This window comes from Myotis yumanensis, unplaced genomic scaffold, assembly GCF_028538775.1.
Source record: "Myotis yumanensis isolate MYYU_CA2020_CCGP unplaced genomic scaffold, mMyoYum1.0.hap1 SCAF_9, whole genome shotgun sequence".
NCBI classification, from domain to species: domain Eukaryota; kingdom Metazoa; phylum Chordata; class Mammalia; order Chiroptera; family Vespertilionidae; genus Myotis; species Myotis yumanensis.
This window is the reverse complement of record NW_027223760.1, coordinates 72672410-73233105: the sequence shown is the minus strand read 5'-3', so window position 1 is coordinate 73233105 and position 560696 is coordinate 72672410. Positions and strand designations below refer to the sequence as shown.

Here is a 560696-nt window from a genome sequence, read left to right as displayed (position 1 = left end):
CCAGAGGAGGAATAACCCTAGACATGATATTAGGAGGTGATTTTATCATGGCTCAGGAGCAAATGTATATGCCCAAAGAGGCACTTATTAAAGTAACCAGTTGTGCAGTAAATGCCTGGAAATCCCTACCTTGTGCAGTAGGAAAAACAACCACCCTTACAGAGGTTAAACAGAAGGTCAAGGAACTGTATCAGGATTTCCTTTCTGTCCTCGTACAGGCAGTCAAGAGAGTAATCACTAATGAAGAGGCAGCCGATATCCTAATCAAACAACTGGCTTTTGAAAATGCTAGTAATACCTGTCAGGCTTTATTAAGGCCGATTTGCAGAACAGGAACTATAAATGATTTTATAAAACAGTGTGCCAATGTAAGTCCAGCTTTTATACAGGGTGTAGCTATAGCTGCAGCCCTCAAGGGGGAGACATACCCTCAATATGTACAGGGCATAGGACAAGCCAGCAATAATACAGGTAATAAAAGAAATATGAACTGCTACTCCTGTGGCTTATCTGGGCACTTTAGCAGAGAATGCCCAAGTAAAAATAATACTTGGGCCAGATGGCAAGCTCCTCGACAGCCTGGAAATACATCAGGGAATAATATTAATCCTCCAAAAACTGTCCCCGATGTCAGAAAGGATTCCATTAGGCAAAGGAATGTAGATCAAAATACTATAAAAATGGTTGGCCTTTAAATTCTACAAACCGCTCCCAAGGAGGTTCTATCCCATCACCTCAATTGGGAAACTTGAGAAGGGGCCAGCCCCAGGCCCCTGCAATAATAGGGGCATCAACCCTCAATCCCTCTGCAAATTTCAGTCAGTCAATGACCTCTTCAGGGCAACCCCAGGCAGTGCAGGATTGGACCTCCATTCAACCACCCACGCAATACTAACCCCAGACTCGCTGGTAGCAGCCATTCCTACAGGAGTGTCCGGGCCGCTGCCTGAGGGAACTGTGGGTTTAATATTAGGACGGAGCTCCACCTCGTTACAGGGGATCTTAGTCATCCCAGGAGTTGTTGATGCAGACTACACAGGAGAAATACAGATTTTACTTTCCCCACTCACCACAACTATACAGATTCAGCCCAACCAGAGAATTGCCCAATTACTCCTGTTACCAATACATAAAATAGGGACAGGTAACAGCTGTTACCCAGGAAGCCAGAGGGGCCGGAGGCTTTGGATCTAGTGATGCAGCATTTTGGATACAAGAAATCCATGCTGCTAGAACCTACAAAAATTTTACAAATTCAGGGAAAACCAATTGAAGGTCTATTGGATATAGGAGCAGATGTTTCCTGCATAGCAGGGAAGGATTGGCCCTCTTCATGGCCCACACACACCACCTCCACTTCCCTAGTAAGACTAGGCAAGGCATCTAATGTAAAAAAGAGTTCTCAGATTTTAACTTGGGCTGATGAAGATCAATATTCAGTGTGGGGAGCCGGCACGGCCATGGCATACTCAGCCCCAGGGCGCCTTATGTGCCATGCCAGCTCAGCCTGCTTCAGTGATCCTGAGTGGGGAGGGTGAAAGGATTGAGAAAGGACAGACAAGAGAATTAAAGCTGGGTCTCAGTGGGACGCTGCTCCCTGATGAGACAGCGCCAGCGCCCACAAGCCGTGTCTTTATTTTATAGCAGATGCCACGAGGCAAAGTAGGGGCGTGATCAAGTTGTTTACAGCATTCTCGTGAGTTTCAACCTCGACTATATGCACCTGAACTCTATCACAAGGCACGTGGGGTCATGTGTTCAGACCATAGGTTCAAGCTTACAACCACAGCCGTTGGCTATAATTGTGCTGGGAAGGCCCTGCCCTCCAGCTGGGACTTGCAGGTGGCAATGAGAGGACCCTGTCCTTTCATTGGTCCAAGGCTTGAACCTGGCCAAAACACTGTAGCCGCGCCACACAATTCAGGAACATTCTGTCCCTATGTAATTACAATTATCCCCTTTACATTATGGGGAAGAGATATCTTGTCTCAAATGGGAGTTCTATTATATAGCCCCAGCGGTGTTTGATTTACTCCTGTTACAAAAAATTACAAGAAAATGAGTTTAAATATTCCTCTCCTCATCATGTTCTACAACATACTCTATTTGTAATATACTAAATGTAGATTCTGAGGGAAATTCCCCGATGTACAGACATTGGAACCCTGATCTAACTAAACCTAAAGCCCTCGTCAAATGGAGAGACTTGGAAGGGACCTGATGTACTTTTAACCTGGGGGAGAGGATATGCTTGTATATTTCCACAGGACGCAGACTCACCTGTGTGGATTCCAGACTGTCTAGTCCGACCTTATGTCTCACCGCCCTCCGTCTCCGCCTCACCCTAGCACACCTGACCAGTGCCCGTCTGCAGCAGATGTGCAGCCCTGAGCTGGAACAACCTGTCCATTGGGAGGATCACATGTGCCTCCTTTTTGTCTGTCCATATGTCCCAGCTTTGCCCCATATCTCCTTTCCTCTTTTTTTTTAAAATCTGACTACTTGTTTGCTGGTTCTTTGGCCTTTCTCCTTCTCTCCTGAACACAGCCTTTTCTAGAATCTCCCTACTCTACTGTTCCAGGAAGGGCACCTCCCTTTTCTGCCGTGACTAGGGGGTGTCTGGTATATGCCCCATACGTGGAGTTGTCTTGTGCCAAGAGCCTGACATCCTAAGCTGAGAAAGCCCTGTCCCGGGACTACATGCTGACAGGCCGTTCCTCCCTTGTCCTGTATTGGCCCCTCTTGCCCTTGTGTCAAGAGGGACCCTCTTCTCACAGTCCATTTGCAGGCGAGGGGAGCCCAAGGCAGGTGCTGGGCGTGGAGGCCATGGGGGCATAGGCTATCAAGGAGACAGAACTGAATCTCTTGCAGGGGGGCGCTGCCCCTCCCTCATTTACACACCTCACATCACCCTGCTTGGCCCCGGAGGATGGCTGGCTAGCCAGAGATGGGTAAGATTCCTCAGGGAAGGACCAACCTAAGACAGGCACAGTCAAAGAGGGGCCATCAGGAGACAATTTGGGGGTCAACAGAGGTGGGGCACAGACCCTCACCCCCCCAACTTTTCAGGGAGGTCTCCTGAGGGAGGTCTCCTGCCCCCATGGCTGCTTCGCTTCCCACGCCCAGCTCAGATCGGGACCCAGGTAAAGACAGAGACTGGCTGACAGCAGCTGCCCTCTCACTGCAACAGGACTTGTTTCCCATTTCTACCTTGGACCACAGGGAAAGGGGCAGCGGAAGGAAAGGGCTATGTCAGGATGCTGCCTTCTTCCCTTTCTTCTCCCTCTTTATTCTAAACACTTCCATGCCTTGTAGTTCTTTTGCTTTCTCTTCTTTTTCTCTCTACTACCCTCCATCTCCGCCTCCTCCTCCTCCTCCCCGGTATCATCCATATCGGCCGACCCAGAGGGCACAGCTGACTCCTCCCTGGACACCGACACCACCATCAAGCATGGCCCTGATGGACCCATGATCCAGCCCTTCAACGAGCTGACGCTTCGGGAAGCCCATCACCAATGACGCTGCCCGCTAGCCAGATCAACAAGGACAACCAAACCACCGACTTGAGGACAGCTGAAATCCCTTGACTGAAGAGGCCAGCAACCTTCTACAGGAACAAGGCTCCTTGTGCACTCCATCCTTTATGTTTATTGCTATACTCACTATCATTGCTTGTCAGTCTTCTTCCGAGTCATAAACAACCCAATCCAAGAGGTGGCTGCTGATTTACATGCACTATCATTTAAAAAATAAAAAAGGGGGAATTTGCCGGAAGCCGGTCCATCCTTGCTGCTTGACACAATTGCTGCAGGGAAGGAACATCTGCACAGCATATGTTTCAAGGGATCTGGCATATATGGCATACTGTTCTTAATATGTTTGCTCCCCTTCTTGGCGCTATGTGTTTTAACCAAGGTCACCTCTCCAAGAAAGGTTGTTTCCCCCAGGTAGGGATTTTCCCCTGAAGTTAGGGAGGGAATATAACCCCTTAACTAAGTGCCAGGGAGGTAGTTAATCACTTTAACCATGAACAATCACACTTAAGCTACATAATCTTTACTCCCTGGAATGGAGATAAGAAACGCCCTAACCTTTGGAATAGAAATAATAGGATTAAAATCAACTGGTATAAATACAGATGTAACAAGACAATAAAACACAGAACTTGGCTGGAGATCCTGGACAGAACCTGGCTAGGTTGCTGCTCAACTGAACGCTGTCTCCGTGTCATTCCTTCTTCGCCGACTCCATCCACACCTTTGGGAACCCCTGGACCTGCTGGGGTTGGACTCCAACAAAAAAGAGCTTTGTTTTGTAAGTCACTGAGGCTGTGCTTTTTCAGTTTTCCGGTGTGTGTATTTTTGGTTAGTGTAGTGTAATCAAACACTATGCAATTAGATATTTAAGACAAATCTCTTCCAGCTCTTACTTCCAAGTAGCTGGTCATCTCTAAGCCTCAACTAAATAGAAATTCTGTAGCTGCCAGGGCCCCCAAACAGTCCCTTTTCAAGTCTCCCCAATTTCAGTTCTCATCACCATTCACTTAGTTGCTCAATCATGAATCCAAAAACAGGGATCATCTTTTTTTGTTGTTTTGTTAATTTCACCTGAGGATATTTTTCCATTGATTTTTAGAGGGAAGGGGAGAGACACATGAATTGGTTGCCTTCCACATTTAGCCCTGCCAGGGATCAAGACTGCAACTGAGGCACATCCCCTTCATCAGAATTGAACCCAGGACCCTTCAGTCCATAGAACGACGCTCTATCCACTGAGCCAGACCGGCTAGGGGAGGGATCATCTTTATTCCTCCCTCTTGCTCACTCCCACAATCTGATTACCAAGTTTTCCTGAGTATGTCTCAGATTTGTCCTGGACATATGCAATAGCCTTCTTCTTGTTCCTGCTTCCAGTCTTATGGAATATACATAATGCCTTCAAAAGCAAGTTCATTAAGGGTCTCCAGTAAAACTTCTCCCTCCCGCCCATCCCAGCCACCGAGTTCCTTTTCGTATAAGCAGCCCAAATGACCAGATCCTCATGTATCTCTCAAGAGCTACTCTGCAGATAGACACAAACAGAGTAGTCTTCCAAAAACACAAAACTGGCCATATTTTTCCCCAGCCTAAAGCCTTTCAACACCTTCCCATTACAAACTCTTGAGTTTTAGGACCCTGTGTTGGCAACATCCCAGTCCTGCTGATCTTTCCATTCCAGACAACCCCCTTCTCAGCTGAGATCTTTGCTATCTTGGGGCTTTTACTATGCTGTTCCCTCTGCTTGGACAATTCTCCCCCAGGTCTGTGCCTGATAATTCTTTCCTTAAATACCACCTCCTCATAGAGAGCAGAGCCTTTCCACTCTGTGATTATCTGTAACAGAAGGCCCTCCATTTGTTACTTTGAAGCCCCTACCAGAAGGAGTTGTCATATATTTTGGGGGATGTTTTATTACCATCTCCCATGTTTCATGAGAACAGAGATTGTCTGTTTTGTTCACCACTCATTGGATAGCCAGCTCTTAAGTTCTGTGCCTATCACAAAATAGGTGCACTGTTACCAATGAATGAATAAGGAACTGATGGGAAAACTTATGTCCTAAAAAGGGGTAAGGGTAAGGGGAGGGTGTGTGCAAATGATACTAAAAAGAGAAGCTAGCCTGACTGGCATGGCTCAGTGATTGAGTGTTGACCTGTGACCCAGGAGGTCATGGTTCGATTCCCAGTCAGAGCACATGGCTGGGTTGCAGGCTCGATCCCCAGTGTAGGATGTGCAGGAGGTGGCCAAACAAAGATTCTCTCTCATCATTTTTATCTCTCCCTCTCCCTTCTTGTCTGAAATCAATTTTTAAAAATGTTTTCAAAGAGAGAAACTAGCCTTAGCTATTTAAGCAGGCAGTTTGGCCTTTATGTGGTTTCTCCCCTGAGTACAGATTTTTATCCTGAGCTTCCTCACACTGTGTGGCTGACTGTGTCTCTGTTTAGGCCAACCGCTGACTATAGAGAGGAAGGAGCTGCAGTAAATAAGAGTGGAGCGTCACTCCCTAGGGCAGGGGTGGGCAACCCCTGGCACGCGTGCCAAACATGGCACGCCAGTAACTTTTGCTGGCACGCGAAACCCTCTCTTATAATCTTCCATTTACAAATTTTTTCTTAATATCAACTTTTTTATTTTTCAGATAAATTCAGTGTAGGTGCATCTTAGATAAATAAATAATTTTACATAACAAGTTATCTTAAAGACCATAGACATGGATTGACGAGAGAGGGGAAGAGCAATTTCTATGCCTCTGCCTTAACTCTCCCTGCCTTCCTAGATCCAATAGTGTTTTGGTTTCATCCACATACGCTTGTGAATCTTTGTTCTCCGTGATGAATTTTGTTAAGTCTCGTAATAGGAGTAGCCTGACGGATGAAAGTAGTAGCTCGTGCATATCTCTGAAGGTCACGAAATATAAACCTGATGTAAAATCTCTGTCATCAGTGATGCAGCAGCAAAAGTTCCACTGATAATATCAAACAGAGTCATAAAGTTTTCTGTCGGACTATCAGTGTACATGTATACATTAAAAAATAAATGTATTTTTCATCATCATATACTGTGTTTTTGTCGCTCAAATGAATTTTATTATTTCTTCAGGGTTCTTCACATATGTACACCTTAAGAGATATCAAGTAGGCGTAACATGTTCTCAAAAAATTAGGGTTGGCACGCAGAAGAATTTTGAGTCAGAGATTTTGCTGGTTTTGGCATGCACTCACAAAAAGGTTGCCAACCTCTGCCCTAGGGTTCAAGACCTTGAATTCGTTGGGAGAAAGTGACAGCAAGCACAGGGCTTTCCTTTGCCAGACCTTGTATTTTGTCACAGACATTTAATAACTGGTTTAAACAGAAATATTAAGCAATCACTTCTTCCATTGTTTTCAGAACCAAAAATACTTTTTGTTTACAAGCAAGTAAAACCAGAGAAGACAATGACTCTTACATAGAAACAGCAGCACGTTTATAAGGAAATGTTAACTCTACAATCTCAAATCAGTATCTGTTTCTCCCCTAAGTGCTTTAATATAACACATATTTTTCTAATTATGAAAGTAATGCCTCATATCATTATAGATAATAGAATATTAAAATTGTATTTAAAAGGATAAAACTAGGGAAATAAAATCACATTCAGGGAATAGGCTTGTTTTTTCTAAATCGCAAAAGCTAATATGTCCATGTCCATCTGTTACTCTCTCCTTGGAAACTAAACAACAAAAGCTTCATTCATTTCTACTTTAATTGCACCTTCTGAATCTATTTCTAGGTATCCAGGTCAGTTGACTGGATTAGCTAAGTAATGTAACCCGGCCATTCTGCCCTTATCTCTTACCAGAGTTGAGGATAAAATTCAAGATCCTTAATGTGGTATACAAGGCCCCTCATAATCTGGCTCCAGTCCACCTCCCAGCCTCATTTCTCACCACTTCCTTCCCTTACCCACTTAATTAGGAGCTTACTAGAGAAAGGTCATGAGCTCCCCAGTGTGTTCGAATGGTCCAGACCTCTCTATTCACCTCGGTAGTTCTCTGCAGGGGATAGAAGGATGACCAGGCCTCCTTTGTGTATGGTATAGGTGTGGGCGAATGGGTTACAGGATCCTGATGTGCCTAATTTACCACAAATTGATGAGCTGGGAAGTGAATTCACCTGGATGGGATAAGGTTGACTACTTTGATCAACTCGCAGAGATCAGAGTCTGTCCTCATGTGCGGCAGTGCCACCTCGATCACCGGTGTCATGAAGAGAGCAGCAATGACTCAAATGTGTCCCCTTCCAAAATTTCTATGTCAAAATCATAATCCCAAAGTGATGGTGTTTGGAGGTGGGGTGAATAGAGTGGAGCCCTCACGATGGGATTAGTGCTCTTATAAGAAGAGGCCAGAGAGCCAGCTATGTGAGAACGCAGCAAGAACACAGCCCTCTCAAACCAGGAGGAGGGCACTCACCAAGAGCTGACTTGTAGTCTCCAGAACTGAGAGGAATAAATGTGTGTTGTTTCAGCCCCCAGCCTTTGGTAATGTGTTACAGCAGCGGGAAGTAAGACAAACGCCATGCCTGGTCTCCCTTCCAAAGTCTCCACCAACTTGCAGGGCTGGTTGCCAAGAACTTGTGCCTTTCTTTTTCTCTGAAGGGTGAAAAAGAATGTCCGAGAGCCCCCCCCATGACTGGGCTGGTAATGAATACGAGTGCAAATCACAAACAAATTCTAAAATAGAAGAGTAGGTGTTCAACTTGTCCTGGCCATAGGAAGCATTAATCTGAGAGGGGCTCCTCCAGCTCCAGCCATAAGTCTGGGATGCTGGGATGTGAACAGGTGTATCCGTCCTTGCAGTGCTTTTTAAAAAGGGCCCCCAGAAGGAGTCTTGTGCTGATGGTACAGTTAAGCATCTTGATTGTGGTGGTGTTTACATGAAACTATATTTGGCATATAATTACATAGAGACACACACACACAAATGAGCATATGTGTAACTGGTGAAATATGAATAAGATCTATGGTGTGTACCAATGCCAGTTTCCTGGGTTTTATGTTGCACTACAGTTATGCCAGATGTTAACACTGGGTGACGCTGGGTGAAGGCTGCATGGGAATCTTGCTGTACCGTTCTTTGCAAATTCCTGTGAATCTGGGTTTCAAAATATAAAGTTTTTTTTTAAGGGGGGAGGGACTCAGAATACTGGAGTACTTGATCTAAGATATAAAATAGTGCATTAGAGATGGTTTTGAAGCTGGAAGATCCTGTTCCTCTGTGTCCAGGTCCAAAGATGTTCCTGAAGAAAAGAATGAAGTGGGCAACTTAGCAGATTCACAATGACCAGAGTCTGGGAGTGCTAGAGTAGGCCTGAGAAGCCCAGGAAACTCTGAATGTCTTATACGCTCAGGCAACTGCCATCCACTAACTATGTTGGCCTTATTTAGCATCACTGTAGCTTATTTCGGTCTTCCAACAGTATTTGTTAAGCACCTACTGTGTGCCTGGCACTCTTCACTCTTCTAGGGCTTGGTGTATGTCCAAGAATAAAACAAAGAACCCTGCCCTAGTGAAGCCTAAGTTCTAGCATAGGGGAGGAGGCCTGGAAAGAAAATAAACAGTAGTAAGTGAATTCTAGAACATTCTAGCAGGTGATAACTATTATGTGGGAAGAAAATAGAGCCAGGTAAGGGGGACCAAGAATCACAAGATAGTATGGGAGGAGTGTTGCTAAGTTATCTGAGTTCTTAAATGATTGTATTGAAATTAATCCTCTATTTGAATTTCTTTGCCCACAACCAAATTTTATTATTCCTATTTCTTCCTGACTTCTCCTCTCCATCTTTTATTTTAACCCTCCTTTTTTTCTGTTTCTTCAATTAATTCCTTTTTTATTTCTCTCCCTTCCTTAATGCCGTCAGTGCTTTTTTTTTTTTGCCTGAGTGATAAGAGTAATTGCAAACTTAAAATTTAGCATTTTTAATTATATTTAATAGTTTTGTTCAGAAGGGACACATTAGAGTATTTAAAAGATAACTTTACATTTAATTTAAGAAATATGTGCAGTAATTTCCAAATGTACAATTTGATAGCTTTATTTATTGAAATTCATATACAACACTGGACTCTTTTATAGGTTAAAAACATAACAAAAAACAATTTTAATTTCAAGTAAATTTCCCATTGGCAATACAGAATTAAAATATGTATATTATTTAAAAATGCATGGAAGAGACAGTATTCCTATTGCTTGGGAAACTAGTCAAATACCCTGGTCTTATATAGTCACAAAGGGAACCAGGATTTCACAAAACTCTACCCTTATTGTAAAGGATCACTTTGGTTATTTCCTTCAACTAATAAAAAAAATAAGCAGTGCATATTTCCTCTATTGAACAGAGGTATTCATCCATTTTCTGCAAGACTTTTATATTCACTCTTTAGAGATATGATTTGTTGCCATTATAAGCAGGTATTACTGTGAAAATGAGATAACATAATCCTGGTTATACTGTACCCAGCATGGGGAGAAATCTTTTCTAAGTCAATTAAAGACAGAATAACCCATGAGCATGAAAGAATATTGTAACATCACAATCCATTACAACTAATTCAAATTCCAATGTGCAGAATTCCAGTGGAGGTAGGGATGGTGATGATGATTCTTTTAACCAATTTGGTATGCTCACTGATGATATTCCTTCAGAAGTAGAGACCTTGTTTCTCATTTATATAAGAAAAAACAGAGGTAAGACATGCTGCCTTTGGATTTGGGAATTTCCCACATCAGTGCCAAAGGTAGGCTATAATTCTCAACCATGTAAGACATTGTGTCCGTTGGGGACCTGAGTGTTTATTTTTCCCTAGAAATGCAGTACAACTTCATTTACTTGAGCATGAAATGTAGGGTGTCCCCCCAAAATGTATACACACACTTTGAATAATTATAAAGGCAGTGTTTATTAAAATACATTTCATTTTCAAAATTGAACTATCAGCTGTTAAAGTGTGTATACATTTTGGGGGGGACACCCTGTATATGGGAATAGTCCCCGGAACCACAGCTTATGTATTATATATAATGCCTAGAAAATTGTTGGCAGTCAGAAAAGATGAACTAAAATTAACATATTTTCTGGCTCAAAATATGGATTTTTAAAAACCTAAACATTTTCGATGTAAATATTCCAAACCATTTTTTCTTTTGCTATTGAGTTCATGTAGACTGTTCTGTCTTAAAAAACTCATTTTAAACATAGAGTTATATCCAAATTATTTACTTTTTAGATTTTTTTGAAAGGTGGTCAGAATTCAGTTAAAGATCACTTACTTTACCTACTGCTAAATTTTAGAGAAAAACATAAACTTATTTTAATCACCACAGTCTTACAAACATATCAAAATTGTTTTTTGTTCAAAATAACACAATTTTTGTAGTAGGTTTTAAATAGACCATACCGCTATGTAACTCTACCCAATGATTATTTCTATAAACTAAGTTAAAATTGCATTTTTAAGGCAGAGATAGTCTTTCATATATTTTATTTGATCCTAATTGTGATCCATGATTATCATATCAAAAGGTGATTTTGATAAACCACAATAATCTTCTTACTGCTTCACCTCTCTAAATCAATGCTTTTAAAATATATCAGTTTAGTTCTAGAGCTTTGAAGTGGACCTTGATTCTGAATTCTGGTTACATATATGGTCACTGTAACATTCATAATTAAGTAATAACCAAATTTGCATTTTAAAAACTCTTTGACGTGTTTACCAAAAGTGATTTTTGAAGGCCTTTATTGATAAATGCATTAACAATTCTATATCAGCATTTACTCAGTGGGCCCTCACCCTGTGATTCAGTGCAGCTCATGGGGACGCAGGCCGGTCAGAAATGGAATGTTTCCATGATGATCATTCCTGGCTCAACTGTCCACAGGGGCTGTTGGGTCACACTTATCCGGACTGAACAGAGGTACCCAGTTCCTATATGAACAGTGTTAGCCAACGTGTCAGAGGTACAGCAGCATGACATAAGCAGGTCCTAGCTAGACATTGTTACATTGCCAGGGTAATTCTCCTCACCATTTTACACATTTTGGAGGTAAGCTATTTATTTTATAAATAAAGCCTAGAAACAATTTTAAATCTCTTTCTTTCAATGGTTAAGATGTTTTAAAAAAACACACACAAAGGTTTTTAAAAAATCTAATGGGCCCAACTGGTGTGGCTCAGTGGTTGAGCATCGACCTATGAACTGGAGGTCTTGGTTCAATTCCCGGTTGGGGCACGTGCCCAGGTTTCGGGCTCGATCCCCAGTGTGGGGCAGCTAATCGATGCTTCTCTCTCATCATTGGTGTTTCTATCTCTCTCTCCCTCTCTCCCTTCTTCTCTGAAATCAATAAAAATATGTATATTTTAAAAATCGAATGGAAAATGAATGTTTCAAGTCCAAAGAAGTAGTCGATGCAGAAAACGCTTGCATAGAATGACATTGGTGGTTGAACTCTGCCTTGCAGTCCTTGCTTATCTGGCCCCTGAGCCCGCTTTCAGGAAGCAAGGCTACGCATAGCCTGTGGAAACAAAGGGGAAACAAAGCGTTAATACAACTGAATTCTCCCTCAGTCTTTTTACAAATATGTATATGTTAGTGTTGGTTGCTTGCATTTGCTCATCTTAGTTATATATTGTCATGATAAAAATAGGGTGAAAACTTAATTTTGTAACTCATCATCATTTAATTAGATTTATTTAAAAGCAATAATTACTCATTATTGAGCACTTAATACACATCCTTTAATTCCCACAACTCTTTGAGGAATTATTCTTCCTATTTTACATGAAGACAGGTAAGTAATTTGCCCTGGGCTACATAGCCAGTAAGTAGCAGAATCAAGGTTTGCACTCAAATCCATCTGGTTCTATAGTCCATGTCCTTAAAACCACTCTGCATACTGCCTCACTCTCTACAGGAATTCTACCTGAATGATCTTGTTATATGGCAATCAAAAATACTTCTAAGCATGGAACATACTGACGAATCTCAGAGGGAAGTGAGGAGGGGGGCTGGAAGAGATTAACCAAAGCATTATATGCATAACCCATGGACACATACAATAGCGTGGGGAAAGTGGGGGGAGGGAAGGGGCAGGGTGGTAGAAGAGGTCAATGGGGGAAAGGGAGACATCTGTAACACTTTCAATAATAAAGATAAATTTTTGAAAATACTTCTATATAATGTGGAATTTTTTTAAGTACCAATTTTGATATATGAGTTTGTACTCAACTAAGTTGGCCCTATATCCATAGTCATAAACTGCTACCCAGAGATGATGTTCCTGGGCTCACTAAGCTGATGGACTAAGATGCAGGACCTCCAGTTTTCACTCTAGCAGTGTATTTCCTCCCCAAAAGTCTTCTCAGCCTGTCATCCTCACTGCCTGATTTTACCATAGGGGTTTGAATATTATGCTTTTCAACATTTTTATCAGGACCTGGAATAAGGCAGAGAAGGCATGCTTATCAGATTTGCATATGACACCAGTGGGGGTGCATAATTAATATGCTGGATTATAGATTCAGCATTCAAAAGGATGTTCTTCAACGGAACAGACAAGATATAATCTATCAGAAATGTGTAGTCCTGCACCAGGGGGTCAAGAACCAATTACATAAATATAAACAGGGAACCCAGCTGGATGACAATTTATGTGAAAATGCCCAAGTCTTTAGTTGACCCCTGCTCAACAAAAGCAAAGATTTTGATGTAGCTATGATGAAAATAAACACATTTTTTAAGTCATAATAATAGAAACATCTTGATGAGACCAAGGTAGGTCATGGTTGCATAACCTCCATGCTGGCCTAACCCTATCTACGGTGTTATGTCCCCTTCTTTGCCAGAGAAGCCATGCCAAATTGTGTGTCTATCAGGAATGGTAAAGGGAACTGGAGGAGTCCCACCTGGAGCAGAGTCTGGTGGAGACCTCAAAGATACTCTCAAATATTTAAGGGCTGCTCGTGGGAGGGTTTGTATCGCTAGAAAAGGCCGATCTCCGCCATCAGTTACTAGAGAAAGGCCAACTTTAGTTTTGTAAGCACAACGAACCATTGGAGATTTCCAATCATGTAACAAATTCCCTGGAAAGCTATTAGTTGCTGCCCAGGCAGTGTTGAGCTTTGACCTGTGAACCAGGAGGTCATGGTTCAATTCCTGGTCAGGGCACATGCCTGGGTTGCGGACTCAATCGATCCCCAGTATGGGTCGTGCAGGAGGCAGCCGAGTAATGATTCTCTCTCATCACTGATGTTTCTATCTCCCTTCCTCTCTGAAATCAATAAAAATAGCTACATTTTTTAAAAAGCTACTAGTTTCCAATGTCTGGAAACGTTCACACAAAAGCTGAGAGAACATCCTTAGGCGTGCTGTAGAGGGATTTCTGTGTGAGCACTACTTGATTTCTAAGTCATGTTTCAACTTTCAATTTCTCTGATCTTCTTTTGTTAGGCCCAGTGGTGGAGCCACAATGTTCACTCAGATAACAAGTTGCAGTCAGATTTCCTAGGAATTGACTGATGTCCCCAAGGGCATGAGAAATACATAGACTCAGTCTTTTCTAAGTCATTATCATGAGGTCCCTGTTCCTCACATACTATCTCTGAAGCTTATGAAACTCCTGGGTTAGAAATGCACTCTAATCACCTTTCCTCTACTCCTGAAATCTCGGGAAGAAAAAGTATTCGGAGGCTTAGGCTTAAAATCAGGACCAATGTGTTGGCAGCTTCCAGTTGCTGATCCTATATGTCTGGGGGCAGAAGGTCCCCAAGTTGTTAATGTCTTCAAGGGAAAATTCTTGTTTTCCTTTTCCCCTTTCTCATAAGCCATCCTGTGGGTCTTTTCCCCCCGCCTTTGGGGGTCTTGGTTTAAAAAATGTTTTCTCTAGTTTGTATCAGACAGAGTCACTATATGTATTACTCTATTCAAGATTTAATCCAAATTATTTTCTTTGAAAGGAAATAATGCTCATACCTCATCCTCGACGTTAAGTTCTTCTTCAATCAGCTCTGCTTCCATTAATTCAAGAGGATCTTTATGGTCCTGGATGAGGGAGACCTTGACAAAGAGAACAGAAAATATTTATGAGAAAAATAATAGCATCATCCCACCTGATACTCCACTGAAAATGACCTGAAGCGCTGCCGGTGCTTCTCATTTATAATAATCTACATACTTCAAAATCTTTTTCAGCTCTCTTGCCCTTTTGTATTTCACACTTCGAATTTTCCCTGTACCATGTTTTCACATTCAAGTGTGAACTGGCATAGTTCCCCACGGTTAGCCTCCATTTCCACTGTCTTCCCCAGCCTCTGAAGTGCATGCCCCTTAGGAGTCGCCGTGCCCGCCTGAATGATCCAGCAGTCAATCGTGTCTTTATTTCAAAGGGCTAACCTAAGAGCACTTAGTACAGCATTGAGCACTCACTGAATGGGCTCATGACTGACGACAATAAACAGTCCCAAGTTAAACTGGATGGGTATTAATTTCATTAGAGATGGAAGCCCATGTCTATGGATGAAGTTGGTTGTTCAGGAAAGTTCTGCGTCTTAGCAGTAATCAATAACAGAGGAAACCAATAACAGTTTGGACTTTGTCTTGTGCATAAAGGATAGTCCCAAAGCAATTCCAGATGTTTATCAAGATAAGAGTGACATTTCACTTTTAGCTACTTTCCACTAACAAATCAATAATCCAATCTCTCTGCTAGTGTGGAGATGAATTAGAGACTTCAGTCCCTGTGCAGATGGCCGGACATAATGGATAGGTGTAACTGCAAGTTGGGACTCTCTTTGGATAGTCCTTGTGTTTGTCAGATGAAGGGATAGGGAGAGGGTCATATCACTGCATCCACAATATGCCTGAAATACAAATTATTCTTCCTGAAGAAAAGGAAAGTGCCACAGGCAGGGCTTACCATCACTTACTATCCATCTGCCATAGCCAGGGCTTTGTGCTAGATACGGAGGGGATACAGAAGTGTAAGTTCCTGACCTGAGAAGCTACCACTAGTGCTCAGCCCATTACCCAGTGAACCAGTAAGTACATAAGCACCCAGTTATAACTCAGTCTGACCTTTGTTCAGGGTCAAAAAATCCATCCCAGCCACTCACAATGCCTCCCTGACTACAAGCAATCTTGAGTCTAACACTGGTGGGGCACTGTTGGTTAGTGGCTTTTGTGGCATTTGTGGGATCTGAGATCTTGGGTAAGAACAAATAACAAAATAACTTTTCATGTTGAGAAAGAACTTGAAATTTTAAAAATTCATCCTCACCCAAGGATATGCTTTTAATGATAAGAGAGAGAGAGAGAGAGAGAGAGAGAGAGAGAGAGAGAGGTTAATCAGTTGCCTCCGGTACAGCCCCAACCCAGGATCATACTGCAGCCTTTCGGTGTACAGGACAACGATCCAACAAACTGAGCCACCTGGCCAGGGCAATTCTATTTTACTTTTAATGAGGGACTTTTTTTAGATACTTTACATGATCCTGCTTTGTTGTTTTTACCCGTGGGTTAGAAAATTCTAAGCTAGATAGAAAAAGGCTTATGAGTTTTCAAAGACAAGCATTGTCTTTCAAAGACAAGCTACATTGCATGTAGCTTTTTTTTTTTTTTTTTTTTTTTTTAGATTTGTGGTTTTGCTACTTTTTTTACTTTTTTGTATTCAATGTCCAGATCTTGGTATTTAGGACTAGTATTTTCTCCAGCAGCATTAAGCAGAGCAATCTCTCCACTAACTATACTTAAAAGAATAATATGCTATTATTTTCTAAATTAGTTTTTTTACTTCAGACATTAACTTCCAGTTTACAATAAGAATCTACCTTAATTTTAGGAGTGGGGGGGGGGGGGAGAAGCAATTTAAAATATAGTAGACTGTATCACTGGAATAATTATGATTGTTATTTTTATAGATATTGTTTTCGTTTCCCAAGTTCGTCTGTGAGAGAAGAGGCTCTTGTACCAGAAAGCCCACCAGGTATTGGATAAGAGGACGACAAAATAAGGAGTCCCCAGGAAATGGGGGTTTATTCTATTTCATGGGGCTAATTCATGGCTTTTACTTTTTTTCATTTTCAAAGATCACTTATGACCTAATGGATTCTATTTAAAGATATTTATCATCAAGAGTTTCTAGAGTGCTGAGAATTTAAACTGCATTTGTATATACAAGTCCCAGATTACAGGGGTCCTCAAACTACCACATGCAAATACAAATATTGTATTTGTTCCCGTTTTGTTTTTTTACTTTAAAATAAGATATGTGCACTGTGCATAGGAATTTGTTCATAGTTGTTTTTTTTAAACTATAGTGTGGCCCTCCAACGGTCTGAGGGACAGTGAACTGGCCCCCTGTTTAAAAAGTTTGAGGATCCCTGTCCCAGAAGCTCTGAGACTCAGTGCCTATATTCTAAAAAGGCACTCCAGCTAAAGTCTGCCTTTATTAGTAAGCCTGCACATTATAGAACTAATATGTATGAGGTGCTCCCAAGTACTTTCCCATAAACTATCATATTCAGTCTTCATATTTGCCCAGCAAAGTAAATGTTTTTACTCCCATTTTACTGGTGAGAAAATTGAGGCTTTGAGAAGTTTACCAGTTGGCTTAACATCCTACTAGACTGAGACTCAAAGCTAAATTTGTGGAATTTCTGCCATTTATAGAAATCATGATCGTTCAGGAAAGATACATATGTCAAAAGGTGACATGCTTACCGTTTCTAAAATGGAATCTTGAATTTCTTGAGATTTAACCCGGTTCTGTACGTGGAGGACAGCGTCATGGACAGTCAAAAAGAATATATCCTTTCTGTTATCATTAAAGAAACCACATTTCTCCAGCTTTTCTATTACGTGATCTTCAAAAGAAAGAAAGAATGTTTAGTTCATCTCTAGGAAAAGATATTTTATAACATCAACCAATACTAAGTTTTGGCAGCTCCTCCTTTTAATTCTTTCTTCTCAGTTCCAAAATCTGACCCTGCTCTACACCAAGTTTCTTTTCCAGTAGCACATGGCATGGCTATACCACAACTGGTTGTATGTAGTAGATGGCCTTGGTTCCTGACCAGGTCCCCTTTGCCAGTGTCCCCATCCTCCAGCTGCTGTGATTCTGGCTGCTAATGGTTCATAGCTGTGGCCTTCTCTGGAGACCTTTCCTGGGCTAATGGGAACCCTCTCACCTGAAAAGGCCTGGGAGGTTACACCTCCATCCTTGCATGGCCTGCAGCCACTGACAGACTAGCATGGGGGTGGGGGTTAATAGGCCAGCTCCCTAGCCTCAAGGAAGAATAGTCCTCAGGTGCTTTTCCTGCTGTGTGCTCCTTGTGAAATTAAGCTAAGGAAGACTTAGAAAAATTTTTTTTAATCTTTATTGTTGAAAGTATTACATATGTGTCCCTCCCCCCCGCCCCCCCCCCCCCCGCAATAGCCCCTTCTAGCCCCCCCCCCTCCCTCCACCCCTGCCCTAGGCCTTCACCACCCTATTGTCTGTGTCCATGGGTTATAAGTTCTTTGGTTGATCTCTTCCCACCCACCCACCCTCCCCCACCTTCCCTCTGAGATTCTGCAGTCTAATCTATGCTTCTACGTCTCTGGATCTATTTGTTCACCAGTTTATTTTGTTCATTAGATTACACATTTGAGCAAGATCATGTGACACTTGTCTTTTTTTGATTGGCTTATTTCATGAAGCATAATACTCTCCAGGTCCTTTCATGTAAGGTAGAGTTTTGCAACCATATCTTTGTCCAGCTTCTTCTCCTGCCCTATCCTGCTCCTCTCATTCCTTCATGAATTTTTCCAGGGTGTACTATCTCAGTAAATCACTTGTGCAAGAATCCTTACCTCAGTCTCTGTTTCTAGAGAACTCAGCCTAAGCATCAGTGTCTTCCTACACACATACTTTCTTACATTCACAGACAGACTCATACCCTGGAGGGTCCTCTAGTTTTAAGGGACCTAAGTCATCTCCAGCTCTGCTCTCCCTAGGACAAAGTTTCCACGGTGATCTGGCACTGCTATGAGGACATCGGTCTCCTTGCATTACAGCTTTAAGGCACAAATTGGAAGTAATATCTCCCTCGGTTGAAAAAAGCCCTCAGTGTGAGTGCTTAATGGGTAGAGTTTCGGTTCATGGCGATGAGAAGTTTTGGAAATAGATAGTTGCGATGGTTGCACAACATTGTAAATGTATTTAATGCCACTGAATTAAATGCCACTTGAATGTGACTAAAATAGCAAATGTTGTTATACATTTTTTATCACAATAAAAAATCATTTTTTAAGGCCTTTGGTCACGATGTATCCACATTCCAAGATAGGAGAACGTCTTATAGATAGATATGTACTGTATATGCATTTACCTTGAAGCGATGCAAAGTACACATTTACATCAATTCTTTGGAATTCCTTGACAACCTAAAAATTTAAAAAGGAGAATTTGAGTAACTTTACCTGCCCATAATTCAGTAGCATTCAATCACTTGCTCAGGAGAAACTTTAATACTTTCATGGTTAAACAAGACTTTGAGGAAAGCTCATTATTGGGAAACCACAGAGGTTTTCAACCTACAGTGATGATATGATTGGGGATGACAAGACCTGTCTCGAGAGGTAGCCACATCCAGTGCTCAACAGCACAGCACTCGACAGCGGATGTGCTTAATAAATATTTGTGGAAGGAAGAAAAGAAGGGAGTTCAGGAGCTTCCTAATACAGCCCCTGTAGACGGGAGACATGAGCATGAGTTTATATCTTTGAGTGGAAGATATACGGGTGTAGAAATGCGGCCACCAGAGTCTGAATGTAAAAACTGACCTAAAAACCAAGGGCTCTGTATTTTGACAGTGTCAGTCTTAGTATCCTGATTGTGATTTTAGACCAGGGGTGGGCAAACTTTTTGACTCTAGGGCCACAATGGGTTCTTAAACTGGACCGGAGGCCGGAACAAAAGCATGGATGGAGTGTTTGTGTGAACTAATATAAATTCAAAGTAAACATCATTACATAAAAGGGTACGGTCTTTTTTTTTTTTTTTTTTTTTAGTTTTATTCATTTCAAATGGGCCGGATCCGGCCTGCGGGCCGTAGTTTGCCCACGGCTGTTTTAGACAACAGTTTTGCAAGATGTTAGCACTGGAAGAAACTGGGTAAGGGGTACAAAGGATCTCTCTGTATAATTTCTTACAACTTTATGGGAATCTGCAATGATCTCAAAATGCAAAGCTTAATTTAAAAAAATTAAGATGCAAGACCTATGGGCAATAGTAAAATAGAACATGAAATTTCTGGGGAGAAGAACAAGACCTCTATGCAAGTATACAGTTTGGATTTTTCACAATTGTCTTTATAGCATTTGAAAGCAATTATTTGTTAGGTGTGTAAAATATTCTGGCATTAAATAAAGACTCTTCCCCAAAGTAATTCCTTAAACCCTTTGGCCAAAACAATTTCTACAATGCACTTGAGCCAGTGCCTAGAGTAAAATGCACAATGAAGAACAAGAGTATGCTCTCAAATGAGCTAATGATCAGGTCTGCTAAGAGAACTGGAAGAGAAGCTGTCAGCATTTTCTAACTTTTTTTTTTTGGTCAAGTATAATCAGTTTTCTACCTTCCTGCCTAGTACCTGCAACCCTTGAATAATTTCCTGGCCTTGAAGAAGTAGCCAAGAAGCCCCAGCAAAGATAAACCTCAGTTGAGGGTCAGTTTCATATTTTACATCTGATTATTGGTGTCTTTAACCTGCTTACTTTTCTGCCTGACTTGTCGGATACCTACCTGAAACTTTACTTGAACTTGACACTCCTGAGCAAGTTGAGACCCCAGTTTGTCTGCCTTGGAACACTTAGTACAGTTGTTATTTAAAAGGTTACTTATTGTTTGCCTTCCCGTCTAGACTGCTTTAGTCCTGTGAGGATAGGGACTATGACTACTTCATCATTTGTCTCTCGTGCCTGGCTGAGTGCTTGGCACATATTAGGCACTTCACATATCTTTGTTGAAAGAATGAACTCGACCTTGCGTAAGTGGTGTCTGATATCATGAATGTTCCTGTCCTACATGTTCCTCAGCCCTTTGACTTCCTAGATGCCTAACCTGCTTCCTGCTCTAACCTTTTAATAATGCCTCGCTTCTCCAGTCCTACCATGTACCCGGAATTCCCCATTCTACTGCTGTTCACATAACAAATAAAAACATAATACTTAACATTAAACTTCCTTCTTTTTCATATCCCTTTTCCTATTTATTCTCAGAAAACACAATAAATGTTAATATTTGCCGAGGGGTGGCTATATGCCAGATACTGTTCTAAACCATAAATAACCATATATATGCTTATTTAATTTTCATAAAAGCCATGTGTAATAGGCGCTGTCATTATCCTCATAACTGAGATACCGACAGATTAAGCAACTTGCCTATAGTCCCACTGCAGCAAGTGGTAGAGCCAGGATTCAACCCCAGGTAGTCTGGGCCCATAGCCTGTGCTTTAAAATATTACACTATTACAAAAGCATTCCTCTAGAAAGAGTACAGAGCCTATACAATCAATCGTCCTTTTGTAAGAATGGGCAACCCATATGGTTTTACTATTGCCAAAGCTCCTAATCTATAATTCAAAACACTTTGCCTTACCACTCGCAATGACCTCACTCCAACGACATCCAAGAAAGATACAGCTCCACAATCAAGCACGAGGCTGTGGATTGGCACCTTGGGAACATTCACTTTCACTGGAATCTCAGAATTCCAATCCACTTGAATCTCTATTTCCTTGGTTGGGATATCAAGTTCTTCTGGGTCTTCAATATCTTCATCAGGCTCAAAAGCATTATTTGATGAACCAGCACCACTTATAATGCCATTCTAAACAAAGAAAATACAACTTCATTGCCAATGATTTGGGATATTTTTTCAACCAATTATTCCAAAACAATTAAAAATCCTACACATTGTTCCTTGGTAAGCAAAACATGGAGGGAATGAACTCTTAAGAAATGAGGTTCACCTCAGTCTACATGTTGATGTTCTCTAGGAAGAAAAGTGGAAAAGCAGAAGAGCCCGAAAACTTGATTCTGAAAGACTGTGGAAGTGACCAGGAGATACATTGGTAGGACAATAGAAAGGAAGAGCTCTAAAAGTTAATGAGGGTATTGCCTTCTATTATCACTTTATGACATTGAATGGAATTATTTTGTTCCTCTCAGTGAAAATAAGGTTTAATTTTACAATGGAAAAAGAAGTCATACCCTATGTTTTTTCTTGCTTATTTAATTTTATTTCCTCCCATGCCCTCTTGCCTACAAGAACAACTCAGCTGTTGGCTGACATATGTATGTACACATCTGGGTACCAAAGGGGGTAGATTTAACTTTAGACAATCTAGTTGCTTTCATTTTCACTGAGAAATATAAGAATTTAAGAGGGGGAAAGAACGATGTTGTCTCACCTTAGTTGCTCTTAACTGCCCTTTTTTGATGAGTTTCTGTATTTTCCTCAGTGCTTTCAGCCTCTTGTTATACACTCTGATGGCATCAAATCCAACCTTTGAAAATAAAAGTCAAGTTACTTAAAACATCTGGTTCCTCATGCTCATTAATGGCAATTGTTATCTGGGAAGGTTATTTCTCGGGTGGTATTATGACTTGAGACATTCTGCCAAATAGAAATTCTTGAGGTTTCCATGGTTTCCACTACTAGGCCATCTATGCCACCCACCGAGAGACTCAGTAGCATATTAAAGACTCCAAGACAATGGGAAACAAAACAGCAAAAAATAACTTCTTTAGCTTTAAATCTGTGTTTTACAAATTTCCTTGACATTAAAGAGCCCTTTTATTATTGCGAAACCTATGTATGTTCCTCTGAACCAGCAGTTCACCCCACTGATCTAGAGATAAAACCTAACTTTGAAGCATAGCATGGAATTCAAGACCAGAATTTCCTGCTTCCATATTCTATACTTTCTAACCCTTTACTCCAACTGGGCAGCCCTCCCTGCAATGTTCCCACCTTTTCCTCTCAGTTCTCAGAGTTCCCAAACACCTGATATAATCTCCCTCCTGCCCACACAAAGCCTGATAAGTTCCAACTAACAGGGACCACGCCCTTCTACGAACTCTTAGCATGTACCGTCTATATTACTCATTTGGAAGTTACTCCAATTCTGCCTGGAGACAACTCTGGTGTTTTTGTCCAGCAGAGTTACTGCTACCTGGATTTTAAGATATATGTTATCGTTTTTTGTTTTTCCTATCCCCAATAGAGCTTTAGTTATTCGAAGGCAAGGATGTTATCATTCTTAATGTCATACCCAAAGGGGACAGGGTATAGGGCAGGGGTGGGCAAACTTTTTGACTCGAGGGCCACAATGGGTTCTTAAACTGGACCGGAGGGCCGGAACAAAAGCATGGATGGAGTGTTTGTGTGAACTAATAAAAATTCAAAGTAAACATCATTACATAAAAGAGTACGATCTTTTTTTTTTTTTTAGTTTTATTCATTTCAAATGGGCCGGATCCGGCCCGCGGGCCGTAGTTTGCCCACGGCTGGTATAGGGCCTTCTGCCTAGTTTGAGCCCAATAAATACCTGTAGAATGAATGAAGTCTTAAAGCAGCACTTCTCAACCTGTGGGTCTCGACCCCTTTGGGGGTCGAACGACCCTTTCACAGGGGTCGCCTAAGACCATCGGAAAACACATATATAATTACATATTGTTTTTGTGATTAATCACTATGCTTTAATTATGTTCAATTTGTAACAATGAAAATACATCCTGCATATCAGATATTTACATTACGATTCATAACAGTAGCAAAATTACAGTTATGAAGTAGCAACGAAAATAATTTTATGGTTGGGGGTCACCACAACATGAGGAACTGTATTAAAGGGTCGCGGCATTAGGAAGGTTGAGAACCACTGTCTTAAAGGAACTTAGCAACCAAATTTCTAGGGATAAAATACTTACTGTAGACTTGATACATTTTTTAAAACCGTCGACGTTGCCATAAAAAATAGGGCTAGAAAACCTAAGAATCTTCATTCCTTCCGGTTCTTCAACCTAGCATTAAAAAAAAAATAAAAAAAATTATCTGAGATTAAATAATTTCAGGCCTCAAATATTCAATTAAATTCTGCTATTTAGCTAGAAGCTGAGTTATAATTGCTGAAAGGGGCTGGGTAGCATCACTCAACTATCCTGAAGTAGGGGCCTCATCACCGTTGGGAGGCAATAGGTTACCCAAACTCCTGAACCTCCATAGTCCCACAGAAGGTCATACTAGAAAGGGCCTTAGAAAGCAATTATTCAACCCTCTGATTTCTGGATGAAAAAAGCAAGCTCAGAACAATGACATGAGTTGCCTCAAGTTCATGCCACTGCTCCCTTTTTTTACCCCCAAATTCTTTTAAAATAAAAAATAAAAGTAGCAAAATCAAGGGGATCTGCACAAGCTGAGGCTTATGATGTTTTTTTTTTTTTTTTTTTAATAATCCTCACCTAAGGATATGTTCACTGATTTTTTTTTTTAAGAGAGAAGGGAAGGTGGGGAGAAAGAGAGAAACATCAACGTGAAAGAGTAACATCAATTGTTCCCTTCCATAAGCACCCCAACCAGGGATCAAGCCTGAAACCTACCTATGTGCCTTGACTGGGAATTGAACCTGCAACCTTTTGGTGTACAGGACGACACTCCAACCAGCTGAACCACCCAGCCGGGGTTATGCTGTTATTTGCTTGTTCTTACCCTGACACAGGGTGGCCAGATGAAAAGTAAAACCCACAGAATGACAGGCTTGTATAGTCTTTAGGAATCATAACAATTACAGTCCAACTGCATCAAAGAAGAAAACAGAAGCCCTCAGAGGCTGAGTGACTCGGGCAAGGTCTCTAGAAGCTGGAGCCTAGAATTCAGAACTCAGAACCCAAAGCCAAGAGATTCTCTAGAATCATTTTTAGCTCTTAATGGCACCTGGCTCAATATAACTGAGGAAGATTGTGAGAATAAATTGAGTAGCAGCTACTGGAGTTTCCAGATTCAGTGTCCAACCTTTTTGTTTGTTTGTTTTAAATGTTAAGGTAAAACTAGACTACAGCCAGGTGTGGCTCAGTTGGTTGGGCATCCTCCCGTGCACTGGAAGGTCACAGGCTCAATTCCCGGTCAGGGCACGTGCCCAGGCTATGGGTGTGATACCCAGTCAGGTGTGTGCAGGAGGCGGTCTGTGGATGTTTCTCACATCGATGTTTCTCCCTCCCTTTCTCTCTCTCTGAAATTAATAAAAACGTATTTTTTTAAATTAGACTACAACTTCCTAGGGTTCATATTTTTTAATTAAAAAAAAAACCATTTTTTGTTAAATTCGTGTTTTCTTCATTTTCTTTCTGTGCTTTTTCATCTTTGTTTTCCCTTCTGGTCACTAAGCAATCTTATGTACAGGAATCATAAGCCCATCAGTAAGATGTTTACTTTCTTTGTTTTTTATTTCCTGTATTTTATATTATTTCTTCCGATTCCAAGGATAGAGCACAATGTCAAATAGGTTCTTGGTGACAGAGAACATGAAAATCTCTTATTAGAAATGAATGAAATAAATGTTTCAAGAATTTTAGACAATTTTATAGAAGATACGGATTACATAGCAGAGAAATAGAATTTTTCTCCCTCTTACTGCTTTACATTTTTGTTCATGCCTTGCCTTTCAGCGGTATTAGTGTATGTGCCTGGGTCTGGACCTTTGTGTGTACAGCAATTGCGTTCAGTGGCCATTTTGGGTTTGAATGTGATGGTTTTCATCAATTTGGGGGAAATTTTGATATTTATTCAAATATTATATCTGCCTTTTTCTCTTTCCTCCTCTTTTGGGACTATCATTATACATATGTCAATATGTTTTATTTTGTTCTAGAGGTCTCCAAGGCTCTGTCCATATTTATTTTTTATTGAGGTATAATTCACATATAACATTATATTAGTTTTAGGTGTACAACATAATTTGATATTTGTATATATTACTAATGATCATTACTATAAGTCTAGTTAGTATCTGTCACCATACATAATTATAACATTTTCCTTGTGATGAGAATTGTTAAGACCTAGTCTCTTAGCAACTTTCAAATATGTAATACAGTATTATCAACTATCGTCAGCATGCTGCACATTATAGCCCCATGACTTATTTGTTATATTAGAAATGTGTACCTTTTGACCCCATTTATCCAGAAAAATAGAATTTGATTCAACATCTAGAAACAACTGAATTACCTATATTTAAAAATTCTTCTTATAATGGTTTGACATTAAAATGACCTTCAGCTACCATGGATGAAATTCATGTAAACCATGGATGTCAGAGGGCACAATGAGTAAGAAGTTTTCATGACACCCAGTGGACTTCTGGAATTTCCTGACAGAAGCCCCCCACAAAAAACTAAAAATGGAAATCCCATTTGACCCTGTGATCCCACTTCTAGGAATATATCCCAAGAAACCAGAAACACCAATCAGAAAGGATATATGCACCCATATGTTCATAGTAGCACAATTCACCATAGCTAAGATCTGGAAACAGCCTAAGTGCCCATCAGTAGATGAATGGATTAGAAAACTGTGGTACATCTACACGATGGAATACTATGCTGCTATAGAAAAGAAGGAACTCTTACAATTTGCAACGGCATGGATGGAGCTGGAGAGCATTATGCTAAGTGAAATAAGCCAGTCAATGAAGGAAAAATACCACATGATCTCACTCATTCATGGATAATAGAGACCATTATAAACTTTTAAACAATAATAGATACAGAGGCAGAGCTGCCTCACACAGATTGTCAAACTGCAGTGGGAAGGCCAGGGAGGGTTGGGGGGCAGGAGGGAGGGGGGTAAGAGATCAACCGAAGGACTTGTATGCATGCATATGAGCATAACCAATGGACATAAGACACTGGGGGGTAGGGGAAGCCGGGATATTGTCAAGGGCGGGGGGGGGGGGGAGGAAAGGACACATATGTAATACCCTTTGTAATACTTTAAGCAATAAAAAAAAATAAAAAAAAGAAGAAAAAAAAAGGGGAAAAAAAGAAGCCCCCCACCTGTGTCTACCTTGTCCCTAGCATACTAGGAGAGAAATAGCAATCCCTGAAAATCCAGGCTCCCAAACCAAGTCCAGCAAATGTCTCACAAAGGCACTCACATTTTTGTAGTCCTTGGTACTCTTGTAGATGTCTGTGCTAGGGATGCTTCCAAGACCGTTCCAGGAGGGACTGAAAGAAAAATTAAGGTCAGGATTTTTTTGGGGGGTGTGTGTTGGGGGGGGGGGGGGGATAGGCATATTTTGTTATAAAAAATTAGGAGAAATAACAGCTACTAAAGAGCCCATCATTCAGCCCTAACTGGTTTGGCTCAGTTGGATAGAGCGTTGGCCTGCGGAGTGAAGGGTCCCAGGTTCGATTCCAGTCAAGGGCATGTACCTTGGTTACGGGCACATCCCCAGTGGGGGGTGTGCAGGAGGCAACTGATCGATGTTTCTCTCTCATGGATGTTTCTAGCTGTCTATCCCTCTCCCTTCCTCTCTGTGAAAAATCAGTAAAATATATATTTTTTTAAAAAAGAGCCCATCATTCTGATGCTTTGGGACAGATGACATGTTCCCCCGTAGATAACGCTGAAGTGAACAGCTGGTGTTTGTGCGCCATTGGAGGAGGAGGGGGAACCCTGACGCTTTTCTGAGGCTGAGAGGAATAATGAGCATCACACTAATATTTTAAAGGCTAAGCAAAGAGCTTTCACACCTGTTTTATCTTATTTAAGTCCCACCAGAACGCTGAAAGGTCAGCAGTATTATCCTCATTTTTATTGGTGAGTAAACTGAGACTCAGAGAAGTTCGAAAAGGCCCCGAAGGCAGGAGCAGCCCAGCCCCGATCTTTAACCCATTGGTCTTCAGCGCCTGGAACAGTGCCAGGGCCTGGAACTTACTTGCCAGTCATCGCAATTTTCTGATGAAATATGGAGTCTGCAGTGATCAAATTAGCCTGCTTTTATACAAACAGGAACCCGGGAGGACCAGAAACCAGCCCTTCCCATTTCCTGTTCCTGCTGCAATCAAATCGATTCCATGAATCTTCAAGTGCGACTGGAGACATATGCTAAATAGATAATTCCTGAAGAAAGAGTGTCTGCCTGGGGTACTTTCAGCAATGTGCTCTCTGGACCAGCCTTATAATTACTGGAAATTAAATACTATGGAGGATACTGCATTCTGTTGGCTAAAAGCCTAGACAAACCTACTCAGCAGCTAAGCCGTGCCACCCATTTCTCCTCGGCTAACTGCGCTGTGCTGAGTTTTAACTTCAAGCTCATAAATGGTACAGCCTCTCTCCACAAAACCCTCTCTCCCCCCCACAGCCACCCAGAAGTAAACGCTGAGCGTACAGAGGAGAGGCAGCCTGTGGTAAGGACAGCTCCCGAGTTACTGCGCAGAAGCAGGCAGGGCTCTTTGGGAGCTTTGAACTCTTGGGGGCCCTTGGGCACCATGTAAGGGCACCGAGGCAGTAAACAGCCTTCTGTAGGTTCCAACATGCCAGCGGAGGAGGAAGGGAGACAACTGGTTGGTGGAACAGGAAAGTGGGCTTAGGCTAAACTGAAAACGTCTGTGATGATGGTTTTCCAGGATTTTTATTCCTTCGCCACCCAAGCACAGGCAGGGAAGGGGCCAGAAGTCTAGAAAGATAACGACGGAGGAGGGAGAGGAGCTGTTTCCCCGCTCTCTTCAGACAATTTCATAGACCCAGGAGCGCTCACACCGAATGCCTCTGAAGAGTCAAAACAAAACCAACAATAATCATGCCCCTTGAGGTGGCCTCCCATGTGATTCCCCATTAAACTGTGTCTCTGCCGCTTTCACTCTGAAGATGATTATGTTTTCTTCATATAATTGTGTGGCTTATTGGGTACAGATTCGAATACATTTTGGCTGCAATGAACTGTTTTAAAGTCTCCTGTCCTCGGTTACCTAACTCTGGGTTACTAGCTTCGAAAGAAACGAATTAAAGTACATGTAGCAGCTATCCTGTCCTGAGCCTGAGCCCAGTGCCTCACAGACTTCATCTCATTTTAAAAAGAAACTGCAAGGCAACCTCAGTCTTTTGCTGAATCGATTACCTTTTGGCCTTACCATGACTAAGAGGAGAGCACCAGCGTTAGAGCTTGTGACTGAGTGCATGGATTATGGAGTGAGATCCGCCTGGGTTCAGGTCCTGGTTCTGCCCCTTACTATCTATGAGATCTTTAGGAACGTTCTTAACCTTGCTGAGCTTCAACTTTCTTACCTGTAGGATGAAAATAATATCACCTAGGCACAGGACTTTTTTGAAGATTAAATATAATAATATGTGTAGAGCACTCACTATGTGCTTGCACACACTATATAGTAACTATTATAAAAGGGAGTTGTTTATCAAAATGGTATAAGAAATCTCAGGGTGGGTTGTTCTTTAAATAGGTAACCTGGGTCGTATATTACTCACAACTGAATTCTCAGGACCACCGTCAGTAATCCAAATATAAGGCCAGCTAGTAAACCGAGGTCCAGCCCCAGAATGATGGACGCTATGCATGTAAACACCCAGATAACCTAGAAAAAATAGAAATAAAAAGGAATATATTAATTTATCATGTACCGTCAGGTGAGGGATTACATGTAAAAATAATGAGATCAGTAATACCTTAATCAATAAAGAAATTTTAAAAAAATAATGAGATCAATTGTCCATGAATAAATTATAGTTGACCCTTAAACAACACAGGTTTGAACTGCGTGGGTCCACTGTACATGTGTTGTTGCTTTTTTGTGTGTGTTTTTTTCAGGAAGACCTATAAATGTATTTTTCTTATGCTTTTATTCATAACATTTCCTTTTCTCTAGCTTGCTTTATTGTCAGAGTACATATATAATACATATAGCATACAAACTTTGTGTTAATCAACTATTTATGTTATTGGTAATGCTGGTCAGCAGTAAGCTATTAGTAGTTAAGTTTTGTGGGGGGTTGGGGGAGGGAGAGGGTCAAAAGTTATATGTGGAACCCGGCTGGCATGGCCCAGTGGTTGAGCATCAACCTATGAACAGGAGGTCATGGTTCACTTCCTGGTCAGGGCACATGCCTGGGTTGTGGGCTCAATCCCCAGTGGGGGCGTGTGGGGGACAGCCAATCAATGATTCTCTCTCATTATTGATGTTTCTATCTCTCCCTCTCCCTTCCTCTCTGAAATCAATAATATATATATATATATATATATATATATATATATATATATTAAAATTACATGTGGAATTTTGACTGTGTAGGGGGTCAGTGCCCCAACCCCCACATTGTTCAAGGGTCAACTGTACAGCTTTTTTTGATATTCTGATTTCATTTCATATTTAATTGGAAGTAGAAATGGAAACTGGCATATAGACCAACTCTCCTATTTAAATTTTTAAATTTCATTTTAGAATAGGTAATATATTAACATGTTCAAAATGACATTAATATAAAGAGTGTGCAGTAAAAAATCTTATTTGCACACATCTCCCCTCTCCACCCATGTCCATCCTCCCTCCCTGTTTGTATTCTCTTTTATTTCTCTCTCTGAGTGTCTGGGTGTGTACAACACACATGCACACTTTTCACCAGCATGTCTTTTTGAAAATACAAGTAAATATGACTATAAAGCATGTTTTGTTTTTCCCATCTTTTAATGTGTTATACACACTCTTCTATTCTGCACTGGTCATTTTTTTTTTTCACTTAACAATTTGCTTTGGAGGTCTTTCCATATTGATATATAGGGAGTTTTCTCATTCCTTTCATCTGTTCTGGTTTAAATTAGAGCATAACTCTAAAGAATTTCATTTCTGATTTTTCTCATTCCTCAGAACAGTTGTGAAGGTTACTTCGGTCAGAATTATTATCAACATGGGTTTTTGTATTTTTTCTTTGTTTTTGTTTTGCTTCATGTTTTGTTTTGTTTGTCCTTCTAAATTAGAGGGTTTGTTGTTTGTTTGTTTGTTTGGTTGGTTGGTTGGTTGGTTGGTTTTGGGCTTTAGAAGGCAAACTGTATATGAATGGGATTCTTGCTGGAAATGGATCTTCCCAGAGATACAGGACCTTAAAAAACACAGTTCAGGTGGAAGACTTCAAAGCTTTGGTTATCTACCCAATTTTAACTACTGCCCTCGGGCTCCCAAAATGCAAGTAAGACTTAGGAGATAAGGGGACATAATGATATGGCCGGAAGCAAATAAGAACCAAATCCTTTTTTTTTTAAAGAACCAAATCTTATTTCAGAGAAAAGTGGGTGACTTACAGCATCAATCTTGTTCTGCCTCCATAGACGAGGAACATCACACACTTGCATAAACATCCCTTTCAGGTTGGCAATTACAACAGCTGCCAAGACCGACTGCCAAGAGAAACAGAGAAGGCTGTGTTACTCAGGGGAATAGTTTTCCATGTGATGATTTATAAATCTCCTGTGATTTATCTGGTGGCAGAGCAGAGAAATTATGCAATCAGTGCACTGAGAAGCAGGGTTATACCTTCTGCAAGGGTTCCAGCAGCTTCCCCAAGGCAAGGATGGCGATCATCACAACCCCAGCCGAGATGATGCCAGCAATCTGAAAGACACACATCTCCCATCAGCAGCGTTCTCCCTTCTCCCTCATGTCTCCCAGCGTGCTGGCTGTATCATAGAGCCCATTCCCACGTGCACTTGATGCTCCTGACCTCCCCCTTCTGCTCATACTATTGAGAGAAATAAGAATTACTTGCTAAAACTCTACAAGACTGAAGAAAAAAGGAAATCATATATATATATATAGCAGCTATGGCAGGGAAATGAAAGAAACTGTGGAGACTGAGTCTGCTAAATAAAGCCAGTTTGACCTGGATTTCATCTAGATATATTAGACCTCTAGTTTTACGATCAATTCAGGAGGCCAAACTTCTAATTATTTGCCCTCTCAGGAAACAGGGACCATTCTCCTTCCCAACAATAGACTATGGTGATGTTTTTGGGGAAGTAAATTCTCAGGGAATTTACTGATTCTTCTGCATTATTGAATCAGCAGCCATAATAAAAAGTCTGTTAACATTGTACCTGTAGCACATCTTTGCCACCAAAGTTTCGGACAAGATAAATGTGCCTGTCTTATGGCAAACTCAAAATGCAGCACGAGCCTAGCTGGTGTGGCTCAGTGGTTGAGCATCAACCTATGAACCAGGAGGTCATGGTTCGATTGCCAGCCAAAGCATATGATTTTCTCTCATCATTGATGTTTCTCTCTCTCTCCCTCTCCCTCTCCCTTCCTCTTTGAAACAAATTATATATATGTTTTTATTTATTTATTTTTTAATGCCACAGGAGCCTACTGAGAGGCGGGACCATGTCTCCTGCTTTCTCTAACAGTTCTGCAGAGGTAGGCTCAGAACTTTGCATCCCAGTAGCCAGAATGATGACGGGCAATAGCAGGGGTAAAGAAAGCTTCAGAAACTTTACCTTTGCTGGCAAAAATAGCTCTCCTAAGATCCATAAATAGTTAGGAGAGAGGATGAGGGGGTGGGACCTATTCTCTGGTTTGATCAGATGACCACTGAATTCTCTGTTCAGCTGGGGCATGGCCAAGGTGAAGACTAGAAGCTCTGAAACAAAGGAGAAAAGGAGACAGGAAACCAGAAAGCAAAGCCATCGGAGAGGAAGCAACAGGAAAGGTTGTGTTGGGCACAAGTACTGCCTAGTGTAAGATGTTTGAGTTAGAGACAGATACTAAACTTTCACAGTCATATTTATTCATATCACCTAGCAAATTGATCATTCATATTCAGAATATAGCTAGGTCAGCCTGAGGCAATATTATGTATATGATATATTAATCACACCTCCAGATTCCTAGTACCTTGGGGAGCTTTCCTATCTCCTATCTAAGCAGAGAAGCTAATATCCTCCATTCCTCCCATTCTTCCTTCCATTTTCCCATGCAATTACTTAACCAATATTTATTGTCTTATCATGAGCAACTTACATCTCATTGTGGATGCAGGGCTCTGTGAATTGGTGAGAGATATGGAGGTTGGGGGACAGGGACTACAGCCAGCTGCCCAACTAATGCCAGGTGGGTAGCCACCTATTCACCAACTATATGTAATAATAAGGCCCTAATTATGGGGATCAAGACTAATTTGATTACTACATTAAAATCTGTGAGGGGGCCCATTACTTGTACTTAATTTAATTGAGGTTGTTTTGTGGGAAATGCTGTAGATTTTGTATCTATGAGCAGATTCAATTATTAGAAAATGAATTATTCTGTTAAGTGAGAAGGTAGTCAGAGCTAGAGAACAGTTTGTAATTAGATTCCTTTTTTGTGTGAATCAGTAGGAATCATGGGGGGTGGGGGGTGTGTGTAACAGAAAGAACAGGTTGCAATGTTGAGCTCTTCTGCAATCTGTAGATGTACGGAAACAGTTAATGTCCCCTAACACTCATTCTTCTGTTCATTCATTCAGCAAATATATGCTGGGTGCTTCTTCTGTGACAGGATAATAATATGTATCATAAGTACTAAGACGCTGTTCTTATCTTGAGGAGTTAATGACTGGAACCATGAGCATTTACACGTACATATGTGCCAGGACTCTTCAAACATTTCCCCATTTAATCCTCACTGCATCCCTAAGTGGTAGATATAATAATTGTGCCCATTGTATAGATGCTAAAACTGAGGCTCGAATGTAAAAGAAAACACGAGAAGCCACACAAAGGAAGACTTGCTGGTGTATTTGGTCATGAGTCCCTGGATTTCAGTCCAGGCACTTAGACTTTTAACCCCAGAACTTAGCTTACATTTCAGTAATTAAATATCAAGACATTTCAATGCTTGTTTCATTCTTCAATACTGAAATGCTGGCATCCTTTTCTTCTAAATGTAATACACACCCATGTGTGGCAGGGGGGTATTAGCTTACCAAAACACCATTATCCCCAAACCCTCTGCCAAGGAGTCATTTTACATGGGCATTCTTCCTGGGCAGCCGGCCTGTATCTCATCTGAACTAGGAGGTAACAGCAGGACAGTGGACATCAGCAGTTGGGCATCTGCCTATACCTGCTTATAGCCATGTGACTGGAGAGCTTGTCAACACCCCATCTCGAATGAAAGCAGCAGAGGCTCTTGCTGCTGACAGCTCCCTGCTGAACATGGGTGTGGCTTTGGAAATCACCTCTGACCCCTTCCCCTTCGGCCCCCTGGCTACACCCCAGGTCGGAGCTGTCTTGTTTTACTTGCTTCCTCAGAGCTAGAAATGTTTGCAAAAAAAAAAAAAAAGTCCACTCAACTTTACCAAGAAAATTATAAAAATTAAAATTGCTCAACAAGAGCCAAGAAATTGGAAGAGGCCCATTCTTCCAACCCCGTCACAACGGCCCATTATAAATGGGTAAGGGGCATCACGGGCACCTTGGGGACAACTGATGCTCTCCCTGGGCAAGCCACTGGTGGAGTCATTCGTTTTATCAGTTATCCTCTCTTATGCTTATTTGCGGTGTCTCCGCCTTGATAAAACCCTCTGTGGAGACTCTGTGGGTGTGTGCGTGTGCATGTGTATGTGTGTGTACCATTCACTTTGGATCTGCTGTTCTCCTTTACAGTCTCAATGTACTCTTTGCTCTTAAATAAGAGCTCTTTCTGTGCTGGGAGGAGAAAACCCTCCAAGCATAACAGAAGCACAATTCCTGAGCCTGCCCCTGGCCCCCAACCACTGGATTTGGCATCTCTGACTCCATGTTTGGCGGGAAGGGATGGCCTTTGAGAATGGCTCCTCAGCTTTCTGGACAATTAAAGGAGGGGCTGGCCAGAGATGAACTGGGATGCAGGTTTTGGGGTCACCTTGTGAAGGCAACAACTTTAAGAACACATATAAAAGGCAAGATTAAATCCACATTCAGAACTTCAGGGAAGAACATCTTACTCAGGAAGAAATGTCAGAATGTTTCAGCAAAAATATTCTTGGCTGTCAACCTGTCATTCCGTGGGACCAAAGGCCTCTGGAGGAAGTTCCTGATCCTTGTGGAGGAAAGGTAAACAAACACTTCTAATTTTTCTGCAAATATAATAACTCCCTAAGCCATGAATGTGCTTTTACTAGACCTTCTCTTTCTCCAGATAGCACATCGATAAGAATCAGCATTCCTCCTTACTGGTCCTTTGTCAATTGTTATTGAAAAGCGGGTAAGTGTAACTGTCTGCCAGCTGAGCACCAACACGAAGAGATTGGGGAATGGCTGCCTCAGAAAACCACAAATGTTGTTGTTTAAAAGGTTTTTGGTGAGGGGGTGAAACAAGGCAGCCCGGCGTAATGAGATCAGGAAGCACTGCCTCTCTCCTCTCAAAGGCTAATTGTCCTGCTCAGTTCTTGTGCAAGCCGTTCTGAGCCGCGGTTCCAACGCATTCTTTGCGGTGGATGGATATTTCCACGCTGTTCTTCCCTACCTGTGTCTTTCCTCCCGTGCTCTCCTGGACAGCTGTGCGGGACAGGGCGGTGGTAGCCACGAAACACGAGAAGAACCCTGAGAAGATGTTGCTAATCCCAAAGGCAATGAATTCCTAAGGGAAAGAACAGATGACAGTGATGCCGCAGATATAATCTTTTCAAGCCCCAAAGCCATTTAAGGAAGAAGATTAAGAAAGCAAATTTGCAAACCCATCCTGCCTGACAGTCCCAATTTAATTTTTGCCATGGAAGGTGCTTAGGGACCGGAACAACATCAGGAGTTCGGGGTCCTTACAGCCTAAAAGAGGCCTCACTGCTCTCATCATTTTTAAGGCTGATGAGAAGCAGTAACTGATGTTTTGCTAAAATGCTTATTTCACTGCCTGGTGAGTGGCATATCTGCTATAACTCTCACAGAAAACATTTTTCTGCTCTCACATAAAGTGTTATTTCTGTGGATGAATATTTGCTATGAAGCATATTATGGCTAGGAGAGCTATTATTCTGCTTGATTACTAATCTTTTAACTGCTGTAATTGCTATGCTGTGTTTTCAGGAACATACCATAACTGAGGATTTGTGAGCTCACCTGGCAATGTATCAGATGCCTACAAAAATTGTCCTGTGTACATTAATTAACAGTGAACCATCTCAATTTAAAGTGGCCACAGCTATTATTAAAAGTGTTTGTTGCACTGTTTTGCCACCAATAAAAAAATATTACCAGGAGATGTGGAACTACATGACAAATTCTTATTCTGACCTAATATGTTAACTTTGAATGACATTTGGGACCTGACAGAATGAACTCTTTTAGAATTCTGATTACTTCAACGGATTTCTTAAAACTAAAGTGATGCAGTGTGCATATTTTAAAAGTCATTTCAAATTAGCACACACAAGAGGGAATCCAACTCAATATAAGACTGGTAGAAGAAACCAATCTCTTCTCTAGCAGACAACAAAATCTTTCCCATTTATTTATTTTTCTTATTTTCAGCCCTAGAAAACCAATTCAGGCCTGGCCAGTGTGGTTCAGTGGTTGAGCATCAACCTATGAACCAGTAGGTCAAAGTTCTCACTCAGGTCACATGCCTGGGGTTGCAGGCTCCATCTCCAGTAGGGGGCATGCAGGAGGCAGCTGATCAATGATTCTCTCTCATCGATGACATTTCTATCTCTCTCTCCCTCTCCCTTCCTCTCTGAAATCAATTATACATATAACCAGTTCAGCAAAAGGGTGACCATACCTGGTTCCCATCGATGGTGTAATCATACTTGATGGCGTATACTTTTCCTACAGACACTGCAATAGCGTAAGCCACCACAGCGATGGAAAACGATGCAGCCAGCATCTCAGAAAACAAGTTCACAGGTGGCAGTGCAGGAGGCAAGAACCTAGTGAGAAAGTGCGGTGAATATTTGACCGTAATTCTCTCTTCCCACCTTGACAAATGCTGATCAACCCAGCCACAAACTAGACAAGAAAGTACTTGATCCAAGAGGGCGAAAGCACATGAGTATAAGTGGTAGCATCCGATTTTATAATTTTTAGTCAGAAGTTGGTGTCATCTCATTGGCTGATTTCTTTGTCCCCAATTGAAAGTCTACAAATGCCACCTTATCTGTACCTCTGATATGAAAAAACCTGTCATTGTTGGTTCTTTAATATCATACAATCCTATGCCATGCTTTCATACATTATTGTTTCTCCTCACACAATTTCACCTTTAAGATCTTTGCATTTCAACAATATATACTAGCCATGAAATGAGATTTACCCTGTGGGGAGGGATGTTTATTAAAGAAATAAAGACTATAAGAATAAAGTGGAAAATCCATATCTTAAGAGCCATGATATTTAAAATCTTCTTGAGTTCAAAAAAGAGTAAATTTATGTAATTATCAGAATGCTTCGTAGTCACAATGACTAACATACCCCAATGATTGTGGTGAGGTCAAATGACTACTGTTTTACAAAACCAGAGCTTTTCTACAAATCATATAAAGAGAAAAACCCACAAGCTTATAATCATGTGGTTATTTCCAAATATGAAAATTTGGGTGATGACCTTCATGGACCTATCTCTTGATGACTATTCACATGGTATAATTCCAGAGATCCTAGAAAGAAAAACCTCCCGTACCTATCTCACTATGCCTGAGGTTCCTTTAATAGGAAATTACATTTTCCCTCTATAATTAGAGGGATGTGGTAAAGTGAAAATAAGATTCTCATAGACATAAGGTTCTTATGTGGATTTATTGGGGACCAAGTGGTCCTAACATATGGCTGATCCTCAACAGGATAAAAGAAAACTGCCGACAGAGGCCTCACTTTTACTCCCTTATTGGAGGATTGACGGGAGCCTGAATAACAAGGTGGGTTAGCCTCACCTTTCTTTTTGCTGTCATCGTACTCATCTTTAACGCTCTACTTCTTTTGCTCTTTTCCAATCTCTTCACTCCACCCTCTCTTTTTCAGTTTTGTTAATGTTTTTAGACTTGTTTCTGTGCAATCCTGTTAGATCAGGCAACAAAGTCCTTTCCGGTGGCTTGTTTATAACAGTATAGGCTTGGGTATTTTATTCCTTTAACAAATATTTTCTGGGATCCTACTAGGAGGTAGGTACTGTGCTAGGAAGACAGAGCCTGCAGTCCCTGGGGCCAGGCAGGCTGGGTTACCTAACCACTCACTCCAGGTGGTCTGTTAGAGGACTCTCATGACTAAACCCAAGAGCAAGAGACTAGAGATCCATTTTGAGGGGGAGAGCAGCCAGGAAAGCTCTGGATAGGGTAGGAAAGGATGACTTAGGGCCGTGGTCGGCAAACTGTGGCTCTCGAGCTACATGTGGCTCTTTGGCCCCTTGAGTGTGGCTCTTTCTAAGCCTTAGGAGTACCTTAATTAAGTTAATAACAATGTACCTACCTATATAGTTTAAGTTTAAAAAATTTGGCTCTCAAAAGAAATTTCAATCGTTGTACTGTTGATATTTGGCTCTGTTGACTAATGAGTTTGCCGACCACTGATAGGGCAACAGAAATGAGTTCCCCATATTAATTCATGAAACGGGGATTTATGGGTTGAGGGATTTTCTGTGGACCCCCTCTAAGTGTTTCATCTTGGGAAGTCCAACAAAAGGGATCTATAATATATTTTTATGTAGTTGTTTTTAACTACTTAAACAATCTAATTGTTCTGGTGAAAATGCTCTAACTCAAGTAGCCACACTGTATCTTCTATTTCATTCCGTTCAGCGCTAGGATTTACTATCAACATGTTGATACGCTAAGGTAGAGCTTCCCAAATATAGTTGGTCATAAGAATCACTGGACGTGCCTTTGAAAAACATCAATTCCAAGGCCCCTTCTCTGGAAAGCCTGATTTAATACGTTTGGGGTGGGAACCAGGAATCTTTGTTAACAAGGATCTCATGTGATTCTCACAAAAAGGTAAGTCTGAGAAACATTAGAATGGAAAATATGTTAATTAAGCCCATTGTAGCCAGTTGTAATTTTTCAAATTATTTTTTTAAACAGATATTAGAAGGAAAATGAGATGATCAAATGAAAAGGCAGCAGTTCCCTGTGGAACAAGCACTGGGACTCCGGTAGCCCGAGAACTTTCTATTAAGAGCATGGAGACACACAGACAGGGACAAGGGCCCTCAGCTAGCACTAAGGGGACTTAGTGGTTATATAAGAGGAAGTCTAGTCACAAATGCTATAAGTTAATATTACAAATCTAATAAACATTTGGGCTTCTTTTTTAAAATGCCATATGATAAAATTATAGTGCAGGGCACTTGGTCCACTCTTCGAATTTTATGAGAGATCTCATTAGCATTTCACAACAAGCTCGAGCTGAAGTTTCAGTAGTTGTCATTACCCTTGTTTTATAGAAGAGCACTCCCCCCCCCCCCCCTGCCCCCAGGGCCACGAACTAGTTGGTGTCAGAGATGGACAAAAGACCTTAGTTTTTTCCTTTTCTAATTCACCAAACATAGATAAAACTTCTTTTGCAGATTATGCATTTTATTGAGAGGACCAAATGACATAATTATTACCTAAAATTGATTAAATGAAATGGTAGAGAATTTAGATCAGATGTCCCTGATTCCTTAAGCAGACTGTCCTCAGTGCAAAAAATATAGAACGTTACTACTCATGATTCTATTTATATTATACATATGAGTTTAAATCAGGAGTCTGGTGGTAACTGCACACGTCTTACCACTTTTTAAGAATATGAAGGACAAAGAGAGACCATAATTCAGGCTGCTTTTAAACAAACGGACTGAACTTTATCTATATATATATTGTTTATCTGATAGTTTGCACAAATGGGTATTTCTTTAAGATCATACACAAATAGGACTATTGAAGGAGCACCAATGAAATGAAGCTTGTAATAAAAGGTTTCGTTTAAATAGAAAGTACTGCCTTAATAAATTAGTATTGCCTAAGAGGAATGCCATACTCACCCCCTTGGGATGGATTTTACAATGCCAGCATTGTAATTTTTTTCCAGGTTGGCTCCATATGAAATGGCAGTAGCAATTATTGTCTGAAATAAAACAAGAGGTTTTAAAAAAATCCATTTGTTTTAGCAATTCCTTTCTTGTCAAACCAACTAATGCTGAATTTTCTAATTACATATTCTACTTACCACAATTACTTCAATAGGAATAGGGATCGGGATTTTGTGTCTAAATCGATCATTTAATTCCTTAACTGCCATACAGATGATAATGGTGAGTAATCCAGCAATGAAATCAGCAAGATTGGTGCTACCAATATTTTGAAAAGTGTCAACCAGAGTCTGTAAAAAAAAATGATTTTATAGAGTTCTCTTATGAAAAAATTATATCCAATAGCACTTAAAATTATGTAAAATCATAAAAATATGTTGACTAATACAAAGACCATTAAATATATCTAAGTTATTAATGATGGTTTACTTGGAGTAATAAAGCTATGGGTGATTTCTACTTTCTTATTTTTTGCTATCTGTGTTTTTTACAATAAAATGAGATCTCTTAAAAGAAAAAAAAATGTCTTTTACTTGCAGGAAAACTTTTAAAGTTTGCATCTTAAAGTGGTTTTACAGTTGCTATTAACTGGCCTAATTTTTGCCATGTTGATATGGTACTGTTGAATCTAATGACTGATAAATCAAAGAGTCCCAATTAGCTAGTATTTTAGGTAAAGCTCTTTCCTAAACCTGAATGATACAGGTGATAACAAAATGCCTAAAATACTTTATATGTAATTACATATGAACTGGCCTATTCATTATGGCCAAGAAAATCATCGAACTGATATATAGGTTAAGTACAAATTTTTGGAAATTAATTTGGTATTTAGTTCAAACTTTAAGTGACTTAAATAAATGTAACTCTTTCCAAGTGGAGAGATAAGCTACCCCAAGAAAAACTAGTTTTGCTTTGTAAATAGAAGGTTTCTGGGACTATAGGGATGTTAGCAAGGGAGAATCCCAGGAAAAAACACTAATATCTTTGTTATAGCAATTTCAGTCCTGAAAAAGGCTTGACTTAACAAGGCATTCATCAATTCTTTGAGACAAATAATCTCCCAGTGAAGATAAAGGGATGGAATATCTCATAGTTTATAACATGTACTTTATTTATTTTTATAGGTGAACTATACTTAAACGAATTATAATGACAATCTGACAGCAATTACCTATTATGAACATTAAGTAATCTAGGAGTCATTTTTCCAGCAGCTTCAACTCTCTGTAATACATTCAAGAGTAAAGGAGCACTGGCTGGTATGTTCAGTGGTTAGAACACTGCCTCAGACACCAACGGGTTCTAGGTTCGATTCCCTGTCAAGGGCACATACCTGGGTTCTGGGTTCAATCCCATCCCAGTCAGAGTGCATGTGGGTGGCAACCAATCGATGTGAGAGAGATGTTTTTCTCTCCTCTCTCTTTCTCCCCCTTCCTTCCTCTCTTTCACTCTCTCTAAAAAATAAAAAATAAATCCATGGAAAATGTCCTCCAGTGAGGATTAACAACAACTAAAAAAAAAGGAAAAGGAATTGGTTGTCACAGAATAGTCATGGGGATGTAAAGTACAGCATAGAGACTATAGTCAATAATATTCTAAAGACTAGGGGAGGTGCAGGATGAGTGCAGGATTTCTGGCGTGGTCACTTATTAAGTTATGTAATGTCTGGTCACTGGGTTGTACACCTGAAACTAATATAATGATGTATGTCAACTGTAATTGAAAATAAAAAATGATATAAAAAAATAAAAAAAAGGGAGAGTAAAGCAACGCGGGGAGAAGCTGTAGTACAAGCAAAATACCTTCCACCAAGTGCTTGAACTAGAGTGCAAGCATTTGACTTGGAGCAAGCCTGTTGGACTTTCACTCAGAGTATTTTACTCTCGCTTTAAACTCAATACTAACAAGTTTACTTTGTTTTCCAGAGTCAGTAAAAGAGACAGAAACACTGATAATAACAAAGTGAGGCAAATGATAGCAGATTGAAAAAGAAAAAATGGAGAAACTTCCAACGAGCAGACACAATAACTCAAGAACTTAGAGCATCTACCATAGGAGTAAACAGCCCTAAGTCCTGAAGGTATTGCCTTCTGGCTCTTTACATAAGAATTTTCTGATGATGAATGACCTGCATGAATTCATGAGCTCGATAGAATATGCTGATTAATTGTCTATATAGTAAAGGTCTACTTTTGACTCAAGATGGGAAAATTCAAACTCAAAAACAATCAGGGTAACTATTCCAATCATACAAACATTTTCATCTTACAAAAATGATCATAAGACTCATTTAATCTAGGAGAGTCACTTAGGCCTTTGAATAAAAAGCACCTCTGGTGTATTAACAATGCAATACAAGTTCCAAAAACCCAAATCAGTTTCTATTACACAATTGCATCAAATAAGGCATGTGAATATATGCGTCACCTGTACAGTCAGAATCTCTTATGAAAAGTTCTACAATAGAAAGTTTAACCTACGTGGAAATAAAATTCACCCATATAAACCAAGGTAATCAGATTGTGCCCAAAGATATAGAAGTGATACTCTAAGAAAGCACCTGTGGTTAGAACCTAGGCACCAAAGGGTCCCAGGTTCGATTCCCTGCCAGCGGCACCCTGGCTGGTGTGCTCAGCAGTTAGAGTGTTGGCCCATGAAAGGAAAGGTCATGGTTTCAATTCCCAGTCAAGGGCATGTACCTTGGAACTGACTGGGGTGTGTGCGGGAGGTAACCAATTGATGTGTCTCTATCACACCAAAGTTTCTCTTTCTCACTCTCTCCCTCTTTCTCCCTCCCTTCCACTCTCTAAAAGTCAATAGAAAAAATATTCTCCAGTGAGGATTAAAAAAAAGAAAAAGAAAGAAAGCACTGAAAATTAAATCTAATTTAGTTGGCTATTAAAATACTATCTAAAATATGTTTAAATATGGGTACACATATAATTCCATATCCCACCTAGTATTCCAAATAATTAAAATCATGAAAATGAGCTTTTCAGTAATGGATAATATTTTACCACATTTTCTACCATACTTGGAGAATTTTAGGACCATTTCATTTAGATAAGTTCTTCATTCTTACCTAGCATTACCTGTGTATATGAAGTAATAAAAAATTATAACTAATATTACATATGAGGAAATTGTTTCAGTTAACTTTTGGAGCCAAATTTATTTCCAGAAATATCACAGACCTTTCATAATTACCCCTTGCCATCAGGCATTTCTTACTATCAGACCTTGTGTGTGTGTGTGTGTGTGTGTGTGTGTGTGTATATATATATATATATATATATATATATATATATATATATATATCTCAACCCTTAAAGTGTTACTTTCTTTTTATCATAATGTCTTAAATTTTACATACTTAAATAGATTCAAAGTAATGAATCTGATCAAGCTTAGGGGTGGCTTTCAAAACTCCCGCCATCTAGGCAAAGTTTATCAATGTGGTCTTCCTCCTTGTTAGGAGAAAAATGGGGCAGGTAGCAGCCATTTAGTAAGTGTAAAGAAAGTCTTCCTTTGTCAATTAAGACAAACCATTCAGAGTGAATGGTAGGAAAACATAGTCTCTCTTAAATAGACTCTGATTTACTTAGAAAATTGAGTAGCTACATGATAGCATGAAAAGTATTACTAATTCTGAATAATTTTTCTGCATCCTATACCCTATTCTGAATACTCTTTCAGCATCTCTGGCATTTGTAAATTAATGTTTATATATATATTTTTCTTTCCCAATATTTCATCCTCCATTTTTTTTGTATTCATTATTTCTTGGTGTGTGGGTTTGTGTTTTTGTTTTGTTTGTTTTTGTGTGTGTGTGGGAGGGGGGTCAATCCAAAATACAACCTTATAACAAAAGGACTGTTAACTACATTCTAAGGAAAGCATCTTCAACAATCTTAGTCTTTCTTGGAGGATTCCACTACCACTCTGCATTTGTGGAAGGATTCTTTCATGAATGATTGCAATTGGTAATGTCATAAGCAAAATTCTCTGTTCACGTCCTGGGTGGCTCATTCAACCCTTATGCAATCATTTCCCGACATACTCATTCTTTCTTATCAAAAGAGGAGGCTTATATTCACCATCACACAGGGATGGTTGAAATATCTTCATCCAACTTGGCTGACCTGGGAGGGGTTCTTGCAAAATTCTATGACAGGTTGTAACCTGAGACTTCAAAAATAGTGTTCAAAAGAACATGTCAACTAATGATTGTAGTTGGACTGAAAACTTTTTTGACCTTGTTCTAGTGCTTCCTGATTACTTTTGTCCCTGTTGATAGCGGGATCCTTGGCATCAAGCTTCATCTTAAACATAGTCCTAGGAGACCAGTTCCCTGTCTACAGGGAAATACATCTGTATTAACCATTGGCCTAGGCCTCCTGTGATCTGTGTGGATACAGACCTAGCAATGTTCATACAAGGCAGTGAGTACACTCAATAAGGAGTATCTGGGTGGATTCAGTGGGTTTGCATAGGGAATGAACGATGCCTGGCATATGGTAGGTAGTCAATAAATACTTATTGATTGAATTAATGACAAAGAAGGAATAAGTGAATGGTTGATGGGGAAAATGTGATAGCAAGAAAAAGCAGGCTGTCTCAGGGACTGCAAAAGTGAGCCTGTCAGAGGTTTCAAATCAAACCAAGGACTTGGTAGGAAAAAACGCAACAATGACAAAAATAATCCTGAATCAAAAAACAGCCTGTGCTAAAGCGTTCTAATAGACTGAAAGCCTGGGGAGTGGACAGTAAGCTCCATGAGGTCTGTTCATCATGATAATGAAAATAATATTACTATGAGTTTTTACTATGTGCCAGATATTTTGCTAAGTGCTATACACAATTTTCCTTTTTTAATCCTCACAACTCTAATAGGTACTATTATTCCCATTTTACAATAGAGGACACTGAGGCTTAGAGAAATATAACATGCCCAAACTTACATGAGTAATAGGTGGTAGAACCAAGACTACAACCCAGGCTTATTGAGGTTCAACATCCATGATCTTAACTACTGTTATATTTCCTCCTCTATCGCTGCTTAGCATAGTAACTGACCATAATAGGCACTGGATAATATTTGTTGAATGGATGAAGTAATGTGGGATGCTGGCACTGTTGTGAAATTCCTGATCACCTCACTAGTTTTTAGATATATACGCATGGCCTTAAATTGTTTTAGAAGCTAATACATGGATCATTAAAGGACTCCATTCTTAATGTTGACATGTTATTTTTGCATATCATTTCCCCCCAAGCCAGGGTGACATCATGTTACTATTATCATCACTTTCAAGCATCAAAAACATGTCCTACATAGAACATATATTTAGATACAAGAACTTTTCAATCTAATTAGTGTGCTCTACATCCTTCTTTTGCATCTCTTTTGCATGTTGAATCATCTCTGAATCTAATGTTCCTTTTTATCTATAATTGCTCAGACATTTACATTATACATTTTATGGACTCTCAGAGTTAAAAAGGGCTTTAGAGATGCATGTCCAATTGTTTCATTTTACAAATAAAAAAATAAAAGAGCCTTGAGATGTGAAAAAATAATTTCAAAGTAACGACTTTTATCGAGTACTTGTTCTGTGCCGGCCTCTGGGCCAAAATGCTCCTCACTATCTTTATTTAACTTAGTTGGTAGATACTATCAGCCATTATCCTACATTATGTACCAGAGGTCACTTAGCTTGTCAGAGGCAAAGATGAGACTGGAACTCTAGTCTGTTGCCCCCCTGAGCAGTCTTAGCTTCACTATACCACTTTGTTTTCATCAGTATTTTTAAGTGCAGTGACACTTCTGAAACCATTTTGACCAACTGAGAATAATGATTTGCAAAATCTGCCTTTTTCGATGTTACTCGTGACTTTATTGCTTTTTTCAGAGAAGGATGCTTTCAGTGACTCCCAAAGTATGGCATGGAGGAACATAGGCTCTACAGACTCAGGTTAAAGAGGAAAAGAACACATTCTCAGTGAGCCATCCCTAGAGTAAGAAGAAACACTTACATAGATAATGGAGAGAACTCCATTATAGTTCTTGGTTGAAACGTTGAGAATGATCTTTAGCTGCGAGACCAACACTTGGAAGGCAGCAGCTGTTGTGAATCCGCCAATCAAAGGATCAGCCAAGTACCTCACTATGAATCCAATCTGCAAACCCCCAAACACCAACTAGAACAAGAAAAGGAAGAACTAATTAAATGTTTGCCTGGGAGAAGAATCTACTCGCTTGAATTATTAACAAATTAAACTTAACACCAGTTTAAACTCTGGTAACCTGCCTATAACAAAAATACTTGTAGGGAACAAACCTGAATTTCCTAATGCCCCACCTCTCCCCGCCCCCGCATCACTCTAAAATGTGAAAAAAGTGAGTAATATTAACCTTGAAGTATTTCTAGATATGTACTAAGAAGAGCAAAAAATATGCACCTATTCCTGTGATCTTTTGCAAAATAACAAGAAATGAGTTATTCTGACTACTGGACTGAAAATTAAAGGAATTGTTTAGATTGAACACCACTATGTTATGTTATCTGCACCAATAGGAATGCCTTCCTTCTATTGATATAATTGTTCCCCTCCCTTTTTCATAAATATCCATTGCCTTCATCTCCTAATTGGAACATTAACTGGGCTTCTGCCTGAATCAATGCTTTTGGAATAGCTATTCTTATTGATCTCAGTAAATGATTGTTGCTTCTCACTTTGAAGGGCCTTTTATTTTTAGGTCATCAACAGTTAGTTACTTCAAATAAAAATCATGCCAATCTATATTTTACTTGTAAATCCATTACCTGTATGATTCCAACCAAAAGAGTAAGGGTGCTTGCAATCAATATTCTTGCTGCATCTCTAGCCCCATTGTCTATCATGGTAGCATTTGATATAGTTCCATTACTGCTGGGTATGAGAAATTTTTCGTCCGGGGCCAGGCTCAGAACAACAGATCCCACCATCAAACTGACCACTGGGAAAGGTCCTGGGAGAGAAAGTCTCTATCAATTAATAATTATTAATTACAAGTGTTTAGGTTCAACATGTCATGTCTACATAAGATTAGAAAGATGTGTGAGATAATTAGCTGTGGTTGGGAAAAATCTATATTGTTTGTTCATAAAAGAAGCTATAAAGCAAATGTTTTAAGGCATTCAGGATCCAGAAACGAGCAAGAGAGAGACATGTAGGTAGATAATTACAATACAGCTTTCTACGTGTACAGAAAGGGTGTCTAACCTATCCTTGTGTGATCTCTATTGGTGGTGGTGTGGGGATGGGAAGGGGGAGAGTTGTCAGGTAAAGTTTCCTGGCAGAGATGGCATACAAGCTGAGTCTTTACTTGTTCCATCTTACTTTTGTTCCTAGAGCATCCAGTGTTCTGTTCTGTGGAGCTGAGTACCCTGATCAATACCACAGGGTTCAAGTTAGAATAGACACAGTACAGGGAAGGTATAGTTTCCCTTTTTCTCTTTTCAAGACAAATTATTTTTTTTCATATATCAAATGCCAGTCAGTAAGAGTCTATGTTTAGAAAGTACTCCTTTTCTTCCAGCAACTTCTCCACTTACTGCTGATATGTTTGTCCATGATGATGTTGACCCTACCCTTTAATCGTGGAAGGCTTTAATAACTGGGAGGGCCCAGTACCAAAATCCAGTAACCTGAAATGTCTACATGGGTAGAATACAAAAGAGAAAAAAATCAGCTTCTATGTTTCTTATCTCATCAAGCATTTGGTATTGATCAGTTCTCCCAGGTGAGGAAGTTCTTTCAATCAATAAAACCTCTTCCTGACCTCCTTACAGAGACAAAGCAATATGCCAGATACTGGGGGACATAAAACTAAGGATAAGAATATGGGTTGGGGATATAGTGGACAGTTGTCTTTGTTTCATGAGGATTGCCCAGGTAGACATGTCTGGTCAGCGGATGGATGTATGTGCAAAATTACCTCAAGTGTAAACATCAAAGTAGTAGAGTAGCATTAAAACATTTACTTAGTAGAACATTCTAGCAAAAGAAAATTCAAATTTTAGGTACTGCAGGAAATAAACCTATTTTGAACCATACTAAGAAGGAAAGCCAAGCTTAGTTTCAAAATTGTTTTGGCACGATTCTGCCAGTCTTCCAATCTTACTGACTTAAAAATAAGTATGCTCTTTAATGAAATAATAAATATGTATTTGATGAACATAATTTAGTAAATGCTAAGCCAGTCTGGTAAAACAGTAAGTTCAAAGACCTCTTGAAGATTTTTATGGTCATTTTTTGTTATGGAAGAGAACACTTTTGAAATATGGAGTCAAATCCTATCCTCCTATATAATAAAAGGCTAATATGCAAATTGTCTCCTCAGGAGTTCGACCGGGAGTTCAACCACTCGCTATGATGGGGGCGGCACGGAACAAAGGAAGGCCCCAGCCGGCAGCATGAAGGCTCCGATCGGCCCTGATCACCAGCCAGACCTAGGGACCCTACCCGTGCATGAATTTCATGCACCGGGCCTCTAGTTTATTATAATAAAAAAAACTAAACCATGCCAAAATATGAAGGTAGGCTGTAATTTTAACCATTTTTCAATTTCTCTGCTTCATGAAAAAAGAGTTAACTATAAAGTAAACTTAAGGCAAAGTATTCTGAAAGCCAAGAAGAACCATTTGCATCTCTGAATAGAAAAAGCAGGCAGAGCACTAAAGGCCTATTTCCCTGGAAAACATTAACAAAGATATGGAAGCAAAATACACACAATATGGCCAAACATATTAAACAGGAATAATACAAATTGTAGTATATGCTTATAATTACCAACTGAGATGTGTCTTGATGTTCCGAAAATAAAGTATGTCAGGATAGGGAAAAAAGCAGAGTAGAGACCATATCCAACAGGAACTGCAGCTAGTAAAGCGTACGCCATGCCTGAAAGTATATCCAAAGGGATTGAATTCGCAAACAAAAGGGACAGTATATTTCTACTGTACAAAGAAAGGCCTTTCATAGAGTTCTCCAATTTGCAGCTTGTCCTGAGCTTTCCCTTACGTGCATGCAGTCTGTGGCTAGGCTAGTTTGCAGACCATGATTCAAATCTGCTGGGATAATGATTGCATCTACACAAATCAACAGCTCTAAAGAACTGACTCAACTGATCAGTAATTGAATCACTCACTGATTACAGGAGTGGAAAAAGGAATCAAGTCAGCTGATGATTAAAAACTTCGTCATTCTGTTCAAAGGTTTATACTACCAGTTGTGCATTCAGGCAGTTTCACCTGAATTCCGTGTTTCTCTGTGTTCTGAGGAACACAGTCATTGTTGCTCTGCCCTATCTTGTTGGGGAACAGAAATTAGAGTCAAACAAAGAAAAAAAATGACAATTGTACAAAGTGGTAGGCAAGACAATGCCCCTGGACTCTCCACTCAGGCATCGACTTCTCCACTACACTAACCCAAGCAGTTCTGGGTGCATGAATGTCTTCTGGTCTGAAGAAATTTCAACCTATCCATGTACAGGAGGCATGGAAGCTGATAATGATGTGCTCTTTTCCTTGGTTAAATACTTCTTCCACAGTCAGCACATTTTAGTCCATACTACCTTCCCATATTTCATTCACTTAAAGTGAGAAAAAAATTTCATTCACTTACTCACTTTATAAGAGTAAGAAAAAAAGTGTGGGTACAACCTAAATATTTTGGCCCATAGGTGCCCCAAAATTATGTTTTGAATGAATACCTCAAAATAAGGAAGTAGTTAACTAAATTATACTTTATAAACTATTATTCACTGAAATAAAATTGATGTGATGTATAGAAATACATTTACATGGACATATGTTAAGTACAAAAAAAAAGAGAAAAAGTAGAATTCAAGATAGTGCATATATATGCTCCCACTTTTGTAAAAATAAGCATGCACATCATATGCATAAAAATAATATGGCCCCAGCTGGGTGGCTAAGTCCTTCTTAAACTTTCATTTCCCGAAACTTGGCTCAGCTGTTCTTACAGGCCTGAAAACGGGAACTCTTTCAGTTTTCATATAGTGTCCTACTTAAGCACAACTGCTACTTAGATATACCCTAATCATCTTTATTATAAAAGGATTTGGTAAGCCCAGCTGCTGTAGTTCAGTGGTTGAGCATCCACCCATGCACCAAGAGGTTGCCAGTTCAATTTCTGATCAGGGCACATCCTTCCTATCCCCCAGGAGTCAAAGGATGTGGCCATCTCACACCTATGAGAGTCCACTGTGCATTTAACTTAGGAAATGCACAGCCCCATCCCAGATTCCCAACCACCTCTGTGATTTAAAACATGGTTTACTAGGCCTGACCGGGCAGCTCAGCTGGTTAGAGCATTATCTTGATAAGCCAAGATTTCAGGTTTGATCCCCAGTCAGGGCACAAACAAGAATCAGCCAATGCCCTAGCTGGTTTGGCTCAGTGGATAGAGCATCAGCCTGCGGACTGAAGGGTCCCAGGTAAAGGGCACATGCCTGGGCTGTGGGCTCAATCCCAGTAGGGGACATGCAGGAAGTAGCTGACCAATGATTCTCTCTCATCATTGATGTTTCTATCTCTCCCTCTCTCTTCTTCTCTGAAATCAATAAAAAATATATTTAAAAAAAAGAATCAACCAATGCCCTCGCCAGTGTGGCTCAATGGTTGTGCATCACCCCCAACACTGGTCAGGACACATGCCTGGGTTATGGGCTCGGTCCCTGGTAAGGGGTGTGCAGGAGGAAGCCCATTGATGTTCTGCTCTCACATGGATGTTTCTCTTTCTCTCTCCCTCTCCCTCTCTAAAAATTAACTTTAAAAAATCAACCAATGAATGCATAAATAAGTGGAACAACAAATTGATGTCTCTCTCTCCCTCTCCCTCAAATTAATAAAAAACCAAAACCAAAAAACCATGGTTGACCAGACTGATACTCCACACTGGGACCACAAAACATCCTCCTTCTCTATGGGAATCTACCTGGCCTGCCCTGAGTAATCTTAAGAGCTTCACAAGCAAATTTTGGCTCATGGATTGCTCAACAACTATTTCTAATTTCTGAAAAAGACTATTACTAAGTCATCTTTCTACATTCTTCCCCACCCCACCCCACTTCCCTCATGCGGCAAACTCAGACTTAACCTTTAGGGAAACACACCTCTGACAATTCAACCTACAGAAAGCCATCCCCAATCCCCTAAAGGCTGGGTTGAGTGCACCTGTGTGCACTCCCTTAGCAGGCAATGGTACTTATCCCTACCACAGCCTTTACACCCAATTGCTATCTATTTTTCCACTGAACTATGAGCTCCTTGTAAGCAAGTGGCGTATTTTATTCATGCCAGCATAACCTAGTGCCTGGCACATAGTAGGTGCTCCTTAAAGTTATAATAAATAGATGAAATTTCTGTGTTCATGATCCCAGGGCTTTGTAGAATTGGGGGGAGGGCAGAAGCAAGATTGGGGGTGGGAGACAGGAGAATGTTATTCACCAACTAGGCAATGGATTTGCAAGATGCTCATGGAAATGTTATATAAAGCCAGTTGTTTTTTTTTTTAAAAAGTAATAACCACCTGTGCTGGGACATTTTGCCAGAGATTAAAAAAAGGGGATGGATTAAAAAGGAGGGGGAGGGGAACAGAAAAAAACACTTAGGTGTAGTTCAAGCTAAAATACGTCCTCCACTTTCCTTTAAGCCAGTTTCGAAGGGCAGGGTCAAGACCATGTGTGAGATGTAAAGTAACTTTATGGGCTGTAATTATCATTTAAAAATTTATGGAAGCATAATAAAACAAAACAATAGAAAATATCAGAGTGCATCACTTGTAGTGAGATATTATTTAACAAAATGAGCTATATGTGCACAGATTGTGATGTAATACATATTTGTTACTGTGAATTATGGTCAATAAAAGTTGGGAAGCCACTGCTTAGGAAACAGGGCTGTAGTTGGGTGGGGAACATCCTGAGAAACCATTTGGTCTGGCCCTGCCAAGGCATTAGGGGTGAGTTAATTAACTGTTTGACCAAATATAGCAGGCTAATTTTTAAGATGATAATTTTGTATGGCCCGTGAATGATGTTATAAATATCCAAATGGCCCTTGGCAGAAAAGAGGTTCCCCACCACTGAGAGAAACAGCACAGTTTCCCAGAAAGAGAACCCTAAGGAAGAGGAGGAAGATGCAACTTCCTCCACTAAGAGGCTCTGGAGGAAAGATGATGCCTTCAAAGGTGAGCAAACTCTTGGTACAGACCCATGGGAGCCCGGGGGAGTGGCGGGGGGTGGGGGGATGTGGGGGGCGGGGAGTCATGAACTGCTTCTGGAGACTAATTCACAACCACTGGGGCCAGTCCACCAACACCTTACCTTGCAGGGTACCCACTAGCCCAGTGCTAACTCCCGAGATGATGTCGCTGAGCAGCCATTCCTTGACTCGGTACTTGGGGAGCCAGTCCAAGATGGGCAAGAGCGTCTTCAGCACACCAACGGCTCTTTTTCTTGAACAGCTGTCAAAAAGCAAGAAAACTGGGTTTCCAATCTCATCTCAGCCGCAAGCAATCACAAAGTTTTGAACGGAGCCCTTCGTGGTTTCTAAATGTTTACAACTATTTACAAAGAGAATGAGAATCGCAAATACCAACACTGAAGTACTGACCATACTTTTGCCAAGAACTCTATCTACCCTTTTAAACGCACCCTGGTAGGAAACACAGGATTAAGTGTCCCCCACCCCCACCTTCTTAATCCTCTGAGAAAATATCCCTACACAAGAACCCATTTTCTGGTCCCGCCATACATTGATCAATGGGGAGTCTCTAAATGGAGATTAATTTTCAGACTTCTATCCCCAGGCGCCTTCTTCTACTTCTCTTTTTCTTTTAAGAAAAATAAACATGCTCTGTATATTTTGGCAATACAAGCTTGGAACCAGTTTTACAAAACTCTTAGCATGATAAATGCACACCTTGCTGTATCTTGTTAGTTAGTATTTTTTAAACTCAACAACCAAGAGATAAAAGAAAACAATATTAACAGTAAGTGAACATTCTTTGACTCCTGATAATGGAATTGTGATTACATATATATATTAAGTACTTACATGTACTGAATGTATATTTTTAAGAATATATATATATACATATATATAATATATATACATGTATTCATGGTGAGGCAAAAGTAGGTGGAGCAAAAGTATACACAAACACAGGGGTTTGGAGCAAAAGGAGGTTTACAGTTGTGAGTATGAGAAACACAAAGTTCATTCTTGTATTATTATCCATTAATTATTGTATTACTTTCCATACAAACAACTGTAAGCCTACTTTTGCCCCAACATATATATGGAGAGAGAAAAAGAGAAACAGGGTTGGGGGGAGTGGCAAGTGGGTGTCAATAGATGAAAGAAGATTAACTTGGAGTAGATCATCATTGAAGCTGGGTGATGGATAAAAACATGGAGACGAGGTTCTTTATACTACTCTTTACTTTTATATGTATTTTAAATGTTCTATTTTTTTTTTTTAAAAAAAAGGTTTTTAAAGAGAGAATCCATCAGCAATCGCCGGTTCTCTAATTCTGTGTCTGGGATATCTAATAACAGGCGGCCGGTTTGGGTGCAGAGACGGACAGAGGCTTCCCGGGGTCCCCCGCCTGATGGGAAGGCCGCGGGGCACTGCGCTCTCCCGCGTCTGGCCGTCGCTCCCGTCTCTGGGTGGCATCCTGCCTGAAGGAGCTTGGGCTTTGGACTCCTCCTGGTCAGGTGATGCCTTCACCCATCGTCTCTCTTTAATCGAGCCCCTTTCTTCCCCACTCTCCTCAGCCTGCCCATCACCACAAAGCAGTGGGGACCCGCTGGATCCCCAAGGAGCGCTCCAGGTGTCCCCCAAAGAGGAAGAGAGGCAGGACTCCCCGGACACACTCTCCCCAGAGAGAAGTTCCGAGACTAGAGTCAACTTCCCAAGGAGAACGACGGAGCCTTCCTCCCACCGGGACGGACGCGTGGCCGGCGGCTGACCTGCAGCTCCGGGCCAGGCGCTCCCGCAGCGTCCTGCGCTCCTGCAGGCGCCGCTCGTACCGCCGCTGGAAGGCGAGCTCGCTGTACACCGGCCTGGACACCACGTAGCTGCCGCTGTACTCGGGGAGCGGCGGCGGCGCTTCCATGACCTTCGAGGAGGAGGAGGACGAGGAAGGAGGCGAGGGAACCGGGAAGGAGAAGAAACGGTGAAGAGGACCGGACAGGGGGAGGCGACCGGCGGCCAGCGGGTCCTGGAGAGCCTGGACCGCCAGGGCGCGCCGCCACCTGCCGGGGCCACCTGAAGACCCCCGGTTGCGTGGCCCGCACCTGCTCCCCGGGGCTCCCCAACTCTGAGAGGAGTGAGCCCCGCGTTGGCGGCGTCGGGAGCTGGACCCAGTCAGTCCCCGCAGGCGGGCAGCCAGGGCACTGTCCGCGTTCTGAAATCTCCCCAAACTCGGGCTGGAACCCGGGCAAGGGCCAGGCTGGAACGGGACCTCGGGAGCGCCGCCCCCCGCCCCCCGCCCCTGAGCCGGGGCGCAGCCTCAGGCGCGCACTAGAGAGAAGCGCAGCCCCGCGCCAGTCGTGGGACCCTCCGGCCACGCGCCCGGGTCCGCGGCCGTGCGCTCTGCAGGCAGGTTCCCCGTGCAGGTCGCGGCTCCCCTGGGGACATAACTTGGGGCGGGCGGGGCAGATCTCTCCTCCGGCCTGTCTCCCAGCTTTCTCTTCACTCTCAGCTTCTCAGAAAGAAAGCTGTCCTGCCCCCGCCCGCCCGCCCGCTCCAGGCCCCCACACGGGTCCCATCTCCAACCAGCGACTCTTCCTAGGAGTCCAGCCCGGGCTGGTGGCGAGGGCGACACCTGCAGCGGCTATCTCACCTGTTGCGGCTCTGCTCGTGCCCCGCCCGGAATGCCCCGGGCACGGCCGTTCCGCTGCCTTTATAGAGCTCGCAGAAGGCAGGGACACGTTTTATTTATGGAGCAATAGAGACACCTAAGTCGAAAAGAGGGACACACAGGCATCTGTCTTTCCCCATCTGTCCTGCCGGGAAGTAAATCCTACCCCTCCCGCATTCTTTCTCTGTCCAGAATCTTACTGGCCGTCACTCACTAATGGGGACTGGGAAGCCAGGGGCCAGGCCGCCCGGGGGACTTGTTGTGGCAGTGCAGGGCCCCACTTAGGTGTCAGCGATCGCTGGCCTTGCCCGGGTTGTGCGAATCAGGAACTCCACAGTCTGACGCACCGCTCTCACGCGAGGTGAGAAGGGGCAGTGGCCGGCTTTGTACTGAGAACTACAGGCTTTGGACTTCTAGGAAGTCTTTCTTTAGAAGTACCCAGTGAGTGGTGGCTACAGAGAATTCATGATTTGTTCATAAATTTAAGATACATAGTCTCTCTCTCTCTCTCTCTCTCTCTCTCTCTCTCTCTCTCTCTCTCTCATATTTCACAATCAAATCAAGTGTCCAGGTGGCCCCTTTCTTACCTGGCTGACTCTTTGGTTCTATCTTCTCATTTATCTGCACCATCCAGGAGGGAATATGCCGGACTAGACAGGCATCTAGACCAAAAGAGAGTGAGAGGAAGTCGGATTCTATCCTACCTCATCAGTGTTGTGTTTTCTTCTGGGACGACTCTTGTTTAAACTGACGTGCAGGTTGACAGAAGGGAGAGCGAGTTCGGTGAACAGGATGATTCTCTCCTGATTACCGGTGTTCTGCAGTAAACACGGAGTGGCTCTGGACACCAGCCTTGGGGTACCCACCCAGCTGGGAAGCACAGACCAGACAGTTCCCTAAGCGCCCAGAGACAAAACGCAAGTGCGAAGTCCTGACATTGTACTGGACATGATGCGCACAGGAGCTTTTTCTGAGGAATGAATGAGCCACCAGCTTTCAACAGATCTTTAAAAGCTTTCTTGATCCAACAAGGTTATAAACCTTGAAGAAGGGACCTAAAAAGAAAATCCAAATCATGAACTTTGGAATTCTTACTGGATAAGAATTAAGAACTAATGGTTCGTAACTGAGGACTATTTTGTCCTCCAGGAAACATTTGGCAATGTCCAGAGACAATTTTGGTTGTCACCCCTGGGGGGAATGTGACTGAGATCTAGTGGAGAGAGGCCAGGAATGCTACTAACATCCTATGATGGAGTTTGCAGTCCCCTTTAAGATTCTGTAAGTTATTAAAATGTACGTTTAGCCCTAGCCGGTTGGCTCAGTGGATAGAGTGTCTGCCCCTGGACTGAAGAGTTCCGGGTTTGATTCCAGTCAAGGGCACATTCCTTAGTTGCAGGCTAGATCCCTGGCCTTGGTCGGAGTGCAAGAGTGGGAAGTAACCAATTGATGTGTCTCTCTCACATCCATGATTCTCTCTTTGTCTCTCCCTCTCCCTTTCACTCTCTCTAAAAATCAATGGAAAAATATCCTCGGTGAGGATTTTTTAAAAAATACATTTATTAATAAATTGATATGTGACAGTAAACATATATATATATTATATATATATATATATATATATATATATATATATATATATATTATACATTATACACACACACACACACACACACACACACACACACACACTAGAGGCCCGGTGCACGGGATTCATGCACTCGATGGTGGGGGACTCAGCCGGCCTGTGCCCTCTTGCAGTCCTGGAGCCCTCAGGAGCTCTGCGGTGGAGGCAGGAGAGGCTGCCTCCACTGCTGTTGTGCTCACCAGCTGTGTGTCCCTCTTTTCGACTTAGGTGTCTAGTCCAGGCTGTCTGGGCTTCTGGCTGAGCAGTGCTCCCCCTGTGGGAGCACACTGACCACCAGGGGGCAGCTCCTGCATTGAGCATCTGCCCCCTGGTGGTAAGTGCGCATCATAGTACCCTTTTATTATATAGGATACGGAGACATATATAGTACACAGCTATCCATAGTGTACATGCATTTCTATAAGCACATTATTATTGTATGTGAAACTCAACTACACTGAACGGGTTTGTTTAAAATATCTTTTTATTAACATCAGAGAGGGAGAGAGAAACATCAATGATGAAAAAGAATCACTGATGGGCTGCCTCCTGCACGCCCCCTACTGGGGATCAAGTTCACAACATGGGCATGTGCCCTTGACCAGAATCAAACCCGGGACCCTTCAGTGCACAGGGCAACACTATCCACTGAGCGAAACCAGCTAGGGTGAGGAGAGGATTTTTTTAAAAGTGGATTCTGACTGTACCCACTCTGTAAACCCTCACACACATCTTTACAGCCCAGTTAAGAACATTCCTTGATGCTTTCATTCAGATTAAATTTATTTCTTTTCTGGATTCTCTTGGTACCTTATCAGATTCTCTCTTTTTTGTTGTTGTTAATCCTCACCTGAGGACTTTTTTTTGCCATTGCTTTTCAGAGAGAGTAGAAGAGAGGGGAGAGGGAAGAAAGGGGAAAGGGAGAGAGGAGATAGAGATAGAGATAGAGAGAGAGAGAGGAGAGCTGATCCTCTTTTAAACTGTCTTTTACTATCCATCTTAGTGTCATAATTTTATTTACATACAAGTCTTATCTCCCCCACTAGACAAAATCTTCTTGAGGACACGTTGACTCCTTTCAACCATTAATGTTTTCGAACAGATATATTTATAGCCCGAAGATTTTTAAAATAGTTTATTGATTTTTACAGAGAGAGGAAAGTAGAGTGAGTGAGAGAAACACCCATGCACAGTGAATCTGATCCAGCCACACGTGGGGCATGCGCCCTGACCTGGCATCCAGCCAGCAGCCTTTCCGTACACAGGAGGAGGCCCAAGCACTGGAGCCTCACCGGCCAGGACGAGCCCGAAGATTCTCTTTAAAAAACTGAAAATACAATACATATTGGTGTGCAACTTTTTTTAAAAATTAAGGCTATGTCACAAATATCTGTCTAGGTGAGTTCATATGAATTTTTGTTAACTTTGTCAATAGCTGCCTGGGACCTAATGCTATTAACTCATTCATACTGAGGTCCACAGTAACTCTCCTGGAGGATTTACAATGCTTCCTTGAGTTCTTAAGAGGCATCCTGTGCAAATATAAATACAACTCTTATCCCCTTCTGATAGCCATTTTTGCTTCCTGTTACTCCTATTTTGACACTTTTGGTCTGGTCCAGTCGGTTCCGTGGACCACTTTGGACCAGAACTGGGTGATGATTTGATGGTGGTGATGGTGATCCCAAGGAATAAGGAGTGTGGTAGAGGTGTCAGAAGGCAGAGGAAAGAATAGGCTTTCAAATAACACCAAGAATCAAGTGTGTCACCTCCCTTGGAGAACAGACAGAATTCTTCTTTGAACAGCATCGTGCTATATGGGAATTCTATTTCATAATTACCGCACTGTAATAATAAGTCCTGCATGGACTTAGACGAAGAGTCTGCTTTCTTCTGTTAAATGCATGGACAGAATGACATCTCCCTCACAGGTTTCTATAAAAGTATAGAACTGCTTTTCTCCTAGATCTGAATTTGGCTGTCTTTTAAAAACAGAGAAGAGTAGGAGGTGAAAACAGCTTGCTCTCCCCACCCAATTTACTTGTTATATCAAACACCTCAAATTACTCACTTAAGCTTTACAAATCAAGTTCTGCCTATTTCCCATGGAGGTGGGCAGTTCTTTTTTTTTTTTTTTTTAATGATAATTTAATCATTTCCAGGACTTCTTTTCAAGGAGATATATATCACTTCAAAATAAATTGTTACTTTCCAGCACATACTTAGTAGCTAGTGCTGATTTTAAATGTGTTTTTTAATTTATCACTTAGACACTTTGTGTGTAAGGCAAACTTCACTATTAGATCTATACATGCATTCAAAGATTTATTAAGAGTTTATTAGTGCTGGCCATGGTACAATAATGAACAAAGGAATCATAGACCATGGTCTCATATATGTGGGTGCAATGAATATTCATCAAATGGTCACAAAATCTATGCCCTATTTCACTGATTCTAAAATACACATTTTCCACATTTTATCAGGACTCATAATTGATGGTCCGCTGTGGTTCAATTGGCAGTGTTTTTTCTTTCTTAGTGGTTCATAAAATAATTGTGAGTTTTACAACTAATGACATACTACAACTGATCAACTGTGGATATCTACACTAATAAAAGAGAAACATGCAAATTGGTGTCACTTCACTATGCCCACCAGCCAATCAGATGAGTATGCAAAGATGGTGGTTAATTTGCATACGCAGGCGCTCGGAGCGAAGACTGAAGACAATGTAGAAGGAAGCCAACCACTGGAGAAGGGAGCGAAGCTGCAGAGAAGCAAGCTTCAGGACACAGGAAGCCCTATTCTTGCAGAAATCTTCCTGCAAGGGGCCTCTAGTATATGTATAAGACCATAAGTTTTTGAGTGACTTTGTGTGTCACAGGAATGATTTAATCGAGTCCTGTGTTAATTTAAATTTAGAACAAATAGTCAGTCTTGCTACTTTTTTCTGGTCCAAAGGGCAGATTTTTACTTTCTTTTTTTTCTTCCTTTTAAAAAATATAATTTAAAAAGTTATCTAATCAGAAGAATTTCAAGTAAGTAAAATTACAAGTCTTCTTTTGTTTCCAGAATACCTTACCAGTATATCTTGGCAAATTATGACAATATAATAGGTACTAGAAAACAACTTGCTAAATTATTGATTATTTAATGATGAGATCTTAAGAAATCATCGAGTAGAAAGGAAACTAGTTTATTTGTTTACTTGTTTATTTATTTTAGGAAACTATTCTAAAAAGATGAGAATCCATTCTTTAAAAAAAAACCACTAAAAGAGAATTTTTTCTAAACCTATGTGGCAATCTATTCCACTTTTAAAGCAAATTTCAGTGTCAATAAAGATTTATTTTTATATAATATAATTCAATAAATGTCTCAGATAGTAGAGAGAATACCACAATCTTTAATATTAATTCAAATGTGATATTTGGTTTACTAAATTTGTTACTCACTAGCATGAAATAATGGCATAGTTTTCTAAACAAAGAATAATTTGAGAGTCTGAAACTTAAATAATAAGTTCCTTATTATTTAAATAAATTTAATTTTTGAAGTTATCCTTGCATACTTTATCCCAGGACCTCTATGGTTTGTTCATCGAGGGAGAAGAGGGACACTTGAGGAATGTTCCAAGTAAAGTGATGGGCTGTGTTATCCCGAGTTGCATGTTTAAGTATTTCATTCATTCATTCATTCATTCATTCACTCATCCATACATTTATTTACTCAGTGTTAACGTAAAAAAAAAAAAACCATTGAAACCTGTAAAGAATTTTTGTGAGTTTATTTGAGCCAAACTGTCGACATATGCCGGGAAGCAGGACCTCAACAAATTGAGATAATGCTCCGGAGAATGGCGGGTTACATTTGTATTTATACATTGCAATCAAAGGAAGGACATAGGTGGGTTACATGAAATTCATTGGTGACAGATTAAGGAGGAGGGATAAAGCAAAGCAGGGAAACCCCTGGGATTGGATAAAAAGTCAAATGATGGACACACACTTAGGTGGGTGCAGGATCAATTAACATGATAATGAAGGAGTTTGTGGTATCTGTCCTGGCACCTGGCACATTTGGTTGTGCCTCAGGGGCTCCAGAAAAAGGGAAGTTACAAGTTACCCAGACATTTCAAGGGTGTGTTATCATAGATGCAAAAAGACAGATAGGCTCAGTTAAGGTATGGGTTGACCTTGTCAGTGAAGATACTGGCCTAGGACGTAACTGCCCACCATAACTGCTTTTAAAATTTAATTTCAGACCATCCTTTTTGGTGACTTTAGGTCTCAGTTTGCAAGACTGCCATGCACGCCTCCCCTGAGCTTGTCAGGTCAGAATGTGGCCCCTTTCGTCCACATCAGTGAGTATTTATTGAGCCTTTACTTGTGTCAGACACCATCTTAGCATTGGGGATACAGCAGTGAATAAGCTTGACAGAGTTCTGCCCTCACAGGACTATAGTCTAGTGGGGGTCAGTAACTCTAAGCAAATAAATAAATCAGATAATGTTCTGTTACAATAAAAGCTATGAGAGAAATAAGCAGAATGATATGTAGAATTACTGAGGGGGCAATGCACAGCACGGGGAGAGGGTGGTCTGCTTGCAGTGGAGTGGTTAGGGAAAGCCTCTCTCTTTCCAAGAAGGTGACATTTGCAGAGAGATTTGAAGTGCCGGTAGGAGGAGGCCTGCCTGGAAAACAAAACAGCAAAGGCAAAAACTCTGAGTCCGGACAGAGCTTGATGGGCTTGAAAAACAAAAAGGAAAGCTAGGTGGTTGAAATCCAGGTAAGTCAGATCTAGAGATAACGAACATGGAGTCCTCAGGAGCTATGTGGCCATGAACACCAGGCATTTAGCTTTTAGGGCAAGACCTTTTGCTCAGCGTACCTGGTGTTTACTTTCAGTCAAGATTCCAAATAACTTCATTTGGGGAAAGGAGAGGAGCCGCCTCATCTTTTTGTCAAAGTAATTACAGAAGGCCCTGAGCATGGGCAGGTCTATTAAGACAGGGTGGTGCTTGGACCTAGAAGGCCCAGAGAATGTTTCAGAATGTATGAGACAAAAAAAAAGGAACTAAAATTATACTTAGGCTTTTTCATCCTCAGAGTTGGTTTTCTAATTGTGTAGCTGAACAGAAAACAGAAGTCCACGAGAACCTAGATGTTGTTTTTAAGATCCATTTCTAATATATTTATGAATTATAATAAAGGTGATTATATACCTAAAAAATAGTAAAACTAAGCATTTAGAGAGTGGAAGCAGGAGAACTTAAAAAGGGAAGCAACTAGGCCCTTGAGACATCACAGGAGGATGATAAGGGGCTCCTTTTCTTCTGTAAAATCCTTGAACTCACGTGAAGAGAAAAAATAAAAAATACTTTAAACTCTTTGAAGAACAATTTATCCTCTGAATAAAATTGGACAGTATGCTTTTTAATGACACATGTAAAAGAAAATTCTTAATATTTGGAATTTATTCAATAGTTTCTAACTACCGCATGGGGAATTAGTTACTTTATTTTTCTGATACTCAGGATGTCAGACACTCAGAAAGTTCTCCTCAGTCAAGGTGACTCATGGGGACCTGAGCAGAAGTTGACTCAGGCAAGAAAACTAACCACTTTTGGTAGAAGGCAGCAGCATGTCACTCGAGGCAGATTGTCTTCTCTTTTTGCTGGCTAACAATTCCCTGGCTTTAAAGAAAATGCTTTTAAAATTCATCCATACCTCTTCTATTGAACTATACATTAGTAAACACACAATTACCCCTAGAATCTACTGTCTAATTCTTCATTAAGAAATGAATCTTAAATCTCAATAGAGAAAAAAAACCTATCATGCACAATGGGACAGATGGGTGAGATGAGCAGAGAAGAAAGAGTAAAAGAAGAAGCTGAGGGGAACTCAGGAGAAAGAACTGAAGGATCAGGAGTGGGGAGAGAGACCCAGATGGAGGCTCATAGCATATTCACTGGGATGTACCATGTTGCCCAGTGGGGTCTGACTTGAAAGTCGACTTGAAAACTAAACTACCTTTGAGCACAAGTATTACCTTGAGATGCCCATTCTACAGATGGGGACATGCACACAGAAAGGTTAAGTAATTTGCCCAAGGTCACACCGTAGGGCTGAGCTGGAATATGAACCCAAGCAGTTTGATTCCAAAGCCCATTCTCTTAACTTCTGCAAAACTATCTGGGGTTTTAGCAACCTCAGTTCACCCCACCACTATTTCAGAACTTCTAGTCAATCTTATTACTCATGGGTAATCTTATTACTTATTACCCAGGCCTCAGGGTCCCTCTGCTAAGTTCAGCTTTTAACTCTCTTTCTATATAATACATGAAAACATGATATCCATAGAAAATGGGATACTAAGTAAGTGAATCAACATATATGGACATGGGAAGAAACCCCAAGTCTGTTATAGATGAAAAAATGGTAAGGTGCAAAACAATATGTATAATATGCTCGTATGTTTATATAGAAGGGAATATGAATTTGTGTATTATGCTCATCAGAGTCCTAGCAAACAATAGATAACACACCAAGATAAAGTTAATGAAGGGACTCTTTATAAAAGTGTGGAAAGGGCCAAAGAAAACCAACAAGGCATGGTGGAGCACCTCAGGGCGAGCTGCAGGGAGCTTTCAGCTGTCTAGTCACCTCACATCAGAGAAGAGGGCTGTCTGCAATCCTAGCAGGAGGGGCAAGGGAGGGAGCTGTTCCCAGAACGCAGAGTGCCGATGAAGAGGGCTGCCCAACAGGAACTGTGCCCTTCAGTAGAAGAATGGAACCGCTGGTAATTCCAGGAAGGAGCTGGGAAAATAAATACCCCTGCTTTCTTCCTCCAACCTCTGATCTGCTGGTAGGTACTTTCCCATTCTCCATTGCCCAGACTCCACAGGAAGAAGCCTGCGAGCAAAGGAGCTTGATTGCCCGTAAAGCCAGTCTTCAGGCACAGAGCAGAGAGAAAAGGAAGGGGTGAATGGAGACTATCTCCACAGATAAAGTATTTCTGGAAAGATTCACAAGACAAGAGGTTCCGCGGGAAATAAGAGACTTAAAAATTTTATTTTTAGAACAGTTTCATAGAAAAATTGAGAAGATAGTACAAACCGTTCACATATATCTCATACCCAGTTTCCTCTACTAAGGAGCATCTTAAACTTGTATATTTGCCACAATTTGAAAAACAACAACAGTGATACATGATTATTCACTAAAGTCAACAGTTCCGATTTCCTTAGTTTTTACCTGATGTCACTTCTCCGTTCCAGGATACCGCATCACATTTACTTGTCATATTTTCTTAGGTTCCTCTCGGCTGTGACAATTTCTCAGACTTCCTTTGTTTTGATGATCATGACAGTTTTGAGAAGTACCAGCCAAATATTTTTTAGGATGTTTCTTTATGAGAATGTGTCTGGTTTTACTCATAGTTAAACTAGCATTACGGGTTTCTGGGAGGGACAGCACAGAGGCATTTCCATCACCTCATACTAGGGATGCAGAGGATCAGCATGGCTTATCATTGCCCACGTTGACCTGGATCATCTGGCTGAGGTAGTGTTTGTGAGGTTTCTCCTCTAGAAAGTGACTCTCCCCGATTCCCACCCCCTTTTCTATACTGAACTCTTAGGAAGGAAGTCACTCTGCCAGTGATGGCGAACCTTTTGAGCTCAAAGCGTCAGCATTTTGAAAAACCCTAACTTAACTCTGGTGCCGTGTCACATAGAGAAATTTTTTGATATTTGCAACCATAGTAAAACAAAGACTTCTATTTTTGATATTTATTTTATATATTTAAATGCCATTTAACAAAGAAAAATCCACCAAAAAAATGAGTTCGCGTGTCTCCTCTGACACGCGTGTCATAGGTTCGCCATCACTGCTGTATGCAGCCCACACTTGAAAAGTGGGGCGGTAAACTCCACCTCCTTGAGGGCAGAGTATCTGCATAAATTACTTGAAATTCTACAAGAGAGATTTGTCTCCCTTGCTCCCCACTTATTTGTTTGTTCAATCATTTACGTCATATAAAATTATGAGTGTTTACTTTATATTTTGCATCATGACCCAATACTATTTTATTTTGTTGATCAAATCGTTCTAGCTTTGGCCATTAAGGAGCTTTTTCATTTGGCTCCTGAGCCCTGTGACAAGCCCTTGTCAATGTATGGCGGTTTTGCTGTTTGTTTCGGGTGCACTTCCTTCCTTTCTGGCACTACAAGATGCTCCAGGCTTATTTTATATATTGTCTGTGCCAGTCCTTGAATCAACCATTTCTCCAAGGAACCCTGTTTCTTTTTTTGGAGAATTTTGCTAGGAATCCAGATGCGGGTAGTAGGTATGCTCTTTGCTATTGGAATGCCATTGCTTCTAGGCCCTATCAGCTGATAGGGCAAAGAAATATATGTGTGTATGTTATGAAATAATTTTATATAATAGCTTATATAATATAAAATAAGTACATAAACATAATATTCCTATATGGAACCATCATGTCTTTTTAAAAAAATTCTCACCTGAGGACACGCTTAGAGAGAGGAAGGGAGAGACAGAGAAACATTGATGTGAGAGAGAAACATCCATCGGTTGCCTTCCATACAGTGTCCCAACTGGGGACCAAACCCGAAACTCAGGCATGTGCCCTGACCCAGAATCAAACTGGTAGCCCTTCAGTGCACAGGAGGATGCTCAACCAACTGATCCACTCTAGCTGGGCTCCATCTTATAGCTATCAAGTTAAACGTAAGTTCATATTAATGAGGAGACCTACTTTATTGTACAGTATTTTATACTGTTTGAGTTTATTATTTTACTAGGTCCATATGTTAGTTTTTCTATTATTTAAAAATGTCCTAGTGATAAAAATAAAATGTGTACATGTATGTCTTGATAGTTGTGGATAACTAGAAGCAAAAAAAAAAAAAGTTCTATTGGAAAAATTTTATGAATCAAGATTTTAAAAATATATTAGAACTAGGTGATTAAAATAACTCACATGAGTTATTCTTTTATAAAATAAAGAATGACCCCCCTATGTATTTGTGTGTTGCATAAGTACCTCAATACAGTCAAAATGGAATTATGTTCTTTCAATTACATTATTTTTTAAAATATACATATATTTTATTGATTTTTTACAGAGACGAAGGGAGAGGGATAGAGAGTTAGAAACATCGATCAGCTGCCTCCTGCACACTCCCCACTGGGGATGTCCCCGCAACCAAGACACACGCCCCTGACCGGAATCAAACCTGGGACCCTTGAGTCTGAGGCTGACTCTATCCATTGTGCCAAACCGGTCAGGGCTGTTTTTGTTTTTTGTTAATCCTCACCCAAGCATATTTTCAGTCTGAGGGCCAATGCTCTAACCATCAAGCAACTGGCTAGGGCTCAATTACATTCTTGAACCTGTTTCCTGGATTTCCCCTCTTGGTGAATGGCATCTCATCCATCCAGTTGCCCAAGGCAGAAATGTAGAATCCAGCCTTGATTCTGACTTCTTTGTTGCCTTTGATCCTTCTGTCGTGTCTGCTCTGTGAATAACTCTCCAGTGCCTCTGCTTCTGTCCATTTCCACTGCTGCTGCCTTGGTTTACACCTTATGCCCAAGGCAATAGCCTCTTAACGAATGTCCCTGCTTCTTTTTTTACTTTATTCACAAGCCATTCTCCAAACCAGCCACAATCAGTTTTAGAAATGCAAATCAGGTCTCCTTAGCTTCAAGTCTTCCAAAATGGCTCTCCATTGCATTAGTCCTCTCCTTCCAAGCACCCATGGGACCGAGCTCCCTTTTATCGCTGGAACTCTTGCCCCCTTTCCCCATCCCCAGCTTCTGCCTTGGCTTAGCTGTCCCTTTCTTTGACCTTAACAGCCAAAAGCAAGGTTAGATGGTCTTCCTACGTAGGTCCTTAGCACTTTCACTATGTATACTTACCAACCTGAAGGGTACTTATCTGAATCCACTACTGTATTAGGTTATAAACTCCTTCAGGGTAAGGACTTTATCAAGAGCGTAGTAGTCATCTTGTCTGAGTTTCAGCCCTAGCTCTGTCATTTTCTATCTTTTTGACCTTGGGAAGCTATTTAGTGTCCCTTTGATTCAACTTCATCATGTACAAAAATTAAGAGTATGTGATAATAACTACCTAACTCATATTACTGGTGTTAGATTTAAATGTAATGCCTGGCACGTAGTAAGCATTTGAAAAATGTTAGCTATAAAAATAATAATAATAAGTTAGCTATTATGGTTGAATTTTGGAGCATTGGGGAGCAGTTTGAGTGAGATCTTGATATATTTTGAGCTTCACTTCAAAAAAAGGTACATGAGTGTATGTATATATGTTATTCGATTCTGCCAGAAATAGCTAATTTTATCTGTCAAAATTTCTTTCTAGCACGCTCTTTTGAGTCACGGATTTTGGCTTTTAAGTAAGCTAAAGGTTGTTAGTTGGGAGAACGGCCAGGAAAACTTATCCACGGCTTTTGAATCACATGTTGAACAAATCTGGCAACACAAGCGTCAAGCTGCCTTCTGTTTCTAATCATTTTTCTTTCTAATTTAGTTTCTCCCACCAAAAGGGATTATAATTGATTTTCACTGCAGAGTCCATGGAAGATGTCACAAGATGTAAAGGCAATTATTTCCAAGTAGATGGAACCCGTATTGCTATCACCATTGAGCTCATCCCAGGTGCTAAGCAGTAGCAATCCTTCCTTAGACAGAGACGATGTGCCACTGAGCTGAAGGAACTGCAGAAGTCTCGGCTGAGCCCTGGCTGATGTAGCTCGATTGAGTGTCTTGAGTGTCGTCCTTCACATCAAAAGGTCACTGGTTTGATTCTGGTCAGGGCACATGCCTCCGCCGCAGACTCCATCTCCAGGAGGGGGCATGCAGGAGGCAGCCAGTTGAAGGGATTGGTGGTTTCGATGTTTCTCTTCCTCCCGCTCTCTCTAAAATCAATAAAAACACATATATTTTAATTACTATTTTAAAAAGTCTTGGCTGAGAGACTATAAAAAGAGGGGAATATAGAAATGATTTTTTTGTATGTGTGACCAGGAAAGCCAATATTTTGTAAAATAATAAACATTTACAAAAAGAGAAAAAATTGCAAGTACAGTCAAGAACGATAACCAGGAATAATGCTGCTCACCCCTCCTCTTTGTCTATCCAAATGGACACATCAAGCCTGGGAAGTCTCACCAGCATCATCTCTCTTAGCATGAATGTTTTTCCTTAGGAGATCTTACTAAACTGTTACTTCTGCTACTCATTTGATTATCATCTGTAGTTATGTCAGTTCCTGTTGTTCATGTTAACTCCCTGGAGAAATAAGTTTCTTGATTCTTATCTCTGTCATTCTGTTGCAAGTCTCCTAACCTCTCTCTTACGTATGAGGAAACAATAATCACTCATAACATTGTTGTGATAACTAAATGCAATGACAGAACTTTCTAGACTATAGTAAAGTCCTCACTTATTCATTCATTTCTTTCTCTTCTTTGCTTTTGTGGTCTCCTCTATAGGTTTCATTTTCTGTTCCGCCATTTCCCAAGAAATTCAGGAAACATAGTTGTTTTCTCCTTGCCTCATTTTCCTTGTCTGCAAATTGGGGTATTTACCTCATAGCATTCTGCAATAATTAAATGAGGAGTGGGTGGAACAAATAGAACCTTGCACACAGTGAGTACTGGACTGTTGGCTGTTATTATCATACTGCTTAGTGTAGAATGGGTGCCTAAAAATACTTAAAATAAATTGGAAGAAAATTCATAGCATAGTCCTTCTAATAAACAGATCTGCTGTGGTAACCTTGATCACTGTTTTCTACCCAATGGTTGTCTTCTTTTCTATTTAGTTTGCCAATTTATCTTACACCTGGACTTTGTAAACCATTTGCTGGACCAGTTCAAACTTCATTCATGTAATAGAAATCAAGAATTGTTTGGAAGACAAAAGCCAGAAGGAATTAATAAGTGGAATTATAATCAAATAGGAAAGGTGTTTAACAAGGGTGACTGAGATAGTCCCACCAGCATACTTACTGAAAATCTTAATTAGAGTCTGGAAAAGGCAAAGTCATATGTTAACATAATGTTAACATGATTACATTAGGAACAAATTGGAATGCTAATATGAGCTGAGGACCAATATAAAGAAAACTAAACATGGCTTTTTATTCCCTTTCAAAAAACTCATAATGTATTATAAACAGCTCTTTAATGTGATCAGTATTACCAGAAAAATAAAATAAAATACCTAACTCAGGAATATTGCTTTCTTTTTTAAAATTTTCATTTTATCACTGTTATAATTTAAGGAATCAAAATAGTTCCCTATGGGCGAATAAAATATGTAGCCATCATAAGCCCCTTCCTGCTTTTTCCTGTCCCAAGGGCAACCACTTTCAAATGATTCTCTGATATGTATGCCCATATCTCTAAATAATGTTCCTGCAGTTCTGTCTCATGTTTCAGTTTTCTTACTATATGAGATGAGGATTTAGTTCTCTTTTCTGTGTTCCCACCCCTGCAACACCTCTGCACACTCCCCATTTCTCCATCTCCTGATTTTGGTTAGATAAATAATGAGTATTCACATTATTATAATTCTGTTTTCTGTTCAGAATGGAGCTATGTGGTAAGTTACTATTAATTTTTATTTCCTGGACGTGTGTGTGTGTGTGTGTGTGTGTGTGTGTGTGTGGTGTGTATGTGTATGTGGGGGGGGGTGTTGAGTCTTGTCTTTTTTTTGTTTGTTTGTTTATCTTGTGATATTTGCTTAGTTTTCTATGACCACTGATATTTATCACTATTTAAGTACAAACCCTCCTCCGGCATCATCAAAGTTCTCTTTCAATACTTTCATTTTGTATAATATGTTCATTTACATATTAGCTTCATCGTCTTGAAAACACCTCTCCCAGAGTTGTCTGAGTTGCTTCACAGTGAGAAGTTTCCCTTTACCTCATCCTGTGGATTCCTCTATCCTGGGTCCCAGTCTTCCTCTTTCTGGCTTACTCATCCTTTAGGTGGAGCACATCCTCCATCTACCAGCTCCGTAAGGACGGGTGTAGGGCGGTAACGTTTTTTGAAAACTTGCAAGCCTGAAAATGTCTATTCTGTTATTTTTTAATGTACTTTTCTACTTCCTGCACACTTTCTATTTGCATCACAGGTTTTCCCGGTTGTTTTTTGGTCTCTGCTTTTTCTTATCCTCATGTTTGCTTGCCTCCTCATATTTAAAAGTGGGGGCCTCGAGAGCTGTTTGGAAGCTCTGAGTGAGTGAGTGAGATATCCTACCTGTTGGGTGAGTTTTCAGGAAATCTGTTGGGAAACCTCCGATGTCAACACCATGTCAGTGTCTTGAGTCTCCCTAGAAAAACACTTGTGTAGTCTTCTGCCTGGAAGTAAGGGACTGGCTGTTGTCATTGTGGGTTGAGGAAGAAGTTCTGCAATTAGTATGCACAAATCATTTACTTCACTCCTCTGTTCATTAAACAGACCCTCTGCTTTATTCTCTTCAAAGAGGACACTGCTTCCTGCTGGGGTGGGGAAGGGCATTGCCCAGCAGCCTGGAGAAAGAGAGGAACATCTAGGAATCTAACTGCTCCTCAAACAGTTTTAAACCAACCCTTCTTATGTGAACACGTAACCCCCACCCCCTTGCCACCAGAAGGAGCTGGTGCCACTCATTCCTGAGCCACGATTACTTGGCGGCTTAAATGGACTTTGCTCTTGACTTTCCCCCCTGAGGAAAGAGAAATCATTCTTCATCAGGCCTACTAAGTCAGGACCTCTTGTTCTGACTTGTACTGGGTATTCGGTGCCTCTTCTCGTGTACACTGTATCCTTGTAGGTTTATGCCTTTGAACTCCTTTCACTATGGTTTTAGTGCAGGTTAAGAGAGAATAGAAAGTGTGCGTCCAATCAGCCGCCTTTTACAATTCTGTTTTCTTAAAGCGAAAATCCTACGTCTGATCTTTCCCAGTGTTGGGCGAGTTGTGCAGCTGCCTTTAATTAGAAAAAACACAAAGGCAGCAGGCTGTGGGCATGCTGAGCGTGGTCCTGCTCCCTCCCAAGTCTAAAATGTACAAAGGTGCTTGGCTTCACTCACAGACCGTCTGATTAAAAAATCTCCGAGTTCAGAACCAATACAAAGTAATGGGAACCTGATGGCAAAAAGCATTTTCAAAAGTACTTGGTATTCAAATCGTTTATTCACTGTGATGGACAGAATAATGGCCTCCCTAAAATGGCCATAGTCTAATCCCCAGAAACTGTACATTCATTAAGTTACTTGGTGTAAAGTAGCAAATGGAATTAAGGTAGCAAATCAAGTGACTCTGAGATAAAGGGATTGTCCTGGATTATGTGGGTGGACTCAAGGTGAGGACAGTGGTCCTCAAGTTTATGGATGAAGCAAGAGCAATGTCAGAGAGATGTGATGTGAGAGAGACTGGACAGGCCATTGCTGGCTCTGAAGGTGGGATGGGGCCAACAGCAAAGGAATGAAGGCAGCAAAAGAATGCAAAGCTGGAAAAGGCAAGGAAACAGAGTCTCCTCTAGAGTCTCCAGAAGACCCTTCTAACATTTTGATTTTAGTCCCAAAACACTCAATGCAGACTTCTAACCTCCAGAATTGTAAGAGGATAAATTTGTGGTGTTGTAAGCCACAAAACGTGTGGTAATACATTACATCAGCCATAAGAAAGTAACACACTGCCTGGCCGGCATGGCTCTGTGGTTGAGCGTCGACCTATGAACCAGAAGGTCACGGTTCAGTTCCCTGTCAGGCTACATGCCTGGGTCAATCCCCAGTGTGGGGCATGCAGGAGGCAGCCAATCAGTGATTCTCATCATTGATGTTACTCTCTCTCTCTCTCACTCCCCCCCCCTCCCTCTCTCTTTCCCTTCCTGTCTGAAGTCAATAAAAACATGTTTTTAAAAGAAAGTAACAACCCTAACCAGTTTGGCTCAGTGGATAGAGTGTCTGTCTGCGGACTGAAGGGTCCCAGGTTCGATTCTGATCAAGGGCATGTACCTTGGTTGCGGGCACATCCCCAGTAGGGGGCGTGCAGGAGGCAGCTGATCAATGTTTCTCTCTCAGCAATGTTTCTGACTCTCTATCCCTCTCCCTTTTTCTCTGTAAAAAAATCAATAAAATATATTTTTTAAAAAAGAAAGTAACATACTATAAAATTTAAAAGTGATTTATATTCCTTTGAATTTTGAAGTTTTCAGCAAGTTGATTGCATTCACTTTGCCCTCCCACTTCACACTTAGAGGCAAGTTTCTATGGAGTTAATGAAGTTTACATGCCAGGCCTCTCCAGTATACAGGTACCCTGGAGTACTGGGGTTGTAGAGTGTTCCAGCCAGGAAGCATTCCTGATAAATTGCCCTAAGAGATCTCAGAAGAAAGGGATATGGATCTCCAAGCGTCAAGAAATTTCCCTTTTTATTCTAAGTAAATTCTCTTCTTTTTCTTACAGAGAATGCTCCAAATTGTATCCTGGTCCGGGCTGAAAATAACCCTAGATCCACCCTGCCTTTGCCTTTTTCTTTTTTAAGCATCAGGCATGCACGCACATGGGCGCATGCACGCACACACACACACACACACACACACACACACACACTTATTGGGAGAGGAAAAGTAAGAGTTGCCAGTTTATGTTTAAGTGGCTTCTACAACTTCCCAGAGTCAGGCCCTTCCCCAACATCAAATCTGCCACTGAGATTTGAAGGGGAATACATTAATGTCTAGGAAGGGAGACATTAATTAATTTTTAAAGAAAGGTGGGAAAAATTTTAGCTGATCCTGTCATAATCTTAAAACAATAGGACACACTCTAAAGGCCAGGAATAGAGACATCTGAAGAGAATCTGATGCATTAGAATTGAATTTAAATCAATCCAAATAAGCAAACACTTATTGCATTCCTAAGTAAATCAGTCACTGTGCTTTGTCTGGAGTGTGTGAGTGTGTGTGTGTGTGTGTGGGGGGGGGGGGGGTGAGGGGGACAATTGTGGCAGGGGAATGGCTGCCCATAATTGTTAGGAAAGTCATTCTAAGCTGCCCCACAGTGCATTTTCATTACATAGAACTAGGTGCCCACTTAAAATAAATCCTCACCAGAGGATGTTTATTGATTTTAGAGAGAGGAAGTGGGAGAGAGCAACATTGATATGAGAGAGAAATGTGGATTGGTTGCCTCCCATATGAGCCCAGACCAGGATCAACCCATAACCTAGGTATGTGCCATGACTGGGAATTGAATCTGAAATCCTTTTGGTGCACAGGATAACGCTCCAACCAACTGAGCCACCCGGCAGGGGCTAGGGTGGTCCACTTTTAAAATGTATTTATAACATCTACTTTCCAATTATCTTTTAAAAAAATGGGGGCAAGTTACAATTGGGTACCAGGTTGTTTTTAATCTTCACAGGAGGAAATAGATTATAGAGAGAGACAGAGAGAAGGGGGAGGAAGAGAGAGAGAGAGAGAGAGAGAGAGAGAGAGAGAGAAACAATGATGTGAGAGAAACATGGATTGGTTGCCTCCCCAGGGATTGACTCACATCCTAGGTATGTGCACTGACTGGGAATCAAGCCTACCACCCTTTGGTGCACAGGATGATGCTCCAACCAACTGAGCCACACTGGCCAGGGTGGTACCAGTTTTTGTAGAATGTTCAAGTAACTTAGCACCAGAAAAAGTTCTCTATGTTGTAAACAATAATATAAAAACTGTTTGCAAAGATAACATGAAAGCAGTCATTATGACTACCAGACTGATGACTACTGGACTGAAAATTTAAAACATTATTTAGAATTAACATCACTGTGCTATCTGCACCAACTGAAATGCCTCACTTCTACTGAGTAATTGTTCCCCTTCCCCTTCTCACAAATACCCACTGCCTTCGCCTGCTAACTGGAACATTATTTGGGCTTCTGCCTGAATCAGTGCTTCCAAAATAGCGATTCTTACTGACCTCAATAAATGCTTGTTGCCTCTCTCTCACTTCAAAAGGCCTATGGAGTGATTTTAAAAAATATTTTTGTTGATTTCAGAGAGGAAGGGAGAGGGACAGAGGGAAAAAAACATTGATGATGAGAAAGAATCATCAATCAGCTGCCTCCTGCACACCCCACACTGGGGATCAAGCCCACAACCCAGGCATGTTCCCGACTGGGAATTGAACTGTGACCTCCTGGTTCATAGGTCAATGCTCAACCATTGAGCCATGCCAGCCGGGCTACAATATTTATTGATGTGAGGAGAATAAAAGCAGAATATATATATATATATATATATATATATATATATATATATATATATATATATGATCCCATTTTTGTAGATAGTTCTATGTGTATAAGAACATTAACCACACCGCAAACTTCAAATTTTTTCTGTAACTTCTAAATCATCTATATATCAATTTTGTTTCAAGACACACACAAAAAAAACACCCCATGCTTTTCAGGAAGTAAACCCCCATGGAGGGTTATTTCAGGAAGCCCTTGGCTGATAAGTGGACGTCTAGAAGTCATTTGTGTTTCGGGAAATTGTCAGCCCTTGGAAGAATGAGAAAAGTTCTTTACCATTGCTCATGCTTCTGAGAGAACCAAGATTTCTGAAGGAGCAATAAAATCTCTGGAGAAAACTGACTGACCAGAAAGGCATCTGGTTTGTGGGAGCAAACCAAAACTTCAGTTATATTCATCGCTCACATTTAAGTGGTGATCATTGAGAACAAAACCCTTAAGAACGTACTTTTTCTAATTTTGTCACAAGTACACCTCAAGCTCTCATGTACTATGTGTGTATACATGATATAAACAAAGGCTCTTGTGTTTGTTCTTGTGGCAAAAGTCACAGTAAAGGCTAAGGAAGGAGAAGACATCAGGGGTCTTCTCTGATAAGCAGTGGTTAGAGTGTCAGCCTGGACACCAAAAGGTTGAGGCTTCGATTCCCCGTCAAGGGTATGTACCTGTGTTGCAGGTTCATTCCCCTGCCCAGATTGAACTGTGTTTGGGAGGGAACTAATCGATGTGTCTCTCTCACATTGATGTTTCTCTCTCTCTCTCTCTCTCTCTCTCTCTCTCTCTCTCTCTCTCTCTCCTTTCCACTCTCTCTAAGAATCAATGGGAAAATATCCTCAGGTGAGGATTAGCAAAACAAAACAAAAGGCAGGGAAGATGAGATCCTACAAGTAGGAAGGGGGGTAGGCCGATGGTTTTGTGCTATATAGGACAAACACATTTTTGGCTTTTTATTCCTGTGTAGGCCATTAAGAGAAATAATGCATTAAGGATATCTGATGTCATTCATATATTCAACTGTTTACTGAGAAGCAATTCAGGAGAGGTATTGTATTCTGCAGTGTCAGATATAAATCATTCTATCTTGTTGATTTAGCTTTTATGGCCTCAATCTCATGATCTAAGATGGCAGTGTCTGTGTTTCAGGCAGCAGAATAAAGAAAACAAAAGCAAGGACCAGCATGTGACATTCCTTCCTATTTCTGCCTGTAATGAAGTTGGGAAATATTGTCTTTACGCTTGCCAGCTGGGTATAAAAATATCAGGGTGTCTATTACCAGGTGAAAGAATGGATATTGGGGGACAACTAGTACCCTGTATCACAAGCATCTATTCCAGGGTATCTCAACCTTGGCAATATTGACATTTAGGGTCAGATAATTTTGGGGGAACATTCTGTGCATTGTAGAGTAAGTTTAGCACCACCCCTGGCCTTTACCCACCAAAAGCATCCCCTTAGTAGTGACAACCAAAAAAAAACCACATCTCTAGACATTGCTAAATGTCTCTCAGGAACATGTTCCTCACTCCTGTTGAGAAACCTCTACTGTGTACAGAAACTGCGTAGTCATTGGGCAGGAAACAAAAGCAAATCATAAACGAGATAATTTTGGAGTGACAAGTGTTTCAGAAAGATAGGGTGCAGGATGTACTATGTATGCAAAACCCTAAGAGGGGAAAGGACTTGGCTTGTTCTAGGAAAAATCTGACTACAGGTGTGGTTGGCAGGCAAAGCGGACTGAGATGAGGCTGTCGGGTGGGTGGGAGCCTGTGAGGTTTGGGGAGTTTGATATTGAGTGCAATGGGAAATAGTTGGAAGGCTTCAAGCAGGGGATGACATGATTTATGACAGCATGTACATAGGAGAGGAATGAGAGAGTAAGCAGGAGACCAGTAGGAAGTTGTCCTGGTCGTCCAGTGAGAAATGATGATAGGTTGAGAACCAAGATGGAGGTGTAGGAAAACGCCAGTACTTGCCTCCTCCTTACAACCACATCAAAATAACAACCAAAGTTCAGAACCGCCAGAAAGATGGCAGAATGGAAGTTCTACAACTAGAGAAAGAAGAAAGTACATTGAGATGGTAGGAGGGGTGGAGGTGCAGAAAGAGCTGGTCCGACACCCACGTGTGGCGTGTTCTTAATTGGGAGGGATATCTCCACTGTGGAGGCCTGCCATGAGGAGCAAGGGGGGTCCCAGCTCCACACCAGACCTCCAACCCAGGGTTCCAGAGCTGGGAAGAGAAATCCCCGTAATTTCGGGCTGTAAAAGCCAGGAGGGATTGTGGCTGAGTGACACAGAGGCTGCTGGAGACCCAGGTGTTACTCTTAAAGGGCCAGCCCACAGGCCTACTCGCACTTGTTCCTCTGGGCTCCAGCGCTGGGGCAATGGCTCATGGGGGATTCAGGGAAATATGAAGAGGAACTGGATTGTCTAGCATCAGAACAAGTATTGGGGGTGGCTTTCTTCCAGACCGGGGTGCTCACAGGAGTCACTGTTCCTATGCTGAGACCTCCCCAGTCAAAGAGCTGACTGGCAGCCATATCTGAATTTCCATCACCCGACTCACACAGTTAGCTCCACCTTGGAGTTTCCCTGAGACCACGCCCTACCCAATTTGAAGCCTCACCTAAACTGTTTACAGTAGCTTTCCCATATGAATGGCCTGTCCTGGCTCAGGCTTCAGACATTCCTAAAAATCTCTCAAACAAGCAGCAGCTGGCATCAGTGTGTCCCATAACTATCAATAAGAGGCCCAAGACCCAGCACTAGCACCAGCCTGCCTTGCTTCACAGCTTGGCCTCACCTGGGCACTTCCAAGCCCAATACAACTAGCAGCCATCTGCAGGTAGCTCTGTAGCTCCTGCCAGGTAGCCCTAGGCAGTGGCTGACTTTGCACCGCCTGGGTGGCCCCCGAGCCAGTGCATCCAGTGTACAGCTTCAGACCATACCAGATTACAACTGACACACTCAAGGGGCAGATTCAGTGAGCACTAAAGCCTCACTGACATAAGTTCTGCTCCATAGGAATGTTTCCTGCACAGCAGCTCTTCCACTGTAGTCACAGCTGGTCCTCACAACCATTTGGCCTTGGGGTCAATTCTGCCCAGTGATGCCAACAGCAATCAAGGCCCAACTACAACAAGAAAGTGCACATAGCCCACAGAGGAGTGTACCTAAAGTGTACAGATCAGGTGACTGGGGAGGCTGAGACACTGGGCCCTACAGGACACCTACTACACAAGGCCACTCTACCAATTCCAGGAGACATAGCAGCTCTACCTAATGCATAGAAACAAACACAGGGAAGCAGCCAAAATGTGGAGACAAAGAAACATATCAAATGAAAGAACAGAAGAAATCTCCAGAAAAGACCTAAATGAATTGGAAGCAAGCAAACTACTGGACACAGAGTTCAAAACAATGGTTATAAGGTTACTCAATGATTTTAATGAGAGCTTCAAGGGACTTAGTGAAACTTTCAAGGGTCTTAGTGAGAATTTCAAAGACATGAAAAAGGTCCAGTCAGAAATGAAGGATACAGTTAATGAAATAAAGAATAAAGGAAATTAACAGTAGAGGACTCTGAGAATACCATCAAAGATTTAGAATATGAAGAAGCAAAAATCACCCAGAGTAGGAAGAAGAAAAGAGAATAAAAAAATATAAAGATAGTGTAAGGAGCCTCTGGGACAACTTTAAGCATACCAACATTCACATTATGGGGGTGCCAGAAGGAGAAGAAAGATATTGAAAACCTATTTGAAGAAATAACGACAGAAAACTTCCCCTACCTGGTGAAAGAAATAGACCTACAAGTCCAGGAAGTACAGAGTCTCAAACAAGAGGAACCCAAAGAAGAACACACCAAAACACATCATAATTAAATGCTAAGGATTAAAGGCAAAGAGAGAATTTTAAAAGCAGCAAGAGAAAAGAAGTTATCTATAAGAGAGCATCCATAAGATTATCAGCTGATTTCTCAACAGAAACTATGCAGGCCAGAAGGGAGTGGCAAGAAATATTCAAAGTGATGAATAGCAAGAACCTACAACTAAGGTTACTTTACCCAGCAAAGGTATCATTTAGAATTGAAGGTCAGATAAAGAGCTTCACAGACAAGAAAAAGCTAAAGGAGTTAATTACCACCAAACCAGTATTATATGAAATGTTGAAGGGTATTCTTTAAGAAGAGCAAGAGGAAAAAGAAGAGGAGGAGGAGGAAGAAGGGGAGGAGGTGGAGGAAGAGGGGGGAAAAGGAGGAGGAGGAGGGAGAAGAAAAAATATGAATACAATGTAACAAATACATATCTATCAATAATTAAATCTAAAAATCAAAACCAACAAACAAGAAATCTAATTAACAAAATAAACTGATGAATAAAATAGAACCAGAGGCATGGAAACATGGAACAGATGGATGAATCTCAGAGGGAAGGGGGGTGAGAGGGGCAGGAAAAAATTAACCAAAAATCTTATATAGCACATATCCATTAGCTATGGACACAGACAATAGGGTGGTGAAGGCCTGTGGCAGGGCAGGAACCGGTGGAGGGAGGCAATGGGGGGGAAAAGGGAGACATCAGTAATACTCTCCAAATAAAGATTTAAAAAATGGCTTGGTTTGATAGTAGCAGTGAGAATGGAAATAACATTGAAGGAGAAAAAGAACTAAAAATAGGAGTGGAGAAAAGGAACTAAGATAGGGTATCTGTTTCCACACATTGTGAAATTCAGTCCACACCATTACCTGTATGTTCCTGCATGACTTTCCTAGTGCTGCTAACAAATTATCACAAACTTGGTGATTTAAAACAACAAATGTATTGTCTCATGGCTCTTAAGTCCAGAAGTCCAAAGTCAAGTTTCACTGGTGTCCACAGGGTCATTCTCTCTCAGCAGGCGCTAGGCAAGAATCTGTTCTTGCCTCTTCAGCTCTGGCAGCTCTGGCACCCCATCTCTGCCTTCAGGCCACAGTGCCATCTCCTCTTCTATGTGGTAATTACCTTCCTTTGCATTTAGGGCCCACCCAGATTATTCAGAATAATCTCTCCATCTCAAGATCCTTAATTTAGTCATGTCGTTTACCATATAAAGTTAATATTCACTCTTTTGCCATAGAAGAGAATATTCCCATAATTAGGACATGGATATCTTTTGAGGGGTTGTTATTCAAGTCTACAGTGTTGAAATCACTTTTGGCTATAGAAGGAAAGAGTAATATTTGTTTAGAGATCAAGGTGGAAAGCAACACTATGAAGTTAATAATGCCGTTTAGTAAATTGATTAGAGAAAGAAAAACAGTGGGACCTTGACTTACGAGTGTCCCGACTAATGAGTTTTTTGAGATACCAGCTGTCTCTTGGCCGATTTTTTGCATTGAGTTGATAGAGTAATTTGAGTTAACGAGCTCGGTCTCAGAACGAATTAAACTCGTAAGTCAAGGCCCTTACTGTATTAAAAAAAGAAAATGGAACCTTTGTGAAGCGGGTTTTCAGGAATACTGGGGAAAGTAGGCTGAAAGACAAAAACATTCAGAAGCGCCTCATGGGCTTTAGACATACCATTCTTGACGTTAAAGTCCATGTTAAAAGGACTACTATCCTTACACCTTGCGTAGTAGGCACTCAAAAACAAGGTGTAACAGGTGTCAGTAGCTCTGGGCATGGGCTGTTCAGCTGTGGTGGGACATGGATGGGAGGGGTAGTGAGAAGGCAGTGAAAAATGGAATGGGAGTGCAGGGCCAGGCTAACCTACAGAAGTAGAGTAAAACAGGAGAGATACATCCAAGTGGCTCTGGTTGGGAGGCCCAAGCAGGAAGCAGGGATGTCACTGCAGGTGAGCAGAGACCCAGCACCAGAACAAGCATGGGATTTAATTAGAGATCATGGCAGGCTGGTGACATCAGGATAGTATCATAGGAAATAGTTAAGCTCCAGGCTCTAGATTGGGGGTTCAGGGTACTCTATTTACCAGTACTGGGGCCCAAGATATAGCCTGATAAGCAATGAGTACTTGGCTAGAACCTCTTAAATGCTCCTTCCTCGAGTCCAGGACCTCAAGGTGGATTTGTAAGTGGGGAAGAGAGTGTGACAAAACTCTATGTAATTCTGTAGAAAAGGATAAGAATGACACTCCTGTGTTTAAATCCGTAATACGGCCTAGCCCTTATAAAACATAAAGAAGTCATTACTGACAATAGAAAGGAACAATACGCATATGACCAAATCCGGAATACATGTTTATTTTTTGCTCAACTCCATCACTGGCAAGGAGAGCATAACTAACAAGTATTGTTTGAGGGGCAACTTGGTGTCGGGGTAAAGTACACAGAGTCTGAAGCAAAAGTTCCTCCTTCAAACCTTGGATAAATCATGGCAATACTTTGTTCAGCAAATTACAGCTAGTCTGTGTTTATAAAGACTAGAGTAATATCTGAACACCTGAATTCTATTTCAGATCCTGGCCCCGAATCCATCCAGTATCATGTTACCATGAGAAAACGGCTTAGAGGTTTGAGGCCTCAGGTTGCCCATCTGTGAAACTGAAGGCTGAGACTGAGGAGTACTTAAATGTACACTTTAAAGTGATCTTGGGAAATCTTTAAATCTTCGTGCTCTTCAAAGAGCACCCAGACTTTATCTTTGCCATACAGTCTGAACAACTTTGAGAATCACAGTATTATTACCTTAGTATACAGAGTGATCCTGATCTAAACGTTATTGCTCTCATTTTGAAGATGAGGAAATGAAAGTCGAGAGGGTTAAAATATTTGTTCAGATCACATGGCTAAATTATTGTGAGGCTGGGATTAGATTTAAATTCTGCCAATTCTAAAGGTGTGTATTTCCTAATTTTCTCTATGTTATTCTGTATTAGACTTGATTTCTGTATAGCAGGCCAAAATCCCACTCACTCACTAGGTATTACCCATGTAGCTCTAACTTGGATATTTTTCAGTTGATACTTGGAGTTCTGTCTTGTTTCAGCACTCCCTCCCTCTTGCTATTTATGGTGCTGTCAGTCCAGATGGTCTAACTCCCATTTCTTACTCCTGTTAAATGTCTCCTACGTGTCTGTTTTCTAGCAGTAACTCTTGACTTTTATCTGAAAAAAAAGTCTTACATACTTGCTCATTTCATCCATTTTGCAATGAAAAAAATTAAATATGTGTGAAGTTGATGCTAAAAGGATAATAAACAACAAAGGATAAAACAAATATGAAGAAAATAAAAACTCTAGTAATTATTTTCCATTTTCTTTTATATTTAGGCTTTTATGAGACAAGGAAGATAATTTCTATGTCTAAACACTGGGAACAACCTAAATCATATTAATGCTATAATCATTATCATTTTCTAAAGAAAACACTAAATGAATATTTGAATGGAAAAATAGTATTTAATATTTAGTTTTCAGAATACATAAACATCTCAGAGGAACTATGATACCAGTGTATGTATACTGGAGGTAATATTTGTATTATAACTATATAATATCACAGCAATGGGAAATACTTGCTCTCTGAGTCAAGAATTCCAAATTGTTGCAAAATAATTTTAGTTCAGTGCTGTGACAGCTGTGCAAATAGATGTAAACTCCACTGCTAGATGGACTCTAAAAAGATCGACCACTTACTAATTATGTGTCATTGACACAAATGTCAACAAAAACAGTCCAATAGATGTAGAAGCACAGTAACAAAAATATAATTATTAAAACAGTTGTCTTATGAGAGTAAACCATAGTATGTGTCATCAGGCTTTAAGGTCACTATTTTTATTTTTTGCTCTGACTCTTCCCTATTAATATAGTGGCAAATTCTGATCATTTATCCTTATTTAATCTTCCTATGAACAAATTTGCTGATAATGGATACTATATTCAAATACATAATCACTGTCATCATCTGATTAAATAGATTATTATTAGTAGAAACTCATCAAAGCTTTTAAAGGCTATTAATGGTTTCATGCAACTTAAAAATCTAATTTTGGAAGTAACTGGCTAATGAATTTTTCTTTCTATTGGTAAACAGTCACCATACACCACTGTTACTATGAGTATCTAAATGTTTTTAACATGCTTATATTTTACTTAAGAGCCAGAATATAGACTTTACAATATATGTGAAACATCATCAAATATTGTGATAATGCCATTATAATAACAGCTTATGTATGGCATTTTAAAAAATATTGGCCAGTCATAGTACATTTTCCTGAACTGAATTTTAAATTTCTGAGAGACTAACATGATAGCAAATTTATCATCCTGACATGGGTGCCACGCTCTTCTTTCTGACAGTTCACAGGCTTTTCTTGTTGTCTTTTGGTAAACGATCCTGCAAGAAAAAATGGACTTAAGTAGTACAGCAAAGAGTGAGAAACAGATTCATAGATAAGACATGGACTTAAAAAAATTCTTTTTTCTGTGTATAGTTATTAATTGTAAGAGTAATCAACTGTGAAATATGGATTAAGAAGGTCTCAAATTTTAAAAACTACAAAATTGGTGGGTTTTACTAGAAAAGATGTCTAGAGGGGAAAATAAAACTCTTGTTAAGTTCTTTTTATCCCCCGTCTTAATCTATTTTGCCTTCGCTTCACAGTTATATCCGGAAAACAACATTTCTATTCCCCTCTTGCAAACCCAATTAAGACTTTTTGGCAGAGAAAGAATGAAGGGAACCACAAAAACCAGATGGGGTGGCGTTTTTTGTTGTTGTTCTTCAGATATTTGCCAATAGAACTAGCTTCTCAAATTATACCCTTTACTGATCATGTTAAAAGATGACTATAACGTATTATTTAAAATTGGAAGAAAATGGGGTAGAAATAATCTTAAGAAATCTTGCTCCAAGAAGGTAAAAGTCTACCCTGAGGAAAAAAATTTCATAAAATGGAGTTGTAGCGTTATTGCTTATACATGGGAAGTTCATCAAAAGCTTTTCAGGCCCTGACCGGTTTGGCTCAGTGGACAGAGCGTCGGCCTGCGGACTGAAAGGTCCCAGGTTCGATTCAGATCAAGGGCATGTACCTTGGTTGCGGGCACATCCCCAGTAGGAGATGTGCAGGAGGCAGCTGATCCATGTTTCTCTCTCATCGATGTTTCTGGCTCTCCATCCCTCTCACTTCTTCTCTGTAAAAAAATCAATAAAATATATTTTTTTAAAAAAGAAGCTTATTCAGGCCGAGCATTGATGCTTTCAGAATAACTTTAATAACATTAACTTTAAGCAACCAATCAGAAGACAGGATTAGAGAAAACAGGTTATATATATCTTACCACTTTAGATAAAAATCACAGCTTGAATGGCGCTGTTATTTTGGATAAGTCCCTTAAGTAAAGGGTGATTTTCCAAAGCGAAAGTTACCAATTGGCAGGTGCTCATGCTTTTATACTGCCAATGACCCTTGGTTAGTTCTGTTTTTTTCTTTTCTAGAGGAGCACAAGTGCAAACAAGGAAAGGCAAAGACTACATATTTTGAAGGGACTGTTTTCTAATATTTATTTAGTAACTGCAACAGGAAGGGGACCAGAAGGGGAAATCCAAATGGGTTTAAAAGCTGCAAAGTGGGATTTGTTTATGTGAGGAAATCAGCTTTCCCCTCTCCCACCTTTGTTTCCTTGATATTTTATAGCCCCTTATTTTCTGATTATTTTATTTAAAGTAAATCAACTATGTAAAATTGAGAAACTTAAGTTTCCCAAAGAACTTGAGGATACAATGCAACTTTTAAGGTTGGTTTTTCAACAGAAGTGAAATCCATAAAGGACAATTAGATATAGCTTTTTACTGTCCATGGTCTACAGCAATCTTTTGATTCTCAAGTAGGATTTGGAAGGTGAATATGATTATCTTGTATTTTCATGCAATGTCCTAATCTTCACCCTCTAGGTCAGTGGTCGGCAAACTGCGGCTCGTGAGCCACATGAGGCTCTTTGGCCCCTTGAGTGTGGCTCTTCCACAAAATACCACGTGCGGTGCGCATGTACAGTGCTATTGAAACTTCGTGGCCCATACGCAGAAGTCGGTATTTTGTGGAAGAGCCACACTCAAGGGGCCAAAGAGCTGCATGTGGCTCACGAGCCGCAGTTTGCCGACCACTGCTCTAGGTAAATTCTGGGTTCCTTAATTACACAATAAAAACGGGATTAAGTACAACCTCTTGATTTGGGAAGGGCAAACAACACAAATAGTTGACTTAATTAATTACACTTTCAAAAAATTTAAGCCTGTAACATGGATGTCACCCACCTGAAGTTCTGAGTGTTCTTTTAGGAGTCGGTCATATTCTTTTGAAAGACTCTCTGCTTGTATCTTCATTGCCATTATGTCATTTTGTGCCTTTGAAAGGGCTAGAAAACATTGAACAGAATTTAAAATTTTTATTTTAAAGTAATTTCAAATTTACAAAAAATTTGCAAGACTTGAATAGAGGACTCCTTTGTAGCCTTTATGCAAATTCACCAACTCTTAATGATGTAGTACATTTGTTATTGTATTCTTCCTCTCCACACACACACACAATTATTTTCTTAAACCATTTGAGAATAAGTTACAGGCATCATGCTCCTTTACTCCTTAAAACTTCACTGTGTATTTCCTAAGAACAAAGGTATTCTCTAACATAATCATAGTATAATTACCAAATTTAGGAAATTTAACATCAATACAATACTTTTTCTAATCTACTATTCATATCCCAATCATGGCAAATGTTCCAATTATGTCCTTTTTATTATTTTTTGGCAATGAAGAAATAAAATTGTCACTTTTTGCAGACAACATAATTCTTTATATAGAAACCCCTAAAAACTCCACCAAAAACCTATTAGAAACAGTAAATAAATATACTAAAGTTGCAAATTACAAAATCAATGTATAAAAATTGACTGCATTCCTATATTCTAACAATGAAATTTCAGAAAAAAATGAAAACAAAAACAAAAAACACAATTCCTTTTGCAAAAGAATAAATTTATCAAAGGATGAGATGAACCTATACACTGAAAACTTGTAAGACATAAAGATATAGGAAGATATTCCATGTTTATGGATTGGAAGAATCAACATAGTTAAAATGGCCATATTACCAAAGCAATATACAGATTTAATGCAAACCCCATAAAAACCTCAATGGCATTTTTTAAAGAAATAGAAGAAATCATCAGATTTTTATAGAACCACAAAAAACCCCAAATAGCAAATGAATCCTGAGAAAAAAGAAGCTGGATATACTACAGAGCAACCACAATCAAAACAGCATGGCACTGACATGAAACACACACAGATTAATGGAACAGAATTGAGAGCCCAGATATAAACGCACATGTTTATGGGAAAAAAAAATATTTTGACAAAGGAGCCAAAAACATACAAAAGAGAAAAGAAAGCCTCTTCAATAAATGATGCTGGGTAAATTGGAAAACCACATGTAAAAGAATAAAACTAGACTGCTGTAACTCAAAATGGGTCAAAGACCTAAATATAAGACCTAAAACAATTAACTGCACAGAAGAAAACAGAGGAAGTAAACTTATGGATCTTGGTCTTAAGGAGGATTTTATGAATTTAACCTCAAAGGCAAGGGAAGGAAAAGCAAAAATAAATGAATGGCAATATATCAAACTAAAAGACTTCTGCACAGCAAAAGAAACTCAACAGCCCGCCCAATTGAAAAATGAGTAGAGGACCTGAACAGACACTTTTTCCAATAAGACATACAAATAGCCATGAGATAAATGAAAAGATGCTCAACTTCCCTAGCTATTAGGGAAATGCAAATCAAAATTACAATGAGGTACCACCTCATACCAATTAGAATGGCTATTATCGACAAGACAAGTAATAACAAGTGTTGAAGAGGTTGTGGAGAAAAAGGAACCCTCATTCACTACTGGTGGGTACAACCACTATGGAAAACAGTATGGAGGTTCCTCCAAAAAGTAAGAATAGAGTTATCATATAACCTAGTAACCCCTTCCCTGGTTATCAACCTCCTAAATTAAATTTTTTTTCTAATTATAGATGAGAGAGAGAGAGAGAGAGAGAAACATTGATTTGTTGTTCCATTTAGTTGTTCTCTCATTGGTTTCTTTCTGTATGTGCCCTGACCAGGGATTGAACCTGAAACCTTGGCATATCAGGACGATGCTCTAACCAAATGAGCTACTCAGCCTGAGCCATCAACCCCCAAAATTTGAAAATTTTTATTTGCAAAGATATATGCACCCCTATGTTCACAGCAGCATTATTCATAATGGCCAAGACATGGAAGCAATGAAAGTGTTCTTCAATGGTTGATTGGATAAAGATACAGTATGTATATACAATGGAATACTACTCAGCCATAAGAAAAGATGAAATACTGCCATTTGTGACAAAGATGGATGTTGAGAATATCTTGCTAAGTATATTAAGTGAGACAGAAAAAGTCAAGAACTTATGATTTCACTCATATGTGGGATATAAAACTGAAAACAATAAATGAACAAAAAAAAACATAAACGCGCACAGACACAAACAACAGTATGGTGATTACCTCAAGGAAGGGGGTGGGGAAGTGGCAAAGAGGGTCAAAGATATGGTGACGGAAGGAGAATTGAGATTGCGTGGTAAACACATGCAATGTACAGATGATGTACACTTGAACCCTATATAATTTTATTAACCAATATCACCCCAATAAATTTAATTTTTGAAAAAGCTAGAGAACCACTTATACTGTTTATTCAGGAGTTTTTTTCGGATCACTTCTAGAATGAATCTATAATGAAACAACTATAGAATAATCCTGTTTTTGGGGGGCACTTATCAAGCCAAGGTATAAACTGTTTACTAATATTTTGTTTTGTATTTCAGTGAATATGAAGAAACCTAACGATTACTATCTTACTGGACATACTCCAATAAGTAAAGGCTGTTACTGCCTAGAGCATTTTGGATTGTTTTCCAGTCCTTTATGTCTTTTTTTTTTTTTTTTACAAGAATTATAATATCCTGTTTTGTATGCCTTCTACCTCCTTCTGGAACTGCCTTTGTGACTAAGGGATTATATAAACTTGTTATCTGACATTTTAATATGCTTGTTTTATTTTGAACCATATTATTTTGGAAACAGCATATATAGGGAAGATATTATTAGACAAGGAGGCTTGAGGTGATACATCAAACTCACTTTCAATTTTCTCATCTGCAAATATGAGTTGCTATCACTTGACAGTGGCTTTAAGGAAACGCTGAGATATTTCATGACAACACTGGCCAGATTCAAATAAAGACTAGGTTATGTTCTAGTCACTTTTGGGGGCACATGCATCATTTATTGATATAGAGAGTAACCCCAACTGATGTTATAGTGACACATAATATGCCAAAATGTTTGTGTACAATGACATGCAAGCAGGCCAAAAATACCTGTGGTTTTTAAACTGCCAGACTTACACTGATGGAGCTGTTTGCACAGTGGGAGGAGCGGGTGGAACTAACACACTGTGTAAATGTATTGTGTCACTATGATTTCTACCTGAGATAACAAACACTAATGGCTAAGCTTTGCCAGGAAATGGAAAAGATTTTGAAGGCATTGGCATGACAGCTAAAGCTGGCTGTGGTACAAGAGCTGTAAGGATTGTGCCAGAGGAAACATTTCTAGATAAATTTCTATACATCTAGTGTTGGTTCTTTTCAGTTTATTTGCTTCTATTTTTGAGAGCTTCAGAGTGTGATATACTGGAGCTATTCAGTACTTAAACCTCACATGTACTATTCCTTTATCAGTGATCAAGTACTAGACCATTAACCTACAGTACTGTTTTCAAGATACTTGGAAAGTAGACTCACAGACCTTTGTTAAGAAACATAAATTGTGTTCTCATTGTAGTTGTTTTTGCCCATGCCTATATTACCAGGTACATGCAGATGACGTCTGTTTTAGACATCACTTCGGCCACCTTTTAACCTCACATCCATACTTCCATTATATCTCACCAATCAGTCTACTCCATCTCTGTTACCACTGTCCTCATCTCCAGTTTAGATTACTGAAATGGATTCCTCACCTAGTTTTCTGGCTACTCTAATTCATTGTCCACATTATCATCAAAGTGATTGCTCCTCTGCCTAAAAACTCTCTAACAGTGCCCCCGCCCCCAAGAATGTTAGCATATAAATAAGGCATATGAGGCCCTTCATGATGGATTTTAGGCTTACTGCTCAACTCTCACCACTGCCTCCACTTTATGTTCCAGTCACATTGAGCTCCTTGTGTGCTGGGAGCCAGTCCATTCTTGCTGTTTGACACAGTCACTGCAGGGAAGAAACATCTGCACAGCATATGTTTCAAGGGACCTGGCGTATATGGCATACTGTTCTTAATATGTTTGCTCACCTTCTTGGCGCTATGTGTTTTAACCAAGGTCACCTCTCTGAGAAAGGTTGTTTCCCCAGGTAGAAATTTTCCCCTGAAGTTAGGGAGGGAATAAAACCCCTTAACTAAGTGCCAGGCCAGTAGTTAATCACTTGAACTAAGAACAATCACGCTTAAGCTACATAATCTTTACTCTCTGGAATGGAGATAAGAAACGCCCTAACCTTTGGAATAGAGATTGATAGGATTGGAATCAACTGGTATAAATACAGATGTAACAAGACAACAGGACACAGAACCTAGCGAGAGAACCTGGCTGAAGAACCTAGAGACACAGAACCTAGAAACAGAACCTAGCGAGAGAACTTGGCTGAAGAACCTAGACAGAACATGGCAGGAGAACCTGGCTAGAACCTGGAGAACCTAGGGACAGAACCTAGAAACAGAACCTAGCGAGAGAACCTGGCTGAAGAACCTAGAGACAGAACCTAGAGACAGGACTTGGCTGGAGAACCTGGACAGAACCTAGAGACAGAACCTAGTGAAAGAACATGGCAAAAGATCCTGGACAGAACCTGGCTACAGAACTTGGCTGGAGAACCTAGACAGAACATGGCAAAAGAACCTGGATAGAACCTGGCTGGAGAACCTGGCTAAAGAACCTGGCAACCGAACCTGGCTAGAGAACCTAGCGAGAGAACATGGCATCAGAACTTCGCTGGAGATCCTGACCAGAACTTGGCTGGAGATCCTGGCTAGAGATCCTGGCTAGGCTGCTGATCAACTGAAGGCTGTCTCCGTGTCATTCCTTCTTCGCCGACTCCGTCCACACCTTTGGGGACCCCTGGACCTGCTGGGGTTGGACCCCAGCACTTGTGGTACTTTGAAAATGCCATGCTCTTTCAGTTACATGCTGTTCATTTTGTGAAAACATTCTTGCCCATCTCCCTTAACCTCCCTGCTTCTCTCATTCTCTCCCATTTAATCTGGCTAATTAAGATTCAACCTTCAAAATGTCAACAGATTGTCCTGGATCTCTGCTGTTGGATCTGCTTCATCTTGAGCTAACCTTTATTACAGCACCTACCATGCTGAAGTATAACCATGTCCCACTAAACTATGGTCTACTCAAGAAACAGTTGTATCTGCCTTGAGCACCCAGCAGTATGCCTAGCACATGGTAGGTGCTTAAATATGTTCCTTAAAGGAAGAATGGATACATAAAAAGTTTACTTTTAGGCACCTAAAAACTTCACTTGTGTAAAACTAGTTCATTTCCTAAAAATAAAATAAATGCCAGGTAAATAATGAGGTGTCACTTTAGTCACCTGATAGGAATCTTGGTTCCAAATAAAAACAGTTATATCGTTAATCAAAAAACAAAATATTCAGGATAACTGGACAGTCACAAAGCCAACAGACCATTCTTGAGATATTTTGATAAAAATATAATCATGTTACAAATATCTCATGCTAATTCAGAATTACAAACAAAACCAAACAAATAGTATCACAGAATACAGTTCAATAAAATAAAAGAAAAAAACACATAAAACACTCATTCTAGGACTGGGGTGAGATATATGCAAGACAAGAAAATAGGAAAGTACTAAAAAAAAAAAAAAATAAAGCCCCCCAAAAAAATCCACAATGATGAGGATACGTCAAAGGGCCACGGGAGCCAACTGAAAGATTCCCAATAGCCAAAGCTTAGACAACTTGAGCAAGAAAATAAATTAATATTAAATTATAACTCAAAGTACAAAATGAACACTCATGAGTCCATATTGATACACATAAATGAATAAATAAATAAGTAGAGGAGAATAGACAAATCTGTAAAGAAAAGTTCCAAATAATTTATGTAGATACTGGACCCTCAGGAGGTGGAACCTAATTCCTCACTTCTTAAGTATGTGCTTCGAATAGTGACTTACTTTCAAAGAGTAAAAAAAGTAACATTATCATAGAGAAACCTGACAAATACTATCTCAGCCAGGTCAATATCAACAATAATAACTCATGTTGCTATGTACTCTTGATGTTATGTGATGAATTCCAATAGAGAAACATTTCAGAAAATATCTAACCAATACTTCTCAAAACTGTCAAGGTCATAAAAAATAAGGAAAGTCTGAGAAATTACTATAGCCAAGAGGAGCCTAAGGAGACAAGAATACTAAAGGTAACGTGGTGTGCTGAATGAGATCCTGTAACAGAAAAAGACATCAGATGAAAACTAAGGAAATCTGAATAAACTATAAACCTTAGTAAATAATAATGTCTCCTTATTGGTTCATCAACTGTATAAATGTACCAAATTAATGTAAGGCATTCTTTAAAAAAAAGTAACAGTACAGGACAAATGGGAATTTGCTGTACTATCTTGCTTATTTTTTTATAAACTGAAACTGTCCTAACATAAAAAGTTTATTATAAAAAAGCAGTAAGTCCAGCCCTGACCGGGTACTCAGTTGGTTAGAGCATTGTCCCGATGTGCCAAGGTTGCGGGTTCAATCCGCAGTCAGTCCACTTAACCAAGCATGAAGGGAGACAGTTTCAGGGAGGCTAGACATGGCAACACTGACGCTGAAAGATGAGCATCGCCTATAGAGAAGAGTGGAGGAAAAAGGACATTACAGTCCTGGGCAAAGGCAAAAAGTAATGAAACACTACTGTTAGAACTACACACTACAATATTTAATAAAGCTGGAGTATAAAACTTATATTGAACAAGGGTGGGAGATAAAGCGAAGGTGACGGTGGGGACCAGGTGCCATCTTGAAAAATTACAAAAGTGATAGAAACCAATAAAGACTTTGAAATAGTACAGAGGCATAGTCGGAGACATGGTGTTGAAAACTGCTCTGGTGGCAATGTGAAGAAGCAGAGAGATTAAAGTGGGACATGCTTTAGGAGACTGCTTACTTTGCAAGAGGAGCAGCAAGAATTTTTGGAATGGAAATAAAGCTGCACAAGTAATTTAATAGAGTAAACATTGAGTAAAACCAAAAATAGCCTTTTCACATGCAAAGTACAAAGAAAAAATTAATGTTTTTGGGGGGGAGGGTGTCTCAGTTTCTCTACCCATCACTAGGTATACTAGTGCCTACCCATACCTTCTAGGGTTATGGGAATATGAATGAGGTTTATGGGTAAAGTGCTTTTGGGTTTAGAAAAGACATGGATTTAAAGAATGCTTATACTTATAATGATTACTGGTACTCAGGGCCAGGGAACTGATAAATACGCTTTCTAATTTAATAAATAAAATAAGCCACACTGTGTATGCTATTGGCATAGGAAATATCAATACTTGCATAAAGACTTCCTTTATTAATCTTAGTTAGGTTGCTAAGTAATGTATTTAAAAAAACAATTTTGGTTCTCTACTTACTGAAGAATAATTATAAATTATATTAATATGCTAGCTTTCACTTAAAAATCAGATGTATGTTTAAGGCAAAGCACTGCATAAGTATAGATTATAACAGATTGCTTTGAAAAGGGTATGTTTTATAAAGCAAGTTCATGAGTAAGCAAAAGCAACAAATGGAATCTATAAGAATTACCAACCCATCATATGTGAGAATTGAAGGAGTCACTTTACAAAGAACTAATTTTACTATAAAATTTCTTAAATTATCTGATCAAGAAGTACAGGTGCACAGCAAATTTTTAACAATAGCAGAAAAAATATTTTCACCATCCTCATTTATACTGAAAAAGGTACTCTTCTTTATTTGAAGACCCTAAATAGAGGTCAGTAAACTAATTCTGTAAAGGACCAGATAGTAAATGTTTTTAGCTTTCTATGCCATGCAGATTCTGTACAGTCTATTCAACTCTGCAGTCACAGAAAACATGTAAACGAATGATTGTGGCTTTGTTCCAACAAAATTTATTTTTTAAAAACAAGGCAGCAGGCTGGGTTTGGCCCATGGTCATACTTTGCTGACCCCTGTTCTAAAATAGCACTTGTAAGTTTTATCAGTTTCTCTTAAGTTATAAATTTACTGAAAATAACTAAAAAATAAAGTATCAGAATATGAGAAGAGGATCCAAATTGTACTGAAAATTTCAAGGAACCTCTTAAAAAGTTTCCTATTTTAGCTCTATCAATTTTCCTTATAGAAAGAACAAAATCTACACAGATAGGGGATGTTGCAATGAGATTTAGTTTTAGGAAAAAAAGAGGTTTTTCGCCCTAACCGGTTTGGCTCAGTGGATAGAGTGTCGGCCTGCGGACTAAAGGGTCCCAGGTTTGATTCCAGTCAAGGGCATATACCTTGATTGCGGGCACATCCCCAGTGGGGGTGTGCAGGAGGCAGCTGATCGATGTTTCTCTCTCATCGATGTTTCTAACTCTCTGTTTCTCTCTGTAAAAAATCAACTAAATATATTTTTTTAAAAAGAGGTTTTTCTTTCTTTAATTTTTCAGCTCATTTTCCTAGCTGATTGCTTTTTATCCATTTCAAAAGTGACTGAGTCAGGTACCAAGCGGGGACAATTTGAACAAGAAGATGGTAAGTTCAATTCTGGGTAAGTTGATCTGAGACTGGTTGAATTTTCACATGGAAATGCCCCATCAGGCAATCTCTAAAGCAAAAATTCATGCTTCAGCTTTTAAACCAAAACTAATTCATCTCATTGGTGTTTAGCACTTTTAAACACTTCCAAGACACCCACAGAAAAGAACAGTGCTGTTATTATGCAATGGTTTTATAAATCAACCTCAGATTTAATTAGCAAATGAACATATCAAACATCTAACACTACATAGTTTACCCTTGATCAGGCTTTGAGAGGTATTTTTATCTTTTTCAATTTAGAAGCTTATTTATAAAAGACTTCATCTTAAATTTGACAACTTTTTATTATGATATATAAAAAAGACAAATGAATTTGGGAAGTAAAATAGTGTCAGAAAAAAAATCATTCCTAAACTTGAAAAAAAATGTTTTAAATTACTTTTGACAATGTTTTTTTAGGTTGATAGCTAAAATCTAAATAAAAAAAATTTCTTTCTTCTTTCAGTCATTCCCTATTTAACTTGTAAAGTTTTTTTGATAGAAGTAACAATAATATCTAGTAACTTATTAATTTTTGGCATAGACAATGCACTGGGCCATTTGTGTATACAACTATTCTGTGAAGAGCTATAGTTTAACTTCCCCAAAGTAAAAGCCAGTCTTAAACCAAATCTGAGTGACTGAACTTCACACTCCCAAATGCTATTTAGACGCTTTCATAGTACCTTTGAACAAGTAAAGAGAATTCTTCAATAGATGGAAACATTTCAGTTGTTTTATTCTTTCTTCTTGAATCTAAATCCCTGTCCACAAATTATGTGACAAAAGATTGTTTTTTGGCTCTCTATTTTTTTCTTGCTAAAAATCTACTGCTGCCTCTGTATTTACTTTAGAATAAATTTTGGACCTCTAAGCATGGAACTCATGAGGCTCCAGCTCTTGGCTTTCCCCTCATCCTGCCATACATCAGCCATAATCTAGTCATCATGGCCTTTCATCATTGGTCTGTGTGCCTTCCTGAGGCTAGGGAAGGACTCTCTCATTTCAGCTTCCGAAATCCCTCTCATCCCTAAGCCTCAGCTCAAATGATACCATCCCCATGAATTTTTCCTAGACTCTGCCAGTAGTAACAATCACTCTCTCCTCTGTGCTACCATAGTCCTTTGTACTAGACCTTTATTTTGGCTTATCAACTCGTGCCTTATTTTTTAAAAAATATTTTTTAATTGATTTCAGAGAGGAAGGGAGAAAGTGAGATAGAAAGAAATGAGAGAAAATCATTGATCAGCTGCCTCCTATTCACCCCCTACTGGGATTTGAGCCCTCAACCCAGGCATGTGCCCTTGAACGGAATCAAACCCAGGAAACTTCGGTCTGCAGGCCAATGCTCTATCCACTGAGCCAAACCAGGGAGGGTGAAAAACATGTATTTTTTTATTCAAATAATAAAAACTCATTAGAAGGAAATAAAAGTAAAAATATATTATGATCAAAACTACCATATTTTTAAAAGCATTAACAATTTTAAAGTAAGATGATGGCTTTGAAATAACAGCAAGTAAAAGATAGTTCAGTTCATGCCCACGAGAATTTACAACTGTAAAACATGTTTAGGTTGGACTATGAGAATTTATTTTTAGATAGATAGATGGCTCACACCATTCCTCTGTAAGGAATTGGAAAATCTCCAAGTTTTAAATTTTATCTTTTTCTTGAGACTTAAGACTCAAGAGGCAGGAATTCAGTTAGGGTTACTGATAAATAGAATAGCAATTTCTTTGTAATTTTCTCTCTTGTCTTGACCTTCAATTTCTCCTAAAAAGCATTTCAACATTTTCACTCCCTTATCCTATGTTAGTATGACTTTTTACTAGCATTAAAAGATAATGACTATATATATATTTTTTACTCTAATATCTTCCAGGGTAGTGAAGTTGGTCTATAAAAGGAAATGTTAGTTCTTTTCAAGGTAAGCCATGGTGATATGGAAGCATTTACCTAGGAAGAGAGTTGAATTAACAAAATCAAGATTAAAAAGGACAAGAAGGTTCTGTTTTTTTGGTCCAAATCTAAGGTCCTTGTTAAATTCTGTCAATACTTAGGAACACAGAATGGGCTTTTACATTCAGTTTCTACATTAAAAATTTGCTTTATCCTCTACAGGCATGCTTCTCAAGAACAGTTTTAATTATGTTCCATGTTAACTAATCTTGCAATAGTCCTGGCTGGTGTGGCTCAGCTGGCTGGGCCTTGTCCAGTGCACTGAAAGGTTGCTGGTTTGATTTCCAGTCAAGGCACATGCCCAGGTTGACTGGGTTGGGAGCTCAAACCCCTGTGGGGGGCGTGCAGGAGGAGGCAGATAGATGCTTCAGCGCCACTGTTTCTCTCTTTTCCTTTCCCTTTCTCTCTCTCTAAATGTCAATCAAAAACCTTTTAAAGAAATCTTGCAATAAATTAATTATTTGAAAAGTTCTTTAAAAAACTCTTGATAGCCCTAGCCTGTTTGGCTTCGTGGACAGAGAGTTGACCTGTGGACTGAAGGGTCCCAGGTTCAATTCCAGTCAAGGGCACATGCCCAGCTTGCGGGCTCAATCCCCAGTGGGGGGGGGGGGGGGGGGGGGAGCGTGCAGGAAGCAGCCAATCAATGATTCTCTCTCATCATTGATGTTTCTATCTCTCTCTCCCTTCCTTCCTCTCTGAAATTAATTATATATATTAATATATATATAATTTATTATATATTAATCATTATATATTAACACACACACACACACACACACAAACTATTCACAGAAACAGACAAAAATGAAGGAAAGAAGAAGGAAGGAAGGGAAGGTGGGTAAGAGGGAAGAAAGGGAAGTAAGGAAAGGAAGTAAAGGAAGGGGAAGGTGAGGGTAGGAGGATGGAAAGGAGAACAAGAGAAAGAATAAAGGCAGGGTCAACGAATTTGCCCTAATCACTTTTTTTGTATTTTCTTCTCCCTTTTTTGTAGGAGAAATATACTACTGCTCAACCTCTACTAAAATAGCAGTCCTAGAACTCTGTTAATGTAGCATGTTACAGACACATTCCTGCTCCTGCTCCTAAAGGAATGGGGAGGAGATAATTCCACATGTAGTACAATCACTTTTAAAATCATATTTACTTTTACCACTGCCTGGAGACATGCAATGATTAAATGGTACATATATCTTCCCATAAGAATAATACTGAGGAGGTATTTATTTATAAGAATAAGTACTGCAACTATCCTAAAAGACTCCTTTGAAGTCAATGTCCTTGAACATCAGAAGGTTTTTCACTACATACAAGATCTATTTTATTATGAAAGCTTGTGAGCTTTGTAAATTCCTCAAAGCTTAAGTTCTCATTTTGCCCTTCCCCAATTACTCCACACACTGGGACATCAGTTTTATTGTTAAGCAGATCATTAAAATTGACCGATCAGGCAGGTCCTTACACCTGACTAACTTAGTAAATTAGGTGTTTTGGGACATGCACACACTAGGGTCATATTACTTCACTGAAGCACAAGTAATTTACTAACTCTGAGCAAAATCTGAATTGGTACTACGGAGAGAGTGTTCCTAATACCTGTTTTTGGAATGCTAGTTTTCCAATTTGGGTTGGACCAGCCTAAATAAATATTTATATCTATGCTTTATTTTTACTAATACACTTTGGTGAAAATGTTTTACTTAAAGAAATACCAAGGGTAAGACAAATCATTTTACACCTATTAAAATATAAACAAGCCTAGCTCGTGTGGCTTAGTGGCTGTCGACCTATGAACCAGGAGGTCACAGTTTGATTCCTGGTCAGAGCGTATGCCAGGGTTGTGGGCTTGATCCCTAGTAGGGGGCATGCAGGAGGCAGCCAATTGATGATTCTCTCTCATCATTGATGTTTCTATCTCTCTTCCTCTCCCTTCCTCTCTGAAATCAATAAACATGTACTTAAAAAAGATAATAAACCACATTGCTTTCCTACTCAATTGTCAAGTATAAAAGAACTTTCTGAAACATTTGTTAAGCACTGCCAGCCTTTATATCCTCAATCTTTAGAAATCAGTGAATATTTTTGAATGCTACTACATCCAAAGAATGGTGCTTCTAAATTTATCCAAATCTTGTACTACTTGTTTATGTAATTTCTTAATTCTAGCCTTAATAAATTTGGCTGGTTTAGGTCAAGAGAACATAGCTAAGGATATACCTCCTTTAGAAATGAAACTCTGATCTTCTCAAGGTCATTAGTAATGTTATCTAAAATAAAAACTTTGGGTAAGTAAAATGTATTCATAAAATACTACACACCTTGCAGAAACCAAATAGGACATACTCAAACAGGTAAAATCTGCTTTTACCGCAACACTGATTCACGTTGAAAGTAGCTGTGTAGTCTACACTTCAAACACAGGAGCTGGCATCTCTTGTTATCAGATTATAAACACAATGCCTATATTATCGAAGAGTTAATTTTCTCCAAACATCTGAAATGTCTCTTAAAGAAATATTGTGTTTCTTTATGTTAACCTAAAATAATATTGAGTTTAGAGAGTTACATCTCAGACTTGTGAGGTTAAGCTCAGGGTTGAGAGGTGCAGCAGGGCACACAACCTATTCCCATCTGTGTTTTATTTATTTATTTATTTATTTATTTATTTATTTATTAAATATATTTTATTGATTTTTTACAGAGAGGAAGGGAGAGAGATAGAGAGTTAGAAACATCGATGAGAGAGAAACATCGATCAGCTGCCTCTTGCACATCTCCTACTGGGGATGTGCCCGCAACCCAGGTACATGCCCTTGACCGGAATCGAAACCGGTACCCTTCAGTCCGCAGGCCGATGCTCTATCCACTGAGCCAAACCGGTTTCGGCTGTCTTTTATTTTTATACTATCCTACTAACAACATAAGAAAAAGGATTGCTGGCAGATGTGAAAAAAGAAAGCAAGATTTTAAAATAATTTTTTAAACTAATAAAAGATATTTTGAAAATAGTCCTTTGTATTCTTCAGAAGGATTAGCAGCAATATTTTGTGTTGGGTTAAAGAAGAACACAGTTTCTGTTCTGAAATGTCTAATGTAGAGGGTAGGTGATTATTAAATTTATTTTTATACAAATATTAAAACTTTTTGATCATGTTCCAAATCCTTTGGAATTGCAGAAGAGCCAACAGTACCAGCTATGATAAGATTTTGAAATTAGGGCTATACTACCCCTACCATATATTATACCACCTTGACCAGAGGAGTAACTTATTTTTTTAACTTACTGCCTCTAAAGAATCTTCTGATTTACTTTCTTAACTTTAAATAAGAAGTAGGAAAGTTATTAAATTTTCAATATTGTATTAAATATCCTATTGATTTTTTTAATGGAATTAGCTTTTACCTTCAGATTTAAAAAAAATATATATGTTATTGATTTTTTTACAGAGAGGAAGGGAGCGGGATAGGGAGTTAGAAACATCGATGAGAGAGAAACATCAATCAGCTGCTTCCTGCACACCTCCTACGGGGGATGTGCCCGCAACCAAGGTACATGCCCTTGACTGGAATCGAACCTGGTACCCTTCAGTCCACAGGCCGACGCTCTATCCACTGAGCCAAACCGGTTATGGCTACCTTCAGATTGTTCCATCTCAAATTCAAAGGCCTGGCCAGTATGGCTCAGTGACTGACCCAGAGGTTACAGTTCAATTCCTGGTCAGGGCACATGCCCAGTTGTGAGCTTGATCCCCAGTAGGGGGCATGCAGGAGGCAGCCAATTGATGATTCTCTCTCATCATTGATGTTTCTACCTCTCCCTCTCCCTTCCTCTCTGAAATAAAAATACCTACATAAATTTAAAAAACCACAAAATGTCTTGCTGAAGAAAACTCTAACAAAGAATAAAAATGCATAATCAATTTGCAAGTTATATTACAGAGAATTTCTATTATACTGAGGCCTATTTTAAAAATCTATATTTACAAGTGCCATAAAGTAGGTCCTTGATTCAGTCACTGAACATTTTCCAACCTATCTCCAACATAAAGTGATGGAAGAGACTTAACATTGGAGAAGGCCTATCCATTGACCATTACTTTAGCTCTGACTGAGAGGTTCCCCAATGTCTGGATAACATCAAGGAATAACTTTTATGCAGAAATGTTCTCTGGGATCAAGCCACAAACTTTTAAACAGAATTTCCTGGTATGACATTGGAGTTGGGGTATCCGGTTTTCTGTGCTATGTGGTTGCAGGCAATAATAATTTGACTAAAAAGAAGAAAATACTATTGGAACTATTAAAAAAAAAACAAAAAATGGCCCCAGCCATGTGGCTCAGTGGTTGAGCATTGACCCATGCACCAAAAGGTCACAGGTTCGATTTCCAGTCAGGGCACATGCTTGGGGTGCAGGCTCAATCCCCAGCAGGGGACATGCAGGAGGCAGTTGATCCATGTTGAGGCATTGATGTTTATATCTCTCTCTCCCTCTCTCCTCAGGATAGCTGCCTTCAGGAAAATGAAGTTAGGATGCTTTACCCAAGTCCTCATTGCAATGTATTTTGAAATGAAAAAATTCAAATTCTCAACTGACATCCAGATTTTCCTTACTCTATGCCAACCCATCTTTTTCAAGGAATGCTTTCCTTATATCTGGCAGACAGGAAATATTAGGGCTTGAGATTAGCAATATACTTTCTTTAAAAAAATTTTTTTAATCATCCAAGGATATGTTCTTACTAATTTTTAGAGAAAGAGAGAAACATCAGTGTGAGAAACACTGATCAGCTGCTTCTTGTACATGCCCAGACTGGGATCAAACTGCAACCTGGGTATGTGCCCTGACCAAGAATCAAACCCGCACCTTTTTGGTGTACAGGATGACACTCTAACCAACTGAGCCACCCAGAACCAGGGCAGCAATATACTTTCTTATAACCAAACTGTCCACCTGTGATCACTTCTTTTAAAGGAGCAATATATTATAATGGAAGAACGTGATTTATTTTCCAATAATGTGTTCACAAGCAACTTTTTAGGAACATAGCTCTTCTGCTAAGGTAAGAACATCTGTATTTACAACACAGATCTGAAACACCTACATGTTTTTCTGTATAACACAGCATGTTTCTCTTGGCTGAAACAATGTTTTATCTTCATATTTGAGCAGGAATTTATAAATAGGTTGCTCGTGGTATTTCAGTCAGAAGAACTATTTAGCCATTAGATTTGTTTTAGGGAAAACAGTGAAGTGTAACAGCATAAAATATCATGCTCTTTTTGCTTTGGCACATGCACACAAAGTTACCATCTGAAGTCTTCTTTAGTTCAGTTTTCAGTTTTTCCTTGTCTTCTACCAGTTTTTTATTTTCTGCTTCCAAAATGTGTTCCTCTTCCTTGTTATAGCTTTTCAAGAGCTATCAGAAAAGAGAGTTATAGAAGTGAGCTTAGATTGCAATAGCCAGACATTCTTCCAGGAAATGGTCTGAGTGATGTATTTAAAATTATTGGTCTTTATTTTATTCTTTGTCTTTTTCGTATTTTATAACTTTCTACAATGGAATTCTGCTAACATAAACGTGATATTTGGCAAACACACATAAATTTCTCCTTACAATGGTTAAAATCTCAAATGAAAATAAGAGGTTCTGGTTGGGCTATGATTAAAGTCGTATTTTCAAAAGTATTTAGGTAAATAACGTGCATATATTTTTATCAATTAAATATAATGAAAATCCAAGTTAAAAAAACACAGATCTAAGGCTATTAATTAGGAGATCATTATATTCCAGTTACAGAGCTGCAACCTGGGTTACTCAGACTATTTTCAAAAAATCTTTATTGTTGAAAGTATTACATATGTCTCTCTTTTTACCCCCCATTGACCCCTTCTAGCCCGCCCTGCCCCACACCCCAGGTTCAGACTACATTTATAAAGGTGGATTTGTAAGAGAAGAATATAATGTTGTCAGGGGGAAGTGAGTAAGTAGAAAATGAAAAGGACATCTCTATGCTTAGAAAATTCTATCAATTTTCATTGACCAGTCTCCAAATTAATTTTATTCAGTTAATCCTTTATGATGCTCTTCATATTTTAAAATCTATTCTGGCTTTTAAAATGTTTATGTTTCTAGCTTATCCTTTCTAGGCAAGGAAAATTAAAATCTGAATAGTACGGTAAAATATCTGACTAAAATAAAAACATAATTGTGGTGAAAGCCTGGGGTGGGGTGAGAACCAGGTAGAGGGAGACAATGGGGGGGGAGATGGGGAACATCTGTAATACTCTCAACAATAAAGATAAATATAAAAAATTTAAAAACCTTAAAAAAAATAAAATAAAAATATAAGGGAGTAAAATTTCATGATCTGTATGTCTGGATGGAAACCACCATTGTTAATAGACTAAGAAGTTGACATTGTAAAGAAATTTTAAGAAATTTAAGTTACTGAGAGGGGAAATTAATATTTGAAAAATAAAATATGTACACACTGTCATGGATTATTTGACTAAAGTGCAGCATCCTGATACTGACAGTGTCCATAGGTGAAAAAGCAACATAGGACAATTTTAAACAGACTGACATAGAAAAGAATTTCTATTGCAGATGGTTCCTTTTCTAATGTAAGCTGGTATATTCAACAAACAAAATGTTCTACTGAGCACTGAGTACATGCACATTTTTACAACAGTAGGGTTATAAAGGATAAAAATGTAGAAGAAATATGATCCCTGCTTTCAGGTAACTTCAATTTAGTGAAAAGGATGAGACAAGAGCATACTGTAGCACAAGATCAAATACAGTACTTTTGTGTTATAAGAGAGATTAGACAGCTCAGGAGGAATTAAAGCTCTACTAAGTATATTATATAAGCCCAGTAAATTGTATTTAGGAGATAAGAAGACTGAAATACACACAACTGAAGAGGACTTTTACTTTCAAAATTAAAAAAAAATGTTTAAATTAAAGAGCAAAAATAAGACCAAAAATTTTTTCTTCAAATCTCTATGAATTTGTTGCCCATATTCAAATTCGAAACGATCCTCATTGTTGCTTCACTGCTTTTAGGTCACAGAGTCTCCAGTAATTGGAAGGGAACCATGGAGTTGTAGGAATGTTTATCACACTGACTGCTTAAATTATTATGCCATTTACTTGGAAAAGTTGGATGTGTGCTGGTCTTGTAAATAAGCTTTCATTACTGCACCTGTAAACTTGTCCAAATTTATTGTGTGTGACTTGATGCTGGAGAAACTGAAATATGAAATTCAAAGCTACCAGCTACAATAATGCATGTGTTCACTGTCCTACACACCTTATCCCATCTTGGTAAGGGATTTGAAAAAAAACTGGTCAGAAGTAAAGCTCCATCACTGTTGTTATTTTAAAGCAATTAAAAATTAATTGGTCTTTCATAATTATTTCATTTAATTGAGTGACTATCAGAACACAAAAGGGTCTCAGGCACCATCAAAAGGGACATAACAGGCTAGCTACCAGCGAAGGGACAAAGCAACGTGGTTAAGAGTGGATTCTTAGTTTTATCACTTAGTGGAATGCTTTTGTGCAAGCCACTTCACATTTTTGTGCCTCCACTTCCTCATGTACAAAATGCACATAACAACAGTATCAACCTCATGGGGTTATTGCACAAATTAAGAGTTAATACCTCACTGTAAAGCATTTGAAGCGATACCTGGCACCCGGTAGCTATTATTTATGACCTTGAGGTCCAGAACACATGAGGTGACTTGCCCTAAGTAACAATGCTCATTATTTGGTAGAGTTGGGACTAGTACCTAAGTCTCTTAGATCCCAGGGTAATATACTTTCCATTAGGTAATGTGTCTCTGATAGAGAGTGAAGAGGTGTTTTAGCAATTTTATCCTTCTTTAACTAGTATTTAAAAACCTACATGAATGAAATATCTTGAAATAAAAGTTATCTTTGACATTCTGACCTAAGGCCTTTCTTGGTCACTTAGATGCACTTTGGGCACTGACAGTTTATGTCCAGCTCACAGACTTTCTCTCCACTATGTACTGATTTTAGCCCAACATACTTGTGTATCTCTAATGATCTAAGACCACTGATTGGGTCAGAGATATGCAGGAAGCAGAGAACCAGGACAGCATGGAACCAAAAATAAGAAAAAAAACAAAAGAAAAAAATTGTGGAGGATCAAAGAATCAGTAGTCATAAAATAAACTTCCTTGCAATAGTAACTGGGTCTGAAAACAATTCCAAAAATGTTTTGAGAAAGATGCTTTCTTTGAAGGACAAGACTAATTTAAGTACATTAATTATGATGTATATAAGAAAAATAATAGTACCAAAACTTTACAAAAACACTTTACATTTCCTTAGAGCTGAAGAGTAGGAAGAAAATAACTAAAGGATAGGAGTAGTAGCTTCAACTCATCAATCTGACATGATGGGCATAATGTTAAATCAAGAGAGGCACACGGTTAGACTACAAAGACAAGGCTGCGTGCTGTGAGGTTAGCCTTCATATTAATTAAAACTTTGAGGATTTTGTTTTCTTTTTACCATTGGGAAATAAGATCAAATGATAGAAAATGAAGCAAGTAATATTAAGGTACAAAATGAGGCTCATTCTGCTGCTGAAACAGTCTCTCCCAAAAAGGCAAAAATAACCGATAGCTTGCTTTTATATTCAGAAATATCAACAGCTTGACTTCCCAGACCTATATTTACTACAAAGGGAAATTTACATGACATCTGTGAATCAATGCCTTTTAAAATAGAACAAAACAGAGTAAAAAATAAACTAACGCTTATTCTCTAAAAGTTTCCTTTAAAGATGCTGGATACAACTAAGAAACATTTTTTAAATTCTATTTCTATAAAAATACCTTTTTGACCCTGGTTGGTGTGGCTCAATTGGTTGGAGTGTCTTCCCATACACCAAAAGGTTGTGAGTTCAATTCCCAGTCAGGGCACAAACCTAGGTTTTGGATTCAGTCCCCAGTTCGGGTGCGTGCAGGAGGCAACCAATTGATATTTTACTCTCACACTGATCTCTCTCTCTGAAAAATCAATTAAAAAAAACAAAAAAATATATACCTTTCTGTTGTAGTGAAAATAAGGTAGACATCAACAAATGTAAAAGAGGGTTTTGAGTAGGTGACCATGACACTGCAGCACCAAGCAGAATTTTTTGAAATGAGTTTTGACTTATTTAATAGGTTTTAGGAAGTTTTATATTGTACTCTGCAATACCTAACTCATTTAGATTTGATGAAAGGTGGTGCTTATAGTTCTTTCTATAAGAGGCTAGGCTTTAGGACTTGGATAAGGATTTGAATTCTCTGTCAGACTTTTTACATAAATACAACTTGGTCTAACATATAATAGATTGTTTGCATTTCATTAATCTACAATAGGGAAATAATCTTATTGCATTATTTTAGGAATGCTTTGAGAAAATCTGTTTTGCATCTGATTGGTTCCACTGATTCTTTTTACTGAAAAGCATAATTAGCAAAACATAGGGCTTAATCTGAACTGAAAACCACTTACATGTGAGATCTGAGTTCTAAATTTTAAAATTAAGAAAAAAAAAATGCCCAAAGTAATTTTGTATCTTTCCTTTTTTCCATTTGTTCTTCTTTTTCTCCCTCCACATCCCCCACCCCACAAGCTCCTTGGCCTCAGAGGGAGTGTTCAGGGGCCCTGGACATGGAGATGTTCTCCCTTCCCATCTAACTGGTTCTTTTTAAAAAATATACATTTTTATTGATGTCGGAGAGGAAGGGAGAGGGAGAGAGACAGACACATCAATGATGAGAGAGTATCATTGATTGGATGCCTCCTGCATGGCCCCTACTGGGGATCGAGCCCACAATCCAGGCATGTGCCCTTGACGGGAATCGAACCTGGGACCCTTCAGTCCGCAGGCAATGCTCACTACTGGGAAACACATGGCCAGAGCAAGCAAATGCTCTTTTTGAAAAACAATATACCACCCCTTGGGAATATTAACATTTATACAAATTTTTAAAAAGAAAATTTAAATACCTGTTTTAGTTTTTCATTCTCTTTCATGAAATTTCTGGCAGCCTCGTTAGTACTTTCTGCTTGATTTTTAAGTTCTCCTTTGTTTGACATTTCATTTGCCAGCTGAGTAATAAGGGTAACCAGACGTCTCAATACTCTAAGAAAATAAAAATAAAAACGTTAAAATAAATAGTCTTGGTCACACAACTCTTATTTAGGTATAGTGGTAGAGAGAGATGATGGTTAAAGAGGACATATTAAAAAAAAATCCAAGTCTTCCAGTCAAAACACGCCTGTTTCTCATTCATTTAGAATCTTTGTTAGAAGACTAGCATTTGGAATATAGATTCAATAGTACTTACTAATTTAATAATTTTCTTTGTAGAGGCCTCTAGCCAGGAGGAGGAGCAGAAACAGAATTTCTGACAGTGTGGCAGGGCCAGTAAGAAGTCCTTACCTCCCCCCCCTCCCCCCCCCCCCCCCGTTCAAAATTTGCTATTTGAAGAGCATTGTATGAGGCTGGTCATGCCCCCAAACTGCTCCTTCACATTTATGGGTAACTCCCATTGTTAGAAGTAGTAACTAATATCTTCCATTATTCACTCAACAGACATTTCCTCAGGAACTGCTAAGTGTTAAGCACTGCTTTAGGCCCTGGGAACATAGCAAGAACCGAGACAAAGTCCCTGTTCTCAAAAGGTTCTATTTGGAGAAGCAAGAGTTAAAATGAAAGAATGAATGATATTCCAAAGAAAAGTATATATACAGTCCATGGGAGTGTGCAAGAGACCTACTTACTTTGGGGGAAGTGATGCTCACAGAGGCTTCCTTTAGAAAGAGACTGAAGGATGAAAAGTTAGCCAGGGAAAGAGGGAAGAGAAAAAGGAAAAACAGGTGTGAAGACCCTGACATAGGAAGGAGCTGGGGACATTATTAGTAACTCAATAAATATTCGTTGCAAGAATGAATGAATGACACTGGAGGTCAGTGTGGGAGGAATGTGGTGTACATGTCAGAGAACAGTATGAGAGAAGGCTCCAGAGAGGAGCCAGATCATGCGGGACTTACTAACCTTTCAAACCTACAAGCTATAACTATTGCTTGTTATTTATTTGGGTATATAGTCTGAATTCTTTTATGAAGATGTTAGTATACTAAATATTATAGAAAAAAACCTATTGTGTTGGTTAAAAAATGAGAAACATAAATTATGTTTTTAAATTGTTTCTGGTATTTTGTTGTTGTTTTTTTTTTTACTTACAGCCAAAAAAATAATGAAAATCCAGAAATGTAAAGATTTCTTTGAGACCTAAAAAGTTTCATCTGTGTATGTTCATGGGCACCAGGTCTGCTAGATGAGCTCTTTTCAATGACAGCAGTAGAGGAATATTTCCTTACTTCTCTCACAGCATCTATTAGAGAAGAAGAGAAAACATTACTTTTAACAATATAAAATTAACCTTTGCCGGTGTGACCCAGTTGGTTGAGTATCATCCCATGCACTGACAGATCACTAGTGCGATTCTGTCAGGACACATGCCTGGGTTGCAGGGTCCATCCCCAGTAGGAGGCATGCAGGAGGCTGCCATCAATCTATGTTTCTCTCCCTCTCCCTTCCTCTCTCTCTCTCTCTCAAAAAAAAAAATCAATGAAACATATTTAAAAAAAAATAAAGGAATATAAAATTATAATAAAAATGGGAAGCAGATTTAGAATAACTAACCTAACTTCTAAATGATGGACTTCAGGTAGGGGCTGTTTTTTCTTTTCCTCTACATACTTGGGAGGGTACCATGCTCAAAACAGATGATCTGTACGTGGATACTAGTGGTAATTCTTGAATGTAACAGCGTTTTTGTTTTTTACTATTCATCTAGGATTCATCATCATTGTACCATCTCTCATCTCTAGCTACACTGAAAACTATTAGCCTTTATTCTTTCTATACCTAATGGTTCACTAAATTTTAATCTATTGACAATAACATATAGGTCATATCCCACTACAATCAATTCTGAGACTATCCCACTTCTCTTACTGTACTAGCACTTTATGTCATTTTGTTGATGGTTTCCTTTGCTGTGCAGAAGCTTTTTAGTTTCATGTAGTCCCACTTGTTGATTTTCGCTTTTGTTGCCTTTGCTCTTGGTGTCAAATCCAAAAAACCACTGCCAAGACACTTACCACCTATGCTTTCTTCTAGGACTTTTATGGTCTCAGGTCTTAAGTTCAAGTTTTTAATACATTTTGAGTTAATCTTTAAAATTTTATTTTTCTATTACAGGTTACATTTAATATTATTTTGTATTAGTTTCAGGTGTACATTAAAATAATTTTCATATGGTATAAGAGAATGTTCCAGTTTTCCCAACATCATTTATTAAGAGATTGGCCCCTCCCCATTGCATATTCTTGGCTCTTTTGTCGTAAATTAATTGAACATATATGTGTGGATTTATTTTTGGCTCTCTGTTCTATCCATTGATCTATGTGTCTGTTTTTATGCCAATACCATAATGTCTTGATTATTACTATAGCTTTGTAATATAATTCGAAATCAGGGGGCATAATACTTTTTAATTTTTTATTTATTTGAGAGAGAGAGAGAGAGAAACATTGACTTGTTATTCCACTTATTTATGCATTCTTGTGTATGTCCTGACCAGGGATTGAACCCGCAACCTTGGCGGGTTGATGGTCTAACCAACTGAGCTATCCAACCAGGGCCATGATGGCTCCAGTTTTGTTCTTTCTCAAGACTGGTTTGGCTATTTGGGTTTTTTGTGGTTCCATACAAATTTTAGCATTGTTTGTCCCATTTCTGTAAAAAATGCCATTGGGATTTTGATATTGTACTGAATCTGAAAATTACTTTGGGTATTATGAACATTTAATAATATTAATTTTACAACCTATGAGCATGAAATCTTTTCATTTATTTATTCTATTTTTCATCAATGTTTTATAGTTTCCAGTGTACAGGTCTTCCACCTTTGTGGTTAAATTTATTCCCAGGTATTTTCTCTTTGTTACAATTATAAATGAGTTTTTTTTTTTTCTTTATCCTCAGTCAAAGATATTTTTCCCCCATTGATTTCAGAGAGAATGGAAGGGAGGAAGGCAGAGGAGGAAGGGAAGGGAATAGGAGAAAGAGAGCGACAGAGAGAAACATCAATTGGCTGCCTATCCAACCAGGTACATTCCCTGACCAGGAATCAAACCCGAGACCTCCTAGTGCATGGGATAAGGCTCTAACCCCCTGAGTCACACCAGCTTGGCATAAATGAGGTTTCCTTAATTTCTCTGATAGTTTGTTATTAGTGCATAGAATGTAAATTTCTGCATATTGATGTTGTTTCTGGCAATTTTACTGAATTCATTTTTAGTTCCAACAGTTTTTGTGTGTGAAGTCATCAGGGTGTTTTCTTTTTATGTTTAACATTTCTTTTTTTAATATGTTTTTATTAATTTTTAGAGAGAGAGCAAGAGAGAGGGAGAGATAGAAATACCAATGAGAGAGAAACATCAGTGTGCTGCTTCCTGCATGTCCTTACTGGGGACAGAGCCTGAAACCCTGGCATGTGCTCTGACCGGGAATCAAACCATGACATCCTTGTTCATGGGTCAACCGCTGAGTTATACCAGCCAGGAGGGGGTAGCTTTTTCATAACTTCCTATAATTCTATGAAAACTGGTCTTAAATTTTCTAGATATATTAGGATTCTTTTGGTAAATTATATTTTTTCTGCAAAATTACACATTATATTTATGTTTTCCATTTGTTTGCCTTCTAAATATATAAAATGGTTTTAAATTACCCTTTAAAAATTTCCTTGGTTTCAATAGTTATTTCCCTCAGATTGCCTCAATAAGATAGTAAGAGCATTCTAACCACTACAATATAACTAAAAACACAAAATAGTATTTATGGATTATCCGGAGCGGGCCAGAGGAACCAAGGTACTTCAAGGGCCATTATGCTTGTGATTCAGCTTCCTCCAAAATGAAACGGAAGTATAATCCTGGGTTCATTACCCAGAAATGCTGAAAATTAACCAATAAAGTCAAAGAAGTTTATAAATGTGAATGGTCACACAAACCCACCCACAGAATAAATCACCTGTACAATAACTAGGAGACTATGTCTGAAAAGTAGAATGGGGGCCACAATAAGGTGAGGTTGTGGCGTATAATCAATTTTCTATAAACCATGTGGAGACTGTCTTTTTTGGGTCATTCATGGAAACTTTCAAATTCCTGGGATGAATTTCTACTGACACTAAACATATTCCTGGGTTTTTTGCCTCCCTTCTGCCTATTCTCAACTGTGAAAACACACATAGGTGCACATACACTTTTGACTTGGTATTGGCTCTAGGAATATAAATAAATATCTTGTAATGGTTACCTTACTGAAGACAAGCAACAAGAAAAATGAAATAAATTCCAAAGTAAAATATAAATTAAGCTTGAGTAACTAGTTTTGCATTATTTACCCCACTGCCATTCTAGTGATAAGAACACTGGACGATGTACTTTACTTACGTTTCTGCCTTTAAACCTTCCAAACCTTCCGGGAAGTAAATGTTATTACCCTATTCTCAGATGTAAACACTGAGGCTTAAAAGGCAAGTCCCTATCTGCCTGCCTTAGCCATCCATGGTTTCCCTTCTCTGGGAATTTCGCACTCTGCCCACCGACGTGAGCTACAGCCAACAGTCATGATTTGGGATTCAGAAACGGCTGCCAAGTGGTAACACTTGGCAGTTGTGTGGTGGCCATTTCCTGCTTTGGGAATAGTCCGTGGAGATGAGGAAAAATGAAGCAGACCAGGGAGAAGCGTAGGGACACAAGGACACTTCAGTTCCTACTAGTTCCTACCTGGAATCTGGCTTCCTCCCTTCCCTGGCTTGCTCTGAAACAACCCCGTATTTTATTATCAATTCCCCCTTCTTGCTCAAATGAGTTCAAACTGGTTTCTGATAAAAGCAACCACAAGAACCATGACTAACGCTCCCCTTCCTTATACGGGTAAGTGGCAGTTTTCAGTAGAAATTCTTGTGATAATTTTAGAGTTAGATCTCAAAACACTTTAGAGCTAGTAAAAGCTGCAGAGACCATCTCCTTCTCTCCCTTTACTTTGCAAATAGATAAACCAAACTCTATTGAGAGGAAATGCCATTCCAAAGGACAGTTAGTTAGCTGGTGGCAAAGTGGGACCTGTTTTCCTTATTGTTTACTCACTTGGTGTCACTCTGGAGATTAAATTGATAACATTAACAATAATGTACCAATGAGACAAATACTGACATTTTTGAATGAGGCAGAAATCCATTCACACCCTGATACAATTACCTAGTCATACCCTCTCAGTTGGTCCCAGGCTTATTAAAAGGATTCCATTTCAGAGGTTGGTGTGATGACATGTAGGAAACCTTTCCTCACAAAATAGTGGCATACATGGTGGTTATGGTTCCAGGTTGGCCCTTGTAAAACTTAACCTAAAACACAACACTCTTTGGGAATTCTGAGGGAAAGCATACTCTCAGTGCATATTAAAAGCTGAAGTGCCAGCCCTGGCCAGGTAGCTCAGTTGGTTAGAGCATCAGCCCAATAAGCCAAGATTGTGGGCTTGATCCCCGGTCAGGGCACATGTAAGAAGCAACCAATGAATGCATAAATAAGTGGAATAACAAATTGATTTCTCTCTCTCTCTCTAATTAATCAATACATTTTTTTAAAAAAAGCTGAAGTGCCAAGAAGTAGCTGGGTGGTCAGACAAGTTACTTAATCCTCTAAGCTCAGCTACTTCTTCTACAAAATAGAATTATTTAGACTCATGGAATTTCTGGTTTGACAAGAATCTTAAGGGTTTACATCTAATATCTAAGATACCTGTTATCATGAAAATTTCAAACATGCTGAAAAGCTGGTATAATAAACACCCATATTTCCACCACCTAGATTCAATAATTGCTTTTTCCCACATTTGCTTTATGTCTTAATTTTTTAACCATTTGAAATTAAGTTGAAAATATCATGACACTTGTAATATTTTAGCATATAGCTTCTATAAATAAGGACATATTCCTATAACAGGTGTTAGTAAACTTCTGTAAAGGGGCAGATAGTGAATGCTTTTGGCTATATGCTGTGTCTGCTGCAACTTTCCACTCTGTAGTTGTCCAGGGAAACATGCATAGACAATATATAAACAAACGGGCACGGTTATATTCCACTAAAACTCTAATTTCCAAAATTGGCATTTGTTCTGCAAACTGTAGGTTACTGACTTATGCTATACAACAACACTGGTATCACAATAAGGTTAACAAAAATTCCCCAATATTCTATAACAATCAGTCCATATTCAAATTTCTGTAGTAGTCCCCAAATGTCTATGTTGTAGTTGTTTTTTAACCAGGATCCAATCAAGATTCACAATCTGCATCTAAGACTTCTTTTGAGGGCCTGATGATTCTATTCCTCTATGCCTCCCTGACAGCTAAGCCCCTGGTGCCTAGGACACCACAGTTAGAAAGGGTTGTATAGCTGGCATCTCTGAAAAGTGGGCTATACATTGGTATACTTAAATCTTCAAACAACTTAAAAGAGGCCAAGGACCACTGTACTCTGTTGAAATTTATGCTTCTGCATGTATAATAGTAATATCTATTAACTGTCTATATACAAATATCAATATCTGCTCTCTATATTGTCAATATACTATACAAAGTCAACTGTGTATCAATAGTAACACTGACTTAATTAAAAAACAATGAATTCATTAATAAAAATTAGAGTAAGCTTATTCAAAGGAGGAATCTAGTACTTACCTAGAAACAGAACAATCAATAGGACTATAATAGAAAGAAAAGCCTTGTTCCAAAAAGTTGCAATTTTACCCCAGACATTAAATGAAAAAATCTTCTGCCATCTGTAAAGCAATACAATTACATTAGGTATAAAAATATCAAAAGAATGTTTTGAAATATTTTCTGAATACTGAATTGACATTTTGGTAATTATTTAGTAAGGAAAAAGAATAACAGAAATTTGTTTTTGTCATATCAGAGCATTATTAATTCATAAGAACATCTCATAAAATAAAGAACTTCTTCCAAATTTAATAATAACCTGACATTTGATTATCTTCTGTCTGGTAGCTTAAATATTGTACAGTGAAAATAACTTAAAGGCAAGACACATGATTAAAATCTCCAAAAGGAATTATTATAGTAAAATGTTATATTGCTGATAGAAGCTACCACTTTGTATCTTTTCCCTAATCAGGGCAATAACTCGGAAATAACAAATATTGGTCCAACAATTAGTGACATTTGAGGAGTGAGGGGTCCAACTCTCTAAACTATTTATTTTTTAAACTATTTTTACAGAGTACAATTTAACACTTACGCCAAGTAAAAGACTTTCCCTACTTTTACCAGGAATTTCAATAATCATTGAAGTATTACATACACATAGCAAAGTGCAAACACTTTAAATATATGGCTTGCTGAATCTATACACACATATATATGTATACACCCATGTAGTTACCACAATCAAGATTTAAACATAGAGGAAATAAAATGGGGTAATAAATAGTCTAGGATGGATGAATTAAAAGGTATAAACAAAGACATCGAGGTTAAGAATGTATGGATTATAAATGACAGAGAGTGACAAAGTAACATCACACAATTGAAAAGGTAACAAACTTTGCACAAGGGCATTTGAAATGAATAACACATTTAATGATTCCAAATACACACACACACACACTAATAAAAGGGTAAAATGCGCATTAGGGCGGACATCTTCCAGACGTCCATCTGGACAAAGCCTCAGCGGCTGCAAGGCCCAGGGCTCAGGCCTCACAGTTGCTGTGGCCGGCAGTGGCAGCAGCAGCGGGGTGATGGGGGCGGCGCCTTCCCCTGATCAGCCCAGTTGCCTACTGCAGAGGGAGGCCAGACTGTGGCTTAGACCCACTCCCCCTGGCCTAAGCCATCAGTCAGACATCCCTTGAGGGCTCCTGGACTGTGAGAGGGGGCTGGCCGGGCTGAGGACCCCCTCCTCAGTGCACGAATTTTCATGCACCAGGCCTCTAGTGTGTGTGTATATACACACACACACACATATAGACACATATCTATATATATAAAATCCTAAGTGACCATTACGACCAGTTGACAGGTGGCTATGATGCACACTGACCACCAGGAGGCAGATGCTCAATGCAGGAGCTGCCCCCTGGTGCTCAGTGCACTCCCACAGCCAACTTCCCGCGGTCCCTCCCCCCTGGCCAGCTGGCCCTGATTGGCCCTGATTGCTGGCCAGGCTGAGGGACCCCACCTGTGCATGAATTCGTGCACCGGGCCTCTAGTGTGTGTATATATATATATATACATATACATATAATATATGTGTGTGTGTGTGTGTGTGTATATAATATACACCTAAGTAAACTTAAAACACAACTTTTAAAAAGTTTTACTTTAAGATTATGACAAATTGTTAATTAATGTGTTTTGAAAACAACTCTAAGTAATAACTTGAAGTTGGTGGGGAGAGGAAGACTGATATAAGTTAAAGTGTTTTTTGTTTTTTTTAAATATATTTTATTGATTTTTTACAGAGAGGAAGGGAGAGTGTTAGTGAGCCAGAAACATCGATGAGAGAGAAACATCGATCAGCTGCCTCCTGCACATCTCCCAATGGGGATGTGCCTGCAACCAAGGCACACGCCCTTGGCCAGAATCGAACCCAGGACCCTCCAGTCTGCAGGCCAACGCTCTATCCACTGAGCCAAACCGGCTAGGGCATAAAGTGTTTTTTTGTTGTGTTTTTTTTCTGTCTCTGTGTTTTCAATTCCAAGGACTATTTAAATTTTACATGATAAAAACTTTATTTTTAGAAAATATAAAGTGGCAATACCTTGATCAAGGTCCAAATGTAAATTCACATTTCAAGGGCCAGTGTTAAAAGGAAACACAAAAAACACCCCTACAGGGAACAACTAGCAGTTTATATTAACATCGAATTCAAGGAACAGTTAATAATAGGTAGCATTTATTGAGTCCTTGCTATACTATGGTTCCAAGCATTTTTACATGTCTTAGCTAATTTTATCACCACAACCACTATATAAGGTGGATACCAGTATTACCTCCATTTTACAAATGGGGAAACTGACTAGGGATGGCAAATCACTTGCCCAAGATCATGGAGTAACTTGCAGAGTTGGGATAGAAACCCAAGCAGTGTGACCTGTGAGTATATGTCTAACTAGTGGGTTATGTGAGAAAAGAGTAGAGAGCCAAATGAAATAAAGACTGAAGCCTGTGAAGATTATGGTGAGCCCTGGCCAGTGTGGCTCAGCTGGTTGGGCATCGTCCCATGCACCAAGCGGTTGCCGGTTTGATTCCTGGTAAAGGCACATACAGGAGGCAGCCAATGATATGTCACTCTCACATCGCTGTTTCTCTCTCTCTCTCCCTCTCCCTCCCTCCCTCTCTAAACCTCAATAAAAATCTTTAAAAAGAGATTATGGTGATACACATATAAAAGATAAAAAGATGGAGAAACGCACAATAAGGACATATTATAAACGACATGTGCACTAATATGCCATATTTTCTCATGTATAAGAGAGTATATTTATGTAATGTGTGCATATATACACAATCTATCAAATAGCTACTTGATCAGGATGGGGAAAAAATTATACTTGGAAGAAAAAGATCCATAATTTACGGTCATTTTGATGGAGAAAAGATAAACTGACAAAAAAATTTTTTTGCAAGTCCTTGCTAGTATCAGCAAAAAAGCTCAACAGGGTGCTATTAAGGATTAGAAACCAAATCAAGCCCGGCCTGCATGACTCAGTGGTTGAGCTTCGACCTATGACCTAGAAGGTCACAGTTCCATTCCCATCAGGGCACATGCCTGGGTTGCAGGCTCGATTCTCCAGGCAGGGCATGCAGGAGGCAGCCGATCAATGATTCTCTTTCATCATTGATGTTTCTCTCTCTCTCCTTTCCTCTCTGAAATCAATAAAATTTTATTAAAAACAGAAAGAAAGAAACCTAATCAAGGTGATGACAGGTAGGTAGGATGGAGTAGAACGAGCACTAGACTGAAAGCTAGATTTTTGTCTGGAATCTTCCATGGATCAGCTAGACCACCTTCCTTACAGATAACTCGGTTGGATACAATTATCCCTAAGGCCTTTTCCTACAGTATGATTCAATCTCTTTTCTTTAGTAAGAAAGAAAAAAGTGATGGTATCACTGGCTAAAACTGAAGTGAGTAGAAAGCCAGGTAGGTAAGAAACAAGTTAAGAGTTGTGAAAGACTACCTGAACCCTGAGCCAAGGTAAAAACTTGCTTACGTCTCTCCCGGTCATGGGATCGTACTAAAAACTCCAGCGGGTCATCTGTAGGATTTCATTTATGCAAGATTTTCTTCTATGCCACAAGTACGAACAAAGGTGTTGTAACATTTTTATTACAAATGTATTTCACCATTCATGCTAGCAAGCTTCTGGATCTAAAACTGAACTCCCAACAGATGGATTATCACAGGGTAAAGGGAGGCAATGCTTCATTTACAATAGTCAGTGCGTAAAGGCCTCTGAAGGTCCTTCCTAAGGAACTAATGCTAACGTATGGCTCAGATACTTTCCATAACCAACACTTTTAAAAATATATATTTTATTGATTTTTTACAGAGAGGAAGGGAGAGGGATAGAGAGAAACATCAATGAGAGAGAAACATCGATCAGCTGCCTCCTGCACACACCCTACTGGGGATGTGCCCGCAACCAAGGTACATGCCCTTGACCAGAATCGAATCTGGGATCCTTCAGTCCACAGGACGACGCTCTATCCACTGAGCCAAACGGGTTAGGGCATAACCAGCACTTTCAACATACATTCATCAATTCTGTGCGTGGGGAAAAGTAGTGAAATTACAACTAAACATTACGGAAACTATTTATTGGTTACATGGGCCGAAACTAAGCATCATGTATCGGCTGTCGTTTCTGCATTGTCACGTGACTGCCCCAGTGAGACACTTTGCACCCATGTGAGTCACCTTTTACGCATCTGCCTTCATTCAGTCCACTCTTCCAATTCAGGGCGATAAAACAAAGTGGAACCTGCTGACAAGACAGGTGGCAAAAGTACGACCTTTATTATATCTGTAATCAACAGAAACCAAAGGACTTGCCCCTCTCCTTTTAGAAGGGAGGTGGGAAAGTTAATTCATTTGTGTGTTTAACAGAAAGTTTCATCTAGTGATGTTTTAATATTGCCATTCTATATTTATAATTTGTTCCTTTACTCTCAACCTGGGGGTCGCGACCCCTTCACAGGGCTCACTTAAGACCATCGGAAAACACATATATAATTACATATTGTTTTTGTCATTAATCACTATGCTTTCATTATGTTCAATTTGTAACAATGAAATTGGGGGTCACCACAACTTGAGGAACTGTATTAAAGGGTCGCGGCATTACGAAGGTCGAGAACCACTGCTTTAGAGTTTATTTAGAAGTACACCTTTTATACAATCAGCACCCAAAACTTTTAAATCTTAAGAAAAAAAATGTTCCCGTATCACACTAAACAGCCTACGGGGGGCTACACACGTATTTATTATTGTAACAAGGGAGAGGTTCCCTACCTCTGGGGAGGAATGAAAGGTAGACAGAAGAGCAAAATGAGTCCTATTTCAGCATAAAGAAAGGTTGCCACTGCCGTCCACTGGAGGGTCATGCTTCCTCTTCACACCTAAATAGAGGATCATCATTTTACTGGCTGTCTTTCCACGTGAAGGGGGTGCCCGGCCCCCAGGGCGCATGCTTGCGCCCAGGGAGTGGACGGTGCCGACCCTCCCGTAATGGAGGCGGCCGGGTTAGCCCAGGAGGGAGGGAGGCGAAGATTCAGGGGCCGGGAGTCGCCTGCCAGGCGGCCGCCGGGCGCCCGGGACGTGTTTTCCCTCCACCTTCCCGGGGACACCTGCCCAACGCCCGCCTCCACCACGGCCCGCGCTGGGCACCCTGCGCTCGGCGAACGCGCCCCGGGCCCTGGGTCGACGGGCCGGAGGCAGGGCCCGCTCCCCAGACCCCACCGCCGCGGCTCCGCGCCCCGCCGGCCTGGCGCCCACGCCGCCTGGAGGACCGCGGCCCCCGGTCCCCGCCCGGCCTTACCCCGCCTGCGGCCGCCGGCTCCGCGCGCTGCCCGTGGGCGCCGACGCGGCCGACGTCAGACGCCGCGCGGGGGAGGGAGGGGCGCGCGCTCCGCCCCGCGCGCAGCTGGACCCGCCGCTGGGCCCGCCCCGTCTGCGCGTCCAGCTCCGGCCCGGGGTGCGGGTGCCCGCGGGGTCCCGGGCGGCGCGGACGCGAGGGTTAGCAATCATTGCTTTCTAATTGGCGATGGAATTAGAGGAATCAGCCTTTCGACCGGTGCTTCGGGCTCCCAAGTGCCGACTTCCAATTTCTAAAACTGTGGTTTGGGTGGCAGGCGTCCTTAATGGAGTTTTCTGATAGCGCTTCCTGGGGCCCCGGGGGAAGGAAGGGGCGCGGAGGGGAGGACTCGACAGGGGGGTGCAAGTTCTGCAAACGCGTTTGAAACGGACTCCTTTTCTATTCAGGCCCTGTTAGGATAGAACCGGTTTCACTGTCTGGAAATAACCTGTAGTTAAATAGAAGGGTCAGGATTGGGTAGCTGAGCAACATTTTGTTCTTCTGAGACTGGGAATAGCACAGTGAAGACCTACTCTGTGTTTTAATGCGCTTGTCCATGGGCTGGGAAGAGGCAATCAACTTGAGGGTGCTTGGAGACTGATAGGAAAGGGAAACAAGGTAGGCATGGGTATTTTCTTCTATGACCATTTCTCAGGGTTACATTATACTTGTATGTTAAAATGTTATGTATTTATGATCATTTTTAAATTTTTCAGTTACAGTTGACATACAATATTGTATTAGTTTCTAGTGTACACCCATAATTAGACATTACATCAGTGATCATACATATAAATCTCAGGAAGTACACTTTGATTTTTCAATTTGAACTTTTAATCTAAGCCCTGAATGCATTCTATACAGAATGTCTTGTTCCTTTTCATTTTACAGAGGTTGGCATTTGTTTTGTCACTTCTCTGCACTTTTTCTTATTAAAAACATACTTCATGTTAACTTACAGATACTATGAGTCATACTTTTAGTATTAAAATAAAAAAATTTATTTAAAAATGTTAAAAACACAATTCCTTTAAAGTACATATTAAAACAACTTAGGAAGTCCAATCACATCCCATAATGGTCCGTAAGGTAATCTAAGACTGCTGATGTGCTTGACAAAGCATTAAATATTTTTTTTTCTTGCCTTGAAGTTATCTTTTCCATCATGTACATTAAATGTTGATGGAAACACATATACGGAGTTCCAAGTTCAAGAGCAAGGTCAACCCAATCCCAGATACATTTCAGGGGGGTTTCCTCATATCCAGCAAACATGGCTGGGTTTGCTAAGAGTCCTCTTGCAACCATCACACCTGCAAATTAAAGCATAGAACATTTATCCACATATTAAGAACTCATAGTTACAAGGTCACACTCAAACAAACCGAGAATATTAAAAAATAAAGTATATTACAAGGTTTCACAATACCCTGATATTAGTCTGTATAATTCAATTATAATACAATTTTTTAAAGTTTCTATAAGTTTAAAGGTAGTTACAGATATTTTTTATTTTATTAAGACTTCTACATTAAGCAATTAATCTTTAGGCTTTCTGTTAAGGGTAAATCCAAATTGTCATAAATTGGGCTTGCTTGAAGTTAAGTTTTATCTGCATTCTCCCACCTAGCAGTAGGTATCACAGGGTTTGGTCTGCCAGTAATTTAAGGGGATAATGAAACTGCATAGAAGGCTGGGGTTCTTTTGGTTCCTTTGACTACTCTTGTGTTCGCTCACTCTCAGTTCTAGTCTAGGTGTTCTATTTTACTGATAGGCTATCTGTAAGATTCTTAACTAGTCTTTCACTGGATATGATGGTGGCAGTAACAAGAATGACTTTATCTCAACTAATCTACTGTTTCTAAGCATCATTTTAATAAATTGCTTAGCTTTAACCAACACAGGAGAAAAATATAGTTCCAATTTAAAGAAAAATAATGAAAACATTAACATTCTCCCACCCCCACTTTTTTTGCTAGTTAAAAGACAAAAATTCAAGTACTTCTTTCTTACCATCTGTCCCAGTAATATGGCACACTTTTTCTGCTTCTTTTAAGCTTCTGATGTCTCCATTAGCAATAACAGGTATAGACATATTTTCCTTAATTATTTTAATGGCTTCATAGTGAACTGGCTGATGTCTTTCTTCAACAGTTCTTCCATGGACTGTAATCCAGGAAACTCCTGTTGCTTCAGCCTTTCGACAAAGATCCACAGTTCTTGCAAGGTCATCATGGATCCTATAATTTCAAAATTATAGCCATCTTTTTATAGCACAAATCAAAGCTAAAATTAATAACTAAATAATATTTCATATAAAACATTATGTAATTTTTCTACATCATATGATCACTATACACCACTAAGGGTTTTTTTTGCTCAGGGATCATTTCCAATTTAAGATTTCAAATGTAGCTATTTCACTATTGGCAACAATAAGATGACAAGTTTTATCTTACCCAGTGCTCCTCCCCTTTGGCTTTCGAAACTGAAAATGTCAGCCAAATACTACAATATGAATTGAAAGATGCTATCCTAATATTTGCTTGTGTATGCCCATTCCTCAAGTGCGAGAATATAATACTCATTTATCTTGAAATATGTTTTTAACCTATCACCAAAAAACTGATTCCTGGTTTATTTTATTTTCATTGTGAAATTTTAGTGCAAATACCATTCCTATTTTCTACTCTTGGTACCAGGATTGTATCTTAGCATTAATTAAGTAGTACATAGAAAAAGTTAAGGGTTTCTTTTTGAGGAAAGTTCTTAAATTTTTTTACAAAATTGATTTCAAAAAAACGGAGAGAGAGATAGAAACATTGATGAGAGAGAAACATCAATCAGCTGCCTCCTGCATGCCCACACCGGGGGATCAAGCCCGAAACCTGAGCATGTCCCTGACCAGGAACTTAACTGGTGACCTCCTGGTGCATGGGATGGTGCTCAACCAACTGAGCCACACTGGCCAGGCTTGGATAAAAGTTTTTAATAATAAAGGGATGTTTTCATTTCTGTTAAACAATACAAAGAGGAAGTTGCTCTGGATTATATATATATATAAAAAATACTGTATATATCCATTTACTAAATATCTTGTTTCAACATTTCTATACACCACCTACAAGTTAAGGATAGAAAGACAACCCTGCAGCCCCAAACAGAAGGAATATTCTTTTATTTCCTAAGTAAAGAACTATCTGTCAACAGATTAAAATATTTTTACCTTATTTTAATAGATATTGAAAATCTGGGATTTTCCACTTGATTTCTTACTTGTCTCACCATATCTTGAACAAGCTCTGGCTTGTTTATTAAGCAAGCTCCATAACCGTCAGCCATTGCCCATCTTTATGAAGCAAACACAACAACAAATAAACTGTAGTTGAAAAAGAAGATACATTTCTAAAGGCACTGTAAGTGCATCTACTATTTCTCTATCGAGCAATCTTGAATGGAATCAGATTTTTACAATTCATAGACCCAACAATTTTAAGTGGACCAATTTAAGATTAGGAAAACAGGTTCCCAGATCAAAAAGTACTTAGGAAATGGTTTTCATTGGCAAGTCAGAAAATTAAATTACTATCCATTCAACCAAAACAGATTTAAGTACTTGTAATTAATTTCAATTATTTCAGATTTTTTAAATTCCAAATTTGATGTTTATTATACATAAGAGGTTTTATTAGTCTTAATAGTAGAGAGATGTTTGGCTTATAGCATTCCAACACCACTAAATAGCTTATTTAACTCTCCTAATGAGCATACAAATATGTCTAATCTGATTTGGATTATGCTGTGTTTAAAACCTTGATTTTATTATTTGGACACATTTTGAATTATTGTCAGATAATCTAGTACAGTGTCAGAAACATAGGGATATTGTCAAATTAAGTACATCCTACAAATACACAGTTATTTAGAACCAACCAAATAATTGTGGTATAGGGGAAAGAAAGGTAATCATAAGAAGGTATTCTTATACAGAAAATTAATTAGGAGAAAATAAGTGGTAAGCTCCCAAATCACAGAACCATAGTTTCTAGAGCACATATGTCTGACATGACAGTAAAAATACATTTTAGAATTTGCTATAAACATCAGTGTCTCATATAGCTACTTATGGATGAGGTTCAAGGCAGATCCATACTTTAAAAAATTCTAGTGGTGAGGTAAGATAAAACAGCTGTCAAGGGTCTATACATTGTTTTAGCCATCAGAAAATAACTCTGCGTGTATGTTCCTAAATAACCTTTCCCTGTTTTTCTCTTCTCAGTTAGAGCCTAAGTGCTTTAACTCTATTTTCTTTACTTTTTAATTATTGGAAAACTAGAAAGATAGTTTACCATGTTCACATAGTTTTTTCTAATCTTTTTGAAAATTCTTCCAACTTCTTTTGAGCTTTACCTCTGAGGGCAACCACAGTTAATGTCTATTCCATCCGCATAAGGACAGACTATACGAGCAGCATCAGATAAAAGTCTTGCATCATTAGCAGCAAACTGAACAATCAGTGGGCAATCACCTGATAAAACAAATAGGTCAACATTAAAATTCACAAAAACACACATACACACACGAGATACCAATATAAAATAACTATTTTTAGCCTAAGAAGTATCTGTCCAAACAAGGGAGCATTAAAATAATTTTAAATATTTTAAATAAAAAGCAATTCACATTTAGTTCAAATTCAAGTGTAAGGTTTGATAAAATGAAAAGTACAATACTGTTGACAAATGAACCCCTTTCCAAAGGTGAGAATTAGTTACTGTATTCCAGAACAATTTTTTTTTTTCATACTGTACAGCCCCCTTCAGTGCTCACAACCCAAGGGTAAGGAGGCTGGGCAATGGTTTGAGGCTGCAACTTCTTCTGGCATGGGTCCACTATGAGAGGCCCACAGACAAGGGCCCCCCATAAATCATGACCATGCATTATTCCAGAACAATTTTATGTTTACCTGTAAATTTTTAACCAATGTGAACATTCTATGTACATTGCTACAATGTTTTTTTTTTTTTAACCTGATGTGTCTGGGAGCTGTACTTAGACTTATTTTCTTTTCAGTGGCATATTCCACTGTATATAGATGAACCACATAGTGTACTTCTAGATAGTTTTTCGTTTGTGGCTATTGCAAACAATGTGATGAGGATACTCTCACATGCTTTTGTGAGTACATTCAGAGGGTAAATTCCTAGGTGTGTAACTTTTGGACAAGCATCTAACATTTGATAGACATTACAAAAACTTCTTTCAAAACAATTTACCAACTGTGGGGACCCTATTCAGATGCTCAAGGTCAATTGGAGTGTGGAGGGCCTATTCAGAGTACACCGGATGTTCAAGGCCATTCTGAGTGTGGGGATCTTAATCAAGTGTTCAAGGCTAAGATGCTATACACAGGTGCAAGAGCAAGGCCACAGTAATCTGTATGTACACTGCACAAGTGTGCCCTTCTATGACCCAAAAGACTGAGGTCACTATTTGGCAAGAAGCCTCTTTTGTCTAAGTAGTATAAAATGTTAATGACCAGCAGGCAGCATGTGGCTGCTCAGATAATGGCTGTAGGTACAGAGGCTGCTGTTGCTGTGTGGGAAAGATGTATTGTTACCTAGCTGGGGCATGGCTACTGTATGGGACTTTGCTTTGAAGAACTGTTTTGTTTAGTGGCTCCTTGTTAGCAATGGCTACTTAACCACTGGCTCCCACAATAAAGACTCTCTTATATACCCACAACTTCTCATGGCTTCTCTGTCATCGAATACCTGGCGTTCAAGGAGGTCCAGCCCCTGGCAGAGGGGCTCGGACCCAACAGTTGGCCTAGTGGAGCAGAATGAAGGAACTGAGTTCCAAAACCAACATAGATACATACCAATATGGATCAAATTCTTGTTTTCTTATAACTTATCCTATGCTGTATATCCAATAGTGTATATTTTTCTTTCTGGGCTTTCCATATTCTTTGTACATTTTTATATGCATAATTTTTCTTTTAGTTATTCCTTTTCAATATTAATTTTTTTATAAAACAATGAAATTAGCTCTAGCCTAAATATAAAATATCATAAACACTTTCCCAATTTTAGTTTGTTTTTTGAGTATATTTGTGCTATTTTCTTACATATAAAAGTTTAAATTTTAATACAGCCAAATACATCAGAACTTTCCTAGGTTTTAAAGGACAATTTTTTTTTTTCATCTTTGGGTTAGTGTTAAAACTCTGGATAGATGTATTTTAATTTTTCTAAAGACTTTTTGAGGACTACCTGTTTGAGATTTACTGGGTGTTTGCCAAAAATGCAGATTTCTGGGTATCACCCTAGTTCCACTAATTTACAGTATTATCCTAGGATCAGAAAATTTGCCTTTTCCTGAGGATGTAAGGTGCTTTCCCCTTTGTAACTCAAAAGAGTTATAGAATTTCAGTTTAACATTTTTTTATGGTTCTAATATATTTCAACACTGCACTAGAAACTGAGGCTATAAATCAGTAAGAAACAGTTCCAGGTCTCAGGGAGCCCACAGTCCAGGAGGAGACACAGGTATTCAAAGAGGAAATTATAACACAGTAGGATTAAGTGCAACATTTAAAGACCGTTCTTCAAAGAAATAATACGAGTGGAGGGTGATTAGGAAAGTACCTTAGCCACAAAATTCCAGAGCTAGATTAAGAAGCATAAACTGTTGTTTGCCAGAGAAATAGGGATATAAGGGATAAGCATGGCTGAGGAGATTCTAGGTAGAGAAGTGTGAGAGAATAGAGCATGGGCCTTAAAATAACTCAGCATTTGTGAGTAATAAAGTCAGTGGGCTCTGGAGAAAAACTAATGGAAGATAAAGAAAGCTGAGGATGTATTCAGAGGCTAGATCATGAAGAATGTTACATATTATTCACAGGTGCTAGAATTTTACTCTTTGGGCCAGTGGTTCTCAATCTTTAGCAAGCTTAGAATCATCTGGAAGGCTTAGAGTTTCTGATTCAGTAGGCCTGGAGTTGAGGCAGCGAATTTTCATTTCTAACAAGTTTCCAGATGCAGCTTGTCTTGCTGGTCTGGGGAATCACACTCTGAGAATCACTGCTTTAGGCAAAAAGAGGTCTAAGAGAAGTGATCAAATTTACATTTTAGAAAGGTCACTTTGGGTTGTTTGGAGGATAGTTTAGATTGGGACAAGAGTGGGGGCAGTGAGATAGGAACCTAATCTAATAGTCTAGGTGAGAGAATGTGGGCCCTAAGGAAGGCTTAGTATTTTGTATACCATCCAGTTTGAAGACACTCAGTAGAAATGTATTTTACAAAGACTTATTAAAAAACATTAAATACTAAAAGATTCAAAAATAAAATCTCTGAATTGGGATTTTTAAGTTTTACCAAGTCACCAAACTCTGAATTTCACATACCTTGGTTTGTGGTAAATTCACTGTCTCTGGCTTTTTCAGATCTGACGAAATCAGCAGCCACTATCATTGGTGTGTAGCACAGATCACAATTGTACTTTCTTACTAGTGTTCTAAAAGCTAACCTGTAAAGGGATAAAACTTTAATTAGACGTTTAGAAATCACCCCAATCATATGTACTTCCAAGTTTCATTTAGTTAACTATTAAATATTTATTAGCGGAAAGGTCTATGTATTAGAAGATGGAGATGTACTTTCCCCTATACTGCCTGCTTAGTATAACTAAAACCCCTGGGTTTTATTTATTTAAAAAAAAGAGAAAATTTCTCAAAGGTGGAGAGAAGAAAACAGGCTAGTGAACTCAGGACTTGAGGAATAACAATGGTGAGTTTCTTGGGTTTTCTCTTTACCTCAAATATCCCAGACTTGGAGTTGAAGAAGCTGGCAACTTGGAAATACCAACATATGCAAACAAAAGAGCCTCAACAAGTCTGCTCTCCCTAGCCAAACAGCCAGGAAAGGGTCAGCCTCGCAAGACAGAAAATTGTACACAATAGCAGCTCAACTCCAGCCAAACACCAAGAACAAACAACTGTGGTTTCCCCTCCACAAAGGTTGAGTGGGGAGCCTAGGTTTCTACCTTTCCAAGGCTGTGACAAGGTTCTTCAACACCCCGCCAAGGTAGTATCAGAAAAGGCCAGGTAGGTAGCTGGGACTTGAATCCTTGCTGGCAAGTAACAAGGTGCCTTCAGTGGTATCAGTGGGGACCTCATGGGGAGTCTGGACTTCCTCCTCCCTCCCCACAGGGAGTAGTATCAGAGCATGCTTAGAGCAGAACCAGGACTTTCCTCACTGCCCAGGAGCTACCAGGTCACCCACTCCATGTGCACCTGGAACTCTCCCCGCTGCTCAGCAGTAATGAGGAGCCCTTTGCCCTCAGAGTGTCAAAGGAGACCAAATGGGGAACCCGGACTTCTACCTCCACCTGATTGTAATGGTGTCAGAAAAACAACAGTTACAACAGAAGGTTCAATACTCAGAATCAATGTAATCTACCATTTAATAGGCTAAAGAAAAAAAAATCATGATATTAATCAGTGCAGAGAAAGCATTTGACAAAGTAATACTCATTCATAAAAAGAATTTTCAGAAAAATAGGAGATCTTTCTCAACTCGATAAACAGCACCCACAAAAAGTCCTACAGCTAACATTATACTAACAGGTAAAAGATAGATTACTTTCCCCCTAGATTAAGAACAAGGCAAAGATGTCTGCTTTCATCATTCTTATTCAACACAGTGCTGAAACTTCTAGTCACTGTAATAAGGCATGATCAAAGGCATATGATAGAAAGGAAGAAAGAAAACTGTTCCTATTTGCAGATGATATAATTGTTTACATAGATAATCCTAGAGAATTTATCAAAAAACCCTTCTAGAACAAAAAGTGAGTTCAAGTTACAGGATATAAGATTAACATGAAATCAATTTTATATCTATATACAAGCAATTAACACATGAACACCAAAATTAAAAGTATAATACTATTTATAATCACTCAAAAAGAGAGAAATAAATGGGTGTAAATCTAACAAGACACATACAGAACTCACATGCTGAAAACTACACAAAGTGATGAAAGAAATCAAATAAGATCTAAATAAATCTTGACATATTGTCTTCATGAGTTGGGTGACTTAGCATAGTAAGGAATTCGATTCTCTCAAAGTTGATATGAATATTTAATGTCATTCTTGTGAAAATTCAGCTAGATATTTTGTATGTATAGACAACATCATCATAAAATTTACTTAGGACAGCAAATGACCTAGAATAGCTAAACAATTTTGAAAAAGAAAAATAAAGTGGAAGACTCAGTCTACCTGATTTCAAGATTTAATATATAGCTAGCTATAGTATGGTATTGTTGGAGGAATAGACACATAGATTAATGGAACAGAACAAAGAATCCAGATAAAGAGCCATACAAATACTCCCAATGAATTTTTGACAAAATGCAAAAGTAATTCAATAGTGGAAAATAGCCTTTTCAATAAATGGTGCTGAAGTCATTAGACATCTACAGTAAAAAACACACAACAAAAAAAACAAACAAACAAAAAACCAACCTTAACCTAAGCCTCACACTTACAAAAAAATAACTCAAAATTGATCATGGACTTAAGTGCAAAACATAAAGCTATAAGACTTTTAGAGAAAAAAATAGGAGAAAATCTGTAGAATCCAGAGCTACATGAAGATTTCTTACACTTCACACCAAAAGCACAATTTACAAAAGAAAGAAACTGATAAATTAGACTTAATTATTAAAAAAATCTTTTGCTCTGCAAAAGACAGTTCATTAAGAGGATGAAAAGATAAGCTGTATACTGGGAGGAGATATTTGCAAACCATAAATCTGATGAGTAGTACCTAGAATACATAGAGAACTCTCAAAACTCAATAGTAAACAAAAACTCAACAACAAAAGAACAAACAACCTGATTCAAAAATGGGCAAAGGACTTGAAAAAAACATTTCTCCAGAGAAAATACACAAATAGCTAAAAGCACATGAAAAGAAGCTCAACATCACTACAGAAATACAAATCAAAACCACAGCGGATACCACTTTATATCCATTAGGATGGCTATAATAACAAACAAATAAATGCCTTGGTTAGTGTGGCTCAATTGGTTGGGTGTCGTCCCATGCACCAGGAGGTTGACGGTTCAATTTCGGGTCAAGGGCACATGCCTTGGTTGGGGGTTTGATCCATGGCAGGGAGCGTGAAGGAGGCAGTGATCCATGGTGCACTCTCACATCGATGTTTCTCTCTCTTCATCCCTCTCTCCCTTCCTTTCACTCTAAAAATCAATAAACTATTCTAAAAAATAAAACAAACAAAAGGCAAACAGAAACAAGTGTTGGTGAGGATGTTGAGAAATCAGAACTCTTGTGCATGGCAGATGGGAATGTATAATGGTATAGGTGCTATGAAAAACAATAAGGAGTTTTCTCAAAAAAATAAAAATGGAATTATCATATGATCCCACAATTCCACTTCTGGGCATATGCCCAAAATAAATGAAAGCAGGTTCTCAAAGAGATATTTACACATCCATGTTGATAGCAGCATTATTCCCAATAGCCTAAGATGGAAGGAATCAAGTGGTCATCAATTAATAAATGAATAAACAAAATGTGATATATATGTACAATGAAATGTCAGTCAGCCTTAAAAAGGAAATTCTGATATACTTAGAGGCCTGGTGCATGAATTCGTGCACCAGTGGGGTCCCTCGGGCTGGCCTGCAGGATCAGGCCAAACCTGGTTCTCTGACATTCCTCCAGGGGTCCCAGATTGCGAGAGGGTGCAGGCGAGGCTGAGGGACCCCACCGGTGCACGATCGGGGCCAGGGAGGGACACGGGAGGTTGGCCAGCTGGGGAGGGACCACACACATATTAGGCAAGTGGTAACACCAGGACTCAAGCCTTGATCATGATTCAAAAGTTAAGTGTTGGAAGATGACATGTGGTGAGGTGGCCTTACTTTTAAAAAGTAAGAGCATAGAAAGGAAATCACCATTTAACAATACTTACTTTGAATATCGAACCATTGGGGCTGAGACTTTTACCAGCTGCCCAGAATGAAACAGTTCTATTGGATCTTTTTTCTTTCTTGACATATTGTGGTTTGTATGCAGTCATTCTTCATGAACACAAATTTGTTTCAAATCTGGGGGAAAAAAACCCACAGTTTAGATAGAGAAAAGGTACTTTTATTAGATGAATTCCTATCATTCTAACAATTTCAATTGCCAAGAACACACATTTTTCATCAGGCCAGTGGGCTTCGAAGTCCTTTTAGCTTCTTTTCACAGTATCAAATAGGATATTACAAAATTCTGCCTCTATTTACAAGTCACTGATAGTTTTAGCACTTTGGGAAATTATGATATTTATGTTCTGTACAGATTATGCTTGTTCATGTCAAACACTAACAGTTTCAAATTCTGTACTTAACTCATAGTAACATTTTCTGTCCAAATTAATAAATAATCAAGATGTTGAAAACTACAAAATCTTTTTTTATGGTATATCAGGTTATACTTTTTCATGTTATTTTTTAGTTTTTGACAATGATAAACCAGGAAATTTGATTGAAATAATTCCATTTATCATCGGTGTATGACGCACTTTTAAAGTTTTATCCAGGAAAGTTAAATGGCATTAATTGAACAACTTTAAGTAGTAGTTAGCATTTCCAAAGATAGACTGGTATGTTTACTATTTATTCTTATTCTCAAATCCTATTCTTTGTACCTGAATCAGAAGGCAAAAGACTCCACCAACTTTTATTATTTTAAAAACTTAAATGTGCTAGTATCTAGTGAAAATTTCAATTATATAAATATATAACTACATAGTAAATCACTTTTATACTGAAAGAGGAACAAATGATTAAATTCAGTAATTCATAGTATTTTATAGTTGATATACCTAAAATTCTATAATTTCATACTGTTAGCTGCTTTTCATATTTCAATATTTGCCCTTAGGAAGTTTGAAACAGATATGGACCAACTTCAGGAAGGTTAACTTGCTCAACATGAAATTTTTTATTTGGCTAATCCTGAAAGTACTGGTGTAACCTAAACATAAACCAATTATTTCAATTTCCTTAGGTAGTATGTACAGTTGGAATATGAAAAACTAGTTTTACTAATCACTGTTCAATTAGCCTGACTTAAAAATTCAGAGTTATTGGCATCTTATCTTTTTTATAATAAAAATTCATTAGAATGACGTAAGCCACGTATATGAAGTATAAGCAACAAAACAGTAGTTCTTTTCACGAGTTAAACCTGTTTCTTCTCTCTTGCATTTCATATCTTGGTTATGCCATCACCATCCACCCCTACTCACTCAAGTCAGAAACCTAGGGTTCCCTCTACTTCTCCATCTCCCCTAAGTGTGTCAACCAAGTGGTACCTTTAATTAAATCTTGAGCACATCTTCATTGTCCCAGTTTCTGTACATACTCATAATCCCCCAGCCTGACAGCCTTTTCTGAATCCCAAATAGAGTTGATCTTATTTACCTACTACACCCATTCCTCTGTTATGTTATTATGTGCAATTTGCAATTACTTTTCTAGAGTATAACACATATCAGTCTCTTCATGAGTTTTTGAAGGCATGAACATGTATTTACTCATTCAACAAATATTAAGTTCCTCCTATATGTTGGAAAGAGATGAAAATACATTTCCTATATCCTTAAAAAACATTTTAGACATACACAATAGCTCCAACACACACACACACACACACACACACAATTTAACCACTGTGGAAATAACTGTCTAGAGAAGTGAGGGGAGTCAACAATGGAGGAAGGAAAGCTTCAGCTGATACTACATGGGAGATGGGGGAGTGTCTAGCTACAGACAACAGTATAAAACCAGATGCTGGAAAATGCTGGATGTTTTCCGTGAACCATTAGTAATTTGGTGTTGTCTGAGTTCTAACTGAACTGAAGAGTGAGAGGGCCTAGACTGGCCTGGGCCTTATATACCCATTAAGATTCTTCTCGAGTTTATAACGCAGGGCAGTGATTTCAACCTTTTTCATCTCATGGCACACATGCTCTAATTACTAAAATTCTGCAGGACACCAAAAAATACATATTTTGCCAATCTGACAAAAAAAATAGGTGTAATTTTTAAAGTTGGCTTTTGTGACTTAAAATACATATTTTTAATTTATTGATTTTAGAGAGGAAAGTGAGAAACATCTACTTGTTCCGCTTATTTATGAATTTATTGGTTGATCCTTGTATGTGTCCTGACCAGGGATCAAACTCACAACCTTGGCATATTGGGATGATGCTGTAACCAGCTGAGCTACCAGGCCAGAGCAGGTATAATTTTGCTTCACTCACACCAGACGGCTATTGTTGTGCTGGCTGCTGTTATCTTTTTATTTGACAATCTTGGAGAAGAGGTCAGTGCCTCTGACTAAATTGCCTGTTTTTTAAATTCTTGCAGTGCAGCTCTGGCCAGTGTAGCTATACTGAAAGGCTGTTGGTTCAATCCCCAGTCAAGGCACATACCTGGATTGTGGGTACCATCCAGTGGAAAGGCCAAGCAAAGAAAAACAAATTTTATGTTTCAAAGATAACCCTATTAACATTAAAGATTTTAAGTTTTGTGTATTTCAGATAATGAAACCTGAGCCTGAGCACACCGCCCTTGACAATTCGTTTGACCTCTATTCAAAACCATCAAGCCTATCACGATTGAGATCAAACAAATGATATTAGGAAACACCAGAGACAGAGAAAGCAAGTCCTCGTTGGGTGTGGCTCAGGTGGTTGAGCTAGTCCCATGCTCCTAGAGTTAGTTCACTGGTTCTACGCAGGTCAGGGCACAGGCCTGGGTTGCGGGCTCCATCCCCAGGAGGTAGCTGATCAATGTTTCTCTCCCTTCCTCTCTCTAATATCAATAAAAACATAGTTTTAAAAAAGAGAGAAAACACAATGCGGTGTACCATGAGACTTGCTCACCTGAGCTGTTTAAATATTAAATGCATTTAGATTTATAAAGTACTTAGAAAAGTGTTTAGCACAGGGTAATTACTACTATTGCAACTTCTTGAAATACTCTTAGGAGAACTAAGAGAACCACCTAACTCTGATTTGGGGGGAAAAAATAGTTCCCTGTGTGTATATAAAGCTGTATTACATTTTCTTTTTATAAAGAAACTAGAGGCCCGGTGTGCGAATTTGTGCACAGGTGGGGTCTGGCTGGCCAGGGATAGGGGGTCAAAGGCGGTTGGCCTGCAGGCCCTGCCCCTAGTTGAACTCTCTGTCAAACTCCCAGTTGATGGGACAATTTGCATATTAGCCTTTTATTATATAGGAGGATGTTTAAATTAACCTTCTTACATACGTGATTGCTCTGTTAATTTATCAGCATTTATCTTGGGAGAAATCTAGGTGAATAACTAATGCAGATGTAGCAGCGGAGAAGATGAGAACTTCATTTAAAAAATATTTTTATTGATTTCAGAGAGGAAGAAAGAAGGAGAGAGCGATAGAAGCATCAATGATGAGAGAGAACCACCGACTGGGTGCCTCCGGCATGCCCCCCAATTGTGATCTAGCCCGCAACCCGGGCATGTGCCCCTGACCAGAATCGAACCCGGAACCCTTCAGTCCGCAGGCCGAGGCTCCATCGAGGAAGCCAAACCGGCCAGAGCAAGAGAACTAACTGGATTTTACAGCTTCAGTACTGTTGGTTGAGATTCGGAAAGCCCATGCGTTTGTAATATATATGAGCAAGTTTGGCATCGCTCAAAGCACGTGGCTGAAACTGAGCGGAAGCAGAAAAGCAGGTCTGACCTCCTGGGCGAGGGGACAGAGACTGAGCGCACGTGTTCTTTCTTGGTTGACACGTGTCGGTCCTCCTTCTGCACCGACTCCGGGCTCTCCCTAATTCCCACTACCCACCCCGGCGGCTGGCATTCCCGGCCTTTCCCGTCTGCCTTAGCTCAGGGCTGAGAATCCGGGCGTGGGACAGAGAAAGCTGGGTAACTAACCTCTAGCTCCCGACAGCTGTGCCGGGGGAATGCCAGCTGTGCCCGGGGAATGCCAGCTGTGCCCGGGAAAAGCCGGCAGAGCTCCTCCAGCTGTGCCCGGGGAAAGCCGGCAGAGCTCCTCCAGCTGTGCCCGGGGAAAGCCGGCAGAGCTCCGCCAGCTGTGCCCGGGGAAAGCCGGCAGAGCTCCTCCAGCTGTGCCCGGGGAAAGCCGGCAGAGCTCCGCCAGCTGTGCCCGGGGAAAGCCGGCAGAGCTCCGCCAGCTGTGCCCGGGGAAAGCCGGCAGAGCTCCGCCAGCTGTGCCCGGGGAAAGCCGGCCGAGCTCCCACAAACCCCCGCTCTCCTCTCCGGCCTCCGAGGGGCCCTCGTTCTGAGGTTAAATACTTGCTTTAGCCATCAGCGCTGCGGCCACGTCCCGGCGCCCACCTTCTCTGCGGCCCGGGAGCCACACCAGCCCTCGCGGGCGGCGCTGTCCGCGGGCTCCGGGCTCCGGGCTCCGGCTTCCCGGCTGCGCTGGGACCCGCAGGCTCCGGACAGGACCCGTCCAGCTGCGGCCGCCGAAGCCGACTCACCCCGCAGGTCCGGAGCCGTGGGCGGGGCGGAGCGGGTGGCGCCGGGAGTGGGCGTCACCACTGGGGCTGGCAGGCCCGTGACGTCATCACCGCGGGACCTGACAACATGGACGCTGAGGACGGCGGCGGCGCTGGGGCCGGAGCCGGAGCGCTGGGCTCCCGGGCGGCGGCAGCGACAGTCCGGGAGCTTCTGCAGGACGGTAAGGAGGCCGGGGCGGCGGGTCGTGGGGCGGAGGGGCTGCCCTGCTCCGCCCCGGGCCCCGGGGGGGGGGGCCTAACCGGTGGCTCTGCGGAAAGTTTTCCGGCCTCGACGGGACCACTCCCCTCCGCCCGGCCCCCGGCGCCCGGGTGCTGGCCTTAAGGGCTCGTGCCCTGGGACAGCTGGCTTCTGGCGGCTCCTCATGGCAGCTCCACCCTCGCCGCGCCCGGGGCTTCCCTGAAGTCCTGGGACCCGGGACGGGGGACTCGCGTTGGCCGCCGCTGGCCGGGGCCGCGCGTCTTGGCCGAAGGGTGAAGCGTCTCATCCCGTGGAAAGTGTCGGACGAGAGCAGACGGCAGGCGCAGGAGAAAGAGGGACTTACTTGTAAGGACGTCCCCTCTGTTACATTCTGGGGCCGCACACGTGGCATTTCCTGCAGGTTCGTTTGTCTCCTTAAAGGCGTTTGTCCACAGCCGTGGGAGAGGGTTTGCAGCATTCGTGCAGGCTGGGATGAACGATAGGAATTGAATGTAGTAGTCAGGCTTATTGACAGTTTTGGATAGAAATTGCTAGATATTAGAAGATAAGCTCAACAGAATACATTTGACAAGCACGTTAAGGTGTATTACTTCAGTCAACATGCCCCATATCTCTTATTCTTCAGAATCAAGTTCAGAGTCCTAAGAGCCTTCTAATCTGTTCTTCATTTTCTTCCTGAATTGTCACATTCGACCATGTATTAAAATAATTTGATAATTTAATCTTTTCTACCTCGTTGTAAAACTACTATTTGTATTCCACAGTGTTTGTTAATAGCATCACCTTGCATATAGTAGGTGCAGAATTGAACATCACAGCAAGAATCATATGCAAACATTTGGAGACCATAGTAGATTATAAATGAAAGTTCTGTGGATGAAAAAGGGGCCACAGCCCTGACCGGTTTGGCTCAGTGGATAGAGCGTCGGCCATCGGACTCAAGGGTCCTGCGTTCGATTCCAGTCAAGGGCATGTACCCTGGTTGTGGGCACATCCCCAGTGAGGAGTGTGCAGGAGGCAGCTGATCAATGTTTCTCTCTCATCGATGTTTCTAACTCCCTATCCCTTTCCCTTCCTCTCTGTAAAAAAATCAATAAAATATATTTTAAAAAAGGGCGGGGGTGGGGGGCACAAACTAAACCTGACAAGCTCAGGGGAGGCCTGCCTGGTAAGCCATACAAACTCAGAGACCTAAAGTAACCACATAGGATGGTCTGCAATTAAAACTTACTAACTGAAAACGAATTGGGGTGGTTAGTCATGTCCTAGGCTGGTGTCTTTCTTGACAAAGCTCAATCTTTAACTGAGCCTGTCTACTGTCTTGTTGCATCTACAATAACATATCATTGGAATGTCAGAGTAACTCTCTTTTACCATACCCTTCAGGGCACAATCTCCCACCAGAACACCGGACCACAGAACCCCCTCATTGTTATCTTGTTCTCCCACATACCATCTCTATTTGCTGTGTTACTTGTTAACTATCCAGTATCCACCAATGTAAAAGTGTGCCGAGCCAGAGGGCAGCGAATGGATGAAGAAAAGACAAAGAGAATAAGCTGGGCCTAGATCAGGGGTGGGCAAACTTTTTGACTCGAGGGCCACAATGGGTTCTTAAACTGGACCGGAGGGCCGGAACAAAAGCATGGATGGAGTGTTTGTGTGAACTAATGTAAATTCAAAGTAAACATCATTACATAAAAGGGTACGGTCTTTTTTTTTTTTTTTAGTTTTATTCATTTCAAACGGGCCGGATCCGGCCCGCAGGCCGTAGTTTGCCCATGGCTGGTCTAGATGGATCTTCCTGTGCCTGGCTGAGGCCCCAGAGAGAGATCCAGAGGCAAGCTGAGCCTTTATTTTATAGCCAGAGGTAAACAAGGTAGTGGTCACCATAGTTACAAAGTTCTTGTGAGTTTCACTCCTTTTGGCAGCACTTGCTGTATCTCCCTCAGCCCATTAGCTGCCCAGATAAGATCTAGAGAGCCTCATAAGGTCAAGCCTAATTATGCTAAGAGGACTGTGCCCTCTAAGCTGGGACTTGTTTGTGACTTTGCCAACTGTTCAGTCCGAGGCTTAACTGTATAGCCACGCCCTGCATAAAAAAAGTATTTGTCTTTTCATTTTACCCTTTATCCAATCTTAGAGATTTCCTAGCTTTGCTTTCTTCCGCCTCCCTAATCTACCACCAATGGATTTCATGTAACCCCTTATGTCTTCTCTGGAGCATTTTCTCAAATCCATTGAGATTTTGCTTTCTGGCAGTTGTCATCAGTTTGGCTTAAACACATGAAAATTCTTACAGGATTTGGGTGTTTCTTACATCTGACAGTTCTAAATTGTTTTCTCTGACTGTTGTATATGTTGTTATTGCCCTTAATTACTTGGCTTATTTTTATTGATTTCAGAGAGGAACCGAGAGTGGGAGAGAGATAGAAACATCAGTGATGAGAGAGAATCATTGATGGGCCGTCTCCTGCATGCCCCCTACTGGAGATGGAGCCCAAAAATCAGGCAAGTGCCCTTGACTGGAATTGAACCCACATCCTTTAGTCCACAGGCCTACTCTCTGTCCACTGAGCCAAACCAGCTAGGGCAGTGGTCGGCAAAGTCATTAGTCAACAGAGCCCAATATCAACAGTACAACGATTGAAATTTCTTTTGAGAGCCAAATTTTTTAAACTTAAACTATATAGGTAGGTACATTGTTATTAACTTAATTAGGGTACTCCTAAGGAGGGAGAGCCACACTCAAGGGGCCAAAGAGCCGCATGTGGCTCGCGAGCCGCAGTTTGCCGACCACGGAGCTAGGGTAATTACTTGGCTTCTCATAACATATATACTTTTGTCAAAACTTAACTAATGGTTTTGTTTTCCTTTTTTTTAAAAAAAAATATGCCTTTATTGATTTTTAGAAAGAGGAAGGAAGAGCGAAAGAGAGAAAAACATGGATTGGTTGTCTGCCACACACACCCCAACAGGAGATGGAACCCATAGCCTGGGCATATGCCCTGGATCAGGAATCCAACTGGTGACCCTTTGGTGCACAGAGTGATGCCCAACCAACTGAGCCACAACAGCAAACGCTAATGGTGGTGTTTTCTGAACTAGATTTTGTTAGATTCTGTAGGGTAGATTCTGTCTAATATATCTTTGTATCTTAATTTAAATTCAGTTGAGTGAAATTTTTAGTTCCTAGTATATAGGCAGTTCCCACCCTCAAGTAGCTCACCATTTTAGTAGGGGAAATAGTCTTATAGAGCTATAAAGACATCCACTTGTAATAGGATTGTAAGGGTAGTAGTAAATTGTGTACAAAGTAAAACATTTATTTACAGAGGAGGATGATAATGGGGAGTGGTTAGGGGAGTGTCAGGAAAGTCTAGATAGAGTTGTTTTTTTAAGTGTAAATAGAACTCCCCAGAAGAAGTGGAAGAAACAGCACATATCAGACATAGGTATATATTTCAGTAGGATGCATTCCAGAAACTGTAATCAGTTTTGGGAGGTTAAATATTACTCAATTATGCTTTTTATATTTTCCTGTTTAGTTCTCTTACCCATCTTCCATAGTGGTTATTTAAATCTTCTATACTCTTTTCAAACCTCTCCCTTGAAACTTAACAAATAACTTTTTACCTCCCTTTTGAAAAAAAAAAAAAAGCCCTGTCTGGGTCAGTCATTTGGTTGGAGAAGCATCCGATATACCAAGAGGTGCAGGTTCGTTTCCTGGTTAGAGCACATACCTAGGTTGGGGCTTGTATAGGAGGTAACCGATCCATGCTTCTCTCTCACATTTCTCTCTCTCTCAACCTCAACATATCCTCGCTGAGTTTAAAAAAAAAAAGAGAGAGAGTGAGTGAGAAGGCATCTACCAGATGTGAGCTTTCTCCACTTCTTGCCATCAAACCTATAAGCTAAACCTGAACCTGCAGCCATCTTTTCTTCCCTTTCCTCTCATACTTTCAATTACAACAGAAGTGAAGTCTCTGCTCCTAACTAAGGACTGCCCTCCCCTTGTGCTCTAGATTTTCTTTTTGTCTGCTCAAGGACCCAGTCACCCTCCTGCTATGCCTTTGAAATCGCTTTGCCCAGGTCTCCAATGACTTCCTTGTAGATAAATCAAGTGGACACAGTGTTATTTATAGTAGCCAAGATCTGGAAGTAGCCCAAATACCCATTAGTAGATGAGTGGATAAAACAGCTCTTCATCCTCCGCCTGGCCTACCGGTCTAAGCCAGGTCTAAGCCAGGCGAGGGGAAGCTCATCTTCTGCTCCGGCCTCATGCTACACCGGCTGGGGCTTCGGCGACTGGACCAACAGCATTCTGGCCTTCTCTCGGTCCCTGCACAGCTTGGTTGTTGATGTCCCTGCCTTTGCGTGCCTCTCCACGCTTGTCCTCATCACAGGCCGGCGCGGGCTGCAGGAGCCTCGGCGGGTGGAGGAGCTGCAGAACCGCATCGCCAGCTGCCTGAAGGAGCACACCTCGGCTGTGGCGGGTGAGCCCCAGCCGGCCAGCTGCCTGTCAGGCCTGCTGGGCAAGCTGCCCGAGCTACGGACCCTGTGCACCCAAGGCCTGCAGCGCATCTTCTACCTCAAGCTGGAGGACTTGGTGCCCCCTCCGCCCATCGTCGACAAGATCTTTATGGAGACGCTGCCCTTCTGACCCCAGCCTAGGGACACGTGTGCACCGTGTGCGCACCCTCCTACGCCACCCCACGTGCCTTGAGCCCATGGACCTTGGATCCCCCGGAGCACCGTCCCCTGCCGGGGCTGGAGCTGCAGACTGACTGGCCTCCTCACCTGTTCCGGGAGGTCACCCCCTGGAAGAGGGGGATGCATTCATGGGGGAGACCCCTTCTGTTTGTCTTACCCCCCATCCCAGCCCTGGCCTTCATGTTTTTGTAAGATAAACCATTTTTAACACACACTGCTGTGCTGTAAATAAGCCAAATGCTGCTGCAAATACAGGAAGGAAGAGGTTGAGGTTGCGGGGAGGGTGAGAGGGAGGGATGGGACCCACCAACCTGGGCAAGCCTTTCTCAGTCTCTTCCTACTGACTCTCTCTTGCCACCTCCTTCCACATGTACATAAACTCACTCGAGGAGGAAGACAAATGACATTCTGACATTTATATTTGTGTATTTTCCTGGATTTATAGTATGTGACTTGTCTGATTAATATATTTAACATATTGAATTAAAAATAGACATGTAGCTGAAAAAAAAAAAAAGCTGTGGTAGCCCTGGCTGGTATGTTTAGTTGGTTGGGCATGGTCCCGTGCACCGAAAGGTTGCTGGTTCGATTCCCTGTCTGGGCACATGCCCAGGTTGTGGGTTCAATCCCTGGTTGAGGCATGTGTGGTAAGCAGCAGATGGATGGTTCTCTCTCACATTGGTGCTTCTCTCTTTTTTTCTCTCTCTCTAAAAATCAATAAATATAATTTTTTAAAAAAGCTATGGTACATTTACACAATGGAAAACTACCCGGCTATGAAAAAACAGGGAGATTGTATTTTTTGTGACAGCATGGATAGACCTGGAGGATATTATGCTAAGTGAAATAAGCCAGTCAGAAAACACCTTATGATTTCACTTACATGTGGAATCTAATTAACAAAATAAACTAAGAAACAAACTAGAAACAGAATCATAGATAACATAGAACAGCCTGACAGCTGTCAGAGGGGAGGGGGATTGGAGGCTGGGTGAAAAAGATGATGAGATTAAGAAGGAAAAAAAACCCATAGATATAGACGACAGTATGGTGATTGCCAGAGGGAAAAGGAGGTGGGGGGGAGGTGGAAGAGAGCAAAGAGGGATAAATGGTGGCAGTAAGAGACTTTACTTTGGGAAGTGAGTGCACGATACAGTATGCAGATGATATGTTATAGTTATACATTTTAAACCTGTATGGTTTTATTGAGCAGTGTCACCCCAATAGATTAAAAAAATTTTTTTTTTAAATGGACACTTTTTTTTCTAATCTGCATCTGAGATCATACTTAGAGAGAGAGAGAGAGAGAGGGAGAGAAAGAGAGAGAGAAACATTATCTGTCATACACAAACTTTAAAATAATTCTTGAATGTTAATAAGCCTTATCCTTGAAGTATGTTCATGTTCATCTTTATGTAAAGACTAGAGGCCTGGTGCATGAAATTTGTGCACTTGGGGGGGGGGGGGGCACGGTCCCTCAGCTGGGCCTGTGCCCTCTCATAGTCCCGGAGTCCTTGGGGGATGTCCAACTCTTGGCATCCCCCTGGGAGTGGGCCTAAGCCGTCAGTCAGACATCCTTAACGCTGCTGCAGAGGCAGGAGAAGCTCCTGCCACCGCTGCTGCGCTCGCTAGCCCTAAGCCCGGCTTCTGGCTGAGCGGTGCTCCCCCTGTGGGATTGGGCAGAAACCGGCTCTCTGACATCCCCCAAGAGGTCCTGGATTGTGAGAGGGCGCAGGCCAGGCCACGGTCCCCCACCGGTGCACAGTCAGAGCTGGGAGAGACACAGGAGGTTGGCCAGCCAGGGAGGGACCGCGGGAGGGTTCCAGGGGGTGTCTGGCCCATCTCACTCAGTCCTGATTGGCTGGACCCCAGCAGCAAGCTAACCTACCAGTTGGAGCATCTGCCCCCTGGTGGTCAGTGTACATCATAGCAACTGGTTGACTGGTCGACTGCCCCATGGTGGTCAGTGCATGTCATAGTGAGTGGTTGGGTGGCCTTAGCATATTATTAGCATATTACACTTTGATTGGTTGAACGGCCGATCGGTTGACTGGACACTTAGCATATTAGGCTTTTATTATATAGGACTAGAGGCCCGGTGCACAAAAATTTGTGCACTCGGGGGGAGGGGGTCCCTCAGCCCGGCCTGTGCCCTCTCTCAGTCTGGGACCCCTCAGGGGATGACCACTTGCTGGCTTAGGCCTGCTTCCCGGGGTATTGGGCCTAAGATGGCAATCAGACATTCCTCTGGCCGCCCAGCAGCCCTCGGGGGATGTCCATTTGCCAGTGGAGAGCAGGCCTAAGCTGCAGTCTGACATCCTTAGCGCTGCTGAGGAGGCAGGAGAGGCTCCCACCACCACCGCTGTACTGGCAACCATCAGCCTGGCTTGTGGCTGAGCAGAGCAACCCATGTGGGAGCTCACTGACCACCAGAGGGCAGCTCCTGCATTGAGTGTCAGCCCCCTGGTGGTCAGTGTGTGTTATAGTGACCAGTCATTCCCTGTCTTTCTGCTGTTAGGGTCAGTTTGCATATTACCCTTTTACTATATAGGATAGAGGCCTAGTGCACAGGTGGGGGCCGGCTGGTTTGCCCTGAAGGGTGTCCCGGATCAGGGTGGGGGTCCCACTTGGGTGCCTGGCCAGCCTGGGTGAGGGGCTAATGGCTGTTTGCAGCTGGTCACACTCCCTTCAGGGTGGGGTTCCCCACTGGGGTGCCTGGCCAGCCTGGATGAGGGGCTGATGGCTGTTTTCAGGCTACCCGCACCCTCTTTAGTGTGGGGATCCCCACTGGGGTGCCTGGCCAGCCTGGATGAGGGGCTGAGGGTTTTCAGGCTGGCCAAGCCCGCTGGGGACTGAAGCTCCCAGCCTCTCCTTTTTTTCTTTTTTCTTTTTTAATTCTGGGATTTATTTACCTTCTATAATTGAAACTTTGTTGCCGCTCCAGCTCCGAGGCCACTGCCTGCTGAAAGCAGGTATCTGGGGTTTGTTTAGCTTCTATAATTGCAACTTTGTTGCTTAGAGTGGAGCTTAGAGCTGGGCAGCAGCAGGGAGGAAGCTTGGCTTCCTCCATCACTGGAGCAAGCAAGCCTCCTGCTCACTTCAACTGTGTGGCTGCTGGCCGCCATCTTGGTTTGCATATCTTGCTGATTAGCCAATGGGAAGCGTAGCGGAGGTACGGTTAACTTCAACCTTTGTCTATTCTTAGATAGGATTCTTAAAAAATATTTTTATGGATTTAAGAGAGGAAGGGAGAAGGAGAGAAAACTAGAAACATCAATGATGAGATCCAGTTATTTATCCGTTGCCTCCTGCATGCCCCCTTCTGGGCACATGCCCTGACTGGGAATCTAACTGCAACCTCCTGGTTCATAGGTCGATGCTCAACCACTTTGCCATACTGGCTGAGCTAGAAACTGTTATTAAAACAAACCTGATAGTGCTCTTTATTGGCTTTAAAACCAATATAGTTTGAACATTTGGATGTCTTATTATCCTCTTTTTAAACTGTCCTCCCTCCCCCAACCTTCCTATGGCACCACAACTCCTATTATTATTAACATTTTCTGGCCAACACACACACTGTGGTCTAGACATACTGAAGTCAGTATTCCCCTTGTTTCTGAACATGTGCCATGGTATGTGCTGCCCTCTAAACCGTCCCTCTTCTTGGAATGGCCCTCCACTTGTCTGCATGGCACACTCTTAATTCTGAGAACTTCTTGACAAACTGGAAGGAAATGTGTCTCAGAATTAAGGCCAAAGTAGAAGTCTTCTTTTACTCAACTCTACTTTGAAAGTAGTCAAGAATGCAGAATGATACTTCCAGCTGATTAATAAATTAATTAATTCTTTCAACCAATATTGAGTACCTGATGTGTCAGGCATTGTTCAGGCTCTAGGGATGTGATAGTAAATAAAGATCTTGCCCACATGGAGCACCATATATGGTGTGTGGGTGTGTGTGTGTGTGTGTGTGTGTATGTATACACACACACACATATAGTGGATATAGACAATTGAAGTGTTTTCATAAGTACTATATTTTGCTTATCTCATAGTCTGTCAGGGCAGACTTACCTATATCTATAATATGATTAGGATATAGTGGTTTATACCTACATTGAGCTCACTTCTACGTATTTATTTTTAATTCATAATTCTCTCCATTTTTTTCTTTTATTCACAGGTTTGGGGATTTCTATACAGAAAGATATGTTGACAGCTAGCATCACTTTTTTCTTGTCTATTAAGGGTCTACATTGAACATTTCCTTTTTCCATTTAATCTTTCAGCCATAAATCCTAAATTTTAGTAATAACTATAAGTTTGTGTTGGCCTATTTCTATTAAAATTTCAGATCCATTGTATGATAACAGTATTTGTACATTGATCTAGAGCAGTGGTTCTCAGCAATTTGGTTTTTAAGGGGGTCAGTTCAAGAATGAGTTATTAATAGTGAATTTTTTGCATTTTTTATGGTTCTAGGGGCCTCATATGTAACAGTGGTTGCCAACCTTTCGGACCTCACGGACCACCAGTGGTCCACGGACCACCGGTTGGCGGCCGCTGACATACAGTGTATAAATATATATTATGACATATTTATGCATTTCAGTTCTCTATTATATGTTTTGAAACTTTATTTGCTATTTTTTTCATATCATTTCATATTATTATTTTTTTTAACAATTCCTTGGTGATTTCTTCCTCAGTACTTCAACTGTCCTTTTGTTCTTTTATTTTTCTCTTTCATAGGTGCCATGTTCTTTGGAAGCTTGTTTAGTCCAAGTTAATGGCCTTTTAGGCTTCCTCCAAATGACTAGGAGTTCACTTTTTGAATAATAAGAATTATATGTCACAAGGGGAGAATCAGGATTTTAGAGATGCTTAGGTGGGACATGGCCAAAAAGAGGTTAGGACCACTGAACTAGAGATGTCAGAGACCATAAATATAAAATATAGTCAATTTTTCTGTTGTCATTGTCAGTGACCTTGTTTTAATGCGTTGAAGGCGGTGTTGAGTAGTTAATATTTTACTCAATTTTCCTATTGGCTCACTGATAAAAGTAAGCTTTTAGCATAGTGGTTCAGAGTGTGGGCTAGACTGCCTGGGTTTAAATCTCAGACAGGTTAGACAAGTTGCTTGCGTGTGTCTTGCTGTCTCTTTTTCTGTGAAATGGGGAAAATGATAGTTCAAACAGGATTGTGTGAAGATTGAATGAGTTAATAATTGTAAAGTGCTTAGATCAATGCCTGGTACATAGTAAGCTGCCAGTGAAAATTACCACTCTCTTTTGCTGTTGCCTTCTCCTCATTTATCACATAAAATATTTACAGTTTGGTGGGCATGGCTCAGTGGTTGAACATCAACCTATGAACCAGGGTTCAATATCCAGTGTGGGGCATACAGGAGGCAGCCGATCAATGATTCTCTCTCCCATCATTGATGTTTCTATCTCTCTCTCTCTCCCTTCCTCTCTGAAATCAATAAATATATATTTTAAAGAAGGAGAATATTTACAGCAGTTTTAGAAAGACTTCAAAATATGTTAATTATGATTGTAGTTGTTCTGTTGTTTATTATCTGCGGTTTAGTACAGTGTACTTAAAAAAGACTTTTTCTTATTTTTTTTTTCAGAGTGTTATAGTGATTTTTTAAATGAAGACTTTGATGTAAAAACTTATACTTCCCAATCTATTCATCAAGCTGTAATTGCTGAACAACTAGCAAAACTTGCCCAAGGAATCAGTCAGTTGGATAAAGAACTACACCTACAGGTATTTCCATCTTCTGGATCATGCAAATTTTTCAGCCTAAAGTGATAATTTATAATTTTTATAATCCTTTTATTATTTAGTCTAAAGGAATATTTACAAAACAAATGTATAGTTATTAGTGTGGATTACTTTTCAAAGTATACTTTGGCAAAGTTTTTTGTAAACTACATTTTGTTAGTTGAAAACCTAATATACTGATCTGTTCAAAATATATTATTCATACTTTGTTTTCACCACCTTAACTGATGTGCAGTGAATATAGGTGGGCAAAGAATAAGATGACTTTGATAAAGATAATAGAAAATGGAATTTGAAAGTAGAACATTCAGATGTTAATAAGAAAAATTGGGATGTTCACATTGGCAGTTCACATATTATGAGCACAAAGTATAACAATTGGTGAAATTACAGAAAGCTGATCAATTTGTGGTGGATAGAACACAATATAGGGACTTAGGAGATGGTTCCTAATCTCAGCTGTGCTGTTGCCATTGATATCATTTAATGCCTTTGATTCTTGCTTTAAAAAAAAAAATCTATCAAGTGGGGAGTGAATAAGGAAGAGGAGATTGTAGTAGAAAATCTTGAAGGTTCCTGTCTCAACTACAATTCTATAATTTTTTTATTTTTTAAAAATTTATTTAAACATTTTTTAAATTTTATTTTTGTTATTTTTTAGAATATGTTTTTATTGATTTTAGAGAGGAAGGAAGAGAGAGATAGAAACATCAATGATGAGAGAGAATCATTGATTGACTGCCTCCTGCACGCCCTCTACTGGGAATTGAGCCAGCAACCCAGGCATATGCCCTGACTGGAAATTGAACCATGACCTCCCGGTTCATAGGTTGACACTCTGCCAGTGAGCTACAGTGGTTGGATGAATTATGTGGTCTTGATTATGCTGAATTTAAGTTCAAGAACTAAGAGAATCTGATGTTTGAAAACATTCTTTAAAGTGAAAGCATATATTAGCATGGCAAGAATTAGCTGTTTTTTATTTTTCAGTTTTGGTACAACTCCACTTGCACATCGCATTGGGAAAGTGAGGGGCTAGTGAAAAGGCTGTATTTTTTTTTTCCCCTCTATGTTGAACTATAAGTGTGTTTGTGCTCCTGCTAATAACATATCTTAAGCACCTGCATTTTTTTTTCATGTTAATGTTTGCGCCCTTCCTGTATAGTTACATGGCGATCACAATGAAAAATACCTTATACTTAGAGCATATGCTGGTTATTCATTTTTGATTTTCAGGTTGTTGCAAGACATGAAGATTTATTGGCACAAGCAACTGGGATTGAGTCTTTGGAAGGTATATTTCCATTAACTATTACAGATTATATGGAGCTAGAACAGTGATTGGCAACCTTTTTCTGTTAAGGGTCAGATAGTCAGTATATTAGACTTTGCAAGCCGTACTGTTTCTGTTGCCATTGCAGAGTGAAAGAAGTCAGAAAATATACAAATGAATGTGTCTGGCTATGCTTTAATAAATCTTTAATAAAGCTTTGCTGAACCCTGAGCTAACTATCTGGGTTCTAATTTTTTCTTTTTTAAAAAAAATATATTTTATTGATTTTTTACAGAGAGGAAGGGAGAGGGATAGAGAGTCAGAAACATTGATGAGAGAGAAACATCGATCAGCTGCCTCCTGCACACCTCCTACTGGGGATGTGCCCGCAACCCAGGTACATGCCCTTGACCGGAAACGAACCTGGGACCCTTGGGTCTGCAGGCCGACGCTCTATCCACTGAGCCAAACCGGTTTCGGCTTTAGTGGTAATTTTTTTAAAACAAACGTTAAATGATTTTCTCATCTGTAAGATCCATAAGGATGGCATGGTAGTACAATGATTCTGAGTGCATATATGAATGTATGTGTGTATATATGAATTATCACAACAAAAATTGTGTTTTCTTATATGTGTTTGGTACTGTAATGTGCTTGTTTTTCCCAGAATGCTTTTCACTGATTACAATATTTAAAATATACTGTTGGATTGAGTTAGAATAGCTATTTGTTCCATGATTGTATGGCAGGGGTGGGGAACTTTTTCTGCAAAGGGCCATTTGAATATTTATAACATTATTCATGGGCCATACAAAATTATCAACTTAAAAATTAGTCTGCTGCCGAAACCGGTTTGGCTCAGTGGATAGAGCGTCGGCCTGCGGACTGAAGGGTCCTGGGTTCGATTCCGGTCAAGGGCATGTACCTGGGTTGCGAGCACATCCCCAGTGGGAGATGTGCAGGAGGCAGCTGATCGATGTTTCTCTCTCATCAATGTTTCTAACTCTCTATCTCTCTCCCTTCCTCTCTGTAAAAAATCAATAAAATATATTAAAAAAAAAAATTAGTCTGCTATATTTGGTCAAACATTTAATTAACTCACCCCTAGTGCCTTGGCAGGATCAAATGATACCACGGGCCTTATTTGGCCCTCAGGCTGGTCGTTCCCACCCTGTTGCATAGAGTACAAAGGCTGGCTTCTCTGAATTCCGATGATTACCTAAGAATATTCTCCAGATTATTTGAACATAAAAAGTCAAAGTATGAATTAGTTATATTCATTTAGCATGATGTGTATTCTGAACCCTTTTAGGATATTATTTTGAGATGCTGAAAAGTGTGATATATATTTGAAAAGGAATATTACCCCAACTTGTACTTCATCTGCTTTTTCTCCCATGTCTTTTCTAATATAGTTTAATATTTGCCATGTAAGTAGTTTGGAGATGCATTTATCAAACCTATTTTATTAATTAAGAATTTGTTAGATTCCAGGTTCAGCAACCTTGGTTACTTGGGTTCTGGCTGGGAAAGAATTGAGAGCCAAGACCCAGACTGTATAAGAACATTTAGTTGGTAAATCACAGAGGTAGAAGAAGTAATTCCTAGAAGAAATAGGTTTAGGAAATGAGTTATGTAGGTAAAGGAAGAGAGGGCCCTTGGAGCTTGGGAGTGAGGAAGCTAATTGTAAAGTGCCTGGGACAGGGAGGGGAAGGGAAAGGCACTGGTGTGCTTCCAGAAGGGAGAGTGCACTGGGCCCTCTGTCCTAAGGGTTTTAAGGGTGAAGATTTTAGGGGTGCTCCCAGGAGAAGATCTCAGTAGAATATTCAGCAGTTTTCCAGGTAGTCAATATAGTCAGTATTATTGACTGTATTCTCTGTGCTGTTGTTGTCTCCGCTGATTGATTGGCCAGCACCAATCAGGGCAGGGGGTCATTATTCCATGCATCTGGTATGAAGCTGGTTTTGTTGCTTATCTGGGCCTGGAGCTGAAATACAATTGAGGCCTAGATGTTATCTCTGGGTAGGAAAGGTCAAGGGGTCCAAACCTGACCGGTGATATGCTAGGGGAGGAAAAGTCACCCTGGGGCGAGTTCTCAGCCTATAATTGATTGTACCTTGCTAGGCACCTTCTGTATCTGGCCTATTGTCCTTGCTGTGCCCATGTCTGTCTAATTGCCTACAACAGAACAAGGATTGGAGGGTGAGACAGAGGCTTTTACAGTAGTGCAGGTAAAAGGTATTGGTTGCTTAGATTACAATGGTGGCAGAAAAACTTGAAATTTTCTCTATATATGTGTATATGTATATATATTTCTTTTAATTTAATATTTTACCCAATTTGAGCCCTTGTAAATTTGTAACGTAATGTAAGCTGTTATGTTTTCCTAGGTGTTCTTCAGATGATGCAGACAAGAATTGGGGCATTACAGGGAGCTGTTGATAGGTACTGTTACTCATTTTGTAAATAATTGGAATGGAAGGATTATCACCTGTTGATATTTTGAAGATGATTTTATTATCACTCCTCTCTTTATTTTTCTTTTAGGATGAAAGCAAAAATTTTTGAGCCATATAATAAAATAGTATCCCGTACTGCACAACTAGCAAGACTTCAGGTAGGTTTTCAGTTTTCATGTCTTTTTAATATATTTTTATTGTTTTCAGAGAGGAAGGGAGAGGGAGAGAGAGAGCGAGAGAAACACCAGTGATGAGAGAGAATAATTGATTGGCTGCCTCCTGCAATCCCTCTACTGGGTTGACACTCAACTGCTGAACCACACAGTCTGGGCCAGATTTGTTTTGTGTATTTTTTACCTACAAAAAGCTTCCGAAAAACAGAAACTATATTTTCTACATATTCTACAGAATCAAAAGCAAAGAATACTAAATTTAGAGAAAGAAATCTGTTTCACAGTCTTAATGCTGTTGCATACTGGCTGTAGGAACTTCAGAACCTTGGTTTATTCACCAATAAAATGATGAGCTTTGTAGCCTCTAAACATTTACGTATATAAAACCCTAATATGCAAATAGACTGAACGGCAGAACAACCAAACAACCGGTTGCTATCATGAGCGCTGACCACCAGGGGGTGTGCGCGGAACATGGCGGGTGTCAGCAGCAGGTGGCAGAGTGCGGAACATGGTGGGTATTGGTCATGGTGGGTTGGTGGAGCAGGTGAGCAGGGGTGCCAGACCAAGGCCAGCCTCTGGTGGTTACTGAAAATTCTTTGCTTCCGCACGCTGTGGTCTCTCTGGGCATGTTCTCCTGCTGCTGGCGCTGGAGCCACCGCTCGCACCCGCTGCCGTCGCCTACACTGGCTGCAATTGCTCGGCGATGTCAGTGGGTGCGAGTGGCGGCTGTCAACCCCGATCACCCCTCAGGGCTTCTCTACCTCCCCCTGCTCCTGAGGGGCAATCTGGGCTGGCAGCCACCTCTCGCACCCACTGCTGGTGATGGCCCTGCTCGCAACTGCTGCCGGTGCCCGGTGCTGGTCCCAATTGCTCGGCACCGTCAGCGGGTGCGAGCAGTGGCTACCAGCCCCAATCACCCCTGAGGGCTTCTCTACCTACCCCTGCTCCTGAGGGGCAATTGGGGCAGCAGCCACCGAATGCACCTGCTGACGGCACCGGCCCTAATCGCTCCACACTGTCAGCATGTGGGAGCAGCGGTGGCGGTAGCGGGGCTGCTGACAGACGGGACCTGGTGGCTGTGGCGGGAGGGGCTGGACGGGAGCACAGAGGATGAGCCGAAACCTGCCCCTGTGCCCATTGCAGCCTTGTGGCCTACTGTTCCTTTCAAGGTGCACAAATTTGTGCACTGGGCCCCTAGTAATTATTATAAAAATGGAATGATTTAGAATACTTGAAATTTTTCTTACATCATAAAATCCTGCATAAACATAAAATTTTTTTTTTATCACTAATACCTAGGTAGGTGACAAAAATAAGATTCTTCAAACTTACTTTCAAAAAACTGTATTGAACAAGGGAGAAAAAAAAGAAACATGATTCCAACATGTTTAAGATCTGGAGTTGAAAGCAGAGAAGTGAACAGAAATTAAAATTTTAATTTAACTAACTAAATTTTAATTCATTGCCTAAAATCAAACAATCTATAATCAAAACAACATTCTGTGATGCACATAAGGACTAACAGTGCTGAATAGTTCTGCCAATAAATAAACACTCCTATGCCTGGCCATTGTTACTAAGTGGTTGGGCATCAACCTATGAACCAGGAGGTCAAGGTCTGATTTACATCAGAGCACATGCCAGGTTGTGGGCTCGATCCCCCATAGGGAACATGCAGGAGGCAGCTGATTGATATTTCTCTCTCATCGATGTTTCTTTCTATCCCTCCCTCTTCCTCTCCCTCTAAAAATCTATAAAAGCATTAAAAAACAACAACACACACACATAAAAAAAAACCCCAACAAAGAGCACAGTTCAGGAGTTATGAGCTCTGACTGCTACTCTTTATCACTAGTTGCATGATGAAGAACAAACTTTAGTGTCTTTCTATCCCCATCTTTATTGAGATATAATTGACATGTAACATTGTATAAGTTTAAGGTGTATAACTTGATGGTTTGACATGTGGATATGTTGTGAAATGATTTAATAACATGGTTAGTTAAAACATTCTTTACCTCACATAATTATCATTTTTGTTGTAGTGGTGATGGTATAGTACATTTTTACAATGAAAGTGTGGGCTGGATTTGTGAATTTTCTTCTAGCTCTAAAATGCTATGATTCTGTGAAGCTGTGAGAGTTACTTTTATGGATGTTTTTATTTTTTATGGTGATGTAAGCATGAGAGGTTAAGATTGTGATTAAGATAAGCACTTTTTATTTTTATTGTTATTAACTATTAGCCCTAATTCTGTGCTCTTACTCTAAAAAATATTACACTACAGGGACAATCAAGTTGAATTTGGTTAAGTTATTATAAAGGAAGGAAGAGAGAAGAGAATAAAAGGAAAACGAAATATGCCTAGGTACTTTTTGGTACCTTTATATCCAGTATTTAATTCTTCCTGTATTGAATGATAAACATCTTACCTTAGGGAGGATGTTTATCTTAGAAATTTGTTGCCCTTCAAACAGTTTTGAAGTCTGAGGCCTCTTTGAAAGCTTATGTTTTAACCATTTTTATTCTGTTCATTTTGTCTGGGAAACTTTAATGTTCCTGTTTAATCTCTTCATTCTTTGAGCTTCTATTTCATTTAAATACATGTGGTATTTGAAAGCAAGAAAGAAATAGCTACGAAGTTATTTTTGCCTTGAACTTAAAAATCTCTGTGATTATGCCCTCAATTGGAAGAAAGTACATTTAAACTTAATTCTTTTTGCTTTTTATTACCATTTCGTTCTTTCTTCAAGCAGAAGCTTCTGAGTTCATCTATGTACATGAATGCATGAGTTGAATTTAATTATCACCCTAAGAATCATCTCTGTCTTAGCTCTATCTTAGCTCATTTTAGTAACATTCTTTCAGAAACAAATTTTGAGGAGTCTATTATTCCTTACATAGGATTTTTAAATTTTTTATCTTAAAATTATATAAGAAAATGAGTTTTTAACTTCAAATCTTGTAAGTTTTTTTTTTTAATCCTCACCCGAGGAAAAATATCTTGTAAGTTTTTAAGTACTTTTAATTATGCTTTCAAAAATATAGCGGCTATATTGAGATAATTCACACACCTATTATATAAGTTTTTTTTAATCATTTTAACTTATTTTTTAACTACCTTTCATCTCTAAATATTTTAGGTTATAAATATACATTAGCTTTTCAATTAAAAGTTTTTATTTACTTTTTTAACTTTGGAATTATATAAGTAAGAATGTTTAAGAAAATGTTGGAATGAAGGAGGAAATCATCCATAAAACCTTTTATCTTTTTAATATGTTTTATATGTACATGGTTTTCATTTTATATTTTTGTAGGAGTCTTTTTAGTTTTCAATTGCTATGATATCAAATAATTTTGTCTGTATTATTAATATGGAATGATGACTCATTATACTGGCTTTATACCTGTCCACCAAACAAGTGAATGTACTAGGAAGGAATAAAGAGGGAGGATGACAACAGCAGCATAAAATGCCACTGTCCCTAAACATTGTAAAACATATAGAGCTACTAGGATAGCAAAACCAAGGAACTCATGCCGGTGAAAGTGATGCAGTGCTAGTTTTCAGCCTACCCTTCAAGGAGCACAGCAACTTTTGTTTCAGTTTTGGAAAGGCCACTGTCCATGTAAGAAATCTAAATACCTTGACACCATCATGCTGTGAGGAAGCCTAAGCTAGCCACATGGAGATGACAGGTAGAGAAGCACTGAGGCACCAGACCTATGAGTGAAGCCTGCTTATATCATCCAGGTGAGCCTTGTTAACTGAGTGCCCACAGTGAGTAATCCCAGGTCATACCACATGGAGCAGTTCAACCCCGCCTAAATACCTGACTTACAGAATTGTGAGAAATAACAGGTCATTTTAAGCCACTAAGGTTTGGGTTGTTTTCTTGTGCAGCAATAGAAATTGATATACCAGCCAAACTGATTTTCAAGTATAGAGATTGCTATTCACATATAAGGATGCAGGTTCCTATGTGTCGGTGGTTCCTATGAGCCTTTCCTAGGAATCTGATAATGGCTTGAGACAACCAAAATGACTAGAGTAACATCAAAGTAAGACTAGTGATGCACATTAATATTAGGATTAAGTGACTGATATATAGGAGAGAATAGTATGTAATAGCTGTATTTTTTTTAATTTTATTTTTTAATTACAGTTTACATTCAATATTAATTTGTATTAGTTTCAGATGTACAGCATAGTAGTTAGACAGTCATCTACTTTACAAAGTGATCCCCTCTACCCACTGGCACCATACATAGTTATTACAATATTATTGACTATATTCTCTGTGCTGTACTTTATTTTGTAACTAGCAGTTTGTACTTCTTAATCGATTCACCTTTTTCACCCAGTCCTTCAACCCACTTTCCTTCTGGCAACTATCAGGCTATTCTCTTTGAGTCTGTTTCTGTTTTGTTTGTTCATTTATATTGCTCTTCAGATTCCACATATAAGTGAAATCTTATAGTATTTGTTTTTCTCTGACTTACTTAATTAGCTGTATATTTTGGCAAAGTAATAAAATCTAATTATAGAAAAATGTGGGGAGAGCAAGTGCAAAACAATTTTTATAGAGAGGGAGAGGAAGAGAGAGAAAAAGAAACATCAATTTGTTGTTTCACTTATTTATCCATTTTTTGGTTGATTCTTGTATGTGCCCTGAGCTGGAATCAAACTTGGAACCTTAGCATATCAGGGGCAATGCTCTAACCCAGTAGTCGCCAACTTTTTGGACCTGACGGACCACCGGTGGTCCGCGGACCACTGGTTGGCAACTGCTGCTCTAACCAACTGAGCTACCCGGCCAGGGCACAAAACAATTTTTAAAAACTATCTGCAGCAATTATATTTTTGTAGTGTTGGTTTTGTATTAAGATAATGTTTTCTGTGCATTGTGAAACAAAGCTAAGGAATAATTTTAAATTATTCTAATTCTGTTATTTCCTGTCTTGAGAGTCAAGAGTCCCTGTGTAGAAGAAATACGTTGGAAGATTAAACACACACCCTGTGTTCTTGATTTTTAATCAAAAGTATCAGTATGAACTCATTTTATCTTAAAATGGTATGTACATTATAGATGTATATACTATTTTTGTACAAATGTATATGTATAATGTTAATCTGAGAATTTTTATGTGTATTATGGAATAAAGAAAATGAATATTGATGTCATATTTTAATTCTAGCATTTCCTATGTATATCTATTGAAAAGTCCCAGGAATGAAAATCTATATTCCCAGAATGTGGTCTTGACATGCTGTTGATTTTTAAAAGGAACCAGGGCTCCTTTGATAAATCATTCATTCCAGGTCTGGGACATGGACTATATAAAATGATCCTGGAATATTTTTATACCACCAACTACTAACTAGAGATCATGACAAAAGGATTCAGCAGCCATCGAGGTCAGTGTGGCTCAGTTGGTTGGGCGTCCTCCCATGGACCGAAAGGTTGCTGGTTGGATTCCTGGTCAGGGCGTGTGTCCAGGTTGCAGGCTCAGTCACTGGTCGGGGGCATACAGGAGGCAGCCCATCAATTTTGTGCTCTCACATCGATGTTTCTCCCTCTTTCTCTCCCTCTCCTTCCCTCCTCTCTCTTAAAAAAAAAAAAGAAACCCAATTCAAAAGAAAAAAAAAAAAAGAGAATTCAGCAACTTGACTAGGCTCTAGGGTAGGGGCGGGGAATCTTTTTTTCTGCCAAGGGCCATTTGGATACTTATAACATCATTCAAGGCCATACAAAATTATCAGCTTAAAAATTGGCCTGCTATATTTGGTCAGCCATTTAATTAACTCACCCCTAATGCCTTGACAGGGCCAGACCTAATGATTTCCGGCTGGATGTTCCCCACCTCTGCTCTAGGATGACCAACTCTCCAAGTTTTAGAATTGAAAGTTCTGTGTCCCAGGAAACCTCTCAGTCTCCCACAAGATCTGTACGTTTGATCACCTTCAGAGGCTCAAACGGTCCAAAAGTGGGACAGTGTAAGCATCTATATGGATAAGAGCTACAATGGATTGGCATCCTTTATTATGCTTAAATCTTCGAGTTCGTAATGATAGCTGAAACAAAACTAACTAATGGTTCATCTTTGGTGGATGTTAGGAAAGCAGTTTTTAATTTTAAAAACTGATAAACCATGCAAAAGAATCAAGTATTTATCCTTACTTTTCTGTATGATTATTACCACTGGCTAAACAAATAGTAGATGGGGTAAAGTTGTGTGTTTTTTTTTTTAGTAGAGAAATTTTGTATGCTACACAGTAAAGACAAAATGATAGAATTGCAGTATCAGCATTTTGCAGTCATCATTTTATTGGATTTTGACATTGTTTCAGTGGTTGCTAACAGCACTAAAAGAGAGAAAATCATACATGTGTTATAAGTATTCTACCACCTAATGAATGATCTTACCAAAATATTAAACCTGAACCTAATGAAACTGCTACATACAACTACTAATGTATAGGAAGTGTAGAAGATAGTGGAACATGGTACATTACACTATGGAGATGCTATCAAGAAAATTCAGTCTGTGGGAAACTGTAGGACAGATGATCCAATATATTCAACAGATTGCAAAGAAAAAAAAAGATGTCTAGGGAATTTATATACATTTAAAAAGGAAAATTAACCTATAGCATTTATGTATATACATTTCGGTAATGAAATCATAAATAAAAGTAAGGAAGTGATTACCACAAAAGGCAGTATAGTTTCTTTTGGTTGGGATGAGGAGTAGAGGGGGATGGATGTAGGGTTTTGTGATTGGCAGAGGGTTACTTGGAGGGCTTCTGTAGTGGCTGACATGGTTCTTTCTACTGATTTGCGTGGTGGTTCCAAGTTTATTTAGCTGTGATTTCTGTATATGATTTTCTATGTAGTATTTATATCTATCTATATATTTTTAAAGATTATTTTTAAGACTAATTTTAGGTCCACAGTATACTTGAGAGGAAAATACAGAGAATTCCCATATATCCCTTGCATCCATCATGCATAGCCTCCTTAATCAACATCCCCCTCACTAGAGTGGTACCTTTGTTACAATTGAATGACTTAAAATCCATAGTTTACATTAGGGTTCACTTTTGGTGTACATTCTATGGGGTTGAACAACTGTATAATGATATGTACCATCATTATAGTGTCATACAGAGTATTTTCAGTGCCTAAAAACCTGTTCTCTGCTTATTCATTCTCCAACACCTGGCAGCCACTGATCTTTTTACTGTTTCCATTGTTTTGGCTTTTCTAGAATGTCATATAATTGGAATCATAGAGTATGTAGCCTTTTCAGATTGGCTTCTTTCACTTAGTGATATGCATTTAAGGTTCCTGTATGTCTTTTCATAATTTGATAGCTCATTTATTTTTAGTACTGAATAATATGTTTGTGTTATATTTGATAATAAATTCTAAAATAAAAAATAAGGAAGGAAAAATTGATTGGCGTGGAAGCAACTATATTAGGAAATGGTGAAAGGTGATGCATTACAGATTATCTAAGACTTGTTGACTGAGGATTTTATTAAATGCTATTCTGAGAATATTCAACATAATAAACCAGTGAAGTTTATTAAAAATGGGGCTGGAGTGCTGAAAACTGTTTCTAAGACAATAAATCTGGCAGGATGGATTTCAGAAAGCTGTCCAGGAGACCACAGTATTAAGGTGAAGGTGATAAAGATTTGGATTAGGGTGAAGATAGTAGAAATAGAAGTAAAGCAACAATTATGTTATGCAGCAGAAAAATTGTCAATAAGACTTGGTGACAGATTAATATGGTTAAAAGTAAAAGCATTAGAAATAAGCTCAAAAATTTAATGTTTGAGGCTACATCCTTTATAGCGTAGGTACTGGGAAATTCTAGCAGGATAATTCTGATTAGACTAAAGTAAGATCTGTATTTCTCCTCATGATGTATTTAGAATCCCAGAGGAGTGATTGCTAGGGATTCTACTTGCGAGATGGTCTATCTAAAAATTCAATCTGACAAGCAAGAAACTGATAATAGTGATTATTTTGGGTAAGTTCATATTTGGGACATAGAGATATAAGGGTGACATTATCTTTTGAATTTTGAATCATATGCTTATATTATTTATTAAAAAAGTAAATAAAATGTAGTAATTAAAAGATAAAGATGCTCAAATCTTCCACTTTCTGGGGGGGGAAATTCTTATTTGTCATTGATTTTATTATTTTAAGCACTTCAGACTATAGTTACTCATAAATGCAGTCAGGCAAATATGTTTAATACCTTGTTGCCTTTGACTTATATATGTTTATAAACGCATATTTGATTTTAGGTTTGTATTAGTTGTGTGTGTGTATGTTACGGGTGCATGAATGTGGCTGTGTGGCTCTGGTATGTGTGTATTTCACTCAGAAAAACAAAATGTTTATAGCTGGAGCCTCAGGGACCCTGTGCTCTCAGTGCTTTTAATTTTCATTGCCACCATTTAGGATTTTCCTCTTTAGATGGGAGATGTCCTTGCTTTTCAACCAGCCTCAGGGCCATTCAAAGATGGTGATAATGCAGCAACAGCACAAACTGTCTCTCTTCTCTTCATTATCACTGCTGACGCTGAAGGTCATTACATACTAGTATTTTCAGCAGTCTCCCTTCTCCCCACTCTCCCCGAGGCAATTGTCCTGGGTCCTGCTTCTGTAGTAAAGTGCCCTGAAATACATCAGTCTTTATTTCATGTCATAGTCTTTCAGATAGGTAAAGAACCAGTGTTGGATCTGATAATGAAAAGGTAATAGGAGGACATATGTGGTAGTTTTTAAAAAAGAACTTTCTCGGATAATTATTAGTGATAAAAAATTAGGAAAATTCAAGTAGGGCATACTTATTCTTTGATTGTCAGCTTTGGCTGTGCATTAGCACCATTTAGGATATTAAAAAAATATATATGATGCTTAGTTCTCACTGCTAGAGGTTCTGATTTAATTGGTCAGGGCTAAGGACTGGCATTGGAGCTTTTTGAACCTACCCACTTGAATTTAATATGAAGTCAAGAGTGAGGACCACTGGCCTACAGAAGAGTCCCATTGCACCTCAATCCTAGGTTCTCTCCATTGGGGATAAATTGGAGTTTTTGAAATGATGATTTTTAAAAGTTGTGATTATTTAGGTTACTGAGTGGTGGGAAAACAAAAAAGACAATGAATCTGTAGCATCTGGAAATAATGGACAGGTTTACCTACTTTTTTGTTGTTGTTGTTGTTAATCCTTACCTGAGGATATTTTTTAGAGAGTATAAGGAGGAGGAGAGACAGAGAGAAATACCTATGTGAGAGAGACACATTGATTGGTTGCCTCCCGCATGCGCCCCAAATGGGGCTGGGGATTGAGCATGCAGCTAAGGTACATACATGCCCTTGACCAGAAACAAACCAGGGACCCTTCAGTCCAAGGGCCAATGCTCTATCCACTGCCCCACACCAGCTAGGGCCAGATTTACCTACTTATTGAACATTATGGTATTTGTACAGGTTGCCTGTGATTTGCTTCGGAGAATAATTCGCATCTTGCATCTCAGTAAGAGACTCCAAGGACAACTGCAAGGGGGTAGTAGAGAGATAACAAAAGCTGCCCAGAGTCTCAATGAACTTGGTAAGTACTTTTGATTACAAAGTTAGTAGAGTTTTAAAGGATTTTTCAGTCACTTGATTTGTTGTCTTTTGTTACGTTATCACCATTAACAAATATTATTGAGCAAACTTATTTAATAATTGACTGTTTACAACATTGTCACACTTTTCAAAGTGGGTGAGTAAAATTGGTTGATTTCTTAGAAATGCTGTTTATATTTAAAACTATCATATAGTATAATTGGCCTTTTTAAAATATAGCCTGTGAATTTTAACCTGTGTATAGATTCATGTAACCTCCGCACAGTCATGGTACAGAATAGCTCAATCACCCTCATGATCTCCTTCTATAATAATGCCTACCTACCTCCCCTCCCCTACTCCTAACCCTGGCAACCACCCAATTGGTTCTGCATTATTGTTGTTTTGTCTTTTGGAGAATGTCATATAAATGGAATTATATGTTACCTTTTGAGACTGATTTCTTGTACTCAGCATAATACCTTTGAAAATTATCAAGGTTTTTGTATATACCGTAGTTTGTTACTTTGTGTTTGTTAGAATACCATTGTGTGGTTGTACCACTATTTGTTTTTTGATTCACTGATTGAAGGAAATATGCATTTTCAGTTTTTGGTGATTATGAATAGAACTACTATAAACATTTGTGTACAAGTTTGTATGTGAACTTAAATTTTCATTTCCCTAGGAGAAATATCTAGGAGAAATGCTGTTTTTTAGGAGACAAATTCCATGTTGACATTATGCCTAGAAGATTATTGAATTCATTTCTTCATTTGTTCCTGAAACATTTAGACTCTTGACATTCAAGGGTTTAACATTCACGGTTTTGACTATTAAAAAGCTGCAAGGTCTGTGATGAAGCAGTTGATAATTTTTCAGGCAAAACTTTGAATAGCTGTTGAGTGGGCATAGAATTACCTAGCACCTGGATTTTAATGAGGATTTGTGTGTTTTTTTCCCAATAGGCACACAGTAATTTTTCTGAAGTGGATGTGTTTAGTAGTATTTGTAACTTTGTAGGTTCAAAAGGCCTTTATATTCATCTCAAATATCAAGATTTTATTTAGTTTTGGTGGTATGCTGTGAAAGTAGTTACGGCAAAATAATATCTGAAGGATGTGTATTACATGTTTTTTTGAAATTTTCTGTTTGATATTTCAATTACATAGTCATGCTGTAAAGATTATTCTATATTTTTTACTAAGACAATGTAATATCTTTCACAAATCATGCTTCAACACATTTCAATTTATAATGCTTAAATACATTGCTTAGATACATCATTGGGAATATATTCAACTTGTGTTTGTAATGCTGGAAAGATATTGTATAAAAAGTTAAGTTTTTAGCAGTGAGTAATGATTGCTTTTTTCAGACTGGGCTAAATTTAGGTGTATAAAAATCCTAGTATTAGAAGTTATTTTTTGCTTTAACTTTCAAAAAATCAGGCACAAATATCAATTATAATGCTTTGAGTTTGTGCAGTGCAGAGTATAAACCCACTATCCTTCCAATGAGGTGTTGGCTTTACCCATAGTTTTATATATAACTAGAGGCCCAATGCACGAAATTCATGCAAGGGGCTTGGCCCTCACAGCCCCAGCTTCGTCTGGAAGGACTTCTGGAAGGTTGTTTGGCTGTCCTGTCTAATTAGCATATTATGCTTTTATTACTATAGATGATGATGAGAGGTTGTTGACAAAGTATAGTTTGTGGTGGGTTTATCTCAAAATGGATTGTATTAATTTAAAATTTTAAAGCTGCAAGGACTGGCTACCACCACGGAGGATCATCTGTGGGTCCACCCACAGAGCAGAACTTATTTCAAAAAGGCTCTGGTTGCCTGCTGTGTCCGCCCCTTGAGTGTGTAGATGTGGAGGTGGTTGGGTGATGCTTTGACATGATCTAAAACTGTATACTGGGTGTGCTGACTGGGTCCTTCTAGGAAGTACTAGCCAAGGCCAGCCACCACCTGTGTTCTGCCTGAGGCCACCTGGCATGAAGTACAAAGTGAGCTGCACGTGGCTGCTACTTGTGCTGTACTTGGAGGTGCCCAGGCAAGGCCAAACTGTGAACCAAGGACTGCTGCTGCTAGTGTTGGGCCTGGGGTCGCTTAGTGAGAGGTATAGGTCACTGTGAGGCCAGATGCTACTTGTTGAGAATTACTAGGAACATTTGAAGTGTGATCAAGGACAGGCGATTTGTATGGGAAAGCCATTGGAAACTGCTTGGGCTGGCCAGCATGTTGGGTAAGGCAGGGTCTCAGGAAATCACCAGGGCAGAACAAGCAGTGTGAGCCTGGTTGATGGAGACTCAGATATGGCTTTGTTGGGGGAGGGCTCAGAAAAGGAACAGTGGTCTCTGCTAACACCTTTGTCTGGTAGAAAGCTGATTCGGTTCCTCTCCATATATGTCCCTAATACCATTTAAGCTGCTGTCCCAGCACTGGCGCTCAGAGGGAGTGAATCCAAGCAAGTTCGAGTGTGGGCCTTTTAACAGAAACTGCCTGGAACTCCAGCAGTCTCCTCATTCATCCACAATCCTTGTTGGTTTTTATAGACAGAAATTATGGAGACTTGTCTTCCTGGCAGAGAGACCCCTTGCTCCGCAGCGGGGACCTCTGCAGCTGACATATCCCTCTCACTGTGGGTGTGGGACAAGCCCATCACCCCCCCACCTCCCACCCCTCACCGTCTCCTCCCTTCCTACCAGTCTCCATGTGGCTTCTTTTAATTGCTCGTTGTAGAGTTTCCATTCAGTTAGACATCAGGCAGCTCTGAATGACGGTTGTTCTGTAGTTTAGTTATAATTTTGATATGGTTGTGGGAGGATGGGAGTACCACATTTACCTCTTCTGCCATTTTGACCCAAACTTGTTAGTTTTTGATACTTCATATTTATAGGTTAATATGATAAACTTCGTATCTTTTTATAATAATGATGCTTTCTAAACAGAAGCAAATCTCTTCATTTCTGCCAGTCTACTTTTATATTTTTAAAGTTTTATGGTTTTTAAAAATAACATATGTAGACTTAGCTTATCTACACTAATAAAAGACAAACATGCAAATTGACCGTACCTTTGCTATGCCTTAAGCTACACCCACCAGCCAGCCAGAGCAACTATATGCAAATTAACCCAACCAAGATGGCGGCCGGCAGCCACAGAGCTGGAGCAAGCAGGAGGCTTGGTTGCCCCAATGATGGAGGAAGCCAAGCTTCCCGCCGGCTCTGAGCTCCACTCAAAGCAACAAAGTTTCAATTATAGAAGATAAATAAACCCCAGATACCTGCTTTCAGCCGGCTATAGCCATGGAGCTGGAGCGAGCAGGAGGCTTGCATTGCCCCTGGCGATGGAAGAAGCCAAGCTTCCCTCCTGCCTGCCCTGGCTGGCTCTGAGCTCCTCTCAAGACTACAAAGTTTCAATTATAGAAGGTAAATAAATCCCAGAATAAAAAAAGAAAAAGAAAAAAAGGAGAGGCTGGGAGCTTCCATCGCCGGGGGGCTTGCCCAGCCTGAAAATGGCCCTCACCCAGACTGGCCAGGCACCCCAGTGGGGACCCCCAACCCTAAAGGGGTGTGGCCAGCCTGAAAACAGCCATCAACCCCTCACCCAGGCTGGCCAAACCTCCATGGGGTGAGGGTCCCCACTATGGGGAACTTGACCAGTCTGCAAACAGCCATCAGCCCCTCACCCAGGCTGGCCAGGCACTCCAGCGGGACCCCCACCCTGATCCAGGATACCCTTCAGGGCAAACCAGCCGGCCCCAACCCATGCACCAGGCCTCTATCCTATCCTATATAATAAAAGGGTAATATGAAAACTGACCCTAACAGCAGAACGACTGGGAATAGACTGGTCACTATGACACACACTGACCACCAGGGGGCAGATGCTCAATGCAGGAGATGCCCCCTGGTGGTCAGTGCGCTCTCACAGGGGGAGCTTTGCTCAGCCACAAGCCAGGCTGATGGCTGCCAGTACAGCGGTGGTGGTGGGAGCCTCTCCCGCCTCCTCAGCAGTGCTAAGGATGTCTGACTGCAGCTTAGGCCTGCTCCCCGCTGGCAAGTAGACATCCCCCGAGGGCTCCTGTGCTGCCAGAGGGATGTCTGATTGCCAGCTTAGGCCCAATCCCCTGGGGAGCGGGCCTAAGCCAGTAGGTGGTTATCCCCCGAGGGGTCCCAGACTGTGAGAGGGCACAGGCTGGGCTGAGGGACCCCCCCGCCCCCGAGTGCACAAATTTTTATGCACTGGGTCTCTAGTATTTAATATAATCTTTTATTTATAATTAAATTTATGAAACAATTAGGTTTCGATATACATTAAGACTTGCAGTTTGTTAGAAACCTCATATAAAAATGAGTGAATGAGTTGTAGTTTTGTGTTTGATAAGCTTAAGGTATGTTCTTTTCTGAAACTAAGCATTGCTTGGCTGGTGTGGCTCAGTGGTTGAGTGTCGACCTATGAACCAGGTAGGGCACAATTCGATTTCCAGTCAGGACACATGCCAAGTTGCAGGCTTGATTCTTGATAGAGGGCATGTAGGAGGCAGCCGATCAATGTTTCTCTCTTATTATTATTGATGTTTCTATCTCCCTCTCCCTCTACCTTTCTCTCTGAAATCAGTCAAAATATATTTTTAAAAAATTGTTAGAACTAAGCTCAAAACTGATGATGACGATGATCATGTAAGAGAAACTAGTCTCCTCATGATCATGATCATCCCTAAGAGAAACTAGTCTCCTCTCAGCTTTCTTGTTTTGGCTCATCTGCATTTTCCATAAAATAGTCAGAAAAATCCTCATTATTTTCTTACCATAAGACTTAAGTAAATTTACAGAAAACCCTGGATTTTGCTGACCGTGATTTAATGGACTTCGGATTTAAGGGATAAAATTTCTGGTCCATATGTCATATGTGAAAACCAACACCCTGTTAATTTTGAAATGCTTTTAACCAAGATTTGCTTACATTTAAATTACCAGGTTATTTTTTTTTTGTTATGAATTCACTGTTATTTTTAACAGATTTTAGTGAATAAGCCATATGTTGGAAAAAACACTAGTAATTTCGCTGACATAAATAAATATTACATATCTACAACTATATAGTATACGTATTTAAATTTAAGAGTGTTCAGGCAATGATTAGCACGTGATCACACTGCATCACACAAGGTAATTGGTTCTATTGTCACATGGCATGACTTTCCGCAGTTTTTTTAAATATGTTGAGAGAGAGAGAGAGAGAAAGAGGAGAGAAACATCAATGAGAGAGAATGCCCCTTGCATGCCCCCTGCTGGGGATGGAGTCTGCAATCCGTGCATGTACCCTGAGGGACTTGAGCCAGTGACCTCTTCGTTCATGGATCAGAGCTCAACCACTGAGCCACACTGGCTGGGCTCTGCAACAATTTAATGCTTGCTGGCCAATGTCCTCGGATGTGCACTAAGCCATGCCCCAGCAATGTGTTTTTGTTTACTCACAGTGACTGGTGAATACATGCATTTACTAGAACTATTCAGTATAAATTCAAAATTACGGTAATACATATAAAAACTTTTCTGTGAAATCAAAGTTTTATAAATACTTAACTTTAAATACATAAATTTGTCTGCATAAGTAACAACAGGTAAACTAACTAATTTGTCAACTTTTTAACATACACATTTGGAAAATCTACTTTATTATATAATGAACTTTTGGCTTTAATGAACACCCACTTGCCCACGTTAGTCCATTATATCGAGGTTTTACCATATTCATTCAACCAGTATTTATTGAATGCCTACTGCATGTGCTATGCGTTATTTCAGATATTGAAAATATATCACTGGATAAAATGGAAACCCCTCTGCCTTTTATGGAGTTTATATTCTAGTAGAGTGGTGGTCCTAAAGTGACATACCTGGTATATCTATCAAAATCTGTTTCCAAAGTTTGAGCTCTTAACTACCAATGCTGTACTCCTTTCCTTAAACTCTGTGGCACCATTTAATTGCTTCATAAAAGGCATTGTTGCCATTGGTAGATCTCCCAGTGTCCCTTTTTATGTAAAGGATAAAAATATTACATTTAAGATATACCATGTTTGTACAGTGAATGTGTTTTATGTTGTGATTGTGGGCTCACTGTTGTCAGTGACCTAACATTCTTTATCAAAGCTTTATTGAATTATTTTTTAAAGATCATTTAAAAATATTTTTATTTTTATTGATTTCAGAGAGGAAGGAAGGGAGAGAGAGAGAGAGATAGGAACATCAATAATGAGAATCATTGATCGGCTGCCTCCTGCACGCCCCCTACTGGGGACCGAGCCCTCAATCCAGGCATGTGGCTTTGACTGGAATCAACCTGGGACCCTTCAGTCCACAGGCCAATGCTCTAGCCCAGTGGTTCTCAACCTTCCTAATGCCTGACCCTTTAATACAGTTCCTCATGTTGTGGTGACCCCCAATTTCATTGTTACAAATTGAACATAATTAAAGCATAGTGATTAATCACAAAAACAATATGTAATTATATATGTGTTTTCTGATGGTCTTAGGCGACCCCTGTGAAAGGGTCATTCGACCACCAAAGGGGTCGTGACCCACAGGTTGAGAACCGCTGCTCTAGCCTCTGAGCCAAATAGTTAGCACTAAAGATCATTTTTTAAAAAGTATAATCAAGAAGTAAATTATAGTAGTTGGATATGATAAAAAGTATTTCCACCAGTAATTTTTCATGATCTGTTTTCTGGGTTTTATAATAGTGTTGCTAAGCTGCAATATATTAATACCATGTATCATGAGAAAATATTCTTAAAACAAAATTTGCCATGGAAGCATTTTATGAAATATTTATTATAGAAGGAAGAGATAGTCTAAGTTTGTTTCATCCACTAATATTCTTACTGTAACTGGGGTATTTTCTTAATCTGATAAAATGCTACTTTAGGCAAACATTTCTGATTTGTGTACAAGTGAAAGAAAGTATGATTTATATAATTTTCCCTCATAATATGTTACCAATAATTAATGAATTAATGAGTGGTTTTTTTTGAGATGTCTACAAGATGAGGTAGTTAGTGAAAATTTTAGAAAGGTTTATTATCTTAAGCTTTTGAAAATTGTTTATTGATAGGAAAAAAGTTTTAAATGCCACATTACAGTATTAAATTAGGTCCAAGGTGACTTCTTAAATGTATCTAATAATACCGTATGCTTAGTTTTTTTGTGACAACCTTAATATAGAGAATTCAATATGCATGTTTGAACTTACACTGGAATCACATATGATGATATACATTTTCAGTAAGTATATTTGATTTAGGTGGTCTCCAAATTACTTACATGTGTGACTAGATTCAGCTACCACCAGGTGGGGGTAATGCTGTGCTCAAATCTAAATGTTCCTGTTAATGGGCTTATGCTTAGCTATGGGTTTGCTGTTGTAAAGATAAACATATTAAAGTTACGCACACACAAAAGCCTTTTTCTTTTAACTAACTGAATTTAATGTTACTAAAATTTATATTAAACAGGTGATATCCACACACCATTTATGATACCATTTTATTGGTTTTATCTTTAATCACACAGTGTCAAGAAACAAAACCAGGATAACATCCACACAGAAACAAAAACAGCTTGCTTTTTGTGAACTTTAGTATTTTCTTTTTCATACATTTCGAAATTTTGGTAGTATTTCTAGGTATATGTGTTATTACATATGGTCATTTAATGCTTATGGAAGCTGTTTATGTTACCTTACTGGAACATTCATTAGCGTTCTCAAACACTGATAAGATTCTGTAAACTACTAATGAAAATGAAAATTTTCATTTCTTGGTTCTAAAGGCTTTTCTTTTCTAGTTGTATGCTTAAGTCTGTAGTTCTCAACCTCTTTTCTATTCTAATAAAATATGTTCAGTTGTAAAAATGAAAATGTATCTTAAATTAACATAAGTAGTACCTCTGAAATACTAGGCTTATTATTATATTTACTGTCCCTTTTTGTTGATTATTTTATTGACTGTTTTTTTTACTATTGGTATCAGCCTACTTCGTAGTGAATTGAAGCTTTGGGTCTCCAAGTCTAATATTATATAGGAAGATTAGGTGGGCCATTCTACATTTCATCGTTATACTTGATTGCTTTATGTAAAAAAAAAAAAAAGCCTAGAACTATTAAAAACAGTTTTTATCAATCATTGGTTTGGCAAATTGAAATTAGCTATGGTCTAAGTTAAAAGGATTCAATGCAAATACATGATTATGATTACAAGTATACATATAGAATTTTACATTTTAATACCATGTAAACAACAGGCACGTAGACTGGCAGGCATGGTCTTCTGAGAGACGTGGTTATTAGTAAAATAGGATACAGTTATATTTTAATTTCTGTTCATTTATTTCACTTCAATGAATCAGAAATGTTTTCCTACCACATACAAATGGAAGACAATGCTGATAATATAATTTTATCATCACACTAGGAATATATTCATTGGTCAGTGGTGATAATCTATATTATTTACATATTAATTTTATTAAAACTAAAATAATTTCACTTTTATCATTGACTATGATATTAGCTGTGTGTTTTTTATGTATGGTCTTTATTATGCTGAGGAAGTTCACTTCTATTTCTAATTTATTGTTTTTATCATGAAGGAGTGTTGAGTTTTGTCAAGTGGTTTTTCATCAATTGAGACGATCTTGTGTCCCCCCCACCCCCTCTTCATTCTGTTAATGTGGTATATATTATTGGTTGACTTCTGTGTGTTGAATCATCCTTGCATTCTGGGATAAATCCCCCTTAGTCCTAGTGCTTAATGCACTGCTGGATTCAGTTTGCTAGTATATTTGCTGAAGATTTTTGCATTTATAGTTATAATGGACATTGGCCCGTTTTCTTTTCCTGTGGTGTTTCTTTGTTTGGCTTTGGTATCAGGGTAATGTTGACCTAATAGAATGAGTTAGGAAGTGTTGCTCTTTTTCATTTTTTTTGGAAGAGTAAATAATGTTGCTATTAATTCTTTAAATGTTTGGTAGAAAAAATTCACCATTGAAGCTATCTGGTTTTGAGCTTTTCTTAGTTGGAATTTTGTACTTTCTTTTGTGTTAATCAAATACTTTTGTATATTTCATTTTGTCTATTTGTGCTTGCATTGCATTTTAGTCATTTTAGATTCTGTTATGTTCTACTAGAGCAGTGGTTCTCAACCTTCTGGCCCTTTAAATACAGTTCCTCATGTTGTGACCCAACCATAAAATTATTTTCGTTGCTGCTTCATAACTGTAATGTTGCTATTGTTATGAATCGTAATATAAATATCTGATATGCAGGATGGTCTTAGGCGACCCCTGTGAAAGGCTCGTTCGACCACCAAAGGGGTCACGATCCACAGGTTGAGAACCGCTGTACTAGAGGCTTGGTGCACCAGTGGGGTCCCTAGGCCTGGCCTGTGGGATCGGGCCAAAACCGATTCTCTGACATCCCCCAACAGGCCCTGGATTGCAAGAGGGTGCAGGCCAGGCCAAAGGACCCCACCAGTGCACGATTCAGGTCGGGGAGGGAGGCAGGAGGTTGGCCAGCCGGGGAGGGACCGTGGGAGGGCTCCAGGGCGTGTCCCACCCCTCTTGCTCAGTCCCGATCGGCCAGACCCCAGCAGCAAGCTCACCTACTGGTCAGAGCGTCTTCCCCCTGGTGGTCAGTACACATCATAGCGACTGGTCGGACTGTCTGTGGTCAGTGCACGTCATAGTGAGCGGTTGAGCGGCCTTAGCATATCATTAGCATATTATGCTTTGATTGGTTGAATGGCTGACCTGACAATGGGACACTTAGCATATTAGGCTTATATTATATACTAGAGGCCCGTTGCATGAATTTGTGCACAGGTGGGGTCCCTCTGGGTGACCTGCAGGGATTGAGCTGAATCCCACAGTCCCATGCTGCCTGCATCTTCTACCTGCCGCTCCCGCTCATCACGGCCCACTGTGCCTGTTGTGGGCTCGCGCCCAATCAGTCCCAATCAGGAGAGGCTCGTGCTGCCGCAGCAGCACTCACCAGCCATGAGCCCTGTGTCTGGCGCCCTCCCAAAGGGAGTGGCCTGTGAGATTGGGCTGAAAGCAGCTCTCCAACATCCCCTGAGGGGTCCTGGAATGCAAGAGGGAGCAGGCCAGGCTGAGGGACTCCCACGGGTGCATGATTGGGCTGAGGAAGGGCTACAGGAGGACTCCAGGGTGTGTCTGGCCCATCTCGCTCAGTCCGGATCAGCCAGACCCCAGGAGCAAGCTAACTTACTGGTTGGAGCATCTTCCCCCTGGTGGTCAGTGCACATCATAGCGACTGGTTGACTGGTCGACTGTCTGCCCCCTGGTGGTCAGTGCACGTCATAGCGAGCAGTTGAGCAGCCTTAGCATTTCATTAGCATATTACACTTTGATTGGTTGTTTGGTTGTTCTGCCTTTTGGTCTATTTGCATATTACCCTTTTATTATATAGGAGGAAGGAGGATAAGAATAGCTTTGTGGTTGTTCTAGTGGCAGTTAACTTGTCTGGTCTCAAACTACAAATTTTTTCTTCTGTTCCTTGTAGTCTTTGTCTCTGCTCAGTTCTTTCAGCTTACATTGTTGCTTTTGTAAGCTAGTGCCTGAGGGATATTCCCTATATCTCTGTAGTTAGCTGTCACTAAGAATTTGGGCAGAGTTGATATTAAGATTATGGGGCCTCACATCTCGGTACATTTTTTTTCATTCAGAGTTTCCTTTCTAAATTTGTAGCTGCTCTCTCACCCATGAGCCCTGTCCTCTGACACCTCAAATTAGTAAGGCCCTAGCTTTCTGCTGTTTGAACTATGCACTGTTAAGGAAATGCCATCAGTTTGAAAAAGCAGTAAACATACATATCTTAACAGTCTTTTAAGGGCATACTCCCATCTGATGTTTGCTTGCTTTACTCTGAATCCTTTCATATCTCTCCTACATGTTAATTTTCAATGGTAATCCAGGGATTTGGGTCCTGCTCCTTCTGTAGCTCTGTTGTTTTTAGCATTTCTTTCCCTAAATTTATAGCTAATCTGTCTACGCTGAGTTCTGTTCTCCGTTGTCACTGGGTCAAAAAACTATTTTTCTGCTTGCAAAAGTTGTGGGTATTAGATGGCAGTGTTGGTAAGAGTAGTGGTAATGAGTCTCCTCTAGCAGAAAAGCCCAAACTTGCAATTCTTACTCATTGCAGTTTTTGTATTTCAAAGGTAACTTTCCAGTGCCTTCAAATAGTGGGGTTTTAAAAATGGTTTATCTAGATTTAAAAATTATCTGGAGGCAACTGTACTTGACCAATTCATTCTGCCATTAGTGGAAGCAAGACTAAATTAATTTGCATTTGCTTGTTTCTTTTATGCACTAAAAGTCCATAAAATTGAGTGAGCATTGTAAATTTCATAAAAACCTATGTAGTTTTTAAAATATAATTAGAGGTAATGTTAAATGCAGCCTTACCTTTTATGTATTTGAAAACTGTATTTCCAAAGAACAAATGCAAACAAGAATGTTCCATAGGGTCTACATAAGTATAAATTTAGGACAATAAGGTTGCCAAATAATTTTATCATTACTTTGCCTTTTGCAAGCTACTACTATTCAGAGTTTATTACTTTGTTTTGAAAAGATGACAGATAACAGTTTGGTGATTACCAGAGAGAAAGGGGATTGGGGGAGACTAGAAAAGGATGTAGGGGGAAGGGGATAAATGGTGATGGAAGGAGACTTGACTTGGGGTGGTAAACATATAATACAACATACAGGTGATGTATTATAGAATTATAACCTGAAACCTATACAATTTTATTAACCACTGTCACCCCAATAAATTTAATAAATAAACTTTAAAAGTTAAAATAAATTATACACTTCAAAAGAAAAAAAGGAAAAGATTTTTTAAAGATAAATTAGTTTCTTCGGATCATTTTTGTAACTATTTAGTAATCTGTTTTCTAAGGCAAATTTTTACTTAGAAGAGCAGCAGAAAAACTATGCTTATGGAAATTACTATTTCTCTTTGCCTAATCTAGTTTAAAGCAACAACATTCTCTAGTCTTTGGATATATTTAATATGGGGATTCTAAGATTCTTTATGGTGTGTCTTGTACTCATGAGTCTTATCACCATTTAACAAATTGGTTCTGTTTTCTATAATATAAAAAGTGTTGTGTTTTTTAGAAAATCTTATCTAAGCCTGTTTTTCTTTCAGTGTCACTTTAGCTTTGTGGGAAGATTGCTTTTAGATAAAGATTTGTGGGACGTTGAGGGAATGAACAGAGAGAGAGAAGAGCCTAAATGTAGAAATGTGATAAATTTAGTTTACTTAGCTTCAAGTAAGTTCTGTTTATATATTTAGATATTCTTCCATTTTAAAATAGGTAAAAATTAATGATAAGTAAATTAATGGATTCCTTGATAGTATTTAATGAAAATTGCTCTGCATTTTGAACTCTAATGTGTTTGAGCCTAACAACTTATTTAATTTTAACCACAGGACAGTGACACTCTCTGTGGTTTTATTCCTGACTTCAAGTCAGTGCAGGTCAACAAGTACGGTGTGGTAGGCACAGTAATGCATGCCTCCCTCCCACACACACATAGTTCACCCCCCACACCCTGTCCTTCCCCCCCCACCCCCCCCACATACACAGTTCACATCATAGTGCCTGGAACCTATGAATGTGTTACTTTACATGGCAAAAGAGGTTTTGCATACGTGATTATGGTAATGAAACTTGAGATGCCGAGATTTTCGCCATTATCTGGGTAGATTATTCTAAATACATGAGTTCTTCAAAATAGAAACAGAGGCATGGGGAGATAAACAGCCTTATAGCTATGGGGGGTGGGTATAGATGAAAGACAGTGAAAGTACTAGCCAAAGAACAAATATGCATAACCCATAGACACAGACAACAGTGTGGTGATGGCCAGAGTGAAAGGGGGATGGGAGATGGGTGGAGGTGGGCAAAGGAGGGTGGGTCATCTGTAATAGTGTCAACAATAAAAATAAAAAAACTGCAAAAAAAGTGAGTTATTAAAAGAGGCAGAGGAGTGGGTCAGAGAGATGCAATGATAGAAGAGGCAGAAAAGATTTGAAATATGAAGTACTTAACCTGCCATTGATTGATGAATTTGAAGATGAAAGAAAGGGACAGCGAGCCAGGGCATTCAGATGTCCTAGAAGCTGGGAACTGTCCTCAACTGACTGCCAACAAGGAAATGGGGACCTCAGTCCTACAACCACAAAGAACTAAATTCTGCCAGCACCTTGAATGAGTTAGAAACAGATTCTTCCCTAGGGCCTCAATTAGGAAACAGATTGTCCCCTCGACCCTCCAGAAAGGAATCCAGCCATGCCATCACCTTGATTTTTAGCCCGTTGGGACCCATTTTGGACTTCTAACCTCCAGAATTGTAAGATAATAAATTTGTAGTTTTCAAGTCTTTAAGTTTGTGGTAATTTCTTATGGCAGCAAATAACAAACTACTAATACATATGGCGTTGTCTTTACCGTATCAGCTATCTGAAAGGAGGATTATTTGTTTAGAAGAAAGAGAATGACTAAATTTTTAAAGATTTGCCTTAGGAAGACATTAGAGTCAAAACAAAATAACACACACACACACACACACACACACACACCCCATAAGTTTTAATGTCCTGCCTCTTCTCACAGAGTAAGAAAGTGCCAAAGTTAAATGAGATTGGCAGGGAACTAGATACATTTTTTATACACAGATACAAAATGTTAACTGATGGTTTCAAAGTAAAAGTAAACAGCTATAATGAAAAACTGCTTATAAAACATCCTGATATTACCGCTTTTCTGTTGCTTTCAAGAAATAAATAATGACCTTAAGTCACATTAATAGCACTTACAGGTAAATAATTTGGGAGTTAAAGAAAAGTGCCTTTTATTCTGACCTGATTTACATACTCTCTGTGCTTTAGGGAGAGATAGACACATCGATAATGAGAGAGAAACATTGATCAGTTGCCTCTTGCACACCCCCTCGTGGGGATTGAGCCCCATCCTGGGCATATGTTCTGACCCGGAATCAAACCATGACCTCCTGGTTCATAAGTTGACACTCAGCCACTGAGCCACACCAGCTGGGCTGAAACATGTATAATTTGGTTAACCAGTGTTACCCCAATAAATTCAATATAAAGGAAGAAAAACAAACAAAAACCACAAAGTAAGTTAATAAGTTTTTAAAAAAAGTGGTTTAATGCTGTGTGACAACCTGGATCCTCCAGTTTGGTCCAGTTACTCTTCCGGAATGGAAGACTACCCAAGATGATGATCTCTTCTTAGGAACATAAAGGAGAGAAGTAACCTCTGCTTGGTTTTCTCCATAAATATTGAGTTGTGTTAGTTGCATGATAGAGGGTGGAGGGAAGAGAGAAGGTAGTTTATTTTTTATAAGGTGTGGGGATACTTAATAGCCACCTAAAAGAGACTTTCCACCTAAAATTGAGTAATAATATTGATATTTTATATATATTTTTGATTTCAGAGAGGAAGGAAGAGAAAGAGAGAAACATCAATGATGAGAGAGAATCATTGATTGGCTGCCTCCTACATGCCCCCTACTGGGGCTCGAGCCCACGACCCACATGTACCCTTGACCGGAATCGAACCCGGGACCCGTCAGTCTGCAGGCCAATGCTCTAGCCACTGAGCCAAACCAGCTAGGGCTACAATTGACATTTTAAAGTGAGTTAAACTATGGCAATGAAAATAAAAACTGAAAAAAGAAGTAGTTGGAAAAACTTATATGAAGCGTAGATGACTTATGAATAAATCTTGTTGAATGGGCACAGGTAGGCTAGTTATTTTAATGTAACAACCAGAACAACACAGCTTTCATAAACGTCTCTCATCAAAGTAATGCTCACTTTACTAACACTTTAGAGACTGTAAAACATCATAAGATTATAATATAAAATATCATAAATGTTTCTTCTGTTTTGTGCTTTGTAATTAAGAGAAAGGAGAGCATAGGCTTTGAAACCATTTAGACCCTGATTTTAACACATTTTAATTATTCCATTATTTCACAGTACATTACTTTATTTGCTTGATTTTTGTAATGGGTTTTCTGTTGTATCTCAGTTGACTATTCTTATTTTCCTTTTTAAAACTTGAAGTTAAGTTTTTCTTGTTGTTGCATTTAATTATTTTTTACTTACTATTTACTGGTAGATTTTTCCTGCATTTCCTTACTTATAGTTTTTTTAAAAAAATATTTTTATTGATTTCAGAGAAGAAAGGCGAGGGGGAGAGAGAGATAAAAACATCAATGATGAGAATCATTGACTGGTGTGTCCTGCATGCCTCCTACTGGGGATCAAGCCCGAAACCCGGGCATGTGCCCTTGACCAGAATCGAACCCGGGACCCCTCAGTCCACAGGCGGATGCTCTATCCACTGAGCCAAACTGGCTAGGGCCCCTTTCTCATAGTTTTTAATAGGAAACTAGATTTAGACATTCTTTTTCTTGTTTTTTTTTTTTTTTTTTTTTTTTTTACTGACATTTTTTCAAGGCTGTGTCTTTGTGTAACTTTTGGGTTATCTAATTCTACATTTGGAAAACATAGAGGTGTTACTACTACTAATATTTGGATTTTAATTTCTATAAATATTATGTTGTATTTTTAAGTCTTGATGAAAAGTATCTGATGGGACATTGCTGTGATCAGGAGATGAAAATGAGCAGAACTGTACCTTAGGAGTGGAAAATGGAGATTGAGAGATTGAGATGGAGAGACCAGATCAGAGGCTAATATAGTGGTCGAGGTATTGGGGGCCTAAACTACGATGATAGAAATAAAGTGTAAGTATATATATATTTTAGATGCCCTCAAATCTAGAAAGACTTTCACTGGGCTTGGGTTTAAATTAAAATTTTTTTAGCCTTGCAGAATTATAACCTATTTTCCAGCATGATGTCTCCCTGCTTCCATATTCATAGTCTGTGCACCAGCCAAATTGAATTGTTCCCTGATCTGGAGACTTTGTTTTCTTGCTTCTGTGTAATTGCTCATGCTTGTGTCTGCCTGATATGCTGTTGTTGCCTAGGTGGCATCAGCCATCTCATCCCTCAGTTAAAGTTCATTTCAGTTGCCGTTTCCTTTCTGCAGCTTTTCCAGGTACATGTGCTCCTTTACCTTTGAGCCCGTTGCTCTTCATTTGTACTCTTAATGGTAGTTATACTTGCCTTGTGGTATCAATGTTGACATATTTGTCTTATTGCCACCGCTTCTGTAAGTGCATGCAACCCTACCCTTTTATGTAATGTTCAAATTTGGGCAAGTGAGGGCTGAGTGCTATTATAAGGGGCCATTTAAAAGTGCTTTTATGATTTTTTTAAAGTGCTCACAAGATAACAGACTTGTTTATGATAGTAACTAGGATTTTATGGTTATTGCTCCTTGACAATTTTGTCTGGATGTTTTTTGTATCTGCCTACTATATCCTGTGACATATGTTATTCATTAAGTTTTTAGAAACATTTATGTGTTATAGAACTAGTAGGCATATTTGTTAATATAAATGGCATGATAGGGCACTATATTTAAAAGTAAAAGCTTCTTGTATCTTATTTTTTGTATTTACAACAGTGATAAAATATTTATATGGTGTCTTTTACCATGTAGTTGAAAGCACAGTTCTTTTAGCTCTTATTGTATCTATTCTAACTATATCTTTGAATCATCAGTAGGAAGATGTTTTAATGAGGATCAGATATATCAGGCAAAGTAGATTATTGAAAATTGGTTGATGAAAATTCAGGCTTTTAACTTGTCATTTTAGCACTTTGTGTAAGAGTGGAGTGTCAATCTGCAAATGTTAGTCTTTTCCTCAGTTCAGGTGGCTATTCAAGTTGATGGTTTGCACTTAACCATTTCCCTGGCAATTATTTTTTTCCAGAATTTTATTGAAAGAGAATATTTATGGAAGATATTTTTGAAGGCTAATTAGCCATCCATTTCTCTTGACTAGTGCATCTCTGCAGGTTGGGGAGTGGGGGGGAGGGTGAATTTAGTACATCAGAATTACCAGGGGGCCTTGTTTGTTTGATTTTAAGAACACTTGTCTTCAGTTGGAAGTGTCACATCTCTCTTCCAAGGAGTCTGATCAATCCCTTAGATGTGTACAAAATGGTTGAGATCTGCTGTTCTAGAATTCTAGAATCTGTCCTTGGAGTAAATCAGAATAGGGTTTTGTACCTGGACATTATGTTATTCATTTCCATATAATTATTTTTATTAAATTTCCCTTCAATTTACCATAATTGTACAGTGAGGAAAATTATAATCATATGAAGATTTCTTGTTGCCTTTTCTGTAAAGTTGTTGTGGCCATTTTTGTATGTTGAAGGACATAAGAAACAAATTATAGGAACATTGTTTACACATTATATACTTTTTGAGAAGATCCATGAAAGACAGTGATCTCTGGTTTCAGTATTAAGAGTGGTTTTTACTTCCACCTAACAGCTAGAGAATTTTTATTTTATTGATGCTAAGAGTCCTGTAATCAACCCCTTTTCTTTCCTTATATTACCTAATAGAAAACTATGGGTACAGTTTTGACTTACTTCTTACAAGAATGTAGGACTTAATGATAAGTAAGCATTTTGCATTTTCATTTCATACCAGAGTTAATTTTTTTCATTTTTTCAACTGTCTTGTTCTAACTTTATTACTTATTTTCTCATTTAATTGTATCTAAAATTATGGGCATTTAAAAGTTGTCTTATTTTTTGAATAAGGCATAATATGAGTAAATAAAGTTATAAGTAACATTTACCAATTTTACTTTCTTACTTTTTTTCTTAAGACTAAGAATAGTTTTAGTTTTAGTTTTGGTTACACACTCTTTTGAGGATCTTATTGATCTGTAGATGTTTCCTCCTGAGGTAAAAAACACATACCCATGAAATTTTGCACACAATTTCAGGGGACTTATGAGACTTCAAGAAATCCAATGCCAAAGTCATTGGAATATATTATTTGGTAAATGTTTTTCTGTAAGGTGGCTATAGCCAATCACCTGAACTGTTTTCTTTATATTTTTAAATTGTATTCCCTAGAAGCCCATTTTCAATAATACTAGCTTGTTATAATTTGGTTCTATTACTCAGTGAATGAAAATGCTAAAAGCTAGAGTAACAGCCAAAGATGATAATATCAGTATTGTTTGAAAAAATTTTTAGTGAAAGGGTTAATAAGAAATGTTCCCAGGACTCAGCACATTTGAATTATTTATTGAATACTAGTGTTACTTAAATGGTTATACAACCGAATAGGAAATTAAAGTTGTCATAAATTATATAGAGTAGCTGAATATTCACTAAATTGTGATGATGTACAAAGGAAATTAAAATAACAAAGGGAGAATGTTTGACTCAGACCGTCTACCTATCTTTAGTGACATCTATTCAAAAGATATGCAAAATATAGGCTAGTGTTTTCACTGAAAATTTATTTTAGAAGTATTCCTATCTCTATGTATAGCATTATGCTTTAATAAGAGTTTTATATTGAAATGAGCAAAATGTGCCAGTATTGTACTTACCTTTTGATCAGAGTAAGTTATGAAATTTTATAATCAACTGAGTTACTTGGCTGAATGAAGTAAAAGTAAATAATACCTTCTGGTGTCACGTGTCATGCTCAGTAGCTTTTTGCCTTCTGAGTGTATGATTTTTAAAGGAAACTTTTTAGCTAGATAACCTCTTTTAAAAAACTCAACTTTTAGTCCTTAGCAAGCCAGTGTCCTGCTGGATTATAGTATAGATAATCCAAATAAGATTTTATTAGTTAAAATGAAATAAGCTTAAAAATTTTGTATTTGAGAAGGTACTATGGCCTGAATCGAACTCAAGCTGTATACCTTTTCATTTATTAGTTACTTGAATGTCTGTCACTATGGTACATAGTCTATCTTCTAGTATATAAAGTAGTGATTCTTAAGCTTTGCACTCAAATTACCTGAGAGTACTTATTAAAGCTATTATTCCGGGCTGCAACTACAAAGATTCTGATTCATTGAGTCTAAGGTAGGGTCCAGAAATTGGAATTTCAAACAAGCACCATAGAGGATTCTAATATAGGTGGGGTAGATTTTGAGAAACATTCCCCTAAACAAGATACAGTAGGGTCTGTCAGAAGTTTAAACATTGTTCATTTCAATTTCACTAATTACTGATTGTTAGTATATATCAGGCACTTTTGAGGAAGCATTATTAAAGCTTATATTAGTATTACAGACTATTATTGTGTGGGTTAAAGATGGTTTTATAAAATTAGATAGCTGCCCGGCCGGTGTGACTCAGTGGTTGAATGTCAATCTGTGAACTAGGAGGTCACGGTACGATTCCATTCTCAGTCAGGGCATATGCCCAAGTTGCAGGCTTGATCCCCGGTGTGGGGAGTGCAGGAGGCAGCCAATCAGTGATTCTCTCTCATCAAGATGTTTCTATTTCTCTCTCCCTCTCCCTTCCTCTCTGAAGTCAATAAAATATTTAAAAAATAAAATAAAATTAGGTAGCTAAGTATGTTGCCATTTTTTTTGCTTATAAGAAGCGGTAGTTGGAAAAAAATTCAACATTAAAAGAAAGACTACAGTTTTTTAGAATTGGAGGAAAATAAAGTGTAGACTCTAGATTTGAATAGATTTGAATTTTTCATTTCAAGCTGTCCTAAGGCATTAACAATATTAGAGTGAAATGTATATCTTTGGTTCTTTTCTACTCAATCGATATAAAACATAACACCCAATATTCAGTATATGACATATGGAATAGTGTATAATATTAATGACATATACATGTGTGTATGTATATATATGTGTGTGTGTGTGTGTGTGCATGTATATCTAGGTATCTATCATCTATTTATCTCTCTCTCTCTCTATATATATACATATATATACTAGAGGCTCCATGCATGAAATTCACGCAAGGGTAGGCCTTCCTTCCCTAGGCTGCCAGCACCCTCTGGCCGCCAGCAGGCACCCGGGAACCACGCTTTCTTTCGGCCACCGTTAGGCACCTGAGATCCGTGCTTCCCTCTGGCTGCCGGCAGGCACCTGGGACCTGGCTTCCCTCACAGCCCCTGCTTCGTCCGGAAGGACGTCCAGTCTAATTAGCATATTATGCTTTTATTATTATAGATATTAATAAAACCATACAGGTTTCAAGTATATAACTCATTTGTTAACATTAACATTTAAAGAATTTTATATTGAATTAAAATTTTTTTATTTTGCATCTATACTACCAGTATACTAATAGTATTGTATGTCTATAACTGTCTGAATAGAAAACATTTCCCCATAACCTTATTATATTCTCTTGCTCCTTTTTGTTTTCATCCTAAAAAATTGGTGATGTGTTTTGGTAGTCTGCCTTACTTAGTGCTTCTCAGAAATATGTGTCTCTTTCATGGAAGCAGGATGAGGAAGATGACTTCAATGCCAGACAGCCTAAGCTCTTTTCCTTTATCTCACTTGATGCTTCAGGGTTTGGTAGTGGTATGCAGCGAATATTGATGGCAGTGACAGGAGTGACAGCACTTTTTACAACTTGTTGATGGAAGTACAAAGCTGTCATGCTTGGAAGCCATGGATACATCTTCTAGAGGTCTGTAAAAACAATTGTGTGAATAGAAGGGTAGATACATAGGATTATTTTACATTTTATTTTGTCATGAGGAGAAATATTATCAAGGGGGGAAATATTATCTTAGTTTGTATAGCTCTTTTTCTCCTGCAAATACGGATATTCTTTCAAAGGTGATAGTTTTCATAGTAGTGATGAGCCTAGTTTTCCATTTGTTTTTACACCTCAGTGCCACTGTCTTCCAAATGTTTGTGAGTTGTAATATTCTAATAGTCTACTTCTTATGGTATAATAGATGTTATTATATGTAGGGTGTCCCAAAAATGTATACATACACTTTGAATAATTATAAAGGCAATGTTTATTAAAATACATTTCATTTTCAAAATTAAGCTATCAGCTGTTAAATTTTCCAGTCTGTCAATTGTGATTTCTTTAAAAAAAATTATTTTCATGTTTTCCCCCCATTAAAAAATATTTATTGATTTTTAATTGAATTTATTGGGGTGACATTGGTTAATAAACCATACAGGTTTCAAGTGTACAACTCTATAACACATCATCTACTTACTGCATCATATGCTTACCACCTAAAGTCAAGTCTCTGGTCTTTGTATTTATGATTCGGCTTTTATTTTGTTTGTTAGTTTATTCATTAGATTCCACATATAAGGGAAATCATATGGTATTTGTCTTTCCCTGACTGGCTTATTTCACTTAGAAAAATATTCTTCAGGTCCTTCTATGCTGTTGCAAAAGGTAAAATTTCATTCTTTTTTTTATACCATGTAGTATTCCATTGTGTCAATATACCATAGTTTTTTTTATCCACTCATCTGCCAATGGTCACATTCATTGATTTCAATTCTTGGCCATCTATATATATAAAAGCCAAGCGACCAGAATGACCGGTCGCTATGACGTGCACTGTGGTTGGCCAACTGGCACAGTGGGGGTGTGGGTGGCCAGCCAACCTCCTGCGGCCCATCTCCCCGGCCTGTCCCACCGCTAATCAGCCCCCCAATCCGACCAGGGGCAGGACCAGCCGGCCGGCCAACCTCCTGTGGCCCCTCCCTCCCTGCAGCTGGCCTGGCCCTGATCAGGCCCATTCAAGGGTGGGGCCGGTGTCCAACCTCCTGTGTCCCCTGCCCCAAGCTGGCCCCAATTGGCCCCATCCCTGCATGTTTTTGTGTACCGGGCCTCTAGTTGTAAATAACATTGCAGTGGACATATGGGTGTATGTATTCTTTCGAATTAGTGTTTCGGGTTTCTTTGCATATATTTCCACAAGGGCAATTGCAGGGTCATAAGGCAGTTCCATTTTTAATTTTTTGAGGAAACTCCATACTGTTTTCTATAGTGGCTGTACCAATCTGCATTCCCACCAACAGGTTTCCTTTTCTCTATATCTTTGCCAACACTTTTTTGTTGTTGTAGATTTATTGATGATAGCACTCTGACAGGTGTGAGGTGATATCTCATTGTGGTTTGAATTTGCATTTCTTTGATAATTAGTGACGTTGAGCATCCTATATAATAATCCTATATAATAAAAGGGTAATATGCAAATCGACTCAACGGTGGAACGACTGTTTGTTGTGACATGCAGTGACCACCAGGGGGCAGATGCTCAACGCAGGAGCTACCCCCTGGTGGTCAGTGTGCTCCCACAAGGGGGAGTGCCGCTCAGCCACAAGCCAGGCTGACAGTACTACTAAGGATGTCCGATTGCTGGCTTAGGCCTGCTCCCCGCAAGGGCTCCCAGACTGCTAAAGGGCACATGCCGGGCTATGGGCCCTCCCCCCTTGAGTGCACGAATGTCATGCACCAGGCTTTTAGTCTTTTCATAAAAAGTCAGTCTTCAAATTAGTTTTCTTCTGTAAACTCCAACCTACAGTTTTGTGTTCTCTTTGCATTTCTCTAAGAGCTGATCATCTCTGAGTATTTTAGATCTTTTTTCCTGCTTTATCTAGGTTTAATTTTCTCTTTTATAATAGTATCTGAACTCCTTTTCCCCCTAACATTTATTATTAATTTATTATTATCTCATGGTTAGCTTACTTTGAGTTTACTGCAGTTCCATAGGGGGCTTAGATTCAGAAGGAGTGCTGTAAGTGGCTATCTCTGAGATGTAAAGAAAATAGGCTCTAAAAATTTCTTTTAGTTTTTTATTTCTCATCTTATTTAGTGGAAAGGGAGAAAAGAAATAGATTATGTTACAGTTTTCCCTTTGCTTCTTCCCACTATTTAGAAAAGTAATGTGCTTCACAGTTTGTCAGGTTACCTTTCTTACCTTTAATAAGATGATCTGGACTGTATAGCTTGAAGCTATTTATTTTAACAGAAAAAGGTTTGAGTATTTGATATCTTATCAATATTATTTTTTAGAACTATTGCTGTATGTTTTTTAATATTCTAAAATTATTTTTATAAAGCTATTAAGGAATGAAGGGGATATGTGTATGAGTTAGATGAATATAATAAAGTATAGGCCCAGTGCACAAAAATTTGTGCACTCGGGGGGGGGGGGGTCCCTCAGCCCAGCCTATGCCCTTGCAGTCTGGGACCCCTCGGAGGATGTCCACCTGCTGGCTTAGGCCCACTCCCTGGGGGGATCGGGCCCAAGCTGGCAGTCAGACATCCTTCTGGCAGCCAGCCACCCCTTGGGGGATGTCCACTTACCAGCAGGGAGCAGACCTAAGCTGCAGTCGGACATCCTTAGTGCTGCTGAGGAGGCGGTAGAAGCTCCCGCCACCACTGCTGTGCTGGCAGCCATCAGCCTGGCTTGTGGCTGAGCAGAGCTCCCCCTGTGGGAGTGCACTGACCACCAGGGAACAGCTCCTGCATTGAGCATCTGCCCCCTGGTGGTCACTGTGTGTCATAGTGACCAGTCATTCCCAGTCGTTCTGCTGTTAGGGTCAATTTGCATATTACCCTTTTATTATATAGGATAGAGGCCTGGTGCATAGGTGGGGTCCGGCTGGTTTGTCCTGAAGGGTATCCTGGATTAGGGTGGGGATCCCGCTGGGGTGCCTGGCCAGCCTGGGCGAGGGGCTGATATGTGTTTGCAGGTTGGTCACACCCCCTTCAGGGTGGGGGTCCCCACTGGGGTGCCTGGCCAGCCTGGGTGAGGGGCTGATGGCTGTTTGCAGGCTGGTCAAGTCCCCCATAGTGGGGACCCTCACCCCATGGAGGTTTGGCCAGCCTGGGTGAGGGGCTGATGGCTGTATGCAGGCTGGCCACACCCCCTTTAGGGTGGGTCGTCCCCACTGGGGTGCCTGGCCAGTCTTGGGTGAGGGGCTGAGGGCCGTTTTCACGTTGGCCAAGCCCCCCAGCGACGGAAGCTCCCAGCCTCTCCTTTTTTTCTTTTTTTAAATTCTGGGATTTATTTACCTTCTATAATTGAAACTTTGTAGCCTTGAGTAGAGCTCAGAGCCGGCCAGGGCAGGTGGGAAGCTCGGCTTCCTCCATCGCCAGGGGCAACACAAGCCTCCTGTTCGCTCCAGCTCTGTGGCCACGGCCGGCTGAAAGCAGGTATCTGGGGTTTATTTATCTTCTATAATTGAAACTTTGTTGCCTTGAGTGGAGCTCAGAGCCGGCGGGAAGCTTGGCTTCCTCCATCATTGGGGCAACCAAGCCTCCTGCTTGCTCCAGCTCTGTGGCTGCCGGCCGCCATCTTGGTTGGGTTAATTTGCATATAGTCGCTCTGATTGGCTGGTGGGCGTGGCTTAAGGCGTAGCGAAGGTATGGTCAATTAGCATCTTTGTCTTTTATTAGTGTAGATTATTAGGAAAAAGCAAAGGATATTTACATTTTTTACTTTAAATACCTTGATATTTTTTCATTATATTTATAATTTTTTATAATTAAAAGATTACTGAAGAAGAAAATACGTTTAATGGAAAAATGGAATAAACCAATATATAAACTTATGGTATTTTAAAACATCAATGTAAAATTTTTATTTTGAATAGTTTCTAATAACTAGAACATTCTTAAATAATATTATTGATTTTTAGTTGAAGTTGCTGCTTTGCCAGAAATACGTTTTTGTTTTAGGCCTTTTTATTTATGTACTTTATACAAAACATAATTTAAACTTTCTTAGTTCATTGAGGCTAATCGTGTTCCTTATGGTTCTTTGTATGGCCATCTAAAATTATTTAATCTCTTATCCCAGTTGTCTTTCTAGTCAGTTGGCATTCCCTATTGATTCTGCCTTCACATTGCCTGTCACATCTATGTGCTCCTTTGCAAAGCTACTACCAGGCCTTCATAACCTATCCAGGTGATGGCAACAGTTTCCCATCTTCTGTTGTTTTACCCAGCAACAGTTTTGTTTCTCAGCTTCCCATTACTGTTTTACCCAATCAACTTTTCTACATATTGCTGTTTATTAGTATTATTTGTGTAGCTCATTTCTCATTGTATTATTCCCCTCCTCTGATATCTCTGCTGGCATTAAAGGCCTTCTGCCTTTTGCCCCAACTTACCAGCTGAAGTTCTCACTACTGTATAACTTCTAAAGAAAACAATTGACCATTTCCAGAATATGTTTCAGTAGCTTCCCTCAACAGTGCTTTTGTTTATATTGTGTGTGTGTGTGTGTGTGTGTGTGTTTTAAATAAAAGAATAGCTTATTGCCCTAGCTGGCTTGGCTAAGTGGACAGAACGTTGGCCTGCGGACTGAAGGGTCCTGGGTTCAATTTCGGTCAAGGGCACATGCCCAGGTGTGGGCTTGATCTCCAGTAGTGGGTGTGCAGGAGGCAGCCAATCAGTGATTCTCTCTCATCAATGTTTCTATCTCTCTCTCCCTCTCCCTTCTTCCCCCCCCCCCCCCGAAAAATCAATAAAAAATATATATTTAACAAAAAAGAATAGCTTATTGATTTTTAGAGAGGGAGGAAGGGAGAGGGAGAGAAAAACATCGATATAAGTGTGACTTCAATTGGCTGCCTACTGCACATCTCCCCTAGGGATTGAGCCTGAAACTAGGCATGTGCCCTAACTGGGACAAACCAGCAACTTTTCAGTGCACAGGATGGTGCCCAACCAACTGAGCCACACCAGCCACGACTGTTTATATATTATTTTTAAATCCAACATAATTTCTTTTTCTTAAGTCTGTTAACTTTATTCTTTTTGTAGCATTTATCACATTCTACCTTTTAAATAGATATTGCTATACTGTTTATTACCTTGATTCTAGACTTTAAGCTCTGAGGATAATGACTCTATTCTATATGAATATGAGTATTTGCTGTAATGCCTTCTACATTGTAAGAATTAAATTGTTAATTGCATTACAAAGCTTACTTAAATGTGCAGTCATAAAATGTAAGAAAACAAAGTTTTATTGACTTTAGAAAGTAGTCTTTTAATTACAATGCTGACTAAAGCGCTACTAACGACCTATTTTCTTTCACTTTTTAGGTTTTCACTTTTAAGTCTAATCTCAGTGAAATGAGGATTTTGATTTTTAATGTCCAAAAAACTGAGATTTTGCTGTAATTTTATTTGGGGTATTAAAAAATAGACCACATACCTAAAAATTGACTTACGATGAGTGAGAAGTACAGAACTATTATGAATGCCATTAAAAAAAAAAGCATAATTGTAAATAATTCAATTTTCATAATAGGTTGACCATCTGTTGGGGCTAGTTGGTAGAATAATAACCTCCTTAAAGTAACAAATCAAACGAAAGAGAAAAATCACAGTTTCATATCTCGTTGAGCTCATCTTCAGTTAGTTTTTACAATAATACTTCTTATTTTTATAGTTTTGAAGAACCAAACCAGTTAACTAATAGAAATTGATAACTTTGCTTGTGGTTTGTGGCGTATGGATAGAAAAAACATAATTTTAAGAAGGATTCACACATTGAATTTACTGTTACTTCTGTTTCTTTGGCATTAAGAAATTCATTCTAACATAAAAAATTACCATTAATGCTTTTTTTGTTAAAATTATTTGAAATAGAAAAATTTATACATGGTGGTGAAAGTTGTCATAAGGGAAAAAAATTTTCACCTTTTCATAGAACAAACATTTAACAAAAACATTTTTCTATTTCTCCTCTCATTTAAGCTGAGGTAATTGCAAACATATGTGTCTTTTTTTAAAAAGCTAAACTTATAAATATAATTTTGATTGATATATTATTTAACATTAAAAAGCTGTTAGAAATTGTCTGGTATGTATGATTTTTCTTTATTGTAAGTCAGTGGGTATGCTTTTGTTTACCTGATAGATCATTACTGGTTGGCAAAGATGCTTGTTAATTGTCTGTTTCAGTGTCAGGTGTAGAAATAATAACAGTTAGAGGGCAACATTATAATATTTGCCATTCATTTATTATTTTGATAGATTACTTATTACAGAGAACAAGAGGGCTTGAAAGCAGTTTAGGCAAATATATTAGAAAAGTGTTTTTTAACTGAGTCCTTTGGCATATGTATAGACTTGAGGGTTAAAAATATTTAAAACACAAAGTGTTTTCTCTTAATATGAAAACTCTAAAAATAGTTGAATTTTTATTAAGATTATAAAACTAAATACTAAAATTTTAATTTATGCTTGAGAGTTCAACTATGAAATAAGTTTAAAAATTTTAAATTAATATATTAGCAGATATTTTATGCCAAATATATTTATCAAATGAAAATTTTCTTAATATCTTTGTTTGTGAATTCTTAATTTGTCTTCCAGGTTTCAAGAAATAAGTCCTATAGTATATTTTGTCAAATAGCATTTCTTTAATTTTATAAAAGAGTAGAAAATAAGTAGGAAGAAAATAATTTCAGCTTTGCCAAGATTTGACATTGTTAGCATTATTATCAGAAGTAAATGAATTTGTTGTGTAACCTCAGGGAATTCAAGTTATTGCATGGTGCTCATTTCCCCAAGAATTAGGGTATTCAGTAAACTTGATTGAATGAATTTCATTTATTTACATAAAAGTAATATATTACTGAATTTAATATAAAATTTAAAAACGAGTTGCTACTTTATTTAGTGAATATAGTGTTAAAAATAGAATAAAAATGATCTAATTAATAAAATGATAAGGGAGCAAGTATTTGCCCACTTTAAGAAATTTATTGCTGTTTTTCTGATACAGTTATACTCAGCACTCATGAATAGATTATTAGATTATTACAGTTGAAAAATATTTGATAAGAATTCCCAACCTGATATCTATAGTTAGGATTAGTAATTTCATAATTTTCCAACATGAGTTGAGGATTGGAGACAAAAATGCTTACATTGAGTGGTGTAGAGTAAAACAAATTGACTAGGTTTATTGCCACTTTAATGATTTTAGAGTGGAAATAGAACTACTGTATTTTGAAACATTTGGGAGTTACGGTAGGGTAGTAACATTGTATATATTGTATTACTCTAAAGTTGCTATATATCTAAAATTAAAAATAGTTGGTTTTGTTAAGCTTTTCTACAATAACATAGTCCTTTTTTTCTCCCTGGTATTCAGATTTTAATAATTAACTTTTATTACACAAAAAGACCAACTTGAATAAAGTTATTTTAATACACCCTTTTTGCCAGCAGACTATATTAATTCCAAGCATTTGGCTTAGACTAACGCAAAGTGAGAAAAGGAAGAATGAGGCTGGTGCTTTAGTTTTCTTCCTTCTCTTTATTATCAGTTCATTTGTATAGTATAGGCATAATGCCCTTGTTTTTAGAATGTCAAACTCTTTTTCATAATAAACTTGAATTTAAAAAGTTTCTCTATCTTGGTGTGAAATATAGGTTATTTGTTTTTCGTTCTTGAATATTAAAATTCTGATAAACCCTACAATTTCTACATTTAAAAAAAGGATAAAGTTTTATACATGGTTCATTATTTTTGGTGCATCAAATATTACAGCAAGTTGACTATATCAGAAAACAATATAGTGGTACAGAAAATTCTGGATTGTTTTGATTATTTGGAGCTGTAATTTTGGTTCTTATGTTAAAATGCTATTCCACTTGACATATAAATATATCTATAGTTTGTGGCTTAGAAACGATATACTTTATAAAAAGAAAAAAACAAGGATACCTGTGTCAGTTATATTTTTAAGTTATAGACTGTTTTAAGGCTATGTATTTATTATTTAGAAAATATGACTTACATGAATATCTTCTGATGGACATAATATAGACAAAATATACATATGATATTACTTTAACAAACTGCCATGCAACAAATACATTAACTTATGAAGAAATTGAATATATATGACCTAATCTAATCTTGACATTTACATTGAAAATTTACAACATAACCAATACTTAAAATGTTTTTTCTTATATTTGGCAGTAATTTTACTTTTTTACAATTTAAATTTAAAACTTCTGAATGTGAATTTGGTAAAACTTAGACTTTTCCTTAGTCGGTGACAACCTGAGGTACTAAACATTTTTCTCTTATTTCACTGTCTTCAAAGGTAATTTTGTTTCTTTTAGGATCTATCCAAGAGTTGTGAATTACAGCATTATTAGGCATGGGATCAGCTTCTACTATGGAAACAACTCGCTTTTTCATTTTACTTTTCAAGACCTTTTGAAATTTTTGTCTTGTGAATGCATATAACAGAGGGTGAAATATAGTTGTTCCATAAGCCATGACTAGAAAACACAGCCTTAATTTTACTAAAAGGTCACTTGGGCCTAAACATAAAATGGTGGTATTTAAAACAGAAATTGGTGTCCAGCAGAGAAGAAATGTAGAAATAATCAATAAAGACATTCTGAAGACTCTTTTTTGCCTTTCTCTTCGTTCACGGTGTCGTTTCACAGCTCGCCGAAGGGCAATTATTACAGAGACTGAAGTTCTTACACCAAAGACTACATTTCTCCCACCACTGCTTTGTGACATGTCTGTAGTCTCATGTTGTGTGGTTAGAGAAATAGTCTTTTTTTTTCTTGCTTTCTTCTTCTGTCCTGTTGAAAATCTGGTACCTATTCGAATATTAAGAGCCTGAAGTATTTTGGTGTATGTGATTAACATTACTATGACAGTGAAAAAGAATATTGGAATCTGTACAAGCAGGTGGTAATACATCCCCAGTTCAGTGTAATATTCATTTGTACTGACACACAAAAGTGTCTTATTTTCCCATGTATTTCCAGTTTGAAGACTGAAAAAATTTACCTCAATAAAGGGAATCAGGAAAGAGAAAAATGAAAAAATCCAAATGGATATCATTAGCATTATCGCTCTACCCATTGTCAGAATTCGGTTTGCAGGTTTTACAGAGATGTCATATCTGTCCAAAGTGATAGCAAAAACGTTGATCGCTGTTGAGACACTTGCAAAAGATACACAGGCTTCATGGAAACAGCAGATAAGAGCAGTGTTACTTTCCAGTGAAAGCAGAAGGATAACTATAGTTAGAGGAATACATCCCACACAAATTATTACATCAAGTACATGAAGATTCATTGTAATAATGTTACTGACAGAGTTGATTAAGTTGGATTTCATGCAGTAAAGTACCAGTACGGTAAGGTTGCTGCCAAGTCCCAACACAATTTCTAACATGAGAAATCCGGTGAGAGACGCTTGAAAGCTTAATGGATATGATAGTGGTTGGTACATTTTGGTGTTGATGTCATCAATGTCATCTCGAACTGTAATGTTAGATTCAGACTGCATGTTGATTTCCAGAATGGGAGAAAAACACATTCTTTTGGAGCAGTTGATTTTTTTCCCTAGAAAGTGAAATAGAAAAACTATTTGATTATTTGGCAATTTAAATGACATATAAAATGTGTTCTTTGTGGAAAAAAACACACCTTTTTTATTGTGTACTTAGTTTAATTTTTAATTTTGTAAACTATTAATGGAAAGCAGAATTAGGAAATAGCGAGGTTGCATTATTTTGACATAAAAGGAAATTGGGTTCTCCCTTTGAAGAAATAACTATATGGGGTTTACTTTTATAGAGCTCAAAGTTATTTCATACACTGAAAACATTCTACTCATGTGGGTTTTTTAAACTTACTATTTGAGACACAGTATATTTTTTGTATAATAAAACTACCCATTATGCAAAACTGCTTTTAGCCCAGTGTTTTAAGATTTCATTTTAAAGTGTTGTGAGAAGGTGGGAGATAAACATTGTTTTAATTTGTTCTAGTATAATTAGTGAAGGTATAATTATTCCCCTGAGATTTCAAATGAACAGGACAAGTGTTCATTTAGAAGGTAAATGGTATAGAGTACCAGTTTGCTTTAAATTATTTTGTTCATGTTCTTAATTGTAATTCATATTCACAAGTCAACAGTGTGATTTAGGGATATTTGGAGTTTTTCACATAGAATTAGACAAAGGGTAGATATTTCACATTTAATCATGAAAATGCTCACTGAACTTTATAGTGAGCAAACTTATATTATAAAAATTGGAAGAAAAAGGACATATGTTAAAGTAAAACGTCACAAAGCTTGGAACAATAATCACTCCTATGAATGATTTATTTTGTGACCACACCTTCTTGTATCTTGCGGAAGGAGAAAATTGAAATTTAATATCATATTAAGAAATAGCCATTTTTGAAGTGGTTTAAAATACTATATCAGTTGGTTTTATATAAGCAGAATTTTTAAAGTAAAAAAAAGAGAAATTTTAGGGAAAAGGAGTATCTGAAGCCCATTTTCTGAGGAATCTTAAAGTTTCACATTCACTCTGGAACCTTTTATATAAATCACCCTGTGTATAATTTTGAGGAAACTTAAAAAAAATAACCTCTTGCTAATTCATGCAAATCTATATTTTAATATATAGAGATTTAGGGTAATTTATAAAACGAATGTCTGATTTTCTAGACGAAACTATCAGTAACCAGTAGTATATTCAGTTAAAATATAAAATCTTCCAACCAACTATATTTCACATTTTGAGTACAGAATTTTGATTGCAAAATCATAAGCATGAATTATAAAGGCTAGTAATTTTCAGAACTTAGGTTAACCTCTTACTTGATGTAACCTTTTATAACTTCTAGAATACAATCTTATCTATGCATATTATTTTAGGAGTAATATTTCAGAAGCACAAATAAATGATAGCATATTTCTTTTGAGCTTGGTATAAAATATTACCAGAGGCACATATTCAAGAAAGTGGAGGTTTTAGCTAACATTGAAATCCTATAAAAATGGAAAATTTTAAGTGTGTCAAATTTTCAAATTTTCTGAATTGACAGATTAGACATCAGGTCTTTGTCACATCAGTTAGATTTATAAGTAAATAAAGTAGAAATGTCAAGTTAGGTGATAATGAAGAAAAATGCATCTCCTTTAGAGCAAGATTATTTTCTTTTGTAAATGTTAAATGGTGTGATGGGGAGCATGCATCTTCTGACCTACCTGTTTGCTGTTGCCTTATAGGCCTTTTGGTTCACTATAGCAGTTTTTCACAAATTGATGCATGATGTCATTGACAAATTTTGACATGAATTTTTACCTGACAGCAGTGAAGTAGCTGTGTTTTATTTCATGTCTTGTAGGCATTCTTTCATTTTCTCTCCAATACTTCAAATGCATGAATTGTGAGATTTAGTTGGCTGATGGATTTCTAAAGACCAGTAAACAATATTTTTGTTTGTTTTGTCTTAAAAAGTCACAAGCAAGCGAAACTTCTTCAAATGATAGGAATTATGATTCCCTTTATGGAAATATATGATAGCGTCTCTTTATTTTCCAGAACATGTGAAAACAAAAAAGGTTTCTAGCTCCTAAAATGTACTTAGACATCCTTTTGTTACACACTGTTTCTATAACAGTCTTGATTATTTTGAAATGATTTCTAGATCACATAAACTTGTTTTATATTATAAATCCAGTCCATGTTCTTTGGATAAAAACCATCTGCTATTTAATCTGGTTTGTTTTCATTAGAAGAGGATATATAATTGGTCATAAAACTCCAATGGAAAAATCCTTTAGTAATATCAATTAATACAAATATCTCAATATTTGGTACAGAAAATACTTGCTAAAGCTTCATTTAGCTTGCTGGTAATATTTGGCATTCTTATTTCAGTAATCCATGTTTCATTGTTTCTTTAAGAACCAGTAGCTCCACAATTCTGATATATTAAAGTATAAACACCTCTTTAAAGTGCTCACCATTTTGTCTTCAGGATTTTACACTTATATTGTTTTTCTTTTTGTGGTTATTTTATATAGCATCTTCTGTCGATGATTACTGTTGATGTGTTACATCCCAGCAGTAATGTAGACCTATTCTCTCTGGTTTTAACTCCTTAGTAACTTAAAATCATATGTTACAAGAATATCCTGCAATTTATAGTTCAGACAGCTAGGTAGATAGATGCTCGGTCAGATGCATTCTTCATATTTTCAGTTGTAAGTACTGAATTAGCTGCTGTGGGCCCTTGTGCAAAAGAAAAAAAAAAGATTAAGAAATAGGGCTTCCTAATAATTTCAGATTAATTGGAAGTTAGTTTTGTTTATTTTAACACTATATATAGCATTTGTTATCACAGTAAGCAGACTGTATTTTTATAGCCACAGCTTATACATAAATTTAATGGTTTCTTTAATTACAATATTCTCTTTTCCTAACAAGGATTGTAAATTATTTAATAACAGAATTAACATCACAAATATAACCATGAAAGAAAAGCTGTAGTTTTTTAAAGCTAACTGATTTCTGCTCTCATTTTTTAAGCTAACCTGTATTTTCAGAGATTATGAGCAATTAGCTTATATTAAACATGCTGTCATCCCCTCATCTTTATAATAAATTGAACAATATTTCCAGCTGTAAAATATTGTAAGTTGCTACATTATTAGCACATGGTTTGAATTTAATTGATTAAAACAGATTTTATGGTAAGTTATTATAAATTTCCATTGAAGAATTATTTATGTAATTGAAATGTAAAAGGTAAATTGCAAAATGTAACTGCAAATTAAATCATTTTTAATGACCATGCCCAATGATAAATTGAACCAAAAATTGAGTAATAAATAATAGCTAAGTAGTAACCCTGGTTCTTTTAAGAAAAATAAGCATTTCTTAAGGAAAACTGTGTTGATGACTTTAAGATTACTTAGTATATTTGAAGTGACTTAAAAGCTGATGTCTTCATAGTGAATTAACAATATTTTTTGAATTTAACATAGCACCCTAAAATTATATATAAAATATTCATGTCTTAAATCTAAAAGATACATGTTTAACAATAAGTAAAATTAAGCAAATAAACTCTTAAAATTCAAGCTATTTTTCAAAGTAATTTTACCCACTGTGCCAGTTCAAAAGCAGCTGCATACTATAATAAGGAATCTTACCTCCGCTAAAGATTTGATCAATTCCTGATGTAGTTGAAACGTTTCCAGTTTTGATTGATTCATTTTGTTCACTTGTTAGGAGAGGACTTGGGAAGAGAGTCATAAACATCTCTTCGGAAAGACCTTAATGAAAATATTTGTCTGTACCGTGCCATTGTTTCAGCAGTACTGCTAATGTATGGAACATGTAGTGCTGCTTAGAGCTGCTGCAGTCTCTCACTCTTCCTCCTGTGGAATCAATAAGCGTCTGAAAATACATAATGAAAGTAATTTAACATGCTGAAGTCTTCCTGTCTCCAGAGACAACATTTTCTAAAAAGGAACGGCACTGCTTTTCAGAGGAAAGCCTATTCTGGGCAGCTTTTGCAGAATGACAGCCTACCTTGTCGCTGCTCTCCACTGCAGAGAGATGCAGTGCATTCACTAATTTTGATTGGTCAGTTGTATCGGGTTTGAACTGTGTTCATATGTATAGCAGGGCTCCCCCCCCCCCCCCCCCCCACACACACACACTGTTTTTATATAAGGATGCTTTTTTAAAAGGCTATAAGTGGTTGTATGTTGCTCTTAAATAGAACATGAGTAAGTTAGTCCTTTAAAAATATATATTCTGGTTTGTTGTTTATTTATGCCAAACATTAAAATGCATGGGGGGGGGGGGGTGGTCACAAAAGAATTCAGTTTGTAAGAGTATGTATTCTTTTAAAAGCCCAGAAAATTGCACTTGAGAATATTTTAGTCATATATGTTTTTGGTTGAGATTCTTTGTTGTACAAATAGAAAGCCACTGCATCTTTACTGTGAACCACATTGAATTTCAACTAGTTTGTTTGTATTCAAGTCATCTTCTCTGTGTATTCCGAATTGTGAACATCTCAAGTTGCTAAATGTTTTTTTCAAAAGATCCATTTCTATTAGTATATTCTGTGTATAAAGATTTAATCATGTGCATTACTTTTGAGGTTACTATTCAGTCTTCACCTTTACTAAGTCTTTTATTTAATAGATATATACTGATCATTCACCATAATATTTTATTTCAATTGGCTACTTCTATTTTAGTGTATAGCAATCTCCTATTATATATAGCTATATGCTAATGTTATTGGGTGAATATTTTGGTAAGGGAAAAAGGAAGTTAGTTACAAGTCTTCATAAATTATAAAGCTAAATTATTTTGAGATAGATATGCTCTCAAAAGAACAAATGGTATAATATATAATTAATGTAAAATATTACTTTGAAGTCAGATTTCTATTAACTTTGTTCACCTATAAATTATTTTCTGTTCTCAACTTTGAAGAGTATTTTTTTAGACTTGAGTATATAAAGTAGCTGTCTTCTATCTGTTGACAAAATAGAAGACATAATGCAAATTGATTGGATTATTAGGATATTGATATCATCTGTTTCCATTATTTTAGGAATATTAGTGATCATCTTCATTTATTAAAGTATATGCTAAATTTTAAATTTATAATTAGAATTATTTATAATTTTGAAAAGCAGTGTACATTTTTATAATTTGTTGGTAGTGTTAAAGCTATACAAGGGGTTGGCTGAGTAGTATATGAGTTTTGAATTGCATTTCAGTAGAACTTGAGAGTAATGTGGAAAATTTTGTTGTGAATTTCTAAAATTTTCTGCACAAGTTTGTGTGGCAAGACTTTGGTAATGCTAAAAATTAAAATGTGTGCCACTTTTCATGCATTTTGAAAGTTAGAGCAAAAGATCTTGTTAAGATGTTATCCATGTTGAAAGAGTGTGTGCATGTGCACAAACTCATTATTTGAAGCTTACCAGGTGAACCGGTTAATAATGCGGATTTTGTAATCAAAGAAAACACGATAATTTCAAGAGAAACATCAAAAGTGCTTTATTCAAAGTAATGTCCATTGCTAGCTACACATTTCTCCCATCTTTCAGGTAATTTGTGGATACCTTCCCAATAGAACTTTTCTTGTTTTGAGGCAAACCATTCAGAGACCCAATTTTCCACTTCTTCCTACGTTTTGAAATGCTGCTCAGAAAGTGCATGTGCCATTGATCAGAACAAGTGGTAATCTGAAGGAGCAAGGTCTGGTGAATACGGCGGGTGGGTTAATGCTTCCCAGGCAGGATCTTTTCACGTGTCTTTAACTGGTTTTGAAGTGTGTGATGGTGCGTCATCATGAAGCAAAATTACTTTGCCATGTCTTCTGGCACATTCTGGTCGTTTTTCGATCAAAGTGTGGTTCAAATTGATTTTTTGTTGTCGGTAGCGATTAGTGTTAACAGTTTCAACTGGTTTTAGAAGCGCATAATACACCACACCTTCCTGATCCCACCAAACGCAGAGCATTGTTTTCTTTCCGAAGCGATTTGGCTTTGCAGTCGATGTTGATGGTTGACCTGGATCATGGATCAACCCATGATTTTGTGAGTTTGGGATTCTCAGAATAAATCCACTTTTCATCGCCGGTCACAATTCAATGCAAAAAAGACTTTCTGTCATGCTGTTAAAGCAACATTTTACTGATGACTTTTCGGTTTTCCATTTGTCTTTCATTCAGTTCATGTGGCACCCATTTTCCTTCCTTTAAAATCTTTCCCGTTGTGTGTAAACGATCGGGAATTGTTTGCTGAGCAATATTTAATCTTTCTGCAAGTTGTTTTTGAGTTTGACACGCATCTTCATCCAATAATGCTTGTAATTGTTGGTCTTCCAACTTTTTTTGGTTGACCTGGACATTCTTTGTCTTTTACTTTGAAATCATCACTTTTAAAGCGTTTAAACCAGCATTCACAAGTATCTTGAGATGGAGCATGTTCACCATAAGCTTCCTAGAGTATATGATAACTGCTTCCCAAAGTATATGATAACTTTCAGCAGTACTTTTCTTCAAAATAAAGTAATGAATTAAAACTTCCCACAAATGCTTTTTTTTTTGGCACAAAATTCGACATTTTTAAGCATAAAAATATCTATGATGTTAACACCTTCAGCAAATTTGACATATGAAGTTTTGAAGCTTGCTGTCAATACAACAAAATAGCATACATATCAAATCGCATATATATCAACATATGTGTAACTCCATCTATTAAAAAAATCTGCATTATTAATTAGTACACCTGGTAAAACTAAAACCAGAGAAAAGATATTAGCATCAGTTGTCACTAGTGCTGGGGATAAGAACTTATTAGCATGTTAGGGTTCAAGTATTTGCCTGTATATTTCATTAAAATAATCCTATGAAATTGGGGAAACCAAGACATAGAGAAGTTTAATGACTTGATTGTAGCAGAACTGGTGTTAGAACTCAGCAAACTCCCCTCTACCTGTAGTTGGTCTTCTCTCTTTAGAAAATTCTGAAGGTACTTGGGACTTAGTTTTGGGTGATCTGGGTTTACACACTACTTATTAGTTAGCTACATGATTTTTGGCAAGTCAAACATTTTCTGGGCCACAATATAACTTTGATTCTTTTTGTTGAATATATTTCTGTGCTTTAACTCTCTGTGAGGCAGTATTTCCAAGTTAAATTGAAACTATTTTGAAAAAACAATGGGATCTCTGTAAAAAGTAATGGCAGCAGAAAAGCTCAGGTCTGGACATTGCTCTATTCCCTGTGCAAGTGATATGTTGTTAAAGATACACAGTATATTACAAACAACAATTTTTTATTATGTACAATGTTTAGTATAGTTTTCTTTTTAAACACCACAAATTGGTTTTGTGATTCCATGGTTTTCTGATTTCTTAGCAGGATAATCCTAACTTCCTTTGTCTTTAACAAAGATGAAAATATCTATACCTCTGTATTGAAAATCAGATGATATTATTTCATGAAAAAATTAATATAAAATTACATATATCAGAATTTATAAACATTCTTATTTCCATAATAACAAATTTTCATACTCGTGCATTTAACATATTTTTTATTCATGTAAGATACTAATTTTGCAAAATGCTACAATTGGTGATTTAAAGCCAAATTTTGTTATAAAATATCTAGAGATTATTAATTAGTTATTTTAACAACCTTGGAAAGCAATTTAACTTTTCTTTTTTTTTTTTTTTAAATATATTTTATTGATTTTTTACAGAGAGGAAGAGAGAGAGATAGAGAGTTAGAAACATCGATGAGAGAGAAACATCGATCAGCTGCCTCCCGCACACCCTCCACTGGGGATGTGCCCACAACCCAGGTACATGCCCTTGACCGGAATCGAACCTGGGACCCTTCAGTCCGCAGGCCGACGCTCTATCCACTGAGCCAAACCGGTTTCGGCAGCAATTTAATTTTCCTAATGATAACCGAACAACATATATGAATCTAACCCTAAATATCTCTATTAAAATCCCTTTTCACAAGTTATGTTTATCTTTTTAGTTATAGTTTGATTGCATAGGAATTTTAATTCCTAAGCTTCCCGATATGGGAGCCTTTAAAATTTAATTTTATACGTTTTCCCCCTTAAGTTTGGATAATGGTGAGTGTGAGAGTTTATTGTTTACATTTACATTGCACTATTTATATCAGACCCCTGTAGTTCTGATGCTACATTTTTTTATGATTCAGAGTTTGTATGTAAAAAAACTCAACTTTACAAAATATTGGAATGAACCATAATTGAAAGTACTTTGAAACTATTTACGAAGTATATATGCAAAAAGCTGTTCCTGATTGCTGAAAAGTCACTTTTTAAATTGTATTTAAGTGTATATGTTCTTCTGAATTAGTTTTTTGGGTTTCTTTGGGTAAATTTCCAGAAGTGGAATTGCTGGGTCATAAGGCAGCTCCATTTTTAATTTTTTGAGGTAACTCTATATTGCTTTCCACAGCAGCTGCACCAAACTGCATTCTCACCAAGAGTGCACAAGGGTTCCCTTTTGTCCACGTCCTCACCAACACTGTTTTTGTTGATTTATTGATGAAAGCCATTCTGACAGGTGTGAGATGATATCTCATTGTAGTTTTAATTTGCATCTCTATAATGATTAGTGACATTGACATCTTTTCATATGTCTGTTGGCCATTTGTATGTCCTCTTTGGAGAAGTGTCTATTCAGGTTCTTTGCCCATTTTTTAATCGATTGTTTCTTTGGTGTTGAGTTTTATAAGTTCTTTATGAAGTTTGGATATTAACCCCTTACCATATGTATCATTGGCTAATATGTTCTCCCATTCAGTGTTTGTCTTTGCATTTTGTTGATAGTTTCCTTTGTTGTGCAAAAAACTTTTTTGTTTAATGTAGTTCCATTTGTTTATTTATTTATTTTTGTTTTCTTTTTCTTGTCTACGGAGATATATGGGCAAAAATATTGCTACAAGAAATGTCTGAGATTTTACTGCCTATGTTTTCTTCTAGGATTTTTGTGGTTTTTGAGTCTAACATTTAAGCCAACAGTCCATTTTGAGTTTATTCTTGTGTGCAGTGTAAGAAGGTAGTCTAGTTTCATTTTTTGTATGTATCTGTCCATTTTTCTCAACACCATTTATCGAATAGACTATCTTTACTCCATTGTATGTTCTTGCCTGCTTTGTCATATGTTAATAAACATGGGTTTATTTCTGGGTTCTCTATTCTGTTCCATTGATCTATATGTCTGTTTTTATGGCAGTACCATGCTGTTTTGATAACTATGGCCTTGTAGTATAATTTGATATCAGGTAGCGTTGTTTGTTCTTCTTTCTCAATATTCCTGTGGCCTTTCTGGGTAAAATTCTATACTCTTTAAAAAAAAAAAAACCACACACATATTTTTATTGATTTCAGAGAGGAATGGAGAGGGAGAGAGAGAGAGAAATATTAATGACCAAAGGGAATCATCAGTTGGCTGCCTCCTGCATACTGGGAATTGAGCCTACAACCAGGACATGTGCCCTGACTGGGAATGAAACCATAACCTCCTGGTTCATAGTTTGACACACAACCACTGAGCAATGCTGGCTGGGCAAATTCTATACTCTTAACAAAATAACTTCACAAAGCATTTTCCCCCATCCTTTCATACCTCACCTAAGTTTATGGCATTTTTATTTATTTTTTATTTTTTATACTATGTATTTGTAAATAATTGGCTAACTAGCATCACATACATTATAAAAATAAAACATGGCATTTCTTTCTATTTTCTCATTCAACCTAGATTTTGGACTGTGTCTATTACTTTTTTTTTATCCCCACCTGAGATATGCTTATTGATTTTAGAGAGGAAGGCAAAGAGGCAGAAGGAGAGGAGTTGGAAGAGAAAGAGAGAGAGAGAGAGAGATATCCGTGGGAGAGAGAAACATTGATCAGTTGCCTCCCATACAAAAACTATAACCTAGGTATGTGCCCTGACTGGAAAACGAATCCGCAATCTTTTGGTGTATAGGACAACGCTCCGACCAACTGAGCCAGAGCTATTACTATTTTCAAATCTCCGTCTGTTGTCTTACTGTTGTCTTATTGTCTTTGGCTCCTTGTCCAAATTATTACCACCTCTTCCCCCAATTTTCTGGCTTACTATTTTGACTGCTTAATATTCCTCTTTGCATCCTTAAATATTACGGATTTTGTTAATGTTTTTCTCTTATATTTCCAATAAGAATTACATAGTCATATTTGTGCTTCTTTTTCACATTGGTTTCTCTTTCTTTTCTGTTGTTTCATTTTCTTTGCGTAATTCTTCTATTATAGGTTATTTTACAGAATTCACTTCTTTGTCCTAAAATCAAGTTAGTTGATTAAGTAGAATATATATTTAACAAAGCTAAGTCAAATCCCTTCTTCTGTGCATTGGTAGGAGACGTAGCTTAATGGCTGTCTATGAACTAGTGGTCTATTACTGAACTTAGTTAGACACATCATGCTTTTATAAAAAGGCTGCTATCCTTGATGCATAGATCCAGAGAATGGTAGAGTGCTATAGATTTAGTAATTTCCACAGTACTACTTGGGGCATTCATTTGGGAAATAAATTTACTAATAACATTACTAATTTACTAATAATAGTAAAGCATTTACTAATAGTAGTTAAAGGCTGTGCTCACTGGTGACTTTCTACAAGCAAAATACAGCAATATATCTTCAGTTACTACTACCTTCTAGTCCCCATTTAGAGATATACTGTCTACAAAAAGTTTTGCTATAGTATCTTCAAAAAGTACTGTGATTTTCATCTGATTTTGTGTGACAAAGAAACCCAGCCTCAGTTAGTCCCTTGGGAGTAAGTACTGGATTGCCTGTGGAGTAGAGTTCTCCACTCTGTTCTCTGTGAAATCTGAGCATGATTTTTAACTTCATGGGCCTCAGTGTCCTGATAAAAAGAAATAAAAGAAAAATCTCAAAAGAATCATGACCATATTTGTAAAATAGCACATAGTGAAGATTCAATAAATACTAATTTTATACTTTTCAAAAAAAGTACTGTGGCCGAAACCGGTTTGGCTCAGTGGATAGAGCATCGGCCTGCAGACTGAAAGGTCCCAGGTTCGATTCCGGTCAAGGGCATGTACCTTGGTTGTGGGCACATTCCCAGTGGGAGATGTGCAGGAGGCAGCTGATCGATGTTTCTCTCTCATCGATGTTTCTAACTCTCTATCTCTCTCCCTTCCTCTCTGTAAAAAATCAATAAAATATATTTAAAAAAAAAAAAAAGTACTGTGATTTTTATTGGTATTGCAGAGGATTTATGGATCAATTTGAGAAGTGACATCTTAACAATATTGATTCTTCCAATTTATAGATACAATATCTTAATTATTTTTAGGTCTTTTTAAAATTTCTTTTATAGCGTTTAGCTTTTAGATCCTGCACATATTTTGTTAGCATTTCTTAGTGCTATTTGAAATAGCACCTATTTAAAAAAAATTCCCATTGCTTATTTTTACCATATAGAGATAGGTACAATTTTTACTTTTTATATTTTGACCTGGTTTCCTGCAACTTTATTAAACTCATATATTAGTCTTGGGGACTTTTTGTGAATTTTACAGTGTTTTCTATCAAGATAATGCCATCTGCAAATAGAGACCATTTACTTCTTTAACCATCTGTGACTCATTTAGTTGCCTTCTTGTGCTAAGACCTTTGGTATTAGAATTGATAGAAGCGAATGGGGAGAAGCAATCTGCCATGGGCCCTGAGCATCCCTGAGTGACCTAGGGCATGCTGGGTATTGTTGGGTATGCTAAGAATGCAAAAACCTTCTGTTCTTTACATGATCCATTTCTCAGGGTTTTGTTTGAAGCTAGCAACCTTGAGAGATGCAGTACTTCCTTCCCAGGCAAAAAGCAGACTTGCTTCTGCTTGTTATAAAAAATAGTAAATGTTCTAAGCTCAGTATTGTTTAGCTGTGATGCAAACCTACTGTACACAGTATCCACCTAGGCCCCTCTACCAGGGGACTTGGAGGGAAGGTGAACTGTCACTGACCTGGTCCTCTGCTGCTTGCTGTGTCATGGGTAATAAAGTTCTTTGCCTCTGACCCAAGCATTTTATGCCTAGCCAGCATCTATGATAGAAACATCATAGCAATGTAGCTTGCAAGTAGGGTAAGTTCCTAGACCCTTCACAATTTTTGACAGTTTTGGCAACAAGGATGTAATGTTGACAGAAACATGGCTTTCTGTAAGAGCAAAGACAAGGGTTATTGTGGGCCAGTTTAGGGAATTTGAGATTCAGTAGCAAATGGTCTTGTTTAAGTGGTAGGTAGTAGATTCCATACTGACTTTTTAGAAGCTAAGCAGTGAGAGGTAAATTAAACGAAGCTGCTTCAATGGTGCTTTAGATCATTGCTCACTCTCTAGACTAGAGGAGAAAAGAATGTTATTCCATCAGTGAGGCAGCAAGCCTCTGGGTCCTAGGCAGACAGCAGTAAGTGTGGCTATGGCTCCTGAATCAAGGGCTCGCCAGAGCTCAAATAAAAGGTGTCAGCAAAGAGAATATACAGAGGTTTGGTGAGACTGAATACCCTAAAGTTCATTTATTGAATCCAAGTAGACAGCCACTTGAAATTGAAAGTAAACGCAAAGCGAAGTCTGGCTTATTGCTGTAGAGCTCCTCTTTTCTTCTGTGCACTCTAACTCCTCTCTTCCTCTGCTCTAACCTCAGCAGCTTAAGATAAAAGCCAAGCAGGGTAGGGAGCTTCAGGCGGGGGGGGGGGGGGGGGGGGGGGGCGATTCAAACTGTTATAGCTCTGTTGGATAGAGGTGCTCAAGCACCATCTTACCGGGTCCTGTGGGGAGAAAACACAGTAAGGAGCAAGCTCAGACTGCAGGATGGAGTTGTAGCAGCTTGTACAAGGGCATATTAAGGGCCCCTGGACCTAGGTGCTTGCAGAAGCTCAGAGCTAAGGAGGAGGAAGCGGCACTGTGAGGACCTATTACAAGAAAAGCCCCCTACCTCCTCATTCCTCCTGCACTCCCCTGCACTCCCAATGTTCCTAGCAGAAAATAATGTCATCTCCTGGGAACTATGGCTATAGTCCTTTTGGATGTGTGTTTCTGCAGAGGGAAAAACACTTAAATTCAAGAAAAGCTAAAGTTGTGGGTGGAGTCTCTCGGAGCCTATTCAGTGTACTGCTGTTCTGGCTTCCTCTGCGAAATGTGTATATTTGGTATTGACATTTTTAACATACTTATCCTGTGAATGCTTATAAGTTTGCAGGAGATTCTCCCATTCATGAGCTGTTCCATGTCCTCTCTTCACGTCATCCAACACAAACAGTGTATTATCCCATGAGGAAAGAAAAGAAAATCATAGTTTTAGTTGTGATTCTGTGGCTGCAAAAGTACTCAGGTTATTTCTTAGTACAGCAGTGCCACCTGCCTGACCCAGCTACCAAGTGCACCTCTTTTTTAAAAAAAATTTCTTTATTGATTAAGGTATTACATATGTGTCCTTATCCCCCCATTCCCCCCTCACCCCACATTAATGCTCTCACCCCCCCTATTGTCTGTGTCCATTGGATAGGCTTATATGCATGCATACAAGTCCTTTGGTTGATCTCTCCCCCTTACCCCCACCTTCCCCTACCTTCCCTCTGAGGTTTGACCACCTGATCGATCTGATCGATGCTTCTCTGTCTCTGAATCTGTTTTTGTTCATCAGTTTATGTTGTTCATTATATTCCATAAATGAGTGAGGTCATGTGATATTTATCTTTCTCTGACTGGCTTATTTCAGTTAGCGTAATGCTCTCCAGCTCCATTCATGCTGTTACAAATGGTAAGAATTCCGTCTTTTTTACTGCAGCGTAGTATTCCATTTTGTAGATGTACCACAGTGTTTTAATCCACTCATCTGCTAATGGACACTTAGGCTGTTTCCAAATCTTAGCTATGGTGAATTGTGCCGCTATGCACATAGGGGTACATATATCCTTTCTGATTGGTGTTTCTAGTTTCTTGGGATATACTCCTAGAAGTGGGATCACTGGGTCAAATGGGAGTTCCATTTTTAGTTTTTTGAGGAAACTCCATACTGTTCTCCATAGAGGCTGCACCAGTCTGCATTCCCACTAGCAGTGCACAAGAGTTCCTTTTTCTCCGCATCCTTACCAGCACTTGTTTTTTGTTGATTTGTTGGTGATAGCCATTCTGACAGGAGTGAGATGGTACCTCATTGTCGTTTTGATTTGCATCTCTCAGATAATTGGTGACTTTGAGCATATTTTCATATATCTCTTGGCCTTCCTTCTGTCTTCTTTCAAAAAGTATCTATTTAGGTCCGTTGCCCATTTTTTTGATTGGGTTGTTTATCTCCCTTTTGTTAAGTTGTATGAGTTCCCTGTAAATGTTGGAGATTAAACCCTTATCGGTGATAACATTGGCAAATATGTTCTCCCATGCAGTGGGCTTTCGTGTTGTTTTGTTGATGGTTTATTTTGCTGTGCAAAAGCTTTTTATTTTGATGTAGTCCCATTTGTTTATTTTCTCTTAAGTTTCCATTGCCCTAGAAACAGTATTAGTGAAGAAATTGCTTTGGCATATGTCTGAGATTTTGCATGCCTCTGTTTCACTTAGCTGCTTTTCTGGCGATTCCTCCTTTTCTTTCCTTTGGGAGTTTCTTTGTCTACCCATTTTTAATCTCACTGATGGATCTAGAGTCGTGCAGAGGCTGCTGCTTGGGTGGCAGTGGCTCCTTGGGCTGCAGTTGCTCCTTGGGCAGTCGCAGCAGTGGCCGTTCTTCAGTTGGCAGCGGCTCCTCTGGTGAGTGTTGTTCACAGCAGTGGTGGCTCCTCTGGCTAATGGGGGGCGGCTGCTTGCACAGCTGCTGCTCCTCGGACAGGGGTGGGCTGGTCATGAGGCTGCTGCTCCTCGAATGGGGATGGGCTGCACGTGGCTGCTGCTTCTTGGACAGGAACGGGCTGCTTGTGTGGCTGCTGCTCCTTGGACAGGGGCAGGTTGCTCGCAGGGCTGCTGCTCCTCGGACATGGGCAGGCTACTTGCGCAGCTGCTGCTCTTTGGACAGGAGTGAGCTGCATGTGCAGGTGGGCCGCTCACCTGGCTGCTGCACATCTATGGGTGTGGGCTGCGTGTGGCTGCTGCTCCTCGGACCAGTGCAGGCTGCGCAGGGCTCCCACTCCTCGGATGTGGGCGGGCTGCTTGGGTGGCTGCTGCTCCCTGGACAGTGGTGGGCTGCTCACAGAACTGCTGCTCCTTGGACAGGGGTGGGCTGCTCAGGCGGCTGCTGCTTCTTGGACCAGGGAAACCTGCTCACACAGCTGCTGGTCCTCGGATGGAGCAGGTTGCTTACACAGCTGCTGCTCCTCAGATGGGAGCATGCTGTGCAGGGCTGCCGCTCCTCAGTCATAGGTGGGCTGCTCGTGCGGCCGCTGCTCCTCAGATGGGGGCGGGCTGCAGCGTGGTTGCTGTTCCTCGGACGGGCTAGCAGGCTGCTCACACAGCTGCTGCTCCTTGGACAGGGGCAGGCCACGTGAGGCTGCTGCTTTTCAGCCTGGGGTGGGCTCTTGCTCCTTGGACAGGAGCGGGCTGCTCACTTGTTTGCTGCTCATCTAGTTGCAGTGCCCTGGACTAAAGCGTTGGGCTGGTCAGAGCGGAGTGTGCTTCGGAACTCACAGGAGCCTGTGCCCTGGGTGGCTGGAGACTCAGAGTCTGTGGGACCACAGCTGAGGTAGTAGGTTCTGGCAGAGATGGCTATAGAGTCCCAGGTGTTATCTGAGGACACCCTGGGTGGAGGTGAGGCTGGGCTCCCAGTTATAGCAGATAAAAATTTTATATTTATGCCGGAGCCGGTTTGGCTCAGTGGATGGAGCGCCGGCCTGTGGACTGAGGGGTCCCAGGTTCGGTTCTGGTCAGGGGCATGTACCTGGGTTGCGGGCACATCCCCAGTGGGAGATGTGCGGGAGGCGGCTGATCGATGTTTCTCTCTCATCGATGTTTCTGGCTCTCTGGCTCTCTCCCTTCCTCTCTGTAAAAAATCAGTAAAATATATTTTAAAAAAATACTTTAAAATATTTTATATTTATGCACATACTTACTCTTTCTGACATTTCATTTCTTTTTGTACATCAGAGATTCTTTTCCAGCCTGAAGAGATTTGACTTTTTCTTGTATTTCAGGCTTACTGGCAACAAATTTTATTTGCTTTTGTAAAAAAAATGTGTTTTGTGTGTCTTCATCTTTGACTTATTTTCACTTGATATATAAAAATATGTTGACATTAAACTTTTTAAAAATTGATTTTAGGGAGAGACAGAGAGAAATTTGTTCTTTCACTTATTTGTGCATTCATTGGTTGATTCTTGTATGTGCCCTGACCAGGGATCAAACCCACAACCTTGGCATATCAGGGCAGCACTCTAACCAACTGAGCTACCTGGCCAGGGCCAATATGTAGAAATTACAAATGTCAGTTGGACATTCCCCGAGGGGTCCCAGAATGCAAGAGGGCGCAGGCTGGACTGAAGGATCCCTGAGCGCATGAATTTCGTGCACCGGGCCTCTAGTAAAGTAAATAACATAGTAACTTTTTATGGTGATAGATGGTTATTAGACTTATTGTAGTGTTCACTTTGTAAGGTTGAATCACTGTGATGTACACATGAAAATAAACTATGTTAATTATAATTAAAAAGGAGTTAATTATAAATGTTAAAAAATAGGAAAAAAAGAAAAAATAGAGGCTTGAACTTTGTCAAGTTTTTGCTTCCTATGTATCCCCTCCAAAAACCTATTAAGATCTTCAGTATTTGTCCACCTTTCATTCTGTGTCAAGTGTAAATGTATACATATTTTTTCATTTACATCTAAGGCTGCTATGTGAATTTTTGCTTTTGTACTCCTCAAAGTTCATTTACACCTGTTAAGTACTTTCAGTTGAGTTTAAATTCTAAATGAAAAGAGAATGCTTTAAATTGAAGTAAAGTACATAGGTATGAGGTGTTTTTATGATACCTGCTCATTTCTGAGTTAGTCTTGACCATATTTTTCTTCATTTCATAAATTAACAGCCCTCCACCCAGTGGCAACATACTAAGACTGATGAATTGGGACATCTCAATAAAAAATATTCTGTGGCAGGGAGAGAGATAGTTCTCTAAAAGGCAAACATCAAGTGCAGACTCTTTAAAATTTAGGAGTCAGAGTATCTCTAGGCACATTGTGTTGCAGGCATCACCTCACAAATCTGCCAACGCATGTCCTTTCTGAGCTTCAACACAGCTGCTGTTCCAACAGTCCCTCTTCTCTCCTCTCCTCGATGTAGTGGTTTATGCTTTGCATTGGTGTTTTGGTTTATGATGGGGAAGGCAAAAATACAAAAGAATCCCTTCCTCATTTTTCTTATGATAGTATGGGTTTCAAGAAAGCAGTAATGTGAATTAAGTAGCAGTGACTTCTCTGGATCATTCTTATACTAAGAAACATGAAGGGCATTCAGTGTTCTAAATATAGATGAGTGCATTTATATAAATAAGAAACTTTAAAGAATAAGGTTACTTGTAAAGATTAAGACACATTAAAAAACTACATGTTCTTACAGCAATTTGTTCTATCCTTTTTTTTTTTCCTCTATAACACAGTTATTCCTCCCCCGCTCCCCACACAACAGATTTATAATGTAAGAATAGAATCATGGTGCAGCCTGCAACTCCCAGAGGTAAAACACACAGTACTAAACTTCCATCTGTAGATTTTATTTTCCAGATTTCATGTAATTTTCTATGTTAAATTCAAACTTGAAATAATTTTAAGCTTTTAAAGACTGTATTTATGTTAGGTTGTTCTCTTAAGTGGCTATACCATAGTTATTTATACTCTGTGTTAAGACTACATATTTTGTTAGGTGCAATTATTCTTTTGCAATCACATCTACTACAAGTTGGCAGTGGTTTGTGTCTTGTATTTTAATTGCTTGCTTTTGTCTCATTTGATTAGTTTTATAATGGTCTTTTACTCTTGAATTTTCCTTTTCCTCCTTTTGATGAACACTCAATGGCATCATTAATGAGTATTTTATTTACTTGAGTAAATTTCTAAAATTAGTTCTGAATGGGATGTTTTAGGTATGTACAGTATAACTCAGAAATTTTCAAAATTGGAGAAAGGTGCTCTGAATGACCTGGAAGTATTCAGAATACAATAATTTAATGTTCTTAAATGCATGTTTAAAATCATTACACTTGAATTTGAGAGTATTTGAGCCTAGAATATAGAAACTGTGTCAGTATCATAATAGCTGTGTTGAATATTTAAATTTGTTGAATCATATTAAATCTTACAATTGGTAGAATCAAAATTTGTACTGTGCAATTATGATCTTTTTTTTTTTTTTTTGAGCATGTGATATAATGAAGGTGCTTCAGGTAAGTTAAAAATACAATTGTTTTCACTAGCTTTATAAAGGAGAACGGAAGTGTTACCATGACTTGTTACCTGAGAAATTGCTCTGGGAAAATATTAAATTTAACATGTTAGGTTTTGACTCAGTTTCATTTGTCTTGGAAGATTCTTTGATATACCATATAGTGATGTATTTGCTAAGACAGAGTATGAAACACATGGTGTTGCTGATGTTCAGGGAGTCATTTTGCTAATATGTAACCTAGCCTACCCACTTTGGCAGTTTCATCTTGGTTAATTCTCTATTATTTCTCAGATCTTCATTAATGATACTACACAGGAACTCTCATAAGAGTGCTATTTAAAAACTATGGAATTTTTAAAGTTACTGTCATTTATATCTTTTGAATGTACTGTATTGTATGGTAGATTTGACTCTTGTGTTTTTAGCTGTAATTCTTATTCACTTTTATGTTGTGAAGACATGACTTACTCTGGAGGTTATTTTAAATAATATCAAATTCACCATAGGAAAGTCTGATGACTCAGTCATTTAACAAATATTTATTCAGTAATTCTGTGTGTCAGATAGTAACTAAGGTGCTAGTGAAACTGATAAATAAGTTTTTGGTTTAGTGAGAGACAAATACATCATTGATGGTAGAGTAAGTGCAATACTAAGGGTCAAATATGAGGAGCTATGAAATCATAAGGGCAGTAATCTGGACAGAAATAATTAGGGAAAGCTTTCAGAGGAAGTAGACAAACTGAGATATGAATGATACTCAGATATTAGCCAGATCAAGGGAATGGGTGCTGGTCCAGATTGATGAAAGTATACCAGACAAAAGAAACAGCCTTTCCTAAAAGGAGTTTGAGGTACAGAAGACAAGGGAAGAGGAAACGGAATTATTAAGAGATAAGGCCAATGGTCATGCAAACTATGTCAGAGAATTTGAATTTTTACAGGAGGGCAATGATGACTCCAGTACAGCCCTTCAGTAAGAGAGCAATGTGATCACTTGCATTTTAGAAAGATCACTCTGACAGCAACGTCAAATGGATTAGAAAGTTGGGAGCATAGTTAGAGACACAGAAACCTAGTATATTAGGCAAGAGTTGATCATGGTAAGAATTACTGGAATATTGAGGATGAAACAAAGTAGTAAGACCCATTTTAAAGAGATATAGAAGCAGTGAGATTTGGTGAGAGGAATAGGGCTATCTTGACCAGTACAGCAGATGGTAGGGCTGCTCACTGATTTATGGCTCATAGGAGGAATGGTATTGTGTAGGATGATTCTAAATGTACGTTGGAATGTGTTAAATTTGAGGTGCTTGTTGGGCACCCAAGTGTAGGTATGTAATGGGGAACTGTATATGTGCATTTGAGGAGAGATTCTAAGAGAACAAAAAAAGGGGGCAGAAAATACAGATTTGAGAGTTGCCACACACAGATGGCAATCGAATATGAAGAGATATGAAATTGGATCCCCCAAAGGGGGTGGAAATAGGAATGACACCTGAGAAACTGTAATATGTAAGGGATGGGCATAGGAAGACAAGACCACAGAGATGACTGAAAGGCAATCCTATCTAATTATAGACAAACATGGTAATTAACCATACCTCCGACACGCTTCCCATTGGCTAATCAGGGCGATATGCAAATTAACTGCCAACCAAGATGGCGGCCGGCAGCCAGGCAGCTGAAGCGAACAGAAGGCTTGCTTGCTCCAGTGATGGAGGAAGCCAAGGTTCTCCGCCTGCTGCCGCCCAGCTCTGAGCTGCACTCTAAGCAACTATGTTGCAATTATAGAAGCTAAACAATCCCCAGAAACCTGCTTTCAGCCAGCTGGGCCTCAGAGCTGGAGTTGCAACAGTGTTTCAATTATAGAAGATAAACAAAGCCCAGATACCTCCTTTCAGCAGCCGAGGTCTCAGAGCTGGAGCCGAGCCTCAGAGCTAAAGCTGGCTCTAAGCTCCAGTGACAGCCATAGAAGGTAAATAAATCCCAGAATAAAAAAAAAGAAAAAAAGGAGAGGTTGGGAGCTTCAGTCACCCGCCATTCTGAAAACGGCCCTCAGCCCCTCACCCAGACTGGCCAGGCACCCCAGTGGGGACCCCCACCCTGAAGGGGGTGTGACCAGCTGCATACAGCCATCAGCCCCTCATCCAGGCTGGCCAGGCACCCAAGCGGGACCCCCACCCTGATCCAGATCACCCTTCAGGGCAAACCAGCCACCCCCCACCCGCGCACCAGGCTTCTATTCTATATAGTAAAAGGGTAATATGCAAACTGACCCTAACAGCAGAATGACTGGGAATAACTGGTCACTATGACACACACTGACCACCAGGGGGCAGGCGCTCAATGCATGAGCTGCTCTCTGGTGGTCAGTGAGCTCCCACATGGGGAGCTCTGCTCAGCCACAAGCCAGGCTGATGGCTGTCAGTACAGCGGTGGTGGTGGGAGCCTCTCCTGCCTCCTCAGCAGCGCTAAGGATGTCCGACTGCAGCTTAGGTCTGCTCCCTGCTGGCAAGTGGGCATCCCCCGAGGGCTGCTGGGCTGCCAGAGGGATGTCTGATTGCCAGCTTAGGCCCAATCCCCTGGGTAGCAGGCCTCAGCCAGCAGATGGTCATCCCCTGAGGCGTCCCAGACTGTGAGAGGGCACAGGCCGGGCTGAGGGACTCCCCCATCCCCCGAGTGCACAAATTTTTGTGCACCGGGCCTCTAGTACAAGTATAAGCACCTAATTTTTTAAAAAGTTACTTTGACTCTGGCTAGTGTGGCTCAGTTGGTTGGAGGATTGTCCTGGGCACCAAAAGGTTATGGGTTTGATTCCCAGTCAGGGTGCATATGGGAGCAACCAATAGATATCTCTCTCACATCAATGTTTCTCTCTCTTTCCCCTTCTCTCCCTCCTCACTCTTCCACCCTCTCTAAAATCAAATTTTTTTAAAAAGTAACTTTGGAACAAAAAGGGTAGGTAATTACTACTTTTTTGTCATATAAATCAATCTAAAGTATGCCTATTTTTTGTCAGATCAGCTAAATATATTTTTTTGATGTGCCTCAGAATTTTAGTAATTAGTTTATATGTGCCATGTGATGAAAAAGGTTGGAAATTGCTGGTCTATATAAATATTTGATATATTGAGCACCTTATATAAAACAATATATTTCTGATTACTAATTTAACATCGGTATACAGCACAAAGTGCTCACCCCCAAGTAGACCCCCTTCATCCATTTTGCCTACCTCCCAACCTCCTTCCTCTCTAACTGCCAATCTGTTCCCTGTATTTATGAGTTTGTTTTAGTTTTCTGCAACGTAATTTTATTGTGCAAGATATTTAGCCTCTCAAACACTGGTTATTCATTTGAAATTAGTTTTATATGTCAATACTAGACATCAACTTAAGCTAGTTTAAGCAAACTAGGTATTCTGAAAGGTACTATTTTTGAGTGTGCTGTTTTAAGGTTAAGGATCCCAAGGTATTTTTTTTTATAAATTCAAGATAGAATTTGAAGATAGAAGACTATTGTTAGCTAGGGCAAGAATCTCAAGGTCTGGGCTGTTTTTACTAAGTGCTATTTTTGCCATACGTTAAAATGGAGCAGTTAGTTTGCAGATGCAGCTGTCACCTGATGAGCTTGATGGGAAAGTAAGTTTAGTCAGTTACAAAGAAGAAATCAGCATGTAATTAACCAAACAGTGTATAGAAGCAATGGCTAAGCTTCCCTTCCAGGAGGCAGAGCTTTGGATGCGAATCCCGTCTCTTTTACTACTTTCTGCAAGTAAATAAAACTACCTACCAATAACCATGTCTTTTTCTTGAGTAGAACACTCCAAGCAGTGAATTGAACCCTTTGAGTTCAGTAACACAATGACTGGTTTATCTTGGTTTACATGAAAATTCTTAAACTAACCAGGTTTGGTCACGTCATAGGAATATGATTTCTCCCTCTGCAATTACATGTGTGAGAAGGGTTGCTGAGTGGCACCACAACTGCAAGGGGTACTATTGTCATGTAGTTCATATAAACTCTACAGTGGACAATTTGCACAGCTGTACACAGTGGCTCTGTGTTTATGTATTCTTGACAATTTTAGGACTTGTTCCCATAGGTATATCTCTCTTATTCATTGGTATGCCTTGTAGCATAATGCCTAGCACATAATTACTAAGTAAATATTTGTTGGATGGATGGATGAGTCCATGGTAATGTGGCAATATGACCACTATTCAATTACTAGAATGCTTTTCAAGTATATACCATTCTTTTTAGTCTTCATAAGTAATATTGTTAATTTTACCTCTCATATTGTGACACAAAGAAGCTTCTGTTTGTAATAAAGAACGAACTAGAGCAATTTGTAAAATAATGGGATAAGTGAAAGTATAATTACTTGTTGGGCAATTTGATTTATTTTAAGATAATTTTTCAGTACATCTTTGAACAGCTAAATCCAACATGGAATTAACAGTAAACCCATTTACAAATAGCAGTTGTGCATTGGAGAGTTGTGTTCAGTGTGTGTAAGCTCACTGTAAATGTAAAAAATTTAAAATCTCAAGTATTTTGTGGTTAGTATATAAAAATATCTTGAGGAATACAAAGTTTAACAATTATAGACCTACACGGCATTTTTTAACCTAAAATATTTATTAGCTATATTTATGCTTATTAGTGTAAAACATATAAGTAACTTTTATTTATTTTTTTATACAATTTTTTATTTTAGAGAGGAGTGGAGAGAGAGATAGAAACATCAATGATGAGAGAGAATCATTGATTGGCTGCCTCCTGCATCCCCCTACTTGGGATCAAGCCCGCAACCTAGGCATGTGCCCTTGGCCAGAATCGAACCTGGGACCCTTCAGTCTGCAGGCCAAAGCTCTTATTCATTGAGCCAAACCGGCTAGGCCAATAACTTTTAGTATATGAATATCAAAAGACAAGAAGAAATACTTTTTGTGATTGTTACTTTTCTAAGTTTTCTGTTGTCCAGAAAGAGTCATTTTATTTAATTCAGTTCAGTTTTGCTAAGTATTTTCTATGTGGAAATCGCTAATTCTAGTATTACAGGGGAGGCATAGTCTTTGCTGTCTGAGAGTTTACAATATGATATTTATATTTGGGATCGGTGAATCAAAGAGAAGTATAAAAATAATATTAATAAGGTGAGTATTTTAAAAGAGGAATTAATAATGTACTAATAAGATTGAAAAGAGATCATCTATTGTGAAGAACCTGACAAAGTTTCATGGAATTGGGTGGGAGTGTAAGAATAGGTATAATTTTGAAAAGTAGGGTTGGAGTGAGTAGAGAAAACAGTGTGGTAAAGATGCAGAAATCTAAGTGATTTAATCTTTGAGCTTGTAGGTTTATGTGAGACTTCAGTTGATATTAATAGGAGTTACCCACTTAATTCCCCCAGTCATCACTGAAGCTGCAGGAGCTCTATTCCAATGCATTTTACATATTTTTAGAAACCAAATAAATGCAGATAACTATTTAGTATACTAATTATATTAAACCAGCAGAAACATAAAGGCAATAAAGTATATACATATATATATATGGGGGGGGGGAGGGAAAGATTAAAAAATAGGTTTACAGCCAGACACAGTGATAGCCCTAAATGTACTAGTATTTCTCAGCCTGTCTTTCTTTATTTACCCCAGGAGGATTTGAATTGTTGCATCTTTAAACAGAAAATCAACGCGTTTACTAATTGTGGACACATAAATATGCTTTTAGTACTGCTTTGCTTATGTACAAATAAAATATCTGTAGTCTGTAAAAAAAATCCTTAACTATTTGGTCTTGGCTACTTTACATGGCTAACTTTTTACTAATTATTGCTGAAAGTGGTGATGAGATGGACTTGAATAATATAAACTCTATTGGAAATAAACCTAAAAATTTAGACTCTTATTTTAAATATAAACTTTTTGATTAATTTATTGCTCTAGCATGCAACCAACCAGTATACTAAAAATAGGATTGTGGTAGCATTGACTAGATTATAGGATCATACAGAATTTACAGACTAATAGAACTGGAAGGGACACTGGAGATCAGTAATTTATCATGCTCATTTTGAAGATTAAGAATCAGGACCAGAGAGATAAGTGAGTTGCCTGTTTCTCTACAGATATTTACAGAGGTGAATGTCTTATAAAATTTATCTGTTAGAATTGTTTGAAACATACCTCTTAACTCATTTTTGTTAAGGTAACTACAGTGGGGCCTTGACTTATGAGTGTCCCGACTAACGAGTTTTTCGAGATACGAGCCGTCTCTCGGCCGATTTTTTGCTTTGAGTTGCGAGCTAAAATTCCGGTTACAAGCCAGCTTCAGATACCCCACCACTAGTTGGTGCAGCGAACGTCACAGTGAACGCCACAACATCAGCCCAGCATCACGCGTCTCACTCGTTCACTTTTCGATTTGATATACGAGTAATTTGAGTTACGAGCTCCGTCATGGAATGAATTAAACTTGTAAGTCAAGGCCCCACTGTGTAGGATAGAGGCCTGGTGCACGGGTGAGGGCTGGCTGGTTTGCCCTGAAGGGTGTCCCGGATCAGGGTGGGGGTCCCGCTTGGGTGCATGGCTATCCTGGGTGAGCGGCTGATGGCTGTTTGCAGCTGGTCACATCCCCTTCAGGGTGGGAGTCCCCACTGAAGTGCCTGGCCAGCCTGGATGAGGGGCTGATGGCTGTTTTCAGGCTGGCCACACCCCCTTTAGGGCGGGGGTGTTTACTGGGGTGCCTGGCCAGTCTGGGTGAGGGGCTGAGGGCCATTTTAGGCTGGCTGACGACTGAAGCTCCCAGCCTCTCCTTTTTTTCTTTTCTTTTTTTTTATTCTGGGATTTATTTACCTTCTATAATTGAAACTTTGTTGCCATCACTGGAGCTGAGAGCCAGCTCCTGCTGGCTCCAGCTCTGAGGCCACGGCCTGCTGAAAACACGTATCTGGGGTTTGTTTAGCTTCTATAATTGAAACTTTGTTGCCGTCACTGGAGCTAAGAGCCGGCTCCTGCTCTCACTCCACCTCTGTGGCCACGGTCTGCTGAAAGCAGGTATCTGGGCTTCGTTTAGCTTCTATAATTGAAACTTTCTTGCTTTCGGAGCTCAGAGCCGGGCCGTGGCAGGCGGGGAACCTTGGCTTCCTCCATCACTGGAGCAAGCAAGCCTCCTGCTCGCTTCAGCTGAGTGGCTGCCGGCCGCCATCTTGGTTGGGTTAATTTGCGTATCAGCTTATTAGCCAATGGGAGGCGAGCGAAGGTATGGTCAATTACCATATTTGTCTATTATTAGATAGGATAGACTAGAGGCCCAGTGCACACAAATTCAAGCACTGGTGGTGGGGATCCCTCAGCCCAGCCTGCCCCTCTCACAGTCCAGAAGCCCTCAGGGGATGTCCTACTGTCACCTCTGCGGGAAGTGACCAGGCTCATCATGGGAATGCGTCACACCCATCACCATGCCACTGCTGCCACTGCCAGCCGCTGTGGCTGCCTGCCCTCGGCCCTCACAGCTGCCACGGCTGCCTGCCCTAGGCCCTCACAGCCTCTGCGGCTTTGTCTGGAAGCATGTCCGGAAGGACATCTGGCTGTCTGGTCTAATTAGCATATTATGCTTTTATTATTATAGATTATTGGATCTACTATCTACCCAAATGGTTTGTAACTCTAAATTATCTCTCTTTTGGTGACAGAATTCATGCTATAACTTTCCACATTTCTCTTTTTCTTTTTAGATGAACTTTATTTAAATAGCAGGCAAGACCATATTTCTAGATGGTAAAATGTAGCCTGAGGCATATATGTGAAATAGAGAGAGAACATTGTTGATATGCTTTTGGCCTGATCTTTTCCTTGAGGAGAAAAAAAAATGTATATACATATATCTCCTATATAATAAAGAGGTAATATGCAAATTGACCATCACTCCAACACACAAGATGGCCGCCCCCATGTGGACACAAGATGGCCAGCAGGGGAGGGCAGTTATGGGCCATCAGGCCTGCAGGGAAGGGCAGTTGGGAGGGACCAAGTCTGCAAGGGAGGGCAGTTGGGGGTGACCAAGCCTGCAGGGGAGGGCAGTTGGGGGGGGGGGGACCGGGCCTGCAGGGGAGGGCAGTTGTGGGAAATCAGGCCTGCAGGGGAGGGCAGTTGTAGGTGATCAGGCCTGCAGGGGAGGGCAGTTGAGAGGGACCAGGCCTGCAAGGGAGGGCAATTGGGGGTGACCGGGTCGGTAGAGGAGGGCAGTTGGGGGGACCAGGCCTGCAGGGGAGGGCAGTTAGGCGTCAATCAGGCTGACAGGGAAGTAGTTAGGGGGTGATCAGGCTGGCAGGCAGAAGCGGTTAGGGGCAATTAGGCAGGCAGGCCGGTGAGCGGTTGGGAGCCAGCAGTCCTGCATTGTGAGAGGGATCCCAGATTGGAGAGGGTGCAGGCTGGGCTTTGGGACACCCCCCCCCCCCCCCCCCCGCCAATTGTGTGTGTGTGTGTGTGTGTGTGTATTAGAAGTTTTATTCTTTTAAACACCTGCATATTATTCATCGCACCTCCATCCATATCCTGATTATTTCTTCTTCAGAGCCAGATTCCTAGTCCTTTAAATTGTGCAAGATTTCCTTTCTTTATCAAATATCACATTTACTCAGTTCGTGGTTCATAATTTGGTATAGAGAGAAAAATTCTTATTAAACTAACATGGTAGGCTTATCATTTTGAGGAGTATTTTTGTATTTCAAAAGTTCACTAATTTTACTAAATAAATGCCTGATTGATAGAATTTAAAGTATTTTAGTGAAGTGAATAACTTTGAGCAATGCGGGAGATTTTTGAGCATTAGTCATTAAAACTTAACACATATGGTCTAAGTAAATGCCAGAAGAAATACAAGCAACATGCTGTAAAAATTCAGGAGATAGATAAATTATTTACAGTTTGGGAGAGTAGAAAAGATGTTATGGGTGTAGTTAGCACTAAAGATAGGATTTTATTGGGATGTTTGGAAATTGGAAAGGTGCAAGCATTTAGGGTTGGGGGTCATAGTATTTTAGTTTGACCAGAATTTAAGCTCTGGATTATTGGTTAAATATAGTGGATGGAATACACACCTTTATTTCTGCATCTGCTTGAAATTCAGTACAATGACAGTAAAAACATAAAAAGGTATAAATCCACAATGACAAAGATTGCAAAAGAGATACAGCAGAAGAGAAATTAACAGAATTTTGGAATGTGGAAAGCAGATCGGTGAGGGGTAATTGGTTTATTAAGGAGTAAACAGTGGAAACAGAAATACCTGCAAAGGGAGAAGCCAAGAAGAATCATTTCGCCCATGGAATTCTGGAAAGGCTCAGAGCTGGAAGCATCACAGGCTCTTGAAGATGGGATAGAGAATGGTACTAAAATGGGGATGCCTCTAGTTCAACCGTGGGCAAACTATGGCCCGCGGGCCAGATCCGGCCCGTTTGAAATGAATAAAACTAAAAAAAAAAAAAGACCGTACCCTTTTATGTAATGATGTTTACTTTGAATTTATATTAGTTCACACAAACACTCCATCCATGCTTTTGTTCCGGCCCTCCGGTCCAGTTTAAGAACCCATTGTGGCCCTCGAGTCAAAAAGTTTGCCCACCCCTGCTCTAGTTACAGATATAAAAGGCTAATATGCTAAGTGTTTGTCCGACCAGCAGCTATGACATGCACTGACCACAAGGGAGCAGATGCTGAACTAGGAGGCTGCCAAGTGCAGTGACTTGGCAGCAGCGGTTCTCGGGTGACGCACCCCAGAACCAGAGAGGAGGGAACCCAATTCCTCGCGGGGCCACGTGATTCCATCTTCGGCTGTGGATTATGTTGTTGCTGGGGCACCATTGGCCCAAATCTGGTTTACTGTACACTTGCATTTGTGTTGCACACCCTGTGTGACAGCAACTTTGCAGAGTGCCCTCTCGCACTCCATTACCGCTTAGGGGATGTTGGAGAGCTGGTTTCGGCCTGATTCCCGCAGACCAAGCTGAGGGACCCCACTCACTCTGCAGATGCCCTTTGAGCCACAGCGCCACCCCAGGAGTAGCTGGCCAGGGAGGGACCATGGGAGGTTGGCTCCAGGGTGTGTCTGGCCCATCTTGCCCAGTCCCACCCCGCCAGCCACCTTCTAACTAATTTCCTTTCAATGTGCACAAATCTGTGCATCAGTTCAGTATTCTATCATGATAATGGCCACAAATAAATTTGCTCATTGTGTGTGTGTGTGTGTGTGTGTGTAATTAATAAAGAAAACTACTGTTTTCTTCCCTGTCTTTCTACCCTTTTTTTCTTTCTGCTCCTTACTGAGTACACTTCTATACATACTCTTCTTTGCTTTTTTTTTGTCCTTCACCAGGAGGAAGGACTAAAACTAGACTGTCTTATAGCTATTAGAAGTTTTAATTCTCTTATTGATTTGTGCAGAAAAGGTTAGAATTAAGACAGATTTGCCCTAACCGGTTTGGCTCAGTGGATAGAGCGTTGGCCTGCGGACTGAAGGGTCCCAGGTTCGATTCCGGTCGGGGGCATGTACCTTGGTTGCGGGCACATCCCCAGTGGGGGTTGTGCATGAGGCAACTGATCAATGTTTCTCTCTCATCTATGTTTCTAACTCTCTACCCCTCTCCCTTCCTTTCTGTAAAAAATCAAAATATATATTTAAAAAAAGTTTTAAAAAAAGAATTAAGACAGCCAATACCGGTTTGGCTCAGTGGATAGAGCGTAGGCCTGCGGACTGAAGGGTCCCAGGTTCGATTCCTGTCAAGGGCATGTACCTTGGTTGCGGGCACATCCCCAGTAGGAGATGTGCAGGAGGCAGCTGATCGATGTTTCTCTCTCATCGATGTTTCTAACTCTCTATCTCTCTCCCTTCCTCTCTGTGAAAAATAAATAAAATATATTAAAAAAAAAAGAATTAAGACAGATTTAATTTTCTGATAATTATTTTAAACAAGTATTTATAGATGTTCTCCTCTGTCCTAGATATCGCACTAAGCATTAGGGATAAAATAGCCAAATTTCTGTTCTCAAGGAGATTACAAGAACATTTTATGGTGTAATTTGACAAATAAATACATATATGGTACTGTTTACTAATACGGACAATACTGAGGGAGGAGAAGGTTTATGCAGGAAATAATTAGTTTTGGATATATTAAATTCGAGATACTTTTTAAAAAATTAATTTCAGAGAAGAACGGAGAGGGAGAGAGAGGTAGAAACATCGATGATAGAGAATCATTGATTGGCTGCCTCCTGCACACCCCCTACTGGGGATCGAGACTGCAACCCAGGCATGTGCCCTTGACCGGAATCGAACCCGGGACCCTTCAGTCCACAGGCCAATGCTCTATCCACTGAACCAAACCAGCTAGGTCTGAGTTGCCTGTTAAGCTATCCAAGAGGAGATGATATATAAGATATGGAATTCATGGGGGAGGTTGAGGCTGAGAATATAAATTTGAGCTCAAAGAGCTAGAAACTGAGCTCGTTCCCAGCAAACGCATAGGCCTCTTTCCTGTCCCTTGTCCATAACCTCTCCCTTTGCTGTTCACTTTATGAAACTTGGATACTGACTCTCCTTCTCCTCCTCTTTCTTCTGCTCTTCCTCCTCTTCTTGTCCTCTCCTCCTTTTCCCCAGCCTATCTCATTTTAAAAATATCATTTTGGCACAGCACTTTCTCTTTTGCCCAGTTTTTCAGATTCTGGTAAAGCACAACCCATTTTCATTATACCCTCATTCAACCTCCCTTGCAAACAAAAATAAACAATATCTAAAAGCTTAAGCAATATAAGTTTAATACTAATATTAACTTTAAAATAGAAAAATTTGGCTCCCTCTCTTCCTCTCAGATGTCATTTCCTATTATCATGTCCCCACAGGTTTTATGTGCCACACTCACTGACTTTCCTTCTGGAGCATTGCAGGCTGGTTTCTGCATGTAGCAGACATTGCCAGTACCCAGCACACATCCCCAGCTAGGCCTTCCATGAACTGACTTTAGCCATGGAAGACCACTGTGCCTTTGAGCAGTGGGACACAAGTGCCAGGGAGCAGTCCTCACCAATGCTGACAGGTATTGGGGTATACATACCCCAGCTCCCTTGCTCCTTGGTGGGGTAACTCAGGTATGGGCTCTGCATTGTTTCCCTAAGTGTCTCTGGGACATTCAGTTCTAGTCACCTACAATGGAGCTGGCTTGATAAAATATCCTTTCTTAAGTCCTTTTTTATCTTGATTTTGCTCCCCTGCTCCCTTACTCGTCGTTCTTGCATTTCTCAAATAAACCACTTTCACACACACAGAAAAAGGAAAGAAAGGTATTGTGTGTGTGTGCATATACATACAACATTTGCCAGTTGAACCATTTTTAAGTGTATAGCACTATGGCATTAAGTGCTTTTACATAGTTGTTCAACATTACCACCATCACTCTCGAGAAACTTTTCATCTCCCCAACCTGAGACTCTGTACCCATTCAACACTGTCAATTCTCCCTCCTCCCTCCTCCCCCACTCGGTGGAAACCACCACTTTACTTTCTATCTCTATGAATTTGACTACCCCAGATACCAAATGTGTGTGGAATTATACAATACTTGTCCTTTTGTGACTGGCTTATTTATTTCACTTAGTATAATGTCTTCATGGTTCATCCACCTTGAAGCATATGTCAATTTCCTTTTTAAGGCTGAATAATAGTCCATTTTACATTTAAACCACATTTTCTTTATCCATTAATCTTTTGATGAACACTTGGGTTGCTTCCATCCTTTATTGTGAATAATGCTGCTATGAACATCAGTGTACAAATATCTGTTCCGTTTCCTGCTTTCAAATCTTTTGGGTATGTACTAGATTAAAATTTGGTGAATCACATGGTAATTCTGTTTAATCTTTTGAGGAACTGCCACACTGTTTTCCACAGATGCTGCCCCATTTTATAGTTCCACCAGCAATGCACAAGGTTTCCAGTTTTTCCATATTCTCTTCAGCACTTTTATTTTTTAAGGTGTGGTAAAAACATACATAACAGTTACAGTCTTACCCATTTTTAAGTTTATAGTGTCATAGTGTTCACTGTGTTTACAGGATTGTACAAACTAACACTGCACTCAAATGGGCAACAACTTCTCCTTTTCCTCCCCCCCAGTGCCTGGCAGCCACTGTGTGTTCTTATGAGTTTGACTACTTTAGATACCTTCTCTAAGTGAAATTATACAGCATTTGTCATTTTGTGACTGGCTTATTTCACTTAGCATAATGTCTTCAAGTTACCTCCATGTTGTAGCATGTAATAGGATTCCCTTTTTTATGACTGAATAGTATTCTGTTCTATGTACACACCACATTTTCCTTGTCTAGTCATCTGTCAGTGGATAATTGGGTTGATTCCATCTCTTGGCTATTGTGAATAATGCTATGGTGGACTCAGGTTTGCAAATATCTCTTCAAGATTGTATTTTCTTCCTCCTCTGCTTCTTCTTTTTTTTTTTTTTTTTGGTTAATTCTTATCAGAGGATATTGTTTCCATTGATTTTCAGAGAGGGTGGAAGGGAGGAAGGGGGAGAAGAGAGAAAAAGAAACAAACATCCATGTGAGAGAAACACATGCTCCCTGACCTGGGACAGGGATCAAACCTGCAACCCCAGGACATGCCCTTGACCAGGAATTGAACCCACAATGCTTCAGTACGTGGGCTGATGTTATAACCATTGACCCACACTGGCCAGGGCTTCAAGATTGTGTTTTCAGTTCTTTTGAGTGTATAACCAGAAATGGGATTGCCAGATCATATGGCAATTCTATTTTAATTTTTTTGTGGAATTCCCATGGTGTTTTCTATAGCAGCAGCACCATTTCACATTCCTACCTTCAGTGCCTAAGGGTTCCAATTTCTCCACATCCTCTCCAACACTAACTATTTTATTTTATAGTGACCATCTTAATTGGTGTGAGGTGCTAGCTCATGGTTTGATTTGCATTTCTCTAGTGATTAATGATGTTGAACATCTTTTCATATGTTTGTTGGCCATTTGTGTATCATCTCTGAAGAACTGTCTACTCAAGTGCTTTGCCCATTTTAAAATTGAGTTATTTGTGTTGTTTTGTGTGTTTTTTGTTGTTGTTGTTATTGTTGTTGAGTTTTAGGAGTTCTTTACATACTCTGAATAATAACCCCTTTTTGCATATATGATTTGCAAATGTTTTCTCCCATTCTGTAGGTTGCCTTTTCACTTTGTTCCACTGTATACTTTGATGCATAGAAGTTTTCAATTTCATGTAGTCCAGTTTTGTCAATTTTACTTTCATTGCCTATGTATTTGAAGCCATATCCAAGAAATCATTGTCCAATCCAGCCATGAAAGTTTTATTTTATGGTGTGTTTTTTTTTTCCCTGAAAATTTTTATACTTTTAGCTCTTTCTTTTACTTAGGCCTTTAATCCATTTTAAAATCATTGTTTTTTTTAATCTATTTCCAGTTTCTTTTTTAAAAATATGTCTTTATTGATTTTAGAGACAGAGGAAGGAAAAGAGAGAAACATCGATCAACTGGTTGCCTCCCATATGCACCCCAACTAGGGATCGAACAGACAACCTGGGTATGTGCCCTGGCCAAGAATCAAACTGGCATGGGGCAATGCTCAAACAACTGATCCACATAGGCCAGGGCTTGAGATAATCGTGTATAATAAAAGGCTAATAGGCAAATTGTCCCCTCAGGAGTTTGACTGGGAGATCGGGAGTTCGATCACTGGCTGTGATGTGTGCTGACCACCAGGAGGCAGCATGGAACATAGCGGGCGACCAGCAGCAGTGGCAGGGTGCTGAGGGAGTGAGGGAAGGAGGAGGCGGGGAACCTGATTGGCCCTGATTGCCAGCCAGGCCTAGGGACCCTACCAGTGCATGAATTTCATGCACTGGGCCTCTAGTTTTTGTATGTGGTATAAGATGAGGGCCCAACTTCATTCTTCTGCATGTAGATATTCTGTGCTCCTAATTCTATTTGTTGAAAACACTATCCTTTCTTATTTGATGGTCTTGGTTCCCTAATCTTGATAAAAATCATTTGACCATATATGCAAAGGTTTATTTCGTGCTCTCTGTTTTATTCCACTGGTTTATATATCCGTCTTTATGCCAGCACCATAGTTTTTATTACTGTAGCTTTGTAATAAGTTTTTATTGAAATCAGGAAGTATGAGACCTTCAATTTTGTTCTTTTTTTTCTATATTGTTTTGGCTATTCAGGAGATTCCATATGAATTTTAAGATGACCTTTTCTATTTCTGCAAAAAATGCCATTGGGATTTTCATTAGGGATTGCAATAAATCTGTAGATCACTTTGAGTAATATGTTATCTTAACTATTTCATTCTTCTAATCCATGAACATCAGATATCTTTCCATTTCTTTATGTTATCTTTAATTTCTTTCTGTAGTGTTCTCTAGTTTTCAGAGTACAAGTCTTTTGTCTTCTTGGTTAAGTTAATTCCTAAGTATTTTAGTCTTTTTGATGCTATTTATTGTAAATGGGATTGTTTTCTTAATTTCCTTTTCAGATTGTTCATTGTGATTATATAGAAAGGCAGTGATTTTTATTTGTTAATTCTGTATCCTGCAGCTTTCCTGAATTCATTTATTATTTTTAACATTTTTTTTGTGTGTGGAATCTTTAGGGGTTTTTTATTTGTCTGTGAGCAGAACTAATTTTATTTCTTTCTTTCCAATTTAGATGTCTTTTATTCCTTTCCTGCGTAATTCTTCTGGCTAGGACTTGCAGTACTATGTTGAATACCTTTTGTGTGTGTGTGGCGGAGGGAGGAGGGGGGAGGAATGAGGAAGTCTTTGGTTAACAAAAATGTACACCAAAACTATTGCCTCTTAGTGTATGTCCTTGCCTTCAGTACTATACTCATGTTATCATTAGTTTCAATATCCTTAGATTATATCCCCAGTGGATTGGATGGTTCCATTTTAAGTGTGCGTGTGTGATCAGTTATTTTTGAATTGCCAACATGGTTTGGAGCCTGGCATATTTTGCTGTCTTAAATTTTATTTTATCCTAGGAATGTTTTCTCTCATTTCCTTATGCTTAATTTTTCAACTTAACTAAAAAACAGTTATTTTTGTAGCACACTTGGGTTTTTTCACTTGACATATTCTCCTTGATGATTCTTTTTTCATTTGATATTTTAATGCTTATGCTAAAGTGTATATGGCGGTAATAAATCTGATTTCTGAGACTTACTTTAAAAAGCTTCAGCAAACCAAACAAACAGTGGAGTTTGGGGTATAAACAAAATAGGATTGGTAAATGATGAGAGTTGTTGAAACTCGGTAATAGGGTACCGTGGTCTCATTTTACCATTTTATATTCTTCTATGACATTTTTATAATAAAATGTTAAAGAAAACCCACAACATTTCTGGTTGAAATAACATTTCTTTAAGTTCTATGTATAGAGGCTGACCTTTATTTAAGTCAGTATTTGGAAATAATAGGACTTTTTAAGGTACTAACAATACCTGATGATACCAGAATAAAAAGACCGTATTTATGCCCTGGCCGGGTAGCTCAGTTGTTTGGAGCGTCCTCTCACTACACCAAGGTTATGAGTTTGATGGCTGGTCGAACCAATGAATGGGTGCAACAGCGGATCGATATTTCCCTCCCTCTGTCCCTCCGCCCCTGCATCCCTCCCTCCCTCTTTCTGTAAAAATCAATCCATGAATGATAAAAATGTATAAAAACTATATTTCATGTATTATATTCTCTGTACTTCAGTGGATTTTCCCTCTTATTATTTTGAAAAATTTTATACTAGAGAAAAATTGAAAACAAATAATAAAGTGAATAAATACTCTTTACCCATACCTACATCTACGAATTATAAAAATTTGGTCATGTCTATAGATATTCTTTATAGATATCCTCACTGATTTTCTGTGTGCCTTATCTATCAATTATTGAAAAAAGGACATATAAATATCTAGCTATAACTAGAGCTTTTTCTGTTTCATTTTTGTTTGTTTTTGCAACATGTATATTGAACTCTCTTATTATGTGCAAAAACACTTAGGATAAACAATGTGGTGATTTTGGGGGAGGGGATAGGTGGAGGTGGAAGAGGGAAAAATAAAATTTTTTAAAATGAAATTCATGCCCTACATAACTTTTAAGACTAGCCATCAGAATCAATTTGTTCATAATTTGTTAATATTTCTAGCAAGGTTGTTTAAAATACTATAAATAATAGATGCATACATTAAAATAAAAAGTACACATTTTGTGCCTAATTTAATGCCTTCCACATGCCAGGTCTTCAAAAAGTACAGTTTTTATTATTGGAATCACCATTATCATCTGAAGTTTTTGGCTGCAATCCCTAGATGTGTTTCACAGAGAGCAAGAGCAGATGTAAAAAAACTTGAACACTGATAGTGATTGTATGACAGATAAACTGGAGGGGAAAATTGAATGTTATCCCTCCATTCCCCTGTGGAGAGGGGGTGAGGTGGTGTTGCTACATTTGTTTTCTATTACTTCCCCCCTACCCATTGAAAAGCAGGTTTGCAGAATAATCTGACTCCCTCCCCTCCTCCCCAGAACCCTTTGTACTCTAAATCTAGCTTGTCTTTAGGTTATTTCTTAGAGTAAATGATTAAAAATATAGTGTTGATAAGCAAGGGGAAGGAAGTGGGAGAGGGAAGTGATTAGATCATGTGATATGTGCCATTTTTATTTTTAAAAAGTATTGGGATTAATCATTTATATTTGTTTCTCCCTTGTTGGATTGTAGACCCTGTGAGGACATTAATAGCATTTACTTTTTCTTTTGTTCCTATAGCACCTGGAATAAAGTACATTTTATTGTATTGTTCAATGTATCTTTCAAAGTTAACTTTGTGCTTTTTCTTTCTATTTTATTTTATTTTTTTAAGATATATTTTATTGATTTTTTACAGAGAGGAAGGGAAAGGGATAGAGAGTTAGAAATATCGATGAGAGAGAAACAGCGATCAGCTGCCTCCTGCACACCTCCTACTGGGGATGTGCCCGCAACCAAGGTACATGCCCTTGACCGGAATTGAACCTGAGACCTTTCAGTCTGCAGGCCGACGCTCTATCCACTAAGCCAAACCAGTTAGGGCTTTCTTGCTATTTTAGATTTTCTACTTGTGGTCAGAATTTATGTCCTATTCATTTCTGTGTGTTTGTGACTTATAAATGATTGATACTCAATAAATGGGTTGAATGAACGATTTAAACTGTCTTCAGAGTTATAGGTCAGCATTCATAAGAATAAAGCAACTTTTGGCTTTACTTATCTCTATGAATTTATAACTGGAAAATACCTTAGGGTTTAAATATTCTGGATCTTTAATTTTCAAATGAAGTAACTGGTACCAAAGATTGCAAGACTTACACAATTCAGAAACATATGGTAGAGGTAAAGTTAGAAACCATCCCTATCTCTAACTCATGGTGCTTTTCTTTCTTTGTTTTTACTTAATTGTGATATTTTTCTTCTATAGGAAACAGAAAAGAAACAAGTTTATAACCAGCTTCAAAGAAAAATAATATTTTCTATAGACTGTATGTCCAGTTTGGTTCTATGTGTTCTAGTATGTGTTTTCAGGGTATACATACCATTTCCTCACTGATCATTACCACACTGTGGTCAAATAGAATTTTCTCAAAATTCTCTGAAAAATAAAATTTTAAACATCAGATTTAAAAATTTTTCCATGGATTATAATTCACCCCACATTTACTTAGTAGAAGTAGATAAGTATATAAAATATTTTGGCATCCATTATTTTTTTTTTATTCTGATGATAGTCTTAAGAATTATGTAGGGCATAAATTTATTTTAAAAATTTTTAAATTTTATTTTTCAATTACAGTTGACATTTAATATTTAGTGCCTGTGTAGGGCATGATTTTTAAATTATTGGCACTATAGATTTTAAAAAATGAGGCCAAATGAAACTATATCACTTAACTATGATCACCTAGAGAGTAAGTTATGAACCCAAATGATTTATAGGTATTTTCTTGCCACTGTGGTAAGGCAGATGTCCCTTTAGATATATACATTAAAAAAAAAAATTGTCATGGTTAAAGTACAGTTAACAATAACTGCTATGTTATTTCCTTTTGTCCTCTTGGGTAGAACTAACTATAAGGTGTTCAATCAGCAGACATTCAAGTGCTGCTAAGCAGTTTGTATTACACTGGATGCTTTAATGTAGTTTCACCTAGGTAGTAGTTGTGACCCAGTTTAAATAAGATCGGATAATATGTAGGAGTAAGGGATTATTTTAACGACTTAAAATTTAAAAATTCTAATTAAGAGAATGCAGTGAAAAACACATTTGATATTTTATTGAGTACCTTGAAAACAAAGTCATCTATATAAATAAATTTTGTTATAAATAATTTATCTTAATAAAGTAGAAAATAAGAATTTTAGGATGGTGTCCAAGATACTTAATAAAACCTTGACCTTTATTTGTAGCACTTTAGTTACCTTACATATGTCTAAGATTAAGCCAAAAAATTTAATAATAAAAATTTCAAACTAAATATGCAGAGACAATTTTTATGAACATTTTGGAATATATATTTTCACTTCTTGCTTTGTATATATACTATAAATAAAGTTTATAGTATATAGCATTAAGTTCTCTTTGTAATTTTTTTTCACTCAGTAATAGGACATTTTTTTTAGTATAAGTAACTATTAGAACTACACGAATCCTGTAAATGGAAAGCATGCTAAGTTTATTTCATAATTTGTTAATCATTCTCCAAATGTTGGACATTTATTTCAAATGCTATCTTATTATAGAGTACTTTTTTAAAGCAGTCTTGCAAATTGAAAATTTTTAAAGATCATCAGGTTATTTATTTGCATTAAGATAAATTTGACACTACTTTCTATATAATCTGTTCACATTACTTTGAATTTATTATAATCATAATTTCTACTCTTGCTTTACTAACTCTCTTATTTGGAACCTTTGGCTCTGGAATAAAGTTATTTATTGAGCAGGAAAGCTTTGGATATTTTTTAAAATACATATATTTTAGAATACAGATTTTGAAATGGAGTAGTGTGCAGCAGCAAATTTATAGTACTTAGAACAAGTTAGACATGATGCTTTGATATTTTGATATGTATCTGACATTGAAATATTTAAATGTGTGTGTTTTTTTAAATAGATTATCTTTCTCAAGGAATAGATCTTTCTGGAATTGAAGTAATAGAAAATGATCTACTTTTTATTGCAAGAGCTCGACTTGAAGTGGAAAATCAAGCTAAGCGCCTCCTGGAGCAGGGTGTGGAGACCCAGGTAATAAAAATATCTATCGCCTTCTTAATGTGGAAAATATGTCATAATACAGATTAACATTTAACTTTGCGATTATAAAAGTAATATGTTTTTATTTTATCACTGAAGAACTATAATTTGATTTGGAGAATAGAGCATAAAGTAAGTACAGGGAAAAGTTATTTGGTATCATTATTTAATTCTAAAAATAGATTCTGTAAGATTTATAACATAAAATGTATATAATCCTATACAATAAAAGCGTAGTATGCAAATTGTCCACTGGACCAGGAGTTCCTTCAGGAATTCAACCAGGGGGCAGGGCCAGGGGAAGGGAGGGAGACCCCTGGTGGTGGCAGGTGGCTGGGGGAAGGGAGGAAGTACTCAGCTGGCAGCTGCTAGGGACCCTGGGCCTCTAGTACAAAGAATATTTTTATGTAATGTGTATATGTAAATGGATAGTTAATATCTGGATTGAGAGGTGTTCATGGAAACCCAGATATGGCAACAACTACCTCTAGAGGCTGTACCGTGGAGGGTTCAACAAAGGAATATGCTTGCTTTGTTCAAAGCACTGCTATTCATTTCAGCCTTTCAGCAGCCCAATAAGGTGGTTGTTGTTATTATTTCTATATCAAAAATGAGGACGTTGAGAGTTTAAATAATTTTTTCCATTTTAATTATTTTTTAAATTAGAGTTGATGTACAATATTATATTAGTTTCAGGTGTACAACCCAATGATTAGACATTTATATAACTTACAAAGTGATCTCCCCAATAAATCTAGTACCCATCTGACATCATGCATACTTATTAGAATATTATTGACTATATTCTCTAGGCTGTACTTTACATCTCCATGATGTTGTTTATCTATCAATTTGTACTTCTTAACCCTTTCTCCTTTTTCATCCATCTATTTTATTTTATTTTATCTTTTATCAGAGATCATAAAAAGAGTGATTTTCAATTTTTATGATCCCTCTAATCATTAGCTGTGATTCTTTTGTAAAAAATAATTTTCACTCATCAACTAAGGATACTTGGTTACCCTGAATGCAGTTTTAAAAAAATTATGGATAAATATTAAAATTTGCACTTTCATTAAAATGTTTATACTACCCAAAGCAATCTACAGATTAAATGCAATTCCTATCAAGATACCAATGCTGTATTACACAGAACTAGAACAATTATTTCAAAATTTTGGGACCACAAAAGACCCTGAATAGCAACAGGGATCTTGAGAAAGAAGAACAAAGTTGGAGGAATCATATCAAACTATACTACAAGGCCACAGTAATCAAAACAGCATGGTACTGGCATTAAAAACAGACATATAGATCAATGGAATAGAATAGAGAGCCCAGAAATAAACCCTAATAAACACTAATTCAAAAGAATATATGTACCTCTGTGTTCATTGCAGTTATTATTATTTCTATATCAAAACTGAGGATGCTGAGAGTTTAAATAATTTATAATAGTCAAGATTTGGAAGCAGCCCAAGTATCCATCATAGATGAGTGGATAAAAAAGCTGTGGTACATTTATACAATGAAATACTACACTGCCATAAAAAGGAGGAAATTTTAATCCTTTGTGATGGCATGGATGCACTTGGAGAACATATGCTAAGTGAAATAAGCCAGTCAGAGAAAGACAAGTACCATATGATTTCACTCATATGTGGAATTTAATGAACAAACTGAACTACCAAGCAAAATAGAGACAGACCCATAGTTAGAGAACAGGCAGATAGTTCTGGTTGTGTGTGTGTGTGTGTGTGGGGGGGGGTGTTGGGGGGATGGTGGAGGGATTGAGAAAAAAAAGAGAGAACTTATGGACATGGACAACAATGTGATGATTAAGTGGGGAGAGGGATGTGTGGAGGTAGAAGAGAGCATAGTGAGGATAAATGGTGATGGAAAAAATAAGATAAATAAATAAAAGTAAATAAATAAGTAAATAAGTAAATAAATAAATAAATTTCGCACTTTCATTCCCAATTTACAGAGTAATGAGTTGATATAATATTCACATTCAGTAGTAGCAAATGAGGCATTATTTTTTCTCTTTTGTTTTCTTTCATTTTTTAAAAATATTATTATGGACTCATGAATTTTTATATATTGTATTTCAATTAGTTTGATGCTGGATGAGACTGCTAGAGTTGTAGCAAGAAGCTAGAGCAGGGTCCTCAAACTACGGCCCGCAGGCCACATGCAAATACTAATATTGTATTTGTTCCCGTTTTGTTTTTTTACTTCAAAATAAGATATGTGCGGTGTGCATAGGAATTTGTTCATAGTTTTTTTTTAAACTATAGTCTGGCCCTCCAACGGTCTGAGGGACAGTTAACTGGCCCCCTGTTTAAAAAATTTGAGGACCCCTGAGCTAGACTAACAGTGGCTTAACCAAATAGACATTTAGATGTGGGTGGTGGCAACATTGTTATTCAACAAGGATTCGGGTCTTTCTTTCCACTCTGTCATCCTTAGTGTCCTCTTAACTTGTCATGTCATAGTCACAAGATAACTGTCGCACCCCTAGATATTATGTTCATATTCAAGGTGTGGAGATGGGGCTGTGCCAGGGGCCAGCCAGAAGGCAGTGTTACAAAAACCTTTTCTAAAATTGTCAACAGAGCCGTCCTTATGTCTCGTTGGCCACATGTGGGTCATAGTGTCACCCCAGTTGTCAGGAGGACTGTGAAAGCAAGTATGTAGCAAAAATGAGCAGAATTGTCAACGTTGGTTTAGGCCAGTGGTCGGCAAACTGCGGCTCTTCCACAAAATACCGACTTCTGCGCATGGGCCACAAAGTTTCAATCGCACTGTACATGCGTGCCCACACGTGGTATTTTGTGAAAGAGCCACACTCAAGGGGCCAAAGAGCCGCATGTGGCTTGCGAGCTGCAGTTTGCCAACCACTGGCTTAGGCTATTGATGAGCCATTGCCTGGGGCAGTGCACATTTCCACCCCTGAAGAAAATTAGGTTTTTACTAATAAGAAACAAGAGGGGGTTAACTAGTTATTCTTGCTGTAATATTTTTGGTAAAGCATGGAATGACTAGAATTTTAAAAATAAGCCATGTGTATATATTGACCTCAAAATTTTATATTAAAAGATTATGATTTGGGGCTTGACTTAATGTTTCATGATTAGTTTCATTGTCCTATAAAATTCATTTTATTATTGAACACATTTTGGTGTCCTTGAAATATTACCTAATATAACCCAATATGATGAGATTCCATACAACAAAAGGTTGAGGGTTCGATTTCAGGTAAGGGCACATACCTAGGTTTCAGGTTCAATCCCCGCTTTGGATGAGTATGGGAGGCAACCAATTGATGTTTCTCTCTCTCTTCCTCTCTCTCTCACTCTTTCTCTCTCACCACCCCTACAACCTTCCTCTCTCTAAAAATCAGTTGAGCCCTGGCAGGTTTGGCTCAGTGGATAGAGCGTTGGCCTGTGGACTGAAGGGTCCCAGGTTCGATTCTGGTCAAGGGCACATGCCTGGGTTGCGGGCTCCATCCCCAGTAGGGGGCATGCAGGAGGCAGCCGATCAGTGATTCTCTCTCATCATTGATGATTCTATCTCCCTCTCCCTTCCTCTCTGAAGTCAATAAAAATATATATTAAAAAAATAAATGAATAAAAATCAATTGAGGGAAAAAAACCCCACCATATCCTTAGGTGAGGATTTAAAAAAAAATAAATTTGGAAGTTAATATAATCTTTTTCCCCCTCCATATTGATTATTCCTTAGCTCTCTTCTCCATTTTCTTAGGGTCTCTCTGTGTTATCACTTCTTTTCTGTAGACCCTTCTTCTTCCAAACCATGTTCACTTTCTTAATTATCCTCTTCTTCCTTTTTTCTCTCTCCTTTTCTCCTAGCCTTACTACAGCTCTTCACTTTTTTCTGCTTCTCTTTAAAACAAACTAGAATAAAGCTGATTTTTGGTTGATAAGATCATATTATGCTATTAAATATCCTGCTTAGTCTCTTAATTTCATTTGGGTTATGTACTGTTGACTGCTGATTGTTAACAGGTTCTGAAATAATCACATTAGGTTAGCTGAGAAGTACATATCAAGCATTAATAGCTTCATGTTCCTGAATCAGAAAAGCCACTGGTGAGCTCTGAATCGAAACCAAGGCAGCTAATATAATTCTTGCTTTTAAATTACATTATTTAATGTGATTCTTTCTTCCTTTACTACATGTAATCTCCCATGCAGCTCCATTAAGTTTTCAGTGTTTTAGGCCTGTCATGTATGTATCATATTGTGATGTATGCACACAGATATTATAGTCTTAAATATTTTGTCCTGACATATGCCTGTTATGTATAAGGTGTTATGATTTTATTAATACCACTCTTGATAAACAAAATATTTGGATTTTAAACTTTCTCAATTATTGTGCATCATTGGGGGCTGTGCTTTCTATTAGTCTTAAAATTCACCTGAAAGTCAGCCTAATTTTATTTAATATGTATTCTACTGAGAGTGGTTTAAAGAATTAACCTGCTTTCTGTTAAAAATCTGTATCCTTCTTATGCTTTCTTTTTCTTTTTCTTTTTTTTTTTTTTTTTTTTAGCAGTAAGGATTATCTAAATAGTGAGAGATAACTGTTGTTTGAATTTTTGCTTAGTGACTTTGCATCTTTGTCACTATAACGCCTCTGTCTTGGGGGAAGCCAAGTGGGGACCTGTTGATAATTTCTGCCTCTCCTTCCCCACGTCCCCCATCTTTTTAATTTGACTCTAGAGTTCCTTGTTGTTTGTTTTAATTGAATATGAAGTGGCAGCAAACTTTCAGGAAATATTGTAATATTTTGTTTTAGAAGTAATACGTACATTGTTTTGGAAGTAAAATTTCTTAATCTTTGCTTGTCTTTCCAGTTAAGATCAGTTGAAATCAACTCAGACTTTACATTAGTGCATAAAGCTTTGTAAACCAAGTGGTTTTTGTGGACTGTTGCATGGACTATAACAGCAGAATAGCATCAGCAAAATTTATATATTTGTCATTTTCCTTTCCTCAGCATGTATTGCTTTTCTTACATATGAAACCTAAAGAAAAATAATTTAACTGCTGAAGAAATATTTTGTTAGGAGAAAAAGTAAAATGTGATTGTTAGTCTTTGTGATACAAGGATTATACAATCCTTTCAGAATTCTTTTTTAATCCTCACCCAAGGATATATTTTTGTTTTCTTTTTAATTGATTTTAGAGAGAGAGCAAAGGAGAGGGAGAGAGCAACATCAGTGTGAAAGAGAAACATCTATCGATTGCCTCCTGCACACACCCTGACCTGGGACTGAACCCACAACCCAGGAATGTGCCCTGACCGGGAATCAAACCCGTGATCCTTCGGTGCACGGACGATGCTCCAACCAACTGAGCCGTCCCAGCCAGGTCTCAGACTTTTAATATATCATCTACAGTGGAATCCTGGTCTTGTACATTATGTAATTTTTGCATTTTATTTCAGTTAAGTCAAATTCTATCTCTGCATTTCTAATTTCAGTGATGTTAAGCTCTTTAAAATCCTGTCAAACTTTTGACTTAATGCTGTATTTATGCTCACAAAGCTAATTTCATTTTAGCCTACAGCCTAGTAAATGCTAGAATATTGCTTGCTGTTTCTTGGATCAATCTTTACAGTAGTCTACAGATATATCTGTTCCATTAGCTCAGTGCCAGCTGTTGCTTTGGTTACAGTGTTCCTGTTTTGGCAAGCTTTTTTAGGGATCTTAAACAACTATGATAATTTTCTCAGTATGTTCTTGTGGGATTTTATTTTCCTCTCTGTAATGTTACTAAGACCTTGAAAAAGAAAGAAAAATTACATCATACTTATTTCCAAACCAGGTGAAATAATTTTAGTTTAATAAATTAAGTGATTGTGCCATCTTCTGAAATGCTTTTGAAGCAGAAGTCTATCTTGATCTACTGATGAAATTATCCTTTCTACTCTTATTACATGGTCTTCATTACATTTTATATTACAATTTATGAAGCTGGGTAATTTCCTGTAAGGTTAAATGATTTGTTGAAGGTCACAGTGACACTTTGTAGAAAAATTATTCTTAGAATATTGACTGTCTCACTTAAAGAGAAGACATTGTCTGGAAACATTGCTGCCTTTGCAGTAGAAGTATATCTCTTTCTAGCATGGTATTTTTCAAATGTGTTTAGTCTGTCTGCTTTGAGATCTATTACAATTGTCAGAGAATATTTCCCATGTACAAAACTTGCTGTATCTGGAGATGTTTTAATGTCAGGTGTATCATGATGAATTGTTGTTACTTCCAGATGGCTCTCTGCATAGGGATTGATGGTAAATTTTAAATACAGTCTAACAATATAACAAACTTCTGATCTTATCCTTTAAAGGAGGAGGAAAAGCGAAAGGGTTGACCTACTATAAAGAATATTTAGCCGAACCGGTTTGGCTCAGTGGATAGAGCATCGGCCTGCGGACTCAAGGGTCCCGGGTTCGATTCCGGTCAAGGGCATGTACCCTGGTTGCGGGCACATCCCCAGTCGGGGGCGTGCAGGAGGCAGCTGATCGATCTCTCTCATCAATGTTTCTAACTCTCTATCCCTCTCCCTTCTTCTCTGTAAAAAATCAATAAAATATATTTTTAAAAAAAGAATATTTAACTTTGTCTTTTATGAAATAAATAATAACTAAACATAATATTTGTTCCAAATGCATTGTCTTTGTGCTTGTCTTTGATAATTAGAAAATATTGTAGTAACTGCTCAAGTACCTCTAAAAGTGGTATATTTATATATTTTTTGTTTTCTTTTTTCTATTTATATATCCATTTCCACTCTACCCACCTCCCACCTTTTAAAAGAATCCAACCCAAGTCGGAACAGCTCTTCAGGTTTTCCATAATCTTGGAACTTTGAAGAATACCATTACCAGTGTCGTGGATGGATATTGTGCCTCTATAGAAGAAAGTATCAATAATGCGTTAGACATCAAAGTTTTGACTCAGCCTTCCCAGTCAGCTGTGAGAGGTAAGGATTTGGTTTATATTTAACTTCTTTATTTATTTATAACCAAGAAGTCCTTTGAATAGTATATGAAATACTCAAGTTTCAAAGTAATTTAATGACTCATTTTTTAGTAGACAGAAGATGAGAGAAATTATGTTTCAGAATTTATTTATAACATTTTTGTGTAATCAGTTTTGAGTTAAACTGGCCAATTGGTATATTCAGAACTTCTAGATAAAAATCTATAAACTGTGACTTCATTTAGTTCAGAGGAAGCAGATGCAAGAACAAAAAAGGAACATATTTTTTTCTCTAAAATCCCTATTCTCACATGTACTTCTTATTGAGACAGAAAATAGTTTTTTAAGGAAATGCCATCTCTACCTTAGCTTTTTGGGCTTTCCTTATGATAATTCTGGTATTCAGGAGCAATAATGGTGAAGATAGAAACTGAAAAAAAACCCACAACTTTTGGGAACATTACAACTAGAACAAAATCTAAAGAAAACTAGAGATGGGGAGACTCAAGGTGGAGAGGAGTAGCACTACATTGCCCCTGATAATGACATTCATCTATATAACACACTTCATAGATAGGAAAGACTACATGTTATGTGTACCTCTCACTGATCTAAGTAACCACAATTCTGCATTTTTCTCCTTCTATTCCTTCTTCTCTCCTATTAATATGGATGAACTGTCTGCTCCTAGCAAAGACCAAGTACTCCACTTTTGTGTTAGATTCCATCATTCAAGGGCATTGCTTTAGTAGATCTCTTCTCTCTGCCACTTCATCAGTTTTTCCTTTTGTACATGTCTTTTCCATCACAGATAATCATGCTAGTGTATCTTCTGCTTAATGACCATCAAACAAATCTATCTTGATTCTGTTTCTTCAGCTTTACTACTCCATTTTATTTCCTCAGACTACAGAAAAGCTCCCCAAAGTGGTGTCTATATGTACTCTCTCCAGTTTTTCTTTTTCTATTGAAGAAGCTACTTAGAGTTGTCTTAAAGAATAACATGTAAAATTAATAACAGAATTCTTGATACATGGCTAACAGTAAAAAATTGTTATTGGCAGCCATTATTATATTTGCTATAAACATAACCTCATAAATAATTACACTAGATACAAAGAGCTAAAAAAATTTTATATCTTAAATGGGTTTTTGAAGGTTAGCACTAGCCTCTGAATAGATCTGTATTAAGACTATTTTAGGAGAGCTTTGAACAGAAATTGCCAAAGGAGATTTCACTCAGTTTTTCCCAGCAATTATTCTCAGAAAGGTTGATCTAATGTTTAAATTTTCAGGAGCAGTTTAAGCTCAGTCCTTTTGTGTTGTAAAAAAATAAGGGGGAAAAATAAAAGCAGTTATTCACATGCTGTCAATCCTAATGTGCGCCCTTTTGTTAAAAGAATAAAGAGTTTTAAACCCTTATTATCTTCTGTTAAAGAGTGAATACTGTGATTTAATGTAGAAACCTTAAGCATCAATTCTTTATATTTTTAAAAAGAATAATCACTTTTATTTTTAAAAATGTTACATTGGCAATATTAATGTTAATTCCCTGATCTTGTTTCTGATATTAATATTTTGTAGTAGGATGTTCTTGGGCTTTGGAAATGCATTGCATTAAAGCATTGCATTCAAAGGTGTTGGGCATCATGTCAATATGTTATTCACAAATGATTCAGGGAAAACAACTTTCTTTTTACTATGTTTTCTAAATTTTCTATGTTTTAAGATGGTTTTCAAAATTAAATATAACATTAATACAACTTAAGGGGAAAATGTTACCTGTGAGATATTTAGAAGTTTATAACTTAATACAAATAAGATAAACAACTCAAATGGAAAAACAGATAAAGACTATGAATAGGCAATTTAAAGAAGAACATATCTAATAGATGTGATAGATGTAAAAAATGTTCAGTCTTTTTTTGGAGGATGAAATAATTATTGGGGAAATGCAAATTAAATAAGATACTATTTCTCAGTCGTGAGATTGGCGAAAACTAAGACAGAACTAAGTGTTGGATGAGATCACAAACTCTTGTACTCTTAATTGTAGGAGAATGAAATGCTTCAACCACTTTATTCAATTGTATCAAATTGATCTGTAAGGTTTAAAATGTCTATACCATATGATTTTATTATTTCTCTTAAAGATCATACCCTAGAGAAACTATGGTATATATGTATAAGAATTTATTTTTATTTTTATTTATTGATTTTAGAGAGAGAGGAAGGTGGGAGGGAGAGAGAGTGAGAGAGAAAAATATTGATTTGTGGTTCCACTTGTTTATGCATTCATTGGTTGATTCTTGTATGTGCCCTGACTGGGGATTGAACCTGCAACCTTGGTATATCAGGATGATGCTCTAACCAACTGAGCTATCCAGTCTGGGCCATAACCTGGTTTATTTATTAAGTAGACTACTATGTAATATTTAAGCTAATAAATTTCCAAATATAGATAATACTCAAAACCATTACGTAAAGAGCAAGTTACGGAAAGAGATATATAGTATGAAGATATTTCAAGCTTAAGAACATAATAGACTATGCTATATGTAAATCTTATATAATAAAAGGCTAATATGCAAATTGACCAAATGGTGAAATCACCAGTCGCTATGACACGCCCTGACCACCAGGGGGCAGATGCTCAACGCAGGAGCTGCCCCAGGTGATCAGTGTGATCCCACAGGGGGAGTGCTGCTTAGCCAGAAGCCCTGAGCCCGGCACAGCAGTGGTGGCGGGAGCCTCTCCCACCTCTGTGGCAGCGCTAAGCCGGCAGTCGGATACCCCTGAGGGCTCCCGGACACCCTCCGAGGGCTCCCGGACTGCAAGAGGGTGCAGGCTGGGTTGAGGGACCCCCCTTCTCTCCCCTCCCCCCCAGTGCATGAATATCATGCACCGGGCCTCTAGTATGTAGTAAAAGTATAAATATATGCTTTGTAATCAAATTCAAAATAGCATTAGCTCTGGGGAGAGAGCAGGGAAAATGGGACCAGGAAGGGAGGGGTATACAGGGAACTTTATTTATTAATTCCTTTTTAATCCTTAACATTTCATTTTTTAAGACTTAATTTTTTTAGAGTAGTTTTAGGTCAGAGCAAAATTAAGAAGAAGGTAGCAGAGATTTCCCATATACCACTGTCTGTATAATAGTACATGCATAGCCTTCCCTGTTATCAACATCCCCCACTAGGATGGTCCATTTGTTACCAAGGATGAAATAATATTGACACATCAAAATTACCCAAACTCCATAGTTTACATTAGGGTACACTCATGGTAGTGTACATTCTATGAGTTTGGACAAATGTATAATGTCATATCTCCATTATACTGGTAATGTCATAGAATATTTTCACTGCCCTAAGAAACCCTTCGTTCATCTCAACCACTCTCATCCCTGGTAACCACTGATCTTCTTATTGTTTCCATAGTTTTGCCTTTCTCAGAATGTCATATAGTTGAAATTATATAATATATAGTATACAGTCATTTCAGGTTGGCTTCTTCCACTTAGTAATATACATTTAAGATTCTTTCATATCTAGTCATGGCTTGATAGCTCTTTTTTTTTTTTTTTGGTTTGTTTGTTTTTAGTGCTGATGAATATTTCATTGTAAGAAGGTACCAACATGTCCATCCACCTCTTGTTTGCTTCCAAGTTTTGGCTGCCTCCTGCACGCTCCCTACTGGGCATCGAGCCAGCAACTTGGGCATGTGCCCTGACCTGGAATCGAAATGGGACCTCTTGGTTCATTGCTTAATGCTCAACCATTGAGCCATGTGGGCTGAGCAGGGAAATTCTTAGTCATTGTTATATCAAATATTTCTTCTGTTCCTTTCTTTCTTCTTCTGGTATTTTACACCATTTGTAGTTGTCCCACTGTCCTTGGTTGTTTTGTTCTGTTTTGTTTTTTTTCAGCATTTATTCTCTTTCCTTTAGTTTTTGAGGATTTTATTGCTATATCCTCACCTCAAAGATTCTTTCCTCAGCTGTCTTTATTCTACCAATAAGCCCATCAAAGACATGCTTCATTTCTGTTACAGTGTATTTTATCTCTAGCATTTTTTTCTTAGCATTTTCATCTGCTTGCTTAAATTGCTCATCTGTTCTTGCATGCTGTCTACTTTGTTTGTTAGAGCCCTTAGCTTATTCATGCTTGATCTAATAATTCCAACATCCCTGCCATGTCTGGTTCTGATGCTTGCTATATTTCTTCAGATTGTGTTTTTCGCCTTTTAAAATGCCTTGTAATTTTTTCTTGGTAAAAGGAATTGTTGTAAAGAGGCCTTTAACATGGTGGTAAGACATGTGGGGAGGGAAAGCATTCTGTCGAGCTATTATTAGGCCCCATTCTTTTAGTGAGCCTATTACCTTTCTTCTGCGAACTTCACAAGAGCTTACATACATTATTTTCTCCTTTGGGTGGGCTGGAGTTGGATATTATGGTGGATATTACAGTTCCCCAGGTCAGTTAGTCTCTGGTAATATTCCGGCAGATAAGGCTTTGGTTGATTTGTTTCTCCTGAGAGCAGGCCTTGTTAAGGACAGAGTGCTCTGGCACATTTCAAAATGATTCTTTTTCCTTTCCTCCTCTGGAAGCATAAGGGGATTTTTCTCCACCATTTACTGTGGTAACCTACTCAGGCTCCTGAAGGTAAACCTCAATGCTGTTGGGTCCCTCTGGAGTTTATAACTCTCAGAATTGTCCACACTGAGCCTCTAGCAATTCACCAACTACCATTCTGGTTTTCCTGCCATGGTACTGGTTCCCTCAGCGGTTTCTGATAGGGAGGCTCTGCTTTGGTACGCAGCAACTCCCTGTATTTGCTTATAGGTCTTCCTAATTTGGGGGACAGTGGTTTGCCATATGTCTTCCCCTCTCTTATGGGTCCAAGAAGAGTTGTTGATTTTTCAGTGAGTTCAGCTTTTTCTTTGTTGTTAAGACAGAGTGGTACTTCCAAGCTCCTTACATGTGGAACCAGAAATGGAATTGCCAATCAGATTTTTACGGCTCACATAGCTCACTTATTTTTTCTTTGATGTCTGAATGGTTCTTTCTTTACCTTTAATGTTCAGTCATTTTTTTAGGATATATTTTGAGATTGAATGTTACATTTTTAGTATCTTCTTAATTATATTTTATATCTTTGTATTTTATTTAATTTTGTATGGTTTCCTCCTGCCTATTTCCCATGTCTGATTGTGTTTTCACCCTTGATCATTATTAATTTTTTTCTAATGTGGTCTTAACCTTTGTTCTATATTCATACTGAGAATGTTTTCTCTAATTACTTTGAGACAGTGGAAAATTAAGTAGCCCTTCCTGTTGTTTCCTTTGGAGGTGGTTTTTTTTTTTGTAACCTATGTTTATCATCACTTTTTCCTTTATTTATTTCCTCTGCCCTTCTCCACCCCAATATATGTGTTAGGTTTCATGTCGCTTTGTTTCTAATTACTGTTCATCCTTGGAAGGCACTGCTTGTTCCTTGAAGAATAGTATGGGAATGGTTGTAGGAAGAGACCTGGGACAGTCCATAACTTTGAATTAGGTTTGTTGTCTAGTATTAACCAGTAAAAATTTGAGGCTGTAAAACAAATTAAAAGTGTATTTGGGGTGTTAAAGGATTTTAAACCCAGAGATGCAGGTTTAGGTAGCAATCCAAACTGTGCTCTGGAGAGAACAAAGAAAGGTGTTTATCCCTCTTATAAAGACAACCACCACAAAATATAATTCATGCAAATAAAGGGTTGCTGGCTAGGTTAAAGGGAATTGGTTAGTTTCAATATGCAAAAAGGGAGGCAAAAACTGCAAGGAAGGAAGTAAAATTCATATACAGCAGTGATTTTCAACTTTTTCATCTCATAGTACACATAAACTAGTTACCAAAAATTCTGTGGCACACACAAAATATATTTTTTGCTGTTCTGACAAAAAACGGTATAATTTTGATTCGTTCACACCAGATGGCTGTTGTGTTGGCTGTCGTCATATTTTTATTGGACAATCTAAGGGAAATGAGGTCCACAGCCCTGACTAAATAGTGTGGTTATTGCACGTCTTAAAAATTCTCTCGGCACACCAGCATGCCTCTTGCTGCACACAGTTTAGAATCCCTGATATAAGGTCCTAGGGCAGTTGTCATTTCAGGATGTTTATGACTCCATCTTGAGCTGAGTTTAGCAAAATGTTTAGCAACTTACTAGCACAAGTACTAGTACTTTTTAAGTACTGAAGCACAAGATGTGCATAGGCCCCACTTCCTTAATAGCATCCTGACTATTTTTTAAAATAGATTTTTATTGATTTCAGAGAGGAAGGGAGAGGGAGAGATAGAAATATCAATGATGAGAATCATTGATCGACTGCTTCCTGCACACCTCACACTGGGGATCTAGCCCTCAACCCAGGCATGTGCCCTGATCAGGAATCAAACTGTGACCTCCTGGTTCATAGGTTGACACTCAAACACTGAACCATGCTGGCCATTCTCCTGACTCTATTTTTAAAATTACTCTCTTAGCAATAATACATCAATTTTTATTTATTTCTACCTTGTAATACTTCTTTTCTCAAATTTTCGTCTATTCTGGAACTTAGTGTGAATCCCAGTAAAGCCTTTAAACATTTTTTGTATGGAAATCTCATATTCTCTGCTTTTCTTTACTTTTTTTTATTTTTAATTTTTTATCCTCACTCAAGGATATTTTTCCCTTGATTTTTAGAGAGAGTGGAAGGGAGGGGTAGAGACAGTGAGAGAGAAACATCAATGTGAGAGAGATGTATCGGTTGGTTGCCTCCCCCGCCCCCACACCCCCCACCCCCACCCCCAATCAAGCCAGGGATCAAGCCTACAACTGAGGTATGTGCCCTTGACTGGAATTGAACCCAGGTCCCTTCAGTCTGCCAGCCGATGCTCTATCCACTGAGCCAAACTGGCTAGGGCTTCTTTCTTTTTTCACCTCATTTTACCTCTAATAGTCTCCCCAAGCTAGAGAGCTAATTCTTATACAATGTCATTTTCATTTTATTATACTAATTTCTCTTTCAGCTTTTCCTTCTTTGCCACTCTGCAACATGAACACATTACTAACTTCTTCCCTAGACCATCCATGTCTATCCATCTCAAATCTAAGCAAAGAATCATTGGATTCAAAATTCTTAAGAACAATTTGTTCTTTGTTAATGGCCTCAGATGTCAGCTATCTGGCCCCTTGCTCATTGTGATTTACCTACAGCATTTGGGATACATGCTTCATAATCTCACGGTTGAAGTTTTAATTTGTTGTTGGTTTATTGTTTTGTTTTTTAAGTTGACGTTTTGCTATACTTTGTGTTCTTATTTTCATTGTCTTTCAAGGGATGAGAGTAGGAAAATGATTTTATTCCACTATAACTGGAAATTACTCTTACGTGTTGTTTCTTTGAGAATTTCTCAGTTTCTCCTACCACTTTAATAAAACTTAGTTTATGACATTATTTATTTTGTTTCATGAGTCCTCCCAAGCTAACTAATAATGGCTTTTGTTTTTGTCTTAATTATTCTTTCTTCTTTTACATGGCTGTCTATGTTCATTGATTATTTCTATCATATTTATATCTTCAACGAGAAGTATTTAGCTTATGAGAATAAAAATCTTTAGGTACGAAGTTATAAGTAAGAAAAATAAAGTCTCTAGAAGTAATCAGGCCTGTGACTGTGATCTTGTTTTTCTGTATCTGTTTCTCCAAAATAAATATGAGCAGAAAATAGTATCTTCTTGTATTCCTGCTGGTATTTATTTTGAGAGTAATGAGTTGATGCATCCCATATTTCTTTATAATAAAACCAAGTTGTACATAGTCCAGGAATTTGATTAGTAGTTTTTATTTTCACAAAGATACTATATAGCCTTTCCTCACTATTACAAGTTTATATTCTATATAACATGAGAGATTGTTTCAGTATTATCTCTCTATTCCTTCTATGTTTTTCCTTAATAGTCTTTGCAAAACAGTGCAAATGATTTTAAAGATTAATTAGACCTAGATTTCAAACAGGAATTATGTTTTTAAGCAATATCTCTTTTCTACATGTTTCTCTTTTTTATTACTTTTCAATGATCAGAGTAGAAATTATCAAAGCATATCCTTACTAAAGGTACATGTAATTCTTTTCTAAACAGAATTGTTTAAAAGCTAAAGTAAAGCAGCCTACAAACACAGCCTCTGTTTTGTTTTGTTTTTCCCTCCGTAAATGTAGGATAGACTAATCGCTGATGCGCTCTTGTTTTTTAAGCTTAGTTTGGATTGAAATTTATACTTTTCAATTGGAGACTAAAATTCCTTCTTTTTATGTTGAAACATTTTAAACCTGTACAAATAGTTGTTTGTGTGTGTGTAGTACATACAGTAACATTCTTAGATATCAATCTCAAGAAATTTAACAGATACATTAATATTATTTAATATGTAATTTATATTCAACATTTTTCAGTTGTTCTCAAAAATATTTTTATAACTATCTTCCCACCAACTTGAACCAATGAGGCATTATGCTTTTCTATTGGTTATCTTGTCTGTTTAACTCTCTTTTAATCAGAAACAACTTCACTGCCTTTTTTGTCCACTATGGTATTAACATGTTTGGAGAGCCCCACAATCTGGATTTGTCTGGATTTAACTGACTGTTTCTTCATGATTACATTTAGGGTAAACAAACTGGTGAGGTGGTGATGTGTATTCCCCATTACATCATATCAGGAAGCACCAAAATTATGTTAGTCTCTCTCATAATTGCTGATGCTAAATGAAATCACTTGGTTACTGTGGTGTATGCCAGATTGTTCCTTGCAGAAATACTCTTTTCTTTGTAATTAGTAAGTAATTGTGGCACATACTTTGAATCCATGTGAATATCCTGTTTCCTGTAACATTTCTCCTGATGTTTTTGTATCCGATAATCTTTATCTCAATTAATTACTTTCCTAGTAGTTTCAAAATGGCAATTTTTTTCTAATTCTGTCATTTCATCTGCATTTATTACCTGACACTCTTCTGTAAACAGCACTTCCCATCCTTTTAAGCATGATTTTTCACTATGAACTCATGAATTATTAATCAGTTTTCTTATAATCTATTATGATGAGTATTATTTTGTTTCTCTTATTTATGCATTCATTGGTTGATTATTATATGTGTCCTGACCACGGATTGAACCTGCAACCTTGACGTATCGGAATGACGCTACAACCAGCTGAGCTACGTGGCTGTGTATGCTTTTTATAATAATATATAGTTGTTATAATTAGAAAATTTTATTTTTTTGTTTCTTTGTCACTCATATAAATAGGGGGACCTGGACGATCTACCATGCCAACTCCAGGAAACACGGCAGCTTTTCGTGCTTCCCTCTGGACCAATATGGAGAAACTTGTGGACCATATTTGTACTGTTTGTGGACAGGTAAGTATTTCTGAGAGTGAAAAGAACATTAATTATGGATTAACTCCTGGTTATTTCAAGTTCTGTGACCTTGGGAAGGTTTCTGTGAATCTCTGAGTATTCAAAATAACTACAGTAGCTAATTATCATATACAGAAAGGCTCTGCCAAAATGCCATTTCCCTTCCCTTGCTTTTTCTGGTACCTACTCTGCATACTTGTTTCATTTGAAAACACCTAATTATATACATTTTCCTCTCTTCCTCTTTTTAGGTACAACATCTACAAAAAATATTAGCCAAGAAGAGAGATCCCGTTTCTCACATTTGTTTCATTGACGAAATAGTTAAGGTATGTTTAAATGAAAACATTTTTGTCTCTTTATTGAAAACTGCAAAGAGATAATGAGTTAGTGTTATCTGTGTTTATATCTTACAGAGAGGCTACATGTCAAATAGCTATAGGAAAATAAGTATATTTCTTGACAACCACAAATTTTTATTTTGCAATATATGTTTAAACAGGTTTGTTTATTGAGTAGTTTCTAGAAGCAATACTCTTTAATTTTTGAAATGCATATAGTAATTTCCCTTTTTCATGTAAATAATTCATTGTAAATGTTCTAAAGAATAAGATGAAACTTTTTGGTAAATAAGAGATTTAATTAGTGGTTATTATAGTGTCTTATAAAATCTCCACTAAAGATAGTAAGATCCATTCAGTTGCTAATTTTTCATAAATGACACATTACTATATTCATTTTCCAAATTCTGAAATCACTCTCCTATCATCCACTGATCTGCTGGCTGGATGAGCAGTAAGAATTCTTTCTGGGCATGGGAAACCCTGACTACATTTTATTCATTCTTTTTGATACGTTTTTGATAATAATTAATAGAATAACTGATTATTCACCATTAAATATTAATACCTGGGGCTCCAAAGAAAAAAATTCTCTAAGGTTCCAGTGTCATGGTATATGTAGTTTCCTTCGTAGTTTAAAAGTTTAAATATTTTATATATCATGTTGGGGATTTCCAAAACTACCTTCAAGTTTGGTGATGCATTAAGAGCATTCACAGCACTCAGCCTATAGTCATGCTCGTGGCTATGATTTATTATAGTGCAAGTATATAGTGCAAGTAAAATTAGCAAAGGGAAATGTGCATATGGTGAAGTCTGGAGGAAACCAGGTGCAAGCTTCCTAGAGTCCTCTCCCCTTAGAGTTACACAGGACACCCTTCATTTCTCTGCCAATGAGTTGTGACATCAGACATGAAATGTCTTCCAGGGGAGCTCATTTTGAGCCTAGAAGACCAGGGTTTTCATCAGAGGTCAGGGCCTAGCACGTACCAAAACTCTAGATTTCCCAAAGGAAAGCAGGTGTTCAGCACACATTATTTGTACAAGCAGTTTATATGTAGTCAGCACTCCTATCAGTTAGAGAATCATGAGGATCCTCTCAAAATCCAAGATGCCAGGTAAGGACCAGTCTTGTAAGCAGGCATTTTTTAGGAGGCCAATGCCTTATCCATTAGGCATTTTTAAAAAAATATATATTTTATTGATTTTTTACAGAGAGGAAGGGAAAGGGATAGAGAGTTAGAAACATCGATGAAAGAGAAACATCGATCAGCTGCCTCCTGCACACTCCCTACTGGGGATGTGCCCGCAACCAAGGTACATGCCCTTGACCAGAATCGAACCTGGGACCCTTGAGTTTGCAGGCCGATGCTCTATCCGCTGAGCCAAACCGGTTAGGGCTAAGCAGGCATTTTTAACTACAGCAGTCTCAGACCTACTCTGTTAACTTTTTTCTACACATATATTATATACCTACTTAAATTATCCTGCTTCATAATTTGCTTTTAATTATGTGAAAGAAACAATAAGATGCTTTTGCCAATTGGTACATAGTTATTAGTTTTTTACATCTCCTAGTAGATGGGATAACTAATATCGGGTCTTCATTATTATAGGCAAGCAACTGCACATGTAGTGTTAATCATTCATTTCTTCTTATTTTGGGCATCTTTCTACCCAAATTAATTTAGTCTTTAAATGGAGTGGCTTGGTTTCAAGCTTTTACTATCTAATCTTTTGTATATGTTTTGTTTCTTTTTAATAGTTTACTTAATATTCTGCTAACAACATTAGAACAAGTATAATGAACCCATTATACCCAAGAGAGTCTAAAAAATAAAAAAGGAATAGTGCCATTTAAAGAGGCTTATATTTGTGATGTTATTGCATTGAGCAAAGTTTCAACATTAAAAACTCTTATCAGCCTGGCCAGAGTGGCTCAGTGGTTGAGTGTTGACCTGTAAACTAGGAGTCTCGGCCCAGGTTGCGGGCTCAATCCCATGTAGGATATGTAAGAGGCAGCCAATCAATGATTCTCTTTCATCATTGATGTTTTTCTCTCTCTCCCACTCTCCCTTCCTCTCTGAAATTAATAAAAATATATATTTTTAAAAACTCGTATCACTTCCCATCAACATTCAGTTATTATAGTGAATGGGCATTGGCAGCTTATGTGGATCAGGTTTTAAATGCCTGTGTATTATTATCGATTAAAGAGGATTATTAGGGCCCTAACTGGTTTGGCTTAGTGGATAGAACATCGGCCTGCGGACTCAAGGGTCCCAGGTTCGATTCCAGTCAAGGGCATATACCTTGGTTGTGGGCACATCCCCAGTAGGGAGTGTGCAGGAGGCAGCTGATCGATGTTTCTAACTCTCTATCCCTTCCCTTCCTCTCGGTAAAAAATCAATAAAATATATATTTTTAAAAAGGATTATTAAGAATAGGGATATATGATTTCATCTTGATATATAGATATTAATTGTGCTATTAGGAACACATCAAGGTGTGAAGAGGGCATAAGTGGGTTGAGTATAAAATAGAACAACCAATTATATTGGAAATACTAAATCTTAGGAACATAGTTTAAATGTGGAACCTTTTCAAAGCTTTCCTTAGTTAAGATAACTAATTTTGCTTCTGCTTAATTTAATAAATTCTCTGTAAATTTATAAAATTAGCTTATTATTTTCAGTTCATACTATAGTTTGAAAAGACACATTCATACCTATTAATCAGATTATTTACGGCATTTAAGTGTATAATATACTTTTTTCCTCTTCTATATTTTATGTTCTTTCTTTTCACCGAGAACAATATTTTATTTAGTCATTTTTATTTACAAATGAAACTCTGGGAATTTAAAATTAACACACTTGCCCGTGAGCTTCTTATAGACACCAGAAAAGGTTTCAACCTTGTATTCCACGTTGTTCTGCTGAGCTTTATCCAAATGAACCTTTATGAGCCAGCTGCCATCCAGTTTCATGTGGATTTTCTCACCCACAATTTCTCTTGGGTAAACCAAGACCCCAGGATGGTATTGTGCACGGCTGTTAGGGTCCGGTTCCTGGGACTCTTTTGCTTATTCTTTGTCCGGTTTTGTTGAGTTGACTTAGGCAGAATGATAAAGACAATGTGCTTCCCACTTAACTTCTCCAACTTACATACCAGCTGAACTTGTGTTTTCTGGAAAGACTTCAGTTGAGGAACTTACTAGAACAAAGATTATCATAGCTTTCCAACAGCCACCAATTTCAGTTTCCTTGGTCGTTGTGATTGGTTCAGTTCAGCTCCAGTAGCTGGGCCTTAAAGTCTGAGTTCATCTCCAGCGCCAGCAGAGCCTGGGAGATGCTGGACTCGAACTCATCTGGCTTCTCACCATTGGGCTTCACGATTTTGGCACTCAAACTGAACATGGCCTTCTCCTTGGTGAACGCCCACCTGAGACAAGCTCTATACTGTATTTTCTATAGTTTACTTGAAGGAGTAATTTCATTTTAAATTGGAATTTTAGACTTTATTTTTTACATATCAAAAGTCTAATATTAGTATCTTTTAAAACAAGTTGAGTTACAGTATTACTATATAATCATCAATATTATTTAACATTTTGTTTGAAAGTGAATGAAGCAAATTATTGACAAATTATTCAGGATCCACATAGTCAAAAACAGGTTTTAGAGTCTCATCTATGGAATTAAGCCAGTTTAGCTGTATGTGGGAGTGTAGATATGATACTTTCATTTTCTAAGCCAGCAATTTTTATCATTGAACAGAATCTTGTAATCATGTGTGTGGGATGTATTAGGCTAAATTTGGGATGTGTTCAGCATGTAGCTACTCAACATGAAAGCATTAGTTTTCATAGTTAAAATGAAACTAATGTGTGTTTTTTCTTTTTTAGACATAGCAAATGATTTCATTATAGCATTCGAGACTGAGCAAAATTTTAGGGCACCCAAATGTGAAATCTTTTTAATTTTATGAGAAAAAAACAATTTACCTGTCCCATCTCAATTTGATTTAAAAAATCAAGTAGCACCTTAGCCAGTTAGGCTCAGTGGATAGAGTGTCAGCCTGGGGACTGACGGGTCCTGGGTTCAATTCTGGTAAAGGGCACGTGCCGGGGTGGCAGGCTCAATCCCCAGTAGGGGGCATACAGGAAGCAGCCGATCTATGATTCTCTCTCAACATTGATGTTTCTATCTCTCCCTCTCTCTTCCTCTCTGAAATAAAAATATACATATAAATATATTTTAAAAAATCAAGTAGCAATAGTCAGTTAAGTATTTAAGTCAGATATTATCTACAGAGATTCTTTATCTGCAAAGGTTAGATTTATGCTTTTACTTGTATAGGAACCAGATATTCTTAAGGGCCCTCTCACTATGGTATGCACAAATTCTATTGATGGAATTGTATTTTTTTAAAAATTGAACATATAACATTCTTGGTATGCACAAATTCTAGATAAATTAGAAAAGCATCATTTTGAATGTACTGTTGGGCCTGCAAAAAAGTGAGAGAATCTCTGAGGGGCATACATATATACATATACATATACATATACATATACAAACAGGTAAAGTGGTTGAAATTTTAGTGGAGATTTGTGAGGTATGTCATTACAAAACCTGGTAGCCCCAGGATCAAATGTTCATGTCAATGATAGGATCAGTCAAGTAGGTCTCTGGGGCTCTGAAAACATAGAAGAATGCCCTGGCTGGTGTGGCTTGGTCGATTGGAGCGTCATCTAGCACACCAGAAGGCTGCAGGTTTGATTCTTGGTAAGGGCATATACCGAGATTGTGGGTTTGATCCTGGTGGGGGCACATATGAGAGGCAACAGATCAATGTTTCTCTCTTACCTTGATGTATCTCTCTTTCTCTGTCTCTCTCTCTTTCTACCTTTCTCCCTACATCTCCCCCTCTCTCTCTCAAATCAGTAAACACATCCTCAGGTGAGGATAAACAAACTAACAAATACATATAAGAAGATAGAAGAATAAACCAGATAGTCTTGCACAAAGCTGATACCTGTGACAATGGCTAGCATGGTCCTCAGTAACAGTGTTTCACTTCCACAAGAAACAAACGCAGATCGTCTGTGGAGGGAAGCATTTCTAGTTTAGCCATCAGGATTCTCCATGTATTAAGGTCAGCCAGATATGAGCTCACAGTAAAAAATCACCTAGCCTATAAATAAAGTAGAAGTATGACTGAGAGTCAGAAGGAAAAATAAAGACAATGCAAGACAGATTTTAGATTCCTGAAGAACTTTTATAGTATGGACTTCAGAGTTTAGAATGATCTGCTGAAAACTTGAAATATTTCTACCTGATATATTTTAGAAATAAAAAAATGGAATAAAAATGAGAAACAAAGTATTATTTCAAAAGACCATTTAGATAAAAAAGGAACCAAATAGAACATTTAGAAATTAAGAATGAAATTATTAAAATAAAAAATTTAGCAGATGCATTAAACAGATATCACGTAAAGCCAGAGAATGAATTAGCAGCCTAGCAGATAGAATTTATTAAATTATCCAGAAAATAGCATAAAGACATGGGTATGGAAAATATGAGAGAGTAAAATTTGTGGAGGATTAATTGCTGTTTTAGTATAAAACTAATTGGAAAAGGAAAGCCAACAAACAAAAAAAGAAAACCATATCATCTCAATATATGCAGGAAAAGCACTTGATAAAATCTAACATTCATTCCTGATAAGAACTTTTAGCAAACTAGGAATAGAAAGGAGCTTTCTCAACCTGCTAAAAGGCATTTATGAACAATGAAATGGTAAAATCATGCATAATGGAGACGACTGAGTGCTTCACCCTAAAATAATATTGGAAGCCCCATATTTAATTATATCACCCAGAGGTAGCATTTTTAAATTCACATTTGGAGATAGGTCTTCAAAAAAGTAAATTAAAATGGGGTCATTAGGGTGGATCTTAATCCAATATGACTGGGACCTTAATCCGTATGACTTCTTAATATGTACAAGAAGAAGAAACCTGAAACATACAGAAGGAAGAAAATTTCAATACACAGGGAGTAGACGGTTATGGACACTTGTATACAAGACTTTGGATGGAAATAAATATATCCATTTATTTCTTCTCTGGATTAGTGCCTAGGAGTCTATTGCTTAGTCATATGGTACTTTATGTTTAACTTTTTAAGAAACTGTCAAACGGTCTTCCAAAATGTTTGAACAATTTTACATTTCCCATCAGCAGTATATAAGAGTTACAGTTGCTCTATATCCTCACCAACACCAGCACTTGGTATGGTGAGTTCTTTTAAATTGGGTTTATTTCATATCTATCTGTGAAGTGTCTATTCAAATTTTTAGCCTATTTTTAAAACTCGGTTATCTGTTTTCTTTATGAGTTTTGAGAGTTTTTTAGACGTAAGTCCTTTATTAGATATGTGATTTGCAAATATTTTTGCCATTCTAGGCCTTGTCTTATATTCTCTTATTGGAGTATTTTAGAAAGCAGAAATTTTTAATTTTTAGTAAGTCCTATATATCAAAATTTTTTTCTTTTATGAAAAGAGCTTTTGGTGTTGCATCTGTGAAATCTTTGCTTATTCCATGGTCACAAAGTTTTATTGTTTTCTTCTATAAGTCTTAGAATTTCAGGCTTAACATTTGGGTATTCAAATGGTTCAGTATTACTTGTTAAAAAGACTATTATGTCACCACTGAATATATGCCTGAGTATATTTTTGGACTCTATTCTGCACCAACGATCTAAGTCTTTAACTTTTCGCTAACCCCACATTTCCTTAAATACTGTAGTTTTATAAAAAGTCTTGTAATCGGATATTGTTAGCTCTCTAGTTTTGCTTTTCTTTTTCAAAGTTGTGTTGGGCTTCCCAGGTTCTTTGTATTTCTATTTGACTTTTGGAATCAGCCTGTCAATTTCTCCAAAACACCTATTGAGATTATAGATCAATTTGGGAAGAATGGACATCTTAACAATAGTGAATGTATCTACCCACAAGTAAGGTACCTCTTCTTATTTAGATCTTCTTTACTTTCTCTCAATAATATAGTTTTCAGATGTTGTTCATCTTTTAACAGATTTATTCGTATTTCTTATTCTTTGATGTTTCTGTATATGGACTTATTAAATTGCAATTCTCAATTACACATTACTAATTATATGTAAAAGTACAACAGATTTTTGTATATTGATCTTGTATTCTGTAATCTTGCAAAATATCACTTACTAGTTCAGGTCACTTTCTTGTAGATTCCATCAAATTATTTACATAGATGATCAATTCATCTATAAATAAAGACCATTTTCCCTTTTCCCTTTCCAAACTGAAGTCTTTTTCTTATTTGTTGTACTAGGTGGAAGCCATTTTCTTGTTCATTGAATATTAATAGAATTAATGAGAGCCGAAAGAAATCATTGTTTTCTCCCTAATTTTAGGGGTGAAGCACTCAGTCTTTTCCATTATGCATGATTTTATCATTTCATTGTTCATAAATGCCTTTTAGCAGGTTGAGAAAGCTCCTTTCTATTCCTAGTTTGCTGAAAGTTTTTATCAGGAATAGATGTTGTATTTTTTTAAAAAGTACTTGGTAAAATTTCTGGAAGTGTGATTCTGTTTTAACAATCTCCAAGTACTTTGTCTTGATTTAACAAATGAAATTTGAACTAATATTATCTCTTTTTAGTAGTTACTTTCTAAAATATGTACCCCCAAGTTGAATGAAAAAATATTGTGCTCAGCTAAGTAGTAGTCATTCCAGTCTTAAAGCAAACAAAACAAAACTGTATCTATGTTTCAGGCCGTTCTCTTTTATAATTGGCGGATTATATCCGATGGCTCTTCTTAGTCTGAGCATGCTTTGTCCATCATTTTGTTATGGTCACAGAAGTTCCTTTTTTATTTCAAAAGGTGATGATAATAATTGTGATAATTAACATTCATTGAGGGTTTATTATATGTCAGGAACTGTCCCAAGACATAACTTTTATAGCCTTCTTAAATCTTCATAATTCTGCAGTGAGAATAAATAAAGAGGAAAAAAAGGACAAACAATAACAACAACAAAAAATCCTGCAATGCAGGTACTGTTATCATCTCCGTTTTACAGATGGAAAGGGGGCACAGAATGAGTAAGCAACTTGCCCAAACTCACACATCTAGTAAGTAGAGCAGGAGGATGATTGTTTACCTGAACTTGAGATATGATCTATATTCCACTTTGTTACTTAATCATTCCATTGTTTGGTAGTTGCCTTAGAAATTTTCATTTCAATGCATTGAAATACATTTTCACATTACATCTTATCCATTATAGTTTTTTATAATTAATGAATAAATCTCTCTTTTGGAGTCACAGGATGGACAGTCTGAAATTTTATACACATTTTGGAATTCAGTTACTCAAGCACTTTACTCTCAATTTCAAGTGGCAACAAATTGTAAGTATACTATTTATTTTGCAAATTCACTTCTTTTTTTCCTTTTTATTGAATTTATTGGGGTGATATTGTTTAACAAAATTATACAGGTTTCAGGTACACAATTCCACAATGTAAATTCATTTTTAAATTGTTTAGTTACTTTAAAATTTAATATCAAGAAGTTTTCTTCTCTTGGTTTATAAAACATATAGTCATTTCTTAAGTTAGCCATATATTCAGTTTTATAAGCAGCAGATAACTTTTTTTACATTTTTAATATTTATTACTTCGAATAAAATTCTTCAAAGAATAAGTTAATTCTCCATAATTCAAGCATAGAGGAATTCTGTCTTAATTTTTCCTATGTGTAAAGGGTATAAAGAAATTGATGTTGAAGAATTTAGTTAATGCTTATAGAATTGTTTTCCTAACTAAAAAATATTAAAATATTTTCCTTATTGTTGAAAAAAACACACAATCATTTAGCCCTGGCTGCTATGCTCAGTGGTTGGAGCATTGGCTTGTGCAATGAAGGAGCTTGGGTTCAATTCCAAATCAAGGAATCTCTCTCTCCCTCTCCCTTCCTCTCTGAAATCAATAAAAATATATTTTAAAAAAGGGGGAGGCAGTACCTGGGTTGCAGGTTCTATTCCAGCCTTGGTTGTGGTGCCTGCAGGGAAGCAACCAATTGATGTGTTTCTCTTATATCAGTGTTTCTCTTTCTCTCCTCTCTCCCTCCCTCCCTTTCACTCTCTCTAAGAACCAATAGAAAAAGTATCCTTGGGTGAGGATTAACAACAACAACAAAAAAAAGCAAACGATTGAAGGAATGAACTGATGAAATACCTGTATCATGAATTAAAAGTTGCTCATCCAAATGTGATCCACAAAACTCTCTTAATTTGTTTTTGCCATGAAATAATTGTGCAGGGTAGTTCTAAACAATGAAATATACAAACTAGCTAATACCTTATGAATGTTATTGTCTAATTATTGAATGTAAGAATATTGAATGAACCTAGGCTTTTTAAAGTGTTTTGAGAGTTTGTGTATAGTTCAATTTTTATTCACAAACTTTGACTGAAAGTACCTAGTACATAAAAATATAGGGTGTCCCCTAAAAACTTATACACACTTTTCACCCATTATGAATTACAATGGGTTAAATCTGAAAAAAAAGAAAAAAAGAACATTAATTGAGCTATCAGCTGTTAGTGTATATACATTTTGGGGGGACACCCTGTATTACCTAGTCACTGGCAACACAACGTTGAATAAATCTCACCACCCATCTCTCTACTTCTATTTCTAGGGAAATATGCAACAAGGCTGTATCACAAGAGGTCTCCATTAATGTGTGGCCAAACAAAACTTAAGCAGAGAATTTATTTAGTGCAGATTTATTTCATTTACTTCTATAATCACACTACTCAGAGATACTTTACTACTAGTACATCTCCCTGCATTAGGTATCTGTTTTGGTCAGCTTCTTCTGAGATAATAATTCAATACAGTAAAAGTCACCAATTTTAAGCAGAAAATTCTATGAGTTTTGACACCTGTTTATATCCTTATTACCTCCATCACAATTGAGATATAGAACATTTTCATCACTTCTGAAATTTTTCTCATGTACTTTTGTAGTTAATCTCCTCCCACCTTTTAGCTTCTGGCAACTATTGTCATATAAGTTAGCTTTTCCTAGATTTTCATTAAGCTGGAATCATGCAGTGTGCATTCTTTTATATCAGTACTAGAGGCCCGGTGCACGGCATTCATGCACTGCGGGGCGGGGGGGCGTTCCTTAGCCCGGCTGGCACCCTCTCGTAGTCCAGGAGCCCTTGAGGAATGTCCACCTGCCGGCTTAGGCCTGCTCCCTGCCAGGGGTCCTTAGCACTGCCATCAAGGTGGGAGAGGCTCCAGCCACTGCAGCTGCACTCGCCGGCCATGAGCCTGGCTTCTGGCTGAGTGGCGCTTCCCCTGTGGGAGTGCACTGACCACCAGGAAGCAGCTCCTGCATTGAGCGTCTGCCCCATGGTGGTCAGTGCGCATCATAGCAACTGGTCCTTCCGCTGTTCAGTCAATTTGCATATTAGGGTTTTATTATATTGGATAATTATTTTAAGACTAGAGGCCCGGTGCACAAAAATTTGTGCACTCGGGGGGGGGGGGGAGGGTCCCCCAGCCCGGCCTGTGCCCTCTCACAGTCTGGGACCCCTCGGGAGATAACGACCTGCTGGCTTAGGCCTGCTCCTGGGTGGCAGAGGGCAGGCCCAATCCCTAAGTGCAGCCCCTGGTCAGGCTCAAGGCAGGGCCGATAGGGGAGTTGGGGCACCGCCCCCTGTCACACACAGAGCAGGGCCGATCAGGGGGTTGGTGCGCTGCACCCTGTCACACACAGAGCTGCAGGGCAATCGGGGGATTGGGGAGCTCCCCCCTATCAGGCACAGAGCAGGGCTGATCAGGGGGTTTGGGCGCTGCCCCCTGTCACGCTGATCCCGGTGCTGGGAGGCATATTACCCTTTTACTATATAGAATAGAGGCCTGGTGCACGGGTGGGGGCCAGCTGGTTTGCCCTGAAGGGTGTCCTGGATCAGGGTGGGGGTCCCCACTGGGGTGCCTGGCCAGGCTGGCTGAGGGGCTGAGGGCTGTTTTCCCGCTGGCAGTTGACTAAAAGCTCCCAACCGCTCCTTGTTTTCTTTTTTTTTTTTTTATTCTGGGCCAGCTTTAGCTCTGAGGCTTCGCTGCTGAAAACATAGATACAATGTTGCGGTCCGGGGCTGACTGAAAGCCGGTTTTGTTTAGCTTCTTATTTGCAACATAGTAATAGTTGCTTAGAGTTGCAGTTGAGAGTCCCTCCGGCAAGTGAGGCGGGGAACGTTGGAGTTCCCAGTTCCTGGAGGAAGCAAGCCTCCCTGCTCGCTTCAGTGCATGGCTACCGGCCGCCATCTTGGCTGACAGTTAATTTGCATAAGGATACGCTGATTAGCCAATGGGAAGGGTAGCGGTCGTACGCCAATTACCATGTTTCTCTTTTATTAGTGTAGATGCATCCATGTTGTAGCATATATCAGTAGTGCATTTCCTTTTTATTGCTGATTTGTATTCCATTGTATACATATAAACCCCAATTTATCCATTCTTTAGTTGAAGAACAATTGGGTTGCTACAGTTTTGGGTTATTATGAGTAAAGCTAACTACAGTCATTTACTGACACATCTTTTTGTATACATATGTCTTCATTCTCTTGGGTAAATACATAAGATTGGGATTTCCTAATAATTTGATAAGTATGTGTTTAATTTTGTAAATAAATGCTAAACTATTTTCCAAGATATATGTACCATTTTACATTCCCATCAATAATTATGATAATTCCAATTGCTCTACATTTTTATCAGCCCATGATATTGTTAGTCATTTTAATTTTAGCTATTCTTGTGAGTGTTATAGTAGATTTTAATTGTGGTTTTAATTTCCATTAGCCTAAAGACTAATGATTTTTGGCCATATTTTCACATACTTACCTACCATCTGTATATCTACTTTGGTTATGTGTTTGTCAAGATCATTGTCTTTTAGTTTAGTTGGTTTTTTAAAAGTTTATTGCTTATTCTATTATTAAGTCTTAAAAGATCTTTATATATTGTAGACTCAAAGTTCTTTTTCAGATGGGTGTTTTACAAATATATCCCTCCCATCTGTGGTTTGCCATTTTATTGTCTTTACAATGTCTTCCAAATGACAACAGTTTTTAATTTTGGTAAAGTTACATTTATCAATTTTTCTTTTATAATTTGTGGGAGTTTTTTTAATCGAAGAAATATTTGTCTAATTCAAGGCCAGAGGTATTTCCTCCTGTATTTTATCCTAGAGTATTACTTGGTTCTTTATAGTTAATTTGTGAATATGATATAAAGGTTAAGGTTAATTTCTATACTCTGCCTATAAAAATGTCTCCTAGGATTTTGATTAGGATTGCATTGATTCTACAGAGCAATTTGTGATGAATTGGCATCTTAACAATATTGAGTCTTCTGATCCACATTTGTGCTATATCTTACCATTGATCGGTTCTTATACATTGCCTCTTATCAATGTGGTGTACAGTTTTCAGTCTTCATGTCTAGCAAATCTGTTCTTAAATTTATTATGATTTCATATATTTTGAGTTTATTATTCATGATACTGTTTTTTAAATTTTTTCTTTAGAATTGTCCATTGTTAGAATGTAGAAATACATTTGATTTTTATGTACCGACCTTGTATTCTTGACTTTGCTAACCTTACTTATTAGTTCTAGTAGTTCTTGAAGATTTTTTAAATGATTTTGTATATTGATGATGATATGGTCTGCAAATAAAGACAATTTCTTTTTTAATCTAGCATCCTATTTTTTTTCCTTAATACACTGGCTGATACCTCTAATACAGTGTAGAGTTAAAATAGCTTCTACATTGCTTACTATCTTACTGAGATAGAATTCAGTTAACCTTTGTATGATCTTACCTGCAGGTGTTTCAGTGATTCCCTTAATTACTCAGGATGAAGAAGTTCCTTTCTTTTTCTTGTTGTTTGAGGGAAAGTAGTTGATCTTTTTAATGCTTTTTTTTGCATACATTTAGATAATCAAATAGTGTTAGTTATTTTAATCTGTTAATATCATGAATTATGTTGACTTTTCAAGTTTTGAACCTGACTTACATTCGTGAATAAAACTCACATGGTCATGATTCATTATCCGCTTCACATGTTGTTGGGTTTAAATTGCTTAAAAAAAAAAAAAAGCCTTGGATCTTTAGTTTTCTTGTAATTTCTTTTTCCAGTTTTAGAATCAGGGTAATGAATACCTCAGAAAATATGTTGGGAAATATTTCCTCCTCTTCAGTTTCTCAAGCAGTTTGTGTAGAATTAGTATTATTTTTTCCTTAAATCAATCTTTGGTCAAATTCACCAAAGAAGTTATATGGGCCTGGAATTTTCTCTGTGGGAAGGTTTTAACTACAAATTCAACTTCTTTCATAAGTATAGGATTATTTCAATTATTTCTTTTTGAATGAGCTTTGGTAGTTTATGTCTTTCAAAGCCTTTTTTCAGTTTGTTGAGGTGTTCTGATTTATGGGAATAAAGTTGCTTTATGCTTCCTTATTACCCTTTGCATGTCTGAGGAATCTGATGTGATGTTCCATATCTCATTCCTGATATCATTAGTTTCATCTCTTTTTTCCTAATAATTATGAGTAGAGGTTTATTAATTTTATTCATCTTCTCAGAAACCAATATTTGGTTTTATTGATTTTTCTCTGTTTTCTATTTTATTGATTTCTGCTCTTATGTATATTATATATTTTCATTTATTTGCTTTGGGTTTGATTTGCTCATTTTCTTGTTTATTAAACCTAAGTTTTCCCCCCCAAACATGAAATGTTAAAAGAATAGTGAAATAACATCTATATATCTATGTCTTTGATTCAATAATTACTCAGAGTTGTTCAATGAAATGAGCATTTTTAGAGTCTGACATTTTTAGAGTGTGCTTGAAAGTTAAAATTCATAAATTATTTTAGGAGGTAGTTTTTAAAATATTCAGGTGTAGTATTATATAAATACATTTTGCCGAAACCGGTTTGGCTCAGGGGATAGAGCGTCGGCCTGCGGACTGAAGGGTCCCAGGTTCGATTCCGGTCAAGGGCATGTGCCTGGGTTGCGGGCACATCCCCAGTAGGAGATGTGCAGGAGGCGGCTGATCGATGTTTCTCTCCCATCGATGTTTCTAGCTCTCTATCTCTCTCCCTTCCTCTCTGTAAAAAATCAATAAAATATATTTTTTAAAAAAAGTAAAAAAAAAAATACATTTTTACTAGCTCCTAACTTTCATGATGAAAGTAATGGGTTTTCATGAGACCAGTCATCATCATGAAGTTTTCTTCACATTGTAAGCTGATTACTAATAAACCAGTAAGAAAATACAAGAGTAAATATGCCTACAAAATATGTAAGTATAATTACAAAATTTAATAAAACCTCAGTTTTTAGAATAAAAGAAAGCAAATGTAAAAGTCCATTTATGGCTGTTGCAATGTATCTGTTCTCAGGCATTCATTAAAACTGTATTTTATCACTTTAAAAACCTTTTTAAAATCTTCAAGCTGTTATAGTCAATATTTTATTTCTTGAATTAAATTTAGTTTGTACTTTGAATATCTCTTCTCTCATTGAGACAGGAATGTACCAAAAAATAGCCTTTAGCATGCTTGAAAATGTTAAACCTTTAACCATTACACCTTCCAGTATTGTTTATTTAGCACATTTGACCTATCACATTTTTTAGTAGAAATTGCCTAATGTAAACTTCATTTCAACAAGTCGTACACATATTAAGAAAATGTAACTCTAGGGAGTGAAACTAGAACAGAAATGCAATTACCACTAATTTGATCACCTATGTCAGTTCTAGGTCTGGTCAATTGGATTTTCTTCTCATTATAGATACATTTTTTTTCTACTTTTCTGCATGACTAATAATTTTGACTGAGGTTTTTGATTGAATTTTGATTTGAATTTTACTTTGGTACTGAATACTTTTATCTCCTTGAAAATATTCTTATTCTGGATACTGTCAAGTTACTGAGAAACATTTTGATCCCTTTGAGTCTTGCTTTTATGATTTATTAGCAAAACTTAGCCGTGTTTAGGGCTAATTATTTCTCACTGCTGAGGCAAGACTCTTCTTGGTACTCTACCAAATGCTGAATTTGAGATTTTCCAGCCTGGCTTTTGGGAACAGGTACTCTGAAGTTTTGTGTAACAGGTATAGTCTCTCTAAACTGCAGAGATTTTTTCTCCCAGACTCTGGAAATTTCCTCACGTGCATGTGCTGATTAGTATTTAACTGGATACTCTCAAAGGGAACCATTTGCAAGTTTCTGCAGTTCTTTTCATGCATCTCTCTCTTCTCTGGTATTATGTCCTGTGTATTCTAGTGGCTTCTGTCTTCCTGGTCTCCTGGCCAGTAAGGATAGATGGGTCTCTTTCCCTTCCTGTGCCATAGCCAGCCACTCCTGCTACGAAATTAGCTGTGGTGATTGTAGGGTGCACTTCCTTTGTTTTTTGTCTCAGAAGGAATACTGTCTTTATTGCATGATGTTAAGTGTGTTTTGGGTTTTGATTGTTTTAGATAGAAGGGTAATTCTGGTCACCGTTACTCCATCTTGATTAGAAACAGAAGTTTTAAGAACAGTGATTAAAAATGTAACGGATCCCTCCCGGTCTGGGACCCAAACCCAGGTCCTTCTGCCCCGTGCCTCTTGCACCAATAGAATGAGATGGAGTTTGGTAAAGTGGATCAAGGCATGGAGAAGGGTGAATTTTTGCTCTAAAAGCACCTTCTCCCTGAGTTGGGGAGGTTTGGGAGCCTGTAAGGGGTTCAGAGTAGGTAAGTGGGATCAAGGGCAATGATCAAAGGTGGCGAGTTCTTAGAAAAGGTGTGACAACTTCTAGGAAAAGTTGAGGTATGCACAGTCCTGAAGGCTCAGTTTACACATGGCACCAATTATGCCTAGCAATGTGCATCTCCTCCTCATCCCCCAAACCCCGCCTGATTTTTAGTAAGTTAATGAAGACAAGTTCTCCAGAGAGTCAAAAGGGGGAGGAGAGGTTCTGCTTCCAGCAATCTGGAGCTGTCTGGTTCTGCGGTTGTTACCCCATTGTCTCAGCAATATCCTTCATACTTCTCTCTCTCTTTTTTTAAAATTTTTATTCATTGATTTTAGAACAAGGAATGTGGGTGGAAGGGGAAAAGAGAAAGAAAGAAACATTGATTTGTTGTTCCACTTATTTATACATTCATTGGTTGCTTCTTGTATGTGCCCCGACCCAAGATCAAACCCACCTTGGTGTATCGGGATGATGCTCTAACCAACTGAACTTTCCTTTTTTCTATCTTGCATTTGTCCCTTTTTAAAAAAAAAAAAAAAAAAAAATTTTTTTTTATTTATTTCAGAGAGGAAGAGAGAGGGAGAGAGAGAAACATCATTGATGAGAGAGAATCATTGATTGGCTGCCTCCTGCATGCTCCACACTGGGGATCGAGCCCACAACCCGGGCATGTGCCCTGACTGGGAATCAAATCGTGACCGCCTGTTTCGTAGGTCGACACTCAACCACTGAGCCATGCTGGCCAGGCTTGCATTTCTCCTTTTTAAAAAAATTTTTCCCCTGAGTTAGAAACCTATTCAAATTGCCTTAATAAAACTAAAAACAAAACTAGAGATTTTCTCCTTAGTTACTATTTAATCTCTCCTTTTTTTATCCAAACTTCATCTTCATTTTCATACTGTTAATCTCTCAAGTAGGTGCACTATAGTTATCTTCCACCATTCTATTGAAATTGTCCTCATTAAAGTAAGCAGTGACCTACCTCTTAATTACCAAATCCAGTCATGCTTTTCAGTTCTTATCTTATGGGACCTATCTGGCTTGTGTAGTCAAAGAAACTACTGAGAAGAAGTATAATATTTTTAAGCAAAAATCTCATTGATATTTCACATTCTGAGTGGTCTGTTACTACTAATAGCATCATTACTTTAGTAACTACCTTTGTGAGAACTCCAAAGTTAAGTTGTTTGTAAAGCAGCTGCCATTTATAGAGCACATACAGTCCCTGATGTGTACTATAGTACTTAAAATTATAGACACAAAATATTAAGGAAATTCAACCATCTGTAGAGTGAAGAGTCTATACAGTGTAACAGATTGTCTAAGTAAGTAGTATTTTGGAAGAAAATATCTAAAGGGAAATTTTTCTAGCTACGAACATGTTCTTTCTGATTATAAATGTTCATGTTTAGAAAAAGAAGATCTGGATATAATAAAATATAATCCAGGGATTTGACAAAAAATGAATGTACTTTATTTAAAAGATGAGGAGCCTGAACCTATCACAATGAAGATTCAAAATATTCCGTATATGAAATCTGCTGCTTTAATTATCTTTGGGTGATAGTTATTTCCAAGATGATTTTTAAGCTTTGTGTCTGTTAGTTTTCTGTCATAATTTCCAGATAATAATATTTGTTCACCAACCTGATGCTTTTTCTGCATTTATTTATTATGATCACATGCTTTTCATCTTAGTTTGTTAATATGATGAATTGTAACCAGAACCAAGGTTTGACTGCCTGCCACTGTGAAAACCAAACTCGTGAGACAGATGCTAGTGAAAATGGAAAGGGGTTTATTGGAGTGCTAGCATCTTGAGAAGATGGGAGACTCTTGTCCAAAGCCCATCTTAGCATCTCAGTGCAAGCAGGGATTTTTATAGCGAGGGGGAGGAAACGCAGAACAAAGAGATCAGGAGGAGGGGCTGTGGATAGGCAGGCAGTATCCTTGCTGGTCCAGATATGGATCTTTAGTGTCAGCGTGCTTGAACTGGAGAGTTCTAGCCAAATTCCTGCAGTTGGGTAACCTCTGTCAACTGAAGACATGGTCAAGGCCATTTCTTATACAAGCAGAAACTGGAACTGCTGGTGCCTGCAATCTTCCTGTATAATAAAAGCCTAGGTGGCATTGTGCGATGTCACAAGGTGGCTGCCCCACGTCATCACAAGATGGCCACCTCCATGTTATCACAAGATGGCTGCCCCATGTCATCACAAGATGGCTGCCACAATATGGCCGGCAGGGGAGGGCAGTTGGGGGCGATTGGGCTGGCAGGAGAGGGCAGTTGGGGGTGATTGGGCAGGCAGGGGAGGGCCATTGGGGTCGATTGGGCTGGCCTAAACCGGCAGTCGCACATCCTCCAAGGGGTCCCAGATTGGAGAGGGTGCAGGCCGACTGAGGGACATCCCCTTCCCTCTGTGCATGAATTTCATGCACCAGGCCTCTAGCATATAATAAAAGGCTAATATGCAAATTGACCGAACGGCATAACAACCGCTAGGCTCCAGGGAGCAGGCCTAAGCTGTCAGTCAGACATCCCCAGAGGGCTCCTGGACTACGAGAGGGCGAAGGCTGGGCTGAAGGACTGCCCCCACCCCCGACTGCACAAATTTCATGCACCAGGCCTCTAGTATGCTTATAAGGAAACTGTCAGTATAGGTCAGTTCCTTTTATCTGTTTGTTAGTACGTTTTATTCTAATTCAATTTCATGGTTTGTCAGAGTTGTATAAACTTTTTATTCCCTGTTACAGAGTCATACTGATTGATATTAGAGTTCTTAGGATAAATCCCTCTTGGTCATAATGTATTATTCTTTTTATATATTCATGGACTAGATTTGCTGAATTTTAAAAAAAATCTTCACCCAATAATATTTTTCTATTGATTTTTAGAGAGTTGAAGGGGGTGGGGGGCGGTGTGGAGAGAAAAACATTGATATGAGAGAGACACACCAATTGTTTGTTTCCTGCATGGGCCCTGACCTGTGCCCGGGATCAAGCCTGCAAACAAAGTATGTGCTCTTGACTGAGAATTGAACCCACAACCCTTTGGTCCGCAGGCTGATCCTCTAAACCCTGAGCCAAGTTGGCCAGGGTAGCATTATTTTATTTATTTTAAATTGCATTTATTGGGGTTACATTGGTTAATAAAACTATACCAGAATTATTTAAATGGCCTCTTTGGAATACACCTTTGGTTTGACCTGTAATGTAAGCTGTTTGTCCCATCATCTTCATATACAAAAGAAACTTCTAGCTACATTTCTTTTTACCATTTATCTAATGCATTTATTGTTTTGCTTGGCAGCTTCTATGTTTTTGAAACAGGCATTTGAAGGAGAATACCCTAAATTATTGCGTCTTTATAATGACTTATGGAAGCGTCTTCAACAGTACAGCCAAAATATTCAAGGAAAATTTAATGCAAGTGGAACCACAGACCTCTATGTTGACTTACAACACATGGAAGATGATACACAAGACCTATTCATACCAAAAAAGTCAGATTATGAGTATGTTTGTTTAATCAAACATGTTTGTTGGCATGTTAAGATTTTGTCTTAATCTTATGCTGGAATAGGTTCTCTGGTAGGGAAAAATTGAACATATGCAAAATTAAACCTGAAAATCTCTTAGATCACTCATGTTTAGGAGCCACATTGGAAAACAACATACATCTTGAGTTTAGAGTAGCCACCTTTTCCTCCTATGTTGAAAAAGAATATTATTTTAAAATTTTTATTTGCGTACCAAATCAATTGATTTGCACACCTTTAAACACTAGAATCATATTTATAGTGAGGAGGCTGACTCAGATAACAGATTGTTATCACCTACCTTGTAAGAAAAATGTTGGATTTTTCACGGGTGATTTTAAATGTTTGTTTTTTTTCACTTAAAAAAAATACTATGGTTGAATTATATCTCGGTCAGAGACACATAACTGGGTTACAGGTTTGATTTCCAGTTCCAGTTGGAGTGCATGCAGGCAACCAATTGATGTGACCCTCTCACATCGATGTTTTTCTCTCTCCTTCCACTTTCCCTCCCTCCCACTCTAAAAATCAGTTGAAAGAAAATCTTCGGATGAGGATTAACAACAATAAGAAAAAAAAAATACAGTTTAGAGGGGTAGCCAATAAATTAGATTTGAGAGGAAAAGAACCAGAGATATACTTGAACAAATTTGGGAGAAGGCTGTTAAGAAGGGAAGACATTTCTTTCATGAAATAGTGCTGAATTTACTTTTGAAACTGTTGAATTGAAGATGCAAATAGAGTTGTTGAAAAGGTAGTTGAATGTGAATCAAGGCTAGAAATACATATTTGGGAGTCATCATTATAACCATTTTTAAAAATCATGGAATTGGAGGAGATTGCATAGGGAAGATGTATATAAAGGTAAACGAGAACTTTGGCCCAAAACAGGTTCTCCAAAATTCATAGATTGGCCAGAGGGATGGCAGCCTGCAATGGAGGCTAAGCAAGAAAATTATTATAGAGGAGAAAAACTCACAGTAGTGTGGGACCCCAAAGAATGAATTTCATTTAAGTTTAAGGAAGGTCAGTTAACTGTGTCATATACTACAGAAAAGTTGAAGATGAGGACTGATAATTGATTTCTTAACATAGCAAAATAAAGGTTTTGGAGGCCTATATGTGGAATGGTAGATACAGAAGCATCGTTAGAATTGATTAATGACACAATAGGAGAAGATCGACTTCTGGGTGGTTAGCACTCCACTGACCCACTGTCCAGTGAAACTGGTTAGGACTAAAATAACAATGTAAAGCCTCTGGAAATGGTCCTAAAAGCAAACAGCAAATGACAAATCATTTACTCGAAATCTATGAAAATTCAGTAAGAAAGAATTTATTGAAGAGCCTGTGATATTTGAGCCAAAACTATTTCTTCCCTGCATTCTCCCATCTCAGCAAGGCATACACTCTACTTGAGACTGCAGCAACAAAGAACAAAAGGCTCCCTTTGCCCTGTCAACTTGATAAACTTCCAGATCTTTGGAGAATTTTTATAAGAGTTTATTTGAGCCAAATTGATAAATGATAACATATGCCAGGAAACAAGATCTCAACTGCTCTAGAGAATAACAGATTGACAGTTTCTTTTATGCATTTGAAATTAAGGAGGGGATGTAAGGAGGATTGGAGAAACTAGGGTGGGCATTAGATTACAGGATAGTTAATGAGATTATGTGCTCTCTTGAGGGTTGATACCTCCTTTTGAGGGGTACTACTTCTGGTATTTCAGAAATGTGTTAACCTAGAAAAATGGACAGGGCTGGTTTAAAATGTTTCCCCAAAGAAGTTATAGGCCTAAGGCGTGAATACTCACCATGACCAGCCCAATTAGGAATTAATGATCAGAGTATTCTGTGAGATTACTTTTCATAGAAGTTCTTTTTTTCATCTACAGCCCCCACCTCCCAGTTGCAGGGCTCAGCCTGCTAACAGCTTCCCATAGCTGAGGCCAGTTTCAGGCAAATGAGATCAAGAAGTGTGCCCAGCCCTAACTGGTTTGGCTCAGTGGACAGAGCATTGGCCTGCGGACTCAAGGGTTCCAGGTTCTATTCCAGTCAAGGGCATGTATCTTGGTTGCAGGCACATACCCAGTAGGGAATGTGCAGGAGGCAGCTGATCGATGTTTCTAACTCTCTATCCCTCTCCCTTCCTCTCTGTAAAAAAATCAATAAAATATATTATATTAAAAAAAAAGAAGTGTGCCCCAAGCACCACTCAAGGAGTGGCAAATCTACCTTATTGTGGTACCATGAAAATACTGGAGTCTTAATAAAACCTTCCCCTGGCTTTTGAAATAGTGGTTCGTGCTAGGAAATGTAGGCTAAGAGGACCTCAGGCTGCTTCCCTGCTTCACTAGAGTAAGGTATTAGTTGAGGCTTTTTCTTAAGACAGTTTAATGCTGTCCAGAATCTGATGTCTTAAGGGCTTAATGATTAAGGGAATGGATGGATAGAAAGGAGAAAGTGTCATGTTAAAGAAATGGAGTTTCTGTGCAGTTACAGAATTTATTGAAAAGCTAGAGGCCCAGTGCACGAAATTCATGCACTGGGGGAGGAGGTGTCCCTCAGCCCAGCCTGCACCCTCTCTAATCTGAAACTCCTCTGAGGATGTCCGACTGCCCATTTGGGCCCGATCCAACAGGGATCGGGCCTAATCGGGCAGTCGAACATCCCTCTCACAATTCGGGACTACTGGCTCCCAACTGCTCACCTGCCTACCTTCCTGATTGCTCCTAACCACTTCCCTGCCAGTCTGACCGACACCTAACTGCTCCCCTGCTGGTCTGATTTCCCCAACTTCCCTCCCCTGCTGGCCCGATCGCCCCCAACTGCCCTCGCCTGCTGGCCTGGTCGCCCCTAACTGCCCTCCCCTGCTGGCCTGGTTGCCTCTAACTGCCCTTCCCTGCCGGCCTGGTTGCTCCCAACTGCCCTCCCCTGCAGGCCTAGTCCTGTCCCCCCCCCCCCCCCCCAACTGCTGGCCTGATCGCCCACAACTGCCCTCCCCTGCTGGCCATCTTGTAACCATCTTGTAACCTGGCGGCCATCTTAGGGTGTGATGGTCAATTTGCATATTATCTCTTCATTATATATAAAAGAATATTATAACATTTATATTATCTAGGAAGCTCTGTAAACTCCAAGTAGGATTAACTCAGAAAGACCACAATAGACAGGTTTATTCCATACTTAACTCATTTAAATTTTATTTATTTATTTATTTATTTACTTTCACTTTCATTAGCATGTAAACTTTGAGGACAGAATTTTTGAACTGACTTCACAACTACATTTCCTACATTTAGGAAGTCCCTGACAAATTGTGAAGACTTAGTAGTATTTGTAGGAGGGAGGGAAATAGAGGAGAGTACGAGTGTGGAAAAGTTTTCGAGCTTAGAGATCTTAGAGTTGCAGCAGTTCAAAATGTTGGCTCAGATATAAGAAAGCTCCATAGTAGAGATAAAATAAAGGTAGATGGATTCCTGGCACAGAACAGAAATAAGTGAAAAAAGTTACCTGTTTGACATTGTAGCCTCCAAGGACCCTTAGAGCATTGGAGAGCAGGAGGAGTGTTAGGGCTAACATTTCTGTGGAAGAGGGAAGATGCTTTTTTTTTTTTTAAAATTGGGTTGACATTGGTTTATAGAATTAGAGGCTTCGGGTCTACAATAAAGTACTTCATCTTGTATGTTGTATATTGCATTGTGTTGGGGAAGACATTTCTTAAGGTTAATAAATGACAGAAGGAAAAACAGAAGACATTTAAAGAGATGTCATAGACTTCAGTATAGGGTTACTTCTAACAGATTTAGGCAGTAGTTCTTCACTTTTCCCATTGTGGTCTTTCTGTCTTCATCTGTTATACTTTACCTGCATATTTCTTTTTTTTCATCCTTACCTGAGGATATTTTCTCCATTACTTTTCAGAAAGAGTGGAAGGGAGAGGACAGAGAGAGAAACATCAATGTGAAAGAGACACATCGACTGGTTGCCTCATGCACGCACCCCGACCAGGTGTTAGGGAGTGAACTGCAACACAGGCATGTGCCCTTGACCAGTAATTGAACCTGCAACCCTTTGGTGTCGGGGGCAACTCCAACCAGTAAGCAACACTGGTCAGGGCAGCCTGCATATTTCTTTACTAGAGTGTTAAGCATTTTAAATCTGTATCTTCCCAGCACTTAAAAAGGGCCTGGTACACGGTATTCCCAGTAAATATGTTTCGAGTGAAACACTTATTGAATGAGAAAGTATCAAGTGATAACCATGGAATTATGACACAGAGCCAAGAGCATTCTGACATCTAGGTCTTGTCAGTTGTTCAGAAAGAGTGGGAAAGGAGAAAGCCAGGCTTTGTATACATGAAGGAGCAGGTCATTTGTTTTCAAGGTTAATATTTAGGATGAAGGGGGATTTATTTAAGAAAAAGAAAAAGACAGTGGCAGGGCAAAAGAGAATGGTAGGGCTGGTAAAAGGGTCATAAACAGGGATGATGTGAGAAGTTAAGGAATTAATTATAGGAGTAAGAAAGCAGACAGAAATAATGATTATAAACATTTGATAATAATTGTCAGAGGAAAACTCTAAGACTCTGAACTGCTAAATGAAAATCAACACAAATAATTGAAGGCATAGGAAGAGTACAGAGGAAAAGAAGTGTTTAATAGGTTACATTTTCATTTGTGAAGAATATTGTAAAACAAATTATCTTAGAACTCCAGTGGGGAGTATTTATGTGATTGTAGGACATTAACAAATACTTTTTATTTTCTCCTCATTCTTATTAGTAACAGTTTGGGCATGGGAAGGCAGATAAAAACCTAGATCAGTATGTATACTTCTCTGCCAGTCAGTGAGCTTTATGGGAGGTGCCAGCTATGGGTGAAAAGGATTGAGCGAGTACAGCAATTTTCAACCAGTGTACTGCAAGATTTTTTAATTTTTCATTTTTTTAAGGAAACCTCTGCAGTCTTTTCTTTTTTTAAATTTTACTTATGGTTTTAGAGAGAGAGGAAGGGAGAGAGAGAGAGAGATTAACTTATTGTTCCACTTATTTATGCATTCATTGGTTGATTCCTGTATGTTTCCTGACCTGGGATCAAACCTGCAACTTTGACGTATCGAACCACACTAACCACTGAGTACCCAGCCAGGGCAACTGCAAGAATTTTTTTTTTTTAATTCTTTATTAGTTAAGGTATTACAAATGTGTCCTTATCCCCCCCATGCAAGAATTTTTAAAACATGCAATACCTGACTATTGAGTCAGGGACACTTACCTCTTTTCCCTTAGATTGTCAAATAAAAAAGTGACAACAGCTCACACAAAATAGCTGTCCGGTGACAATGCCCTGTCTTGAACCATAAATATATAAGTCATATAATAGAGTTGCATCTTATTGGTCATGTTGCATAATAAGGTTGCATCTGATTGGTTAGTTCTTGGTACCAGAAATCCTTATATATAAGTACTAGAGGCCCAGTGCACGAAATTCGTGCACAGGAGTGGGTGGGGTCCCTTAGACCAGCCTGCACCCTCTCACAATCTGGGATCGCTGGCTCTTAACTGATGGCATGCCTGCCTGCCTGATCGCCCCTAACCACTTGCCTGCCTGCCTGATCACCCTTAACCACTCACCTGCCTGCCTGCCTGATCGCCTCTAACTGCCTCTGCTTCGGCCCCCGCCGCTGCGGCTTTGTCCAGAAGGACGTCCAAAATGATGACTGGAAGGTCGTTTGGCTGTCCGGTCTAATTAGCATATTACACTTTTATCATAGATAGACATCTGATATTTTTTAAAGTCACTTTGGAACAAAAAGTGCAGGTAATTATTATTATTATTATTCTTTTTTATAAATCAATAAAAGTTATACCTGTTTTTTTCAGAACAGGAAAAAAATATATATATTGGTGTGCTGCAGAATTTAGTAATTAGTTCATGTATGCCGTGAGAAGAAAAAGGTTGAAAATCACAGCTAGTGGAACAGGTCTCTGCAGACATGACACTGTGTAAAGATAGGATTTGCTAAGTAAAGGCATAGCTCCATTAGAAATTAAGAAGATTTTACAGTGTTAGTCTTTGAGTTTCAAGTGACAGACTTACTTCAGTAGGTATTGGTGTATGTTATATTACATTTATACCTAGGATTTATGTATAAATTAAAATATTTAGTCCTTAATAAATGTTTAATTATGAAATGTATTTCTATTTATATTTAAACAAAATTTTTCTTTTTCTGCATGTAGAGTTACATTTTATTTAGATTTGCTTTTTAAGAAAGGCACTTGCAGCCTAAGTTCATTTTTAATACATTTTGTTTCCACAGTCCAGAAAAGGCTTTAAAAGACTCAATACAGCCCTATGAGGCTGCTTATCTATCCAAGTCCTTATCTCGACTCTTTGACCCTATCAACTTGGTTTTCCCCCCTGGTGGTCGTAATCCTCCTTCTTCAGATGAACTGGAAGGTATTATTAAAACTATAGCAAGGTATGTATTTTTAATATAATGACATGTTGTTAAAATGCCTGCCATGTTTATTAGTCATGTATGAAAGCAATATATTTTAACTTATCTTAAATTATTTAAGTAACTAGTGGCCCAGTGCACGGATTTGTGCACATTGAAAGGAAATTAATTAGAAGAACTATTTTAATCACTATTCACCCTTTCTCTATAATAGAAGTGTCAACCAAATTTACTATCAACAATGACAGATCGAAACACATGCGTACGATTGGCACCAGCAATAGCTTTATATGTATCGCAAGTCAATGTTTATTTTTAAATTGCCAGTGCGTGTCGTATGTACTGGCCAGTCGGATGGATGGACAGACGGACAGTCACTTAGCCTTTTATATACATAGATTAGTCCTGCAGTTATATCAAGAGTTTTGATATAAGTAGTGAATGAGTGCACATAAAGTACTTAAGATTCCAATTAATGAAACCATTTTTTAAATACTGTAAAAAAATAGTCTATTCTAATTATTCTGTACCTTGTCAATGATGCAAATTCTTTATGCTATAGTAAATTTCTATGATTACACAGGAAAGTATAGGAATAATTTTATAAATTGAGAAGTTAAACCATAGAGATTAATGTTTCTTCTCTTAAATTCACAAAGTATTTCACGGCATAGGCAGGATTATAATCCTCACTAGCTTGCTTGTGTTTGCTATTTTAAGCTTTCTAAGTGAATGTGGCAGCTTTTAAAATTCCCAAAAGGGAAGGTAGCCTAGCAGAGGTGCCACCTGAATGCTAGCAGACAATGTAATTATAATGTTGCCTTCAGAAATTTACAGTTGACCCAGATTAATTTGCAACTGCAACTATCTCAGTTCCCATAATAGCTAACAAATTGTCATAACAGTAGGTTTTTACATTTGTAGATGAACACTTTGAGGAGTAAAAATAATAGTTAACCAATATAGGATGATGGTATAGAAATGTCTAGATTCTTTTAGACTACACATTTGATGACAGTAATTCTGAGTTATGTGAGAATAAGACTAAAAAGCCACAGGTATAATTTACATAAGCATCTCTCCAGGTACAAATATATCTATAAAGTATCTACATTGCCAGCATTTTTATCCCAGATCTCTCCACACTTACCATGACTTTCTAAAGTCCTGACTCTAGGTTTAGGTTTTTTTACCTTAATGTATTTGTTATCTGTGTAGCATGGTAGTGACAAAAACAGTCCTGGCTTCAGCTTGGTCTCTTTGACCTGCTTATGGAAATATTAAAGGAGCAGCTTTCCCCTTCCTCTATGCAGCTTGACAGTTCTGTAATCAAATATAATGTGGAGCTTACAGAAGCATAGTTATGCCATTGTTTAAAAGTGAACATTAAAGACATTATGTCTCACTATTGTATGAAAAGGCATTTCTGTCACACATAGTATGTACTAGTGTTATTTCAAAGTCCTTCATTTTCTTTATATAGAGAATCTGGTGCCAAATTTATTCTGCTATTTCAGATACAATAATTACTTCTCCTGGTTTCTGCCTCTATATGGGTTTTCATGCAATTTTTAGCTCCTGGTATTTTCCCTTTTTTTTTGGTTGATAGCTCAGATGTCCCAATTAATTCAATGTTAAAGTTGAAAATAAGCATACTTTAATAATTCAAAATTAAATTCTTGCTATGCTTTTGATATAGTTACAGAACCACACAAAATAGCATGAATTGGCATAATTTCTAGAAACTGAGTATCTTAATGTAGCTCCTGTAATTTATACTTTTAGCCCATGTCCTTCCAAGGTCATCATTTCTATTCAGGAGCTGTCATTTCCTTGCAGATGTCTGTGATATGCAGTGTCTCTAATTGCACTTATCAGTATTCACAAGAGTGCTACTTTTAAAATCTGTACACAATTTACTCTCATAATCACTGCCTAAACCTACAGTGGTATGCTTTCATTAATGAGAAACTGGTCATTAACGAAGCCATCTCAAAGCACTTTTTTTCTAATGCTGAATTTAGGAGGGAAATTGAAACAATGCAATTCTTGCAATCAATAAAATCTATAAAAAGAATTACTATATCGCTTGTTGGTTTTAGGTTTATATGTTGTTCTTTACTTTGCTCATGAACAGTGCTGCTAATAAAGTCTGCTCTTGTTTTCTCCAGTGAACTAAATGTAGCTGCTGTTGATGCAAACCTCACATTAGCTGTGTCAAAAAACGTGGCCAAGACCATCCAGTTATATGGTGTAAAATCAGAACAGCTAGTAAGTGATATCCCTTCTATAAACTTTCATGATTGTGTTTAAAATTACTAATTATACAATACTGGACTAATAATTAATACTGAATTGACTGAAAATTTATTTACTTTAGTGAACTTTTGAAACTTTCTGGTGAATTTAAACCAGAAAAAAGGTTGCATTTATTTAAAAATGGCTATTCTACCATAGTTATACTTTCAGCTGTTTGCATGTATTTAAAGCAATAGCTATGTAATGGAATCATAATCTTAATTCTATACATTAATATTTTAAAGTTAGGCACACATTTAACTAGTACATATGGGTCCTCACTGAAATCTAAACACCAAGGCTTTAGTATATATTTAACTGGCGTTTATGAACTAATTTTAAAGAATGTGCCAAAATCTGACATCTCACCTGTCTTTATAGGGTAGTCAGCCATATCTTTTAGCCTCTCTGACTGCTCCTAATTGAAATGTCAGAAAATAATCTGGTTTTACCTATGTCCTAGTAGTTCCAGTTGGTGCTGGAATAATTTTTAGATAGGTTGGTAAGAAATTGAACTGAAGGAATTTGTATGAAATGATCCTTGTTGATAACAGTCATATCATGAGGCTTCCTACCTTTATTAGGATGGTCACATTTTGTTTGCATATTAATATGGTACTATTTTCCATTCAATTGTTCTTGTAGCCTTGGCAAATAAATTAGAAGCCTCTTTTTCTAAACTTTGTTTCTTGAAAACTGGCCCTATAGAGAAAATCAAAGCTCTTTGTAGGTAATTCGATGACTAATTTTTCTCTCAAGGGTGTTTTTATAAGCTTTATTATGATGTTTATTGCTTGTTTTATTTCTAGAAATGAAATTCAGTACTATATCTAATAGAGTTTAGGGTAATTACTGAACTGTGAGAAAGATAATCCTTATGAGATGATCCCACCTAAGAACAACATTAGAAGGAAGAGCCAGCATTACTAGGAAATATTTTAAATTTTTTCCAGCAGGAGGAAGCAGTGGTAATGGTAACTTGTGACTTCAGTTAAGGCAATAATGGCAAAAGGAATTGACAAAATAAAAATAAATCGACAAACATCTGATTAAATTTATACTGTTGGTCAAATAATCTGTGACCCTAAATTACTCATGGCTACCAAACCTACTGTGCTAAAGGTTAACAGAAACTTGTTGACTTAAAAAAATTTTAAGTGGCCCTGGCCAGGTAGCTTAGTTGGCTAGAGTGTCATCCTGATACACCAACGTTGTGGATTTGATCCCCAGTCAGGGTACATACACAAATCCATAAACAAGTGGAACAACAAATTGATGTTTCTCTCTCTCTCCTCTTCCTTACTCTCTAAAATCAATCAATTTTTTTTTTAATGCTCCTTAAACTTTTTAAAATGAAATTTTCTTTTTCTTTTTTTTTAAATATATTTTTATTGATTTCAGAGAGGAAGGGAGAGGGAGAGAGATAGAAACATCATTGATGAGAGAGAATCATGGATTGGCTGCCTAGTGGGGATTGAGCCTGTGACTCAGGCATGTGCCCTTGACCAGAATCGAACCCTGGACCCTTCCATCCGCAGGCCGACGCTCTATCCACTGATCCAAGTGGGCTAGGGCCAGGATTATTTTTTTAATAGTACACGTATGAAGGCATCACAGGGGAAAAAAGTGAATATCAATAAAGGAATGAGATTTAAGAGTTTATATACCACTTTTTAAAAAAATAAAAAACCTCACCTGAGTATATATTTATTGATTTTAAAGAGAGAGGAAGGGAGAGAAAGAGAAACATCAATGTGAGAGAGAAACATTAATCAGTTGCCTCCTGTACACACTCCAACTGAAACCCCACAACCGTTTTGGTGTACAGAACAGCACTCCAACCAACTGAGCCACCTGGCCTGGGCTCTAATAGAGGGAGAGAAGAGGGGGTGGAACATAGGCTACTTAGGGGAGAGCATATTGTTGTTAGAAAGGATGAATGGGCTCTTAGAAAAATAGATGGGAAATATAATAGTTTGCATGGGTGTGATGTTTACTTCTAGTTTTCTCTCCTGTGAAACTGAGTCAATCTTTCCTGGTGAAACTCCTCCTGGGAAGATACAGGACAATTAAGTTCCTTTTGGAGGATCTGCCTTTAGGTAGAGAGATGAATTCACAGAAAGCCTCTCTCTGCATTTGCTGTTTTTCAAGTACTTTCTGCTCAAAATAATCAGTATACCAAAACAGCATATTTTTTTAGTTGACTTTATTGTGATGACATTGGTTAACAAAACCATACAGATTTCAAATATATAATTCAAAAGAACATCCTCTGCATACTGCATCATGCACTCATCGGCCAAAGTAAAGTCTCTTTCCATCCCCATTTATCCCCCCTCTTCCACCTTCCCCCACGCCTTTCCCTCTGGCTATCACCATGTGTGTGTGTGTGTGTGTGTGTGTGTGTGTGTGTGTGTGTGTGATGTGTGTAGTTTTTTTCTTAATCCCTTCACCTTTTTTCACTCAGTCCCTCAGCCCCCTTCCCCTCCTAATAGCTGTAAGTCTGTTCTATGTGTCCTTGCTTCTGTTTCTACTTTATTGTTAAATTATTTTTTTAAAATATATTTTATTGATTTTTTTTTTTACAGAGAGGAAGGGAGAGGGATAGAGAGTTAGAAACATCGATGAGAGAGAAACATCGATCAGCCACCTCCTGCACACCCCCTACTGGGGATGTGCCCGCAACCAAGGTACATGCCCTTGACTGGAATTGATCCTGGGACCCTTGAGTCCGCAGGCCGACGCTCTATCCAGTGAGCCAAACCAGTTAGGGCTTGTTAAATTATTTTATTCATTAATTCTACAAATAAGTGAGATCATATGGTAATTAAATTGTCTTTCTCTGGCTGGCTTATTTCACTTACCATAATATTCTCTAAGTCCATCCATGCTGTCGAAAAAGATATGATTTCTTTATTATTTACAGCCTAATAGTATTCCATTATGTAAATGTACCACAGCTTTTTTATCCACTCATCTACTGATGTGTACTTAGGCTGTTTCCAAATCTTGGCTATTGTAAATAATGCTATGATGAACATATGGATGCACATGTTCTTTCAAATTAGTGTTTTGGGCTTCTTCAGATATATTCCCAGAAGTGGAATCACTGGGTCAAAAAGCAGTTACCTTTATACTGTTTTCCATGGTAGTTGCAACAATTTGCATTCCCACCAACAGTGCACAAAGGTTCCCTTTTTTCCATATTCTTAGTTCAGCAACCACCCACATCTCCCCTGTTTAAACATTGAGGAATTTCTTAAAATAAACTAACCAAAACTAACGATAATATGCTATATATTTTGGAAATTTAGAGGAAATAAAAGGATATGTGTGTGTTTGTGTATATAAGACATCTTTTCTTGGATGTAGATTTATTTTTTTTACTTTTGTTCATTCACAACATATGTAAGCACTGTCTTTGCTGAGAACCCTATTTAGTTGGGAAATTGGGAGCGGGCCTAAGCCGTCAGTCAGACAATCAGGGGGATGGTGCCGGCAGGCAAGCAGCCAGCCCTTCCCCCATCTCCCACCGAGGGTCACTGCCGCCCGTTGATCACTGTCCCCTCCCTCTACCTGCTGGCACCCGCCTTGGATGGCCTGGAGCCACCCGCTTGCCAGCCCTGCCCCCCGCTGACCAGGGGCCAGATAGTCAACTGGTTGATCAGTTGCTATGACGTGCACTGACCACCAGGGGGCAGATGCTCCAGCTGGTAGGTTAGCTTGCTGGTGGGATCTGGCCGATTGGGACTGAGCAAGATGGGAAGGGAGAGAGAGAGAGAGGTATGACCTGGAGCCCTTCTGCGGTTGTTCCCCAGCTGGCCAGCCTCCCGCATCCCTCCCTGGCCCCAGTCGTGCACCTGTGGTGTCCCTCAGCCTGTCTTGTGCCCTCTTGCAATCTGGGACCCCTCAGAGGATATCAGAGAGCCAGTTTCAGCCCAATCTCACAGGCCAACCCGAGGGACCCCACTGGTGCACGAATTTGTGCAGTTGGCCTCTAGTACTTTATAATCTTGTAAACATTTCTATGTGCTGATTTGGAGAAGTCTCTAAGATATATTATTGGGCTAAAAAAAGAAGGTGAAAATAGTGCATGTAGTTGTCCCACCTGTAAGGAAAAAATAGATATATAAAGGTTTCATGCTTTTTCTTCTTTTTTTTTCTTTTTTCCAGAAGGTCACAAGACACCATTAGTGTATAATTGTGGACGTTAGGTCTAAGAATGGGGAGAGAGAACTTTTGTTTTTCATTTTATGCCTTGAATTCAGTTATTTATATTTCAGTTTTTACCATATGCAAGTTTTTAACAGAAAAAATAATTTAATTAGTACTCAAAGAGACTGATCACACTGAATGGGGCAAAGGAAGCAGGTACAAGTGGCTTTTAAGAAGGAGGCAGGTGCAGATGTCTTTCAACAGAAGTCTGGTAGCTGTTGAAGGAATCTGTGTTCTGGACTTTAATTTACACCATCATAAAGTAGTACCTTCAGCCCAAAGCCTCTTTTTCTCAGGACTGTTTCTTCAGCTTTGCTTATATCCCTGGATTCCTAAATTCATTGCTTTTTCTTTCCTAGAATTCCTGTATCCAATCCAATATACTTGAGCCTATGACCATAACTCTACATCATACCAGCCATTGCAAGATATAGGAAGGGCTTAGGCCTTCACTCTGGGTCAGAGGGAAGCCATTTATTGGTGGGTGTAACAAAGAAGGAGGAAATCTAACTTAAAAGGAAGGATTGAATAACAAGAAGTAACAGTAAACACAAATAATTGGTAGACATGTAGATAAATCTAAGCCTTAATTGCATAAAATAAGAAATAATAGTGACTGATTTGGGACATATAAACAAGATAGACTTAAAATACAACTCCACATTAAAGTTTAGAGTGGAGAACAGATAATGAATTTTGAAGCATTCTAAAATGCTTGTATGTGAAGAGTTTTTCTTTGATTAATAAATTAGTTATGGCATTCATTATTGAAAAATGGGAAAGCTCATTATACCTGACAGTGAATAATAGTTCTTTCTTCCTCAAAGAATTAAAAATATGCAGACTGGTGGCTCTAAATTTAATTAACAGGCCAGTGTTTCAGAGCTGGTGATTGGTTGTGGGTAGGTGGAAATTCCATCTGTTCAAAAGCATAAAGCCCTTGAAGAAAAATAAAGTAAAAGCTCTGTGATTCTTTCTTGGCAAATTGTGTTTGCCTTCCCCACCCTTTATGGTTACCAAACCCCATGAGCCAGGTGGAGATTTTGACTTAAGGGACAGGAGCATAGAGATGTGAAGGAGGTTAATGAGTAAAGTAAGTTGATAAAAGCTCTTTGTAACAGAAATACAAGATTATGAGCAATACAGCTTTGAATTACAAAGCTATATTTTATTCCTGTGTGCTGGTCTTCGTCATCTCTCATGTATAAACAAGATTTAATTTTGTTTCCAGCTTTTTGGTAACATGTTAACTATTCAAAAGGGAACCCATCTCAAGTTGTCTTCTCTTTGATAACAGATTTTAAATTGTGAAGGTTTAGTCTGATGTCAAGATGTAATGTCACCACTGAATCTGTTCAGTGATTGAATAAACCTGTTCTTGTTTTTATATACATAAATATGTAGTGAAACCTTTCCTTTTTTTAATCAAAAGTCAGATATTTGACAAATTCAACAGTCTGAAGTATAAATAAGAACCAAGAAGGAAATAAAAGCATCCTTGGGACCCTAGCTGGTTTAGCTCAGTGGATAGAGCATCAGCCTGCAGGCTAAAGGGTCCCGGGTTCGATTCTGGTCAAGGGCACATGCCAGGGTTGCAGGCTCGATCCCCAGTAGGGGGCGTGCAGGAGGCGGCGGATCAATGATTCTCTCTCATTATTGATGTTTCCATCTCTTTCTCCCTCTCCCTTCCTCTCTGAAATCAATAAAAATATATTAAAAAACAAAACAAAATAAGCATCCTCGGAACTGCCAGAATTGATATCACAATGTCCATGCCCTAAAGTATATCCTTATTTCACAGGAAAGTCTCCCAGCTTTTGTGTGATTAGTTCTCTAGTTCCCATTTTAAAGCACATTAGACCAAGATCAGGGGAAATGAGAAGATCAGAAAGAGAAAACTGATACCTTAGCAATGTAAGAAGGCTCATAGCATCACTAAAATTTAAAGAAAAAGGAAACTCAGGAGTTTCCAAAGAGATGAGAGAAGGGGCAAGCAGCCATATATACCCTACTCAGCTCTGATAAAGTCACTTTTTTTTGTTACTAAGAGAAATTTTATTTAAAAAGTCACAGAGGTAAAAGAAGTGAGTGACAGAAGAAATGGGCTCAGGAAACAAGTTACAGAGGCAAAAGAAGGGGCCCTTGGAGCTTAGGAGAGAGAAGGGTCAAGGAGAGGGACTGGAAAGGTGTGGGAGCGCTTTTGAGGGTGGGGATTTTAGGGGAGGTCCCCAGGGTGGGTCTCAATAGAATATTCAGCAGCTTTCCAGGTGGGCCCTTTTAGGGCTGTGGTCTCCGCTGGTCGGTTGGCGCCAGGGCAGGAGTCACTGGTCCTGAGGTCAGCCATGGCATTGCTCCTCTGGTTTTGCTGCTTTTCTGGGCCTGGAGCTGAAACACAACTGAGGCCTAGGTGTTATCCCTGGGGTTAATGCTTAAGGGAGTGGTCCTGCCAGGGGTTTGTATGGGGGTCCTATGAGGCTATTCTGCCCCTTGTTCCTCCTCTAAAGGTATCTACCACATGACTAGCAACAGGCCAGGGGAGGAAAGGTCAGGGGAGGGTCAGAACCACATGACCAGCAACATGGAAAGTGCGGGGGGCCAAATCACATGACCAACATATGCTAGAGGAGGAAGGATGTCCTCGGGGGAGGTCCTTGTTACCTGTTTTACCCTCTGCTAAGCACCTGGGCCTTTCTGCCCTGGTGGCCTTCTGTACCTGGCCCATGGTCCTTGCTCTCCTCATGTCTGTCTAACTGCCTACCACATTACCCCCTCAAGGATCTTAGCTCTGAGTCACTTTTAAAACAAAGTAGGTAATAGCACAAAAACACTGGTCATTGTAACACTAGTGAACATATGCCGTAACCTCTGACACCACTAGCCATTGCCACTTCAATCTCTCAAGTGGCTTATTCAGGAGCCTTCCCCACCTTCATCATAGCACAGAGCCCACATCTCCTGCTGTTTCATGGGAGCTCAGAGCTTTTATTAGTATTAGTTTACCATTTAGGAGTTAAACTGGATTTTGTAGGCTCTTCTGAGATTCCAACCATTAATTTTTCACCTAATTTCTGTAAGAAAACTGGCTTTTTTTTGCCCACCAACTACAAGTGGTTGTTTTAGAACACAACCTGATTGCAAGTTGGTGACTGTTCATAAGAAAAGGCTAAATAAATTACAGTTATTTAACCTGATGTCAAAACCTTTTGTTGACTTAATAGCCGTTATCATGGGTGGTAACTTCAATAAAGGATTATTCTCTTTATTTTAATTGCCATTTTTAAATGTTTTTAAAAATTGTATTTTATTACCACAGAAATTTATCAAGTGAGAATTGAGTTTCATTTTGGAAATGTATGTGTATATGTTTGTAAAAGGAAAGACAAACGAAAAAAAAAAGTATTTCTCTCACATTTTATTTGGCTCACTATTAGGAACACTCCTAAAAGGCCTGTTTTTCATATGTTTGAGTTATGCATCCACATTCATAGAGTTACTTGCACCATGTTTTATTTGTCCTGATCAGGTTTAATTTGTCTTTAAATAATAATTGTTATAGAGGAATGGATTAAAATATGATCAATCTGAGAATGATTTATATGTGGATTTTTTAAAAATTGAATTATAATTGTTTTAGATTAATTCATAAACCATTCCAGGTCCTGTTCCCTAAAACTCATTCATTTAGAAGTAAGTTAAAGGACAGGAGGAGAAAGTTCTAATACCACTTCTACTGATCTTTCATACCATTATTATAATCTTAGGAAACTTCCTTTAAAATTATTTTTTAATTTATAAAAAATGAGAGTAATACCTCTTTTCACCACTTATTTCATTGGAATATTATGATGACTGTCAAATGTACATAGAATATAGGTTTATTTTTATTCCTTCCTCTCTTCCTTTATTTCTTCCTCCCTTCCTTCCCCCTTCTTTCCTTGACAGTTGCCAGAAAGTATTCCCCAGGAATATATGCTGATGTATCAAAATAACAGCACATACTAGACTTTAGGTTCACACCCCCTCAGGAGCCCATCAGCTGTGATGTATTGATGTAGGCTTTCTCTTGTGCAAGGTTACCTCCATATCCATGGTGTTATCTCTACAGAGGTTCCTGCGGTGCTGAAAGTCCAAAGCTTGACCTGAATATTTCCAGTTACCATTTTGTCAGAGGGGCATTAATCCCACCCCATCCCCACCTCCGCCATTATGGTAATTTCTTTTTGTGTTGAATTCTTACAGCTTTCCACACAAGGAGATGCAAGTCAGGTGATTGGGCCTCTTACGGAAGGGCAGAGGAGAAATGTGGCAGTAGTGAATTCACTGTTCAAATTGCACCAATCAGTAACAAAGGTAACCTTTATCTTTATGTTTTTGACTTAATTTCAAGTTTTTCTTTATTCTTGCCTCAAAGTTGGACAGTTTATGAATTATTTAATATTTTTTTGCAAAATAATGCAATGAAAACATGATGACTGTAAAATAAACCGAGGAATTAAGTCTCTTTATACAGTCTTTTACCCTTGCCTTTATTTGTGTGACTTTTTATCTGTGCATTTAGTTTAAAACACATGAACTATAGATTCTCAAGTTGGTTGTTATAATCCAGTTTATTAAACAAATAATGTAAAGATAAATTATCCATTCCATACCTATTAAAAAGCATAATACGATATCTTGTGAGTGGTAGTAACTTACAGCAAAGCTAATGACAGAGTAAGAACTCTAAGCCCTCCTTGTCAAAAGGTTCTATTTTTTCACAAAAAGAGTGAAGGAGCTGCATGAAAACTGAATTTTTATGATATAATCACTGATGGCTATATATATTCTTTTTGCCATTTTTTAAAGAAATTACTGTACTTTAACTTGTGTGCCTTCATATATATGTCTAAAATGAACTATATTCATAATTACTTAGGAAAGCACTTTCATCCCATCTTTGACTTTGAGTCACTTGTTTTTACTATATAAAAATCATCTCATCTTCAAAGGTTTCAGTAGGTAGGGAGATGAGTGTTTAGAAGCCTGAAGGATGCTAAAGATTAGGTGATGTTCTTTAAAACTTGACCTTTCATATACTAGGTTGTATTTTAGAATAAATTATGTGACTGTTATTCACTTACTAAACTTTTGACAAGTCCTTTTATCAAGTAGGGGTTTCTAAAAATGTATATTTCACACACTAAGCAAAATATATTTTAAAGGGTTATTAGTGAATCTCAGAAAAGTAAATAATAAAACTAAATAAAAAGAATACATGGCAGGGGTGGGCAGAAAGAGATTAACCAAAGAACTTATATGCATATATGCATAACCCATGGGCACAGACAACAGTATGGTAAAGGGGGGAGGGTGTGGGCTATAAGGGGCCAATGGGGAAAAAGGGGGGACATCTAATATTTTCAACAATAAAGAGTAAAAAATAAATGATGTAGTTTCCATTTTCTTTAATTATTACTCTAAAGCACCACAAGCAATGAAGTATTGTATTTATTTAGCCTGATTTAAATGCTTTTATTGAGACTTTTAGAATTTTTATAATGTTTGCATTGATTTATAAAAAAAATCTGACATTTGTATTTTATTTTCATTATTATTTTTTAAAAATTTTATAAGAGTTTATTTGAGCCAAACTGACAGCATTGATAGGAAGCAAAATCTCAAATGCTCTGACATTTGTATTTTAAAGACTGTTTAAAATTACAGTCAACCTAGAAGAGTGAAAATTTTTAAAGAAATACATAAATATGGCTTTAGACCGACCTTTTCAAGTTATAACTTTATCATTAAAATCTATGTAGAGTGAGTCATAGAAACTAGCTCCTCTTAAGGTTTGATCAATTGAAGTATATATTTGCTTTATACAGGAAAGTATTTTTCATCCTAGTTTAACTGAGCTCCAACCAATTGAGCCACCCGGCCAGAACAATGCTAATGCATTTTTAAAACATTTGTGAGACATTACTCTAAAGTAGTCATCCTGTTTTGCCCTGGTTGGTGTGCTCTGTTGGGCATTATCCCAAAAGGTTGCTGGTTCAGTTTCCAAGTCAGGGCATATGATGGGGAGGCGGGGGCATGCAGGAAGCAGCCAATTGATGTTTCTCTCTCATTGATGATTCTATCTCTCTTTCCCTTTCACTTCCTCTCTCTGAAATCAATAAAAACATATTTTTTAAAAATAGCTTAAACAAAAGTTTAACCGGATCAAAACTTTGTTTTAGGTGGTTTCCAGTCAGTGCTCATTTCCACCAGCAGCTGAGCAAACTATAATTTCAGCCCTAAAGGTAAAATAATTTCATTGAATCTTTGACTATAGATCAAAGTGGGTTTTAGAATTATTTGTTTGAATGAGTGGGAGATGTCACATTTTAAAACTAATTCTGCAGCCGAAACCGGTTTGGCTCAGTGGATAGAGCGTCGGCCTGCGGACTGAGGGGTCCCGGGTTCGATTCCGGTCAAGGGCATGTACCAGGGTTGTGGGCACATCCCCAGTGGGGGATGTGCAGGAGGCGGCTGATCGATGTTTCTCTCTCATCGATGTTTCTGACTCTCTATCTCTCTCCCTTCCTCTCTGTGAAAAATCGGTGAAATATATTAAAAATAAATAAATAAATAAATAAAATAAAACTAATTCTGCATTCTCTACATCTACCAAAAGTAGCATGTTCATAGTTATCCTAAAGAGAGAGGATACATGTGTGTTTATATTTTTTAGAATTTAAAAATATGTAGACTCTGTTGGTGTCTACAGATTATGTTCCACTTAAGATAATTGTATCACAAGCAAGAGAAGCAAGAGTCTTACAAGTATTCACTGTGTCTTAAAGTAGTACAGGCAAGCATTATCCTGTTAAAGTAGTGGTTCTTCACCAGGTTGATTTTGTCCCCTATGGACATTTAACAATATCTGAAAACATTTTGATTGTCACAACTGGGAAAGGTGTGCATCTAGTACCAGGGATGCTGTTAAACCTGCAATACATAGGACAGCTAGCTCTCCACAAAAAGAATTATAGAACCCTAGCTGGTTTGGCTAAGTGGATAGAACGTTGGCCTGGGAATCAAAGGGTCCCAGGTTTTACTCCAGTCAAGGGCACGTACCTTGGTTGTAGGCTCCTCCTCTGCCCGGGGAGTGTGCAGGAGGCAACCAATCCATGTGTCTCTTTCACATCGATGTCTCTCTCTGTCCCTCGCTCTTCCACTCTCTTTAAAAATCAATGGACAAATATCCTCAAGTGAGGATTAACAAAAAAAATTATAGAGCTCAAAATGTCAGTAATGCCAAGGTTTAAGAAACTGTAAAGTGTGTCTCTAAGGTTTGAAACTAGAGTAAATTACCTTTTTAATATACTCCAACATAAATATACCTCCTTTCTAGCTACTAAGGAAGTTTAATGGAAAACAATGTTGATGTGAGATTCAGAGTGCTCATCTCATTATCATGAAATATTATTAAAGCTGCCATAATAAAATAATTGTTTTTAGTAAGAGTTGTCCAATTTATTACTGATCATAGAAACAGTATAAAATCAGGTCAGCATGACAAACCGAACGGTCTTAATATTCTTGCTCCTAAGCAGGAAATACATGCAGTTTTCTTTTCTGTAGTTCCACATCTTTTCCTTATATTCTAGCAGTACTGTCAAACATTTTTTGATCACTATCCAAGATAAGAAATACATTTTACTTTGGCACCCCATACATAATACATAAGCATTTATAAATATATCTGCATATACAATTGCATATATGTATGTATATGTGTGTGTGTGTGTGTGTATATATATATACATATATACACACATATATATATATAGAATATACATCTATATTCATTTCCATACTTAAAACAGAGGTTTCACAAAACAATACTTTCCCTTGTTTTTGTGATGCACTCTTATTTTTCTGTACTCATATATTATTTTTTTAAACATCCTGATAATGATCCACTAAATTGATGTTTGAGAAAGTTCATTCTAAAGATTACGATAGAGTGCCTACACTTTTCCTGATAATAAAAACCTTTTGGATAAGTTAAAAATAGAAATCCTTGGAGACGATAATTCATATAGGGTGGATTCTCTGAATCTGTATTTTAACATACAACAAAGGTTATTCCCAACAGTCACTTTGGGCTGGGAGTTGAGGTCAGCGCAGGGAAAATTGACTTCATCTTGGGCTATAGCCCTCACTCTGAGGTTTGCCCACCAGAACCAGTATCTTATGTAGCTGGGCACTGCACTTTACTGAAACTTTAATCTTCGCCCTTGAGAAGATTAGCAATCAGTTCAAGGGCATCTTGCAGTGGCCATGCCAATTAGAGACTTAATTGCTTATGTTAACAGAACTCAGTGTAACAGTTTGACCTTGCTTTTTAGTTCAAGCTTATCAAAATCATTATGACACATTAAAGAAAACACTAATAAAACCCTCCTACTTAAAGAAAAGACTATTTCATAAAATTGTATTTCATAACATTATATGAAACTTGTTACCTCACTTTGAATTAGGGATAGAATGTTAATGATGAATACATGACTGCAGCCCAAGGACCAAAAATCTATGGTTTTAATAGTTGGTAGAAAATACATTAAACATACTTTTCTATCTACTGAAAATATAGGTAAAGACATATAATAGCCTTTTCTTTGAAATTGTATCTAAAATCAAATGTTATTTAGGCTTGAAGTTCACCATCTCATGTTATAAGCATTATCTAGTTTGTCATGAATGGCATAATTACTCTTAATTTCAAGTCATTTCATTGTAACCACCTCAGCTCTAAGTACCATTTAAACACCTTGGCCCAGTAATTCTGTTTCATTTATTACTGTGATTGAATGGTGCAGATAGTGATTGTATTGCTAAGTTTATATATGACAATTTTTCATTTCCTCCTTATTGTGAAGTTTTGATGTTCTAGATGAATGAATATCCCCGATTGCTAAGGCTTCGATATTTTTGTAATCTTAGTTATTTTAAATAAGTCTTTTTAAAATGTATGACAGAATTCCCTGCTTTTTTTGCAAAGAGCTTATGAAATATAATTTTATCTCCTTTCTCAGTTTCCTCTCATAGTTGTTAATACTCTACCCATCCTTGAAGGCATTCCCCAAGATGCTCTCTTCTCTTCCTGTTCTATATTTTCCCTAAGTGGGAAACTTCATCAGCTATTAAGTTTTCTGTGTACACCATCATCATGTGCAAATAGAGACAATTTTATTTCTTGCTTTCTGACCTTTATGCCTGCCTTTTCATGCCTTGTTTTATAGTCCTAAATAGAACTGGTGAGAGTGGACCTTGTTGACTGGGGGCAAGCACTCACAGTATTTTACTATTTTAAGTATGATGTTAGCTAGAGGGTGTGTGTGTGTGTGTGTGTGTGTGTGTGTGTGTGTGTGTGTGTGTGTGTTTTAAGATGGCCTTTATGAGATTAAGAAAGTTCCCTTCTAGTTTTAGTTTATGGAAACTTTTTATTATAATAAATGGTATTGTTTCATCAAATGGCTTTTTCTGAATCTGTTGATATGATCATGGTTTTACTCCTTTTTTCTGTTAATAAAATCCTTTATAGGAATTTATTTTCAAATATCAGACTGACCTTGGTTATGATTTATTACCCTTTTTATGTATTCCTGGATTTGATTTACCTAATGTTTGTTAAAGATGTTTGTATCTATAATCATCAAGGATATTGGTATATAGTTTCTTGTAATTCTTTGCTTGTTTTTTATATAAAGTTAATACTCACCTCACCAATTAGGTTTGGAAATGTTTCATCCTCTTCTATTTTCTGGAAGAATTTGTATAGAATTTGTACTGTTTTCTTCTTTAAATGCTTAGTAGAATTCACCAATGAAGCCATGTGGGCCTTTAGTTTTCTTTGTAGAAAGTTTATAACTGCATAGGATTGGTTTCCAACTCTGATATAAAAGGGTGAGTAACTAACTACACATCCTGCTACAAATAATTATGGGAAAAATAACAAAAAAAACCGAAACAAAAAGCCTACTGGAGGGCTTTGGAGATGAGAAAAAGCAGGATGTGGAAATCTAGAGCAAGCAACAAGAAGAGTTTCTCATTGTGTGTGACTTTGCTCTAAAAGTGGTGACTGCAGTCCTGGCTCAGGCAAGTCTGGGTGGCTAAAAATGAGAGAAAAACAAAACACAATGAAACCTGCAGACCTTCAGGCCAAAGGAGCCTGGGGAAAGAGCCCAGTTCAACCAGGGCTGCTGGAAAGTGAGAGGCAAACCTCAGAACGGAGAGAGTCGGGGGAGAAGGATGCCCAATCTCTGTTCCAACTCTGCACTAGTCTTCATTTGACTTACCAACCATGCAGGTACAGAGCAAACTAAAAGTGGTTTTTGGGAGTAAGGCTTACGGAACTGAACTGAGATCTAAGGCATGGCCAAATTCAAACCTTTAACCACATTTTTGCATGGCTGAAAACCCATCATTGATTTCCCAGTCCCTTCAGGATAAACTCCCAACTCCTTAGCCCGCTACGCGGAGCACACCTGCTGCCTGGCTCTTTCCTGCGTAGGCAGGCACCTCGCGCTATCGGTATTGAAGGCTTGCAGTTCCCCAAATGCATCAGCTTTCCCAGGCTCCTCTGCCTTAATATAAGCCCCTTACCCCTACCCAGTGTCAAGTGGTTCTTCCCTATTTGTCCTTTGAAATTCAGTTCAAGCAACACTTTTTGGATTTCAGATCCTCTCAGTATGAGTTGTCTCTCTCATGATCTCCTAGCACTCCTAGAGTGCTGATGTCACTGTAACCTACCTGTTGTCAGAGGGCTGGAGACAACATTTAGAAATTTATTGAATAAGGGTCCTATTTAAACTTTTCTTGTTGGATGAAATCATTTGTCTGAGCCAAAGCCATCCATCTTCATTCTGTGTATAATCATAACATATATAATGTTCTTAAATTTTTTATTTTGAGTGTTTAGATTTTAGTGTAAAAGTATTGAAGCCCAGTAAATATTTTTACACTAAAAACCCATAACTAAGGTCTACTGTTTGGCATAACCTAATCAGTGGTTATATCTCACTATAGTTTCTCAGTTTTAGCACTATTGACATATTAGTTCTTTGTTGTTGGAGACTGTCCTGTAGGATGTTTAGCAACATCTCCATCTTCTGCCCACAAGATGCCAGCAACAAAACCCTGGCTCACCCCAGTTGTAACAATGAAACAATGTCTCCAAACTTCATAGTGGCACTACTCCTCTCTTTTTCTAAAATGAGCAGTGTGGAAGAGTTGAGATTTTTCAGTGCCATGTTCTACAACTATTAAGCTTTAAAAATCATTTCTGACAGCAGTTAGGGAGAGGAGCAGACTTCTGTTGAGTTATTATAACTAATTTGATAAAATAGGAAAACTTTAAGTCAGAATGCTTCTCATATCAGATTTCTTTGTTAGTCTTTAATTTTGTTTTTCCTCCCTTTTTTCTTCTTTTCAGACAATCCATGTTCTTATGGGAAATGCTGTGCAACCCTTACTGACTTCAGTGGGAGATGCTATAGAGGCCATAATCATCACCATGCACCAAGAAGACTTTTCTGGGTAATAACTTTAAACCAAAATTTTCACTAGCCTTTGTATTTGTTTTTCATTCTCCTCTCCACGCCGATCCCCTAAAATCTCCTAATATCTAGGGTTTGTTCCTCTTGTGTCAGGGTTGGCCTCCAACCTTATCCTACTTTATTCATTACTAGAGGCCTGGTGCATGAATTTGTGCACCAGTGGGGTCCCTCGGCCTGGCCTGAGGGATTGGGCCAAAACTGGCTCTTCGACATCCCCCAAGGGGTCCCAGATTGCAAGAGGGTGCAGGCCAGGCTGAGAGACCCCACCAGTGCACAATCGGGACCTGGGAGGGACTACGGGAGGCCAGCCAGGGAGGGATCATGGGATTGGCCAGCCAAGGAGGGACCGTGGGATTGGCCAGCCTGGGAAGGACCGTGGAAGGGCTCCAGGACGTATCTGGCCCGTCTCGATCAGTCCCAATCAGCCAGACCCGAGCAGCAAGCTAACCTACCAGTCTGAGCATCTGCCCCCTATTGGTCAGCGCAGGTCATAGCAACTGGTCGACTGGTCGACTCTCTGCCCCCTGGTGGTCAGTGCATGTCAGCAAGCGGTTGAGTGGCCTTAGCATATCATTAGCATATTATGCTTTGATTGGTTGAACGGCTTACCAGACGCCCAGGCACTTACCATATTAGGCTTTTATTAAATAGGATGAGCACCATTAGCAGATGAAATTTTTTCAGTTCTTGTTTTCATTGTTTCTCTCCTGTCATTGAAGCATAGAATCATTAACATATACAGGACTCAGCTTGGCACTTAAGGACTTTTGGTAGTCTGTACCATCATCTCTTTCTAATTTTATCTTTTTCTTTACTTTTCACAAACACCATGTACTAGAGTTCTCGTATAGGCATAGTATTCCTTGTGTCAAATCCAAATCCTGCTCCAGCTTTGAGGGCAGGCTCCGCCAACCTCTCCCAGATGGATTTTCCTTTCAGAGTTTTGTGGCAATCTAATCTAGTCATATCACACTTCGTCATAAACATTTTGGTATTGTTTCATAGCTGTTTCATAGGCTTATCCATATCATATTATCCTGAGAATAAGAATCATAGTTCCTAACCAGTGTTTACTGCAGTCTTTTTAAGTAAAGTTAAATGGTTTTGACTCAGTATATTAGAAAACCTTTTATGGAGAATTTGGAATAGTTATTGTCGATGTGAGAAATGTCCAAACCAAAAATTTATTTGTGCCAAACAGAGGACACACCTGAAAGCAAGATCTCAACAAACTGAGAAAAATGTTCCCAAGAATAACATTTAATGTTTAGTTACTATTTTGAACTGTCCTGTTTTTTTTTATATTCATGTTGTTTAAAAGAATATCTTCTTTATTACATTTCCAGCCACTGATCTGTTTGTGGAAAAATTGTGTGATTATTACACTGTCCTTTAATTTTTCAAATCATTTATCATTTCATTTATAAAGTATTTTTTGAAGGGTAAAACGTCAGTCTCTATTTTTATAATGGTAGGAAGCACCAAAGGGTAAAGTGATTCTACACAAAAATGCTATAATATTTGGATATAAGAATATAATAAAAGCATAATATGCTAAGTGTCTGACCAGTTGATCGACCATTCAGTTGACTGCTCAACCAGTCGCTATGACACGCACTGACCACCAGAGGGCAGACGCTGCGACCAGTAGTTTAATTTGCTTCTGGCCTATTGGGACTGGGCGAGAGGCCTGTACACTCCCTGGAGCCCTCCTGCGGTCTCTCCGCAGCCGGCTGGCCAACCTCCCGCGGTTCCTCCCTGGCTGGCTGGCTGGCCCCCATCGGCCCCAATCAGCCCCGATCACCGGCCAGGCCGAGGGACCCCAACCGTGCACAAATTTGTGCACCAGGTCTCTAGTAAGCATATAAAATTGCTGATACCACTATTTGGGAAGAAATGAACTTTGTTCAAATGTGAACTGAAAGGTTACAGTTAGGCAAATCATCTGTGCCTCTGAAAAGTAAGCAAAAATGAAGAGATTTTTAAAGTGTTCTTTTATGAGTGGTGAGATACTTCAGTAATTATATTGATGAGCCAAACTAGTGCCTACAGGTAACACATTAGACATCAAAAGTTGGTTTCCCAAATAGATATGCTCTTACTAGTTTGCCTAAATACTAGTGAGCCAGATTGTTTCTTTAACTGTAAGGTTATTATGAAATTGAAGCTTTATTTTAAGGTGTATAACATCCATGTTTTTCCCCCAAATGGCCTTTGATGGTTCCATTTCAGCTTGTTTATATGCAGCAGATACTTGAGATTCTACTGAAAGTCATTTTCCATACATGGAAGTATACGACTGTGGATTACTGTTGCTTTATAGTGTATTTAAAGTATTGTTCCTACGCCCTAACTGGTTTGGCTCAGTGGATGGAGCGTCAGCCTGCGGACTGAAGAGTCCCAGGTTCGATTCTGGTCAAGGGCATGTACCTTGGTTGTGGGCACATCCCCAGTAGGGCGTGTGCAGGCAGCAGCTGATCGATGTTTCTCTCTCATCAATGTTTCTAGCTCTCTATCCCTCTCCTTTCCTCTCTGTAAAAAAATCAATAAAATATATATATTTAAAGTATTGTTCCTATAGCAAAGCAATAATTTCCCCCCTTTCTATAATATTGTTGTTAGTAATTCTGATATGTCATGTCCTATATGTATGGCTTACATGAAACATAAGGTAAAATTGGATTAAACTATTCAAGATTAGGCACCACTTTTACAGTAGGGATAGCCTCTAAGGGACACACTTGGAAAATCAAAAGTGAATACCTGCCCTCCCAGGTCCTCTGCACTTCTAGGTAAAAGGACTAAATCAGGTTTATCTTCTAGGCCAGTGGTTCTCAACCTTCCTAATGCTGCGACCCTTTTTTTTTTTTTTTTAAATATATTTTATTGATTTTTTACAGAGAGGAAGGGAGAGAGATAGAGAGTCAGAAACATCGATCAGCTGCCTCCTGCACATCTCCCACTGGGGATGTGCCCGCAACCCAGGTACATGCCCTTGACCGGAATCGAACCTGGGACCTTTCAGTCCGCAGGCCGACGCTCTATCCACTGAGCTAAACCTGTTTTGGCCCGCAACCCTTTAATACAGTTCCTCATGTTATGGTGACCCCCAACCATAAAATTGTTTTCGTTGCTACTTCATAACTGTAATTTTGCTACTGTTATGAATAGTAATGTAAATATCTGATATGCAGGATGTATTTTCATTGTTACAAATTGAACATAATTAAACTATAGTGATTAATCACAAAAACAATATGTAATTATATATGTGTTTTCCGATGGTCCTAGGTGACCCCTGTGAAAGGGTCGTTCAACCCCCAATGTGGTTACAGAATTCCCTCCTATCTAACAAGTAATTCTCAACTTGATTTCCTGGTATTTGAAATTTGTTTAATAGGACCAGGGGGTGCTCCAGGAATGTCTCTTGTGTGCATTATGTGAGTCCTCATATTGTAGTTGAGCTTCGCTTGCTATTGGTGTGTCCCTGGGTGTGGTTGACTCTCGGGTTGTCAGTGATGATTGGCCTTGACCACAGTTTATGAGCTGCTGTGTAGGGGCAGACCCCAGGAACAGAATTCATCCCAGCAAGGTGGAGAACTCCCTTTGGGTGTGCCTCTTGTGGGGCTAATGAGGTCATGCTCTGTTTGGTCTGAAGGGAGCCACTGGTATGCTGGCTCCTATGTAGGTCAATGTCAGAAGCTGCCTGTGACCTGCCCTTGGCTCCCTGTTAGGAGTTACAAAGTGATCCACAGTTAGTAGTTGTCTGTGCTTTGCCTGAATGCACATGGGATGGGCCAAACTGTGTACCAATGCCTGCTGCCACCAGTACCAGGCCTGGGGCACGTCAGCAAAAGGCCCAATGCACTTGGCAGCCTGCTGCTGCTTGATAGGCTCAGCCACTGAAAGAGCCATAGGTAATATATGAGTTGTGTGATTTAGGTTCTCAGGGAGGTACCAGAAGGCTACCAGGTTAATACAGATTGAAACTCAGCACCAGTGCCAGGTCTGAGGCCACTGAGCAGAAGTCTCTGGGTACACCGAGGCCGGCCATCATCTGCTTGGGGATTGTTGGTGGTGGCGGCATGGAGTCTCAAGAGCCATTAGGGTTGAACCAGTAGAGTTCATCAGGCCAAAGCAGATTAAGATGGGCCAGGTGGAGGAAAGGTGACACCCATCAGGCATGCAGGCAGAAGAACTAAGCCTCTCCCTGTGTCTGTCACCCCCATAGCCCACCCGGACTCCCCAGGAGTTTTTCAGGAAATACTGCAGCACAGGCCCAGGCTGGTCGCCACTAGCAGAGCCCACAGCCATGTGCCAGCTGGGCAGGGCAGGGCCTCGGAGTCACCAGGGTGCAGCTAGTGCAGTACTTCAGGCTAATGCCGTGTGTGTTAGGGCATGGGGGACCAACACAGGAATGGTGGCATAGGTCAGGCGCAGGGGGAAAATAGCCCTCTCCCAAATCCACACAACTCACTCTTTCCCTGTGTGTCTCTTGCAGTCCCTGAGCTTGAATGGAATTTCTAACTACTTACTCTGTTCCTATCTGCTTCTGGAAGCATCCTACTTATAATAACATTGCTATATATGAAAATAAGCTCACCTCATTCTCTTGCATTTGAGTCAGTTTTTCTCTAGACCATTCCCCCTTTCTTTATGTCACTCTCAGAATGTGGAAACACTTAACTTATATTTTAAAAACGATTCAGTATTATGTAGCCAGTGATCTCATTGGCTAGTTAATTAATATCAGGTGAATTCTAATTTTGATTTAACTCTTCTTTCCTATAAATATTTCACATTCTTTGAATATATTCTTTAAAGAGCAATTATAAACACAAATAGTATTTCATGGAGCATCAGCTGGCATCATCTATTGACCCAATTAAAGCCTTTTCAAATCTCATCAACTGGGAGGAAAAATTGCATACGATATGTATGGTTACATAACCAATTCCACAGTCAGAATTCTACTGTTGGACAGATCAGATTAAATAGGACCATAGCAGAATCATCTTTGCCAAGAATTTGTTTGGGAAAGGCAGCATTTATAAAGTATAAAATGCTATTTCAGGACCCACTATTCAATTCACTAACCAGGTAAAACATATAAGTGGATGAAGAGTTATAAATCTGGAAGAGTCCTTAGAGGTCAAAGAATATGTAAGGCACTCACATGCATTATCTAAGACATGTGCTTGTCTATTTCATTTTTAATACTCTTGAGATGCCCTGGCCAGGTAGCTCAGTTGGTTAGATCATCGTCCCAATACACCAAGGTTTTGAGTTTGATCGCCGTCAAGGCACATATATGGAAGAACAATGCATTTATTAATAAGTGGAACAACAAATCGATGTTTCTCTCTCGCTCTCTTGCTCTAAAATCAGTCAATAAATAAGATTTCCCCCCAAAAAAATCTTTAGGTAAATGGATTCTCCGATTCTCTCAGTAATCTTCCTAACATCTTAAAACAACCTTTAGAATATAATGTAAGCATTGTTGTATGCCCTTTAACTCTTAGCAAAAATAAAAATAAGCACCAGAAGGGGGAAGAATGCTCAGGATTGATGGGCAGAGGGGAGAACAAGAGTCAAATAGTCCCTTTAATGCATTGGCTGTTTTTTTCTTTTGCAGGTCATTACCCAGCTCAGGGAGGCCTGATGTCCCTTGTTCTCTGTACATGAAGGAGCTCCAGGGTTTCATTGCCAGGGTTATGAGTGACTACTTTAAACACTTCGAGTGCTTGGATTTTGTCTTTGACAACACTGAAGCTATTGCCCAAAGAGCAATTGAACTTTTTATCCGCAATGCCAGTCTCATAAGACCTCTCGGTGAAGGCGGGAAAATGCGACTTGCTGCTGATTTTGCACAGGTAAATTGATGCACAGCTACAAAGGGGGAAACATTCAGCCTCAATATTATTCTCTGTTAAGTAAAAGACTAAATATGTCTTCTTCAGTAGTTTAAACTGAAAAGAGATGAAAAAAATAAATTTATTTAAACCTAATTGCTAATAATAATTTTTAAAGTTTAGTGGTACTTTTATAGCAGATATTTTTTTCTTTAATTTAACAAAAGAATCATCACTCATCTTGGATACTTCATGGTTAAGGTGCAGTCACTCATTCCATAGTAAGGCAACATTTCCTACTTTTATATAATGTGGAGCTTTCTCACTGTTTTACTGTCCTACCAGGGCAGGGCAGTATTGATAAGAGTAATTGCTAGGAAGTAATGCAGACAATGAAAGTTACCTTTCAAACACTGTAAAGAGAAGGAGCTCTCCAGCACATCTGACCCTCTGGTACCAGCTCACCACCCAAGACAGTTTAATGCCTGTAGCTGCAACAGTGGGCGGGGAGACAGCGTCTGAGCACTTGGGCCCCTGTATTAACCAGAGTGCCCTTTTTGTATATGACCAGCTGGAAATCATTCTAAGCTATGTGATGTGGATGAGGTAAAATGCCATTAAAATAACAGAACCATAGTCAGCTTTTATAAAAAGGACTTTTTTCTTTGTCCTTTAAGACATATTTTTGAGCCTCTTAATAGTATCAGAAGCAAAAAGAAACATACACTTTTATTAAAAGATTCAGAATCAGATCATTCGCATATATGTAGCATGTCAAAGGTGAAATCATTTTTAAGCCTTTCAAAGTTGCTAGCTTTACTAGACTAAATAGTTATTCAAATGGATTATTCATAGTGGTTTCCCAGACCTGCCCCCGCGCCTCCCCTCCCCCGCTGCTCATAAAGACAGACAAAATTTAATGTCCCTAAATATTCCTGTGTGTGTCTATGGGCAAGTCTTGGTTTATTCTTTCTGCCCGGAGGAAAGGGTGGTGGTTGGCTGTGCTCCCTCCTACCTGAGAGAGCCACCAAGAGGAACCAGGTACATAATATAATGTCTCAAGAACTAGGCTCTTTGCATATCAGTTCCTCTAGAAAGAAGTCATTATCATCCCCAAATGATACGCGTGAGATCAATAGACCACAGTAAAGAGCCTTCCTTTGAGAAATGCACCTTCGTAGCCTTAGCATGAAAATTGAAATTAATGTTACCATTTATGTGGCTCCTTTAACCTTTCCCATTTTTATAAGCTTCCTTCTCAGGCACCTGTACATTTTGCTTTGTTATTACAGGCAAACTTCAGCTTAAAGAGAATTATATATAATAGTGTCTTACTTGTCCCTTACTGGGTTTACAGACTGTTATTGAACTGAAGACACAGTGACATACCAAGACCTGCTCTTATTTATTAAAAATGTTATGAGCTATACGCAAATGAGTGTCTGTTCTTCTTTTGCCCTTTCCTTCTTTATTTTGTTCCTTCTTTTCCTCTCCTCTCCGCTGAGCTCCCTCCCCACCAGTTTATTTGCATTCTGCTCCAGCTGGTTCTTGAGTCACTCTCCTGGAGGCTGCACTTCAAGTCCAATTAGAGTGGCAGCAGAGATGGCCAGAGCGAGAGTGCTGTAGGAAGAAGGCGCTTTTTGTTTTTGCTTCTCATTTTAATATGTTCCCTATGAGTCTTGAAGGATGGAAAGTGTTGTCTTTTGACCCTTCCTACTGCAGCAAGCACCTGCTCAAAATGCATAGCATCCAATGGCAGGGCTGAGCCCCCACCTTCCTAAAACTTCATCATTAAGAATTTTATTTGGCATTCCTTCTTTTTTAAAAACATGTTGCCCAGTAAACCAGAGGTTCCTTCCCTTTATGTAAATGAAACACCTATATGCTCTAAGGCAGTGGTTCTCAACCTGTGGGTCACAACCCCTTTGGGGGTCGAACGACCCTTTCACAGGGGTCGCCTAAGACCATCGGAAAACACATATATAATTACATATTGTTTTTGTGATTAGTCACTATGCTTTAATTATGGTCAGTTTGTAACAATGAAAATACATCCTGCATATCAGATATTTACATTACGATTCATAACAGTAGCAAAATTAGAGTTATGAAGTAGCAACGAAAATAATTTTATGGATGGGGGTCACCACAACATGAGGAACTGTATTAAAGGGTCGCGGCATTAGGAAGGTTGAGAACCACTGCTCTAAGGCATCCTTTGTTTTTCATTTCTTAAGTATATAGAGAAAAGGCATTTACAACACAGCATTTCCTCAGTGTTAATAGTATATGTTCCAGTCCTGTAATGACATTGGTTGCCGCAGTCTGTATGGTACTGATTTCTTTGTTCACTCCTGTACAGTGTGCCCCAGTTTTAGAACTTCCCTCCATTGACCTGGGGAATGGCTTCCTGGGCCTGTGGCTAGTGGGCACAGGAAAGACAGGTAGAAGTACCACCATCATCATATTTGTGACAAGTAATTTTGGCAAATATTATGCAGCTGTTACCCCCACCCCCACCCATATTTTAAAAGTTAAAGTGAATTTGGAGTATTTATTTGATTTGATTTGCTGTCTTACCACAACTGCAATTATGTGTTGTTGTACCTCAGCTTTCAGAATCGTACTTGGGTGGAAGTTTTTTCTGGGGTCAGTGAAAACACTTGAATAGCGTCACCCTGACATTTATATTAATGACAGGCATCAACTAGGGACTAGAAAGCCGTAGACTGCCTCATTATTGAAACTGTATTCAAAATGAAACAAAGCCATTGAGGCCACTGGAATCAGGAATACACAAATCCTTTGTGGGTTTGAAAATAGTTCTTGTGAGAAGAATGCCTGCTATTCAGGCATAAAGAAATTGCTCAAGAAGAGACCACTGGAGTATGTTTGGGAATACTGATTATTTCGCATAAGGTCCAGTTGCAAAGGTAGATAATGATATATTTTAAAGATTTCTTTAGGAATCCTAACTTCTCCCCACTGACACCATTGCACAGGTGAAAGAGAAAGTGGTTGCAAGATGCCATGGGGAGGGTTCATGGTGAGGAAGTACTCAACACATAGCCCGTAGGAATCAGGTCACAGCACAAGGTGGTTTCCTACAGGTAATTAATCCCCTACTGTGACCACATGGTCTCTGTGTCTACACTCATCACACAGCAGTCGAAAGCACTAACTTGTCCAAGGCCATGGGGCTCTGCTCATTCCGGATCCCTTCAGGGACTTGTCCACAGTGTCCTCTGAAGCACCACTCCCTCTGCTTCTCTGTTTCGTTTCTGCCTTGAGGGAATGGATGACTGCTGGTGTTACCATTAAAATAGGTACTCAGGGGTACTTCTACCAGTTTCTATTTATAGGTCTTCTAGTGTCCTTGAAGTATACATTTATATCTACGTTTCACTTTTTGCCTAGAAATACAAACTGAGAAAACAAAACAAGATAATCAAGATTCTAATTTCTCTTCTAATTCCTATTGCCATTTCTCATGAACAGTCTCAGGGCAGGTGTGTCCTGGGAGCATCCAGAGATGCCCTGTGGTTAACCAAATGTCTGTGGTGGGGAAGGAGCAGCTATGTAATTAGTTCTCCGGGTCTGCAGCTGACCGCTCATTGCCTCCAAATGGGAGCTGACGAGAGGCAGTTGCACATGCCATTTTTGTATTCACAGCTAATTGCAGGGTCACCTCCTCTCAGAGTAACACTCCTGCCCTTTAGAAACATGGCCTTTATTATTTAATGGAATTCTGGCAGAAGAAAATGGTTATGGATGAGAAATTAATTTTAAGCACTTAACATTTTGAAATTGTCCTATGGCATAGAAATCTCCAGCATCATCATAGATTACACAGCCATTCGAGGTCATATTCTTTTATATTGTAATTTTTCCCTGCAGCCACTTATTTGCTTTTATAAAAAATACTTCACATAATTTCAGTCTGTAAAAAACATATAGACACGCGCACGTGCGTGCACACACGCGTGCACTCACAGGTACATGACTGGAATTACCAACTCAGATAGATGGTAATCACACTTCTCCTTTGTGCTCAGTGTAAAGTAAATGACGCATTCTGAAGAAAACCAGGAACTCCCAAGAGAATAGACACACAGGCCCCACAAACGGCCCACCACCCACTGTCCTTTGAGTTGAGCACCAGCTCAAAGCTCCTCTGTTTTGCATTATTGGCAAGAATCTTTTTATTTATTCTTCTCTATTTTAGCAAGTTTTTCAAAATGGAGTTTTCCTCTAGTGTATACTCTGTGTCTGTGTTAAGAGAGAAATTCAGCCCTAGCTAGTTTGGCTCAGTGGAGAGAACATGGGCCTGGGGACTGAAGGGTCCCAGGTTTGATTCTAGTCAAGGGTATATACCCTGGTTGCAGGCTTGGTCCGTGGCCCTGGTTGGGGCGAGTACAAAGGCAACCAATTGATGTTTCTCTCACATCCATGTTTCTCTTTCTCTGTCTCTCTCCCTTCCATTGTCTCTAAAAATCAATGGGAAAAAATCCTCTGGTGAGGATTAACCAAAAAAAGAGAGAGAAATTCACCTGCTCAGAGTCACCCTCACGACCTTATGAAGGACCCTGTGTTCCAGTTCTCCCCTGACACTCAGTTCATACATTTGATACCATGTGTCATTTTGCTGAATAATCATCATTGTATGCGTGTGTATGTATGTATGTATATATGTGCATATATGTGTACACACACATCTTCCTTGGGATTTTTGAGTAATGATTATATCATTTAGATAAATATATCCCCTTCTTTGCTAAATTTGAGAAAGCAAGACAGTCTCATTCATCTTCTCATCCCCATGTCTAGCTTGTTGCCTGCAATGGATTGGGAATCAAAAATCTTTCTCAAAAGAGGGATTGTTTAGGTCTCCATGGTCTTCCAATGGTAAGGAGATTTGAACAGTTTTTCAGAAGAATGGCCAGCAGGATGGAAGCCCCCACTTTCCTTTTGCATGTTTTTCTTGAAGAAAGATGCTGCATTACCAGGGAGCAGCCTTGTACTCAACTATTTTCTAAGCCAGCCGTGGGCAAACTACAGCCCGCTTGAAATGAATAGAACTATAAAAAAAAAAGACCGTACCCTTTTATGTAATGATGTTTACTTTGAATTTATATTAGTTCATACAAACACTCCATCCATGCTTTTGTTCCGGCCCTCCGGTCCAGTTTAAGAACCCATTGTGGCCCTCGAGTCAAAAAGTTTGCCCACCCCTGTCTAAGCCATCCTTTACTCGAGGGTCCTCTTTATAGCAGGAGTGGAGAGACAGCATCCTCTGAGTGCCACGTATGCAAACACTTTGCATAGGCAATTGGTAGGTAAAGAGCGGGTAGCCTAAAACTCCAATTACTGACAAGTAAAATTTCCAATCAAAGGAGGAAAATAAAGAGAAGTGAAACCAATAGTTGCTAAATTATTGTCTAAATACAAATTTACTAAGCATATAAATGAGGGAAAGTTTTAAAAATACTGATAATAATTGCCAACATTTAAAGAGACTTACTATATATGTAAGACACTGTGTGCATGTGTGGAATTATCTATTTATTTGCATAATTCTATGAAGTAGATGTTATCTCTGCTTGAAAGATGAGAAACCTGGAACTTAAGGAGTTTAAGTTCAGGGCCACACACTAGTCATTGAAGATTGGAATTCTTACACAGATGTGCTCCCTCCAGAGTCCGGTCGTTAAGCACTTGAGCCAGCCTGGTAAAAATCGTCATTATTTATATTTAATATAAAAGAGCTTGTTATGCCTACAGTATAGGCACAAAGTCAGTCTTCTTACATAACCAAAAATATCTTTGTATTTTCTTGAAGGAATTGTCTCATTTTATGCCCTTTACTAAATAAGCACAAAAGTTATCTAAGTTCTTCTCTTTTAATAAATTTGATTGACTTTTAAAACTTGCCTCACAGTCAAGATAAAATTAAATTTAGTGCAAGCTACAACTTTCTATGATCCAGGTGTATCTCCAGTTCACCTTAGGATTCTGGCATTAAAAGCTATGAGTGCTTTCTTCTTATATTTCAGATGGAGATGGCTGTGGGTCCATTCTGCAGAAGAGTATCTGATTTAGGAAAGTCCTATCGAATGCTGAGGTCATTTAGGTGAGACATAATCCTATTATTGCTGTTAATATATCCATATCTATTTGCAGATAGATCCTTTTGAGCTATATGAAATTGCCAACATTTAACCCTTTTGTGAACTACAACAATGGCAGTTTCCTATGGTTCATCTCAAAAGTTATGCAAACCAGAAACCTGTATAGAATTATATGCAGTGACTAATGAGTGTGTGTGTGTGTATGTATGTATGTGTGTGTTATTTTGAGTTACAATTCACAAGATTGAGCTGGTAAATTTGATTATGTTCTTTCTAGGGGAACTTTTTAATTCCATTTTTACAGAAGTATATTGAACAATACCAGACAGTTCATAATTATATAGACATCTTTTTCTGAAATTTTCATTCATTTATTTATCATTCTCAAAATCCAATCTACTTCTATAAGTAGGTCATAGGTTACATTCCATAACAAAATTATTGAATAGAATATTAAAAGAAGTGTTTAGTGATGAAATTTAGTTAAACTGAAGATAGCTAGTATAGTTGAGCACAAAATTTGGAATTGAGCTTCCTAAAAATCAGTTCAAAAAGAAAAACAGTGAGTTAATTCATACTCATGATGTAAGAATATACCAATTTAAGGGAAAATACTTTTCAGTGCTGAATGCTTAGATAGGTTTTTTACCAACTCAGATTTTAAGGAATTTTGAGTTGCATGATAACTAGTGTCTTCAATCGCAGATTATAGAAGATAAGATGTTCCTGTGGCTATTTGTTCAATAAGCCATCACTTCCCAAACTTTTTCACATCATGGCACACAGAGAAAATGTATACATTCAGATGGTATCTTATCATCCCTGAGGGCTGAGGGGATCAGCATAATATTTATCACTATTTTGTGGCCATGGCATACCAGATGAGAAGCCTTCATATAAACTATCCATAATGTCCGACAGCATACGGGGTGGGGCCAAAGTAGGTTTATAGCTGTGAGTATGCAAAACACAGAATTTATTCTTGCATTATTTATTAATTATTATTTTCCATATGAAAAACTGTAAACTTATTTTTGCCTCACCCTATATAATGGTCTTTGAATGTATGTCTATGAAAATAAGGTAAGAGAGTCCAGTCACAAAGAAAAGTATTTTTTTTAGAAAATACATTAAAAATAAAAAAGGAGAGTCTAGTCATGTGGCTTTCTAAAAATGGACTCAGTACTGGAAACTAGAGTCATCAATAAGCAATACGTCCTTTAAATAATCATTTTTCTCTCTTATTTCATCCAAGCTTTTGGTAATAGGAAATTCAGGTGTAATGTCACTTGAGATATGAGAACTTAAGCTTATTGATTGAAGAGGGAGTCCTGTTCGATTCCCGGTCAGGGCATACGCCTGGGCTGTGGGGCTCAATCCCCGGTAGGAAGTGTGCAGGAGGGAGCCAATCGATGTTTTGCTCTCATATCAGTGTTTCTTTGTCTCTCTCCCTCTCCTCTCCTATCTCTAAAAATCAGTTTAAGAAAAAAAAATTGTGTCACCAAGTATGGTGATATAAGGGTTTTACATAAGACCAATTCTGTTAACACAGTCACTTAAGATGGGAATTTTCTGTTAGCCTTCCAATTCTCACAGGAGAAGAGGACTTTGAAGGATCATTTTAGTTTGAATAGTGACACCTTCTAGTACCTATTTAAACAAAAAATGAATGATTGATCATTGTATAATAAAAAAAAATCCTGTTTTTTATTTCTAGCTTTTCTCATTGAACAATAGTCAATCTAAATGGGTTTCAAACTTTTGACCATGACTTACATAAAATATGTAATGTTATTCTGTATCACAGTCTGGCATAGATTTGCGTGCAAACATGCAGGCATACTCAAACCCACACATGACACACATGCCCACTCGTGTGTCATGAAGCAGTCATTATTCTTACGTGTGATATGCTCTGACATTTCTTTTTTGTTTCATTATTTTAACCCACTAAATGCTTTCATGACTCACTAATGGTTTGCATCCAGCAGTTTCTCACCTTTCTCACAGGACCCTTAGCACTTACAATTTAGCTGCTCTAGTAATAGCAGTAGGGTTTGCTCCTTTCTTCAACTATGAAGATTTATGCCCTCTTGTCCTGGGATTCTGGTGTACCTGAGCTTCCTCAGCACTTATATAATAACTAATGACCCAGTGCATGGATTTGTGCACATTGAAAGGAAATTAATTAGAAGGTGGCTGGGGGGGAGAGGGGGGGCGGGACTGGGCAAGACGGGCATGACGCACCCTGGAGCCAACCTCTGTGGTCCCTCTTGGTGTCTGCAGAGTGAGCAGGGTACCTCTGGCAGGTGGGGTCCCTTGGCCTGGCCTGCGGGAATTAGGCTGAAACTGGCTCTCCAACATCCCCCGAGGGGTCCTGGAGTGCGAGAGGGCACTCTGCAAAGTTGCTGTCGTACAGGGTGTGGAACACAAACGCAAGTGTGCAATAAACCAGGTTTGGACCCGACAGTGCCCCAGCAACAACATAACCCACAGTCGAAGGTGGAATTGCATGGCCCGTGAGGAATCAGGCTCCCTCCTCTCTGGTTCCTGGATGCATTACCCAAGAACCACCACTGCCAAGTCACTGCAGCTTGGCAGCCTCCTGCATTGAGCATCTTCCCCCTTGTGGTCAGTGTGCATCATAGCAACCAGTCAGATGGTGGGAGGGACACTTAGCATATTAGCCTTTTATATATATACTAGAGGCCCAGTGCACAAAAATTTGTGCACTCAGGGGGGGTCCCTCAGCCCAGCCTGTGACCTCTCGCAGTCTGGGACCCCTCAGGGGATGTCCACCTGCTGGCTTAGGCCTGCTCCCCAGGGGATCGGACCTAAGCTGGCAGTCAGACATCTGGCAGCCCGGGAGCCATTGGGGGATGTCCACTTGCCAGCGGGGAGCAGGCCTAAGCTGCAGTCAAACATCCTTAGTGCAGCTGAGGAGGCGGGAGAGGCTCCCACAACCACTGCTGTGCTGGCAGCCGTCAGCCTGGCTTGTGACTGAGCAGAGCTCCCCTGTGGGAGCGCACTGACCACCAGGGGGCAGCTCCTGCATTGAGCATCTGCCCCCTGGTGGTCAGTGTGTGTCATAGTGACCAGTCATTCCCAGTCATTCTGCTGTTAGGGTCAATTTGCATATTACTCTTTTATTATATAGGATAGATTGTATCTTATCTACGGAGCATTCTCCGGAACTTGAATTCAGTGAAAAATTCTAACATAGGTTTCCATCTGCCAATATATTTCTACAGTCATATTGAATCAACAAAAATCTATTGAATAGGTCTTAGCATTTTTTCAACTGATAGGAGTTGGACAACCATTTGATAAAGATTTTAGGATTAACAAGATCAAGAAATAAAATGAGCCGAAACCGGTTTGGCTCCGTGGATAGAGCGTCGGCCTACGGACTGAAAGGTCCCAGGTTCGATTCCGGTCAAGGGCATGTACCTGGGTTGCGGGCACATCCCCCATAGGAGATGTGCAGGAGGCAGCTGATCGATGGTTTTCTCTCATCGATGTTTCTAACTCTCTGTCTCTCTCCCTTCCTCTCTGTAAAAAATCAATAAAATATATTTTTTTTAAAAAAGAAATAAAATGAAAGCATACTGTTTATCAAATCTAGTTCTAGTCTACAAAGAATGTTTTAGGTCTCATCTTTTGAGAGATGTCAGTATGCACCACTACCTCTGCCTATAAATCAGTGGTTCTCAACCTTCTGGCCCTTTAAATACAGTTCCTCATGTTGTGACCCAACCATAAAATGATTTTCGTTGCTACTTCATAACTGTAATGTTGCTACTGTTATGAATCGTAATGTAAATATCTGATATGCGGGATGGTCATAGGCGACCCCTGTGAAAGGGTTGTGACCCACAGGTTGAGAACCGCTGCTATAAATGTTGGAAAAGCCCTTGTCCCCGCCGCAGGCTTCTCCACAGTTGTCACATGAAGGGAATTGACTTATGGAAGCTGACCTGTTTGGAGGGGTCTACAAAATCCCTTCTAGAGTGTAATAAATCTGTACAGTGTAACCTTCATTCCAGTAACTCAATTGTTGGCCCTCTATTTGCCTACCTGCAAAAACTTGTTAGATCTGTCTCTAATTCAAAATTAGTTTTGAGCAGTTGCAATGAAAGGGCCCACTCTTGTTAATCTTCCCATCTGTGCTGTGGGTTGTGACAGGGAATAGGCATTATCCAGTGCCATGTATAGAACTGGCTTGGCTCTCGTTCAGGATCTCTCTTCCCAAAATGTTCTGAATCAGTGGAATGGCGGTCGGTAGGAGATTGGCCAAATAATATATGCCACATTCAGTGGATTAAATACATGCAACAATAAGCAATTTGTATTGTTAGTTAATAACTAATAATATGAAAAATACTTCCCAATGCATCATGAAATGAAGTAACAGATTACTAAATAGTATATGTGATATGATCCCTACTATCTATATATATAAAAGCCTAAGCGACCAGATGACTGGCCGGTAGCTATGACGTGCACTGACCACCAGGGGCCAGATGCTCAACTCAGGAGCTGCCATGACACGCACTGGCCATTTAAAAGTAAACGGCACCACGGACCTGGCGCTGACTGCTGGGGTCCAACCCCAGCAGGTCCAGGGGTCCCCAAAGGTGTGGACGGAGTCGGTGAAGAAGGAAAGGCATGGGGTCAGCGTTCAGTTCATCAGCATAGCGAGGTTCTCCCTCCAGGATCTCCAGCGAAGTTCTGGTTAGGAACTCCAACCAAGTTCTGGTCAGGATCTCCAACCAAGTTCTGATGCCATGTTCTGGTTAGGATCTGATTTACTCAGAGTCCTCGGCCAGGATCTCTAGCCAAGTTCTGTGTCCATGTTCTCTCGCTAGGTTCTGTCTCTAGGTTCTGTAGTCAGGTTCTGTTGCAAGGTTCTTTAGCCAGGTTCTATCCAGGTTCTTTTGCCATGTTCTGTCTAGGTTCTCCAGTGAAGTTCTGTAGCCAGGTTCTGTCCAGGATCTTTTGCCATGTTCTCTGGCTAGGTTCTGGTTAGGATCTGACGTTTATTGTCTTGTTACATCCGCACTTACACCAGCCGATCTCAATCCCGTCAACCTCCATTACAAAGGTCAGGGCGCCTCCCATTTCCACTCCAGGGAGCAAAGATTACGTAGCTTAACCACCCTCCTGGCACCCAATTAAGGGGCTGCATCCCCTCCCCAACCTCAGGGAAAAATCCCTACCTGGGGAAACAACCCCTCTCAGAGAGGCGACCCTGGCTAAAACACACAGCGCCAAGAAGGGGAGCAAACACACCAAGAATAGCATGCCATATATGCCAGGTCCCCCGAAACAGCAAGGATGGACCGGCTCCTGGCAGCTGACAAACCAACATTGGCTTCCCCCAAGTGGGACACAGGCCCTGCCACCACCCCGGGGCGACACACCACCAAATCGCAGCCATGCTGCCAAGACCCCATGGCACAAAATGTGTCCCACAGCCCAACCCGGAAACGGTAGCTGTGGGCCCCAGGTAATGATGTCATGTAGCAACGCCCAGCTTCCTCTCAGTAGTGACTAGCCTCCTTGGAGTTTCTTCAGCCCAGGAACACAACTTGCTATATAGCCAGATGCAAACATTTTCCAGTTTAACCAAATGTCTGTGAAGCATTTTCCCATGCCTCATCTCATTTGATCCTCACAGAAGTCCTGGAGTAGGTAGATAGGAGACACGGTGGAATTCTATTTTCTTTAAATTAGCCGGAAAACGGAGATTTACAAAGCTTAGAAATTTGACCCGACTGAAAAGAAGAAATGGTGGACCTTGAAAATGACTTCAGGTTTTCTCACTGCACAGAATATAGTCAAACAGTGCTGTAGTTAAATATTTTACCCTTTGTTCTCCCTGCGTGACCGACAATAATAATCTGCTTCGTGTTGATATTTACTGCTGTGTTGCTGACAATTACCTGAAAAGTAGGGGTGCTTCACTGGGCTGGAAAAAGTTTAGCTAAATCAGAAAGCAAGCTTATTCTATACTAGAGGCCCGATGCACAAAATTTGTGCAAGAGTAGGCCTTCCTTCCCCTGGCTGCCAGCACCAGCTTCCCTCTGGCACCCAGGACCTGGGCTTCGTCCGGAAGGACATCCAGTCTATTTAGCATATTATGCTTTTATTATTATAGGTACATAAAAGGCTAGGTTGACTCGCTGGCGCCAGTAGCACACATGTGTTTCAGTCATTGTTGATCATGAATTTGGTTGGCACTTCTATTATAGAGAAAGGGCAAATAGCAATATTAAAATATTTCTTTCAGTTAATTTCCTTTCAATGTGTACAAATCTGTGCACTGGGCCACTCGTTTTTAAATAATAATGTGTGTGTGTGTGTATGTGTGTGTGTAGGAAAAGCCAAGAATGATAAACATCAAAATGATATCTTCAGATAGTAGGATCATCACTAGTGATTTTTCCTTTTAAGGTTTTTTTTTTTTTTTTTATACTTTTCAAATTTTCTGTCTTGGTTTCATAGTTGTAGTCAGAAAAATCAATATATGTTAAAATCCTTCTTGCATTTGTCCCCATTTTAAAATAACAAGGGAGCTAAAAAAAAATAATATAAATACACTGAAACATTATGCAATGTGTGTGAGGCTGGGAGGCAAGAATAATGGGCAGCCATACGATCCACACTCAGCAGATTGGGCCTTGGTCTGAGTTAGTGGCAGTGGCTGCAGGAGAGGGTAGTGGGCCCTTTTCAAGGGAGTGTGACAGTGCCGGCCAGAGAGCCTGCAGAGCAGACCCCAGGGCCTCTCTCTCTCTCTCTATCTCTATCTCTATCTCTATCTCTATCTCTATCTCTATATATCTCTCTGTTTCACATGCACATGCGCAGGCTTCAGCAGGTGCCCCTCCCCCATCACACAGCCATCTGTCGTAGGGCACTTTCTTCTTGACAGTAATATTAGTGGACTGTTTAATTCAGCCAGCAAGCTTCTTGCATACATTTACATTTTACTGTCTTCATTAGGGTCCCAGGAGCACATGAACGTGGAGTATATTATTTTCTGCTGCCTCAGAAAGCTGCCCACGGGGATTTGCCTGGGTGGTTTCTGTTTCTACAGCAGAGAGGCAGAGCTCCACCTGGCCGGGGGCTGGAGAACTCTGACCCTAGACCTTCTCAGTGCAGATCTTTGTGAGGCAAAGGGCAAAACAGGGACTGTGTGCCTTTCACCTGCTAGAGACCGGGCCTGCCTTCAGGCAGCCACCACCATCTTTCCTCTGCAGGGATCAGCTTTGCCCCTAAATTTTGTCCCCAGCCGCTCTGCTAGAAGCTGTGTTAGGTTTGATGGAAGAGCAGGGAAAGCTGCAGGCGATGTGGGCTGTTGTGATGGGTGTTGTGATGAGGTCCTGGGAAGAAGGAAACCATCAGTAACTCTAGAATGTTCATATCAACTGTTTTTAGTTGTGGGCATGGTGAGGGTGTCTCGTGTCTACAGTTGGTATTGCTGAGCATCTGCTGCTTGAAATCCCAGCCCTCCGTGCTGCGTGTTTGAGAGCTGAAAGGCAGCCATCCCGGCAGCTGCCATTTTTAGCACTTTTAGCATGAGGACCCCCAAATGTGTTCTGTCCTTTCTTTCCACTTTTGAATCTGGGACTGGTCAACCCATCCCCTGAAATAGCTATTTCCCAAGGTTTTTAGGTTCTTACCTCCAAGTTTAGATGTCAGCATCGTTACCAGAAGGCAGCGCATCTGGGGCTTGGTTTGTTATTTGCCAATACTCTTGGCAGTGCGAGGAGCACCCAGTCAGCATGCAGGAGTAGATTTTTAGTTTATTATCATTTTAATTGTAGAAATCACTTTTAATCATTTACTTTATGCTAATCCTGTGCTCAGTGTTGTATTGATATTTTCTCATTTCACCCTCACAACACTTGCGAGTCAGGTATGACCCCCTTGAGACAGCTGAGGCTGAGAGGAGGTACGTTGCCAGGGCAGCACGTCTGAATTGCAGAGCTGTGTTTCAGCAGCAGGGCTGCCTGGTCCCAAAGCTGTGCTTGTAACCACCGCTTCTTATTCCAGAAGTTCCCTTGTGTTTGTATTCTGGTCTTAGAGCTGCATTTGAGTGCTTCCACAACCATCCAGGAAAATGTCAGAAAATTTAAAAGAGAAACACACTCACACACACACACACCCCACACACACGCCGCCCCCTCATGGGAACCTTCCCTATGAAGTGCCCCATTTCACTGTGTTGGGCCACATACAGGCTTCTAGGAGATGCATCAGGAACCTCGAGCCCAGTGTACCCTTTTCTCTAGAAAGTTGTCCTGAAACCCTCACCTCCTCTTCAACCTGGTCTGCTGGATTGACAGTCTGGACCTAAGAAAGGAACCTCAAACCTCTCTACTTCCAGCCCTGCCTCACCCCTCATCATCAGCCCCCCTGTTTCTCTCTCTTCTGGAATCCACGTGGCCCCTGTTGGGCCTCCATCCCTCCCTTCTCTCAGAAGGCCCTCATTTGTCCTGGGCAGGGGAATTGTGTTTCCTCCTACCACCTCTCATTTCTGTGCCGGTTCCAGATCTCGGTGCACAGTCTCGGTGGTCCTGCTACCTTCCCAGGCCTTTCACAAAAGTGTTGGACTGGGGGTGGTGGCAGGGGCATGGGCCACCGCTAATGTTGAGTGTGCACATAGGAGCAGCAGGACTTTTGTCTTTCTTCACTTTGTAATTGTCCTTAACAGCAGACTTCCAGCTATGAGTCACTTCACTGTGGAGCTCCCCTACTAGAAAAGCAGCTTTTTCTAAGGGGACCCAATACTTGATTAGTTAAGACTACCTGCTGGCTGTAAAGCTTAACCTTGAAAGTTCTATATTTCTTTTTTCTCTAAGAATGATATTGTGGCATTTGGGGTACCAGCGTTTTGTAACACCTTAATTAATCTCCTTTTGTTCCTTATATTATCTCAGATGGTGATTTATTTTTTAAATTGCTGGTATTTCAAATTCCACTGGGATTCAAGGAGAAGGGAGATTTTCGTGCTGTGTCTGTCAGACTCTTTAAAAAGCACCAGAAATGTCTGCATTTGATGTGTACAGTTAATCATGCCAGTGATGCATAATCTCGAATCAGAATTAGTTGTGCTTTCTATGGCTGTTTAGCAGTCCTGTGAGTGGCAGGGGCAAAGATTTGGTCTTGGCAGAAAAATAACTGCAGTGACTCAGAGCTCCAAAGGGACAGGTGATTGACTAGAAGATCCCATTTTAAAGTGAGCTGGGTTTTACCAGGCCTGGCCTCTGCAGGCATCTCAGCCAGCAATCTCCTATCTGTCGGCCTGCGAGGTGGCATATTGCAGACCGTTCCTTTCTCCCTGTCTCCCTCCCTCCTTCCCTTCTTTTTGGCCATTGTATCATTTGCAATTTGCATCAAGAATATATGGAAGGAAAACACAGATATTCAAACCATAAAGCTAATTTAATTACTATAGGTAAGTTTCCTATTTGACTTTAAAGTTCCTGAAGCCAAGGATAAAAGAGAAACAGAATCAGCTATGAAATTCTCATTTTCAGAAGGAAGGAAATATACCTATTCCTTTAAGAAAGTTCAGTGTTAATTTGGAAGTCCTTTTACATGGGACTTCACACAGGGAGCACCAAGAGAGATAGGGACCGAAATTCTTGATTATCTTCCTGTTGTTGAGGCAGAAAGGATTCCATAGGGCTGTCTGTCCTTCAGTAAGTCAGAGACCGTCAGGCAGGACCGCCCTCCCAGGTCTCCCTGTGTCATGAACTGGGATCAAGATGATTCCTACCCTGTCATGTGGCACAGGCAAGAGTGGGCTCTTCTGGGGACAGGGGCAGAGCACAGAACCAGGGACAGCAGGGAGAGAAGTGAAGGCATGAGTTCCCCTTCTCCCCACAACCCTCAGAGTGGTCTCACAGGCCTGCCAGCGTGCAATGAGCCTGTGACCCAGTGGAGGGACCCCGTCCCCACTGCTTCTTCCCCCTGTTACAGCTCAGATGTGGGAGCATCTTGTCAATGGTGCAGTAAGCAGGCTGGCGGGCCATGTGCTCCACCTGCAGTTCCAGGGAGCTACCTAGGAACGCCTGCTGCTGAGCACACAGGGACCTTGGGCTGCATGAACTTTCAGCTTCCCCTGCTGGGTCAAGAGGTCTCCAGTCTGTGGGAAGTGGAGCTGGGATGCAGCCTCATCCTCATTCCAACCAGGGTCAGCTTCCAGAGACCTTTAAGAAAGCACCCCTTGGGGCCCCCCAGGAACTTAGGGTCATGCCTAATAAAAATAATTCAAGAGAGGCTCTGAGGATATGGTTCAAATATGTAGGTAACTGGAGTCTACTTTGACCCAAAGAAAGAATTTGGGGTACCTGAAGAGATAAAAATTTCATGGGCTTCAAATGGTATCCTGTAAACATTTTTTTTCAGGTTCTTTTTAAAAAATAATTTTTGATTTTTTCAATAACAGTTGACATACAGTATTTTATTAATTTCAGGTGTACAACTCAGTGATTGGACATTTATATAACTTACGAAGTGATCACCCCCATAAATCTGCACCGATAGAATATTATTGACTATTTCCTATGCTGCACTTTACATCCATGACTGTTCTGTAATAACCTATTTGTACTTCTCTCTCTCTCTCTTTTTTTTTTAGTTCTTTTTATGAAGTTTTGTTCAGTTCTTTCATTTGGGACAAGTATCTTTATCTCCTCATTTTGGCAGCCTCCCAGTGTTAATTTTTATGTATTAGGTAGAGCTACTACGTCTCCCAGTCTTAGTAGAGGGTCCTGTAGGGCTCAGTGGCACAGCCTCCTCAGTCAGCTGTGCTGGGCATTTCAGGTGCACACCCCACCCCTGTTTGTGCTGTGTGCACCCTCCTGTTGTAGTTGGGCCTTGATTGCTGTTGACACGTCAGTGGGAGTGATTCATTCCCAGGCCAGTGGGCTGTGAGGACTGGCCATGACTAGAGTGGAGGATGAGTGCCTGATGAGTCTGTCCCATGAGGATGTGACTTGTGGAGGAGGTCTAAAGTTGACCTCCTAATATGTTGGCTCTGGGGCCTCCTGGGAATTGCAGGCCAAGGTCATCTACCACCTGTGTCCTGCCCGGGACACCCCACATGTACTACAAGAGTGATCTGCAGATGACTGCTACCTGTGCTAGGCTTGCAACTGCCTGGGAGAGGGGGCAAGCTGAAGGCAGGTTAGCCTGCCAGAGTGTGTGCTGCACGTGTGTGTCCAGGCGGAATGTGGGGTTAAGAAATGGTTAAGAATTGACCAGTTTAGAAAGAATGCAATTATTCCTTCTTCTATTATATTGTTAGACTCCTAAGCTGTTCTATCCTATATTAATATGCTATTATTACTTTTCCATCAGATCACCTCTTTCAGTGTTGAATGCATGAAGTAACATCCACCTTTTCCTCTTGCAGACCCCTGCTCTTCCAGACAAGTGAACACGTGGCCAGTAGTCCTGCTCTGGGGGACACTATTCCATTCAGCATCATTATTCAGTTTTTGTTCACGAGAGCACCCGCTGAGCTGAAATCCCCCTTCCAGGTAATACAGGAAAGCCACAATCCTGCTCAGAGTCTTCCCTCTTCATGAATACAGTGCCCTACTCACTGAATGCATTCCTGGCCTTCTCTTTGTCCTTTTTAGTCATGGATTTCTGTCTCAGCAGCAAATCACTAAGGAAGGAAAATTCCCATTGCTCTGCAGTGTAAGAAGTACCTGATGAATCCAGAATTATCCCTTTAAATAATAATGACAAGTAATTTATGTTCATAAAGCATTTTTGATAGAGACCCTATTTCTTTTGCTGATCCACCTTCAATTGGCAAATCCAAAGGGCCCCTTGGGAGTTAGGAAGGTGCCCCAAGGGCTGAGCCACCTTCCCTCAGGGAGGCGTAGGAGCTGATTTCACCTTGGGAAGCCTTGAGAGCACTTTTTGAACCAGTACTTGTGCCATTTACTGAAGAATGTGTATGCACTTCTCTAACTGTGTTTCATCCTTCAGAGGGCAGAGTGGTCCCATGCACGCTTCTCCCAGTGGCTGGATGACCACCCATCTGAAAAGGACAGACTCCTCCTCATCAGGTAAAGCCTTGTGTTCCACGGGTACCCGTCTCTTCTAGAAGCCCAGGGAGAGTAGGAGACGCAGGGGAAGAGGAAGCAACAGTACCTGGGTGGATGTGTACATGTGGTGGCACCTCCTCACATCAGGCACCTCACTGCACGGGCACACGTGCTGGAGCACCTGACAGTCAGAACCACTGGGCACAACAATTTTTGCTTTCCGGTTCCTTCACTTCCAAACCTTCATATCCCTTTTGTGCTGTCCCATGTCTGATGCAGCCCTGAGAACTATGCACTTCTGGTTTTGAAAACCAACTTTAGCTATGAAGGCTCCTCATTGTCTTGGCTTCTCCTTTTCTGCTTCATTTTCATGGGTTGCAGTTACTGATTTAGTGGAGCACAGATATGAATAAACTTTTAAAAATACGCAAACATAATGAAATTATTAGTAGAAAATGAGGACAACCCAGCAGCTATTTAGATACCATGTGCCCTCCAGTAGTGCCCACAAATATATCTATGTGTGTATGCATGTGCAAGACACACCCCTTCCACCCAGCCACACCCAGGGCAGAGGCTGTAATTGTCACATAGAACCTAGTAAGCATCTCTCTTCCATCAGCATCTCCTCTGCAGTTGTTCTCACCACAATTTCCAGAGACCTATTAGCCACCAACCTAAGGCGTTTCTTTTTTTTTTTAATTAAATCTTTATTGTTCAGATTATTACAGTTGTTCATCTTTTTCCCCCCATAGCTCCCCTCCACTCGGTTCCCAACCCACCCTCTGCCCTTATCCCCCCCACCCCCCCCCCCCACTGTCCTCATCCATAAGTGTACGATTTTTTTTCCAGTCTCTTCCCGCATCCCCACACACCCCTTTCCCCCTCGAGAATAGTCAGTCCACTCCCTTTCTATGCCCCTGATTCTATTCACCAGTTTATTCTGTTCATCAGATTATTTATTCACTTGATTTTTAGATTCACTTGTTGATAGATGCATGTTTGTTGTTCATAATTTGTATCTTTACCTTTTTCTTCTTCCTCTTCTTAAAGGACACCTTTCAGCATTTCATATAATACTGGTTTGGTGGTGATGAACTCCTTTAGCTTTTTCTTATCTGTGAAGCTCTTTGTCTGACCTTCAATTCTGAATGATAGCTTTGCTGGGTAAAGTAATCTTGGTTGTAGGTTCTTGGTATTGATCACTTTGAATATTTCTTGCCACTCTCTTCTGGCCTGCATAGTTTCTGTTGAGTAATCAGCTGACAGTCGTATGAGTACTCCCTTATAGGTAACTGACTTTCTTTCTCTTGCTGCTTTTAAGATTCTCTCTTTGTCTTTTGCTCTTGGCATTTTAATGATGATGTGTCCTGGTGTGGTCCTCTTTGGATTCCTTTTGTTTGGGGCTCTCTGTGCTTCCTGGACTTGTAAGTCTATTTCTTTCACCAGGTAGGGGAAGTTTTCTGTCATTACTTCTTCTAATAGGTTTTCAATATCTTGCTCTCTCTCTTCTTCTGGCACCCCCATAATTTGGATGTTGGTACGCTTGAAGTTGTCCCAGAGGCTCCTTACACTATCTTCATATTTTTGGATTCTTTTTTTCTTTTTGTTTTTCCGGTTGGGTGTTTTTTGCTTCTTTGTATTTCAAATCTTTGACTTGATTCTTGGGATCCTCTGGTCTGCTGTTGGGTGTCTGTATAATATTCTTTATTTCAGTCAGTGTATGCTTAATTTCTAGTTGGTCCTTTTTCATATCCTTGAGGGTCTCACTAGATTTATGGAGGGTCTCACTGAATTTATCGGTGGTTTCTAGAAGATTCTTGAGTAACCTTATAACCGTGGTTCTGAACTCTATATCCAGTAGTTTGCTTTCCTCCATTTCTGTCATTTGTGACCTGTTTTTTTGTCTCCTCATTTCGGCTGCTTCCCTGTGTTGATAGAGTGGCTTTCTGTGCTAGGTGTCCTATAGGTCCCAGTGGCTCCTCCCCAATTACCTGAGGTGGACACTCTTGGTGCACCCCTTTGTGGGCTTTGTGCACAGTCTTGTTGTAGTTAAGCCTTGATTGTTGTAGGTATCACTGGGAGGAATTGACCTCCAGGCCAATTGGCTGTGAGAATCAGCTGTGTCTACGGTGGGAGAACTTCTGTGCTGGAGACACCCTTATGGGGCAAGACTTGCTTCAGTGGGGCTTTGGTGCTCACTGAGTCTGCCCCCTGAGTGTGTCCCTTATGGATCTGAGGAGTTGTAATCTGGATGGTCCCACTCTGACCACTGGGTACACTGGCTCTTGGATCTCTAAGGAGGTGCTAATTTAGCCTCTGTCTGAGGCTACCCCGCAGGAGCTACAGAGAGATCTGCAGATTCCTCTTCTTTGTTTGGGTTTTGGAGGTACCCAGATGAGGCCCAGCTGTGAAGCAATGCAAGCTGCTGTGGGGCCTTGTGCCTTCTTTTGGATGTTCTGGGTCTCTCTGACCCAGCTGCAGTTTGTTAGGTAATTTTAGATTGCAAAGGGTCAGGTCATTCATATGCAAAAGCCTCTGCACACAGCTTGGGTGGGGCGGGGTCTCGGGGAATCAACTGGGCGGAGCAAACAGCTATGGCTGATCCTCAGTCCTCTCCTGAGGCCCCGGGTCTCAGTGATCCTCGGTATTCGCTGCAAGTACCTCTGAGAGAAAGCCGCCCTCGAGTTCCGCCCGATGCCAGACAGTCCAGTTTCTCCCTGTGTGAGTCTGGGTCCCCAGAGACTCAGCCAGAACTGGACTCAGGGCCGTCGGGAGCTTGTGTCTCCCTCCCGATTGAAAAAGACAACCGCGTTCTCAGTTGCCAGCCCTTTCCGCGTGTGCCTCCGTACCTCTGCACTTTACTTCCGCACCTCTTCTGAGTCTCTGTGTGCTTTTCTCTTTCCTTCTAGTTGTAGAATTTCCACTCAGCCAGCCTTCCTGTGGTTCGGCATGGTGTCCGTTTTGTCTTTTAGTTGTATTTTTGAAGTGGTTGTGCGAGGCAGCAATTTCCGGTGTTCACCTATGCCGCCATCTTGGTCTTCTCTTCATTTTCAGTTTGTATCCTTTCCCCAAGGCGTTTCTGTTCTACACTATGCAGCTTTAGCTGGAGTTGACCACTGCCTCCTTCTTGGAACTCCTCATCGACTCACTGATAGAACACATTTTCCCCGATGCTCACTATGTGCCAGGCCCTGAGGACCCAGAGCAAACTGAGACACGGCCCTGCCTTCTTGGAGCTTCCACGGCACCACGGTGAGGTGTTCAGTGCGCACCTTTCTGGCCATTGTTTTCCTCAGTCTCAATGGCTGAGTTGGCTTCTGTCCGCTCCTTAAGTGCCATCGTTTCCCACAGTTTATTCTTGGCTCATTTCCTTCACATTCTATCTGTACTTTGGTTCCCACATGAGCTCATCCAGACGCATGACTCTGGTGGTCTCTTCTGTCCATTGGCTCCCAGGTCTGCGATTCGCCTCGACTCCCTGGAGCCTTAGGCCAGCAAACTTGCTGCCATATGTCACCACTCAAAGTGACACAGAAATCTCACCCAGAAATGTTAAAAATAAATAATCTTTCCTCTCCACTCTGCTCCGTGTTCTAGACACCACGTCTTGGATAAAGTGGCACCATCACTTACCCAGCAAGCTAGAACCTTGATGTCATCATTCAGCTCCTCGTCACCCTCACCCTCCAAATCCATCAGCTGTACCTCTTCAGTAGCTCTTGAAACCGTTTTCAGTTCTCCCAGAGGGTTCTGATGATGTTGATGGGACCACGGCCCCAAGCAAGGCTTTTTGAGCCTAAGTGCAGGCAATAGTTGCTCCCTGAATCGTTTACAGAGCTTTGAAAAATGCGGCGTTCAGGCCACAGCCTTGACTACCTGAGAATCTCTGAAGCTGGGAGCTGGCGTAGGATTTCTTATAGCTGCCCAGGCAGCTCCGCAGCACAGGTGAACAGACTGGTGTCAGGGGAAAGACCGCACCCAGGAGGGAGGCTGTGAGAGGCCACTGAGGAGCACCAGCCCACCCTCAGGGAGAGGCACTGAGCTCTCAGGCTGGTGCCAGAGCCTACCTGAGCCGCTCACTCTCCACGCCTCTGTGAATAAAGAGTCGATTAGCATCCTTGCTTCTCTGTTACTCTTCTCAGCTGTAAGCATCTGTCTGACCAGGAAGTGAGATAGGATGCCAGGTGAGCCTCCACGCTCAAGAGATGGTGAAAACTGCCCTCAGAAAAGGTTTTTGGGCCTGGGTTAACCCAGGGATTTGCAATGTATTTGTGGATTTTTTGTTCTGAGTACAAAACACTCACTCTGCTGTCACCCCCTTGGTACTAGAAGAGTATCTAGAATTTAGTTCATTGAACACGGTTCATTTTTGTTTTCTTCACAAGTTGGAATTAGTTCATCCGCAATAGTGTTCTGCTGTGGACACATCACAAACCCTTTTTCTCCGTTTTAAAAATGTCTCCTGGGTGATTTCATCAGCAGTGCTGTTGCTAAGCCTATATTTAGCAACTGAAAATCATGCTAAGAAATAATGTCATGCTTTTTAAATAAGGTCTATCCATCCTCCACATGTCTGACAGCAGAATCTTCACGCTCTGAGCAGCACGTCCAGCCTCCCTGAGGATCCCAGCAGCGGCTCCTGCTGCCGCCCGGCGGGGAGCTAAGGCAGGGAGCTCTGTCCTTGAGCTGTTCCCTCCTGTCTGCTGCTGCGAACTGACTTTGTCTAAAGCACCACTGCTGTGTTCTTTCCCCTGTAGATACGCCAGGGCTGGCATTGCTCTTTAAATGTCAGTAAATTCATTTTAGCTTCTGGGGCAAACCTTGTTATATACTCTCTGTTCCTCCTAGCACAGTATGCTAGGCTGTCATAAACTAGGACAAAGTGCGGATTGTGGGACTACTGCTGCTGAATAAATAGCAAATGATGAACTCTCTTCTGCCTTCCTTTCTGTTTCTTTCTGACACCAGATGTTTCTTTAGAGCTTGAGGGATACTGGTCAAGTTAATTTTAAAATTAGAATGACTACTGACTCCTGGGGCCAAGTGGTACCTACTCAGCTCCCGCCAGTCAGGTCCTCCAGGTGTGCGTGCCCTCGGGTACCGGTACAAGGCTGCCCCCCCAGGGAAGACTGTGGATCTGTAACTGCTGAATGTGTTCTCAGTAAAGATGAAGACTGAGGTTTTGATGAAAAGATTTCTAAATCTTTGCAGAAGTGTTAGTATTGACCTCAAGCCCATTATTCTTGAGGTTTGTAATGGAGCAGCAACTCTTCTTATTGTGATCTTCTTGTCCTTTGCATTTCCTTAGCCTAAGTAGAAGAACACATTTCTGATGTAAAAAAATGTTTACAGACTTTATTTGCCTATTGGTACTTCTTATATATACAGTTATCATCCCATTCTCAGGGGAGGTGCCGCCCTGGACCCCCTGCCCTCCTGCCTGGTCCAGGGCCCACAGATAGGAACCATTTCCTCAAATCCCTGTAGATGGAGGGTAATGTTTGGCCTCTCCTCCTGATGTCCCTGTGTCACTAGATACCTACCAGTTCTGGAAACGGGGTGCCTGAGATGAGACCAAAAGGGAGGATAGAGCCAGGGAAAGCGAGGGGCTTACCTGCCTAGGAAAGCACATGGTGGATCTTGGAGTCATTTATGTATTTGAGTACTAAGTACACTGATACTTAGTGCCTGACAAAACCAATCTTGTGTTCCATGAAAGCCTCCACAGAGCAGTGTTCCCATGTGACAGACTATTCTTCTAATTGCTTGTACAGTTCCTGTACTAATTTTTTTTCAATAAGGGTGCTAATAGTCCTTTTTGGTTACAAACCAGAGTTAGGACTAGTTCTTACTTTCAAGAAAGCTGATGTTTTACTCAAGCAAATGAAGTAATTTAATAATTGCTTGAAAATCTCACTCTAATTTTATGTGGGAGGGCGGCTTTAATCTTTTTGTAGTTCTGATGGTTTTTTATGAATACCAAAAAAAAACTAACCAAGCTCATTTCTTAACTTTCTTCTACATATTGTGTTCATATGCCTTATCCTTTTGTATGCAAATGAAACTGCTAAATTGATTTTTGTATTGTATTAAAACAGATATAATCCATTCACTGCAGAACATCTATATTTCTGAGAATTTCAGTGCACTAATTTCTTAGATTGATGTATACAGGGTGTCCCCCAAAAATGTGTACCCACTTTGAATAATTATGAAGGCAGAATACATTTCATTTTCAAAATGTAATAGAATCTACAGCTATCAAAGTGTGTATACACTTTTTTGGACCCTGTATACAAACACACCCACACCCACATTATTGTCTCAGACAGTCAGGCCCTTGGGGATTTTTCCACTGCATAAATCTCCAGGGACTACATTTCGGGAGTGCCATAGCAACCTGAAGAGTTACTAGAAGAAGCAACTTTTTTTTTCCCCCATAAAGAAATAGCTTCTCTGACGTGAGCTAGGCATCGCACAAAAGATTATTCTCTTGGAGCATTTCATTCCATTTTTGCATGCCTTGGCTTCTTTCGGGGACTCTCCAGCAATTATGTTTCTCCTTTACCTTCTGCACTTTTGCTTTTCTTTTCATTAAAGTTCTTTCTGCCTGTATTTCTTTTTTTTAATCTTTATTATTGAAAGTTTTACATATATCCCTTCCTCTCCCCCATTGACCCCTTCTAACCTGCTCCCTGCCCCGGCCTTCACCACCCTATTGTCAGTGTGCATACTGTATATGCATACAAATTCTTTGGTTGATCTCTTCCCACCCACCCTCCCCTGCCTTCCCTCTGAGATTCAGCAGTCTGTCCCTTGCTTCTATGTCTCTGGATCTATTTTGTTCATCAGTTTATGTTGTTCATTATAATCCACATATGAGTGACATCATGTGATGCTTATCTCACTTAGCATAATGCTCTCCAGGTCCATCCATGCTATTGCAAATGGTAAGAGTTCCTCCTTTTTTACTGCAGCGTAGTATTCCATTGCATAAATGTACCACAGCTTTTTTATCCACTCATCTGCTGATGGGCACTTAGGCTGTTTCCAGATCTTAGCTACGGTGAATTGTGCTACTATAGACATACGGGTGCATATATCCTTTCTGATTGGTGTTTCTGTTTTCTTAGGATATATTTCTATATGTGAGATCACAGGGTCAAATGGCAGTTCCGTATTTAATTTTTTTAGAAAACTCCATACTGTTTTCCATAATGGCTGCACCAGTCTGCATTCCCACCAGCAGTTACTAGGGTTCTTTTTTCTCCACCTTCTAGCCAATACTTGTCATTTGTTGATTTGTTGATGGTAGCCATTTCTGACAGGTGTGAGATGATACCTCATTGTTATTCTGATTTGCATCTCTCAGATAATTAGTGACTTTAATAATTTTTTCATATGTCTTTTGGCATTCTGTATGTTCACTTCGGAGAAGTTTCTATTTGGGTCTTTTGCCCATTTTTTAATTGGATTGTCTGTCTTCTTTTTTTGTTAAGTTGTATGAATTCCCTGTATATTTTGGAAATTAACCCCTTATCAGATATATCATTAGCAAATATGTCCTCCCATGCAGTGGGATTTCTTGTCATTTTTTTTTTTTGATGGTTTCTTTTGCTGTGCAGAAGCTTTTTATTTTGATGTAGTCCCATTTGTTTATTTTCTCCTTAGTTTCCTTTGCCCTCAGGATGTATCGGTAAACATATTACTGTGAGAGATGTCTACAATTTTGCTGCCTATGATTTCTTCTACAGTTTTTATGGTTTCATGACTTACATTTAAGTCTTTTATCCATTTTCAGTTTATTCTTCTATATGGTGTAAGTTGGTGGTCTAGTTTCATTGTTTTGCATGTTTCTGTCCAGGTTCCCAGCACCATTTATTGAGGAGACCATCCTTACTCCGTTGTATGCTCTTGCCTCCTTTGTCAAACATTAATTGACCATAATGGCTTGAGTTGATTTCTGGGGTCTCTGTTCTGTTCTGTTGATCTATCTGCCTGTTTCTAATTTGTTTTTTATTCATTCATTATGCATTTGTTAAGCACTGGGTCCTGGGTTACATAAATGAATAATACAGCCCCAACCCTCAAAGTTAAGTTACGTGTAAGAGGGAAACTGACCAATGAACAGGCACACTCTAATGTGGTACAGATGTAGACGTCTTGCTCAATTACACGGAGAATCTGAGGTCTTCTAGAAGTGTGGTGGGGAAAACAGCATTTACGGGCTTTATAGATACATATAAGACCTGGAAGAGAGCTAAGTGCTTCAGAGTAAAATCTTTTCATTTTCATAACTGTATAATGTAGATGAGCAAACCAGCTCAAGTGCAGCCCAGATCATACAGCTGGGTAGTGGGCCAGAGCCTGATACAGCACCCAGGCTGCTTAGGTAAGGACGGCTGCCCTCCACGTCATGTGATCATACCCTGAGAAGAGCCCGGAGCCAGTTGTGAAGGATCCCAAATGCTGGGGTCCTGCTAAGCCAGGGCTGTTGATGCAGAAGGTGCATCGACAGCGTGGCTGCAGTTCTTTTGTGCTGCCTGGATGGAGTTAGGAAAGGCTTCCTCAAAAAGAGGGCATTTGAGCTGGGTGCTAAGTAAAGAGCTCTATCAGGAAGAAGGCAAGGAAGGGGAAGAGCATTCTAAGGATAAGGAAGATCATGAGAAAGGCCTACAGGAATGCTCGAAGAGAAACAGGACCTTTTGTAGCCCTTTTGCTAGGCACAGACATCTTTGTGAAGTCATATTTGCACATTCTCCCCCCCCCCCCCCCCATCTCTCCCGGGTTGGCAGTGGGGTAGGACTTGGAGTCACAAGGCGGGTGAAGCTGCTCTGCAATGTGTATTGGTAACGTAAACAATGGAAACGAATGATTTGAGGGTCCTTTTAGGCCACAGCAAACTGTCTAGAACCCAGTAGTAGCACTGACAGGGTTTGGGAGGTGAGTTTACAGTCTCCTAATGGGTAGAGGGCATGGCCAGTGATGGACTGCAGGCAGGGGCTTACTATAGTGTGGGAGGTCTAGCCCAGGGCTGAGACAGCACTGGGTTGACCACCATCTACAATGCTACAGCGGTTAGATTAGGGCACAAAATGGCGGGACTCAAACTGCAGCAAAGGGAAGAGGAGGGACTAGATGCAGAAATACCTGACAGATTAATAGCACTTGGTAACTGATTCTGTGCAGCATTGAAGGAGAACTTTAAATAGGGGCCCTTGGGAGGTGATGGTGCCTTTTGTTGAAATAGGGAAAGGTGGGCAGAATACTTCCCTAGGGTGTCGTACCACCCACCCTCCCACCCCCCCCACCCAGGTTTCTTTTCTGTTTTTTTGATGACTTCATTTTTTAGAGCAAATTTAGGTCACAGCAGATTTGAGAAGGTACAGAGATTTCCTATACCTCCTCTGCTCCCATATATACATAGCCTCCCCCATTACCAACATGCCCCTTCAGAGTGGTCCATTCATAACAGTGAACCCACACAGACACATCACCCAAACAGAGCCCCGAGTTTACACTAGGGTTTACCATGGTGCTGACATTCGTTCTGTAGGTTTGGACTGCCCTAGGCTTCTGACAGGTGAGTTTGAGGGATACTTAGGGGGAAAGGGCCAAAATATCCAGAATGCAGGTAGAAATCAGGAAGGAGGTCAGGGCCAGAAATGAGATTGGAGATTGAATTATGTAGTGGCTGAGACTGTGAAAGTAAATAGTGGAGTGGGAAGGGCACTGCAGAGCAAGTGGGGAGCTGGCAGACTCCGGGCAAGTACATTCCCCGTAGTTAAATGAAAATAATGAACAAACCTGACCAGGGATTAATATTTTCAGTGTTTGGGAGCAAAACAACCAGTTGAGAAATATTAGATGGGAGTTGAGACTGAGTATGTGAGCTAATGGTATTAACTTACATCTTTGTAGAAATTTTGTAAACTCAAGAGCTGTGAAACTTTTTAACAATGATAAAAATTTGTTTTACTTGGGACTTAAGTAGACCAATAATAAAATCCATTAACCATTGTTTTAGCTCCACTTAAACATGATCTCACACTTAGATCATCTGGTTCTGTGGTTGAGAACTTTTTCCATAAGGCCACATACTAAATATTTTAGGCTTTGCAGGCCATATGGCCTCTGCCTGACTAATCAATGTAGTGTCAAAGCCACCACAGACAATACATAAGCAACATGCATAGAGCGGGATTTGGCCTGTGGGTGGTTGGCTAACCCCGATCTAATTCATGAGAACATTATAATCATAAATAACTGGCTGGTATCACATACCCTTGACTGAATTCAAAAGTTTGAGCCCAAGAGCAATTTTCCTTTCAGCTTCATCAAATAATACAGGGCCCCTGCTCCTGAACATGCCTGCCTACGGTGTGAGCTCTGAATAGGCACACGCTGCATATGGCTTTTCAGAAGTCTAACAGAGACATAGAGTACAGGGAAACTGAAAACAACCTCAGAGGTCAGAGAGCCCGATTGTATAAGACCACTATGTACAATGCAGACTGAGAACGGTTTAGTTCTGCACCTTAACCATAGTAACACTACCAATGAATGTTTGAAGGCTGTTGGTCACTCAGCTTATGGAACTGGGCAGAGAGGTTCCAGAAATGGGCTGCTTTCTCTTATATATTGCCACCCTCTAACCTGTTTTATTTGTATAATTTTTGACATTGTTTTCATTTTGGTTTTCAGGGGAGCCCTGGAGGCTTATGTTCAGTCTGTAAGAAGTAGAGAAGGCAAAGAATTTGCACCAGTGTATCCCATAATGGTTCAACTGCTTCAGAAAGCTATGTCTGCTCTTCAGTAATAATGTGAAGTATTTCTTAATCTCCATTCTTTGCTAACCCAAAGACAGCTAGTATTCACTGTTTTAAGAATGTAACCAACTTTTCTGTATTTTCTATTAATCTTTTTCTGTTGATCTCTTCAGCCCTTCTAATTAGTAGCATAAAATGTCAAAAATCACCATCACCTTCAAACGCTAGGGGCCTGATTTTCCAGAAAGACATCCAACTCTTCTCTCCTTTCAGACTTTTCTACAAGGCTAGCTAAAATTCCTTCCCCATCACATAACTGAGCACCTACTGCTTTTTAAGGTATTATGGCCAGGTAACATAAAGTACCCTGCTTCCCCCAATCTTCCTTCCTCACTAGATATGTAGCCAGTGGTTTCCACATCTGCATATTAGAACCAGTGAGGGAAGCTTTTAAAAAGCCGAATATTAATTGATTTGTACCCCATATTAACACATTTGGGGTAGGAGCCACACATTAGTATTTTTAAAAAACATTTCCAAGTGTTTCCAATATGCAATAAAGTTTGGGAACCAATGGCATATCCTAAAAGCAAAGATGTAGAGCTAAATGTTTAAATATGTCATAATGTATCTGTAATAAAGCTAGAGCAAGCTGTCTTTACACTTTGTGTCATTTTATTAAAAGCAGACTTTTGTGGCTGTTAAAACTTTGTAACAGAGATGCCAAATTATAAATAAAAACAATTTTTATTTTACAAAGGTTCTGATAGATAATCTAGGCCTTTATTTTTCTATTGCCCTTGTCCTGTTAACATTTTACTTTTAACTTAATGCTTAAAACCCCATCAGCAACTTATTTTCCATCCCCAGAGCCTGATACTCTGGCATCTCATATATAATGTTCAGTCAAAATCAATCAGCAAAAGTCAGAGATAAACCTTTTTTTTTTTTTTTTTCATTTTATTTGAAATAATATACAAGAATATAGTGTGCAAAATTTAGGGGCAACATCATGAAGTGTAATGAACTGAAATCAATTTTACAGCTGTGATTCCTAACCAGAAACACCACTTGGTAAGTAACATGAAAAGCCATGATTGTAGCTCAGAGCAAAAGCAGCTGTATTGCCAATGTATTTGCTCTAATTTCAGACAGTTGGAGGAAAGTAAAGTGCAAGTGTTGCACTGCAGTAAGTGCAAAGTCTGCCCCCACCATAAAGATATGATGACAAAATAACATATTGAAGATATGTAGCTGAGGAGATACAGAACACAAAGTTTAAAAATACAATGGTATCACCTGTTAATAGCACCATTACAGTGACTATATCTCAATGCTATTAACTTCACCTTGGCCTGGGCTAGGTCTCCACTGGAAATAATGGATGGGTGCTGCCACCTGGTGCACACACTCAGCATGTGCGGGTAACTGCAGCAGGTGGCCCCTCAGCTGGGAGGCTGACACCAGCCGCCTGCCACATGTGCTGCTAGCCTCTTGGCACTGGCCAGACTAGGAGCTCCCGTGTTTGGCACAGATGCTGAGCCATGTGGCGGTTGCTCAGAATGGCCAACTCCCAGCTTCTGTTTCATTCCATTATGTGTACAATACAGATTAATAAGCAGGAAGGAGCCAATGTATAAACAGCAGTTACATATTTTTAAGTTCCCCTTTTGTACAATTTAAAATAAAACATGTACACACTTCTCCTCTCTCTACTGTACTTTAGCACCACAGGATTTAAATTTTCAAGCCTATGTTACCTGATAGACATGTGAAATTTGGAAGAAAAATAAGGCAATTTGGTTTATAATGTTGATAGTTTTAGCTTACTTAATGCTCTAATGGAGAAAGCAAATCCTCACGCTTATTATTAAATCATTTCAAGACTCAATGCTATCAGTATCTTATGGTCACACGAATTCCGGACAAATGGTGAGACCACGTCCTCTTAGGTCTTCCCATCAACAGTCTATGTTTATGCAAATGCAGACTTAATATAAGCATCCTGGTTTAATGTTGCTGTGAGCCCTGTGGAGATAAAATGAAAATTCAGTGAATGTTTACAAATCAACAGACAGTAATTCTACAAATGAAAGCTAAGATGGATAATGTTTATAAGCTTTTTTTAAAAATCACTTTCTCAGAAGTGGGCATTTTAAGTAAGTTCACTAATATCTGATTGCTCAAGCATCGAAAATCTATGAAAATGAAGGGAGAAGTGAACTAGGATGTGCAGAAAAAGGGATGTAGGTTAGAGCCCTACCCTACATGGAGTTCTAAGGAAATCAAGAACTTCAAAAATCCAGTTCAGCTACCTTTTAATATTGGAATCTGACCACTACTTCCTTAAGATAAATTCATGAAAATTTTAAACAGATGTCAACTGCAAGCTACTGTAAAGAAACAGACATAAACACAGCCCTCCTGTTGCAAACTGATGTCTTCCCTTTGTTTTTAGGTATTTTAAATTGAACTTGTTCTGTTCTATCATGTTACATTTTCTTGTAATTAATCTAAAAACACTTAAAAGACGCTAGTCTAGTAATGGAAAAGTTTTAAGAATCAGGTCTATCAAGGTAGCATTATTATAGTGCAAACTTTTTACCACTCTTTACAGGCTTTTCTATTTCTTCTTTCCTGGGGTTTTTAATCTAGAAATTATATACAAATGTCAGAAGTCCCATGAAGGTTAAAAACAAAAGGCTGTTGAGACATACCATCTCCAACTTAGAAAAAAATCCTACTATGACATTGAGTTAATTAACACCCATTTTTCAACCCAACTGGAAATAAATACTACATTCCAAAATTATTTTTATACCTCAACATTTCCAGACAAGCATTCTTCTTAAGCATGTCTTACATTTCTACCTTACATGCCCAAAGAGTAAATGGCACTGAATGAAGAAAAGGCCGCCTGCCTTATGTGATGGTATAAAAATACTAGGTTTTGAAGTACAAAAAGGCCGAGAAACAGCATCAACACCTTTTAAAGGTTATAACAACCGCTCCAATATGCCATAACAATTCTGGGGGAAGAGTGAAGATAATGTTAAGCAACTACTTGTTGAAACATACTGAATTGGTTCTTTTCCTTTTCCAACAGTCAGGATTTAAACGTTTTTGTTCTTCAGCCAAAGCCTTTGCTTCTAATGTATACATCCTTCTCTCTTCATTCTTCATTTTCTTCCACCTGTCACCAAGGATCACACTTATGGCTCTGTAAAAATAAATATTTACACCATGCTCAAGGCAAGAATATTTCACAAAACTCAAGTGCTGCTACTTCAGGAAGAAATATAAAGAAAAGAAAAAAGACAAAAATTGTCCAACATAGAGGAGGGAAAAGGTCAAAACTACAGTAGTCATTTCCAGTAAAATCTCAAGTCATGGTCTGTTTATCATAATCTTGGCAGTTAAAGCCTCCTGGAATAGTGCCAACATTTCCAATTGTCAAAGGACATATAAAATGGCTAAAAAAAAAAATGGATGTTCTACCAAGCTCAGATTTAAAGAAAAAAGTTAAAGTTAAGTATTTCAAAGAAATGGTTTAAGTTACTGTTGGATCTATCCTGGTACACTGGTTTTTAAAAGATGTTTAAGATATTAAGGCAGACAGTATTCAGTATCAGCAGCATAAATTATTCATCTTGTATTAAAAGTTATTCTTACTTTGTGCCCATAACCTGTCAAATGATGATGATTAAAACAAAGTCTTTTTCATTCATGCAACCACAGTGAAAATGTGGTACTGACTGTGCACATTACTGTTTACCTTCTTAGACAAGACCAAATAAACCTTAGGCAATATTTGTATTTATTCACTTGAGAAAGCTGGATAAACTCAAAGGGAAAGAAGTCAAACTGATAAGACATTATGATAGAAATTTAAAGCTAAAATCTATATTTGTTAATCTGCTCTCAAACCTACTAAAATAGTCTCATTCAGGAGTAGACATAAACCATTTTCCTTCTATGAAGAGCTTTGAACTATTAATTTCATGACACTCATAGAAAACAAGGTCCTGGAATGACTGCATGAAGAATATACAAATGATTTTACATTAATTGACAGGGAAACTAGAGATCCACATGTGAGCTTTAGAGAAACAGCAACCACAGAAATGCTACTAAAAAAAGTAAATGTGCAGCAAAAATTTTAATCCCATCAAACACTATGCTACATCCTCCTTTATTAAAATAAAAGCCAGTTTTTGTAGTCTGTAGGTTAAAGCTACCACATAATGGTTGACACATTTAACAGTTAAACCAGTAAGAAATATTCAAATATGTATCAATTCTTAAATCAGAGATGCATGCATTTGATGTAGGAAGCTTCTCTTTTAAAATTAAGTTCATGAAAACAGACTGGTGGTTACTAGATTTGGGGGACAAAATAGGTAAAGATGGTCCAAGGGTACAAACTTCCACAGTTATAAAATAAGTCCTGGGGATGCAATATACAACAGAGTGACTTATAGTACTGTATTGCTTATTTGAAAGTTGCTAAGAGAGTGGTTCTTAAAAATTCTCATTACAAGAAAAAAAAATTAGTGTGGTGATGGATGTTAACTAGACTTATTGTGGTGATCATTTTGCAATATATACAAATATTAGAGGCCTGGTGCACGAATTCATGCATGGGTTGGGTCCCTCGGCCTGGCCAGCCATCGGGTCCCATTGGAGCTGGCAGGCCAAGGGGAGGGACCGCAGGAGGTTGGCTGGCCACAGGTGGTTGGCTGTGGGAGCACACTGACCGTCTGCCCCCTGGTGGTCAGTGTGCATCATAGTGACTGGTCAACCATCATAATGGTCGCTTAGGATATATGTGTGTGTGTGTGTGTGTGTGTGTATGTATGTATATACATATATATACATATACACACACACACATACCTACATACATATACACACACATATATATACACTCGGTATATATATACAGAGAGAGAGAGATTGAATCATTTATACACCTCAAACTAATATAATGGTACTAAAGGCCCGGTACACGAATTCGTGCACGGGTGGGGTCTGGCTGGCCCACCCAGATGGGGACCCATTGGGCCAGGCCGGCGGGGGGGGGGGGAGTGGGGGGGGGGGGACGGGACCCATGGGTGGTTGGCCAGCAGGCCCTGCCTCCAATCGGGGTGTCGAGGGCCCATCTGAGCGACCAGGCTGGTTGGCTGCTGCAGTGCACGTCATAGCCACCAGTCATTATGCCGTTTCGGTCACTGGGCTTTTATAAAGAGAGATATCAATTCCATCTCAAATCCCATATAATAAAAGGCTAATATGCAAATACAGTGGGGCCTTGACTTACGAGTTTAATTCGTTCCGAGACCAAGCTCATTAAGGAGCTCGTTAACTCAAATTACTCTGTCAACTCAATGCAAAAAAATCGGCCGAGAGACAGCTGGTATCTCAAAAAACTCGTTAGTCAGGACACTCGTAAGTCAAGGCCCCACTGTAAACTGAACGGCGAAACTGGTCGCTATGATGCACACTGACCACCAGGGGGCAGATGCTCAACGCAGGAGCTGCCCCCTGGTGGTCAGTGCGCTCCCACAGGGGGAGCGCCGCTCAGCCAGAAGCCTGGTTCACAACTGGGGAGCACAGCGGCAGTGGCGGGAGCCTTTCCTCCCTCCGCAGGAGCACTAAGGACCCCTTGGGGGATGTCCACTGAGGGGTCCCGGGTTGCAAGAGGGCGCAGGCCGGGTTGAGAGACCCCCCCCACCCCACTCGAGTGCATGAATGTTGGGCACTGGGTCTCTAGTATATACATAAATATAAAAATTAACGCTCATGAAACATTCAACCCTGATTATTTGATGTGGATAATCATTTGACTTCTCATGATATCATGGGTAAAGGAAATGGTAGTTTTGACTGTCAGGAAACTAGGAAAATGAAAGAAGATATTTTCCTCTGTGGAGAACTTGGCTGGTTTGAGAGGGAGTGAGCTGAAGAGGATTCTAAGAGATGAGGTAAGTGTACAGCAAACAGAATAGGAAGGATGAGTTAATTTTTATTCCAGGGCCCTACTGAGGACACTTCTAGGTTTGCTTTTGACAAATATGGCAGTTATTACAAACTGCCAATTCCTGCACATTCCATACTATGACACAATTGTTAAATAATAAGATCCGATGCAAGAAAGTGCCAGCCTTTTCTACAAAGCTTTTCAATAAAGATGGAATTGTCAGTTGTTAGACCTGAGTCCTTTAATAGATGAGTGATATTTACTACTACTTTAGAAGGCAGGTCCTCACCACTCAGTGCCTAATACCTAGGCATTATGTATAAAATTTATAATGCCTACGTATTATAAAATAACTAGAGGCCCGGTGCACGAATTTGTGCACGGGTGGGGTCCAGCCAGCTTGCCCCAATTGGGTGGAAGGGTCGCAGGCAGTTGGCAGGCCAGCCCCGCCCCCAATCAAACTCTTGGTGGAACTCCCTGTCAAGCACCCAGTCAAGGGGACAATTTGCATATCCTATATAAAAGGCCAATATGCAAATTGACCAAACAGTGGAACAACCAGTCGCTGTGACATGCAATGACCACCAGGGGACAGATGCTCAATGCAGGAGTCTGTCTCATGGCTGGCAAGCACAGTAGTGGTGGCAGGAGCCTCTCCCACCTCCACGGCAGCACTAAGGATGTCCGGCTGACAGCTTAGGCCTGCAGCCATCAGTTGCACATCCCCGGGGGTCTCCTGGACTGCAAGAAGGCACAGGCCAGGTTGAGGGACCCCCCCCCCCCCCCACCCCGCCAGTGCACACATTTTGTGCACTGGGACTCTAGTAGGATTATAACCCTAAAAATTCCACTAGAACTTTTTACTTTGAAGTCATCCTAAGAAAACAAAGAGTTCAGTAATAAAAGCTATTTCGGAATAAGTTTAACTGCACTAGTTCCTGTGAACTACATTTAAGTGTTACTCAATTATTAGAATCATCACTATTTTTACCTGTTATCTTTCCCTGGATACATCTGAGTATATTCAACTCTGTATTTTTTGGCAAAAAGCATGAAGGCATTCATTGGTCTTTTGCACTTGTTAGGAGAAGTGGCACTCACAGTCCCTGAGCTGTGATTTTTGACAGCTTTAGCATACAAAGAACTGGAAGAGAGCTGTGATGATCCAGGTGAGCCACAGTTTTTACTGAATCCAGATCTTGCAAAGTCTTGACCTCCAGGTCCTCCACATGACAGAGATGCACGACGTTGACGAGCCATACTACTTAGCACATAGACTGCAGAAGAATCCATAGGTGTGAAGTCATAGCTAAAAAAAAATAAAACAATGGTTTTATTTCAACTTAACAACCTTTAATATCTAATTGGAAATTTCAATGTATTCCCCCCTATGTCACCAGCACTAACAACTTCACCATTGGTAGTTACTTATAAAATGAAAACTGACTCCACATCCTTTATTCATGTAATCTCTCTTCCAGATTCCAGACACCCATTTATTCTCACTTTAGATTCACTTTTTTAAAAAAATATTTTTATTGACTTTTTTTTTTTTTTTTAGGAAGGGAGAGAGATATAAACATCAATAAGCTGCCTCCTACAGGCCCCCTACTAGGGATAGAGCACAAAAAACAGGTATGTGTCCTGACCGGGAATCAAACTGATGACCTTTTGATTCATGGGTAGATGCTCAACCACTGAGCAACACCAGCCGAGCTAGAATTCACTTTTTGATAAATTTTATAATCTAATTTCTTGGCCTCTAGAAGCCTAAAATTAGAAAATTAAAGAGTGGAAAGCATATACAAGGTCTAAAGACTACTACAAAAATGTTTGGTAATGGTAGTTAAATGCAGCTAAAAGAACTTTAAAATGCATAGTAATCTGTGTCATTTGTTTAATCATACATCAATATTCCCCCAAAGCCACCCTATATTGTAACATACCCTAATAACTTAATAGCTACTCAATGGGGGCATCTATTATTATTGCATACTAAACCTGGAATCTTTTTAAGTTACTGGCTTGAATCCTAGTTCTGATATTAACTGGCTATTTTGGGGGGAATATTCTTTTTCTCTCTCTCAGCTTTAGTTCTCTCTCTGTAAAATGAGAATATAATCTAACAGGGTAGTGAAAATTAAATAAGCTAACATATGCATAGTGCTTGTTAAATCATATTACTTGAGCAGAAATGTCAACTTCACAGAGTGATTGTTTTAAATCTGCCTGATGCCTTGAAGACTGGCCTCAATTCTCAATGTCTCGAATGGACTTCTTCAAATCATGCTCACTTAGAAACTTCCTTTCACACAATTGTGTTTAAGAACTTATCAACTTATTGCTGACTTCTGTTCCTTACTAAGCTAGAATCTACTCAAATGCCTTCCCTGAACAGCATGACTCAGGACTTCCTCGCAGACTGTTTCTCCTTTCTGCCTTTCTTTCCCTTCTTGCCTTCCTTGTACCAGGCAACATCTCCTGTAACACCCACCCCCAAACCCACCCACCAAAAGTCAATCCAATCCACAATGAAAATTTAGTCAAGTTCATACTTCTCAACTTTTCCATGGTTTCTCCTAGATCAGTGGTTCTCAACCTTGGCTGCATATTAGAATCACCTGGGAATCTTTTTAAAATCCTGATTTCTGGGCTTCATCCTCCAGAAATTGTTTCTTTGTTACTAATGTTGTGGCCCCACCCCATAACAAAGAAACAATTTCCTTTATAGGGTGGGAAAACAGGGGCGTTGCTGTCACTCCAGAGAAAAATAAGATTAATGCCTGACTTCTACTTGGTGGGACCAAGTGGTAAGAACTTACCATCCTGGAAAAACAAATTAGGTAGCCAAATGTCCCTTTCTGCTTTACAAAATGAAGTCTTGCTCTATGCAATATTTGACACATAAGTTATGAAGCATACAAATAAGAACGCAAAACCAATTAAGAAATAAAGTATTTCTAATATCACCCCAGTTCCATATTTGCCACCCTCCAGGGATAAAACTACGGATTATCATTCCCTTTTTGATAACTTTATTGTAAAAATAGTGCATTATTCATTTATATGAACAAAAAATACTATAACAGCAGTAATTACGTTAATGCTAACTTACATATAATTATTATATATATACTAGAGGCCTGGTGCATGAAATTCCTGCAGTGGGGGAGGGGTTCCTCAGCCTGGCCTGAACCCTCTTGCAATCCAGCAATCCGAGATCCCTCAGGGATGTCCGACTGCTGGTTTAGGCCCTGTGGGATCAGGCCTTAACTGGCAGTCAGACATCCCTCTTGCAATCCGGGACCGCTGGCTCCTAACTGCTTGCCTGCCTGCCTGACCGCCCCTAACCACTCTGCCTGCCTGATTGCCCCTAACTGCTCACCTGCCTGCCTCATTGCCCCTAACCACTCTGCCTGCCTGATTGCCCCTAACTGCTCACCTGCCTGCCTCATTGCCCCTAACCACTCTACCGGCCTGCCTGATCACCCCTAACTGCTCACCTGCTTGCCTGATAGCCCCTAACCACTAGCCTGCCTGCCTGATGCACCCTAACCATTCTGCCTGCCTGCCTGCCTGATGACCCTATCCACTCGCCTGCCTGCCTCATCGCCCCTAACTGCATCTGCCTCCGGCCTCACCACCACGGCTTCATCTGAAAGGATGTCCAGAATGATGTCCAGAAGGTCGTTCGGCTGTCCGGTCTAATTAGCATATTACACTCTTATTATTATAGATAATATTATATAATAATACATATTATTTTGTTTTGCAGAAAGACTTAAAATAGCAGGCCTAATTGATATCCTTTCAAAGATTTACTTAGAAGGTTGGCCCTTGATTAACTTGGATTTCGGGAAGGTTCCCATCATTCCCACAACTGAGAGGAGTGGCTCACTGTGTCTAAACTGTGTGCACAAACAATAGGGTTCACCCCAAACACCTGCTTCCCTTTTGGAAGTTTGAAATTTTGGTATGTGCTAGTCTAAGGCAGCTTACATTATCAGCTCCCAAAAAGCCCTAGCTGATTTGGCTCAGTAGATAAGAGTGTTGGCCTGTGGACTGAGGGTTCTGGGTTCAATTCAAGGGCACATGCCTGATGCCCAGTGTGGAGCATGCAGAAAGCAGCCAATCAATGAGTCTCTCTCATCATTGATGTTTCTCTTTTTCTCTCCCTCTCCCTTCCTCTCTGAAAAAACAACAAAAAATACCTGATGCCGAGGACAGTGTTGCTAGATGGTTAGAGTGTCGGCCCATGCACTGAAGGGTTGAGGGTTCGATTTCCAGTCAGGGGCACATTCCTGGGTTAAAGGTTCGCTCTCTGGCCTGGTCGGGGCACAGGTGGGAGGCAACCAATCAATGTCTCTCACATCTCACATCAATGTTTCTGTTTCTTTCTCTCCCTCCCCTCTCCCTCTTCCACTCTCTCTAAAATCAATGGAAAAAACATCCAAACAAAAACAAGCAAACAAAAAACCCTGCTGAGTGCCTAACAAGATTCCTCGGCAGATAACATTTCATGCATGTCACAACTCACTGCTGACAGAAATAAGCATGTCTGTGTGAGTCCACTGGGGGAGGATTCCTGGGACCCTAGCTTCTCCCAGATTTCACCCCATGCCTTCCATTTTTCCCAATTTTGCTTTACATCCTTTCACTGTAAGTAACAGAGCTGCTGAATCCTGCGAGTCCTAGCGACTCATCAAACCCGGGGGCGGTCTTGAAGACCTCCAGCATAATTGTATACGTATTACATATACTATATAAATATTATTCTCCTATGTAGTAAAGGAATAATATGCAAATCGACTAAACGGCGGAATGACCGGTCGCTATGACGTGCACTGACCACCAGGAGGCAGGCGCTCAATGCAGGACTGCCCCATGGTGGTCAGTGCGCTCCCACAGGGGGAGCACTGCTCAGCCAGAAGCCGGGCTCACCAGCGAGCACAGCAGCGGTGGTGGGGAGCCCCTCTCGCCTCTGCGGCAGTGCTAAGGATATCCAACTGCTGGCTTTGGCCCCCTCCCCAAGGGCGAGAGGGCAGCACAGGCCGGACTGAGGGACTGCCCCCGAGTGCACTAATTTCATGCACTGGGCCTCTAGTCTATATAATAAAAGCATAAGTGACCGTTATGGCAGAACGACCAGAACAACCAGTTGCAATGATGCACACTGACCACCAAGGGGCAGAAGCTCAATGCAGGAGCTGCCCCCTGGTGCTCAGTGAGCTCCCACAGGAGGAGTGCTGCTCAGCCAGAAGCCAGGTTCACAGCTGGTGAGCGCAGCGAACAGGTGAGCAGTAAGGAGCGAGGGGTCCCAGGCTGCGCGGAGAGTGGGCCTAAGCCAGCTGGCGGACATCCCCCGATGGGTCCTGAACTACAAGAGGGCGCAGGCCAGACTGAGGGGACTCCACCCCCCCCCCTCCCCCAGTGCATGAATTTCGTGCACCGGGCCTCTAGTATAATATAAACGTAATTACATTTATAATTTTACTACATGTGTTTTCTTCTTTCTTTCCCCACTGATTATTAGAGACAATGGAAGGGAGTGGGAGAGACAGAGAGAGAGAGAGAGACATCCATGTGAGAGAGACACATCAATTGGTTGCCTCCCACATGCACCCAGACCCAGGCCGGGGATCAAGCCTGCCAGGGTAACATGCCCTTGACCAGAATCAAGCTTGTGACTCCTCAGTCCGAGGGCAGATCCTCTAACCACTGAGAATAGGTTAGGGCTACATATATTTTTGAAGAACATCTGATACCATAAAAAAACAGAACCATACTGTATATTTGAGACTAATTTTTACTTAACATTATTTCTAAAACTGATCCATGTTTTAAAATATATAGCTAAGGTTCATTAATATTCCACTGACAAAGAATTCCATTGTACGATTATATCACAATTTATATATTTACTCCCCAGCCAATGAATATTGATATTGTTTCCAAGTTTTGCTATCATGAATAATACATCTATGAACTTATTTATACAATTCCTAGCACATGTCTACAAGAGTTTATTTCTCTAGGGTATACAGAGGAATAGGATTACTGATACTCAGTGTTGTAAAACAAAGCCAAATTATCTTCTAAAATTTTATTTACACTCTCACCAAAACATAAGTTATCATTAATTTACATGTTAAAAATAATTAGAGTATCAGACCTTAAAGTATTGTCTCATTTTTTAGTTTTTCAAAGAGTGTATATGAAGGATGTAATCAAATGGCATTTAGATTCCAATCTTACAGATGTTATTGAGCATATGGCCTGTGCTTTTTAAAATAGTCTTACTAATTCTTTTTTTTTCTTTTATTGATTTCAGAGAGGAAGGGAGAGGGAGAGAGAGAAACATCAATGATGAAAGAGAATCAGTGATCAGCTGCCTCCTGCACTGGGTGGCCTTGACCAGAATCAAACCCAGGACATTTCAGTCCATAGGCCAATGCTCTATTCACTGAAGCCAAGTAAGGTAGGGCTTCCTTATTCTTTTGATAAACAAATATATTTACCTTATATTTTATTATATTAAATTGAGTGAAATAAAATCTGTAAGACAGCAGACAGAAACTCTTGAGAATTCTCTACCTAATGCCTCTAGATTTGATACTTAGGTTAAAGAAAGAATGAGTCTTAAAATCCCAGATATCTATCTACATACAAACTTTCTCTGGATACCTCCTATGAGGTTGGACACTTGTCCTTTTAAAAGTTCTTTTAAAATTCTGAAAGCTTTAAAGGTTTAACCTCTTAAATATTTGTCTTAGCAATCATTAGGGAGGTTTAGGAAAAACTTTTAACAGAAAAAAAGATAATTAGTGCAGTATTACCTTTTAAATGTATCAAAAACACCTGAATCATCAAAATTAATGGCATCAGGGTGTCCAGGAGGTAGACATACATCACCAATATGAATTTCACAACATGGAATGCCATGCTGTACCACAGTCAAACTTGGATAAAACGATGACCAACCTAAAGTTAAATCAAACAATAGTTGCATTAAGGATGGGGATTGACAAAAAGCATCCAAACTATTTATTATAAGATAGACATATCATTTCTGAGTCTTAAAACTTTAAGTCAAGATTTTTCAAATACAAGTCATGTATATTTGCCATAAAGCCAACTACAAGTATTTAAGTAATGCACAAACACTCCAAAATGTAGTTTAATTTTAGCATTTTAGTAATAGGTTCTATCAATCAGCATAAATGCAGATAAGTGAGACGATGAAATACTCTTTAAGTATTATTATGTGTAACATGTTGGTATTGCAATAAGGCTCTGAAGTGCTTTGGGTATACAGTGTATTTGGTAAGCCTAAACAAAAATGCAATTACTAAAATACTCCATACCCCGAACTATATACCAAGATATTCACGTTACATGAATGGAAGTTTTTGATAGCCACAGAAAGTAGAGCTCAGTCTGACTACCACTAAGACATTTAAGCATCATAAGGCATTCCCTAAGATAGTTTTATGTAGTTTTAAATTTCCCCTTCAAATTCTTTTTCTTAACCACCAAAGAATTATGCCACAAGACATATTATAGATTTAAGATTCCTTTTAAAAGTTACTACAAATTCAAATTGAAGCCCTACCTTTATTTTTAACATAGAAAGGGTGGTCCAGCTTACACTCTACAGTTAGTAAACCATCTTCTACTGTACCAGGATCAAAAGTCAACTTCAGTACAGACTCGCCAAATGATACACTTTCTTCATGTGATAACAACTTCAGACCATCGGAACCATAGCCCTGAAAATACATGCATATATTAAATGAATTGGCAACATTCAATTTAACACATAGTGAAGTTCCTACTACAGTTAAGACTTTGTAGAAAAGGTAAAAATAAACAAAAAGGATCCCTGTCTTTATGGAGCTTTCGACCCAGTAGTGAATAAAAGGCACATATATAAATAAATCACTACAACGTAAGGCAGAGTGTAATAAGCATTTTAGTTCAAGTATAAATAATGCTAATACAGTTTAATTCAAAGAGAGAGAGAGATCAGGGACGCTTTCGATTTCCCTTTGAACTGGGATTTAAAAGAATGAAATTTAGAAAGGTAGAAGAACATGCCTTACACCAGGAATAGTTATAATAAACAACTGCTTTGGGTAGTGCTGAGTATTTGCTAAAAATACAAGATGAATTCAAAGTTGGGACAAGTACTGAAAAGGAGAGGCCGAACCAGTTAGTAAGTAAAGGGCCTTAGAGACAGGCAAAGTGCTCCAACTTTCCTTTGAGAGGGTATTGGGAAGTCAATAAAAGTATTTTTATTAATATGATTGTTCATTTTAAGATGATAAATGACTTCAGAAAGTTACCTCTAATATTCAATTTATTTCAAAATATAATGAGAGAAGCCCATCAGTCTTGAATTGACAAGTACAGTGGTGATAGAACCAGGCTAAATTTAAATTCAACAAATATTTATTGAGCATTTAGTACATGCCACGTACTAGGCTCTGAAAAAAATATAATCAACAATATATAATCCTTACCCTTAAATTCACAGAAAAACAAAAGAGAAAGACATGCCAACACCTAGCTAGAATATCCAATTACTATTACATCTAGTGCATAAACAAAGAAAAGAATGGGCCCAGCTGGTTTGGCTCAGTGGGTAGAGTGTGGACCTATGGACTGAAGGGTCCCAGGTTCGATTCCAGTCAAGGGCACATGCCTGGGTTGGGGGCTCAATCCCCAGGCGGGGAGGCGTGCAAGAGGCAGCTGATCAATGATTCTCTCATCATTGATGTTTCTACCTCTCTCTCCTTTCCTCTCTGAACTCAATAAAAATATATTTAAAAACAAAAAACAAAACAAAGAATGGGAGAGAAGGATGACTGTAAAAATCTTTAAGGAAATAAAACTGATAACTAAATATGAAGGGAGGAAAGGGAATAGCCAACATCCTGGTTTTGAATCTGGTAATCAGGGATAACAATACCTTTAAAAGAACAGAGTTGAAAGTAAGCCAGGAAGGGGAATTAAAAAAGGTGAATCCAGCTTTGATTATACTAATAAGCTGAGTTTTAATAACTGATGGATATTCATGTACAAATAGATCTAACATGCAGCTGAAAACATACAAGTAAAGACAAACCTTGAAAACATTATACTAAGTGAAAAGAAGCCAGTCACAAGAGGTAATATATTGTGTGATTTCATTTACAGGGAATATCCAATAAAGACAAATCCATAGGTGCTGAAAACAGATTAGTGATTGCCAGAGTCTAGGGAAAGGGGAGAAATAGGGAATCATCTTTTATACTTTTCTTTTTGAGGTGATGAAAATATTTTGGAATTAGATACCTGTGATGGTTGCACATTCTTGTAGTATACTAAAAAGCATTTAACTGTATACTGTACACTTTAAAATGGTGAATGCTATGGTATATACACTATAACTCAATAAAATATAATTGAAAACTAGAAAAAAAAATAAAGAAAATGGCAGTGTTTTTATGAAGTCATTTAAAAAGTAACAATATAATCAACTTTTAATTACACATAGGGGAATTAACCACCTCGTAGATTACCAAAGATAAAGCTTTGGTTTGTTTGTTCATTTATTTTTAATCCTCACCCAAGGATATATTTATTGATTTTAGGGGGGAAGGGGGGCCAGGAAACATACAGATGAAAGAGAACATTGATTGATTGGATTGCCTTCCATAATGCCCTGACTGGGAATTGAACCTGCAACCTTTCAGTACACTAGACCACACTCCAACCAACTGAGCCACACTGGCCAGGAATCATTTATTTGTTCTTGTAATATATATATTTTTTATTTCAGAGATGAAGGGAAAGGGAGAGATAGAAACATCAATTTTGAGACTCATTGATCAGCTGCCTCCTGCACGCCCCAATTGGGGATCGAGTCCACAACCCAGGCATGTGCCCTGACCGGGAATGGAACCATGACCTCCTGGTTCATAGGTTGAAGCTCAACCACTGAGCCATGCTGGGTGGGCAGGGCTCATTTATTTTAATGCCAGTTTGGTTTTCCCATCTAAGAAAACATAATTACAAAGGTAAACCTAAAGCCTCTCCATCAGGCTAAGTAGTCACAAAACCACTACCTACAATTTAAGATTATTTAAATATGAAAGTAAATGGAGGATATACCTGCAGAACAACAATAAACATTGTTTCATTTTAAAAGATTTTTTTTTTTTTTTAGGAATTTTAAATTAACCTTGTGAGTGCCCATTTGGAGATCTTCCTCATTGTCACAGCCTTCAGCTCTAGCAAAATCTTCAACATCCTGCCATTCCTTATTGGTTCCCTTATGAAAACACAGTCGTGTGCCTAAAGTTTAAGTAAAAATAAGTATTAGTTATGTGACAGTGTGCTACACAAGTAAGCTGTAAACAAATGCAAGTATTTTTTTTTTTACCTTTCAAAAAACAGTGCCAAGCAGTTGAAGGCCAGGAATTGCACCATCCCAAATCATCATCATCTGAGAGGGAGGACATACAGAAAATGCCAGATTCTGACTCACTATTTGCCTGTGAAGAAAAACATTACAAACTGTTTATTTTTAAATGTACCTTATTACCATCTGTCTCCAGCTGATTTCAGGTTCTCTCCTGACCAGGGGGTAACTTAATCATTCTAAGCTTGGGGCAAATATACCTTTGAAAACTGAAGTTTTTGAAAGTTTTAGTTAAATATATATTCCCACTTGTAACAAACTTTCCTAACAGTTAATAGAGCTGTACATAAAATCGAACCCAGACCACTAGAACAATGAGACATACTATATTCCATCTGTATGTGCTTCAAAAGACTTTTTAGAGAGGGAAAGTTAATATATTATAACTGTTGTGCAAACTTTGTAAAAGTTTAATCTCATGAATAAACTCACCCTTTCATGTCTGACTGGTGTTTCCTCCTTCCAGTGGTGAGGGAAGGCTGGCTCGCTCTTAGAAGAAGAGGACACCGGTGGAGGGCGTGCATAGGAATGTAAACTTTTGCTAGTAGCTATGATGTGTACAGGAGATGATCTAAAATGAAGAAGCAGTTTTAACCATAAAGCATAGGTCCTTAAAGTAGACCTTTCCTTTGGATGAGAAAATTTAATATTCAAAATGCCAACATTAGTATATATACAAAACACTAGTAAAGACATCAAGATTACATTTGTAGTATGTTGTCCTTTAACTTCTTACCCAAGCCCTCCTCACACATTTTAAACAGGTTTTTTTTTTCATATTTGACAATGTATTTTAAGTTCCAAATTGCTGTCTTATTTATTTTTATATCAACAAGTACATATAAACGTGAACATTTTCATTCATGAATGATAACCCCTGTGCAGGGCGCCTTATCCATTTCTTTCTTCTACTTTGATGTAGTCAGTAAGTCTTAAAGTGAGTGAATCTATGCTTAACACTGAACTCTTTACCAATCACCTATCACTGGGCAGATACAATGAACCACCTTAACCTAAATCAGTGATGGCGAACCTTTTGAGCTCAGCGTGTCAGCATTTTGAAAAACCCTAACTTAACTCTGGTGCCGTGTCACATATAGAAATTTTTTGATATTTGCAACCATAGTAAAACAAAGATTTATATTTTTGATATTTATTTTATATATTTAAATGCCATTTAACAAAGAAAAATCAACCAAAAAAATGAGTTCGCGTGTCACCTCTGACATGCGTATCATAGGTTCACTATCACTGACCTAAATGCTTAAACTTCTTGTAGCAGAAAGAAGCTTATTTGTTTTTTTTTTCAATATATTTTATTGATTTTTTACTGAGAGGAAGGGAGAGAGATAGAGAGTTAGAAACATCGATGGGAGAGAAACATCGATCAGCCGCCTCCTGCACATCTCCTACTGGGGATGTGCCCGCAACTCAGGTACAAGTCCTGGCCGGAATCGAACCCGGGACCTTTCAGTCCGCAGGCCGACGCTCTCCCCACTGAGCCAAACCAATTTCGGCAAGAAGCTTATTTGTAACTTCTTGTAACTAGACACTATTTTTTGTTTTCTAATACAAATTTGTTAAAGAGCATCTATATATAAGGGCTAATTATTTTCCCCCAGGATCACCTTTTAAAAAATAACCCCTTCCCCAGTTTCCCCTCAAAAGTCTCTTTAACAGGCAATGCACCTTTTAGAATACTTACGCTCCCAAGAACATACTAAAATCCTTTCACCACAAACGATCAGCTATTCACAGGAAAGGTAACAGTAAGAAGCAAGCCCATAAAGGATGACCAGTAATGTGTACATACTAACACAGGAGTTTGGAAAGCAGTAGAGAGGAAGACAAGGGGGTAGATCTGTCTGAAACTCCCAAATCAGAACAATTCTCTAAGATGCCAAATAGGGATTTGATCCTTAACAGAAAAAAGTTAATGCATGTCTGTATTAACCTCTTTTTCAAAAAGGGGAGAAGGGACATCTTAGTTTCCAATTCATTCCTTTCCCTGAGAAATTGTATTAGCCTTCAATTTTAATTTTATCCTAATTAACTTTTTTTCATTTTACCTTTGCCGAAATTATCCTATATAATAAAAGACTAATATGCAAATCGAACAGCAGAACAACCAGTTGCTATGACATACACTGACCACCAGGGGGCAAATGCCCAATGCAGGAGCTGTCCTCTGGTGGTCAGTGCACTCCCACAGGGGGAGCGCCGCTCAGCCAGAAGCCAGGCTCAAGGTTGGCGAGTGCAGCGTTGGTGGCGGGAGCCTCTCCCACCTCCGCAGCAGCACTAAGGATGTCCAACTGCTGGCTTAGGCCCACTCCCCGCAGGCGGACATCCCCTGAGGGCTCCCGGACTGGGAGAGGGCGCAGACCAGGCTGAGGGACCCCCTCCCCCTGCCCTGAGTGCACGAATCTCGTGCACCGGGCCTCTAGTTTTAAAATAAGGATCTATGAAACTATACTTTGCTGTCATGTTTATATCACTTATTAAATAAAAACCCCACCAATTTCCATGCATTTTATCATACTCTCCAATCAACTTTCTATTTAAAAATACAAACATTGATTATTACATCTTTGAAACTTCTTCCTTTTATTATACATTTAGAACTTTATGAAGTATTAGAGAATGGCCAAACTGCTAAAAATTCCTTCAGCCCATTCCTGCCTTCATCGCTAATCCTATCCTATACTAGAGGCCTGATGCATGAAATTCGTGCAAGAGTAGGTCTTCCTTCCCCTGGCTGCCAGCACTGGCTTCCCTCTGACACCTGACAGCACCCGGGACCCGGGCTTTCCTCGCAGCCCCAGCTTTCATCCAGAGGTTGTCCGGAAGGACGTCTGGTCTAATTAGCATATTATACTTTTATTATTATCGTCTATATATATAAAGAGCCAGGGGGCGTCACATAAACAACCAAAAGGACGACCGAACAGGTGAGTGGGGTGACAAGTCCATCAGGGGGGTTAGTGAGGGATGACCAAACAACTGAGCAGCAGGCTGCGTGGGGTGACCAGGCTGGCAGGGGGACAGTCGGGGGCAACCAGGCCAGCGGGGGGGAAGTTGGGGGCAACCAGGCCGGTGGGGGGGGGGGCAGTTGGGAGGGGGCAGTTGGTGGCGACCAGGCTGGCATGGGGGGCAGTCGGGGGCAACCAGGCCAGTGGAGGGAGCAGTTGGGGGTGACCAGGCTGGCGGAGGGTGGGGGGCAGTTAGGGGTGATCAGGCAGGCAGGCAGAGTGGTTAGGGGCAATCAGGCAGGCAGGCAGGTGAGCAGTTAGGAGCCAGTGGTCCCGGATTGTGAGAGGGATGTCCGACTGCCGGTTTAGGCCCGATCCCCGGGATTGGGCCTAAACCGGCAGTCGGACATCCCCGAGGGGTCCTGGATTGGAGAGGGTGCAGGCTGGGCTGAGGGGGACTCCCCTCCATGCACGAATTTCATGCACCAGGCCTCTAGTAGATAATAAAAGTCTAATATGCTAAGTGTCTGATCGTCCATTCAACCAATCAAAGCATAATATGCTAATGATATGCTAAGGCTGCTCAACAGCTCGCTATGACGTGCACTGACCACCAGGGGGCAGATGCTCCGACTGGTAGATTAGCTTGCTTCTGGGGTCTGGCCAATCGGGACTGAGTGAGACAGGCTGGACACACCCTCGAGCCCTCCTGCGGTCCCTCCCCAGTTGGCCAACCTCCAGCATCCCTCCCTGGCCCCGATCGTGCACTGGTGGGGTCCCTCGGCCTGGCCTGCACCCTCTCTCAATCCGGGACCCCTTGGAGGATGTCAGAGAGCTGGTTTCGGCCCAATCCCGCAGGCCAGGCCGAGGGACCCCACTGGTGCACAAATTCGTGCACTGGGCCTCTAGTAAAAGAGTATGTTTCATTAATTCTTTTGTTTAACCACTTAAGTAATAATGCAGTGTTCTAAAATGTAGAATGGCCTGGATGTTCTGTAAAAATTAACAGGCTAAACATGTCTAAAATACTAATACCACTGGTCTCGTCATCCGTCTTTCTATCAGGAACAATATAAACTTTACCTGTCCTAAACCCCTTGATACTATACAGTTATGACTTCAGACATCAAAAGCTCAATAACTAACATAGTTTAACACTCTATAAGAAGTTGCCACTGTCTGTTAGAAGGCAGGCAAGACAGCAGAGCATAACTCTTGGTCTTGTTCCCTAGGAAGAAAGGAGGCATAGAAATGCTGCAGAGAATAGATTCACATCTTCAGGGAGATACTCCTTTACTTATACTTTTATTTATACTGATTTTCTTCTGAAGGGTTTACTAGCTTCCCATGAACTATATTATTAATCTTCATGAATTTGTGGTAAAAAATGAAAAGTATTAACTTTAAACTAGAAATAGGGGAAAAATAAAGTCCAATAGTAAAATCGAGGTTTGTTTTTTATACGTAAAAGAATTTTTAGCTTTTTGACTAATAAGACTATAATAAAAACTGAGACTATAAGAGAAGTAATACTTTAAAAGGCAAGTTTTCTTTCTTCTGGAAATTTTAATGGAATTAAACCAAAGTTAAAATGAATTTGCTCTAATCAAGACTAGCATCCTGATGAATAGAAGGAAAGCAGTATAATTTCATGAGTTGTAAAAAAAACCAGGTTTCACACCTACAAAGTTTATTTTTTAGCAATAATTATACTAACTTAAGAGTATTTACCAAAATTAAGTTATTTCTAAATCACCTAATATGAACTGTGGTCTATCCACCCACATGAGTGCAAATTTGGGCATTTCTCCCCTCTATAATCTAATTTATTGTCTATGTCTTTTCACATAAATAATTTTATGATTTTAGAGATTAATAAAATATTATCCACTTAGGTCTCTCTAGGAATATTGCTTGAAAGCTTCCATAGTACAATAACACATTTTCTTAAATCCTAATCTGAGTATATGAAACAGTGGTTTTCACCAATTGGGAGCCCACTTTTATAAGTTGAAGATTTTAAGACTAGCTGATTTTATTATTAGAAAACAGATAAATCACATAAGGCCACATACCCTAGAAGAAAATAAACCTCAACAAAAAAGAAACTGAACTCAAGATTGATAAAAGCTTTAAAATATAATCCTATATAATAAAAGCCCAATATGCAAATTGTCCCCTCCACTGGGAGTTTGACCAGAGGGCAGGGCCGGCTGGCCAACTGCCTGTGGCCCCTCCCCCGCAGTCGGCCTGATCAGGGCAGGCTGGCCATACCCCTCCCGTGCAGTAATTCGTGCACCAGGCCTCTAGTGTTTATTATAATTACAGTTCTTTGGACAACTACAATTTTCATTCCAATAAGCAGAAATATAGCATAATAAAAGTATTTCTTGGTCTGATTTATTTTCTGGTGCCTTTGAAACACTTGCAAATATTCTTCACTCTGCTGTTTTCATATCACTTTTATCTAATTCTCAGAGTGTAAAATATTATTGAGTAAAATAGCTCTTTGATCTTTATTAGACAAGAAGCTTAATTCTAATGACTTTACTTAAATCCTAATTTAAGCAAACCATTCATTAAATGATTAATAGCATTACTTTTAAAACTAGAAAAAAATAATGGCCACATTTGTAATGATAGAGGTTTTCAATACAAATACAGCATTCTTACCTGTTGTAAAATGAGCACTGCATAAGTGGACTTTGTGGACTGGTGGCGATATTTGCTAATTCTGTTAGCCAATCCACCTCATTTTCACGGTAAGTACTTTCTGATATGTCTGAGGTATTTTGGTTCCAAGATGGTCTTGGATATTCTTGATGTGAAACATCTGAATTTAGCTGGTATATGGCAGATTGGGTAGGATCACTTTGAACAGCCTGAAGTTCAGGAAGGTCATCTGCAAACACACGCTCAAAATTATAAAAAGGAAAGTACTAAAACCGGGCAATACTATAGTTACAGTTGGAAGAGAAGTCCTCAAATTTAACTAATTAATTTTGTGAGGGAAAGGATAAGTTCAACATGTGGGGTTTTTTTGTATGAAACAAGTTTCAATTTTTAAAAATGACACCAAGTACATTAAGGGTCAACAGAACTTAATAGAAAAGTGAATCCAATGAATGTAAATGTACTAATAACTTCACTACCTAAACATGTAATTACAACTGTTCATAGATTGGAAAAACAAGGTTTGTGCTTCCTGATTTTTCCCCTCAATTTTTTATACTTCACTGAGGACTAATCTATATACTATTGAGACATTTTTATATGAACACATTGAGGAAAAAGGCATTTTATGTGTGTATATATGTACTTATTGTTCACATACTTTTATTAATCTGTTATACAAGATTACTGCAATAGTGAAAATAATTTTTAAAGACAAAAACCATATAAATTTTTAGGTACTACTTACTTAATTTTATATAGGCCAAATTATTTTTTTTACTGAGAAATTCTGAACTCAGTAATATTTATTGGTTATTTTTCCTGTAAATGTGTTCCCCAAAGGTACTTCATGGTACTTTTACTCCCTAAGAAAGAAGATTAGAAATACTACCCAAGTAATACTCATGTACACACCAAGGCTATGAACATTATACGAAATTCTAAAAAATATATGATTCTAAAATATTCAGTAAAAAATGTACCATATGGAGAAAAAGCATCGTGCAGGCCTTAGAAAGTGTCTATGAAATACACACCTACACACTCCATAGATCTATTGGTTCCCTTTAATATATGTCATGAAACCCTTCTAGTCTTGGAAGTTTTCTTAAACTGTCACTATAAATATTTCTACACATAAGCTCCTATCAAGGCAAATACCCCAGATAGTCTACTAAAACTGAAATAACTTATTTAGAAGCAGCCAAAATATCATAGCAATTTAAGATAACCCCATCCTATAATTCTCATTCTGGTATAGCCACTTCCCTTCCCTCATTGCCAACATCCTTCTTTGACCATCACTTCTTTTTTACTATAAAGAGTTAATTTTTGCCCTGGACAGTGTTTCTCAATGGTTAGAGCGTTGGTCCACACACAGAAGGGTCGCAGGTGTGATTCCTGGTCAGGGCACATGCCCTGATTGCAGGCTCCATCCCCAGTAGGGGATATGCAGGAGGCAGCAGATTGATGTTTCCTTTCACATCAGTGTTTGTCACTCAGATCGATTTTTCTGTCTCTCTCCCTCTCCCTCTCCCTTCCTCTCTAAAAATAAATTAAAAATCTTTAAAAAATAAATAAAATGTGATGGTAGAGAATCAATTACCTGATTATAATGGTCTTTGCTCAACAGTAACCACTACTCAATTAAACTCTTGGTATTCAAACTGGTTATATCCCAAGACCTTCAGAATCTCCAAATTCCCACAGCATTCCAGCATATAATCTCCTCTATTTCATCTTTTGTAAAATGAGAATAATCACATCTTCTTGGGGTTTAGTGAATATTAAGGAAAACTACATATTAAATGGGGACAAAGCCAAGCTGAAAAGCTGGCAGCAAGCCAAGGTTACTCATTAGCTGTTTACTCTTGAACACTTCAGAACAATACAATTCAAAATCATACCTCAACAAACCTACACATTTCTACAGGTCACATACCTTTCAATGGCTCAGCAGTACTAATAACCACAAATATCAGACCCTCAAGCTTCAAGGGTCCTCTGTACTGTCGCCATCATACTAACAAACCAGCCATGAAGAGCGGCCAAGCATAATTTACTGAGCTCATGGGGATGTTTTAAAATACTTTTTGAAAAGCCACAGAGCAGGGTTTTCCTAAGGTGTTTAACAGCCCAATTTTTACCCACAAAGCAAAGCAGGTTAGTATAGTAATCTGTAAATTAGTCTCTATGATAACCATAAATAGCTCACATTTATGTTGGTTTTAAGTAATATTTAACATTGAAAACGAATGTACAAAATTTCACATACTTTTTAGCAGTTCCAGGTAGGTTAAAACATGAAAATTAATCTAAATTTCAGTGACATCCCTAAAAACTTTTTAATTTTGTTTACCAAGCTCCATGTGCTCATCACAGGAGTTATAGCCGGGTGAGGATGGCAAATTTTCATTACACTGCAGCAACTCCAATGAGTCATTCATTCCTGAAGCTCTCTTATCCATTACCAACAGGAGTTTCTGTACTGCATTAGGCATCTGATTTGTCTTCACTTCCCACACCATGTTATGGTGCTCCGACTTCAAAATAAAAATAATGCAAGGAAAAAATGTCAAATCATGTGATATGGAAATTATATAAATAGAAAATCAACCAGAGACATCACATGTATCTTTAACTTAATCTATACATTGCTATTTGTATCACTATCAAATCCTTTAGGTCAACATGACTCCATGATATCTTGCCATACATCCATGTAGTTAACACGAAATTATACCCAAATCCCAAAGGACTAATATATTGAATGTATAAAAGTTCTTTCTTCCAAAGAATAAAAGCAGTTTTTTCATCAAGTATCTCTTTCAGACACCAATATTGAGACCAGCAAAACCTTTTTTAAACTTGTGTCTTCAAATGTAAAATAAAATTAACAAACTTTCCTCACTTAAACTCAAAGACTAAAAGAACTTTTTTATTTTAAAGATTCTATTTTAATTTCTCTATTTACCGTATTATTTTTTCATCTTCTAAAAGTAAACAAGTTTAACATACTTAAAATTATATTGTCTAAAGAACATTTCAGATGAGTTTCTTAAAATGGCCATATATTGTAAGTCTCATAAAAAATGTTCTTGCCCTACCAGTGGTCGGCAAACTCATTAGTGAACAGAGCCAAATATCAATAGTACAACGAATGAAATTTCTTTTGAGAGCCAAATTTTTTAAACTTAAACTATATAGGAAGGTACATTGTTATTAACTTAATTAGGGTACTCCTAAGGCTTAGGAAGAGCCACACTCTAGGGGCCAAAGAGCCGCAAGTGGCTCGCAAGCCGCAGTTTGTCGACCACGGCCCTAGCGGTTTGGCTCTAGGGACAGAGTGTCCGCCCTCAGACTGAAGGGTCCCGGGTTCTATTCCGGTCAAGGGCATGTACGGGAGAGGCAACCAATCGATGTGTCTCTCTCACATTAATATTTCTCTATCTGTCTCTCCCCCTCTTTTCCACTCTCTTTAAAAAATCAATGGAAAAAATATCCTCGGTGAGGATTAAACAAACAAATAAGTTCTTATGTCTTCTTAATGTGAATTTGGGACCTAGCCATAATAAAAGATACCTGTCCTTCTGAATAGGCTATTATTTCTAAAAAAATGAATGCTAATCTTGTGAGATTTAGCTAAATTCATAGTAAATCTACCTTCATCTCAAAGCCACAAAGTCATTACAAGGAAGAAAATAATACAGGATAACACACCTAAATAATTTCTCAAGGAAGTCCACCAACTAAATTTTGTTATGAGAGTAACCTTTGGACATGATCAAATTAGTTATTTAAGATGAGTGACAGCAGGAAGATTTCCTGATTTCTGAGGTTCTACTCCAAATCTTTTCTTTAAAAAAGTTCTGAGCTAATACAAAATACACACAAAAAATTTTTTCCTCAAAATAAATAAAATACATTGCTGTTAAAAGTCAATAAAAGTACCCCAACCCAGCTAATGAAAAAGTGATGTGAAAAGATGTTAAATGTTTAATATTTAGATCAGAGTTTTCTAAGTCATGACATACTCACCAAAAATCACTGGCAATACTGACAAATATTTTCTACAAAGGCTTTTTCATAATCTTTTAAATTATGAAATATGTTTTTCTGACTATACACAATCATCTTGGCAAAAATTTAAAAGCATTTTTTTAAAAAGTAAAATAAAATAATTACTTCCAATTCCACAAACCAGATTTAGATACTGTTAAAATGTTGGTGTATTATCTGACTTATCTTTTACAAGCAGAGACCTAAGATCAAATTTTTCTTCATATACTTTTCCTTAACACAAGTTCATAAGCATTTTCTTGCATCATCTACTTTTTTCAAACATCTATTTTTAATAAATAACATACATCATTCACCATGTACTTATTCCTCCCATTACTGAACATGTTGTTCCAGTTTCTTCACTCTTTTAAATAACATTTCATTTACTTTTTTTTTTTTTTTAAGTTTTTGCTTACATCTGCTTATTTCTTTAGATTCCTACAGACAGATTAATTGGTGGCTGGCATCTAACAATCTTCCTAAGGTTCTTGACATATATAACCAAACTTCATATTGCCTTTATTTTCTAATATGCTATTTTGGATGCTTTCAGCCTGCATGCCTCACAAATGACCCATATCCTGGGCACTGCTTTAGAGCCTTACTCAATATCAACTGTCTGATGTACTATGGAGTAGTGAAAAGGGCACTGGGTTAGGTGTAAGAAAACATGGGTTTTGATTCCAGCTTGAGCACTTACTAAATGCGACCTAAGTGACTGAGCTTCTCAATGACTCAGTATCTTCATATGTAAAATAGGGTTAATGAGACCTGCCCAACTTTCCCCTTAGAGTAGTTGTAAGGATGAACTGAAACAAAGCGAGTGAAAATAATGTGAAATGACTTCCTTCTTTAAAAATCTTGTTTTAGCCCTAGCTGGTTTGGCTCAGTGGATAGTGTCAGCCTGCAGACTGAAGGTTCCCAGGTTCAATTCCAGTCAAGGGCACACGCTGGGGTTGTAAGGCTCAATCCCCAGTGAGGGGCATGCAGGAGGCAGCCGATCAATGATTCTCTCTCCTCATCATTGATGTTTCTCTCTCTCCCTTCCTCTCTGAAATCAATAAAAGTTTTTTTTTTAAAAAGGTAATTGGTAGTTTCAGTAGATTCCTTAGTAATGCCTAAGGCATGAGAGCAACTGGTCATTCTATGAGTTCTTTACATACAGATGTGATCTAAGTCAGCCCCACCTTTAATCTTAAACTTGAAAATTTCCTCTTTTTACCTTTATAATGAAATTCAGATGTTGTCCTACATACATATTTCCTTAGAGCTATCCTTAACTGTATAAAACAGTGCTGTTCTTGGAGTCCACAGAAGCAGTGCTGCAGTTTGTCTGCCTTCCCCCTCGCTCTGCAGAGCTCTCTGATTTTCTCATTCTTCCCAGATAGATTTTCTCCTATCTGCAAGTCCTGCAGTGTCCACCATTCACCATGCATATACAATACATTAATACTACCTCCTTGCAACTACCGTTTCTTTAGCACCCAGCCTTAGTTATCTACCAATATCCCATCACACTATTCCTTAAAGTTGAAAAAAAATTTAATTTCAAAGCAGAGATACCTACAAATAATAAAAGGACCCAAATAAATACTTTCAGAACTTGAGTTCTGTGTGTTTGTACCTCATGGTTACGAGCTATCAAAAGTTGATCTTGATTCATTATCACTGAAAGCAAAAACTGTAACATTGATAGAATTTCAGTGTATGTAGATGTCATACATATGGCAAATATAAATAGGAGCTGATAAGAAGATCTATATGTTTTTAAGACTTCTACATTTGACTTGAACTGGTAAACATTAACTCTCAGTAAACTGTGACAAATGAAAAAAAAAAAAAAAGTTGATCTTGAATAATGGAGATTTTCCTACTGTAAACCTCCTATATAGTAACTGGGAGCCTAGACTTAATCAACAGACTTGAGTTTCACTCTTTTAGGTTTTGTCACCTTAGGTAGATCACTTAACCTTAGATTTGCAGTACCTCTACTTATCTCACAGACCTAGTGTGATAATTAAATACACGAACGCAAATGTAAGTTTTGGGCTCTCATTATTTTTGTCAAATTATCTGGGGGAAGCAAGCCCTTGAAACAGTAAAGGAATATCTAAAAAGTCCATATTCAAAAATACTCCCTCACATACATTATACCAATTAGACATTCATTCTGATAAACAAGCTCCTCTTTCAAATATTTCCTGGTAGAGCTAGTCCTATTGTTCATTCATACTTTTGCATACTGCTTTGATATTATAGGATTCACATGTCATCTATTCATTAGATCACTGATTCTCAAAAGGGAAGAGTAAAGCTCTCCAGCAGCTGTACTTTGAAATGTCATTTTCAGTATTACAAATTTTTACTGGGTGGGATTGGGAAAACCCTACTGTTTTTGTTTAGCAAACTTTCAGAAGTACATATCCACAAATAAGATAAGAGGAAAGGAAGACTAGATAACTAAGTCTAGCCCACCTGGCATGGCTCAGTGGTTGAGTGCTGATCTATGAACCAGGTTATGGTTCGATTCCCGGTCAGGGCATATGCCCACGTTGCGGGTTCGATCCCCAGTAGAGGGCATGCAGGAGGTAGCCGATCAAGGATTCTCTCATCATTGATGTTTTTATCTCTCTCCCTCTCCCTCTCCCTTCCTCTCTGAAATCAATTTTTAAAAAATGAAATAAGTCTCAGTAAATGAAAAAGGGAATAAGTTTAACTAAATGCCTACCTACTCCCTGCAGAGCATTTCCACATAATTTATCTGATCTTATATAGACTCTAAATGAGACCTTATTCTTTTTTAAAAGAAATGAGAAAAATGACAAAAGATATAGACCAACACAAGTTGGACTACTACTTTCAAGTGCCTATTCTTCCCTGAATCCTTACCTTTCCATCCTTACTATGGATTTCACAGAAAGGAGCTCCTATATGCCCTCCCTTAATCCTGAAGAACTCTATACCAAACTCAAATTGTTTGGAGCAAAGGGTGAAGAGAAGGTAATTTGCAATGAATTTATATCACTAGCATGAGAACTGAGGTATTTTAAGTGAATTGCATAATTCCAAGCTAAAATGATCCTCCAACTCTGCAGGTGGCTCAGCACTCCAGGACAGGGTTTGATTCCTGGTCAGGGCACATGTATAGGTTGTGGCCTCGATCCCCAGTAGGGGGCGTGAAGGAGGCAGCCCATCAATGATCCTCTCATCATTGATGTTTCTTTCCCTTCCTCTCTCTGAAATCAATAAAAATATATTAAAAAAAATAAAATGAGCTTCCATGACAAACTATATTAAGTACAACTTCCCACACCAAAAGTAGTTGGAGGCCTTAATGCAATTCTTCTATATCTTCCATGAAACTTTAAACAAAAGATTTCAAAGAAATGTTTCTACAACTTGTGTGCCATTGTGCTAAGGAAAAAAAGGGGGTGGACCACAACCCAACAGTGGGTAAAATATACTACTATAGAATATCACTTACTACCTATATGACTGAAGAATTGAACCTCTATGCCTGTTTTCTTATTTGTAAACTAGAGGCCCGGTGCATGGATTCGTGCACTGATAGGGGGGCGTGGCCTGCAGAGACTGGCCGCTGTGGGAGCACCACTCAGCCCAGCAACTGTGGACCTGCCCTCTAAGTGGCTGCTGAATAAGGAAATTAGTCTGAGGTGATATTTTGGGGTAATGTCTTGGGTAAAGGTGTGTTCTGTGTCCTGGAGGAACCTGGCGGAGAGCTTTGCACCCCAAAGCCACTTGGTGAATGTCCTTGATATGTGATGCCAGGTTGGTGACACCATCGGGGATGTTCAGGGCAGCTGTGCTCCAGGATCCTCAGCCATCAACCCTCAACCCTCCTGGGGGGTCCAGTCACATCCTCAACCCTCCTGGGGGGTCCAGTCACATCCTCTCTTGCCATCCACCTATGCCAGCTCCCCGCACTCTTTCTAGAACAACAGTCGCCAACCACTGATAGTCTGTGAGGTCCAAAAGGTTGGCGACCACTGTTCTAGAACACACCTTAGAGGGCCTGCATCAGCTGGTGGGGTCAGGCCAGAGTCTGGATTGTCTCAGGTATTTGATAGTTGCAGAGACTCAGCCTCACCCTGGGCCTGCTAGTGGCTGCTCCTGCTGGAGGAGCAGCCACTCATCCCAGTCAGCTGAGCAGCGCTCCCACTGTGGGAGTGCACTGACCACCAGGGGGCAGCTCCTGCTTTGAGCGTCTGCCCCCTGGTGGTCAGTGTGCATCATAGCGACTGATTGACCGGTTGTTCTGGTCATTCCATGGTTGTCACTGGGCTTTTATATATATAGTAGATAGATAGATGGGACCAGTACCTGTCTGCCTATCATAATTACTGTAGGTATAAAAGATACTGCATCCCACATGCACTTTTGTATCTCATCAGTCACTGATACACAGACTGACTCCTTCCCTTTGCTGGACAGTTTCAAATGACATCTATACAAATTCTTGTGAATTCTGATCTGACATGAAATGCTGATATTGGTGAAGATAACAGAAAACCATAATACACCACTACAAGAAGCCATGCACAAACCTGTTTAAAAGAAGACTGTCAATTGAAATAATATAAATTTCATATTTGAAACTTGTTTTCCTAAACTTGATTGTAACCTTAAAACATTTTACATTACCTGTAACAACTTGTGAAAGAATATTTTCTATGGAAAATAATAGTATAAATCATATGAAGCACCAAAGTACATGCATAGCAAAATATGAAGAGAATATTACTGATGCGTCAGGCAGTTAACAAAGAATATCATTTTTCCTGAACTTTGTGATATATAAGGTATCTGTCAGCTTTAAAGTTTTTAAATTTATTGTAATTTATATTTTCATTCTACATAAATATTTACTTTCATACTTAACATACAAAATACATCTCATTAACATGGCAGTATCTCGTAATTTATGATAGGAAAAAAACATACTGATATCTTCATTTCAAACAGAAACAAATATAAGACACCAGCTTGTAATTCTCCCCTCCAGGAAATCTTCAGTGCCTAGCAATTTATTCATTCATTAAGCCCAAGCTATATACGCCTCCTCTACTGAGCACTTGGACAGTGACAAGAGTCCAAGGAAATGAAAATACAGTGGAGACCATTCTTTAAAGTGAAAGTACCATGTTTGAAGTCTGAGAGGCAGGCAACTGTGAAGCATGGAAGATTATGGAGACGTGTGCAGGGAAATCCCAGTAGAAGGTAACCTTTTGACCTTTTAATGTACGTATACAGAAATGAACAAAGTTTGAGAAGTGAACAAAGGGGAAGAAGGATTTTCCAGGCAGAAAGAAAAGGTAATGGGTATGGACTAGAAAGTGAAATCAAATTTTCATTCTATAAATAATGTATTAGTCAAGTTAGAATAAACAGCAATATTTTGCTGTAAAGTGGCTTCCTCAAAAGTAGGAAGTACCTCAAAACTTGAGTGGATTTAATTCTTTTGAATATAATTCAAATTTCCTTAAAACTTGCCAAATATTGCAAATCCAGCAATAACTGGGTAGTTTAGTCAAGGAAACTGAACAGAAGATCCTAACAGTCTTTTTTTTTTGAGCATCAACATTTTATTTTTTTAACCTTATTTTTATTGTTGGCACTATTACTATGTCCCCATCCTCCCCCCACTTTGCCCTCCTCCACCCAGCCTGGCATCCCCCCTTCCCTCCAGCCATATGTTCTTCGGCTAATCCCTTCACCACTCTTGGTTAGAGAAGTAAAGCAAAAGAAAATAGCAAAAAAAAAAAAAAAGAAAAAAAGAAAGGCAAAGACCAAAAGTTCTAGGAGTACATTATAAATGTAGATTAGTAATAGTTAAAGAATAGAAACATTGTATTCACAATGTTAAAATTATCTCCATTCTCAAAAGTTAACTATAATTTCAAAACCAGTTTGGAACAACTGTTACAGCTTCCTTAGATGGCCACGTAAATCTACAGCACCTCGCTGGGATTATTGGTGGGGCTCTAACAATTACTCCTATAAACACAACTCCCCCTCCCCCCCCCCCTCCTCTGTTTGTTTTTTTTTACCCATCAGTGGCACCCTCAGCTAAAAACTCTTGAGTACTGCCCAGCTGTCAGTGCTCCTTTTAAAAACGATTCTTCCTGAAAACTTCCTAAGAATGAACTCTACGTATTATGTAATGCACAGAAGCGAGTGAAATCCCCTAGACGGCGTGCGGCGTTCAAACAAGCTACAGAACACCGGGCCCCCGCGGTCGACTTCGCCAGGATTCCTTTTCTGTTGTTTTAATCGGCCCGGGGCAGCGGCCTGGGTTGGAAGGCGGAGACTGGGATCGCCTGCCAAGTCCCGGTCCTCGGTCGCACAGAGGCAGCGCCCGCAGGTTCACGCCAAGTCCATCCCCCACCCGCTTTCGCCATTCATCGCGCTCCCCTCCCCTCCCCCATCATGTGACCGCAGCCAGGACGAGAGGCTTGTTTTTCCCCTGCGCTCAGCCCCACCGCGCACGCGCCGCGGAGCCCATTCATTCGAACTGCGTAACAATGAGCCCGGGGGCCCCGCGGCTCCGCGAGCTCCCCAGCTCGGATCGCGCTCCGGTCGCACCGGAAGGAGGCTGCGCCTCACTGGGGTCCCCCATCCCCGGCCGGTCCCCACCACGGGCCAACCTCCGGCCCTCCGCCCACACGCGGGGAGTTGAAGTCAAACTTTCCTGAGCAGCCCCGGCGCCGCGTCGGCCGGTTCCCCGGCCCGGGGCCGCCCCGTATCCGCACCGGGTCGGGCCGCCCACCGCGCTACCTGGCTCGGAGCAAAGTCCTCACCAACTCTTCCCCGCCCCCGTCCCCGAGCCCACCCCCCGCCCCGAGCCGCGCGGCCGCGAAGCCCAGGTGAGCTCGCGGGGGACGCAGGTCCCGTGGGTCTTTCACGGGCAGTGACTGGATGGTTCATGGTCTCCACCGTGAGGGCAGCCTCTGGAAGTCGAGGATCACGGACCCGGGCTCGCCCGGCCGTCTGCTCCCCTCGGGATCCTGCCCCTCCCTTCCCCACCCCCACCCTTTCCCGAAGTGGAAGACAACAAACCCGCCGCGGAGTGCGGGCAGCCCCGGCGAGGGCGGTCCTGGCCGCGACAACACCGCCAGCAGCTCGCGTAACCTCTCTCCGACTGACGCCTGCCTCCCGGGGTACCTTACTGCTCCCGCCACCGCTCTTACTCCTCAACCGAAACTTTCCTACTTACCAAACCCGTCGCCATTACCAAGTCTTTCAAGCTTCGTCTTCCCCCTCCCCTCAACCCCCTGGGGGTTGAGCCTCCGCCCAGCTCTTTCGCCCTCTTACTGGTCTGCAGAGCTGCCGTTCAATCTTTCCGTTTTCCCATTGGGTGATACCTTGGCCTGTCTCGGGGGGCGGGCTTGTATTGACTTTTGTGTTGTGTTTACTGGAGGAAATGGCATGTCAGTCACTAGAACGAGCGCTTCGGATTGGATTGCTGCGGAGACTCCGGGGACCAACGCCAAACTTTGCACCCGAAATGGATTTTGGGTTTGTAGTCTTAGCCTTGACTTCGTACCTCTGGGAAACAGCGCTCCGGAGGAACCGGTCGGACTACATATCCCAGAGGTGCTCGTACAGCGCAGTCTTGATAGTAAACAAGAGTCATAGGGACACGTGTATCAGCTGGTTTGTTTTGGTGTCTGGGACAAAAGGGAGGAGGCGGAGGAAGGGAGTGTTTGAAAGCTTTGGCCCCTTCTCTTACTCTGGTCCCGTCCTAGCACTCAGAACGGCTCTAGCCTCTCGCAGCACCCGTTCCCGGCCGTAAACAGCCAAAGGGCCTCCTTGCTCAAAGTTTGGCAGCTGGCCAAGGCATTGTTTCAGCGCTAGGGGAAGGAGATGACTACACACCAGCGGAAGCAGTGCGGCCTCAGGAGGGACCTACTCACCCACAAATCTCGGTCCCAGTCATAATGGGGACTATAAAGGTGGTGCTAGGCTCCCGTGGAAAAAACTAGATTTTCTTTGTTCTGAGCCTTTCTTCGTCACTCCCAAGACAGTAACTTTAAGATTTCTTTGCCAACTCAGTACTAGTACACTACCAAGGTTTGTTGCGGCTCTATGCCAAGCACTGCGAGACTGGGGAATGGGCGGTTGAGAGAGAAGCTTAGGGTCTGGAGAATTTACAAAGCTGTAAAAGCTGTAAAAGGGGTGGCGGGCGAGGGCGATTACTATTTGCTTTGAAATTGAGGGAAGTCAAAACGGTGTTTTCCGTATTGACCAGCTTGCGCATTGGTTACCGTAATACAGAGGGGTATCATGTGACTTAAACTGATATCATTTGTAAATCATTATCTAAGTTTCTCTGGTGAGTTTTTGGTAACCAATTCCCCCCTCCCTATGGCTTCCCATTGTTGAAAGAATGTCTTTCCACTAGGAATTCCTCCTTAAATTACTAATGCTCTGACTCGCCAGAGGATGGCTTCTCTGCTTTACAGTAACCTTCACTTCAAACATGGCTATCCATCACAGCTACTATATAATTGATGTGTTTACCATTCACATTATGAAGCCACTATAAAGCCTTTTCCCTCGGAACCTTTAGTGTTTAATCGTTTAAGCTGTGCCTTAGGTTTTATATCTTTAGATCATTGTATGTATGCTTAAAGTTTAAGAGGAGGAAAACTTGACATTAGCAAAAAATCAGTAAAGTCAAACGTTTGAAAAGAACCTGAAATCATAGCTAATTATTTCTTTATTAATTAATTACATTTCTTGACATTTTAGATCCGCCTGAAAGCCACATAACAAATCAAGAAACCCCAAATTACACTCATATGTTGAAAAGAGTTTTCAAATTCTTTTAGGGATTCCTTGTGTGGACCAAAAAAAGGGCCACATACAAATCTGACAAGCTCAGGGGAGGCCAGCATGGCAGGCCTTACAAACTCTGAGATCTAAAGTAACCACATAGCATGGGCTGAAATTAAAGCTTTCTAGCAAAAAGCAGGTCTTGGAAGGTAGGCATGTCCTAGACCCACATCTTAACTGATAAAGGTCAATCTTTACCTTAACTAAGCCTCTCTATTGTCTTTTCACATCGCAGAAAATATACCTTTGGAATGACAAATCCCCCCCGCCCCCCCCCCCTCCCCAACTCCCACCCATCAGGGCACAACCAACAGAGCAGAGACCACAAATCCCTTCATGGTGATTGTTTACTGTTAGCTATTTTATACCCACCCATCTAAAAGAAGATGTCTATTTATTTTACCTTTTTAAAAATATACATATTTTTATTGATTTCAGAGAGGAAGGGAGTGGGAGAGATAGATAGAAACATCAATGATGACAGAGAATCATTGAGTGGCTTCCTCCTGCATGCCCTTCACTGGGGATCAAGCCAGCAACCCAGGCATGTGCCCTGACCGAGAATTGAACCGTGACCTCCTGGTTCATAGTTCGATGCTCAACCATAGAGCCATGCCAGCCGTTTTTGTTTTTTTTCTTACCTTTTATCCAATTTCGGAAATTCCCCCGCACACTCATCTCCTTTCTCCCACCACCCTAATCTATCACCAATGACTAGTAATTTCATGTGACCCCCTCTCGCCTCCTCCTGTGACTGTAATATGTAAAATAAGGTGCATTCTCTGGAGCATTTTCTCAGTCCCTTGAGATTTTGCTTCCCAGCAGTTGTCACCAGTTTGGCTCAAATAAACACATGAAAATTCTTACAGGTTTGGATTTATCTTACATTGACACCTGTTTGAATTCTTGAAGTGAATTATTTATAAAATAGTCCTTCCTACCATGTGATCAGAGGTTTATTTTCTGTATTCACAAATAGTAATCAAACATATATTTTTTTGAAAATAATTCAGAGGGCCAACAAAATGCCAGACTTTTCCCCTGAGGAAAAAGGACAGGATTTGAATGTATCATCGTTCAGAGATGAATGGCGTGAACCAAAAAAGAACTCTGTGTCCATGCAATTCTGTATATCCTTATTTTCTTCCTCTTCTAGTTTTTTCAGTAGAAGTTCATTGTGCTTTAGAATTGAAAATATAAACTCCAGCCCTAGCTGGTTTGGCTCAGTGGATAGAGTGTTGGCCTGCGGACTGAAGGGTCCCAGGTTCAGTTCTGGTCAAGGGCAGCTGCCTAGGTTACCGGCTCAATCCCCAGTAGGGGGCGTGCAGGAGGCAACCAATCAATGATTCTCTGTCATCATTGATGTTTCTATCTCTCTCTCCCTCTCAGTTCTTCTCTGAAATCAATAAAAACATATTTTTAAAAAGAAGAAAATATAAACTCCAATGTTAAATTTCTTGATAAAAAGAAAAACCCATAGAATTCACCTTACCATTTAAAATTAAAACCTGAGATATTTATGTCTAACTCCCTCCATGAAATTAAAAACCTTCCCCTCCCCCCAAAAATGAGTTATCAAAACAGCTTGAGCCACTCCTTTCCCCTCTTCTGGGCATACACTTTTGACTAAACCTTACTTTAAAAGTTTTTTCTGCTAAGTTTTACAGAAAGCTTTGTAAGGGGGTGAAATACTTCCTCTCTCTGTGGCCTTCAGGCTAAAAGCTCCAGCTATAGATATCCACTCTTCCCTTGATATATAAGAAGCCTGAATTTTGAGCTCTCTTAAGATGGATTTGAGTATTGGTTCTCCCATCCTCTTGAGCTCCCTTACTCCACATTCTGATGTACTGAATATTGGCCTATCTTAGACGCATGGGGCACACAAAGCGAGTACCTGTAAGAGCCTTAATGGAGATATTCTTATTGATAGGTACTGTGATGGGAATGTCACTGGGAAGGGGACCTTTGGCTGGTCTGCCAGGGCCAGCCTGTAGTGTGTGAGTTCTTGAATCTGTGCAGGAAAAATTTCACAACACGAGTCCAGATGACTGTGAGGGAACATTTATTAAAGCTGGGGATGTAAAACAAGAAAGGGCTTAGCATCGAAAAAACAACAGGACAGCCTAGGCTGGGCTGCCCTCCCTTTCCAGGAAGTCAGAGAAAAGGGGACCTTGGGAACAGGTTCAGGGGACTAGCCAGTGACCAGCTGCTGCTGCCCATTGCTTCCCAGGTTCCATGTCTCGTGGGGTCCCTTAGAGTTTAGGAGGTGCATGCCTGTGGGGAAAGGAGGGGAAAGGAATGGCAGGGACTGCTTCCCAGAGGGAGAGCACCCACTGGGTCCTTTGTCTTGAGGCTTTGGTTTCTCTCTTGTAGCGGGAATCTTAGGGGAGGTCTCAGGGAAGGGTTTTAGCCAGATAGTCATCAGTTTTCTAGGTGTGGTCTTCACTGATGGCTCAGTGTCAGGGCAGAGGGCATAGTCACTGCAGCTGGTCCTGGTGTCACCCACCTGGTTTTGTTGCTTTTCTGGGTCTGGAGCTGGAATACAGCTGAGGCCTAGATGTTTTCTCTAGGGAGGTGACCTTCGGTATCTGCTGTAAATTGCCGGCCAGTTTGTTCAGCTATTTGCCTCCGTTTCCCTATTTCACTCGTCCTGGCTTACTGGCCTGTCCCAGGAAGCATAACTTTAACCTCAGATCAAGATATTATATGTTATTATAAGTAATACTTTATCTTTTAATAGCACTTATAAAGTTGTTTCTATTCATTCATTCAAAAATATTTTACTTAGTTCCCATTATTTGTTGACCACTTTGCTAATTGATAAGGATACAAAGGTGTTTTCACATACTTTCATTTTTTTTTCCAAGTCATTGAATATAAGAGCAAAATTCTGATAGTTCAGACACAACTGATTAAATATCAGCATTAGAATTCTCACTGAGCCAGGCCAGGCCGGCATGGCTCAGTAATTTGAGAGTTGGCAGAGGGTCCCAGGTTCAAATCCTAGTCAAGGGCACATACCTAGGTTGCAGGGTCAAGGGCATGTACCTGGATTGCAGATTTGAGATTTGATCCCTGGTTGGGGCGTGTGTGGGAGACAACCAATCAATGTGTCTCTCTCGCATCAATGTTTCTCTCCTCTCTCTTTCTCCCCACCCCCTTCTATTTTTCTCTAAAAATCAATGGGAAAAATATTCCATGGTTGGCGACTGCTGTCCTATAGGACTGTTATTGGAGAGGGGCTTGTGTCTCCCCTGGTTTCTAGTGGAAGTGGGGTTCTTGGGGTACCGCTGAAATAAGCATTTCCAGAGGCCCCCACAGGGGGATGAGATAGAGTAGAAAGCTTTATTTCTGTAGAATCACACCCTTTAGTCTACTCATAAAAGAAGTGTAGCTGGGGCCTCAGGTAGAGAGAAAATCAGTCAGTGTCTAGAATTTCCATGTTGGAACCAGGTCCAGTCCAGCTTAGCTAGTCTAGCTTGTGTTTCCTCGCTGCAGTCCATTAGTCCATGGCATGTGGGGTCTCCAGGGCCGTGGGCCATACAAGTGAATGCAAGAGTGTCAATAGTCAAGAGCCACACAACAATAGCACAAGAGAGCAAATTCCTGTGTTTAGGGGATGATGTATTCCCAATTGTTACGTGCTTGCAGTGGCCATGCCCGTTCTTCTGGCCAACCATCACTGTCCCCAGATGTGACTGACAGGAAAGTATCTTCCCTATGTCACTCCAATTTTACTGGGCATGTATCTATTTCCCCTTTGTTGGATTCCTTACCCTAATATTTTGCAAGGAATAGGCCAGTATTCCCTGGGAAAAGTGTGAAATTACAGCTTCCTGGTGAAGCTGCCTAAATGACATACCTATAATGTCTGGCATTCCCTTTGATTCTTTCCTATTAATAATTAGCTCATGACAACAGTATCACTATCTTCTGACTTTTTTGAAAAGCTAATGACCACATTAGTGCATTATGTATATTTAACATCATCGTCATCAATTCCTGAGTGAGCATTACAAAACCAGCCAACTCCTCAACCAGAACAAAGATCAAAGAACAAAACTAGTAAGATCTCCTTGGAAATCTTCGCATTTGTAAATTCTACTTTTTCTCTATAACAGGTATATGTAATTAATTTTTTATGGACATTAACTTTTATTATTTTTTATTTACAGATTACATTCAATACTTTGTATTAGTTTCAAGTGTACAGCACAACAGTCAGACAATCATACACATCACAAAGTGCTCCCTTGGTATTTCTAATACCCAGCTGGCACCACACAGTTGTTACAATATTATTGATTATATTCCTTATGCAGTGCTTTCCATTCCTCACCCCACCTCACCCCACCACCCATGACTGTTTTGTAACTAACTACCAATTTGTACTTCGTAATCTCTTCATCTTTCCACCCAGTCCTTCACCAAACCCCTTCCCCTCTGGCAACCATCCATCCATCTGTTCTCCGTATCTATGAGTTGGTTTCAATTTTGTTTGTTCATTTATTTTGTTATTTAGATTCCACATATAAGTGAAGTAATGTGGTATTTGTCTTTCTCTGACTGACTTATTTCACTTAGCATAATGCTCTCTAGGTCCATCCATGCTGTTGCAGATGGTAATATTTCATTATTTTTTATGGCCAAGTAAAAGTGTATATATGTACCACAGTTTTTTCAGACATAATTAATTTTCATCTGTTCTTTGGATGTTTCCATAATAAAACTGACATTTAAAACAGTTTAGCCCAGCCGGCATGCTCAGTGGTTGAGTGTCGACCTATGAACCAGAAGGTCACGGTTCGATTCCCAGTCAGGGCATATGCCCAGGTTGCGGGTTCAATCCCCAGTGTGGGGTGTGCAAGAGGAAGCCAATCAATGGTTCTCATCATTGATGTTTCTATCCTTCTCCCTCTCCCTTCCTCTCTGAAATCAATAAAAATATATAAAAATAAATAAATAAAACAATTAGTTTATCCCTGGCTCGTGTGGCTCAGTTGGTTAGAGCATCACCCAGCCTCCTCATCTTCTCTTCTCTAACAGCTATGAGTCTATTTCTATTTTGTTTGTTAGCTTATTTTGTTCATTGGGTAAGTGAAATCATATGGTATTTGTCTTTCTCGGACTGTCTTGTTTCACTTATATAATTTTCCAGGTCTATCCATGCTGTCCCACAGGGGAAGATTTCCTTTTTTATGGCTGAGTCGTATTCAGTTGTGTAAATGGTTGTGTGTCAACCTATGAGATATAGTGGAAAGCTTAGCTTTCTACATCCTCGCCAACTTTTGGTTGTTGATTTATTGATGGTAGCCATTCTGACAGGTGTGAGGTGATATATCATTGTGGTTTTAATTTGCATTTAATCCTTGATTAGTGACATTGAGCATCTTTTCATATATCGGCCATCTGTCCTTTATGTAGAAGTGTCTATTCAGGTCCTTTGTCCATTTAAAAAAAATATATATATTTGTATTGCTTTTTGAGAGAGGGAGAGAGAGAGATAGAAACATCAATGATGAGAATCATTGATTGGCTGCCTTTTATGGTGATTGAGTCCACAACGCAGGCATGTACCCTGACTGGGAGTCGAACTCTGACCTCCTGGTTCATAGGTCGATGCACAACTACTGAGCCACATCGGCTGGGCTGCCCATTTTTTAATAGGATTGTTTTATTTTTATTTTTTGGTGCTTTTATAAGTTCTTTATAAATTTTGGATACTAGCCCCTTATCAGATGTATTGGCCCATCACATAGAGCAAGACTTACTTCAGCAGGGCTCTGGTGCCCACTGAGCTTGCTCCTTGAGTGTGTCTTTTGTGGAGATGGTTGGGTGGTGGTGCTTCGACCTGGTATGAAGCTATCTCCTGGATGCACTGGTTCTCAGGCCTCCTGGGAGGTGCAGGCTGAGGTCAGCCACTGCCTGTGTTCCTCCTGGGGCCACCCTGCGTAAGCTACAAAGCCATTTGCATATAGCTGCTGCTTGTGCTTGGCTTGGAGGAGCCCAGGCAAGGCCAAGCTATAAAAGAAGGCCAGTTGCTACTAGTGCCAGGTCTGGGGCCACTTAGCAAGAGATATGGGGCCTGATGAAGCTAGATGCTGCTTGTTTGAGAGATTTTAAGAAAATCTAAAACATGAGCCAAGACAAGCCATTCATATGGGAAAGCCACTGGAATCAGCTTGGGTGGCCTTGAAAGTTGGGTGGAGTGGAGCCTCAGGGAATCACCAGTGAGGGGCAGTGTGAGCCAGGTTGATGGAAACTCAGATATGGTGCCCCTAGGCTGATTCTGTGGGGAAAGGCTCATCAAAGGAACAGTGGTTTCCACTCCCACTTTTGTCTGGGAAAAAGCTGATCCCCAGCTCTCACCCCGATGACAAACAATTCAGTTCCTCCCTATATCTCTCTCGTGCTCTTCAAGCTACTGCCTCCATAATGGAGTTCAGGGGGTGTGAGTCCTTTGAGAGGAACCGCCTGGGACTGTAGCAGCGTCAGTCTTCCTTAGCCTCAATCCCCACTGGTTTTCACAGCCATAAGTTATGGGGACTTCTCTTCCTGGCACTGGAACCCTGGGCTGGTGGGGCTCGTGTGGGACTGGGATCCCTCGCTCCACAGGGGGGACTGCCACAGCTGAGATATCCCTCCTGACATTTATCTGCCACCTGTGGTGTGTGATGAGCCCATTCTGCATCTCTGCCTTTCCTACCAGTTTCTATGTGGCTTCTTCTTTAATTCTATAGTTGTAGGACTTCCATTCAGCTGGATTTCTGGCAGTTCTGAATGATGGTTGTTCTCTAGTTTAGTTGTAATTTTTATTGTGGTTTGATTGCATAGTTTTAGTTGTGGTTTTGGATGAGGTGAATACCTTGTTTACTTATGCCACCATCCTGGCTATAAATAACTTCATTTTTTAAAATTCTTTTTTCTTTTTGCTGTTTTGATTGGGTATTTTCTTCAACCTTGTCTTCCAAGTAGCTGATTTAATTCCTTGTTTTATCCAACCTGTTTATTCCTTCTAGTGCATTCTTTATTTCTGATTGGTTCTTTTTATGGTTTCTATGTCCATTTTTATGTTTACTCTCTCTTTGGTTAAGTTCTCATCTATTCTTTCTCTATGTTCCTTGAGTATTCATATAACCATTGTTTTGATCTAGCTTTTTTTTTTTTTTTTTTTGGAGATTTCTCCTGTTCCCTCCTTTGGTGCATGTTTCTTTGTCTCCCCATTTTGGCTGCCTCTTCGTGTTTGTTTCTATGTGTTAGGTAGATCCCCTATGCTTCATAGTCTTGGGAGGGTGGCCTTATGTAGTATGTGTCCTGTGGGACCTCATGGCACAATCTGCTTGATCACCTGCACTGAGTGCTCCAGGAATGTCCTTTGTGTGGATTATGTGAGCCCTCCTGTTGTAATTGAGTCTTGATTGCTATTGGCCCATTTGTGTGTGGTCCTCAAGTTGGCTGACTGTGAGCATCAATCCTGACCACAGTTTATGAGCTGTTGTATAGGTGCTGGCCACTCAGAGCAGTATTTGCCTCAGCAGGGTCTGGTGCCTGCCAAGATCTCTATTTAGATAAGCTGCTTGTGAAGCTAATTGGATCCTGCTCTGATATTGTCTGAAGCTGTCCACTGGGTGTGCTGGTTTGGGGGCTGATTGGGAAGGTCATCTCTGGTGCAGGTTAGTGTCAGACACTGCCTGTGACCGACCCTGGGGAAACTTGTTTGGAGCTACAAAGCGATCCAGTTTGTGGCGGCCTCTGATGGGCCTAGGTGTGTGTAAGAAGGATCAAGCTGGGCATCAAGTTTGCTTTTAGCAGCACTGTACCTGGGGCAGGTCAGCAAAGGTCCCTAGGAACCCTGAGGTCTGCCTCCACCTATCTCTGCCTGCCAACTGCCTGTTAGGTCAGTCACTGAAAGAGCCTCTGGCAGTACTCACGTTGCATGCAATAGGTTCTCAGTGAGTCACTAAGCAGGGTGAAAGGTATTCTCCAGAAATATATGGGTTCAATCTTGTGCCAGGGCTGGGTCTAAGGCCCGAATGTCCCAGGGTGTATACCAAGTCTAGCTGCCACCTGCCAGGTGCTCACACCCCTTTGTGGTATTGCAGGGTCTCAGAGAGTCATCAGCGTGAGGCTAGCAGAGTTTATCAGGCCTAAGGAGACCAAGATTTGACCTTGTGAAGGGAAGGCTTTGTACTGGTCGGGCATCTGACAGGAAAATTTCCCATCCCAGAGCCATGCAACTCAATCCCTGTCCCAGATTCTATCAGTAGCCTGATCTCAGCAGGGAGGGGCCACTTGGAGTCAAGAGAGTGGGAGATGCCTGTAAGGTTTGGGGGAAGTTGGTGTCTGTGACCCCTACTCGAGAGCCACACAACTCAGTCTGTCCTGGATTCTGCCCAGACTTCAGTAGGGTGGAGCCACCAAGAGTCAAGAGAGTGGGGCCACTGATAGCTGGGCTTGGATGCAGGCAGGAAGGACCAACCTGTGCGCTAAGGTCAGCTTTTACCAGCACCACACCTGGAGAGCAGTTCAGTGAAAGCCCCCAGGCACCCCTACAAGATCTGTCTTTGCTTGCCTCCACCTGCTGGCTGTTTGTTAGGCTTAGTCACTGAAACAGCCTCTGGCAGAGTCGGGATGCGGGCACACATGGATCTCCTATGAGGGAGATGTGTCAGTCAGGTTCAAGGGGAAGTGGGTGGAATGGCCCCCACCTCAAAGCCACACAGCTGTCACTGACACCCGCTAAGTCTGCCCAGAACTCTACCCAATGGCCAACGCTACTGACTTCTCAGCAGGGCCTAAACTCCCCAGGGTGGGGCAAGTGGGCTTCCAGAGTGTGGAGCTATTGCTTCCCCCTGGCTGATGCCACAGGGACTAGAGTGCCCCACCTTAAAAAGTTGGAATCTCTGATATGGGTGAATGACTTACCACAGGGATCCTGGCCAATGTCACCTTAGCTCCTGCCCCAGAGCCACACACCCCTGACTCTCCTCAGATGACTCTAGTACACTCTGCCCTCCCTCTGCCGGAGCCCTGAGTGACTGCAAACGGAATTTTATGTTGGCACTTTAAGAGATGCCTGTGTCTCCAGTGGACTCTGTCTCTCCCGGATGGACAGAAACCCTGCTGCTTTTCACATCGGGTATTATGTGGGCATCTCTTCCTGGCTATGGTGCTCTGGACTGCGGAGCCCAGTATAGGGTTGAGACCCCACACTTCACAGGGGGAACCACACACACACAGCTGAGATATCCCTCCAGAACCTCAACTCCTGCCCTTGGGAGCACGGCCAGCCCTTTTCACATCTCCACCCTTTCTACCAGTCTCGATGTGGCTTCTGTAAATCCTTGGTTATAGCACTTCTCTTCAGCTTGTCTTCAGTTGGTTATTCAGGATGGTTGTAACTAAATTAAAGTTGTAATTCCAGTTTGGTCTTGGGAGATGAGTATAGCATCCATTGACTTCACCATCTTGAAATCCATAATTCTATTTCTCCATCATGTATTAATCATTCTAGGTATTAATATAGATAAATATCAGAATCCCTTCTTCAGTTATTTAACAAAGCCTTGGCTTATCCAGATTTATTATTTACTCCTCTAGGCTTACACATTATTTTCTTTAAGAATGCCAAAGGTCATCTAATCCTTGCCAGAGACGTAACATTTCTTGAGAAAAGTAGGGAAAATTATATCATTATTTTAAAGATGCTTTAGAAAGGAAAAGGACTCAGGACTTAATCTTACATATTTCAGTAAAATGCATAGTCCCTTGTTTCATGCACCATGTTTCACTGGCAGCATTTTTGAGCATAGTAAATGGTCTGCTACCTACAAGTGTATAACAGTAAATCAAATACAACTTGTGTCACAGGTTGTATTTATTTATGTTAAAATATATGCACCAAGCCCTAGTTCATATGGATATGCAGGAAGCATATACACACACTTTATAGTTATTTAAAATAATTAAGGGGAGACCTGGCCAGTGTGCTCAGTGGTTAGAGCATTGGCCTACCCACCAAAAGGTCGCAGGATTAGTGTATCTCTCTCACACTGATGTCTCTCTCTCTCTCTCTCTTTACCCCTCCCCTCTCTCTTCCACACGCTCTAAAAAAAATCAATGGGAAAAATATCCTTGGGTGAGGATTAACAACAAAATAATGATAATAATAATAATAATAAAGGGGAAAACCTTTATGTTAAAAGAGTGTTCTCTGAGACATTCTTTTTTTCAAAAACTGATTTTAGAGGCAGGAAGGAAGGGAGAAAAGAGAAACATTGATTTGCTTCATGCACTCATTGGTCGATTATTGTATGTCCCCTGACTGGAGATCAAACCCGCAACCTTGGTGTATTGGGACGACGTGCTAACCAAATGAGCTACCTGGCCAGAGCCTCTGAGAATTCTTAGCCACACATAATACATCCTTGAATGAAACTTCAACAGAGAATTTCCAGGTAGTAGTAAGGTTTCTTAATTAATGATTAATAACATCCACAAGTCAAATGAGAGGCATTTTAGATACTTAGACATAAATTCCTTAGCCAGATTTATTTGGTAATCTAATATACCATAATTATATAAACATACCACAATTATATGAATAGGTTTTTTAAAACTCTATTGCCATTCAGAACCACACTTTCTTGCCACATTATGCTCAGGTAGTTAGTTTTCACATATGCTCTCTCTCAGGCTTTCCACATGGTACAGTATGCACTATGGAAGTCATATTAAAAAACAAGCCAGCCCTGACCGGGTGGCTCGGGTGGAGTGTCGTCCCATGCACCAAAAGGTTGTGGGTTTGATTTCTGGTCACGGCACACACCTAGGTTGTGGGTTTGATTCCTGGTTGCAGTGTATATGGGAGGCAACCAATTGATGAGGCTCTCTCAAATTGATGTCTATTTCTCCTCTTCCTCTCTAAAAAAAAAGTCAATGAAAACATATCCTCAGGCCCTGGTCGGTGTGACTTAGAGCACTGTCCTGTGCACTGGTAGGTTGCAGGTTCGATTCCAGGTCAGGGAACATACCTAGGTTGTGGGTTCAATCCCTGGTCTGGACATGTTGGGAAGCAACCTGTTTCACATTAATGTTTCTCTCTCTCTCTCTCTCTCTCTCTCTTCCCTTCCTTCCTCTCTAAAATCAATTTTAAAAAAATACTGTCAGGTGAGAATTTTTTTTAATGGGCCAAAAAAAAAATTCATTAAACACAATTAACATAGTATATTATAAAAGTGTGCTTTATTAATAAGGAAAATTTAAATATAACCAATACTGAAAATAATGTAACTGGCACAGCCTCAGAGTTCTTTATTAAACAGGCATTTTTTGCTATTCCATGAATAGTTAGCAATGAGCTTATGCAACAAAATAGTGAATATAGAATACAGAATGATAAACCAGAAATGTGGGGTCCTGTGTTTTTTTTATTAACATGGCTTTTAAAATAAAATCAAACAGAAAACAAGTCATGTTATCCAAAGTATTGAGCTAATTTCATAGTAGCTTCCCTGTTCTGTTAATTAAACTTTGGGACATTGAAACACAGGCTAGGGGAGATGAATGCATAGAAAACATTGCTCTATTCCTTTACCTCCCAGTCTAAAAAAAAAACAAAAGAAAAGAAAAGAAAAAAGAGAACAAGTCATCTTCATGTAGTAAGTTCTCTTCCTACAAGAAAGTTTGCAAAATTGTTAAAGTATTCTAAAATGTGGCTGAAGTTATGCTTTACAACTTCTTGTATATATATATAAAATCTGGTTCACATTTTAAACCACATTTTCATTATACAAGTAAGACCATAAACATTCTCTAATAAGACCACACTAGCCACAGAATAATTTTACTTGTGTATATACTTCTTTAAAACATGTTTCCAAAATGGAATTGATTGGTTAAAAGTCAACTGGTTAAAATTAAACTCTCTAGACATTGGGTTCATGTAGGCTAGAAATGTAAGGCTATATTGCTTTGGTTGAATATAATTCATCTTATGCAGCCAAAAATAAGTCTATAAATCATCGATGAAAATCTGTTCTGGTTGAGTTCATTCTGCACTAAAGCAAATGGCAAAGCCTAATGTACATTTGGCATGGGCAGAAATTCCTTTTATCTTTGCATATGATTTTGTTTCTAAAAATTTATTTCTACCATCTTGGAGGAACCCTATGGGAGCAGATGTCTGAAAGAAAGCTACTATGGATACCAAATGAAGAACAAAAATAATCTGTGGGGATGTTAAGGACCCCAAATTATTTTTGGTAACAATTTTTTTTGTAGTATATGTAAGATCTTAGACTTTTAGAAGACAACAAGTAAATTAAAATAGCTTTTCAAAAAACCTTTGTGACATTAAATGTCAAAGCCAGATTTTTAAAGATAAAGAATACAGAGAATTGCAAATGAAAAAGGAAGCAGAGGGAAAAAGTGTTAATGATCTCTTACTTAAAAAAAGATTCTTCCTATTACAGTGACTCAATTGCCTGTCCTTAAAACCATTGGTTACTGACATTATGCCAAAAAAGTCAAAATGTACTTTATTGCAAAAATATAAAAGGTTTTTAAATTGCATATGATGTTTTATACCATTTCACCAGTAGGCCAAGGCCAGCATATAACTTTTCAAGCCAGGAAAACTTTAAAAGAAAAATGATTAAAATTGTACTTACTATATATATAATGAGTTGTAAAAAGAATGTGATGCCATGCTGTATAGCATGATTCATTGCCGAGTTCCCTCTTACATGGGCACAGTCACTGACATACCATTCTGAGTAAGTCAAAACAAACACAGATCACCTATGATAACATCCTTTAATTATCTTCTTAAACAGATACTTGCAGTATATTACAATCATTTGAATAAACCTTTCAGTCAGTTTTGTGGAGTAGAAAATCATTTTATCAGTATGTTGATATTTTTTATGATCTATTCTTTAGAAAGTGATGTTAAAGCCTTTTGCCTATTAAATCACTACTCTGTTTACTGATACATTGTAAATGTAAAAAAAGGAAAAAACTGGAAATCACAGAAAATGCTTGGCATCTACACAAACACATTCTCAGTGGACTAACCACTACTGTGTAATTTTGTCACTATAGGTCTTCTTGCTCCATACGTTTGCTTCATGCAGTGGGCTCAACAATATCCATGTTTGTTCCAAACAGGGCAACTAATTGTTCTTCGTAGGTGGTGATGTTCCTTTTCATAATTTCCATGCAAGGTCCCAAAAGCCTTTCGAATGCTTGCACATCCATGGCTAAGAAAAGGGGAGAATAAAAGAAAAACGAATAGCATTCTTTGAAAATCTACAGAATGTCTGAGTCATTTATGATATTCTGCCTATGTCAATAATGCAATTATTATTACATAAATATACAAGAAAAAGGTGTAAAGATAAAAATGTTCCACTTGCAAAGGAAGTAGAGTCCCTGGGCAATATGATGTGTAAATGCAAGGTTGGTGGGGGGTCCCTGATCCAGGTTGAGAAAAGAATGAGGGACTGTTAAGGGCAAGGCCTTGAAATAAAAAATTAGTGATGTCAACACCTGAGTAAATATAAAATCCTCAGAGATGGCAAGGAGTGTTTTCTGTTTCCCTCAGGGTGTACAATGCCATGTTTGGAAGACCAAATGTTACCTTTTACAATTTTTACACTCATACCATTGTCTAGTCACTTAAAAATGGCAACCAAAATAATGCTTTTGTCCACTTCTATAACTATATAAGTCACTTTACCTGCCTGTCTCATGCATTTCTAAAAACTAAATTTATAATACACACATGGAAAATATGATCAGTCTCCACCACAGAACTAACTACAAATTAGGATTCACTTTTTTTTTTTTTCCTTTCAAAAAGGTAAAAAGGCAAGGTTTACAAAAATAGAGTGAATGGCCATTCTTGCACTGCTGGCAGCCGTAAATTGGTACAAATAAAAGTGACTTGGCAATATATCCCAAAAGCTACAGAAAGAAAACCCACTTCTAAAACCATTTCTAAGGGAAAATCCTACGTATGGAAAAGTAGTCTATACACATCAAAAAGGCCCTCCCTCCAAATGGAGCCAAAACCCTCAAAATATTTACCAGTGTGTGTGTAGGGCTCAGGGCGGAGGAGGGGACACGGGACGGGACATTAAATAGTTTATAATGTGCATATTACCCTAACAGAATGTTACAGTTTGATGTAATAAAATGAGAATATGCCTAAGTTATAATGAATGAAAAGAGCAGTTTACAAAATTGTTTAAAAACAGAAAACCATGCCTGGGGCAGGACTATAAGGTGAGGCCATAGCCTGGGCGCAAGTGTCCAGCCTCAGTGACACCCCCTCCCCCCCACCTCTCCTTCAGCACAACCCACCGTCTCCACAGCAACTCTCTCTGAGTAATGAAGAAAACTGGAAACTGGGAAATGCAACAAATCAAATGGTCCTCGGCACAATTACAAAGATTGATCCTGTTACAGGAATGGTTATGAATTGGACTGACCTCAAAGGGTATAAAGAGGAGGCAATTCTGAGGCCCCTTGATCATAAGAATCTAGATCTAGGCCCTGGCCAGGTAGCTCAGTTGGTTGGAGCATCCTCCCCATACACCAAGGTTGCAGGTTCAATCTCCGGTCAGGGCACATACAAAAATCAACTAATGAACGCATAAATAAGTGGAACAACAAACCGATGTTTCTCTCTCTCTCTAAAAAAAAAAATAAATAAATAAATAAAAAAAGAATTTGGATCTAGGTTTGCCATACTTTGCAGGTGTTGTAAGTACAACAGAAAATGAGCTGTGTATATCTGGGAAAACCTCCAGAAATCTAGTCCTGTGGGAATTCTTTATAAAGTAAAGTATATGAAACTGACAACAGTATTGTAGTCTATAAAGGGTTAATACTATAGATTTTATTTCCATATTTGAAAAACATCTTTATCCCCTTGGATTATTAAGATTTAATCACATAATTATTGTACCTCCACATTGTGTACTGGAGTACCTGATTTACTGAAATCATTGTTAGTAAAACTTAAATTCAAATCTATTCTAAAACAAATTTGTAATATATCCTGAGGATCATTTAGAGCAGTGGTTCTCAACCTGTGGGTCGCGACCCCTTTGGTGGTCGAACGACCCTTTCACCAGGGTCGCCTAAGACCATCCTGTATATCAGATATTTACATTACTATTCATAACAGTAGCAACATTACAGTTGTGAAGTAGCAACGAAAATAATTCTATGGTTGGGCCACAACATGAGGAACTGTATTTAAAGGGCCAGAAGATTGAGAACCACTGATTTAGAGAGTCTGTTTTGTACAGATTAAAAATCACGTCAGCAAAATGTTTTGGTATAGAACTGTTTGAAAGCAAAAGCAATCTATTTTTTGTTTTTCCATTTTCTCATTTTTAGTATTCATTTATTTTCTGGCATAATATAAATGGCAGAAATGTTTATAAGACTTAAAAAAGTTCAATCTCTTAAAAATTAAAATACGGGTGACCACAAAGTCTGGAATTTTTCCTAACTGATCTTGTTTTGTTCTGATCATTAAACTTACCTGCTTTAGTTAAAAAACAAGCAACAGAAAACCCATGCACATAGAAGATGAGAAGGAACTATAAAAACTTCTTAGTTTTTCCTACCTTTTTTATATCTCAAATTTTCTTCAATGTGAATATAATTTGTTATAGAAAATAATGGGCTTTCACTCACATCACTTTTACTAATTTCTCTACTCAGGGAAATTACCTATCATTGTCTACCTTCTCTTTTATCCAAGCATAATACTTTAAAGCAGCGGTTGCCACCGGTGGTCCGTGAAGTCCAAAAGGTTGGCGACCGCTGCTTTAAAGTATGATTAATATTATACTTTAAAACCTTTAAAAAGTGACTTCTCTAAGAGGTTAATTCTGAGGATACTAGCACATCTTAAGAACATTAAAGCTAAATTTTTTCTACTAAACTGTGAATGAAGAGTGGCTAATTACTGTTGAATCATTTTTTTAAAAGAAAATGTCATCTATACTGATACTACCTGAATTATATTTTTCATTATTAAAGTAAGTTATTTCTCATATTTAAAATCTCATCTTCCAGCTAAAGATGGTATTTCTGCCAAACTACTATATAACATAAAAAGGCAATTAAAAAGCAAAACAATAAGGAAAACTGTACTGTGCTTTGACAACCTAAACATTTGTTTCCTGGGACTATGGTAAGTATTCCCACAGACATTCCTACTTCCCCCACAGAACTTAATTCACTTTATAAAAATATTGTTTTAGCCTTCTTTTAGTGCATGTTGTTTATTTGAAAAGTCAGATATAAATTTGGTACTCAGAATTCTTATCCTATCCTATATAATAAAAGGCTAATATGCAAATTGACCAAATGGTGTAATGACCGGTCGCTATGCCATGCACTGACCACCAGGGGGCAGACGCTCGACACAGGAGCTGCCCCCTGGTGGTCAGTGCGCTCCCACAGGGGGAGTGCCGCTCAGCCAAAAGCCAGGCTCACGGCTTGGCAAGTGCAGTGGTAGTGGCAGGAGCCTCTCCCACCTCCACGGCAGCGCTAAGGATGTCTGACTGCTGGCTCGGGGAGCGGGCCTAAGCCGTCAGTTGGACATCCCCCGAGGGCTCCTGGACTGCGAGAAGGCACAGGCTGGGCTCAGGGACCCTCCCCGCCCCCCAAGTGCATGAATTTTCATGCACCAGGCCTCTCTGTCTCCTGCACACCTCCCACCAAGGACTGAGCCCACAACCCCGACTGGGAATCAAACCATGACCTGGTTCATAGGTTGATGCTCAACCAGCGTCACTCCAGCTGGGCTGTGTAAAATTATTTTTTTTAAAAAATGGCTTCCACAAACTGATTTTATAATGCGATGAATGCTTCCTTTGTTATGTTGGGGACCATAAAACCTGTGGACCCAATAAAATAATCTGTACAACATGGATACATAAAATGCAGACACAACATTTCAACCAGGAGAAGCATGCTCCCTGTGGTGAGTCCTACCTAAACACTTGACAGTCCCAATGGCATGTGCAGAGGCTGCTCGAGGTTTGTTGGTTACCAGAGCAAGTTCTCCGAAGTACTGTCCCCGAGAACACCGAGCGATTTCCACCGCACTGTTCTCTTCCACTTCCGCTTTACCCTGACAAGGTAATTAAAAGCATCAGCTTTTATTCTGTGTGTTGAAAAAACAGAAGTTAACCTTAGTCTAAACATCAAAAAGAAGATTTATTATGTTCCTAGCTAATATGTGGATTTGTTAAAACTCACCTTCCTTTTCATAGTAATTTTCACTTCTCCAGATTCTACAATGAAAAAAGAATCAGCCAAATCTCCCTAATAAAACAAAAACAGAGAATGAAAATGCAAATTTCGTTGACAAAAATCCTCTCGCCTATCATAACCCTGAAGTCAGTCCAACCCCGATGTACAGATGATTTGCCTGGAAAGTGAATCCCCATGGAGAACAGGCTTTATTTATCTTCCTAAATAGAGGTTGTAATGATTTCATTTGTAAATTTATTTGAAATAATGTACTCTCTACCATCGCATTTCTGAGTCATGAAAATATGGCAAATAACACTGGGGTAAGAATTCCACCCAAGCGTCAGCCTGGATAACGGCACAGATGTTGGAAAAGGCAGCACCATTCCCAGCAGCACCTGCTCAGCCAGCAGGATTGGCAGCAGGTGCTATGCACGCTGTGTTACAAATAGTAGCATGGTACCCCAGTGTAACAAGTAGTAGCATGGTACCCCAAGATAAGCCACGGACTTTCAAAGAGAATACACCCAGACTTATTTGGAAACTGTAGATATGGGTCCTGATGTTTTGACTGCAGTAAGGGACCAAAGATGCCAGTTTACTGACAATCCACCTCAAGGCCTCAAAAACACTGGGGGCTTTGGGGGCTGGGTGAAAAATGTGAAGGGATTAAGCAAAAACAACAAACAAAAAAATAAAACCCTTAAAAAAAGTGTCATTTCTAACTGCATATCCATTTTTTCTTGGTGGTGGCTTATTTTTGTTAAGTATATTTTTAATGATTTCAGGAGGAAGGAAGGGGGGGCGGGTAGAGAGAGAGAGAGAGAGAGAGAGAGAGAGAGACACACATCAATGATGAGAGAGAATCATTGATTGGCTGCCTCCTGCACGCCCCACACTGGGGATTGAGCCCTCAACCCAGGCATGTACCCTGACCAGGAATCAAACCTTGACCTTCTGGTTGATAGGTCGATGCTCAACCACTGAGCCATGCCAGCTGGGCTTGGTGGTGTTTTTGAATAAACTCTGCTTTGATTTCCAATGCTGCTTTCTGAATTAAATAGTATAATATAGAAGACAGTAGATACTGACTTTTCCTGATCCTCTCAAAGTGATTTTGAAGAAATTTAGGTACTTCAAAACTCTTTAGTACTACAATTCTAGAAATACAGTATCAGATTACATCACAAAATACTGAGTCAAGATTTACTAGTATATTATATAGTATACACATGTATGCGTATAAATGCTTAATAGACAACTAATACCTCAAAATATCTTTAATAAACTCCAAGTAAAGTGTACATATCTCCTTTCCCTTATCTTTACATCAGGTTTTCATAAGAGCTTCATGTTAACTTTTCAAGTGTTTTGAATCATAGTAGGTCTATCAACTGCTGTGTAATTTAGTTTTCAAAACATGCTCTAAGTCCACGTAAAACTGGTGAAATCGGAGTAAGGTCTATGACCAATGTCAGTTTCCTAGTTTTGAGACTGTGCTACAAGGAATGCAAGATGCACTGGGAGAAACTGGGTGAACAGGGCATGGGACTTCTCTGTATTGTATCTGCAACTTCCTGTGAAGCTATAATTATGTCAAAATAAAAGGCTAAAATAAAATCATTTCAAAAGTGCTCTGTATTTTTTATCAATTTATATAGCAGAACCTTAGCTCTGTTTTCTAATTTGATTCCACTTTTTCCCAACCCTTCACTGCTCTAATCTGTAAGTGTGTGGGGTGGGGGTGGGGGTGGGGGAACGGACAGAAATTGATTTACTTATTTGGCTTCTAAAACAATTATTCTTTCCTCTGTCTCACAGACTTTGAATCTTGTTTCACATATACCCAAAGAAAACACACTATTTTATTTATTTTAATCCTCACCTGAGGATATTTTTTCCATTGATTTTTAGACAGAGTAGAAGGGAGGGACGAGGGAGAAAGAGCAGGTAGAGGGGGAGAGGGAGACAGGGAGAGAAGGGAGGGACAAGGGAGACAGAGCAGGTAGAGGGGGAGAGGGAGACAGGGAGAGAAGGGAGGGACAAGGGAGAGAGAGCAGGTAGAGGGGGAGAGGGAGACAGGGAGAGAGATGAGAGAGACACAGTGATTTGCTTGCCTCCCAAACAAGCCCAGATGGGCCGGGGATGGAACCTGCAACCAAGGTATGTGCCCTTTTGACTGGGACTTCAACCCATGACCCTTCAGCCCGTGGGCGATGCTCTAACCACTGAGAAAAACCAGCCAGGGCAAGAGAGAATGTTTTAAGAAAATAGCACAACATAATATCTGATAAAAATTACAGAATCTGGCCCTCGCCGGTTTGGCTCAGTGGACGGAGCATCAGCCTGCGGACTGAAGGGTCCCGGGTTCGATTCCGGTCAAGGGCACATGCCTTAATTGTGGGCTCGTCCCCAGTGGAGGGCCTGCAGGAGGCAGCCGATCAATGATTCTCTCTCATCATTGATGTTTCCATCTCTTTCTCCCTCTCCCTTCCTCTCTGAAATCAATAAAAAAATTACAGAATTTATTAAAAATCTGTTTAAATCATTTGTTCAATACTCCAAAAATGTAACTAGGAATAAGGTACTATCCATGTGCTTTATTTGTGAACTTCAACTGTCTTCATAAACCCTACTTCTGAGCAGCCCTATTCTCACCAAGGCATGTATTACTACTGACTCCAACTGGGATCTTAGAAAAGATTTGTGGTTAAATAGCATGTTGGCCCTTATTTAGTATCTGGAAGCCAACACAGTATATGGTACAGTGTGTTCCCTTCTTGGTTAATTTTTTCAGGGAGCAGCCTCAGGTGTCATTGTGAATTGATCAAACAAACTTCTAGTATCTTCCAATGTACCTTCTGAGTCCTTATTAATCTCATGGAACACTCACTTGTTTTTTTCCTCTTATAAATGGCATCTTATTATTCTTTATGTACATGTTGTGTACAAATATAAAATTATGCAGAAATCCATTTGATGATTTAAGATATATTCATTAGGAGTTAATTATATAAATAAAAGTATTCAAATAGCTTAATGGCTATAAATTAAACCATTTTTTAACTGGTCATTGGTAAAAGTAATATTCATTTAATCCATCACTACATGCTAAAATTCATCAAGATATACAATGTATAAGAACCTTTTGGGATAGAACCCTAAACTATATTGCATAAAAAGGATTATACCTGAGCAATGATTTGTTCTCCATCGTTGTATACTTTGGTGCCTATCACATCTACCACTTTCAGGCGTTCAGAAACCTACAAAGGAAAAAAGAAGACTATTAAGCAGATTAACTGGGAAATCTTACCTATTTCAGAGGTTTAAAAATTGGTAGCCTAAAAGCCAAATAAACCGAGCAGCATGTGGGTCTGTGTGTGTTATATCAAAAATCCAGCCTGCATTTTCACCTGGCAACAATAAACTTTGGTGAGATAGCAGCTGTTTCTTTAGATGGAGCACATGTTCTCCAGTTTACCGAAATCCCATCCTCGGGCCTTGGCTTTTCCTTTTTATGTTGCTTGCCTAGCTCTGAGTGCATTTGGACTTCCAACCCCTGATCTATTTTCACTTAAAGAGATGCTGCTAGAGAAGATCAGCTGCCTATTATGCGTTCTGTAATGTAGCCAACATTTCTGCCAGGCATATACTGACAATACAACAAAGATACTTCCGTAGATGAGTCAGTACTAACCACAGAGTATTTGGCGCAGATGCTGGAAGGATGATGTTGCCAGCCGCCAAGATGGGGAAGAGGGGCAGAGTAGGTTTCGGATGTGAGATTTGAGATGTCTATTGGGTGTCCAAGAGGAAACGTTAAATATGCAATGAGATTAGTACGTCTGGCATTCTAGGGAGGGACCTTGTCCGATGATGTCAATTTTAAGACATCAACACACAGGGGATCTGACAAGTTCACCGAGTGAATAAGAGTAGCCTGAATAAAGTAGCAAAGATGACTGAAAAGAGGAGGCCAGTGAGGACATGAGGGCTTTTTTTTTTTTTTAATTGGAAGGATTTATTTTTTGGTGAGGGGGAGAATTTTGTTCTATTTTTTGTTTCTTTTCCCTGGTATGTTTATAATAGACACTCATTACATGGAGTTAATATTGACAGTGTGCATTGAGATCATCTCTCCCTATAAAGGTATAATTAGTGGCTACTGCTGACATTTACATGGTTATTTTAAGTCTGCTTTTAGAAAGGGACCACATATACCTCTGCTGTAGATGCTCTCGGGAATCTATTACTTATAAACAATAAAACAAATGCAGTTATAGGTGGTAAAAGAAATACTGAGCTATACAAAAACCATAATTTAATCTTTTAATGAAAATATGGATTTTTTTTATTCAAAGAAAATTTTGTATAGATATAAACATTCCTAAGGAAACAGAAGCTTTTAAAACAAAATAAAAACATATACTTACTTCCAAAGATTTAAGGAATGGCAGTGACTCGATAAAATTTTCATACATTTTCCTCTTTTTGGCATTATTTTTTACAATTATTCTCCTGAAGGTTACCCTGTCCTAAAAGCAGAATGTAAAATGTTATTATACTTTTAATGTTACTTAAGATTTTTATTTCTTTAAGCATAAAATATAGAGCCATATAAAATGTTATTTTCAGTTTTTTAACGAAGAATCAGTTTATTCAGAGATTTACCACCATGTAATTAGGCTAACCCCACAAGGTGGCACTGTTGCTCCATTTACAAAACTAGATACTAGCACTGCGTTCTTTTTCCCACCTCAACTTTGAGATGTAATTAACTTAAAAGTATACAAAGTATTGATTTGATACACTTATACACTGACATGACCAGCACAGTAGAGTTAGTTAAAAGCCTTTATCACCTCACATAATTAACATTTCTCCTTTGTAGTAAGAACATTTAAGATTCACTTTTAGCAACTTTCAAATATATAATACTGTTAACTATAATCATCACACTGTATATTAGATCCCAGAATTTATTCATCTGATAATTGGAATTTTGTAGCCTTTGACAAATATCTCCCCACTTCCCCCACCCTCAGCCCCTGGAAACCACCACTGTACTCAGTTTCTATGAGTTTGCACTGGCACTCAGTTCTTTTACCATAAATAATACCTTACAGCATTACAAAATCAATTCAAGAAGACATGACCAGCATTTTTTTTCTTTTGTTAATCCGCACCTGAGGATATTTTTTCCATTGATTTTTAGAGAGAGTAGAAGGGAGGGAAGGAAAGGGAGAAGGATAGAAACATGGATGTGAGAGAGAGACATCCCCTGGTTGCCTCCCACAGTGTCCAGACCAGGGCTGGGGATCAAACCTGCAACCCAGGTATGTGCCCTTGACCAGGAATCAAATCCACAACACTTCAGGGCAGTGGCCAACACTCTAATCATTGAGCAACACTGGCCAGCATGATCAGCATTTATGAGGTATAATTGACATATAACATGAGTTTCAGGTGTAAAACATAATGATTCAATATTTGTATATATTGCAAAATGATCACCACAATAAGCTTAGTTAATATCTGTCACTTTACATAGTTAAAAAAACCTTTTTCTTTGTGATGAGAACTTTAACAATCTACTCCTGTAGCAACTTTCTTCTTTCATTATTTGATATACATTTTAAATCATTTTTTATTTTTCAATTACACTGGACAATACAATATTATATTACTTTCAGATGTACACTCCAGTGATTAGTCATTATAATCAGTGGTCATCAACCGGTGGTCCTCGGACCACTGGTGTCTGTGAGGTCCGAAAGGTTGGTGACCGCTGCATTATATAACTTACTAAGTGATCATCCCGATAAATCTGGTACCCATCTGACACCATACATAGTTACTAGAGTACTACTGACTAGTATATTATATTCTCTTCGCTATACTTCACATCCCCATGACTATTCTGTAACAACCAATTTTCTTAATCCCTCTCTTTTTCACCTGTCCTTCCAGTACCCCTCCCATCTGGCAATTGTCAAAATGTTCTCTATTTATGAGTCTGTTTCTGTTCTGCTTGTTTGCTTACTTTGTTTTTTAGATTCAATTGTTGATAAATATATATTTATTGCCTTAATTGCCTTTTTATTGTTCACATTTTTTAAACATTAAAAAAGATGTTGCTTTTTTTTGAGAGAGAGAGGAAGAGGGAGAGAAACATCGATATGAGAGCATAAAATTGATTGGCTGCCTCCTACACGCCCCTTATGGGGGATAGAGCATGCAACCTGGGCATGTGCCCTGACTGGGAATCGAATTGGCAACCTTTTGATCCACAGGATGATGCCCAACCAACTAAGACACACTAGCCAGGGCTGTTCATATATCCCCGCCCCCACCTCCTCTTGAAGAAGACCCTTTGACATTTCATGTAATACTGCTTTGGTAGTGATGAATTCCTTTAGCTTTTTCTTGTGTGGAAAGCTCTTTGTATAACCTTTGATTCTAAATGATAACTTTGGTAGGTAGAGTAGTCTTGGTTGTAGGTCCTTGTTTTTCATCACTTTGAATATTTCTTGCCAATCCCTTCTGCTCTGTAAAGTTTCATTTGAGAAATCACCTGGCAGTCTTACGGGAACTCTCTTGTAGGTAGTAACTGCTTTTCTCTTCTTTTAAGATTCTCTGTCTTTAACATTTTGCATTTTAATTATGTTGTGCCTCTTTGGGGTCATCTTATTTGGGACTTTCTGTACTTCCTGGACTTGTATGTCTACTTCCTTCACGAGGTTAGGGAAGTTTTTTGTCACTATTTTTTCAAACAGATTTTCAGTTTCTTGCTCTCTCTGTTCTCCTTCCGGTACTCCCCATGATGCGAATATTGGTATGCTTGAAGTTGTCAGAGAGGTTCCTTACCCTATGTACATTTCCACGTCCCCTCCACCCCCAACCCATTTTCTGTTCTGATTGTTTTTTGCCTCCTTATATTCCAAATTACTGATTTGATCCTTGGCTTCAACTACTCTACTGTTGATTACCAGTAAATTATTCTTCATTTCATTTAGGGTATCCTTCATTTCTGACTGGTTCTTTTTTTTATGGTTTGCCTGTCCTCTTTTATGCTGATGAAGCACTCACTAAGTTCACTGAGCATTCTTATAACCAGTGTTTTTAACTCTGCATCTAGCAGATTGCTTGTCTCTATTTTAGTTAGTTCTTTTTTAAAGGAGCTTTATTTTCTTCTTTCATTTGGGAGGTGTTTCTTTGTATTCTCATTTTGGCAGCTTCCTTGTGTTTGTTTCTATCAATTAGGTAGAGCTGCTACGTCTCTCAGGCTTGGTGGCCCAATGTAGTAGAAGTTCCATAGGGTCCAGTGGCATAGCTTTCCTCAATCACCCAAGCTGGGCACGTGGGTGCACCCTCCTGTCCCCCATGTGGTCTGTGTATATGTTCCTGTTGTAGTTGAGCCTTGATTGCTATTGGCATGTCAATGGGAGGGATTTACCCCCAGGCTTATTGGCTGCAAGGACTGACTACGACCACTGCCCACCAACCACCATGGAGGATCAGCTGTGCGGGCGCCTACCTCACAGAGCAGGGCTTAATCCAGTGGGGTTCTGGTGCCTGCTGAGTCTGCCCCTTGAGTGTGCCACTTGTAGAGGTGGTTGGGTGGTGCTCTGATGTCCTGTGGGTGCACTGGCTCTGGGGCCTCCAGGGAAGTGCAGGCCAAGGTCAGCCCTGCCTATGTTCTGCCCACAGATTACAATACAGTCAAACCTCGTTTCTCGAACATCTCCCACCTACAACAATTTGGTTCTCGACTAAGAGGCTTGCAAAAATGTCTTGGTCGTCGACCAAACCTTAACAGTTTTCGACCTGACAACCCTTTCACGCTGATACCTCAGCATCACAAAAAGCATCTCTCGGGCAATAAAGGAGAGATGCTTTTGTTGCTGGTGAAATCAATGGTTAGCACAATTTTAAAACATAATGTTGCTAAGGGTGTGAAAGTGATCACAAAACAACAATCACAGGCAATTGAATAGGTAGAAAATCTGTTGTTTGGATAAATGAAGAGCAGTTAACCAGTAACAGCATTTCGGAGGCAGTGATATATTATAATTTTAAGGCTAGCAGGGATGGTTCTGTATACTTGAGAAGTTTTAATTGTAGATTAAACAGTACATTAGACATGTGTTGCATATAAGAAAGGTTAAAACAGAAAATCATTTGGGGGTCTGGAATGGATTATTTCAATTTATATTATTTCTCTAATGGGAAAGAATGATTCGGTTTTCAAACAATTCGTCTCTCGAACAGTTTGAGAAGTGAGGTTCCATTGTCCTCACACAGAAAGCTATGCCAAGAAATAGCACTGAAGGCTTTGGTTGTTTGTTTATTGTGTGGCTGGCTGGTTAAAAGGAAATAAAAGAGGACCATTTTGGATCTGAGTGTCTTTTCCCAGGACGAGTACATTCAGCACCTGACTTGACTGGGGAAAACGACATGAAGATTTCACTCAGCCCGGTCTTAGTGCCCCACCTTTCAGCATCCAGTAGTTGCTTAGTAAAATCCCCTGGTGCCTGGTGATCCCAAATAAACCCACCTATTAGAAATAAAATACTGCCTCTACCTGGCTGTTGTCATAATGCTTTTTACAAATAACACTGAGCTCAAAGAAATATGTCACTCACCAAACCCCACAGAGCACCAGGAGAGGTAGCAGTGATTGTAGCTGCTCTGGGTGTGTTGTACATTAAGGCCAGTTCTCCAAAGCTCCCACGATTATCATAGTTACCAACACATCTTCCAACACCATCACATTTCACATAAATATCGAATGTTCCTCTGTTGGACACAGGGAAAATAAGAGGCAAAAGTAATTCAGGTAAAACCTCATTCCAATAAAACCCGATGTGAGAGAAAAGCCCTGTGTGTGCAATAAAATCTCATTCCCAGCCTGCCTTTCCCCTCTGATGACAATAAGCAATAAAAGGGCATTAACATATGCCAGGGACACCAACTGGTCCAGACAAGCATGAAGGAACCATCAACTAGACAAGGGTGAGGACCATACTTGTGCCTGCTGGGGATAATGAGGCAAAACAATACACATTTGAGGTAATAAAATAAATGCTAAAAATATAACTAAGAGCAACCAAGCAGTATATGCATAGACTGCTATCTGAGAGAATGTATATGGAAATGCTGACTACAGTTATCTGTAAGCATGGGAACAGTGAAAGATTCCAGGGACATTAACTCTCTAATTAAAAAGTTTCTGTTTCTAAAATGAACATGTTTTACTTTTGAGATCAGAAGAAAGTAACTATATACGTGTATGTATATATATAAAATAGTTCTAACAACTTGGTCAATCACTACTGTACAGTACTTGGGAAGGTCTTTTATCATCTAGGAAGGGCTGGCAAACTGTGGCCCACACACTGGCTGCCTGCTTTCGCAGATAGTTTTACTGGACACAAACACATGGGTTTATGCATAACCTACAGCTGATCTGGGCTGTGGCAGCAGAGCTGAGTAGCTGCAGCAGAGGCCACCTGGCCCTTTACTTTACATCAAACCCTGAACTAAGAAAAAACATAAGACGTGGCAGAAATTCAGACTAAATATCTGATCCTGGTAATTTTATAGTTTCTCTGTGCTTATCTTTTAGTTGGAATTCTTTTGCTAGGCGAATAAGCCTCATTTTGCATGCTACAGAACTACATACGTCCAGATCCTATATTTATGTGAACTACACTCTTCTGTGGAGGGCTGTCTTTCCCTGTCCTGCAGGGTATCAGAGAACAAGGCTTCAAGGCTTGCTAAAGCACCTGTGATGGCAAACGGTTCTTTGGCTTTATCTTATTGGTTAAAGCCTAACATAGAAGCAAAAGGGAGTGCTTTTAATTAAAAGATGGATTAGGAATGGTAAAAATACAATACAAACAAAAACGTAAAAAAATAGAGAAAGATATTAATGAATAAGGAAAGGAATACTGACTTTTAATACAATTCACAGACAGAATAGCTGTTTCAAGGATACCATCTAGAATTTTTTCATGAATAATTATTTTTCACGTATAGATTGACCCTTCTATTTCAAACTATTTACACTTTTGCACTAAAACTGTTCTCTACATTTTCTACTTTGAATAAGATAAAATATACAATAAATGTGCTGATGAGAAAGAAAGTAAGCAATAGTCCAGTAGAAATCACGAATCTAACATCTGTTAAAATACTGTGTGCTGCTTTTTTATATAGATCCCTTCCCCGATAACGTGAGGCCTCAGGCATGGAAAGAACACAGAGAGACCTGGCGGCGGGGTTGGCTCTACACCCATCATCTGGGCGATCTTAACCTACTCACGTCACTTCTGTGTGCCTGGGAGTTTTCACCTGCCAAATGGGTGAGTAGGATCTACCTGAAAAGGATGTGCTACAGACAAATGTAAGGGAATTATTATAGTCAAACTACCTACTAAGAGAAGATGAATCCTGTACTGTATGTGGGGTTCTAATATGCCCCTACAATTAAATACAATTAAACAGTTGAATACATTTCTGAGGTGTTTCACTGATGAAAGCCATTGATGATACCAAAACCATGACTTTAACTACATATGAGACAAGTGGTTCTGTTCTGTTCTAAAATCAGACTCCACCGCAGCTCTAGCTACGACTGCCTTGGCAACAGCTCCCTAAGGTCACGGGAGCATGTGGGATGAGGGAATGGAGGCACCAGTGAAAACCCTTGAATCAGAGAGCAGGCACTGCTGAGTTACGAAAGGCAGCACCCAGAGTCAGGATCAAGGAATGAGGACTAAGCAGACAGCTGGCGAATAATTTTCCGCAAGGATTCTGGGTTGAACACAGTTGTACCCAGAGAAGCAAACGTGATCCAATAAATCAGGCTGGAGACGATCTGTGTCCCACACAAAGCGAGAAGGGCTGGGGACACCAACTGTCTCATGAATACGTCATCATCGCTTTACAACAGTGAAGAAATACAGACTCCGTTCAGACTGCTCTCTATTACATTTTAGAACTCTTACCTAATTACCCCTAAAAGCATCCAGAGAGGGGTTACAGTGCCTATTAGGTAGTAATCAGACTAAAGAGGCAAAAGCAACTATGTATTAATTTGCTATCATTATAACAATTGAAATTTTACACGAAAGGTTCGTTACATTTCAGCAGGGAAGTTATGCAAAACTTACCTATCGATGACGTAAAAGTTGTCACCATCATCACCTTGATCAATTACGTGTTCCCCTTCTTTGACCAATTTTTCAAACATGGCATCTAATACTTGAGACATCTGCTCCTATTTTTTAAAAAAGAAAAGATATAATCTTTATGTTTATCTAGAACATGTTTTCCTAAGTAATCATAATTAGTTTTATATTTCTGTGAACAAGTGCAAAGAATTGGAAATATCACCATTGCTATTAAGTCATGTCAAAAAAGAAACAACAGTCTTTCTGATCACATACAAAGTCGATTAAGTATTTACTCTCATATTCAATATCTAAATGAAAGTAATTATAATTAGTCTATTTCAGAATATTCGCCATTATCACCACTTTAACATGAAAAATGAACCACCAAACCACATAAACTTTGTGAAATACAATCTTAGCAACTAAAATGACCAGGTTAAGCAAAGAACTATTGCAAATATCTTAGGGGGGTGGGGGAGGGATACAACTGGAAAACACAGACTGAAGAAACAAGATGCTCTGGATGAAAAACACGAACAGACCACATGCGACTCTCTTCCTTTTGAACATTTCACAGGCAATATGAAGGTATGAATACACACAGTATAGAGTATGGGAAGGGGAAATTGATGGAGGTGAGATTTCTATAGCACAGGTGAGCTAAATGGCAGGTGGCAGAGAGAGGGCACAGCCCAAAGTAGGGTAGATGGGCCTGCAGCGTGAAGGGGTCAACCAACTGTCAGGGCACCATCAGGCTGGAAAACACCTGGGTCAGTCAGGATGGGACTGATTCACCAACACTGAATTTCCCTTTTCTGTTTGTTTGTTTTGTTAATCTTCACCCGAGAATATTTTTCCATTGATTCCGCCCCCCCCCCCCCAATTGATTTTTAGAGAGAGTGGAAGGGAGGGGGAGAGACACACAGAGAGAAACATCAATGTGAGAGAGACACACTGAATGGTTGCCTCCTGCACGCATCCCGACCCGGGGGGGGGATCAGGTCAACGCTCTATCCACTGAGCCAAACCAGCTAGTTTCCTTTTTGTTGTTGTTGTTTGTTATAGCCATTTATATGGGTAAACTGGTTTTGATTTGCATTTCCCTAACGACTAACCATGTTGAATTTTTTCATGTGCTTATTGGTCATTTGTATATATATTCTTTGGAGAAATATCTATGCCTATATTTTGCCCATTTTTGAGTTGAGTTGCTTCTCTTTTTATTGCTGAATTGTAAGAGCTCTTTATATATTCTGGATACCAAGTCCTTATCATACATATGATTTGCAAATATCTTCTCCCATTATGTAAGTTGTCTTTTCACTTTTTAAAAAATAATGTTCTTGGATGCACAATTTTTTTTTTATTATGAAATCCAATTTATCTTTTTTTTTCTTTTCTTATTCCTGTTTTTTTGGCATCTAAGAATCCACTGCTAGACCCAAGGTCATGAAGAAACCCTCTGTGTTCTTGTCTAAGAGTTTCATAGTTTTAGAGCTTACATTTAGGTCTTTGATCCACTTTGAGTTAATTTTTTTATATGGAATGAAGTAGAAGTAAAGCTTTGTTCTTTTATGTGTGGATATTCATTTGTTAAAGAGACTACTCTTTCATTATTGAATGGTCTTCAAATTCTTGTTGAAATCAAATAGCCATAGATGTGTAAGTTTATTTCTAGACTCTCCATTATCCCATTGTTCTATATGTCTATCTCTATGCCAGTAACACATTGTTTTTTTCTGTTTTCTTGTTTTTTTAAAAATATATTTTTATTGATTTCAGAAAGGAAGGAGAGGGAGAGAGAGAGATAGAAACATCAATGATGAGAGAGAACCATTGATAGGCTATCTCCTGCATGCCCCCTACTGAGGATCGGGCCCACAACCCGGGCATGTGCCCTTGATTGGAATTGAACCTGGGACCCTGCAGTCCGAAGGCTGATGCTCTATCCATTGAGCCAAACCAACTGGGGGCAGTAGTAACACATGTTTTGATTACTGTAGCTTTGTAATAAAAGTTTTGAAACTGGCAAGTGTATCTTTTAACTTGTTCTTTTTCAATATTATTTTGCTATTGAGGCTCCCTTATTATATATACAATTTTAATACATTAAGACAACAAAATGTTGATGTTTTCATGATTTAGCTTCATAATACATCTTACCAATTTTAGCTTTTACAAATAAATTAATGCTAATAAAAATATTTTTTTAAAAAGATTATGGGATCTCTACAAATATAGACATATTACTAAGTAAAAAAAAGATCTGGGCAGAACACTGTGTAGAGTTTGCTGCCACCAATATTTTAAAAAGGTTATACTTACATATACATAGCACAACCCTGGAAAAATGCACATGATAAAGCTAACAGAACTTGGCTCCTGAGAAAGTGGGCTGCTGGGCGACAGGGATGACGGAGATTTCCTTTCACTGACTGCTCTTTTGTTGTTTTAGAATTTTCACTCCTTTGTTCTTTTTGAATTTCTGTAAATTGTATATGTATACTGATTTAACATGTTTAATTCCTTAAAAAACCCAATTCTCCATTTAAACAGAGAACATAACATTGCATCTTCATGTGAGCTAAGAAAAACTGCTGGGAGGACAATGGCGATGGGTACGGGAAGTGGTTTTCTCGCCTGGCCTGGGTCTCTGTGTGAGCTCTGGCACTCTTCATGAAACAGCAGCCAGGGCTGAAGAGGACGCCAAGGCGGCAGTAAAACGGTGCTTTCTTAATGTGGTGCTAATTGACCCCACAGGGGCCATTTTACCCAAAAGCGTTCACCAGCCAGGCAACATATGGTCACCTATCAAAATTACAACGTTTGATTAAGTGGTTTACTAATATTTTGTTTCCCTTACTGTTTATATTTCAACTCTTTTAGGGCAGATGGAGGGGTAATATTACTTTTATTGATCAGCTCTGGCTGTAAATGTCAAATGGAGACACAGCTGAAAAACACGGCTACACAAAGTATTTTTGCTATCTTTGAATAGCTGCATTTTAAAACATAAAGCTTAAGAATGCATATAAGGATATATAAAAAAGTCATTCCTGAAAAAATACAGCACAATTAATTCTTCCAGAACTTCTCTATGTGACAGGTGTCTGTTCTAGTCAATCAAAATGTAATTTCCCCATAATTATGCACAGACTGGGAAGAACTTAGGAAATAGTTAATATGCAGAGGCTTATCACAATGACTGACAACTACTGTAGGCAATCCACATATTATTCTCCGACAGAATGCAGTTTCAAGACTGAGCTCAGTAAAAGGGCTCCGACTCACCTAAAAGTAACAATTTAGCGCTGCTGGCATGGCTCAGTGGTTGAGCATCGACCTTTGAACCAGGAGGTCACAGTTCAATTCCCTGTCAGGGCACATGCCTGGGTTGCGGGCTCGATCCCAGTGTGGGGCGTGCAGGAGGCAGCCGATCAATGGTTCTCTCTCATCATTGATATTTCTATCTCTCTTTCCCTCTCCCTTCCTCTCTGATATTAATAAAAATATATTTTTAACAAATAACAATTTACTCTCCATTAATGAAAGAGATTATCCTATAGCTTAGGAAAATTATTTCAGTTTGCTTCATATTAGAAATATTTCAGAAGAAAAATGGCCTACTGAGTTGAGCATTAAAATATTCATGAAAAGAATATCTTCAAAGAGACTAATAATTATAAATGCTGTGCTTAGCGTATGAATATAAAGCACTCCAAGGAAGAATGTTCTGAGGCCTAGGAGGTGCAAAATTTTCAGGATAAACAATGACTTCAGGAAATTCAAATGAGAGAGTAGACACAAAGCCAAGATCGTTGTTCTTGCTAGTCAGTAATGACTGCTTCCTGTTCCTCCAGGGAGTTTTCTTCCCATCATTCCAGCTAGACACTGGGAATCATCTCAGACTCTTCCATCAGATGCCAATTTATTCGATCAGCAAGCACCAGCTCCTGCTAATTCTGACTATTTTGTGAAACCATCCCTTCTCCCCTTCCCTAGTTGGGCCCATTTCTTCTCCCTGGATCATAGCACTGTTTCCCCCACCGAGCTCCATTCCTTTGTCCTTGCCCTGTCACTCTCCCGTCTTTAACTCAACCCTCTACGAGGCCACCACCATGACCTTAGACACATCTGATTGTCACATCCTCTGCTTAAAATGTTCAGTTGTGCCTGCCCACTGCGTCCAGTACGTGTCCCACGCTACAGCGAGGCATCAGGAATGGTCACACAACACACGTCTGAGCTCCCACCTCTGGACGTCTCCCACTTGGAGACATCCAGTGCTAACACTCTGTACTTTTCTTCAACTGGCAGCCTCCTACTCATTTCCTGAGGTGGCTTCTCCAGCCTCCTGAATCCTCGGGTGAGGCTAAGAGACCCTCATCCTCTCTTAGTGCCCTGACCGTAGCACAGCATTTATCATGTTTTACCCCAATTGCTCTGTATGCGTATTTGAATCCCTCCTCGTTTTCGTTCCAAGAGGACAATACCACGTCTAAGTATTTCTGTGGCCTTCAACACTTTAGACAGGCCTTGGGGCATAGTGGGTAGTCAAGGAATTGAATCGAAAGAAATTGCTGCATTATAAGCAGATTATAGGCATTGAACATGTAATTCAAATAAACGCATTTGGGTTATTGTAAAAAAATGTATACCATAAAAACTAGAAAGCTACTTGAAATAAGAGCTTAACCTAAGGTCTTCAATCTGCCAAGTTTGAGGATAAGTTTCTTATTACATACAGGTGGTAATTTGCTGAGAAGAATTAACTTTTACTTATTTATATTCTGTTTCTTTCCTAGAAGGCAAAGTGAGATAGCGGGGGAAATAAGTCAAAATGGTTTGAGCTCGCACTCAATAAAAGATCTCTTGGAAACAATATGTGTAAATAATACTTGCTTTTTACCTATAAAACATTCAATAACAATAATTCATTAATTAGTAGTTTCATAAACTAGCTTTTTCTTTGTTAAAAATAAATATAATGAAGGCCTTTAAAATATATATATTAAAGACTTTAAACAAAGTAGCAAAAAATGTCTAAAAAAATTCCCATGTTTATAAAAATAATCACTTTAAGCAAAGATACTCAACCACCCAGCCAGGGCTACATTAAATTCTTAAATTTTCTAAATTAATTCCATTTTTTAGTCTTCTGTTATTAGATAGAATAACCAGCAACCCCATTCTTTATAGCTCCTAGTTTTGCAAGCTAAGGGATAATTTAACCAAACTGGTCAAAACTTATAATGTGTGGTCCCAAAACAAGATCTCCAAAGTCACAAAATGTAATCCAAGTTCCTGAAGAGCATGATATAAACATTAAATGGTATTAGAAACAAGAGCTTTTAAAAATATGTTTGTATTAAGACCCAGTGTAGACTTGGCATAATGCAGTACCTTCCTCTTAATAAAAACGGCCTTTTAAAGTAAACCTCACCATAAAAAGAGTGGGTCTAGATGTAATGCCTTCTTCTCTAGGCCATCAATCTGAAAACTAAGACACTGACAACGTTTGACCGAAAAAAAGTTGAGGTAAGTCACCAAAGTTGACTCAGTGTTCACAGCTGGGACACGGCAGCAGGGGCTCTTTCCCAAATGACCGTATGGCAGTGAATTCGCATCATCTGTGATGATGGACGTGAAACAGGGCAAAATCTGAGCAGCATGCTCACTCATACTGAGAGGGGGTATTCTAGAAATACACCTAAAACCGAAGTCTAGAAATTTCAAACTCCTTACAAAGAACAAAAAAAATACCCCTACCTTTAAAACCAAGTAAAATGTTATTTTGAAAACATGTATAAGTTATAGATTAGAATAGAGTTACTATTACCAGCTGGGCCCTGCACATCCCTGCATTTTCCAGGTGGGTGTACCAAGAATGCAAGGTCCTAACTTTTCTTCAGCTGGGCCATTTCTCAGGGCTTTGTTTATAGCTTGTAACTCTGAGGGAGGAGATAATGTCTTCCCCCAGACAAACAGCAGGTCTGCTTACTCCTTGCTGCAACAGCGTGAACCTCCCAAGCTCAACACAAGTGTTCCTCATACAACCCACTGCGTGTGCAGGCACCCACGGCGGGGCCTTTACATCGCCCGGGTGATGTTAGCTTGCACAGACAGTGAAATCCAAGACGCTGCACAGTTCTTCACACAGATACTGAAAAAACCGTTTCTATTATTGAGATTTATCTTACCGGATCCAGGTTCTTAAATAGCAGGATGTCTTTACAAGCCTCTTGCAATCGATTTCTTTGATCATCAGTTTTTGGATGTATAATCTAAAAAAAATTAAATAAACAAACAATTAGTCTACTCTTCTTACTTGTGAGAATAAAATTTCCTAGTAGGATGTTAAAAGGAAGATTTGTGAGTGCTGAGGTTTATTTCCGTGACTAGACACCTATCAGCCCACTAAGTAGGGGAAATAATACAATTTATCTCAGGGAGGGGTTGCACATTGATTAAGACACTTGAATGTTTTTCTTTTTTTAATTTTTCAGTAACAGTTGACATTCAATATTGTATTAGTTTCAGGTGTACAATATAGTGGTTAGACATTTATATAATTTATGAAGTGATCCCCCCTCTAAGTCTAGTTCCCATCTGACACCACAGTTATTACAATATTATTGAGTATATTCTCTATGCTGTACTTTACATCTCCATGACTATTCTAAATCTACTTTGTACTTTTTAATCCCTTCACTTTTTCACCAAGTCCCCCAGCCCCTCTCCCATCTGGCAAGCATCAGTTTATTTTCTGTATCTGAGTTTTTTTCTGTTTTGTTCATTTACTTTCTTTTTTAGAGTCCACATATAAGTAATATCAATGGAATTTGTCTTTCTCTGACTTATTTCATTTAGTGTAATATCCTGTAGGTCCATCCATGTTATCACAAGTGGTGAGATTTCATTCTTTTTATGGCCAAGTAATATTCTGTTGTATAAACAGGGTGGGGCAAAAGTAGGTTAATAGTTGTTCATATGGAAAATAATATAATAAATCATAATACAGGAATAAACTCTGTTTCCCACATTCACAAGTGTTAACCTACTTTTGCCCCACCCTGCATGTACCAAGTCATCTTTAGCCAATCATCTATTCATGGGCACTTAGGTTGCTGCCATATCTTAGCTATTGTAAATAATGACACACAATGAACACAGTGGTGCATATATCTTTTCGAATTAGTGCTTTGGATAGCACTTGAATGTTTTTCAAAGGAGTGGTTCCCCCCAGGTTAGCAAGTTCAGACTCAGGCAGTGGTGTGTTTTGTGCCCATGCATATTTTAGACCTTACCATGGGAAATGAAAATCAGCACTTCAAGCCCATCTCAGATGGCTAAACACTAATGAAAATCATAGGCCCAATAGGAATTGAGGAAGCTTACAGTGTATATGTATATGTGAATGTGTACATATATATACATCCTATTTGTGTGTGCAAACGACTATTAGCCACTGAGAGAGGAAGTCCCTGCATTTTTTCTTATAGGGATATAATATATGCAAACTTTTGTTCACTAATTAATATTCATCTCAAACTACATTCTAAGGCAGTGATGGCGAACCTATGACACGCATGTCAGTGGTGACACGCGAACTCATTTTTTTGGTTGATTTTCTTTGTTAAATGGCATTTAAATATATAAAATAAATATCAAAATATAAGTCTTTGTTTTACTATGGTTGCAAATATCAAAACATTTCTATATGTGACACGGCACCAGAGTTAAGTTAGGGTTTTTCAAAATGCTGACACGCCAAGCTCAAAAGGTTCTCCATCACTGTTCTAAGGTGACACATAAACACAGGAAAAAAAACAGATTCGATGACGACTAACTCACTGTATACAAGAAACTTAAAAAATGTGGGCATTAACTAAATCATGCCAACCCAAATTCACTCCTCCCTACTTTAAGGAAGGTTAACTAATAACACAAAACAAAAAGTTATTTCGTGCTTCATGAAATTCACTGAGACTTTGAGCCAAAGCAATCTTATATGTTTGCAGCTGACAAACTCTATCCTCAGAGAGAAAAAGTTGGGGATACCATGTCACCACTGTTGAACTAACTTTCTAGGTCCAACATGCTGGGTGCCATGTTGGCAAACCAAAACGTTAATAACTTTTGTGTACTTGTAAATGCTCTACTTTACCAGAAATGTGACATATCCAGTCACCAATCCCTGAAAGCTAAGCCAACTCTGGTCTCTACATCAATTTCCTTGTTCCGTGTTCATTTTCTATCTTTTCCCCCAACCCTCCTGGTGCTGTAATCGCTACAGTAAAAGAGCGAAATGGGACTTCCTTGAAGATCTGCTGGTCACATAAGTCTTCTTATCTTGCTACCACTGGATTTTACATATATTTCAGGAAGCTTACTGATGCTATGAGTTAGGGATGCAGTATCTGCTTTTCTGTATTAAAACTCAATCTTACTAAAGTATTTTTGAGAGCTACAGAAATAGATTTTTGCTTATATTTTAAAGGCCAAATTAAAAAGGAGGACTTTTGTAAAGCATGTACTAAAAAAAAAAAAAGATAAATTATTACTTCCATTTTCCAGGCAGTGTAATCTCTAATTTAGCTTACTTTTTACTAAATAAATAATAGAAAAACAAAGCTAGAGAATTTGCTTCAAACCAAAATGATCAAATTTTTACAAAAACATTAGGACCTCCAAGAAATCAGTTTCTGAGCAAACTATGAAGACTCATAGACTTAAAAAGAATAACAACTGCTATACTGACACTTTAGATGTTATTTTATTCTGATTTTTTGTTCTTGTATTATTATTTAGTAATTATTGTTTTATTTTCCTGTATTTCCTTTTTGTTGAATTTATTGGGATAACGCTGGTTAACAAAATTATATGGGTTTCAGGTGCACAATTCCACAAGACATCATCTGTGCACTGTATTATGTGTTCACCACCCCAAGTCAAGACTCCTTCCACAGCGATAATTTATTTTTCTTAGTATTTCTAGTAAAGAAAAATACTGGGAAGAGACTTCTATTCCTGTTAATTTATAATAACAGAAGCTTATTCTGAAACAAAAAAAACATAGTAAAGCCAAAGCAGTATAGAGATGCAACACAATTGCTATCAAGATACCAATGGTGTATTTCACAGAACTAGAACAAATATTCCAAAAGATTATATAGAAACACAGGAGACCCCAAATAGCCACGGCAGTCTTGAGGAAGAAGAACAAAGTTGGAGGAATCACTATGAGAAAGTTGTATTTTTACAAAAGAAATAAAACCACAAACTGCAGTGATTTTTTATATTCGCCTTTCCTTTAGCCAAAGAGAGTCTTTGGATAAAGTAATTCTACAGAACTTGAAGGAGAAGTAAGCTATAGAGACAAGACTAGGGCAAGAAACAGTCAAAATAATTCCATTATGTCTCCTGTTTGTTAACATCTTTCCTATTATTATTTTCTTTACCCAAATACAGAAGTAATTTAAAATTAATTTATTCAATAAATTACATACCCTGGACTCCGTATCGTCCTCTTCTTCATCAGGATTGTAAGCTTCTGCACATACTATAAAAAATAAAAATGGGCATTTTAAAGATTCTTTCATCAAGAAACATACTATAATAAATCTCTATCTTAAAAAATTAATAAACAGGAAGAGTACCGTGGTGGTCTAAAAACCATGAGTTCGCCTCACCCAGGGCAAGCAGTATATGCCAAACCAGTTTCCTCTTGTAATATATATGAAATGTATTATAATAACAGAGCTACACTCTAAGACACTGACAACTGCTTTGTTTTTGTTGTTAATCCTCACTTGAGGTTATTTTTTCCATTGATTTTTTTGAGAGTGAGAGGGAGGGAGGGAGAGAGGACGGGAGGGAGGGATGTGAGAGAGACACATGGAGTGATTGCTTCCCATATGCAGGATGGAAACTGCAACCCAGGTATGGTCCCTTGACCGGAAATTGAAGCCACGACCCTTTGGTGCATGGGGTGATGTTCTGACCACAGAGCCAGACTGGCCAGGATCTGACAATTGCTTTTTGTTTTTTCTTTTCAGAGAAACATAGCTTACCCTGTTTCACTTTCGTTTCCAAGCTATGGCAATGCATAAAATCTAAAAATTACCCAAATAAACAGCAAAATAAGTCTAAGTCTGCTCCGAAATGATTAATTTAATTATAAAGTTAGGAGTAAATTTCACAAATTACCCATAAACCAATCTTCCAGGAGCAAATACTATAACATTTTGCATAGTCCTATCCAATCTTTATTCTGGATTGGGTTCATAGTGCATATGCAATTTTAAAACCTTCTTTAATAATTTTACATGCCATTAGATACATTTTGTAAATATTGTTTTAAGGACTGCTGATTATTCATCATGAGCTATAATTAACCACTCCCCTAATGCTAGACACTTAGCCGACTTCTATTCAAACAACCTTCCAATAAATATCTTCATGCAGAAATATTTGTCTACATTTCAGATTATGCTGTAGGAATTATTCCCCAAATGTAATTTTTTTTGGGGGGGGAGGGGGTGTTGTTAAAAGATATGACAGTTTTTAAGACATACTCATCAACAAATTTCTTTCCTGGGAGATTGCACCCATTCACTGTCCTACAAAGATTATATGTAAGAAGACTCCGCTAAACTGTACCACAGAGTTGGATATTGATGCTTAAAATCTTTGCAATTTAGATGAAAAAAAGATTCAAATTTTTGATTGAATTTGAATCATTTTTAAATGTTTATAAGTTGACTATATTTTCCCCTTCCTCCTTATGTATGAGAAATTTATGTACGTATTTGGTATTCTTTTTGACTTAGACAACTTTAATACCACTTTGTCACATTTTTCACAAGCACTTTATCCAGTTTGCCTTTTAACTATAATTAAAGTTTTTACAGATTACACATTTATTTATTTTTAATGTACTGATATCAAGGGAGAAATTTCCCCAATATGATTTAAATTAAAATGTTAAACATCACAAAACACCACTGGTTCTGAGCTTGGAAATTCCTTTTTTATTTGCAAGTCTAAAAATTTGTTACTTCTCTTTTCTTTCAGTTTTTTAAAAAGTAGATCTCTTCACATTTACCCTTTAACCCACATGAACTTAATTCTGCCATAGATATAGAAATTTAAAGGACAGAGACTAGGCAAAAGGCTGAGAAATGTCTTTCCAAGGGCCTCAAATGGCGTCAAGAATATTATCATCATTAGTACTGCTATTACCACTATTACTCTAAAACCTGACATTAGCTTTTGTTTCTCTAGGCATTGCTCTATATATGCAGGCCAGAGTTATTCTTTTTTAAAAAATTAAATTGAAAAAATTTCCATCACCATTTATCCCCCATACCCTCTCTTTCACCTCCCCCCAGCACCCTGCGCCCCCGCACAATCACCACACTGTTGTCCTAGTCCATGAGTTCTTTCTCTCTTTTTTCCCTCCATGGCCCCTGCCTTCCCGCTCTTGGCCCCACCACTCACCGGAGAGCTGTCAGCCAACTCTCTATCTATGAGTCTATCTTGGGTTTGCTTGTTAGTTTGTTCATGGGATTCCACATATGAGTGAAATCATACGGTATCTGTCTTTCTCTGACTGGCTTATTTTACTTAGCATAATGTTCGCCAGGTCCATCCATGTTATTGCAAAAGGTAAAATATTATTATTTCTTATGGACAACTAATATTCCATTGTGTAAATGTACCATAGCTGTTTTATCCACTCATCTATTGATGAACACTTGGGCTGCTTGCAAATCCTGGCTATTTTAACTGATGCTGCAATGAACATAGGAGTGCATATGTTTTTTTGAATTTGTGTCTTGGGTTTCTTCATATAAATTCCCCAAAGTGGAACTGGGTCATAAGGCAGCTCCATTTTTAATTTTGTTTTGTTTTGAATCCTCACCCAAGGAGTGAGGATATTTTTTCCACTGATTTTTTAGAGAGTGAAAGGGAGGAGGGAGGGGGACAGAGAAAGAGAGGAGAGAGAAATATCAATGTGAGAGAGACACACTGATTGGTTGCCTTCCACACGGGGCCCCAACTGGGGGTGGGGATGGGACCTGCAACCCAGATAAGTACCCTTGACCAGGAATCGAACCCACAGCCATTTTTAATTTTTTGAGAAAAATCCATTCTGCTTTCCGCAGTGTCTGCACCAATTTGTATTTCCACCAACATGCACCAGGGTCTTCCTTTCTCCACATCATCGCCAACACTGTTGTTTGTTGATTAATGCTCAGCCATTGTGACAGGTGTGAGGTGATATCTCATTATGGTTTTAATTTTCATTTCTCTGATAAGTGACATTGAACATCTTTTCATGTTTACTGGCCATCTGTATATCCTCTTTGGAGAAGTGTCTATTTAGGTCCATTGCCCATTTTTTAAGTTGGATTGTTTGTATTTTTGGTGTTCAAGTTTTACAAGTTCTTTATAAATTTTTGATACTAAAATTAGATGTATAAGCGAATGTTTTCCTATTCAGTGGGTTGTCTTTTCCTTTTGTTGATGGTTTCCTTTGCTGTGCAAAACTTTTTAGTTTGATGTAGTTCCATTTGTTTATTTTTTCTTTTGTTTCTCTTGCCTAAGGAGATGTATCAGAAAAAATATTGCCACAAGAAATTCCTTTCAGTCCTTTCTTGTGAAGACTCCCATATAAATGTAAAAAAAAAAAAAAAAAAATCAATAAAATCTGTATGCTTTTCTCCTATTAATCTTATGTCGCTTTAGTACTTAGGCCCAGCTAGGGACCCAAAGAAGGTATAGGAGAATTTTTCCTCCCTTACATTCCTAAAGCTTCTGCCTGGAAGTGATACATGTCACTTCTGCTAAGAAGAAATATATATCACACTAGTGGCCTGGTGCACGGATTCGTGCACACTGAAAGGAAATTAATTAGAAGAAATATTTTAATATCACTATTCACCCTTTCTCTATAATAGAAGTGTCAACCAAATACACAATCGACAATGACAGATCAAAACACATGCGTGCGATTGGCTCCAGCAAGAGCTTTATATGTATCATGCATGCACGAGTCAACATTTATCTTTAAATTGCCAGTGCACATCATATGTACCGGCTGGTTGGTCGGTTGGATGGTCAGACAGTCAGTCACTTAGCCTTTTGTATATAGAGATTTCATAGGACAAGTGTCATGGCCATTCCTAACTTCGAGGAGACAGGGAAGTATAATTTTACTGTGTGCTAAGAGAAGAGAAAACCAGGATATTGTGAAGAGCCCTAATGACCAAAGAGACAATCTGATGGCCCTAAACCCAAGATTTCCTCTCTCTCTCTCTCTCTCTCTCTCGCTCTCTCGCTTAGAAGGGGAATAGAGGGAGTACTAAAATAACCTCACAGCTTACTTAAAATACAAAGAAAAAAGTTCATTAAATTAAAAGTTTAACAGAGTAAGGCTTATAAAATCAAAACAGAATCATTACAATTTCCTTAAAACTTCTTTTCAAATAACAACTGAATATTTAATGATTAACTATACAGCTTAATATATTCCTGCATCAAACTATTAAATTATTATAATCCACCATGTTGCTGCATATATTTCAGCTACAAAAAAAGCAATATATATACATCCTGTACTTATCTTGCAGAAATGTTGGCAGGCTTCAATAAACAGTACTTGAGTGAATATTTAATGACCAGACCAGTATGTTTATGGCAGCAGAATTTTATTAAAAGGATTTTAGTTAAGACTGTCTAACCCTATCTTGGTCAAATGATAGGAATACCTTTTCCACTTAATCTAGTTTGTTCTACTCTCCGAGGGTTATCAATGGGGCTTTAATAATCAGCTCTTCATAAACCACCTCTGGTTCTATAAAATTATGTTCTAAACTTCATTCAGGTAGGTTCCTAAATCATCCCAGACATATAATTACCAATCCTAAAAAATACCTATAAATTTTTTTCCTGCTGTTTTCCTTATAAAACATTCTATTGTCTCATAAGTATTTCAGATGTACTGTATTAAACAGTTCACTAAACTGCCCTGATTCATTACAAAATCATTATTCTTGTTGTACTTTAACAAAAGAGGTATTTTCAATAAGACTGCATAATTTGCCAATTCCTTTCTGTTTTTATATTTCTAAAAACAAGTTTCTTCCACCTGTCTACCACTCCTCTTTAAGTGACTGTATAATCAAGAACCATTCATATCTCACAAATAAACCATCATGCTCAAGATACTATTGGATCAGTATCCACAAGATACATAAATAAGCAGCAATAGAGGGCTTCAGACAAATGAGAATTTCTTCATTTGTTATTTTCCTATTATTAAAGCTATGGAAAATAAAACAATTTAATCTGTTTCAAAAAATATGTGAATTTTTCTTCAAAACCACTCCAAAGGGGGGGAAGCCCTAACTATGTTAGTTTTCTGTACTTGGAATCCAAATATTTAAAAACTTTAGCTATGAAGCATGTGGACTCAATCATTGCATCTATTCCCAATTCACTTTCTTTCCACTACATGACCACGTATGCATTTAGTCCTTAAACATCCACCACCTCTTTTAATAATTAATTCATTTATAAGAAATATTGCACAATTTAGAGGACAAACCATTCAACAGATTTATAAAAAGAATCACATCAATACAGACTGTACCAGTGGGGATGAATCTAGAACCTGATAGCCTCAAACACTCTATATAATTCTACTGTTCATACACTATGAGTAGCCTGTGGGATTCAGAGGCCGGAAGAAGTACCATGAGCCCTCACTCCCTCTCACATGGAACAGCGGTCCTCATAGCTATTAATGTTCCTTTCATCAGTAAGGATATAAGAAAATTAACAATGTGCAAGATCCAAGACAAGGCAAGAGCATGTAGGATATTTTTAAAATAAACTATTCCAAGTAAATTTTCTTTAAGAGAAAGTATAAAAACTTACAAATGACCCAGAGTAAGATAAGTAGGTAAAATTCAAAGAGCCTGAAGAATAATTCTGAGAATATATTTGAATGACCATTAATATTTTAAACCCCAGGTGTGTTTGCTACTAATCACTACAATTCCTCAACGATAGTCTCTAGAACTATTAAGTAGCAGTCAGTAAGAGGATTGCCTGTACTAGAGGACATGTAATAGAAATTACATTGTGCTTTGCGGAAAAGGGTCTAATAAAGATTTTTGAGCATTATATTTGATGGTTATGGGTTTTTAAAAATTAATAACAGCCAAAGAGAAATAAAAAAGGAATTCTGATCCTTTGATCAAAAAACCAACAGCTTCCCAAGAGGGTAAAGCTGCCCAGATGACCACGCTCATAATGTCTGGCCTCCCTTTGCTTTCTTTCCTTTATTAATATTAACCAGCTAATTATGATGATAACACTAGAACTCTTTTCACTTAGAAAATTACAAGGTTTTAGGAGCTCTGTACCAAGAACTGGGGAAATGGGGAGAAATAAAGGTTAAAATATTACAAATTTTTATGAAAAACATCAATTTACAGATCCAAGAAATTCAATGAAGCTTAGCCTAGAATAAACACAAAGAAATACTTAGGCACATTTTAGTCAAACTATTAAAAGTCAAAAACAAATAAAATCGTCAAAACAACAAAAAAAGATTATACAAGGGAACAACAAAAAAAAAACAATTAATGGTTAACGTCTCAGCAGAAACAATACTAGTAATTGCCCTAGCTGGTTTGGCTCAGTGCATTAGGCATAGGCCTGCAGACCAAAGGGTCCCAGGTTCTATTCTGATCAAGGACACCATGGTTGTAGGCTCCTCCTCCACCTGCATCCTGGCCAGGGTGCACGCAGGAGGCAACCAATCGATGTGTCTCTCACATAGATATTTCCCTCTGTCTTTCCCTCTCTCTTCTGCCCTCTCTAAAAATCAATGGAAAAATGTTCCCGGTGAAGATGAAAACAACAACAAAAACAATAGAGATCAGGAATGGCATATTCAATTCCTGAAAGAAAAAGAAAAACGTTTCATAAGAATTCTACATCCAACAAAAACGACCCTTGGAAAATGAAAGTGAAATGAATTTATTTTCAGATAAACAAAGACTGAGAGAATTTGTTGCAAGCAGATGTGCCCTGTAAGCAATATTAAAGGAAGGTCTTCAGGCTAACAGGAAATGCCACTAGATGCTAACTCAATCTGGCAGAAAGAAACGAAGATAGTACGAACAAGCCGCTTACTGGGAAAGGTAAATATCTGAGTAAACATAAGACTATATGAACACTTACTTTTTCTTTAAGACAAGACTGCATAAAGCAATAATTATAACACGAAACTGTTGGGTGTATAACACATATAATACATATGTTAGTAACAGCACAGTGGGCTGACAGTCTAACACTACCTCCCTCAATTCCTCCTATTCACACACCTTAGTAAGGGGGTCTGGTGGTTAGCTATGCGCAGAAAGAGTTCACCTCTTCTCAGTTTGTTCCTGGGTAACGATCAAGGTGAAAGAGATGTGGAGAATAACAGGGATTCCATCCAGACCATTCCTAGTCATGGTACATGTCTGGCAAAAATTATTAATGCTTCCCACAACATACAGAATAAAATCCACACTCATGTTGGGACTTTCGGGGGTCTCTCATGACCTGATTCAAACCTATTTTTTGGTACGTTCCTCCTACTATAATAAAGTCCATACAATTCTAACCTTATTAGACTAGTCACTATTCCCCCAGAGAATATATTTGAATGACCATTAATATTTTAAACCCCAAGTATGTTTGCTACTAAGCACTACAATTCCTCAATGATATTCTCATGTGGTTTGCTCAATGGGGAGCTCATCCCTTCTGGTCCCCCTTCCCACCTATCCAAATCTGACTCTTCTCCCAAAGCTCTGCGGAATGCCACACCCTCCCTGACACGTTCCCCAAGCACAAAAGTTAGTTTAAAGATTCCTTCTATGTAGGAACACAAAATGTACCTCATCTGTCCCTTTACTTCAGTGTAATCACATATTATGTGGGGGTAAATTCTAAATGCAACATAGGAGGCAAAAGTCTCCAATAGTCAATGCTATTTTTGAAAATCTCATAGGAAGCCATTGCTCAACATGGTCCTAAGGCCCCACAGTAAGTCCACAACAATGGTTTTTCCCTCCAGCATTAAGAATGACTGATTTTTCTTCTGTGAGCACTAGATGCTGGCTTACATTCAGAAGCCACATGTGTGGAAAATGGATACCTTTAAATCCGAGAAGTGCTCACACTCTGAGAGGCATGCGGCACTGAGAGCGAGCCAGCAGGAATGGTAGCGGCACATCTCTGCCTCACCCACTGAGGGCACAAGCTCGCTGAGTGGGATGTCTCTCTGCTCCTTTGCACTGAGGCTCTCTGCAAAATGTGTGCAGTGGAATCAGAGGGGGTGGCACTGACCATGACCCAACTCTGCCGTGCTGTCCTACAACTAACTGTCTGTTGGGACAGTCCTGGGCACTGCCAGCTGTTCCAGGGACTTGGGCACAAGCCACACCTTCCTCATCTTTAGCAATCTCACAGGATGCACAGAGCAGTCTTGCAAATAGTGAGTTAATGACAGATCTTTTTTAATTTAACAGAAGTGATAGTACCAGATATATAGCCATCTCTTTTACAGTTATCAGAGAATAAGCATTCCTAAAACAAACATTTTTGCATAAAAAAAGTTCTCACAAATTAAAAACAATTGTAAGTCTAGAAAAAAAACACCCAATCTGATTTTAAAATGCAGTAATTTTGCATAGTATGAGAGAACCAGATGGTTGGCTGCTCTTTTTTTTTAATATATATGTATTTATTATTGATTTCAGAGAGGAAGGAAGAGGGAGACAGAGAAAGGAACATCAATGATAAATCACTGATCAGCTGCCTCCTGCACACCCCCTACTGGGGATCGAGCCCGAAACCCAGGTACATGCCCTGACCGGGAATTCGAACCATGACTTCCTGGTTCATAGGTCGATGTTCAACCACTGAGCAACACTGGCTGGGCAGCTGGCTGCTCTTAATGTTCTGAAGTAGGAAGAAAATTACAGTGACCTTTCATCTTCCACTTTATCTCTTTGAAAAATTTGTGGGATGAATGTAAAGTATCATTTTTCCTTTGGGGCTTTTTCCTTTAGTAGCTAGATGAATTGATATGCAAGATAACTGTTTCATTCTGTTGAAGAGAAGCAACATTTGTCTGGTATTTATTGTCATTCTGTGTGTGAAGCATTATTCTACCATAAAATAGTAATTTTTCCTCAACAGGAAAAGACACATCCAAATGAGTCACCTGCAGTGGTACAGGCAGGTGGTAAAACAAGTCACCCGAGTTTCCCTCATGCACGCGCGCAGGGCTTGTCAGCTGTCTCCGGTGTGCCAACGTGCTGAGGACACTGCAGCGGCCCCCGTAGGCTGGAAAGGAAACTCAGTGGCCAGCACAGAAGCTACCTTCCACAAAGAAAGACAGGGTTTCTTCAGGGCAGCTGATCTAAACTAAGAATCAGCTCGAAGACATGACTCCAATCATCCAAACGGGTCAATTAAAATTAGTGCAGGGGAGGTCGGGTTTCTGAGCCCTGTGTCACAGCAGACTCCAGATGGGCAAAGGAGACAACTTCCAGGGCCCTCCAGGATGACTGGATTTCTGGAGATTATGGGGGTTTGCCTGGAAGGTAAAGGCAGGTCCGTCTCGTTCTGGTGGCTACTATAAAGTGTGGAGCGTGGTGGCCATATCCCCCACCATCTGGAGAAAGCAGCCCACAACAAGAGAGAGAAGTAGAGGCAAGTGATCCCTAACAGTGTTTCAAAGCCCAAGCCCAGCTGCATCCCTGCCCTCCACCCCCAACATTTCCATACATTTTTCATTTTCACTACATTAAATTCAATGTGTGTTTCAGTAGCTCACAAGGAAGGAGACATCAGAAATTAAGGGCAACACTTGTTCACAAAGATCAGAACCAAAAGGAAAACAATATAATAAAGGTTTCACCCAGTTACCAAAAATAACTAAGAATAAAACCACAGAGCAGTCATTGACAAGGAAGCGGTATTTGCAAAATAGTAAGTGCAAACTCTAGGGACTATTCAATGAAATTCTAAGAACAAAAGAGGATGATATATAATTCAGGGATCCTGTGTGGTTCTGACAAGAGTACCCACAATTGTTCATCTATGATACCAGGGAATGTAAATGATAAAGGTAGGCAACAAAATTGAAAGTATTCTCTGCCACCAAATTTTGCTATCTTGCAGAACAAATAATCATGAGCTTAGGTCTTCAATTTAGTTTTTATGCTCCATGGATTTCAGAACCACTGACTGGTATTTAAAAAAAAAATAGCTTTTTCTGTTTTTATGAAAATGACACAGGCACCCTGCAAACAACTCGTTTGTAAACTAATAAAATTTTATTTTATCATATGCAAAATGCCTCCAGTTTTAGTGCAACCAACACATGGAAACAACTCTTACTATTTGTAAAGCTGTGCTTGGTGTTATGACAGAGGCAAGTACTAAGTACTAAAGAGGGTCTCTGCACTCTGCTAACTTAAAAGCTGCTTAAGGAGATTAATTTATCTATTCAGGCAGTAGTATAAATTATTATCTGTGGTTAAATAGAGAGTGACTGATATACACAGTGTGAGGAAAGAGCACAGGATTCAGATAGAGTGAGGCATATCTCAGCTCTGCCATTTTTTTCCTGCCACTTATTAACTGCGAGACCTTTGTACATTACTAAGCATTATGAATCCCAATTTTTTTCATATGTAAAGTGTGGCTATTATGAACTACCTCATTGAGGTGTTGTGTTTAAATAAATACAGTTGTATAGGAATCACATGAGGAATAAACCTTAAAAAATAGATTGATATTTGTGGCATAAGCTCAAACACATAATGATGAAGTAGAACACACACACATTCATACTTGCCCATGAATAAGAGTAAGCACCAGCCGAAACCGGTTTGGCTCAGTGGATAGAGCGTCGGACTGCGGACTGAAGGGTCCCAGGTTCGATTCCGGTCAAGGGCATGTGCCTGGGTTGCGGGCACATCCCCAGTAGGAGATGTGCAGAAGGCAGCTGATCGATGTTTCTCTCTCATCGATGTTTCTAACTCTCTATCTCTCTCCCTTCCTCTCTGTAAAAAATCAATAAAATATATTTAAAAAAAAAAAAAAAAAAAAAAAAAAAGAGTAAGCACCAGGCCTTTGCACATAGAATTCCCTGGAGTGCTCCCTCCCCGCACCCAAAATCCTGCCACCCACTTATTCCCAGATCTTGGCTGAAACATGAGTTCCTGGGAGAGGCATTCTCCCCCATGTACTAGTAAATAGTAGGTATCATGTGTCACTCACTGAAGAACTGAATCACTCCACAGATATTCATTCAAGATGACATCTGAGTAAGACTTCAGCCCCAAAGAAAGGCTGTGCAAAAAGCCCACATCTGGAGGAAACAAACTTTGACAAGCTGAGGGACCTTGGACCAGTTATTTAACTTCTCTGTCCCTCAGTTTTGTCTATAAAATGGGGATAATAATAGTACTTTGCTCTATTACATGATATATTTGAAATATGTTTAGCCCTAACCGGTTTTGCTCAGTGGATAGAGCATTGACCTGTGGAACAAAGGGTCCTGGGTTCAATTTCGGTAAAGGGCATGTACCTTGGTTGCAGGCTCCTCCCCAGCCCAGGTCCTGGTTGGGGCTCATGCAGGAGGCAACCAGTCGATGTGTTTCTCTCACATCAATGTTTCTCTCTGTCTTTCCCTCTCTTTTCCACTTTCCCTAAAAATCAATGGAAAAATATCCTCAGGTGAGGATTAACAACAACAACAAAAATTAAAGAATGTTCAGAATACAGTAGGTAGCCACAGCTTGGTTGGATGGCAAGGATTTTGTTAGGGGCAATAGAAAACAGGGTAAAAGTAGGTTTACAGTTGTTCTTATGGAATAATACCATAGTTAATAAATAACAATACAAGAATAAATTCCTTGTTTCCTATACTCACAACTGTAGACCTACTTTTGCCAGTAACTGAGTCTAGGTTCTTAAGGGTCTCAAAATGAATACTGATTTAAAATATATAGACATGACTGAAGGATCTCGAGTTTGATTCTGATCAAGGACATGTACCTCAGGTATAGCCCCAGGGCTCGTGCAGGAGGCAACCACTCGATGTCTCTCTTTCACATCAATGTTTCTCTCTCTGTGTCTCTCCCCCTCCCCCTAAAAATCAATGAAAAAATATCCCCGGGTAAAGGAATAACAACAACTATATATATACACACACACACATATACATAATACATGTCGTATGTAGAATATTATGACAGATTTACTAGATGAGTCAGAAAAAAGGAAGACTAAAGCAAGAGAAGCCACGCAGTGTCACTACAGCAATCTATGTGTATGGTAATGGGTAGAGTGACAATAGAAACAGAAAGTAAGTAAGTCAACATTAACCCACTGACATTAAGTCAGTGGGCCAAGGTTATTAAGTGTATATGTTAATAATTTAATTAATAGATATGGTTTCTATCAAGAATTCACTATGGTACAATAAAGTCTAATTATCATATTACACTAAGTTACTAAATATTAAAAATGTTTCTAATGGAACAAATGTAGATATTAGTAAGTATAATCAAATGAGAATATCATTTTTTTTCTTCTTTTCAAAAATATATTTTTATTGATTTCAGAGAGGTAAAGAGAGGGAGAGAGAGATAGAAACATCAGTGATGATGGAATCACTGATCAGCTGCCTCCTGCATGCCCCCCTGACCAGGGATCGAGCCCACAACCCGGGCATGTGCCCTGACCGGGAATCGAACCATGCCCTTCTGGTTGAATTGCTGACCTATGGATTCCTCATGTACATTACTACTCTCCTTCCCAACACTTTCCCCACACCCTCCAGTGCTTTTATGAAACATTTCCGGTATTTCTCTGCCTTAGCTGGAACCTGGTTCTTTTCTAAGAACACCACTTCTCTTAGAAAGACCCACTCCCTGCGCACAGTGGGGTCCAAAAGGTAGTGAGGGACCCTCAGGGCTCCTCACACTGGCATCCAGACCACTACTCAGTCCTCCTGTGCAAACACCTGTGCTCCTCTGAGATTCAGAGCGTTCAGGCACCCCTCCTGATTGGTACCTGACTCAATTATTTCCCTCCTCAATTTTGCCACCATCACAGAAGACTTCAATGTCCAATCCCAACCTCAAACTGTGTTTGCTTCCTTGACGCCAATAAAACACTTCATCTGCTCTAGCAGTCTCACTCTGTAACTACATACACGGCTGGTCCTTACTTCAGGAACCTTAAATCTCATTACACACGTCTGGCCAAATCTTCCCATCCTTCCAGCACTCTCACTTCTGTGATTTTCTTTGACAAATGTGGGTATTTGTCATGATGCTCACAGTTCAGTAGAGGAAAAGAGACACACGAACAAACTGCAGTATCAAATGATGCGCAATAGTAACAGCAGCAGGAGGATGTACTCTCTATACAGATGGCATCCGGAGAGAAAGGATGCTGAGGGGGAAGGAGCCTGCTTGGGGCCGTGTGGGAACGGCAGCAAGGCTACACAAGCACAGTTCGTGGAAGGTTCCCAACAGGAACAGGCACATGCCAGGCAGCAGCAGTTGCAACCTGGGAACCATGGGCCTGGAGCAGGGTTGCTGCTTTCCACCCTTGCACCACACTGTGGGGCACGTACACACTGCAATCTGTCCTCACAAAATGCCGAAGGGGTAAGGTTTTTTGTTTTTTTTTTCTAAGCAGTTCTTTCAGATAAATGAGTGATTTTCCCTTATAAAAGCTTTTTATGAGAACTTTCGTATCTCAGACAGAGCATACCAAGGTCATGTTGCCCAAACCACCATGGCCCATGATGAGATAAGTACTAGTACAGAGCATGCAAGTGTTAGGAATTATTCTAGCTATTTGATTCTGCCATGGCCATTTTATTACATTTTACAAAAGTACTGGTCAGCAATAGGGGGGAAAACTGGCCCTTCACACAGAAAATTTATGGAGCAGCGACCTAAACTCTGATCATAATTAGAGAATCCTATATTATAAACGCCTAATATGCTAAGTGTCCGGCCATCCGGTCTTCCATTCAACCAATCAAAGCGTAATATGCTAATAATATGCTAAGGCCACCACTCAACTGCTCACTATGACATGCACTGACCACCAGGGGGCAGATGCTCCGACCAGTAGGTCAGCTTGCTGCTGGGGTCCGGCCGATCGGGACTGAGCGAGATGGGCCAGACACACCCTGGAACTCTCCTGCAGTCCCTCCCTGGCTGGCCAACCTCCCGTGTCCCTCCCCAGCCCTGATCGTGCACTGGGTAGGGTCCCTGGGTTTGGCCTGCACCTTCTCGCAATCTAGGACCCCTCGGGGGATGTTGGAGAGCCAGTTTTGGCCCGATCCTGCAGGCCAGGCCGAGATACCCCACTGTTGCACGAAGTTGTGCACCAGGCCTCTAGTGGTTATGATAAGTTACAATGTCCATCCTATCTACTCGTGTCTGTTTTATAGGCAGTTCCAGTAACCAGGACACACAGGGGCTAAGAAAGCTACACAGGCATCCCATGTCACTTTCTAAATCCCCCTGAGTCTGCTGGTGTGAAGAATCTGAGGACACAAGAGCAGGAGACACCCTACCCTGCCTTGCTCTGAACTGTTATCATGTTTTTACTATTGCATTCCTCCCTCTCTTCCCTAGAGGACTTGACGAGAACTCTGGGGAAAATATCGTTAAATTCAAGAGATAACTGAATTTCTCACTGGCCTTAAGATAGTTTATCAGCATTCCTGGACCTAACAAAAAAGAACCAGACTCAACACTTCCCATAGATTCCACTGGAATCTAATTCCTACAGCAGGCTAAGGCCTGCTAGAACACAGTGTGCTTAAAAAGTGGCAGTAAATGACCACTGCCAGAAGAGGAAGAAAGAGAGGGAAGAGGCTAGGGAAGAGTGTCCATTTGGTTTTATCTGTACCTATTCACAGGGGAGAATCCATTTTAATATTAGCTTGGGCACAGACAGATAACAGGTGCATGGAGTGGTTAGAGCTACTTGCACTCCATCTGAAGGAGAAGCCTGGACAAAGAGCCCCAGAGACTGTGGTTGGGCATCTCCGAGAACCTCTCTAGGTCCCCCTCTCCTCTCTCCTCTCACCTCCCTCTGCTGGCACCTCTGGTTTCATCCTGTTGCCTCAGTTGAACTGTCTGAGTCTTGATTTCAGCCTCACCCTGGGTATCATCTTTTTAACAAATCCTTCAGTTAAAAAAAACAAAAGTGTGGGTACGTGCGTGTGTAAGGAAGGAAGGAAAAGAGTGTGCAAATGTGGCAAAATATTAACAACTGGGAAATCTAGATAAAGGTGATCACTGACTTATTCTTTATACTTCCCTATAAACTTGACTTTTTTCAAAATAAAACCCTGGGGTTAAAAAAAATTCAGAGAGAGGTGTGACCTCATGCTGCAAGGCATTGTTTCAAGATTAATGGGACACTTCTAGACATTTTTTTTTTAATTCGGGGGAGAGGGAGAGGGAAAACCATAGAGGAAAATCATTATAATATTCTTAAAAATGATAAAGTACAAACAATAAAAAGAGATGCCTATAATAAAGGATGACTATCAAATAGTGTTATAACTCTTTAAAGCTTTTTAAATAACAGGCTAAGGCACAGCGCTGAGGGTTTTACTATTTTCTTTTGCTTTAAACAATGTTCTAGAGAAGAACCACTATCAAATTTGAGAGCCTAGACATACTGCTTTATAAAAACCATCTAACTTAACCATCACAACATGTATGATTATAGCTGATATGACCCCAAACTGAAAGAATGAAAATAAGAAAGTAAAACTCAATGAGGTAAAGAATGTACATGCAAATTCACAGAGTAAATGGATGGTTTGAACTCAAGTGTGTGTAACTGCACAGGCTAGGTAGGGTCTTTCCCATATGGCATACTAGATGAACAATGAAACAAGATTGCTGTTTCCTTAGTTTTAATCTCAGAGTTTTATTGGGAGACTACATCTACCACCACAGCTAATTTTTCATAATTACAACAATAAGTGGTATATTTCTATTTTTCCCACCAAAAAGAATGACCTTACAAAACAGAAAGCCTACAATAAGCTTAAAGAAAAATTAAACCCCAAACTTTCAATGTTAATTACATACAAATTCTAAAATAGATTGTGTATGACTTCTGTGTATTTAAAAAGATATTCATACAGATAAGAAGTAATTACTAAGAGTAGAAATGGGTTTAAAAAGAGCAAAAGTAGAATATTTCCTTTTTTCATTTTGGTTAGAAATGCTCTCTCAACTGTATCCTGTACTCCCTACCAGTGTAGGTAGTGAACCTAATTTAAGCACTCATTCATGGGAAGGTCTATCACTGTGAATATGCATTACGTTACTGTGGTATCTTTAAGTCAGCATTAACCACAGGGGCATTAACAAATGTAAAGCAATATGCTCTGATTCTAAATGGCCCACGATGACAAGTTCTTATGGTAACTGCATTTTAAGTTTTTCTGTCCTTTATTAAAAACTATCATCAAACACTAATTGTAGTGTCCTTTACCCAATCTTCGAAATCACTGCTTCTAAACTGTCTTCTCGATCAGATAATCATGCAGATAGTAACTGATCAAGAGCAGGAATAAACAAATTAGACTGAGAGTCTCCATTTAAAAAGGTACATTAACCTCAGTGCACAGTACGATTCTAAGTTTAGCCAATCGGAGAATATTTCCAATTATTTCCTAGTTATTGCATATATCACAGGTTATGTTTTTCTGGGCAAATGACAGACAAATAAAATACTACTTTATAGCAGTAATTTTCTTTTTTAAATATATTTTTATTGATTTCAGAGAGGAAGGGAAAGGGAGAGAAAGAGAGAGAGGGAGAGAGATGGAAACATCAATGATGAGAGAGAATCATTGATCAGCTGCCTCCTGCTCGTGCCACAATGGGAATCGAGCCTGCAACCCAGGCATGTGCCTTGGCTGGAATCGAACTGTGACCTCCTGAGCTACACCAGCCGGGCTATAGCAGCAATTTTCAACCTTTTTCAACTCATGGCATAGAGAAACTAAACATTTTTTTCCAGTCTGACCAAAAAATAGGTATAATTTTGATTCATTCACACTGGATGGCTTTGTTGTGTTGGCTGCTGTCATTTTTTAAATTTGACCATCTAAGGGAAAAGGGCTCAGTGCCCCTGACTAAATAGTCAGGTATTGCATGTTTTAAAATTCTTGCGGCACACTGGTTGAAAATCACTGCTCTATAGCAACTATTCTTTTCATACCTTCTCCAATACTGTAATCATTTGAAAAATGTCACCATTAGTAAGCACAATCCATAATTCAGTCAGACTTACCTGAGGCACGCCTCGTGAACCGGTTTATTACTGCAGCTAAAAGAAAAAAAAAGGCAGAATAATATTAGATAAAAATCTAATTTAGCCACAGCCATGAAAAGAAACTGAATTGTTAAGTGATCCCATTAAGTTGAATATGAAAAAAATAAGTGAATAAATAATCAAGAGGAACCACCACAAATGTATGAAAATTAAACGTTTACATTTACTCGTAGCTAAAGAAATACAAATTAAAATATTTCACCTGTTCAATCAATTTAAACACTTTAAATAAAAAACTCTAGTTATAGACAGCTTAATCTACTTAACTGAAGACAGTGTAAATCTATAGAATATTTTTATAAGTTGGCAATTACATCAAGTGCCATTAAAGGTTTGTGCCCTTTAATAGAATAATTCTATTTTAAAAGATTTATCCTAAAGAAATACCACTAGAGAAAGAAAAAACAATGTATGAATATAATTTCAGCAGCATAATTTTTACAATAAAAAAATTAGAAAACAAAATTTAAAATTACCATGTATACTGAAGTCGTTACTAGGTAAAGGACAACATATCCTTGATATTCTCAAATTTAAGATATGTGGTTTTGACAATTTTTGTGTAACCCCAAGGTCCATGACATACAAATCTCTATATTGTGAGCTGCAATTTCAGGCTGGTGTATGAGAGTGTACCACTCAACCAGTAATCCTATTATGGGCCCACTCCCCAACTCAACTCAGCTCTGTGTTTTCTTCTTGGTTTTGGTTTTAGTTATCTCAAAAAGTAAGGTTTTTAAAAACTTTATTTCTTGAGAGAAGCAGAAATAAGTTTATTGTCCATATTATTTACATACAGGACATCATGCAGTACACACAGTATATTTAGTGGTAGAATGTCATGGGTCTATTACTTTTTAATACTTCAATATTTTCAAAATAGTAACTATAAAAAACTAGAGGCACGGTGCATGAAATTTGTGCACTGTGTGTGTGTGGGGGGGGTGTCCCTCAGCCTAGCCTGTACCCTCTCCAATCTGGGACCCCTCGGGGGATGTCTGACTGCCCTCTCACAATCTGGGACTACTGGTTCCCAACCGCTCACCTGCCTACCTGCCTGCCTGATTGCCCTTAACCGCTTCTGCCTGCCAGCCTGATCACCCCCCAACCACTCTCCTGCCAGCCTGATCAACGCCTAACTGCTCCCCTGCTGGCCCGATTGCCCCCAACTGCCTTTCCCTGCTGGTCCAATCGCCCCCAACAGCCCTCCCCTGCAGGCCTGTTCCCCCCCAACTGCCCTCCCCTGCAGGCCTGCTCCCCCCCAACTGCCCTGCCCTGCAGGCCTGGTCTCCCCCAACTGCCCAGTGAGATATTTGAAAGTAGAACAGGACAACAGTTGTGGGATTCAGAGCAGTTCTTTGTTGTACAGGTCTGTCCTGTATGTTGTCTTCCAAATGCCAAGGATGTCTTCTGAATTACTGAGACAATGAAAAATTACCCCCACAAATTCAGAATACAACTTCCAGATGGCAGTGCCACTGTGTTGAAAATCTCTGCCTTAAGCACTTCAGAAAGACACAGAAACCTAAGGGAAACAACAACATTTCAGAAGCTTGTAGTGCTGTGATGTCATTGTCCAGAGAAACTAGAGAGGCAGGAGGAAAAGGTCTACTCTGTTTTTCCCGAAGGCTAAGGTATGTCTTTTTGCCTTCCCTTTGCCTTTATCAGCCTACACTGTGTGTCCTGCATGCCTGTGGTTGAAGCTATGTGCTTCCCCTCTATCCCCTGTCCTTGCAGCTTTCTGGGGAGGCTTTCTTTAGACTAGGTTCTGAAGGAAAAATGGGTTTGAAAGTATCTAAGAAAACTGATGGAAGTGTAACTGTATGTAACATACAGTTTACCCAATAAAAGGCTTTTATGTAAGTAAAGTGTGACTTTGCAAATACATGGCTAAATTATTTTGGTACGTAAATTATTAGAATATTGCCTCTTTATTAATTTGAAGAATAAAATTTTGCTATGAACTATAATATTTTGAAAAGTGGGTTTGTGAATTATTTCACAAAGTTAATCTTTAATAATAGTGGAAATCAATGTGGAAGGAAATACTTAACTATTATTGTGATTTCAGAAGTCAGTATTTTTGCTTTCTGTTTTATATGAGGCAGCATTTTTAATATCTTTTTATTGTTGACGTTATTACAGATGTCCCCCTTGCCCGCCTCTACCTAGTTCATGCCTCACCCAGGCTTTCACCACACTATTGTCTGTGTTCATGGGCTATGCATACACACACACACACACACACACACACACACACGAGGCCCAGTGCATGAAATTTGTGCACAGGTAGGGTCACTAGGCCTGGCCAGTGATCAGGGCCGACCAGGGCCTTCCTTCATTCCACGCTTCCCCCTGGTGGTCAGCGCATGTCATAGCGAGCAGTCGAACTCCTGGTTGGTCGAACTCCCAAGGGGACAATTTGCATATTAGTCTTTTATTATATAGGAAGATGTGTCTTTGGTTAATCTCTTCCTGTCCTCACCCCTCTCAGTTCCTCCCCCATGAAATCTGTCAGTCTATTCCATGCATTCATGCCTCTGAACCTATTTTGTTTGTCAATTTATTTTGTTCTTTAGATTCCACATATAAGTGAGATCATGTGATATTTGTCTTTCTCTGACTGGCTTATTTTGCTTAGCATAATAATCTCCAGGTCCATCCATGCTGTCACAAAGCATAAGAGATCCTTCTTTTTTACAGCTGTATAGTATTCCATTGTATAAATATCACAGCGTTTTTTATCCATTCATCTACTGATAGGCACTTGGGCTGTTTCCAGATCTTATCTGTTGTAAATAACGCTGTTCTGAACATAGGAGTGCATATATTCTTTCTGATTGGTATTTTTGGATTCTTAGGATATATTCCCAGAAGTGGAATCACTGGGTCAAATGGCAGTTTTATTTTTAATTTTTGAGGAAACTCCATACTGTTTTCCATAATGGCTGCTGCACCAGTCTGCATTCCCACCAGCAGTGTGCTAGAATTCCCTTTTCTCCACAATCCTCTCCAACACTTGTTGAATGGTAGCCATTCTGGCAAGTGTGAGGGATACCTCAAAGTCCGTTTATAACCATCTGAGCCTAGATCTGAACACTGTGTTATATAAACATGATTATTTTATACAGTTTTAATATATATCAAATTTTCCTCTCATTGATGTTTCTAACTCTCTATCCCTCTCCCTTTCTCTCTGTAAAAAATCAATAACATATATTAAAAAAAAAAAAAAAATTTTCCACAACACAACTACGACATAAATTAGAGGAATTTGGGGTGGGGGTGTTGTGTTTTGTTTTGTTTCGAATTTTACTAAAAGATGTTCATTTCAAAAAATCATGTCACTGCTGCAATGCTATTCATACTCTTAGTGCTTTTCCATGTAAGTGGGAAAATCTAACTACATTATGTCTTATGTACATATTGGTGCATATACCTACCAAAATGCATTTTACTTACTGCAAATTGCTTTCCTTTATTTCTTCTTTATGTTTTTGCTAGAAATTATATCAATTTTTAAATTGTGGGTAGACAGGTTATAAGAATGATTTGCATTTCCCAATAGTAAATGGGACCCAGGATCAGGCAGTTAAGAAGATGGTTGCACCAGGCAAGTGATATGCAGTAGAAAACGTAAACACTGGATTTTGACAATCACCAAAAACCAATCCCTCACATCCACATTCCTCAGTATCCACTTGCAAGGACGAGACACACATTTCCTGCAAAACCTGTTGGCAAACTAATAGTAACCTTCACAATTTTTCTAGATTTTTTAGTCTAGCTACCAGAGGTAGCTTAGGCTCCATCCACTACTGGCCCTGTTACCTTCTGTGAAACCTTGGATGAATCATGTCACTTTGACTTAAATTCTCAACTTATAAAATATGAGAAGTTAAAATCTGCCCTCCTTCTTTCAAGGGGGATTTTATGAAGAATAAACATAAACATGTTTGAAAGTGTCTGTAAACTATTCAAATGTAAAAGATTGATGTTTATTTACTGTGAACTAATGTTACCAATTTTAATATTACCACTTTAACATATACAAAGTAAACAGCAGTACAAATTCACAAATGATGATGTTGTTGTTTATTTAAACCCTCAACCGAGTACATGTTTTTATTGACGTCAGAGAGAGTGAAAGGGAGAGAGAGAGAAACACTGATGTGAGAAACAATGGTGGGCTGCATCCTGTACACGCTCCAACCGGGGATCGAACCTGCAACCTTGGTATGCACCCTGATTGGGAACTGAACCCACCACCTTTTGGTGTATATGACAATGCTCCACCAACTGAGCCACCTGGCCAGAGCAACAGATGGTTTTAAAATGGGATAAGTGAAATGAAGTTTTCTCAGACTCTTGATTTCCACCTTTAGTATTTCCTATCTATAAATATTCTGTGAGTGTATTTATAAACCCCCAACACACACAACAACAGCAACAAAACAGAAAAACACACACAATACTAGTAGAAAATGTATTATCTGCCTGGAGAAACATGAAATGTGACTTAAGAATATACTAAACTGCTAACAGTTTAAAGGGATACAGCTAAAATCATTGTGAATCCTTGAGGAAAAATACAGAAATAATCACATAGTTTTGACTTTCTCCCAAACGCCATTCCAGTGGAATACTGAGAGTTCCGTGTTTCTATGAGTATCTTCCCGCTTGTCTAACCAGAAATCCCCTCAGCTCCCAAACCATATTCCACCAGACTAGTCTCAATTCCTTTGCTCCCAGGAGACCCAGAAGTGTAACTGATTCAAGTCTTCTTTAGTCCTGAAGTATCCTTACAAGAAAAACCCTCCATGACATGGGGTAAACTGAACGAGCCTCTCTACTCCTAGAGCCTCCCATACCTGTGACTTCTCTGGTGCCAGCAGGACCTGCTGGTCTTCCCACCTCTCTGTGCCCAAAGCCTGAGCAGTGCCTGGCGGAGCAGAGGCCCGAGTAAATATCCGTGCCGTGAATCAACACACTCTGGGGAGCAAACAGAGCGAGTTCCTTGCCCCACTTATTTTATTGCTTTATTTTTTTAATTTTTAAACTTCATTTTAAAACTTTGGTTACAGTTTAATTTTCGTGTTCTTAACAGGGCTATGTTTAATCTCTCAGGATTAAAAAAAATTAAGATTCTATAAAATTCAACAACAAAGGAAAAGCAAGGGAAGGGCATAACAGCCCCATTCTCTGGGGTATAATAGCTATTCCAGTTTAACACCTACCTTCAAAACAAAACTAATTTATATAGTTTCTAAATGAAATAATGTATAACCACCCTCTGTTCAGTTTATGCTGATTTTCATACACGAAGCCGGAGGATGCCTCGGGGTGTCCCAACTCGCCTCCATGCCCGCGTCCAGGCAGCCACCTGTCTCATTTTCTTCACAGCGACCAGTGCTAGCTAAAGGTATCTATTATCCTTATTTTCCTCCCACACTAGACTGCAAGCTCTGTGAGGCAAGATCCTCCCTTGTCTGTCTGTTTCACTATTGTATCTCCAGGGCCTAGAGCACCACTTGATATAAAATATTAGGTTCAACAAATGCTGGATGAATAGTGCTAATGGAAAACTAATATAACCGGTGTTGTTCACTCTGGCACCTAAACATTATGTGGACAAATTCAAGTGATATCTACACAAGTACAAAATTTGTGAGAACTCATACATTAAAACACAGTACTGACTGGAAACATAAAATGAAATTAAAAGCAGGAGAGCTTGACTAGCCTTTGACTTTTTGTACAAGTAGCAAAAAGCAATCCCATTTATGCCCCATAATTATGAAAATGTAACCCAGATGTTAGTGTCCAACAAAAATAATTAGTGCAGAAAGCAATGAAACGTTTCTATTAAAATATGGAAAAGGGCATTTCAAGGACAGCCATGTTTCCATTTTTAAAAATCAAGGTGGAAAACTGACATACAATGAAATGCACAACTCAGTAAGTTTTGACAAACATAGACACCTATGTACAACACTCCAATTAAAATTAAAACATTTTTGACACTCTGGAAAGGTTCCATGAGCCCCCATACAGCCAATTCCCATGTGCCATAGGAAACCACTGTTAGGGTTTCTACCACCATAGTTTAATTTTACCTGTCTTTGCTTTTCATATGTATGTCAGATTAATTCTTGCTACTGAGAAGATCAATAATATGTTCTTTTTAAAATTATTGTTAAATAGTATTCCATTGTATGAGTAAACCACAATCTGCTTATCTATTCTTCTGTTGATGGACATTTGGGTTATTTATAGTTTGGGTTATTTTGAATAAAGCCTCTGTAAATACACACACACACACTCACACACGACTTTTTGTGATCATATGCATTTCTCTTGAGTAAATGTGGGATTGCTGGGTCCCAGGTAGGTGAATGTTTAACTTTATAAAAACCCATAGTTTTTCCAAGTGTTTGTACCATTTTATATTCTCATAGGCAACATAAGGTATAACTTATTCCAGCCATTCTAGTGTGTCTTTAATGCCATCTCATCGTGGTTTTAATTTTCATCTCCTTTGTAACTAAAAATACTGAGCACCATCCCACGTGCTTATTGGCCATTCTTATGTCTTCTTTATTGAACTGTTAAGTCTTTTGCTCAGTTTGATTAGAAGCTTTTTATTATTGAGTTTTACCAATTTCTTTTATACATTCTGGGTCAAAAGTAGGTTCACAGTTGTTCATATGGAAAATAATACAATAATTAATAAGCAATAATGCAAGAATAAACTGTGTTTCACGTACTCACAACGATAAACCTACTTTTGCCCCATCCTGTCTGTAATAGAAAAAAATCCTAGTTATTAAAAACACACACATGCCATACACAAAAATAAACTATAGATGGACCAAAACCTTGAGTCTGAAACTCAAGACGTTAATATTTATAAAAAAATAAAGACATTTAAAAAATTGGGGATAGATGGATTCCTTAAGGCAGAAGCAGCATAAGTGTAAAGAAAATGACAAATGTTAGACTACTTCAAAATTAAGAAATTCTGCTCAAAGTCAGCAAAACAAAATAAAAAGAAATGTTTAAGACTGTGAAAAAAATTTTTCAGTGCATATTACCAACAAAAGATTAGGAATCAGAACATGTAAAAAGAAAGAAATCTTGGCTGTTACAAATAACACAGCAATGAACATAGGGGTGCATACATTCTTTCAAATTAGTGCTTTAGGTTTCTTCAGATATATTGCCCAAAGTGGAATCACTGGGTCATAAAGCATTTCCATTTTTAATTTTTGAGGAAACTCCGTATTGTTTTCCATAGTGGCTGCACCAATCTGCATTATCACTAGCAATGAACTAGTGTTTCCTTTTCTCCACATCCTCGTCAGCACTTGTTGTTTGTTGATTTATTGATGACAGCCATTCTGACAGGTTGAGATAATGCCTCATTGTGGTTTTAATTTGCATTTCTCTGATGACTAGTGACATTGAGCATCATTTCATATGTCTATTGGCCATCTGTATGTCCTCTTTGGAGAAGTGTCCATTCGGATCCTTTGCCAATTTCTTAATTAGGTTGTTTGGGTTTTCTGGTGTTGAGTTTTATAAGTTCCTTATAAATTTTGGATATTAAGCCCTTATCAGATGTATTGGCAAATATGTTCTCCCATTCAGTGGGTTGTCTTTTCATTTTGTTGATGGTTTCCTTTGTTAAATAACTTATATATCACCTCTACTTAGCTACTATTGTGTGTGTGTGTGTGTGAGAGAGAGAGAGAGAGAGAGAGAGAGAGAGAAGGGGGAAAGAAAGAGACAGAGAGAGAGAGAGACAGACAGACAGAGAGACAGAGAAGATTTAATTTAAGATCCATCCTCTTAGGAAATTTCAAATATATAATACAGTATTGGTAACTTTCATCTCTGTGCTATACATTAGATCTCCAGAACTCATTCATCTGCATTAGCTGAAACTTTGTACCCTTTTTTTAAGAAGATTTTTTTTCTTGATTTTTCTGAGAGAGGAAGAGAGACGGAGAGTGAGAAACACCTTTGTGATAGTGAAACATCTATCAGTTGCCTCCTGCACGCCCCTTACCAGGGATCGAGCCTGTAACCCAGGCATGTGCCCTGACTGGGATTCAAACCGGAACCTTTCGGCACACTGGACAACACCCAAACAACTGGGCCCTACTGGCCAAGGTAAACTTTGTACTTTTTAATGATAAACGTGTTGCTAAAATATTTTTTACAAAATATCCTTTTTACAAATGAATGTTAACATTCAAATACTGAAGTACTTTGGATTATTTTTAAAGAAATTATGAGGAAATTATTTTAAGGAATTATTATGAATCAAAAGTCCTATTATTATTTAGTTGTTAAACTGCTATTAATGACAGTCAAATAAGAAATCAAAGCCGTGGCCGGGTAGCTCTCAGTTGGCGAGAGCATCATTCCAATATGCCAAGATTACAGGTTTGATCCCCCACCACCTCTCTCTTTAAAATCAATAAATAAAAATAAAGACTTGTGAATAACTCCATAAAAACAGTTATTCAAAAGGACTGTCTTTTTTCCTTCTAAAACTCTAGTAAGCTAGCAATTTGTAGTGGAGCAAGTACAGAATTATGGGTTTTTGGAATAAAACCACATTCTAATGTAAAATCTAAGTATAAATTTGTCCTACCCTGAGCTTACTTTCATAAATATTATGACATGAGAAAATGGCAACAAGCTGTCAATTAAATCCAACTATTTTTTCCAATTAATTTCTATTTCAGACATATATCAATGTTTTTACTATAAACATCTGCCTCATTTAAATAAAGTGATGGTTTTCAATATTCCTACCTACCATTTCCCAAGGTGCTTTAAAATGATTTGTTAAAACTTAAATAAAATCATAAACTTGGAGGTTTTGCACACACGAGTTTATTTATTCTATCAGTTAAACACTGATTCTCAAGATAGGGGATGTTGTGCAAATGAAGCAAAACTTTACCCCATTGCTTTAAAGAAAAAAGTCAGACTATTTGCCTTGCATTTCAAGTGCAATTAGAGGACTGGAGATTTGAAGGAGCATGGTTGTTGTTTTTTAAGTTACTATTACCACAACTGCCTTGAAAGCAACCTCTTATTTCTTGTATTTCCAATCAAACTTCATTTTAAAAAACTCACGTTCTCACTGACATTTAAAACTTCCTCTTTCTTTTCTTTTCCCTTTTCCTTCCTTCCTTCTCCTCTCTTCTTTCCTCATGAAATTCGTAACAATGAGCATATGCCAGACAGTGTTAACTCATTCAATTCTTATGGCAACCCTCTAAGGTAAGTACTATCATTATTCCCATTTCAGAGATGAGGAAATTGAGGCACAAATGGTAAAGTAACTTGCTCAAGGTTCCACATGTTATAAACAGCAGAGCCAGGATTCAAACCCACAGTCCATGCCAAAGTGAAGTCATTTTTTTTTAAGTTTCCACTGTTTCTCATTTTCTATCATCACTTTTTTTTTTTTAGATAGAGAGGAAGTGTGTGTGTATAGGAGAGAGGGGAGAGAGAGAGAGAGAGGAGAGAGAGAGAGAGGAGAGAGAGAGAGAGAGAGAGAGAGATCAATGTGAGAGAGAAACAGTGATCAGCTGCTTCTCACACATGCCCAGGCAACCTAGGTATGTGCCTGACTGGGAATCGAACCCTCAATCTTCTGTTGGGCTGTTATTACTCTAAAATTTCAGCAACTAAAAGCAATATGTTTGTTTTCCTTAAGAAGGTTTAAGAAGTATGAGGCAGAGGAAAGAGGCTTTAACTGATTATGTTTATCAAATTAGTGGACTGTGGCGGGGGTCTGGGGGGCAGGAAGACATGTGTGTACAAGAAAGAATTACAACTGAGGCAGAAGATAACACATTCAGTTTAGGACAAAATTATCTTTAGGCACCTGAAGAACATACAAGGAGAGGTGGCTGGTAAGCGGGCAGATGTGTTCATCTGAATTTTAAAGAAAGGGGAGGTCTGTGCTGGAGTGAGAGGAAAAACTGGAGGGCTCCAAAGAGCGAGTGAGCCTTGAGGGGTGGGTAGGATTCACACAATGAGAGGAAGGCAGCCTGCACTCAAGGCGGTAGCAGCAGGCTCATGGCAACATACAAGTGTTGGATTTGGCATGAGGCTCCTATAAGCAGAAGCAGTAACATGGGAAATGTAGGTAGGTCGCAAGAAGGTGAACTCCTTACTAGCAAGACAAGCCTGTGGACCTATGTTCTTTGCATTTTGCTAATGAGAGTACATAAACAAAAGAGTTCTGATTGAGTTTTTAAAGTATATGAAGTGCTAATGTGAATGGAATAGACAAAAAAATTGTAAATGGGACAGATCAAGGCTGGACTAGAGTGCACATTTCTAGAAGGAAAAGTAGGTAGCTTAAGTTTTGATATGTGGTTCTTTTCAACCATGTTACTGCTGGAAGAATTACTGAAAATGAAGTATATGCACCATGGTTAAGGTCGAGGCTCTGAACTCAGACTGTCGGGTTCAAATCCTGACTCCACCGCTTACTTTGGGGAGGGCTAAAGATGTATAAGAAGCTTTTTACAATGTCTGGTAGTTAAGCAGCCAAAATGTTAACAATTATTAAATTTAAAAATATCATTTAACAAACTTTAGCTTTCTATAGTAACTGAGATGAAACAGCTGAGTCGTGTTTTAATTTAGATAATCTTCTGGAATGATGCTTTTTGGGTCTGAAATATATTTAAACAAATGGAAGTTTTTTCCTTCTTCTTTTTTTTTTTTAATCCAAAAAAAATCCCCTCAATATCACTGCCATGAACTATTTTGTCTTGGAACAGCTAATGTAAACTAAACAATGTCAGTCCCTAGCCAAACGGATACAGGAATAACTGTATACAGTATATCTTCTTGGCTCCACTTTTATGTGGAACATGTGTTTATATTTTGACCTTTTGTCTTTTTTTAAAATCACAGAAACATTTTTAAACAGCAGCAACTGGAATGAATTTTATTTTAGTTTCCAAACATATTAAGCTACACATGGCAGAGGCTATTACTGAAACATTTATAAATGTTACACCAACTGTGTTTATATATCTGATTTTTTAAGGTTGTTTTGTTTTCGTGTAAACCATGACCTGCAAATTTTAGATCAAATTCTTTCCACAAAATAATTACATAATGGCACAGTCCGAGTCATTTTGAATTTCTGAAACACAAAACTAGCCCCCTATAAAATAAAGATAATGATTAGCATCATACTGAGATTTTTCTATAGGGTTGTGGGACTATCCCAACCATACCTTAATGGTATGGATGAGTCGAAGGGCAATAAGAACAGGGCCAAGAACACGATGACAATAATTCATCCAACTCAGAAAAATCACTGCACTCTTTTTCTTTTCTATGGTCTCTTCTTAAGCAATACAAAAATAAAGCCTAATATGAGATTTCACTGCAATGAAAAAAAATCAATGAGAAAAAGAAGTTAACTCTGAAGGCAAAAGTACAAAAGTACTTCTTTTTAGCCTAGCCCAGTAATTTTCAACCTTTTTCATCTCACGACACACATAAAACTAATTACTAAAATTCTATGGCACACCAAAAAATATATTTTTGGCCAATCTGAAAAAAAAAGGTATAATTTTGATTTTTTCACACTGGATGGCTACTGTGTTGGGTGTTGTTATTTTTTTGACAATCTAAGGAAAAAGAGGTCAGTGCCCCTGACTAAATAGTCAGGTATTGCATGTTTTAAAAATTATTACGGCACACCGGTGGAAAATCGCTGGCCTAGCCTTTTAAACCTTATTTATCACCTTGATGGAAGGCAGAAATAATTCGAAACATGTAAGTTAATATAAACAGCACTCAAAGTGTAAGTGATAGTTCTATGTACAAGAAACCCTAAACCAACTAAATTTGAATGAGAAACTTCTCTGGCTCCCAGCTGCTCTACCTGTTAAATAAAATAGATTACATATACTATCTATGAGACAGTCTCTAACAAAAGGACTGATTCGTAAACAAGTCTAGAGATAGAAAACTTAAGAGAATTGTAATTTTTTTCTTTTTTTTAAAAAAAGAGTTGACTCTCAAAAATTTCTGCAGTGAGTCGATGAGTGAATCAGCATAGCATCCTACCTTCCAACTTTCACATATTCCTTCTTCAGGTCTCAGCCCCTTTCTGGTATCATGTGACTCTAGACCAGTGGTTCTCAACCTTCCTAATGCTGCGACCCTTTAATACAGTCCCTCATGTTGTGGTGACCCCCAATTTCATCGTTACAAATTGAACATAATTAAAGCATAGTGATTAATCACAAAAACAATATGTAATTATATATGTGTTTTCCGATGGTCTTAGGCGACCCCTGTGAAAGGGTCGTTCGACCCCCAAAGGGTCGCGACCCACAGGTTGAGAACCGCTGCTCTAGACACTAAAAAAGCAGACCCTGCAGTCAGTTACTCAATCTCCTTAACTGAACTCTTCACTCTCAAATAGTGTATCAATCCCACCTTCCACCACAGGCCTTCTCTATTGCTACTACTCTCATTAAATTATTTAATGGGCTACAAATAAACTCATCATTGATCAATTTCAAGGTCTCTTGCTAGTATTTACAGTTTAAAAAGACACATATTTGTTTTTTTGACACAATTATGAACAAAGCCTTGAAAGCTGGAAATTTACTGAGATCTATGAAATGAGATTTGCAATAATAAATAATCATTAAATATTTACTCCAGTCCCATCCAGACATAGTCCATTACTTTATGTGCAACCTCAAATGGAAAGCTTGTAACTATCACATTAAGTAATGGCTACACAGTTTGATTCTTAAGTAGACACATGCCAGCATCCAATGCTTCAATTTTTGTTTAGGTGTTTTCATTTCATGACCTGTCTTCACACAATGTATAATTCACTCAAAGAATCCTTCACAAGTCCCAACTGATTCTACTCCTCTCTCTTCCTCCCTCTCTTCTGGTTCCTCCACCCTTCCCTCTCCTTGCCTTTCTCCCTTTACCTCGCTCCTAAAGCCTAAAATAAAAGATGGATAAGAGTTTGAGAACGGGCAGTTTCAAGTCCTTTGATTTTCTAATATCAATACTAAAGCAATTCACTTAATACTAATAGCAAAATTAATAACGTTCTTGCCTTGGCCAGTGTGGCTCAGTTGGTTGGAGTGTCATTCCGTACACCAAAAGGTGGTGGGTTCGATTCCTGGTCAGGGCACATAACGAGGTTGCGAGTTTGATCCCGGTCAGGGTGCGTGTAGAAGGCAGCTGATCAATGCTTTTCTCTCACACTGATGTTTCTTTTTTTCTTTTCTTTCTCTCTCTCTCTAAAATCAATTGAAAATGGTCTTAACCATCTACTCTGAAAATCACAATTACCATCTATAGCTAAAAATATTTTTAAAATCTCTAAATATTATTGTTTTATGCTCATAAGTAAAATAATGGCTTCAATATTTTAGCCATTTGTCATGAATGATGTAATCTATTTCAGAAGGATTTAAAACTGCCACATAAATTTCTAACAGCCAAAGACAATTAAGTCTCTTTCATACAAAATCCTGGGCTCTTAGCTACAAATTACAAGTTGCAAGGATGTGGGTTTTTTAACTGTGCAACATAACTGCACATTAAATCCTAAGTAGGACTGTACATAAACTCATTTCCTATTTCATCTTTCTAAAAAGTGCAAATGCCAGGTTAATTTCCACCAAATTGCTATTCAGCAAGAAAAGCTTACACTTCTCTAAGATTTCATGTTAATGAGATAATTTGTTTAACATGCAACCCATGTTTGCTGTGTGCACTGAAATGTTTGCTATGAGCCCTACAAATATTAATCTATTTATCCTTGTAACAACTATGAGGTCAGTACTATTAGTACGATAACATGTCAACATGCCTAGCACAGCACTTCATACATAAAATAAAATAAATGTTGCCTGAATTTAAAGTTAATCCCAAAAAGCTGACTTTCATGAACATTTTTTCAAACCACTTAAATGTATTTAAGAGGTTGATGATATGATATTTTAACTTTCAGTTAGTTGCTTAAGGTAACTACAACTACTAAAATTTCTTTAGTCATACGTTGGCAGCTACATGTAGTAGGAGCAAGAGCTGATGATTGGTTGCTTTGTCTTTTAATAGTTTCTAGTCACCATAGAGAGAGCAAGTTCTTATATAAGGGCACACAGAAGTGGACCCAGTAAATCAGCCAAAGCAAAAATTCTTCAGAGCTACGATTGCTTTCTACAATTTCCTGCTACCAGTTAGGCTATGAACTCAACAAATAAACATGTTTCTTACTCCTAGTATGAGCACGGTTAAGAATATTTCCACAGCAGAGTCTTGGGAAGTCAATCTGCCTACTGTCCGTACTGCTTTGCCATCAGCTCATTTTAAGACGACCACAGAAACCATTGCAACAGATGAATTCGACTTTTATTCTTCAAGTTACAATGCAGCTTTAGCTCTTCTAAGTCGGTACCTAACAGGTATTTGCTCAGAGTCATCTAAGAAAATGTTTTCAGACACATGACCATTCTTCTCAACTCTCCTTCAACCATGTCTTCTCATAATACATGTTTTCTTAGTCTCCCTCCTCCACAACCACCACCACCACAAGCTCCAACTTTCCAATATTTTGCATGATTCTGAGGATCCCTTAAATTATAAAAAATAGATAAGATTCTCCAACAAAGATTTGACATAGGTCAGAGTCATAGGCTTTACATGGTAAAATTCTATTTATATACTTTGCTTATTAGGTATGGTTCTATATTTTTTTGCTTGTGTGTCCACTTTGAATTCTAGCTCTTTTTCTTCCATGATATAGAAACTTACTTCCATATTTGTTTAGTTTTCTTCCAGGTTGATTGCTTTTCATATACCCATATATAATTCATTATGTTCTGGCCACTTGTCAATTTATCAGAGTATTTTTGAATTTTATTTAATTTGTATAGTTCAGCAATTTCACTGAAGAAATTATTGAGCAACACAAGATCTTACAATGATGCCTATATAAAACCACTACAGGTATTCCCCTCTTTTCAAAAGTTCATGTTAATGACACTTTGCTATTACAATACACCTGCAATTACTAGTAGTTCATACCTGTTTTCACTAACTGAAAAAAATACAAAGAGCATTTTTGTTTTTATGAAAAAAAAGTCGAAAAGCAAAAACAGTTCAGCAAGCCATTATAGATGTAGGGCATACCCTGAGTAGCAAGAGTGGCACTGCTTTCATTATATGTTAGTGTTATGTTAGGTTTTATGTGCTATTTGGCATGATTTGATAGGTTATCTTTTGGGCCAACACATTTTCCATATAAATTAATGGTACAGTTGACCCTTGAACACCATGGGTTTGAACTGCATGAGTCTACTTCTATGCAGATTTTTTCCCATAAATACTTTAAAAGTATTCTCTTCCTTATGATTTCCTTAATAAATTTCTTTTCTGTAGCTTATTTTATTGTAAGGATACAGTATATAACACACATAAAATACAAAATATGTGTGTTATAAACTGTTTATGTTATCAGTAAGGCTTCCATTCAACAGAAGGCTATCAGTAGTTAGGTTTTGGGGGGGAGGTACTCAAAAATTATACATGGATTTCCGACTGCATGGGAGGTTAGCACCCCTAGCCCCCCCTTCCCCTCCTGTTGTTCAAGGGCCAACTGTAATTGCTTCTTCGCTTTTCAAAAGATTTCATAGGAACGCTCTACTCTCGGATGGGGGGAACCTGTAATGACCAGAGATTCCTCTACAAATTGATGCTAATCCAACTCTTTGGCCTGTAAGCTCTAAGCCCTTCTAATAAATTCTAAGTCTGGGGATACTACCCTTTCAGAAGTAACAGGTCAGGCTCTATGCACTTTCTACACTGGGAAAGAGGGAGGCAGAGTCTCCATTGCAGCTTTTTTCTTCTCTTCTCTTCTCTTCTCTTCTCTTCTCTTCTCTTCTCTTCTCTTCTCTTTCTTTCTTTCTTTCTTTCTTCTTTCTTTCTCCTTTCTTTCTCCTTCCTCCCTTCCTCCCTTTCTCTCTCTCTCTCTCTCTCTCTCTCTCTCTCTCTCTCTCTCTCTCTCTCTTCCTTCCTTCCTTCCTTTCTTTCTTGGACTTCAACAGTTCCCTAAAAGGGGGATCTTCATATGCCATTATTCTAACACCTAAAATTGTCCTTTTAAACAGAATTGATAGCAAACTGAAAATAGGGATTAGAAGTGATAAAATTAGAACAAAATTGGAGAGGTATGGGAAAGCTATCCGCAGAAAAGTAAAGACACTTTCACCCATCTATTTGACCTGGTGCCATCACTGTCCATGCTACCAGTCTCCGCTGGCTCGTTTGATTCAACCTCCACACTGAGAGGTCAATGTCATATGCTGATCCCCTATGGGAGTCAATGGGCACCAGTTTCATCGTCACGAACATGCCTATTTGCCCGTTCTCTTATAAATACCAGTGCTTGTCCTAAAGCCATTCATGAGAATGGATATGGACTAATCAATGCAATTTTATCACCATTAGTGGAAAAATAACCAGGAAAAATGGCCTGTGAGTTAACCTATAGACAAATTTAATTTAGGAAGAACTCCCTGATAGGCTTGGATCAGAGAGATGTAAGAAACCAGGCTCTGCTACTTACTAGCCCTGTGTGTGACCATGAATAAGTTAATTTTTCGGAGCTTTAAAGATAAATCACATTAAGGTAGAGCTTGACATTAAAAAAAAAAAGGCTCAGATGATGCCAGCCACACCCCCTTCCAGAGATAAAAGCTGGGAGTTAAGAGTACAGGGATGGAGCCATGTCGACCTGTGTTCCAGTCCTGGTTTTGCAGCATACTAGCTGTGAAATACTGGGCAAGTGACAGTCTTACCTTTCTCCTGAGGCTGGGATAATGAGTTTGAGCATTTAGCTAGTGCCTAGTATACACTGAATGACAATAAATGGCAGCTATTTTTTAACTGTTAATATGAGAAAGATATTATCCTCATCACTGTTTGCTGATCAATGTTTCTCAAAGTGTGGTCAGGGAACTATGAATATTAGAAAGACCAGGCATGTCTGTGGGGGCAGGGGGATCCCATGTCCCAGCCCAAGAAAGCTCTCTGAGAATGGTACCTGGTAATATTCACTTCTGAACCAAACTTCCTTGAGATGCACACTAAAATTTAAGAATTACCGGTCCAGCTGGTCTTGTGTGCTGTGCCAAGACTTATCTTCCAGCACCAATTCTTTACCATGCTAGTAGAATTACCCAGTATTTTTTTAAAATATATTTTGGCACTGTTTGGTACCTAGACATGAAATTGACAGGCTCACTCCGCTTTGTTTTCCAATGGCACTACTTTGACTTTCCCCCCACTCACTGACCAGAAGTTGGCACACTATGGCCTTGGTCTGTGACCAATTTTGTATAATCCCAACCTCCAGAGGGAATATGTATTCAAAGTGTTGTTAGAGAGAGAGAGAGAGAGAGAGATTATCCCTGGTCTGTGTTGCTAAGTGGTTAGAATGTCAAGGGTTCAATTCCTGGTCAAGGGCATGTACTTGGGTTGCGGGTTCACTCCCCATCCCCGGGGGCACATGTGGGCCAATTGAAATGTGCCTCTTTCTCCCCTCCCCTCCCCCTTTCACTCTCTGAAAAGCAATGGAAAAAATATCCTCAGGTGAGGATTAACAGAAATAAAATAACATTAAAAAAAGAAGAATGTGAGAGAGACCAAATGTTGCTCACACAGTCTAAAGTATTTACTGCTTGAATCTTTACAAAAAGTTTGCCAGTCCCTTAGTAACCAGTAATTATTGTTTTTTTGATCCTTACCTAAGGATATGTGTGCGTGCTTTTTAAAAAACCGATTTTAGAGATAGAGGAAGGGGAGGGGGAGAGAGAGAAAGAGAAACATCAATCGGTTGCCTCCTGGCTAGGAATCAAACCCACAATCTAGATATGTACCTTAACCAGGAATCGAGCCCATAACCCTTTTGGTGCATGGGACGACACTCTAATCAACTAAGCCACCTGGCCAGGGCACCTGTAATTGTTTATAAACTCAGGTCTCAAAACAATTTACTCTTAAAAAAGAGAACTGAATATAATAGCAAATATTACATATTTTCTACTGCACCTAGTAGAGGGAAGTACCATTGCCGAAGTTTCTGACGATGATGATGATGATGATGATGATGATGATGTGTGTGTATGTTGAATAATGATCAAATTGTATTTGGTTGCAGTCAAAGGTTTTAAGTCCTCAGGGTTAGGTCTGGGGTTAAAAAGGGCAGTTGGTTAACAAGTATTTATTAAAACTCACACTGAGTAATGTATACAATAAAGGTTCCTTGGAGAATGCAAAACCATATAAAATGATCCCTGCTGTTTAGAAGTTAATAGCTAATTTTTTTCATTCCAAAATAGAAATCAAATCTGCTCTGTGCCTAATATACATTACTGTAAGGAAAGAATGAAATCATCAGTGCCAAGTACTTCAAAAGCATTATACAAGCAAAATATTTTAGTTATACTAACAACATATTGTATTGACCATATATGGGTTCTTTAACAAGTGCCTTGGTTCCTCATTTCCTCCAACCTTGGAAACCAGTCCCCTTTTCCTTTGTGTGTGTGCATGTGCGTATGCATGTACACATGTGTGCATGTGTATGTTGGGAGCATAGAAAAAAGTATGAGATGCCTGTGCCCTTTGTGTCACCCACTAATGGCTTCTCCTTCTCCTCTGTTTATAATGTGTATTCTTTTATCCTTTTATTGCTCCTGGTAAATAAAGCATTTGATTACATTCTTGTGCAAAAAGAACAATTAAGACTGATTAAACATTTTTTAAGTAACAATCTTGCCCTTTATCTTCACAAAGCACTAATTTCCAAGGATTCTGTGACTGTTTTGAACAAGCTAAAGATATATTAATTTTGTAATATATTGCAACAATTTTGCAAAGAAACACCTTCCTAGGTACGTACACAAGAAAATTACACTTGCCGAAACTGGTTTGGCTCAGTGGATAGAGCGTCGGCCTGCGGACTGAAGGGTCCCAGGTTCGATTCCGGTCAGGGGCGTGTACCTGGGTTGCGGGCACATCCCCAGTGGGAGATGTGCAGGAGGCAGCTGGTCGATGTTTCTCTCTCATCGATGTTTCTAGCTCTCTATCTCTCTCCCTTCCTCTCTGTAAAAAATCAATAAAATATATTTAAAAAAAATAAATAAAAAAAAAAAAAAAAAAAAAAGAAAATTACACTTGAAAATGTTTTCATTACATGAGATGTGCTGCAGGCACAAACCACAAGCAGTGTAAATAAATACAAGCTGGTGCAATGCTGGGTGCACGTTTGCCTTACACCACAAAGAGAAACCCTTGCACAGCGCACACCATGTTGTTTCAGCTTGGGATGCCATGAAGATGGGATTTAGGCAGTTTGTGTAAATACAGGCAGGAGATTGTCAATGTGCGTGTGTGTCTGTGTGTTGGGAAAAGAGGGTTGTAAGCAGAAGGGGTGGGACTTGTCAGGAGCAGCTATTTGAGAAAATCCCCTTTTCTTTCCCATTCATTCTTTCTAGATCCAATGTCTGGCACAGTCCTTACAATTACTCACTGGCTTTTCATTCTGAAGACAACTAACAAGCTCTCAAAAACTTCCTACCGTGTTTTTCACACACTTTTTTTTTTCCTAAGGCACCCAATCATTCAATATTTGTTTTATACAAAAAAAACAAACTATTAGCCTGTTTCCTCATCCCAAAGACCGTGTGTGTCACAGGCTCAAAAGGGATCCTTTGTAGTGTGTCCAATAGGAACACAACGCTTCGGTATTGGCAAATTGGAAGATAATAGATTACTTTGTCTCCAGCAATGTCAAAGCTATTACCATACATTTTGTTCTCCAATTTCATGCTCCGTTCAGAGAATTAGCTCTCCTAACCATCAAGCCAATTCAATTGAACACCCCTCGCCTTCCGCTTTGGACGCTCCATTAATAAATAGAAGGGCTAAAAGAGGACGCCGAGGGGACCCGTTTCCTTTCTGCACAATGGTACCCATCCTCCAACCACAGTGAAAGTTGTCTTGCAGAGACTCCCACCCCAGACCGGCCGTCGTGGGTCTCTCAGCCCAGGGCCAGAGGGGACAGACGGGCAGAGAATTCGTACCTTGCAGCTCCCACCTCCAGGGGAGGGGACGGCGGGGAACGGCATGCCAAGAGAGCGGAGTAGGAAGGTGGGCGAATGGGAAAGACAGAAATGGATGCCGAGGGGGTGGGCGGGATGGGAAGGAAGGTAGAGAACGCGGGCAGAGGTGGGGGATGCAAGCGGCGGCATCAGAGCGCAGGGGAGAAAGGCGGTCGGGAGAGGGGGCGCGCGAGGGGTCGCGGTCCTCACCGTTGAACGCCACGGTGTCCGCGGCGGCCTCGGCCTCCTCCTCCTCCTCCTGCTCCCCGTTCTCGGAGTCGGTGTGCATGGGCTCCTCGGCGAAGTTGACGCCCTTGCTAGGGGTGCCGCCCCCGGCGGCGGCGCCCGCGTCCACCCAGGCTTTGCCCTCATGGCCGGGGCGCGCGGAGCCTTTGCGCTCGTTCTCCTGCTGCAGGCGCGTGAAGTGCTGCAGCGCGAACTCCAGCAGGTCCGGGGGCTGGTGCCTCAGCACCTCCACCGTGAAGCCCTGCAGCAGCTCCGTCAGCCCCGCCGGGATCTCGATGCTCATCCTGCCTGACGGGCGGCGGGCGCCTGCGCGCCGCCCTCGCCCCGTCCCCGGACAGGCCTCCGGCCCGGCGGCCGCCGAGCGAGCGCGGGCGCTGCGGGAGGCGCTACCGGCGGCAGGCGCGGCGCAGTGGGCCCGGCGGCCCGGCTGGCCCGGCGCGCGTCTCCTCCGTGCAGCGGCGGCGGCTGAGCGAGCGCGGCCCGCGGAGGGCTGGCAGCATCTCCGGCTCCTCCCGCTCCCGCCGCGGCCGCGCCTCTCCCCCGCCCCGGCCGCCCCGCCCCCGCCCCGCCGCGGCGCGCAGCGGGGAGCTCCCGAGCGCGCCCACGTGACCCCCGGAAACCATGGTAACCCCGCCGGCTGGCGCGGCGCGCCCGCCAGTCGGGTGGCTCCGGGGCTGCGGCCGCTGGCGGGCGCGGGCGGGTTCGCTGGAAGCCCCGCTCTGGCGCGCGGCCGAGGCGTGGGTCCCCCGCTCTGCGCTGCCCGGGGTGGTGCCCGTCCCTCCCGCTCCAGCCGGCGGCGCCTCGCCGTCCACCTGTCCGCGCGCCCCGGAGCGGGCGGGCCGCAGGCCGAATTCCCACGCGTAACTCACCGCGGTGCCCACGCAAAGCTGGGGCTACGCGGTTTGCCCGGAAACTTCAGTCTCCACCTCGGTGGCGGCGTTTTATTTTCTCCCGAGAATCAAGTTGCATTGATAAGTATTGGTAGTGTCTTTGGTTTAAAGTCATAGAGTGGTTACTGGTTCTCTGGTGGACAAAGAAATAATATCCCCCCTCCCCCATCTTTGTTACACGTTCTTTTTCCCCCCACCACATTTTATCCAGTCTTTCTCCATCCATCTTGTCTATTATGTTTTGCTTTCATGATACTATTCCATTTTCCACCCTATTCATTTACTACTATTTATTGAAACAAATGGACCATTTATTGTGAGGCACTTATCAAAGTTAGTCCGTACCATTCATATAGGATAGTGCAGAAACTAGAATAAAATGTCATAGTTAGGACAGATGGTCCTAAAGCAAGGAAAACGTTGCTTGATTAGACTCTTATTGTTCATTTTAAGACTTTCCCTTAGGCCTTGACTGATTTTGAATGATATCTCCAAAATAAGAATGCTTCAATATAAAGAGAATAGAATTAGCGATGTGTGTTTTCAAAGTAGAAATCTTGACTTTGAAATGAGGCTAGTTCTGCAAATGTTTACAATTTTGAATTATACAATTGTCCTTTACCAGTTAAATGCTATTTAAAAACACATAGTTCATTTTTCACAATGACCATCATATTATTGTGAATAAAGTATTTCAAGGGCAAGCTCACTTAGTTATTCTGAGTTATCTTTCTACCCACAAAAAAGAGTAAATACAGGACTCAGGAAATTCAGAGACTAAAAATTGAGATGTAACAAAATAGTCACTTTTATAAAAATACATCTTGATAGTAACCTTTTTAGTAATCCAACGTGAATTCACTCCATAAGTGAATGTTTTATCTATTTTCATTTCTTTTCAACCTCATGTGTTTTTAAATACAGTAATGTACTTCTACTTGTGAGTGTTAAGCATCTTAAGAGGCAAGCTTTTATTTAATACCACGATCTCACTTGCATGGCCTACACTATTAATCAAACTCTAACCATGAAAGCATTATTATCTTTATAAATGTAGTCACTTAAGACAAATTTGCATATCTGTGTTTATTCATGATGTTTTTTATTAAGATTAGCATTGTTTGCACATGGCAGAAAACGCAAAATACAGTGAGTGGCTTAAACAAGATGGAAGCTTAATTCTCTATAATGTAAAATGTAAGCAGTTCAGGAATGTTATGGTTCCATGATCATCAGGCACCCAGGATCTTTCCAGCCCCCTACTCTGTAATCCTCAGTTTGTGGTCCAAAATTACAGCTCTATTTTCAGTCATCTCATCCATATTTCAGCCAAGAAGAAACTGGAAAAGAGAAGGGAACCTGTCCTCAATCCCACACACACCCCATAGAACTTAGTCAAGATGGGCACATCTATGGTGTGACAAACTGCATTTTCCAAAAATGGCTGCAAAAATATCTATCTCCTGTGCCATGTGCTCTTCTACAGTGTGACTGTGCCACTCCCCTATCAAGAGCTAAAGTCTTGCCCTAACTGGTTTGGCTCAGTGGATAGAGCATCGGCCTGCGGACTGAAGGGTCCCAGGTTCGATTCCTGTCAAGGGCATGTACTTTGGTTGTGGGCACATCCCCAGTGGGGGGAGGGTGCAGGAGGCAGCTGATCAATGTTTCTCTCTCATCGATGTTTCTAGCTCTCTATCCCTCTCCCTTCCTCTCTGTAAAAAATCAATAAAATATATATATTTTTTTAGAAAGCTAAAGTCTTATTTCCCCTCCTCTGAATCTGGGCGGCCGTGTGACTGCTTTGACAGAAGTCATCCCAGTGTGACAGAAACAGCCAGTCCTGGCATTCCCTGGCTGAAATCCTGACCCACAGAATCTGTGAGCATAATAAAAAGGTTGTTTTAAGCCTCCAAGTTTCGGGGTAATTTGTTACACAGCAATATTAACTGAAACACCTGGCTGTAAGGAAAGCTTGAGAATGTAATCTTCATTATGGGTAGTCATGTGCCAAGTAAACGTTTGGAGAGGAAGGGGCATGGATTCTGGGAACGATAATCAATGTCTGTCACAATGCTTAACACCCTTTCCCCCAGAAATGGTAGGAAAAAAAGCACTTCTTTGCCAAACACTTACAACAGCTGTATTTCAAAGGAGCATCCTACCTGGTGTTTCAAAATGCATCTAGTCCTTTTTGTGGATTTACAAGTCAAGGTCATGTGGCTGGCATTTCTTTAGGGATATAGAAGTGAGTCAGGCATGACGTGCATAATTGGTTAGGTGACCTATATGGTCTCTCCCATGCTGCTATATTGTACAGTTGTATGATATTAAAAGAAGACACGTTGGATTTAAAATATCTTTGCAAACAGCTCTCTTATAACAATATTTATTTGCATCAATTCTTAAATCAGTAACCATGACCTGGAAAAGTAAAGCTTGATCATGATATTCCTATTATGTTAATATCATTCTCAGAACAAATGTTCACGTTTCAAATCATATTCTGGCTTTTCTTCACTATCACATAAACATTTTGGTAATGTCTGATTTCCCTTGCTTTCATTTTCAGAATATTTCCTTTTGAACCTTAGAATTCGGTGACAGTGGCTTATGGGGACTATTTATCTTTGAATTCTTTAAAAGAACATCACTGATATTGATTCTTTGGTTGTTGATTTACAAAGCAGTTTGCACTATTTTCTCAGGGAATCAGAAGCAATTGCAAAAGAACTCCAAGAGTTCAGCATTGGAATAAAACAAGAGTGCTACCAAATTTGTTTTTACACCTGGGAAATTAAAAAAAATATTGAACACAGACATTAATTTGTTTATATGCAGCTGCCAAAGCAGGATAATAGTATGGACAAGTCAATAGTTTGGGCAGGTTTCACAATGGATGATAATAACTCTGAACCAATCAATCACACAGCATTTCTTATCTATATTTAAGATATATCATGATCAAGTGTCTTTGTTGCAAGAAATATATACCCACTCAAGGGACAAAGATAGGCAAATTGAAAGGACACAGGAGCTGCACTTGCAGAGTCCACTGTGGCCATCATGGTCAGTTTTATATACTTTAGCAGTTTAGCATTGACTATAGTTCTGGGTCTCTAGTTCCTGTTCTCATTCCTGTTCTCAAGAGAGAGAATCCAGTTGGATTGGCTGGTCTTGAGTGAGAAGTTCTCTCCTGGTTAGGTCAGTGTGGGCAGTGGGGTGCAGGATAAGGAAGTGGTCAGGAAGTATAAGTATGTGACAAGCTAGGCTCTTCAGGAGAGAGATAAGTGCAAAACATGGGCATTGCAAGTGGTACAGACACCTCACAACTTACTTGCTAAAAGCTGGTCACCTCCTAACTTGAAAAATCTAGTAAACATTTGGACTATAACTAAATAGAAAGTTTAATCTCTAGTAGATGTGGCTTTGCCAAAGGTTGCCTCTGGCAGACCCACTTCTCAAACTTTAGCAAGCCTAAGGAGCACTTGCCTGGCTTATTTAAACGCAGTTGCTGGTTCCACCTCCCGATTTCCAGATTCAGTAGCTCTGAGGTGGGGCCTGGGAATTGCGTTTTTGTAAAACTCCCAGGTGATGCTTATGCTGCGGGGCTGGGGACCACACTTTGAGATCCACTAGACTAGATTTCCCGAGGAAGAGTTTATAATCCGCTAAAAAATAGCTGCTTCAAGTAACATTTTTGCAAAACATCAAAGCGTAATTTTTTATTTGGCTAAATTAAAACTAAATGCAGCTTCATTATTCTGTTCTCCCTTAATGGGTCTTGCAAAGTTAAAGAGGTCCTCAAAAGCAACAGAGAATATAACCTTAAATGGTACATCTCATAAATAGAATATGGGTTTCCTCTTAAGGACTAGATTGGACTCACAAGTTTATCTCTGCTTCCTGAAATTCCACTTAAATAGTGGCTAAAGGAATGGGGAAAATAAAACTGTAAACTCATAAGGACAAAAGGACAAGAGAACCATAATGAAATTTAAAAAAAATAATTAAAAGTTTAAACTATTCAGCCTTAAAAAGGAAGGACATTCTGATGCATACTATAACATGGATAAAACGTAAGGACATCATGCTAAGTAAAATGAGCCAGTTAAAAAAAAAAAAGACAAATAATGTATGATTCCACTTATATGAGGTTCTAGAGTAGTCAAAATTTTTAGAAGCAGAAAGTTGAATGGTGGTTGCCAGGAGCTGAGGGGAGGGAGGAATGAAGAATTGTTTAATGGGTAAAGAGTTTCAGTTTTGCAAGATGAAAGAATCCTGGGGTTTGTTGCAAAACAGTGTGAATATACTTAACACTATTGAACTATAGACTGAAAACTAATTATGATGGGAAACTTTGTTATATGTATTTTTCCATAATTTAAATTTAAAAGTTTTTTTTTAATTACAAAAGAAAAAGAATAGGAGAAGAGACAAGAGCAGATAAGTATTATCTACTACATTTTTGGAACTAAGTTAGCAAACTAGAGAATGCTGGAACCTAAGCTTGGGTGAGGGGTTAGTGAGGGGAAGCCAGCAAGATGCAAGATCACATCTGCATCAGAGTGAGAAGCACAAAATCTGGAGATACTGGAGATCTAGGTGCCTCTGAAAGGGGATAAGGAGTGAGGGATGTTGCAATGTTTATATAGGGGGCTGATAAGACTGTCCACCCTCTGCCCTTCCTCTGTCCTACACGGACCAGCACCTGCTTCCTTCATTCCCAGCAGGAGGTGGAGGAGCTGACTTTATGTAGAGGTTTGTGCAGCTGGTTGTGGGGATAAGGTCCTGTACTGAAAAGAAGGGCATTGATTCTGATTTGGTGAACTCCGTATCAGTGGCCTTCCTCCTCCACTGAACCCCCACATTTCTGAGAACCAGATTTATACCCTCCCAGGCAGAAACTCAAGGGGTTCCTCTTTAGGGAACTAACCAGCCCAAGAGACAAGAAGAACAGATGCTGATATTTGAGGTTGAAAAACCCAGCTTTCTTGTCTTTTCGCCCCATGTTGAAGTTCACCAGTCAATAATCACTACCACCTCCTCCACATCCTTCATAAACATGAATTCAGGTAAGAATCACCAGATGTCCAGTAAAAACTTTTAGTATGAAGGACTGGGATCAAAATAAATGAACCAAAACAAAAGTGCCTCAGCGAACAGGGAAAAAATATATAAAAAAGCACTTTAATATCCTCAGATATACAAGAATAAAATAAAATAATAATTACTAACATTTATTTATCAGATACTGTCCAGAGCACTTTATATCTATTGCCTCATTTAATGTTCACAAGAACCCTATGTGATGTATATATTATTACACTAAAGATTAATAAACCAAGGCATAGAGAGGTTAAATAACTTATCTAAGATCACACAGCTCACAAATAGTACTGGGATGGGATCTCAAGCAGTTTGGCTCTGTAGCCACTATTCTATATTTGGAAGTAATAAGAAATAACACACAAATTAGAACTCTGACTATACAAATATCTATAAAAGGGTTCAAGATAAAGTTGAGGAAATTTATCAGAAAATAGAATTTAAAAATCTAAATCTAGAAAATGGCAGAGAAAAAAATAACAAACAAACAAAAAAAAGCTCAATATGAGTTCAAGGAAAAAAACACAAAAACAATGAGAAATGGAGAAAAATTTTTTAAAAATTCATACAGGAATCCCCCCCAGCCCCTGCCAGAATTTAAGGATATGAATTTCTAGATTGGAGGGGCCCATGGACAGGCCCCTGGAACAATAAATAAAAACACCTTCACCAAGACTGTAATACTGAAATGTCAGAGCACTAACATAAGCAGAAGAGCACAAAGGCTCAGAATATCATCAGACTTCTTAGCAATAGCACTGGAAGCTAGAAGACCCGAACAATATCTTCAAAATGTGGGAGGAAAATTACTTCCAGCCCAGAATTCTCCAGCAATCTAGTCTGCTAAGTTAGTATCCAGCAAAATAAAGGTGGAAAAAAGATAGTTTCAGATATGTTATTTTAGATAATACAAACTCCGATGACCTTTTCTCAGGAATCTGAGTGTTATCAAAACAAGGACATAAACTGAGAAGTATATAAGAATATATAGGATCCAGCAAGCAGAAAACTGACATATGCTCCCACCATATCAACCAGCTTACTTGTGCCTGTGAATTCAGATGTCCATGTTCTGTCTACCTGTGCTCCACCCTGTTCCCTCTGACCTACTCAGGGAAACTGCTCTGCACTTGCCATCTCTTTCTTTTGTCACTATTTTCCTTTCCACTGAACCACTCGGTAGCACACAGACTCTAGGGGACCACCGACACATGCCCCCTCGTATTCAGGGCTTGTAGAATCTCTTCCCTGAGTATAAGTAGTCCTTGTTCCTTCCTTCCAGCCAATAAAACAATATTTTGCAGATGGTTGAGGTCCTAAAGCAATTGATTTTGATTTAATACACAATGACTTTACCCAGGGCTTGACTTAATCAGCTGAAAACTCTTTAAGCCTCCCCGAGGGGAAAAAGTCTCTTTGCTGGCTTGATGAAGAGAGCAGCCCTGTTGAGGAAGCCCATGTGAAACGCCTTTTTCACGTAGTTTTCAGGACACCACTTTTTAAAACATTTATCTTTATTGTTGAAAGTATTACAGATGTCCCCTTCCCCGAAACCGCCCCCCCACCCCCCCCCATTAACCTGCTCTCTTCCCTTCCTCAGGCCTTCCCTGCGTTGTCTATCCATGGGCTTTGCATATATGCACAGAAATTCATTGGATAAACTCTTCCTGCTCCCCTCCCCCTTCCCTCTGAAATATGCCAGTCTGTTCCATGCTTCAATGTCTCTGGATCTTTTTTGTTCATTAGTTTATTTTGTTATTAGATTCCATATATACGTGAGATCATGTGATACTTGTCTTTCCCTGACTGACTTATTGCACTTAGTATAATACTCTCCAGATCCCTCTAAGCTGTCCAAATGGTAAGATCCTTCTTTTTTTTTTTTTACAGCTGCATAGTATTCCATGGCGAAATGTACCACAGTTTTTTAATCCAGTCATCTACTGATTGGCACTTGAGCTGTTTCCAGGACACTACTTTTTCTTTGTTATCCTCCTCTTCTGTCTACATCTTCTCAATTTTTTTTTTTTACTGGATAGTAAAATAGTCTTATCCTCTTGACCTCTAAATATTGAAGCACATCAAGTCCAGTGCTTTTAAAACACATTTATATGTAAATGATTCTCAAATTTATACCTCCAGATCCACCTCTGAACTCAATACTTAAATTTTATTTTTAATTTTTATTGATGTCAGAGAGGGAAAGAAAGGGAGAGAGAGAGATAGAAACATCAATGATGAGAGAGAATCATTGATTTGCTGCCTCCTGCATGGCCCACACTGGAGATTAAGTCCACAAGTCGGGCATATGCCCTGACCAGGAATTAAATCGTGACCTCCTGGTTCATAGGTCGATGCTCAACCGGCCGGGTTGAACTCAATATTTTTGTATTCAACTGCCTTGAGATGTCTAAGAGGCTCACCCCTATTTACCCTGTTCAACTCTCTATTACTAGTTCTGCTCTATCCACAGTTCCTAGAACAATGCCTAGAACACAGTGACACTCAATATGTATTGAGTAAAAAAAAAAAATGGAAGGAGGGGAAAAAGAAAGAAGGAGGGGGGATGCATGCTGAAGAAAAGCTAAGGGAATGCTCAGGATAATGGCGAAAGGCCTGGGATAGCTGTTCAGTCGGTTCAGCGATCATCCAGGTCCAATGGAAGCAGGAAATCAAAGGCATATAAAAGGAAATCAAAGGCATATAAAAGGAAAGGCACTGATACATTGTGTAATTCCTTTGATTGTATTGTGGAAAACGACACCTCTGGCAGAGGGTTGGGGAACGAATAAAAGATAGTTTCAGAGAAAACCAGACAATTGAATAAAATAGCACAGTCCACTCCAGGGAAAACAGAAGGTTGAACAAGAAAAGAAATAAAATCAAAGAACACTATGTGGCTTAGCCATAAGCAATATTTATGAGGTCATAACAATCAAAACACCAGTGCTGGTACAATCCAAAAGTGTGGTATGATTATAGAGGGCAGAAACAGAGAAAGAGAAGAGTGTGAATCTGTTTGTGTTTCTGTGTCTATGTTTTGGGAGCATAGAATAAGAGCACCTGAATATTCTGTAACAGGAAATCAATAGAAATGTCTGAAGTGGAGGATCAAGTAATAGTAGCATATATATTATTTAGAAGCATGTCATTCAATAGCAGAAGAAATAGCTTAAATAATTGCAAGTAGCTCTACCTGGGAAATGGGAACAAAATACTCATATTACTTTGTTAAACTGAGGAGTATGAATTTCTATAGCAGGTACTCAGTTACAGGGATCTCCACATTTCATACAACTGTTTCCTTTATTTCTGGGTTCAGGGGACCATATAGCTGAGATTTTTCCAGCCCCTATTTAGTGGGCTAAACCTCTGGTGGGAAATCCCAACCCTGTATCTTCAGGTTCTATAAATTTTAGAAATCAGCTGTTCTTAAGACAGGTAGCCACATTTTACAGAGTATTGTTCATTCTCTAAATATTCCATTTATTGTACCACTTAGTTTAATGTTCATGAAATTTTTCTTTGTTTTATAATATCTTGTTCTATCAGTAATTTCCTTTTTATTTGCTCCTCGTTTTCTTTCTCCAATTTAGTTACTTCATTGTCACTTGTGAAATTCAAGAACCAAGATTCCCAGGTGTAGAATTCTCTTGCCAGTCATCATCCCGGTGGGATAGAATGTTCCATTTTTGCATTCAGTCCTCTTAGAGCTAATGTGTGCTTTATCTGAGGAACAGCTTACCCTTTACCCTGCCTCAGAGTCATCGTGTCTTTTGTTGAACTGTGTGGTCTAGTAAATTCTGTTTGCTCTTTTCCTTGCCAACAGAAACAAATTGCACATGTATCAAAGCAGAAGGGGATACTTGGGGTATTTAAACTACATTTTTATTTACCATTTTAAAGGTAAATTTTCTGCATTTCTTCAACTCTTTTACTGCACAAGTCCTAGAATTACATGTAAAAGCACGTGTAAGCGGGACATACGTAGCAAATAGCCATAGGCATCATTTTAGGAAGACTCAGGGGCATTTAGATCTTTTTGCGCATGAATGTTTTTATTCATCTATGAGCAGTCCTTGGTGTTACTCCTCTTAAATGACTTTAAAATGATTTAGACTTTCTAAATTTTTTATTTTTTAAAATATTTTTTATTGATTTCAGAGAGGGAGAGAGAGGTAGAAACATCATGTGCCCTGACCAGGGATGGAACAGTGACCTCTTGATTCATAGGTTAACGCTCAACCTCTAAGCCACGCCAGCCAGGCTGTTAAAATGACTTAGACTTTTAATTCAGTCATCTCTCTTAACCACCAAACCCACAATTCCATTTACCTGCTGGAAGCCTCTTCACGGCCATGTTGCCAACACCCCGAATTCAACTACCAAACTTATCAGAAACAAAAAATTAAGCTCTGTCCCTTTAGAATTGTTCTTCCTCCTCCGTTCGCTATATCTGTAAATAGCATCGTAGCAACTCCTAGTCACTGGCTTAGACTCAGAGCCTCCGATGACCTTTGCCTCTCACATCCCAAAGTGGATTAATTGTCAAATCCTGTTGATTCCATTTTCATGGTGTCTTGCTGACATTTGTCCTCTCCACGCCATTCCTGCCTGTCTGTGTCAGCATGCTCAGGCTGCCATAAGATGCCACGGAGTTGGGTGGCTTAAACAGCAGAAGTTTGTTTTCTCACACTTCTGGAAGTTGGAAGTCTGAGATGAGGGAGCCAGCATGGTTAGGTTCTGGTGAGAGCCCTCTTCCTGGCTTCCCGCTGTGTCCTCACGTGGCCTCTTTGTAAGACCACTGATCCCACTGGATTAGGACCCCACCCTTGTGACCTCAGCTAACCTTCATAACCTCATAAAAGCCCTGTCTCCAAATACTGTCACATTGGGGGTTAGGTCTTCAACATAGACATTTTTAGGGACACATTTCAGTCCACAGCACTGCGGCAGGCTGGGTCTTCCTCATCTCTTGCCAGAATATGTCTTCTAATTAACGCCCTCATCTCCAGTCTTTCTCATATCTAATGACACATTATTTTGAGAAATCTTTTCTAGGTACATTTCTGTTTATGGCACAGTTTGCTTAAAAAAAAAAGAGAGATGGCTTTCTGATTCCTGGAGAGTAAAGGCAAACCTCATTATCATGAAATTCAAGGACTTTGATAATGTGATTCCAACCTAATTTCCCAGCTTTAGCTCAAAATCCCCATCATGCCATTTCTACCACAACCAAATTGGAATACTTGTCTTTTTCTTACCATGTCTTTCAATTGCCTGCCTCCACTTGGAAACCCTCATGCATATTCCCCAGTCAGAAATCTCACCTTTTGGTAAAATGCCCCCCTCCCCGAGCTCATGAGCACTTCTTTGATCCCTTGGCCAGAAGTATTCACTCCCTATTTGGTGCATTCTTTTGTACTTGTACTATAGCCTTTTGTTTTATTTGTGGAATTGTGTGGCCTCCTTCTGGAAAATAATATGATAGAAGCATTGGGCCATGGCTTGACTTGCACAGGGTGCAGCAGAATCCTTGCAGGGCCTAATACCAGCAGGCATTCAGTGAATATTTGTTTATATGAACCATAAATCTATTCATGGAATGATAATATTTCATAGTCCAATGGACATAAGATAGTATTTAGATTAGTGATTTTTAAGCTATGTTAATTGGAGTTATAGTCAATTCCATACCTTAGTCTTTGACAAAATATTTCATTTGAAGAAAGGGTTTGTTCCAAATATTTTAAACCACTGATCTTATTCAACTCCTTCATTTTGTAAATGAGAAAAACCAGGCCAGATGGAAATTAAAAATGACATTCCCAAGGTTTTCCAATTATTTATCAGCAAGATCCTGATATAAACTGTATTATTTGAAAACATATACTGGTACATCTGCTCTGCCTTTTGGCTAAGATCAAGTGAAAATATATACTTGTAGAGCAGCTTAGCAACCTCATCCTTCCCAGGGTAATACCCTGCTACTGGAAAAATTCAGATAACATCTGAAGCTAATCAGAATAACTCAGTAAGGGCACCTGAGGTTAAATCTCATTAAATCATTTTTTCTAGGCACTGTTTGGTACTTTAAGAACATGAAAGATTGTGTTTTCTCAGGAAATGTGTTATTCACCATGAATCCCAATAAAATAATGCCATTGTCTTAAAAGGCTGGACACAAGCTAAAAATCACCTGAACTCTATAGAGTATTGAGCAAAGCTTTGAGCATATAGTATTCCCCATGATTTTTCAGAGACTACCTCAAAATAAGACCATGTAGTAATTAGGATATCAAATATATTTGCTGTTTGTGTATGCTTGTAAGATAATGTTAATGTTATAATAGCATTTTTAGCTTTTGCTTAGTTCTTGATTTTTTTTTTGGGGGGGGGGGGGCATTTCTTTTAACCAAGCCCTAAATTTACAAGGTCTCAAAAAATAAGGAAGAATTGAAGGAGCATAAAAAGCTACTGAAAGTTTTGTTTTTACTGCAATGTCACTTTACGATAGTTCACTGTTACTAGTAGCAGCATAGCCTGACAAGGCTTATCTATCTATTCAAATAGAACCTGCTACTTAAGGAACTCAGAGCTCTGTGAAGCATGCCTTTTTTTTGGCATGAAATCATCCAGGGAGGATGGGAAGCTATTGGGAAGAGAGTTTATCATCAATAATAACATGTCCAAGATGCTACTTCCTGGGCCAATTTATGTATTTAGATTTGATTTCCTATTTTTGGAGCACATCTCGGTGAATGGAAAATATTAATGCTGAGACTCGCACTAAGCAAAATGAATAAGAATAAGCCTCAGAAGATATTCGAAATGCAACCGTTTTCCAGGATTAAAAAATACGGAAAATTACCTGTTTGATATAGATTAAGGAACATTTCCTTTTAGTAGCTGTATTTGGCTCTCAGAGAGAATTCATCCAGGAGTCAGCATTATTTATAGCACCCACTCTGTGCAAGGCACCGTGCTAGGAAGAAAAAATTAGGATGAAGGCAAATGTTCCTGATCTTATATTCTGGCTGAGGAGACTGACATTAAGCAAATAAATGGAAAAACAAATTACATAATTATGGAGAAATACAGGATGGTCTGAGAAACGATAAACTAGGAGAACTAATTAATTTGGCAGTGAGTAGCAATGTGTCCTCTTTGTGGACTGCTGGTATTGGGTATAGACACACCATTTTTGGCCATTAAATAGAGCCAGAGAATGTTAGCGGCAGGGCTGTCAGAGCAGGAGCAGCTGATGCCATTATTATGATCCTTGGCGCAGAGCCCATGCCCCAGAGTTAGCAGTTGGCAAAAGGTAGCCATTTTCCATAGGACTTCCTCGCTTAACACACACCTCCCCTAAGTGTGCAGGACCTCTGCCTGGCCTCCACAGCTGGCTTTGCTGTATATTGCAGAAGCCTCTGATTTTAGTGGGAACTGGGTCAGCATCAGTCATGAAGAAAATACTTGACAATCTTTTTATTTAACTTCAAGTTGCCAATGCTTTCTGTATAAATATTCTTAACTTAAAACAATTTTTCTGGGTGGGTGATATAAAAAAACCAGGAAATCAAAACATGCATAATTGTAATATTTATCAAAAGCCAGTCTTTCTCCTTGCATTATTTCTATTCTAGAGGCCTGGTGCACGAAATTCGTGCTCTGGGGGGGTGGGGGGGCCCCTCAGCCCGGCCTGTACTCTCTCGCAGTCTGGGATCCCCAGGGAAGGGTGAGGCGGGGGGAGGACTCCTGCTACTGCTGCTGCTGCATTCTCTGGGCTTCTGGCTGAGCGGCCCTCCCCCTGTGAGAGCGCACTGACCACCAGGGGCAGCTCCTGCATTAAGCGTCTGCCTCCTAGTGGTCAGTGCACGTCATAGTGATTCCACCGTTTGGTCAATTTGCATATTAGCCTTTTTTTATATAGGATCGATGAGTTTCTTTAATGAAATCCTGTTCCATTCTGGAGGTCAGATTTATTAATTGTTAATGCAACAGAAACCTAAATTAAATACCTCAACCCGAGCTTTATATATTTTTGTTGTGCATTTTTACTACTACTCATTAGAGAAGATTTTCCTCCTAAGGCTTGGATGCACTATTTTATATCAAATAATTCCTTAAAAATCCAACTTATTGACCTAGCTGGTTTGGCTCAGTGGATAGAGCGTTGGCATATGGACTGGAGGGTCTCAACTTTGATTCTGGTCAAGGGCATATGCCAGGGTTGCAGCTCAATCTCCAGTAGGGAGCACGCAGGAGGCAGCCAATCAATGATTCTCTCATCAGTGATAGTTCTATCTCTCTTGCCCTTCCTCTCTAAAATCAATAAAAATATATATTTTTAAAAAATCCAACCTATTCTGTGTTCCTGTGGTCAGTGTTTTCTGTGATCTACCCTTTTTCTACTTCCTACTTTGTATTTAAGTAATAGTTCACTGAACAGAAGAACTCTATTAACCCTCTGTTCTCCTTTCAAGACTTCCAGAAATCTTTCCTATTTGGATTTCCATTAAAAAAATGATCTCTGAGTTTATTCATCTTTCTGTAAACTTAGATTCTAAAATTTCATTGTTTTCATCAATCACCAGTTTTCTATAGAGAGCTATCCAGTTCTATCCATTCCCTCCCATAATTCAAGGTCAGTCTCAATTGGTTAGTCTCTTTTACTCATACTTTCTAAGTTGCATTTTTCATTAACATCCCTTGTACCCATCCCACCCCCATTTTCTCCATTCAATCTAGAAGTACCTTCCCTCTTTCTTTGAGTTCTCTGCTAGTTATCCAATCCTTTTCAGTTTTAGAAAAGTCGAACACATCCCTTTAAAATATGCATTTATCATGTCATGGCTCCCTTCTAATCCATGTTCCTTCTCTTTTTTGGAAGTTGTAAGAGGATGATTGCAATGCCCACATAACAGTGTAAACTACAATGGAATCAAACAAAAGGAGCACTGAATGCTAAGACCTGTGTTCAAATTCCAAATCCTCCCTCACTAGGTTTGGGTCACATTGTTGCTGTTCTGGGCCTCAGTTTTTTTTCTATAAAATGAAGGATTTGGATACTAAATAACCTCTAAGATTCTTTTTTGAAAAAATATATTTATTGATATCAGGGAGGAAGGGAAAGGGAAAGAGAGATAGAAACATCAACGATGAGAGAGAATCATTGATTGGCTGCCTCCTGCACACTCCCTCCTGGGGATTGAGCCCACAACTCGGGCATGTGCCCTTGGCCGGAATCGAACCAGGGACCCTTCATTCCACGGGCCGATGCTCTATCCACTGAGCCAAACTGGCTAGGGCTAAGATTCTTTTTAGGTCTAGGATTCCATAATTCTATCAATTTCTCAATAGAAATACTCCATATCCTATACAATGTACATACATGTTATAGTTTTATACTCTATAGGAAATCAACTCTGTTTAATATTCTTTTTATTTACTATTCTGCCAGTATCCTTTCATCTCTTAAAGAAATAATACCCTTAAGATTAATAAAACTTTATTTTTCTGTTCTCATTCTTTTTATATTTTTTCCTCTTCTCTTCGTCAGCCACTCTGTAGTTGTTTACACTGCATCTAGACCTGGGTATTTGTCACCAAAATGAAACCATGATCCATCTGTTCTTGTCATCCTTATAATAACATTATTTTTGTAGGCTGCAACTGACATGTGCTCTTTTCCTTATTTATTCAGTGTACTGGCCTTTAGTTGCAGCGCAATTTTTTAAAAAAAAATATTTTAAATAATAATACATGAAATTTTTGAAAAATAAGAAAATATAAAGAAAAAGTTAGGGTTTCCCAAATATGAAGACAATAGCTATTATTTTTAAGACAAAATTGGAATTATATTTTATATATTATTTTCTCCTGATTGTTTTGATACACAGTACAGAATGCTACCATTTCTAATTCTGTCCTCTTTATTTATATAGCTTCACTTTTTCCTAAACAATAGATTTCCAATCTTTAATAGCTCCCTACTTTCACTGATTATGCACAAAAATTTTTGCTTATTAATGTTTCATTAACATTTTACTGTGTAGTGTATTTTCAGAGTTTCTATTATTATGCATATTCAGAGGGTTGCATGAATATTTTTGCCTTATTTTGAGCTCTATCCGTAATGTATCAGGATTCCAATTACATTTTACAAGCATTGTTATATATTCAACACAGTTAGAAGGCAACCCATATGTTGGCTCTATTTTGCATTGAGACAAAGGCAGAACCAAGTTCTTTTTGTTCATTCTATTATTGGTTTTAAGGTATTGAAAAGTCTTGTCTGACATCTTTTTATAGCATAATTTTAGGCCTGAGGTATTATTCTGTCACTTGCTATTACTAGTCTTTGCAATGAAATTATGAAAAAGTTTTTATCTGAATCCAGAAATGTTGAGCATCTCCAATTATTGCTATTCTTTTGTTAGCTTCCTTAAATGAAATAGTCAGAGGCACTGGTGTCATGGATTTTCTTATTTCCCTTTTCTCCAGAATCAAACTGACTTTATAGGCCAAAGGCTTATTTTAACAGAAGGGGAATTATTTGCAAGTGCAGTGGGAAGCCAGTCTGTTCCAGGAACTCTCTTTTTCCTCCTCTAACTCTCAGATGTTTGCCGCTGCCACTTAAAATCCAGTCTCCCATTAGGAAAATAAAACAGTACCGGGCGAGAGCGTTAGAAGGAGTCCTGTTTCATCCCCTAATACTTGTATCCTTGTCAGAGGCTGTCTTTTCAGAGTTGGCCTGTGTAGACATTAATCACTGTCCAGGAGTCTTGGAGTCACTCACAAGTTCTTGCAGGCTTCTCGTTTTTCTGGAGGAAAAAATGACGAGGTAAACTCTCATACTCTTTCTATCTTTTCTTTCTACCGACATTTATTTACTTACTTATCTAGATGACTAGCTATCCAACCAATGACCATTTTCTTCTTTATCTAACTTACATAGTTAGTATATCTCAGTACAGCTTACTTGAGTCAGTACCCTCTTTCACCTTTCATAAACTTATTTGCTCAATTTGTCTTTAATTTCAGCGACTTCTTCTCCTTGATTGATTCCCAATAAAAAAATATATATATATATTTTTTTAAATTGATTTTAGAGAGGAAGGGAGAGAGAAGTAGAAACGTTAATGATGAAAGAGAATCATTGATTGGCTGCCTCCTGCATGCCCCCTACTGGGGATCGAGCCCGCAACCCAGGCATGTGCCCTTGGCCAGAATCGAACCTGGGACCCTTCATTCCACAGGCTGACACTCTATCCATTGAGCCAAACCAGCTAGGGCGATTCCCACTCTTCTGGCTGCCTCCTCAGTGTCACACAGATTCCCTTCCCCAGACCACCTTCCTTTTCCCTGACATCTCTGTCTCATGATCTGACATGGCTCACCAATCTCACATATGCTGTGTTAGGCATTTTATTCAACAACTCTTCTGATTCCAAGCACAAAGTGCATCTACTCTCTGTTACACAGCTTTGCTTGTTTCGGAGCAAATGATTACCTTTATACTACCCTGTTCAAAAGAAATTTTTTTTTTTTTTACTTTTTATGGATAGTCCTATTTCTTCAGCTTGGTTTTCCTCCTTTAATGTTTGTTCATCATTGAGTCTGAGAAGATGAAAGCTGAATGGAAAGGAATCAAGTTATAAAAGAAATAATCCACAATTAGGATGTCTGGCAGCCAGCAGATATTAGAATCTCCAATTAGGGGACTTTCAGCAGAGACTTCAGAGGGCCCCCCAATCCTGTATTAAATATAATGTAAAGCCACAGAAATATAGTTTCATAGGGAGACATCTATACTTAGTAAGAAGGATGTGTCTTTCTCAAAGGCCCAAAACATAGAATTGTTTGACAAGATGAACAACTGATCTTCATTGAGATTAAATTTTTTGTTGAGGTAGTTAGTGACTATAACTTTGGTTATTTTATGGAATCTTACTAGTCTATGATAGCCATTCTTTCCCCAAGTATGAACGTGGAAGCAACAGAGCTTCCTTTAGCCTCTAAGTTTCCAGATTTCTACCAAGACTCCCACAAGAATTTTAGCTGGAAGGATCAATTCTTGGACCTTAGAGACAGTTTTAGGGAAACAATGATGAGAACTCAATATTTTTAAAAAAATAATCTCTCTCTCTCTCTCTCTCTCTCTCTCTCTATATATATATATATATATACACACGCACACACACACACACACTGAGTAGCCAGATTATTATGACCACCTGACGTTTGTAGGCAAATTTGCTATAATTTCACGTTGAAGTTGCTAGAGGGCCAGACCATTATAAATAGAGAAGCAGGTTGTTTACCACGACAGTAGAAGCTGGTGGGGGCAGTGTTATGGTTTGGGGCATGTTTTCCTGGCATGATTTGGGCCCTTTAATTCGTGTGGAACAACGTCTGAATAGCACAACATACCTAAGTATTGTTGCTGATCAAGTTCATCCTATCGTGTTGATGGCATATCCCAATGGAGATGGCTTCTTCCAAGACAATGCGCCATGCCACGGTGCTCGTATTGTTCAGGAGTGGTTTCAAGAACATGAGGGATTTTTGTTTTAAAATATATTTTTATTGATTTCAGAGAGGAAGGGAGAGGGAGAGAGAGATAGAAACATCAGTGATGAGAATCATTGATCAGCTGCCCCACCCTGGGGAGGGAGCCCGAAACCCGGGCATGTGCCCTGACTAGGAATTGAACAGTGACCTCCTGATTCATAGGTCAACACTCAACCACTGAGTCATGCCACAGGGTGCGAGTAGCTTTTTTTTTTTTTTTTTTTACCCTTACTACTTTTGTTTCTTCCTTCTTTCTTTTTTTCTGCCTTCCTTCTTCTTCCCTGCTGTGTGAATGAACTATGTAAATATGCAACAAATTACCCACAAACTCAGCAACTTAAAACAACAAGCGTTTATCATCACATAGTTTCTGTGGATCAGGAATGCAGAAGAAGCTTAGAGGAGTGGCTCCGGCTCTGAATTGAAGCCCAGCTGTTATCCAGGGCAGCAATCATCTGAAGGCTGGTCTGGGGTTGGAGAATTTGCTTCTAAGAAGGGGCCCTGAAGGGACTATTGGCCTCCATAGGGTTGTTTGAGTGTCTACACAACACAGCATCTGGCTTCCTCAAGAGCGAGTGTCCAAGAGAGAGCAAGGAGGAAGTCACATCGCCTTTTATGATCTAGTCTTGGAAATGACACATCGTCTCTTCTACCATATCCTGTTTGTTAGCAGCAAGTCAGTAAATCTAGCCCACCCTCAAGAGGAGGGGAATCTAGCTCTACTTTTTGAAGAGAGAATTATTTTAAAAAAAATTTGGGGCCTATTATAAAATCACCACACCTGCCTCCTTCCTCCCTTTTTGGAAATTTTTGTTTGATGAACAAAAACTACAAAAAAAAAAAAAAAAAAATCTATGTTGCTTTCTTCTAGGAACCAAAATAATGTTCCCAGGGGAAATAGAGCAGCAGAGGACTAGGAACCAGAAAGGCAAATATACTTTCAATTCTGTAGTTAAGGAAGTTTGTGATCTTGGCTGAGTCACTTAACCTAACTTGCTTCAATTTTACACATTGTTAAGAAACTTGACACTCTGAAAGGTTCTTTTTCAACTCAAAATTCTATTTTACTTTATTTATTTATTTTACCTAATTGCCCCCCCAAATTAAATTCCTAGCTCTTTGGGTGTCAATCATCATATAATCTCTATATATTTGTGCTCCAGCCTTATTTGCTTTTACCTCCCTTTGGTAATATATGGGTTTAAAGTCAACCTCAACCTATATCAGGGCCCCAAAGGAAAGAGATGTCCTATCTAAAGTAGATAATTGAGGAGAGGTTAATAAAAAGGTTTCACATTGGTGGGCACAGGATTTAGGGAGAACAACAAGGGACAGTGCACTATCTTGGGACTAGCAATACTGGGGAACTGTTACCACCCTGAGGTCAAAAGGGGGAAACAGTACAGAAACAGAGTGGGCCGGCCCAACAAGAGCTCTGATCTTTGCTCTTGGAGATGGAGCCTATTAGGAGGGAGTGAGGTATTGATATCCCAACCTCATTTTCTTCCTTCCCTGTGATCTCTGACATCCCATTCATTGGCCAAATCTAACCTTAGCTGGCAAGAGAGTACACTAATAAGTGGAAAGTAGGCAGAACACTCTCAAAATGAGGTTAAAATCACACTTTGAACATAAAAATAGGAATAATTCAAACATTAGAGATAAAATCAGACCTACAGAGAGAGAGGTCCCAACAAATTGTGAGTGCCCGAATATAATCTATGTTATCTATCACCTTAGGAGGGCAAGATTGAATTATAATTACATCTAAGCAAAAATATATTTAGTTAATTAAACTGTACCATGTCTGGAGAATGAATGTGTAAATAGAAGTAGGAGAATCTAAAAAAAAAAAAAAAAGATATTGAGAAAGATAGAATGTGACAGCTCCCCTAGCAGTGGGCAGAGGGATGGCACCCTAACCCATGATCAGCACTATCTTCTGAGGCAGATGGTGACTAGAGTGCAGGTGAATGCACTGGGCTATCTGCTTCTTAACGGTAGGCATTGAGGTCACCCAGCTCCCCTCCTCCTGCTGTGACCCATTCTCTTGGAGCAATCCAGCTGCACTTAGATTTGTTTATCATGAAAGAATGTGCTCATCAGAGAATACAACTATCCAGATCATTCATATTTATTTTTCTCACTAAATAAATCAATAAATTGGCCTTCTGGTGGTTATGTCTTTGTGAGCTTGGCTAAGGTGTATCCATCCCCAAGAGATGGATGCAGCCATGGGAGCAGATCAAGTTTCTGCACCTGCAAAGCCCAAGAGCCAGCCCCTGGATTGGGGGAACATCCTACATGGACATGAAGGCAGCCTGTGAGGACCTGTCATGTAAACTTAACCACTTAGCATGCATCGCAGTTTATTATAATTGCTTGTGTAGTTGCTTGTCTCCATTGGTAGGCTCTAAAGTCTGTATTCAACATGTCCATCTTGTTATTGCCAGAGAACAAGATTAATAACTATTTGTTGAAATGAATGAATGAACAAATGAACTTATCAAGGTGTTTAAAAAATAACCAACCTCGCTCTAAAAATTCTCTTTAAACTGCAGCACCTTAAATCAGCATGCTGCTGTATAGCTTATTTGGAACTCTTACTCCCCTGGCCCTGTACTTGGTTTCCTTGTGGAGCATCCTTCTGTTTATCTTTCACTATTCCTCATTTGGAGATGAATCTTAATCCTTTTCATTTCAGATAATAATTTTTTGGTTGTGCCTTAACCTTTGTCATTCAGCTTCACCTTAATGCTTTCATCTTGGCCTGGTTTGATCATATTTTCTTCTCCTCCTTCTCCTTCTTCTTCTCCTTCTCCTTCTCCTTCTCCTTCTCCTTCTCCTTCTCCTTCTCCTTCTCCTTCTCCTTCTCCTTCTCCATGAGGACTCCATGGTCCAAAAAGAGTAAGATCACACCACCAGTGAGAGAAGTCTGTATTAAACCTAGATCGATTTGATTCCAGAACTTGAGCATCTAACCACTATGCAATACTACCATGGGAGTGGTCTTGATCTTTGGTTAACTTAGTGCTATTTGTGTCCAGCCAATAGCTCTAGATTTTTTTCCCTCTAGATACTGTGTCCAAAATAAATAAGCCATTGCTCTATTCCTAAAGCTTAAGTCTTGTTCTTTCTGCTCTTTCACCCTTGGCAACTTAATCACTGCAAAAATGTCTCTTAAAGTCTTCCCCAGTGACTTTATAATCTGAGTTCCCACACAAAATCCTCGTGCAGGCACTTGTTGACTGCTTTTCATCTTATCCCAACGACAAATAGTCCTGTGGATGGCTTCACAATCCAGTCCCCTTTCCTTCAGAGACCAAGTAAGTCTTTTCTTTTCCTTGTGAAAGTACAAGTGCACACTGCTAATAAGACATCTCTCTGTTTTTAAATATATTTTATTGATTTTTTGCAGAGAGGAAGGGAGGGGGATAGAGAATTAGAAACATCGATGAGAGAGAAACATCAGTCAGCTGCCTCCTGCACACTCCCTACTGGGGATGTGCCTGCAACCAAGGTACATGCCCTTGACTGAAATCAAACCTGGGACCCTTGAGTCCGCAGGCTGACGCTCTATCCACTGAGCCAAACCAGTCAGGACAGGGCATTTCTTTCATCTTTTCTCTTTCCTTCTTTTTCTCCTGAATTCTACTTGTATGTTTAACACACACACACACACACACACACACACACACACACACACATGCTGATTTCAGAGAAGAAGGGAGAGGGAGAGAGAGAGAGAGACATCAATGATGAGAGAGAATATTGCCTCCTGCATGCCCACACTGGGGGGTTGAGCCCATAACCAAGGCATGTGCCCTGACTGGGAATTGAACCGTGACCTCCTTCATAGATCAGTGCCCAACCGCTGAGCTACGCTGGCCAGGCTGCACCGCTTCAGTCAGCCTGGTCTTCAAATCTCCTGTCTTGGGCTTGCTCATCATCATGATCAATTCTCTGATCACTGGAGTGAACATGTGCTTTTCTTGCTCAGTTTGACTTTGGGGCATCACCCTTCACACTCATCCTTTCCAATCCATGTGTTGGGGCACTGCTCCAACCATAGTAATTGGATCAGAATGAGCACATGAATGATGATGAGCCAATCAAATCCTTGAAGGAGACTTGTGCTATTCAGCAAGCTTCACTCTCTCCTGAGAGTGTAGGTTCTAAGGATGTCATAAGCCTGAAACTGCTGGTGGCCATCTTGGCCTCAAGTAGAAAGAACCTTGAGAATGGAGTCTGCACAGAAAATGCCGTGTAGCAAATGGAGACACAGATTCCTGACCTCATAGTTTAAAGCCTGAATCAAACCATGCGTAGCCCTGGCCAGTGTGGCCCAGTTGGTTGAACATACACAAAAGGTCACCGGTTCAATTCCCAGTCAGGGCACATGCCCAGGTTGCAGGTTCGCTCCCTAGTCGGGGTGCGTATGGGAGGCAGCCGACTGATGTTTCTCTCTCTCCCTTCCTCTCTCTCTAAATCAACAAATACATAAAAAACCCACCATGCCTAAAGTCACTTCGACTTCTGAGCATGATAACCATCAACAGGAAAATACAGAGTAGACAGAGGAGATCTCTGTAATGTTATTAGAAAGAGAACACCCACCCTTCATTAAGTATAAATAGTATATGGACTGGGTGTTAAGGAAGGAGGCAGATATAAAAACAGGAAGTTTCAGACCATGCCCTGGGCTGGCCTGATGGGTGCCATGAAAGTTCTTCAGGGGGCACCATGGAAACCCAAAGCAAGGCAAAGAATAGCTCTGTATCTGAAATAAGATTTCTGAAGAAAGGCTCTGTTGCCAGCAAAAGCAAATAAAAATCCTTTGAAAATCATTGACACAACATTCATGTTAAGTTTTCTAGAATCCCAATATCTTCTACTGTTTAAATCCTGCTTTTCACCTACTTTGTCTATATTTATGCCCCCAGGTACATTTCATATTTTTTTCCATTTTCTCTCTCACGGCTTCATATACTTTTCTCTCCTTTCTCATGGGAGTCAGCCAATTCAGATGTTTAACAAAATTCAAATTCAGCAAATATTTGTTGAGTGCAAGGTAGTGCTATGGGCTGTATTTTGTAACATTCATGAATGCTTTGAACTCCCTGAGAGATGGGTAGCTATTTGTATTTGTGTTTAATGAATAAGGTGAAGCGATCATCTCAAAGGTCACACGGTAAATTGTTGATAGAGCTAAAAATTCAATTTCTACCTTAGTCAGGTATAATACAAAGAGCCTGAAGTTTGGAAACAGACAGGCTTGAATTGTATCCTGATTGGTGACTTACTTTATTTTTGGAACTTAAGCAAGTTATTCAACTTTTCTGAGCCTCAGTTTTTTACCCATAAAATGTAATACTCTCTACTTTGCAATGACATGTGTGGATTATATTAAATAATGTGTTAAACACATTAGCATAGACTTGGCTCAGGAACTGTTATTTTCCTGCCACTCTAGCAGGAAATACCCGTGTTCCTCTATCCAGGAGGATTTGCACATGAAGGAAGTCTCGGTTACATGTTAACTTGGTTACATGTTAAATACTGTTTTCTATTTACATACTCATACATGTAGAATGTATTGTGCTATAAGTTGTAGTATTTAGTCATTTTTATTATTGATAAGACTCTTGTTGGCCAGCAGAGAACAAAGGCCCATTACTGTGGGTTCTCAACACAAAGATTCATAATAGAAAAGAATTAACATCAAATTATATTTTAAATTCTGTTCAAGAAAGGTGAAGAGAGGAGGACTTATAGACTTTCAACAAATTGTGACTTCTCTCTAGTATTTGAATCTGGAGAGAATTCTATTTATTGAGTCAACAATTATATAGTTAGGCCTCATGTACACTAGGCTCTGCTCTAGAGGCTGGAGGTACAGTGTGAACATGATGGACCATGTCTGTGGGGAGAAGGAGACTGCTCACCCATTCATCCTGGGCCTCTGCCCTTGATGGCTCTATGCTTGCTGCAATCGGTTAAGGCAGGGGCAGCAAATCATGTTTTGGCACAGTGGAGCGAAGAATGATTTTTACATTCTTAAAGAAATCTTTTGTATGCTACAAAGACTAAAATATTTACCACAGGGCTCTTTACAGAAAACATGTGCTGACCCCTGGTTTAGAGGGACCTATAATTCTTTCATCAAGACCAGAGTAAACAGCTTCATGGTATAAATACTAGAATCTTTTAAACAAATTGTTATTTATGTAAAGCATTATTAAGTACTAGAGGCCCAGGGCATGAAATTTGTGCACTGGTAGAGTCCCTATCAGCTGCTACCACCGGCTGGGACTCTCTCCCTCCCCCCAATCCCACCCCCATCAGCCCTGCCCCCCGGTTAAACTCCCAGGCAACTGCCTGGTGGAGGGGACAATTTGCATGCTGCGCTTTTATTATATAGGATTATTTACTATGATTGTTCAATAGTATTAAAAGTTTAAAAAGTGGTGGCTAGTGGGAGGGTAGACTTTTTATATCAATTTGCAAGAAAATAATTCTCTTTGTAAGTCATTTGACTCTAACCTTGTTTCCCATAAATGTGGACCTTCTCTATCTAGGTTTTCTGGGATTCTCCCCCACCCCCCCACTGCCCTCATACCAAAACAGAGGATTAGATGACCTAAAGGAAGGATCATCATTTCCCTACGACAATGGGGAAGCAGAAGGAACTTTTGACAATTGCTACTTAAAAGTATCTTAGTCTTTCCATCTGCATTTCTTTCCTGTGCCACATTTATTTAAAATAAAACAGTCCTCTTTCCACTTGTTTAAATGTTTCTTAGCACTCTTTCTCCCTTCCCTTCCCACCAGCCGGAGCTTCTCCTATGTGGGCAAAGTCGGGGTCACGGGCTAGTGCGCACTTACTCAGGGCCTGGGCTTGTTGACTTTTACTCCGAAGGTAATTCAGAGCCTTGTACTTGCACCTTCTTCTTCCTCCTGTTAACTCCTTCTAGATAACAACACTGGCACTTCCCACCTTGAGCTTGTAGTGGGCTGTCATAGTGTCACCCTCGTGTAGAAGAGTCGGAGCCAAACAAGCTTGCAGTGCGCAGGATTTGAAGAGGTCACAAGTGCCCTGGCTTGGGTGTCAGCAGACTGGTTCCAGCTCTTCTTCCTCTGCTTTGTTGTTGGATCTGAGCCAGTTTCTTAGCCTGTGAATGCCTCAATTCTCACATCAGTAACATTAAGGTAATGCCGACTTTCTTTTCACCTCTGGAAATAGAATTAAATTGTATATGGATATTGATGTTTCTACAGTAACAGTCGGGGAAGGTATCTGGCATGCCACCAGAGGCAATAAATTATTTATGGTAAGTACTTGTAAAAACTCCTAACTGTCACTGTAATAAAAGATTCTTACAGGAAATCCTGGGGTTATACTTTCCCATTAATTTGCATTCATTATTTCAGGGAGAGTTCATCATTCTGCTTCAAACTACCTAATTATAAATCTGCAGACGAAAATCAATTAGCACAATCTGGAGCTGCTAAATTAAAAAACAAGACAGAGTTCTCCTGTGACCCTTGAAAAGGGAAGGAAGAGACTGACGTCCTGGGCCTATTTATTAAAACCAGGGAGGAGTCAGTGGGTGTGGCTTGTCTGGGTAGAGATGGCTCCAACTTGGGACCCTCTGAAGAAAACGAGACTGTTAGGCAGCTCTACCAAAACAAATTTGTTGGAATATTGTTATTATTTTGGGAAAACTAAATATATAATAAAATACAAAAAAATGTAATAATAATCAGTCAAGAAGGTGAAGAGAGTAGCCAAAGAACATAAATGCATAGCCCGTGGACACCGACAACAGAGTAGTGAAGGCCAGAGGAGGGGTGGCGGGAGCAAAGGTGGGGAAAATGAAGGGCATCTGTAATTGTGTCAACAATTAAAAAACTTCTAAGGTAAATAAAATTTTATAGAAATCTAAATGTATTTTAAATATACACTAAGGGGTTCATAATGAAGTACTTTCATAAATAAAAAATAATCACTCATATGATCATTCAGAGATAGCCCAAATTAACATCTTTGTTTATAGCCTTCGTTTTTTTTTCTATACTTATACTTTTCCAAATGTTGTTTTGCAATCTGCTTTTTGATCTGTGGATATTTTTCTAAGCCCTTAATATTCTTCTAGAATATAATTGGCTGAATATGCCATCATAAGGATGTATCACTTTACGTAACCAATTCACAATTATTAAACATTTAGGTTGTATCCTGACTTGTCTTTTAATTAAAATCAATTCACGTATCAATATTTTGATCCATCGATAATACTTCCATCGCTAACATAACTTCCTTTCTTCCTTCCCAGTGATTTTGCTATCACCCCTCAAGAGCAAATTCACAAAAATCTCCCCTTCAAAAACAATTTCCCATGAAAGTCTCAAAAAGAGAGGGCTCTTACCTGAACTTAATTTTCCATATTTTTTAAAGCTTACAAATAGTTTGCCTACAACTTTATTTTTGTTAATCTTACTGAAAATATCTTTTCTTTCTGAATTCTTTTTTCCTTTAACTACAACATTGATCTCATCATTTGGATTTCAAATTCACCCTTACTCTATTCTCTTTTGATAATGTGATTTGACTCGCTCTTTTTATGGGGGTTTTATTCCCTCACCCAGCAGATCTCAGCTTCCTTTAAAATGTATTGAGGACCTCAAAGAGCTCTTGTTTATGTGAGCTACTTCTATTTCTATCTATCATACTAGAAATTAAACCTAAGGAATTTTAAAAACATTTAGTATTTTATTTTAAAGTAACAATAAGAAACCCATTACATATAAACATAACATATTTTATGACAAAAACTGTATTTTGCAAAGCAAAAACAAATTCAGTGAGAAGAATGGCATTGTTTTACATTTTGCAAATCTCTTTAATGTGTGGCCCAACAAGAGGCAGTTTGATTCTCCAGTTTGATTCCTCATTGAAACTGTTGCCATATGTTGTTTTGGTTGAAGTATATGGACAAAATCCTGCCTCACACAGATATGTGGCTGGAAAAGGAAGGATTGGAAAAGTCCCCCAAGACTCCCAGGGATCCTCTGCCCACATGTTGAGAATCACTGCCCTAAACTGACTCTCATTGCTGGACAGTTATTTTTTGCATCAATATCCTTTTTGTAAAAATGTGGTGGTAATAATCGTATTTCAAAGTGTTCTGAAATCTTAACATGAAAAAGGCTGCAGTGACCGGCCGAAATCTACACTTGTAGAGCAAATAGGAAAACACTGTCTATGGGGCCTTTGGGAGCCAAAGTAACTTGGTTTCTAAAACAAGTTGTTCTTTCCAATAGCTATTTAGGTTTTACCCTTTACCACTGCAAACAAAAACTAAGGATTTTCTAAGGAAATTTAAAATATTTCTTGTGGTTTTGCTAGAGAACATTTTTTTTCGGGAGGGGAAGATGTGAATTCCGGCTCTATTCGAAATGGAGCCATGTTTCTCTGAAACCTATTGCCTAGCTACCTTGGTATTCTTTGATTGATAAGATGGATTTGTGCTTTGTTTTTTGGAAAACGTTGCATGTGTCTCATTTTAATTTAGGTCAGAGATGGAACTAATTCCTATTGGACATTTTAGAGACAGAATGTGAAGTTTTTCGTGGGAGACTTCATGATGGGTTATATGTACTGCAGCTGACCCAACATGAGTTACAATCATTGTTGTATACATGTTCTGCAGCCGGCTTGATTGCATGGAATGTTGGGGTACCTCACAGGGCCTATTTCACAACAGGGCACGTTGTGCTTAATCTGACAGTGCCTCCGCCTGGAAAGGAGGGATTTGGGTGCTGGATGGCACAGAAGACTCTGGCCTTAATCCCCACCCGAGGTCCAGTAGATTGTCCTCTCCTGCAAGAACTTGACTGACTCTGCAACACCGCTAGCAGACCCACAGGAAACTTATGTCTGGTCTGGCGGTAGCTCTGCTCTCAGCCTCTGAGAGCCGGAGGTCGGGGGCAGGGCCCAGATATTGCTCTCTGACCCTCTTCGAGTTCTGGATTGCATCTCATGGTGTGGAGTGGTTGCAACCTGGATTTCAGAGAAACTGAGTGTGTCTGCATTTGGTAAATGGAGACAATGGGCTGGGTGAGGACAAAATGAGAAAGGATATGAAAGTGTTTTGAAAACACTTCAAGGCCCATATGAGCAGAAGCATTGCTATTATTGTTTTTAAGTGCCCAAACCATCCTTGGCGTGAGGAATGGCAGTGAATAGGGACGCATCAGGCTGAGATTCTTTGTTTTTATCATGTCAGGGAAAAGAACATGCGATCCTTCCCAGATCTTCTCATTGAGCTAATCTGCTCTGTGGAGCTCCTGCAGTTGACTCGATATTGACTTAAAAGCCACTTGTTGGGCCCCCAGCCCCTCCCCCCACTGCTCCCTTAGGTCACAAATGAAAGGTACAGTCCGATACTGAACACTTTTATCTCCCTACGTATCTGGTGACTGTTGAGCCCTGCAAAGTTGATGGCAGCATTCATTATCAGTGACTTTCTTTTTCAAGTATTTTATACTTCTTTGACATGTAAAAGTAGCTAATAAAATTACTGAATATTCTCTGTATGAGACTATCTCAAATACTGCAGTGTGCACATGCAACATTTCAAAAATCCTCTATTAATTATTTTTTCTGTTACAAGTAAGCAGAGCCTTGGCACTGACATTGTGAATTTAGAAACTGGTTCTTGACTGAAACCTTAACTTCTTTGTGTTTAATTAGATTTCAATTGCTCCACTTAAAAAAGGTCACCTAAATTTGGAAAAGATAACTGATTCTAATTGTGACAATCTCATGCTTGCTGAATTTTATCAGAAAGGTTAAAGTACTTTTTTCCCATTTACTAAGTAGCATTTATCCATATTTTCATGACAGTGTCACACCAAAATAAAATCTTGGGTTCTAAAGAAATGAGGCAATCACATTTTAACGGTTAGGCTTTTGATTCCTTGCTATGTGCAGATATTTTAGACTATTTGCGCGTGATTTTCTTTGCTGTAATAATGGAACTATGTTTCCCATGGGTCTGTTAGAGGTGTTGCAAGTTGAATAAGAAAATGACCGTAACGCATTAAGAGTTTCTACAGATAGCTGAGTCATAATTAAAGTGACTTTATTTCTAGAAAGTCAAGGTCGGATAAACTGGATGACTGAGGGGGAAGGCGCAACAGGAGGCGAGGCAGGGGAACTTGAAGAAGGCTTTTTCAGCCACATGCTTCCTGTGCTGATGTGAAGCTCATAGGCTACGTGGTATTCACATTATTCTTTGGTTCCATGGAAAATGGGAGGTCAGTTCTAGGCTCATAGCTGAGCACTAGACAAAAGGCTCCAGCTAGCTTGGGAACCATGTCAACTTAGTTTATATACAAGTATTGGGCCAAATGAGAAAAATATTTTAGCCGAACATTATATCCCAGAGCATTCCACATAGACTACTATTCAATATTCAAGCATAAACTGTATTTTTTTTTTTTACTCCTGGCTATATATTTTGTATTGTAAAAGCAGGTATTACCTTCATTTTTTGACCTTTCTCACATATCAGAGTGGTAATGTCAAATACTATGGCATTATTACAATACTTAAAATGTCATTTTGCCTTACAGCAAAGTAACAGTGTGAGCTGTCACGTTCCAAGAGGCTTCTCTGAAAGGAAAAGGGTGACCAATCCGAGTCTAGAATTAGGGAAAGAGGGACAGAGAGATAAGGAGGGCTATCAAAGGCGCCACCATTGTAGCTGCTTCTGCAGTTCCCCGATACAGACAGGAGGAAGCAAGCCAGTGAGAGTCCTGAGCCTTGAACTCCTTGATCTACCAGCAAGACAGGAAAACAGTGCTGAAGAATTTGTCAGCTATCAGGTTCTTAAGAACAGTTGAACAGTGTTATGGAATATACGTTGGGTTCTGTTCTCCAGTGTTTCTAGCAAAAAAAAAGGTTTGTACTCCTGTTTCAGATAGAATGGCCACACTAAGAATTTAGAATACCTCATAGGGCAGTGATGGCAAACCTATGACACGCGTGTCAGAGGTGACACGCGAACTCATTTTTTTGGTTGATTTTTCTTTGTTAAATGGCATTTAAATATATAAAATAAATATCAAAAATATAAGTCTTTGTTTTACTATGGTTGCAAATATCAAAAAATTTCTATATGTGACACGGCACCAGAGTTAAGTTAGGGATTTTCAAAATGCTGACACGCCGAGCTCAAAAGGTTTGCTATCACTGTCATAGGCTATACTTTTTATTTATTTTTATTTTTATTTTTATTTTTTTTAAAATATATTTTATTGATTTTTTACAGAGAGGAAGGGAGAGAGACAGAGAGTCAGAAACATCGATGAGAGAGAAACATCGACCAGCTGCCTCCTGCACATCTCCCACTGGGGATGTGCCCGCAACCCAGGTACACGCCCTTGACCGGAATCGAACCTGGGACCCTTCAGTCCGCAGGCCGACGCTCTATCCACTGAGCCAAACCGGTTTCGGCGGCTATACTTTTTAAAGCCTCTAGGACAGTGGTTGGCAAACTGTGGTTCGTGAGCCACATGCGGGTCTTTGGTCCCTTGAGTGTGGCTCTTCCACAAAATACCACGTGCGGGAGCGCATGTACAGTGCAATTCAAACTTCGTGGCCCATGCACAGAAGTTGGTATTTTGTGGAACAGCCACACTCAAGGGGCCAAAGAGCCGCATGTGGCTCGCGAGCCGCAGTTTGTCGACCACTGCTCTAGGATATCAGTCATTATATCAGAAACTTGAGCAAAATACAACTTAGTTATGGAAGACTTTCAGAAAACGGCATTTCATCTCCAAGTCTAGCTAACACACCAGTTACTTTAAAGGACTAGTTCTAGATTCTTCAGTGGCCTGTTAGTGGTGATACGTTCCTAGGCCAGAGGGACCTCGCTGGTACACATGGCCCAGGAGAAGCTGGCCAGTGATGCTTCCCTCTTCTGTTTTCTCCTTACCCAATAGCCCTTACTCTCTATTACATTGCTCTCAAGAAAGGATTTGATCAATTTCTTTCTCCAAAGAGGCAGAAAGAGAAAATGACAAACAAAGGTTTGATGTGTTCTTTTTTTTTTCTTCAGGAGGATTCTCATTAGGGAACTAAGGACTTCAAGCATCAGTTATCCCGATGGGAAGGAATTTGGGGTGACAAGGAGAACATTGTCTATTCTACCAAGTTGCCTCTCTGCTTTTAGCAAGGCAAACCCCAATGGGTTCCCACTCACATGGTAGGCATACCCCTATGGCCCTTCAGAAATCATACTTGTCCTGTGTTGTGTGTCAGGGAAAACGGCTGAGTGGAGGAGGCATGTCCTCATGTCCTGTCGGGCTCTGCCTCAGGGGTTGGGTCTATGTGACTTCACAGCATTTACACGAGTTTCCAAGCTGAAGCCCCTCTTGGTGAGGGTGCAGACAGCATACTTGGAAGAGGGGCCAGTTGCTAAGAAAGGTAGCTGTCTTTTTTTCCTCAGGATGATTTTTATAAAGAATGCAAAGGGAAAACGTTATTACACAGTTGCAACAGATTATAATAAGAAATACCAAAACAACTGTAAGTATGAAACTATCCTCCTTCCCTTTATCCAGGAAATGCAATCCTCTCTTAATAGTAATGTTTCCTCTTGGTACGCCAGGAGGAAATTGTGGACTAACAATTTAACAAGGATCCAAACCGTGGAGCTTCCTGTACAACTCTTTTTTGTTGTTGTTGTTAATCCTCACCTGAGGATATTTTTTTTCCATTGATTTTTAGAGAGAGCAGAAAAAAGAGGGAGGAAGGAGGAGAGAGAGAAACATCGATTGGTTGCCTCCCACATGCACCCAAACCAAGCCGGGGGTCAAACCTGCAACTCTTTATTTCCTTGAAAACTCTACTAATCTAGGACAGTAATCTTGATAATAATATCAGCCTACTCTGTGGAGAACACTTAGATAGTTCAGATGGAAAAATTAAAAGCAATATTGTTTTTGAGGGTCTGCCATAAATGCCCTTAGAGACATATTAGCAAATGTTTTTAGAATGGAAGGAAGATATAATTCCAACGGGGGAAGCAAATGATATTGACAGTAACTATAATAGCAGCAGATATTAAACTCTAAATGTAAACCCGAGCTTAATCTTGAGACATAAATGTCCGTTTCCAAGGGGGAGAATGACAGGAGGTGATGGTTCTGTGCCAATGTCGCCATCGATTGCACAATAGCCTTTCAGTAATCTGTTCACAGATCTTATTTGTCTCACATTCTTCACCCTTATGATGAGGCTGTGATACTTGTGCATCACGTATTTCATAGGAAAACTTCAAATGAGAGCAAAAGCAGGGGTGCACTAAGCATTATTTTCTAATAAGCAGCAGTAAGGTGCTGCTGTGCGTTTTGACATTGCCATTATGTCTTGGCCTTGGCTGTGTGTTGAAATGTATTTCATAAGCATTTCTGGAGGTGAGTTTAGGCTTTTTGAAATACTGGCATATTTTTAGTAATTTCAAATTGGAAAGGTTCCTAAAAGCTTTATTAGCCTCTGATATATTCAGACATGTTCTGCATATAAAAAAAACGACTTGTATTATGAAGGCCAGGCTAAAAGGAGGGATACAAAATGAAGTTGACCAGGCCTCTGCCCTCATGGTGCTTCCAACCTAGGAGGGGAGACTGTTGTTTAACCAACATTTTAGCACCATGAGAGACTTGAAAAGAAAAATATTGGCATGGCAAGGAGGGAATAGAACTTCTAAGTGTGACAATTAGAGAAGGAAATTATACCAACAGTAACAACAACACTGATAATAGCTATGATTTTTAATGTCTTTTTATATTCAAGACACACTAAAAATGTTATCACATTTACTCTCCTCCAAAACTCTATGAAATAATTATTGTTACTGGCTAGAAAAGGTAGAAGCAAGGTATTGAGTTTGGGTTCATCTAACATAAAAACCCATCTTCTTTCTATTCTGCCACCATGCATCTCAGTAACAGTGCCATTCTAGAAACGTATTATAGTGACGTTTAACCGTTTTTTCATCATTTAGAGCAGGGGTCCTCAAACTACGGCCCGCGGGTCACATGCAAATACAAATATTGTATTTGTTCCCGTTTTGTTATTTTACTTCAAAATAAGATATGTGCAGTGTGCATAGGAATTTGTTCATAGTTTTTTTAAAAACTATAGTCTGGCCCTCCAACGGTCTGCGGGACAGTGAACTGGCCCCCTGTTTAAAAAGTTTGAGGAACCCTGATTTAGAGAGACAATGTCCCTGACACCAGCCTGACTCAGTGGTACCTCCAAAGCCATTCAAAGACCATTGAGGTGGGAAGATAGGAGTCCTGTGCACCAGCAAGCGTGAGGTCCATGTGGAGAACTACTCTCCAGTCTGCGGGGGCTTCTATGGACTGGCCACCTGAACGAATAACAGCATAGGAAAAGGGTTTTTCATTTTCTTTAGAAAGGATTCGGGGGTGGGGAATACCCCCAGGCAGCCATTTCCAAGGGCAAACCAGCTAACGAACACTTGTACACACACAAGTGGCTTGTAGTTCATGCTTTTCTTACTGGAATATTTTCCTTCTACTTTCTCTTAGGAGACTTTTCTTCAAGAAGAAATAGGCAAATCTTTACTATGTTATGCATGACTGTATCCTCTCTCTCTCTCTCTCTCTCTCTCTCTCTCTCTCTCTGAGACATACTTTATTCTGTTTGTCAAAACTCCAGAGAGCAAGTATCAGACAGACATTCCACCAGGCATCAAAGGCCCTTCTGGGCTCCATGGATTTATAAATGCCAGCTCCACATCACCCTCTGGCTTGTTTCTTCCTCTTCCTCCCCATCCTCACCTTCATCCTCATCCTCATTGTCCCACAGCCCTGAATGACCCACTTGTTGGGGTCCTGGAGGATGAGGTACTGGCCCTCCTCCAGCTTCATGCAGAAGTGGAGGAGGCAGTGAGCATGCCCCAGACGTCCTCTCTGCCCAGGTGGCTCTGGCTGGCACACTGTGGGGGGGGGGGCACAGCTGGGTGCCCAGGATGATGTGGTGCGAGAAGTCTTTCTCACGGTTCCAGGACAGGTAACCAAGCTTGAGGTCCTCGGATCTGGCCAGCAAAGCCCAGTAGGTCCATCGGGCAACTTGTAGCTGTTGTTCTTCAGCTCGGGGGGTGGCAATGCGGCCCCTGGCTGGGACTCTAGCTTCTGATGCCAGGCAGCGCCATTAGAGCGCCCGAGTCCCACTCGCTGAGGGCCTTGATGTTGATGGAGGAGACTCCCCTATAGGCTCCGGTCACCACCCAGCCATGCGCACCGCGGGCAATCAGGTCAACGTCGTCTCCAGGCGATTTAATTCTTATCCGTGTCGGCCTCCACGGCGGGTTTGGGCTGGGGAAGTTGTATCTTTCTTTCCCCATCCCCAGGCGCTGCTGGGAGACGCTGGTACAGGTTGCGAGCGCGTTGAAGGACTTACCCTCACCTTGAGGGGCCTTGGCCATGTCACTCACTGTCAGGAGGTCAAAGTCAGAGCTGTACTTCTGGTCAAAGAGGAGCTGGGACCCGACTCTCCGGACACCGTTGTCCCAGGAATACACGGAGCAGGTGCAGCTCATCATTGTGGACAGAACAGCGTCGGTCCCCCGGGTTTTGGCCAGGTTTCAGATGGCAGGTCCCCTGCGGTGGCGACGGGGTGGACCCTGCGCTGGAGGCTCCGCAGGGGCATCTCGCTCCTCGTGGTGATGCGCTCAAAGGCCGGTGGGGCACACCCTGAAACCGCTCGGGGTCCGCACAGGAACCCCAACCTGAGCGGTTGTCTTGGATCAGGGGTGTCACTAACTTCGTCATCTTCTGAAACCTGCAAGGGCCTCAGCCAGCTCCGGTGGCGAAAGGTAGTCCGGGCCAGAGAATTCGCCATCAGCAGCACTCAGAGGAACCGGGAAAGAAGGCTCAGTGACTGTATTTTCTAAGACGAATATTCTGAATAAAGGATGTTTTTCTGATTACTGAGTTTATCATGTGAAAAATTTTACAATGATAGAAAAATTGCATAATCATTTAGTGATGATTGTAAATCAATTTTTTTTTTTATTTTTGAAAATATTAAACATTACATGATGGTGGAAGGGGGTTGGGACTGAGCTGTATTTATTATAGGCAAAGTGAACTGAAATCTGACCTGATAATTTTCATCCTTATGTGAAGAACAATATATTGTAAAGAACGATATATTCTGATCATATTATTCTTATTAAAAATATATATATATATTTTATTGATTTTTTTTTACAGGGAGGAAGGGAGAGGGATAGAGAGTTAGAAACATTGATGAGAGAGAAACATCGATCAGCTGCCTCCTGCACACCCTCCACTGGGGATGTGCCCGCAACTAAGGTACATGCCCTTGACCGGAATCGAACCCGGGACCTTTCAGTCTGCAGGCCGACGCTCTATCCACTGAGCGAAACCGGATAGGGCTGATCATATTATTCTTATTTTAGAATCTGATAGCGAGAAAACCCCTGCCCAATGGAATGGCATTTTAGAAACATTAGCACAAATGAAACAAGAAGTTGTGTTTAGAGTCTGGCTCTTCTGTGATCAGCATGATGGCTAACATCTGTGGTGTCTGGATGGCGCATTGTCGGTTTGCTGAAACCCCAAAATACAGAAGCAATTTTTGTTTTGTTTTTCCAGTGTGGTCAGGAGCCCGAATTCTTGTCCGAACATAGTCACCAGGATGGCTGCTGTAGTTACAAAGAATGACTCTACTGTGTTACCACTTCGTTAAGTTCTACTTTAGCTCTTGCAATAGAATTCAGATTGTGCCAGCCATCTTTTATTAGTCAGTCCCATGGGATTTTTATTATTATTTTGAACAAGATCTATTTTTGTTTAATTCTATGGGAACCACACATACTTTGTACATTTGCCAGAAATTTATTTTCCAATGAATATTGCTCAATTCTAAATAAGTACATTCTGCAGTTTTATGCTGGACACAGTAGGGTGAGTTCAATTAGGAACACCATTTAAAGTTACGTAATATAGCCTGGACTTTTTTCTAACTCTAATGTTCTGGTAGCTAAAAGTGTGTTTGGGTTTTGCTTATTTCCTTTCAAAGTGATCAGTTTTAAACAAAAACGTATTTTTTTCTTAAGAAGTCATTAAGAACTGATTTGTTACAAGTGTGGACTTAAAATTGTTGAAATGAGAGTCAAGAAACACTTAATTGGAATTGAAGAATTACAGTTTGGGGAGCATAGATTCAGGCAGAAACCCAGGTAGTGTGAAGGCAAGGGGTTTTCTGAGAAAAAGAAAGGAATAATTAACACACACACACACACACACACACACACACACAAATAATTCCTATAGGTGCTGATCAGCTGAGCTGCTCTTGTCTGTACGTGATTGGTTACTGATTCTGTCTTCAGATAGAGAGTTCCTAACATCAGTCCTTGTGGTCAGGATGTCCACTGTCCTGCTGGCTTTACAAATACTTGTAAGACAAGGTTGGTTTGACCCCGTCCAAACATTCCAAAGTTTCAAGGAGGAAGACGTGCAAGGCAGTTTCTCTGGAATGGCAGCTCCCACTCCATTTTGCAATGGCTTCATTTATGTCATTGTTCACACACCTGCTCAATGCACTTATTCATGCATAGAGATGAACACTGTTAGCTATACTAATAGTAACCAGAAAATTAACATCACATATCCTTTCACAACAGAAAAAAAGGAAATATTTTTTACTAAATTTTGGGGCGTGGCATTCATGGAAATCTTGAGCTTGTTTCCAGAGGCGGAAGATCTCTTGCTCTACTGCCCTGCCTGTGAGAGCATGGATATTAACACTATGTTTCTCTGGCCCCAGAAAAGCAGAACATTTTCACTTGCAACGAAGCTTAACTCCCAGGACTGGAAGAAGACAAAGTGGCAATCTTATTACAAGACAGCACCTTTCAGTGTCTCGACCCCGAAGGATAGTCAGATGTTACATTCTATTCAATGAAACAATAGAATCTTTGAGTAAAACTGTCTAAGCAAAATCTATAGAAAATGATGAATCCTGTACTAAAGCTTACTACTAAAAAATAATAACATTACAAAGCTTTTGCAAAGACTGTTTTCAGAGCACCAAGAAGAAAACTGAGGGGATTTTTAGTAAATGTCATTTACTGTCTTGCCAAAAAGAGAGAGAGAGAGAGAGAGAGAGAGAGAGAGAGAGAGAGAGAGAGAGAAGAGAAAAGAAGGCAGGGATTTTTTGTTTGTTTCTTTGTTTGGTTGGTTGATTTAGTTTGGTCTGGCTTTTTATTGTAGAGACATAAACAATGGAAGACTATATGATTTAAACTAGTCGTGAAAGTATTTGCCCAAATATATAAGGCATGAAATAAAATTCTGGGTTTTGTTTTGTCTTGCCAGATATTTTTTAAGTGTGCTTCTTTATATGGCGAAAATAATGAAGACTAAAATTTAAATGGCCCTAAATCCCATTGTCTAGATAACTATTGATATATATATTTTTAATTTAGAAGTATTTTTAAAAATTCAAACATTACTGAGAGGTGTAAATGATAAATAGTAGTGTTCCCACAATCTCCCACCCCTTCCTAACAGAAAAGGAAATATGTCCCCAGACACACATACACATGTGTGTTTATGTGTATACATATATATGTGTGTGTATATAATTAAGTTTTTTTTCCAAAAAATCGTTATACCTTGAATTTTTTATTTAATAATATATTTGCAGATTTCCCCATATCAGCACACACAGAGCTATCACATTATTTTTAACAGTTACATAATACAGTGTACTGTAAGTATTTAACCAGTCTCCTGTTGATTAACATTTAGGTTGTTTTTTATTTTGGGGTCTATGTGGAAGAGCCACACTCAAGGGGCCAAAGACCCGCATGTGGCTCGCGAGCTGCAGTTTGCCGACCACTGTCCTAGACCAATGGTATGTTGATCCATGAAGGAGAAAGTATTTTGATTTAATAAGACTGGATTGGCAAATGTGGCTAAACACCAAGTGAAACGTTGTAGGCCAATGAATGTTAGGAAACCTTTGAAAGAGTTGATTAAATTGATAACTCTCATGTTCAAAAGATACTATGCAGCTGGTGGAGGCGAGAGTGGGAAAGTTGTTTCATAGGTAGAGTTTCAGTTTTGTAAGATGAAAAGAATTTTGTAGATTAGTTGCACAATGTGAATATACTTAACGCTCTTGAAGTGTAAACTGATGGTCAAGATGGTACATTTTATGTTATGCGTATTTTGTCATGATTTAAAAATATAATGTACAAAATTATGCATCCATAGAAAAAGAAGACAATTACCTAAAATAAAATTTTAAGAGGGTAAGGGAAGAGCTTCTACCAGAAATTGTCAAATATCTTCAGGAGACAATTGATGTTATTACACAGTCAGGTAAGGTCCAAAATGCAAAGACCCCTGGTAATGGATTCAAATGGAATCTAGGGCACAGATGGCCAATAGCAGCAGTAAATCACCCCTCTTCTGCTATGGAGCAAGTTGCCACTGTACCTATGGCCACTAGGACATTTCCAATGACCAGACTTAGTGCCTGGAGGTTCCCACAGCGAAGAGAAAGACCACCCTGAGGACCAAGGTCTCAGATCATTCTCTGACAGTCACCACTGTTTAGAAGCATTCTAGCCCCGCCGGCATGGCTTCGTGGTTGAGCGTCGACCAATGAACCAAGAAGTCACAGTTCAAATCCCAGTCAGGGCACATGCCTGGTCCCGGGCTCCATCCCCAGTGTGGGGCATGCAGGAGGCAGCCGATCAATGATTCTCTCTGGGGTGGATTTCCTGGTGATTCCAACATGCAGCTAAGGCTGAGAAGCACTGGCACAAAGATTTTTCAACTTTAGTGTTCCTATTTCTTGAACACTCACAGAAGTTTGGTTTAGTAGGTGTGGGATCTTCCCAAGGTCTGCATTTCTTACGTGCATTGCAGGTGAAGCTGACGCACATGGTCTCTGGTGAACGCTTTGAAAAATACTTCAACAGTGACTGAAATTCCGGGTTTTTCATCCTCATCACTGGTCTCTCCTGCTTCTCCATAAACGTGGTCAACTGGGCTTTGTTAAGAAGGCTCTTTACCCCAAGCTGGTAATTTTTATTGCTTTGTCCCTGGAATATGCCAAAGACCTTCACATATCGCTTGCAATTAGTGGCTCCAAAATGGCCACATAATCCAACGAGGTCCTGGCCAAAGTTGCGCAGAGTGGAAAGATTACATCATGGTTTCTCCATGCCATGCTTTTGCCAATAACTCCTGGAGTCCTCTTTAAAAAATAACAACACAATATTCAACACTATCACCTACATCAAAACATATCTTTAGGGTTGTTCTGCTAAGTCATTATGAACCTGAGAATACTTTTAAGTAAGCACATACAGAATTAATCCTCTAAGTTGTGTATTTGTATTTTCCTTTTGAAGTTTTGTCCTTGTTACATTTTACCATGTTTATTTTTGACTGCTGCTCATGACCTTAACGTCATTGGCAAATGATGGTCACATTTCTGTTCTATGGTTCAAGTTGTCAAGAGAAATGTGAAATATTTCACACTTTCTATTCCCCCCCAGGCTTACCTAGTACTCCATATGCCGATTTGAATAATCATAGCCCCAAATGGGGTGGTCAACATTGTGGAGTGAAAAGGGAATGGGCTTTGGGATGAGATAAACCTAGTTCAGACTCCCAGCTCTACTTCTTAATAGTTGTGTGGCCTCAGGCAGTGACTTAATCTTATAGAGTTTCTTTCATTTTTTCTTCTGAAAATATGCTGCTACAATTCCTCCCTCAAAGGGGTATTTTGGCAATGATTAAATGAAATGCAAAAGTATTTAACATATTGGCTGACACATAGTAAAGTGCTCAATAAATAGGTTTTTTTGTGTTTGATTTTTTTTACTGTCATGCACTATATGATGGGTAACAGGAACAGCCGAGAGTACAAATATGTATATTCTTCTAACTCAATCTGCTCAAAGTAACTGTGGGAAAGGAAAAGTAATTCCAAGTCGTGTTGACTAACCCTTCAGAAGGTCACTCAACCCAGGGTTAATGGCTTAATATCAGGCAATGTTAGACGGGGGCACTCTGGGTGCTGGGTGGGAGCCAGGCCAGGAGACTTCAGGCCAAGGCCAAGAGTGAGGCACAGGGGGAAGCTAAGGAGATCAACCTGATCCAAGGAAAGGCAGAGGCCAGTGCTCGCAGGCAGCGGGGTCAACACTGAGCAATGGCTGCCCCTTCTTCTACCTGGAAGAAGCTTAGAGGAGGCCAAGGGTCAGCCTCAAGGAAGAGATCAGGCACATGAGTCCGCACGGGGAGATGGGAGAGCCTGGGCAAGGGGGGCTCCACAGCAGCCAGGTCCCAGGCTGAGGTGGTTCATGAGACTGGTTATAATCTTCAGAATTGCTCTTGTCTTTTTAGATTATCCTGGCTAAACTCTTCTGTCCTTCATCAGAGCCTCTCCTTTTGGTAGCCTTTTTTGATGGATCTGAATGAAATCTTCTATAATGAGACACTGTATTAGGAAGAATGGGCTAAATAACGAAACTCCCACATCTCACAATAGAAGTTTATTTTAAGCTCCTATCACAGTCCACCATAAGTTTGTGGAGATGGTTACGGAGGGGACTCTGCTTCATGCAGCTATCCAGGGACCCAGGTTCCTTTCATCTGCTGGCTCTGCCACCCCCCAACAAGGATTCTTAGTTCATTCTCTTTTTCCTTATTACATTCTTTTTGGGGTCATGGATTCTTTTGAAAGTTTAATGAAGTTTTATGGATTTTATCTCAGCATAAGATTTTCAATTGTGTAAAACAAAATACACAGGTTACAAAGGAAACCAACTAAATAAAAATACTGTTATAAAAATAATAAAAACATAAAACTGTGATACGAATAATACATGTGCTGCTTTATGAATGTTAGACGTTGTTCACACGGGATATCATCCTGCTGGAGAACTTCCGAAGAGTCACTGCGTGCTCCTGCTAAGCCTGAACCAGGGTCAGCACCACAAGGATGCACTCACCATGTGCCAATGTACATTCTTCTGGTTATCTGTTGCTGCTTAACAAACTACCCCCAAAACTCGGTAGCTTCACACCACCTTTTATTTTGTTCCTGATTTCAAGGGTCAGGAACTTGGGGAGGTCTTTGCTGGGCAATTTGTCTAGGATCTACATGGCAGGCCCTAGGGCATCTGAGGCTAGGAGACCCACAGTCACATGTTTGCTCAGTGCTCCTTGGCCCCAATTTCCACACGGCTTGGTTTCTCACAGAGTGGTGGTCTCAGGATAGTCATACTTCTCAGATGGCAGCTGGCTTCCAAGAATAAGGGTTCCAAGAGACAGAAGTGGAAGCTGAGAGTATAAATATGGGCATTTTCCTAATTTGATGTAGTCTATGAAGTCACGAGAAAGGAAAAATAATTCAAGCTAACGTTGTACTAAACCTCAGAAGGTCACCTAACCAAGGGTAAGTAGGTTAACTCAAGCACCAGGCGATGTTTAATAGGGGCCACAACATCACTTCTGCCATAGTCTGCTGGTCAAAGTAGTCATAGAGTTCACCTAGACTCAAGAGGGAAAGGGCACAGAACCTGCCTTTCAATGGGGGAGAAACCAAAAGAATTGTGGCCATCCTTAATCGGCCATGTAGTATATACAAAATTTCATTTAATGTTTAATAACACTGTGAAGTAGGTGCCACTGTTTACTGATGAGGAGATAGAATCTCAGAGAAGTTAAGTACTTTGAATAAAGAGTATCTGGAGGAAGTTTACAGGAAAGCTACAAGGACAGGGAAAAATAGACAATTATCTTAAGAGAGTCAAAAGAATGAGTACGGTTTGGACTTAAGAGAAGATTCAGGGACAGAGAGCAAGTATATTTATTATTATATAAGCTCCTAAAGTAACTGTGACTTAAACCAGGTAGAAATGTATTTCTCTCTCATGTTGTAATTAAGGAGTAGATGGTTCCAGGGATGGAATGGAGGTTTTGCTCCATGAGGTCATTTAGGGATCCAAGTCTCTTCTATTTTATTGTTCTATGACACTTAGGACATTGCCCTTACCTAAATGGTCCTTTATAGCACGCCATCACATCCATATTACAAGTATGGGATAGGAAATGGGGGAGTATGGCCATGCCTTTTCCATTAAGACACATCTCAGAGTTGAACATATAATTTCCCATCACTTACAATTAGCCAGCTCTTAGTAACATGGCCACACTTAACTGTAGAGGGGGCTACACTATGCAAACTTTATACTGAACATTTATATGAATATCTACCAATTATGGGTTCTATCACCATAGAAGAAAGGGAGAAAAGATATTTGAGGACAACCAATATTGAACCAATCTCTGCTTCAGCAAATAGCAGGTTGAAACTTTAGCACATGGGATAGATGAGAATATAGTAGAATTTTCTCTGAGGGTTACTGAACATAGTTACTTTAGAAGGAGAGAAATGCCTCCATTTTAATGTCTTAAAATGGTACAGTTCTTCATTTGTAATGAAATAGGTTGAGAAAAGGCATAGCTTATGCTCAATTCCAGCCTGAATGTCTATATTCAGAGATGACAGAGGGTAAAAGACAGGACCGAATGGAAGTTTAAAGGTCTTTCTCAGGGCAGATTGCTACAACTAGAGTTGTAAGCTTGGCAGAATGCAGTGTGCCTACCCAATGCTCCTCTGGGTCTTTGTAGAAAATGTAATGGCCCCTAAGGAGGTCAGAGAGGCCTTGGGGCTGGAGGAGATAGAGAAAATAACCTAAGAAATTGACAGATGACAAATACAAGGGCAAATTGGGTGTAAGTTCAAAGCTGTAGAAATAGCATGGAGAGCTAGAGGGCACGTGTATGTCTGAGTGATCTTGCAACATACTACTCAGGGCCAAGAGTAATGGGGCTGGAAGCCACTGGTGGCAAGGGCAGGAGGCAGTGTCCAGAGAATGACAGCTGGGTCAGGCTTTCCAGGGCCACTGCTGGCCAGCTGACAGGCTCCTGGACTGACCCTTTTGAACTGCACTTTCTGATGCACACTTCAAGCAACTGATTTCCTAGGAGAGCAGCAATGCTTGGCCCATCCCCACGACTGTAAATGTCTCCAAAGTTTTTTGTGGGCATTCTCTTTTCTCATGTTTTTGGTTTAGTACAAAGATACACATGTCATCTAAGCAATCTATGCGTGTCATAGGGAACTCTGATTTAGTATTTGGGTTTTTGTATTCTTTTACTCTTTTTAAAAAATTATATTAATTTATTGAAAAACATTCCTGGACTGGAATGTAATAAAAATACATTCCTGGGCTGCTATTAATAATGGAGGAAAGTTACTAACAAAAATTATAGTATTAATAGTAATATTGGTTACTGATCTAGTGCTTTCCATGTATGTGTATCTTTTTAATTGACATATAATTGACATAGAACATTGTATTAGTTTCAGGTGTACAACAAAATGACTTGATATTTGTATATGTTACGAAATGATCACCACAATAAGCCTAGTTCACATCTATCACCATATATAGTTACAGATTTTTTCTTCTTGTGATAGGAAGTTTTAAGATTTACTCTCTTAACAACTTTCAAATATCCATCCAATACAGTATTATTAACTATAGTTGCTATGCTATACATTACATTCCCATGATTTGATTATTTTATAACTTGAAATTTGTATCGTTTGGCCTATTCATTTCTGGCAACCACCAATATGTTCTCTGTATCTATGAGTTTGTATTTTATGTTTTGTATTTTGTTTTTTAGATTCCACATATAAGTGAGATCATATGGTGTTTGTCTTTCTCTGTCTGACCTATTTCACTTAGCATAATAGCCTCAAGGTCCATCCGTGTTGTTGTAAAAGGCAATAATTCCTTTTTTATGGATGAATAATGTTCCGTTGTATGTGTTTCTTTACCCATTCATTTTTCTCTCTCAAAATATCTTACTGTACTGTACTCACCCTTCTTCTCATGATTATTTAAGATGATAAAATGCCTACATGATAAGACAAAATGAAGTGAATGAGACATAATTAAGTAAAATAAGGATTAGTTGAACACAAGCACTGCAATACTGGAACAGTTGAGCTGATAACCAGGACAGTGTGGGGAGTATACACAGTGTGGACATACTGGACAAAGGGATGATTCATGTTCTTGGCTGGGGGACTGGGATGGTGCTACTCAGAATGATATGCAATTTAAAACTTATGAATTGTTTAATTCTGGTATTTTTCATTTAGTATTTTTGGGCTGTAGTTGACTGCAGGTAACTGAAACCACGGAAAGTAAAATTGGGGTAACGTGGGACCTTGAGGCAGTGAATAAAACAGACAGAGTTCCTGCCCACATCTGGCTTACAGTCCATGGATGACAACATAGTGATAAAGCTGGGACTTAATGTACACCTCTTTCCTTCTAAAAGAATTCTTTTCACTGTTTCCTTAATGGCAGGCAGAGCACTTATTCCACACATTATAGCTCAACTTTCTCATTAGTCTTCTGATTTGATTAACATTTATCTTCGACCCACTATCCACAGCCACCTCATTTCTTCTCCTTTTCTGCTGAGGGTATGTTTGGATACCTAAATGGTCTGCAGTTTTAAACCAGTAAGTGTTGTTCACCCTACCTTTCCATGTCTCAGCTGGGATCACACAACATGAAGGGCAGTGAGTGATACTTACAGCAGAACGGAGGCTCCATTCTCAACTATGTTGTTACTCTGAACTGCAACTCTTTCCCACTGATGTCAGTTCTCTCTGCAGTTTTGAAGACTGCCACACTCTCAGATCTGTAACTTAATACTTATTGTAACAAAACCCCTTCTTTATGTAACAGCCTGCTTTAAATCCATCGTTATTATTAGAAGTACAATTAGTTAATGAGACCACTGGTACCTGCGTGGGAGCAGTTCAGCTCTCTAGAAAAGCAAGCTTATTCAGAAAGAGGCCGCGTGAGATATAATATTTCTTATTTCCCCTCGTTCCCTGCAGCGTGCTTTTCAGTTCGGGGTCCACTTGCTTTGGGAATTTGCTGTTGTTTTTGAAGGTAAAGGAATTTGCACTATAGGCTCCAGGTGGAAGGCTATGTAGTAACTTTTCTGTTTTCAAACATAAGTTTGGGAACAGGTATCTCATTTTTGTTTTTTATACTTTGAAAGATGGAGAACTATTTACTCACCATCTGACATGCCTTTTCAAGGTCTTCCTACAAGCGTCCCCTTCCCTCTCTCCATAGCTCACATTCTGACCACTCAATATGATTTGAGGGGTATAAGATCTCATCTATTTGGGAGATTTGGTCCTTAAAATTTACATTTAGAGATCAATTATCCTGGATTAAGTATTACCTTTCTTAACATTGAAAATGTAAATACTTTCTAGAAGGAGGTGTAGGGTAGGAAAAATAATTTTCTCTCGAATCTTCTAGGATCTTGAGTGCGACACCTTCACCTCTAATCAAAGACAGATTAACAAGAGAAAACATTTATTAAGTACATATGTGCGGGAGCCCCACAAGGATGAGACACAAACCAGGAAGCTTTTATACATTTAAAATTTTTTATTACTTTTTAAAATCCTCACCTGAGGACATGTTTATTGATTTTAGAGAGAGGGGAGGGAGAGAGAGAGAGAGAGAGAGAGAGAGAGAGAGAGAGAGAAACATTGATGAGAGAAAGAAACATAGGTTGGTTGCCTCCGTACGTGCCCTGACTAGGGATGGACCCTGCAACCTAGGTATGTGCCCTGACTGGGAATCGAACCTGTAACCTTTTTGGTGTATGGGACGACACTCCAACCAACTGAGCTACCTGGCTAGGTGCTTTTATACCTTTTGGGCAAAGAAACATTTCAGGAATCACCTCTGTGAAGCCTTCTCTGACCTCTCCTGACCTGTAGAGCTGCACGCTTTCACTTATGCCCTAGTTGTACTTATACCAGGTGTTATGGCCTAGACCAGTGATGGCGAACCCTTTGAGCTCGGCGTGTCAGCATTTTGAAAAACCCTAACTTAACTCTGGTGCCGTGTCACATATAGAAAATTTTTTGATATTTGCAACCATAGTAAAACAAAGGCTTACATTTTTGATATTTATTTTATATATTTAAATGTCATTTAACAAAAAAAAATCAACCAAAAAAATGAGTTCGCGTGTCACCTCTGACACGTGTGTCATAGGTTCGCCATCACTGGCCTAGATGTATCCCCCAAATGCATATGAAGGGCCCTAGCGCCCCCCCCCCCCATACAGGTTTAAAGACCCTGTATTTGGAGACAGGGTCTTTAAAGAGGTGATTAAGATGAAATGAAGTCTTTTAAAAAATATTGATTTGAGAGATAGAGAGGAAGGGAGAGAGAAACACAGACTTGTTGTTCCACTTATTTATGCATTCATTGGTTGATTCTTGTCTGTGCCCTTACCTGGGATCAAACCCACAATCTTAGCATATTGGGACGATGCTCTAACCAACTGAGCTACCCAGCCAGTGCGAAGATTAAATGAAGTCTTAAGGGTGAAGCCCTGACCCAACAGAAATGGTGTCCTTATAAGAAGAGGAAGAGACACCAGAATATCTCTGCCATGTTGAAGACACAGCAAAAAGGGGGCAGCTTTCTGAAAGCCAGGAAGAATACTCTCATCAGATCCTGACCAACATGGTGCCCTGATGTCAACTCACAGCCTCCAGGACCACGAGAAAACAAATTTCTGTTGCTTAAGATACCCAGTCTGTGGTATTTTGTTATGGCAGCTTGAGCTGACTAATACGCCAGGTTCTACTGCCATGTTTTGATACATCTACCTCGCCTTCTAGATTCTAGACCCCTTGAGAGCAAAGACCCACATTAATATAACTGTCATATATTGAGGGTTTATTATGTGCCAATCACTGTGCCAGGCACTCACACCTATTTAGATCTTACAACTTCTTAAGATCAGAACTATTATCCTCATTTTACAAACAAAGAAACTAAGGCTTGGAGAAATCATGTGGTTTGTCTAAATTCCCTAGAATCTATTTACACCGGTCTCCATACCACCATACTGCCTTTTTTTGGTCATCTATGTTTCTTCACCCCTAGGAATTCTCCACACCAAGCTGGTTTTAAAAGGTTGTTAATTTCCTGAATAAATCTATTCCAATATCAGCAAGGGAAAGGACCCTGTTTCTTTCTGCAGCAATGAAATTCCTGAATGTGATGTTCCCACAATAATAAAATGCATTAGCCTCACTTCCTGACAGAACCATCTACATAACTTACAGAGCTCAGTGCAAAATAAAATTGCGGGGCCTCTTGTTCAGAATTTATTAAGAATTTCAAGAGCTTCTGAGTTGGTGAACACATGGAGATTTGGGGAGAGTGGCATTTCCAGAGAGCATGAAAGTCCTTGCACTCTTCCATTTGGATAGTCCTCAGTTGAATCCTTTTATACTAAACGGATAAACATATGCCTATTCTGGACCCCCACCTTGCTTTATTCTCAGAACAACCTACCTGTCAATCTCTCCACATTAGTATGTCGGGATCTGCCTTGTTCCTTTTGCCTCAGAATCCTCCATTGTGTGGCTTATTCAGTCAGTCCCTACTGATGGACATCTGCCCTGTTTCTAGTCTTTTGCTAGTACAATAGAGTTACATGAATTAAAAAAAGAAAAAGAATTTTGAGATGGCCACTGTATAGTATTAAAGCAGGTGCAGAGCCCTTCTATGCACAGGGTCTTGTGCGGCCGACCACAGTCACATATCCATGAATCCAGCTCCATCCCAGGATATTTTCCTCCACCTTTCTCTTGAGATCAGTCATAATCCCAGCTTCTAGCTCTCCCATATGAGATTGTTATTACCACCGTAGCGTAGGTTTGGGTCGGGTGAGAGTAATTGTGGAGGGGAGTGCATCACACACCCATTTCTCCTTTGTTTCTCTATTCCCTGGAAATGGTTCATTTGCCTCTCAAGAACCAGCACTTAAGAAAGAGAGAATTTTCAACAGACAGGCCAAGTTGCATTAGTAAACAACAAAAAGTATTTATGGAATGTGGTAGATTAGTAAAGGTGACTGAATGCCTATGATCCAAATTTTACTTCAGAAAAGTGGAAATAAATAAAACTCTACATAAGTGAGAAGATATGTTAATCACAGGAGATTAAAATATTTGGTCCATTGCCTTGCAATCTCATTCATTTTTTTTAATACATTCAAGAATTAGCATCAGAGTTGTCAGCCCTAGCAGCATTATTCCATATGGGATGCTCCATTTTCAGCTAGTGGTTGTAGAGCTTTAAACCAAGAATTGCAAATGCAGTGCCTTAGGAGCCAGCCAGGTACTGTGGATGGATGAGTGAGGTCTGCCGACTGGGGACTTGGGCAACTGGAGAGCACACGTGGGTGTCTATTTCAGCTGATCCCCTAGTTCAGCTGATTCTTACCGGAATGGCTAGTGTCGTAAGATCTGAATTTTCAAGCGAAGCCAGAAATAAGTAAATCTCAAATTTTAAATGTTAGCAACTGGTTTTAATAATTTAAAAAATTGTTTTGGTCAAATAAGTATTGTCTGGGCCTGGAAATAGTCATAGGCCCTTAGTTTGAGCCCTCCATGACAAAAGGCTCATTGAATCACATACAGCCCTAAGAAAATAAGTTGGGACTAGAGTCCCATATACAAATCCATCATTCACCAGAATGCTTGGGTGGCTAGGATATTTCAATTAATAAGAACCAAGATCCTGAGGCAATGGTTTGCAAATCCATCACTTCACAGGACATTTGGCAATATCCAGAGACACTTGTTTGCCACTACTGAGAGGGTGGAGGTGTTACTGGCATCTAGTGGGTAGAGGCTAGAGATGCTGCTAAATCTCCTACCACGCAGAAAACAGCCCCACAACAAATGCTCATCCAACCCAAATGGAAGCAGGACTGAGGTTAAGAAACCTGCTCTAAGGCAATGACTGACCCTCAGAATGTGGTTCTCAGGCCAAAGCTTAAAATGCTGATCTTGGGCCCCAACCCAGACCAATCAATCAAATGCTCTGTGACTAACACCTAGATATGTGTATTTGAAAGTTCTCCCCAGGTGATGTTAATACATTCTAAAATTTGAGAGCCACTGAACTAAAATAACAGAATCTAAATAAACCATTGTATGTTTGGCAAGGATGCATGTTCAATAACAGAAAACTTCTCACTTTTAAGCTGCAAAATACTGCACAGCCAAAGCAATAGTATCAGAATAATCCACCCACAATTACAGCCTGTTCCAAAAAGATAGGGGGAGTTATAAAGAAGAAAAACCGTCATCACAATTTACCCTCCACGTACAGAAGATAATTTCTTAGGCTGCCGAAAGTGTTTTTAAAAGTTTTCTTGATAACACAAAAAACAAAACAGCTGTTTTTAAAATTACAATTTTAAAAGAATCTATATTCCTCAAGTATTGCAAATTTGAGCATCTGAAATTAGGGTACATAAAATTAAAGAGAATACCTTTAAATATCCTTATTACCACTTTCAATATAATTCATAGCAATAGGAAAGTAGTTTAAGGTTTATCAAGAAGTCTATATTGTAAGTTTGTTTTATTTTACATTAACACTAAAAAATATATGTTTTTTGAAACAGTGCTTGGAACCCTCCCTCTCTTTTGGGTTGTATTCGAAGCTTCCCTGCTCCAGAAAAGCCAAAAGATCCTCTCCCCATCTCCTCTGTCCAGTTAAGTTTCCACTAGAATGAGCAGCTGTTAGTCACAGAAGTGGGTCCCATGTCTGGAAGGTCAGGCACGTGTAGTGACCATCATCTCTAGGTGGACATAAATGGAAAACTCAGCCAGAAGCGTATGCACAGAAAAGGGGGGATTTGTCCCAGGGCTGACACAATAAGATTTCAAAGCAATAAACCAGATAGAAGGCCTGAGAGATATAACTTCCTGGGTAGTAAAATCATTGTGTGCCAGTGTAAGTTTTTGCTTACTTGAAGCATAAAACGCATCAGTGCAGGCTGGCAAGATCACCAATTCTAGAAAGGTCTCTATAAGATAAAGGGAGGAGGCTGGGTGTTACTCACAGAGCATATGAGGTTGAAGAGGCTAAAAGGGGTTAAATGTATGGTGACAGAAGGAGACTAATCTTTGGGCGATGAGCACACAATACAGTATACAGATGATGTATTATAGACTGTGCACTTGAAACATAGAATCTTATTAACCAGTGTCACTACAATGAAATTAATAATAATAATAAAAATAGTAACAAAAGAGAAAGGAGAAAATACAGGGAGGCAATGGGAAACATTTCTACACTCCAGCAAACTTACCTATTTATATCCTTTGTGCTACTCCTTTTCACTGCTCTTGGAGAAAACCAAAGTAAAATCGGCCATACCTGAGCCAAATTGTCATTATTGCTTATCTGCAAACCAAGATGAGCCTCTGTGGCCTGGCCTGACTCAAAGTGGGAAAAAAGGTTGAGAGACACGGCTTAACCTGGGGAGTAGAGGTCAACAGGACTCATGCCCAGAAACAGCACTATTACTTCAGGTCACAGAGGAAGCAGAGCCACCAAGTCCTTAGGACAGAAAAGAGCCCTCAGGGGCCTCTCCCTCCCCTCCTAGCCTCACCCTAATGACATCCGCAGTAATCACAAAGGGCCACACAGTCCCTTATTGGGCCTTGGGACTCTCATATCTCCTTCCACTGCCTGTCCCTCATATTTTTCAGACTCTGTCTTCCTCCCTAAAACATACATAGGGCTCATTTTGCCCAGTTTTATAGTCAATGCTATGGTGCTATGGAATGATGTCTGTGTCCCTCAGAAATTCATGTGTTGAAAATCCCCAATGTGATGGTATTAGCAGCTGGGGCCTTTGTGGGTGGGGGTGAAGTGGGAATTAGGTCATGAAGGTGGAGCTCTCATGATGAAATTAGTGCCCTCATAAGACAAGATACAAGATAATCTCTCTCTCTCTCTCTCTCTCTCTCTCTCTCTCTCTCTGGTTTTTCTTAAAGAACTGCTTCAAAATATTCTTTCTATTATACCTTTTATTCCATTATACCACCTGTCTTAGTCAGTTCCGGCTGCTATAATAGCATACCATAGACTGGGTGGCTTAAACAACAGAAACTTAATTCTCACAGTTCTGGAGGCTGAAGTTCAAGATCACAGTGCTAGTATGTCTGTGTTCTGGTGAAGGCCCCTTTGAGGTTTCAGACTGCAACTTCCTGTTATATCCTCACAGGGCAGAGAGCAGAGAGAGGGGGAGAAGGCTCTTGTGACTCTTATAAGGGCACTAATCCCATTCATGAAGGCACCACCCTCATGACCTCATCTAATTCTGATTACTGCCAAAAGGCTCCAACATAGCCTTTTGGGTAGGGTTTCAACATAGGAATTTTGGGGTGACACAAACATTCTGTCCATACACCATCTTTTTCATCATGATTACCTTTTTAACAGAGACGACCTTCCCACAGATTTCCCTCCCTTCCAGAGACCTCCATCCTCCTGCTCCTATAGGAATTGCTTATTTTCTAGGCCTGCACTATAGCAAAATTTTCAAGAATACTAGGACTTTCCTTTACTGCTTCTTTTGTATTGTATTTGCTGTGTTTACTGAATCCCATAGCTTCTCCTCTCTTGCCTTCCCTCATTTTGCTAAAATAGATCAACAAACTTCCTAAAAATGGTGTAAAATGAAATAGGAATGTCTCAAAATATCTGTTTTGCCAACGCATTTGATAGTTTGGTTGGGTATAGTATTCAAGTGTAACTGGAATAGAGTTGTATTCAACTGGTTAATCAGAGGAAAATCCATTTTACTTATACCACCAACATTTCACAAACACCTTGGCTATATACCATCAGGCAGTGGATTGTCCAGTCATATTAATGGTATCTCTTCAAACCGGACCCTCAATAGATTGATGACCAGCCATCAGAAGGATAAAGTTCCTCATTTGAGACTGAAACCAGTGTGGACAGCTCAGCACAAATCAGTTTCCAGGCAACCAATATGTGTGAAGAAAGTCTTTTCCTATTTCACTAATTACCCCCTTAAATTTAGAGCTTTCTTCATTCCTTTCTGCCTCTGCCTTTTTCTTTTCTTCCCCAGTTGATATTTTGTCTAGTTTTTGGGGTGGAAAAACTAGTTCTGCAAGCATGAAAATCTTTTTGTCTGGTCCTTTTTCTAAGAATTTTCTTTTTTTAAATTTTATAGCCCTTTTTGCTGCTTCTAAAGTGGGTAACTCATGCCTGAGTAGAACTGAGTGGAAGAAAAAGAGACCCCATGGGTTTAAGTGAGTAAGTAAAGAGGGAAAGAAACACACAAGAAAGATATAGATTAACACTTCAAGATATAATCCTGCCATAACAGGTCGCAAATTATTTTCCCTTTGAGCAGCGGTCTCAACCTGTGGGTCTCGGCCCCATTGGGGATGGAACGACCCTTTCACAGGGGTCATCTAAGACCATCGGAAAACACATATGTAATTACATATTGTTTTTGTGATTAATCACTATGCTTTAATTATGTTCAATTTGTAACAATGAAAATACATCCTGCGTATCAGATATTTACATGACGATGCATAATAGTAGCAAACTTACAGTTATGAAGTAGCAACGAAAATAATTTTATGGTTGGGGGTTACCACAACATGAGGAACTGTATTAAAGGGTCGCGGCATTAGGAAGGTTGAGAACCACTGCCTTAGAGCTTTGAAAGTGTAGCGTCATTGTCTTCTAGCACCTGCTGCTACTAATGAAAAATCTGATGCTAGACTGGCTTGTTCTTTTGTGCCTGACTTGGTTTTACTTTCTGGAAGATTTAAAGATATTCTCTTTATTCTTGGTGTTCTGAAATTTCATAGTATTTTTAAATTCTTGAACTGGGCATTTAATAGATCCTTTCAATCTAAAGATTTGTGATCTCTTGGCTTTAAATTTTTTTCCGTTATTCCTCTGCTAATTTCCTCTTCTTCGTGGTGTCTCTGTCCTCTCCGAATTGATTTGTTGATTGATACACTTGTTGAATTAGTCTTGTTTCAGCTTTTGTGTGTGTGTTAGGGGGAGGGGAGAGATAAAATACACAAAACATAAAATTGTCTCAACTTTTATCTCATTTTTTCTCTATTTCTTTGTTTTAAGAACTGAGAAATCTGTTTTTTTATTCTTCTATTGCATTTTTTATATCAGTAACTAACAATTCCTAATAGTTCTTTCTGTTTCCCGATTGCTCCTTATTTATGGTACTTTAATCTTGGTTTATGGGTAGCTAATTTGCTGTTTCCTGAATTATTTCTGTTTTTTTTTTATTGTTTATCTTTGTCTCTCTTATTGCTGGTTTTATTCCTGTGCCTGGCAATCCTAAGTTGTCTATTTATGTGTAAGAAGGAAAGACTGAGTAGCTATCATGGCTTTGTTTGGTGCAACGTAAGAAGGACTCTTCTGGCTGACATTCTGCATAGAGTGGAGCAGGCAGGGCTGTGGGCTTGCTCTCAGGTGAGCAGAGCAGGGGCTGGTTGTCAGGCTATTGATCCTGGCAAACCACTGAATAAAAAGGGCTTGACTTAAAGACTTACAGTCTCATTTATTCTATTAATGAGACTGAAGACAGTTTCTATATTTTAAATATGTTTACTTGCAATAGGAAATATTGCCAAACTAGACTCTGTAGAAGTAGGAATGGATTTAATACCATAATTGATTTATTTAAAGAAGAATTCACCTGCATAGATTTCTATGATTATTTAAGTAGAGATTTTACAAGCAATTAAATTAAAATTCTGGAGTTCTTACCCCCTTCTACTTCTATCTGGATGTTGTTTCATAGGATATAACTAGCATTTTTATGTCTCCAAATTAAACACACACACACACACATACACATTTTTCACAATTAGTCAGTGTAGAGTTGGATAGTTCCAAAGATTCTGTGTAAGAAAGAAATATAACTCTGGTACATCCAAATGATAAAACATTTCCCAGTCTCTCCACTTTTCCTTACTTTCTCCTTCCCTCCGTTTAATAATGGTTCAAAAAATATCTATTCAATTCAATTCTTTTTAACATACATTATAGGAATCCCAATGCCTATCCTGAGTCATGTGGTTTCCAGATTTCAAAGTTTAAGACTCCATAATCTTTGTGTTTCGTGACCTAAAATTGGTAAATTGGCCTTTTGCTTATCTGAGTTGCCTCTACTTACTTCCTAGGCTTTACCTGTGGGTAACCCTGAGGCATACGTCCCTTCTCTGTCTTACTCTGGAACTTGATGAGCAGTTGACTAGCTCCCTGCAGGTCCTGGGAGTTGTCTCTTTCCTGACCAGCCTGGACCAACACAGCTCTCATGGTCAACAACCCCAGACTTTTTCAACAGAACCTTAAGACTCCTTTGTTCTCCTCATTCAGGTTGGATCCCCAATTTTCTGGAGATGGGAGAAGCCCAGACTAGAAGTCTACATGCCTTTACATTGCTGCAGGGTCCCACAAATACTCCACAGAGAGGGCCAAGGCCACTCCACGAGTCTGCCTTCTCTTTAGGGTGAAAACTGAATGCTGTGCTCACTTTCCATGCAGAAACCCTAAAATGATGCTCCTGCAGCCGAGAACTAGCTGGTTCTGCTTCACATGAGACCCACATGCTAAAGCACAGGAAAGGGTCAAAGGGGAGGGGAAGGTAAAGCCTGGGCCCCTCCAATAGGTTCACATCCTTTTATGCCCCACCCACACGTCTCCTTTGGACCCTATGGATTGAGTTGCCCTGTTTGTTTGCTTTTTTACGTTCTATTTTGTTGCTTAGACCTAATCCCCTACTTCCGAGTGGTGGCTCCATTCCAGGCTAGACCTTTCAGAAGAACTTGAGTCCCTAGCTCCTTTCTCTCCGTAACCTAAAGAGAGCATATAAAGTGTTTGTTCCCCCTTCCCTTCTGCTTACTAGAATTTACCTGAAAAGGTAATTATGTGCAAAAGCAGGAATATTCATGCAATAGATGCTCAGTGCAATAATAAAAAAATTTAATAGAACGAATCAAAAATGTAAAAGTCTTTAGTGGACTTTTTGCTGTTCCTCTGCAAACTGGCCCTGGGGGACCCAGGGCCCCATCTGCACTCCTTTGCTCAGCCTCTGTTTTACCCCACCCACCACTCCCATCTGCCCCCAGCCCTCTCAGTTCAAGACACAAGCATTCACCTAACGGGTAACTGGTGATGGGCAAATGGCAACCAGGGGAGAAGGCAAACAAGCACAATAAGGAGAGTGGTACCTTTAAAGCAGCTAACGGTGCCCCTGCAATGGCGTTTGCAGTGGCTTAGCCAGTTCACAGTCAGAATCAAACCCACACTACGGAAGAGATGAATTACGAATTTGTTACTGTCCCTCAAATACAAGCCAGAGTCACTTGCAAGTCAGAGAAGCAATGTAGCACTCTACTCAGATATGTTGCCTGCCTATGAGGATCTTCAGAGAGGAGATTGCTCTCAGAAATTGAAATAAGGCAGCTGGCACAGAGCTAATCTATGAAATCAACACAGCACGGTACAGAATATAGGGCACGGAATATGCAAGTCCATTTAAAAGACAGCGCCCCACCCCACCCCCAGCCTGCAAGACAGTAACCTGACTGATGCTAAAAGCAGAGCTAAAGAAATAATGAGAAAGTCAGGAGCATGGTGATCGGCTTGGAAGCACAAAAAACGGAGTCACCAGGAGCAGTTGGCAGGAATCTTCAAAGCACAGCCCAGGGGAGAGGTAATAACCCCCTCTCACTGGCTGGACCAATCCTCTTACTAGTATAAAGCTGGGAGCATCAGGCTCTCCACGCCTGATGCCATTAAACACTGGATGCGTCTGAAGAGGTCTCTATTCTCATTTCCTGCTCTCCAGACAACCTCTGCTTATTAGCTGACTTCCTCTATGGTTCTGCCTGCAGATCTGTTACAAAAGCTCTTAGTTTTTCATTCCTTATAATGTGTGTGTGTGTGTGTTTTTTCTGATTGTCAGTGAGCCAAATGGCATTTTGACCATCATGTTATTTGGCTTCCTCTGTAGGTTGAACAACCGGGAGAGAAAGGGCTGGTTATATAACGTATATGTTCCTGTCCCTGTGAGAGGTAGTTCTCACTGTAAATGAAGCCATCTGGCACTTAGTTTTGGGAGCTCAGTGGGTTGGCGTCTGCCCTGAGGAGATTAGCACACTCAGGGAGCGCTTGGGTTTCCGAGCCTGGAAGGGCGAGGTCTGACTCTGCAATGTGGAAAGTTCCCTCGGTAAAGACACAGCCCACTGAGGCTAGTTTCCTCTGTGATAAACACATATGCTGTAGCTGCTGTCATTTTACCATTTTTAGGCAAAGATAAAATGCTCAGTTCATGATGCCTGATTCGGTGCGCGGTGTGCGTGGCACGCTCAGCAGTAATGTCTAGGTCTCTAGAACAAAAGTGTGGCATTGTTTCCCTCGTGTTCACCCTTTTATTTAAAAGTTCCCCTGCAAGCAGCCTAAAATAAACAATGTTTTGAAATTTCAACTTAATTAAAATCCTGGCGAAGATGCATTTATTATTAGGCTGACTAATTAAGAAGGGAAAGGAAGAAGGCAAATGTATGATTTCAACCCCAAACTCACCCCCTCCTGTTCCCCTACAAGCAAGAGGCAAGATGAGATTTGTGTTAAGTGATGAAAAGAATTTCCATCCTGTTTGGATTATGCTGAGATGCTTTTGGAAGACACTTCAGAGACGAAAACAGTGTTAGGAATGCACAATTCTCTATGTGCGTCTTTTTCGGACACACATTTGTGAACCCTCAGAACCATGCTCCGAGAAGGCAGGATTTCCCGTCTGAGGCAAGCAGAAGTGGGGGCTTTAAAAACGGGCCTGCAGGACTGCCTTCGAGGGAACCCTATCTAGTGCTAAAGGCTGCCATTTCCAGGGCGATGGCAAGCACAAGTCAGATTCACCTGCAACCCCTTCTCTCTGCTCCTTCTGTTCAGAGCAAACTGCCAAGAAGCAGCCAGCAGCACTGTTATCGAGGCAGAGGCACTGAAGTGAATTGAATGCCACAGGTCTGTGGGCAGATTTGTTCTGCAATGAATTGGCAACTCCCTAAGTGCCTTGCTGTTAAGGGAATAACAGGAAGGAGCTTGAAAGAAATACCAGCCTAAACATCTGATCGCACCTGGGCCAGCTTTTTCTGAGAGTTGTGTTTTCAGTTTTCGAATCCAGTGACTCCTAAAATCCTAATATACCTCAGCATCTCCTAATCTGCAAAATACAAATTCCGAGGTCTCACTCACAGAGAATCTGATTTAGTAGGTCTGAGCTGGGACCCAGGACTCTGAGTTTGTTTTTTTTGTTGTTGTTTTTTTGGTTTGTTTGTTTTTTAAAAAATATGTTTTCATTGAATTTTTAGAAAGAGAGGAAGGGAGAGGAAGAGATAGAAACATCGATGAGAGAGAAACATTGATCAATCGGCTGCCTCTGGGATCAAGCCCACAACCTGGGCATGTGCCCGGACTAGGAATTGAACCGGTGACCTCTTGGTGCATGGGGTGATGCTCAATCCACTGAGCTACACTGGCCGAGCAAGACTCAGAGTTTTTAATAGATACCCTAGATCATTCAGATGGTCTTGAGATCCACTTCTGAGAAGTCCTCTTTTGGATATTTGAGGACGCTGTCGCCTTCATGGAAGATCATGATTTTAAAGAGACCAGTTGAATCTCAAGGTCTTTCTCCCACATGAAATGTACTTGGAATGTAGTCAAGCCCTATCGCTTTAGTCAGGTGGCAAAGTGGTTTTAGGATAGGCCTGTACGTCAGTTTGCTCTGGGGGCGTGGATCATTATAATCCAGTTGCAGGGCTCCTTCAGAGTGGTACCCAGCACCTGCTGTTCTCATTGCGAGAGAAGACAAGGAGCCACTTTTCCACAGAAACTGCTGGCTTCCGTGAACAGGCAGGGGGAGCTATCACTTCCAAGTTCAAGGCAAAGAGATAAAGTTCTGATTGCATTCTGCCTTTCTCATAAGGGTCAGTGTGGCCTTCAGCTCTAGGAAGATTAGAGCTTCAAAGCTGTAGGATAGAAGTTGTTCCTAAGATTTCCTGTCCTTGCTAATGCAAAAAAAAAAAAAAAAAAAAAAAGTAAAATAAAAAACAAGAAAGAAAGAAAGAAAAAAAGCTGAGGCCCCTGCAATTTCAAGAAATCTTGTAGCAATCTCTTCCTTCATCCTTCTATTTTTCCAGCCTCTAAGCTTGTTTTAAGACAGTCTTTCTCTACCTCTTTCTTTCCATTTCTCGGTTGCCCTAGAACAGCGGTTCTCAACCTGTGGGTCGCGACCCCTTTGGGGGTCGAACGACCCTTTCACAGGGGTCACCTAAGACCATCGGAAAATGCATATGTAATTACATATTGTTTTTGTGATTAATCACTATGCTTTAATTATGTTCAATTTGTAACAATGAAATTGGGGGTCACCACAACATGAGGAACTATATTAAAGGGTCGCAGCATTAGGAAGGTTGAGAACCACTGCAGACGCTTCTTCTAAGCATATTGTTTGTTAAAAAGACACAGAATCCCAGAAACACCTTGGATGGCCATGAAAAAGAGTCCGCAATATCTGGGCAATCTTCCCACAGAGTCAGCATTGAAGCCACGGGAGTCACACTCAGAGGCTCAGGTGGAAATCCAGAACGTCCTAAGTAAACCTTTCCATGAGGATGCTCCCCAGCGCCGCCGTGCTGTTTCAGAAATGACTTCCGTGCGCACGCACCAGAGCACTGCAGGTGGTGCTTGTGCTTTTATTAAAATGCAGCTTCTCTTTGAAGGAGAACAAAGTGGATCTGAATAAAGTCCTATTTTTGAAAAGGAGAAGTAAGTGATGCACGGAGAGATATTTGCAATGTAAAAACTCCTTCCCAGGCCTTATTCTCCATTACTTAACTTTCTTTACAGCAGGTGGCCCAGGAGGAGCCCACGGCACAGATAGGTCTTGATGACCACTGTGGTGCTGACACTTTGTGGCTTTTCCCATCTTCACAAAATGGGAGCAACACGCCTGGTTTTCAGGCAATGACGTAATGACAATTAAAAATAAAGCAGCACAGGCAGTTGTTGACAACAGCTTTTAAAAATATTTCTACTAACTCTTGTGAAGCAGAGCCTTCCTCGCACCAACAACTGTAGGGCCAGCTTTGTCAACCAGTCACGGCTCAGGTCTGAGCACAGAGGGGCTGAGTTATTATCCTCGTTGAGTGAACTACATAGAATTGTTTTATTAAGAAGGTAGCTCTGAAAAGAAGCAGGAAGATGTGGTGGTTAAGTCTGTGAGCTTCAAAGCCATGCTGCCTGAGTACTACTTCATGCTCCCGGCATACACCTGTAAAATAGGGATGATGAGAGCTACCTCATATGGTTACAGTGAGAATTAGAGCAGCTCATGCATATTGCGCTTTTAGTGACCGGCCAGCACTTAGCAAGGGCCCAGGGAGTTTGCTATTCTAATTGTGGAGAGAAGACTATTGCGTTGGGTATCACTCCGTGGACATGCTTGGATTTAGTTGGAAGATCAGGGAGATAATCCTACCAGCGATTGGATTGGAAGAATTAGCTGTCTGGTTGCCATCTGTGTCCAAGGCTTGGATTTGGGAATTATCCACTGTGACTCCTCTAATCAAGCAAGTGGTAGAGAACAGGTCAATAGGCTTAGATTTGGCTCTGGACACTCCTGTTTCTTGCTGACCAGGACCGCCCCTCCTTTCCTCCCACCCAGGTTCCATTATCAGATCCTTTTAAAAAAAATATTTGTTTTATTGATTTCAGAGAGGAAGGGAGAGAGAGATAGAAATATCAATGATGAGAGTGAATCATTGATCGGTTGCTTCCTGCACATCCCACACTGGGGATCGAGCCTGCAACCTGGACATGTGCCCTGACCGGGAATCGAACTGTGACTTCCTGGTTCCTAGGTCGATGCTCAATCACTGAGCCACGCTGGCCAGGCATCAGATCCTTCTCTGCTGCCCAATAAAGCAGAAGAGTTCAGAAGAACAAGGACAAGTCCAGCTCCTTGGTGCCTCCCATACCCTCAGCTCTCTGTCTCTGCCTTAGACAGAGCATCTGTCTCATGCGCCAATTGCCACTGGTATGACAGTGAAGACAGACTCAGTTCCTGTCCTCCTGGAGCTTATATTCCAGAGGGAGAAAGACAAAACAATAACTTCATGTTGGAACAGATTCTTCACACAAAAGAGGGAAAGGGCTGAAAGAAGAGAACAGTGGAACAGAGTTGGAGTGTTTAATCTAGATAGGGAAGGTGCCGCAGTGGATGATACACTTAAGCTGAGAAAAAATTGCCTTTAGTAAGAGGACTGCAGATGAAGTGATTGTCTCAGCAAAGAGCCAGGCTTGGGTTCAGGCGAGGAGGTCTTTCAAAAAAAGACTTTGTAAAAGCCTGAGATTATGGTACTAGTGCTGAGCTCAGAGCAGGCGTCCCAGAGGACTCTGGGAGGGATGTATCTGAGGTGAGTCCCTGGTTGTCTAGTAGATTAGGGTACAGACCAAAATGCAAATTCATCCATTCATCTGCCACTCCACATGTGCTCATAAAGCATTATGATATGTCAGGTATTGTTCTAGTGGGTTGGGCTGAAAAATAAACACAGATTTTCCCATATGTTCTAGCTGTGGGAAATAGAAAAGAAATAGCAAAAGTAAACCCAAGTAATTGATGTGCTATATTGAGGTGTTAATGCTATGGAGAAAAAGTAAGACATGGTAGGTCAAGCCAGATAAGGAGGGCATGAGAAGTGTGGAGGCAATGGCACTGTGCGTGTGCGTGTGTGTGTGCGTATGTGTGTGTGTGTGTGTGTGCGCGCGCGTGTGTATGTGATTTAAAATAGAGTGGTCAGCATAGGCCTCATTCAGAGGCGAGATTCAAGGAGGTGGGGAGTTTAGCTGTACAGGTGACCAGGAATGGGCATATGACCCTGGGTAATGATGAGTGTCAGGGCCTTTGGACCTTGGGTGACGGAGCTTAACAGGGAGGGGAGGCCTAATGGTGTCTGAGATGAGGGAGGGGCTGAGGCTCTCAGGCACATGGTCCTGGTGCTCAGGGAACGGCAGCTGCCACTTCGGAGGCCTGACCAGGTGTCACAGCGTGTATGGGTTGAGGCTCAGAAGGTATGGGTGGGACACTGTGCCAGGCACCAGGGACCCACCTGAGCTGACAAGCATTGCTGATGAGTTAGGAGACTGACTGAACTTGACACTGGAAGGGACAAAAGCAGAATATTCAGAGTCAGACAAATTTTAGCTTATTGCCACTTATTAGTTAGGAGATCTTACAAAAATTATTCTCGGGCCCTCTCCAGGTCCTCAAGGAACTCTGGGAAGCTTTCAGGTTTTGAAACATTTTACCCTGGGATTTTTTTTTCTTTTTGAGACATAATGCACATACCGTAAAGAGTATGCAATTCAGTGGTTTTTCGTATATTTGCAAGGTTGTGCAATCATGGCCACTATCTAATTCCAAAACATTTTTCTCACCCCCAAAGTCACTTAGCATTTGCCCCTGTCCCCAGCAACCAGGAATCTACTCTGTGGATTTGTCTATTCCAGACTTTTCATATAAATGAGGTAATACAATATGTAGCTTTTTGTGACTGGCTTCTTTCACTTAGCAAATGCTTTCAAGGGTCTTCCCTGTTGTAGCATGTGTCAGAACGTCATTCTTTTTATGGCTGCGTAATATTCCCCCTGGGATTTAGTTAGCATGAGAGGCCAGTGGGTTTCTGTAGCACCTACTTCTCTGCACAGAATTATTATTGAGGAGCAGTTAAAACCCCTCCCCCACCCCCTAAGCTTGAGGCCTATAGGCAATGCTTTTGCTTTTATTGCCTCCTAGGTTCCGGGTATGTGTCCTCCTTGGGTCTCTGTGGAGCTGAGATCATAGTTACCAAAGCAGAGACAATAATTATTGGCTCACAGGTTGTTGTGAGGTAACTGAAACAGTTTATGAGAGCGTCTGCCCTCTCCCTTTGAACTGCGGGTGCTTCGGAGAGCACTCCCCATCCCTGCAGTGAGCACCTCGCTCCCCTCCACTCAGGAGACCGTTTCCAGTCTCCTTGCTCCTGTGACGTGGTCTGGGTACAGGGACCCTCTGGGGTGGAGGGAGTTACGATTAAGCTGTGTCCTAGATTCTGGGGGTGCTTCTTAAGGGGCTACTTGCTTTAGCCCCGGGAAGCAGGAAGCAGTGGGAGCCTGGGAGAAGCTTGGCTCAGAGAGTTTGTTAGATAGATGTCTGGAAGGAAAGCTAATGATGATAATTGAATCTCTGAGCCCCCTCGGTCTCCAGCTGAAAGTGCTGAGTTGTAGCTGGTGTCGCAGCACCGGACAGTTCCTCATCTTATCGCCTCACTGCTCCTCGGCTCCTCCCCATCGGTGAGTGAGCCTGCTATCTGATAGAAAGTTAGGGACTTAAACAAACCAGCATGTACCTCTCTCTCATGACATTTAAAGATAAAAGTAAATGTTGTGGGGAGAGTGGAGAAAAGGAGTGACAGCACACTGGTTTGATTTCAGGGTGCTCCTATTCTGTGGTCCCCCTTTTGTCATCCCCTGTCTGCACCTCGCTCATTCTGAGCCCCTGGGAGCAGTAATTCTCAATCAGGCCTGAGCAGCAGAATCAGCTGGGGAATGTAAAAATATACAGACGCCTAGGCCCCTCTCTCAGAGACTCTGATTCCATTGCTCTGCGGGTGGGTCTAGGCCAGTGGTTCTCAACCTTCTGGCCCTTTAAATACAGTTCCTCATGTTGTGACCCAACCGTAAAATTATTTTCGTTGCTACTTCATAACTGTAATGTTGCTACTGTTATGAATCGTAATGTAAATATCTGATATGCAGGATGGTCTTAGGCGACCCCTGGGAAAGGGTCATTCGACCGCCAAAGGGGTCGTGACCCACAGGTGGAGAACCGCTGGTCTAGGCAATCAGTATCTTTAATAAGGTCTCCAGGCGGTTCTCAGGGGCACCACGTTGAGGAGCACTGAGTTGAAATCACCTTGTTACAGAAAACCGGAGAAGAACCAAGCGACACTTAGAGAGATGGAGTTACATTTATTATTACAGCGGGCCCAGAGAAAAATGTCTCTAGAATTCTGGGCGAAGTCACACAGGGGGTTTCCTGTATTTATACCATTTTACTCTCTTTGTCTCCCAAATATGGGGTTTTCTGGCTCCCTTTGCAAGTTCTTAAAGGGCCCTATGTGCTGGGCCTTTGAGACCTCAACCAAAGGCTTGGCCTGGTGCCAGCACTGATAACTTCGTCTGGGGAAGGTTTAATGGCCGCTCTGAAATGGGAGTAGTCTTATTTTCCTTACTATGTAAGCCAGCAAGCATTTACAGAAGCCAGAAATGCAGGGTTAAAATGTCAAACAGCAGTTTTTATATAAGATGGATGCTTCAACCTCTCATTGGCCTCCAGGAAACTTCCTGGAAGCGGCCATAGGACAGCGACAGCGTGCACCTGACATGCAGGCTGGTGTCCACGGGGGCGGGGAAAGCCGGCTCCGGAGTGGAGGGGCTCTCCGACCCAGGGGCCTTCTTCAGGGGCGTTCTGGAGGTCGCATCCTCTCTGATGGCTCCTGTGCTTAACCCTCATTTGGCTTTGCTGCTCCGGGAGCTGCTCCTCGGGAGCCGGGTCTGCAGGGTCTCCTTCCGCTAAGGCTCCCTCTGGTCCAGGGGTCGCATGGGGTGGGGTTAGAAGGCAGCAGAGACTGCAGAGGCTCCGCGGGGAGGGTGAGGAAGCGGAAGGAAGCGATCCAGGCCCTTCTCTAACCAGCGCGGCTGTGTGTGGGGCCAGTTATTTCAGCCTTTGTCCGTTTTCTATTTCTAATTTGAACAACCTCCATAATATGGGTGTTGTGAGGCTCCACTAAATACTGTCGTCATGTAGGGCCATTGTAAACTGTGACGCTAACAGAAACCTACCGGTATGTCCTGTCACCATTACAGGTGGCCTCCAAGCCCCCTTTACCTCCCCAGGGCGTAAAGGTCTCCCCTGAGCGCTGGGGCTCACCTCTGCCCTGGGGTTGGGGCTCCAGACCTCGGAGTCAGGAGCAAACCGGGAGGATGAATAAGCCCTTGTAAACGCGGTGCACCAAACTGGATGGTGAGCACAGAGGGAAAAATAAAATTTGTTTTTCCTAACAGAAAGAGATAAACGTGAGCCCTGCATGATTGAATTCATCAGAGTCCTGGGCCCCTATTTGGGTCCTCAAGGTGGGAGAGCAGGAGACCAGGAAAAGGTGAAGTTAGTGTGGGGACCAGTGAGTGCATTGGGCCCATGGGAGGCCAGGGACTGGGGAGAACCATCCCAGAGCGGGGCCAGGTGGGTGGAGAGGAAATGCCAGCCAGGACGACAGCCTCCTCTGCCTTCGTGTCTCTAAGGGAGCTCTGAGAGGGCCCCCAAAGTCCCCTAAGGGCTGGAGGTGCTTAGCTCCACCATCACAGGAAAATCCCCACTGCTCTCCCATCCCAACCCCGCTAAGCAGATACATCCCCTCCCACTGGCAGGAGAAAGGGCCATCGTTTTGTTGCACTCAAAGGTAGAGGCGGGTGGAGCGAGCAGCACACCCTGCAGCAGCCTGTTTTTTCCTTGAGTAATGCCATTTATGGGGAAGCAGGGAGCTGAGGGATTTGAGCAGGAGGAAGTGGGTGGGGAGTGCAGGAGTCTGGAGGTTTTGCATCTTGTTGTTGCTGGGCAGGGCTCTGGGGAAGGAGAGGAAGGAGAGAAAGTGCAGCCCAGGGCGGCAGTCCTGCCACCACCAGGGCCACAGCGGGGCCACAGCTCAAGCTCCCAGGAAGAAAGCAGTGAGCTCCTTTTATTTTTTTAAATGTATTTTTAATGATTTCAGAGAGAAAAGAAGAGAGAGAGAGAGAGAGAAAGAAACATCAATGATGAAAGAGAATCACTGATTGGCTGCCTCCTGCATGTCTCACACTGGGGATCGAACCAGCAGCCAGGGCATATGCCCTTACTGTGATCTCCTGGTTCATAGGTCGAAGCTCATCCCCTGAGCCATGTGGCTGGGCAGTGAGCTCCTTTTAGTGAACTGCGCTGAGGTCCCCAGAGCAGCTATCATCTAACCCTGCATGCACCTCAGTTGCAGGGGAGGTGGGCTTTGTGGGAACACGTGTATTGAATACCAGTGATGTTTATGACACTTTTTCACTTATGAAATACTTTCTCCTGTAACTCTTTTGATTTTCCTAACAACCCTGGAAGGCAGATGGAGCCGGTCTTGTCAACCCCATTTTGTAGAGGAGAAGACTGGGGTCTGCAAAGGTGAAGCGAATTATTGAAGAGCCTGGACTTGTAAGGGGTAGAGCGGGGAGTGGAACATGCCTGTGGGAACTTTTAGTGGTGTCCTATTTGTTCACTTTTTATTTTGGCTTCTTTTTAGTTATTGTTAACATACACCTGTCATTTTTTTTTCTTAATACAGAGTTTCATAGGATTCACTAATGCTTCTCCGGTGCTTTGGATGTGGCATTGCTACCGTCGTAATTAACCTAGTTATTACTAACAGCAAAGGAGCAAAGGGAAGGCCAAGTATTATAGGCGTGTCATTTGGGCAGCTTTGCCAGGAAGCTACAGCCTTCCATTCCCCAGGGGACCGGGCAAAGGGAAGGTGGATGTCTGCCCAGTAAAGCTGGGGAGACGAGCAAAGGTGCTTACTGTCACTCACGTCTAGGAACAGGCCATTGGCCAGAGTAGGCATGGCCACGGCAAGGGCACGGCGTTCGGGATATTGAATCCCCTGAAAAGAGAAGTTCACTCCCTCGGTTTCTCTCTTGTGCTCTTGGGACTCCCGTTGCAGAGGAAGTCCTCCCTTGGCTCCCCTGCTTTGCTGTGGGCCATGCGGACACCCCCCCCCCCCCCCCCCACACACACACACAAGGGGCTGATGGACTGTAGCTGGCCTGACGCTGAACTGGACCTGGCTGCCACATGGAGTGAAAACTCTGGACACTGGCTTTGCTTTTAGCTCTACTGGAATCCTAATTACACTCCTTCCAGGACTGGGTTAAGGGAAATGGGACTGCGGAAACCCCGGGATGCAATCCATACAAATAAAAATTACTCATCGTCCCTTGCGAGTCTCAGAAAATTATTGTCCTTGAGATAGCATAAGGGCTTCACCCCAGCACTCAATGCACCTAACCCTGCACGCACCTCGGTTGCATACCCCAATTTCCCCAACAGCAGCATGACCACACCCGCGATGTTGCCAGGCCTCCTGTCCATCATTGCTTCACCCAGAACCCCTGGGTAGGCTGCACGTGAGCACGTTTGTGTCTAGGGCAGCGGTTCTCAACCTGTGGGTCGCGACCCCTTTGGGGGTCGCCTAAGACCATCCTGCATATCAGATATTTACATGACGATTCATAACAGTAGCAAAATTACAGTTATGAAGTGGCAACGAAAATAATTTTATGGTTGGGTGACAACATGAGGAACTATATTTAAAGGGCCAGAAGGTTGAGAGCCACTGGTCTAGGGCTGTGGTCGGCAAGCTCATTAGTCAACAGAGCCAAATATCCACAGTACAACGATTGAAATTTCTTTGGAGAGCCAAATTTTTTAAACTTAAACTATATAGGTAGGTACATTGTTATTAACTTAATTAGGGTACTCCTAAGGCTTAGGAAGAGCCACACTCAAGGGGCCAAAGAGCCGCATGTGGCTTGTGAGCCGCAGTTTGCCGACCACGGGCTAGTGATAGTGAACCTATGACATTTTTTTGGTTGATTTTTCTTTGTTAAATGGCATTTAAATATATAAAATAGATATCAAAAATAGCCCTGACCAGTTTGGCTCAGTGGATAGAGCTTCAGCCTGCGGACTGAAAGGTCCCAGGTTCGACTCCGGTCAAGGGCATGTACCTTGGTTGCGGGCACCCAGTAGGGAGTGTGCAGGAGGCAGCTGATCGATGTTTCTCTCTCATCGATGTTTCTAATTCTCTATCCCTCTCCCTTCCTCTCTGTAAAAAATCAATAAAATATATATTTTAAAAAAAGTCAAATTCAAAAAAAAATCAAAAATATAAGTCTTTGTTTTGCTATGGTTGCAAATATCAAAAAATTTCTAAATGTGACACGGCACCAGAGTTAAGTTAGGGTTTTCAAAATGCTGACACGCCGAGCTCAAAAGGTTCGCCATCACTGGGTCTTCAGGTGAGAGACTGGGGTTTTGGCTGATGTATGAACTTGAGCTCCTGCTTTTGCTCTCTGCACTGTGTATATTTAATTGTGTTTGACGGAATTTACTTTAGCCCAAGTTCAGGCTGTTAGCCTTCTTCCTCTCATTGTTCCTTTCGTTTTTACCCTTACTCAGTGCAAGTGATCTGTCTTCTCTGGATCTCAAATACACAGTCCCTCACCCCTCGACAACCCCCACAGCCAGAGAGCTATCCTGTGGAAACTTCTCCCTTTCCTTGGCTGCTGCCTTGGGAAAAGAAGTCAGAGTTCTCTCAGTTTTTTTGGCTCCCCCCCGCACCCCTGCCCTTAAATTGCACATTTGTTTTACTCTTTCTTTTCCTGTCTCAGTTTTTCCAAGTTTCCCTCCTGAGCTGACTGGAGATTTCCCCGGCATAGGCTGCCGGACATTTTCCTGCTGCTTCTGAACACTTCCTCATTTACTTATTCCAGCTAGGAATTATAATAAGCATTTGTTCTGGATAAAAAAGAAAGCGAAGAGCCAAAATTCATAATGCGTGGCTCCCTTCGGGGCTAAAGACGTAGGGAGGACCTGGCCCTGTGGGCTTGCTTTTCCTGGCACTTCCAGTTCTGCAGAGTGTGTCCTCCGGCATTTGATCTTCACAGCAAAGATGTGAGTGAGGCGGACAGGGCAGGAGCTGTCCTTCTCATTTTACAGAGGTCAAAACAGAGCATCCCAGAGGGTGACTCAACAAGATCATCTGATTTCATGTTTTGGCTTTACACTGTGAATCTGAATTTTGTATAAGAAAACCCATTGTTTCAGAGGAGAGTATAAACGTTCAAGTAGAGAGCCCAGCTTGATGTTGGGTGTTGCCTCAGTCGGCTTGGGCCACCATAACAAAATACTGCAGAATGGGAGGCCTAAACTACAGAAATCTGTTTCTCATAATTTGGAGGCTGATTTGGTCCCTGGTGAGAGCTCTCTTCCTGGTTTGCAGACAACCACCTTCTCTCTGGGTCCTCTGGCTGTGTCTCACCTGAGAAACCTCTCTCTTTCCTCTTCCTATAAGATGACAGTTCTATCGGATTAGCACCCCCACCCCCTTATGATATCATTTCATCTTAATTATCTCCTAAAGACCCTACCTTCAGATATAGTCACACTTGGGTTAGGATTTCAATATTTGAATGAGTGGGTGGGGAGACACAATTCAGTCTATAGTCAGTGTGTCTAGGAAGTACCAGCCTGGCTTCTAAAGTAAATTCACTTTGTAATCTTAGTAAATTCACTTTCGTCCAGGTTCTCAGGTCCTCAGACCAAGGGCTCACAGTTCAGCCTTGTCTATGCTTCAGTGGCTGCTGACATACCTTACCCAAGTCCAAAGTTACACATTCTTAAGGCAAACTAATTATACTGTAGTCAAATCTTACAGCCCTAGGAGGTAGCAACTCTATCTCCAATCTCATCTATTAAGTGCTGATTTATATTTACTCTCAGAGAGTCAACTTACTTCTGTTTCTTATGGGACATCTCACTGTCACTTCCGTGTATCTCTTATACATGAACCAAGAGAGGTCTTTTCATTCTCAGGGAAGCTGGATTTTCTGCCCCCTCCCTTTGCTCCAGCTTTCTTACTGTTTTTGAGAATCTCATTGATATCCATGAACTCCTCATTTTTTTATGTCAGAGAAGACAGATGCTACACTTTTTGCGTTATGTTAATGTAGGGTTCTTGCTCATTGTCTTCAGGAAAAGTCAGACTCAGAAACTTGTTATTTCCATTTCAATTTAATAACAGTTTTTTTGGGGGGGGAGACCTATTCCTGGAGACAGAAGGAACCTAACAGAGGTAGCTTTCTTATCTTAATAAACATTTCCCAAAATTCTGCCTGAAATTCTCACTTTGGTTTTCTTATATTGCCTGTAAGCACCCTGATTTCAGATTCTACTTTGATAAATGTGAAATTCGTTGGACCAGTTATTTGTTCATTAATTCAGCAAACATTTGTTAAGCATGTTCTATGTTCCAAACACTGTGCTATGAAGCAAGGAAAGCCTTTGTCCTCTGAAAATATAAGCTATTGTGAAAGGTAGACAAGTGAACAAGCTGCTACAAACATGTGAAAAAAATGCTATGATAAGCATTACACAAAGTAGCCTAGGAACACTTGGGGATATAGGTGGAATGCACCATTCATTAAGAAAAGGGATATAAGAGGAGGATCACATTTTTTACTCCAACTGTGGGGAAGGGATGATTAGCTCAGTTTTGACAACTTGAGTTAATTGCAAGTGGTTATGGAAATGTCCAATAGACAATTGGTTACGCGGCTCCTCTTGAATTTAGGAGAAAGATCTGGCTGGAGATAGCAATCCAGGAAGCATTAGCTTATACGTAGCAGTGAAAGCTCTGAGAGTAGGTGAGGTCACTCAGGGAGAGTATGTAATATGAAAATATAGAGGAAAGAGATGGGAGAAGACGGTACATAGTCCACACAGGTGGGGCACTGGAGACAGTAGAAGCAGGTCAAGAGGCAAGGGAGTAAAGTGAGTGAGCATGGAGCCTGATGTGGAAACAAGAGTGAAGGGAACACAAATGGGGTTGACAGGCTGGAGAGAGGGGTGGGATTTAGGACTGGAGGTGCCAGTCTGGTTGAATGGTGGCTATATTGGGGTGATCTGGAAAAACGGAATGTGGTCAACGGGGTGGGCATTTGCGTCTAAGATTTCAGAGATGGAGCGATTCTAGGGAGAATTAAACTGAAGTTGTGGTCTTGAGAGGTCAAGTATGCCTTAGGCATGGAGATATAGGTCCTCCAGAGGAGCTAGTGCTCTAAGTGCCTGAGTTTGAGACGAATGTGCAGTGAGGTCAGAGATGAGAATTTCAACGAGGGACTTGAGGAAGTATTAATGTCTTGGAAATAGAAATGGGAGAGTTCTGTACACAAGCAGAGCTTGGAAATATAGACCAGCTTCTATCCCAGATGACTGGGAAAGTGGCAGTCTCAGGGAGAGCCCCGTGTCCTTCACTGCAAGGAAAGCAGGGGACATAGAGGGCAGGGAACCTCTTTGAATAGGTTGGGGATAATAAAGGGGTTTGTTTATCATCAAGTGGGGAATGACAGCTGGCAGTAAGTCTCAAGAAAAAAGAGAACGGTGGGAAATTGGATTTGAGAAGCAGAGTAGGGGAAAGGACAGGTGATAGAGAGGGTTGAAATGTTGAGAATCCCCAAGCATGGTAGCAGGATTGCTCGGAATTAGGAGAGAACTCGGGTTATAATTGGTGCCTCAGGTCTGGTCATTGCCCACCACAGTGGCCTTTGCTATTCTTTCTCCCTCCATGGGGCAAAAGTGAAGACAACTGGAACGCAGGGAATTCTGGGGCTTTTGTTTCCTCCCAGGGGAGTAGTGTTCCATGCTAACCTAGTAGAAATATCTAAAAGTACTGTGTTAATCTGAAGTTTTAAGACCATAAACATTTTAAAGATGAAGCACTTCTCAACTCTTAGCCTTTGCCACACTCTATAACTGAAATCAGATACAAATGTGCTTCTGTGAAAATGGTTTTCCAAAGATTTATATAATTATAAATCAATTATAATTTAAAAATATATGTATAATGTATTTTTTTCCCCTAAAAAGATACATATAGTGGTTTCATAACAAGGGAAGAGAATTCTGTCAGTATGAACATAAGGCCTATTTGGTCTAAATTGGCAAATCAGCACAGAACATTTCTTCCTTGCTAGAGGATTAGAAAGACTTAAAATAGTTACTCCGATTGTCAAGTCAGGAACATTTTTGTGCCGTATACAAAAGGTTCACTAGCCTACTCACAGTGACTTTTACATCATCCTCCCTTTGTCATCCAGATCCACTCTGATATCATTGCGTGAAGCTAAGAATTCTTTGGGGGAAAACTCCAATTCCCTCACAACAGATAAGAGGTTACTCCCCAGAGGAATGGAGCCCAGGGTTCTTGAGTGATGAGCTAATGACTAATCCACTGAGGACACTTCTAGTTTGTTAATTCTGACCCCTGGGGGTTGCTTTCTGCAAATGCATCTACAGGTGAGGGCAGGACACGCCTAACTATACACTTTGGCCGGCACGCCTTTGAAAAGAACCTTCATTGAACTGGAGCAAGAACGTGGAGCCATTTATCACCAAGCCAAAGAGAAAGGGGGTACTCAAAGGTACCTAAATGCAAACGCGAACCCATTAGAAAATAAAACAAAACAAAGGGCTTTGAAATTTACTGGAAATTATAACCCAGAAAATGATGCATTATTCACTAACTCATGAAAATGTCATTGTCAGTTTTTTTTTCATAAAAGCCAAATGACTGGTAAATAAAGTACTTTTTTCATTAAAGTCTTTGTTTGAGGCTTATGTTCTCGTAGGAATGATGGGGTTTAGATAATAGGTAGATCTCATTATCAATTGAAGAGTGAGGGCAGGAATAAACAGAAAATCCTAAAACAACACATAAGTTACCCGTGAGTTACATCTAGGCCAAAGACGCATTTCGTTTGGTCCCTCTAGTAATAATTTAACAGTGCTTGTGTAGAATTCTAGTGTGTAGAATGTATTTAACCTGTGCCGTATCAATGGACATTTAGACTGTTTCCAGTATTTTGTTCTTATGAACAATGTAGCAGCGAACATCATACATAACCTTGAATTTGTGCCTAAGTGTCTAGAAGTAGAATTGCTGATTAAAAGCAAATGAACATTTCTAATGGAAAATATATGATCAAATTGCCCTCAAAACCACTGCACCAATCTATGCTCTTTCTAGCAGTGAGTCAAATTGTTTCTCCCGCAGCTTCAACAACATGACTGTTATAACTGAAGTCAGCTAATCTAATAGTTGCAAAATGATAATTTCTTACAATTTAAATTTATTTTATAAAGCAATTAAATACTTTCCCTGGGCATTTGTATGTCCTTTGTCCATTTTTCTATTGAAAGGTCAGCACTTTTTAAATTGATTTTTAAGAGCTCTTTCATTTGTGTTGTAAGTGTTTCTCTGTATTTGTTATTTGTTTTGTGACTTCATAAAAATTTGCCCAAACATTTGCTTTTAACTTTTTCCTCAAATGTATGCTTTTAACTTTTCCCTCAGATATTTGCTTTTAATTACAGTTAGCAATTTGTAATGCCTTCAGAATATTTTTTATCCTAGAAAAACGTTCCACACTATTACATATATATGGGGATTTAGTTAATGATAAAGGTAGCATTTCAAATTAATAAAGAAAAGATATATATTAACTTATTAATAACTATTTTTGGAACAACTTGACAGTTACTTGGTAAAATAAAATCTCTAATTCACCTCATATCAAATTTAAATTCTACGTGGGTTAAAGATTTCAATCTAAAGAATGAAAGCAAGAGAAGAAAAATATGAATGAATATTTTTATAATATTGAGGGAATTCAGAACAATTTATATTTATCCCTTTCTGCATGAACCTCATTTCATTTTACTTAAAGTGGCTTTCTTTGTAAATTTTCATATATGGTAGGCCTAATCATCCCTGATTACTTTTATTTTTCAGTTTATTACACATACATTATTACACATGCATTGTTTTTTAATCCTCACCTGAGGATATTTTGTCCATTGATTTTTTTAGAGAGAGTGGAAGGAAAGAGAGAGAGAGAGAACATCAATGTGAGAGAGACACATTGACTGGGTGCCTCCCACATTCACCCAGCCTGGGCCACGGATAAACCTGCAACCCAGGTACGTGTCCTTGACCAGGAATTGAACCTGCAGCCCTTCAGTGTGCAGAACGATGTTCTAACCATTTAGCAACACTGGCCAGGGCTACACATGCATTCTTATGAAAGGTTTTTGAATAGAAGACAATTACTTGAAGTAATAATAATGATGTTGATGCTAGTGCATTTATTCCATGCTTATTAAATGCCAGGCCCTGTACTACGTGCTTTAATTTTATTGGTCAACTTAATTTCTGTTGTGTTGTAAATGCTTTTATTATCATTACCATTATAAACTTGAGAAAATAAGAGAATGAGGTGCTTATCTCCTTGTCTTCTGTATTTCTCAGTTTAAATTTCCAAGACAAGGTCTCATCAACTTTCCACGTCAGGAAATAGAATTGACTCCTACTCAGCTATAGTCAGGTGAGGTCACAGTATCTTGGAACAAAGCCGGGCTCCTTAGCTTGGCCTGTGTGGGACAGGCACATGGGCCTCCCGTGAATTAAACATGTGGGCAGTGCTTTCTCTGTTTCCTTTAATGTCTGCTCTTGGGAAAGAAACACATGTCTACTTTGGGGTTCTGAATATGAGCAAATGAACCTCATCAAAACTTCTTGAGGGCAGAATCACCCTGTCATTAGGGACACAGATGAATTCATATGGGATCAAGGATTTTTGCCATATCAGTGCAACTAAAAAAAATAGTATTTAACAAGTTCACTAGATTTGCTGGGCAGTCAAACTTCCCAGTGAGCTTTATCTGGTTGGTCTATCAAAGATGTAATTTTCAGGTTTAGTAGTGGGTGTGATATTAGGGTAAGTAGTTGAAGCATTAGAGGAAGATGAGAAAATATAATAGATACGACAGATGCTGAAAATAGATGACATTCACACTCTGAGAATGAAGAGTCTTCATAATCATCTTCTAAGAGAAAATGTTTTTTCTGAACCTCTGCCAAAGAGAAACCTCATTGTTTGCTTTAAAAGAACACTCCATTAATTCTGCAGTGTAGAAAAGCAGTTGGGGTTTTGCATTTGTCTGTGAATGTCTCAAATATTTATGCATAATATTGGTGGATTTTAAGGTGTTAGTATTACATGTGCTTTTGTAAGCTCTATCTAAAGAAAATCCACCTGCTAAGGGGATTTAAAAACACCTGGATCTTTTAATATCATAAAGGATTAAGTCATTTCCCCTCAGAGCCTCTGGCTTATGTTTGAAAGCTTCTTCTGCTGCTTTGGCTTAGCGTTGTTCTTACTTTTAGAGGACACAAATTTCTCACTGAAAAGAGGTCTAAAAGCAAGTGCGTTAGAGGGCTTGACTGTTGTTTATACCAGGACAGCAAGCTGGAGGGAATGACAAGAGAGTAGAAGACCTCACATTTGGGTGATTGTTTAATATTTGCATTTTATTCAAATTCGTAGGAGCTACTGGGAATTAAACATGAAAGGAAAGTTTTGGGAAATTAACTGAAAACTGATGCTGACAGACACCTGTCATAATCTGTCTTCTAGCAAAGTCATTTGTGCTCTGCCCCCTCATTAGACTCGAAGGTCCTTGAGACTTGTATCTAAGTTATCTTCTTCACCCCCACAGTGTTTCATATAGTATTCAATAATCACTGTGCCAAGTGGAATTTTACTCAAAGACAAAAATTTCTATGTCTAAGAAACTAGGATCCCATCAGCATAGAAATCTGAAAACACACACACACACACACACACACAAATTAAACACAACATAAGCTGGGGGAAAGGCTATCTTAGTGTGGCAAACTCTTACTGCATTCAAATAATATATAATTGTCCCAGTATCCATTATTGAACGTTTCCAGATTAGGACTATCTCAGTCAGAGCTCTCTAGGGGAGCTTTGGAGACAACCCAATGTGAAGTATAACCCGAGGGCAGGCTACTATCTTAGTAGAAAAATGGTCAGAACCCAAACGAAAAGCCTCATGGGTTTTTGTTTGTTTTTAAGATAGTAATGGAGATTGTTTATTCATAAAAAATTTAAAAAAAAAACAGAACAAATCAAACCACTTTGACATGTAAGCAGTTGTAATACTCAACTTTTCTTTAAATTTTCCATAGAAATTTTAAAGAAAATTTCATGTAGTAGCCAACTTTAAGATTTTATCAAATCAGGAGCAAGTCAGGGATGCTTGCTGTGTTAGCTTCCTACTTACAGATCACAGAAAAGTTACTCTGGCTTTGAAAAATGTTTACAAAGCTACATACTATGAAGACAAAAATATCCAAATCAGAAATGAAAGTGAGGACATTACTATCAACCATAGAAAAATAGAAAGGATTAAAAGAGAATACTATGAACAATTGTATGCCCCCCAAATTAGATAGATAGTATAGACAAATTCCTAGAAACACAAATTACCAAATTGCACCAAGGAGAAATAGAAAATCTGAACAGAGGTATAACAAGTAAAGAGATTGAATCAGTAATAAAAACCCAACAACAAAAAAGTTCACAGCCAGAAAGCTTTTCTGGCGAATTCTACCAAACATTTAAATAAGAATCAACACCAATCTTTCTCAAACTCTTCCAAAGAGTAGAAGAGGAGGGGAGATTTACTAACCCATTCTGTGCAGCCTTATGGTTTTTACCCACCACTTTTCTCTTCCTCCTTTCTATTTTTTTGGAGAGCTCTTCTCCCTCCACAAAAGTTACCTTTTTTTAAAAAAAAAAATATATCCTTATTGATTTCAGAGAGGAAGGAAGAAGGGGAGAGAGATAGAAACATCAATGATGAGAGAATCATTGATCGGCTGCCTCCTGCACGCCCCATACTGGGGATCGAGCCAGCAACCCAGGCATGTGCTCTGACTGGGAATGGAACCGTGACCTCCTGGTTCATAGGTCAATGCTCAACCATTGAGCCACGCGGGCCAGGCACAAAAGTTATCTTTGCAGTTCTTTCCCTCACACTTTCTAGTCACTGGTTTCAGATTTTCAGAAGGCCGTGGTATTTCAAAATCTGCTGATATTCAAGTGCCTAGGCATCAGGCAAAGAGAAGTTAATAACCTTAAATTGAGGCACTTAAAAGCCTGCATGGAAAGAAGAAAAGGACCTTTTGATTTGGCAAAACTGTAAAATAGTAATCAGTACCATATCGTTTTTTAAAATGATGCTATTACTACTTGGTTATACTTTTCCTTTGTATATGACTCATTTATCACTTACTATCTGTGAAATTGATAGGATCAGATAACCTCATTTTAGAAATAACAACAGGGAGAAATGAAAGCAGGGAGAAAGAAACTCATTTGTACAGCATTACTCTTGCCTTAAATTAAGATGTGATTTTTTTTAACTCAGCATTTGCAATGAAGAACGAAGCCTGAGATGATACCAGTAGAGAAGAGATATACTATATTAGTGCCAGAGTCTTAGTTCAAGAATAGAAAAAGAAATACCCAGGAAAAAAACACACACACAGGAAACACAGTAATTACAATATTAATTGTGTCTCTTCAAGGGAGTTAATCTTAGCTGAAAGTCTAACTCAAGGTTGGTCTTAGGGAAGATTGTTGATTCATGGAGTTGTTGTCAGAACTGGAATGGTTTATTGAAGTACCTGATGGATGTTCCTTTTTTTAATGGCCAAAAACTAGAACAGCTTTTCACCTGGTGTTATTACACAGAAGTCATAACTAAAAGCAAGAGAGAAAAGTTGACTTAGTAAATTCTTGTTGACTCTTCTGATATTAAAGTTTAATGATAGGTGCATTGATGTTTCCTGGTATTATCTTTGATTTACTTTTTTAATATAAACGTTTTATTGAAATATAATTCACATACCATACAATTCAGACTTTTAAAGTGTACATTGTTTGTACATTCACAGAGTTTTGTAACCATTATCACAATCAATTTCAATACATTTTGATCACCTCAAAAAAGAAGCACCATAACTACTAACAGTCATTCCCATTTCCTTCCTACCGTTCCCCACCTCAGGTTTAGGTAATCACTAATCTACTTTCTGTGTCTATAGATTTGCCAAATCTAGATATTTAATATAAAGGAGATCAAGAAATATGCATTTTTTTGTGACTTGCCTCTCACATAAACTTAGTATAATGTTTTCAAGGTTCATTCATGTTGTAGAATATATCAGTACTTCATTCTTTGTTGTTGTTGTTGTTAATACTCACCTGAGGATATTTTTCCCATTGATTTTTTTTTTAGGGTGGAAGGGAGGGAGGAAGTGAGAAAGAGAGAGAGAGAGAGAGAGAGAGAGAGAAAGAGAGAGAGAGAGAGAGAAACATCAATTTGAGAGACACATTGATTGGTTGCCTCCCACTCTCGCCCCAACCAGGGGCAGGAGAAAGAACCTGCAACCCAGGTACATGCCCTTGACCCAGAATTGAACCCACGGCACTTCGGTGTGTGGGCCGATGTTCTAGCCACTGAGCACAGCAGCCAGGCCCATACCACATTTTAATCCATTCATCGATTGGTGGATCTTGTTACTGGTGTTGGGGTTCTTGGGTTCTCCAAGATAGAAACCGTGGGGAAATTTCCAAACAGATTTTATTGAGCTAATGCTCCAGCACAAGGGAGGCAGAACAGAGGAAAAGATGGTCCTCTGAACTGGTTTTGGGGGCTGGCCCTCTTTGGATGCTTTTATAAGATGGGGGCAAAGTGGGCTTGTACGAAAAGATGGGCTTTTTGAAAATGGCAGGCTTGTGGAATTTTCCATGCCAGGGTAGGAAAAGCAAGCCATTAGAAGGGAGATAAAATCCTGCATTTTTAAATTTACTTTTTAGCAGGGCGTGGAGGGGTGGTGACATTCTTGCCGCCAGCTTATCCTTCTGGCCACCTGGTCTTAACTTGCCTTCCTGGCCGCCCGATGTTTTTCTATTCCAGGGCCAAGTCCCTATACTGTCTCATTGTGTTGTGCCTACTTTTTGTTTACTATGAATGATGCTGCTATAAACATTTTGTACTAGTTTCTGTGTGGATATAGATTTCCAGTTCTCATATACTAAGAGTGGAATTACTGGATCACATGGTAACACGGTGTTTAATCTTTGGAGCAACTGCCAGACTTTTCCAAAGCAGCCGTGCCATTTTACATTGCCACCAGTAGTGTATGATAAATCTAATTTCTCCACATCCTCAGGAACACACATTATTCTCTTACTGATTATAGCTATCCTAGTGGGGAGCAAGTGGCACCTCACTCTGATTTAAATTTACATTATGCTTTTGATTTACCTGTCCCTAATGGCTAATGGTATTGAACATATTTTCCTATGCTTATTGACTTTAATATTTCCTTTGGAGAAATGTCTATTCAGATCATTTGCTCATTTTTTTAAACTTTATTGTTATTGTGGACACTATTACAGATGCCCCCACTGGCTTCGCACACCTTGTTCCAGGCCTGCTCCTTTGGGTCCTTTGCTCATTTTTAAATTGAATTCTCAATTCTAGTTCATTATTCTCTATGTCTATTCTTATGTATCACATGGTCATGATTACTGTAACTTTGTGTGTAGTAACATTTAAAATCTGTGAGACCTTCAACTTTGTTCTTTTTTGAAATTGTTTTAATTATTCAGGGTCCTTTGCATTACCATATCAGGATCGGTCAATTTCTACAACAAAGAAGCCAGCTGAAATTTAGATGAAGATTGTGTTGATTCGGGAGATCAATTTGGGGAGTATTGCCTTCTTAGCAACATTGTCTTTGATCCATGAACACAGATGCTTCTTCAGATATTTTAAAATTTCTTTCAACAATATTTTGTGGTTTTCAGAATACAAGTTTTATACTTCTTTTGTTAACTTTATTCTTTTAGGTGTTATTATAAATGGAATTTTTCAATGGGGGAAATAAAGAGACATATGTAATACTTTCAAAAATAGATTTTTTTTAAAAGAAAAGGAAAGAAAGAAATGGAATTTTTCTTTATTTCATTTTCAGATTGTTTATTGAAAATGTATAGAAATATAATTGAATTTTGTATAGTTGATTTATTTTTCCTCTACGGTAACATGCTGGTAACAGAAAACAACTACAAGAAGTACTGTTTGTTCTAAATAGATTGTGCTCATGAAATAGCACATTGTAGCCCAAGCAGTGACTTTCTTTTTGTCTTGAAGACTAAAATATCTGATAAAAAGCAGATGCATAATGTAAAGGCTTTAAAAAAATATCAGATCAATCTCATAGATGGCTTTTGGTGTTCAAATACTCCTGGAATAGGTGAATAGCGTTGTCTATTATATTTGTACTTCGTTTTCTCCAGTAATAGCTAACAATTAAGTAACAACTGCACCCTAATTCTCTTCCTCCAGGTCTTGACACAGATGTCAATTCTTTGACCCATCTATGCATGGCTGTCCTACTGCATTTACTTAGTAACACATCACCTAGTTAATTGCCTTGATCACACATTACAATCTGTAATCATCTCATTTGTTTGCTGTCTATCTCTGCCATATCGTGTAAATTTATGGGAACAGGGATTTCTCCATGTATTCTTTTTTTTTACTACAGAATCTACAAGGACTAATACACACTAGTTTTTGGTGCACAAGTAAATCAATGGATTTCCCAACTACAGAGTGTAACATAGACAACTACTAAACATGCAAAACAATAAACAAATGACACTGACATCACACTTGTGTGTGAATTGTAGAAATCAGTGTGATCCCAATGATTTCAGTGTCACGCCAAGGATTCAAAAAAGAAGGGAAAAAGGAATTGTACAGATATGATTATGATGGGTCAGAAAGACTCATTAGCTAAATGCTTCATCTCCTTACATGAGTCTCAAAGTTAGTTTCCTATAAAAATGACTAGTTAGGCCCTAACCGGTTTGGCTCAGTGGATAGAGTGTCGGCCTATGGACTGAAAGGTCGAAGGTTCGATTCCGGCCAACGGCATGTACCGTGGTTGCGGGCACATCCCCAGTAGGAGGTGTGCAGGAGGCAGCTGATCGATGTTCCTCTCTCATCGATGTTTCTAACTCTCTATCCCTCTCCCTTCCTCTCTGTGAAAAATCAATAAAATATATTTAAGAAAATGATTAGTTAGTCCATACCATGAACCTTCAGAGTTGCCCTTCAATAGTTGACCTTCGTGGCGACCGCAGAAAAGTTCATAAGAGGATTTTAAAAAACCTGAGTGCATTTAGGTCTTAGTAATTCTAGTTGTCACAATATCAGTCTTTTGATGATTTAGTCCAGTTAATTAGACACTTTGAAATCTTTCATTCTATTGTGCAGTTTCTATATCCAGGTCTGTGTAACTTCAAAATATTCTCAAGTAAATTAGCATAGTTGGTAAAGACCAAATATTTCAAGAATTCAAAATATGCCCTACATATTTCACTGAGATAAATGTGAAATTTGTAGAGAGGCCCAGAAAATTTGAAGAAAAGGGGATGCAGCGTTTAATCATGTATCATCAGTATATTTCACTTGTGATTTGCAGAAACACAGGATTGACGTTAGAGGGCAGGGTCATGAAGAAACCGATGAACCTTTATTGAACTTTGTAAGCGAGCGGATGGTTGCTCTTGCTCACACAAATCCTGCGTTCATTTGGATTGCTGGATCCATTTTCCTTCCAAGACGAGCAGAGGCCTGGAAGCATAACCATCACTCACCAGTGATAAACATTTTAACAACTTGAACTCTTGTGTTTTAGAAAATTTAGAAAGCCAAGTTGATTCAAGAAAGTTTTTCCTAAATACTATTTTAGCCGGATTGATGAGGGAATATGAATTTTCTCTAAAAGTGAACCAGGAAAAGATAAAGGCAGGAGCTAAATTACTTTGTCTCTGAAGGAATTCTGAATTCTAAAGATTTCACATGGTTCCTGGCACATGACTGCTTGATCATCATTGGGAGAGAGAGGACTTGATCTTGAAAGTAAATTGGGTACTTTCAGCTTTGACCTAATGGCATCCTAAGTGTTGAGGAGGACTCCAAATGGAAATGGACACTGTTTTGGGGGCTTTGCTTAGTCAGGAAGTCTTGAGTAAGTGCTGTTCTGGCTCACAGTTCTTCCTATTATCTATCCAAGACTAGCCAATGTTATAGTTGCACTGCCTGTCCTGACCTATTAAATAGAGTTATGTGGTTTCTTCTATATCTTACAATGATACCTTTCTTTCCTATGTGATTTGCTTGATTTTCATCTGCTCTATTGATGTTGGACATGAAGGAGGACCTTGAATCCAAGATATTGACCTGATGTCTTAAAATGTCAAGAAATTCCAAGGAAGAAATACCGTGGACCTCCTAAGGTAAGCGTCCTAAAGTTAGGGGGAAATGTTGAAGAGGCAGGCTGATTTCCTCTTGTTAACAACCTTGGAGGTTGTGGAGATGGAAGGTGGTGGGGACAAGAAGAGGATGGTGAAATGTTGCGGTGGAAGAAGGAGTTATTTAAGTAAACCTAGTGGTTCCTAATATATCCCTTTAAGCCAACTGGGAATCATCTAAAACCTAGCTTTCATGGCACCTAGGAAATCAAGTATAGATAATTTCCTAAAATTCTTCAAACCTGATAGTTTCGTTTGGCTTGGTAAGCTCACCCAAAACTGTAAGATCCTACTTATTGAAAAAGATCCTGGAACTGACCCCAATATGTATGGCCCCTTTTCAGATCATTTTTATTTTAATCTGAACACTAGTGAATTGAGAATTGAGATACAAATGACTAATAATCAGTAGGCTATCTCCTCTTGTTTCCCAAGGAATCCCCATCACCCATTCTGATATACACTATAGGACTTCCTCCACTTTCTTTGATAGCCAGAACTCACAAATGCTTCAAAAGATCCCCGAAACCACCTAGGTATATTTTTCTCATAGAACCAGCCAGTAAGGAGAGACTTGATACTAAATTAAACTTAAACAAAATGAGCCCAACACTGCCCTGGGAGTTACAGGAGAGGAGCCTTGGCCTTGACCTTTAAATGGATGGTCTGGGGCAAGGAAAAATCCCCAGGCTCCAGCTCTTGCTTCTTGAGAAGGTGCATATGCAAGTTTCTTTAGAGAGGTTTCCAAGGAAACCATATAACTTCAATTCCTTTTTCTTAACCGTGTTAAGTACGCCAGCTATTGCTTGAAGTTCTCATTTGAAGGCAGGCACTGCTGAAGGAAAGTGCTTGCCTGAAACACACCCACATAGCCAGAAATCATTTTTATGCTTCCTTCACTGACTGTCGGCTGCATAATCAGCTGGGAGAACTCAATGACCTGGGTTTATTTGTGGGTGAAAGATAGGGACGATTAACTTCACTTGGTTGATTTGCTTTTCTTCCCTGTCATTGTGATGGTTCTTAATGAATGATAGTGATGTTCAGATTGAGGAGTTGTGTCTTGCCACTTTGGTCCTATATACATTAGACTATGTAGAAAATGTGAATACCAGAGAATGTCTTTATGTATATATTTTTTTTAACATGCAGAGAATATTTGAGCAAGACAATCACAGAAAACTTGGCCAAATGTTTCCATACCTGTAGGGAGCATAAGGTCAAGCCTCAGATTGACCTATAGACAGGGCCACAAACAAGTCCTAGCTTGGAGGGCAGAGCCCTCTTACCATAATTAAGCTTCACCTTATAGCCCTCCCTAGTTCCTTCCTAGGTAGCTAATGGGCTGTGGGAGGTGCAGCAAATGCTGCCCAAACAAGGTGAAACTCACAAGAATGTTGTAAACATATTGACCACTAACCTTGTTTTGATCTGACTATAAAATAAAGCTTCAGCTTTCTGTGTCCTCATCCAGGCATGGGAGATCTTCTGAGCCCCAGCTGTATTTTCTTGTCTGTCTTCTTTAATCCTTCACCTTCACCACCCCTCCTCAGGTTCACCCTTGGCTGTGCTGGCACGGCACACATACCCACATATTTTCATTCATGCTAAAAGACTCAGAAATGTGGACTTTTATTCTGCTCATGTTTTCCATTGCAATGGGGGTAATTTTGGGAGGTCATGTTTTTGTCATGTGACCCTGATTCCCTGATCATAACTGATTGGCTTTGAGATGGATGTCTGACCAGAGCTGAGCCAATCATAACCTTCAATGCAGTTACATTGATCCGCAAAGATGCTGAGGGTTTAAACTAGACTATCAATCCAGGGGAAAGCTGAGCAGCAGTCCTGCTTAATTTCTGCTCAACCAGGAGGAAGAAAGCTGGTGTGCAGGGAGAGAGAGATTTAAGCACACACAAGAGAAAGGTAAGAAAGAGGAGCAAGAGTTGGAAATAATTTTGGTGGCTTTTTAGTTCCTGGTTCTACATCTGGAAGGCTTGGCTGTAGTTCTTGATTCAAACTTTTATGAGATTTATATCTTCCAAATAAACCCCACTATGTTCTTAAATTAGAGTGGTTCTCTGTTTATTCCAACTGACAGGCCTCCTCAAAACACCCAGCTTTGCTAAAATCAGCTTTTGCCACATTCTTTCCAAGTGTCCAGGCCTGTGGACCGTTGGTCTTGTCATTTCTGACCTACTGGGTGCTGTGGTAGATGTCTGTTTTATGATACCACGAGATGGCTGACCTCCCACACTGGCCATTCGAGGGGTCTCTGTGTGACTGTAATCACATTCTTCACACCATGCGGTTCAGTGATTTGCACAGAATTGCTGCTCCACCTGCTGTGGGAGGTTCTGGTGGAATTGTCAGGCTGCTGACAGAACCGACACTGAGCAGGCTGACTGGAGCAGATTCAGAATTTTCCCTGGGTCTAGGGACACTCAGGCTTGGGGGACTTGTGGGTTCAGAATCCTAGAATTATAGATAAGGAACGACCCTTATGTTGAGTTCAGCACCACCTCTTTGTCCAGACGAGGATCATGAAGCCAAGCAGGCTGACCGGTTTATGCTGGAATGGAGCCAGGCAAGACTCCCACCTCTGGAACCATGTTCTTCCCCCAACCCCATTCTACCCCTAGCACTTTCTTCATGAAAGAAGGGTTTAGATTTCATTGTAGAGGAGGAAAAGATTCTCTATCCTTTTAAGATTTCTGGCTGGGCCTAGGAATTAAACTGACAGAGAACAGATTAACCGGGGAAGAGTATACACATTTTTACCTGTACATGGGGGACCTTTGCAAAAGAATGAAGAGCCAAAGAAGTGACCAAAACAGAAATCTTTTATGCCTTCTAATGATAAATGTGTGCAGAAATAACAAAGCTCAGGGGTTAAGGTTAGGGTTAGGGGCAGTAACTGTGAGGCCGTGACTAGGAGGTATGTGGGGGAGGGAAGTTGGTGGGAGACAAGGGGTGTTTCAGTATGGCTGTATGCTTGTGCAGATGCTTTTCAGAGGCAATGCTCAGCCTCTGGTGATAAGAATGTTCTCTTCCTGGTACAGGCAGGGCACCTCTCTCGAGGGAAAGTGTACGCCCTATTTTTGGTAGAAAACGGGAAGTCAGAGGACTCTTTCTGCATCTGCTATTTCTCAAGTGCTTTCAGCTCAAAATAAGGAAGCCAAAGTGGCACAGCTCGGAGTGGCATGTCCTAGACTCCTTACCTGGCTTTTCCCTTCTATACTACATTGGGAATATTAATACAAAAGCACTGATACCACATAGATGACTAAGAATTTTTTATCCTTGTGATGAAATTAAGGACAGATTTTATTTTTAAAGAAAATTGAGGAAAAATATGACTCTACAAGTAATGTGAATGAGTAATTGTTTTTTCCCCCTCAGTAGACCCGAACGTATGGTGTTCCTCTAAGTTTAAGCTAAGTTATGTTAGGCTGCACTTGTTCAGATATCAAATTAAGCATGAAAACATGCCAAGGTCACCTGAAGTTATTTAATAATAAAAGATAAATCTAAGTTTTGACTCTGTACCACATGCCCCCTCTAAATCATCTTCATTACACAGACGATTCCCAAACTCACTTCTTAAAATATCTCTTCTCTCTTGACCCTGAGGTACTCTGTGTGGGGTCACAAACAGCTGCTGTGTTCATGTCACGCTCATGGCCCTTGTTATCAGTCCTGCCTCCATTTTATCTCTTTCTAGTCTCCTGTAGAGGTTTCCTTGGCTCTGCGGAAATCCCCCTCCCCTCATTGTCTCCAACAGACTGCCTCTAGAATTCCTTTTCTGTTTTGTAATGGACAGTTTTAAATGCGTATTTTTTTGCCACTTTTATTCTTATTCCCTTTCTTTTAAAAATAGCTCCTGGATTTTCCTTGAAGGAACTTGCCACTTCAGTGAATTGAGTTTGGGGAGGGTTGGCCCCATTAGCTGAGGATAAACCCTACGTTACCCTGGCAAAACATCTGCATCTGCAATGGGTGACCCAAGTTACCCAAGACGATTCAGCCACCAAACTCTTGATGGAACTATTGGGAAAGAAGCAGTCACTTCTCACAGAGGAGCTTAAGTCAGTGGGATGTATATCTCCAGCTGGCGATGGCCATCTTGGCCACGGATGAAGAGAGCCCCCTTGAGAAAGAAGTCAAGAAGGGGAAGTGGAACTGAGATGACATTATTTGTTCCTTGGCATCAGCTGAGTCTGAAGCTACATGCGCCTCTTTACTGCCCAGTTAAGTGAATCAATATGTTTCTTTTTGCTTAAGCCAGTTCAAATTGGGTTTCTGTTACTAGCCACCTAAAGCATACTGACTCATGCACGGGCATATCGCTGTTGTTCTTAAAAAGTATTCATGCCTTTCTGTTATATGCAGAATAAATCCAGCCTCCTCTGCTCAGCTTCAAGACCTTTTATGATCTTGCTCATTTAGCCTTTGCTTCCACTCTTTTGCTCTATAGCTGACGCTTCTGTTGTGCTGCTCGACTGTATGTTTTGCCTCATTTTACAGTTTTACAGCTCATTGCCTTTGTCTACGCCACTCCTGCCTTCACTCCGTCTGGAATGTTCTTACACGTTGAGATCCTACTTATTCCTCAAGACCACACTCAGATGTTACCTTCATTAGGAAATCTTTCCTGGTTTCTTAGTCAGAATGAACTTTTGCCACCTTTGCATGTTCTTGATTATTTATACCTCTATTTCAGCACATGGCAACCTGTCTAGTCAAGAGGTCATCTTTACATCCCTGCTCCTACTCCCAAGCCCAGAACAGGCAACAGTAGATCATGGTCCATCACGGTTTTCCTCTAAGATAGTCAAGTGTGAATGTGCTGGTTCCTTCCACTAGATGGTGCTTATTTCTGTTTCCCAAGGTCATCGAGCAGGGCTGAGGGCACACAGTAGACACTGAGTAAAGTTCTGTTGAACAGAGTGGATCTGGTCTCACTTTGAAATACTTTCAGACTTTTCACAGTGATTTCCATATAGATCTTGATGGTATTGAACCCTTTTCAACTACCAGTTTCAGTGAAGGGCTCTCATAGCTGCTAAACGAGAGTAGCAGCTCTGGACCTGGGACTGGATTCTCTTAAATGTTTCTTGTAGTTTTCATTTGGCTTGAACTTGCATATTTGAATAAACTAGAAGGTAGAAGAGAGAGAATGAGAAGAAAAAGTGGGATTTCCACTTTATGAAACAGAATTCCATGAGAGCTCCCTTTCTCTTCTTAACATCATCATCATCGTCATCATTGTCATTATCATCGTCATCATCATCGTCATCATCACCGTCAGTGCCCTAATGCCTGCTGGGGTACCTGTCACAGCTCTACGATCCATGAAAAAAAAAAACAAACAAGCTTACATTTAAAAGTGAGATTTTCTACATTAGTATGTAAAACACACAGGAGCGTTAGTTATATCTTTGTATTTGTATATCCACGTCAAGCTTTTTGGTCTGGGTTTCCCTGATGAGGCTGAAACGAGCAGACTCTGTACACACAGATTATTCACAAATCTTGGTGGTATTTGTGACTCGGCTGTTTTTAGATTCAACTAACAATGCTAAGCAGCTACTCTGTGCCGGGCACTATACTAAGTTCTTTCACACATATGAATTTCTTTGTCTTTTTAAATCTTCAAAACAACTCTAAAATGTATTACTTATCTATGGCTGCATAACTAATCACTCTAAAGAGTTGTGGCTTAAAATCATAACACTGATTACCTCACAGTGTCCATGGATCGGGAATGTGGGCCTGGCTTACCCGGGTTCTCTGGCTCTGGGTCTCTCAGGAGCTCAACTTGAAAAGATGCATTTCCGAACTCACTTATGTGGTTACCGGCAGAATTCAGTTCCTTAGGGGCTGTGGGTCAGAACCTTCCGCAGGTTCCTTGCCTCATAGACCTCTCCAGAGAGCCGCTCATGATGGGGCAAGCTGCTTGATGAAGGCTGAGCAGGTGAGAAAGAGCTAGAGAAGGCTATTTTCTTCCAAAATGAGGGATTGTCTTCTCTGTCTTCCGGAACCTTGGGTTGGAGAGAGCAGAGCCTAGGGCATGTGAGGGATTTGCGTGGTTTGTGGCCGGAGGATTTCCCATGAAAGCCCTTGGTAGTTACAGGGCTGGTTGTTTTGTAGCACAGGTGCGTGGTGAAGGGCAAGGTGCCGGGTGGGTGGTGCTAGGAACAAGTATGGCTTTGGCTACCAAAACATCTGGGGATCAGAGGTGCTATTCAGCCACAAGCCTTGCACGTGGCTGGAAATAGTGGGGATCATGGTGGGTGCATCTCTGAAGCGTAGGGACCCATTTTAACTCTGAAACATAATCACAAGAATTCTGTGTTTGATTGTCTGAACGTAAAACTTCTCCGATGGCTGTTCATCTGCTGTGAGGTAAGAGAGGCTGCTGAGATGCTGCCGTGATTCTCCACTCCTTGGTGTATCCCTGTCCCTATTATTTTCTCTAAGTCAGATCCACAAATGCATATGGACTCAGATTCAGAGCCCAGCAGGCAGCGAGACTTAATCTGTACTAAGGAGTGAATGCTTAGGGAAAAAATCCAACACTCGGTAGAAGTGAAAATGAAGCAGTTGGCACCTCCAAAGGGGATTTTAACTGTGAGTGAGAGAGCTCAGCATGGTCACAGGGGCGGGAGGAGGTTTGCAGAGCTGAGAAGAACTGGGCCAGGTGAGGCATCTGTCACTGGCTGAATAAACAGCAGCCCTGGAGGCCGTCCTGCTCCAAAAGCCTGGCCGCCTGGGGGATAGATCAGGCCAGCCTCAGCGCACAACGGATCGCGGTTGGGTGGGGTCAGCTGAAACAGGAAGCTTCGACAGAGTCGGTTTTTATGCCAAGAAGTTCCAACAACGGCTTTGATGCCAGTGCTTGATAATTATTGACTTCTCATGGTTAATCTCTCTTTGAGAAACATAATTTTCTGAGCTTTTAATGAGACTCGATGAAAACTAAAGGATCCAGTGAACATGCAGACTGCATTTCCCCCCCAAAATGAAAAGACGTACTTTCTTCCCTTGGTAAGAAATTCAAATAGAAAGCCAAGTTTCCCCAAAACCCAAAGAGAAAAAAAATAAATAAATGCAATGTAAAAAAAATCACTATCAACAGTTTGGTGTGAGTGTATCCTCCCAGCCTTTTAATGCGGATACAAACCTACATTTTCACTTGAGTGTGACTGTGATGTGACACTGTCCTATAACCACCTCGTTTCACTCCTGCACAGGTCACAGATCTCCATGGTTGTCAATACACTGATGTGTCTGACCTTCTCAAAGGCTTCATTGCAGTTCATGGTATACATGTGATTTCATTAACCAGTTCCCTATGAGGGACTTTTAAGCTGTTTCCAAGTTTTGGTTATTACAAAGAATGCTGGTAACTTTTTGCCCATAAGTCTTTGCACACTTGTCCAATAATCTCTGAAGGATTAATTCTTAGATGTGGACTGGCTAGACTAGAAGATGGATACCTTCTTAATTTTGATAAAATTTGACAAAATGCCATGAATGAATTTTACCAACTTGCTCTGCTTTCATTAGTATGATAGATTGCTCTTTCTTTCTAATTATTACCAACTCTGGCATTACCAATCGTTGCTAATCTGATGGTGAAAGGAATGTAAATTATTTTATTTCACATTTCTTAGATCAGTAGTGATTTGGGGTCTACTGTCATTTACTTACTAGCCACATGTATTTTTTTGTGGGAATTCAATATTTTCTGATGAGGTATCCATCTTTTTCTTATTGAATTATTAGAGCTCTTTGTATATCAAGAATACTAACACTTTGTCACGTGCAATGAAATCTTTTTTGGTAACAGCAGAAAATGTCAAATAGGTTTACTCACAAACACTGTGGGATCCCCTGATGCCCCTCCCCCCAAAAAAAACCCCACAAAAGTTTTGGTTATTGACACTTTATTAGGTTTCCTAGGGGTGTCATAACGAAGTATCTCAACCCAGGTAGCTTAGAGCAATAAACATGTGTTCTCTCACGTTCTGGGGTTAGAAGTGTGAAAACAAGGCATTGGCAGGGCTTTGTTCCCATGGAAGCTTCTGGTGAAAATTCTTCATTTCCTGCTCCCGCTTCTGGGAGCCCCAGGTGTTCCCTGTAGACGTGTAGACACAGCTCCATCACCTGGCTTTCTCCCTCATCTTTTGTTAAGTATACCAGTCATATTGGATTAGGGCAGTGATGGCGAACCTTTTGAGCTCGACGTGTCAGCATTTTGAAAAACCCTAACTTAACTCTGGTGCCGTGTCACATATATAAATTTTTTGATATTTGCAACCATAGTAAAACAAAGACTTATATTTTTGATATTTATTTTATATATTTAAATGCCATTTAACAAAGAAAAATCAACCAAAAAAATGAGTTCGCGTGTCACCTCTGACACACGTGTCATAGGTTCGCCATCACTGGATTAGGGCCCACCATGCTGACTTCATCTTAATTACAGGCGCACCTCAGATGTTATGGGCTCAGTTCCAGACCACGGCTATAAATTGAGTTTCCCACTAAAGCAGGCTCAGTTGGTTGGGACATTCTCTTGTAAACCAGGTTTCAGTTTCCATCTCTGGTCGGTGTGTGTGTGGGAGGAGGCAACAAATTGATACCTGTCTCTCATACCGATATTTCTCCGTCTCTGTCTCTCTCTCCCTCCCTCCCTCCTTTCCTTTCTAAAAAAAAAAAAAAAAATCAATAAAAACATCCTTGGGCAAGGTTTAAAAAATTGCAACATCTGTGAAGCACAATAAAATGAGGTATATCTGTACTGCTGCAAAACCTATTTCCAAATAAGATCACATTCACAGACATGGGTTAGCATTTCAGCATATTTTGGGGGGACACAATTCAACCCACAGCAGTCCTCATTATTAAGTGTCTGCTATCACCAGCAAACTGTGTTCTTTAACGACTGGGACTAGATGAGCCTTGTTCCATATTCTGACCTGAAGCACTTAACTGGTGTCTGGTAGGTAGTGGCCCCTCCAAAAAGATTTCCTGAAAGAATTTGAGTTTCAGGACTATGTGCCCATTCAGACATTAAAAGATGTATACGAGAGAACACAAGAGATCAGATTTTCTTTCACTTAAATCTACATTTAACAATTTGTAATTAATATACAAGTGCAAGTGGCGATAACTGGACCGTCCAGAAGACGGAACGGCTCAGCTTTCTGAAGGGGCTTGGGCCAGGCGGGTGCTTTGGGTGCCCCAGCACTTGTCCTGCAAACAGGCCTAAGAATATGCAGACACACTCCCAGACTAGAACCGAACTTATGACCCAGAATTGTTAGGTTGGATTAAGTAGAAAATAAGACAGCAGAGCCTGTAACAATCTAAATGTATTTTATTTCTTATTCATATTGTAAAATACAATTGACATTTATTTCATAGTCACATAGAGGCAAGCTTATCAAATAAAGGTTGGAATTTGCTTCAGAGACTTACTTTCTAAGTTATTTTTTTGTACTTGCTTCAAAAGATAATTTTTGTTAGACATAGGACTAATAGCCTCCAAACTATGCTGCAGAATTCCCGTATTTAAGCTTTTAAAAAATAACTTACCTCCTGTGAAAGACATATCTGACAAAACATCTATCCTTCATTTCCACAGAGGAATATTTCATTACCGGGCACAGTCTTTGTAATGAAACGTATATTCCTCTGTGAGGGATAGAACATGACTGTAAAAGATGAGTTGTCAAGAAAGAGTGTTTTATCGATACCTTATGAGTCAGGGGAAAGGCTCAATGGGCAAAGAAGCAGTTCCATCTACACCAGGGGTCCTCAAACTACGGCCCGCGGGCCACATGCAAATACAAATATTGTATTTGTTCCCGTTTTGTTTTTTTACTTCAAAATAAGATATGTGCAGTGTGCATAGGAATTTGTTCATAGTTTTTTTTTTTTAACTATCGTCCGGCCCTCCAACGGTCTGAGGGACAGTAAACTGGCCCCCTGTTTAAAAAGTTTGAGGACCCCTGATCTACACCTTCGAAGGCGTGCAGGGCTTTTTCGAGCCCTGTATGTTAGAACCACCCAGAGTACTTAGGAAAGTACTGACGTCCGGGCCTCATCCCAAACAAATTAACTTATAGCCTGAGATTGGTGCTCAGGCAGCGTATTTTACTTTATTTATTTATTTACTTATAAAATAAATCTTTATTGGTTTCAGAGAGGAAGGGAGAGGCAGAGAAAGATAGGAACACCAATGATGAGAGAGAACCACTGACTGGCAGCCTTCTGCATGCCCTAAAGCCTAGGATCGAGCCCACAACCGGGGCATGTTCCCTAACCAGAAATCGAACCGTGACCTCCTGGTTCATAGGTCAACGCTCAACCACTGAGCTACACCGGCTGGTCCAGGCTGTGTATTTTAAAAAGTGTCCCTGGTGATTCCTATTTGTACCCAGAGTTAAAAACTACAGAGCATTTGCATACACAGAAGGAAGGTTTGGGCTACACCAAACCAGGTATCTACTTAGAAATATTTAAATTTAATATATAAGCAGACACTGTTAACAGAGTTATTCCTTTGTAAAGTATTACCTATAAGTAATTTTAAAATATTTTATAAATAACGATGTTTCTCTGAGGTTAACCAACACTTCCAATAAATAGCAAAGTAACTAAGAGATGAAAACAGTTTTTGAAAAAGACATTTCAATTGTTTTTTGAAAACCTGAAGAATGTGTTCAAAGTGTAAAAGTTCTTTAAACTGAGAGGTGGATGGGACAAGTAGTGTTCTTCCTAACTCGGGTACTTTTTAGATAGCAAATATCTTCTTCCATTAATAAAAAAGAAAGAAAGAAAAAGCTTCTCAGATCAAAATTTAAAACCAACATATTTGGAAACTAATCCATAATTTCTAGAATGTCTCCTTTAATAATATACTTAAAAAAACAAAACTTTTTCAAGTATCTTTACAAATAAATGCCTAAAATCCAAGTAATCCTAGAGGAGAAATTCTTTCTCAACTGATTTTGAATCTAGGGTAAAGGGGTTCTTGAAAATTTCACAACTCTGGGTAAAAAGCTGTGGGAGGGTGGCAAGAAGAAGACGAGAGGCAGGGAGAAAGGGAGGGAGAAAAATATGAAGGCAAAAAAAAAAAATGAGTCCCTTTAGTTGCTTCTTGGTTCTATGCTGGACAAGGCTATAATAGTTGTACTTAATAATTCACTCTGTGGACAGAGTGGGGACAAATGGTCTCATCTCTATTTTCCCCTATTTATAATCTTGGAACCAGCCCAGCAGAGAAGGGCCAAGGCACTAAGGTTCAGATTTTCCATTTTTGTGTCTGTGCATCTCAGTTGTACACTGTAAAGGACCTCATTGCAAAAGACACTGAAAAGACGAACTCGCTTTCCTTCCTTTTAGTGCATCACTGGCATCTGCAGGCGACGAGGGGATGTTTGAAAATACCGTGAGGGGATGAGACAAAGACTACAGTGAGCACATTATTTTCTGTAAAGAGCTTGAGGAACACAAGGATAACCAAAATTGAGAGTAAACCCAGATGAAAATAGATGTCACAAATTATTCCAAAGAATTTCCAGAGGCACTCAATAATAAGATAGTCAAAATATCAGGCACAACAAGGAACTGAGTAGTCTGTTTAAATATAGAATATTCTCCAAAATCATTGAGACAAATGAGATAGAAACAAGTCTGCAAATAGGCCTAGAACCGAACTATCCTTAAATAATCAGACATGCCAATATTTGTCTCCAGTGAAGAGTTCAGCTAGGAAAAGAGCTGTATTTCTGCGGTGCCAGCTTTCGTAATGTCCTATGAGAATTTCAATCCAAGGTTGATGACTGACATGCTAACTTGAAGCTTTGGAACACTAACTTGTTTTTCTAGCCCAAAGCATTAGGCTGAATGTTTCTCTCCTTGCTTGATGCCAAGAACAAGATGCAGGAACCAGTTAAACTGCACAGTCCATCCTTTGTCTCTGCAAACTTCAATCTGATCAAGAAAATACTTTTTAGCATCCTCCTCATTCTTCCCCACGGTCAGGGCATCCCGAATATATTCAATATCTTCTTTGCTTGTCAACTGGGGCATTCCCGTCATCAGCATCATGGAGAACAAGATGATCAGAAGGTTCGTGTGATGACGGAGGGCCAGATAAGCCTTAGTGCAGACTTCCTGAATAAAGAAAAACATGCTGTTACCGTGGTTACGGTAGCTAAATAGGCTAGAGATACTGGGTACTGGAATTTACATGGCATCACTCTGTCTGTGGGAAGAAACCATCATAAACAGGTAGGGCCCCTGCCTCAGATGCAAAGTTAGATGAGAACAGAAACTGTTTTTGTGATCCCTTAAGCACCTTCGTGTAGATAACATATATCCAGGTGTGCTCACGGAAAGCTAAGTGATATGCTGAAGGTTCATCTTATTTCTTACTCTATATTTTCACTTCAGCTCTTTCCTGGGCAAGTGAGGGTGGACATTTATGCAGTCTCTGAAGAGCAATGAGTCAGTTTTGAACTCAGTACTTGAATCAATAAATGTTATATAAGCATAAATAATTTTTGCCAAGAGCTAATGAAATCCAAAGAAATGATGGAAACATTGTGTTTGAGATTTCGTGTTCATCTTCACAATTTGTCCTATTCTAAGAAAATCGATGTGTTAGCTTCTCATCGTCTCTCAAAATTGTTGGATGAACTTTGGAATTTTAATACATATTCTGAATACCGAGTGAAAGAGAGGGCTTTAAAAAATGCTATGGCTGCAGATAACACAGGTGCTGCAGGTGAGTTAGATCATACAGGTGAGTTAAACCCACTTATTAAGCAACAGGCATGCTTATGCCAATTAAGTTATTCCAAAACAGTGGTTCTCAACTTTGGCTGCACATTAGAATCACCTGGGAATCTTTTTAAAATCCTGATTTCTGGGCCTCATCCTCCGGAAATTCTGTTTCTTTGTTACTAATGTTGTGGCCTCACCCCATAACAAAGAAACAGAATTTCCAGAGGATGAGGCCCAGAAATCAGGATTTTAAAAAGATTCCCAGTGATTCTAATGTGCAGCCAAGGTTGAGAACCACTGGCTTAGAAAAAGAGGCAAGTTCCCAAGTTCATAATATGAGACTAACCCAACCTTAATATCATAACTTGGCAAAGATAGAGTGTTAAGGAAAACTGAATTTAACAAGAATAAACATAAATATTTCAAATAAAATACTGACTAAGATGTTAAAAGACTTATACACTATAGCCAAATAGGGATTATTCCAAAATTGCAAGAGTAGTTCATCATAAATTACTGTTGATTTTATAAAAGTAACATGTAAGAATATGTAACTAAAATGTAATGATGTGAAGAATTAGCTGATATTATCAGTCATAATCATTCTGAATAAGGAGTATAGGAAAAATAAATGAAGTATAAAATCAGAAAAGTGAAGATAAAATTGCTATTATTTACAAATAACTTAATGTCTTCTTGGAACACCAAAATCGGGGAAAAACTAAAATACTATTGTAACTAGTTTTTATTAAACTAGCACTTAATAAAATTAATAAGTGGAATGCTATCAGTAGGAGCCACCACTTAGAAAGTATAGTGAATAATGAACAGAAAACCATGATTTCTGTGATAGACACATGCATAAAACCTGCAGAACCCATATTTAAAAACTGTAAAAATTTACTGAGGCACATAAAAGAAAACTTGAATCTCTCTCTCTCTCTCTCTCTCTCTCTCTCTATATATATATATATATTCCTAATATGCAAATAGACTGAACGATGGAACAACCGAATAACCGAACAACCGGTCCCTATGACATGTGCTGATCATCATAACCGAACAACCGGTCCCTATGACATGTGCTGATCATCAGGGGGTGTGCATGGAACACAGCGGGTGTTGGTCATGGCGGGATGGTGGAGCAGGTAAGCAGTGGCGCCAGACCAAGGTGGGGCACCGGTTGCTGTCATTGGGTTGAGCCTCTGGTGGTTACTGAAAATTCTTTGCTCCTGAGCAGCGTGGTCCCACCTGGCACTCGCACCTGATGCTGGAGCCCAGTGCCAGCCCTGATCACCCCTCAGGGCTTCTCCACCTCCCCCTGCTCCTGAGGGTCATTTGGGGCAGCAGCCGCCACTCACACCCGCTGACAGCACTGGCCCCACTCGCACCTGCTGCTGGTGCCAGCCCCAATCACTCCACACTGTCAGCAGGGGAGCAGCAGCGGCGGTAGCGGGGCTGCTGGCCACAGCAGGAGGGGCCGGGCAGGGGCATGGAGGATGGGCTGAGACCCGCCCCTGTGCCCACTGCAGGCTCGCAGCCCACAGTTCCTTTCAAGGTGCACAAACTCATGCACTGGGCCCCTAGTGTTATTATAATAGTAATAACAATACCCCTAGCACATTCCTCAGGGATGACTGACTACTTATTATAAAGATCTAAGTTCTTCTCAGATTAATCTATAAATATAAAGAAATTTCAATAAAAGTTTCTACTGAATATTTAAACTCAGTCTTGAGTTTTTAGTTCATCTGAAATAATTGGGGGCTGAGAGAACATTTTGAAAAAGTACAGTAATAAAAAACAGTGCTTGCCATACTAGATATTAAAACATATCTTAAAACTATAATATTTTAAATGGTGTGACACATTGCCTATTCTTTTCCAAAAAGATAAGAAATTTTGTGGAACAAAATGGAAAGTTCAGAGACAGATCAAAGTATAATATATATTTATATGACATAGTAAAGGTGACTTCTCAGATTGGTAGAGAAAATACCTATTATTTGATAAATGATGCTGGTACAACTAGCTCATCATTTGGAGGAAAAATGAAAGTTCATCCCATGTGATATATCTATCAAAATAAATTCCAGATGAATTAAAGATTTAAATGTAAAAAGGTCAAATATTTAAATAATCATGAAGTGGGAAAGGACTTTATGAAGATGACTTCCAAAGTGGAATCTATAAGAAATAGCTAGAGAGATTACAGAATCTTCAAACTTTTGAGAAAAAAAAAGCCATAAAAAATTAAAAGAGGCAAAAAATAAGAGAAAACATATTTGCAACATGACATATCACTCCTTCACTCCAGCCTGCCAATAGCTCTTACAAATCAGTAAGAAAGAGATAGTTGGCTTGAAATACAGGCCAAAGATATAAATGAGAATTGACACAAAATAAATAAACATGAAAAATATGCTATCTCATTAGTAATCAAATAAATGTAACTTAAAAAGAGACAGAGCCCGGCTTTGTTGTTCAGCGGTTGAGCATCGTCCCATGAACCAGGATGTCACATTTTGATTCCAGGCAGGGCACATGCTCAGTTAAGTTCTCAATCCCCAGTAGGGGGGCGGGTATGATAGATGATTCTATCTCCTCATTGTTGTTTCTATCTCTCCCTCTCTCTTCCACTCTCTGAAATGAATACAAAGATATTTTTTAAAAAAGAGAGGTGGAAACATTCATCTACCAAAACCGGAAAATCTTTTTTATTTAAAAAGAATTTTAAGGACCCAATGTTCACCTTTCATAGGCTGATGGTAGATGGGAATAGTTATAGTTTTACTAGAAGATAATTTGATAATTAAATCAAAATCTTTGAGATATGTATGTGTTTTGCAACTTAATTATGATGGTGTTTGCATGACTGATGCATTTGTCAAAATTCAAAGACCTGTACACCTAAAATAGTCAGTTCTCAGTATGTAATTACACATCAATAAATTTAATTTTAAAATCTCTATATCCTTATGCCCAGAAATTTCCATGCTAGTAATTTACCTTTTAAAGAAAATGGCTAATTTTGCAGTGATTTATCTACAAGAATGTTAATTAGAACACTGCTCAAAATTGTGGAAACTTGAAAGCAATATAAATATCCTATAATAGGAGATCAATAAAAAGGGTTTATGAAAGTACCTACAACTGCATGCTTTGTAACTACTAGGATGATACTGTAGAAGAATATTTAATAAGCATGTAAAAATGTTTGAGTTAAAAAGTAGGCATGAAACAACATGTAGTATAATCCCATTTTGGTAACTGTACACGAAGTATTTTTTAAAAAGAATGTAAGTTTACAGGCCAAAATGTTAATAGTGATTTGTCTTTTTGCACTTAGATGATCTTTTCTGTGTCATTTGCATGTGGAAGGGTAATTGCAGCGACAATGGTGGTCATGCCTGTGTCACTCTGTGTGTGCATCACCCTCTCCAAAGAACTCCTGGAGTATTCTGGCACTGTTTAGGTAGGCGATATCTATAATAATAAAAGTGTAATATGCTAATTAGACTGAACAGCCAAACGACCTTCTGGATGTCATTCTGGATGTCCTTCTGGAAGACCTTCCAGATGAAGCTGTGGCAGCGGGGGCTGAGGCAGAGGCGGTTAGGGGCGATCAGACAGGGAGGTGAGCAGTTAGGGGTGATCAGGCAGGCAGGCGAGCAGTTAGGAACCAGTGGTCCCGGATTGCGAGAGGGATGTCCAACTGTCGGTTTAGGCCCGATCCCACAGGAATCCCTGTGAGATGGGGCCTAAACCGGCAGTCAGACATCCCCCGAGGGGTCCCGGATTGCCAGAGGGTGTAGGCCGGGCTGAGGGATTCCGCCCCATGCACGAATTTCGTGCACCAGGCCTCAAGTGTGTGTGTGTGTGTGTGTGTGTGTGTATAAAATGCACAGAGATGACACATACCAAGGGTTCAATCAATGTTAGTCCTCTCTCTTCCCTAAATGGAGGGTAGATGGGCTCCGTGGGAGACTCCACAGACAGAAGACAGTAGTTCCTGTCACAGCTCAGACATCACTTGTCCCCTGGAAGTGGCCCCAGTGCATTAGGCTCTTGCATTCTTAATGATTCCACTGACAGGCAGGAAATCATCTTGTCTTGCTCATTAATAGGACCCACTGAGGTCTCTCTCCTTTTTTGCTAATTACACAGGTTAAGGGCAGACTTCACCCCAGGCAACATACTCATTAATTTGCCAATTCGCACAATTTTCACGAAAGTGTAGATGAGAATACCTTTTGATTTTGAATTAAATTACATCCTGATTTTTAATTATTTTCTGTCCTTCTATACACAGGGAGCTCCGAGCAATCCCTCCTTTTCCCCACCACACACACACACACACACACACACACACACACACACACCGTCTGAGACCATTGTGTGATCAAACAGAAATTTTTTGAGGAGGAAAATTAATCTGGGGCTAAGTTATTATAATGCCAATCTATAGGTGCTTAGTAAGTATGTGTTAAGTGGCAACACAGTGATTCACCAATGGCCTTAGTGCAGGAAGAAACAAAGGAACTGCCCTGCCTCTCTTGAAGGCCATCTCACCGAAATGAGGAATTCCTTCTGGCTCTAATTTATTCAGTTAGCTCTGATTTTATATACAAGAGTCACTTCAAGGAGAAAGAAATGTCATCCCCAAATTTAAACACATGCCCATACTTGTCAGACGCAATGTTTAAATTCTGACTGGCTGTGCAGACTTAGATACTTGGTGCAGATTTACTTATGTTTTATGTAAAGGTAGTGTGGAGCAGTGGTTAAAAGTACAGACTCACACCTCGCTGCCTGGATTCAAAGCTTGGCTTTATTTCTGACAAGCTTCTTGTCACAGAAGTTACTTAACCTTTCTGGACATCAGTGTGCTCATCCATGGAATAATAATAACAATACCCCTTACATATGGTTGTGGTGAGATTTAATTGCTATGTAGGTGGCTGGCTGTCCTATATAATAAAAGCCTAATATGCTAAGTGTCCGACCGTTCATTTGACTGTTCAACCAGTCGCTATGACATGCACTGACCACCAGGGGGCAGACGCTCTGACCGGTAGGTTAGCTTGCTGCTGGGGTCCAGCTGATCGGGACTGGGCCAGATGGGCTGGATACGCCCTGGAGCCCTCCCGTGGTCCCCCCCCTACCCCGGCCCCAATCGTGCACCAGTGGGGTCCCTTGGCCTGGCCTGTGGGGATCAGGCTGAAACTGGCTCTCCAACACCCCCCAAGGGGTCCCCGATTGTGAGAGGTTGCAGGCCAAGCCAAGGGACTCCCAGTGCACGAATCTGTGCACCGGGCCTCTAGTTATTCATAATGTGAGAAGTTGCATTATTGATCACATATTTCTCAGGGCTGAGAGGTCACCTTCCCATCTGGACCACCTGTTCGAAATGTCTCCTCAGACAGTAAAGACCTAGGAGGTGAGGTGGGTTGGGGTAGGAGACAAGCCTCACTCCAACCAGGGTTTGCACTGGCCCACTGAGGTGGGAAGGAAGATGGGAGCACAGAACACAAAGGCTACACATGCAGGTGGTTCTCTCGCTGTGAGGGGCACAGTGAGTGCTTGCTTCACCCACTCAAGCCCCAGAGGTATCATTTCTGCCCCTTGTACTCAGCCTTCCTTCTGCGAGAACGTCCTGGCCATTCTGCTCCAGCCTGAGGCCTGCGGTTTGAGGGACCATGAGGGTGTGGCTTGGGGAACTCAGGGGGAAGCCCAGAACAGAAGTTACTGGCTGTAGCAACAGACTTTTCCCTTCTGCCTAAGCTGCCCGGCACTGACCTCAAACATCCTCCTTTCTGTCCTTCTCAGATGCCTGTGGAAGGCTTTCTGTTATTAAGTAGAGAAGAAGGGGTAAAGGACCAATCTGATGGCAGGGACGTGGGTAATGTGCTTGTTGGCAAGTGTGAATGTGGGGAGCACTGTAGGCTTGTTAGTGTCATTCGCTGGAACACTACCCTTTCATGGCTAATAGACTGAGCCTACATTGTACGTCTGCTCTTAATTTCACAGTTGATTCAAATGCAACTAGGACCAAAGGCACGATTGCTTTTACAAAACTACCACTCCCACCATTCTTGGGAACAAAGGCACTCCTTACCACGTCAGTGTCAACACTTTTGACTTGATTTGTTAACTGGCACAACTTATCGGCCCACTAAATTGAAAAGAAACGGTTTTCTATGTACAATCTACTCATTTCTTAACCACCAATGAGCTGTGGCTGCCTTGGACGGTCCACGGTCATGTGGAATAGGCCTACTTTTTCTTTAAACTCCTCCATTCTCATCTCGAAAAATAATTACTGTACATAATGCACAAAAATGAGGAAGTAATTTCAGAATCATAAAACAGAAACCCTGGAGCAGATTCTAGGGCTGAGGTGAGAGAGAGAAGAAAAACAAATAGTCATCAATGAAAAGAAATGTTCTCACCCGCCGACCTTTCCTTAAATAATCATGTTGCCTCTGTCTGTAGAGCATGGAGAAAGTGGAGAAAAATAATATTTCAAAGACAGGGGATTTTATTTCGCCTTTATAAAAACCAATGAATTGGCTAGGCAATGTCTTTAGAAGTTATTTTGGCAAAACAGAATAGATCACTGATTAGCAGACCTAATAACACTTTGGTAAATTTGGAGTACTTATAAGAGTGTGTCTGACACTTGGCCATGCATTTCTTCAGTGTGAATTAGGATTCTTATCTTTAAGGACTTCTTAAAAATGATTCTCAGACTAGTTCTGTCTACCAGAGGAAGGGCTATACTGCCATCTTCTCAAATACTTGGCTAGAAGCTCATTATAAAGGTAAAGGTTACAATTAAACTATTCCATTTTAGTAAAATATCCTAAATAGACTAGACCATCTGTGGAGGTGTGTGCTATTTATCTTCTAGCCTTGTTCCAAAAAGGATTGCAGGTGGATTATTTGGACACATAAAAGTCAAAACAACATTAGTTAGAAGTGGGTAGAAAAAGGAAAGGGACTAACAAAGAAAATGACCTGCAATGAGTTTGGGAAAGAGACTAAACCTATGTATCATAAATCCTATCCACTTGCTATGAGCAGTCAGTCTTCAAATATATCTGCAGCCAAAAGGAAAATTGAATGTGTTACTGCATCCAGTGTTCAGAAGATTTAAAAAAAAAACCTGTTTGTTTAGGAGACACACCGCTTTTTTAGAAACTAAGACCTGACAGAAATCTCGCAAGAGGAACTTAAACAAAGTACACTCTGTAATGTGGTGAATAGTGTCCTCAATAATATCCTGGTGGTAGACAAAACAATTCTCTAAAAGAAACTAAACATTGAGAGAATGGTGCCGGTTGGAAGGTTATTCTCGGTAAATGTTGTAAGTACCAGGGGTCTAACGTCTTATTTACTGACTGACATGGCATGCTGGTCAACACGTAGCCAGTCCAAGGCCATCTCTCAGTGATACGTTTATATCTTTCCAGAAAGGTGATAAAATTCAGCGAGCTTATCCAAGTCCTAACAACTCTACAGCCCCAGGCAAGTCTGCATCAGGCAAGATGCCCCACCAACATAGTTGAACTCCTACAAAAGGCTGATGCTGGATCCGTCTCTGAGCACGTCTTCCATTGGTGGCACAGAGAGTGAAGTACTGAGATTCTCAGACCTGCATGGCGGAGGCTGAGCTGATAGTGGGTTAGGGTACAAATCCTGAGAGAGAATCCTTTGTCCAGTCAGTATGTCATGAGCATTTTGACAGATAAACTTGTAATTTCTCTGTTGACCTGTACTAAGCCTTTATTACGGTAACTTGTGATTAATCAACTGAGCTCCAAAGAACTTTTATGCTTTGTTCTCTACCCACCCCAATTCAGCCCATGCACTGCTTCAGACTGGACCCACATTTCCTTTCTTGACTCAAATTCCAATACATACTCCCATGTATCCTATGTTCCATCCATACCGAACACCTGTGCTTTTGTTCCTTAATACTAATACTAAATACTAACTTCACCTCCTTGCTCATGTTATGGTCATGATCCAGAGTGGGGAAAGGAACATCCAGGTAGAAAGAATAACATGAGCAAGGGCAAGAAGTTAGGACATGTGGTATATTCCTATAGTTCAACATAGGACGAAATGAAATTGAACTCAGCCCTTAAGGCCCAATAGAAAACTTCCCTCGCTCCATAGCCCTTTTCTATCCCCCATGATTTGATTGCTCCTTCTGCAAACCATTGTTGAAATCCTTAGTACAAAGTTGGATATGTACGGGGTTGGGGGGGGGGGGGGCAGTGAGGGCCCTGGGTGTGCCTTTTGCTCTGTGTCACCTGTGCCCAGCACAGTGTCAGGCACACTGTAGATAGTATGCAGAATGCTTCATGCACAGAGCCAAGTTCAGTCTTGGGAAAGACTCATTGCTTTAAAATCAAGATGAATTAGGGAAGGATCATATTTGAAGGGGATTAAACTGTAAGCATGTTTTGGTTTGTGAAGAGCAGTACTTGAGCCTTCTTTGGCCTGCTCAGTATCTGAAATATAGTAGGCATGTAATAAGCGTGTGTTGAATAAGTGTGCATATGGAAGAACAGAGCCTGGTGACGCAGGATGGGGTAGGAAGCTGATATAGCCCCGCCTGGCAGGTTACAGTATAGTTATAGGCAGGGGTCCTCAAACTACGGCCCGCGGGCCACATGCAAATACAAATATTGTATTTGTTCCCGTTTTGGTTTTTTACTCCAAAATAAGGTATGTGCAGTGTGCATAGGAATTTGTTCATAGTTTTTTTTAAACTATAGTCCGGCCCTCCAACGGTCTGAGGGACAGTGAACTGGCCCCCTGTTTAAAAAGTTTGAGGACCCCTGGTTATAGGTATAGACAAGTGAGGGGATATCACACAAGGAAGGGGAGTCGGAGAACAGGAATGGGAATTATGGTGAGGGTCCCTGGTGGTCCCTGTGGCTGGGCTTAGGAAGAGGAATTGAGTCTCTAGCAAGACAGATGGCAGGAGAAAACAGGGCCCTACTGCTGGAAGCAGGTTAACAAGCAGGGCCCTCGTGAAGAAACGGAGGCAGAAGGAGTTAAAACAACCCGGGGTCTGAGAGGAGAGCTAGATGACAGCAGAGATGGACTTTGAACAAAGGTTCTTAAAAACCTAAGTCAGGGCCGGGCCTGTAGGTTTTAGGGGCCTGGGTATGCCCTGGCATGGGGACAACACTGCCAGGAGTGGAAACCCAGCAAGGCCTGATAAAACTGGCATCCTAGATCAACGTAACACACCCAGGATATGGGGGGGGGGGGGGGGGGGGAATGTATTGTTTATGTAAGAAAATCTTCACAAAAATGTGAATGGGCATCATATGACCCATATTTGCATTATTATTTTTTAAATATTTTAAAATATTTTTTATTGATTTTAGAGAGAAAGGAAGATGGAGAGAGAGAGAAACATCAGTAATGAGAAAGCATCATTGATCGGCTGCTTCCTGCATGCCTCCTCTTGGTGGATCGAGCCCACAACCCAGGCATGTGCCCTGACTGGGAATTGCACCATGACCTCCTGGCTCATAGGTCTATCTATGCTCAACCACTGAGCCACACCGGCCAGGCCATATTTGTATTATTTGATAAAATACTAGATTTCATAATTAGGTTTACTTCTGATGCACAGATATTTAGCCTGCACCTTGAAGGCTTAGTGATGTCCCTGTGACTGTAGTTTGTCCATCTGTGCCTGAGTTACTGCTTCATCAATTCATGGAATACAGTGTATTATGGGGAAGGAAGAAAACCTAGAGGCTCGCTAGTCTCATCCATCTCCGACTGATGCAGGAATTGCCCTCCACCGTTCATTTCTTCACTCCCTAAGTCCCCTCCCTAGTGCTTATATGTCTCAGGCCCCATGGGAGGGATGCAGGCAAGATTGGTCCCCGTTGCACAGAACCTACTCTGGGAAGGGCGAGGGAAAGGGCAGGCTAGTACAAATCATTATATGCTGTGATGGATGCTATGAAGGCAACATGCAGGGGGCTGTGGCAAAGAGCAACACCAGGGACCTAATTTAGAAGACTGCTCTGACAAACAGCATTTAAGCTGGGCCCCAAAGGGCAGTGAGGGCCCTCCAGGGAGGAGGCCCGCGTGGAACAGCTGGATGGGGAAGATGGGCAGGAAGGCCACTGTGACCCGAGTGGATGTAGGGAGGGTGCCATGGCACAGGGCCCTGTGGGGCAAGCTTAGATAGGCAGATGTTATTCCAAGTGAGACGAGAAGCCACGGAGCAGTTTAAAGTAAGGGAGTAACATGGTATCTATTTCTTAACTTCAGTTTTTAGCCAATTTTTGGTTAATTTGCAACCTTCTAAAACACCAGATATTTAATACAATGAAAGAAAAACACTAAAACGTTGCCAATGTTTTTTTAGAAAGTGGGATCCTGTTTTTTTATTTTTATATCCTCCTGATATTTTCAATATTTTGCTAGGTTTTGGTTTTTGTAAAGAATCAGTTACTACGTTTAAAATAAGACAAAACCCACATTCATATATAAGAATAAGTAGGGAAGCTAAATTTTATTTGCCAATGACATAAATGTATTTGTATGGAATATGTGTTCTATGACTGTTCAATGAAATTGAAAGCAAAATGGTTCTAAAATAAATTACCAGTGGGCAAACCACTGTTTTCTTTTCCTTCTTTCTTTTTTAAAAATCTCTTCAGTAAGGGAGATAGTTCTCTAAGGAGAATTTATTTTTCAAATTGTCATCATTGAAATATATCTGTTTAGCACCCTGTGTGTAGGCTGCTGCTCCCAAGGCTAACAGACATTCTTGGTTTTGTGTCTTCTTGTCCGTCTATGATAGTTTGTTCCTGAACGCTCCACTATTCCAGAAATAAATTATGAATATGGTGCTTGGCCAAGCAGGCTCCCTTGGAAAGAAGGGAGAGGTGCAAGAAAGGAGCACCGTCCCCTTTCAGCCCCTCTGACCTCCCCCCGCTGGCCACTTGTTGTGTATATTTTTAAGACTTTGTGGAGAAGGTTCCCCTTTGTCCTGAACAAAAAGTGGGTCAACTTTCCCCCCCACCCTTTCTAACAGGTTATTCAGATGTGCTGAGTGCATTAATCCACCTTGTCAGCTCAAAATTAGTGATTCACTGGAAATGAGGACACCTTTAATTCCAATGTAAATATATACAACATTTCCCAGCTTCCCTAAAAACGGCAGCTTTATGACCCAAGATCCTGAGGTGCTATTCAGAGAGTTTAGAGATGTGTTTCCTGATCTTGAAGAACTTCATCTCAGGAAGGGAACATAAAACGAAGACACAGTCAATCCTCTGAGAGGCTTAGTGGTACGTGAAGAAAAATTGCCAGAGGGTCTGAGTTAGTCAAAGATGAAAAAAACTTGCTGTTCATCTTTGTCAGGCTGGAAGCTTTAGAAATTCTGCATATGGATAACTGTACACGTACATGTATATGTGTTTGGGTTTTTTCCTATTGTGAGTGAGGAGGGTGGGGGCCGGTGCGGAGAGGGGGCACAGGCAAGGGGGCAGGCAGAGCTGGGACGCTCGTTTGCTCTTTAACCAGAACAAGGCTACTTTCCCATGTTTTACATACGTCATGTCAGAAAGGGCTTCCTCACTTGAAAGTGTTCAAAGTGTGCAGACCCGCTGTGATGCGTCTGACTTTCTTCTATAGTCGAGGCGCTGGGCTAAGCACTCTGCACATTTCATTTAAATAATCCCTAAAAAAATGACATGATGTAGGTCCTAGTATTCCCACTTCACAGATGAGGAAACAGAGGTTCTGAAAGGACAAATAATTTGTATCACACACACCCGCAGCTACGAAGCAGCAGGGCCAGGATTCAAATTCAAGTCTGTCTGCTCCAAAGCCCATCCTTCCAACCACAACGCCATGCTGGATCTGTGCTGAAGGTTCAAGGAGCATATAGTCACGGGCCCTTAAACACCATGCCAGTACCCAAAGCACAGATCTCGCTCTGAAGTACAACGAAATGTATGAAAGTGTGCTTTCAGTGGGGCACACTGCCAAGACGTCACTTTACTTAAAGAGGTTTCAATGGCTTAGGAAACAATTTTTGGCCACAGAGGATGGAGAAATGCTTCCAGACAGAGAGGACAGCTAGTGCAGAGGCTCTCCGCAAAGATTTCCTGGTTTGGGTGGAAGCTGCCTGGAGGGGGCGGCAACCTTCCCTTGGCCTCTCCACACCCCAAATCTTTTCACTGTGTAATGTTTTAAATTACAGTGGTTCTCAACCTTCCTAATGCTGCGACCCTTTAATACAGTTCCTCATGTTGTGGTGACCCCCAACCATAAGATTATTTTCGTGGCTACTTCATAACTGTAATTTTGCTACTGTTATGAATCGTAATGTAAATATCTGATATGCAGGATGTATTTTCGAACGACGCGACCCACAGGTTGAGAACCGCTGTTTTAAAACGTAAGACAACAATAAAGAGGACTAGAGGGGAAGTTTTCCCGGGATTTGAGGGTTGACATGGGCACTTTGGGGTCTACAGGGCATTGTCAGCAACAGGGCAGATGGACAATCCCTGGGGGAAGCCACTAGCAAAAAGGAAGAGAACAGATACACAGGAGCAAGGAGAGCCAGCTAGTGAGGTCAAATCCCTCCAGTCTGCCTCTTTAAATGGCACTACTGCTGCCTCCTTTGTTCAAAGCTCCTCATAGGAACCACCTCCAGGAGGGGAGAGTCGAGTGTTTTTCCCTCCTTTAAAGGGTAACATTCTTTCAGGTGTTCTATTCTTTTCTTCCTTTCTTTTTTTTTTCTTGTTCTTTTTCTTTTGTGGAACCATTTTTCTCTTCTAGGAAGTTGTCAAAACATACGATTTTTTAACTTTAAAGAAAAACAGGACTGCAATGTGTCAAATCCCTGGAAATGGTCTGAACCCAGTGGAGTTTACACAGAAAAACACACAGTAAAAACCCTAAGACCATCTGGCCACAGAGATCTCAGTTTCTCTGACAACACTCCTGCAACGGTGGGAGGGCAAGTCCTGTGATCACTGAAGTGAAAATCAGGCAGGAGAACAAACAAGAACAGGCAGGTTTCAAAACAACATATTCTGGTTCCTGTTCTACTGAGTTTCAGACGAATGTCACCTCCCAGGGATAACATGGGACTGAGAAGGGACTCAGGAAAAAGACTTGTTCCTAAATGCTGACTACAAATCAAGGCACATTTAAGGGGCACTAAGGGAGGGGGCTTCTTAAGGGGAGCCCAAGGCAAACGTACACATGAAGCGATCACTCATTGCCTCTCTTGTTCTGTTTTGTGTTTGCATGGCTATAACATCGGCGTATTACAGCAGTAACTATAATTTCTCTGAGTTATGCGCATTCAGTTATTAAATTTGCAAGCATGAAAATTAAACTCCTCGGGTACTGAAAATATCTGATAGTCAGAAGTGGATGTAGCCCAGAAAGGAATGGAAAAGAAGCTGGAATGTGAACGCTCCCAGGGAACTGGGTAGACCCACACAGGAGCTTGTTTGCAGGTCAGCAGGACAAGCCAGTGCTCTTTGCAGGACCTGTAGTCAAGCTGACGGGATTTCAAATGAGAGAAGGGACCGTCTTCTACAAAAATGAGAAAAGCACACGGGGGTGCAACAAGAATTCCTGTGTTAATTTGCTAAATATTCACCTGTGGCAAAAATCAGGAGAAGTCTCCAATTGCCCTGGCTGGGTAGCTCGGTTGGTTAGAGCATCATCCCAATACTCCAAGGTTGTGGGTTCAATCCTCGGTCAGGGCACATACAAGAATCAACCAATGGCCCTGGCTGGTGTGGCTCAATTGGTTGAGCGTTGCCCCATGCACTGGAAGGTCGCCAGTTTGATTCCTGGTTGGGGCATATGCTCAAGTTTTGGGTTCTGTCTCCGGTCGGGGTGTGTATGAGAGGCAATGGACTGATGTTTCTCTCTCACCTCTCATCTCCATCTTTCTCCTCTCTCTCTCTCTCTCTCTCTCTCTCCCCACACTTCTCTCCTCTCTCTCCCTTCCTCTCTCTAAAGTCAATAAAAACATATTTTTCCTTTTTTATTTAATAAAAACATATTTTTAAAAAGAATCAACCAATGAATGCAAGAATGATGCATAAATAAGTGGAACAACAAATCGGTGTTTCTCTTTTCCTCTTTCTTCCTAAAAATCAATAAATTTGAAAAAAGAGAAGTCTGCAATCATTTGAGAATCCTGAAAAATCTATGTAAAATTTGGACCTTCTAGGCAATATCTTGGAGAGATAAACTCTCTAAAGCTCTGCCTTACGCCCCCTCTGCAGTGCAGTGTCCTGCGGAAGCTCTAGAGCTGCCAGCTGGGGGAGCGCGGGAACACGTTTACTTGCTGTCTGGTTTTAGGTAGCAGGGTTACTGGGAAGCGTCATTTTGCACTTGGGGAAAGAATGGAGGAGGGGGTGGGCAGAGGGGAGAGGAGCCTCAAAGTGGAGGGAAAGGCAAGGGCAGCTGTGCGCTGCGGGCACCGCCTGCTTGGTGTCCACAGTAGGCGTCATCATGAGGCCACTCACCTGAAATTTCTGGAAGTGTAGGCTTGTCTTCTTTCCAGAAGTTCCCATCACAAACAGGAAGTCTGGGGTTAGCACAAATGGCACTCGCTCCTTATTAATGCCCAGGAAGCTTTTGTAATTCCCAAGAATATGCCCAAAGTCAATATGAAATAGGTTTCCTTAAAAGAATAAAATGCCTGACATCATTACGCTGGCATAAGTGCTTGGAACAACACTCTGGTTTGTCTACTTCTCAAAACATGTTTCTAAGTTGCCTGACAATGAACGATCTTGGGTGACAGAGCTATTTTTACACTGTTTTATCAGCCGGTAGTATTTTTCGTTTCAGCAGGTGTGTGTAGTAATAGCCACAAAGCGCTCTTTGAACCAAGTATGTTTTCTTTACCCTTCCTGTGTTCTTTAAATGAGTCAAATGTTATTTAAAAATTCTCGTCTCAGAATTATTCTTAGAAATAGAAATCAAAACTCTGGCTAATATGTTTTCATTATGCCGAAGACTCTCTTACACCCTTTGTGTAACTCCGGATAGACTGATGTTTCAGTCCGCTTGGGGGAGGGGCATTTACCTTTTACTTTTGAGTAGCATGAGAGAAATAAATCATTTGAATTTCCTTTGGGTCAAATTCTACCATTTTTACCATCACTACTACAATTACCATCATCTCTTCTCATTTGTATAGCTCTTTTTCACATGTATGGACAATACATTATTGATTCTCATAGAGAGAAAAGTGGTTTACCAAATATGGTGCTTTTCCCAGACTCTTAAGTTGGTCCAAATTTCTTTTTAAAAAAAATCTTTATTGTTGAAAGTATTACATGTCCCCCCTTTTCTTCCATTAACCCCTCTAATCCACCCAAGCCCTCTGCCCCAGGCCTTCACCACCCTGTATTTTGTGTCCATGGGTTATGCATATATGCATACAAGTTCTTTGATTGATCTCTTCCCACCTACCCACCCATCCACCTCTGCCTTCGCTTTGAGATTCGACATTCTGTTCCATTCTTCTGTCTTTGGATCTATTTTGTTCATCAGTTTATTTTATTCATTGGATTCCACATATGAGTGAGATCATGTGATACTTATTTTTCTCTGCCTGGCTTATTTTGCTTAGCATAATACTCTCCAGGTTCCTCCATGCTGTCTCAAAGGGTAAGAGAGCCTTCTTTTTTACTGCTGGCTAGTATTCCATGGTGTAGATGTGCCCCAGCTTTTTTATCGGTCCAAATTTCTTAGGCAAAAATTTCTTGGCATGGTAGCCAATACTGACCACTGTCAGAGCGGACAGTGAACTAGTGAGCAGGGGTAGGTTAGGAAGACGCAGCATTTTAGCTGTAAAGGTCTGTATCTGTGAGTTCTTTTTGTTTGCTTTTCTATAACATTTGACACTGTTGATCGTGCCCACCTTCACTAGCTTCTGGGATATGATCTTATCCTAGCTCCTCTCTGACTTATGTTTCTTGGGTCTCATTTCCTACATCCTCCTCCATTCCTCACGCCCGGGTGATCTAGGGCGATCATAGAATCCGTGTCCCTGTATAATAATGACTTCTAGATAGGTGCTCCAACCTTGAATCCTATTTAAAAAATTACTCTGTGCTGGGGGAGGAGGAGTTATTGCTCAATGGGTACAGAGTTTCAGTTGGGGAACATGAATAAGTTCTGGAAATGAATGGTGGTGATGGCTGCACAGCAATGTGAATGTACACAATGCCACTAAACTGTGCATTTACAACTGTTCAAGTGGCACATTTTATGTTATGTGTATTTTACCACATTTAAAAAAAAAAAGTTGCAATAAATAAACTCACCTGTCTCTGTAATCATAATGTTGTCATTGTGCCGATCGCCTATTCCGAGAACAAAGGTTGCCACACAGTAGCCAGCACAGGAATAAACAAATCTCTCCACTGCTGCCTGAAACTAATGCACATGCATCTGAATATTAGTTGTGTTCTAACTACAGAGGCAGCATGAACCTATCACAAGTGACTTTCAAAAAGACCTCATTCTGGGAACCATTTCAGAGAGCAAATTAGTTGTGTGGGGTTCCATTAACATTCTATCTGCTAAGTGCCAACTTTCTCATTTGCTCTACTTACATTTGAGGCAAAGATTCAATGATCCACAATAGCAGGAGGAGAAAACAAGAGGCAAAGGGCAACATCAGTTTTATCAAAGGGCTCACTGTCCCTCCAGGTGTCATTTGCCAACAACTATACGGAACTCAGGATCATTTCTTCGTCATTGGCCAACATGTGTTTTGCTTGTGACCACTTTAAAGGTGATGGGGTCACAATCCACACGTATAACAGACTAATCAGTGCTACTAATTATATTGCCTTCTCAAAAGCCTGCGAACCATGTAAATGAGAAGTACTAATAAATCCTGTGCAGAACTTTAAACGACAGCCCACGGCTTGGGAAGGATTCAGCACATGTACTTTATGGGAATGGGAAACTGACATTTTCAGCATCCATAATTTATCATTTAGATTAGACTGACGTGGTAAATTAGAAAGCACTTTATAAGGGTATGCACTGTTTCCCAGGTAGGAAGAAGCTTATGCATGCTAACTAAATTTTTCTGCTGAACAACAAAAACAGACTGTCATAAAAGTGCTACTAAATTATTTCACAGAACCAAATTTGATGCAAAGCGTGCCTGATAATCAAAGGAGAAGCAAATGCTCACGGAGTTCTGAACAGAGCTCCTCTGTTTTACACAGCGATGCTAGGTCACCACAAGAAGGTGCCTAAAACCCTCATGACCTCATGAGTAAAGGGTTTCAGGACATACATCAGGAGGCACGACATTGGTAGATCCTTTGAAAACATGAAATCGATATTGCCATGTAAATGACAACTTCAAGAGCCTTCGGAGTGGGGAGGAGCAGGGGCTCACCTTTTCTTCAATAGGGCATTTTTCCTTCAGCCAGTGATTCAGGACTTCATCTTTAAACGCTCCTGTGTTGCCCACGGTGCTTTGCTGAATTTTGGCAATGGTTGTGGCATCTTTCACAATCTGGATCATTCCTGCAAGAGGAGGCACACAGTTTGATAGAGATTGGGGCCTAGGGCCTGACCTAGAGGAAAAATGGCTATGTCTTTGTTGAGTGGAGGGCAGAGAGCTACTTTCCAGATTCAAGCGGTTGGCTTTCTTCAGAGTAAGAGAAACAAAAGGAGGAGAATATGGAAGCTGTGTGGGACATGTTTAATATTACTGAGTGGGAAGAGGAAAGGGTTGGTTTTGAAAGGTCCTAAGTAAAAGCATTTATGGGCTGAGTATATCCCTCCTTCCTTGGCAACCTGTGCCTTTTCCTTTATTTTAAGTTATAGGCCAAATGAAATGGTTTTGTACAGTTCTCAAGTCAGAATCTTGAATAAAAATGTTTGATTGGCCCGGCTGGCGTGGCTCAGTGGTTGAGCATTGACCTATGAACCGGGAGGTTATGGTTTGATTCTAGGTCAGGGCACATGCCCGGGTTTCAGGACCGATCCCCAGTGTGGGGCATGCAGGAGGCAGCCAATCAACGATTCTCTCATCATTGATGTTTCTATCCCTCTTTCCCTCTCCCTTCCTCTAGGAAATCAATAAAAATACATATTAAAAATGTTTGATTAAAATAAAATGTTAAATATTCATAAAAGTGCCTAAAAGTAGAGTATGTAATAGCTTTAATAATGTGAATTCTGGGATATTAAAAGCAGTGACAGAATTTCTATTTTTAAATGTTACTTGTGAGGGAGAAGTTTAATGTGCAATGAAACAGTTAAAGTTCAGAGGTGGAAAAGTAAAGAGGGAAGAGCAGGTTCTAACTAAAATAATTTCCATGTATAGTAACAAGGATTTGAATCATGCATTCATTTATCTTCAACATATCCATATTAAATTGGGAGTCACATTCACCAGCCTTGGAACACTCTCTTCCTTTTTATATGGATGAAGATTGTAATTTGTCAGTCAGCAAATACCTACACTGAAGGAATTGTGATCCTTTAAAAGTAGCTGAGTGATACATCCACCTCCTGAGGTAAGCACATACCGATTTTGTCACCAGTCGAAATGCAACCATATGGCAGGAGGCACAGATCCAAAGATTCAATCTCCCAGATGGATTCCATGATTCGTAGAATCTGGGTATCAAAACACAAAAAGGTTTCCATTATAAATGTATATATTTCTTCTTCTGAAAAAAAATATTATCTGGTAACACAAAATATGAAAGAAAACAGTTTTTATTTATTTATCGACCTGGTACTCTGAAGTTTCCATTCCTTGGGAGCCTATGAATTTTGGTCCCTGAGATTTACCTTGGGGAAGATGATAAATGGATTTCTTTTGAGATAGATTTTGGCCCCAATTCATCTATTCCACTCCAGTTATGTATATTTTACCACAATAAAAAAATTCCACTCTACACATAAGGCACTCTTGGGCTACAACCAAGACAACAATAGCAACAATCACAATGATAGCTAGCATTTACTGAGTGCTGTTTTATGTGATCTCTTGCATTTATCCTATAGTGTGGATGTAATTATTATTCACATTCTGCAGGTGAAGAGACTAAGGCTTAGAGAACTTAAATAACTTGTCCTTATCGGCCAAGCAAAGTGCCTTAACAACAAGACAAAGTACATAAGGTTCAAGTGCAAACTTTGCCTCAAAATGAGAGGAAAATGAGTGATGTTTGTGGTTTCCAGTTATAGCTTCAAATAATTCAAAAGAGGTTACAGATTTGTTGGAAATTAAATGAACTTTCAAAAGGTTTTGAACTTTCAAAAGAACTTTCTTTTTCTTTTTAATAAAAAATTATTTCCAGGAAAAATACATTCTTGAAAAAGAGAGCAAAGGGTATTATTGTTTCCATATTAGAAATCAGCAAAAACAGAAACATAGAGGGAATTGAAAACATGTCCTTGTTTTAAAATAGTCTACATTTATAGCACTGTGGTTTGCCTATTTTAAGTAAATCATATTACATATTAGAAATTACGTTACCTCTACAATGTTGAACAACTAGAATCACTGAAGTTTATCCAGAAATGTTAGAACATAGAAAAATGATTAACATTGGATACCTGCATCATTCATCTGCTGTAGCAAACTGTTCACCCTTGTTATTTAACTGCATGATTTCTTCAATCACCTACCTGTTCATCTTCTTTCCCCTTCTTATTAAATCATTCACTTGAGTTTGTATTATGTGGATGTGTATCAAAGGTTATGTATCTAAGAAAAGCACCTGTGTGTACCATATGTAGCTATGTCTATGAATATGAATACAAGTGAATGCTTGGAGGTAAATACATCTATGTTGTGTGTTACCATTCTAGAAATGGGGTATATAGGTGAGGGAAGTATATCTGACTATTTGAACATGTTGGATATGCATCCTCTCAGGAGTGACAGAACTATGATGCTCACTAGATTGCATATCGAATGGTCCACAGCCGTACTCCCCCAGGGAAACTATTATGTAATCACTGTTCATCAAACCAGATAGGAGAATGGGAATAGAGTCAGTAGAAGGCATTTTTTTTTTTAGATCTAATATACTAGAAATATTTTTTCAGATAATTGAGAAAAAAATCCTTCACAGTAGCATACCTGTAAAATAAGCATGTCTTGGCGCAAATCATCGCCATGTTTAAAGATAATCCCAATTGTCTCGTTTGATAGAGCTGTGGGGTCGGCACATTTAAACTCAAGCCACAGGGGTTTCTTCTTAGAGGCCATCACTTTACACTTTTCAACCTGGAAAGAAACAGCCAGATGTTTTTATACATAATGAATACACATTGTAGAGACACACATCCTCTTGTGAAGTATCAATATAAATAACCAGGACAAACTCCTAGTTGGAAAATGATTTTCAATGATTTGGGTAAAAAATGCAGAAAGTGTCCTCAGCAAGTCTGAAAATGCTAGTGAGAGTAATTTACAACACTTAAATCAGTGGTTCCCAAAGTGTGTTCCAAGGAACCCTAAGGGTCTGTGAAGATGCCGAAGAGCCGTGGCAGATCCCATCCTCTGCACACCCCATTCCCACAGGATTCTGGTACAGAGCAACTTTGTTTATATATTTGGGCTCCCTCTAAGATTTAAGTCGAAAAAAAAGAATTCTACTGCTACCACAATGTTTAAAAACTATTATTGCAGCCCTAACTGATTTGGCTCAGTGGATAGAGCGTCGGCCTGCGGACTCAAGGGTCCCAGGTTCGATTCCGGTCAAGGGCATGTACCTTGGTTGCGGGCACATACCCAGTAGGGAGTGTGCAGGAGGCAGCTGATCGATGTTTCTCTCTCATTGATGTTTCTAACTCCCTATCCCTCTCCCTTCCTCTTTGTAAAAAATCAATAAAATATATAAAAAAATAAAATATAAAAACTATTATTGCAGAATCAGATGCAATAGGTCAAATATAATAAGATAAAATTTAACTGCAGTAAACAGAAATCTAGGACTCAGGTACAACAACTCCTCCCTCTGAAAACAACTCCACACATCTAAATAATCTCAAGGAACTTTGCGGGAAATGTGGCTTAGCAGACAGTCACTTCAAAATAAAAAATATCTTAGGAGTTCTGGCCAAAAGTGGTTTCACCATGCATCAAAAATGGGATGTGGTTTTTTTTAAAGCAAACACAATCCAAAACGCTATTAATATGTTATTATACCTAACAATCTCTACTGAATAAGAACAGAGGAAAGTGTGTCTTTTTACTACAGGGCCAGTTTACCGATAATTGGATATAAAGTGAACATGAAGGGAGAAGCATCCCCTTCTTTCCAGGGGAAATATCTTTCAAAAATAAAGGTGGAATAAAGAGTTTTACAGACAAACAAAATATGAAAGAATTTCTTGCCAAAAGACTTGCACTATAAAAAAATATTAAAGGCTGAAGGAAAATGATGCCAGATGGAAACATGGACCTATACAAAGTAATGAAGAGCACCAATAATGGAAAATGTGGGGTAAATATTATAAAATGTTCAATTTATTAAATCTGTTAAATCTATTTTTAACTGTTTAAAGTGAAATAATAACAATGTATTGGGTTTATAATATATGCAGAAATTAAAAGCATAACAACGGGAGGAGTTTAATGGAAATATATTATTGTAAGGTTCTTCTTAAGCATATATGAAGTGGTTTATTATTTGAATTAATCAAGAGCGTGTGATTTTGATGTAAGGACAGATATTTAGATCAATGGAATAGGATAGAGAATGTAGATATAGATCCATATGGCCAGATGATATTTGACGAAAGTACTACCAACATTTTTTTTTTTTTAAGGTTCAAAGAGTGTTTTTGAGCCAAGGGCTGAGGACCTGGCCCAAAAGCAAAATCTCAGAGGACGGAGAAAATGCTCTAGGAATAGCAATGTTGCAGTCCTGTTTATCCATCCAGAATTAAAGGAGAAAACGTGAAATCCATTGGTGGTGGGTGAAGGAGGCAGGAGAAAGCAAGGCAGGGAAATCTCTAGGACTGGATAAAAAGGGAAATGGAGAGAGACATACTTTGGATAAAAAGGGAAATGGAGAGGGACATACTTTGACATTAGCGAGTACAGGATAGTTAACACTGAACAATTACAATGCACAGAGATGGTATGTGGGGAACAAGATAACAACACACTTCCTGGTAGTTGTGCTATGTCCAGTGAGTATGTTTCTGAGGGGTCTGGCAAAGAAAATTGCTCTGACATTTTAAAGGTCTGTTAGCCTAAATGCACAAGAACAATGGACAGGTCTTGCTTAAGGTAAAGATTAGCTTTTCACTAAGGAAGTTATAACTCCCTGCCATGACCTGCCCGGGTAGGAATTAATGATCTGTGTGGTTACTTTCAGTCATTGAGCTTGCCCCGTTTGCCGCACAGCCCCCTTTTTGTTCACATACCATTGAAGAGAGATTTACTCGCCCCTGGTCAGGCCCTAAGTGGCAGAGACCTGATTGGAAACTCAGATTTGTCTGGTTTAGTGCGGCTTTCTACCGGTTACTTTATTGAATCTTGTGGGCCCTGGCATCAGGCCTATCCAACCTGCACCATTTCTGTTTGCAGAGGTTTGCGACCACTCCCCACCCTCAGGCCACCTTGGGGACAGCCCCTGACAAAACCACTGCTTCCTGAACCGTGGTCAGCCTTATCATTGGTCAGTGCTCGCAGACCTGACCTTGGCCCCTCAGAACAGCAGATGCCCAAGAGACCACAGTAGGCTTCGTCTGCCAATATATTTACATAGGAAAAGAACAATCTTTTCAACAGATGGTGCTGGAAAAGTTGATGCTTCAGATTTAAAAAATGAAACCTGATCTTTATCTCACCCCATACACAAAAATCAATTCAAAATACATCAAAGACTTAAAAGTAAGCATTAAAACTATATAATTTTTAGAAAAAAATTTATTACATTGACTTAGGCAATATTTCTCAACTTTGGCACTGTCGACATTTTGGGCTGGATCATTTTTTGTTGGGGTGTGTGTGTGGGGAGGGGGGTGGGGGGTACTGTCCCATGCCTTGTAGGATATTTAGCAGCATTCCTGGCCTCACTAGATGTTAGCAGCATTTTCTCAGTTGTAACAATCAAGGGGCATTATGAAATGTCCCTTGGTATGTGTGTGTATGTGGGGTGGGGTCACCCCAGGTTGAACATTACTGGATTAAGCAAATATTTCTTAGGATGCAAAATGTATGAGCCATAAAAGAAAAAAGTGATAAATTAGACAATAAAAATCTTCTGGTCCTTGAAATACTCTACTAGGAAAATGAAAAGGCAAGCCACAGATTGGGAGAAAATACTTGTAAAATGTATACTTGATAAATAACTTGTGTCTAGAATATATAAATAACTCATAAATAAAAATGAGAAGGCAACCCACATTAAAAATGAACAAAAGATGTAAATGGAAGATAAAAAACTGGCACATGAGAAGATGTTCAATATCATTAGGGAAATGCAAATAAAAACAACAATGAGATACCACTTCTCTTTTAAGACGGATAATAACAAGTGTTGGCTAGAATGTGGAACAGTTGGAACTCACATATACTGCTGGAGGGAATATAAAATGAATGGTATTGTCACTTAGAAAAAACAGTTTGGCAATATAAAATTACACACACGTACCAACTCTTTGACCCAACTATCCCACTCTTAAATATTTACTAAAAAAAATGAATGGAAAACAAATTGTGGCATACCTATATACAAAGAAATACTACTCAGTAGTAAAAAGAACATACTATGGATACACACAGCGACATGGGTAGATCTTAAAAAGCATTAAGCTAAGTAAAAGAATCCAGATACAAAAACTACATACAGGATGATTCCACTTCATTTAATTCTAGAAAAGGCAAGAGTATATAATAGAAAGCAGATTTTTTTTTTTTTTTGTCTGGGATAGGATATGGGAGAAGGAAAGGCCTGACTAAAAAAGGGATATGAAAGAACTTTTTCTATGGAAATGTTCTGTAACTTATTGTGGTGATGAACTGTACACTTAAATGGACACATTTTATTACATGTAGGTGATTCCTCATGAAAGTTGATTCATAAGAAAATGGGTGGGAGATTGCTTGGTGTTGAGGCTTTCAGTATCCAGTGTTTAGGGATGGGCTTGACACACATTTTCAAGACATGAAGACCATGTGGCGACATTGAGGCGATACCTACCACCAGGGCTCCTGCTTTCAGTCCAGGATCATACGGAACTCGAAAGCTCTTGGGGAGATTCGAATTCTGTAGGTTTTCAAGCTTTTGCTTAAGTTGTGAAATAACTGTAATTGTCAAAAGCACACAAGAGTTATATGAGCTCAAGAAATTACCAATATTACCTGTAACATTTCCTGAAACCATCTGGTCCAGTGTGGAGGAGGAGAAAAGGTGTCTGTCTTTGAGGAACTAACCATTTCAGGTGGCAAGATAAGTCAGGTTTACTGGGAGCAATACATTCATTTACACCTACCACAACAGGGGGTAGAAACAGGGGAGTAGGAATGGGATATCAAGACAATCAGGTAGAGAGGATGTTTTAAGGATAATGCTAAGGAATTGATACTGTGGTTTTCTTTCTAACATGTGAAACCGTAAACTGCCATCTGATTTGGGGAACAGATGTTTGAAGAGCATATTAAATAGAATTTGGTTAGGGTTCTGCAAAATCTTTTCAAAAGAGAAAGTTAGGCTGTGTGGAGATTATTTAGCAGCCTCAAAATATTAAAAGCAAAATACATAAATTAAAAATTACTCCCTGTATAACAGGTAGGCTGGAGGCCAGTATGTATGTTCCCCTTTACTTACAATAAAAATACAAGTGAGTGAGGTCATTATTATCACTATTATTTTTAGGACAGATCATGATTGGTGTATTGGAAAAGAATCAAAGAGAAAAAGTGGAAATTCTAAGTAATCAGTTTAAAGTACTGGCTGAATATATTAGTGAGTGTCTGTTATGAGCCATACTGCTGTGTCTAAGTATACAAAGAAGAATAACAGATATTTTCTAGCTTCAAAGTTTATATAGTCTAGGAGACCAGAAAGATGTGTTGATGACTATAATTTAATGCAATATCAACAATGGGAATAGAGAGAAAGAGTGATTCATTTTCTTAGGGCAGGGACAGGATTTATTTTTTAAAATATATTTTTTATTGACTTCTGAGAGGAAAGAAGAGGGAGAGAGAGATAGAAATATCAATGATGAGAGAGAATTACTAGTATTGATTGGTTGCCTCCTGAACGTCCCCTACTGGGAATCGAACCATGACCTCCTGGTTCATAGGTCAACAATCAACCACTAGGCCACCCAACTTGGGCAAGGGACAGGATTTCTTAGTGATAAGAAAACAATATTGGAAATGTCTTTAGAGAAGAGGTGATATACAATTTTTATATGAAGTATTCTGACATATATATATAATATATGATATATACATGTATGTATATATATTTATGCCCAAAATTTTAAATAGCTTCTGAATAATTCATTACTTTAAAAGATTGAAAATTATATGCATATATGGGAAGATAGGGAGAAAAAAGGTGAATATTTGAAAATAACTAATCTTTGTGTGTGTGTGTGTGTGTGTGTGTGCACAATTGTTCTTGAAACACAGATGTTACATCTGCATAATGCTTTAAAATTTTTCAGAGTTTAATATCAATAATAAACTCATCATTAAAAATATATATAGTTTTAAAACTATGTTAACTTGTAAAGGGAGACCTTTAAATTTGCTTGCTCCATGAAGACAGAAGATTAAAAACATTTGTTCTTTGTTGCCTTTAGGAAGGTACAAATTGCCTTCCAGAAGGAAGAAGAAACACAGGGATGATGGCATTTGGAGATGAAGGCATTTGGAAAGTGAACCAAGAAAATATAGCTATTATACCTTGGGAGCTGACGTCATACTTTTCAGCAGAGAGCGATTTAATATCAATGGTAACTTTTTGTAACATCTCAATGACTTGGACCTGTTGTGTAAAGTCATGCAGCATGGCGGTGCCGCAGCCCCTCAGGTAGGCTTCCAGGATCACAGCGAATCTCTGCTGGTAGTGCCTCGACTGGGCTATCTCACTTCTCAAGAACCAAAACAAAAAGTGGCCGATTCTTTTGTTCTGAGAGTGAGAACAAGATGGTTAAAATTATTGTGACGAATGCTCTAGGTCTACCAGCCAATTCCCAATAACTTTTAAAATGTCATGCTACTATCAAAGAAGTACTTACTCTTAAGCCACGCTTCAGCAGAAATCTGGCAAGGGCACTGTCATGGTAAGGTTCAAATTTCACAGCCTGAAGGAGGAACACATAGGCATTTATTTGTAGGGCTGCATTCTATGTTGGTTAATCAGGGAAAAGGAGATAGAGAAACATTGGTGCTCTGCCTTGGTGGGTTTTATGGGTAGGGTGATGCGACTCTTACCAGTCACTTAAGTTCAATCCTTTCTTTTCAAGGACACTTTCGGCCAAAGTGAACCACTTGCTTAAGGACCAGGAGTAGAAGCCAGAATTCTTGACTCACAGTCATGTGCTTTTGATAACGTCAAGGGAAAGAGGGGAGGGCTTTTGCTCCCATTAAGGGCTTACTTGATTGATTGGCAGGATAGGAGGGAAGGATGGAAATGGCTATAACAAATCTGTAAAAGTGGAAGGTAAGTGAGGTGGTTGGAAAGAAAATAGACAGTGGAGATCTAGTACATATGAGGAGAAAAATATCTGTTACACGTGAAAAGCCTAAAGATCTTTATCGCTGCTCTTCGGCTCAAGATGAGTGTCTGGCATCTCACTGGCAAGTCTGAGCTGGCTCACAGGTTCTTACTGCAAATAAACAGCAGGCCCGGACCAATCCATACCATATGATCACCACTCCCTGACACACTGTGGTGTATACGAAGCTTTCTGTCTGAAAAATCTCTTACTTTATAAGCTTCCCCAGGTTTTGTAGTGTTTACAAGTTTTCACATCCCTTGAATATAGAGATACTGACTTTGATGTTAGCTCTGTGACTTAATAAAAAGAATCCAATAAAATGTGATAAATCCTAGTGGGTCATGATATCTGTTATATCATTCTCTGTACTTTTCTATAAATCTGCAATAGTCCATGATTTTAAAAGTAGCCAGACTAACAAATATTGTTTGATTATTGTATATGCACATATAAAGTTATAGAGTAGATATCATGCATAAACATGAAAAGGGGAGGCTTAAAATTAAATATCTCAAAGTATTTTCTTTATAAATAGACATGGTCTATCATTTTTTTCAGATGAAACAGAAGAAATTCCCATTCCAATTTATGTTTTCACATCATAAAGGGCCTGGGACTTTTTGGTATGATTTCCACTTCTTTCTCTGATTTTCCAGTTTGGAAGTGATCAATACTGACTTGCTAATATTTCCATTATCCCCATACTTTCAAAGATTCTTTCCATGAGTATGGTCAAATAGAACCCATTGTAGCTCCAGTTGAGAGTGTGGTAATTTCACCACCAGTACTCACTTCAGAAATGTCTTAATTTTCTAATGCTAATGTGAGTTTTTCCAACCTGAATGCCTCAAATAATTTTACAAATGACTACTCTTCACATTTACAACCACAAACTCAAAGCTAATATTACTTACTGACCTATCTCATGTAAACACTTCCAGGAAAACCATTCATTTTCCAATTCTTCAAAATTTACTTGTAGAAATGATAATGTAAAAGAATTCAAGGTGGCCTTGGGACTTAGGACACATTCATGCAAATTTGTTTTATGTTCTATTTGTTGTGGAGAGCTAGAAAGCTGAAGATACTTGGATTATTCTAAAATTTTCGTTAGTGACATGCTAGTACGTATCTGCCCTCAAGGCCAGAGAAAAATATTGGAAATATTTGATAGATGAAGGCAAAGGCCAAATATATTGTTTCAAGTATCTGCTTAATGGAAGGTGAATATCCAGAGTTAAAGTGCAGAGTATCCAAAATGCTCATCAGAAAACTCCAGGGCCTTCCTGTCCATACAGATAATAATTAGACAGTTTAGAGCAGTGATGGCGAACCTATGACACGCGTGTCAGAGGTGACATGCAAACTCATTATTTTGGTTGATTTTTCTTTGTTAAATAGCATTTAAATATATAAAATAAATATCAAAAATATAAGTCTTTGTTTTACTATGGTTTCAAATATCAAAAATTTCTATATGTGACATGGCACCAGAGTTAAGTTAGGGTTTTTCAAAATGCTGACATGCTGAGCTCAAAAGGTTCGCCATCACTGGTTTAGAGCCTAACACTTAACCTGGGAAATCTTAATGATCTCAGGTCACACATCACCTTTTCAAAACTGTCTCTGGCTTCTTCAATCTAAATTAAGTGTCCCCAGGACCCCTAACTGTTTTCTCATAGTATTCTGTAGTTCCCCCTGAAAGCAGTCACCACAATTTGTTATTAAATATCTGCTTGTATGTACACCATTTAATGTCAGTCTTCTCCATGCACCACAAGCTACACGAGGGCAGAGATGGGCTGTTTTTATCACTGCTCTACATCTAGCATCCAGGACAGTGGAAGCGCTATGTACGTGTTGTTGAATTAATGAATGGGCACTTCTGCACTCTGAAATAGAATTTCTATTCCAATTTCTTTACTTCCTTGCCCTTGTCAAGCAGCACGATCTAATTTGAGATTGGCTACAGTGAGCAGGAGAACTGCTCTCCTTTGTTTAACTTCCTAAGAAAACCTTAGGCAAATGATGTCGTCTCCCTTGACCCCAGGGAAAGGAATGAGAACAGGAGGGGAAACGCAGTGCCAGGCTTGTCTAAAGAGAGGGGCTTTCAGAGTCCCATCCAGGTATGAGGTATGATTCATGAATTGTGATCACATTCATGATCAGAGAGTATGACCTTTTCTCTGTAGGACATACAATTCTGACACTGGACTGATGCAGCATATTGGGAGGCAGCGAAAAGGGCAGGGCCTGGAGTCCTGGGTTTTAATTTCGGTCTTTGAAAGTATGTGACCTTGGGCACCTTAGTTAGCCTTGGTTTCCTTACAATTAAAATATTAACTTGACCTCCACCATAGTTATTGGGAGAGTTAAATGTGATAATACACAACAAGCAGGTATATCACTTGGAGCCTGACACAAGGGAGCAAGCATCCCATACATTGAATTTATCATTCATACAATAAATGAGAACAAAGTATTCCCATAGGGCCAGTTTTCTTAAGAAGTGGAAATATTACCATCTTCAAAATGCTCGTCCGAAAACCCATAAAGACAATAATAAGAAAAAAGGGAACAGTTTACTCCTTTCTGAGGTGGCTTCTTCAGATCTGCTTTGACAGATCATGATGCTCTGGACAAAGGGAACTGGATGACAACCGAATGGGGCGCCTGTGCAAATGCAAACCAATCCCTGGAGAAGAGGCTCCGTAAGTAACAGGGACATCCCCTACCTGGACCAGCTGTAGCAGGTAATTCAGAACATCATCGTCCTCCAGGCTCTCCAGTTTCTGGACTGCAATGGCCCTCACATTTTCATCCGAAAAGTTACAGTCCAGGAGTTGCATTGTCAGCCCAACATCCAAAGCACTTTGATCCCAGACCTCCCTCCTGGCTAACAGTTGGTATGTTTTGGCCACCATCTCTTGCTGTCCCCATTTCACCGAGCTAAACAGCTTAGGATACGCTTTGGGATGCTTCAGGCTTTCATATCTGAAATGCCAGAGCAACTCTTTGTCTTCTGCTGTGAGAGGGTTGAGTGGATCCGTGGCTATGATTGCCTCCAGTTGCTTCCGAAGCTGGTTGGGCATTTCCGCTCGAACCCGGTCCCCTTCAGGGTCAGGGGTGGGCCGATGCTTAGGCAAGGCTATCGGGTGGCAGTAATTGTCCAGAAGGATGCAGATGGACATTGAGCTGTCCTTGTCCGGGTTGGTGGCCGACGTGAGCTTGTCAGCATTGAAGCTCCCCTGGTCTTCTCCCTTGCCAGATATCTGCCACATGTGGAGCACGTACTCCCCGTGGCGCAGGAGGAAGCGGTGGTCGATGAGCAGCAGGTTCACATAATAGAGAAGCTGAGCTTTGCCTCTGGCCTCGGGACTGGGCGTCTCGGCAGAGGCCTTCCCGGACAGCGCCGGCGCTTTGCCGCAGTAGATCTGCAGGTTCAGCAGGGCCCCTTTGGGCAAGTCTTTGATTCTGATACTGAACTCAAGCCACACGTTCCAGAGCACCTCCTCCGTGAAGGGCTTGGGGCTGGTTCTCCTCTGGCAGAGCACCTGCTGCCCGTGCTGGATGTTCGCCTCCACGAACACCGTGAGGTCCGCGTTCCGGGGCAGCACCGGGATGTCAATGCCTCTGATTTTGACCCTGAACTTCCGGTCACAGTCCCACAAGGACACGGTGAACACGCTGTCGTGGTCCTTCCCGTGGATGGTGAGCTGCTCGTGGTAGCCGGTGACGCCGGTGCAGTCATCCACCAGCGGCCACTCCTCTTTGCGCACCTCGTCCTGCGCGGGGTCCGGGGGCGCGTCCAGCACCAGGTGAATCTCCTCCCCGTTCTTGAGGCAATGCCTCACCCACTGGAAGTTCTTGAGGGGCGTCTCCCCCACCAGGTACTCGTCGCGGCCACAGACGCGCAGCACGAAGTCCTGCTCGCTCTGGCTCTCGGGGATGTCCATCAGGGACTTCTTCTTGGCCATCTTGGTGAAGAAGCTCTGCAGGATGGCGGCCGGGGTGTCGTCGGCCGAGACCTTGATGGTCTGGCTGGTGGTGCTGCGGTGGATGACGATGAAGATGCAGTTGTGGGCGATCTTCTTCAGCAGATACTCGGGGAGGGGCTTGGAGGTCACCCAGGGGTGCATGGCGTAGAGCTGGGGGTCGCGGCCCGCCACCTCCGCCATGCGTGGCGTCACCAGGCGGCGGCGCGTGAACTCGAGCTCGTCATCGTGCACGTTGCTGACGTCGGTGACGTCATAGCCCATGAGGGCGGTGAGCTGCCGCTGGAAGGCCAGCGTCTCCTCCGAGGGGCCGCGCCGCTGCACCACGTGGATCTGGCCGGGGCTCCGGTGCAGCACCTTCCAGTAGCGCAGGCAGTCGAGGGTCTGCACCACCTGGTACTTGTCGTAGATCTCGTACCACTGGCCCTTCTTCTGGTAGAGCAGCAGGAAGTGGTCGGGGCTGAGCCGCTGGTAGAAGTCGGCCGCCGAGCTCGTCTCCAGCGCGCGGAGCCACACCTGCGCCTTCATCTGCTCCACGTTCCCGTGGCCGGCCACGTGCAGCAGCGCCGTCTCCGGGGTCTTGCTGGTGCGCTGGCTGGTGGGCAGCACGAACTCGATGGGGATGAGCTCCATGGAGGACAGGCCGGCCGCCGAGCCGCGCGGCTTCATCCTCCGGCGCCGGCGGCGGTTGTCCTCTCTCAGAACCACGGGCTGCTCATTGCTCTCCAGCTCCATGCCCTGCGCGACCTGGGAGCGGAGAAACACAGGGCTTTGTCACGGGGGCAGGCACTGGGCCGGTGGAGTTTTGCTGCGAGATGGCAGAAGAAGGGGTAGAAGAATGACACTGGCGTGCTCACGAGGATACAGGAGCTTTGGAGTCGGGACTCGTGCATCCTGATCCCGCCACTTAGGATCTGGTGACTTGAGCTGGTTAACCTCGGAGCCTGTTTCCCATCTGTCAAATGGAGTCGTTAAGACAGCCGAGGGTGGAGGTGAGAATTAAATAAGGAAAGAAATACATATACTTGCTCAGTGTGGATGATGGGTTTATGGGGGTTCAGTAATCATTCTCTCTACTATCATTATGTTTGAAAATTTAATTTGATAAAGGAGATATGTAAGGCGCTCATCCAGCATGGAGCCTGACATATTGTCATGACTCAAAGTGGTACTTGTTTGTAAGCACACTGAAAGGCATGGACGAGTAAAACAGTCCCGTGAAAGGATCAGCTCCTAGTCTGCAAGATGCACTGTGAAATGCTAACACGCCCCTCTTTGAAAACAGGCCTCCGACTTATTTCCTCTTTGTTCGGTCTCACACTTCTTGGGACCCAGACACCTTACCCAGCCTCACTGCATATTCTCTGTGTTCAAACTGTCTGGTTCAGGAATCTACTCCCTGGCCAACTTCCTGTCTTTCTTTTCGTTTTTTTTTTTTTTTCTTACTACTTAGGAAAGGTAATATCAGAATCAGTAGTTTCAACCAAGAACGTTTGCAGTCATTCAACATTTTGAATCATGAAATTCTGGTTGTCGTTGCTGTATTAGGGCAGTGTCTTGGGGGAGTCGCCCAAGGCAGCACTCCCTTAATAGGAAAATTCAGGTAGTTTTAATTTTGTTCCAATTCATTCCATCTTCCTCTGCGTTAGACAGTGGAGAAGCCATAGGATGGAAGGAAGGATTTCTGGGCTCCAGTAACTGCTATTTGGATCCCAATTCATTATTTAACTTCCTTTTTGCTCTAATATTTTCATCTCTATAACAAGAATTCAGAAGTTTCTTCTCATCAGTTTATCCACTTTTGCTGTAAATACAGGATGTCTCAAAAAGTGTATGTACACTGTAACAGCTGATAGCTCAATTTTGAAAGTGAAATGTATTTTAATAAGCACTGCCTTCATAATTATTCAAAGTGTGTGTATACATTTTTGAGGGACACTCTATATTTAATGAGTACCTCCCCTGCACAAAGCACTTAAGTATAAATTTGACATATTGCAGTAAGACACTTCAAATAATGATTGAAATGCTAAAATATTAAGTTGAAATATAAATCAGGAATTTTTATTTTAATATTTAGTATCACTGTTGCAAGATTATATTTTAAATAAGAAACAACTAGTGACAAAAATTAATGTTTCAGAAAATATCATTTACTCTCTTAAATGACTAATGTTAAGGAGACTCATAACTACTTATTTCTTCAAGAAATAGTGGAGCATTTGACAAACACCAAAAAGAAGAGTTTGATTAAAAGATAAGGAAGACAAATTTCATTAGACTTCTGTTCAAATCTTACCTTAAAGTTACTTTTAAAGCCAATATCCCCTCTCAAAATATTACGAAGTTCTACTTAGTAAATACATGAAACCAACTGTCCCAATTCACTGTCTCTTGCAGCTTAAAACAATCATTATTTGGTCTATAATGTTGCTACATTATAGAATAACAAACAAAGAAGAGAACTGTAAGATATATTAATACTGACACTTGAAATAAAATAGGTCTGAATTTAGGCAATGTACAAATACACAGCAATAACTTCGGTCTCAGTGATCCCGAACAGTCTTACAAGATACAAAACGCAGAAGAAAACAGGCAGACTAAATACTCACTGCTCTCCTTCATGGTCGAGGTTAGGAAGCGTTCGCCTTTTAGAGAAGACGTTAGAAACACTGATGAGTACAATAATGGCCAGGCATGCACTGGTAAGACTGAAGCCTGGCAGGGGCAGACTCCTGTGTCCTTCTTCCTCCCAAATGAAAACAAACAAACTAACAAAAAACTGATGCACCTGCAAAACTATTGCTGGAATCTCGTGGGTATCCACTCGTATAGGTTGCACTAGACAATGAAACAGAGACATTCAGGGGTAGTATCGACTCAAGAACCGACAGCAGTTCCAGATAAAAATATTCTAGCTGAGAAGGAAGTGTCACTATTCAGAGTCAGACCCAACAAAAGGCAAAAAATAGGAAGGGCAAAAAAATACCTGATAAAGCAGTGGAGGTGATGATGCTGAAGGATCATTTGTTTAGTTTTTGAAAACAATAAATTCGAACCTACCCAGGGTGCCTCTAAACTCTTCCGCTTTTCTGGGTCTCCCTCCGTATCCAGATGCAGAGGAAGTGTTGCAGTTACCAGGAAGGAAGTTTTAACCAAGTTGATTATACGTGTGATTGCTCATTTTAAAAGTGTCAGAAATGCATTTCCTGTTAATAGCACAGAGGGTGAAGCACGAGAGTGAGCAGTGTTTACCATATTTTATACTCTTTGAACTAATTTTTTAAGAATTGTGAGAGGCTGACACAAATTAAAAT

At 39.7% G+C, this 560696-nt stretch overlaps 8 protein-coding genes, 3 non-coding genes and 2 pseudogenes across 22 annotated transcripts; 2 read left to right on the top strand and 11 right to left on the bottom strand.

Annotated features, from left to right (window-relative positions):
- Positions 1–9601: 9601 nt before the first annotated feature.
- Positions 9602–54656, bottom strand: SLC26A4 (solute carrier family 26 member 4). 2 transcript variants are annotated; one of them, XM_070424662.1, is made up of 21 exons: positions 54571–54656; positions 53696–53844; positions 52045–52184; positions 48486–48596; positions 46478–46662; positions 45687–45851; positions 39785–39937; positions 39600–39682; positions 36366–36513; positions 35115–35228; positions 31167–31244; positions 30935–31030; positions 29110–29216; positions 26777–26846; positions 23553–23645; positions 22031–22126; positions 21217–21447; positions 18944–18998; positions 17295–17437; positions 14550–14633; positions 9602–12093 (listed from the first exon to the last, which is right to left on the bottom strand). In XM_070424662.1, the coding sequence occupies exons 2-21, from the start codon at positions 53839–53841 to the stop codon at positions 12070–12072; spliced, it is 2322 nt and encodes a 773-aa protein (XP_070280763.1). In that variant the 5' UTR covers positions 53842–53844; positions 54571–54656; the 3' UTR covers positions 9602–12069. The 2 variants fall into 2 exon arrangements, with proteins under 2 accessions (XP_070280763.1, XP_070280764.1); XM_070424663.1 differs by lacking the exon at positions 54571–54656 and having other exon boundaries at positions 53696–53856.
- A 26292-nt stretch (positions 54657–80948) lies between these two features.
- Positions 80949–116786, bottom strand: LOC139016513 (B-cell receptor-associated protein 29). 2 transcript variants are annotated; one of them, XM_070424659.1, is made up of 9 exons: positions 116716–116786; positions 116190–116296; positions 111332–111432; positions 105757–105907; positions 104517–104652; positions 99782–99890; positions 83829–83929; positions 82607–82708; positions 80949–81911 (listed from the first exon to the last, which is right to left on the bottom strand). In XM_070424659.1, the coding sequence occupies exons 2-9, from the start codon at positions 116279–116281 to the stop codon at positions 81876–81878; spliced, it is 828 nt and encodes a 275-aa protein (XP_070280760.1). In that variant the 5' UTR covers positions 116282–116296; positions 116716–116786; the 3' UTR covers positions 80949–81875. The 2 variants fall into 2 exon arrangements, with proteins under 2 accessions (XP_070280760.1, XP_070280761.1); XM_070424660.1 differs by lacking the exon at positions 82607–82708.
- On the bottom strand, positions 95459–95592 carry LOC139017138 (small nucleolar RNA U109). The gene has a single exon (XR_011472804.1). It is a non-coding gene; the product is annotated as a small nucleolar RNA U109 (small nucleolar RNA).
- Positions 116787–117728: 942 nt separating the features above from the next.
- Positions 117729–127876, bottom strand: DUS4L (dihydrouridine synthase 4 like). Its single transcript, XM_070424658.1, is given in 7 exon segments — positions 117729–118064; positions 118765–118991; positions 119978–120100; positions 121162–121279; positions 124160–124281; positions 127762–127837; positions 127840–127876. Coding segments are annotated over 7 exon segments (951 nt in total). The 3' UTR covers positions 117729–117816.
- On the bottom strand, positions 121555–121690 carry LOC139017101 (small nucleolar RNA SNORA42/SNORA80 family). The gene has a single exon (XR_011472781.1). It is a non-coding gene; the product is annotated as a small nucleolar RNA SNORA42/SNORA80 family (small nucleolar RNA).
- A 4558-nt stretch (positions 127877–132434) lies between the features above and the next one.
- Positions 132435–337798, top strand: COG5 (component of oligomeric golgi complex 5). Of its 4 annotated transcripts, XM_070424649.1 has the most exons (23): positions 132435–132531; positions 142921–143060; positions 144315–144372; positions 146742–146796; positions 146899–146968; positions 156509–156629; positions 225714–225844; positions 232707–232872; positions 242211–242323; positions 242575–242652; positions 251041–251128; positions 261859–262063; positions 268414–268575; positions 270726–270825; positions 279307–279417; positions 281286–281348; positions 286529–286632; positions 292288–292525; positions 298558–298634; positions 310061–310187; positions 310648–310727; positions 321414–321532; positions 337669–337798. In XM_070424649.1, the coding sequence occupies exons 1-22, from the start codon at positions 132438–132440 to the stop codon at positions 321526–321528; spliced, it is 2496 nt and encodes an 831-aa protein (XP_070280750.1). In that variant the 5' UTR covers positions 132435–132437; the 3' UTR covers positions 321529–321532; positions 337669–337798. The 4 variants fall into 4 exon arrangements, with proteins under 4 accessions (XP_070280750.1, XP_070280751.1, XP_070280752.1 ...); XM_070424650.1 differs by lacking the exon at positions 337669–337798 and having other exon boundaries at positions 251047–251128; positions 321414–322139; XM_070424651.1 differs by lacking the exon at positions 337669–337798 and having other exon boundaries at positions 261859–262051; positions 321414–322139.
- Positions 184319–190998, bottom strand: GPR22 (G protein-coupled receptor 22). 4 transcript variants are annotated; one of them, XM_070424655.1, is made up of 3 exons: positions 190644–190731; positions 188691–189720; positions 184319–187030 (listed from the first exon to the last, which is right to left on the bottom strand). In XM_070424655.1, exon 3 carries the CDS (start codon positions 187002–187004, stop codon positions 185706–185708), a length of 1299 nt encoding a protein of 432 aa, XP_070280756.1. In that variant the 5' UTR covers positions 187005–187030; positions 188691–189720; positions 190644–190731; the 3' UTR covers positions 184319–185705. The 4 variants fall into 4 exon arrangements, with proteins under 4 accessions (XP_070280756.1, XP_070280758.1, XP_070280757.1 ...); XM_070424657.1 differs by having other exon boundaries at positions 188788–189720; XM_070424656.1 differs by having other exon boundaries at positions 189453–189720.
- Positions 245504–246083, bottom strand: LOC139017018 (small ribosomal subunit protein eS7-like; annotated as a pseudogene).
- Positions 322124–354937, bottom strand: HBP1 (HMG-box transcription factor 1). The gene is made up of 11 exons (XM_070424653.1): positions 354862–354937; positions 345925–346108; positions 343566–343794; positions 338356–338494; positions 337885–337996; positions 337684–337796; positions 335071–335227; positions 334295–334439; positions 328450–328767; positions 324557–324698; positions 322124–323506 (listed from the first exon to the last, which is right to left on the bottom strand). The coding sequence occupies exons 1-11, from the start codon at positions 354874–354876 to the stop codon at positions 323489–323491; spliced, it is 1572 nt and encodes a 523-aa protein (XP_070280754.1). The 5' UTR covers positions 354877–354937; the 3' UTR covers positions 322124–323488.
- Positions 354938–367705: 12768 nt separating this feature from the next.
- PRKAR2B (protein kinase cAMP-dependent type II regulatory subunit beta) lies at positions 367706–432278 on the bottom strand. The gene is made up of 11 exons (XM_070424647.1): positions 431836–432278; positions 411386–411421; positions 394459–394511; positions 391150–391233; positions 384947–385053; positions 382415–382568; positions 378203–378304; positions 376958–377032; positions 373773–373838; positions 373506–373644; positions 367706–369745 (listed from the first exon to the last, which is right to left on the bottom strand). Exons 1-11 carry the CDS (start codon positions 432152–432154, stop codon positions 369612–369614), a joined length of 1269 nt encoding a protein of 422 aa, XP_070280748.1. The 5' UTR covers positions 432155–432278; the 3' UTR covers positions 367706–369611.
- On the top strand, positions 367962–368095 carry LOC139017096 (small nucleolar RNA SNORA36 family). Its single transcript, XR_011472776.1, has one exon. It is a non-coding gene; the product is annotated as a small nucleolar RNA SNORA36 family (small nucleolar RNA).
- A 34002-nt stretch (positions 432279–466280) lies between the features above and the next one.
- Positions 466281–467385, bottom strand: LOC139016024 (eukaryotic translation initiation factor 3 subunit D-like; annotated as a pseudogene).
- Positions 467386–523186: 55801 nt separating this feature from the next.
- On the bottom strand, positions 523187–560480 carry PIK3CG (phosphatidylinositol-4,5-bisphosphate 3-kinase catalytic subunit gamma). Of its 4 annotated transcripts, none has more exons than XM_070424644.1 (11): positions 560443–560480; positions 556117–558123; positions 552899–552964; positions 552564–552789; positions 550846–550949; positions 546768–546914; positions 545200–545290; positions 544059–544189; positions 542965–543076; positions 541153–541310; positions 523187–525985 (listed from the first exon to the last, which is right to left on the bottom strand). In XM_070424644.1, the coding sequence occupies exons 2-11, from the start codon at positions 558109–558111 to the stop codon at positions 525707–525709; spliced, it is 3309 nt and encodes a 1102-aa protein (XP_070280745.1). In that variant the 5' UTR covers positions 558112–558123; positions 560443–560480; the 3' UTR covers positions 523187–525706. The 4 variants fall into 4 exon arrangements, with proteins under 4 accessions (XP_070280745.1, XP_070280744.1, XP_070280747.1 ...); XM_070424643.1 differs by having other exon boundaries at positions 560369–560457; XM_070424645.1 differs by lacking the exons at positions 523187–525985; positions 560443–560480 and adding exons at positions 537241–538328; positions 559992–560062.
- Between the last annotated feature and the right edge of the window lie 216 nt (positions 560481–560696).

Bases quoted from the DNA above. Each gene is read 5' to 3' on its own strand.
- HBP1 (XM_070424653.1), bottom strand. The intron at 337,997-338,355 runs GTGAGTTTATTC...TTTTCTTCACAG, and splicing joins CACCAGTCAGACATGAAAGG to GCAAATAGTGAGTCAGAATC. The intron at 328,768-334,294 runs GTAATACTGCAC...ATTTTTTTTTAG, and splicing joins GTTTTTGATACATTTAAAAG to CTATGACTTCACACCTATGG.
- COG5 (XM_070424649.1), top strand. From the start codon at position 132,438: ATGGACGCTGAGGACGGCGGCGGCGCTGGGGCCGGAGCCGGAGCGCTG. The intron at 156,630-225,713 runs GTAAGTACTTTT...TTTTTTAAATAG, and splicing joins CCAGAGTCTCAATGAACTTG to ATTATCTTTCTCAAGGAATA. The intron at 242,653-251,040 runs GTATGTTTAAAT...TCTCTTTTGGAG, and splicing joins TCATTGACGAAATAGTTAAG to TCACAGGATGGACAGTCTGA.
- LOC139016513 (XM_070424659.1), bottom strand. From the start codon at position 116,281: ATGACCCTCCAGTGGACGGCAGTGGCAACCTTTCTTTATGCTGAAATA. The intron at 83,930-99,781 runs GTAACTTTGTGT...AATGTTTTCTAG, and splicing joins ACTAAAGAAGACTTCAGATG to CCCTTTCAAAGGCACAAAAT. The intron at 81,912-82,606 runs GTACATGCCCTT...TTTTTCTTGCAG, and splicing joins GGGATGTGCCCGCAACCAAG to GATCGTTTACCAAAAGACAA.
- PRKAR2B (XM_070424647.1), bottom strand. From the start codon at position 432,154: ATGAGCATCGAGATCCCGGCGGGGCTGACGGAGCTGCTGCAGGGCTTC. The intron at 411,422-431,835 runs GTGAGGACCGCG...TTTTTCTTTTAG, and splicing joins GGACACCGTGGCGTTCAACG to CTGCAGTAATAAACCGGTTC. The intron at 394,512-411,385 runs GTAAGTCTGACT...TATTTTTTATAG, and splicing joins GTTCACGAGGCGTGCCTCAG to TATGTGCAGAAGCTTACAAT.
- SLC26A4 (XM_070424662.1), bottom strand. From the start codon at position 53,841: ATGGAAGCGCCGCCGCCGCTCCCCGAGTACAGCGGCAGCTACGTGGTG. The intron at 52,185-53,695 runs GTCAGCCGCCGG...GCTTTTTGACAG, and splicing joins CGCCTGGCCCGGAGCTGCAG to CTGTTCAAGAAAAAGAGCCG. The intron at 17,438-18,943 runs GTAAATGCATAT...TTTCTTTTGAAG, and splicing joins GTACTTTGCATCGCTTCAAG to ATCACGTAATAGAAAAGCTG.
- PIK3CG (XM_070424644.1), bottom strand. From the start codon at position 558,111: ATGGAGCTGGAGAGCAATGAGCAGCCCGTGGTTCTGAGAGAGGACAAC. The intron at 550,950-552,563 runs GTATAATAGCTA...TGACAATTACAG, and splicing joins GTATGACGTCAGCTCCCAAG to TTATTTCACAACTTAAGCAA. The intron at 546,915-550,845 runs GTAGGTATCGCC...GTTTCTTTCCAG, and splicing joins TGAAAGCAGGAGCCCTGGTG to GTTGAAAAGTGTAAAGTGAT.
- GPR22 (XM_070424654.1), bottom strand. From the start codon at position 190,752: ATGTTTATGACTCTCTTCCCAAGTCCTCTCCTAACAAGTGAACAAAAT. The intron at 187,031-190,643 runs GTAAGATTCCTT...TTCACTTTCTAG, and splicing joins TGATCAAATCTTTAGCGGAG to GGAAAAAAATCAACTGCTCC.